A 576,716-nucleotide genomic window follows, 5' to 3' on the forward strand; every position below is an offset into this window, starting at 1 on the left:
AGACACACACACACACACACACACACACACACACACACACACACACACACACACACACTGGCTCTTTATCAAATTGCATTGTCAAATATGTCAAGCCCTGCGTTTGGGAGACAGGCAGGTCGTGTAGTGGGACAGAGAGGAGGAGAGACGCCACGGTGAGCAGGCGGACGCAGAAACACACGTCCAGTCTGTGGATTTGTCTTCCCCACATTATCTGAGCGTCGTGTGAGGAAACAGGCTAAAATCACGAAGAACACAGCTTGACTTGAAAAAAAAACCAGATCCTGGTTACTGCGTAAAAAGGAGCAGAGGACTGCGCTGACTTTGGAGACCTCTCTCGCTGTTGGTCTTTTGATGTCAGATATTCTAAACAGCTGTATTTGCTTATCTACACTGATTGTGCCATACCAAGTACGACCCAATTAATAATATCTAAATGACTCACATTATTGCACCCCCCCCATAATAAAAATAAATAAAGAAATAAGGACCGAAGCGGCCACAAGGTGGCAATGTTCGCACAAAGTATAGTAATGACGGAGGCAGGATGGAGATGCAAAAGACATGTTGCTGAGGTTAACGTGGCCTCCCCCCCACCCCCATCTCCATGGTAGGCTGTGATAAGAAATGTGTGAAGCATATCAGTGGAGCTTGATAGATGATCTCTATCAAGGTATGATTGATGCGCTTGTCCTCTGCTTTAAAAAACCCTTTGTGTGACTCTCTCCATCTCTCCTTGCAGGCCAAATGACATAGGATGAAGGCTGTTCGAAACCTGTTGATTTATATATTTTCCACCTATCTTCTGGTTATGTTTGGATTAACTGGTGCCCAAGATTATTGGTGTTCGACTCTGGTCAAGGGGGTCATTTATGGATCGTATTCGGTGACTGAAATGTTTCCTAAGAACTATACAAACTGTACATGGACGCTGGAGAACCCAGACCCTACCAAATACAGCATCTACCTGAAGCTATACAAGCGAGACTTGGGCTGCTCTGAATATTCTTTGCTTGCTTACCAGTTTGATCATTATTCACACGAAAAGATCAATGAGTTGCTTAAAGTCAACGAGTCTATAGTGTACCTGTGCGATTCAAAGAATATTTATGTATTTTTGCTGTATGACAAGAATTTCGTTCAACTACGGAGAGTTTTTCCTTACGATTACAACGGATTGACGCCACAGAAGCTGGATGAGGAAGAGAAGTCTAATGTGGAGTTTTTGGTGTTGAACAAGGCGAGCCCCAGCCAGTTTGGGTGTCAAGTGCTTTGTACGTGGCTGGAGAACTGCCTGAAGTTAGAAAAAGGGACAGTGGAGACATGTGGGATCGTGTACACGAAATGCACATGTCCTCAGCATTTAGGCGATGGAGAATCAGAGAGCATGCTCATGCTCAACAACGTGGTTTTACCTTTAAATCCACAAACAGAGGGTTGCTTGTCACCCCAACTACAAGCCGGGCAGATCTGCAATCTGAGTGCGGAAGTGAAACGGCCTCCTAAAGAAGGTGAGTATCCTTTCATCGTTCTCCTTTATGCTGAAATAGATGTAGAGTTAATGGACTACTGTATGCATAGATACGATATAATCATGTCAAATGTGCACGTCAATCACTCCCTTCTCTGCCCTTATTGCATGTTTGAAGTGTGATGGCCCATGAAACAAAGAGCACACATAGATATATAGACTGCAGTTGGCTCAGAAATGTGTCAACTTCATGAACAAAGCTTCCAGAGGAGTTGGGTGTAGTAATGACCACAGCAGCACAAACCAAACCACCTACTGGGGGTCTTTCTTTTGGTTGGACTGAATTCAAAATGCATCATTGCTGTGAATTTAAAATGGCTGTTTTTTCTCTACACATCAGCACAGAGTTAAAATGGCTGCAAATCCAAAGACATTTTTTGTGTGGGTTATACATTTATGTCAGTTGTCATCCTTACAAAGACCAACAGTGGCCAATAAACGCATCCTACGTTTTCTTTATTGGCATTTCCGTCACATGGAACGAGGGATGCAGCAGCGTCAGTTTGGATCACACTGCTCATGCAATGCAATATTTAAAACTCATAGATAAGTTTAAAGAGTTTAGTGGTAAGTCAAAACTGTAGCAATTTACAAGTAAACATATTTATTGAAGAAAAGGGTTTTAGTATATTCATGGGGAGGCTACTCGTCCTGTGTTGCCATAGAGCAATGCAACATGTTGGAATTGAGCAATAGTTAAACATCTAGATGACAGCTTCCAGAAGAAAATGGTGTTATCAGTATGCAATTCACACATGTGCGCAAGTGCATCCGTCATACTACGATACATGCGCACACATTCACAAGTAGACAGCTCAATGAACCGTCAATAGTAAATGGTAATGATGAGGTCATAATGATTCTGTTCATTAGGGGCACAGGGTAGCAGGGGGAGTTTTTGTAGCTAATGCAATTGTGTAGCCTTTTGAATTACAAAGGGAGCCCTTCCTGACACATAGCTGCTTGCATTTTAACAGATAGCAGACAAAAACCCCAGAGGAATATGCAGCATACTTCGGAGGTGAGGTGCGTTTACCGTGAGACATAAAGGAGGGGCATTCATCACAGCACACTGAGCCCAAAATAATGAGTCAACCTTTACAATTTCTTTTTTTTTGTGGGGGTGGGGGGGTGGTGGATATAATGAAAGCAGGAATGTTATGGAGCTACTTTCCCTTGTGGCACTTATCAAAATAACAGTTGCTACAAAAGCACCCTGGAGAACAGGTGGCAGTTTTCTAATCAAGAAGAGCAGGTGAACAATGGATTGCAGTAGCTCAGCTGTTTGCTTGACTCCTGCTGAATGCTACATCCCATTTTGAAGCATGTTTCTGAAACACACTCATACAGGATCTTTTTTCTAGAAATATTATACCTCGATGCTACTACACGTAAGGTGTTTTTAATGCTTTTATAAGAGTTACTCACGCACATTTCCACATGATTTATTAAGTGGCTAGCCTCCATCAAGTCGGATGATGAACTCATTTGGAGTATCGTTCACCCACCCTTTTCACTAGAGCCCTTAAGCAATAATGCATACAGTTTCTGATTCAATCTACCATTACAACTCACCCTGCAGTCAAGTAACATCACAAAGTATGACTCAGCTATGTGTTTCTGCTAGATAATTTCATCATTTAGTGGATCTCATGTTCACATCACATTTTACTAGGAAGCATTATGCTTATTTCCACGGAAAATTCTCTGCTCCAAAATAACATTTGACATTTTTCTATCAGCATGTTAATAACGGCTTAAGAGCACAGCTTATTTTATTTTCCTCTCAGAAGATTTTCCACAAGCTTCTATTTATAGGGTCGGTTGATGGGAGGTTTGAATAAATCCGTTTTCATCTGGATAACGGGGAGATCACCACTGGGTTTAAAAGAGCACTGTGTCTCCTGTGGCATCAGAGTGACAGAGTGGGTGGTCCTGATGAAGAATAAAGCATTGCAAACAGTCGACAAGGGCTCCATTTGATAAAATCGCCTGTCTTTGATCTTCTCAGTTCCTGGTAGAGGACGGCTTCAGAGCACATCAAAGAAAAGCAGGACTGGAGGTTGTATACTCCAGCCGTGCCATTGAAACGCCCCTCCAGTGTTTCACACACTGAGGATAACAACATTTTAAAGGTTAAAGCTCTTAACTATTTAAGGTGATTATGCAGACAAAAGGACAGACCTCATTCCTTGATATTGTGACATTTTGAAAAACCACAGGGACAGAGTGAAATCCTGAACAGATGTACTACTCGTATGACTCATTTATGCAGTTATATTATTAGCACCTTCTCCCATTTCATGAATTAAAGTTGTAAAAGGAGGCAGCACAGTGGCGCAGTGACACTCACAATAAGACAGATTTGAGTCTTTGTTATCTTTTTTCTTTGCGCTCTGTATTTGCGTGGGTTTCCTCCAACACACGTAAGTCAAGTGGGCTGACGACTCTGGCAGAGGTGAATGAGTGACTGTCTGTGTGAGCTCTAGGGGGATGAATCATTGGGTATTTCATGATTTAGATTCTTGGGATCCCTATTTCTGATTCAAAATCAATTCTTGATAAAAAAAACTGAAGGAAATATTTCTTACAGTTTTAGCATTTAAAGATACAGTTTCTGATATGTTCCCAAATCCCACAATGTCAGAAGATGGAGGTTTTATCAATCTTCAGATTATAATAATTTTGAGGAATTTTACTAAATGTTATGTGAGAGGAGCTCTAATAAAACAAAATTTTTTTGGAAGTCATAACTTTATTCAGAATCATAGAAGATAAGAATCAAGATTCTTACATTAATCAATTTTTTCCCAAGTTTTTTAATTAGCTCTATGATGCCCTAGTGCCGTGTCCTGGATGCTCTTGCTTGTGTGCATCTGATTTTATTAAAAAATTTAATTAAAACGTCCTTGGTGCATTTTTTTTGAAAAGATGAATTAAGAGGCATTCAGTCATCAGAAAGAAACCACTGCGAGACATTTAAGAGTTCTCACCCAGATAGCTTCCCTTCCCTGTCCAATGCTGTGCATATACAGGTGTTAACATGTATGTATTAAAATCCTCAATTTACAATGCACCGTTCAAATCATCCACAAATTGCACTTGGCTCCGGGAAATAAACAACATCATGAGGCATTGTCTTGTTTTGTGGACCAGCCTACTACTCTGCTCTTGGCTAAATCTTTGTCTCAGTCTTTGTTTGGTTTGGTTGGAACTTGCCAGTTTTCACGGATCCGGGTCAAAGACTCTCATTGTTTGAGAGAAATGTGCTGTGTTGCATATCCTCTAAGGTGTTCACTGGTAATGAAGCCTTTAACAGTGACCTTCATGTCCACATTCCTCACAATTATATTACATATTTCCAGTACACCTTTCTGTCCAGTACACCTTATTGTCACTGAAAAGCCAATTTTTCAAATTATTTTAAAATGGAAGGGGCAATCTTTTATCATCAAAATATTATTTAGATTTTGTCAGATATTACAGTTCATGTAACTGTGCCCATCTATGCCCCCACTTCCCATTTCTGGGTTGTCATTGACCTATAGTGGAAAAAGATGATAAATGTGACAGTGACAGCAAGATGTTTTCTGGAGATAAGGGTTCATAATTTGTTTCAAACCCGATTACGCTACAAAGAACTGAATCTCATATGTGTGTAAAATATTCAAATAAATATTTCATGAGTTGGCAAAGTGGGCCTCTAAACTCATTGTTAGTACAAGAAGTAGGTTAGAAATGACTACGACAACACAGATTTGAGTCCTGATCCTCTGTTTGGTTTGAAAATTGCTCTTTTGAAAACTGATTTGGCTCTTACATGCAATATGTATAAAATATTTTTTATTGGACAAGGGTGATTTAAGTCAACCACCACAACACTGACAAGAGGGAAAGGAGCTAATGTCATTACGGCAAATACCAAAGGTTTTCATATTATCTATCATATCCACCACAAGACTAAGTACGGATGCACATTTGTGCAGTTACCAGTTGCAGATGCTTATTTGATCATTGCCGTTTCAGACGACACGGAACATGTGCCATGTGGAAAATGGCAATAGGATTTTATTGGCAAATGAAATGTGTGTGAAGCGTTCTAATGCACTGTCACCCGCCAAAGTCCTGAGCACTGCAGCAGCTCAGCCTAGCTGCCTCACATAGTGAGGCCTTTTATTCACTTTGGATCTCAGTCAAGTCACTCAGTAGTCACACTGCATTATGCTCACCCCCATTGTTCAGTACACTTGGAGGCCATTTTAGTTCCAATTCAGTGAAGGAGAAGGCTCAGCTCAACAGCACAGAATCTGTTTAATCTTAGACATGCATTATTTGTCTTTAGCTAGAATAAATATCTTGAATATACCATGTTCCGATGCCCCCTGGGCTAGATGATTCCACCTTTTAGCCTACTGTTAAATATCGTTCTCACGGTCTGCTCTTGGATTTTAAGATACAGAATTTTCTTCCTGGTTTTGTAGCTATTTCATCTGTATTCATTCTTCTGTATTCAACCTCCCGAGGCAGCTGTGTTGAGATGGAAATGCTAAAGAAAGTTATTAAGGAATGAAAGGTCAAAGCAAAAGCATGATAGACTTAAGGACTCTAGGAAATTAGCATGAGGGCCAGCGATTGTCTTTGGCCAAAAAACTGCCTATTAATGTTTTGCCTTTAAAAAGGAAAAAGAGGACAGTGCAGCGCGTTGAATGATTACGTTTTAAGCCGTAATCAATAACACAGCTTTGGGTCGAATCCAGTCAGTTTTGTGAAACATACATAAAACTACTAAAATGAGGTCAAACTTTACACCATGATCTGCAAGTCTGTGATTCTTAGGAATAGATAATGGAGTCTGGAAGTGAGTTAGCAGTTCTTTTCTGTGCATGGCTCAAAAACATACATATATGAACTGTATATTCTTCAAATGGCCCAAGTCGCTGTTTCTGGGAATAAAAATTCATGAGGCTCTGAGGTGACACCTAAGTCATTTTACAGAGCAATATAAAACCCCCAAAACTGTTGCCATGTTTAAAGTTCTGCTTAAATCACTAACACTGTCACAGATGGATGCAAATGGGCTCTTTGGAACCACAAAAGTCTACGTTTTCCTAACCATTACAAATTTATGATACAATAAAGTATAGGGTCCACCACATGAGGCTTGGCATGGTTTTTATTTTGCATGGCAAGTTAAAGTATTAAAAAGACAAAAAACAGCAGTTGTACAGTTATGTATAATAGAAAGAAGCACTTTATGATAATTGCTTTACTAAAGGCCCTGAAAACCTATTTTCTTAAATTGCCAATTACAACAAGAGATGGGATCCAACATGAACAATAAAATGATCTGCCGAATTTCAATTCATTTTGGGCTCAGTATGAAAAAAATGGTGGTGTTATGTGTTTTGGTGAACCAATAACAGTTAAGCAACATTTAAATAAAATTCGGATGATTGGGAGGTCTTTTACGGATGTTGCCTGACTGTAAATCATATCCGATCAATCCACAGCAGGTTTTAAATAGCAAACAATATAATGTACAGTTTAGCAAAGGACAGATGACTAAAACATAAGAATGGACATAGACACGGTGATGCCACCCATTGGTCTGTGTACTGCCTTTTTGCTGCCTCAAGTTCAGTAGTTTGGCTGTTGCCATCTTGTTTTTTTGAGACCAGAAGTGACACAAGAGGGTGGAGCTAAGCCACAACCGAATGCTGTATGCTGTTTCTATATTGCTGTATTAATGAATGAATGAATGTATTAATGAAGACTTCAATCTAGCGAGTCAGACCAAAAACTAATGTTTACAATGTTTACCGAGGTAATAAATCAAGTGAGATTAAGGGTCACTTATTTACAATCAGATTCCTTTTTTCGACCAGAAACAATGCAAGTTTAAGGACCTTCTGCATAAGCCTCCTGGCCTAAAATTGAAAATAATTCATGCATTTTGTTCAATTTCAGTTGTAAAGCATACTTTTCGGTGCCTGTTAACTATTGTTAATCATCAATCCTGACTATTTTGAAATGTTTCTTATTTCTAACTATAGCTACTGTACATCTGATGTTCATGGTAGGACCAGCCTTGGTGCTAACAATGATAACCTGGCTGTGGGGTGGATGCAGATCAGCTATGAACACAGTGATTCATTTGACATGGATTTGTGATCTTTGTCTGGAGGCCCTGTTTCAGCAGCATGGCAATTGGAAGTTAGAGTGATAAATCTCCACTATACCCAGACTGTGTAATGCAAACTGCCTCAGAGTAAATTAAAGTCTTGTGTTGCCACAGCTGAACTGCTCACAGGATGCCTGGTAGAAAACCTGAAATACAATTTAAAAAAGTGTGGAGATGATTTATGTTTTTCATACATCTAGAAAGCATTACACAGTTAGATTATTGGTGGCTATTTACCAAAAATGACTACATGATTACATTTTAACTTAAAATGTCCCTAAAATGACGGAACCCATGGGTCATCTTTTCTGGTATTGTCCCGAGCTTGAGAGTTTCTAGGATGACATTTTTCATTTGTTCAGCGACATACACAGCCGACAGCTCATCCCTGACTAGTCTCCCATAGCCAGACCTATCTCCACAACGCTGTGTCAGCGCTAGAAAAAGGTCTGGCTCCACACATTATCATTCGGGTAGAGGGGAAAAGACGCTCTGGCTTGTTTATATTTCTTTAAACCAATCACAATCGCTGTGCTAAGCACAGGATGCGATGAAGGTGACCTTTCAAAATAGATATCTTGCTTTATATAGTGGAAATGGAGGAGAATGCCATGTGAAATGCTCGGCCAATGGCAGGTTTATACCAACAGCCTACATCCGCTGCGTAAGACTAATAACATTACAAGAAGCCCTTATGTTTGGTATGGCCAGAGCAAAGAGGGTAATCATGTGTGGCATAAAACTTTGTTGTCCACACGCTCTGGTAAACTATGTCCAATGCCCAAAGTTTCTTAAGATCTGGAGATCCATTTTGAACATTTAAGGAGGGAGAGGTGTGTACCTAGGAACCAATTAAATTGGACTGCATTGTTATGTAGCATATTGCATGGTTCTTTGATAGGCAAGGATTCCAGTTTTCTAGCCTTTATCTTGGGCTTTCGCAACCTAACTTGGGCTTAGTTCCATGGACTCTATTTCCGATTAAGTGGACATTTCAGTGGACATTTCAGTCATTTTATGGATTGGAATGCACATGCTGAGGTTGTTGTAAAAATCAATAAAAACTATATGCTGCTATATTAATGCTCTTATCCAGTACACTGTACCTTCATACACAGAACTTGATTAAATACAGCCTCACACTGACAATTACATATCAGAGCAATGTACCTGTAAATTTCCCAGAAAGGCTCAAACCTCCATTTCTTGATTTAGTGCCTCAACCAAGAGCCCATCTCCATCACTTGTGTAGTGTCATGTAGGTGACAAGTCAAACCTTCTTAACTTTACAGCCTACAATAAATAGACTGCAATTGTAATAAAATGTGTGAGTAGCAGTTCTAACCAATAATAATGTCATATTACAGCAGGAATCGTAATCAGAGTAATGGGTTACATAATGAAGTATCTTATTCTCTGATGTGAGTCAGTCACACTTCTTTGTCCTCAAAACTGGAGTGCATCACCACTATCGTCTGGCATAAGCAATGAGGAAACGTGCATATCTGATTTATTAGCGTGCATATTCCACCTGAATGCATTTTTCTTGTTAGGAATTTCAAACAGTGGTAGATTTGTGTGCTTGTATATCCACGCTGTACCAGCTCCCACAGCTACTCATAAATTCTTATTAAAATGCCACAGATTCGCCTGTTTACCACTCTTATTCAACTCTTTCAGCTTTTCCCATTAAATAAAAATAACACAACCCAACAAATGTAAACCACTACTATATATATATACACATCATATTTACACATAAAATGTAGTCTTGTGAGATTATGGCAATGTAAATTACTGTTTTGTGTAATACATTTCTTTTAGGTAAAGGAATTTATCTTAAAGACCTTTTTTTTCCTCCACTGCAGAGAACTTATTAAATGTCTCATCATGTAGGGCAGTGGTGCTGCATCTATTTTCCCGTAGTGTGTGCATGGCTGAAGCTGACGCTGTTCTTTTTCAACGGCTTTATACAGTATGCTTTGGTGCCGGTTCATCACCATAACAGCAATGCATACTTATCATGAAACATTTCCATTTGTAATAGACGTCTGGCTTCGACATCTCAGAAGCCAGTCTCTATTTTGAAATTTATGAGTTAAAGATAAGTGGACCTTATAAATCAAAGGAACAGACACTGTTGTGTTCTTGTTTCCTTTGACTTCAAAAAGGTTTCTATATGAATGCAAACAACAAGTAATGAGTCTCTGTAGATGAAGAAGAGTGTCTCATCTTCTTATTATACAAATTAGATTTGTTCAGTGCCATCATATGCATAATTCAGTAGTAACCATAATTTCTGATTTCCTGCCATTAAAACAAAGGGAATTATTCCTGCAGTCTCTTTCAGGAGAAAGAAGGGAACACCATGAACTTGTTTCCAACTAGAACTGAGTGTGAAATGAAAGTTTGGTATCTCGGCTTCACAGCAGAAAGGAACAATTCAGTTCATTGTTAAAAATAAAATTTGAACAATTACAATATTGGTTCTCATGTGACAAATTCATTTAGAAAGCAAAATCATTCAGAGTGGGCCTCAGCAACCATTATTTTCATCTTTCTAAGAAAGTATGAACAACATTCTCGAGCCTGATACAGCTTTGCTTTACACTTGTAAAGTGGTCGGCAAGTTTTTGAAGCACTTAGGGTAGATAAATACTGTCAGATGTCTTGTACATTTCTTATCATTTTTTAAAAATAGGCTTAAAAAAAATCATATTTTAACTTTTGTGTGGGCTGGCTTAATGTGGTAAATTTTATACAGCCCTTGGTGTGCGGTGCCAGAGATATTAATGTAAATTATGCACTGCCTTCAGCCTCTCAGTTGCATGTTCCTGCATTTCAACCCAGTTAGTTTTGGCCTGTCACTGGATGGCTATTTCAGCCCACAGAGGAGAGGCATTTGCATAAACATCCACCCACAAAACCTGGCAAATGAGTCTGTCACTCAAAGACACTGTCTATGTGGTAAAGTGGAGGCAAAATCTATTTTTTTTCTCAAGGGTCTTGTCTAGCTGCTCTCCCTGGCAGTCTCTGTGCCGACTATGGCAAATGTCTTCGTGTAGCTGCAATGGATGCTACCTTTAAACTTACATGGTTTACTATGATCTAGGACAGCATACGCACTTATATAATCAGTGTCACTTTACAGTACCATGTAGTATGTTAACATTCCCCAGGGACTTAAGAAGACAGAATCATGTTTCATTTTAATATTAATCAAGAACTGATACCATAGAAGCAACATATACAAAAGTAGTAGATTTATAAATATAACATCTACTTAACCTTAAGTGCTGACAATTACTGTGGAATGCAGTTTTATTATCAAGGGCATGTGTAAAGGTGAATACCACTCATTCACATGATTTTCCTTGAATCCCAGATAGTCCAAAAGACCTTCTCCTTATGCTAGAAATAAGGGGGTTCAGACTTAATTGTCAGTCCGTCAGTCAGTCAGTAGAGTGCATAACTCTTCCAGGTGTGAATGCAATTACCGCTGCTTTATTGTTTGATTGAATGAATCCAATACACAATTGCCATCCGTCTAGACCGCAAGCACATCAGGCAAGTTTTTCAGGCAAGTCTCGCACAATGGATGCGCTCTAGCACTGCGTAGTAGTCAACGCTCGGCTCAGTTTGTCATTTGCTAGGCAATAGATATACATACATTTTTACATACAAACATGCAATTGTCTTACTTAGGTGTTCAAATTAAGAGAGGAACAATTTGTCATCTATGCATACATGCAGCCCCTACCGGCCAGTTAATAGTAATGAGGAGTCTGCAGTCAAAGTCAGTATAAGACAGCATATAAAATATGTTTTTAAATAGTGTAAATAACTGAAACCACAAGAGGTATTTTAGCATGAAGTCATAAAAGAGCACAAAAAAAATAGTAGGCTGACAGGATAAGCCATGGACAGAGATGCACACAAGCACGCACACACTCTGGCATGAAGACACAACCGAATACATAATCCCCTGGCGAAGATGATAATTGGAGATAAACATCCGGTGTTCTGAAGAATATGTAAAATAGTAAAGGAAGCATCAATGATAACATAATGCACAAGTATAATAAAATTGTTTCATCTAACTAAATCAGTGTTCAGGCAAAATGCATATTGTCCTATGAAGTCTGCAGTATGCATATTCTATATCAAGCTGAACTAGTGATCCATCAGTTTTCAACAACTTTTTTGGAATGACAAAAAGTTGTTTTGCTGTATCCAAGATTTTTTTTTAAAAAGTTGAATTGAATTGAAGTTTAACAGAGTACAATTTTTTATAAAATGGCCCAATGCATTGTCCTTAGAGGAATCCAAAGCCGACACAAACATCTGAATACAAAATACACAACAGCTGACAGCATACAACATAGTTATTAGAGAATTAAAAAAATATATAATACAATGCTCACAAGTGCAAATCAACTGAAGAATGGTTTTGGCACTGTTCTGTTGTGGTTGTTTTGGTCTTACTTAAGGTATACAATTATCAATGCCTAATTTTGCAGGATGGGTCTTTCAAATGGCAGAACTTGTGCATTACGGATGCATGGTGGGATATTTTAGTGATGGCATTCACCCTCCCCAACTGACATTTTGTGAATCTTTCCATGGTGCATTGTGGGTATTCGGCTCAGCTCACTGTTAGAAGTGTTATGTAACATAGAATGAGATTCAGAAATTATCACTCTTGCGCCAGTTTGTCAGCTTGTATACAGCTCTCTGTCAATTTCACAGACAGAAATGATAAAGTGTGACATGCAATACTGATGACAGGTGTTATTTTAATAATTGGTAAAACTGTGGAATCATAATTATAGGGTACTCACATTTATAAATCCATTTGTTTTGTGCTGTTATTAATTTCATAAGTTTGTAAGGGACATGCAGTAATTGAACATTTGAGGATGGATGTTGTTCTCTCTTCTCAATGATATTTGGCAAATCCAGATTGGAGTCAGACTATTTCATCAAGTCTGGCCACATGGGACCTTCATTTATAGATCAGATTTCAACCACATTGACCATATTTGAGAATAATTTCTCTTTACAGATTGTGTCGAAGTCTGCCTGTTTGAGTCAGATTTTAAACTCTCCTTTACACCACTGACAACCAGCAGCCAACACCGATGTCACATTCAGAGCATGGTTAGCCTGCCAACGTTGCTGCACATCTTAAACTCATCTGTCACTGATGCTATCTGGTGCCGTGGCAGGGTCCTGCACCTCAACTAGATATTGCTATGGCATAAAGAGACAGACTGTTTATCTCGATTCCTCATCTGGCTTGCTGCATGCTGGTCTGACTCTGGTCTGCCACCAACACATCTTCTAAGCCCTTACCATAGCAACCAGCGCAGATGGGATAACAATTCCTGAACATGCAATTCCTAATCAATCACTTACAAATAGCAGTGTGGACAGCTTGTTCTTAAATTGGATTGCAGACACAAATGTGATTTTCTAGCTGCCTGGATTTTGTCTGTCGATTAGCTTTCATCCACTGTCTTTGCTATTGCTGCAAATGCATTCTATCTCATCTATGGAGACTTTTGTTAGGGCCAACCAATATCATGATGCCCTCATCCCTTTTGTTAAGATTTGGTCATGTTTAGGCAACTAAAAGTCCTTGATTAAGGGAAGATTGTGCTCATGGGAGTCCACAGCCTTGCTACATACATACATGAAATGTAAACGTCAGCACGCTATCAAAGGCAATGGAAACATACTGATGTTTAGCTGGTAATATTAACCAGGTCACCATCTTAGCCTGGCAGCATTCTAAAATATTCCAATAATCACTTAAAAAGCACAGCTGAGGCTGGTGGAAAAACGATTTCAGTAGTAACCAAAGTATTGGGCATATTCATATTTTAACCTGATAATGGTGCTAGATGAAAAGGGGGATCCAAAAAGTTATTACAATCAATCCTTTAGGGGCCATGAATATCTGAAACAAATTTAACAGCGATATATTTGACCATTTTTCAGATATATTGTCCAAACCAAAAATGTCAACTTCTCCAGAGTCTGTAGGATTCATCCTGTGGGGACCATAAATGGCTGTACCAAATTCCATGGCAATCCCTCTACTCGTCATATATTTACAATATTTCAGCCAGGACAAAAGCGATGGACCAACTAAAAATAACAGTTTAATTGTGGTTATGTTTCCGCAATAAAAACTACTTGGCTAAATATGGGAAAAGATTGTCGTTATGGTTAAGGGATAATGTCGTGCTTTGCTCTGTTATAAGAAAATCTCATTAAACATTGCTAATTTTCACTGCTTGAACAAACGACCCATGCTGTCATTTTCCCAGGGAGAACAGTGTATTTGTTTTCCAGCATAAATTTAGAAGTAACCTACAACGTTCTCAAATGAAGAACCACTATTTTGTCATATATTGTAGATATTTAATTGCCCTATATGGCTATAAACTTGCTGTTCCCTTACATAATCCTTAATAGTTAATTTACTCCTAATAACCTTGAATTGTAAATGGCAGCATCAGTGTGAGATCTCTAAACACAGTAAAATGAGCAAATCACACTCCACCAAATTAGTGAAAGTCTGCTGCGGGGAGTCTCATCCATTCAGCCAATACAGAAGGCATATCAGATGGTTAGATGCTCTCTCCAGTATTGTATTAAAGAGAAAGAGCTTCAGAGCACAGGAGCCATAATGAAATGTGACAGATAAATCAGAAGCACTTGGGAGATGGCTTTGGATTACTAAATCAATACTGTACCACCAGAGCTAGTTTAAACTTCCAAGACCTGCTCTCTTTTAGTAGAGCCTCCAGTAAAAGCAAATGGGATGTTTTTATCTTCTGACATTGGGTTTTTTTAAATTCTAGTTTTCGTACACAAAACAGACTACAGTATATTTAAAAAATAAAAGCAAATATGCGGACTATGCCGTGAGAAAGCACATCACTCTCTTGTCATTTGAGACCACTTAATTACTTCTCAGAAAGTCTACAACAGCACAGGTTTCTGGGAATTAAAAACGGCACACACACTCTGTGTGATCTCAAGCCTTCAAATATGAATCACAGACAATTTCAACATGCTGCTATTCAATTCTTAAATAGTAACAAAACACCAGCCAGAAGTCATTCTTTTTGCTTTTTGTTTAGTGAGTTGCAGCAAAGTGAGAACATACTTTGCTGCAATGCTATAAAAGTGTCCTCAGGGTGCGTTCAGTACATTGTGGCCTCCCTGTTAGGGGCGGTAATGTCTACAAGAAGACATTCTTCTAGCAAAAAACCCTGATGAAACTGTGATTTTCCACTTTGAGTAAAGTTATACCTCATAATTATCTCAAAGAGCTGTATTGTAACTGTATCCCTTTTTTCTAGTATGAAAGATTACAATAGAAACGTAAATAAATAAGTCACCTGGTAAACCTGAGTCTAGTAGTAATGATCTTGCCCTGTAACACCCTGGATTGAAGCTCCCATGGCTGAGTTCATCTGTTATTACAGTCTTATATACAGTATATCAACCTATGATTGGATTATGCAAGAGGTCAACCAAGCACAGTTAGTTGGTATCGGCGTTCTTTCATCCCTCGCTCTCTCGGTGCTAGGCAAAGTGTTCATTACTGGTAACTGTAGCCCTGCTGTGGCCTAAGTAACCATGCTCCATGTTATCTTTGCACTTTCACTGTTTATTTGAATTTCAAGTGTGACATCTCACAAAGCTAACATATATGGAGCAGCAGTTACAACAAAGGTTCTGCAAATGTCATTAATTTTATGTAAACTACAAGAAAACATTATGGTGTTAGACAAGGTTGGCTTTAGTCAAATCCCAGTATAATTCCAAATTTTAATCCATGTTAATTAAATATGAACAAATGCAAATAAGGCATTTGAAGGGATAAAGAATGAATGGTACATTAAGTAGCATTAATATAAATATTCTACTGCATGGTATACTTCATAGACTTACCATTGTGTCGTATCTTAGCAGCTAAATACATTATCATTATGTGGCATTAACTGTTAGTTACAAGTAGTCATAAGTAGTCTGCATAAGTAAGGGACTGTTAAGTACTCTTTGTACGGATATGACATCTCTTTTTGTAATCTTTAATTTGTTAATGGTTAAATTGGCCTCCATTTGATCATGTCTTGACAATATCAAAGTATAATTTTGGTTTACATTTTACATAGAGTAGCTTGGATATCTTCAATTTTTTGTCCTGCTGGGTAGTTTTTGCCACTCTCAGTATGATGTAAATCAAACATGACCACCATATAAATGGTGTGTTCACTTCCATAATCTGTTTAGTCTTTGATTTGGTGCATTCAAAGACACCTTTGTCTCCCAAGGAAACATTAATAGACCATTTCTATGTGTGGTGCAGTTTTACAATCCTTTGATTTTGTCTCTTTGAAAGGTACATCTATGAAAAGGGGTCATGTACACACCTGCTTTGTATGTCTGTATTTGAACGGCTAATGAATATAAAGCAATTGGTACTGAAGTGATGATGCAGAAAATAATTGCCCTGTGATTCTTACCCAGCTTCTGAGCCGCATTGGTTTTTCTGATGCTATTAATGAACATTTCTTGCACTTTTATTTCATGACTCAGTGCATTACAAAATTGTCAACATGCCCTTCAGATCTGGCCCACATGCAGGCTCAGTGGTTCCAAACCTTTTTTTTAAGTTTTCAGCAACCCCACAGGAAAAATCAGGTTGATATTCTCCAGTCTATAAAATGTTTTTTATATTTTATATTTTATATAAAATTTTACTTTAATCTCACAACGATCTGGCGACCCTTAGATATTATCTTGCGACCCCACTGGAGGACGGGATCCCCAGGTTGAGAACCACTGCATTAGGAAATACCGCACCCTATATAAGTATCTTCACCCACGGCTTGAGAACTACCTTTGCAAAGGTGCGCCATAATTTTCTTGCACTCCAAACAGAGCAAACTGGGCTTTTTCAGACAGACAGTAGGATTAGAAAACAAAAATAAAACAACATTTTTCTAGTAGAAACCTCAAATGTTAGTTTGAACCTGAAAATGTGTACATTCCTTCTTTAAATGTAATTCCAATAGCAGTCTAAATGTACAGTATATGTGGTATATATTAGATGCCATCATGCCTTGAATAATTGAAACAGTTATAGACATTTAACATAAATAACATTAGTAATTAAAAAAAAAAAAAAAAAATATATATATATATATATATCTATATGTCTTTTTTTTTTTTTAATTGGTTATTTTGTCAGTTCCTCTCAAATTCCTTATCTAATTACTAGATAAAGAATAAGTACAAAACAGTACAAAAAATCCTTTTGTACTGTGCCAAGTATTACAAATCTGCCCATATAGTTTTAGGATCTCTGCAAATAACGCAAAAAAAGAAAATCTTTGATGTATTTGATAAAATAAATAAATAAATGTATTAAAGTTTTGGTTTATGAGCTAAAAAGATTTATAAATGTATTAACTAAAGCATCTATATTTAATGGTGTCCTATTTAAGATGCTGGAACACAATATATCAAGCCATAGTGGAGGGGTAATAAAATCAAGGGGTGAAGTTAAATCACACTGGTTTATTTATGTCTGGTTTTTGTCTTGATAGCGGATTGTTTTTGAAGCAGCAACTATGGAAAGTTATCGGTAAATTGAGGTTGATTTGGACTCATTTTACTGCAAATTAAACATTTGAACTAAAATTGTTAAGTTACTGAACTTAACACAGGTGAAATATATAGAAAAAATCATTGTCATGGAAGAAAGCTGAAGATTTATTCTACACAAGTTTCATTTATATGGTACATTTAAGTGTTTCATTTCTATTTTGCAAATGCATTTGAAATCACAATATTGAGCAAATCCTCATTTTTGTGTGGTTGCAAAATGTCTTTAAATTATGCTGGTATCCATGGAAACCGTTGCCTAAAATGGATCATGCATTGAGAGACAGCGGTGCCATACCACAGTCTCTTTAATCATCATTCAAAGTGAAGGAGTCACAGTTGCTATACACACACCAGCACTCTCTTAAATAAAGCAAATGCTCCCTCTGTAATGAATAGTAAAGGTGACCCTGCAGTTATGTCAAAACCTGTTGAAATGAAATGTAAATTGCCTTTGCAGAAGGCTGTTTATAAGTACAGGCTCTTTACAAAGGGAAGTGTAGATGCGTAAATGTATGACAATATCACGTAAACCCTATTTTTACCCACGTCAAACCCTAATAAATGTCATACTACTACATTTTGTAGTTTTGCCTTGGTACATGAAAAACAAAGCAAAGCACACAGTAGAAATTAAATTTTCTTCGAGACAAATCTCCAACGCGTCAATTCAAAATCCCCCTGCAAAACTAAACGTGTGTTAATATGATGTTGGACAAACTAATTCTCTGTTTTTGTTTTCTGAGATACTTCAACATGCCATGATGACAAATGTGATGAGGCAAAGATTGAGGGGTTGTTTGTACTTGACAGTTGCACATGGACATTAGTGGAAGTGTTAATAATGACGCACAGAGGTTGGACCTTTTCTCCTTCAACCTGATTAAGACATGCAGCAAAACTCTTTATTTGCATGAGCAACCAAACAGACTAGTTCCATAATTTATTTGATGCAGCTTAATTGGGGAACGATCAGCAATAGCAACTTATTCACCCAAGCTGATTCAAGAATGATGTTAAACACAACCTAAGGATAAAAAGCTTTACTTGTGAAAATATAAAATAAATCATTATAAAACACGGGCTGCACGGTGGTGTAGTGGTTAGCACTGTCGCCTCACAGCAAGAGGGGCCTGGGTTCATTTCCCGGGCTAGACGGCCTTCTGTGTAGAGTTTGCATGTTCTGCCCGTGTCAGCGTGGGTTCTCTCCGAGTTCTCCGGCTTCCTCCCACAGTCCAAAGACATGCAGCCTTGGTGCATTGAAGACTCTAAATTGCCCGTAGGTGTGAGTGTGAATGGTTGTTTGTCTCTATATGTCAGCCCTGCGACAGACTGGCGACCTGTCCTCGGTGTCCTTCGCCCATTGACAGCTGAGATCGGCTCCAGCAACCCTGCGACCCTTAACTGGATAAGCAGGTTACGGAAAATGGATGGATTATAAAACACTCTCAGCATGAATTATGACTAATTGCTAGGAACAGATAATTGAGCATATTTTCACAACTTGTTCAAACCATTTAAACAAAAAGATTTAAAGTATAGTTTTTGAGTGTAATTTTTCTGTTAGAAAGTTACAAAACAAACAAAAGGCCCATTTTTACCACAAAGTTCTCGTCCACTATTAAAGCGTGTACAACCATAAGCCCCGAAAAAAGTGCCATTACAGTTACTGCTGCTGCAGGGCTACTAAGCATTGATTGAGGAATTTCAGGTTACTTTAGGCACCAACACCTGGAACTGCTCTGTGGGTTTACCGTTCTATGGGCACATTTATATGAAAATGTCTATGCCCTCCAGTGCTTTCACGCAGCAGCGATCTAAAGCTATCATTTAGCAGGTGCTTTGGAGCTTTGAGATCCTCCAGTTAAAGAGCTCTGCTCCTCAGACCATCTTGCCTAACCATCAGCTCAGCGGTGTCCAAAGCCCGACTGTTGTGATGTTGTCTCAACAGTTAGTGAAGTGCAATAATTGCAGCTTTCTTCTCTGATGTGAGGTGACAATTAGAGGAGGGGGGTGAAAGTAGAGATTTAGCAGCAAGAGTGAGAGAATGAATACTTTGCCATTTGGCAGAGTGAACACACACATACTGAATCGCAGGGAGAAAAAAAAAATCAAACTGATTTTGTAAACATTGTTCTTTGTGGGTGTCAAGAGATACAGCGTTGACATTTTTCTCGGAGTGGCTCCAGATAAGCGATAAGGCCTGAATATATTTTCATACTAATGCAGAGGCTTATTGTGTTGCCTTTTGTCTTCCTCTCTCACTTTGGAAATTAGACTTCACCTTTGCTTTGTGTCTGTAAAGTGTAATCAACGGCTTTAAGGTCAGTGCTGCCCGATATCTTTGACCCGAGACACAAATGAAAAATAGTGGCTGAAGACACTGACTTTCGTTATGCCTGTCCTGAGCAGACTGTGGCATTACAATAAGCCTCCGAGGTCAGGGTCAGTGGACTGATGCAGAGATTGGTCATCTTAATGTCAGCGCTTATCATAGCAGCATTTTCCCAGGTATCCAAGTCCAAGTGACCCTATTATGCTAAATCTCCATCCCTTGCTGTTTAGTCCATAAGGTGAAGTTCAACCTCAATTTGCCATTACAGTCTCTACCCTCCAGTCTGCTTTGCACTTTTATAATTTGCACATCTTAAAGATTGCTGATTGGAGGTGTCTTTCTTAGAGCTATATTAGCTGTGGCATATGTTGCTGGCACAGCAGTAAAGAGTGGGCAAGTGATATTAATGAGTTACAGATTATTGGTGGATGTGTCCCCACAGCACCACTGCTGGATAAAGGAAGAATTGCAAGAGTTGAATCAATAGTGTATTTAAACGGTCCAGAAAAGCTATTTATTTAACCAGCTTTATACTAAGAGAGGTGGTCCAACATACCCATTAGATTATTGGTTATTTTGCATGAAAGTCTTATGTCTGTAATATATTGTCTGAGGCCTTTCTACAAGTTAGAAGTGGGCAGCGGAGGAAAGAGTTGATATTACATATCGTGCTAATAATATTTGAATTATTTAAGATGACAGTTGTTTGGTCGTTTGCTCATTTTAACATTTATTGTGACCTGTTTAGTCATGAAAATGTAATGTTTTAGAAAAATACTCAAGATTTTAAACCAGGTTTTTAGGAGATCACTTTCTAGTGCACAGTTGTAATGTATATATAGTACAATGTGTATCTAGGTATTAAATGATTAGTGAATTCTATATTTCACGTTTTTTTTTATAGATTAAACAGACTAAGATTTAAGATAAAAGTTGCTCTTTCAGCCCTTTATATCTAAGATGAAGAAGATGGTCTAAGTGCAGAATATCACTCATTGCACATTCACACAGGAGAAGGAATGCATACATGTCCACACACAGAGTCCCAAATAGTAAAAGACTCAATTTTGTGTAGATGAGACAAGACAAAGATGACAATAGGACTTATATAGAACTATAATGAAGACAAAGGTCTTATTTACTTGTCACCTACAGTAGGTGCCAAGTATGAATTAAGTCTTTCATTTAGGTCATAATATTTGTTGGCCCGGCAAAACACTCCGAAAGGTTCTGATGATCAGACCATTAAGTCAGATACTATAAAAATCAGTTCACACATTTTAATATGAAATATTTTTATATTGAGTTTAAACAAACGGAATGAGAAAACAGTTGGATATAGGCCACTATAGCCTCTCTGGGTCGGATTTTCCCCATACTTTCCTCTCTATTGCTTGCACTTGCTGAGGTTATACTGTGATTAAATTACATCAGAAATTTTCCTTAGGGTCTCGCTGAGCTCAGCAAACCACTTGCAAATGTATCTGACAATTCTGATATTGAGCCAGAAGTTATTTTGTAAAACAGGGCAAGTAGAAGTATGGATCTTACTCGATGGATCATTATCAAAGTGTGATACAGTCGAACACACAAACACATGAAGTCAAGAGAGGTGCAGAAATTGCAGTCAGCTGTTGCAAGCAGTGGTTTGAATAATACTGCACCACAATATATTTACAAGTACTTTACTGCCAGAGGAGGCAACTCAGAAACTTGTTAAAAGAAGCATCTGATTTAAGTTAGTAGGCTCACTGGTTGATTAAAATATATCTGATTTATTTCTTGAATTGAATTAGTGGAACAGCCAAAGGATATATTATACAATCGTACAAAAATATGCACAATCACAGATTTGTTTTGCAATCAGTAACTCAATCTGATTTACCAAAGTGGCTTCAGAAATCTTTTTCTCTGAGCTATAATTGACTTGTGTAACTTATTGTGTGGTCCTCTCTCACTTCCATGATTGGAATGTGTTTTTCTGTTTGTCCTTTTTGGTCAATTTCCTATTTCCTGATCATGTCAAGGAACTGCTTAGAGGGCTCTCATGTAGTTTATTTTATACGGGTGTAAAACACACTGAACAAATGTCTGCGTGTACACACTTCACAGAGAAAATTATAGCACACTATATTTTTTTTGTCCTTGAGGGGAGAGCATATTTGGATGTTTGGCCAGTATTTTATTTGTGCCTGTCCTACAAATGCCCTCCATCAACTTCTTCTTGTGTTTGTCTGACAAAGCATTGATTTATTGGCCTTGCAGCATTTTTGGACATTAACGGTAAAAAAACAAATTTGATCTCAGAGGGAGTGTTGGTTTGTGTCCATTCCTGCAGCATGTCAGGTACGTAACTCCAAGCCTGACTGAATTCCCAGATGGACTGAAGCCATCAGCGCCGGCCAGACAGATGAATCTAAAGCAAGCAATGAGAAGTCTGCCTTTCAGGACAGAACAGCAGAACTGAACTTAGTGTGAAAGAGGTATTTGGTCTAGACAGTGTCTCCCTGCTTTTAATGCATAAAAGCCAAGGCTTTGTTTAGGAAGCCCCTCACGTCCTGGGGTAGGGCAAAGCCTGTCAAACAGGACTGTCAGAATACCTTCTCTCCTTAACAAAAAGAGGCGTACGCTGATCCCATTTAATTATTCAAAACCTTGGAGTGGCAAAAAAAATAAGCGCCAGCCATCCGATAATGTCGGTGCTGGCTTCGACGGAGTTAACACCCACACAAATCTGTCGCTACCTTGGTATGTTAGTACCCCATTTTCTCATGAGATATTAAAAAATGTAAATTGAATGTCTATGGAGAGGTGCTACATATATTTCATTTTAAAGCTGTGAAAATCTGGTGCGATGTAGAATCAGTTTTCATCAAGCACAATAGAGAAATTTAAACAACCTGTTTTCTTGATTTCTGGCCAAAATCACAAGCTTGTGTGTTCGCACTGGGACCTGGTGGGCAGTGGTTCATTGCATTATGTCCCCATTAGAGTTTAACGTAGCCCCATCGGAGCTGGATTACAGTGTCTGTAATGCATGTACTTGTTCTGATCATCCCAAGGCTCACGCTGTTAAAATCAGCTCATAGACAAGAGTGGAGAAAAGTTTGCCCTTTAAAGTCTACGCTGCAACACTGTGGGAGTGGGAGAGAAAACCAGATCAAAGATCTCACTTATAAAGGCACATATTTTAACTTCCCAAAAGCAGATTAATGATGAAAAATAACAAGCACCCATACGCTTGTTAAAAATGTACCTCAAGAAGTGTTATATTGCTCCTCTTTATAGCTTTATTCTGTTTCTAAAATTACCACAATACAACCATTTAGAACAGTGCAGAATGCTGTACACTATTGTGCTACGTTGTAGACAAACTTTATTATTACAAGACAACACACTGTAATTAAGGTCTTTCTGCTGCTGCAGATTGTCCGTCATTAGTTGTAGGAATTTCTTGATGAGGAAGGCTATGATTATATATAACATCCCTATTCTTCCTATTTTGCTGCTTGCGCAGAAGCCCTCAGTGTCACTATAACATCACTACACCTTTGACCACTGACATCTTTGTGCGTGGCTAATAGGTTTAGGCAACAAAAAAACTAAGTTGGCGTTAGAGAAACATCATGGTTTGGTTTAAAATAAGTATGCTTGTCAAAGTCTAAGTGGGGTGTTTGAAATTCCGAATTTTTGAAAAAGATTAACCACTTGACACAACATAATGTGACTCATTGGTGAAGCATTCATTTTTGGTTTTCATGCGAGACATGGAGACAGTTCCTGTGTAAAAGACTTGTTTTAGTTTTACCCAACCACCACCATTCCCATCCCCCTTTAGAGGACTACCTGCTCTTAAGTCTACATCTGTTGCTTAAAATTGACACGTATGGGCCAGGTTGCTAATTTAAAATACTGGATTTCCGCCACCATGGAAACAGGTAATATAATATATACTCAATAAAAACTACAATCCAAACATCCATTAACTTGCTTAACAAGCATATCAATGTATAATTATGAATATTATCGGATACGTTTGTTTTTTATACATCTATATTGATTCATAGAAGTGACAGGAAAAAGGCGAGGAGATGATTTAAGATGCAAAAAAAAGGTTGTGAGCCAGATTGAAAATCACAGTTCACTGCATGTCCCCCGCTTACTGAGCAACCAGGACACCCCATGGCATGTTATATTTTGATATTTTCATAAACATGTCCTATTAATAACTTGTCCTCCAGCTTTTGTGACATCAGTCTGACTGCAGCAGTCTCCCTTCATGTCTTGGCTTTGCCTATTACACTTCGTCTGACTCACCAGTGGACTGTGCCTCCCAGCTGGCCATAGGCTGACACTCTCTTCCACCTCATTACCAGAAAGGCCAGTGAATGAAGTGAATGTGCCTCCTAGTCTAGTTAGAGGTTTGCACCTGGGGCTGTACAATACCTTATGCCATTTACCTTGGAAGGCAACTGAGAAAACAGATATAATGAACCAGTTAGGCAAGAATCGTGCAGCTGCGAGATTTCCTTTGAAATTCCATAGTTGTTTGCATGAGATGAAAGCACAGACTGCATGTATTTCCATTTTTCAATATGCCTCTTGCAGAACAGTGATTTTGTCAGGTGCTGGCGAGAGCAGGAATATTTATCCACACAACGCTCAAAGAATTCTTCTCTCACCGAAAGGCGTCAGACCCAATTCATATTCTCATCTCTTTAATGTCCCCTCTGAACAACAACATATACAGATTTTTCCTCTCAGCATTTTGCTCAAAAAAGTAATTTGAAATGTATTCCAAGCAGATATAATTGTGTCAAAATATTCACACACTCTCTCAAAAAATTCTTGCAACATTAAACCAGAAATTTGTTAACAAAATGATTTGGGGCATGATATTGCATGCTGCTGTTTGGTCTGAGTCTTACTTCTGTGTACAGTAAATGTAGTCATAGCTCATTTAATTCTTAATGGAAAACAAATATCAATACATCATGCTGTCTGTATAGTCATCTGCTGCCCTCACCATCATTAGTAGGTTGTTTAGAGCAAAATCATAAGGTCAGCTTTGTTGCTTTCAGGGGCCACACTAGCTCTGCAATTTGAAATTTTGCCATTGTGCTAAAGAGAATAAATTATGGATGGGCTGAAGCAAGCATTTATCATATTTCACACCCAATATTATGACATATTTGTCAGAGCATTAATTTAGATTAATGGCATGGGGAGGGTTTTGGGCGATCTGCAAAGCCTTTGACAGCTCATCCCTTTAGAGTCAGGTGGTTTTAATGAAGGTGGTCTATACAGTAGGGAAATGTATAATAAACCATGAGTTAGTACAATGTATTTTAAGTGCTTTGAATCTGCATTCTGTTTAAAGGACAGTGTCAATATTCAGTATGCAGCGATCGTCCCATCCACCCATCTAGGTATGTGTGCAGAATTAAGAGGAGGCAGGTGCTCAGTCCAAAAATAAATAAATGAAACAGTGAGGGGGACGACAGTTCTTTAGATAAGACAAGGTAAAAAGAGAAAAGAAAAAATAGGTTAGTTAGCAAGGGAACAGTCACCTCAGACAGCTTCAGTGACCTCTGTGTTCCTACTCATTTTGAATAATCTCATGTTTAAAATCCTTCCTTCCGCTCCATTGTTAGCAAAGACCATAGAGTGGCCTCTAAAAATGTGATAGAGTAGCTCCCATTCAAAGCCTATTTTATGAGGGGTATTCAGGTGTTAGAGTACTAGTTGGACTCTGTCCTTCTACGTGCCTTTCGACCATCACCTCAGCTTCAGAACCGCAGCCCGCCGAGAACACCTGCATTATTCAAATGCATTTTGTGTCTCAGTTATCTGTCATGCAGAGGGCTGTCAAGTGCCATAAAAAGGTGGGTGGTACTGTTGTGCGCTTCCCGCCCTCTGCTGAACTGAAATGAACTTGACACGTAAGCAGAAGCACAGAAACATCATAGGGTGGATATCTGTTATGAGTGTGGACGGCTTGGTAGGGCGGATGCATTCTGCCCACTCTCATAAACATAATGGGACAGCTGTGTTCTTAAAAACACTGTGCTTATAATACTGCATGAGTCATGTCTTTGGGATCTCTGTTCCGGTAGTGATAAGCTATACTGTGTCATGCAAAATTGATTTGAATTGACAGTTGTAGAGATTTAAAGTTTTTAGATGAAGACAATATAGATTCTTTGTGCATCAATTTTTTGCTTGTTTGCAAAAACTTTAGACAGCTTCTTGTTTTCAAATTGCCTGAAGTAGTGCATGTTAAAGCTATTTAATGAGGTCAATAATTTGAAACTGAGGATCTCATCTCTCTTCTATATGCACACGTTGATAAATGTGTGCATATTTTCATATTTGCATGTTTTCAGGTCTAAGTGAGGTTATAGAAAAAAAGATAAGCCTTAAACTGTCTATCCTCTGATTGGGGCTTTGTCAGTATTAAAGGGAAAGGAATAGCTGAAAAAGCCTACATATTTTACCCTGTTTTCCTCTTACTCCCCTACTCTTTTCACTTGTTTAAAAACCCTACAGGGAATTTACTGCCCTTACCATTACCACTGGCCAACTGCTTTAGATTCAAGTCACATCAACTGGGGAGTCTCAATAATAATGCTTCTAAATGAGCTAAGCTCTCATTAAAAGAATTTCAAACACCCCACTTAGACTTGATTAGCTGTCCACATTCCTACTGCTTTGTCCTTTAACATGGTATTTCCAAAAATAGGGAGCCCAATTCCCCTCACCATGCCTTTAACACAGACGGAGTGGTATGCACACTTATACATGCAATTCACTTCTCTGCTTTGTTAGATTTAATTAAGAAGCCGTTTAATAAGTGATATCGAGTTAGCTCATTTTGGACATGTACAAATCTGGTGCATTTGAGACTATCTGAGCTGACCCAGCTCAATATCACGCAAACAAACCAGAGATGTGCCTCATCCTTGACCCAGAGGATTGAAATGGGTGCAGTGTGGAAGTACAGGAAGAAAAATTGGCAGTGTTTTTAACCCTTGTGGGATTTGATTAATTAGATTTAGAGTGGAAAGGAAAGAGAAAACAGCGTTCCTCCAACGATAACTCACATTCATAAACATAGTAATTTCACACAACAGAAGATAAATCTAGCAGACATCAGAGCAATGAACCCACTGAGTTAGCCAACAAAAGTCTTCTTGTTCTAACTCTAGAAGCTGCACTTTGTGCTGCTTGTGGCATTGCAGGCTCTGATGCCCTCCCCTTGCTCGCTCAGAGGTACCGTTGAATAGAGAGAAGGCGTGACTCTAGTGGGCTAAGAGACAGCAGGTTGTGCATAAAAAAAGCATCATTTAAATAAAGAATGGTCTGAGAATTTTGGGAAACAACTCTTGCAGGCAATAATATGATGGGATATTAGTTCTTAAGTTTTTATTGTCTGATTTTTTATTGATTTATTAAATCAACCATTGGCTTTTTGAGACTGTACTTATGCACAGCTGGTCTTTGAGCTAAATGCTAAATGTATCAAATTAAACAAATTTTATGGCACAAGGGGTCACAGGGGATTATCAAACTCATTCGAGCTAGGGCTTCTTAGTCGACCAACACTCATTTTGTTGACTAATCGATTAGAGGGGGCAGCCCTATTAGAAACCCTGAATGTTTCTGCAAAATTTTGAATAAAAATGTTCTAGCAAATGTTGATATATTTCGAATGTGAAAAATGCTGATTGCACCAGAAGAAAAATAAAGCGATAATTCCATTTCAATAGGCCCATCTTCTGAAGACGACGAATGTCTGGACAAAATGTTCATGACAAACAATTCAATAGCTGTTTAAATATTTCAATTTGGACCAACATTGCCATTCCCAGAACCAAGCTGTCAGCATTCTTAAGGCCATGGAATGTTATTTAAAGTGCCTGCGGTATTGTGATCAGTGATGGTGATGATAGTGTCAATTTATTTTCATTCTTTTTCTTCTATTCTGCTATTTCTCTTAATGACCAAATACCTTTATACAAAACAAATCAATGACATTCATGAGTGAAACAGTAAATACAACCTGCAATGTCAATAAACTAATATGTTGGTTGATGAATTATTTATCCTAAGTAGTCCCAGAAGAGACTGTTGTGTTATCAATGTCATAGTCAATTTATTCTATAATAGCTTGTTTGTTTAGATGTGCTCTAGTGTTCACTCACTTACCATGTATTTGTCACCATATTGAACATGCTAATGAGAAAAACAGAAAATATTTTAGTTGTGCTGCAATGACAGTGAAGGTGATGTTTTTCAAATTTGTATTTAACTGAAAATGAATGGTGCTTTAATGGTTCAAGGAAGTGAACCCTGTGAACAATAACTGCAAATTAAGCTCTCGCTTATATCAGTATAATTAGATGTAAGTGTAGGTTGACCCTCAATAGAGGACTATATAGCACTTTATAGATGTTGTGAGGTATATTGTTTTTTGAAATGAGCACTGAGTTGACTGAGCTTCAGAGATTCTCCATGAGTTGTATGGATGTCCTTTGTTATGCACAGTGACTTGCAATTAAATGTTTACTGTACTTTTTAAAGACAGAGGTGGGAATGTCGTTAATTGTTCAGTTCTCCAAAGTAAAAGAAAGAACAGTCACAGAATGAGTGAAAAGAAAAGGGGTGGGATGAGGCAGCAGCCTTAGATAACTGTGCAGCCTGCTGTTGAATATAATGAGGAAAAATCTTCTAGTGATTTGTGCGCTTGTGAGATTCCCTTTCAAAGTTGCTTCCATTCGCTGCTGTGTGAGCTTCTTAAGTTGTGACAGAACATATGTGTCTACGGCGTGTGGTAAGAATGTGGCTTTCACAAAGTGAGGGGTCTCAGTTAATCATAAGTTGATCACGGAGGAGGTCACTCAATGCAAGCTGCCCAGCCACTGTTGACAGAGACATTAAAACAAGGAGAAACAGGAAGGGCTCATGCATTATTGAGAATGTCATATAATGAATCCAGTCTCCTGTCTCTGTAGGGTGCCTAGAGACCCTGGAATTGCTGATTGCTCTAACTTCAAATGAAATGTATTGCATTTTGCATTAACTTATAAATATAATCATGGGGAAAGTGTCTCTTGTCGTTAGTTCTAGCTATTTCCATGTCAGTGTGTATTGGATATAAAGCTACATATATACTCTTTATTTAAGAATGGTTATCCTCACTGAAGAAATTAACTAATGGAATGCCATTGTTTGCTTTGATTATTTGTATTTTCATTACAGATATACGTAGCAATAGATCTGTAATAACAACACTCATTTTATTTTGTCAGTTCCAGGGTTAAGGAAAAAAGATTTTAATTGGATGTCAATTTTCTTTCCTTTAGTTTTTGTGACAGTTATGTATTATGGGAAACTAATCTTCACTTAGTATTACTCCTCCCGGGTATCCTGCCAGTTATAGTAATGTTTATTTCATGCCCGACTGGTGCTGATAAAAAGTGTCTTACAAGGTTCTGACTATTTGATTTTGATTAATATGTCCAAATAATTGATTTTAGACATCAGTATGACCGCTACCACAAATGGTACTAAAGCTTATCAGCTAAAATATTCTGTGTGTCTAAATGTCACTGCTGTCTGCCTCAGGAATGCCACTGGAAATTAACAGCAGGGAATGCTAATTGTTGTAATGAAAAATGGCTTTGTAGACACTAAGTGAAAATATGTTGCTTTTTAATGCGCAAAACCACAACCAGCAATAAAACTTTGCCTTGTGGGAATACACAAATCAATAAGATTATGTAAGCATTCCCATTACGAATTGGAATTGCTCTGTTATGTTTAATCTACAGTGGAGACACTTTACGGGGGTGAAACAAAAATATGTTTTGTATTGTTACATCCTAGGTACAAAAATTAGGCTATGCTTTATAGTAGATACATCTTCAATGTACAGTATTTATTGTTGGGTTCAGACATGTCAATTACCAGACATTGAGTTATAGCAAAACTGTTACGGTTATACTTTACATGGGTCTGGGGCAGGTTAGCCAGGCATATAGCTGAGAGGAGATACATCTGTCAGTTATACCAAATGCCAAACAAGGGAACATCTTGTATGATTGAGCCTCGTGGTGGGTAGCTGGCTGGTGAGGAAGGTGGGACTGTTTGGAGATCAGCAGCTTGGCTGTGTGGGAGCTGTTGGACTAGTTTTTTCTGAGCATCAGATAAAAAAAGCCAATGTGTTGGGCTAGCATAGCATCTTTCGGTTTTGGAGTAGGCTACAGTCATCAGTAGGCTGTGTATGTTTTGTACATGTTTATATTCACATTGCAAATTTGTCAGCATTAAACAACAACAACAGCTCCCATGAGTCTTGGAATGACACACCATCATCAATAGAAGATACTAATCCATTTTTGAATAGGGATAGAAATACTAGTAACACATTTCAGTACATTTCCTGGCTGAGGTTTAACAGAGGCTACTTTAAGAAGATGCAGCACTCTAGCTTTCGATTACTGAGGCAAAGGCGGGGCCGGTGAACAACCTTCCCTCCTCTGAAAGGTGATTGCCTGCCCTTGATGCCCAATTTTATTTGGATCAGACTTATGTCAGTCTTGCTCTTTGATTTCAAGACCATCAGTACAACAACTTTCCTGCTACTATTCTAAGCACAGGGAAATGTTCTGTGCTGACAGCAACCGATAAATGTGAGGTATGAACACATTGATCAGTTGGACAGTCAGTAAATCAATCGGTCATTCATGTCGGTCCGTAATCTGACACTTTACCCAAACCTCAATGGCACTCGCTCATATTGTATTGAGTGATGCTTGCTTGCCCCATATTGCAGTCGTGCTAATGTGTGTGAGATTGATGTTTTACTGCAGTACCAACAATACTTGTGCATACAACAATTATTTAACTTCTGGATGAGACAGTCCCTCAAGGTCCTTTAGATGTGCAGAGGTGGGGTTGCTAACCAGACAATGCATTTGCAAAACTAACCAGTTCAGATAAAGTATTAATCTACCTTTTGTGGCACTTGTCCAAATATGTTTTGTGGTGTGTGGTGTCTTATTCCCCTCATTGTGGAGCGCTAAGGTGTCATGGAGTCATTACCGCCCCCTGAGGCTGGAGGCTCACTGGTACTCGACGGTTGGTGAGAACCATATTTGAAGTAGTGGTATGCAAATGTTCGTCTGATTAACTCTCCCACATCTGTTAAAGTGAAGCTCACAGCTGAGCTTTTCGCTGAGACCTTTTAGAGCTGGATGTCATGAGCAAGGCTTTATATAACTCAACTGAACCGACAAAACAACAGTGGAATGCATAGGCACAAAACAATGTTCTAGGACATTGACACAGACAACTACAAATAATTCTAATTCAGTTTACTAGAAATCCAGCCAAGGCAAAGTTCTGACATTTTCAGAGTTAGTACCAAAGAATGTTTGGCAATTTGCTTGATAAATGACTTTAATGATGAATCCAAAAACGAAATAGGGGCCAAATTATTACTCTGTCAATCAAATAATCAGTCTGGCTAATGGACCAATTATTTCATTTCTGTACAGAAGTACAGCAATATAGCAGGATACAAGTAGACCTATTCTTCGTGACAATGGGAGACTTATGTGGTTCTCCTAAATATTTCAGGATGGCAGTTACTTTAACCCAAGCATTGGTTGATGTTGTTCAGGCCAAATATACTATATTTAATGAAAAATCTATCCATAGAATGAAAAAAGAATAGAAAAACTACCCCAAAAGATGTTCTATTATAACTATTTGCAAAAATGTCAATAACATATTCTGCAAAATGGTCAGAAACTGGTCCTTTAGAGCAAAGAAGAGGAAAAGACAAGGTCATAATTTATCCAAGCATGTTTGAATGAATAAGTGTTCGGAAGCAGAAGACTAGTTAAAATAAACAGTGGTTTTAGTACTTTTACTTACACTTATGTACTGGTAAGTATGGCATTTACACAATTTGAGATTATCAATTATTCAAACACCCTTAAAGTTCCCCAAAACAAACTGGAATTCCACCCAACACTGTAAGTGGTTTGGTCATATAATAAGCTCATCAGCTTTGACAAAAAAAGCAAGTTGTATAGCACCCAGTAGAAGGCAGTAGTATTGCCTAATCTCAAATATGAAAATATAATTAGTGTTAGATTTTATAGATATCAGTTGCTTGTCATTTATTAAGTACTGCTCCTATTAATACAGCTAGTTGTTAGACAATTCACAAAAGTTGTCATTGCATCCAGGAGGCTGCTGCTGAATTTCTGTTTGTCCCATTGGAAATTTAAAGTATTAATGGAGAGGATATACATAATGTAGTCTACAAACCCTACAAATGTAATATTAATCATGTGTATGTATTTTTATGTATTTCTGCAGCTTCAAAACACAATCCATTTTAGTTTTTTGATGTTTTAATATAGACAGTACAAAATCACTTGCAGGTAATATAACTCACATCACAAATCCTATTTTAACACTATATTGTGTTGGGTTTACATGCCATTATGATGTAAGACTAGCTTAGAAATGGATCTATGAGTGTCTGAAATTATATTTTTCACCCCGTGCAGCCATGCGTACACTAGCTTTTCTCTATATACATTAAGCATTTATTTTTAGAGATAGCCTTTTCAATGCAGAGGTTTTATTTTTCATGTACAGCATTTCATTTGTAGACTGTGTCTAAGGGGGAAAATCATCCGGTCATTATTCTGCAGTTCTATTTCTTGTCTGCATAGTATTTCTTTAATACAGGAATAGTACATTGTGCCCTCTGATTACCCTCTATTTTTACAACATCTTATGTCCATGGCGATTCAATTACTGGCTGAATAGAGTTGATTTATGTGACCATTCAGTGCCGCCTGTTTTAAAATCAGGAGGAAATATAGAAAATATGCATTCATCAGTGCCCCTCAGTGCCATAATGAGGTGAAAGGATGGTCAAGACTCAAATGGTTCCTTCGCCTATTTGGTGTTCAATCCCTTTTTTACTGTCTTAGCAGCTATCTGTGTGTGTGGGGGGGGGGATTAAGCTATTGATGTCCTTGAACTTTTGCCTAGTTTCATAAATTCTAAGTAGATTAGAGCAAGAGGGTGCATGAAAAGACAGCTTTTTTTCCTTTGCTGATTAGAGTGGGAAAAAAGAAATGCATGGGGCTCCATTTTTTGCATTGAAAAGCTCATTAAGGCTGCTCTCCCAAAAGGGCAAGGGAAGTGGAAGGAAATGGTTGTTTGTTATTGGCTTCAAAAAAAGATCACACTTGGTTGTGTGGGAAACACAGAATGAACAAGTAGCTGCCTTCAAAAGGCAATGTTGGATGTTCAAGTCTGACAGCGGTGTATTGATTATTTAATGCATGTACACAGCGATATTAATTCGTCATAAGTATCTCACCAAATTAGTAGTTATTCCAAGCACTTTGATTATTTTAAACACTGTGAGAAGCATCCAAGCAAGATCCCAATAAACTGGGAGAAATTATGTAGAATACTTGCCATAGCCATGACAGATTATTCTGCAAATTAACCGCTTCACCTGGCACCATCACAGAATTGAAGAAAGGAATATGTTTTAAATAACCTCCTTTTTTAAGCCGTACGGCACCTTTGCTGAGAGGTGGAAGATGTGAGAGATTTGACTGCATATCGGACAGGTACATCGACAATAGCGTGAACTGGCTGACAATGGGTCAGACAGGCTATTCAGCCATAGCTATTGGGGGGCTTGGGTGTCGTGGGCCTTTAAAACTCTACATTCCTCTGCAGTAAGTGTCTTTCCAGCTCCCTATTTCAGTGGTCTGTAGAGCACAGCTGAATGGACAGCAGCCATTGTGTGCCCACATAATGCACTTCAATCATCCTTAATGTCATCACTGCCAAAAAGGCTCAGAGGCTGAGTTGAAGGGGCTTTATTTCCTCCAATATACGAGAACAAAAATGAAAGTTTTATTAATAAGATTTAGCACTGCACTTGTTTGGCACACTAATTGTACTCACCAGCTCTACTAAGACCTGTGTTGTGTGTATACGGATGGAAATGTGAAATATTGCCGTAGCTGTTTTTGATGCAAATTTGGTAGTGGCCTGTGGGTAGAAAACGATTTAGCAGTCATGTTTAGGTTAAAGCTGATTTAATGTACTTTGTTGAGCTTAACTTTTCTTTTCTTTGTTTCTTTTTTTTACACAACACTTAATATTCTGGACATGGTAGACTGCAGGAAAAGCTTGTGGTGTGGTAATCAATTCCATACATTGGCCAACGGTAATATGTTGAATGGCTAATTGACCGCAGTAATGGTGCATGACTATGTGGTGGTGGACGATGGAGACATGCACATTAAAAAACAATTAATTTCCAATACTAATGTCACTCTTGGCTACCTCTGCTGCTGCATATAACAAGGAGCTGTCACTGATTAGTCATTTCATACTCCATCTAGGATTTAATCCAGACTATGTAAAAGTTTGAAGGCCTTTTTGTTTGATTAAGATACATATCCTCATGAGAATTCAGGCTTCTGTTTTGTTTGATGAGTATATTTAAAATTATGCTCTCCTTCTTTGCAAAGATACAAGGTCACGGTCTGGTCACGGTCTGGTCAAGGACTGATTGCAGTTTCTGCCTCTAGCCGCTGAGTCAGATTTATTTTACTCTTGTTTACAGTATATTTCAAACTGCTGCAGCCAACTTGCTCTTTGGCAGCTTCACATGGCAAACAGACATAATTTTGAAACTTGGAATAACTTCACTATGCAGAAATCATAACTTGACTTCAATAAACTGCAATCTCCAAGCTCTAATTCTACTGTGAATGGGCAATGATGGTGAATGGGGAAATAATAAAAAAAGAACCATCAGGTTCAGCCACCATTGATTAATACTGTTTTCTGGTTGTGGAGTGTTTGTTTACATTCACATTTTGCTCATTTAGTAATTCACATTCACATGGATATTTACTTTGAAATGGTTACAGTGCACTGCAACCATATCAAAGTAACAAAACCCTAGTGAGGCAATAGCATGATTTTCGAATCACAGTAGCCTAATTTCCCTGACAATCTATGTGTAAATGATTTGTTTTTATGATCCAGTTAATGTCCAGAAAGATGAGGCAGACTACAGAAAAACATCTTTGTTATTATCACACTGTCAAACAAGGAAAAGCGAGCAATTTCATTGGTGTCTTTTTTTCTATTGATGAAAGAATGCTGCTTTCACCCAAAACAGTGATGTTTTTGTTTTATCTCCCATAACCATTGGCAATACAGCTCTTTGTGCACAGAAAAAACAAGTTGCATGTGCTCGACAACAAGTCTTTCATACTGTATGGTCATGAGAGACACAAAAAATGACAAATGTGCAAATGAATGGAAATGTTTTCCTCTTTGATTACTCACCGGTCTTTCATCGGATCTTGTCAGGATGATTCCAAAAGCTTTGAGTGGATAATAACTCTAGACCTCTTTAAGGGTATAAAAATAAAAACAACATGAACTGATTATTCCAATTTTTAATGTGCCCTTCCTTCTTATTTCACACAATTACTTTGCCCTGCTGAAATTACAATTAGCCTCCACAAAGACTCAGCATAATTTCAACAGAGCTATTCAGCATAATTTAAAATTAAGATGATGCTTTTTTCCCCTCTATTAATTTAACAGTAATTAGCATCTCTTTGATAAAGGGTTGAAAAAGTTTGGAAAATAAGACTGTGAGTACATGCATTAAACTGAAGTGTGCCAAGCAGTTCAGATTAGATACTATTTCATTGTTGACCCTTACCAATGTGATTAGTTTTTATGATAAAAAGGCACTATTAATATGACTTTGCCTCTTATCCCCAAAATTTGAAAAAATAACTTTGAAAAAGCCTGGAAGAGACATTTTACAGAAGGTACATTTGAACCCAGTACATGGTCACATTGTGTGGTGTGTTCTCAGAAATATTCCAGAGATCATCAAGTGGTTAAATCCCCTGACTCTCAAACTAATTGCCCCCTTTGTCCTGGGACTGAATCCCTGTAGTGTTTTCTCTCCTGTGTTTATAATTTGCACTCTCCCTCAACACTTTACAACAGCCTAAATAAAGAATAGAAAACACCACAGGTTAGAGGACGGCCAACCTTACTTTAAAAGAAACAGCCTGAGGTTGTGGGAGTTCACCTTGAATTAGATTAATGTAGGCCTAGTAATAAAAATGATGACATATAGTGTTAGCCATGATATGATAATAATAGAATTTTAGCCAAAGCTGTTGGTCTTTTGGTTACATTTGATTGGAGAGCTTTATTCTAAAACTGACCACATGAACAAATCATTTTTTGGGGGAATGGACAAACATATATACTTTTTAAATTAAACTATAAAATTATATTGAAAGGGGAATAATCAAGTTAAAGTCATTGTAGTTTAAATACTGGGTGTGTTTAGCTTTAAAACACAAGCAGTGAGTCCGGAGCAGCCATGCATGGCTTTCAAACTTGTAAGAACTGTGATTGTTCTGCTGTTCCCAGACTTGGCATCAGAATCCATTAAATTAAATCCTATCACGCTGCCCTCGTGCTCTTGTCTGAGGACATTTCAGCATCACCACTGTGTCTTTGTAATTATTTTGGAGAGTGTGTTTGCTTTAACATGAGCTCAGTCAATGAGCGAAGACAGGGCATGTTGCAGGCATCTTCCTCATGACTAACTTGCGTATGACACAATGTTCTCTGTGCTGATAGATGCAGGGTGGCAGTCTCAAGCAATGGGCTTTACCACTGCAAACGGATCAGACATGATTGGTGCTGTGGAAAGGCTGACAGCATGAATTATGAAAGTCTCATTAGGGGCTGTTGGAAATGATTTATCTTGCTACAAAATATGGCCATCCAACCAAATTTGCATCCATGGTTACGGAGTCCATATTGTGTTTTGCTCTTTCAATTCCGTAGCTGTATCATTTTCTGTTTATTAGTGAGGAGCTTCCATGGACGACAAACCATGGCTCTATTAAATGGAGGTCACTACTTGGTATGCCAAGCAAAATAGCTTAGAAAGGGACAAGGTATGCTCTTTGAAAATTGGCTGCAGTCGCAAAGGTGCTAAAAAATGTGTCATGTTTCTCACTTGACAGATGCATTGCTTGGCATGGTGGCATTGAGCTTGGCAGTGTGTGTGACTGCCAGGTCATCTACCAGGGTTGTGTGTTTCTTTAGTGATGCCAAGAGCCGCTTCCATTTTTGTTTTCCAATGTCCCTTCGCAAGAGCATTGTAGCAAAGCATACCCCCAAAGACAATTATGCATAATTTACAATCATCATTTTAAGATCATACCCTGCTGGTCAAAAAGGGAAAAAAAACCTTTCGCTTTGAGGCGGTTGGCCAAAACTTATAAGAGAATATTTCATGAGATGCTTTAAGCAACTGACTAGAGTCCCAGATTTGAGAAGGCCCCAGTATTTCACACAGTGTGCAATGTGTAGTTTCTATACTATTCATATAACTTGACTTCTCTCTCTGAAATGGTTTCATTAGTAATCCGCTTCCATCCTTGTTTCTGTCGGTGCACAGTAGTCCTTTCAGTTGTGTCCCTGCAGCAGCCCCACTTTTAGTCACGGGTGGTTCAGCAGTGTCGCTTTTTGAAAAGGCTGGTGATTTTGCAAGTTATAAGCTGCAATCTTGGCATTGCTTTCACTTTAAAATGCTCCATAGGCGGATCCATTTTCTGATAGCATCATGCAGCTGAACTGAAAGCACGACACATTGCTCACATTATGATGCAGAGGGTATGTTCTTGTCAAAACCCGGTATAGATAGAAAGGAAATGTGTATCTTAATTTGTTCTTTTGGTTGTTTTCAATGTATTTCACCTCCCTTTTTTTAGATCAGGTCTACTTACTCTACGACATTGATAAGCATCCCTTTGTGGATGGTGCTTTGATTCTTGTGATTGCAGATTGTCATAGTATGTTAGTGTTAAGATGTGGAATATGCATCTAATCTGTGCGACTTCTGATAGAGTAGAGATTCAATTTATACACGTTTGGATAAATTGAAATTATATGAAGTCAGACTGGTGAGGCCTGTTCCCTGAAATCTACAGAAAAGAGGTGGAATGATCTGCTCACAGCACCCAGCAACAGGGCTTCTTGATGCAGTGCTTTGATAACGTCAGAGCTCCATCTAGGTTGCTTTGTGAGGTACTGCTCAATAACCTTGTGATTTAGCATTGTGCTGTAAATTATCAATGCAATCCCCAGTAGCCACTCATTTGCTTTCACATAAGTAATACAAAATATATCCTCTCTACTTACGACAGACTGTATTCTGAGCGTTTGTCTCACCACCCTCACTCCATTTTTATGCAAGTTCACATGACTTTTCAATGAGGTGCAGTGGCAGTTGCACAGAATTCTAATTTGGCTTCAATCTAAGTCATTAGGAGAGTCAACAGGAAGCAAACAGATGGCAGAAGGAATATGATGGATAATTGTACGTCTCAGAGGACAATTCGTAATTTGTATCTGATTCCGTGCAACCCCCTCATTTTCTTAATGAAGGACTAATTGAGTTTTTTAGATTGGCCCAAGCATATGGTCCCATCAATGTTGAAGGGTTTGTATAATGGCTGTAAGGAGATACATTGAGGACATTTAAGGAGACTTATAAGATCGTTTCTGAATGGTAGTCCGATTTTGAAGTTGGAGAAACACTTGAGTCCTGTTTTGGACGTGGAAGTGAAATACGATGATGATGATTATGAGCTAAAACATGATGCATGTTCATTAACTCATAATCATCATCATCGTATTTATTATAATTTTTTGACATTGTAGTTGTCTTCACTTACTCTAAGAAAACAAAGTGTTGTTTAAAATGCTGGAATAAATAAAACGTACTAAAATCTGTTTTTTTTTTTTTTTTTTTTTTTACATATTTTCTTCTTTTTTCACACACTGATTTTCTTTTTGTTATTATAAAGTTTCTTCATCTTGTTTTTAATTGTAATTGCTTTTTTATTGGGGGGGGGGGGGGGGGGGGGGTTGTGGAAAAAAGCACATAATCAACCAGAACATGGTTTGATTTGATCATTTTTCTGCATTGATGTTCAGATTTTAATACCTTCAGGAAACAAGGCAATGAACAGATGCTGTTTTTACAAAGAAGAATTTCTAGACCTTTAAATGATTACACAACTGTTTTAGCATGTGCTCACTTTTAGCATTTGTAAAGGTTAATGTCTTTAATTCTAGTTTTGCATCGTTTTATGTTTGAATATATTCCCATTGTAATATATGACTGAAACCAAAATCCAATATATCTAAAAATGTAGAGTGTGCCCTGAAGACAACTGAGTTTAAACACACATACGGGCTAAACCCATTTAAATGTTTGCGATAAAAAATGTGCCTTGGTATTGTTTTTGGTTGTGACTTATTTATCACAAGCTAAGAACAAGTTTAACCTTTCACTTCTTTGGTCTCATATATAAAATGTAATTTAAGCACGTTGCAATCCAGATTATCTCTACATTTGACAAAAAAATTGCCAGTCTCAGCTCAGCTGATGTGAAACTGATCAAAGACAGTAATGGGTTAGTGAGTTGGTTCTCGTACTGGTCTACACAGAGTGAACTGTACACTTGTCTCTATTTTGGGAATTTACACTCTTCAAAGTGTAGCGGTAATGAAGTGCCTCTCATTAAGAGCTACATTTGTGACAGTCAGTCAGTCAGCCAGTCAGGCAGGAATGCATAGAGGGGAGGAAGCGGAGAGCCCCTGATAGACGCTACTCATAGGGGCCTTTGAGTAAAGGCTCATTTCATGCAAGGTTAGACACATCAGTCATTGGACATGGGGCTGGCTTTTACTGCCTTTCAATAAAATTACACATGGAACGTGTCCTCACAGTGAAGATGAACCTGGAAATCAAATGTCTTCCATTAGGCTCTCTGCGGCAGGCGTGATTACCGTCGGTGTGGAAGCTTAAAACTCCCTGCATGCAGTGAATCAAAGCCTCAGTGATGACAAAGGTCATCGACAGAGGGAACTTTCTTTCTCTTTGACTGGGTGCTGAGTCTTTATTTGTTTGTAATGTGTACTGAATGTACTTAGCAGTGAGACATGAATCAAATCAAGCGTAAATATAGCCAGTAATTAAGCTTGAAAGCATCAATGAGCTGTGATGGGTAAGGAAAGCTTTGAGCCCACATAATCAGGCTCACATGAATAGTTTGGCTTGGGAAGGAGAATACTGTCTAGCACTATCCATGTTTGCACATCTTTGACACTGTGATGAAGGCCTGTGTGGGCCACAGCACATTCAGTAACACTGTTGTCACAAAACCTGAGCCCTGGTATCCCCCTGTTATAACCTTCATCTATTGTCACCTGCTGAGGTCGCAGCCCAGTGGTGACTAGCGCCTGTAAAGACAGTCATTTGAGCAGACATTTTGTTACATTTGGACCAGAGGTTTTCATTGTTTTGGCTGTTTCTGTTTCTGCATGCAGCGCTGGCTTTGCTAACATATGCACCCCTGGAGATCAGCTTCCAAAGCTGATTGAAACAGAAGAGTGATTCTCCTTTCCTTTTTAGTGCGGCCAGACATATTTCATGATCAGATCAGCTTGCAAAGCAGCCTGACTCATGAGACTAGCCAATGAAACACTTCAGTTTCTTAAAGTTCAGAGGAAGGTATTATTGCTCATAAAAAGCCTAATCTCATCCCTTCCCTCTTTATTACTCACCTGATTTGTTGATAATCCCTGACAAGCAGGCAAAATGGCTGCCATTATGAACTGATGGCACATCATGGCAGCAGCATGCAGTTTGTTGCTTGCACCGTTTAAAAGATCTATTTTTGCACTAACTGGAACTAATTGCAGGTTTGACGTTGTGCAGTGTTACTGAATGCAGTGCTAATTCTGCTTCTTCCTTTGGCGAATTTGGAGCTTTTGAACATTTTAAACACGAGAAACAGGATGAGGGTTTATGCATGATTTTGTCTGTGCTTTGAGTGTTTGTGTGTGAGCATTAGGTAACTGTTTTTTCTTCTACATTGTAGATTTGGCAATTTTTCTGTGACTGTGAGCTCATATAGAAGATAATTCCAAAATATTAGATGAATAATAATGTTTAATTCAGTCAAAATCATATTTCACTGCATCACAAGATGTTGGCCACATTAGGTTTAGACTGCTTGGATGTCTATGCTGTCAAAAGAAGCTAATGTTAACAATGTTAGAGGGACATGAAGCTGAGACTGACAAGGAGTTATTTTGGTTCCAGTGCATCTATAGTGAGTCACACAAATCATCAGTGAATCTGCTGACACTAAACTATACTTCTGCAAAAGTACACTAACATTAGGAGACAAGTGATAAGTTAAGTGATATCCTGATGCTACGTAATACGTTTTGTTTCATGGAGTTGGCAGTTTTATCTAAAGGGAAATACACAGTGGAAAAAATGGTCTTTTGGTCCGGATTTTGGGAGATTACTTTTATTTTTAAATGTTTGCTGTTCCAATCTGCATGGCTTTGACCTTGTGTTAAAATGCTTTCCCTGTTGTGAAATGAGAGTGGCTATTGCTGATCTGTCTGCCAAGGTCATTTTAGTAATTCAGTTCCCTATTTTAGGCATGCGTGTCTAATCCTCCACAAATACGTCAAGTATTTTAGAAAAGCAACGCCGCTATTACCCAGTTTCGTCAATTCTGATTTATAAACGGTCAATATAAGACCTAACGGAATGTCATTTTTAATTCTCCGGCCCAGAATGCATGCCTTGTCAGTGATGCATGCCATCAAGGTTATGAGAATTAAAACAAAGTGAATGAATCTGCCATTGCACAAAAGGAAAGAAAGCGAATAGTGATGGATTTCACTGAGTGGCATTGCCTCTCCTTCACTGTTGAAGCATGATGGTTGATTGATATCAATAATAAGTATTCTCTTTAGTTCCGACTGAAGGACAAACCCCTCATAAATCTTAAACTTAATTTTCTTAGAAACACACAGTCAAAAAGTTCTGAATACCGGGCAAAACATGAAATGAAGCTGTCTCAAACAGAGGAAATGTTTGAAAGGTAATGACACGCTAAATGCATCATCTGCGCTTCCTGCCTTGTAATGCAGTGAAGACACATTTTTTTTTGTGCCGCTTTGACAAATGACAAACAGCCTGGCCCTCCATTTATTATAAATCTGGTTTGTGTCTGATGTTCATGGTTATACAGCCACGGGCTTAAATACAATCCTCGTAGTTCAATTAAACCTCTGTGCTTATTTCTCAGGACTTTTCTGGTGCTACGACATAACATCATGGCATCACAAGAGATTCCAGTCTCATGTACACTTAAACTGAGACATCCTTTGCTCTAATCTAACCAGTTCTCATTTGTGTACCAACAGGTTGAGCTTTTTTTTTAATAGCTTCCTGTCCAGACTGATGTAGATATAATTACTCAAACATCAGTAATTAAACGATGAAACCTTGATGAAAAATCTCTGTTTAAAAATGTGTGAAGTTTGATTCATGCGGTGTGTGTAATGAGTACACAGTAAGTATCTTATCGACATCAAATTTAATGACATTTTTATAATCTCTTTCATGTTCCAATGCTCTGTTGTATTGTTCATCATGAGCTGCTGAGAGTTAGATCAGATTAGGTGTGACTGACTGTCAGGATACTATTCAATAGGCTGAGTTGATCAATGTTTTGCAGAGGCAAATCATTTCCAAAGTATGATGGAGTTAATACCAATAATAGGCTACACCAGGCACGTTGATTAGTATCTAGAAAGGATAATATAGAATATAATAGCCTTCAGTTCTATATATGTCCTCCTTGATACAGGAACTGTTGGACAATAGAGAGCTGGATAGGAATCATTTTCTTTCAGTATACAGTTAGGGATATTCATAAATATAAAGCTCTGTTACCTTTTGTACTTGCTACTATTGCTATATCATGCAATACAGGACAGTAGGGTGTCTACAATGATTTTTACAACTTTTCTTTGCATTATAACATATACTGTTATTGAAAAGTAAAACCATTAAAAGAAGTCAAGTAATTTAATATGTATTCTATACATCCATCCTGCCCTACTGAGCTTGGTTAAATGAAAGTGCCACTGTATGCTGTCTAATGGCTTTTAGTGTTTAGTTTTACTTTTACATTCATTTAAAAGCAGTAGGTCCTGCTTTTTGCCCGATTTCCTGCAAAGTAGCAGACATTCAGGCTGACTAAACCAGACAGCCCTTTTATTCTGCTAAATAGGGAATTTGGTTCATGATCCAAGACACCACAGGGTAGAGCCCAAAACACAGTAAAGAGATAACATGTCAAAGTATCTACAGTAGTTAGCCTTGCATGACTGAGTGTTAGATCAACTGCCCTCGGTTTGTCCAACCATCAGTGTACCTGCACATTTTTTGGGCTGGGACAAAGTTCACACTGTGCTTTCTGCTCAATTTGAGCAAAACAGATGCGGACACGTTCAAATCAGAAAGAAATCTTTGAATGCGTCTAAAGCTCCTTACTTTGTGCAGTCATGGCTCTGAAGATCCCAATCAGCATCAAAAGGCTGCAATGTTTGTTTCTACCTGGCGGCTTTCTCTCCTTTCATTATACCCTTGTAATATTCTAATTATTTATGTAAACACAGTGACTGATGCTATACTGGAAAGGGGTGTCGTTTGAATGCTGCAGCAAACCCAGAGTCATTTTTTATTTATTTATTTTTCTTAATCCAATCATGGAACATGTTTGTTGATATAATTTGGTTAATGCCAACAATCTGATGCGTGGATCAAACAACTGTCGTCTCTTGTAGTCAAGGGATTTACCGTATAATTAGTCCTAAAATTTCAGCTTTCAGTGGAACATGATCAGAGGAGATGACAGATAAGCCTCACTGCGAGGGAGGTCAGTCTTTCTTGGCGTACAGTTTTCTGTAGGGGACATACAAAACTGAGGCAACAAACTAGATTAATAGGGAATATTCAAACACCCTTCCTATCAATGGCTGATGCATTGTATTGTCTAATGTACTAACATAAGATATGTGTGAATTTGTTGTTGATGCGTCACCTGCATTGCCTATTTGCAAATGATATAATCACGTCATTAGGACCACACTGCCAGAAGTAATGCTAGTTTTCAATTAAGATAAGAGTTTGAAGACTATTTGCCTCAGCGTGTTAAGTAAGTAACATAAATGTTTCAGTGTGTCTGATTTACTTGAAACAGCTGATGCAAATTCTTTACAAAATGCAATAGTGCAAGCATTGCTTTTTTCAGAGTAGCATGATAACATTGTGCTCATTGTCTCTTTGTCCCTTTATGGGAAACAAAGAGGGCATGCATTGTAATGAATACAGCTCAGAATACATTTGCCTAATTTCACAAAGGATCACAAAATTTTGTACTGGGTAAACCAAAAAGAAATCCTGCAAAGATGACAAACTGTTGAGGAAACTGTGGATCAATAGCATGTTATGTCCATGACCCCCTCCTCTGTGGCTTTCTGATGGCTTACACATTATTACTTTCATTTTGTTTTCTTTTCTTTTCTGGGCGTGCAGGAGGGTGGGAAGGGAGGGCGCTGCTCTGATGAAGTGTTAGAACTTTAAAAAAACAATGTGAGTTTATTTGCATGTTTGCTATGTGTCTACGCTGTGCTTTCAAGCTCAATTAATACTCCCAACTCACCCTTATAAATTCGTTGCATTGTTCTATGCCCTAGAGTAAAGGACAAATTAAATACAAACTTGTGTGGTCTTTGTTTCTAGCCATGTACTGCAGTTGCTTCGAACAGCCTGAAAAACAGTATGTAATAAGCTTTTGTTCTCAGGAAATCCTGTTTAAGCCTAGCTTTCATATGAACCTCTATTTTGTCCCATAGAATATGGAATGATCGGAGAGCATACAGTAAAAAGTCAGCGGCCAAGATCAGTTCATGACACAAAGGCCCTGCAGGAGCAAGCTGAGTCTGCTAAATTTATGGCACAAACTGGTAATACCGTAGTTATGTTTCTACTTTATTTTGTTAACTAAAATTAATTTCATCATGCATGCTCTCTCTTGTACTGCACCTTTTAAGTGGAAATGTTTTGCATTATTATTTTCTTCCGATTCATTCTCTATTGCTACATATGAAGTAGGAAGATAAATTTCCCATTTCTCTATGAGTATTTACTTTGACTATAGAACTTAATTGGGTTTTGTGGGTCTGTTTGTTTTATTGTCACATAGTGAGTTGGCAAGTGGATTACTCATACAGTATATTCATGAAACATTAATTAAACAGCAGTTTAAAAGTAAGGCCCTAATGTATTTAATCATTTGCTCCAAGGCATGATAAATTAAATGTCATTTAATTTACCCCTTCAGCCAAATATGAAACACATACTTGGCAAAAATTGAATTGATAGATGCTGCCCTTGGAGATACAATGAGACTATGCTGCTTAATCAAGTGTAGCATCCAATACATTAAAAAACAGAAATTATCTAAATTCATAAGGACTTTTTCAGTCTACTGCCTCAGCATTTTTAATAATCAGAAAGCACTGAAATAAGGGACAGCAATATTAAAGCATTATCTTTTTATTTTCTTTATTCTAGATACAAAACCCTTTTTTCTTAGTGGGTGGGTTTCTAAATATCTGAGATTTTTTTATTTGTAATTTTTTGGGAAAAGTTTAATTTTTTTCATGTGTTGTTCCATTTAAATTGCCGTCATTGTTTAAGAACTCCTTTCATTGTCATTGTTTAATTTGCGACACACCATACAGACATACCAGTACTAACGTTTACCCATTAACACCTCTCCATTTTACAAATTCCGTAGGTATGTCGTTTCCCTGTCGACTCGCATCGCTGTGCTTTTCTGTTTCTCATTCTCACACTATTTACTCTCCCTGTACTGCCTCATTTAATGAATTGATCCACCTTTTAGTCTATTTTATGATCTGCAAAATTAAGGGCAGGGTTAAGATCCCTATTTGGCTGAATCTATGTGTCCTTTATACAGCATGCTAAGAAACTACTTTAAAGCATGTTGTGTTTCAAATTATTCTACAATTTGATGACTTCAAATGACATAAATGTATTCAGAGCTGCAATTGAAATAATTCATCTTTGTATTAAAATATTTCTCTAACGCCAAAAGCCTCAAAGAAAATTAATACATCACCTGAGGGTTTAACATAATCAAACATCAATTATTCGGTGACTACTCGGATGCAGGAATGTGATTGTCCATTCACCTGTCACCAAATAATTTATTGTTTTTTCATCTAGGCTACCATGGACTTTGTAAATCACCCCACTGCCTCGTCTAAATATACAGCTTTATTTAGCATTTCATGGCTTTCAGATATTTGGACCTTTTGGACAATGAAGATTAAAAGGCTCAATGCTGTTTCTTCTAATTATTCTTTTTAATTTAACTCAAACATGATCTTTAAATGAATGTAACAACTATGATCCTTATCTTTATTAATCTGCTACTGAATGCTATGCATGATTATTAAATAACAATTTGACTGCGTGCAGAGTTGAAATACTTCAAAGTCTGCTTGCCAAAAGCTCCATATTGGCACAAAGGCCTGGACAATAGAAACAGAATCCATTCTTATTCTGCAGCTAAAATAGTACCTTGAGGACACTCACAATTGAGTGTGCTTTTAGTCACATTCACACACATGAAAATGGACGTGATCTGCTGAATATAAAATCCACTAACTTTCTCATTTTCCTCCACCCCTTGGAGTTAGAGGTTAAGATGGATTTGAAAAGTATTCGAAACCATCGTCTAAAACACCTAATATGGTCTGTTGTCAAGGAAACTAGATAGTTTGCTGCAGTGCAAGGGAATCCATATCTCAGTCTTCTCTCTGAACTAACACCCATTAAATTTCATTTTATTTTCTCAGACGCTGTCTTTCTTGCATGTCACCATGTTCTTATGAAATTTTGTTTCTTTATGGTCTTATTTTATTTAAGCATATTATTGGGTTTTATTGAAATGCATGATTTCGTTTTTTAGGATGAAATGAAACAGTTAGATGTAAACCTGATGTTAACTGTTTATTTTTTTATAATCATAGTTGGGCCTTTACTGTGATCTTTGCATAAATGCACATTTTAACTTTAACTAAAAAGGCTGATTCATTGAAACATCTCTCCTACTTTTTAAAGACTATTGTTAATGTTTAAAATTGCAGAGCACCTAATTGTGTTGCATCCAAATGAAATCACTAAGAAGAATTTAGCTGCAGATTCAGTATTTATCAAAGATCACATAAAGGTAGTATAGACTGTACAATAGTGTTCTTATAACTCTTAAAGACCCCACTTCACCCCAACGTGACTCATGTTGGCCCCTCCCCATTTTGACTCAACCCTGCCCACCTTGCCCCACCCTGCCCCGTAAGCCCTGCCCCAAGGACCATATTGCTGCATTTAACTAGTGTCACCCTTCTCCCACACAGGTGAATCAGGTGCAGAGGAGTGGTCCCAGTGGAGCTCATGCTCTGTAACTTGCGGTCAAGGGTCGCAGGTGCGAACAAGAACATGTGTCACACCATACGGAACACACTGCAGCGGCCCTTTAAGAGAATCAAGGGTTTGCAATAACACTGCCCCTTGTCCAGGTAGTGTTAGCCGCAGATTCTTGAATATTAATGTTTTGATCATTTGTTGTTTATAGGAGAAAATGTGTTGCTGTGTTTTAACAAACTTTTCAATGTGTCTATTCAAGGATGTATTATTATTGCAGTTAATCTAATGCTTTCTTTCTTTGTTGTTATTTTGTGATTTTGTTTTTCCATTATCACTTTTGTGTTTTCCATTTCATATAACTGTAAGGCAATTCATCAGCATTGAAATGGTTTAAAGACATGTGGTTCTGCATGGAGCTTGGGGAGCAGTAGACACTGATATGTTGTCAGCTTCATTTCCTTGAAGGTCAGTCTTGCATTTTAAAATAGCTTGGCAGCATTTCTTCAAACACGCTGTAAGGCATTTCTTCCTCAACCCATGATGGCAGAGCAGATGAGTCACTGGCGGTCAGGTATCGGCATCAGATGCTTTTCTGACTGGTGATTGTAGCGCGCCAATGTTTTGTCTGTCTGCGTCTGGTAGGACAGCCGGCCTTTCTAAACAAGTCACCGTTATCCATTTTTGGAATTGTTTACAAAGACAAATATGTCGATTTAGAAATGAGATTGTGAACTCATGTTCAGTCTAAGTATTTGATGGCGCAGTAAAGGGTAGTGCTTCTGAGTCTGCATCACAAACTCTTAGGTAATTATGGCTGATAAAAATACTGCAAGCTGCAGCCTCTGAAAAAAACCTGATTTATGATGTACTGTACTTCATTTTTAGATGTGGCATGTGCAAGTGGGAAGTGTGCAGTTTTCAAAGGGTCACTCTCTTACTGTGCGTGGACATTAAGAGCTAGAAAGAGAATGAGTCATTTCAAAAGCAGTTGCCTAAAAACAGTCTTGGTGTGATTCCTCTATGGCCATTTATATTTAGCTCAGACAGAAAGCTTCTATTTCCCCAAAGCTACACACCCCAAATGCAGGTGTATGAATTAATTTGCATGAACAATAATTATTAATTTAGGGCCAGAAATTACAGAGCAGCCTGTGTGAATTCATTATTGTCCTTGATTTATCTCAAGACCTGCAGGAATTAGGTGTTTACTCATGGCTAATTATGGATACGGAACTTTCTTTCACATAAAAATGCAGAAACACTTATCACCAAATAACTGGGCCATAAAACTCTGGGACGACACTAAAGCAAATTTGACTTTCCTCACAAGAAAAAGAATGCAATAGAACTTTTTTTTAGAGAAAATGTCCCTATTCTTAATTAATTGTATATCTTCATATATTTTCAAGTAGACTAGATCAAGTGTACTGTAGTCCTGCATTGTTGTTAAATTGCATTGCTTGTAATATCTGCAAAATAATGTTTTTTTTCTCTTCCCTTACTTATATTAAAAACATCTTACTGGGATCACAGAACTTGTTTTTCCAAGTCATCCTCAAAAATGCAGCTGATATAAATTCCCAACTGGCATGGTGCCACATAAACAGAGTCTATATGCAATATCCGAAAGGGAGACAGATCGATTCACTCTCTTCAAACTGTGAGTAGTATGCCAAGGACTAAGGATACCTCTAAACAGAGTGCTTAAATTAAAGACACGTCACTTCCAGTCTAAAAGGAGCTTTATCTTAGTCACCATCGTTGGAAACTTCAACATCATCGGATTGGGCGCTGCAGGAACGTTGTTAGAAATTCTGGGCCTCCTTTCAAGTTGTGATACAGCTCATCCAACACAATGTATCTGCCAAAATACAATAACACGTCTGCTTTACCAAATATTATTTTTTACCTGAGTTATCCCCTTTTTCAAACCAACCAACAGCAGCTGTAGTTATCCGTTCTTTTCCTTTTTTTCTTTGGCATTTTTGTGCATTTCTTCAGCAAAAAGGAAGGTCATATAGGTCATATTTGACATTTCTACAGTAACATACAGGATTTACAAATATACTCATTCCCCAAGTGCTTCACAGCCGCACACTGCTCCCAAAGCTTAAGATGATTTAATGCAGAGGTCAGATTACAAGTATGTACATGTATGAATATGACCAATGCCAACGTTCAGAGGACATAATGTGATGAGGTTGGTATAAGCATTCATTATTTTATCTGAATTATTCAACCCAACACTCCCTGTTATCATTAAAACTCTGCACACTCATACAGCAAAATTTAGAGTAAAACAAGACAGTTTATGATGTTATTACTTGAAATGGATGCTTAACTTTCAAGATGGGTGGCCTGACTTTCTTTCATTTGAATCAATATCAATTATTTCTTAAAACACACCTTTCACAATGTGTGGTTTGGTTGGGGAAGAGGTAGAGGCCGGTTCTACATTTCCATTTTAATCTTATTATGGCACCAGTCAATGAGAAAATTCTTAGCTGCCAGGATTCAGCGCGAGCTTATTTTATCTAGCAATCAACAAGAGAGACATGTTCGTTTACCTCTACAGTAAAAGTTTATCACTCCAGACTTTCAAAAGCACATTACAGAGGCATACCTTTGAACTTCGGTGGGATGTTCTGTCACGTCAACGAGCACAGAGAGCTCAGCTTGTTGGTTATTGTGTAAACAGTAAGCCACTCGATCGAGCATGCGCAGACATGTCCGCCAGACACCGTCCTACTCTGCAGGTTGCTCTAATGCAGCCGCAGTTTTATTTCAAAATAAACCACGCCAGTGGTGCACATGGCAGTGATGTAATATGTCATACGTCAAGTGCAAAGGTATGTCCTTAGTAAATGTTTTTAAAGGTTTTGACGACAGTGGAGTATATGAGGTTGTGGCTGTCAGCAGGCAAAGATTAATGATGCAGTTTTGACAGTAATACATATATAGAATTATTTCATCCTTATCTTTGAATGTGTCGCATAGCTTGAATATGCAATAACACTTTTTAAGTTTGATTTTGAAGGAACATTGGCCATTGCCACTGTACATATATTGTTTGCCTCAAATTAATGAACGTTGCTATTTTAGTTGTACTAATCACCTCCTGGTACCAGTAAGATAACTTAGTCGGTATGCAGAATATCATGTGTTTTCTTACATTAGACAGGAAAATTGGGCAATTACCATTAGCAGCAATAGTCTCCATGAAAACAAAGCAAACAAAAGACAGTTGCCTACAAAAACATTTATCAGCATAAAACACTGGGAGTTTCATTGTACAAAATATTGCCAACCTGATCATAAAGACCATGCCTAGTTTAATAAAAGAAGAAAACAATCTGTTTCAGTGTTGAGATACCCAAAGCTCAAAACCATGGCCGTATACCATTAATAAGCAATGCAAACCAAAGGCAAATTAAAAATAAAGAGTAGAAGATGTTCTATTTTCTATAATTGACCAATTACAAAAAAATAAGATAAGACACTATCCTAAAAAAAGTAAGACACATTTTTGTTGACACACTGATGTAAAAAAATAATTTTGACAGTGAAGCAATAACACCTGTTGACTTAGGTAAGAATATAGGGGAATATTTGAATGTATAATGAAAACGTATTGCATAAGAAGAGAACAAGAAATAAAGAAGATTATTATTCAGATTTCACTGTTTCAATGTGATTAGGTCTCCTTACTGGATTAACTATGTGAACCTAAGGACCCAGGAAAGAGTTAGGTTACTGTGCCATTCATCCTCGTTTTGCATTGTTGTTTTTCTTTGGAAAAAATATGACAGGCTGCAAAAATAATAAGATTTATATGGTTAATACAGTTGGGCACAAGCGGAAGGCTAGGACGTTAAAAAGGTAAAACATCACTGGAATGATATGAGTTAAATGGACTAAATCCCAGTTTACCACAAATTAATGAAAACATTCTTGGCAAATGAATTTGCTTTGGCCATCGTCTTGTGCTGATCCAAGAATTTCACCTCTAACACAGAACATGGCTGTCCCTGTAAATCATAGCCTCAGTTCAGAGGAAAAAAAAAGAAGAAGCAGAATCCTATTGCATCACTGATACAGTAGCTTTGGTTACTGCCTGCTTTGAACTCAAATTTTCAAAGTAAACGCTTAGGCCACCATGGGACACTTAGCTAAGAGCATCATAACAGCGCCTACAGGCAAGAGCTGGGACAGACGGTGGCTCCGCCTCATCGCGGACCGCAAGCTTGATCCCAAGATCCAACAACTCCACAACTGATCCTGATCCAACTATTATACTGCAGGAACTTTAAGCCTCTGTACAAGCTGTGGATAGGGACCCTTCTAAAGAGGAACCACCAATTCAATGGCGAACAAGTAGTCACATTTATAAGGTCTTAAATCGTAACCAATAGATGAAAATAAATTCACCATTTATGTTGTGTGCACTCCCTTAAGTAGTTGTTTAATTAAAATTAATTATTTTCATAACATAAAATAAACATAATTTCATTTATTTTGTGCCTCAGTCTTTTCACAGCTGAAAATGGTAAGGCAATGGCCACACCCACATCAGCCTGTTATTCCTATTGCAGTTCCCTGTAAGCCGATGTTGCAGCTACTGTACGACGTTTGTTGTGCATATATCTTCCGTATACCCATACTACTGGCGCTTAAAAAATTGTTCCAGTGTGATTTTGGTTTGATACAATTACAATTTCCGTTCCCATAAAGTTAATTTTGGAGCCTTAAATTCATTCAGTCAAATTCCTTAGTCACTGGGATCAAGAAGCCAGCAGTTGCTTGAGAAACTAACAACAGGGGTTAAACTTTTACGTCCATCATTTGATATAACTGTGTACATTTGGAACACTGCAACTGCCAAGTCAAGACAGGAGGTGTCTTTATTCTGTCTGACTCTCGGATGCCCATATATCCCTCTCCAAAGTAAAGCTTTAAGCCATAAGCAAATATCCTCTGCAGTTCCATAAAGACTCACCATCTGTCAACTAGAATCCAGTAAAACTTACACGCAACCCAAGATGCAAGAGGAATGGTGCCTTTTGTCAGCTAAGATATTAATAGAACATACATGTCATTTCTTTTAATCTTAGTCTACAATGTGCACTTTTATAGGGAACACCTAATTTTATTTTATTTTATTTTAAAGCATTTGAAAAAGCTAAGGGGAGGAAAATGACACATTTATCAATAGCATTTTATTTTGGTGATAGTTAAAGTGCCTAAAAAATGTCTATAATGTTCTTAATAGAAGGCGGTATGTGGAAAAATTAGTAAAAATCTCAGCATGCCAAAATTGTCCTTTAAATTAAAGTTTTCTTAGATGTTTGTTTATACAAAGGACATAACTTTGATAATTTAACACCAAAAATACCAATATGCAATAGATTTAGAATTGTTTAAAATAACACACATAATATTTTAGCATTAATTGCTCAGGTGTATACATCTGATGAGGAAACACCATATGAAACATATCAATGAACACTTTTGATACATTTACGGTTAGATAATTGGATGTGTAGCCTCATATTCGGTCTGAGTGGCCATTTCCTTACCAATCGTAAAATGTGGGCAGTTATTCGGAGGTCTGGAACCAGGTTGAGGGCTGTCTGTTTTTTGCATAACCATGATAAGTATGTTGAAGGTACACAGCTATTACATTCCCAGTCAACCAAGACTGCTCAACAAAATGTAACATTGTGCAGGCCTGCTGCTCCTCACCCAAACCTTGATAGTCTGGATTTTATTGTTGGAATTGTCATTCAAAACATGCCATGTGGAAGATTGACATATTTATCATATTATATCACTTTGATACTGTTGGAAGCATTGATGGTCGGGTAGCATTGATTTTAATGGTATTAAATGTACTGAGGTGATTGAAGCTTGTGGATGAGGCTTTGTGAAGCCCCACAGTGTCTGTGTGCTCAGTGTTTCATTTACATCAGTTTTGTTTCTAATTGTTTTTGATTCTTTTTTTGATTTTTTTTGGCTGGGCGCAGTTTGTCTTGGGCTTGTTTATGCTATAGCAGAGACAGAGACATTGATTAGGCCTGACGCCTTTTCTTTGCCCGCAGTACACGGTGTATGGGAGGAGTGGTCACCGTGGAGCCTGTGCTCATTCACATGCGGCCGAGGTCACCGCACTAGGACTAGGATGTGTGCCCCTCCCCAGCATGGAGGCAGGGCCTGTGACGGACCCGAGACCCAGACTAAGCTTTGCAACATAGCCCTATGCCCAGGTATCATCTGTCTGCTCTCTAAATCTATTCAGAAAAACAATAGTAACAATTATCCTTGAAGGCATGATGATGGGAGGAATGCAAAAGGTTAATGATCATAAACTCATTTCAAAATATAAATGATTGATAATGGTAAGAGTTCACCTACGCACATGTAGTATATATCCCTTTATCATGCAGTACTGCAAAGGTGAGTGCAAAGCTGTATAGAAGCCTTATTTGTGGTGCATTTTAAGTAAACGTGCTTACAAAATAATGCGGTTTAGTAGAGAGAGTCAATACTGTAATACTGACGTCAAAATCACTTACCCGCAATTGCCTGTGAATGTTAAGCAGATTAGTGATGATGAGTTTTTCCACACAGTAAATGTTAGCTTTGCTCTGGTAACAGACTCAGTGAAAACCACTCAATCCCAGATGCTTTCTCTCTGCCCAGACAGGGAAAATGGAAGGAAGCTAACAAATAGATCCCGCAGATTGTGCCTTTGGCATTAATAATCTAAATCTTTATAGAAGGGCATTCTACAAAAACACTTTTCATGTTTTATTCTCCTTTTGCCTTCGGCTATGTTTTTGAAATTTTAACCAGACTCGGAAACCAGCAGTACAATTCTCAAAAATCAACAAGCAGTAATGTAATTTTTTTTGTCTGTTTTTTGGCTTTCAATCTGAGAGAGAATAGTGATCTGAATATATCCTCCCATTTCTGTCTGCCCCCTTTTTTTCCCTTCACATGGGACATGCTTGTTGGGTTGTGGTTGGTGCCTCAGTGGACGGACAGTGGCAGGAGTGGAGCTCTTGGAGCGATTGCTCGGTGACCTGTGCCAATGGCACTCAGCAGAGGACCAGGCAGTGCTCAGCGGCCGCCCATGGGGGATCTGAGTGTCGCGGTCACTGGGCAGAAAGCAGAGAGTGCCATAATCCTGACTGCACAGGTAAAATCCTGAGCCTCTTAATTCTGCATCCGCTTTGATTTCTAAATTCAAAAATGGAGGAAGAGAGAAACAAAAGAACAGTCCGTCCCACAATGTTGACCCCATAATTACAACCATGAGTGTTACAATAATTACAATCAACTTTAGATACAATATGCAGCCTGATTTCACTCGTTTTGTGGTGTACTGAAAACCTCTGCAGCAAGAAACAGAGCTGTGTTGGAAGAATCAAGAATAATGTTGAAGACCATGCTCTATCAATTGGATTTGTAAAATCCAGTTAGATATACTGTATGCCTTTCACATAATTCAGGGTTAGCTGTCCAAACTGTCTGTCAACATCATAGACGTATTAGAGGCTCAAAGATGTCAGCTTAGCGCTCTCCATCAGGCTTTGAATTGTCTGATCATATGAACGGCCTGAGCACTCTCATAATCTTCTGATGCAATTTTCACTGCAGCAGCTAAAACTGTTTTTTTGTTCTGTAGTTCACTGGTATGTGTGTGGCAAAGAGATTCCTCTCAAATTTTTGAAAGCCAGTGGAAATGTTGTGTAACCACTGCCAGTCAACCCTATGCTCTCTTGGACCACTAAAATAGCACATGCTCGGGACCGCGTATTTCCAATTTGTGCTCATGATAATGAAGCAGGCGATGCTGTTGTTTGCCTCACAGTGAGAGGAGGCATTATACAATGTATTAATTTAATGAGGCCTACATATTTAGCACTACTTCTTTCTTTGTTATCAAGATGAAAGATCAAACATTACTGAGACGGCACAGTCCAGGCCTTCATTTAACAAGTCAGCACGGTGTTCATGAATGCTACTGGCATTGCCTTGCTTTGTAGAACACAACGAAAGAGTTCATGCAAAACACAATAGGCTATGTGTTTCAGAAACAGTTAAATATGTATTTGAGTAATTTAGGGTGCTGAAAGGCAACAGGCACTAAAAAAAAAAAAAAAAAAAATGAAACAAAACAGAATAAAGTAGAAAACTAATGACTACAAGGCCTGTGCAGGATTTGAATCAATGTTATCTGTTCCAAAATTTAAATAATTTCTCCAGGACTGCTCGCACAATGTCCTCTTTGATACACATGAGCATGCATCCGTCTGAGAGATCAGCTGCTCTGATGTGGAGCAGAGGCTTCAGTATCTACTGGGATTTGATCAATGTCTTGCAGATAGTTTTAGCCAACAGGTCACAATGGTTTCTGTTTTGTTTTTCCCTTTCGGAAGCAAGCCTGACAGCGGTTAGTTGTAGGACACGAAACAGCCCTGCACGTGTGAAGGAGGGGGTAAGCGCAGGTTAAAATGAGAGTGGAGTGTGTTTCCTGCTCACAGGGCGTTGTACCTTTACGTTCAGACAAGGGCATGTGATTTACTACACCGCTGAAGGGAAGCATCTGTTTTTGTGTCTAATGCACAATTTAACAGTGTTCGTTACAAGGGCATAAAACATGCTGCTGGTTTTGGAAACTTCAGCATAAATGCTGTTTAATATTGGCAAAGTGAGGGGAATAATCACCACTCACAGAGCAGCTTCTTTTAGTCATAAAACACACATTCTCCTGATTATTCAAAGCAATCTCGTTCATTTTTTGGTATATTACCAACAAACTCATTCAGCAAACTGAATGCATGGATAGCAAAATAAATAAATGTAATCAAAAATCAATAAAATAAAAATAAAAAGCTTAAATGGATCATTTTGGTTGATTTCTTTTTCTTTATTTTATGCGTCTGAGAGTATCTGTTTCTAACCGAGGATGATTCCGTTGCAGCTAATGGACAGTGGAATCCTTGGGGTCCCTGGAGCGGCTGCTCGAAGTCTTGCGACGGCGGATGGCAGAGGCGAGCCAGGGTGTGTCAGGGGGCAGCGGTGACTGGGCAGCAGTGTGATGGCACCGGAGAGGAAGTCAGAAAGTGCAGTGACCAGCGCTGTCCAGGTGAGCCAAAGGATAATAAGACCTAAATCTGAATGAAAGTGAAGAGATTATTATCTCTGGGGAGTGAATGATATGTTATGTAACAATAACAGAACCTGAAGAGGAGATGCAGACACAGAGGAGGGATGAAAGAGTATGAATATAATACTATAAATGAAGTCATTGAAATACTGGTGACTTACAGAGTACTACAAGTATCAGGAAAGCTTATTGTACAATTTTCAAAATCCATGTTTTGGAATTGGTGTTTTAACTTTTAATGCTTCCATTCTGTAAAGTAAAGAAAGCAGTATTCCATAAATATTAGCTTTTTTATTTTATTATTATTATTATTATTATTATTATTATTATTATTATTATTATTATTATTATTATTATTATTATTATTATTATTATTATTATTATCTAGTGCCTAAACCAAAGTTGTGATGATAGAAAAGGATAGATTTTATCACAAAACTTAAAGATCATGCTCATATTCACCAACACTATACAGCTTTGATCTCCTATATTTCCATACTTCCTTGTGTGTCATATGAAGAAATTGTTGCATCATATTGGAAATCCTGAAAAGCTCTTTGCAGCAATGTAGTTACACTTGTACCACTTTGCTTTTAAGCGCCATATGAGATTTGTCCGGAGGACTATGCAGTATCAATGGTGTGGAGACGGACGCCTTCAGGAGAACTGGCCTTTAATCGATGCCCACCCAATGCCACAGGTAAGGACATGAGCAATATCTATATTTCTAACTGGTATAGTGTGCCGGAGAGGTCATGAGTATACATGAATTAAGGCTTGTCTTCTTATATTATTACTGCCCGTCTTTCCTCCCCTAGCAAAAAAAATCCCTTTGTGACCCATCCTATGGGACAAAAACAAAAAGAGTATACCGCTCATTAAAGGCAACACTATGATGGAATACATTTTTATATGTATGCTGTGGATTCAGCCTTTTTCTTAACGATAGGAGCGCGACATTAATTGACCTAAAGTTGACTCATTTTGTCATAATGGCTGTTTGAATCAATCGTACAAAGGCAACCGTCTCTCTACAAAGGTAAATTACCCTGCAATTTTACACTAATGTTGTAGTATCAGTGTTTGAATGCACATCACAATACTACTTATTGAATAATGCTAGATTCCTGCCACCATAGTAAGCTGTCCTTTCTTATAGAAGTCATCAACAAGCCTTTTAAGTTTTTAAAGCTGCCTGACTAATCTTCGCTAAAACAAATCACCAAAACACCATGATAATGATGCAAATATGCTGTTTCTCCGTCTGCAGAGAAGGCGCATATCCCTTCATCCAATTTCCACATGCAGTGATGTAACTCATGGCTACACCCGTCAGTACACAGCATGTGCGGTGGATAGAAAACAAAATGGTAACTGTGATTCTGAGAGCATTGTTGAAGAAAAGCACACGGAGGTCTGTTTTCAGACATTAAGCAGAAGCTTTAATGTGAGCATGGAGGGAAGAGCATTAGAGCAGAGGATGTGAGTTCTCCAACAGGGTGAGACTAACACTCAGTTCTTGAAAAGAAGAGAGAAGGGAGGGAGAAAGAGGGGGTATGTTGAAAAAGAATGCAACCCCTGTCAAAGCTGCTATGGAACAGATTGCTTTTGTTCTTGTTGAAGGTCAGTTTGCTTACAAACAGACAGGACAATGAAGCGCTGCTGGGTGCAAAAGTTACAGGTTGATTTGACATGCTGAGCTCTTGTAAAAGATTTAAACAATCTAAGGTGTTCTGAGTCGACATTTCTTCCCCATAAAATAGCTAACTGGCAAACTAGATGTAGCAGCAAACACACTGTCATTCACAGATGGCTCACCTGCGGCAAAGTTACGCGGAGTAAGATTTACTAGCATGACATTAGCTTTCTGGCTTGACATTAGTTTTTATGGCTAATAACTGTTTGGCACCATAGAAAGCCATTTCCAGCTCCCAGTGAGGGCCTTTTGTTTCGGTTTTTTTCTTCCTCTCTGTACAATCTTGGAGGAAATTTTTAGTGTTTCTTACAGAGCTGTATCACATTAACATATTCAAGTAATAATAAAAAGATCGCTGTGAACCCTTGACAGTAATGACTCATTTACCCCATATTTTACTTACCTTTTTTTATGTATTCGGGTACTGCTACAGGGAATGCACTGATTTCTGTAATACAGAGATACATGCCATTACTGCAGTCTGTGTGCTGTTGTTTTTGATGATCATACAGTAGGCCAACTATTGTTTATCAGTGATGGTGGAATCAATGTCCAACAGAAGAGCAGTGTCATGATAAAAGGGTGAAATAACAGACATATTTCATGTTTAAGCAGTGCATCCCCCTTTCAAAGCCGGCACTAACCACTGGGAGACAGACTATGATGGACAACAGTTTAGGTCAGGTCAAGTTTATTTGTAAAGCCATTAATCACAGTTCCAGTGTCAGCAGGTTTCACAAAGCCCACATTATGAACCTATAAATGAAAACAACACCTTCCATGCTTTGACCTGTAATTAGATCAAGGTCAGACCCACACAACTCTTAATGAGGAAAATGCGAGTGGGAACCAAAACGCCTCACAGACAGACCTCCTCCTTCCAGGAGAGCCAGACATGTGATGGATGCTGAGAGCAGGTAAACAAATATGAAATACTAATCAGAAAAGGCAACATAGCAAGATGGGTGACATGAATGCAGTAAGACAGCTTGGTTGAAGGGTCCAAATATGTTGGGGGGGGCATCTGCGGCTACTCAGCCGTAGTCACTGCCGTCATCAAGGTCATCGTAGGAAAAGCACCCGGTGCAGAGGCGTCAGCACCGCATCGGTCATCATGGATGACAACTCCCACCAGAGGCGAGAAGGGAGGGAAAATGATGACGATACACACACAGACACACAGCAGATGGATTTGTTTCATTGTATCATTTAAACAAAGGTTTAAATGATACAATGCATTTCTATGGAGGTTATGTGTTTGGTAAACACATAACCTACATTACAAGAGAGCTATGTGCTTTAGTAGAGCTGAAGAGACTGTGTTTCCTAGCTGTGACAAGACAATCCAAAGTTGAAGCTTTTATAATAACCACATTTAAAAGTAAACTTTACAATAAAATTCTCCTGAAACCTACAGTTTGAATTTTTTTTTCCAGAGGAGCTCTTAAGCAAACCTCCGTCAAGGCTAGAGCAAAACATAAGAAAAGTTTTTGATTTTATTTTTATACTGCACTGAATCGTTCAGACATAATTCAACTTTCCTTTACTCTTTTTTTTTCAGTGCTGTACACAATAAAATAAAAGTGAATAACGAGTATGTTTTGACATTTGCTTAACATCAATTATGCTGAGTACAAGTAGTGAAACAAATCTACTACTATTTAAGCTTTCAACTTTTTAATTTATTATTTTCCCTACTGACACCTGTAGTTACTAGTTACCCTGCAAAAGAGATTTTGCATGTAAACGTTAATGTGCTCTTATTAATGTGGATGTCTAATAAGAGCCCTTAATCTCAATTACCAATTAAAGTTCAAGTCAGCCAACTGAGAGAGGCAGCAATTAAAGAAACAGAACCACAAACTATGAAACAGACACTCCACAGGTTAATGCGGAGAAAACTGATCATGTGCTCAAACATGTGACATCATCTTTTGGAATGAATGAGGCATTTTTATTCGTTGTATTTTACTCACTCAGATGTTTGAATGAAAGGTTTCTTTCACTAAAATAAAGGTTGTTTGTCCATGACAGGATTATATTTCGCCCATTAAGTCTGTAAAATCCCTCTCAGAGAGTGCTTTTAGACACATCCTATCTCTAACTCCTCGGTCAGTAAACACCGCTTTAGCCTCCTGTCTTAGGGAGGATTGTTCGGACAGCAACAGGTCACTGCCTCAGTGGAGTGGAGCCTTGCTTTTTAATCAAGCACATCTCTACCGACCAATATTTTATACTCAACCTTCTCTACATACATCACTGAGGATGCAGGGAGAGGTGACAGATTGGTGCAGAATCACAGCGAAAGCTGAATTTCTCTTCTTTGACCTTTGATCCAACTGGCAGTTTGATCCAAGAAGAGATCCAGTTCAAAATAAGAGAAAAACATATGTATTTACCAAATGCAGATATATATTTTACTGTTTTAACTGCCCATTCCTACCTCAGTAATGCATTTCACATGAGCCCTTAAAAAAATCATATGGTCAATTGTTCCTTGTATGAAATGGCAGTAGGTGTTGTATTATTTTTCTCTGCAAAACTGTTTATGTCAACAAAACAAAAATGAGCTCTGGTCCAAGCATGTCATTTTTAAATGATTTTGGCCTTGGGCAATTTGTGTCTTCAAGTGCTGCTGAATTCACATCAAAAATAGAAAATACTGTATAATAGTAAAATGAAAGCAGACTACAGCTGAACAAGCATCCTTTAAAAGCCTTCCTGTAGCTTTTGTTTGAATCTCACCTTTCAAATCAATACACAAACAAAATTCTCATCTGTCATTTTAGGCCTTGACCTCCTACTGCTTTGTGTCTTTTTGGCAATTCCCACTTAAAGTGCACAGTCTTTCTCACTTTACAATGACCTTTAGGAATGTCAGAGCCAAAACGGGAAATCTTAATTTCTAGGTAGCCAGCCTCCATGAAATACTTTTTTCTGATTGTGAGGGCTTAAAAGATGATCAGATAACAATGTGAAAATATTCCATTGTGTGTTGGCGTCCTTACCAATAGTTGTCTGGATAATAAAAGTAAATATAACTGCTCAGGTGAAGCCAGTTGGGAGGGAGACGGATGCTCAGCGCGGTGTGAAGCTGTAGGCCTCTCCTGCTGCCCTCTGGGCTGTCTCATAGCGCTGCATGGGCGCTCCCAGGGTATAGTGATGTTTGGTGTGCACTCACGGCTTCAGTGCATATCACCAGGTAGTAGCTGTGCGAAGGGTGGGCGTAGGAGGTGTGGTTTTGATCTCTCTCCGTCTGTGTGAAAGACAGGGAGGGAGAAATAACAAGAGATAGCAAAGGGTTTTTTTGTGAAGCACGGATGCCAGGGGAAATGTTTTGTACTGTGGGAGTTTTCCTCAGGATGTCAAGCACCTGTGTTGCTGCGGTGGGGTGATGTGTGAAGTGCACTCCACCGGGTCGACAGAAGGGAAGGTGTGATGTTGGACCCCTAGGTAGGATGTGTATGGCAATGTGGGTGGATACTGGGTGGTTCTGCTATTTCCGAATCACTGTTTAAATGCCTGACAGCTATCACAGTTGAGCTGCCGTATGCTTGAATAAGCCACTGTAAGTTGTATTAACACAGCAAACAGTGCATATATTAAAAGCCATGGGGATGTGTCTGTCGCTCATAATTCAAAACAAGCTCTGTTTAAATACTGCAGCACTTTACCTCGAGAAACCTTTCTCTCCCTTGTTCTATAATGTGCCTCAACTCCACTGCAAAATGTAATGGCCGATATCAAATTTTAATGTTGGGTGATGGGCAACAGAAGAGGACAAAAGGGGGAAGATAAGTCTCTCATGAAAATAATTAATGCTTCTGTCTTCCTCTCTTTTTTTTGTCTTTTTTCCTTTTCCTGTATCCAACACCCTCCACTCCACCACTTCCATCTGTCTTTCTTTTGCCTCTCCTTTGGTCCCCTTCTCCACTCTCTACGCCTGCATCCTCATCTCCCCCTCTCACCCCTCACTCGCTCCTTCTCCTCCCCAAATCTGTCCCTATATCTTTCCCCTCTACAGGCACCACTAGTCGACGCTGCTCTTTGGATCACCGTGGTATGGCCTTCTGGGAGCAGCCCAGCTATGCTCGATGCATAACAAATGAATTCAGATACTTGCAGCAATCAGTAGGTGCAAAGTCAGCTCCCTCTCACCGCCTCTGTTTCCAATGCATCATAAATTACCTCCCTGGTGTTTTCCCCATCCCCCTCATTCCCATCACACCGTAGCCAAAGATTAACCACTTTCAAAAGAGGAGCAAATTAAAACATGATTTTGCCATTTTTCTCTGTTTAATAAATGGTCGCTGTGAGGTCATTTTTAAACCATTTGATTTAGAGTTTTTTGCTTGTTGTCATCCATGTTTGTCTTGTTGCTTCAGCTTGTTGTACATTTGCACTTATATGTTTTTCATTACTTGCACTTTACGGCATTTTAACTAACATCAATTGCAATACATTTTTGTATTGGACCATCAAGTGAATGGATAACAAAGTTGTAATGATATAGTGAATAGTGTCTTCTTTTCTATAGAATTATTTGTATTTACCAAAAGATCCTGGTGTGAACTTAATCTCTTTCATCCTTTTTCATCTCATGAGACATCTGGATCAGAGAGAAAATCTGTTTCCATTTTTTTAAAATTTAAGCCTGGGTTTATTTCAGAGGGCTTTATTCATTTTTTTTTTTGCTTTTGTGTGTTTGCTTTTTGTCTAGCATTTCCACTAGAATAAGTAATTTTGGTAACCCTCCATCACTGTTAAAAATAAATTATTTCAGAAGAGCTGAGAAAGCATATAGCCTGCACCTGTGAACCTGTATTTAGAGACATAGACCCTGCGCAATGATGTGAAATGTAATTTCACTGTGCAATTTCTGCCTAAATGTGTGTCTTCTGCTCCAGTTAACTCTTTTATTCTTATTGGCTCATTTCAAAACATCCGTGAGGCAGAATACATTTCGTACTGGCTTAGATATAAGTGTCACATTAAGGGCCTTAGAGAGTGGAGTCTTTCTTCCTGATTTTTTGCACTCCATTTAGTCCAAATGTGTAGTTTAGTGTCTGTCTCTAGAAACCAGCAGAGGACACAGATGCCCCAAGTCCATGTCTTCTCCTGTTTTTGGAGGTTCAGGGGCACCTTGCTAAGGGCCAGAGGATGCTGGCGGGGGATGGGATGTCCCAGGTCACCAAAAACCTGCTGGACCTCACCCAGAGGAGGAACTTCTACGCTGGTGACCTGCTGTCTTCCGTGGAGATCCTTCGCAATGTGACGGAGACCTTCAAGAGAGCAAGCTATGAGCCATCTTCAGATGATGTGCAAGTAAGTGGACAGTGTTTTGTTTTTAACACACAGACATGGATCTGTGTGAAATGTATTCATATCCTACAGAAAGGTTGTTTACAAATGTGTCTCTTGTGACAAAATAGTCAACTGGATAAGGGTAATGTTTGGGGCAGCAAACACGTCATATGTAAGACGTGTTGTTTTTTCAACATGAAATAATACAAAATCTTACGAACACACCCAACGACTCCATTGTATCAAGAGATCTCCTCCCCGTCCTAAGCTGTTTCATCTCATCATGTTGGGGTATACTGCAGTCTTGATCCTCCTTATGTCAATAGGATGATGGAGATTATAGCTTAAGCTCCACCTCCATCACCAATAACAGAGTTCATATCCTCAGAGCTGTGTCATTTTCAAAGACACCCTTCTCAGGCCTCTTTGTGGTCTTTGTGCTGTCCTCCTTGTGTTTGGCTCATGCTGTGTTTTAGAGGGTGCTGAATGGGGAAGGAATAAATGTTGCTCTCTATTTGTAGATAAAGGCAAGGCGAGCCTTGAATGTCGTATGTGTGCTAATGGTTTCTAATGTTGCTCTGTTTTGTTGTTCTTCTGCAAAGAGATGTATGTAATCGTGCTGGAAAATTAGAAAGTTATGAGTCTTGGCCATCGATAATTGTCTGTATGGGAGTAGAAATAATTTCTGCTTAAATAATGTGAAAGTTCAGTTTGTTCCATGATATAACACAATACTGTTTCCACTGACTAGTATGTTTTATCCATATATTAAAGATGAAAATATTTTATTGGATATTGTAAACATCCCAACATACCCATAATGTTGGATATTATACTGTTAAAAACTAACAACCAGGATTTGTAGGATAAGCGATGTCAATGTCAGTGATTCTAGATGCATTTGAGCATCTTCTGAATGTGATAGGACTAAATTTGCACACAGCTTGTACTTCAGGTTAGGATGCTAATTAGATCACCGAACTGTTGAACTCACTAAATGATGCATGTCCAAAGCACACTGCTATTTAGACTACAAAATGTCAAAAAAAACAACGTTATTCACATTTATCAACAGTTTCCACTGGATGTGAGATATTCGGTCTGCTGCTCATATTGTGCAGAAATAAAACCCAAATGTGCTGGTTATGGATGGGCAAACATAGGTCCCATTCACCCATTTTCCCACCATAGAAAATCTATGAGATGAGGAAAGCATCCTGTCCCTGGTTATTATGAGAGCTCTATAGTGTGTGTGGGCAACCGGCCCACCCCCTCGCGTGTCTCTGAGCTAATGCAGTGTTAAAGTGGGCACATTACCACCAGAGGGAGCATAAGCATTCAAGTAGAAAACAAGATAGCCTGTGTCAAGAGAGAGAGCCACTCCTTCAGGCACATTGTAGACCAGACGAAATAACAAGGCTAAAGATCAGACAGGGGTCCTATTACTACTGCAGGCATGCACCCCGAGCAGCCCCTGCTGCAGAAGAAGACAATTCACACAGCTGCTCAAACATTCCCTTTCATCTTTCTTTCTGATTGCAGCTTGTGCTTCTCTCCTCTAGCATTAAGTGTTTGCTACAAGCTGCAGGGGGTTTGTGGTATATTTCTGCCAGACCTAATGCAAAAATGCAATCATTTCTCTGGTGAAACCATCATGGTTTCACTGTAAAATTTCCTGGTGCAGTTGAGCCCTGCAGAACATCATTATTCCCTAAAAGAAATCCCCTTCGAAATGTCAGTTTATTATCCATAGCAGTACTCTTTGAGTGCAAAGTGTTTATGTGTCATGATTTTAAAAAGCATCTCTCTGCTGTGCCTGTAATACTTCTGCGTGGGTGTGTTACATATTTTCCCTTTCATCATCTCCACAGAACTTCTTTCAAATCATCAGCAACCTCTTGGAGGAGGAAAATAAGGAGAAATGGGAAGACGCGCAGAAGGTAAGCACGTCGTTGTACACTTAAATAATTCAGGTTGCTGCATGAATGTTGTGTGTCTAAAATAAATCGACCCAAAGCTACATTGCAATTGCTCCTTCTGAATAGCAGAGATAAAGAACAGTCAGGTTAGTGTTGAGAGGATGTTATGCTTACACATATCTCTGTGAGAGGTAATTTAGATAGTGTGACATCTGGCCTCATTTAGAAAAAAAAGCTAGTTCCTCAGAGCTCCACTTGGTGGCAGCAGCACTGCCACAGAGACTGTCCAAGCATTAACACTGCAGGACTCACTCACACCGGTACACACATTGTTTCACCCAGCTGATACAGATCACAGCAACCAGGGTGAATAGACCATTACTTCATTTGAATTTGACCTCAGATCAAACAGTGTTGATGTTTTATTGTTTGTACCTAAGACTCTAATTCTGTGTCTGCCTTTTTCTGACATTGTAGGGCAGCTCCATCATATGGAAAAGCTATATGTGACAAAACATAGTCACACTATCTAATACAAATGTAACAGACTTCAGCACCACAGCAATATTGTACTGTAGATCAAAATTTTAGTACAGAACAGTGCACTTTCTCACTTTTGTGTTCATTCGTGGAGGTTGCCCGTCTGGCTAAGTCACATCTCTCAGCTTGAGAGGTGGCAACTGTCACTTTCAAAAACTGCCTCTGGTGTCTGAGACAACCTGAACCCCTCAAATCACGCACATCCAGACTCTAACAGAGATACCATCTGTGATGACTGCGAGTCTGTAGAGGGTATGTGCTCAGTTGTCACCTTCACTGCTAAATTGACTTAAACTGGGTATCACCTGCACTGACACATGACTGAGGGAGTGTCTTAAAGTCTGTCAGATCTCTTATTTCTCCGTGTTTCTCCATGCCTGACTTCAGCTAAGATGGTAGGGGAATGCAGGCACTTCAAACTTAGCCAGGAGTGCCAGTCCTTGTTGTCTCTACAGGCAGTAATTAGGTGTTTACTAACTGCAGCTTTAGATCAGCAGGCCCCAAAGGTAGGTTGTCGGTGAGAAGAGCTTGCAAATGAGCAGTTTTGTCAATGTGAATGCGTCAGAGATAGAGACAGACAGATCAGAGGAAATATAGGAAAAGATGTCTCTGTGATTGAACACCTAGAGGAGAAATGTGTTAATTATTTCTGTAGTTGTTAATGTGCCTGTCCATGGAGTACTGCTTCAGTTTCGGCACTCCACCAAGAGGACATTGGCTGAGCGACGTCAGCTGATTTCAACAGACGATGCTTGGACTTCACAGTTGTCAATATTTCTCACTTCCTGGCTTTTCTTGCATTAATGAGTGTTCTGAGCACCCACACATTGGGCGCTGTGGACATTCACATGAAACACCTCACTATGAGGTTTTACTGGCTGTAGAGTTGGCTCTGTGCAGAGATCACTATATATTCACCTCCTGTCACTGTTACCATGGCAAGGAAAGGAAGAGCTCTGTCTACAGAACCTCCACTGCAGCCATTTCCCTGCGCTGCCTTCACATCGCACGGTTGCCATGGAGACCAGCAAGTGAGCATGACTGCACTGTGCGTCAGACATGCCGGAAGGGGCGACGTGATGTGCTTTTCTCCCCCACTCCGGCTTTCACTCTGCTGTGTCAGAGGCTCTCAACTTCAGCATCACTGATCCGCTTGCCTGGATTAGCAGCATCACATGTAGAGGCATGTGCAAAACCAAAAAAAAAAGGTGTTACCGAGGAGGGAAATACCTGCCTCAGGTGTTTGTTGAAAAACCAAGGTGTTAATTGCTAAATGCCACTCAAAGGCCTCTCTAATTGCCTTACATCACCATTGTGTGCTCAAGTCCTGCAATAATATTACTATAGCATGGCACATTTCTCTTAAAGACACTGTGAAATGTTGTCACCTCATGTTTTGTGTAGCTGCTATTCCGGGAAAGCGGCAAATGTGTTGTATAAACATCTTCATGCGTTGCACAGCTGCACAGTCCAACAATCAGTATTCTCAATATCCCAGTCAAGCGACAAAACTGGTGGCCCTTAAATCAAAGCCTCTTATTAGATCAGACCCATCACCACTAGATTGGCAGCCATGACAGTGGTCCAATCTTCTGAAGGTCAATTACGGGATTAGTGTGCCTTTGATCTATCGGTTAGGAGGAAAGAGCTGACGGGACCAGCAGTGCTACTGGTCGAACTGTGGATCTATCCATGGTGCTGAATTCCTGCCTCTGCATTCTCTCACTGGGCGCTGCTGTCCATGAAGCGTCACATGAACCCAGGCAGTCACCCTTGACTTGGCAGAGCCTTTCAGAAGAGGAGCCAACCAGCAAATGTGTGTCCAAACCCGGTGGTTATGGCGCCGAGGCTGTTCTCACACGGATGGCTCAATTAGGACTGCAACTATCTGCCCATTCTTTTCATGATAATTTATGTTTTAAAGCAGCAGATATGTTGAACATCTTCACATTTAAGAAGCTGATTTATTCTTTTAACATTTTATAAAATGCTGTGCCAAAAAAAGTGAAATCTGTTTCAAAACACCACGCATTTTAAACTTAATCTAAATATCTGTAATTCTGTAAACTTATAATATATCTTCCTCTTTTATTCTGTTATTTCTTTTCTGTTTATTTAGCTATCAGAATTATTATAATTTTTTTGGTTCTTTTCAGCTTCTGCATTTAACTATGTACCTGCAGGTTATCTCGATTATACTGTCTTTTACTATTTTTATTTTTATGCTCCACACTCCCATCTTTTCTGTGACAATGGCCATTTAAATTGAAAATGTCCTCTCGTCTTTTTATCTTGTCCAGATCTATCCCGGAGCAGTGGAGCTCATGCAGGTCATAGAGGAATTCATCCACATCGTTGGACTGGGCATGAAGGATTTCCACAATGCCTATTTGATGACTGGAAACTTGGGTAAGAATCGGCCCCCTTTTCCTCCTTGCCCTGAGCTCGTTTTAGCATTTATTTCTGCTTGACATGGACACATAATCCCTGTGCTCTTCTGACTCCTTGTGTCAATTTCTCCACCATCATTAATTTAGGATAAATGGTGCGTGGTAAGGGTGGGAGAGTAAATTACTGCTAATCAATAATGTTCATTAAAACTGAGCTTGTGGTCTTAATGTGCTAAATTCCTATGAAAACACTTAACACTAAATCCAATATCAAGAGTGTGCAGTGTAGGAAGAAGAGCTCTTCTTTAATAGAGCTGTAAATAAAAGAATACACATAGCACTTAGCACACAAGACATTTTAAACAATTTTATACAAGCAAAATATAACTGTTAAGTAATTTGTAATTGTGTAAAGCAAATGGGTTTGAATAGAAATGCAATAACAGGTGCAGACAATTATTGTCATAATAATGTTTTATAAATCACTTTATTGTAATCCAAACCTATATGCTTTTCATTCATCATAGACATGCAGTATCCACCGAAAGTTTGAAATACTTTCTTTTTTATAACAATCAATTAAAATATGTGTGTCATATTTGAAGGTGAAGTAATTATTTGTGAAGTTGCACTGGACTGCAGTCCTTTGAGAAAGACATGATAGCAGAGCGTATCCTAAAGCACGTTGTGCAGAAGTGTAGCAGCATAACAAAAGATTGTTTGTCAGTTCCTTTCGCGATAAGCAATCATGCAAAAAACATTGTGGGAGTGTCTGATAAAGGCTATAAAATTGGAAGTGAAATTACAATTTATTCTTTGCAGCTGTAATGAGCGATGCTTTTTCCTACACCAGTGATTGGGGTCTGGATTATTAACTCCCCCTCTTTTATAAAAAAAGAGTAGTCTTTGAGCAATATTTCTCTTCCCTGATGTCCTCGTGGGTTCTTTTTTCTTCTGTCGCGCAGCCTCTTGGATGATCTGAGGTCTCTGTGGCATTTCATTTCTTACTCAGCCATAAATGGTGTCTTACTGGAATGGAATAATAGAACTGCAGTCTTGATTTATTCATGCTGCAAGTGAATGTGAGTATGTACAGCTGTGCTGGCAGGCAGTTCCTCTGGAGGAGAGAGGTTTCTTCCTCGTGTTCTTTACAATAGCCAACATTTGACCCACTTCTAGCAAACACTTACACTCCGTGGCTCTTTATGGTATATGATTTCCATAATGAGGAATAGGAATAGCATTACAAACATGGCACAACAAATGCACCCATCAAAATGCCATTATGAAGCACCATGAGACCACGAGAATTAAGTAAATAAGGCTTGAATGCATTTCAGAATGCCAAGCATTAATGACTTCTTTCACAGACGTGAGAATATGTTCGTGCCCTTCCTCTGTTTTATACTCCTTCCAATTTGGCTTAATGGCAATACCCTACTTCTTTTCTGCTTGAAAAAGCATTAACACATGACCCCTGCTTAATACACAATATGCAATCTATTCTGTGAAGTGTTTTATCCAGTTTTATACAAAGAGTCTTATTATATGAGGCAGCCGTATGACGGTCGAGATTCGGTGGGACTGTGGATCAAACCGTGTCAGACATGATACGACAGATGGTAAACATGGAGGGATGATGCAACTCAGAATTGTTTTTCAGTTTTAAAGAAATCACTGAGTGGCATATTCAGGTCCCATTCTTGAAGGACTATACTGAAGTTTTTTCTACAAACCACTTTTCTGCTGACTTTTTTTCGAAGCATAATATTGCTTTTCACATTTCATAATATTTTTAGTTCATAGAATACGAAAAAATAACTCTCAATCAGTCTACTAGAGTATTATACAAAGGTTGTCATATTATACAAAGGTTGTCATATTATATTTGGCATTAATACAGTATGTATCTGTCAGTTTTCAGTTAACAGAACTAAAACACACAAAGTGCATTAAATGTATTGAGAATTTTTTGAAAGAAAGTAGCTTTCTAAGTCCTTTGAATTTAAAAGGTCTTTTTAGTTCCCATACTTTATGGTGCATTGCTTCCTGTAAATTTCCACGCCATTAAAGGGCTTGAGGTTTACTGAAAGAAACCTGATTATCATTTTGTTCTTTTAAGACTCAGAGAAAGGATAGACAAATATGATGTCTGAACATTTCAACATGCCGTAATTTCAAGCCATGAAAGGTTTGATGTTTATTTACAATTTTTTGAAAACAAAATAATTGTGGGGGGACGGGTGGTTGGTGATGATAGCTTGTTCAGAAAACACATTATTTATAAATGTAAAAAATGCTTAAGTGCAATATGGACTATGATTTTGTTGACGCAGGACTGAGGCAGCCTGATTTTTGAGGCAGCTTTTTAGAAAAACTTCACAGAAGCAGAGGGGCCATTTGGCTTTTGAGCAATTATTTGAAGATGTAGCAGTAATGAGCTGCCTCTGGCTAGTCTCATCCAGTACCTTGCCTCCCTGCTGGTGTAAAAATATGAAGGTCTTCTTGGGAAAATAGGGCCTTTATATAACAGGTGCATTAATTCAGTCATATTTTACCATGTATTTGGAAAATAAGTATAAACCAAACTCTATTTTAATAATACATGATTAAGACATGGAACACAGAGTTTTCAGGATAATGATTTTTCCCCTGGACACAGCAGAGGCCTTGATCGACCAGCCACACAGTAATGCCAGCTCACACTACAGTGCCTTGGTGGCCACGTGGCCTTTTTGATTAAAGGAATGGAAAGTTTTGCAGATCCATCAGTGGAAGCCAAGTGGAGAGCATCTGGCTGAGTAAGATATTGCGGCATCATTTCGTCACTAATTTATGGCAGCCTCTTGACACCTAGATAAATACTGGCTGTCACCGGTGCGTCGTCCTCTGTCCTCCTACTTTTAGTCAAATAACCTTGATTGCGAAAGTCTCTCCACTCCAGCAACTTATTCCTCCTCCTTACAATCAAACGCTTGGAGGACAAGGTGAAGCATGGGACATGTTAGAAAATTAGACAACACTTTGCAGGTGAAATTTATCATGCACTTTTGGCTTTTTTGTTCTGGCTATCTATTGTGAGGCTTTACTTCATGGTCCAGCAAATATTTTGACATTGATAATGATTAATTGTGATCACACACACACATGCAACGGCTGCAAATGCTCATTAACTTGTTTTCCGTGCAAAATGTTTGTGTTGTTTGACTTTGACAGTTTTCTTAACGCTGAACCTCTCATGAACTCATTCAGACGCAATGAGTAATGCTATAATTCCCTCTCATGAAAATGAGCCATACAGAACGCTGTGTGCACTGAATCGGTGCTCAGAATCATCACAATCCTAAATGATCACTTAATTTGCACTGGCTAGCCCCATCAGGCAAGTGTAAAGCCCCATTTACCTGCAGAATTATCCAGGACTCTGAAAGACAGTCGTTCTAGCACCCTATTGTGTTTCACAGTGTGCCCCCGTGACTAAAACCACAAACACACACACACACACACTTGCCATTGCTGCTCCCAACATCTGGTGCTGTGAACAGGCCTCTTTGCAAATGGCGGCTCTTGGGGTGCTCTATGATTTTGTGCCCGCTGCTGGATCATCCGAATCACACAGACACACCTTCTGTCACAGATTTCACTCAAACCTGAAGTCTTGCCAGGATTTGAAAAGTATTATTGGCAGAGCACAAGGGAACAATAGAGCTTTTGCATCAGGATTAGCCTCAGATTCCCCTCGCTAAAGCACCACCTGACTGGGACTGGATGTGATACCAGGTAGAGAACAGCGCAGCTTTATCCTCCCCTTGTAATGCTGAGGCCCTTTCAGTTGATCCTGGGTATTTTCCTTGTCACTCCCTTAGAACATGGACTGGCCTTTTATGGCACCTCAGCAGGGAGGCGAGAAAAAGGAAAGTGTGATTAAGGGGATTAACTGTCCAGCACTTGCCAGGTGCCAAATGCAGCTTTGATTTCGCACTTTATGTTAAATGTGTACATTAAGGCATTAAGGCACAGTTGGGGGGATCTCTGACTTATGACCTGTGTATTCACATGCACAATTCAGGAAGCAGTAATGAGCTGTTAGGGTTTTGCTCTGTTGTGTACATATTTACCCCTAATAGTGCAATATTACTTCACTTTTAGGGTGTAAACAACGCATACAACAAAGTGGAACTTTTCAACTGCTGCACAGCTGAAATTTTAAGCCCTGCCTCATAGAATGAATTGGATTTATATTGATAAAGATAGAAAACTCACTTATATGGCACATTTCAAAACGTTTGTCTCAGTTGCTTTCTTGCTGAGAGTGAGATGAAAACAATTCCACTCACATATCTGCATGCTAAATATGAAGCTGCAGCCGGTTAGCTTAGCTTAGCTTAGCTTAACTTTGCTTAGAAACTGGAAAAAGGGAAAGAAAAGCTGGCCTGATTCTGTTGAAAGTCACAGCCGCCAGCCAAGAAATGGAAATCTTTCATGTCTTTCCACTAAACCAAGCTAAAGCTCACTGGTGGCTAGCTTTAGCTTTCATACAGACAAGAAAGCAACATCCATCTTCTCATCTATCTCTCAGCAAAGCGAATAACTTAATTCCCAAAAGTAATGAAGGTAATACACAGTGTTGACAGTAAAAAACATGTGAAATCATTTTCATTACGGTCTGATTTTTTTGTTAAATGGAACTAGGATGATTCTCAAAGACACATTCTATAAAGTAATCAATATTCTAAAGTATATTGATCATCGGTAATTCTTAGTTGGTCTGTTTGTTTGAATCCTGCAGTGGCCAGCATCCAGAGACTCCCAGCAGTGTCTGTGATGACTGACATCAACTTCCCCATGAAGGGTCGTAAAGGCATGGTTGACTGGGCCAGGAACTCCGAAGATAAAGTGGTGATCCCAAAGGGCCTCTTTGTTTCCCAGTCAGCAGGTATGCAACTGTATATATATCAGAGAGCCATTCTATTTCTGGTCAAACACATCTTTCTTTAGGCCTCGCACAGTCCTCGTGTACTGTACAAACGTGATTTGTCTGAGAATATATATGAAAAGTTTACTTCTAAATAAAACTTCCTGTAACATCTCCATAATCTGCAATAGAAATGCAGGATTAATGCATAGTGAATAGACAATGATGGATTCAGTGGCGACTGCTGAGGAGTGGAAAATAAATATCTTGACATCTTAGCAAAAGCTGAATGACTTTAGTTAAATTGCTCTGTCTGTAAACTTACAACAAGACTGGCACACAGACACATCAGTCTTGTGCAGAAGGTATTTTCTTGATGTGTCATGCTACACCACCCCTTGTTTTGGGAAAGTGAAATAATGCTACAAGTCTTTGAACACAGACACTTTGCTTGCCTGTGCTTGTTCAGTCACTGTGTTTTCCATCGACTCAGCACTTTCAGCTTCCTTTCAAACACTGCCAATCTCCACTGTATATTGCAATCCAGAGCCAGACAATTTGGTTAATTGGTGTAATCAGTCTTATCTGGAATATATCAAAGATAACACAACAAGGGATTGATTAGGAATCTGTGCCACGTGCCTAATCCCAGCCACTCTCATTTGGACAGTGTAAGAAGCTAATTCTATAGGAGACTTTAGCACTTCTTTGACTGGAGTCAACAAAGTCTGTTGATAAAAATTGCCAAAAGTGAAACGTGTTTGTAAAAGTGTTATTGGTATTTAGAACTAGCAATTAAAACTTCCATTTGAATTATGAAAATTCACCATGTTATTGGAAGGCAAAACCTACAGTATTAAATATATACAATATAGATATTTTGAATATTTACTTTTTAATTATTCTATCAACAAGGTCCACTCGTATTATAGGTGATACAATAAAAAAAGGTCTATTAGTATTAGAACCTGACAATAATGTTAATTCATTGTTCATTTTTACTTTTTAGAAATGGAGGGATCGCCTGTCTTCATTTTGGGAACAGTACTCTACAAGACTCTCGGACTCATGCTACCTTCACCAAAGTAAGGGCAGGATATCTCCTTATTTGTATTTTCTGGTCTGCTGGCAGGAGGAAATATTAAACAAATTTAATACTTTGAAAACTGCAGAAGTTTCCATTTTTAATTCAGAGAAAAGCTAATCTTAAAAACAAGCTGTGTTTGAAATGTTCCAATTTAAAGACATGAAAGTTTCAACAGGAGAACGAGACAACCAAATACTTTTCCTTCGCTTCTTTGTTGTGTATTTTGCTTTCAGTTAAAGTTGATGACCTTGAAGGATACTTTTATACATTTATAATTGTTCTAATTGAGTCCTGAGTGCTAACAGACATCAGGTTCTGATATCTATAAAGTGTGTTCGTGTTGACTCTTAATGAAACATATTCACTGTAGCATGGAATATGTAGTTAATTAAGAATGACATTAGTGCCTGGAAGAGCAGCAGGATGTCCTGAACAAACACCTGGTGTCACACCCCGATCAACAAGTCCCTGGCACCAACGTCCCAAGGACAGAACGGTCATTCCTGGACCGGCCAGGCCAGCTGTCACAGGTGGAGCAACAGCCCTCTGTGCACATGTGGAGACAAGCTCATAATGGGACTCTGAAGCTCGCCCTTTACAGACATTAAGTAGCAACTGTTAGACTTGTGAGGTTTATAAGAAGGAAATAACTTTTTCAACACAAAATATTAGAAGTCCACTTGGAGTCGAGAACTGAAGCACTTATCCATTCATGCCATTGATTTCCATTTAAAAATAAGTCCAGAAAACTGACTTGTATTGAATGACATTGTCGGTTAAAAATATTCTCAGCTCAATTGGTGCTAGTAGCGGGCTGCTGCAGTCTCACTTCTACTTTCCTTTGTGAAGTTGACAGTTTTCCTAATTGTGGTAAGCGTTCATGGATTTTAGCTTCTAATAAAAAGAATATTCTGTCATCTTCACAAAAGCTGGAGATGGTTTTTGAAACAGGACTATAATGGCAGAAGAAACTTCGGGTTTGAACTCTCTGTTGTATGTTTTGAACACTGGCAAGCATCCTTTATAGCTGCTTTAACATCTAATGGGCAGTTTTTAAAACCTCCCAACCTTTATAAATGGTGAGTATTCAATACAAACTGCACTGGAGAAAATTCTTGACCTAATACTCTAGTAGTTTAAACATTAACTCAAAGCATACTTTTTTGATTATTAGATTAGATTAGATTAGATTAGATTAGAGGGGAACTTTAAATTCAAACTGTGCACAAAATCCTCTCAAAGACCCCAAATCCAGTTTAGTCTCACTGACTCTGCACTTGAACCTAATACGTGAGTGTTAAAGTTTCTTCACACAGCATAAAAATAGACCTCAGGTGTTTGAAGCAAAATCAGGTTGACGACTTTGAACATTTGAAATGTTGTTCATCTTTTATACCCATAAGATACTATAGGGATATACATGCTAACACAATTAAGCATGTATATAAGTCATGATTAGCCTCTAATTTGCCATATTGTGTTAGACAAATTACAATCAAACAGTGTGGAACAATAGGAAGTTAAATGCATTTTTGTTTGATTCAGGAACTACACAGTTGTGAACTCTAAGGTCATCGCTGTGACTGTGAGACCTGAGCCCAAGGCAACTCAGTCCCACCTGGAGATTGAACTGGCTCACCTGGCGAATGTAAGCACCACACTCATTCTGCCGTTTTCAGATCAACCAATGCCTATGTTGTTTGAGCATATGAATATATCTTTTTGTGATACTTTGGTTTAAAACCATCCGTTGACCGTTGACTGAATGTTCTACAATGACCACGGCACATTTGCAAGTGCCTGGTGTCATGAGAGTAAACTGCAGTCAGATACTTACATGGACAATCCCTTTTATGATCCGGGGCCTTTTTATTCATCTTGGAGATAAAGTGCATGCAAGTCTGTGTCAGCAAGTGTGTGTGTCGCTCTGATGTTGCACTCTGCACTCTAATTTATCTGATCCATGAAACACAAAGATCTGCACTGAAGGACGAATATGTAGTCTGCTTATGATGATGATGATGATGATGATGATGATGATGATGATGATGATGATGATGATGATGATCAATTATCACCATAATTTAGCTGATAAACATTTTGTCCTTTCTTGCCTTCCAGGGAACAATGAACCCTTACTGTGCACTGTGGGACAGCACCGTAATGTAAGTGGGCACGCTCTTTCACTTTTCTAACTTGCTCTCTGTTTTTCTGATGTTGTTATACTGCTTAACTGTTATGCCCCTGGAACTGGGTTTGTGTTCATCTTCAAAAGTCAGGAACACATTTCTCTTTGCAGAGAAGCTGGGTGAGCCAATAGCACAACAAACAAGAAAGGGAGGTGGGGAAAAAAGCCTGCAAGACAAAATTATACATTAAAGCCTGATCAGGGGGTGGACAAATTATATGGAATACCTTAAGCGATAATACAGCTCTACTAAATCTCAGCTATAAATGAAACTGTTGTGAAGAAGACTGTATGATGTTAAGACTCTTAACACATGTTGATGTAAGCCTGTAGTAATTTAGTTTGAGTATTTTCATTGTATTCAGTGTGTGGGTGAAGCTTTGGAATTGCAGTGTTCCTATGTCTAGTATAAATATATAAACGGACGTTCTTCACTCATAAATTTGCTCCTCTAAATCTCAGTTAAAAATATATTCATACAATTGAGTTGTACTTGCCAGAATGTTAAGTTAAAGCCAATTAGCAGCATGTGAAGGCTTTAACAGACATCTGAAAAATACAAATTTCTATAAGGCAATTTACAGAGAGACAAACAGGCTGGATAGTCACTGCCTGAAGAGCTGGAGCATCAGCCACAAACACTGCGGAATTATATAACATAGCAAGAGGGAAAACTCTCAGACATCATGAGGACATATGCAAAACACAGCTGCATCAGCAAAAAGATACCCAAAACAACAGCACAAACTAAAACCAGAAAAGTATTCATGGAGACAAATTAAGACCTGAAACAATTGCAACAAAACTTATCTTATTAGTTTGGGGTTGTATTATACTACAGTATATTTTTAAGTTTTGACATTATTCCATCGATTCCCTACATTTACACTTCTTATTAATGATTTTCTGACATTTGTTTTGCTGACTCTTACAGTATATATAATTGTTTTGAAGTGGGCTTGTTTTGCCCAAGTTTGGTGTTGGGGTGCTGTTTGAGTGGATTTGATGATGCGTGGTTTGTAGTGGAATGATTTTTGTACCTGCACTGTTAACATTTGACAACAATGTTCTTGTCACACTGTCACTTGATAAAAAACAAAGTTGTTGGAGCATTTCCACTCGCAGAAAGTCAACTTGTCTTGTTCTTTGCAGTAAGGCCTGCTTTAGCTGAGAGACTAATATTTACTAGTTTCACAACAAAAAGAACAGACACAACGCAACTCAGGGGCTGTTTTTTATTACAAAAAAGAAGGCAACTGCCAACAGTAACAGCAGGTGTTGCCAAATCAACAATTCAACCATTCATAATTTCAAGACCAATCTGATATTTAGATAAATTCATAGATTACTGGATTGGTATATCTAATACTTATCTAAAATAGAAAATAATAACACATGCCACAATACTGTATTGCCTTGTAACACCACTGCCTTACAGATACAAATAATTAAATTGGGCATACTGGAAATATTTTAGACCGGCTCAGGCAACAGCTTATATGAGGTTCTTATTTTTTCTCTGAAATAGCATGTGCACTGTGCCTAGTCTGTCCACTATCATGGTATTTGAAGGCAACCAGACTATTTTTGAACAGCAAAAATACAACTGGGACAACTCCGCTCTATTCTCTTTCTCTGACTTTCACAAACAAAGTGTTTCATTTCAGCATTTGTTTCCTAAACTCATTTTAATCAGAGCACCACTGAATGACTCCATGCTATGATTATCATGTTCATTTCAAACAGTTGGCCCGTCCTATAACACAATAGCAGCCACTCTCAGGACTCATTGAAGGGGGTAATACACCATCTGTCAGCCATGTTGGTCCAAACCAGAAAAGAGTGCTCACTGTAACCATTAGCAGAGCAAAAATGTTTTCACAAGTGGAGAACTGTGTCCTCTGACTCGCTGAGGTCCAGATACACAACATGTGAATACTTTGCTGAACACAGCTACAGCAAAGCTTCCACAACTGAGTCTCTGCTGCCTTACTTTCAAGCCTGAGGCGTCAGTATTCCTATGTGACAACACAAGGAAAAACTCTTGTGTTTTGTCTGTTTATGTAAGCTGGGGAGACCGTTTTGAGAAGAGGACATGCTGTTCATCGCTACAAAGCTGTAGCTTGATATTGTGATATAATACATACTATACTATTCTTCATTTACTGTGGGGCTTTCTGAGCCCGAATGGGAGCCTTTTTAATAAAGAGCTGTTAAATCCTAATAACATGCAAAACTAGATAAATGCATTGTTCTTTTTTTAGTGAAAGGAAGCAATAAGAGAGAGTTTCTTGTGCTTTTTATTTTGGATATTTTGTACTGAAATAAGCCACTGGTTTAATGAGAATAATTATATATATATTAAAACTATTAATTTCAGGGAAAGCAAGCCAGCAAAAAAATTCAGAAAAAACGTTAATGGGCATAAAATTGGGCATTTTCTTCTCACCAGTACTGAGTGCTTTTTAACATTTGTTGAGACATAATCCCCATTATTATATAAAGTATCTTTCGACTTGTATTGATAATTTTCAGTGATGGAAAGTGGCTGAACACATTTACTCAAGTACTATAATTGAAGTGCAAGTTTAAGGTACTCATTTTAATTCCAGCTCCAACATTAAAACGCTAGTTGTATGTTATACATCAGTCACATTAATCAAAAAAATGAATGCAGAACTTTTACCAGTAATGGAGTATTTCAAACTGTGGTATAATACATTTTACATTAAAATATGACCCATTTAAGTCACTGATAATTAGCAATATTAAGAAGATGATAATTAACGTGACTTTGAATAAAATCATTAGGCAGATACTTTTCTGCATCATTTTAAATATATGTTGACAAGATAATTAGTTCCCAAGCAATCCTAATTTACTTTTTTGCAAGTAAAATATGCTAAATTGCACCTGTCACATGTGACAATGGTCTGGAACACAATTAATATCATGTGCTCTCTGAGATTGTCATGTTTGGACTACTTTTGTAACCCAGACAATTAGAGGATAATCTACTGCACCTGGCAGTGATTAGCTCAAAGTATAAAAGAACAAAATGCAGTAAAGAACAAAGCAAATATATCAATAAGCATGCTGATAGTATGCAGCTCTAGATGTTAAAAATAAAACATTAGGGTATACAGAGAGCCAATATCGGTTAGTTTGTTTTTGTTTCATTTACACTTCAAGTCTGCGGCTCCACAGCACCGAGTGTAAACAGGTCGGATGCAAACACTTTTATTACTCTTTGAAATGTCAATATTTTCAGCTATCAAACAAGCCTGAAATTGCCAATATCTCGCCACTGTGCCAAGGGAAAAATGTGAAATGCAACACAGTGGTTTTAGATCAGTCAACTTTCCTGTAGTGTTCAAAAATACAACGTCAAGGGGGATTTATTATCTCACACTAATGTGCACTATCTTGGAGATTTAGTATTATTGTGACTCCAGCATGAGTTTAAATCAGATTACTTTCCAGCCTGTCTAAGCTTAGAACTCATCTATCTTTAAATGGTTTCAGAAGATGAATTAATCTCATTTTGAGTATTGTAATCGCTTGCATACATTTTAGCTTCTTAGTTGCTCCAAACTGCCACCAAATATGCATCAAAAGAAAAATTACAGAATGACATTACAAGCTAGTACGAGCCTTCCCCTGCAATTAGATGCTTTAAAACTACTCTGAATCCTTGTAAAGCCTGCGGAGTGCATGGGAAGCCATATGAGTGTCTCTCTGACTTTTAATCACATCATGTTTTTGCATCCTCCTCTCAGTTTATCTACAAATGTCTTATCCAGGCCAAACCCTAAACTGAGAAGAAAACATACATCATTTAAGACTTTTAGTTCCTGAAATAACTGTATACATCAGAATTAAAAGCCTCTTGACCCCTCTTTAAAACATATTTAATACACACAGCCTTTTTTACTGACTGAATTATTTATCAAACGTTTCTTTTATTTTTATGATTTGATTCTCCTTGATTCATGTTGTTTGCTTCCGTTCTAAAACAGTCTAAATTAGATAAATGATGTTCTTACTATGATGCTATTATAAGTAATGAATGTTGTTTCCTTTTAGGGTGCAGTGTAACCAAACAGATTTTTATCTTTATGGACAAACATGTATGATACATTTGGCATAGCTGCAGTGGGAAAAATGTGCTGAGACTCAGGCCGTTAGATTTAGTGTTTCCTTCTTTTAGTCTACTCGAGTCAATTTCGATGATTTAGTCTGCAGAACAGATAAGGTCATGTACTAAATAATAAAAGCCTAAAGGATTAAAAAAAACTAAAAACTGTAGACACTTTGTAATAGCAAGAGACTTAATTGCAATGTTTTAGATACTGCTATATAATATAAACATCACCAAAACATCATCAAATTATAGCAATCTAAACTGATGAGTAATAAACTGCTGTTGTTCATAAATTACCTCAATAGTTATATCTCAAGTTACCTATACAGTTCATACCATACATTTACCAAGAACACTCTGCTTCCTGTGGAGCAAAAACCTATTAATCATTTATATGTTAAGGTGTGAATAGCAGCTGTTGCAGCTCCAGGTTCTAGTAACATCTGGACATCCTGGAATTGAGCCAAACAGGCCACACCAAACACCTCAGCCAACTGAGAGGAAGTCTAAGAACCAAGAGATACCTTTATTGCTAAACTTGGTTCTCCATCAGCTGGGTTCTTACACATTATTATGGAATAGATAACAGAAGATGGTTTTGCTGCATGAGTTCCATTGGCCCAGTTTGACAAACTTCCAGCTTTGCTTTGCTGATGCTTAGTTACAGACAAACAAAATCATTATTCTATAGCTTCTCCTCACAGACTGTTGGACCAAAATAAGAATCTACAATCAACAGGTTCTGTATGCTTAAGTTTTAAGAAATTCAACAAGTTTTGCAAACAATAAATATACCTGCAGCTGGTGATATATATGGAGAGCTCCAAATGTACGTCTCTGGCTTTATCTTTCACTTAAAGTTTTATTCAAGCTCTTTAATTATTTTGAGAGCTCTCTCTAAAGGTGTCTTTCGTTGACGTCAAGCTTCTTTGATGTTTCCTTATTTCAGATCAGTTGTCAAGTTTTTCACCTCATAGATCCTCAAAAAGACACATTTGCACCAAAGATTCACATTGATCAGATTAGAAAGACTTGTTTTTAGTTTGGTTTTGAATGGAAACTGTGGACTCTGCAGAGGGGAGCTTTGCATTCTTTTTTTCTGGTGGATTTGTTTACAATCAAATTAAACCACTTCTGGTTTTGCTCAGGACATCTGGTCCACTTTGCAATGATCTCTGTACGCTGTTAAAGAACATTAGGAGGCAGGAGAAGTAACAACGTGGGCGATGTTTGCAGTAATTTGAAGCTTCAATCCGATAAGGACTCATTGGACTGATGCGGACACAGACCATGCATTAGTTGACAACAGGAGGTTTTGCTGTGTTTGTGTGGGTGAGAACACAGAATGTGAGTTGGGGTAAATCGCATGTACACCCTGAGGTAGAACAAGTGTCATTGTCAGTTCTGACTTATTTCTTTGCCCTTATTATTTTATTTATATGTTGCTTTACTTATAAACCTAGTGGGGTCGGCTCATCCATGAGAGAGCAGGATTCACATTGTCAGTTGTCACCACTTTTTTAGCTGGTTTGTTGCTATTTCACAAGATCACGCAACAATTGCAGGATCACATATGACACGAAAATCAATTTCGTCAGGTTTCACGTAATGCGTTTGTGTCTGGTAAGCCAGAGAACCGACTATTCACAGCCTGTGAGCGGCTACTGGCAGCTACAGGTGTGGCTTGGGTGTGTGTGTGATGATATGGAGAGGCGACTGTTAGAACAGATTCTGCAAAAGCATCAGTTATATCAAAACGTGTGAGTTTTTCTTCATTGAAAGAAAAGCAAACAACTATATAAGGGCTTTTCTTGATGAAAAATAGTTTTTTTCTCTCTTCTCCCGACTCGCTTCTGGTAGAGTTTGATTGACAGATGGTTCATCCAATCACCTGTATTTTTTGAAAGTGTCAGCCCTTTTCCAAACAGTTTCCAAATACGGCTTCTTAGATGGTTCTGTTGAACAAACCATATGGCAAGTCATGTTAGCTACCTTTAGCTTTAATTGAGGAAACACACAGTTTGATTAATAATGGGTTAGATACTTTAGCTGTTTAAGTTGTGGTAACCAAAGGGATTTAGACAGACACAGTTATAGGTGAACTGAAAAGTGATAATCGGCAGAACAGACCTATTGGTGCAAAACACCTTCACTTGTATGCACTTGTGCAGGTTGTGCAGGTTCTTTTGGTTGTCTACCTCCTTTTCAGGGTTTCGTCCCACTCAGATTGTTCCTCCTACATAGAAAAATATGCTCTTTCTTTTGTATTCATTCAGTTAACACACTCAGTGGGGCGCACAGGCTCACATGAATTGCACTGTGATCAAGAGATTCAACATAGATGGAATAATTTCCCAGCGTTGCCCCCACTCTCTTCTGCCTGTCATTGTGTGTCATTCTTTTAAGACTTTAAAAAAATTGCCCCAAAGTGCATTGCCTAAGGCACTCTTTAAGCCCTCAGCCAAGTGCTTGGATAATCTGATGTGGGCCTGTGATTCATTTAAAGAGCTTTTTGGATGGTTACCCCGCATTCCTGAAGAAATGGTAAAAGGTGAACAAAGAGGTGTCATATTCAAAACTGAATGACGTGTATATAACAGCACAGGCTAAAAACTGCAGTCCAGTCTGATCATTCAGTCCATAAGGCTGCTCCAGCTTTTTTAGCTGGACAATCATGAGGTTGCAGAGCTTCACTGTTTGACTTTTAAGTGCACTGCTTGAAAATGTGGATAAGTTATGGGTTTGGTAATAAGATCTCTATTGCTGGAGGAACACGATCTGTCAAAGTTCAGCAAAGAAGACAAACTGAATTGGAGTTTTGAGCAACCGTCTATCTCTCTGTCTCAGTAAGACATGACGGTCTAAATAATGAATGTGTCTAAAACTTTGTCGACTCTCTAAGTCACTGTGCTGTCACTTCTCTTGCATCTTGACACTCAAATATTTTTAGAATTGGAACACGATTGAAATCTGTCACAAATTTCAATCATGGAAGTTTTACTACCAAGTTGTCAATACATTACAGCATGGACGGTAAGTGTTCATCCACAACTGTGTGATGAATGTCATGTCATCAGTCTCACTGTGGCTAACATCAGCACTGACATTTTCTCTAGGGGACAGTTTATATTCTTAGGCCACCAAGCCCCCGATAAGGTCAGGCAACACATCAAAACTTGTCGCACATAAATCCCCAGTCGGGGATGCTCTCCTGTCAGCTTCTCACAGCGGCACAAAAGAGAAGCAAACATCTATCAAGTCAAAAGTTAGGAACAGATCACGTTGAGGATTGAGTCTTCACCGGGGGGAGCGGCTGATCCATCCAAAAGTTATTTGGAAGTAGAGGCATCACACGTGCTAACAATCTCAAATCAAAACAAAGTGTGCATCGGAGAGTGGGTTGGCTCCTGAATGTGACAGTCGTGTTTTGAGCGTGCAACAGCAGCATACCAAAGGGCGATGTTCAGTGGGCAGCTGTGTGACGTGAAGTCTGTGACGCTTGTTGGTCACCCATCAACTTCATCACAGCTCGTCTCTCTGTCCTACGGGGATAACCTCAAACAATGACAAGCCGAGGCTAGTATTAAAGAACGTGTTCTCTTTTTGTTTGTTTTCAAGCCCAAGCCGTATGAAAATGTTAACTGTGTATGACTATGCACAGAGAAACCTCCCCAATACCTACAGTTATGAAGAACGTAGCGCATTGCAACATCTCAATGGACTCAGAGATAGTCAGACACCTCTACTGATAAAAAGCCGAAACAAGCAATGCTTTTTAATTTTGCACCCTTTTCTGCTTTTGGGTCAGGTGGAGTTTTAAAATGATGTCCAACATTTCCTCTAGGCCTTATAAGGGCTTTAGGCTTAGGTCAGCAACATGTGTTTTGTCAGTATTTTGTCTTTCACTAGTTATCAAGGCATGGCTCCTATTCTGTCACTAAACTGGGGCCTTTATTGCACCCACAGGGGCCTTACTGTTTAGCCACACTGGCTTTTTGTTTTCACCAACGAAATCCTTGAACATTTCAATCTGCAGAATGGTGCATATGGGCCTTTAAGACGTGATGTACTGCTCCAACTGCAGTGAGACACCCTGCAGAGAATATGGGCTTCATATATCAACTTCACAAGGCAATTAGATTAATCATAGTGAGGGATTCAGAAACTTATATATATATATTATTGTTTTTTTTTTCAATTAATGATTTGAAATTGATACATGAGGGTGCTGAACTACTGGATACAAGCTGACTTGCTTTCTGTGTGCAGTCAAACATGCATCAGTTCAACTAACAGTGGCAACCCAGTTAGGAAGAGAAGAGATGAGAGGTTTGAAGTGAATAGGTTTTTGTATTGTTGCATCACTGTGTAAAGACAGCTCAGAATACTGGTTGGAAATTTGCAAAGCGCTCCACAGTCCCTTCCAGGAATAATAAATATTGCAGCCATATTGATCAAATGACAAAGCAGGATTGCCTCACGCAGCAGAAGCCACTGGGTACACAAACCAACAGCTAGTATGCTCTGTGTTGTTTTTAAATCAGTGGTATGAATCTGCATATCTCAGGTGGATTGTGTAGCTCTGTCGTGATGTGAGCAGGATGCTGTAGAGTCATAAGACAGCAAGGTGGACAACAGGTGTCTGCTTGTTTGTGACACGAATCTTCATATGAAGTTATGTGCTGCGGCAAAAACAAAAAAAAAAACTGATCCGAGCACAGTCAGGCTACATGTTTGTGCAAATTCAGTTTTCACATTTAATCAAGGAGGGGGATTTTTATTTTTTTCTGCAGATGGAAAATGAGTGGGGGCGAATGACAAATGGAAGAGAAGCGCTCCTTTCATTTCACCTACTAGCCGTGTGAAGTGTAGACTGGTTGCAACCATTCGCGCTGCTTCCGCGGGGTGGTATTAGTTCTGCAGTGTTTTTTTTATTTATTTAATTGCAAAGCGCTTCGTTCCGGCGAGCGACAACTTTCGTGTAAAAATGATTTTCAGGAATAATCCCGAACCAACACTTGTGCCCGTCATGTCAGTAGACGTGCGGCAGAATGAACAGATGCTGCGACAGCGTGCGTTTCCTTTCCCATTGTATCAACCTCCCCCTCTCACGCCAGCAGAGAGGAACACAGAGTATCAATCTGATGCTGTCCACCGTTTCCAGGGTGAAAATCCCCCCCAAGGAAGCGTTCAAAAGCTGCTAATTAAAACAGCTGAGGTGGGGGTGGGGGTGGGTGAAAAAAAAATCAACCGAAAAAGGACAAAAAGACAGGATAACAGGGGCATTGAGAGGAGGGGGGGGGGGGAGAAGGAAAAAAATCAAAAATTATAAAAAAAAAAAAAAAAAAAAAAAAGAGGAATATAGATTCACGCAGACAGGCACACAGGTAAATATGACCGCTCTTATCTCTAAGCATTGTGAGGGAATGGCGATGTTTTCACAACACTTCTCGGTATCTATCTGCCTATAGCGAATCAATCAGCACCGGTCTGCTTGGACAGCTCCGTGCGTCCTCCCCCTCCTGCGTGTCTCTGCCTCTCGATCTGCTCCAGCTGAAACGCTGCTCGTAGCCACACAAGAGCCGTGTCGATGTGTCTGTTTTTTTTTTTTTTTTTTTTGTGTTTTTTTTTTTTAACCTAACAGTTCCATGCGGCTCTATAGCTCTCGATTCAAATAAATAATTAAATTAGACAAAATCCGAAGCGATGTCGATAAATCCTGTGAATTCGTGCCACCGCTTGGATCTAAGCCTCTAATTGCCTCTGCCTTCTTCTTGCAGGAACGATTCTTGGGGAGCCTGGTCCGCAAAAGGATGTAAAACGGTGCTAACAGATGCATCTCATACAAAATGCTTATGTGATCGTGTATCTACCTTCGCCATTTTGGCTCAGCGACCAAGAGAAATAGTAAGTAGGCTATTGATTTGTTATTCAGGGTGGGTTTTATAGGCCAATGTAAAGCAGAATCGGTGCCTGTGTGTGTGTGTGTGTGTGTGTGTGTGTGTGTGTGAGAGGGAGAGTGTGTGTGTGTGTGTGTGTGTGTGTGTGTGTGTGTGTGTGTGTGTGTGTGTGTGTGTGTGTGTGTGTGCTAGTGCAAATGGAAATTGAATCTTTGGTGTGCTAATCCCGTTAAATAGTAATCCAGCGGTAAAGGGGGATTGTGGGCGGATATTTGTAGTTTTCACATACATTTGGGCAACTTAGAGTGCGCGCGTGCACGCGGGAGGGTGTGTGCATGCAGGTGCCTGGGTGTCAGTAAAACATACATTTGGTCAGTGGGGAAGATAACAGTTGTCAGCTTTGACATGTTTCTGTGCTGAGTCTCTGCTGTCACATTCAGTGGATGAGGTTTTTAAACCATGTGTTGAGCTCATAGGCTGACATGAGACTATAAAGGTTGACATTGTGGCCTCTGCATTAGCACACAAACAAACTATTACCTTCCCCTCCATCAGGCCTAAGGTGTTCAAAAGCAGAATGGCAAACCACATAGTGTGACTACAGCTAGCTCCAAATTGCAGGCCGTTGATTGGCCAGCTCACAAATGTGACTGGAAAAACGAATCAAACCAGAAAATTTCGATGCACTTCAGCCTTTATAGCTTCCAGTGTCTCTACTTCAGCCTCCATTGTTTTATAATAGAAAGTCCAGCAGAGATAAATGGGAAGACTTGCATGTAAACGGCCTTCAAGCCCACGCATGCACTTCAAACCACACAGTGTATTAGGAAACCCACTGTGGACTGTTATTCAGATTGGTGGTGGTTGTCTTGATTGCTTCCCTCTCTGGGCAACAATAAAGATTTACTGTCCTGCATGAACCACATCCACCCTCCCACTGACTGGTTTGTCTTGCTCTGTCTCCTCCACAGACCATGGAGTACTCAGGGGTCCCATCTGTGACACTGATAGTTGGCTGTGGTCTGTCTTGCCTCTCCTTGATCACATTATCCGTGATCTATGCTGTGCTATGGAGGTAACTTTAACACTTCACTTTGTGCATTTTTCTAACATCATATTTGCTAAATCATCTGATAACTATGGTTGTTTTAATCGTTCTTTTTTTTTTTTCTTTAGGTATATTCGCTCCGAACGATCCATCATACTGCTCAACTTCTGCTTATCTATAATCTGCTCCAACATATTGATCCTTGTTGGACAAACACAGACGCACAATGTGGTAAGTGTCATTCAAGAATTTGTTCAGCAATGTTTATAAAGCATGGAGGTCCAGTGGTGTTTTCATATATCTAAGGATTCAAGTCAGATAATGGTGCAGTGGAAAGATCCACGTGGCACTTCGCTGTGGCCTTGTCTAGGTTGAAAAGAGCTCTTCAATCTTGAATTGGCCACTGTGAGCATTTTGTTGAGAACCTATGCTGTGTCATACAGTTCATTGTGCAAAACGTCATGAGGGTCCTCTTCATGATTTTTGGAGATAAACAACAGTAGGAACTTATCATCTTCACCGGTTCCCAGTTAATTTGAGAAATTTCAAATGACTTAACTCTTATTTTGAAAAGTCAGAGATTTGATTTAACGTCTCACTGGTCATTTACCAGAAGCCTAATCTACAAAATAATGCCTTTTGTGAACCAGATGCTGGCCTGCCCATTGAGAGTACAAAAACCAAGAATATAACAGATACATTATAGCCTCTTTAAAGAAAATGACTCATTTACTTTTGGGTCTCGCATAGACAAGCTTCTCATATTTCATCCAAATGGAAAATTAAGTGTTCCTAATGCCTCTATAAGATGTCGACCCATTTTGCATTGGCTCACAACCACTGGTGTTACATTGTCCTCCGGTAAACTCTAGACAGCCCAATCTTTTGCCATTGAGAAAGTCTCTAATTGCAAATAAAAGTGAGATGCCATGAAGAAAACTAAAAAAATAAACAGAAGAGGACAGTCAGATCACTTTGAGATGAAATACTAATGCCAGTTTTATTACTGTGGCTCAAACGTGAAGCACTGCAATCAGTTACAAGTTTGACAGTTAAAGAGAATTAACAGTGTAGGAGCAGAAAGGTAGACATGGTGCACACTAGGAGACATGGCGCACAAGTCAAAGACTATTGTGGTTGCTCCCCTGTAACGCTGTAGCTAAGGATCACCTCTAAATTTGGGCTGCTGGATAAAAGCAACTAGAAAAGTGAGAAAACTGTTTTTGTTCAGATGTCAATGAGAGCCGAGCTTCAGTAGGAGTCAGCTGGATTCAAAAGGACAACAACTCACGTTGAAGAAGAACTTCTTCCTATAAATATGTATCACTTCCTCACTCTGTCTTCATAACTGGCCAGTACACAAGTGGCTAATGTAAAAGATTGTTTGGCAAACAGTGGTTGGAATTTACAAGCTGCCCACACATATGACCTTCTCAGTCATTTGGCAGCACTACACAATTACACATTATCCATTATATTGTGTAACCACATTCTCAGTATACCTTTACCTTTTGCAAGGAACACACTGTATTTGTCCCCTCATCTCATTATGTCTCAGTGTTTCTCCTCATTAATCCATTTACTTTAGTTTTATCGGCTCAGCATCAAGCCAGTTTTTTAGTATCCAGACATTTTTGCTTACAGGAAGTCAGTTTTCAATCGGAATCAACAGTACATGTAAAATAGAGCTGAAAATCCTTTAAAATGCTTGCGAAGAATGTATGTCTGTTGGGGTATTCCATCATTAGGAATGTATTTACTGGTGCTGTATGGTTACTTTCACTGTGCTTATACGTGTGACTTATTATGGGAGCAGATGGACCTACCAGCAGTACTAATATATCAAGATGCCTCATCCTATTCATTTGAAAATTGAACAAAGGATAATAAATGAATAGTGAATTAATGAATTAAAAGAAAAATTGTCTGAAGTGTGCTTGGTAAACCTACAATGCCTGGTTACTGGTGACACTATGGATTAAATGTGGACAGAATGCACTACCTGTAACCATTAAGCCAAATAATAATTTGAATCTTGTAGAAAAATAAAGAAACAGCATCCACAAGTTCATCTGTTTCTTTGCTCGCCCTAACATATCTGGCACACAATGCACACAACTTTAGGGCATTTTTAAAGCTGAGCTGATTTGAAGCCTTGTCAGATTTAATCAGGGCTCTAGTCATCTCCCGTCTTGATTATGAGGACCACCACTTAACATGGAATACTCACTTGGCATGCTGCTAATAGGATATCTGTCTCTGAAATCTGCAGAGATTAGGTTTTCAGGAAATCTACTGACGTCTCTACGAGAGACTCGAATATTGGTTTTTATAAAGAACATTAAAGCTGCAAAAATTACCATTTCTATTTTAACCATGGATCAAATAATTCTATGCAATGTGAAAGGGTTGCTCTTAGTGCTGAACCCAAAGATAATTATTACCTGACTCAACAGTTCCCCTCAGCCCTGTTGAGCGTTTTAGCATCTTTCAGCTCATTGTTAGGGTTTAACTGTCTACAACGTTACTGTTTTGGTTCACTTTCATGGCTCTAAACCTTGTTTCCAGCAGCAGCAGATATACCTGCTGCCTGCCCAGCGTTAAGATATTTCAGATATTTTTGTTGGAGACCATAAACAGAGCTAAAAGCTAATAGGAGACTGAATATTGTACTTCATTTAAGCAGATTGCCAGAATAACAACTCCAAATAAATGCTTATATTGTTCTTCATCTTTTGGATGTGTCATTTGGCAACTCTTTGCGAGCACGTTTGCCATATTAACTTTTTAAAATATCAGTATTGTGTTTGAAGTTTGTTGTGCTGCGCCCAAGTGGCCACGACAAATCAATGAATGCAGGTTTGATTATTAAAATCTGCAGTTTTTTTTATTAAAGTAAGGTTGCCTCTGTATGTATACAGACATATGTACACATTACCGATATATATATATTTTTTCATATGGAGAAACTATGAAAGTCAAATTTCATTACTTGTATTTCTAAAGTGGATGCACAAGATTATAATATTTCAAACACTCAAAATAAAAAAAAGAATTCAATTAAATTATATTCTCTAAAATAGCTAAACATGTATTTTACCAATTCATTTCTCACTGCCTCAAAAAGCATACTTTTACAAAACCAAATTCCCTCTAAACCAAACAAGCTCTTCTGAGGCCTGTCATCAAATATATCAAGATACACTTTAGTTGGTTCAGTCAAGTTTAGAAAGCTCTATTTGCCTTTTTGGGCTCCACGATGCTGTGGATAAAACTTTCAGGGCCATGGATTTGTCATTATTATCCCTTTTGTTCTGTCTTGAATGTTTTGCTCTTGTAATAATATTTGAAGAATATCTCATATATTTGATCAGACATACTGTGTAACCCAATGTTTCAGTGGTAGGCCAGCAAGAGGAGAAAACATAGCCCCTGTGTGGGTTTAATTGCCATGCTGCCTGACACTGCCTCACTTGTTTTTCCTCCATCTCTTGTAAGAAGTGCATATAATTGGCTCCACTGTTTGTGGATTCAGACTTGCTCATCATCTAATAGAAATCATCTCTTTGGTGTGGAGGTGTCCTCTGGGAGCAGGAAGTCAGTGAGTCACCTTTGCCTGTGCTTTTCCTTTGTCCTCTGTTGTTGTTCCTCTTGGTTTATAGAAAGAAGACAGAGAGAAGCACAGAGGGAAGGTAGAATTAGGGTTTCTTGGAGTGTGAGTTCCTGTAAAATATTCATCTTATAATGAGCAGGAATGTATTATACTGCACATTAAGTGGGTGGAAGTGAGGTAGCCATGGTGTACTGCGTGTCAACAAAACATCACCAGAAAACGTTTACTTTTATAAAATGATTTTTTTTTAAATGTCATAAAGTCATCTGGTCAGGAGTATTGTGAGCTGATACAGTTCCTTAAACAAACAGCTTTGTACACCTTATCTGCTATTATGTGAGTTTTGTCCGCCTACACATCCTGATGCGACACAGGATTAAAAATGATCACTTTTTGTTTAAATGCTGCAAGTCATGTATCGTCACAGATGGCTTGTCAAAGTTGGCATTGAGTCAAAAATGAATATCCAATTTCATTTAAGCTTTATTGACCTGCATGTTCAGGTTACATTATTGCCAAAAGATAAATTATATATTCTTGAATAAATGTACTTAACACAAAAAACAAGATAGATAATGTCATAAACATTTACTGCAGAGCTTGTAGCACCTCTAAATGTATGGTTACAGTCAACATATTTTGCAGCTAATATTGCACATTGATTTTTCTCCCTACATAAATATGGTAGTTTCTGAGAATCGGGTAGATGGATAAACTCAGGGAATATATTATTTATTTTTTCTAAGAAAACTGCTTATATATTCCCCAAGTACAGTAAAACGTGAGATTCTGTCTCCACCTCTCTTTTTTGACAAAGTCAACATGGTCCAATCAGTCCGTACATGGTCAACATTTTCCTTATATACGTGCTATTTTGAGAGCTTGAAACTTCTCATTTTCAATTAAATATGTTATATAATCCCATGATATTAGCAGTTCCAGCCCCTTTGATTATTTAAGATACAACATTATACTCACCATTTTGGTGAGGTTTAAAGGAAATAGAAAAAAAATCCCACACATGTTCAAATACAAAACATGCTCAAGGGCATATATGTACTGTATATTACACATGCAGTAACTGCAGTATACACATTCGAGCAATATAATATTTTTAGTACACGAAGCTTGACCTCCCTTATAGTGAGGTGCAACAAAGAGGCATTTCATTTATCCCTGCCTTCCATTCGAAGGTTCAACATTGTAAATAAATGGTTGGTGCATTGAAACCGGCAAAATAAACATATAGCTCATTCCTACACGTTTAGCTGCAGCTTTATAACAGCAGGAATCCTCTGAGGTTCAGGAGAATAATTCTGTGCATTGTTTCGAGTTTTAAGAGTGTTACATATTGAAATAAAGTAGGCAGAAGTAGCCATTTTGTGACTAGTGTCAAATTCGATGCATTTTGTTCAGTGTTTCTCTGTAGTTCAATGACACTTTGCCACATCCGCTATGTTGTTTGAAGTTTTTAATGTCCTCCACCCAAGTACCCACTGTATAAAGCCAGGGGCACTTGTTGCTTGATTCAAAAGGAGGGTGCTTCAATCAAAACAAAAAACAGCCTCCTCCTCCCACACTGATCCAGAGCAGTTGGGAAGATTAAAGTAATGTTGGGAAGTCTGGTTCAAATTATTTAGCAACATTTAAAATAACATTGTAGATCTTAACAGAACTGTACTTTAGATACAATGAATGTGCTTCTCCCAAGCTAGCTAACTCTTTAGTATATGTTAAGGGTGTATTGCAGTAATAGTGATATGTATTCAAAGTTAAACTGACTGAAAGTTTACTGCATTCTTAATAACCAATTGTGAATGATTAATAATAAATTATGATTGGCAAATAAAAAATGCCTGGAGCTTTCAGGAAAATATGTAAATCACCATGTCAACATTAGTTTAATCCAATTATGAAAGAGGCCGTTCTCAGCCTCACTATAAGAAAAACTGAAATTCCGTTTAATGTTTCGCTTCAATAATATGTCACTGGTCCTCTTTTTACTTCCAATTGCCTGTCATTGCATTATGAAGCAAAGTGTGCAACAGTTCAAGGCAATTAAGCTTTCAGTTCTTAATATACGGAGCGTCAAGGCTCAACCCAGACCTTTTAGTCCCAGTGTAGTCTGGTCACGATGAGAAATTCTTCAAATTTCCTGCCCTGACCTTAAACTGCTATTATCTAACAGTCTTGAAGTAACACTCGTCAGCTCCCACCCTTACCTTCATGTCTATCAGCTCTGCAATGTTTTAATGTGGTCCTTTCCTCAGTTCCTCTGTTTCCATGGATACTGACACAGTGTGCTGAACATCTCCAGGCATTTGCCTTTCCAAAGGGCAGTGTGAACTCTAGGTTTCAACCTTGTTTTTCTATGACTACCTATGTCCACCTGGTTCTGTCATAACGTCCTCATAATGTACCTTTCTCTCTATTCAAATGAACAGTTTCTATATTTGAGGACTAACGAGGCTGGCTGGTATAGGCACCCTAGTGAACCGTGAAACATAACTGTCGCATATGACCTGTTTCCAGGAAACAAGGCAGGCTCTATTTTCAGCACCTTGGACAGCAACACTACAATTTGCTTTGGATGAACAGGCAGTGTAGCTGCTGTATGACATAACCATATGTTTTACCCTGCAGTTGAAAAAACTAAATCATTTTACTCCCATAAAAGATTTCTTGACACTGATTTGTCATATTTATCAGAGCAGTATACTAACATACAGGACAGTGAATTCATTAAGGTAGAAAGAACCCGGAAGTAGGCAGAATGTAGCTATAAAAAAGCACAGCAAATGGTAATTCTTATTCAAAGCTTATTAAACAAAAGATTTAAAGCACAAATGTCCGTGTGATTTCTACAAAAGCAGATGTACTCACCTGTAATTACCACATGGGCAGGTGGCAATGAGTCATGGAAGCCTCATATGCTTTGTTTTGATGGGTTGCTCTGATCATTTTTCATCTCTGCAACATTAGCAGTTCTAAAGTGACGCTTAAATAAGTCGGTTTGTGTTACATATGGGACATTCATTTAAACATTGAGCACTATTCTAATAAAACATGTAAATATCTACCAACACTATTATATTATAAGATTAACTAGTTCTGGCCTGTATTTAAATTGGTGCATGTTGAACTGACTTTGCAGAATCCACAATATTTTACAGTCATGCGTCACAGAAAGTGGAGATTATGGGGTTAAAATGCAAGTTTAGCGGGACATTGTTGTTCCTGGTTTGTTTTTGCCACTTAAAGTATATATTTAAGGTAAACTTGACCATTAACAACACAAACCTGCAAATAACATCACAGTATCAAAGACATTTGGAAATGTGGCATTATGACTTACAGTTCATACTGCACCTGAATGCATCCTACATTAAACTTTGATAAATATTCAGTTCTAGGTAATTGATATCCCTAGGGGCTGTAGTTAAACACAATTCCCCTCTTCTCAAACACGAGGTAATGCAGGATTACTGTCTCGTGTGAACCTCATAAACACTGCAGGGGATGGATGGATTTAGTGTGGTTTCCTCGGTGGGGATGCAAAGTGTATGGCAGATCTCACAGTATGGTGTGGACGCCCTGGGACGAGATGATACACTTCAATCTTTCCCTCTTTGTGCGGCATTGCTCAGATTAACACCGCTTCACACTGCAAACAATCTGAATTGGAGGAAAAAAAGAATCCTAATCTCTCCTCACTCACAAATGTCAGCCGGCAATGACAAGGCTTTCCAGGATACTTTATTTCAAATCCTCTTCTAAACAATCGCATTGAGATGCCTCTCCGCGGAACAAAGATGGACAAGCTAATGAAGCTGAAAAGTGCCGCTACATTGTTGATCCTGAATGCAATCTGCTTCCTCTGACGCGTGCATTCTGTATCATTTAAGCAGTGTTGTGTTGTCTTCCCCTCCTCTCTGTGTAAAACAGTTGACCTTGTCTCACATGCCTCCAGGTGGGATCCCCAGCATACTAATGAGGGTTAGTGCAGAGGAATGCTAAGCCACGTGTCAGCTAGCCCAGCTCAGATCTTTACTACAATTGCCACCTCTGTTGCTACAGTTTAAACTGACTCTTTGTTTCATTCACTGCACGGGATGGTACTTCAGTGAACGGTCTAGACAGGCAAATGCATAAAGAAACACCAATATAATCGATTTGCAGAAACCTGTGCTTCTGATGGAGTCTGCTGTTGTTTTTGTTATGCAGCGCTGTCGTGTTACAGCAACACTTTTATAGTAGCTGTTTTAAAGGGGATGCTTTTCGAGCACTGAAAGCTGCATTTCTGTAAATGTGAAGCAATTCCTGATCCCACAGTCTTTGTATATATCTCTTTCTGACCGTCCCCCCCCCCCCCTTGTATCAATAGGGTGTCTGCATCATGACGACAGCCTTTCTGCACTTCTTCTTCCTGGCATCCTTCTGCTGGGTGCTCACAGAGGCCTGGCAGTCCTACATGGCGGTGACAGGAAAGGTTCGGACCAGGCTCATCCGCAAGCGCTTTCTGTGTCTGGGCTGGGGTAAGTAAGCAGCATGTTCCCCTAAACCTCTTCATTATCTCCCATCATCCCTCGCAGCTGGCATTTTCTCTCAAGGTCTCTGGCCAAGGTGTCTTTCCAAGTATCTGTGTATCTTTTTCCGTCCACTGTTTCCATCCTCTCTGTGGGGCAGCCAGATCCTCATCCTATCAGGCTCGTTGTTGTGATGCTTTTGTGCGCCAGTCAAGCTCTCTGAGGGATGGGTAAATGGACCGGCCTTGAGCAGTGGGGGGAGACAGACTGGTGCGGCTCTCCCATAGCAGGTTGCAATGACCTTAGGTCTGATAAGGAGGGCATGAGCTGAGCCTTTAGACTGCAGCAGAATACATTTGATCTAAAACTGTCAGAATCAGAGTTTAACGTTTAACGTTTACAAAGGTAAAATGTAGTGAATTTATATACTCTGCTGTAGGATTATTCCTGTTCTGAAATCCTCTCCAAAGTCTAATGTTCAATCATTTGTTATATTAATATTTATCCCAAATGAAATACAGGTTGGAACCAATGTACTGTATTTATTATCCATATTGCAAGAGATTTTAATCAGTCTGGGTTTCAGAAAATTAAGTTTCTCCTGCCTCCCACTCAGGAGAAACTTGCACTTGAATATCCAATCAGATTTTTTTTATAAATAATATGTTTGTACATATCTATCATTGAACACAGGAAGTGAAAAATATCTTTATCAAAATCTGAAAGATTTAATTATTTTCTTCATTTGATAAATGTCAGTCTGAATCCTCATCCAAAGGCTTCTTTCTTACATACTGCTAGAAATCTCTCCTTTAAAAAAATCAATTTGATTATGAAAGAGCCCACACTCATTCTTCTTGTTACCTAGCAACAAACAAGGCTCTCTTAGTCATTGCAGTGCCACTGCTTGCTGCAAAAAAAAAAAGAAAAATGGATAAAGGCTGTTCTACAAACACATTGATTTGTCGAAAACGCAATAACAGACAATTTGATGAGAAATTACACAATCTACGTCTTGTTGTGTGACAGTAAAAATGCATTACATAACATGATGGCTATTTTTTTAAATACGATTTGAGATAAAATTGCTCTAATCCTCTATAGGTTACCACCTGCATTCAAACGGAAAACAAATACATATTCAAAACTGATTTCCAAAGTGACATGTAGCACACGGTACCTGTTGCCTCCTAATGCAGCCTGTTTGAAGTGCAGCGTCTTCACCAGGCTGTTGCCTCCACAGTGATTCATGACATGCTTGTGTACACTCGGCACTCTTTACCTCTTCAGCACTGCAGAGAGGCACTAGATGGCCACAGGGTCTTCGCCTCGTGCCTCCAGGAAAGTGATTACATCAATAGCACCTTCCTGTGCTACTGAAGAGAGGAAAAGTGTTAATATTCTAAGCACACAGTAGTAAGGACCAACTCCATAACACCAATCTATAATGAGTAGCCATACAGCAAAAAAAATCCCTTCATATAAATGGTGTGGAAGGCAGTGAAAGTTCTTACAGTAGGGTGATGAAATTTCACTACGTGGTTTTCTGGACTGGATGCTGTGCTGCCATTTTGACGAAGCACAGTACAGTCTGTTCTCTTCTGCTGCCTAATGGAATACAGAACAGCATGTTGATTAAAATATTGAAATGCATATAATTGATCATGTACTCTCAGATGATTGTATATTCTTATACTTTAGCTTCTAATAGAGTGAGTCTAGCTGCAATTTGTTAAATGACTGCAGGGCAGAGGCTGACTTCTTCTGCATTACAGTGGACTTGTGCTCTCAGTTCTGACAAGTACAAGGACTTCTCGAATAACTATTGATTGTTTTCTCTTTTTAAGGATTACCAGCTTTAGTGGTTGCTGTTTCAATGGGATTCACCAAAACAAAGGGCTATGGGACACCTTTATAGTAAGTAATTCTTTTTCTGTCTGTATTCATTATTCAGTGCACACGCAGTTGGTTCATGGTAACACTTAAGAGTAATGATGGAGTGCTCCTGCAGTGGCTTACTTATCCTAAATAGTGCCATAAACATATCCTAAATGGTGCCATAAACAAAGTCCCCTGAACCCAAACAAATTTCAAAATAGCACAGCAGGACCCCAATTTTGTGTGAGTTGTATCCCTGCTGGATATCAAACGCATAAACACTGCTTAAAATCTCTTTAGCATTTTTATTAGCCTGTGAAACTTTGGAAATAGAGTAACAGCATATGGCACTTCTCCCCTGACAATTGAGGGAAATACAATTGTATGCTGGTGTGCGCTATTAACTTGGATGTTAATGTCTTGGTTGGCCTTAACTGTTTTTTCCTGCTTTCCCTGCAGCTGTTGGTTGTCTTTGGAGGGTGGGCTCCTGTATGCCTTTGTTGGACCTGCAGCTGCTGTTGTTCTGGTATGTTTCAGTCATCAGATGTCCACTTTGAACTGTTATATGCTGAGAATAGAAGGGGAAATGTAGATTTACAACGAAGAAAATACAAATAATAAACTAAACTACTACTAAAAAACCTGCACAGTTTGTAATAATAGTATCAAGACACGCATAATAAGATAAGATAAGATAAATAAGACGCACTAATAGGACACGCACAACCCACAATGTAGTCTCGGTGATGGTACAGCATTAGTGTGGTACAAATTGTTAAAACTCTACAGAATGTTGCTGTGAAACAGGAGGAACACACTCTGCTTTCAAAGTCAAAGTAATGAGCGTCCCATCAGGCAATGTGCTCAAGCAATTCCCTTTCATTTACCATATTGGTGCTCCATGTAGCTGTGAGGTTATAAAGTATTTATGCATTAGATTTGTTCAAAATCTAATATACTGGGGTATTTTAATCATCTCATATTTACATTGTTGTACAGAGAAAATTACACAAAGAATGTGATTATGCAAATCACTAAGTCTGTGTCAGAGGGACAGAGAACAGTGGAAACTGAGTAGTACATTTCATTGTCAAACCTCTATGGTGGGATTAGAAATAAAGTGATTTTAGATTTTTTTTTTAAAGCGACTAAATGTCTTAGTTTCAGCTTCAGACACACTGAGACTTGAAGTCTTGCTGGGCTGTCGTTCTCGTTTGTGCTAAACCTCAGAGGAGCACAAGCAAAAATGGAAGAAACTACCATCAGCTGTGAGAATGAACAACATACAGCTGTTATCACTGTATTGATGGTGTAACATCGTAATGAGATGTCTCACAGACACAAAGCGTGTTGAATGAAAACGTCCCCAAATGTATTTGTATAAATACTTAATGAGTTCTTTATCTCAGCTAGAGGGGTCTGAAATAGCTGAATATTTTAAAGAACTTTCTACCCAGCTGCTGTAAATCTTGAGTTTTGTATTTGCCAAGGTGCTGCTGCTAATAATAGGAGAAGGTGCCTTTGAGAAGACAAGTATTTCTTGTCAAGCAGATCTTTTCCTATGGCTGTTGTGCTGTATCTGGGGCATGCCTCTTCTATTGGCTGAAATGTCATAGAGATGAGCAAACAATAGAAGCTAGAGGTCAAAGCTCAGTGCAGGCAGAGAAAAAAAAATGCCCTGCGGGATAATGACATTAAATTATTGGGTAGCCACGTAAGATGTCAAGCTAGGAAATGTTTTTATCATTGGTTTTGAAATTATCTCGTTGGAGTTGATTTATTGAAAACCTAATATTGCTGTCCCCCTCTTATTGACAGGTCAACATGGTGATCGGTATCTTGGTGTTTAATAAACTAGTGTCCAGAGATGGCATACTGGACAAGAAGCTGAAGCATCGAGCAGGGTATGACAGCACGTCCTTGTTAGTACCTTCTTTTTCTTCCAAACATTCTTAACTTCATGCAAAAATACAAACATGTTTAGATTTCATTTTGCACATATATGGAGATGTAGACCTCCTTTTCTTGCTGCATAAAAGGCATACACATAAAGGGGTCAGATCTCTCTCGGGAACGACACGGCTTTGTATTTCTTTGGCAGAATCAGTCCAAGATGAAAATCATTAAAACGCCCACACATTGGCTGCGTCTGCTGTTACTAATATGGCGGGGGAAGAATTTAAAGTCGGGGTAGTGGATGTTAGCATTGTTTGTCATGCTGTTGTCTCTATGTCCCACAGACAGATGAGTGAGCCGCATACAGGATTAACTCTCAAGTGTGCCAAATGTGGTGTTGTATCAACAACTGCTTTATCAGCAACTACAGCTAGCAATGCAATGTAAGTGCCCGTCAGTGTCTCTGAATCAATAAGACGATGCTACAGGGAGTCTCTGCATGTGCAGCGTGTCCACCTTTACATTTTAGACCTTGCAGTCCACTGCAGCGTAAACCAATGTTCCAATGACATCCACAGTACACCGTACAGGAATGTATTTTACTGCAAACATACAATGTTACATCCTTATTTTACAGTACACTTCCATCACTACTAGCATGCACAATACAGCCCTGGAGTAAAAAAGGCCTCTGATGGAGATGCCGCTTTTCACTCCAGACCTTATCATGTTGTCTACACCAATTTGCCTGCTTTTATTTCCTCTACACAATCCTCCCTTCCTTCTCTCAGGGCGTCCCTGTGGAGTTCCTGTGTCGTCCTACCTCTGCTGGCTTTGACCTGGATGTCTGCCGTGCTCGCCATGACAGACAAGCGCTCCATCCTCTTTCAGATCCTCTTTGCTGTCTTTGACTCACTGCAGGGTTTTGTCATTGTGATGGTGCACTGTATCCTACGGAAAGAGGTAAAGGTTGATTTTAAGTCATCTTTCTTTCACATATGATCTTTGATTAGTTGAGGATGCAATCCGTACCTCTGCTCTTTTTATCTATAATGTTGCAGGGAGTGGGTTTGCTCAATCACATGTTAGACTGGATATGGTTTATGTTGCTCCAGAGCTTAACCACATCAAGTTATTACATCCATAAATAGAAACTTTCACAAAGTTAAATACTGACTCTGGGCAGACTTGATAGAGGATAAGACCCAATAACAAAAGCATTAACTATTTTAGAACATGTGATATGCAGTTTTGTGGACATGATGAAAAACTGATTCCCCCGGTCTTTAGGTCCAAGATGCTTTCAGATGTCGGCTCAGAAACTGTCAAGACCAAATCAGTGGTGATGCAACAGGAACCTTCCCTAATGGGCATGCTCAGATAATGGTAGGCACAGCTACCCGCTGTTATCTGTAACCATTAGATCCTGTATAATTTACGAAGACCCAATGTTCACTGGTTATTTATAATACACATACAAACCTCCTTGTTCTCCATTGACCCTAATTTAACTTGTGCTCTTAATGCTGTTTTTTAAATTATTATTCATTATTATTCAGTTTAATATGGCCTCTAAAACGTGAGGCATTGTCCCCCATAGGTTTATCATTTTCCACATTACGCTTCTGCAAAGCTGCAATTACATGCAGGCGAGACACTTGGCCCTTTGATAAATGGCATTAGTTCCCTTTGGTTTTTTTTTTAGGCCCTAAGCCTGATCCTTTATTTCCATTTGATTGAACTTACTGCCCATGTTTGCCATGCATCCCTCTCATTTCCTCTCTCAGGGTAATAGAGGACTGTTCCCAGCCTGACCTTTGAAATGGGACACCAGTCCTCCTCATCTAGCAACACGACGCCACTGGCACATCATAGAAATGATCTACCATTAGTATTCTAATGCAACTCGGAGTGAAATAATTTTCATGATAGCAGAATGGTGTCAGGCCCCCTGGTTCAATAGAGTCATTAGCGGCGAGCACAAAATACTTCACAGCTGCTTTTCCATAAATGTATTATTGATATATTGTAAGGATGGTGTAGAGAAAACAACGACTGCTTTGCTTTCGAAAGTAAAAAGTTATAAAAATGATATATATATGTCATTGATCCAAATCTTACAGCTGTCTTTTACACAATGGTTCTTCTTGTTCTGTATACACACACAGTATACAGTATAAAAGGCTTTGTTTGTAGTCGTACTGACCATTTGACTGTCCTCTGCCTACAGACAGACTTCGAGAAGGATGTAGACATCGCCTGCCGATCAGGTAACGCACAGATGGTCTCTTATTAACACGATTCTCCTTGACTTGCATGTAAAAAACAAAAGCACAAAAAAGGTTAGACACTAAAAAATAGCTGAGGTTTCATAACAACCAACAATCCCCACAGGAGTTTTTTTCACAGTTACCAAAACACTGACTTTAATATGAGAACAAAAGAGTATAAAGAGAGCTGTTGGATATTCACTATCGTCTTTACTGCAATAAATGTGAATACCAGCAGCTTTTCCCATTGTCAGGCGGCCTCACTACGTAATTATGTTTTTTATTAATATGTTGACGCTGTCATAGAATAGATGCGTAGGTGCTATGTGTCTCATTTCGGGAGGATTTTCTTCCTCGGTTAGTGGGAGGATAAAAATAGGATAATGCATGTAACTAGTGGTGGCAACTAACATGAGCATGGAGCCTCATCTTTCTCCGGTCCTTTCCAAACCAATGAAGAACACGTCCTAAATGGATCTGCAGGGAATAACCAAGAACTCTCAGAAACATAGCTTGTTAAGAGACAAAAAGGACTGTCTGGCTCTTCTGACCGACATTACTTCATGCTGTACAGTCTTGTAAAGCTAAAGTGGACATACCCGATACAAAAAGGCAGTGCATACAGGTATCATTTATAAATCATGACCAGATCCAGATCAAAGTAGAGCTGCAGTCGGAGAGAGTTTAAATCGGTTGTTTACAAACATGGATTATTGTCAGCAGCAGAAATTATATTCTGCAGTGTCACCCTTAAGAACATAAAAGTAAACTGAATACGAGGACTCATACTGTTTCCCCCATGTTCACACTGAGCATTAAATAAGACTCAAACAAAAAGGCTGGGCTTAGTTAGATCTTCTTTGTTGTCCTTGTAATCTCCTTGCAGGCCTTTTGTGAACAGACCACATAATTCCTGCTGATTCATGAGGCAAAGATTAAAATGCTAAGTACAGGGAGTACAGGGAATTTTTATAACCAAAAGGTATTCCTGAATAGATAGCTGATGTTTCTTATATAATATTGGATGCATTAAAAAGTTGTCACCGATCACTAAATTTAAACAGGGAGCATTTCAGGGACAGAATGTGACCTTACAACTTTTTTTTACTGTTACATCCTCCAGAGATACCTGCTGTCGCGTTCCTCTGCATTTAGGTGTAATGTCACACTCAAAACATATTCACAGTTATTTGTCTTGCCATCACGGTTTCCCTCCTGCAGCACAAAATCCTTTGAGAATTGACCTGAATTCTCTTGTTCTTTTGGTCGTCTATTGGATAATCGCAGACAAACAGTGACACCAGCTTCATTACTGACAAATTCCAACTAATCCTCGTATCACTCTGTCCTGCAGCACTCCACAAAGACATGGGCTCTTGTCGCGCCGCCACCATAACAGGCACCCTCTCCCGCATTTCCCTCAACGATGAGGAGGATGAGAAGATCCCTGAGGGCCTAAACTACTCCACGTTGCCAGGCAACATCATCTCCAAAGTGATTATCCAGCAGCCTTCAGCTCTGCACATGCCGATGGGAGTAGGTGATATGAAAGAGCAGTGCATGGCTGACAGCAGCGCTGACATGCGCCGCACTGTTTACCTGTGCACCGACGACGCCATGCGCCAGAGTGACCATGACATGGTTGGCCATGACATGGAAGGCCACTCGTTGCAGGGCCAGATGATGGAGACAGACTACATAGTCATGCCCCGTGCTTCTGCAGCAGCGGTGTCCGGGTCGGGCAACATGTCCACCCTCCTGAAAGAGGACAAGATGAACATCACTATGGATACGCTGCCACACGAGAGGCTGATGCATTACAAGATGAGCCCTGACTTCAATATCAGCCCGTCAGGCATGGACCACATGAATGTGAACCTGGAGCAGCAGTATCCTAGCGCTCCCGAGCAGATGCAAAACCTGCCCTTTGAACCTCGCACGGCTGTTAAGAACTTCCTCGCTGAGATGGAGGAATCTGCGGGGCTTTCTAGGAGTGAGACAGGGTCTACAATATCTATGAGCTCCTTAGAGGTACATATGCTGATGTGGATGAAGCTCAGAGGATACGGAGCCACAACAAACACCTCATACACCTTTTATAAATGTACATATCTTGTTAAACTTATGACGTACTAACTTAATACCTTCATGTTCTATATTCACAGAGAAGAAAGTCAAGATATTCTGACCTGGACTTTGAGGTACGTCAAAAATGTTTCTTTCCATATAGCACATGCATCTATCCTTTTTATGCAGAGAAAAGCCATTTTCTTTTGCAGTTGTGTTTGTCATTTGATTTACTAGTACTTGTTGTGCCTCTTAAGCTTATTGGAGTTACAGTACACAGCCTTGACTCAACAAGATTTATTGACATGCTGTGCAGTTAAGGTAAAAGCAAGGCTGTCAACTGACAAACAGGGCAACAATTCTCATCTACATTTTGTCCTCCTCCATCTCCTACATCCATTAGCTATATGTTGATTTTCAAAAATGTATGCTTCCAAAGTCACTTGCACATTTCACATCTGATTTTACCACTGGTTTCAACAATGATTATATTGGCTTGCAAAAACATATTTAAACCCCCTTTGGCAGGTTTTAGAATTTCCTTTGCATTATTAAATCAGGCTTTCCTGCATATATATTGTACAAACTTTCAAAGTAAAGGAAACATAAGGCTTTTGGCAGTGATTTTGGCCTGGGCTGCATTTCGTTTTAGCGTCGATGTACACCAACCCTTAAATTGAAAGTTTTGTGCCAAGGTTTGATTATAAGGATTTTCACTACACAAACAAAACTGTAAATGAGTCAATTTGTCAAGGAAGAAGTATGTCTAATTTAGATACTCCAGACATTGCAAATTAAAATAGTTCAAGCTTTCAGTGTCCTATCACCCTTACTTTAATTATCTTGGTGTTTCCTTCATTTTGTCCGTCACTTGTATATATGCAAAGACCAGTAGATTTTTTCCAACCCGGCCTATAAGTAAACTACCATGGCACTAACAAATTGATCAGAGTTGGAGGGGGTGGAAAGGAAGATGCATTTCCATTATTGGCTGTCAATACCAAAGAAAAAACCCTTGCCATTGCAGAAAGTCATGCACACCAGGAAAAGACACATGGAGCTGTTCCAGGAACTGAATCAGAAATTTCAAACCCTGGACCGATTTCGAGACATACCAAATATGGGCACTATGGTGAGTAACAGGAAACCAGGGGGGTGGCGGTCAGCCAATTAAAGATGGCAACATCAAAATACCCTATTTAGATATCCAGTGCAGGACACATACTGTAATGTGTGATTGTGCAAATGAGCGGTTACAGTATGAAGCTAGTATTTATTTGGAAGTAAAACTTCCAATGCATAGTGAACCTGCTGGCGGGGGGGCGAGTGAGGGAGCTGCTCCATGAAATCACTGAAGCTTTTTCTCCACAAGGCCAGTCTCAGGGAAGAAAGACCTTTGGTAATCTTGTTGCAATAGAGTGCATCCATTCCAATGCAAGGCCATGAATGCACCTTTATTTACATGCACATTTATCTACTTAGCAACCCTATCATTTTTCCATTAATGCATGGCAGATGATTTAACCTATCAACATCTATACGAATATTACCTTAAGTTTGCTGTTCTCTTAATGCAACTGTGTGGGGGGAAACTTTTCTTTTTTGTCACTTTGGATGTAGAAGTCTGAATAATTATTAGAATTCTTCTTGACTTTGCTGCAAGTCATAAGCCCCGCCTCCACACCTGACTGGAGTCGGAGACAACGGGGGTGTCGAGCTGTATCTGTCTCTATCAGACAAGCAGCAGTGTATTCTGTCTTGAATGCAACAATTAGAAATTAGGTTGGTGACCAAACACAGACAATGTCAGCCCCGCAGCAGCCTTTTGGCTGCATGTAATCCTTTTTTCACTCACATTTCAATCACCCCTACAGCACAATGTAATTTGAGGCCCGTTGCTTAGTTACCAGTGCAAGTTCTTTTGTATAGACTACGATAACTCCCGTACATTCCCCTTTTTTCCTTTTTTTCCCCAAATGAATCTACTGCAGAGCTGGCTGCAGACATTATTATCCATTTTATATTCCCGGTCTGGGAGCAGCTTCTCTCCCTTACTTGCAGTGGTATATTTAGGACTGTCAATGAGAGCACATTCAGATGAATGGCTCACACATGAAGCCCATATAGTGCATCGGTTTCTGAGCTTGGGGAAAACATAATTCTGTTATGACTCCATGATAAGCATGGTCACATTTAATACACTACCATTATCCTTTGTTACTTGATGCTTTCCACAGCATTAATCCATTATTTTCAATTAGCAATGTTTAGGAATTCATATAATGTCCTTTTGAATGATCTGACTTGACTGGAAACATGCTTTTTTTTTGTTGGAAAAATAACAGTTTAGCTGCAGAGGATGTCATGCCACTAATATCACACCCCACTGGCCATGTTCACAGGACAAGGCAATGCCAAACAAGAACCCATGGGAGAGCTACAATCCAGCCTGTGAGTACCAGAATTACGCCACTATGAATGTACTAGAATCTGACACCAAGGACTCACTGGAGATGACGCCTGCAGAGTGGGAAAAGTGTGTCAACTTACCATTAGACGTCCAGGAGGGAGACTTCCAAACAGAGGTCTAGAGGGTGAAGGAGAAAATGCAAACTAGAAAAGGAGGAGAAAGAGATGTATTTTGCACTGAATAAAGCAACAGACTTTTCTAACAGCCTTGGCATACATATCTGGATAATACGAGTGTGGCAGGGACATTATGTGCCAATACAATATAAGGACTGAGGAGAGAGAAAAAAGAAAAAAAGGGAAAAAAACATCAGTGTTACTTTTTGTATTCTCACTAGTGTACTTAGTGTGGGGCAGCCTGGTGTACAATATTTACCATCATGTGTTTCAAATTATCTGTTGAGGAATTGGCTAAAAAAAGGTAATCTCTCAAGATGAAACCTCACAAAGCAAATGACATGCCATGTCGTCCCAGCTTCATTGGGTCTAGTTTTGATTTCATAAAACTGGACCCGGGAGCACAATGTATATATTTATGCAGGTTTTTAAAAAGTTTATAACAGTCTGTTTGGCCATTACTACACTTTTTACTTTATAATATAAAACATTGGAGGCAAAGAGGATCTTTTCTGTCATATTAAAATGAATGTTTGTCAAGCTACATTCTTCATTGCTTTAAATGCAATAAAGATAATACTCACTTTTATATAAATAATATATTTCACAACTTTAATACTGCAGAATCTGCTTGAAGGATCCCAGCAAGCTCTCTCATCTGCAGCTCTGTATAAAATATTTAAAAACAAAATGTTGTATGGTGTAAATAAACTTTTGTCTACATATGTTTTACCTGTGCCAATTTATTTTAATGAGAACAAATGCCAACCTGATCAAAAGTTATAGCGAAAAATGTTAACATTTGAAAAGGAATGTAAATAAAAGAGGAAATATGTTCGTACTGCTTCAGAGGTTGTGTCAAGTTTATGTGGTTTGTTGGTTGTGGAATTCATTACTAATTTAGATATATAATATGAAATGATGTGCATGTGACTGACGGCTATACCTGTCTGAGTATTAATGGTGAAATTTGATTGGACTAAGATAATAACACATTACTCTAAAATTAATTATAAAAAATGCTTGGACTTTTGTTGAACGTTTAACCTTGTCTCCAGCTTTTACAGACTGGATTTACAAAAAGTTCTCTCCAGTACCTCAAATGCTGTCCCCTGTGATGATTTTTATCTCAGGTTAGTCATTCCCTTTATGATTTAAACTTCCCCTTAGCTGAAGGTGAAGCAGGGTAAAGTTCCCTGCATCACCTTATAAATCCACCCCCTTATCTGATTTCTGAATTTGGATAGGAAACATTCAACTCCTAATAGGTTTTTGTGCCTCCAGAAGGTTCGCCTGATAAGATCAGTACAGATTTTCCTGGGAAGACAGGGCCAGACAGAGCACAAACGGTAGGTGGGTGTGAGGGCTTTGGGGGAAATCTTGTTTGTCCCGTCTGATGGTCTGCGGTACGGCTGACACTTCGGCAATGAGAGCATCAGTGGGTGTCCCTCCTTTGGAGAGCAGCGGTCCACCCAGCAGGAGAAGAGGAAGCCACAGAGGAGGACTTGGATCTGCACTGTCAGTGGAGAATGATGACAAGTGGGAAAAGGGGGAAGCAGACAATAAACACGCTCAAATTAATGAGGACTCCCAGTTGTGCTCTGACATTGACACAAGATAAATTAACTTGATTACATGTAAGCTCAGTCTAGACATTATTGTCTGAATTTACAGTGCATTTCAATTTACTCTAGCAGACATAATTAGGTTAATTATATACAGTACTGCTGCCTTTGAGAGGAACTAACGTTCACTAATGTGCCAACGTCCAATGCAGTAAAAAGTCTTTGGAAACTCTGGCTTTCATTTTTTACCCACATTGTACACACAAACTTTTACAGCATGTAAAAAGATCTATGGGATAAATGATCTTTACAAAATAATATATATACAATAAAAAAATATATTTGTATAACAGTTTAACAATTTAGAAACTAGTAGAGTACTCTTTTTACATGAATTAATTAATGTTACTTTTTTACATTTGTAAGAATCTGTCAAGGTTCAAGAACAGACTGTACTGTACACTTCAAGATGCAAACACAAAATAACAAACGTCATCTTAGGAACGCACACATCATAAGCTATTGAATGCCTTCTTTTTATTTACCAGTCGTGCAGCTGTCGAAACTTATTTCCTCTCCCAAAACCGTAAGCATTTGCTCAATAAATGCACGGCTGACCGACTTTTCGCTCCACCAAATAAATAATATTTGGAGACGGATGAAATCAGACAAGTTTCAGTGCCCCGGGAGAGATTTATGTGCTTATATGAACTAATCATATTCAAATGTGGAGCTCTAAATTTGTATGGGATCAGAGTTCTTCATCAGCTCTACTGGGTGAATTATGTCACTGTCAGATGTCGGCAGTGACTAACCAGCAACCGAGCATGACAAACCACGCCAAGCAAATAAACAAGTGAAAGGATATATTTTAGGATGTTGTTGGTCTAAAATTTTATTTGTAACGGTCATTCTTCCTTCCTTTTGTGTCAAAAAATCCTCAAAGAAAGGGTTCAAAAGTGCTTGTTCCAAACTTCATCCACCTCAGTTCCTTTTTTTCCCTAAAATATAGTTTATTCCAACAATAATGCACAATGTATTGAGCTGAAACACACTCCCAACTTTTATTTTGACAGACGGCCAATAAGTCTTCAGGCAAGCAGGTAGTTCAGACACAATGACCACAACCTGTTACTCGTGTATAAACCCACTGAATCAATTCTGCTTAACTGCTGCTTTACACTCACATTGCATTTAAAAAGTTGCAGAATTGTCTTCATTCTGTACAAAATGATGTTAGCAATGAGAGCCTCAGCAGTAAAAAGCATTCAAAGCCTACATAGAAGAGACAGGCACAGCAAGAGGAATGAGGGTTTATAGAGGACAAGGACAAGAAAGAGCGAGACTAACAATTTTTTGCAATTGCCAAGACACAAAATGTGAAATTTGTCTGATAATTACTTAATCACTAACTCATGTAGACTATTGACCAGGTATGCTAAACTATAAGGACATCATCTGCTTTACACTCAGTTTGAAATTCTAAAACACAGTATTTGCAAAACACATGGTTATCCATGTTAAACACACACAATTTTCATTCAACTGCACCCAGAATACACAAATGAAAACACCTCTAACCAATTAGATAACTTAGAAATCAGAACACTATAAAGAGCATTCAGGTTTGCTCTTCAGAGTGCACAAGTATGGAGACCCATTTTGGGGCGAGAGTTACAGGACTGTAATACTGTATTCTGTTTATAATACAATACCACAGCTATGTTTATGGTATCTACAGCTAAAGTAGTTTTGTCTGTTATTGTTATGAGTATGAGTATTGAGAATAAACCAATTGCATTTGGTTTCGTTATTTATATTTACATCATGCCACAAATGAAAATAGCTAAGACTCTAGGTAATAATGTTTTATACTAAGCACCTCAGTGTGCAGTTGCCATGATTAAATAGCTATTTATTTGGAGTTCTTGTGTAAAACTTTACATTATTATTAAAACTTTAAATTATTATACAATGTTTGCATTATTTTAAAAGCGTTTATATAGTTTGGAGTTCTATGTTTTTCGAGAGATGTAGGATATTTTGTATTTAATGTTTTTGGTTTTAGTGTGTACAGAAAGTGCGTTCAGCTTATTCTCTCTGTGGCTCAGTTAATGAGAGTAATATGACAAAGTTCGACTTAGACCTCCAGCAGGTAAATTGTAATTTTTAAACACTAATTAAAGATGTAGTTCTGCAAATGTGTCTGTTTTTAGGTTTGACAGAATAGCCTGTGTGTCTGAAAGTGGAAAGCCGTATTATTTAGTTGTTGGTAAACTGAGCTGGGATGGGATGTGTTGACAAGCCTGGTGGACAAGTCATCATTTGGGAATGAGTGGCGGGCCCCACAGGCCCGTAAGAGCAGAGAGGTTAACCTGCTTAGGGGCTGCAAACACTGAATCAACATAATCACATTGATCCTGCGTCACTTTCCTCCCTGGAGGCATGACTGAGGGGTAAGGCAAACACTTGGTCTATCAAGGGCCTGTCAGAGGAGTTAAAGCCCAGAGGAAAGACTTGAGGCCACCCAAAAATCCCAGAAAGTACAGAGAAAAAGTGGTGAAATGCTTTGCAAAACAGTACTAGCTATGTTTTTTAGAAGCTCAAGTTCAACCCCATGCTTTGGCTATCTTCTTTTTGTCTGGTGCCATAATATTGTCAAACCGTGTCCATGACTTTCAAGACTTTGGTGTATGAGTAAATACCTAAGTTTCAAAAATAACTTTTTGATAATTGCTAATTAACAGACACTAACATGGTAAAGGTGGTAAAAATGTTCACACACCTGCCATACATGAGAATTTCAGCACTCTCATGAGCATGCTAACATTAGCATTTAGCTCAAAGCACCGCTAGCATCTGCTAGCAAAGCTGTTGCTAGTTTTGCTAATAAATGTCCGCAGCTAGAGCTAACCTGGCATCAGGGTTTGCTCACGCATTAAGCATTAATTAGCTGGAGAAGAACATCATTTACAACATACAGTAATTTCAGCTCTGACAGCAGTTTACTAACAAATACTATCCCCAGACTATTAAAAAGCTAAACTAACACTAAAATGTAAGCTAAATATTTTTGATAAGCTAGCAGAAAGACAGACTGTCTTGAGTTAGCCAAGCTAACTATACCCTAGTTATGTGTAAGAAAATATAGTAGGGAACATTATGTGTTAAAATTAACTGTAAAACAAGAACTACTTTGTAGGATGGTTGCACCGGAAATGAAAAACTTTCTTAAACTTTTAACAAAAATGAAACTTTGGAAGGGCAGCAGGTAGGCTACTGTGTAATTCATTATGGCCTTTCATGGTGTGCAGCAGTAAGATAGATGATGGGTGTAGAGGTCCCTGACAATGACTGTGCTGTTCTCTAATTCCTCTTGGTATACTGTCACCAGTACTCCACACAACCAGCTTTGGCACATTTGAAAACAGGGTCTGCTTCAGAAAAAAACAACTGTCTTTTTCATCTTCTGTCAGACACCCAAAAGTGAGCAGTCTATTGGTTAGGTTTCTTTTTTTATTTCTCGAGTTGTGATATTAGATAATCACATAAAATACTGGGAAGATAAGTATTTCCATTGTTAAACTGATAATAAGCTGGATAGTAAGGCATTTGTACAAACTGGGATGTGATCAAATTGAGTCTGAAATCCCACTGCTTTCTTGGTGGCTTAGATTTTAAGTGACTACTGGTTTAAGATGATTTGGAGATATAAAAACATTGAGAACCCAAAGCATTTAGGTGTGCAGGTTTAAAATATCTTCTGCATACATCATGTAATACATGTTAACAGTTAGCCGAAAAAAACACTAAATTATGGGTACACAATATTACAGTAAATAGAAAATGTAATTAGCATAAAAACTTGAGTTCAAATATAAGTATGATCAAATGTGGTGATAAGATTGTGTACAAAATGTAATGTATCTGTTATGTATGGCCCTTATTGATCTTACCAACAACATATTTACCTGAACGAATCCATGTATTCATTCAAAAGATGCGTTCATTGATCCTTAAAAAACTAGCAAGAGAAGCCTAAAAAGACATGCGTGAAGGAAACGATGAGACAAGAATTTTGAGGCTTTTGAATAAGGGGTAAAACAGGAAAAGTTGCATTCTGAACAGCAAAAATCCTCTGATCTGACATGTTGATCACACACTCCTCTGCTTGAGTTCTAGGGCTCCATGTTTTTGGCTCAAGGCTTATTCGGTTTATTAGTGTATGAGGGGGTGGCATATCACATAATGGCTTAACTCAAGGCAGGCTTGCACAATAATTATGACAAGGTATGCATACCAACAACTCTAATTGGACAAGCACTCAAAATTTCATGTAAATCCATCTGAAGCATGCACCGAGTAGTTATGCGCTAATCCAAGAGAGGATGTATTAACTGTCAGTTTCATTTGATACATGCCCTTAGTACTCTGAGCAGCAGAATACACATTCTCACTAACAGCATTACTGATTGTGGTTATGTGGTTAGGTACTTTGCAGCTCCTTGAAAGATTTTGTCAAATATGACTACACTGTGGTCATAATTTTGTCACTGCAGTAATTATAGTCGGTGAGTACAGAAGACAAATACTGTATGTAACAAAAAAAACTAAAGACCATTTAAACGTTTGATCTTCAAACATTATATTAGAGAAATATATTTCATAAGAAAAGACTTAACAGAGACCACATAACCAATATGTTTTATAGACAGCAGTATGAGAAATGAGCAGACATTTGGGGGAGGATTTGATAGCAGGGACGGACTGGTAATGAAAAATGGCTGCAGACAGTTTTGACAACTGCTGAGATGATGTTCCCCGTTACTGTGTTGCAAGGAATTGTATTAATTTTTGTATATAAACAAAGTCTCACTCAAGCAGGAGACATTCAAAATTAGAACTGAGCCAACTCACCCTGAAACTTAAAACAAATTAAATGCCAGGTGGAATGCAGCACTCACTAACAATGCGATTAGTATTACAGGAATAATTAGCTCTATGGTTGATCCAAGATGTTTAATACGGATACTTTGTGATATGTAATGTAAAATGTTATTTGTTATAAACATAACAAAAACATTGTTTTGTTATCTAACTGTAACAAATGAAGTGGCTTGCTCTGTTCCACACTACTGGGACACAAAGTCTCAATTTTATAGTAAAATACTAACCACTCATTGAATATTGGGTATGGAGGGTCAAATGACTTGAACTGCAAAATATGGAGTGTGTTTAAAATGGTTTTATTTCTTTAAATATAGGTACCATTCAAAATGAACATGACTTTCACAATACCATTCTTTTTAACCCATTACAGGTGAACAAAAACTGCATCTGATGCAGCTTCTGTCGTCGTCATGTAACATACATTTCCTGCTGCTGCCAGACTACCATCTCAAAGCAAAAACCAAAACTTGTGAGATTCAGGCAAATTTCTGTAAGGCTAATTAAACGGGGTAGCATATACAATAGTGTGTGCCCATCATGGTGTTACACATTCATGAGGCACAAATATTTGGTTCCAAATTAAAAACATTTCATTCACATTCATATTTTCTGTCAATTTGTTGATTAAATGAACAGTTTATGTTTACTTTTACACTACTAAGTTCACTGAAAATGAAATAAACATGACCATTGATAAACTATAAAGCAAAAACTGAGAAGTACTCCTTAATTTAAATAAAATGACATCCATGTTTAAATAATGAATTCCCCTGTTTAGATCCCCCCCAATTTTCTCATGTTCTTCAAACAGACAGCAAATCGCTGTTGAACCAATTTAATTAAAAACCAAGAATAACTGAAACCTTGGAAACACGACAGCCACAATTGGTCCTTTACGTTTCACACAGTGCAGGTATGCAAGTACAGTAACATTCACCTAAATAATAGTCTTGACTAAATGTAGGGAAAAAGTAGCAAACCCTCTAGCACGGTATTTAATCTGAGACAAAACAAGCAAAAGTAACTTTTGAAAATGTTACTGCTGTCAACACATAGAATCACTGTTTATACCAATTATCTTTTCGGAAAACAAGCAAGTAGAACAGTGTGGGGAGGCTCAAATGTCTTCATAGATTTTTATCCTAAAAGGTATATTAGAGCCAACTATAGATATTGTCATAAAGTTACCATTTAAAGGGTCTAGAAAGTACTTCGAAAAGTAAATAGTAATTTTATGTCCAAGCTCCATCTAGATTTAAGACTTCAAGTTTTGTAATGGTGTCCAACTGTCTCTGCTGCTGAAGCGTTTCTTCTTCAGTAGAAAATGACCAATTCATGTCAGTTTCAAACTGTTGATAAGTGAATTCCCAAGGTAGGATTGAGTTGGAGGATACTCCCAGAATCCCAAAGTCATCAATAATATTGACTGAGAAAGACACAACAATCAGTCTCAGTGGTCTCATTAAGGGGTAGGATGTGTCAACTCAAAACAAGCCTGAAATGCACAAGACCACCACTGCAATAACTCCCTAAAACCAATAAATTAAATTATGACAGATAATTGACATCCATTTATTTGTTTATCAAGTTGTACTTTCTAGTCCCTTTAAATTATGGTGGGAGTATCTTCAAACCTGTCCGAGCGAATACTGCTTTTTAGTGCACATATTCATCATCACTTAAGTCTGAGTCATCAGCCTCAACCTCTCCTTCTATCACTGACTTCTTCCCCCTGCAGCAGGACACCACGAGACCAATGAGGAAAGCCTGAAAACAATAAGCGAAGCACACATTAGGAAATATTTCATAAGGATCATCTAATCGATAGAATGAATCAACTGCCCAAGGAGAGAGGCTATTAAATATTTTGCTGAGGAGATTAGCTTTGTGCAGTCTTGGAAAATCATTTTCCAGTTTTCTGAGTAGAAATTAAATGATGCTCTTCGGCGCTCACACTCTTCCCCCGAACCAAATACAGCTTTTAAACTGAATTAAGTGTTTCACAGATGTTGTTCTGCTCAAAAGATATATTTAAAAAATATCAATATCAAAAATGGCCGAATGTCTTTTCAGTTTTGATTTTTTCTTTTTTAAGAACATACAACTGTAACTTTCACTCCGCCAAAAAAACCTCTATGACGATATTTTATTCACATCTTTGGACTTACCACGATGAAGGCCCAGTTACCAAAGTAGTAGATGGTGCTGAAGAACCAGAACTTGTGGAGGAAAAGATAGGATCTTGTCACAGTGCACTGGTCTGAAAGGGACAGAGAAAACACAGGAACATTTAAGAATTGAATCTATACAATAATAGTATATTTACTTTTGTTTTCAACCCAAGACGGTTGATTGTTTAACATATTTAGAACGCAACAAATAAGGACACCTAAGTTTAGAGAATCAGTTATGTAATAAAATTAAAACAAAAACAAAGAAATATTTGGTCTTAATAACAAATGAAAAAAACTGTGTTGCAGCCAGAGATTGTGATTGCCTTGACAGTGAGGAGGGCATTCCACTGTACATTGCCTACATGCATGTTTGTTCAGCACCACCGAGGACAGTCTCACAACATTTGATGACAGCGGCAAGTCATGAACTTGTGCCATCTGAGGATCGGTGTAAAAGGAAACCAGCAAGATGCCAAATACAGTTGTCCTTCCCAAAAAGCAGAATTTAAAATGTCGTTGCAGAGGTTCATTCTTGACCTCGGGAACACACATCTGCCATGAGAACTTTGAACTCACGGTTCACTTTCTAAAGCTATTCCTGAAGATGAAGGTTATGGGATATGCCCAAAAACCTTTGTTAAAGCGAAGTAACTACATTTGGGTTTTAGGACTTAAAAAAAGAGATTGTCAAATGTACTTTTAATATTCACCTTTCAGTATCTATAAATCTTAAGGGTAAAAACTCCAAAAGAAATAATGTGACAGTAATTTGTTTCAGTTCATTCGGCCTTCCGCTAAGCTCTAGTACAGTCATAGTCAGAGTCCCATCCCCTATAAAACGAAATGATTTTAATTAAAAGTTTGCTAATTCACACTATCCGGAGACATCTGGACATTCCCACTTTTTGTTAATTTATGTAAAAACCCTTAAAGGAAGGAATGACTGGAGGAATCATTATAGAAAGTTACAACAAATGTTTTACAAAGTGACTGATGAAGTGGAAGTAAAGAGAAGAATAATCGGGCACAGGTAAAGGAGGAGTGAAGAAAGGACAGAAGAAAGACAGCCTGAGGAAACAGGATTGTCTTCAGAGAAATATGACAAGTAGCTGTGGTGTGGACTAGCATCCAGAAAAACAGCAGGATTGCAATTAAACGTAACTATTCCCATATGGTGTTTAGAAATGCAAGTTTAGCACTTGTATTACAGCTGTGGTATAAAGGGGTCTGCAATAACCAAAGAGCCAAAATGATTACATGATTGTACTACACACACCAAAATATATGCAAATGTGAATCACATTTTGTGTCATTTTTAAGGCAAATAACACTCCAGTAGAGCTGTACAAAATGTATTTTTTTCCTTTTACATTTGAAGCTTCTATTGAGCTTTTGAATGATGCTTGGAATATCTGTCATATTTTCATGATGATATTGTGGTTATATAAATGTAATTTATGATGCACAAAGGTGGCTCCCTTTGTCAGCGGCAAGCGGGAGAGCAGTTTTTGAAAGGCTAAGATGCCAACAAATATGGATTGAAGCAGAATTTTTCTTCAGATCAAAAATGTGTAAAAAAAAAAAACTGGCTCAGGGGAATGTGACGAAAAGGGAGTTCGTGCAAGGTTTTAATCAAAACCAAACAATAAATTAAGCTAAGGCTAACTCAAATGAACAACAGGGTGTGTAGATCAGCAGTTTCAGCAAAGGAAGTGGATGGATGTGTGGCGTATGTGCTGTGGCAGTGTTGAAGATGCCAGACCAAAATAAGGTGATTGGGGTGGATGTCAGCTCTAGGAAAGGGGAGAGAAAGGGAGCACACAGACCTGCTTTGTAGCCCAGGTGAGCCTAATTAAGCTAACGACCCTCCCATGTCAGCTAACTGCCTGCTTAGTGTGACCAGGACAGCCTCCAACACAGTAGCAGTGATATCACAATTTTGTGAATTTTGGAAATAATGATCTATCTTTTCTCCAATCATTTTTTTTTTTTTTTACTTTTAGACATTATAACGTTCTGGAGTTGTTGGAAATGTTTGGATCACAGAGTCGGGAACAATCCTACGCAGCAAAATGTTGATTCAAATGTTGATTTAGAATTTAAATGTCAATATTATGAATGATGCTTCAAATCTTCAGACTATTTGGTACAGCCCTACACTCCAGGAATTGTCATGTTGCTTCTTTTATAATTTTTTCATAGACAGCGGGCTGGACGGCCAGTAAAAGCTTTATGAATTGTTTTGACAGTCCATCAGCCCACCGACGAGGCGACCCACCGGAGTTTGTCCCGGTATGCCAGAAGGCCAGTACGCCACTGAGCAGCGCCTCTGGCAATTTTGTCACTGTAACTCAAAAAGACAACCGGTCGTCTGAAAAGAGGAAAGCCATGTCACTGTCAATGTGAATATGACTTAACCAGTTGATAAAACTGGAATGAGGTAACATTTAATGGAGCCTTGCATCATGTATATCCTCTCTTACACATTGAAAAGGCAAGAAGTAGGAGCGTGACACGCAAAAAGACCCCAACAAACTGTGAAGACAGTGGACCATAGGTTATGGGTTATGCATGTAACCCCGATTCTCGGATGAAGTAATGCCTCCTCAACTTCAACTGGGATCCTGTACACCCAACTGGGATCCTCTCAAGCGCTCCAGATTGTCAAGTGCAATTTTCAATTGATTTTCAAATGAAATTCATGGCATACATGTATTGTACTTTAGAATCTAGAAAAAACAATGTTTATATAACAATGGCTATATTCTGATTGATGTCTCGATGAAACTGTTCTGTGCTTTTGACAACCCACAACCAAGTGCAGCCACAGCCTTGAATAAACCACTAAAGAGAACATTTCTGTTTACCTGTGATGTCCTTGCCATACAGTAGATGGAAAAGTCACTAGCAAAAAGTATGGAAAGCTTTCCCTGCAAGCTAACCTCATTTATCAAGCAGCACATTGCATACTAATTTACTTTACCAAACAGAAATGAATTCGCAGGTAAAAAGTAAAAAGTTAAATTTTAAACATTTGTATTCCATTTAATGAACAAATTTAAACTTGAAACTTGATTTCTGCAAAAACTCCACACTGCAGTGGGCTGTGACCCAGAACAGCTCAATAACTAAGCTCTGTGATCTTGAACGTAATCACATCAAACCAAAAAAAAAACTTGTTTAATGCTTATAAAATCCAGCAGGTTTCTTTTTCTGTGGAGCAGCTCCGTGCTTTTATAGCTGTGATATCACCTTTGAGTGTTGGCCCTCTAGTTTTTAACAGAACTCGATGCTGCTATTGATCTGGCTGGGGTAGAGGGCCAGAATAATGTCAGAATTCTTAAGCTGAGTCATTCTCCTTTATGTGCATGAATGGGTATTGGCAGGGATGGGAAAAGCTGATGACGTCAAATGTGGAAAGTGCCAATGATATGCGCGCAGTGTCTGGGTCTCTCTTCAGCGCTCCGATTGTTTTTGTGTGAAGACACAGGGAAAAAGGAAAGGACAGACATTTTTGCATGTATTAATTAGCTGAGCCATGCACAATGAAACAATAAAAAGGATACGTATTTCATTATACTCCCAATCAGACTTGTATAAGAGAGAAAGTCCACAAAGCCTGGCTATGTTAGAGAGCCATCTGGAGCATTAACGCTAACCCCGCTGAGCTGCTCCTATCACACTGTTTCTTACACAGCTCTTCACACTGACTTAAACCCCATGAACGGTAAAATCAGACTTATTCCAAGCTCCATGACATCGAGGTCCACAGCAATACCTCAGTGTGGCTTACAATTTATTCATTAAAGCGTACTTTTTCAAAAGCCTTCCCCCTTTGGAGTATTAAAAAAAAAGAAGGGAAAAATTCAGGTCTGTGCCGTTTCATCTAAGTTAAAGACTAGTTAGAGCGGACCGACAGCAGCTCTGAAGGTGTACCAACAATCTGCTTGTATTTCACCAGGATCAACAGCTAACAGAAGAAGCAGGTCGATCTTCATCCCCATGACCCCCCTCTCTTTTCCTCCAGTGCCTCAGCCATCTGTAGCTCTTCAGCTGTTCACCTGAATAGCAGGGCTCCAAGTGGGACCTACAGATGGTTCACAACAGTGGTCTGCCTAACTATATTATCATGTACACCACTGACCCACTCCACCTTGAAATCATTACCGTTCTCCGATAAGAGCATGGGGCAGCGTTAGAGTGCAGGTAATTTCACCCTGACTTATGATACCCCGGGTGAGTGCTGCCCTGTCTAGCATGATGCATTATGTACAACTTTCATCCCAGCATTCAAACCCAAAGACATGCATAAAACCCCCGAACACACGCACACACACACAAACGCATGCACATTGTGTTCTTTGTGAAAGCCTCACTATGAGCAAGCACTCATGTTCCTACACGGTACGCTTTTACTTTCTCTCCATCAACAGAGCACTTTCATTCCAATGTCCTTTGAGGATTCTGATGTTCCTTCAACAGAACAATTTCAAGTCTCTGGGCTTTTTTATATTGTCGATGAATGTTCCCCAAAAGCATCTTCTTGCTGTGTGAGATCTAAGAAAATGCATTATTGTTAGCACTCTAGACCTCCAGATGCAGAAACAAAAAACAACATATAATATAACCTAACCTAAACCACTGATCACACCAACTGGAAGCACAGAAAGAAAATTCCTGCTATTTACAACATGGTTCTTGTTTTCTCCTTTATTATGGTTGAATTACTTTCCTCACCAAGGTCATTTTTAAGATACTACGTGCTACATCTCCAAAAGTCCATTAGAAGTAGTAGAACAAGACATCAGACAATCACACAACTTGGTAACAATCCTCCCATTACTCGGAGTCTGGTTTTAGGTGCCATGACGGATGCACATCTTATAGTCACTCTCCGTTTATCCATCTTTTTGGTCTCAACCAACTCCTGAGGGGAAATATCCGGCTCTTTAGCTGCCAAATGCTCCACTATGTTCACCAGCTAGTTGCTATGTTTGTTTGTCTGGTCTTTAGTGCTGGGCAGATAGTGTACAGTGGGTTTATCAGAGCTATTGTTGTGACACACCCCTGCACTGGTTTTAAATCATATCTTTCCGGCCGCACTCAGTTCATCCAACTCAAAACTTTCAAAATCCCAGTCACTTCCAGTCACTACCTATTGTTGTGGAAAAATAAACGAAAAATACTGATTAGAGCAGCTGTAAGAGTATCAATTTACTTAGACTTCTTGAAAACCCACCCTTGAACAGAAAGTGTTCTTAATTCTATTAATTCACAATGGAAGTCTTTTGGCACAATCATTTTGGCAAACAGATATTCTTTGAAACTGTATTTTCCTACGAAAGGTAAGGTAACTCGAAAGCTAACTTTTGATTGACATATTCCATTGTAATGCAAATTGATGATGATCCCCTTGATACAAAGAAAATTACTATTAATTGGAGTTGGGGTTGAGGGAGTCTCACATGACATTTCAGAGGCAACACATAAAATTACGACCATCATCCCCCTGAAGCTCTCTAAAACAATGCTGTGGAAACTGGCAAGTTGCTAGGAAACAGACAGCAGCCCATAGTGTGAAAACACTTCTCTGTAAGCTTCCTCACTGGGATTCAAACTAGAAATAATGTGATATGTCTTCCAAGGTAAAAACTAGACTTTAGCTCAAGATTAAAATTCAGCTTAAACTGCCAGTAAGACATTTACACAGAATGAGGCGGGCTCAAGGGGTCTTTCACCAGAAAATTTATATTTTGTCTGTGAAAGTGTCGACCTTAAGGGTGAAAAATAGCGAGAAAATCATAAGCAGAAAAACTGGAGCAACGACCCAGAGGGAATTAATTGGTAAATTGAGCTACTGCATCCAAAACAAAAACTGGGGCTGGATTTATTGATATTAAGTGTAAAATAAACTTTCCTTGCTGCAAAACTGTTTTAGCAAATAAGGGTTGTTGTTCACATAATTTGGACTGGAATTTTGCCTTTACTGTACACACAATGTGCTATGCACAGAATGTCATTAAGATCATTGGGGCGGACTGTCCAGGGAACTAATGCAACCAATAATGGGAGCTGCAAATGTGATGATGGAGGCGTTAACACAGTGGCGATAAACAACAGAGGAGACACATAATCTCTAGGGTGAGGGAATGATCATTAGAAATGGACAAGATGATAGATAAATCTTTAATGGAGGCCATCATAGTGAAAAGGAAAAAAAATGCATCAATGAGTGAGATGAAGGCCTATGGACATGGATCTAAAGGATCATTAACATTTGAGATCCCTTAACTATTGTTGCTTAACAAATGTCAGTCAGAAAGAAAAAGAAAAAAAACATCAATGTGGATCATCATATCCAAGAAGTAGGTAAGTAAAGGGTATCTTTTCTGACACGGGCAGATGGTAGCTGTACAGTAGACGGAGAAGAACTTCTATGCAAGTCAGAGTTTATGTTCAAAGCAACTCGCCCACTATGAGTAGCAGCATGAGCGCCATGGTGGTAAGAATAATTTGAAAAAGCAGCCTCGTCTAATGCTGAGAATTAATTAATAATATTACTCATTAAAATAACTTTAAAACAAAGTGATTGCATACACTAAAATCATTCTTTGATTTAGTGTCGCATGGGTTCAAGTTTCTGTCAATGAGTATCGACATAAAATGAAATGGACAATGATTAAGTTTTAGCTAATAGCTGCTAAACAAGGAGGAAAGCAGCACGACTACTCTGCGGAGGTCCAGATAAGAGAACTTCTATCAACGCCTTAAAAAGAGCTGATACATTCTTTCATTCTTCTTTTCCTTGAAATACCCTGCCTGTGTTAAATCACATACTGATGAAGACTTCAGGGTTCAGGTTTCCTGGGGCCATAGCAACTAATTCCTGAGGATTCATTTCCATTTGAGTACATACTCCGAATGAGTAATGGAGTGGTAATGACCTTAGAGTAGATAATGGAGGGCTTGGCACCAAGCACCTGCTCATCAAGATGTTAGTGTCATTACATCCCTGTGACCAACCGGCCAATCAGTCACCAGTTTGACTTGTACCCTCCTTTGCCTTTAGCGGTCGTTGGATCCAGTGTCACACACGGATCCATGATGGACTTATAGAGGCTGTTTTAAATCTGATGCCATTTTCTACCACAGTGTATTCCCATTCTTATTTTTCACATCCACAGCGAGGAGCTTGAAATTCAGAGAATATGTAAATGAAATTTCATATCCATGTTTGTTAATCTCTTGGTCATGCTACAGTAAAAAAAAAAAAATCTCCCCGGAGACATGGCATAGAGAATACCATTTCTATGTTTTCAGAGCATACAGAGAGTACGCTGCCTGATTTAATGCTGTGGCTCTGGATTTTTGTTTTTAAAAAATTGCAAAAGCTTTTTAGAATGCAAACACTACTTAAATACCAACATATACATTATGTAACATCTACACATTAAGGTCATGGTTAGAGATTTTGAATATAGGTATAGTAGGGTACAGTATGTGAACATACAGTTCACATTCTCCTATGTAGAATTGCACTGTAACCTATAATAATTAAATGTACCAAATACACTGACTGGACAATGTAAATGCTATAACAAAAAATAGTTTTCCTCCACCATCAGCAGATCATCTTTAACTTTTGACTTGAATATTTGGTTTAGTTAACCATGAAGACATTTCAGATTGAAGCTGCTCATACTGACACTCATTGCAGTAGAAATGATCAAACAGCACAGATTATTGTGTTACATTTATATGAGGTGGTTGGTTGACTGACAACTAGCATGAGTATAAAACTAAGGGCTGATGAGGTACTCTCTCGTTTATGAAAAAGCTGCTTTTTGTAAGAAAGAGTTGCATTCTTTCAGCACACAAATTAAATTGTTACTTCCCCCAGCATGGCAGTCACTAAGCTTCTGATTGTGTTCCCTCTCAGTCACATGTGTTGTCTCTGCTTGACACTTCCTCCTCCTCATGGTAGGTGGTACAACGGCTGTTATGAAAGCAGGAGCCATTTCCAAGATGGCCAACATAGGATCCCTAAACTGCTCAAATGAGCGACCAGAAATATTACTTGTCATTGTCCCAGTGACTCTGGCACCAGAGCTCCTTTAGTGTAACAGTGTGAATTAACAGATCCCACAATCCTTTGACATGTGCCCTCAGTAATTAACACTGATTGGGCAAAAGCTGACTTCTGATTCCACAAATTGAGGGTCCTGTGGTGCCAGCAACATATTTGATTTTATTTCACTTATTTAATCATGCTCAATTTTTTCAGCTATACTTAACTTCTCTTGTAGTCAGATACAATACAGCTTCCAGGCAGCAATAAACCACAGGACAAAGTGGTGCAGAATCATGGCTGAATCGGTTCGGGTAAATTGTGATAGTTGTGTGACAGGAAACTAATTATTTACTTGAGAAAAACAAACAACCATACAAACAACAAAAGACGATTAATTTCCACAATTTCATCTGACTAGTCGTGTAAACAGGAGTATTATGGGGGATTGTCCGTTTATGTAATTACTGTATGTTGGCAGTGTTGGTATTTTTTTCACATGTAAACATAGCTGGATTAATTGAATGCAACCATATTTACGGCTTGAGTAAATGTTATTAAAGTAGTCTTTTATTTATTTCAATTTAAAAAATTGACTTAAAGCTGTTGTAAATGCACAGGTGACTGAATCATTGTCTTTAGATATAAAGTTGGTTCTCATTATACAATGTAAGGACAACATAGTGGCAAATATGTTAATAAAGAAACATTATTAAACTGAAAAAGGAAAGCTATTTGGCCATGGAAAAATAATCCACTGACCGCCATTTGTTCAAGGTGCCACTGTTTCATGATAATTGGGCCTCCTGTATGATAGGTGCTATGTGAATAAAGTTTATTATTATTACCATTATTTAAGAGGTATGCTTTATTTAAAATGTCAAAGACATTAGACCATTTGCATCTCCTTGTTGTGACCATCATATTATCACCCACCAACTAAACCCACTGCTGATACTAATGACTTCTGGTTCTCTCTTCATTCAGCCTGTAGATAAACTATTCTGTCTCAAGATGACCCTATTTAAATGAGCAAGGTTCCATTCAGGTTACCACATCTGTCAACCATGACAAGATACAGCTTTCAGATTTTTCTTTCAACAGAAAATCCCCCCAAAAAGTGATCCTGTATTTCTGTAGAAAACACTGATAAGCTGACAAAACGACAACAATATGTGGCTTTTTTTTTTCCCCCTGAGTAGAGTGAAGATCTTTGCCAATGTGTCTGTAACGACCACTGCTGCAATGTTTGACTGAATAAATACAAACCACAAGTGCCCCCATCTAGATTATAAGCGTACCAGACATGTTTTTCACTTGCACGTCTCACGCAACAGATACACTGTAATTTTAATCTATGCAGCTGTATGCTATGCTGGCTACAGCTAACTGCTTACTAGCTTCCTACCAACATGAGAAAACATGCTCCCCTGTAGTTGGCACTAGGGTCAGTTTGTCATTTGCTAAGTGATAGCATACATACATACATACATACATACATACGTACATGCAATAGTCTTACCTAAGCATGCAAATCAAGACAGGAACAATTCATAATCTCTAGCAGAAAAAAAGGTCCATAAGAAAGAAGTTGCAGCCACTATTGGCCGGATAGGAGTAGTGAAGAGTCAGCAATCAATGTCGGTATAAAACAGTCAATAAAATATGTTGTCAATAATATCTGTTTTTTCAAGAAGTGGGAATCACTTGAACCACGAGAGGTCCTTGATCATACAGTCATTAATGAGCACAAAAATATTATGCTGATGAATGCAGTAATATGCAAGATTAGCTGTAGACAGACACAGAGGTGCACGTGCACACACACACACACACACACACACACACACACACACACACACACACACACACACACACACACACACACACACACACACACACACACACACACACACACACACACACACACACACACACTACCGAATACATATTCTCCTTTCAAATATAACAATAACAATCAGTATCCAATCAGTATGTCTTTGTAATTTATGTGTGATTGATTTACAGCATTTTTTTAAATGACTAAATACAAGACAATTTTGTGACGTAGTTAATTAATCTGTTCTGGTGACACTGACTGTGCAGTCCACTCACTGTGTGTCTGAAACAGAAACTATGAACACATCAAAACCTGCTTCTGTATACTGTAGATTCTAGGAGGTACCTCTATAAGAAAATTCTACTTTAATGAAACCTAAAGTAACAGTAACATATTTAAATTATGTCCCAAACTTATCTTTTCATTAAAAGCTTTTTATTAATGTAAGCAATCCGTCTTACTTTCAACATGTCTCATATTTTCAATATAACTGCCTTCTATCTCGATATATAACTTTTGGGTATTTTATTTCCATGTCAACTGGTATTGTTGTAATTGCCTGATTTTATTTCATTGTAGTCCTGAAATGTTTTTTTTGTTCTGGAGTGTTTTCCTGTTTTAACCATGTAAAGCACTTTGCACTAACTCCGTTTTGAAAGGTGCTGTATAAGTAAAGTTCATTATCATATTATAGGACAACATTTTCAAAGTGAAAAACTCCTTAACAAATGGTGTGTCATAGAATGTGGCTTTAAATATGCATTGCAGTGCTCTGAATTGAGGCATAAAGTAGACTCAGTGCAATCTATTCAATAACAGTATTTTTTCCAACCTTGAAGACTTTGTGAAAAAACATGTGCAGCAATATCTACTACCTACAGTATGCCACCTCTTCCTATACTAGAACTTCAACTTCACTAATATGATAACCAGATAACATTGATTCAACAGCAATGTTATTCAAAAATGAATTTTGGCCTGTATGCTACAATGTATAGAAACGGTTCGGCCTACCAACAGAAAGTGTGTCTACACATCAGATTACTGTCAACAAACAATATATTGCCTTTAATCTCTGCAGTTGCTCTCCTGCCCTCTGCTTTATCTTTTCCCTTTTCTGCCAGTCTTACTCTGACTTGATGCATTTTCAGTAATGTTTGATAAAGTGAAAATTATTCATGAAAACCAAGTCAGTAATGGCTATCTCTAACATCTTTGCTGTATTCAGGTTTACACCTCATTGTCATTCCAACTTTTCCTGCAGCATCAGATCCACACTCACATGCTTATCTTAATGGCAATGTGAGACAGTATAGGGAACCTCTTTACAGGAGCTGACCCACTGTAGAGAACTCGTCAGACAACATGGAACCCAAAGATGCTATAAATAATATTATTGACTATTATGCTACAAACATACATACAACTCATCCTCAACCTAGACAAAACCGAGCTACTGTTCCTCCCGGGGAAGGGTTGCCCGCACCGAGACCTGTCCATCACCATTGATGATGCCGTGGTGACGCCAACTCGGACTGTGAGGAATCTGGGTGTGACCCTGGACGACCAACTGTCGTTCTCAGCAAACATTGCATCGGTCACACGCTCCTGCAGATTCCTCCTCTACAACATCAGGAGGATTCGCCCCTTCCTCACTGAGGACACGGCGCAGGTGCTCATCCAGGCTCTGGTCATCTCCCGCCTGGACTACTGCAACTCACTACTTGCTGGAGCCCCGGCGTCGGCCATCAGACCTCTGGAGCTTGTCTAGAAAGCTGCAGCACGTCTGGTGTTCAATCGCCCCAAGTTCTCCCACACAACTTCCCTTCTCCGTTCCCTACACTGGCTCCCTGTAAGAGCTCGCATCCAGTTTAAGACTCTGGTGCTAGCCTACAGGGCAGTGAAAGGAACAGCTCCTTCCTATCTCCAGGCCTTGGTCAAGCCCTACACCCCCGCCCGACCACGGCCGATCGACCCGGTCACAGCTTTTTTCTGTCCTGGCCCCTCAGTGGTGGAATGAACTCCCCACTGACGTCAGGACAGCAGAGTCGCTGCCCATCTTTCGGCGCAGGCTGAAAACTCACCTCTTCAAGAAGCACTACCCTGAGCCTTCCTCGTAGCACTTATTGTATTCGTATTAGTTCGTTGCACTTATTGTATTCGTATTCGTTTACTGCACTTATCCTATTCGAATTAGTTTGTAGCACTTATTGTATTCGTATTAGTTTGTTGCAATTATTGTTTCCGTAGCAATTTGCTTCTGCACTATACTTTTGCTCTGGTTTATGCTCTTAGATGCTTGTTTAAGAAAGGAGATGCACTTATGACTTCTGGTGACTAGTAGTTCTCTTGAATACCTATGTTGAATACACTTCCTGTAAGTCGCTTTGGATAAAAGCGTTTGCTAAATGACTGTAATGTAATCCTCAAGTGACATTTATATAAAAAAGTCATTTTAAAGTCCATCTCTATATAAATGCACTCCATTGAGAAAATGCTTGCAGTTTTTTGGAGGGTTTCACCACATTTACTATAGCTGTCTCAGAAAATATATATATTTTTAAATGTAACCAAAGAAATAACCTGATGAAGGTCTACGTACCGAAACATTGTAACTAAAATATATTTATACGCAAGTGAAGAAGACAGTGTGCGGGAGTTTTTTGTTATATATTGTCTACCTAAGGTATTCTTCTACGCACCTGTTGTCCTACTGGAGTGCAAAAGTTTTGCTCTTTAAATGTAACCAACCAAAATAAAGTAAAAACATACAGTGGGGGAAATAATTATTTGATCCCTTGACGATTTTGTAAGTTTGCCCACTGACAAAGAAATGAACGATCTATAATTGTTATGGTAGGTTTATTTTAACAGTGAGAGACAGAATATAAAAAAAATAATCCAGAAAATCACATTATATAAAAGTTATAAATTGATTTGCATTTGATCGAGTGAAATAAGTATTTGAGCCCCTACCAACCAGCAAGCATTCTGGCTCCCACATACCGGTTAGATTAGTCCTTTCACTTTAAGAAAGTACTCTGAATCTCAACTCGTTACCTGTATGAAAGACATCTGTCTCAATTCATTACCTGTATAAAAGACACCTGTCCACAGAATCAATCAATCAGATTCCAACTTCTCCACCATGGGCAAGACCAAAGAGCTGTCTAAGGACGTCGGGGCAAAGAATGTAGACATGCACAAGGCTGGAATGGGCTACAAGACCATCGGAAAGCAGCTTGGTGAGAAGGAGACCACTGTTGGTGCGATTATTCGGAAATGGAAGAAACACAAAATGACCATCAATCGCCCTCGGTCTGGGGCTCCACGCAAGATCTCGCCTCGTGGGGTATCGATGATCATGAGAAAGGTGAGGGATCAGCCCAGAACTACGCGGGAGGAACTTGTTAATGATCTCAAGACAGCTGGGACCACAGTCACCAAGAAAACCATTGGTAACACACTACGCCGTAATGGATTAAAATCCTGCAGCGCCTGCAAGGTCCCCCTGCTCAAGAAGGCACATGTACAGGCCCGTCTGAAGTTTGCCAATGAACACCTGAATGATTCAGAGAAGGCTTGGGAGAAGGTAATGTGGTCAGATGAGACCAAAATCGAGCTATTTGGCATCAACTCAACTCGCCGTGTTTGGAGGAAGAGAAATGCTGATTATAACCCCAAGAACACCATCCCCACCGTCAAGCATGGAGGTGGAAACATTATGCTTTGGGGGTGTTTCTCTGCTAAGGGGACAGGACGACTTCACCGCATCGAGGGGAGGATGGACGGGGCCATGTACCGTGAAATCTTGGGCGACAACCTCCTTCCCTCAGCCAGGACACTGAAAATGGGTCGTGGATGGGTCTTCCAGCACGACAATGACCCAAAACATACGGCCAAGGCAACAAAGGAGTGGCTCAAGAAGAAGCACATTAAGGTCATGGAGTGGCCTAGCCAGTCTCCGGACCTTAATCCCATAGAAAATCTGTGGAGGGAGCTGAAGCTTAGAGTTGCCAAGCGACAGCCTCGAAACCTTCAGGATTTGGAGAAGATCTGCAAAGAGGAGTGGACCAAAATCCCTCCTGAGATGTGCTCAAACCTGGTGACCAACTACAAGAAGCGTCTGACCTCTGTGCTTGCCAACAACGGTTCTCCACCAAGTACTGAGTCATGTTTTGTTAGGGGATCAAATACTTATTTCACTCGATCAAATGCAAATCAATTTATAACTTTTATATAATGTGATTTTCTGGATTTTTATTTTTTTTTATATTCTGTCTCTTAATGTTAAAATAAACCTACCATAACAATTATAGATTGTTCATTTCTTTGTCAGTGGGCAAACTTACAAAATCGGCAAGGGATCAAATAATTATTTCCCCCACTGTATGTAGTCCTGAGTAAGAAAATATTTTTCAATGGCCCATAACATACTTGTATTCCTAGATATGATTAACTAAACAATAACACAATGATCTTAGACTGGGACAGTCAAGAGATTAATTTATTAGAACATACTATATAATATTTAAAAATATAGGTAGATGGATAGCTAGACTTAAAACAAACTCTAGCTTTATAACCAAATATGACAATTTCATCATATCCACTCCATATAAGTCTTACTTTTCAAGTAAGAGCCTTACCTGAAAGTCTGGTAAATGAATTAATGATTGTGATAAAGCTCACTGATATGATGTATATTCACACATTTGTGTTTTCATGGCTGATTTACTGTAATAGGTGTTGGCATGGAGACAGCAAGAGACCACATATACTGCATTAGTAAATGTTTTTCACTGGTATTATTCCCCCTAATGAATAATAAATTGTGATAAAGATTACTGAACAGTGTTCTACACGTAGTGACTGGGTTGTACACTGTCCTTCCTTTCTTCTAGTATAGACTTGACATGCGAGGAATAAATATTTGATGATGTGTTGTAAGTTCTTCCAACATCTCACTGTTGGGCCAGTGCTACCTTACTGTGCTAGCAGAGATGACAGACTTACCCTCAGGCGCATCAGCATCACAGGTCTTTGTGGTGCCAAAAGTAGCATTCCCAGATGTAGAACCAGCTGAGGGCATCGGACTCTGATCAAAAAACACAAGAGGCATGTATCTGTTTAGTAAAGAAACAATATGAACTACTTCATGCAGTACAGTATGGCTTGACAAGAAGGAGCATGAAATCACTATCTCTGGACATCCATAATACTAGAATTTCACCCAACAGCAGCAGCCTTTTACTCAAAAATTATAAAATAACAGAAAACAATCACCAGGCAGGTTTGGTTCCAGATTATGCCTGAGCTTAGTCATTGATTAATGAAATAAACAGACACAATTCAGATCCTAACAGAGGATTCTTAGTTTCCAGTAAATCCAAACAATAGATGATTAGAATATAATTTACATTCATTTAAGGATTACTTTCACTTAAAAAAGATAATTAAATACATACAGGCTACACATATATATGCTAGGCTGGTATAAATGACACTGAATGTATTAAAATCCTGTTAGAGAACAGACAGCAGCAGAGAGGAATAAGCCATGTTTACCCCGTGAGTCATATATTGTAGAGCTGGTTATTTTCTCTCATTATTTTCTCTCAGGTTTCAGCAAAAACAACACTGTGTGGTTCATTTCAATTATGCTGTTTAAAGGATTTTTAGAAGGAGAGAGAGGGAGAAGAGCTACCTCAGAGTACACAGACGGTATACTGTCAAACAACAGATCTACACAGTAATAGCTGTATATAATACAGACATAACTCAAAAGGAACATGAGTTTGACAGCCTTGCTACAAGCCCACAGAGACCACACTGCTACCGGCACCCAGCTGAACTGGAGTGGTTTGAACCCACTGACTGACCAACACTGCCACCATTAGAGCCCCGTCCTCAGAGCAGACCAGAAACATGAGGGAATATACATTGTTTCTCACCTGTACAAGATATTTCTGGCTGCCATACATGACATATTGTGGGGCTAGGCTGTAGATCATGTAGCTGGTGTGAAGGACAATCAAGAGAAGAATCATACAGAGGAAGAGAAGGGCCTGGGGGCGAGTTCTCTTAGGTCGGATTTTGTACAGCTGAAATACAAGAAAATGTTGATATTGTTAGTATTCATTTTAATATTGTGGTATTTGCAGAGTTTGAAAGATAACATAGAAGTAGTGTCTTTGCTTACCCTTATCCAGAAGAACCAGATGCCCATGTTGCGAATGCCAGCCATGGAGGTGATTACAAAGTACATGGTGATGACTGTGATCAGGATGTAATCCAATGGAAAAACCTATGATGCCAAGGACAGAGGACAGCAACATCCCTCACATACAGATATAAAGGCCAAACATTTAGGCTGGTTTCCTCTCAAAGTTGCTTTGAGCTGTTAATGACCAACTATCATCAATACCACTTAGTATAGCCCAATCAATCTTAAGCAAATCTAGCTGGTCACTGTGCAGTGCATTTAGACACAAAACTGTTGAGCACCAACAACTGTATTCCTACACTTTTCCTAACAATCAGGAAATAGCTTATTCGTAGATGTAGTCTAGACATAAAATCACAGTGCATGTATATACTGTATATACAAACATTAAAAAAAAAAAAAAAAATATATATATATATATATATTATGTTTAGCAACCTGTAATGTTCAGATTTAATTCCTTAAATATCAAGGTCATACATCCAAACACTGGCCGTAGACATTTAATCAATGCCACCATCTATGAAGCAATTCTTAAATGCTCTGAGCTGTCAGTCATTTTTTTCCCCTCTAAATTCTGCTGTTGAATACTAAGTGTAACAGAGTGTCCAGAACTGCAGCAATGAGGGAAGCAATGGTCTTGATCGTATGTGTGTATCTCATGTGGTTTTTGTTTTTTTTAAAAGATAAAAATGCTTCCATGTGATAGTGAATCATTTTTGGCTCATAACTTCAGACAATATCACATTTAAATCAAAAATATATTAAATGTCACAGAAAGAGGAAGGGAAAGGTATATAACGGAACCTGATTGGATGCACAATGAAAGCTCCTCCTGAGGAGTGTCTCAAGGTTTAACATTTGTTTAAAAAAGTTTTATAAATCAATCATTCAATAATTCTGTAAAAAAATACTATTTAGTCTTAAAAAACTCAATTTGGTTTGGTAAGCTCCAGAGAGCCTGGTGATGTTGAGTTGAGCATATCATGATCATTATCACTGACAAAGGAAAGTAGGCAGGGCTGTTGTATTAGACTGTATTGTGCTGCAGGGTTTTCCTTATGTTATCCATCCTTTGTAGTTTTCAGAGGTAACCTGATTTTTTACAATTAAATGAATGATGACTCTTGCATCATTGTGCATTGCCTTGTAAATGAGTGGTTTTCAGAATCAGATCAACAGCTGGTTCATAAATAAACCCGGTTGTGCCAGCTATTCAATGCATATTTTTGCAAGGCTGTGTCCCAAACGTGTTAATTACTGTCTTTGTTCATTTTCTTAGGTAATCATTTCGGAGAAGCAACTGTCCTTTATTCTTCCTATTCAATATCTATTGTGCCAACTGTGCTTGTAATTTATCTCAGGCCTTCTCCCTTGGAACATTACATTGTGCAAAAAGCACTAGTGAGTATGATTCATGTGGGAATAATTTCCCTGTTTGTAATCTTACCGCCTTTGGTAAAGTGTAAGTGGTGCCTATCGGACCACGTTTAAAAAAAAGTAACTGCTATATAACATTTAAGGCCATATGGCTCATCAAGTGTATATAGCTGCTTTTGTTGATTTGTATTATTTCAAAGACCACCTGCAGTATATTGAAGCACATACATTTCAAGTTTTAAACAGTTTAAACTATGCTTAATTTAGGTTAATGATGATGGAAACAAGAAAATATGGCTTTAAGCACATCCTAATTGAGGGTAATCCTCTTTTTGTCATGAAAGATGAGAGGATACTCACGGGTTGAAGGGCTAATAGTAGTTCATTCAGAGGATTGGTTAGGTTGGTGCCAAAGATTATGAACCCAGAGCTGATGCCTGCAGAGTGGAGAGCTTTATCCAAACTGAAACACACAGAAAAAATGATATATTTCCAGTATAACACATTAATAAATACTGACACAAAAATGATATATATATATAGAAAGAACTACACTCTCCATTTTTTTTTCACATTGACTGCCTTAAGAATTATGGAGCTACAGCACATATTATGACTTACTTTGAAATGAACAAGGCAACAGTGAACAGCAGTGCAACCAGGATGAAGAAAATGCCCAGTATTATCTGAAAAAAAAAAATCAAAACATTACATTACTAAACAGTGATATGTAACAACAACCCAAGGGGGGATCTGCATGCATAGTGAACCCCATGACTGAACCGCACTTAAGGAAAGGTGTGTTTATTAAGGTATCTACAGGGTCAGAAAATATAACCTTTCCGTCATGTCTTTTGTCAAGGAGAGACCATATGGCTTGGCCAGCCACAATTTGGCAGTGATGCCTGGGGTGATGGGGGAAGCAATGGCACGGCCCAGACAGAGGAGGGAGGTTGCAACCAGGGAGGCAGAAGGTGGATGGCAGCCAAAAAGGCAATAAACCCTATAAACTGCTCGCCTTCAAGTGGGCCTTCAAAGCTCGAATATATAACACAATATATTTCACCAGCCATAGTGATAAAAGTGCAGGCGAACACATATGGTAAAATATAAAGTGCTATTAAAATATATTATGTTGCAGTGAGTTATAGCACGGTATAAAAACTCAATCATTCAATCAAATTAGCTTTGACCAAAAATCCTTTGATGTAATGTCTCAATGATTGTTGAAAAGCATCAATTACAATCAAGAAGCTGATAATCAACACACTTTTTTGTCTTCATTGTTGAAATGGGCTTGATATAAACAACAACTTACAAAGTGAGGAAATTGAACTGTACTGATTAAACTGCCCTTATCACCCAATCCAACAAAAACAAAAGCAACAAGAAGAGAGTTTAACTTTGTCAAAAAAAAAGTATTTTAAATCATGAATCATGATATTATTTTCATATCTTAAACAAAAGGTGACAAAGCATAATTTTAACAAAGAGAATGACATTATACATAACTTAACTAAACAGTTCTGCTTAAAAAAAATGCTTTTTTAACATTTTTATGATCCATCAAAACACTGTAACTACATTTTGTGAGGTCCAAGCAATCTTTCACTGTGGATATCCGCATGCTCAATGAGTCATTTTTCTCCCACCACCAGAATTGATATAAAAAGGACAGCATGTGTTTAAGAGACAGTGGTGTAGCTGCTCTGGAGAAATCACAATCATTTGGCTTATCACTCTACACCAGTGCCTGAGCATACAGTAAATAAATCTCCCAACTCATTACAGTTTAAATTTGAGTCTGGGGACTGTCATTAGCAGCAACCCCCTTGGTTAAAGACAAACTGTTACAGACACTGGTTTAAACTGTTTGTGCATGCCTGCCGTGCAGTAAAATACTGGAAAATGAATAGCAGTGGGAAAGCAAAATCTGAACTAGGAGAAATAGGTTTGGTCTTGTCCTGTCCTTATCACAGACAATTTGAGAAAAAATATTTTGAGTGTGCATAAGAACGGAAAATAAGGCAATGTCAAGCAAGCTTGCTATACTGTATACATAAATGCAATGTACATCCATGTTTACTATGCACCTAGATATGCATGAGGTTTGGGTAAAATAGAACATGAATAGGAGGGTGTGGAGAGTATTGCACTGGATCATTATGGTGGCCATTTGGCTCTACTGTGTTTTCTGTGCTGAGGTGTTAACAAATCTGTAGTTCAATAAAGGTTGTTTAAAGGTTTGGGAGAATAACTGGCCCACCCACAACACATTTAAACCATACTGGTAAAGACAGCCTCTCAAATTACAATTAAGTATTTTTTGGAAATCCCTAAAATGCTATGCTATTTATGTCAGACTGACTACAAGGACTGCTTTTTATTTTATACAAGTGATGTTATAACCCATCTCCCTTCCCAACCACTTTTCGCTCATTTAAATATGGGAACAATGATATTGAAATTGCTTAAATGAGGTCCAAGAATTGGTTTCCCAACCCAACAAAGTAAAATCAAACAGAAGTTTGTGGTTGCTGTGGTTTACCCCTGGGGAACCATGACATCCTGCCTGAGAAATGTGCGACTCCCTGAGAGACTTCAGAGTAAATTAGGTGAAGAGTCTACCCGTGGGAATCGTGTAAATATAAGGGATGTGTAAAGTAGAACTAAAAGTAAATCTAGAGCAGTCCGGATAAGAACTTGAGCACAAAGAAACTGTTGAGGGGGAAGATGTTGAAGCTGGCAAAAATGAACAAAGACATGATACTAAACAAAAGTTCTTAAATTACACATCTTTTAAATAAATAAAAAAACACAATTAGCTGTTTTAAATGTGCAGCCATAACCTGCATCAGCTCAAAAATCAATTAAACCAAAGACCGAACACAAATTCTAAATCTGGAAGATTGCTTGCAATATACAGACATTGAAAGGATTTGGCTAAGCAATCAATACCGTCCATATCGGACATAAATTTACTTTTGTGAATGGGAGCCAATTACATAATGCAGACTCACCTTGAAAGGTCTGAGAGCGCTGCCCACTTTAGTGCAGCAGTTGCTCTCTGCAATTTCCAGGTGTCTCCCCCTGCGCTGAAGGACCTGCAGTTTGCCCTCCAGCTCCAGCAAGTTGTGTCTGTCCCTTGAAGAGAGGGGACGTCCATCTTTACACTGACGAGACAAACAACAAAAGTCAAGAAATACACATATGCATGTATGTCCACTGGTTAAATGGCAAAGTTAAAAGGAATGTCAGGGTAGTTAAAGTAAACAGCATGGATTTCACAAAAATGTAAGTTACTTACAGTGACTGTGAAATATGAATTAACAATAATTACTTTTCTTGATAGAGTTATTATGCCAATGTGTAGATATATGACGCATAAAAAGATTGTGCTCCAACTAATCTCCCAGTAAATAATTATCACTCTTATATGGTGCCATATTTGTCTACCCTCCGTCTCTGAAAATAAAATCTTAAATCAAAGTATTAATTACGCATTTAGAATATCGACAACTATTCTTCTTTTGGGGGGGGTTGGCTTTTATTGCTATTATTAGATACATAATAAGATAGACAGGAAAGGAGGAAAATAGAGGATGACATGCAGCAGAGGGACCCGGGTTCAAACCCAGGCCAAAACGAGCAGAACTTAGCTCATGGGGTGCTTGATCTACCAGGTTAGCCACTAGCTGCACTTTGTCTTTGTAATCTGCTCTGAATGTGATCTTTATTACAGCCATACCTAGTGTTCACTAAATATATAGAGGAGGAAAGACAAATGCACTTGTCTTTTATGTTCAGCTTCACATTGTCTTTATTTGTGTTTCCCTGTTTGTGCTGCCTGCATTTAAGGGGTTGGTTGATAAGGACAATACGGTCCGTCCATAATGGGGGACGACGACTGATTATACTCAGGGGTGAAATCACAACAGGATTGAGCAGCTATTGCCGCCACTAAAGCTGCACAAATAAGACAAAAAGACATTTTCTCAAAGCACCGTAAAATATAAAAATGAACACATAAATGTGCCGACAAGTAAATAGTTTCTCAGTGCTCGTATGCTGTGTGCACATATTTGAATTATTTAGGATGTTAATATTTAATATTAATCAATGCAAAAGAGCCTCATTTTAAAAACAGTCCAATTAACAAAGATCAGCGTTAATCAGAGCATGTAGATTCTGTAAAATTATTAGCATCTTCTTAGAGTTGCTGGTGACTGAAGTGTATTTATAAGGGATGCATGTCGTGATCTTTTGTCCTCTGATTTATATCAAGTCATCTTCTTGTACAGTCTGAAGGTGTCAAACACCAACATCACTGACAGACTCTGTTTAAATTCCTTGCCTGAACTTTTTAAGAATGCCTCTGCACCTTGTTGATTAGGACCGGTAGCATTCAGTCTGAAAATGTCATTTTTTCTTTTCTTCTCTACAATTTTTCTTCCTACTGTGTTCTTGGTGCAAAGACAACATTTATACTCTGTGGACAAAGTGCCCCTCAGCTGCAAACTTCATGGGCATATTTGCGCTTAACTATCATAAGTGCAATATCTTAATGAATCGGGAGAGTTGAGACAAATCGAGCAGTTGCAGGTGATGGCAAGTCATAATGCTGTCAGCCGCCCCAATCCATTCTTTGCGAATTTGCCCGACAGTGTAAAAAGGAAACGGCAAGTATTCTAATAGTTTTATTAATAAACATGTTGTTAATTCATTTGTAGATGATCCATTTTTTCCACTTCTGGGTTTTGTTCTATTAAGTTATTACATGACGTGTAGATAATCTGCACCATGGGGTAATGTCAAATATTGCAGAAAGCATAGTCCCAGTGCTGTGTGTAATGTGGTGAGACCAACCTTGGATTTCAGCTTTTCTATCTGATGCTCAACATCATCAATGTCCTCTGTGTTGGACAGGCGTTCATACACCACGCTCCGTGTGCCTTTTATCAGATTCAAAGGCAGCACAGACATTCCGTATGCCTGGAAGACAAACGCAAAACTTCCATTATAATCACACATTAATTGTCAGAGTGGAATGGCACATATGGCACATGCATCCACCCACACATACACACACCTGCCTGATGACAAGCCGTCACAGTGGGAAACAGTCAAATGTATGAGAAAACACACCCAGCGTATCATATAGTTTCTGGCCTCCCGGGCGTCATTTTTCTTGGCGGAAAAAAGATTAAAATGGTGGAATCTATAATTGTGCTGAGGTTTATTGGTGAATTTGCTGCAACCATTTTGTGTGGATATCACTGCCTCATATCACTGTGAAGCAATTTGCAGCTTAACAGTGCCCCCATGTGATAGCACCATCCTCTATCCAGGATTTAATACAATTTGTACAAGTAGAATTTTTGAGAGAAAAATCTGGGTTAGAAGAGGGGGCTTCAAGGTGTCATCAATATTAAATGACATGAACTGAAATGAACACAAATCAACTTTTATTTTCTTTAAGAAATGCATACATTGTATGAATAATAAAAAATGATAGCCAGACATACAGGAAGACACACGAACACACACACACACATTCACACACACACACACACACACACACACACACACACACACACACACACACACACACACACACACACACACACACACACACACACACACACACACACACACACACACACTGTCAGCAAAGAGAGACAGAGAGAGAGAATATGAGCACACAACTCAAAAGACATTTTCATCTATCAGAGGGCTTCAATCTCCGTTTGAACTTTAATTAAAAATGAGGGACATCGCTGATACCAGGAAACAGTCCAATCAATAAAAGTGATAATAACAGCAACAGGACGACGCTCTCTTGCTCTCCCTGTGCTGCCTCACCCTACCCAACTTGGAGAAGTGCCATTTTATGGGTTCATAATAAAACAAAGGGGACTTCGGTGCAAAGATACTTTCAGCTCTGTCAAAAGGCTCTGTCAAATTTATTCTATTTTTCAAGTGGGGAAACGTCAGAGCCTATATTTTTTCTAAAACAACTTTTACTAGTTTCTGAGTGTTAGGTAGCATTAAGAGAGTCGCATGGGATACTAAGTCAGGCTAGACTATTATTAGTCTCTGCTGTGGATCTCTGCTACGGGCGAATGTCGCCTCCTGCAATGAATCATGGGGCTCTTAAGGCCGGAGCATGTCCCGAATATCAAACACACTCATAAAAGGAAAACCTGTCCTAGATCCCATGAGAAACATTTTTTTCTTCCCTCAGATGTGCATCTACATGGGGGAAATATAAAAGAAAAAGAAAAAACACAGGTGCTCCACTGCTGGAGTGTACATTTTTAGCTTGCACATAATCATGCATGATCATTAAAGTTATTTTAAAACCCACTGTTGTCAATAATTACCAGAAATAGCTTGGAGCAGGGTGGATGGGGGTGTTACTGACTGGATGTGTGTGTTGATTGAGGGGGGAGTTACTGGCTGAATCTTTCAGTGACTGCTGGGCGGGAAGAGGGACAACTAGGTGGACATGGGCCTCTGACACAAGACTCCTCTTTGTTGCTCTTTATACTTGTGATGGTGGAGCCAAAAGGGAGGGTGGAGGGAGGGAGGGAGGAGGAGCCTCCACTACATTCTCTGTGTACCGTATTTTCCGCACTATAAGGCGCACTTAAAAGCCTTTAATTTTCTCAAAAAACGACAGTGCGCCTTATAATCCGGAGCGCCTTATATATGGATTAATTCTGGTTGTGCTTACTGACCTCGAAGCGATTTTGTGTGGTACACGGCGCTCTGTCAAAATGTTTTAGTACGACTTTGGTAAACTACAAAGCCGCACCGCAGCAGCATCACGGCCACCGTAGTCAGGAGCGTCGCGGAGTAATACATACTGTGCTTCACCATAATATTACAGTGTGTGTGTATAAGGACCCAACATGGCTCCTGTCAAGAGACACGCTTACGACGCGGACTTCAAACTCAAGGCTGTCAGTCACGCAGGAGAACATGGGAATAGAGCAGCTGCGAGATAATTCAACATTAATGAATCAATGGTACGGAAGTGGAGGAAGTTTGCCTTATAGTCCGGTGCGCCTTATATATGAAAAAAGATCGAAAATAGACCATTCATTGACAGTGCGCCTTATAATCCAGTGCGCCCTATAGTGCGGAAAATACGGTACAAGTTGGCTTTTAGATAGTTTAACAGATTTGAACCAGGCTAATCTGCATTTCAAGATATAAAATTTAACAGATTCCAATTAATCCTGCAAGTTTGGCAATAATGCCACATATGCTGGTTTCACTAATGCCATTTGATGAATAGGACATTTGGCTGGTCCAAGCGTTAAGCAAAACAAGCTCTAAGCACCTTAAATGAAAGGGGGATTGGGGGTCATAAGGGTCATGAAATCACACGTCCTCCACCCAGAAATTCTGGTTATGGCTATAATTTTGGTTTTGTAATTTTGTAATCATTGTGTGCTTCCTGTATTTTTCTTTAATCCAGATTAAAAAGTCTGTACACAAAGGGAATTGACTAAAAATGTACTTCTATTTTGAGGAATTTAAAATAAAGAGATGCCAGTTGTTGTCCCTGATATTGTAAGGTGTTTAATAGGAAGTCAAACAAAATGTTCCTTATTTCCTTAAGTGTGTTTTGTGTTAGGCTTTAAAAAGTTATACAAAAAAAACCACCTTAACTCAAAACCCTCCACAACATTTTCCTTTTTTCATATTTGAGGAGATTCCCCAAACATCAGATGCCACCACTCAGCTCAGTCACATGCTAGTTAATTAAGGGTGACACAAACTACACAATCTCAGCCAACAAAACAAGGCTGTAGCACTGAAAACCATCCTTCGCTTTACACTCAGTTATGGATCCATTTGGTTCGTGTCATACAGATATTGGTACTTCACTTTAAAATATTGACCATTTTGCCATGTTTGATACTAAGGTACTAAAAAAAACCTATGAAAGAGTCAGTTGTAAAAATGATAGTGTGTCTGGGATCGCTAAGAATGTTGAGGGGACAGATCTATGACTGCTTGCTTATTAAAATCTTTCTGTTGCTAGACCTAGCACATTGTTCTCGTAGTCCAAAGCTGAAAGGAGGATGTCCTCCACAGCAACAGCAGTACAGAGCTGAACTAACGGTTTGATAGTTATGTTTGGCATTAAGGCTCAATGCTATATCCTCTTTGTTCCATCCTCAGACATCTGCTATTTTGTCATAATATGTTGGGCTAGGTGCTGTAAATTGCTTGGTTGCATATGTAGCCCTGCCTAAATAATTCATTTTTCTAGTTTGTTCTAATGTATCTTTTATGTTCACTCTACCTCTGCATAACAATTGTTGATATTCACATTTTCTCAAACTGAAAAAAATGCTTTTTGAGGGGAAAAAGAAAATGTACAGACGGCTTACATTCAGTCCCAACAATGTCATGAAGATCATTTCAGATGAAAAAGTAACTGAGTGGGTTAGGTATTTCTCCTCTCCACATCCAAGAGTAGAGGGGTTGCTTCCTCTATTCCGAAGGCTTTAATTGTTATTCTAATGGGGGTCACTACTGGCAAAGTGGTACGATCAAGTGAACACTGTATGGTAACACATTTGTATTTAAATAATTAAGTGATATTTAAATATATTTAAATCTAGTTCGGGCAAATCAAAATGAAACACAGTGACTCATACATAGTGCAGGCCCTGTTGGCCTTTACTAGTCTCCTGTACATATAGGGGCAACATATGAATGCCCATGAAATACAGTATATATTTATACTATATTCTACAATTTAGCTTTGAGAATGTATTTTGTTTTCAAGCAGACTGATGTATTGCTCATTTATTAACATTCACATATCTGACTCTTCCATGTTCACCTTCTGTGATTAGATGATGCAACAGATATGATGGGTATCAGGCTTTAGGGAACTGGATTCTGATTTGTAAAATTTGTTTTCGTGCAGGCCTGCTTCATCATTGTTGTATGACTGAGCATCCAACTTGAGTTTTCTGTCATATCCTTCCAGCGGCTCCACAAGAACGCTCAGCTTCTCCTGCGTTTTTGATTTGTCCAGGGGCTGCTGGATCTTGCACACTTTAATTTGCTGTTATACAGTTTAAAGATGAAAGCTTATAGTGCCGAAAATGTAGTAATAAAAATAAGGAATACTCTGATTTGACAGTGGTCAATGAAGAAAGCAGCTCATACTTTCAGCCACTTTAATCACTCACCCTATGATGACCCCGATAATATTACTTTCATGCTTGAAATGATTTTCAAATAATCCCAGTGAGGTGTAAATAGTGCTTTATGATATGTTTTTATGCCTGAAGTTATGTGTGAATGAAACATTAAACAAGTTATTTTGAAATGAAAGGATCCTTTGAAAGGATCGGATTTTGATCAGGTCTATTTAGCCAACACTATGGCCACGTCCTCACTAACCCGTTTTCAAATGAATCCGCATATCTTTTTCTGCGTTTGCACCGAGCGTCCACACTACACAGCGTTTTAGGGCACCGAAAACGAATAAGTTTGAAAACGCTCCCGAGGACGGAGAAGTTTGAAAACGCCGCGTTTTCCTGATAGTGTGGATGACTGAAAACGAAGAAGTCCGAAAACGATGACGTAGGCACCGGCGTTCGCTATTTGATTGGTTCTTAGCAGTTATGACGTGTCATTCCCTGATTCGTCACCCCCTTACCACGTGACCCCTTTCCGTAAGAGAACAACAACAACAGCCTTGATACCGATCGACTACCAGGTTAATTCAACATGGAGAATGTGGTATTTATTACAAATGTTTACGACGTTCAAACATGTAGGGACTTAGGGCCCAGGGGAGCACAGGTGACCCATGGCAACCCGGAGGGGGTTCATGGTTCTTTGGCTTCAGCTGTAATCAGCTGTTATGGAGCGATTAGAGAGGCGTGTCCCGCGGCGTTATCAGCCCTACAGAACGGACTAATGACGTACTTGTGTTGACCAAATGTATGGACCCATAATCTAGTAAACCTCGTGTAATGACTGTTCATTTAAAGTACATGTGCTGTCTGTGTGGGAGAGATAGAGTTAGACCTGCAGTGTTGTAACTAAGCTTGAAAAATAAAACTTCTAAAAACTTCCACGAAATGTGTCTGTTTGAATTTATGGAGGAAGATTTTAGAGGAAGTTCTTAAGTATCAAGCACGACAAGTATCAAGAGTAGTGTAATCGTATTATCTGTAACCAAGCAACCAATGTACTTCCTGTTTACACCGGCATGCGCATGCCCAGTGTACGTGAATAGTCACGTGATATTCGTTTTCAGGGGAGCAAGTCTGGACGCACATCATTTCGAAAACGATGCTGAAATGCATGTGTGGACGGAGATCTTAAAACCCCGTTTTCATTTGAAAACGAGTGAAAACGGGTTAATGTGGACATGGCCATATGCCTGGATTGGCTTGGGGCTGTAATTACACCTATAGTTATGGTGTGCTTGGTAAGGCTACATCAGTATCTGCTGCCTTAATAAGTATCACCATATGTTAGTTTTTTTGCTTGCTTCATAGGTATATACACTTTAATAGAAAGCCCTAATCATGCTCCTTTTATGTAGTTCTTCCCTTTAATTGGTAAGTATTTTGCTTTTTGAAAGTGCAAAAACAAAACCTAGACTAAAAAAATGCCATGTTTTATTCAAAATCCAATTACAGAGCTCTAAACTTTAAACTTCAGTTAAAAATTGGTAAATAAATATTAATTTTAAAGTCAAATTTAAATAGAAGATATAGATATAGATAAATCCTAAGGTAAGTAGAGACACCCCTCTGATTCACTCAGACACCCCATCTGCCCAGGTCAATCTCAGGGCCTGTGATTAGATCAACAGACATTAATCTTCTCAACTTTGGTTCAGCCTCAGCATCCTATCACCGACAATTTAAGAGCAAGAGAAAGGTAGGTCGAGAGCAAAACAGAGCCATGAGAGTCATAAGTCAATATGCTAGCCTAGCTTTTAAATGAAGTCAAAGGACTTCAGATGATGCATGAGATTTAAGACCGGCCTGATCGGTCTCATGTCATCACTGGTGAGTACGATCAAACAGAGTGGGAGATAATATAGAGGGAATATGTATGTGCAAACATTCCAGGAAATTCATCATTATTATAGATTTGCATTATTGAATAAAATCCACACCATTAAAAAGTGACTGCTTGAGTGTAAAGTTACTATGACTATTCTTCTCAAATCCAACGTAAAGCTAGTTAGTATTTTTGATTAACTTGCTGAGTTTTTCTACAGGTATAATCTCTTATTTCAACTATACACAAGGTACCACAGGGTAGCCTGGGTACACAGGGTAAATAGGCCTTTACATCTAATCATGATCAAATGACATATACAAAATAAAAACATTTCTATATACTTTAATTCACTTTTCATCCCTTGTTTATTTCTTATTTTACAATGCAGAGATGAAAATATGGAGATTTAAACAGTTGGCTTTAGAGTAAGTTAGCATTACGATAACACCCACAGTATGTTAGTATAAAAATGAAAAATTAATACATTTTGAGCTGTATTTGATTTACTGTAGTTACAGGACTTACAAGACCTTAACAGAAAGCATACTAAATGCAGCATTGGTGGTGAATTTACTGATTATTACATTTTTTACCCATAGCAACAGCATTTGATCTGTTGAAACCATTGCTTTAAGTTTAGCTGAAAGCTGCACACACAAAAAGTGCCTATTCGCTTTGGCAAGGTGTCTCCGTTTCAATTTGTGTTTATATAAGAGAGTGTGCCATAAAAAGGCCAAAAAAGCAGTAAAAGCTATAACTTGCCCCACTTTGTATTTATTTTAAGTGCACCAGCCTGCAGTGGTATATACTGTTTACATCACGACGTTGTTTGCATTAAGGCTGGATGGCTAGTTCTGCACAAAGAGTAGTGATAAATTAGCAGGAGTCCTGGACAACATTTCCGCTGCTTATGGGAGCTGTCACTTAGATTCCATTAAGTTAATCAGGCTTAATAGTAACACGTGCTAAAGAAGGATAAATCACACAGCTCTTTGCGAATATGTGTAGGTTGACACCAAGTAGAGTTTAGCAGCTTGAACTCAGAAGAGAGAGCAAATAAAGTAGATGAAAAGGATGACAAGTGAGATAAGAGACCAGAGCGTCTGCATTTGTGTCTGAGAGAATTAAAGAGGGAGGGGCAGCTGCTGTCGTCGCCCAAAGGCCCGATTTCTTTCATTGGCTGCATCAAAAACATCAAAAACAAAGAACCACTGGGAGTTTGGATTTCCACAGGGCATTCAGAGTCAATATCAACGTGGGGTCAGTGCGAATCTGAGCATACTTCCATACCGAAAATGCACTCTGTAATTATCCAGTCTTTAGATGACCGTGGGAAGCAAAGTGAAAGAAGGGTGGATACTATCCTAGCAGAGATGGATTATATGTCCTAAGGCGAGATTGGTTCTACAACATACTTGACTGGGTTGTGTATTATTCATTAAGAGCTCCACATTCAATTGTTGTGTGATTTGTCAACTAGGATTCTTTGAGCTCAACAGAAACTGGATAGATTGGGGTTGGCTGTCAGTTTTACTCTCACTCCCTGGGTTGATACCCAAGTAGTATTATCTTTTGTATTTTTTTTTTCCACAGCCACTGCTTTGTGTTACTCCCGCCCTGACACCAGTGCCACCTCCAGGGAATATTAACAGTCTAGTTCCCAAGATAACGGCTATGAAAAATGGACAGCATTAACAAGTTTTACAGCCTAGTCAATATTTAATCTATCTATCTATTAAAAAAAGGAATAACTGCAGAATGCTGAGGCAATAAAAATAAAGGCATATATTAATGGACACTGAGGTAGATATATATATATAAATATAGACAGCTGATAAGTGGTTGATAAGCCAGTGAACGGTGCAAATAAATCATGCAAAAGTCTGAATGACAGCGGTCTGAGTAATTTGAGCAATTAAATGCCAGAGCTCTAAAATCACAAGGCATTACTAATACTGAAAGACCACTCCATCACCAGGTATATCTTAACCGAGAAGATGGGAGTCCACTTCCACCAACAAAAACTTTTAAGTAACAGCAATGCAGTTCCAATAATGTTTAACAAACATGACACCAACTGCAAAATCCCATTTCAGTCTATCTTTAAACTTCAAAACAAATTATATATCTCAAAAAGCAGAGGTCATATTGAGCTACTGGGCTAGCATTTTTTGGATGACATCCCATTGGATGATTCTCCTTTATTACTGTGCAGATATAGCACAACTTAACAAACAAACAAAACAACATCAACAACTTGTCTAAAGGTTCCAACTCACCGTGTAAGTGATCACTGCCAACATGCCAATCAAGGTCAAGGAGCTGATGGAGAAGGACAGAGCAGGTAGACCATCTGCAGGTGAAAAGACAAGAGAGACATTAGAGATTTGAACCAATGAACATATCATATCAGTGAACTCTTTGCCACATGTGCAAACTATCTAGAGCCTACTTTTTCGTGTGCACTTTGACGGTCTTTCAGTCAGCTGTTTGTTTGTTGTAAGCTGTCAAACTCAGCATTAAGTATAAATACTCTAAAGATGCTTCTTAAATGGCTTTGTCACACTCCTGTAGACAATTAAATAAATAAAAAAAACTGTTTTGACATATTCTAGTTTGCTCTAAATTCCATATTACACATTACATATGGAATGTAAAACACTGAAATTCTAAAATGAATAGTTTTGCATCTTAACCAAACCACACAGGTGAAGCTAGGAACACAAACCATCTGGAACTGCAAGGATGCATCTCTCTGCTAATGTTCTTAAGGGGAAAAACTCAGGGAATTTATTCCTTGATGGAAAGTGGGAAGCATGTTATTCACAAGGACAGGGACGAGGCATCATGCTGGTATTCTGGTAATCTTGGACTTAATGAATGCACTGCAGCAAAGTCTTCCCCTGGAGACACATCTGGTCACCATTTTTCGTCAGCTTTGCCATTTCATACATTGATCACAATCTGCTTTTTGAACAGCTTGCTCTTTCAATGTATGCGGATTGCGTTGACGTGTGTCACCTTTGATTGAGGCAGAAAGATGACCACCCATCGGGCAAGGGCAACAGTAGGTGTCACACCAGCTGGAGTTAGAAGACAGGGATTGATGGCGACTGATTGCCTCTATCCCGTCAAGATCCCACCTGTTTTGGGGTTCCAAGTAAAAGCTACACAGTTGTTCTGTTATAGATATCCCACATCCTCACAGCAGCGACTTCATAGTGCCCAGCCCACCTGTCAGCATGGACATAGGTGGCTCTCTGCTTGCCTTTCTCCTTGATAGTGGCATTTGATTTGGGAATATTAAGTCAGTACTCACTGCATAAGTAATTTGTGTTGTTTATAACATGCATCACTTTCTTTAAGAGCCATTTCACAAGCAGCAGGACAAAGAGGTGCATAACGGAGATAAATTACAAGCCTGCTCCCTATTGTATTGTATGCAAAACGAAAACTTTGAAGTCTGACAGCTGGGTTGAACATTAACATTTGAATACATGTTTCCTATTCCCCATTTCCTATTGTCACATTTTGCTGCAATTGTTTAGTGGCGAGTTTTGTAAAATAGACAATGGCTCCATGTTCTGCATGGAAAACATTCTATCCATGAACCATGAATTCTATCCATGAACACACAAAGCATAGGATAGATGTTTGCTGCCACTCTGCTTGGTTTCTTGAGCTGATTTTCCGGGGATTAAACAGAGGGAATATTGTCTATTATCGGAAGTGCTTCTACATCTGTACAGCTTCGATTTCCAAAAGCAGGGAAATGAGGTAGCTCTTATCTCACCCTGCATATAGCCCTTAGGGCTTGTGTATATGCATGAGACTTGTACAGAGAGGTGTTTATTAAGGAGCTCCTTTAGCCCAAGCTAACATGACAGAATCATCAAAAGCGAGTAGGTAGCAGCTCCATGATCAAAGGGCAGGATATAGTATACTGTACGACTACAACAATGACTACATTCAGGCTTAACAGCATGTGGAGGCCAAAGCAAAGATAAGAAAATGGTAAGACGCCGCAATAGTTGTTGTTGTTTTTTTGTGTGGTTAAAGCTGAAAAATGTATATATTAGGTAAAATAGGGTTAAATAGAAGTTTGTGTTTAAGAAGATATTTTGGGCATCTTGTAGCTTTAACCTGGCAGTCGAATAACAACTTGAGGGACGGCAGAAAATGTCAAACGAGCAATCTTATCAAGATGAGACCAGCAGCGTCACTCCCTCACCATGAATCTGTCAACTGAAGCCTCAAATGTATTTAGAAAAAAAGAATAGCCTCTATTCTTACAAATGCTATTTTAAACCTATTTAAGCAAAACAAACTTTGGACTATGCCTTATGCATGTACAGCATAGTTTGATTAAATAAAAAAATATACAAGACTATTAATGGAAAAATACATGTCACTTATTTCACAGTCGCTTTCAATTTAGAATTGAACAAGGTGTTCTGAAGGCAGGTCAGAGAAAACCAAAGATAAAACAAACATGGGGCGGACTGAGTTTTCAAGAAACAATACTTGATAAATGCATAGTTCTGCAAATGTATTCCTATACCATGAGTGGTGTCTCCTTTTTGGCTAGTTATCCTGTTATCCTGCCACATTTATCGGTGTTAAGTCTAAAGGTTTGTTGAGACAGGATGGGGTGCAATTGCAGACCAAACCAAGTGACACAAGTTGTCTCAAAATGATGACAGATTTGCAAAAAAATTTTTTAATCTTTTTACCCAAACCAAAAAAAGAAAAATGACACTCATCCTAAAGTCCTCATGATTCATACTCTAGGAGCAGGGAGGTTGGTAGATTATGACATGAGTTCCTCCCTTGTTTTAGTTCTTATATCAACCCTAATTCTTTCAGATTTAATTAAAGGACCCCGTCAAGAGATGGAAAAAACATTTAGAAACATGGTATGTTTTTGTTGCTGGCCCGGAAGTATGATTTTTTTATACTGTACATACACTACTACATTTGTTTGATTGTTGAACATGTATTATTTTGTATATTTTCTTAATTAGTCTATATATTAATTGTTTATTTATTCATAATATCTGCAGAACTCTGAGAGTCAGGGACAGATTCAGGCACTGTCTCATCACTTCTTTAAACCCAGCAGTTCTCCAACATAGAATAAGTCCAGGCTAATATTGCATTACAGCCTGATTGAAATGGTTTCGATCTGCTCATACACATAATGTATATACAAGTTTATTTGTTCTTTCTCACTGATAATGAGCATAGACAGTGCTTCTTGCCCAAGTGCTCTTCCTAGTTAAAGTTAGACTCCCAACCACTCTACTGCACCTTGAGCATGGCCAAAAATAAAAGATTGCACTGTCTGGTCTTGAATAGCAACAGTAAGAGCTTCTGATCTGGAAGAGATTGAGCATCATTGTAACATATGTAATGTTGGAGCCATTAAAAATGTAGGGGCCTTAATGAACAGTCGTTGCAAAGCAGTCAGCAGGGTTAGGTGGCAAAAGTGCATTTCCTTTACTCAATTAACCTCCCATCTGGAGAGAGAAGGGATGAGGAATTAGAAAAGGGATGATCCTCACATTTCCTCCTCAGCAGCCGAGCTATTTCCCCCTGTGCCAAGGGAGGAAGGTTAGGGAGAGCATGTAGGGGTCCGCTATTGTGAAGAGAGGCAGATGGTTCAACTTCCTCCTTGATCCCCAGATGGCAAAAGGCCAGCGGACTGTTAGGAGTCCACATTTGGCAGTGCTCCGTTCAACAAGTGAAGAGGCGCATGGAGGGTTTATCCATCATTACTGGAGTATTATAAGTGGTAAATTTAATTTCTAATTGAAAACTGATATTGAGGCTATAGAGTCACGAATATTGGTACAGTTTTTGAGTCATTTAGTGAGGGCTTGCCGGAAAATTGAATGAAAAAAGTTAATCCACATGAGTGGACAGTTACATCTGGGAATACCAAGTTTGGCGAAAACCTATACATATCAACATATATACTTTTCATGAAGAACATTAATCAATAAAGACATGAGCTTTTCTATGATCTTACATGTAGTTACATGGATAGAAAAAGTGACTCCGTGATCTGCATGTTTGTGCAATCAAGATACACTATATCTGAGCAGATGTGCCAAGTGGAAATGTATTTAACATTCTTTTCCAAAGTAATTTGTGTAATGAAAATCACTGCACAATCAAACTAAGTATTCCCCAATTACTGTAATTTGACATCATCAACTGTGATACATTACTACTTGTTCCCATGTGCCTAAAACTGTTGAATCTGCCCTACTTATCATTGAGCACCTAGGTTTCATAGCTTAAAGTAATCTATGTCCATTTAGAGTACTTTCCTCTCATCTGACCCTGATGAGCATTGCATTGATTTTAAACATTCTAACCTCCATTACCTGGTCCTCTATAAGAACTAAAACAAGGGAGGAACTCATGTCATAATCTACCAACCGCCCTGCTCCTAGAGTATGAATCATAAGGACTTTAGGATGAGTGTCATTTTTCTTTTTTTGGGTTGGGTAAAAAGATTAAAAATGTTGCAAATCTGTCATCATTTTGAGACAACTTGTGTCTCTTGGTTGGGTCTGCAACTGCACCCCATCCTGTCTCAACAAACCTTTAGACTTAACACCGATAAATGTGGCAGGATGGAAGTCGGATAATAGAAAGAATATGACAGAGAGAAGCAGAAAAGATATAGTATGAAGAATGGATAGGAGCAGGAAAGTGACTTGAAGTTAAATAATGAATATGGCTAATAAAGGTGTAGGGTGGAATATATTCAGAAGTCTGACTTAGCAAGATATAAAGGAAATAAAACGTGGTAGTCATGGTAACAACAACTTTGAAAATAAGAACTTTCTAAAATGGCTATACTTACGACTACTCCCAAGCTCTTCAAAAAGGTATTGTACTTTCTCCCACTGGGTGGAATTCTGACCGGGTGGAGGCTCGAGTGGAACAAAGGCTCTGAAAGCAATGAAACAATAATTTAGCAGAAGTAAGGTGAGATGCATTACGTTACTGCTAGGCTGCCACAGCACCCAGTGCACAATATATATGCTTAAGTTTAGTCACTGATGGTTTCAGCAACTGGTTTATTTTCTCAAAGGAGCCACACAGAGATTTCAGACATAAAGGGAAAAAAAAATTAAAAAAAAATAAAGAATCACTGTCCATGTTGGGCTGCACGGTGGTGTAGTGGTTAGCACTGTCGCCTCACAGCAAGAGGGGCCCGGGTTCAATTCCCGGGCTAGACAGCCTTCTGTGTGGAGTTTGCATGTTCTCCCCGTGTCAGCGTGGGTTCTCTCCGGGTTCTCCGGCTTCCTCCCACAGTCCAAAGACATGCAGCTAAGGTTCACTGAAGACTCTAAATTGCCCGTAGGTGTGGATGTGAGCATGAATGGTTGTCTGTCTATATATATATATATATGTCTGCCCTGTGATAGACTGGCGAACTTGTCCAGGATGAACCCTGCCTTCGCCCATTGACAGCTGAGGTCGGCTCCAGCACCCCTGCGACCCTTAACTGGATAAGCAGGTTACGGAAAATGAATGAACTGTCCATGTTTTTTGAATCATTCCACAATAGATGAACATATACCAGTGTCATTGCTGTTGCTGAGAGAGCCAGAGAAATAGGGTTAGAAAGATAGACTGCAGCTAGTTCTGTTGGAAAACAGTGACAATGCAGCTTATTTTAATACAGCAGACAGAAATGTACTTATAGTTTCACATCTCTATCCCAGTACACAGACCTTTTATGTCCCATATAGCATAACGCTCAGACAGGAACGGGGAAAAGAGGCTTTCACAGTTTGTTCTCTACTCCAGCAACGACACACCTAAGCTCCATGGTAAATGTCTTTTTTCTTTCTTATCTGCCTGCTGTAAAATTGGACCTGTGCGTCTCTCCTCTAAACTGTTTTATTTTAGAATTCTCTTTTCTTATTATGCGAAATAAATCATAAATGATAAAGGGATTTAATCAGATGTAAATCAAATAAATTAACTTAATCTTATTCTCTCTCATATATCAAATAAATAATAATCGCTGTTGAATATAATGATACATTCCCTGTTTAAATGTGTTTACAGCAAACATAAGGCAAACAAATCCTATAAAAAGGATCTTGCAAACAGATTTATTGACCTTTTGCTTATCAACAGTTATACTACCGCCCCTTTGAGAAATTGATTAATTTATTTTCTTAACACAATGGACAGTCTTTTAGCGCCGCATCCTCTCCTATCCTTTTCAATTTATTTGGAAAGGATCTAAACAAAACAAATTAAGTGTATAACCTTCTACATTAAGTACTTTTAACCTTGACAGTCGTGACCTTCCAAGTCAGATCAGCACTTCTGTGCTCAAACCTTTTGGACCTTGAACCTTTAAACCTGTTTCCTTGATAGGTAGATGATCTAGTGTTTTGTTTATTGCAATAAGTTCCCTCATATCCTGTTAGCTCCTAATTACATTAATCAATAATAATAATCCTAATTAAATGTAGCCACTTAGACACATCAATCGCATAGACAGACCTAACAAATTTCCTAAGTTTCCTTTCAATAATAAATTCTCTACATATAGAGATATATAAATAGTATCTGAACAGCTCTTTGATGTTGTGGGAAACAAATTAAAAAACATATTTGAACGGGACTAACATTTCGATTTATGCCATCTAAAGGGAGGATAGGGTCTTGATGCTCACTTTCAGTGCAGACTTTGATTCATTCCATTAATCATGAAATAGTCCATCGATCTTTAATCCTTCTTGACAGACAGCAGAGAAATATGGTGCTCTAGGAATCTGCTAAGATTCTTTTAGTAAGTTAAAAAACTGGCAAAAAAGTAAAATAAATAAACAGCCTTCACCAGGGGAGGGAAAAGACATTAGATCAGCATCTCAAAGACTTCCCTTTTGCATCAAATGCAAAAAAAACAAAACAATTTCAGTTCTCAAAAGGCCTCATCTGCCCCACTAACGTGGATATCCTCAGGGCTCCACACTTAATCTTTTTCTTATAAATGTGTTTCCTTTTGTCATGTTATGTGTCATTTTTCATTTTAGTGTCTGGTGTAGGAAGAAGTAACTTTCTCAAACTCTAAGAGGTATTTGCTTAAAATGAGAAAAACAGAATAATTTAGAGTTTTTCATGCTTTTGCCTTTATGACACCATATCATAAACAGAGTTTTGCAATGCCCTGGTCCTCTGACAGAGCTCAACTTGTGTTGCCAAGGTTTCAAATACAAATGACCTTACATGTGATGGAATTTTCTTTGAAGGTACCTGCAGTGGAGTAAGGAGCTACCATCCAGACCTTTTAAAAGCATTGATCAATATTCTTCAGATTAACATAAACAACAAGTCTTAAAGGCTGAATATAAGACTAAGATGCATTAGTAATACTAGCAATAAAAAAAGTGAAAGATCAGGGGTAATTTAAGGAGTTTAACACCTGCAAGGTACAAAAACAAGAAATAAAAGACATCAAGAAAAGACCTACAGAGTCAACAGTCACTGAACACAACCATTATGTCTCTCGGTATCAGGAAAGCAGGACAGGATAAAAGCTATCATGTTGTTGAAAATCAAAGGACCTCAGCAGCAATTGCCAGAACAAAGCTGCAATAGTTCCAGCTCATGAGGTAGAAGAGAGGCTAAATTGGTTCTGTCAATAAAAAAGTCCTAGCAACCAAACTTTAAGCTGTTGGAACGTATAGTCATGTGTCCTTTATTTTCCCAAAGCAGGTAAGCCTCCCTCCAATGCACTATTTAACGGTCCAGAGAGCACATTGCATTGTATAGGCTGAACTCCAGGCATGCTGCTGCCATGGCTGCTAAGAAATCTGTTATAGAGGTGCAGAGGCTCCTGAACACAACCAGTATAAAAAAAAAGCAGATAAATGGGACATGGCTGAGAATGTGCTTCAATATAGATTAACAGATACGGCATACAAAGTCAAGAAAAAGACTCAATATTCACTCCCCATGTGCTTTGTATAAAGAAAATGCAAAGAATCTTGTCACGAATCAGATAGACAAGAATACAACCTATATTTAGACTGAGGTCTTTAGTGTCTTCTTCTCCTGAATAGCTTATCATTGCCAGACAAATGGTGCTGCAGCTGTTTGAAGGGGTCCTCCTCTCATTAACTGAGTACAATGACATATCCACACCCCCTTCCACCTATAGTGTATCGAAGCAGAAGAAGCCACCCATGTCTCCAACTCACCCAATTAAAAGGAGCACGACGCAGACAATGGCAAATCCAATTGTGTACTTCAGAGCGTTCTTCACTTGCTGTAATGAAAGACAAAATGTAACTGGTCAATCACAGCCATGAAGTGAAATATTAATATTCATTATTCGTGATGGAAGGGGGTCATATGGCATTCAGCTAAGGACTATAGTGAGTGAGAGCTATACAGAGTCAGTGTAGATCCAGCTTGACCTGGCAGAGATAGCACGTCACTCCCACTGCTATTCAAGGTGCTTTTAAAGTAACAATACAAAAGACCTCCCCGTCTGGTAGAGAAAGTGCCTCTGTCAGCTCAAAGCTGACACACGGAGAGGAGAAAAGGCACTGTGTGTTAGCTGGTGTTCCGTACATCATGCACTAAAAAGACTTTTAAAGATAGGGATGTCAATTTGTCAAATTTCAGGTGACAATACTCAGACTACAATGCACAGTTTTAATGCAGTGGTGGAAAAGTTTGACAATGTAGTTATCTTACCACAATATGTTATTTAAATATTAATTCATTGTAAAAAAATTATTTCGCTTAGTTTTTTTTTTTCAAGCTTGTGAATTTATTTAGGTTTGTTTATTTTAAACACAAACACAGTATAAGTTGGTCTGTATCTTCATGCAGACTAAATGTCTTTAATCAACCAGCCTTTTTTAATGTTTTGAAACCTACATTTAAAAAAATAAAAAATAAATGTAATCCACCTTAATCCTCCTTTTGGCATGAATACAAAAGGGGTCAAACAATCCACACAGTATCTTTCACTTCCTCAAGCCCGTACTTCTGTATGTTGATTTCAAGTTCAAACTCCAAATTCATATTTGCATAAGAAAAAGTAAACTAAGGTGAGCTCTTGAAAAATCAGTCAGGTGCTATTATTAAAAATAACTGTTAACTGTTATTTTAATCACAATGTTTATTTACCTTCTGATTAGTCAATAAGATTACAATTTACTAGAAAGTCAGAAAGACAAATGACATTCCACCATGGACACTGATATAAATAGCACAGATTTGACCACACTCATTTATAATACAAAGAGAATACTGATGAACTAGTTTCACGTGCACATTTATATTTGTTATTCTATCTATAAAAAATAAGATTTACTACCATTGTTTGTCATGTAGAATATTAAACTGGGTGCAATCAAATGTGTTCATGTTGCCTTAAGCTGGCTGGGAAGTTCAACTGAAATGACCTCAAGACATTTTGCATAAACAAATTGGTCAGCCGCACATGAGTCATCTGAATGAAATTTGAATTCCTCATAACTGCATGTAAGCAGCTCTAGTGCTGTGTAGAAGAAGAAAGTGCGTTCTTACCGAGCATCTATTTACGTTGTCGTCATCCTTTTCTTCATAGTAGAAGTAAACAAAGGGGATCCATAGGAAGACACAGAATAGTATGATGGAGTAAAGTGCTATATGGATACAAAAGAAGAAACAAAAGCCAAGAATTAGTCAAAGATACTTTTTCTGTCAAATATTGCCAAAACTAAATATTCATACAACCTTCCTAGCATACAGCATGGCAAAACGATTTATCATGTTGCTAAAATGTTTAATCATTGCAGTGCATTTGTGACAACTACTGAACATACAGTACAGGTCCTATGTAAATCGATAAGAGTTTATATTATTGTGGGATGTACCCTGTTGTTGTTGTGAAATTATACTTGATTTCCTGTGACAATCTAAAAGCAATGGATACATTTCTGTGAGGAATATGCTCAAATTAAAGCTTATCACGTTATACCACCTTTCACTCAAACCATTTATTCCATTTATGAATGACACCAGCAGTTGTGAAAACTCAAAGACATCATTCAGCATTGAGAATAGAGAGCGAAGAAATTTCTGCCGACAATAAGGCCACATTCCTTTAAAAACTCAAAGATAAATCTAGGGCAGGAATCACTTATTAATTAATCCAGACACTGATACCACAGTGAAACAAAAGTAACTTACATTCAGTCATCCATGAATCAATGTTTGTAATACTAAACATCACATTACGTTCCTCCACGAACCCAATTTTGTCATTTTCGCTCTCCCTTCAAACTATATTACTTCTCTCTTTTCTGAATATTTTCCTAATTTGTCTTGTCACAAAATAGGACAGTGTCATCTTTGTTATATAAAACATTGTCCAATGTCACATGGATGACTATTAGGCATTATCATAAGTTGTCAGTTTTACACTTTGGGCTGTTGGATATGTGTTTGATATGAATAAAGTAACAATATAAGTTAATTAACATACATTTTTCACAACAATCATATACATAATGATCAAAATTGCACTTTTTGGCAGCCATAACCTGCTACTTGATAAGGAAAACAAAGCATATGGTGCTTATGTTACGTGTGTCTGAAAAACTGTCTGTTTTTGCAGTTCCCATTAGCTTAAAAAAAAGAACTACACACACAGGGTGGTTAAGGCAAAAAAAGGCATTGAGAAATCACAACAACAACTATAAACCATCAGAGAGCAAAGGGCAATGGCCCCTTCCCCACTTTCTACCCCCTACGTCCAGCGGCCTTGCTGGGACCATACCCATCTTCAAACACTGCCTTCCTTAAGATTTCAAATACACACCAGTAAAGGTTTTGTGAGGGACCAGGGGCAAATCATGTCAGGGAAGTAAAATAGGGGTGTAATGGCTTCTTCCCAACCTCCAACCCCAAAGAAATGATTCCTAAGAGAGCTTGGGGCAAGCTTCCATCAGAGGTAGTTTACCATGGAAGGAATGTACAGTGGATGTTTGGGCATGATAAATCATTATAAATGACATGTTTTGAACAATGATGTTTTTTCATGAGCGGTCCATCACGGCCCACTTTGCAGAGCGTTATGTATGAATTTTGTGTTACTGAATTTGTTTGTTAGGCAAAGCATTGTATAGCTCTATAAAATGATCTACAATAAAAAGAAGAAGAAAAAAATCAACTCCGTTTTTTCATTGAGGTGGTAATGCTGAAGATATTTATATCAAATCAGAAATACCACACAAGATACTTATGCCTGCTGTCTATTTTAGTGACATCACTCCATTTGTGCTCTGTCTAAGTTCATCTAGCCCACTTGCATCATTAGAGGTGTTTTATAAGATTGTTGTCCTCTTATTTAAATACTGTACAAGAGATACAGTGTATGCAGGAAAATAGGAGTAGGCCATATAGGTTATTACTAACCTTGCAAACACATTATGAATGCTTACATTCAGCCCAGCAGCATCATCACCAGGGATCCCTCAAAAATCTTACCAATTTTTTCTGCCTGGCTGGTCAAAATAAAATTGGAAATAGAATTAGGTTCAGTAAAATATTTTTTTTTCTGTCAGATTTGGTAAAAAAGTAATATATCTTTATCAAATATAAACGTTAATGATTGCCTCTGCACTCTCCCACCAGTTCTTTGGTGTATTATAGGGGTTGTCTTATTAAGGTGATTATCAAGCTAGTAAATGTACTTTGGGTCTGCTGCTTGTTTAACAGTATCAGTAACAAGTTGAGGTCAACAAGGCAGATGATGATGTTAACCAGCTATCAACGTTTGAAAATGGTTTCCGACAACGTTTTGTCCTAGTCTGAATGATTAAATTGACTTTACTTAACTTCATGTCAGGACAATAGGTGGACCAAAGCCACACTACAACAACGGATAACAATTGCAAGCCCGGTCATTAATAGCAGTCTTTATACGGTTGTTTTCTTTATTATGTGTCATCTGTAAATGCCGGTTAATAATACTATTGGGAATGTTTTGAGTAAATGAAGAAAGTTGCCTTTGGTGTTCTGATTGTAATCCAGGCATTTGTAGTTCAACACATTATCCTCCTATCATTGGTGGGTTTATTATTGCTTTGGGCAAAACTCACACAGCAGGAAATCATCAGTCCTATTTTCAAGGTTGACCACTGCAATAGAAAAAAAGCCATCTGCATCAGAAAATGATTTCATTCACTAGAGCCGTTGATCTCCTGTACGAATGGACACAGTGGATGCCAAACACCTGTCCTTGGTAAAAGAGCTTGCTTCTCTCTGATCTATGCCATTTTTGTTTGTTTGGTTCTTCCTGTACAAGATGCTTTTCTTAGAGAGGAGACCAAAATCTGAATGCATTAGAAATTCATAGAGCGGAGGTGAGGCAAAAACACTTAAATAGAGATATGCTATTTCAAGCTGGGGGCTTTTCTCTCTGCAGCAAATGGATGTTGGTGAAGACAGCACAGACGACCCCAAAATAACCAAGGGAAAAGCATGTCACAAAGATGTGCTCAACAACATGGATGGCACAGCTCAGTGCTTCCTTGAAGTGATAATGTGAATCATTAGTGCACATCACATTGTGAAGCTGAATAAAAAAAAAAATGTGCAGGGAGACAAAGAGCTTATCACAACTACATACATTTTACTGTTTTTCCTACATGCTAAATACAGGTTTGGTATGACAGTTGTGCTTTTAAATTTCTAAGTCTGTCCTCGACTTAAAGTCTGCTAAATTAAAACACAATCAAAACATAGAGCCTACACTTAAGAAACAACAACTGAATACATGCCCTTAGCAGCGCCATTGTAGCATGATAAACTACACAACCATTGGAGGTTTAAAAATTGGTCTTGATAAACATGTAATCCATAACATCAATACTAAACTTTACCTTCTATGTACATGTGGCAAACTACCACTCCATATCAGTCAGGGATGCATGGCCTCAAGCAAGTACCAACATGCCCCCCTTTGAGATGGACTATATTTCACAAAATGCTCTCTCTAGCGCAGACAAATGAATGTCATTGTAATAGTGGCTTGCTTTTTACCAGCTGTGATTGTGACAAGGCATTACTTTCAATAAACACATGCTCATTGCCCCACTAACGTATCCAGTTTCACTCATTTACAGCCAGAAAAACTGAGTCTAGGATGATGCTAGGAGCCAATAAATGCAAGCCATGCACAGTATGCAGCCGCTGGAATATGCGGGTGGGTAATATTAATCATAACAACATGAATATTAACATACTGAGTGAATAGGTCATCCTGCTTTACCATGTATCATCCATTACTCTCTGAGCAGATCTTCTACTGGGAAGATTGCCTGACCAGGGATAGAAGTTTAGCACATTTATCCCCCTGACAGAGAGCAGAGAATAAATAATTGATTATCCTTCCTTAACCCTTTATATAGTTATTGTGTTCAAATATAGCATGGATCCCACTTTACTCAGAAGGGAGGGGGGGAAAAAAAATGGAAACATATTTTAAATGTTTTTTTGGGAGAGGTGGCTATAAAAGCCTTCATCTACCAATGGAGTGCCAGCTGGGGAAATAATGTGAGGACATCAACACAGACAATAGTCAATATCTCGTTATAGTTTAATAATCATTTGTGGCAGTTAAAACAATTAGAACTATTACAAACAATCAATCAGAGCAGTAGTTTCACTCTAAATGAGAAACATTAGAGCCTTGTCCTCACCTTACTGTGGCTCTCCACGGAGACATTAGCACCTGGACTCTTGTCCCTTGCGGACAGGCAAAACGCATTACTTTTTTTGGTGAAAATTAAGTGCCAGGGGAGATTTTGCACAGAAACACCGACTTTAACAAAGGACTCAAGAGACTGATAAAACTATCTGTCTGTACAGACACTCGCTGAAAGGTATGACACTCCGAGCTAGCACTCTCATTCCCAGTAAACTTCAGGGAAGGCTATATTTTTTGGGGGCAAACCTGGAATAAAACACTAGTGAATATTAGAGCTCAATTTGACAGGTAACATGAAGGACTACAATTTGATGCCTGTGCTGCTCTGTTTCTGCTGGTTGAGTGGGTAAACAGATGTTTGCTAACGTTCGAGACAAAGGAACTTGATAAGATGATGGATTATCAAGGCTCATTGCTGCGAGTCTGTTTTGGAGTCATTCTTAAAGCCACTTAAAACAGTTTTAAAAAAGGTCAACGAGAGGTATGATAAGATGGAAGAGACGATACTTAAATTGTCGACATAAGTTTTTAATTGTTTTAAGATCATTTTGGCTTCATTTTGCCTTTATTTGGCAGAAGACAGTGTAGAGGCAGAGTGGAGAAAGGAACCATGGCTGAAACCAACCAGGGACGTTGCAGTTGGGTGGCATGCGCTCAATTTGGCTTCCAAACCATAATTGCTGTTTTTTAGCTATGTTTACAATCTGTATACAACCAAGAAAGAGCAGGGCTAAATCAACAACTTCACACTTCACTTCCCTATGTTTCCCATGCCTATGTATGAGTATGCAAATGTGGGTGAAATTATTACTATTTTAATATCAGACTCAAATTACTTGACAGAGAGCAGAAACAAACATTTTCAATCCAAGTTAGGAATTTTTACTTCTACTATATAAAAGATGAAAAGAAGTGTGTCACCTCTATCATGGCAAAGTCATGTACAACAGTAATAACACATATGTTCAGACATCCGAACACTATCCAAAGAAGTAGAAAGGAAGCTTGCATTATCTGGCCATTAGCCTACAGAATCAAATCTGTAGGATTCAGATTTTTAACATGTATTAACTCCAAACTTACTTATAAGATGGCAGCGAGTGGTAAACCCAACTCTTCTAACAGACGTCTAATGGACTATGTGGAAACCTATAGCTTATGTACGCTGATTCTGCATGTAGAAAATTAGCATCCAGCCACGTGTAACTCTAGTTTGTTGCCATTTGCTTGACAATGGACTGTTACAAAATGACACATCCTGTCGTCATTTTCTATGATTTGGTTTCACTTCATAGCTCAATGGCATATTTGGTTTGGTTGAAAAGAAGCCCCTGTATACCCAGTAGGACAAATGGACTCCACAGGGCTCCTTGTGCATTGTTGAAGGAAGTAGGGAGCATCAATTTCAAAGAGTAGCCTTTAAGGATATGAATAGTGAGAGGATACAGAAGAACTTCTTTATAAAAACAGCATCTTAATGCATCACGTGGTTCCTGAGCTAATAGACCAGTGTGCACTAAACAATATTTCTATGGCTCCATTGTGAACAACCAACCTTCCTCAATAGACAGTTTGCTATTGTTTAATGCTGCACTATGCTGTCTGATAAAGGATATATTACCAAAAAAAACAATAACAGCTTTATACACGTTATTGAATAGTAAAAATGTCAAAATGAATACATATAAGAAAAGAAAACTGGCTACATTCAGAGTAAGTTTTCATCAACCTTGTCTTCTTATTGGGCCCATGTGCAGTACTGGGGATGTTTATGATGAAGTGATGACATTCAGCATGCGTGTTGTAATAGATCTGCTTTAATGAAATCGACTTTGTAGCCTGATTGATTTTTATCTCCTTAATTGGAGTCCAGATAAAATCATTCCCCTTTCAATTAATTTAACAATGAGTTACCTTGTTAAAATATTGACTGTAACAGTGGGAGAGGTGTTTATTCACTCAACAAAGCTTTGGTGATGGCTTTATAATGTTTTAGCACAAGAGTATTAAATTAATTGATTAACAGGTATTAGGCTGGACTAAAGCAACAGTGGCAAAGTGGGAAGACAAACTGGTATAATATTGAATATTCGAGCCTGACTAGTACATCAGGATAGCAAACATTATTGGCCAATATTAGTTTACTACAGATATACTGGTATTGGCGTATTTGTTAGCCAATAATTAACAAGTAATTACATTTAAGAAATGACAAATAAATGTTTAAAAGGTGCTATATACAGGATTGGAAGCATTTTTATTGCCTCTCAACAGCTCTCAACATGGCAACAGCTGACACGTTGGCTCCCAGCTAACTGTGCTAACAGCGCTAACAGAACAAACCATGACTAAAGTGCCGACAGAGATAAAAGTTTTAACTTGTGGGGCAACCGGAGGATTGGACGCTACGCTTCCCAGATGATGCCGTCTGAGAAGTGAAGAGCCATCGCTTGTGGTTTTTGCACACAATGGCAAGAAAAGTGTGTCTTTTTGGTTCTTGTGCACACTCGACAATGTTCTTATCGAACTGCCCTTCAAAATAAAACTGCAATTTGTCAAGGTTTTCAGAATGCTCCTAAAGAAAGTACCAGACTATCCCTTTCCTCCAAAATTCAGTCAGCAAATGTAGGCTATAGGTGGACACGAATCGCAGACAAAAAGAAAAGTACTTGCAGAATATTTACAAGAGGATTGCATCCTCTCTAACTTCTCCCCTACTAATGGCATTAAAAAGGCAGAGAGAGAGCCTATGACTTATTTAAAAGGTCCCAGGGGTATTTTGCCCTGTGGCTTAAGGGCCTTATGCATCACTGCTTTGAAGTACTGAGCAGTTCAAGGAAATGTATAAATGGACAGAGACTGGAATTGAAAGGATAGGCTTTCAAATTTAGGGTTCATCAAAGATCACCAAAAGCTATTTGGGCTCTAAAAGAAAGTGGGTGTTTCGGTAACAGACATCTCTGAAGGTAGCTTTAATCTGACATTACACCTGGTAAAATGTATCAACATCTGTCGTGTTTATTCCCTACAGTCAACAAGTAGCATTTCATTTTGACAGAATTTTTTTAATTCAATGTTTTTTTTGCATTACAGCTACGTTCTAATAAAGCCGTTATCTCTTCATCACAGGTACTTCCATTTTTGCTCACTCTCAAAATGCATTCTGATGCAATTAACTGTTCTCGTGCACTCATAAATGCATGCTTGTATCTGTGTAAGATGCAACACAACTGAAATGCATTTACTTGACCTACTTCTGACATTACTGGTAACATGTCTGAGCAACTGTGAGATTTCACAGATATTGAAAAGTGCTTCAAAATAGTCACACATGCAGTTTAATAAACAAAGGGCGCCAGATATAACCTATAAATGTACAATATCATCCACTCCTGATCATTATGTTTAATTGTGTGGATTATTAATAAAAAAAATCAACACAAATCTGGTACAAAAGTAACAATCCATTATAATAAAAATGGAAATGTGCTTTATTATTATTACCCCACTATAATTTCTCCACTGTGATAAATACGTGCTTGTAAAACTCCTCAGGGCAATTATACAGCAGACAAGTGGATTCAAGATTGCTGCAGGAATGTTGACAGTGTCACCTATACAGAAGGTCTGATTAAATGCTTGTGTCCAAAGAAAAATGTACATATTTCTTCACCAACAACCGACAGAAATTGACCAAATGACTGTTATGTAAGGCCATCAAATAATCCAAAACATCAACTATATAATGCAGAAAATTCTTAAAATCACTGGACATGCTGAGATCACCACTGAATGCTGTAAAAAAAAAAATGCTTAAGTGGAAGAAATAGGAGATCTCTCTGTCAAACTTGCAGTTATTCCATTTGTGAAGAGACTAATGGACAGTGCTGTCAATGCGGCCATAAAGAAATTCCACTTTAAAGGTTAGATTTGTAAGGAGACACACATGGAGCTTGGTCTCCACCTACTGGCAAATAAAAAAGCAATGCCCCTCAAAAAGGAGAGTAGAAAGACAACAACAACAGGATGGTTAAAAAGACTAAAAAGAAGAATAGCCAAAATTAGATTATCATATCTTTATATTTAGCACATTACTGAAGCCTTCAGCAAAGTATGGATTTCTTCGGCTTATAGTCCTCTCAAAATGCCATCTTGAAACATCTTTTTACTATTTATATGCATCACGAATGTGCACCATTTCACTTGGTACGTAAAGTATGCATTTAACTTTAACTAGCTTGGGCAAATGATCAATATATGATTTGAATATATTATCATGTTAGTTGGCATCCCTACACTCAGAATGCATTTGCAATATTTAAAATGCACTAGAACTTTATTCCCAATATATGCTTTAAAGAACTTAGCACAATATCAATAAAATCTGGAAGGCTCATATTTTTGTATTTTAGGCCCTTTAACAAGCACTCAACCTTCCTTATCAACAGCCGAAGGTTACAAGACCACAACAAATTTGCAGGCAGGTGATTTTTGCTGCACACACTCCCAGAGCTATGATCACATAGATACATATATGCTTGAGGCAGGTAGCTAACTCTTTCAAGCCTCTCTCATATTTCTCTCCTAGCTCCTAGAATGCGTACGCTTGGAAGATTTTATGAACTGGATAAGAATATGTACATGAATTTAAACAAAATGCTATTTCCTTGTTTTTCTGTAAATGGTATGAATCAACTTTGTCTGGATTATAAAGCCTCCTTAACACACAATATAGACTCAAAGCATGTATGTGGAATAAGACCATCAAAGGGCAGGGCATGAGTGCCACGATGAAGTGCGGCATGACGCACAGAAACTACAGAAGCCACTCAAAACAGAATAGAGATTGTGACTTAAGATTCACTCTCAAATTGCCTACTTTAATAAACCAACTATATAACTTTTTTCCTTTCATTTGTGACACATTTCTTGAGTGTAATTTGGCCATTAAATTAATTAAACTACTGGCAGGAAACAGCTCTGCATTCAAGACTAAGCAAACAGGATTAATTAGTTATTAAGTCTCTATGAAAGTTTTTGTTAAAGGGAATGTCTAATCAAAACTATGGATGGTCACACAGTAAATTGATCTTGTGTATTAAAATCATATTCGTGTGTTCAGTGGATTATATAGTATGGACCCTTCCTTGAATGCTGGATTCACCTGCAGTGTTCATGGTCTGTGAAAGCTCTTTTTCTGATGTCATTGTACTAGTGAAAGTAGTTTCTTTGATTGGGCTGTCGGGGCAAGGAGACAGCTTGTCTTCCTTGCATTTGGCATTTCTGAACAGACGGTACATAACAGTGTTGCTGACAGGCACTTTAAGGCAGCATCTGTTAGAAAACGTGTGATTTAGTGTCTTTGGCATGACTGCATTTGCTACCGTCAAAGACAACAAACTAATGTTATCCTTTAATGTGACAATCATGAAGAAATTCCAGTGGCACTAATAGCTTTCAGTTATGAATTCATCAGCCAAACGGCCTAGACACTGTCCCCATGAATTGCAACCACACTCAAATGCTGGAATTATCGGGTGATCCATGGGGACTGGACCCGTCCTCTGTCATAGCTGGAGAATTGTGCAGGATAATTCAAAGATGCCTGACTGAACGCTTGACAAACCTGCAAATTATACAACACAGTATGCCTCAAGCCAAACACAAATTGTCAGTGCCAGTGAAGAGTTGTTCTTGGAAAGCAACACTGTAGCTAGACTTTTAGATTACTTGTTTCTCTGCACTGTTTTTTTTTTTGTTGTGGTTTTGTTTTGCCAAGTTGAAGAGGGCAAAGAACACAGGCCCTGAAATGATCGCAAAGGTTGTAAACAAACCCTCAGTGCATGTCTGAAAGACGAAATAAAGGCAAACTTTCATTTTTATGACAGATATCTGATACCAATATTGATATTGGATATCGGTCCGATACTCAAATAGCTGGATCGAGTATCATTGACAAAAGGGCAATCTGGTATTGGATACCATTATTTGAATAAATAATAACCAAATACATTTATATATATTCATTTATTTTATACATTTTGTTTTACAAAGTTAGGAAAGCAAAGTTTAATTCAAGCCTGATGTTGCCTGACACACAAAAGAGTGATCCCAGCCTCTTCCACATACAGCTTAGTAATTAAAACACTGATACCTGATTGGAACTCGACTGATACCCAAAGCCAAGTTATCCTTATTGGGACTGAAAAGGTTGGATTGGTGCATTCTCACCAATTCTCATTTTACCTAACCCATATTTAAACAAGTAAGGCCTGTTGAGATCAACGATCTCTTAATAAAAGAGTAATCAATTCTCAAATTCTTCAAAACTGACTTATTTTTGGACTTCCACAAGCTGGAATAGATGGCACATCCCATTTGTATTTATTGTATCCTCTAAAGTGTAATAAAAGAGTAAAGTGTGAAAACTTCAAATACCGAAAAAGCAGCTGTAACACCTAATACCTGTAGGTGGCGCAAGTGTCGAAATGGCAGCAGGTATTTCCTAACTTTTCCGTAGAAGGCGATATCAAAGGTTAACATCTATACATTAAAACTGCTGCTGTTATTATACTTTTTTAACTTCATACATTTTGACTTGTCATAGCGGCAAAAACACAGGTGAAACAAATGTCTTCAACAACGGCACAGTTTCATCAAGTGTCCCAATAAGCACTGACAGTGAGTCTGCGTACACATCCCTAGAAGTACTAGACAATGGAAGTACCTCACCTGAACCTAATGCAGTAGTTTTTACAGTTATCAATTACACTTTTCCTGCTACATACAGTAAGCCATAATATCCGCCTGGAAAAGGGTCCATCAACATGTTTGTCATGCTTTAAAGTCCCTGCGCAGGTGTTTTCACTTAATCCGGTTAATTGGCCTTCTGTTCATGCTGAAGTTTGGCTGAGCTATGCCTGAATAACATGAGGCGACCAAATTCCATGAACCAATGAAAATGATGAACGCCTATGTGGATAGCCCATGGGTGTGTGTGGCCAGGGTACAAACCAGTGTTTCCTCACTACAGGTTTTTAAAAAACAAAACAAAGACAACAACAATCCAAACCTAGAGAGGACAAAGCTATGAAGGAAACCTAACTTGAGCTGTTGCCAATAAAAATGTATCAACAATGAAAAGGGACTCCTCTTTAAATTGGTGTTCAAAATCGATCACACCAAAATGTCACAATCACTTACGATGAATTCACAAGAACAGCCAATAGTATTTTTGTGATAACTGTTTTGACCACAGCTCCTGACTAACCGGTCTTGTAAACGTGAACTTGATCTATAAAAATAAAAAATAAAAAAAATCACAGGATTCTCCTATCCTGTTCCACCTTCAACACTTTGGCTGCGTACAAGACATGCATACGATAAACTGCATAAAGATGTGAATATGATCCTGCCTATCATTAAGACATGGTGGCAAAAGTATCAACGATATGAAAATGTGTTCATATGAAGGTCATGAAAACAATTCACCTTGTGTTCCCCGGTATTATGGAGATGAGAATACTGTATGTGTGCTCCAACTACTATCACATCCAATGAAAAACATTTCAGCACACTTAATATGCAACGGTAAACGTAATTTATTATTGACAGCTTTAGTTGACTAATGTAAGCTGACTGCTATTTGACACATTCCACTCATTTTAATGCCCATAGTGGGCATTTTGCCAGGAAACGCTGTAAATGTTTGATATCGCTGATATATTGCATGATCATGGAAAACAAACTGCCCGGTCTCTCCATTAACATTACCCTGTGAAAAGGGCTTTCTATTATTTCAACAGAACGGCCCATTATACTTCATTATCTCGACTTGCTGGACATTATTGTTCGGTTGCGCATGTGTGTGTGTGTGTGTGTGTGTGTGTGTGTGTGTGTGTGTGTGTGTGTGTGTGTGTGTGTGTGTGTGTGTGTGTGTGTGTGTGTGTGCGGCTGTGCGTGAATCTGTTTGTCTGTCCATGGCTTATCTTGCATACCCCCGGACCCATCAGCCTAATCATTTTTGGGCTCATTTTGGACAGCATGCTCAAGGACCTCTGGTGGTTGCGGTAATTCACACTTTTTGATAAACACTATTGACTATTTTATACCGCCATTAACTGCTGCTTACTTGCTTTCTCTTAACCGGCCGGTGGGGCCACAAGTAATCAACAGAATTTGTTTGGAATTTTGCCTCTGCTAGGGATAAGAAATTGTTTATGTCCATATTCGCACGCCTCGATACACCCCAAATGTCAGTCCAGTAGTACTCCTAATCTATTTCTCCATTTACACTGATTCATATGATCGCGGCTAAATGGGACAGTGCTGAGTTTGTGCCTAGTGAGTATGTGTGGCTGAGCAAGAGAGAGAGAGAGAAATTGCAGACAGCTGTTGGTGAGGGTTAAATGTATACTGTAAATGTACAGTAAAGGTTACAGTTTGCCTGTGAATAAACCCTGAAATAATATTTCTCAATACCCAAGAAGTGTATGTGAATTGCTTCCCAGCTGCTGGGCAAAAGTGAAGACACTCTTACACAACAAGTCTCTTTTATTCAGTCGTACACTCACTACCTCCCAAACAAATGCGCACTTACTCGACCCTTACCATTTAAAAAACAACAGCACTCGCACAAACTAGTAATTTGCCTGAGCAAGCAGGAGACTGTGTGAGAGTTTGTAAATGGATATTTCCATGTAGTTTTTGCTTTTGTCAAAGACGGCCCACCGCAAAATAAAATGAGCAATTGATACACAAATGTTTAGTTTTGGAGTAAATTTTCCTTTAATACATCTAAAAGCAAAACTGATCCAAAGCAGGCAAGATGTGTTACTATAGAAATACCCAAGTTGTCATTGTGGGAATCAATGAGCCAATGTAAATCCAAAAAGTTAGGCTGTTAACCCACTAAGATTTCTGTGTGGGTGAGTCAGGCCCTTGGTGTAATTACAACTGAACTGGCACTACCATCATTTGAAACAAGGTTGATATCATAGGAGAATGAAAAAGCACACTTAGAATCATTGATCGCAAAACAGCTCATTTTTCAGAGAAAATATTCCAACAGAAGAGCTAATTCAGACAGATTCATTCTTCTAAATTCTCCAGTAAATAATCCACTCTAGTTTATATTTTTTCAACGAATATACAATTATTTTTTAAGGTGCCCCCACATTGACAAAGTATTAACAAAATGCACTTACTGTAATATCCATACAGCACAGTGTCTTCAATTTGCCCTCTTGTTTCATTGTTTGCTGCCCATTCCTGGATGTTAGCAAAGGAAAAAGTCCATGGTGAGGAATTCAAATTAAGTTCAACAGCAAAATGAAGGACACAAGTATAATAATCAATAAGGGAATGCTTCAACTAGATTAAAGATCATTACAAAAAACATTAACAAGTATAAAATACTGTGTGATAATTAACACATGCAGAGGGACGTATGGTGTACTGATCTATTTTTATTCACGCAAAGCACAGGTGTAGCAAAATGTCCAACGTGAGCTTGCATTTTCGGCATTTTACTCTAGGAATTAATTCCCCCGAAGCCGCTAAAATACTAAGAACAATGTATTTATTTGAAGAGTAACAGCCTAAAAATAAAAATGTGTGTCCGTTTCTGCAGTAACATCATTCTCAGAGCAATGAGACATGCTCAAGTGATCTTTTCCCATCAGATGCTAGTATTATTATTCTTCATTTTCTGTTTACACTTAGCAAATATCATCAGAAAAGCCACCACTTGCTTTCATGCCTCTTTGCTCATATGTCATTTTTTATTACAAAGTAAATTCACCAAGAGATCACCAAGATATCATGTTTAATTAAGTGAATGTGCAGGATATGTTGGCCATGACTAATTGGTACAAAAAAACAGATACACTAAGCAGTCACAGCAGCTCACAAGCCACAGAAACAAAGAAAATACCTGCTGTTCAAATGGAGATGCTATTACACAGTCTGCTAAATCCTCAAATGGATAGAAGCAAATGCAATGACTTTGCAAAAAATAATAAGCCCGGAATTGCATTCAGCTTTTAGATTGGACTAAAACAATGTCCACTTTGTCTAATTCTAATAAAATTACACGGCCAAGTTAAAAGCTGCCTCAGGAAAACTCATTAGTATTTCTCAAATTGATTTTATTGGCACTGTTAGCAGAACAGATACTAACCTTATAGGTACCATTGGGATACTTCATGAAGGAGACAAGGAATATATCCACTGGTAGAAGTGCAGATGTTATCAAAGCAATGGCCAGTGCACATATTGCTGTGATAGTTGAAACAACTTCACTCTCCTGCCGACTTTGAAATTTCCGAATGTAGACCCAACAGAAAGCCAGGATTACCTAAACATAGGAAAAAAATGTGATAATGAAGTTAAAAGAACTTAAGATTGATGACATTATGAGGAACAATACAAATTAACAATATGACAGCAAAAAAATGATTACAAGCCCAAAATATTACTAAATCTGAGTACTGAGTTGAGTTCTCCTCCCAGTAACTACATGCACACATATGGTTAAACAAACTTCACAATCAGACACACAGACATTCTGCTTTTTCATTTACAATTGTCAAAATTGGACTATGCTTTCATTATCTTTTCCATGGTGCAAAACAAATGAATATTGGGAAACCAGTCGACATTAATTTGACTTTGATTTAGGTTCTTAATTGGAATGAATAGCAAAGGTCCTGGATGAATGTGCTGGTATTTATATGTTGATTTGTGCTTGTAGATTTGTCTGTATAATTGTTAGTATGATAGAAACGATTTAATGGTGTTGCATGTAAATTAATGTATTCGGTAAATGGTAAATGGTAAATGGACTTGTACTTGTATAGCACTTTTCTAGTCTTCCAACCACTCAAAGCGCTTTTACACTACATGTCATTCACCCATTCACACCCTTTCATACACTGATGGCAGGGGCTACCATGCAAGGTGCCACCTGCCCATCAGGGCTATCTAACCATTCATAGACCGCAGGCGCAGTTTTGTGGATAAGTGTCTTCCCCAAGGACACATCGACATGGACATGCTCCCCCACTGAGCCCCAGTCTGGTGATTGTTGTGTGTGTACCTGCCCAGGGACTGCAGATATTCATTGATTATAGCTAAATCTGGCATAAATCCTCTTTATTCATTTTGAGATAATTAGTTTTTGGGCTTTGTCCCTGTTAAATAAAGACTTGTGATTACTAACTCCATACCTCTGAGTTTTCAAGACCACATAAATGTACAATCCTTGACACATAATCAGCATCACTTTCTTAAAATACACAAATATTCTTAAATTTGACACTAATTCAGTTTTCTTGAAATCATGTTTGTGATATCAGGTTTCCTCACATAAGCTTAAATGTGTCACAAAAAAATAACCCTAACCCTGTGTGTAACACTGAGTGTATAGTATACATAGAGGTGCACTTTTCCTCAGTTTTTGCTGACTTGGACCCATTAGGCCAGAAACCCATCTATTCTTTAACTAAAGTTAACACAAGCAGTGAATGATACACTGAGAGTAGCCTTACAGCAGGTGATAGGGATCAAGTTGTATCATCCTCCCCCCCCTTGTCCTTTCAGCACATAAGTGAATGCAGACTCACTAACATTGTGTCAGACTGACACAGGAGGCAATAACACAAAGTTTACTTTTTTTTTTTAAGAAGCAAAAATAATAGACAATTATGTTACACAGCTTTTTGTTTTTAACTCTGAATTAATTCATGAATTTGCTGATGCATTACATTTCTGCTTAACATGCAAAAAAAAAAAAGAACAAAGAAAAGCAGGATGGTCATTGTAACAGGCAGGAAACTCAAACTCATTACACAAAGAAGCAAATACGGGTCTCCAAAATGACAAGGACATATTCAAGGCACACAAGCTGAAAGGAGTGAGGACACTGCTAAAACTAGTCCCGTTAGATCAAGGCCCGCCATTCACAGACAGGATCAATCAAAGGCCTGCAGCCTTAAGCCTCTGGCTGCGTGTTTTGCCAGGTAACGACGCAGGCTTTGCATCCAAATAAGACGCCTTGAAATGTTTGTTCAAATAGAAGGGGGCTGCCAGTGTTGTGGGGTTGGGATGCTGAGCCATTTACAGGCATTCTTCTCTTCCGGACGGCCCTCTTCTTCAGACACGTGACTCTGAGTGACAGCTGAGATAATGAGTGCTTAAACTGGGCAGCAGATTACCTGGCTGACCAACTTCCAGCCATCCAGTTATGTCACGTTTCCAGGGAAGGCGTTAAATAAGTCAAACAATGGTTACATGTGGTGGTGTTTGCAGTATGTGTGGTGGGAAACTTTTTCTATAGCCGATTTTAAACCCCTTTGTGGGTGAAACCTAGCTACGCCACAGCACAGTTGAACAGAGATGTTCATTTTCTGTATAATGGAGTGGTGTTTTGCACCCCCCCCTGCTTCTAATAGTAGGTATATAAACTGTAAACTAAACTGCATTAACAGCCTGACACTGTGTCATGTGTATTGATAGCTTAAAAACCCATCCAAAGCCCAATATTGACGTTGATATACCGCAGCCATGTCGCACCGGGTAATACACGTTTCACCTGCTAACACATTTATTTATTTTTAAATACTTGCATAACGCTGCAGTACTTGATGACACGCCTGGACAACTTCAAACGTGCTTACCAGAAGTATAAAGGTGAAAATAGACCACCCGAGAGCAGACTCGGTGAGCAACGTCTGATCCGCCATCTTCACTTCCTGCAATAACAAACCCACGTGCTCCCGTTGACGTCACCATGGTGGAGAGCGAGCAGCAGCATCCGTGACGTCTCCGCAGAGGAAGTCCACGTCTGTTGACATGTCAATGTGTTTATATGTCTATATGTGTGTAGTGAACTGTAGGATGCAATAGCTTAACTGGTCGTGGATCAGGAAGGCAAGAGTCCAACAATACAATATAGGCCTTTGTCACAAGCCTGACGAAAAATACATTTAGGGTCAGCTATCCTTGAAGTTTTAATTTTATATAATACCCCAGCACCTGTGAGGGAAAAAGTATTCGGATAATTTTACTGTCTAAGTTAAAGTAGCAAAATCATGATTAAAATGCATGTAAAAATGTAAGAGTTTGGCTTAGAACCGCAGAAACAGGAACAGAAAAGTGTCCTATATTTCAAATACGTTGTTATAACTGTTATTATAGGCTTTTATTATAATTGGATTGGTGTTTTTACAGAATTAACATATCAGAAGAATGTAACAGTGTTGGGTATTCTCATTAAGAAATGGATCATAACTTGTGAGCTGATAAAAATATTTACACAAGCGCTTTGGCTCACCTGAGCAGTACTTCTGGGCCAATTGTTCTTTCCACTTGGCACATGGCCTGACTAGTGGACATAGGGCACTTAAACTGACATTCAGTTTTCAGCTAGAATTTCCAGAAAACTCATCTTGTAAATTGAGCTTTAAATTTGCTGAAAAACTAGAAGTAGGTCACTGGAAATTAGGGTGCAGTGCACAAGAAGCTGCATTCCCATGTGTATAGCAGATCATTGGGGTAATACTTGCTATCAATTATCCACCGCAGTGGCCCACACAAGCAGACACTGTCTTTTGTGCTGAAGGTAGTAGTCCCCTGATATGAATGTGTATTTCTCGTAAATTGCATATTGTTAACAAGTGAAATGCAAAATTCAATATTAATACATCTGTCTGAGCAGTTTCTCACTGCAGTGTGTTTTATGAATATATACATAAGACTTATTTTCCTTCCGATTTCTTTCTTGGTGTTGGCTTCTTAAATAAAGACTTTTCCCTTGAAGTTTATGTTGGCTTCTTTGTCTCTTCTCTTTGGTTAGTACTTTCCAGCTATTTTAGTCATGACATAACTCTGTACTGTATGCCTGTAATAATTGCTTAAACTTCCACTATTAGGAATATGTCAAATACATATATTTTTTTCTACTGGTATGTGTGCTATCATGACCAACATACGATTCATTTTAAATAGGAGTTTCGCAACATAATCAGTACTGCCAGATATTCCAGCTGCTACTTGAGAAACATGTTAAGGTCTTTCTTCTTGTATATTCTTCATCTTAATGATGAGAGGGACCATGAATTCCTAAAAGCCACTGTATGTATTTGATTGAAGCAGAAAAATGTATCCATGGACATACCACTTTATTAGAAAAATCGACAATTAGTGGTATTAGCAACTGTTTCATTCAGCAGGGGATCCAAACTTGTAAGCAATGGAATTATCTAAACTGTTCCGCACAAGTGTAACAATCAGCTTTTTTTTTTTTTTTGTGCATGCACAGGTCCCACATATACTGTATGCCAGGCAGACTCACCACTTCTTACAGTTTATATCCATTTATCTTGCAGGCAGACCCCATGATATAAATATAAAGCATTTTCTGGCTTTTCATTCTACCACCCTTCTTACAGTTTTAAGCGATTAGTGTCAGGAGAGGTACTCCATTTTATGGAGTATATTGTCCTTTAAATTACAGCAGTATAAGAGTGTGCAGTCATGCTTCAACGTGTCTGGAATTATTGAGACAAAATTAAATTATTACTTGAGTAATTACTTTCGAAAGGGGTAGACTATAACAGGCCCACGGTGACATTGAGGCTCTAAACTTTCTGAAAGTGAAAATTCTCTATATTGTATTGGAAGAAATTAGTCTGTTACTAATTGGAATGATGAACATTCTTACCAGTTAAATAGTCGGTCACTATTGGTTTGGACACTTTCAAAATTCAACTCAGTAAAATCAATAACCATAAATCTGAACTTCATTTATGCCCTGTGATAGGCTGGCGACCTGTCCAGGGTGTACCCTGCCTTCGCCCATTGACAGCTGAGATCGGCTCCAGCACCCCCGCGACCCTTAACTGGATAAACGGTTACGGAAGATGGATGGATGGATGAACTTCATTTATGCCCCTCACTTAAAAAAAAACCCAAATTAAACTAATGTAATTTGTTCAGAACCCATTATTCGCTTGCACAGGATCAACTTAATTCATGCAACCTTTGAAAACTGCAATCGCCTTTATCATGCAGCTTGGCAATGTGCCCTAATGGAAGCCATGTACCTGAGTCTCGTAAAGGGGCTTGCTGAGAAAAATGTTGGAGTTTGTCAAGATTTTTGTCAATCAAGGAGGGTTTGGGGAATAGGTGACTTTCATTTGAATGGTGTATATTAACTTAATCCTTCTTTAAATCCATAATGATATGAGTCCGCTGCAGAAGTTCCTGGAGTGAGCAGATCACAAAACCCATGTTACCTTTACTCCATGTTTTCTCTGGAGGGTGATACTTCTATTGCAGCAAAATTATTGTATCACATACACCTCTCTTCCATTCTTTTTTCTGGCATCCAACCAGCTTTCTCACCCCTGCGGAAAAGCACAAGAGAAACTCGGAAACAGTTCCAGATATGTCCAATAGAATATGTCCCTGAAGGGCTTTGTCCCCTATCAAATTTGTCCTTTCATTTTGAAAATGAAAGAATGCACTGTCACCAGTTAATGGGACCTCCTCCCACTGACTGGCTGAGAGTAATAGGTGGAGCTCACAACACTTGAACAGACAGTGATAAGGCACAGGGATTTTGGTGGCATGGCTGTATGTTGTTGTTGTGATATCTGATTCGGTGATATGGGGTCAGTTTTTGAATATATCTCTAATTTATCGTGATTAAAGCTGCACTGCAACCTCAACTATCATGTGAGAGTTGGTTGCTAAAGGACACCAAAAATGTAGTGTACTGTAAAGCAAGTGTAGTTTTTTACTACAGAGAGCGGAAATATACAATGTACGACCACATTCAATGCAGGATAAACAAATACTGTTTGGTGCAACACAGTGTAAAACAAGGTGTAAAATTAAATAAAACAACAATCTCATTCAGGGTCAAATATTGTACTATTGACTGTGGTGCCATTTAAAGCTGCCATGACTAGCCGATTTATCATCCGTTTATAATTGACTCCTTAAATGTGTGAATTTGAGTTACTTCACAGTTTACTGAATATCTTTGGGCATCTTTGGGCAATAAACTGAATTAGGCATTTTTGTGTGGACCAAACAACTATTTAGTTAAATTAGAAAATAATCAGCAGATTAAGTGATAATAAAAATAATCGTTAGTTGCGGTTCTTATGTCATTGCTGAAATAAGGAAATAAGAAAAGTCAAAACACAAAAATCTAATTAATTGGCTGTTTAATAAGATCCTTAAAGAGATCTAAATTGAATACGTATTACATGAGAGAATATTGCATTTAAAGTTTATTTTACCACAAATTTACTTTGGTTGATTTGGATTTCACACATTAATTAAAGTACTCATGTCTGCAATTGTGCCTCAGGTTCAAAACTGATTCCAAACCACTGAGTATTTGAGCTGATATCAAAGACAGACAGTATCATACAGCTTGTTCACTGAGTTTGCCACCGACTGACTTTTCTTTCATTCAATTTCAATGGATGGGTCAATTAAGATCATATTTCAAGAATACCCTATAGCTGCAGGCCAAACTGACATGTTATTGTGTCTTTTTAATTATTTTCCTTTTATTGTCTACATAGGCCACTAGAAGCTTTCATGCCCAGGTGAGCTCTCAGAAATGATGAATGAGACTCCTTAATGGCTTTTTATAAGCACATAAAAGGTTCACATCAATAGTTATGTCTGCATACAGATTAGTGACACATTATGCTTTCTTTGTCTAGTGCATTGGCATATGTCAAGTTAGTAAATGAAAAAATGGTAAAACGAACAGGTGTTTTGCCTCTAAAGCCCTTCAACAATAGGGACAAGACTGTCATAATGAAGAATCTGAACACAGCGATAAGTGTGTTTGTGTTCAAGGCAAACAACTAGTTGCCCAACACAATAGTGTTTGCTGAGGTTATACATGTCCTGTACCAATACGATGCTACACGGAGGCAAAAGCAAATACACTTATGCACACAAACAAAAACCTAAAGAGAAGAGTGCTGTATTTGTCTTAAAATGAATAATCAATCACGCAACATCAGAAGAGAGTTAGTTTGTCACAAGGTTTTATTGCCCTTTCCAATTTAAACCCTGAAAATACTGATGTTATGGCCAACAGATTTATCAAACAAAGCATGGTGTTGGTCAAAGCACATTAAAACCTGATGGTTTGTATGCAGCTTCTGCTCAACCTTGAACCTTGTTATCTTGAACACTTGTCAGTGATGTGACTTGATGGCATTATTTTCCTTTTTATTAAAAATTGTGAAACAAGTGATCTTAAACATTATATGGATACATTGAAACTTGGGGAGTTCAAACTCTGCGTCATCGGGCAGCTACTCTATCAACGAGAATCATAGAGTCATTTTGTTTGGGTGATATGTCCAGGTCATGAATACTACCGCGGAGAGCCAGTACGATCAATATACTGTAAATGTGTTCCATAAATCAAAACACCATCCATAAATCTAAAAAGTAACTCAGAATAACGCCTTATTGTTCTGAGATGCCAGCAGTGGCAAGAAAAAAAGGCTAAACGTTTATGTAGACACATATTATCTATCTACGCAAGTGGCTATTGATAACAGTGAGAGGATACAATGTATATTGGGTGATTTCACTTAAATACAATTAGTATATTATCCATAGTTAAATGTAGCAAAGACTATCTACAGCATTTACATTGATGGAAATACAGAGAATACAGATTCATAGACGCACCCAAAACAGAATATCATGCAGAAATTTGGCTTTTTAAGTACGGCCTATGTTGTGCATCGTTACAGCCACTAGAGGGCAGACAAGCTAAGAATGCAAGTTCCCACTGTTTTCTTATTTAATTTAATTAATTTGTGAGTTTGTGACCAAAAATTATTATTTTTTTGCCTGGAGATGGAATACCAATAAGTCGAGTCAATACGATAGTAAGGTTCAGAGGTTGGCCTAATTTCTGCTGTAAACTACTGCTAGCTAGCTAACTATGCCAAGTTAAGGTTGTTTGTCATATGTCACATGGATGTTTAGGGTAAATATAAGACATTCACAGTAGAAATGCAACAGGTTTTCTGTCTAGAGAGGATAGTAATATACAAGTAAGCAAGATACATGAACAATATATAAAAAAAATGTGAACTAATTGTGTCCATTCCCATAGCCAAAGATGGTAAAGTAGCCAAGTAACTCCCTTGCTAATCTTCTATGACGATTCAACAAAACCGAAAGTGTTATCAGGTAAATTAATGTATTTACATTTTATTTTTTCAAAATGTTGATGTCAAACATTGATACTTTTGTTGCATACTGTGAGCCAGCTGTCCCAGCTGCCATCTTCACTTGTTTTAGCAAACCAGCTGTTTCCAGGGAAACCTCAAATGTCTTTAAAACACTGGAATGTTGTCAAGGGGTAAGTGGGGTTTGTGAAATGTTGGCTTTTTCTTTTTGAGGAATATAATTGCTGACTTAAATGGTATCACCAATGCAAAACTTCCAAATGGTGAACAATAATAGATGGCACAAGCTGTGGCTAACCATAGGTTAAAATAAGCACTTTGTTTCACTGAATAAAACATGAGATGCTTTAAGTGCACAGGTAAAAAAAAAGATTTACTCTAAAAGGGCAATTTCTGCCATTATGTCTTGGAATATTACAGTTACATCAGGAGGGGTGCCAAACATGTAAATGCAATGTCTTTGGGGTCAGAAACAGCATGGCCATCTGTTTCTTGTCACATCCCCACACTAACTTGTCATCTTACTTTTCACTGAAGTGTGAAGCTGTGTTTTAAAGCTAAGTTGCCATGAAAATAGTATTTCGAAGGACAATTCCAGAAATGCAAGGTTCTTCTTAAAAACAGATTTCTGTTGAGTTATAAAATAATTTTTTTCCCTCTGACAGGTGATATAGTTTACATTTCTGCAGGATATAAGAAACAATAATTTAATATCCTTACATTTAAATGTTGGATATGTTGCTTGCATATTCATTTGTGTTAAGAAAATGTGAAAGAATAATGAAAACTGTACATCAAACATTATTAGAGGTCAAAGAGACAGCCCGCAGCTTACTTAGTCCAACAAAGCTTTAAAACTCAGAAGTATTGAATTTTTAATGATATGAAATGGAACAAGGATGTCCTGGGAAGCTGCTGAGATTTATGTCTCCAAATCAATACAGTGGTGGTCAGGTGAATGGAATTTAATTTGAGTACTATTAAAAACAGCAGTTTATCTTTTTGACAACAATGTCCTGGTAACTCTGGCTAATCTGCAGACCTCACTGAACTGTTTTTGTTGTAATTGGAAATGCTCTGATGACTTTTAACAGCACTGGATTTAATGAGGATTTTAAGGATAATACAAGTGGAGCACAAACCCTAAAATTCAAGGTAACAAATATTAGAATTTTACCCTTTGGCACGCAACATCCACCCACTCTGTCTTTGCCCAGTGAGAAGCGACAAAGCAACAGCATGACTTTCCAAAACAATATGAGTAGAGGACTGATCCAAATGAAGACAGCGTAGCAGAGTACGGTTTGTTGGACTTTAATAAAAAAGAAAAAAAAGATCTAATTAAAAAAAGTATTAAAGGTTTGTAAAATCTGGTCAGACCAACAAAGAACTACAGTCAGGATTCCAGTTACCTGAATAACAATTAATTAACTCAATCTATAACTTGACAAAAGAATGTTTTTTAATAGAGATTTTTTCATTAACAAATTTGTTTGTGCCGTGCAAGTGAATGATAGCCAGGAATGGCTTAATTTACATTTCATTCAAGTCTAATTTGATTTCTCTTTTTTGTATAAATTACTTTTTTCCCAAGTGATGTTCCTTCTTGTATGAGTCACAGAATATTTCTCAAACAACAATCATCTCCAGGGTATTTTAGAGCCTCCTGACAGCTTTGGGGACCTTGGCGTTTATAAAATGTCACTCCAGTACGGTGAGTTGGGAACATTTGCCATGATGCAGCACTTGGTGGGCTGCATTTGTCACCTGTTTTGCACCGACAAACACTTTTATCTATTTAGTGACAGCAAAGGCACATAAGTTCAGGTGATGCATTGACCTTGAAGTCAGGCAGTAGATGATGCATTCCCCAAATACTGCTCTATGTTTGCAATAGGAGAACATGTTCTCTGTCAGCAGGCTATTCGTATCTCAAAATGAAACTTGTTTATTTAAAAAAGAAGACATTGTTTGAATTGCACTAATTTAAATTTAGCTTTTTTATCAGGTTGCACCATGTGACAAATACATTTTAGGATGAAATACACAGTGTCAGCACACGTTGGACATGAGAAGACAGGAATTTGTGTTAAAGTTAAACATATTAAAAACACAGATCTTTAAAGCACAATACCTAGTCTTTAAGGGCACATGTGAAGTTAAGGTTGCTAAGGTACATGATGCAGCCTACTGAGCCTTCAAGGCGCAATTTTCATTAATTCACCATGGCCCATTGTTTCTTTTTTATCTGTAAGGGTTTTGAGTTATCCACCACTGGGACCCTTGCTGCCACCCCTGTACAATAGAAGTGGAGAAAAATTAATTTCTGGAATACACCGACCTCACAGTGAACTGTTTTTATTTCAGGTATTTTGTATTGAAGAAAAGTTCCAGTTTTAAGTGTTGTAGATGCCATCTTGAAGAAAAGCTGGATGAGGTTGAAGAAATGATTCAATGTAAAAGAATCTGGTTGGAGAGGGTGTCCTTCCTTTTCCCAACTTAACTTTGAGAAAAACGGCACTTAATCAGCGGCTAACAATTCAAGTTATTCAGTCCTCACTCAGAACAAAAACAGAATTATAGAAAGACCAACAATAATTCAATGGTTATTCTTCTATAATGTTTGCCACAGAAATATAGCCACCTGCTTCACTGTTATTATCTGTAATTCTTTAGACCATTTTCTCTTTGTTTCTTTCATCACATGATTGAAAAGTCAGTCTGTGTGTGTGTTACCATGTGGTGAAGGGGCGGGTGTATTGAAATCATCTGTCTAAACAGTAATGTGTGGGGAGTCTGAACACCTGTTTCTGTGTCTTCAACTGTTGGTGTGCTGTTTCAACAAAAACATAGGTGGACAAAGTACCTGTTCTTTGACCTTCTACTTTTAAAAGCACAGAAATACAATATGGATGTGGCACATAGACATGCTTAACCTGCATGTGGAAGTAGTGGAAGTTGAAGTTGTTGCCTTCCACTGACTGGCAGTAAAGTGTTGCAACATGACATTCTGACTAAAATAGTATGTGTATGTTACTGCAGCACTTGGCCTGCCCAGCTGGAAACTGTCTCTGTATTTGATCCTATCTATTCTACTCTTTCTACATGTCTCATTTGTTTGGGTTGGCTTTAGGCTTTATGTGGTTAACAAACCTGGCTATGATTTGTATTAACGTGAATTGATGAATGCATTATGAGTTAAGACCTTTGGATTGTTCCGATATTTTCTTTTATGCTTGACTTACTACACGCACCAGATCACTTAAATGCTGAGCAAATCCACATCAATTAGCTCTTCTATTCAGGAAATTTGATAAAAAAAAAAATAATAATAATAAAAAAAAAAAAGATAAAACATCAAACGGGGTTTAATTCCTGCACCTGGCTGAGTTAAACAAGAGAGAGGTTTGCTTTGGATCCCCGCTGGGCATTTACGTCCCCCTAATATGAAAGCTTTCAGGGTGTTGCCTGTTTGCTGAAGTCTCTTGACAGTGCATTCAGTAATAATGACAGAGTGGGAGGGCCACTCGGTGCAACTAATAAGGACTGCGATCCAGCAGGCGATCCCACTGTGACTTTTATTTCCAAGTCCTGGAATCCGGAATCAGACTGATCGTTATCACACATGGATTATACTCTTTTCGCTGCTTTATGTTTGTTTCTGCCATAGAGGAAACTTTCTCACCAACTGTAAGTACTTAAGGACACACATTCATTTAAACAGTTAATAAAATAATATCGTGTTAACCTGTTGAAATCCCTTTTTATTTTTTTTTATTCTTATTTTTTTTTTACAACGGACTCCCTTTTTTTGCATCTTTTTGTCTCTCGGTATACAAGCGTTTATTTTTTTCCCATTTTTAACCCGCATGGTTTGATCTCTCTAACTTGTGTGTTGTCCGGGGCACGGGCAGGTTATTATTCCTGATTTATGAAGGCTCTGCAGCAGTAAGCTCGTAACGTATTGCATCACTTGTAAACAGCAAAGTGCGAAATGTTCCGGACACTGAAAGAATATCAACCGCTACATACTGCAAATATATATATATATAAAAAAATAAAAAACACCCAGCCAATCAGCGGTCGCGCAGAGAAACAGGATTCTTTGAGTGTTACAGTGAAGTTATTGCGATTGCTCGAAAGTGGCTGATTGAATGATGGAGAGAAAGGATAAAGTAACTTGTCCAGAGTTTAGTGTCGTGCTGTTAGATGTGTGTGTGATGGTAGCCTGCAAAAATAAACAAGTTGTCAATTTAGGATTGAAATCCTTGCAGGTGGTGCATCAGGATTGCTGTAGACTAAAACGACATTTGGTAAAACAACATGTGGTCTTAAAGCACCAATCAATTAAACTCCTAGAATCCACCTAAAATCAGTCATGTGTAGATGTAGAGTAACAGTGACTGCAGGCTCGAGAGCCGCCTGTATTGCATGCATTGGCAGAAATGAGGGGAATAACATTACACCTTCACACACACAGGGAATGTGATACCGCTGTAGTGCTGCTTGTCTACAGCCCATGCATGGTTGTAGTTGTAAGTGGCATGGTCACTTCATCTCCTGGCGCCATGATGCTGTTGGCCTGCATGCAAAACTTTATGATCCCATGGGAGAAGGCTCAAGTGCTTGCAGCATGAATGGGAATGAATCAGTGGGGGAAGATACATTTGGATAAAGACAGTGAGCAGTTAAGGACGGAGAGTGTGTATCATGAAAGATAATGTTGGTCACACTGTGCACATGAATTAACCTTAATGTGTCGAAGGGGGATTCTTGTCTGCGGAGGTCAAGTTCAGTTCTCAGCTCTGTCTTCAGTCTTTTGGGAATAGATAAATGTGCCAATAGTAAAGAGGGATTATAGTCTTTGTAACGGGATTACAGCTCACTACATTCCAGGTACTGAAAAAAGCACGTTAGTCATTATGAGTTATGATTTGCCACTTAGTTTTCTGTAGGATTAACGAAGAGATGTGACCCGTTCTGTTGTTTTTTAGAGAATTAAAACAAATAGATTTTATACTTATTTATTTGGTGTCACGTCTAGATAATGTGAAAATCCTTTTTTGGCCTTATGTTAAGTTTCTTCTTTCTTTTTCAAGTCCTGGAAAGCGCCCGAGATGATTTTTTTATTCTTTTTGTGTTCAGTCATCATCACTATTCCAGCAGTGCACATTTTTGCAGGCAAAGCAATCCAGAAGTTACTGAAAGTGTTTTGTGTGAGTTGGAGTAGTCTGCTAAAATTGATTCACTTAACTTTGGAACAGACTTCTACCATCCAGGATGCCCTAAAATAATATTGCCTTCTTTGCAATGGTATGAGAGTGATGCAGAAGATTTGATTTGGCACGGCTGTCAAATAGCCCAAGACCCCTTTACAGGTTGGATCCCTACATGCAACGTCCTTGAACAAGACACTGCTGAGAGCTTACAGATCAAAACACAACAGAATGTTAACAGAGTATTACAGAAACAAAGCTCAAGGCTTTGGCGTACGGACTAAAGCCAGACAGAAGAATACTTACATGAGGAGCCAACATGATGTAGTGAACTTCTTATACACTGACTGTGACAGATAAAGGTACCAAATTTGGAATATAGATCAATTCAGAGAAAGTAAAATAAGGATAAAAACGAATTCTGAAGTCAAACTTTGGCACAGTTCAGTGTTAGTTAATCTCAGTTAATCTGTGACGATGATTTACTGACCAAATTAATTACACTTTACAAACGGCAGCTTGGCTCGCTGGTTAAGAAACCGAAACCTGAACAGAAACATTGCATGGCATAAATTGATTTAGCTGAATTATAGACATCTCCATTCATCACTATATGACAGGTGTTCATGAAAACTACTAAATGAAGGGCTCAGAAGAGCATTCTCCAGATTAAGTGACTACTTAAACAAACAAAGAGGCTTTAAGGACATACATGTGTGCATGAGAGTCGGGAAGCCAAGCCTTCAGGATTTTCAGTAAAAATGTTATTTCACAATAATACAAATGCCATATAATCTCATTAGGAGATGTTTTTAAAAACTAAAAGCCCAGGTTTGAGGTTAATTAATAGATCATTGTGAAATGTGATTACAGCTAGAAAGTAGTAGTGAAATAAACTGTTTTTGAGTTTTATCCTCCTTAGTTGGCTTAGTGATCACACAAGACTGTTTTAGTGACAGACTAGCTAAAGAAAATGCAGTCAATGTTCCTGTAAAAGCAAGTTTATAATGATAATCAGTAGAATGACATTGTTTGCTTGTTTCTGCTGTTATGTTCTGTCTATTAGCGCTGCCTTTGTTGTCACTTGCATCCAGAATTTTTTTTCTTATGGCACCCCATTTTACCAAGTATTAAGATTATTAAGATTGAACTGCATTGTGAAATAAAAACTGTTCTGTCTGCATCCAGGTTTTCAAGTGGGACTGCTTTCCAGTGGCAGAGCCATGATTTGCCTGTTAAGATGGACTTCTTTCCTCTGGACTGTAAATTTAATTCCTTGCACTTATGGAATGTCAGTGAGTGAACGAACAGGTATGTGTGTTTGTCCATCATTTATGGTTCTTAATTTGTTTAAATAAAAATCCAGCTTTTGTGATGGCATTGTTTGGGGAATCCACTTTATATGTTTGGAAAGAATGAGTGTGACAGCTTGAACAAAATCCATTACAGTTGTAAAAATGTCATCAATCAGTATTCAACAGTCAATCCCCATCTTTTGTTATAACAGCTCTAGGCTTGCCTCTGTATTACTTTCCAGTCATGTCTGGGTTAGTTATTTTATTTCAACTAAAGTTTTTTTAGATTGATGGGGAAAAAAAGTGAATTGATTTTCTGCCCTGATGTCGATTTCCGCTGAAGAACTGGAAAGGAAATGCACTGTGGAAATGAATTCATGATTCAATTTATCGTCTCCTCTTCTGTAATACTTGTCAAAACCGGTCCAAAATATAAATGCACACCTGTACCCGGCACAACCAACTTCTTGGTGGCTTTTCTCTAGATGGCTCTTGTCCCCCTCTGAGTGTAGAGGAGCACATGTTTTCTGAAGTCTTAGATCGTCCCCTGGAAATCACAGGTATTTTCTCAATGAACACAATTGCTTTGTGAATAAGTCAACATCGGTTTGTTTACATAAAATAATAGTGACACTTTGCAAAACCTCTTCCCAGGATTTGATCTCACAGAAAAGTTTCTTCTCCGAAAGGGAACGATCACAGAGGACCTGCCGTCATTTCGTTTAGGAAGCAGTCCACTCATTAAGGCAACAAAGTGAGTAGCATCCTCATGTGTGTGTTAGCATGCTAGTGTGTTTATGTTCTGCATCATTTGGGTTCAGAACTCCGGTTCCTTATGACATGTGAGGATAACAGACAGACAGCCTTCATGTCAGCCATGACCTAGTAAATGATCTCCCTGCATTATATGCTGCATCATCTCTTACACTATCATGCTCTTGCAATGAAACAGCACGCTATAAGATGCAGTGGCTCATATGTGCCAGAGCAGGATTAAAACTGCAGTCTTCATCTTCATCTGAACACCTATAGGCTATTACTGTTTTGCTCCCTCCTGTACAGGTTCTGACTATGGATTTATTTCTTACAAGACCACATGATGCTGTGCAGAACATGATGAGGGTTTAAGCTTGCTTTCCTTTCAGATCCGGTGATATTCCAAGAAGTAAAACAGTGTAGCCATAGCTGGTTTTAATGAAAGGGCTAATTTGAGGCAACCCAGATGTACCCTGCTCAGAGCAATAGTTCCATTTGCCTTGGCTAATAAGGGCAAACTGTGAGGTGAGCTGTTAGACAGGGAATAATTTCAACAGAATTAATATATATTGCGTGTATTCTAGAAATCTCCTAAGGGCACAAAGTGGGACATAAAGGAACGAAAAAAAAAAATGTTGGAGCACGTATTGTAAGACAGGGATATTAAAATAACGACATAAATTAACCACTATGGCGCCATTTACTGAAGACCTTTATTCCCCCGGTCGACTGGTGGGGCCGCTCTGTGACATCACCTTGATGCTAATATGATGATATAGTGGGGATTTTAATTTGATATAATATTTTACACTTAGACAGAAAAGTACCATCAATTGTATCAAGAAAGACCAGTGTCAAATACAGTATAGAACTGTATGAGTTGCCAAACTTGGCTTTACAGTTATGTTTTGAATTTAAAAAAATGTGTTTTGTGATGTTCATTATTTTGTTTACTTACGTCGAAATAGTGAAAGAGAACTCTGTGTCATTCTTCAGGGAGGGGAGGATATTTTTAACATTTTTACATGACATGCAACTGTAAACTTTTACTGCCACTCTCTCTCTGGCTAGGAGTAAGAATCATAGAGCCAGGTGATTTGTGATCCGCTTCCCTGTTCAGTCAGACAACCAAAAATACATTTACCTCAGTCTGTCCCTCAGTCCGCGCTCATACTGCAAGATGCTGGTTCTCAATGACACTGCTGACAGTGTCATTGGTTATAGTGGCCAGACCACGATCCCTCTCATATCCAATTATCTAAGTACTTTGACAGGTGATACTGCATGTCAGCTGAGGAAGGAAAGCGAGGGCAATTGCACCGAGCAGGAGGCCCCTCTGCCCCCGCCGCAGCCACTAAAACATTGCTCACTTTACTCGCAAAATATGCAGCAATAGATGCTCGACTCTCTAGATCTGGCTAATGTTCTGCCCGCTCCTTGGCACAGAACACATTATAACGCATAGATAAGAGCTGACACAGGAACATTTGTGTGAAGTGAGAAAATCCCCTGAAGAATGCAACATATATTAAAAAACAACATTCTTTCACAGTAGTAAAGCACAGTGCTGCAGTTGATGTCTGTCTGAAGAATACAGTGCTTTGCTTTCTCTAGCTGTTTAGCAAAAGAAGATAAATGGATGATTTTTCTTTTCTTTAGTTGTTATTTGCATTAAAGTAGCAAGCAACCTCGTTACATTCAAGTCTTGGACTGACATTATAGTCTTTGTTTTGCAAAATAAAACCCAAGTATAAAGGAAGGACGCAAACTCGTATTTCAACACATTTGTGTACCTTGAAAAGGCCTGTTTGTTCTTGTCTAGTCTTAACGATTATAACAAACCAATGTGTCAGTATGAAGCCCAGCACAAAAGGACATAAAAGGAATTAATTTTCCTAAAAATGTAACATAATAGCCATTGCTCATGTTTAAAATGGGAATGGACGTAACGCGTCCTTTGAATGTGCCTACAAAGTCTCGTAATGTTATTTATGGTACTGGAATGCTAACTATTATAAAAAAAAAAACTGGTAACAGCTAAAATGTTCAACAGAATACAATAAAACCCTTTTCATATTATATGTAGAAGCTAAAGGTATCATAAATAGTAGCGTGAATTATAGATACAAAGGAGCCACGGCGGCTGAGATAAAGTGCATCAATCAATCACCAGGGTTTGTTTGTTTATCAATCTGTGGCTTCGGTGGTTTATGACTCCTGCGTCAGACAATTAATCATATGGGTTTACTGCAATCGATACTGTCTAGCTGATACACTCTTTTTTTAATTCATAAGCATCTAGATAATTTCTGAAAAGCTTGTCTGTATTTTTGATTTTCTGTCCAAAAATATATTTTGTAACCATATGCGCTGACCTCAATGACCTTTTTAGTGTACAGCCTCACACATCCTAGCAACTTGAAGTGCTTTAACTTACCTATATTTACTGTCATATCCAAATGCAAGGACTGTAATTTGTGTCAGAGGGTGTGTACAAACCTGGCTTCAAGGAAAAGGACTCAAATGCAGACAAGCAGACAGACAGGCAATTAACATTAATAAATATAATCACCTTTAGATTGGGCTTTACTTGACATATATAAACATATAGATGAAATCACAGCCTTCATTAGTGGAACACACTTTCATCTACCTATACATATACCCACAAAAATGATACACCAAAACAATTAAATAGAAGCCTCATAACTAAAGTAGTCAATAAGTGATGTCCATCTCTTTATATAAAAAAGGCAGTTTTACTTGTAGTTGGTAAGTGATGTGTTACATCATGTAAATATGTTTGACTTTTGTAGCCATTGAAAAATGGTGAGAGTGCTAAGCTTCATCCAATTAATAATTATAATTCTTTCAACCATCAACAAAATATGATGAAGTCTGAGGGCAACTGATGGTCGGATGGAAGATGTCAGATCTGGGAAGTAATGCTTGGTCCTGGGGGAAGTGAGAAACAGCTAAGGCAGCCGCCGTGACGACTTGTTTCATAGTCAGAGCAGCAGTTTTGTTATGTCATGTGACTTTCTACCAATTACCAATTGCACATTTTGATAAAACTATTCAATGTTGATTTGAGGCAAGAAATGACTCTGAATTAATTTTATGTCATGTAGTCATGGTGGCAGATCACACATATTTGAAAGTCTGTTACTGGTGGCTTGTTGCTATCACAGTGTTATCTCTCCATTATGTATGTGTGGAGAGGAACACTTATTTACACTGGAGTGATGATAACATAGCAGTCTCACACATCTCAGCGACACACATGCACACTCAGTCAGCTTTTCATTTGGCTTCATCAGCTGCAGTCTTCTATCATGCTGGCAAGCATAGCACTTCCATGTTTAAACAGAAAAGGGGAGTCATGCAGAGAGGAAGTTATAGTCCTTGCTAGCATGAATGATGCATTTAGGGTATAAACTGACATGGTTGATGGTACACTTTGATCTGTTGGAGGATTCAGCGTCAGTGATAGGGATGTGAGCCAATTACGCTAACATTCAGAGGAAACAGATCGCTGCAGCCAATACAATCAAACCCTTACTCATTTAAGAAATCCCCCATGATAGTATTTCTTACAAGCCAGGACACTAAAGCCGCTTCCGGAAGATTCTGTACCAGACCGGTAGTGTTGCTGTGACATTCTGTCAAACCCTTGTCTTTGATTATACAAGGAGTAGTGCCTGCCAAGCAATATGCATGGCCAAAGACATTTTCCAAGAGGGTTGATAGTTTCCAGAAAACACATGGTGGTTCCGAATAAAAAATGGAGTAACTGTTGTATTAAAGATACTCTACTCAATATTTATTTTTTGCTGCTCCTTACCATTGTGGCTGTTTCAGTAATTTGGCTTGGAACCAGACAAGACTACCTCACATTGTAGAATCCAAGCCTGTAGAGCAGCATACACACGTCACACGACTTGCATTGGAACAAAACCTTGTTATTGAAAACAGGAGGCAGTTTCATTTAAAAAAAAAAAGTTGCCAATGTAAATTTGTTGTAAATAAAAAGAACATATAAGATATAGGGTTGGCAAAAGCAGAAGTATATTGTGAAAGTTTTTTTAGCATTGTAGCATGAAAGCAGGCAAGATGAATGCAGATCCTCTTCGTTCACTCATTATCACTTTCTTAAACATGCAGAGTAGCACTTTCTTCAAAGAGTCAGGATAGCAGCGTTCAAACCAACCCACAGCCATTTAGCCACAAATGGCAGTCAACACGAGGTCAAGAACTTTAACCCTCTGGGCCCTCAAAGATCAAGTGCGCCGCACTGTAGACAGACTGTGTTATGAAATAAGAGCAGACTTCATTGGGGACTTTGTAAAGGAAAGAGTGAACTCAACAGCCCTGCAGTGTATTTCTCAGAGTATCTCTGTTATATTAAACCTGCTTAAATGTATTATGTTCCGTAAGCTGCAGTGTTGTGCAAAGGCTCTTGGGGTTCTCTTTTACATTTTTCTTTTATGTCACTCCCTGCCTGCGTCTTATGATAATGTGTAACACATTTGCTACATGTGGTTAACTGTACATGCAGCATGGAAATATTCTGTGTTGAATGCATTTTAGAAATACAAATTACCCTGCCACTTCCTTTCGCCCTTGGGCAACAAATAACCTTCCCAGCCCTTGGCCTTCCAAAGAGGCATTTTTCGGGGGCTTTAACTTGGTGTATTTATCATTTTAGTCATGTACCGTTTACACCGAAATCTCAAAGAATTCAAGGGACACAATAGAAGAGGCTATGAAGCTATGAGAGAATAGGAGATGATATATTGGAGTGAAAACTAATTTCCAACCTGTCTGAAGAAACTCTCTCTCCCCCTTCCCCCAGGCGGTGCTCTGCCTTATCAATGACCTTATCATTGCATTATTATTATTTTTGCTGATCTTGATTTATTATGTTTATGCTTTTCCACTTTTGACTGTTAATCTGAGTTTGGAGTAAAGGCTAGGGTTAGAGCACTTTAAAGGGTAAAAAAATTATTTTATTTTATTTATGTAATTTATAAATTTGGAAGGGTGTGGGTTGAGAGATGAGTTATTGGATGTATTCATCTGAGAGTGGGTGTGATTTGAAATTATATTGTTTTTACTAGATTTTCCCTATTTCCTCTGCATAGTTGGCTTCAGCTGGAACATATTTTCAGCTGTGAACACCGGATTGCGATTTGACTTTCTAGAGCAGCTGAGGTCATTCACATAAACCTATAACGGCATTGCACAAGGCAGCTATAACTGTAGCGCATAGTATCTCAGTGAGGTAAAAGATTGGCTTCTGAGAGTTTGGATCAATTTCCACATGTTTTCATTATCTGAAAGACAGGGAAGCCAGTATACATAATTCATCAAGCTAAATCAAGTTTGTCAGGTTTATTTATGAGCATGATTCGGCAGAAGGAGGATATTGAAATGTTTTATTGATCATTGAAGTTGATTGGCTGGTTCATTGTTCAGCCCCTGAAAGCTTTAAAAGAGTTAACATTCAATATTGAGAAATGACACTTGACATTGTCATCTTTCATTTTCTTTTATTGTTTTAATGACGATAATATGTAAATCCTTGGAGAATCTGACTGTCTTATATGTTGTTTTTTTAGAGTAATATTTCCAAATGGGCTTTCAAGTGAATACTCCCTTGTCACCATTTTCCGGGTGAGAAGAACTACAAAAAAAGACCGCTGGTATCTTTGGCAGATATTCGACCAGCCGGGAAGCAGTCAGGTGGGCCCCACTGTATGTTTTAATGTCACAGATCAGTTTCAATATCTACAAATATAATAGAATATCATGAGATGGATGTTTCTCTGCTCCTCAGGTATCTGTTGTGGTTGATGGGGGCAAGAAGGTGTTGGAGTTTTCTTTCCAGGGCCAGCTAAAGAACGTTCCCCGCTACACATTTAAGAGCCGTGACCTACATGCCCTTTTTGATCGCCAGTGGCACAAGCTGAGCATTTCTGTACAGAGCAACATCGTCTCCATTTACATGGACTGCAAGCTAATAGAAAGGAGACTGACTGACGAGAAGGACAACGTTGACCCCAGTGGGCACACTCTCATCACCACACGAGTTGAGGATGGACGACCCGTAGATGTACGTCCCAGGCAAACTTTGTGAAAAACATTTTACTCTCTCTCTCTCCCTTTCTGTCTTTTGCTAAATCTACACAGTGTCATTTAGGGATTTACCAGTTTTTGACGCTGTAATTTTGTTATTCATCTCTATCAATACTGTACTGTCTTCTCAGACTTTTTTTAAAAAATACACAAGTGCTTTTGAAATGTATTTAAAACATGCCTATGGGGCATATTTTTTAATCTCTGTAAATCCTCCATTGTGTTGTATGTGTTAGGTCTGCTCATTCTCAGAGATGCCCCAATGTGCTAAAAAAAACATTCAGTCAGCTATGCGGTTTGGTCACCCAATGCCTCAGGGTAGAACTTGGCTTAAGTAGCATTAACAGCTGACTTATTAGTCCATGTGATTAGTAAAGCTGTACGTCAGTACATCTGAAAAAAATAGTAGGGTTCAAGTTCTGCTCTGAAGCAGCTGCGATTCATGCAGAAGTTGAAGCCTTTTGAAATATATGTATATGTTTTTGAAGTGTTTAGTTGGCAATGGGCATGCTCCTGTCTTAACAAGTGACGATCAGACCTTTGTTAGGAAAAAAAGGAGTATTATGTGATGATGAATCTAATGAGGGATGCTGTAGTGGTCCCTAATGAGAACTCTTTCCGACAGATTGAACTAAAGAAAATGCTGCTCTACTGTGACCCTTATATGGCCGAAATGGAAAATTGCTGTGAGCTACTGGAGCCAAAGGTAAAATGCTATAATTCTTCATGTAGTACTCTTTATAAAAAATAAAATGACAACAAGTAATGAGTATTAATAGTTTGAGACAACATTTATCATATATAATGCATTTAACAACTCTGCATTAAATGATAAGATGCAATATATGTTTGCCTCCAAAATTCTGAATCAGAAAACCATACATCAGGGGATCAATTAATAAAGCACATCCACCCAATGTCTTGGTGCTCTGTAGTAACAGACTGTCCTAGTTTATATTCTAACCTATGCGGTGAGATCAGACAATGAAAGTGTAACACGTTTTTGGTCTTTGAGGGCACACGTCCCCAAGCAGAAACTCAATAACAGAGATCTTCCATCACCCAAGAATCAATTCCAGCTAATGTTACAGTGATTCCAAATGGAGAGATGACATTTGACCCCTTACTATTACATGTCTCCATAAGCATGCTGTCATGTCAGTGTAAAATTACTCCGAGGGAATTGTCACAACCTTGAGAGACAACCTTATCACTGCTGGTCTGCTTCGTACTATCCAAGGGTCCCTGCACAATATGCATTTGATATTTGTTATTGCAGCATGATGTAAATAAATTACAGCTAAAACCCAGGTTAAGTGTGCTGCATTACAGTGATTTTTGGAGTTTTTTGGCATTCAGCAAACATGACAAAGGATGGTGGCTAAATGGCGAAATTTCTGTATTGATCCAGTGCGAAGCCAAGAAGACCTTTAATGGGACTTCCCCTCCCCTGGTTACAGCCCAGCTCCCCCAGATGCTGTCTCAGCCGGCCTCAGAGTCAATTGACAGATGTCACTGTCCAGCTGAAAAGGTACAATCAATTCCCCCAACAAGGGCCTCTAATTGAGTAAGTGTAATGTCTATTGTAACTGAACCAGCACTGATTTACACGGCGTGTTCTCATCCTGCACAGACGCTAAACTGTCAGTAAACGGACATTTATAAAAGTAGACAGTATAGCCGTGATGTCTAAGCAAACACTGGTATATTTCTCCCAAACTGTTCAATGTTGGTAAATCTGCCAACCGCTATGAATTTGTGAAAATAGGAACGGATTCTTTTAACTGCCATTAATAATGTTGCTTTCAACGTAATGTTTGGTTCCACAGACAGCCTTTTAAAATGTTAAAATAACACTCTGACTCTACATGGCTAAATACCTATATATCATTATTTGCATGTTAAAACATCTTACTACTTCAGTCAAGAACAATTTTTCATTCAGTAATGATAAGACTTAGATTTTATTGAATATAGTGGAGGATAATTTCTGACAAAAATTATTTATTTATATATATATATATATATAACTATATATAAATATATACTGTATATATACCCTATGTGTGTTTGTGTGTATATATAACTATGTGCTCCATTGTAAAGGTTCAAAGTATGTGGTGTCTCATGTTCTCACACAAAATGTAGCACTATGCAGCTCATGTGGGATAAAGACAGATCCAATATCCATAGCCACATGTTCTCTTTAATTACATGTCATCATTTAACCCTACAAATGTATACGATGTGCACAGGGAGATGCTGGTCTTCCAGGTGTAGTTGGACTGCCAGGAATAAATGGAGAGAAAGGAGACAAGGTATGGACAACATTTTTATGATATTGATACATACAGTACTTGTTCTTGGTATTTAATTCATAGGGAACATGCAGGGATTAAGTGAATGCTTTAGATGCAATATTTTCACTGCAGCCTAGACTTAAGAAGGTGGGCAACATGACGCTCAACATCCACAATTCACTAATAGTCATACATCATTCAGAAAAAACATTCACTGAATCATAGAGTGTTATCAGTGGGCCCAATGCTTTGTCTCATGTTGTAAATATTACCATACTTTTATTCTCAAATGATAATCTCAACTGCTACCGGGGTTTTTCTCTGAGGCCAGTTTTCCAGGACAGTTGCAAGGGCTAAATGTGAAGAATGAGAGCAAGTCCCTGTAGGACAAATTCATACTTTGTCGGAAATGAATTGTCTCTCTCTCTCTCTTCCTCTCTCCAAGTAAATGTCTATGCTTTAGTGTCTGACAAAGGGTCATGTTCAGCCATCAAGGTATTTCAGAGAGCTACCTTACAATTACCTTCACAAGATGAAGCTTCTCACAAATATCCCAAGGTTTGTGAATTAGGAAATCATACATTTGTCCAATCACTACAATTTTTTTAAATATTTTCTCCATGACAGCTCAATAGACAGGTGGAAATGTAAATGGTAAATGCCCTGTCACTGAAAATTGTAGGTGTTGTTTTTTTGTTTTTGGAGAGCAAGAAAGAACATAAATGACCCACCAAATACCCAGACAAATAATGGTATTTTTCCCTAGACAATCACATCTTTTGGAGTATTTAATCCCCCTTTTAGCTGTCTGTGCAAGGTTAAAAAAGTGAGAGTGAGAATGCATTCGGCTATGAATGGGATTCATAGGGGTGAACAGGTGGTGGTACTCTATGACTGATAAGACCAGATGGCTTCTGGGGTCAGTGTCCTAATTAACATGATGTAGCTGAGGGATTAAGATATGCAGGATGACTTGTTTCTGGAAAACCACTCATTCCTGGAAGGCACAAAATCAACATATTTATTAGTGTAAAATCATTGTACCAGTAGAGTTGAAACTGGGGTATTTCCTTTGTGCTGTTTACATAATGAATCGTTCTTACTGTTTAAGTGTTATTGTGTTTAACGCTGTTTAGCCTACAAACGGCACCAACCAAGTGCTGCTCTTCTGGACATTCTGGATCTCTGTTCCGTCAAAAATAGTTTTAAATTAATCTGAAATTAGATTTCTTGATTAATAAGAAAGCAATTAATTCATTGGCACATAGCTGCTATAAGTCCAGGGGCAATGTCAGTAACAAACTTGGACGAATGAGCAACTTCATCATTGTTTTGTTCAGAGAGATATATAGATATTTCAAAACTGTAAACTGTAATCCTTATAGTTGTTATTTCTAGTCAGTTAGTTTTTTTTTTTATCATTTTATATGCTTTCAGGAGGAGACATCTCTTAAAAACATGTCATAGATCTTTGTATATTAAATGTGCTTTGTTCAAGCCCATTTTCTTCCATTTTCTTGTTAGGAATATATAATTATATTACCAAAAGTGTGTGTATAGCAACAGATTGTTCAAATCAGATTTGTAAATGTGTTATAATTGGCCACTAATTACTCTTAATTGACCTAGCAGGGATCAGCACTCAAGCTGTAATGTGTGTGTATGTGTGCACTTTGAGTGTGTTGGCGGTCCTGGTGATTAATTACTTGCTGCTAAATGAAATGACTACATTCAGGGGGTAAGAACGTATCAGGCAATTTTGCATTTCACAAAAGGCAGCATGTGTGGCAGGCACCGTGACATGCTCTTTCACAAATAGTGATAAATCCTGAGTTAGTTCTGAACCGAAGCCTAAGAGCCCACCCACAGAGACCCTTTAGTGCACATGTGTTGTGTTACAGTGCTCCACAATGATTTAACATGGTTTTCCAGTGGCCATTCCATTTTTTTCCCCTATTATTTCATGCCGGCCATGTCTTGTGCTATGAGTCAATGGCTCACGCTGTTAACACCTGAAATCTAATTTCAGGTCCTAAACAAATCAATACTTGGCACCATTTGTTTGCGTACTGAACAACAAAATTCACAACAAATCCCATTACAGGCTTGAACACTAAATCAATGAAGTTAAGGAAAATCTTGATCGGGGACTAGACATTCAAGACTAACTGGAACAGTCAGTTGATAAAACTCCATCATTGTTTTTACTCAGGAAAAACAACATCTCCCTATTTTTTCATTTTTATGAAAATACTAGACCATTGTTCCACTTTGGATAAATAGTATGCTAAGGTATATGTGGTTTGTTTGTCAGAAGGCTGGTAAATTTGATGGTGAACTGAAGTTTAACTGAACTCAAGTATCATCCCATTTAAATTCTGATGAAGGCTTATTATTTATTATATGGCTGGTACACAGACAATTTGCACAGCTCCTTATTTATAATTAGCTTCACCCTTTATGTCTGTTTGGACCAATTTTACTGATACCACTGATTTTTTTTTTATAAATAAATATATATAGCATAAACAGTGGAAATCACCTTTAGTGATCCCAGGTACAGTGATGTTGAGACAGAAGGACTCCTATTCTAATGCTGTTTAAATAATGTGCTTATGGTAATGAAGTAGTCCAAATACAGTGTTCATTTTGTATCTTTTCAAACATGACAATAAATGTGAAACAGATTTGAAGTAAACCATAAAAAAAATATTTTTTACTTTGATCCCATGAGTACTTTGCCTCATTGTCTGTTGGTTACTTTAAAACACTGCTGCCTGCACGATAAAATAGTGACGAAAGGAAGAGAAAAATGTCATGGTTGTCTGCATCAGAAATGGAGAAAAAGGAAAAACAGTTCGATAATAATAATAATCATCTGCTGCCAGTGATCTATTTGAGTCAGGTTTATTATTAAGTTTTTTTTGTATTTTCTACATTTGGCATGGAAAAGTTACTCAAACATACACTTACCTAATATGAGGTTGTCGCATCAAAGAGACATTTGCTGAATCTGAAATTCTCTGGTTTCTTACTTTCATTTTCTTTTGTTTTTTATTATGAAATGTTAATATATAAATTAACATTTATTTTGCTGTCGAGAAAAAGTGTTTATGGCATAAATATCTGACCTACTTCTCCCCAGAGGTTCTTCCTACCCGAGGTTTCAGAAGTCCTTTTTCTCCTAATCCCCTTGTTCATCTCCTTATACTGGCATAAAATGAATTGTTGTTGCAGGATGAGAGCAAAAATCAGTGAGGAATACCACATGTAATCTAAGGTTTAGTCTTGATTTAATAAATCTCAGGCGGGGAGCCATGGTTAAACGATGAGTAAAATCAATACATTTACAGGCACAGCAGCAGCGTCCCACTCCGGCAATTAGTACACTGAGAGTGGGGCTTTAAGATAATTTAATTTACCTGATTTAGAGTTTGAATGAGTTCTCACAAACCACAGTTGCTGTTTGATAGACTGAGGTGCTTTAGCTGTGGTGACACACTTTATTTTACCATTAAATACCTAGAAATTAATCATCTTGGTTTAACAATGTACTGTAAGAGGCTGATATGTATTTGATTTAATAATGCAGGCAGAGCTGTATATGAAATTATGTCAAACCAGATTCAGTTTGCTATTCACTAGCATTAGCTTAAATGTAAGTGTAGTAAGCAACTGAAGCAGATAGTTGAAGACAACAAAATGTCAGTAATCCAGTGAAAATGTTTATCTTCACTTGTGGGATTTGCAAATGTCCACGTGCCACTACCAATAGGAGAAAAACAGTAGAAAAGTAGTTCAATTTGAGCCATTTGTGCAGTAAATCAGACACATCATACTTTGACACATCCACATGTAGTAATTGCTTTACTCTTTTTGCCTCTGACCTTGTTGCACATTCATTTGTCTGGTTAATTGTGGTAGCAGGGGACCTCTGTTTAAGCGTATTTAATTCATATTGATCCCTAAATTTCCAAATGAGATCCAGTGACTGTGACATGTTGCTGCAATATTTTAGATTTGCACTCTAATACATTGAACATGGGTAACAAAGTCATAGCAAATACTGTTAATAAGGTAAGCTCATGAGACTTTCAATTACCAGAATTAGAATCTCATAGTGTATAGGATTAAAAAGTAGTCAGCGTATACTTATTAACAATTTATCCTTACTTGTACGGATTAACGGAATTTTAGAGCATTTAAAACACCCATATTGAGAAGTGCAGGCCAATCACAGTGACCTTCACAGAGGTTTTCTTAGGAAAGTGTGCGTGGATTACTTTGGCGGTGTTACTCCAACAGAAAGTACTATCCTGCATTACAGTCAAGAGTTTGATGGAGGATTCTAATGCACTGCAAAGGGATTAAACTGCTATGATTAATCCAGAATCCCTCAGGAAATTAAACAGATAAGGATTGGGTCATAAGAATGCAGCTTACTTGAAAGGAAATCCATTTTCTATGGCCTTGCACATAAACCCTGGTATTACTAGCTTTACAGCTCCTGCATGTACATGCAAAAAAAATACAAAAAACACAGGCATCATGGTGAAATTAAAACTTCTTCCCCTTTTACAATGCCTTTTAATTTGTTTTTGACCATTTACAACTCTCCTGCCCTTATGGCTTGTGTTTTCAATTAGTACTCTCTAATTCAATTTATACCCATTGTACCTCCCAAGTGAATCAAGGAATTTTATTCAAGACGCTTTATTATTTTGCTGACAGTGAATTTCGATGAGCTGTCAAAACCTTCCGATTTTCCTATTATATTCATCAGCGTGAAAATGTTATTAGCTTCTCCAAAAAAGGGTTTTGTGTAAGTGATTTGAATAGAAAATTTAAATTAAAGAAGAATTGAGCGCACTGTGAAACACGTACATTCCCATATGCTTTTTCTAGGAAGCTTATCTGATCTTAATGAATCAGCATCAGCAGCCTTGACTATCCTTTGTCTCATACATTGAATAATCATTTAGTTGCTGAGTCCAGGGAAAGTATATCACATGGCCATCTGCTTAATGTCTAGTCAAAGAACAGTATCTTCACCGATCGTGCTAAGTATTTATAAAAGGTAGACTGTTTTCTAGAATAATGGGTTCTTAACCCATATTATAGAGATGGCATCTCAGTTATGAGGATTAGACACATTACCTGTTCTTTTTAAACAAGCATATTGAGTTTTAGTAATGAAGAAGTGACCGTGAATGGGGATCCCATTTAATTAGATTCTTAGCTTGCAGCAACTTATGTGTGAGCTTAATTTGTTGAATAACTATCTACCTCCATCTTCTCTCTCTTAACAACACTGCGGATAATCTCTCTCCTTTTCTCCCCCATTATGTTTAGTCCTACACCACCCTGTTTAACGTTATACCCCTTTGTTTTTCTTTTCTTGTCCTGTCCTGTTCTCTTTTTTTAAAATGAATTTACTAAGATAATACAATGAATCCTAACAAGGTTCAGATTTGTGCTTTCCAGTTGTTGGGAAATAGTATCCTGACCTGCAGCTGCTCAGCCACTGTGTCAGCCGTAACTTGTGGAACAGCTGTAGAAGCAAGACCACTGCTGAAATGACAATCCGTCATAAAGCTATTCACTAATGTGTGAACGAGAGACCTTTCACTAACTGTTCTGTGTGTTGTTTCTGTCACAGGGCAACACTGGGGAGGCCGGGGCTTCAGGAAACCCAGGACATAAGGTAGGCTACTCACTGAAGAAACAACTCAAAAACCTAACCATCAAAGTCCCCCGGTGTGGCTTTTCCCTTAGAGCTGTGATTAAAGTTGTGATTGACATGAACTCAGTTGAGAGCTTCAGTTTTTTTTCATGCTTTCTCCCTCCCTCAACACATTTAGCTTGTTTTTCCCAACAGACTTTTGTTTTTACTGCATGTTTTTTTTTCATGCAGTGAATAGCAGGTGGCACGTATTGTTTGGTGATTTATGGAATCTGTCACTGCCCGACTTTGAGATGATTTTCTAACATCATTGGATTGAATCACTGGCTTGCCTTTGTGTTGACCCTGTCACAGCAACATAGAAAACAAAGCAATCTCAAAATCAAATTAAATCAGCAAGTGGGTGCATTGGTTGGCACGGGTTGAATGGTTGTGATACAGAGACGCAACTTCAGACCCAAGCAGCGCCAGCGTTTCTGGCTTGGCCAAGGGCCTCCATTGGCCACAGTTGGCAGTAGTCCTAGGTGTGAAACCACTGAGGGATTGTGTCCTTGTCGTTGTAGTAGGGGAGTGTCGGGTGTCTGTGTACAGAGCGCTGGGATCTGTGGGTGAACATCAGTGTATCAGTTATGCGGTCTTTGGGAAGATCTTCGCTGTGAAAAACAAATGGCTTGCTGTGGAGACAGACATTTAAATTAGGAGAAAAGTGCACATTTTAATGGAAGCTTTAAGACAGGCTAAGTGCTCATTTTGTAATTGGATGTTGCTGTTACATCCTGAAGAGCTGAGAAAATAGCCAGATTTCACATGCTCAATATGCATACATTTTTTGTTGCATTCTTCATCAATGAGATTATAGGGCATCAAATGTGGCATCTCGGACGTCTGTGTGTGTCTCTTTTAGTGAGGGGGGAGGGTAGGTCCACTCTCTAGGAAGCCCCATTTTGTGTATTGCCAGGACATGGGTGTTGTTTCCATGTCTTAAAGTAATAATTCAATCCATTGGAGAGGGAGGGTATGGGATTGTGATTCTATTCTCAGAAAATTAAGAAAATGCACAGCAAGAAAACATTCATATCTGCTAGATATTTCATTGTATTAAGGTGATAGATTGTACTGCAGATGGTTGTGGTCACAGGTTATGCATCTGCAGAAAATAGTATCATTCCTGGACGTGAAAGATGGCTTAATCCTGGATTTATATCCGTAGAAGATGTTAAGCTCACTGTGGGGGACATTTGCAGATGAAGCTTGATACATGTAATATGGAATATCACAGCATATCTTTCATTCTGAGATGAAGTTTTGGAGCCAGCTAAAGCTGTTTCGCTACACAACAGTGCACAAGAAAAGTCTACATTAAGTGCACCAGCAGTAGTATTGATATAAATGCAAAGGCACTGTACCATGTTTCATAGTATTTTATACCTAAGCTCAACTCCGATCAATTAAGCTTTTTCTGGCTCTTTCGTATTGCTGTCTTCTGTCTTAAATGGTGCCCTTGGACAAAATCACAGTCTTTTGTTAGCCACAATGTGTGAACAACAATTTCATGCAGCTGTCGATATAAGAGTGATGATATGGTTGCCCTTGGACAATTTAATATGGCAGTTTGCTTGAGCTTTACGGGCCAGCTGAGGTCATGGAACTGTATAGGTTACACTCTAATAACAGAGCCAACAAGTTCCGAGACATCTCACATATTTCTGGCAGAGTGTGTGGAAAGCAGGGGCTGGGTAGCTTAAGAAGAATCAGTGATCAGAAGGATATTTGTGGAAATGAGCCTCTAAGATTTTATATTTGTGGAAATAAGCCTGTACCAGCTTATTTCCCAGAAAACATACACTATGATATTACTCTGCTATATACTTTGCTGGAGCTGAAATGATGCAGTGGTGCAAACAATATTGCTGGGAATTTGGTATTTGGCTCCCAAAATGTGTGTGTGGTTCCCTGCTAAGCTCAGTTCAAAGGAGCTGCAAGTGAGTTTTAGAGCGTGGGCTTTAACTTAATTGCACCAATGAGGAGTGGACAAACATTTCTACTCTCACCCCTTTAGTGCAGTTTTACTTTCATAAATAGATGCATTTAGGAAGGATTTGTTTTGTTATGTCCTGCCACATGGCACATGGCAGTGTATGTGGAACACAATGTCACCCTGGTGACATGTAGGTATTTGTGTGTGACTGTAGACACATTCTTGTAACCACAATAACTCAATAAAAATACATGATAGAAATAGCATACTTACAACAAACAGTCCATCTGTACAGTGCTGTGATTAGATTGTGGAGTCCCTAGGTGCTTACATTTGCATGTTGATAAACCTTTTCCCTGTTACTACTAAAGCTCCTTAGTGCATTAAGTGAGTCAATACAAGAGAAAATATTTCTTTATGAATGTATTCATTATCTTATGTCAGTGATAGCTGATCGTCTATGAAAAACTAGAAAGCAAGATGTTGCGCTCGACTCAGTCCCTTTCAAAGTCTTTCATAGGGCTCATTGGATCAAAGCAAGATTACCGAAATTTACAAGCATCTGAACTCTAACTGTATAATATCTTACCTGCTTCCTGCTGATCATCTACACATGTATGATGAAGCTTATCTTTTGCTGGCTTCTGGAACGACAGATTTGGCCGAACCCTTTTATTGCAGTATTTTGGTGTTTTTTTACTCGTTCACATTACAACTGACCAAAACGAATAAGAATGTAATCACCTTTGATTGACATTTCATTTTGGTTCAATGGAAATCCTCTGCACCCCTCTTTCATGCTCTTTATTAAAGCCGTTTTAAATTGCATGAGGTTGGAAAAAGTCAAACACACACTCAAAATTCTGTGAAATGTGGGCGCCCTTCTCAAGCAGTTACATTTCCCTGCAATTTAAGACTGATTTTAATGATTGTACTGTCTGATCAACTTGACTATGTAAACAGTTGTTTCCTTTTTATATGTGTGTGTTTGTGCGTGCATGTGTTGGGGCGAATATGTGTATATATATAGAGATATAGATGTGATATTAAAGTGGTATTAGCTGTACCAAATTATTTAGACCTTCTGGATGTAAAAGTGGGGTGAAAAAAAAGATTTAAGTATAAACTTTCCAAGGGTCCTTTCCTTGCCTTTTAACTTTCAATCTTGTCATTGCAGGGAGAACTTGGATCAGATGGGAAAAAGGGAATCGATGGGGAGAGGGTAAGTACTTCTATCTCCAGCAGACATATATTCCATACATAGCACATCAGCCAGATCTAGTTTCGTCAGGGAATCAATTCTTATAGGTTTTTCATTTTCTGTGTGATGCCCCGGGGGTAGGAGCAAAGCACAGGTTGCTGTGTGGCTGTTTTCAGGTGCCTGTCATATCTGAAGTGGAAATAAGTGTGTTCCAGCCTGCAGTGTCCTTCTGTAGTGAAATTAGTAGATATGAATGCTACCATAGGCTTCTCATACTAATGGACTAAACTCATTTTTCAAATTACCATAGTCCCTTCCTTGTCATTTCAGGTTAAACTTTTTTGCATGCTCTTAAATCTGGCTGCAGTGACAACACTAATGTATGTACAGTAATGTGAAGCACAACAAGAACTGCTAGTAAATGATTACAGTTTTTCTTTCACTAAGTGCAAATTCACTAAAACTGATTTACTATTCTTCTTGGATCTTAGTGACGTTCTTTTTTGCCATATGCAAATTAGTGTAGCCCTTCTAAAGTATTACTTAAATAAAAGTATGTTTTATGTTGTACAGCATTTATTTGCACAAAATGTCACACTCTCAGTAGATGGTAGCTGTGCAGATGGTCAGTAAAAAGTGGCTCAATAAAGGGACTTGCTTTTCATCACTTATACCCCCTTGAGTAGACAAACAGCTGCCACAGAAATCAGCCTCCCTGCAGGCCGCGGATATGCACTCTGCCCTAACAGTTACTGTGAGAGAAATCAGAAAAGAGAATCAGGGATAAACATAAGTATGTGGCGCTAAAGGAGTATTGAGCTGCAGTGTACTAGAAGTCAAGTACTTGGCATTCAAAAACTATTTTGTATGAGCAGGAAGGAGGCTGTTAAAGATGTACTGAAAGTCAATTTACAGGAATGCTTGGGTTCAAAGAAGAAACAGTTATTAAAGTAAAATAGTAGACAAACTGCTGCTGTACAGTGACTTGTGAAACTCTATGAAATGTTTTTTAGGATCGCAAGAAAACACACACTGGCTTAATTTTGTAATAGAAAAAAAAACACATGAGCAGAACTGGAAATACTCATTCCATATATGTTTACATTTGCAACAGAAATAATCAGTATGTGTTAAAGGTTAAGTTAAGCTGCTGGTGATGTGAAGGAAAGGCAGCTTACTGTTACTCTGCTCCTCATTAAAAAACAATGAGGATGGTGGTCGACTTGGAAGGATCAGATCGGACAGGATAGATTCTGTACTTCTTGCTTTCCACCCATCAGTATTTCCCTGGAGTAACCTAAGAAGGTTACCGTCGATGAAAGTAATTGCGAGTGTGCAATAATTGAAGGAAAATTCAGATTGAAGGAAAAAGAAAATAATGGATTATAAACTCAAGCATTTGTTTGTCCTCCCACAACCAACATAGCTCTCTTTGCTCCAAGGTAAGTGCCTTATTGTGCCATTGCATATGAATGACACAATAAGGTTTTTTGACATGGAAATTTGAAGTAGAGCAAAACCACCTACCTGGAAGTTAACTCCATCTACATCAAAAACAGACTGATTTGTAGTTATATTATTAAAAAAAAAAAAAAAAAAACTGTAATGGAAACTGTAACATGAGTGTACATGATTTCTCTGGTGTTCATTCCATTGATTGCTACTGCTGCTACAGCAATCAAGAGGAAAGATTGACAGCGCTTGTGAGCAGCCTTTCTTTCTTCGCTCATTGATTCACCCTGGGCTTCTGTTGACTGGACAACAGCGATCCATAGACTGGAGAAAAAAAACAGCTGGAAGCTTGTTCACTATGAAGAGACTGTGTTGACGGCTGCTTTCCAAGAAAAGCAGCTGCTCAAAACTTGGTTGAGATGTCAAAAGTTGATGTTATTTTCTAACTTGTATATGAGTACATCAAGTGAAGCTCTGTTTGGGGAGATAGGGGTCTGGACCAAGGGTCTCATCGATAGTGGTGCTAAGGGCCGAAACTTTGTCACCAGAAATGAGTTATTATGTCAGTATATAGTCAGTGATTAGAAATACAGAAAGTGACAGTTCCAGTTTCCAGCAGGAGAGGTGACTTGTTTTTCATCTCTGTGCGTCCCATATGGGCGGTTGGGCTTTCTTTGGTCATGCTCATATGGCTCAACATGCATATCCTGTAGGGGTATATTATACTGTGCCTCTTCCTTGAGCAATTTGAAACAAAGAAAAGTTCTAAAATGTTTGTAGCATTTCCTCTAGCAGGCTTGTTTTTCCAGCATTAAGCACCAATAATGGATAATAATGGATAGCTCTGGGTATGTTTAGCCTATCACAAAGATAGCCAGTATAGCTAAATAGAAAATTAACAAAAAGTGCTTGAAAAAGGCTGTATCTTGTCAGATAGCAAGCCTGTTGCCTTTGAGCTCAGTTAGGTTAAACATGGCTTGGACCTGCTTTTGTCTGGAAGCACAGAGATGACATTGACACCTCTCTTTTAATCTCATACTGAGTAAGGTGGTTCTTTTAACGGGATAGTTTGGGTATTTTAAGTGGGGTTGTATGAGGTACTAATCCATAGTCAGTGTATTATCTCCTGTAGATGGCAGTTGGCACGCCGCCAGTTTGGGGAAAAGGGCAGGAGTACAGACACCAGAGCAAAGCAATATACCGCTGTGGACAGGGCCATTAGCAAAACACATTATAAAGTCTACACTATATGTAGAATATTTAAACCCCTTTATCTAGACAGCCCTTTCCGACGGGAAACTGACCACAAAATGTGGGGAACTGAACTGGAAGTGAAACTTATCTAAACCTATCTCTCATTAAAGCCACAAGACCCCATTGACAAAGCAGTATAGCTAATTTTCACTTTCAGGTCATTTCCATTTAAGTTTATATTTCCATTCATTTGCATATACAGAATTTCTTTGGACCATTTGGTGGGAGCGGAAACAAGCTTTAAATATATCATATTAAATCACTTAACATACAGTAGTATCACCTTTTAAGTTTAAATTCCAAACTTGATAGTAAACGGTTGCCTGCTTTCACATCCAGCAGTTATAGAGCTGCATTAGCATTCATTTGAAATCTGGTGTTTCGCCTCATTTCGCCTCTGCAGTGCAGATACAGAAGCATGTAGTCGGTTTTTACTGCCTATTTTGCTATAAAATGACGCTGGTAAGAACTGGGAGAGTGAACCAGATCAGTCAAGTTGTGGACCAAAAAACCAACCATAGCTGAGAGACTCTAAAATGCTCTGTAGAGCTGAGGGGAACTACAATGTAGGATAATATTCTCTGATGGTTTGCCTCCTTAAGCATTCAATTAGTCCTTGGCTCCTTTGTTAATATAGAAATATTGATCCTAGCGGCATTCAAGTGAGGAGATTAACCAGAATTTGTCATTTACAAACCTTATGTTTTTTCCAAGCATACATTCCTGCCATTTATCACAATTGATACATTTTTCTAATATGCAGCCTACTAAAAAATTCAGTGGAAGCCAAGAAAATCCAAGATTTAACAAAGTCTCCCCAGCCCTGAAATTACAGCATTGATCAGGCTGTGATGGGATGTTCAGTATTGGTCTTTTTCACAGCTGTTCTGTTTTTCTGTGATTTATTTGATTTCTTGACCTAACCCTTGTATTTGATTTAGATTAATTTGATGGCAAGACACGGAATAAAATATATGATTTAACCTAGCCACAAGTCTCATCAGTGAGCATGGAGCAGTAAAGGATTAATGGGTTAAACCAGTACTCCCAGTGCCTCTGTAAGTGAGTGAATGAGGTTGAGCCTCGTCGACTAAATAAGGCTTCTTAACCAGTTAGTCACTTACAGTAATCAGTTCTAAGATACTTGAGAAAGGCCAAAAGACAATACTTGCAGAATCCTAGACTGCCGATGTTCCGGTCTGTAATGTAGATATCGAACAGAGCTTTTGGCTGTTGCATGGTTCCTTTAGACCTGTAAAACTGTGACAGCCTTATTCAATATTATAAAAGTGGATCATGTGGTCATATATATAATTAATATATGATACAATGATACTACTTCATATATTTATATCTGTCATCAAGTAGTGGTTGACTGATTTGATTTTGTTTCAGTTGCTCCAATATTAAGAAAAAGCTCAGTTAATGAATTGAATTCTGCTCTGTGTCTTTTAATGCTCTCATTGTAACATATAATTCAACTTATCTTCAGTAAATTTTGGTTGTAATGATTCCTGCATTTGAAAAGGAAGAATGTTGGGGGCAAGATGAAGATAGTAAGAGCAGCAATAAACATGTAGGTTAATATCTTTGATTATAAACAAATAAAAAAAGAAAATCGATGTAACCCTTTCTTGTTGATTTCAGTTAACCTATTTACTGTGAGACTTTGTTACCCAATGCGTCCCTTTACTGCGATTTGCTCATATTCCATTTTTAAAGCTTGTGTGTTATTTCAGGCGCGAGTAGACACCTGAGAACCCAGAATTCTATGTATGAGCATGTGATCTGGTATCGTTTTGCAGATATGCGTCCTGCGGGACATAGGGAGCGCACACCATGTTATCTTGTGGGTAATCCAAGTAACATTTGTGGATACATGTTCAGTTGAAGAGTGAAGTGTTGTAGAAAAGCCAAGCAACGCTGGTAGAACATGATATCTAGAGGATCTCTGACAGTGAGCTCTGATATCTTCATACAATGGCCCCCTCATTTAGGTTACCTTTGGTAAAATGTATTAATTCATAGAGTGTAAAAGACATGCTAATGAGCTACCTTTTTCAGCACTCAATGTGATTAGTCTTATATCACCATACTGTACACGCTGGTCTATCGCTGAGCAAATGGAAAGTCACAAAAGGCATTTCCTGCTGTAACCTCCCTGGCATTTGCAGGCCGGCACTCAAGATATCTATGTTACTTAGAGATCCTGTTCCACAGAGCTTTAACGACCTGTCATTCAGTATTACAACATTTCACCACCAGAATGTTCTGAATACATACAGTAGTACATCTACAATTTCTAAATTAGCCTCTCCCCAATAGGCCAAACCCAGGTTGTGATGATTAAATTGTGTACAGTAGCTAAAACTTGCAATTATTCCACCCCTTGTCACACAAGGGCAGTGACCTGTAGCTGCTCCGGCTGGTAAATGGTAGAAGTAAACATAATTAGGCTGCATTTGTACATCCCTGCTTCTCTCTTGCTTTAGTGCTCCTGTGCTGGGGAGTTGCCAGATTGTCTTGTGGCCTCATAGCTACAGGAGTGACGAGAAACAGTGGTGTGTGTAATTAGCAGGCAAGTGTACACAGCTCCCCACAGTGTTCTGACCTTGTGCTGCAGAAACAACAGACACACAACCAGCAACGGCAAATTCCCAGCCCCATCATCCCTCCTTCATCCTTCCCTGTAAATGACACAAAGCCAACAGCTTGCAACAAAAGCTAACAATATATCCAGCCCTGCTAGGCTACATCTCCCTCCATGTCACTCTGCACCTAAATTGGGCTCTTGACTGACACCAGATTAGACTGAGGGCAGCATCTTAACGGGGCCATGATATAGAAGCTGGATAATGAAAAAGTAAACACATTTAGCCATTTTGATTTAAAATAATATTTTAAACCAATCATCCCTTGGTAGGTACAGTAAAAAAACATTGCTTTGCTTTTAAAGAACCCATCAACATTTCACAAAACTAAAATGGGTTCCTAGATATTTATATAGCAAGTATTATGTCATATGACATGGTTCAAATTAAGTTATATTTTTTCTCTATCTATCTCAATAAATAAGACATCTAGTTTTGCTAAAATTTAACTATTCCCGAAATGCCTTTATTATTTCTAACACCTTATCTCACTTGAACAACATTAGAAGGACTCTTTTAAAATTCTCTATTGGTGGAGGCTTTGGAAGGTAACACTTGACTGCACAACTTTGTACAATATTTGCAACAATGACAACAAACAAGTTAATTAAAAAAAAAGTACATTTTTGCCCAGGGCTATGGAGCAAACCTTGTCATGTGTAAATTTGATTAAATACAGTATTTGTTTACAACATTGAATTTCTGCTCTCCTAAAGTTGAACAAATTGAAACCTTCTGTAATTCAGTTAATTAACATATAGTATATTTACATATATATTATTAAAACAGAATAACAGCTTGAATTATATCATAAAAGGTTGTTGACAAAAGAACTTTGAATTATGTATTCTTTATTTTGACAAGAAATTGTTTGTGCCCCCAATACTAAATAACATATTCAAACACAAACTCTGAATTAATTCAGAAAGCATGGTGTATAATAAGGGCTGTGGGAAAGAAGACAATTAGAGCAAAAACTTGTGTTTGTTAATTTTTTTGTGTCCCTGAGTAAGATTTAATGCTAAATTTGCAAGCAAGCCAAGAGCCTTAGCCAGATGCTGAGCAGTTCCACAGGTTCTATCAATGGCAATACTGCAGCTTTGGAATTATCTGAATATTCACACAGCTGAGCCAAGTTTTTTATCAAAAACACAAATTTGTCTAAGCCAAAGCATCTTTTGTCGAGAAAATTAACAACTGCAAGCACACTTGGCAATTTGAGCATCACTCAGCATAAGTCAAGGGAGAGCATTGTTAGCATTTGGCAATTTCAATAAATTCTGGAGCTGTTATGTAAAACTGCTTTGTTGAATGTTTTTTTTCTGGCACATGTATTAGCCAAAGCAGTTGCAAAGATTAGCTAAGTTCTAAAACAGGGTGAGCGACTATCATTCACTTTACGGTGGGAGTGACTTTGTCTGACTGACCTGCATTTGGTTTCTGATAAGGACATGTGCCCTGGGAAAAAATGACTCATCACCTTGCATAAATTCATTCCAGTTGCATTATTTTGAATCATGGTGATTCCCTGTCTACTCCTCTGTCTTGTGTCTGCAGTCTGTTGGGGAGGATTCTGGGAATGAGAAGTCCTTTTTACAACACAAAAACATAACCTAAAATATTTATGGTTAATAACAAAACCCAATAGTATTATTAAAGTGGATGTATAGTAGCTCCAAGGATTAATTTTAAGGTGTGTGTTTTTTTCTTTTTCTTTCAGTGGTCAGCTTTTTGCAGGATACTTATGTTGAGGTCATGTATATTCTGTATATTAAAATAATAATTTCCTCCGTCACCAGACGGAGTTAAGCACCACTTCAGATGAATCGCAAGCCTAATTTAATAGATGATGCTGAAGTATTTCCTTCTACATTACTGAAATGAATAATGTGTAGTGATTTTGTTTGGTAAGTGTGTTTAATTTGCTCATCACAAACACAGCTTCGATTGGGAACAAACGTCAGCCATGTGGTCCCTTAATCACAATAACAAGAGGAAACTACGTAATAACAGTAAAGGATCACACTAACAAACAAACATGTTTATCAGGACACTTTTCACCAAAACAAGGAGATTAGATATCCTCATTACAAATAAAGGTTGCAAAATCCTTATAAGATTAATCAAAATCTCTCCTGTAATAGACAGAACCTGAAGTTGTTCACGTGCTTGTTATCAGGTGGTCCCTACTCTGAGTCTCCTTTGCTTCTGCCACAGCTCTGGTAATAACTCAGAGCAGAATTTGCTTCCAGATCCCCTTATGTCAGATTGCCCAAGTAAAGTGGTTAGGCTGCCCATTTGAATAAAGAATTGGGCTCTCATGTACCTCTATGGGACATATTATTACTATTATTGACAGTGTGTGTGGGCGTAGGGTCCACATAAAGTGATAAAATCATGTCACAATCATGTCATCATGAGCCCAATTTATAGGTAAGCTGCATTATGAGTTGTTACCACAGGGACAATTGTTTAACACCAGTATTGCCACTGCTTCTGTTTTTCTGAATGGTCGTGTTTAACATGAGGCCTACAGGGAATAGGCAAAGAATTAGTCACGTCTCTACTGGAGCCAGACTTAATGTGACAAAGGCAGGTAATCATCTTCTGCAGATATATAATTCTCTATTAATAGCCTTTGTAACTCTAAATTTAACCATGACAAATTATTGTATTGCTGAATCATTTTACAGACCGCTCACTCTCTCCATTTTTCCCAAACCCATTTGAAAGAGCCACTGCTACTGGCCCAAATGTGTCACACCTAACAAGGCTTGCTGCAAATTTAGCCTGTCAATACGTGTCAAGCTTCATTCATCAGCTATCACGCTTTATCTCAGCTGTCACTCCTCTTTCACATTTCACCACCGAGAGGCTTGACTTTGCCGGGAGCTTTGCGTAGTTCAGTTCCACCTCCAGATCCTCTGCTTCAAGGTGTAAAAGCAATGACGATCACAGTCCTTGCTAAACCCAAGTGTGACGAGGGGAAACAGAGACGGGGTTCAGGGCAGACACTGTGTAACCAGCTGATTGTGACTCTATCAGCAGATTTTTTTTTGGTACATGCAGCGTCTAATGATTGACATTATCTGCTCTTCTCTCATCGACTGGTTGTAACAGGCATGAGAATCTGACACCTGCATGAGATTCTTGTCTACTGAGTGTCAACATACTGACATACAGTAACACATGTTGGGTTATTTTTTTTAACCAGCTTTTAATCCGTAACTCCACTAAAAAGAAATATACTTCAATACATTTTATATTTTTTTTGTTCCCAGGGTCTTAAAGGGGACCCAGGGCCAGTTGGTCCAGGTGGTCCAGTTGGTCCTAAAGGAAACAAAGTGAGTGAGTCTGCCATCAGGACTGGCCCGGACAAAATTGCACCATAATTGTTTTCGTTATTCTTTTTTTAAATGAAAATAGATACTTCAGGGAATCTGCTTGACTTTCATGAGCTGCAGTCTCAATAACACGTTTGCCCATCTGTTTGAGGTGCTGCTATGATTGCTACTCCAAACCATGGCCAGCCAAAGAATACTGTTATTGCTATCATAACTAAGCAAGAACTTATTGATGGTCCTATAGAGTATCTTATATGCCGGCTGAGAGAAAATGTTCCATTAACTATATTTGCAGAGTAGTTGTATATTCATAGGGATAGCTGTTTGTAATAGATTTAGCCAACAAAATCCCTTTATCTTGCTCTCTCCAAACTGTTTTTTTATGAGACTAAAGCCTGCAGCAAAGTTGTGGATTGCATAGTATTGCCTTCTTGTTTGTGGACTCCTCACAGGGACTCTTGATTTAGAATATGTTTGACATTTGGTCCCAAATATTAGAAATCCAAGAGTTATGTAGGTATGTCATGTACATTACGCTATGAGGGATTTAAGACAACTGGATGTGCAGTAGAGGAGTTTGATGCAAAACTTTATTCTTATCTGCAGACCCTTTATAGTCTGTTCACTGGCATCACTGACATGAATTAAATAACTTGTATCTTGTTGCAATGCAGAAAATATTGGTCTGCTTTAAACTTTACTTTTCTTTTCATCCCATTGTGGGATTATTTTCCATGTATGAGATGAAATGTTTTTCCCTGTAATTAGTTGCCATATCTCCAGCTCTTTCATATTTTCACCCTTATTCTGGCTTTTTCTGTTTCTGTTGTTGTCTTTTGGAGAAACTCATCACATAATTGTAGTTGCAATGCTCTGTCTGCCAGCCTTGAAGTTATAATGAGGTCTGGGTGTTTCTGTGAAGACAACAGAGAATCACAGCGTATTTTATCCTATTTTCCGGATGGGATGGTTGGGATGGGGGTGGAGAGATTGTTTGTTTGTATTGAAACTGACAGAGGGAGGCAGATTTGGAAGCATAAAGTAATGAGTCCCTTGCATATCCCATAGCAGGCATATTTTAGCTGTGACATTCATTTAGACAACAAAATGGATATGAACTACAAACAGCTTTTTTTCCCCTTTCATCCACGTCTGATAAACAGGTATTGCCAGATTTAAAGTTCACTGAGCCTCAACTCAGTGCTTAATAAAATGCTGTTGGGATTGCGGTGAAAACCGGAGAGACTGCAAAAATATTGGACAATGATACATGAGTTTTATCTGAAAAGACAAAAAACAAGTGAGACAGTAAAAAAGCATGTGAGATCATCGTTTACATTGGGTTATGCTGGCGTCAAAAAAAAAGACATGGGCTCCTTCCCTTATATGACTTTTCGTGACTGCCTGTATGTCACAGTCACCAAACAATGTTATCATACCTGGCCATTGTTGATACTGAACTGCAAAGCTTTTACATGATATAGTACGGCTGTGTTTATTTTAAGGCCTGTCACATTTAATGGCACCAGCCTATGAGCCCATCTGACAGTTTGAAAGTCATCAGACTTCATTTCAAGACATACTGTAAATACCAGTTAATGGCCTTCTATAGCACATAGTGGATATTTAGATATAACTGCTACGCATTTTATATACCTGACCTTCAGTTTTCATCACAAACATGATGGCTGGCCTTTAGGCTAAATGTTTAACAGTCAGAAATATATTGTTTAGATTTAGCAGCTGTAGCCATTTCTAATGCAAACAGAATGTTAACGATGCATTTGACTGAATTGTTTAGACATTTCTACTAATTATCATCTTCCTTCACAGGGTGATGAAGGTCTGCCTGGTGCTCCGGGGCTGCCTGTAAGTTCACACTGTTACATTTACATCTCATTATGCTGTACAGGACTTTCAAAAGAAGTAGAAATATTGAAATGGACTCATTTGGGGGTGTGACCTGAAATGGCTTGACTGAGCTTTGTAAATTTCGCAGCCTTTTGGCTGACCAGGCGATATGCAGTGTTAAAACTACTGGCCCAAAGAGATGGAAAGAAAGGCACTCTGGTGGGCAGTGTCTGTGTCACAGTACCATCACCTGGGAATGGGTCAAACAAGGAGCAGATAGATAGGGCTCACTGGGCCTCCTCACTAGGGCCAAAAAGGATAAGGATGAGCAGCCAGGCAGAGAAGAATAGGCTCCTAGCCTCGGGGTGGGGGTGGAGGTTGACAGTTGGTCGCTGGCTGTATCCTCACATGGGTGAAACATGCACTTTTTGGCTTGGCGATTGTCCCTGCTGACTTCTTCTTCGCAGACACCAAGAGAGAACGACACCACACTTTATGTGTTTCTATCTCGTAATTGGACTGGCTGTACCAGAGCTTTCTCTGTGGTCTTATAAAACCAAGAGGACAGAGAACATAACCCAGAGTTGTGCTCATTCCAGTGCACACACAAATTGGACGTACACATTTCAGTGGACAGCAGATAAAGAAGCTAGCATAGTCACCCATCATCACATATAGTGAATGTGTGGGCACAGATACAATCACACACTCTCTCGATGCATTGTAGCCAGGGAGCTGACGGCTGCTGCAGATTAAAGGTATACTGCGGGTGGTTAGCTAATTATGTACACATCATGAGGGGATCTGCCTGCCAATTTTAATTACCACTGGAGAGATACAGAACCTCTGTCCCTCGGCTTCTGGCCTGCCCCTTTTATGTCACCACAGAGCCTATGATACCCACAGAACACTGCTACCATCCATTAGCTTTTCTCCGATGCTAATTTTACATTCATAAGGACAAGCAAAATAACATCTTTCCCTATAAAGCCAACATGGTTTTTGCAAAACTTCTTCACATCATGCCAGTAAATTGGATGGTGAATGTGAGCAGAAAATGTTGTGAGGACCTTGTTAAAGTAGTGTGGGCTGGCTGCAGGGTGGATTTACATTGTGCATTGTATTGCTTGTTACCCAAGGTCAAAACTCTGTTCTCAAAAGCCAACAAAAGTTGTACAACTGTCCATGAATAATTGATTTATAATCAAAAGCGCTGCATGGACTGAGGCATGTTTTATTTAGGGTGTCACAGGTCAGAGCTGTCACTCTTTTCTTATAGATACAGCTGCAGATATCTCAGGGCTGCTTCCTTGTTCATTTTTATTTTCTTTTATTGTTTTCTCTTTGCATGAGGCCTCTGACTAACGTGATAGACATATGTTGTGAATGTCTATTTCTGCAGCTGTTTTCCTAGAAAAGAGAAACAGAGTTTGACTTTTGGATGCCAACTGAAAGAGGACACCAATTACTCAGCCTGTATTTGTAAGCCGATATGTTGTATGTGGCCTTGTGTCCATTCTGTGGCCTGGTGGATGGGCGACTCTGTCTGCCCTTTCATGACAGTGGCCAGCATGGTGTCTGGGGAGTTGTAATAGGCATGCCCTGACTTTTCGCAGCCAAAGATAATTACCTCCTGACCAACTGTATTGCTAAACTGTAACTGGCAAACATTTATCATTAAACATATATATGACGTGAAAAGACTTTCACACTGACTGACATGTTTTTGATTGTTTGCTTGATTCCTAGGCTGACAAAGGGTGTCTCAAAGGAGATCAGGTAACCCAGTTAATATTGATTTCAATGAAGATATCTTAACATTATGTATTCTTTAGTTTATGCTTCTGTTTTCTTGTAAACATAACTTGTTATTTTTAACATTCAGGGCCCTCCAGGTGGCAAAGGAGAGAAGGTAATACATGAGTTGCTTCATTTAATTATAGTATCTCATTGTCCTCTATTTTTCTCGTTGGGCGGAGTGCACAGATAATGTTCTCAAGCAATCAAGTAAAACTATTAGGTTCAACAAGCAATTATTGAAGCACAATAAGTATTTATTTGCCCAAGAACCTCCAAACAAAGTCACCACTCAGTATGTGCCTTGATTAGCTTACTAATTGTTCCTTATCAAGATACTGTGTAAAATAATGGGATGACACTTTGATCAACCGAGGCTGAAAATTGCCTATTACAGGGATCCTTGAGAAGTCCCCATAGAAACTGTTAATGAGCAAGAAAGGAAACTGCAGCTGTACATACTCCTTTCTATTTATCCATACAATTTTAACTAAGCTAATGCTGCCAATCCTATCATCGCGAATGTTTATTCACTGGTCTGTTGAGAACATGTGGCACAAACATCTGTCTGCATCAGTTTTTACAAGAAGCAAGCCATAAAATAATCTTGCAATACCACATGAATGTAGCACCCAATTCACTATGATGCATGTCCTTTTCCCCAGGGATTGGCTGGGGTGCCGGGTCAGCAAGGGGAACCAGGCAAAGAGGGCAAAAGGGTGAGTAAACAGATAAACAGTCCACCAGTTGTGTGGCCTGGCTAGTGGTTGTACTGACTGAGAGGAGCTGGCCTGAGAAAAGGCCAAACAGCAGCTGAGGGGCTGTTGTTGTTTTAGGGGAGGCTTAGATGATTTGTAGCAAAGAGAGAAGAGAGGGGTGGGCTTGTTGACAATTAATTAATGGGCTTTGTGGCCGAGAGGTCACAAATGCTCACGGTTTGACCGGCAGCACTAATTATTCAGTTTCCAAAAGGCCAGCTTGATTTTGTCCATTACTGAATCAACTGAAACATTACAACAGTTTCATTTATGTGTCACCTTTGACTTTAATAACTTTGGTTAGGAATACAAGTTTGTTTTGTAAATCAAAAGTACCGGAATACATTCACTACAATATTGTTTATTCAGGAAAGCTTCTTTTCAGAGCTTTGTACCATAAACCCATCAGTCTGCGTGGGAACATTTGCAAAAGTCCAGTACATTTAAAAAGTACTTTTGTATCATATATATGGTGTTCAGCCTTCTGTGTTGGGTGACCATTATAGCGCTATGGTGGGCTGAAGACTGCACAATGGCAAGAATGCTATTGTTCCAAGACATCACAGCTGAAAGGCGGTGTTCTAGGACAGGTGGAGAGAGTGTCCTTTTGTGTCCCGCTTAATTGACTTGGTGTGAATACCTTCGCCCTTGTCACCAGGCTTATAAATAGGCTCTTCCGGCTCAGTATTTCCGGCTTATATTACAGAAAATGGTCATAAAACATGATGGAAACATTTGGCTTTGCATGAGCAAAATGTAACAGGTTGAGCTGTAGAGCAACAAAATGTAGGTCAGCAAATGTTCTTTTCAGATTAAGCAAAAGCCAAGATGATGCACAATACTCGAAGCATCTGGACACAAGTATCTCAAGAATTCCGCCCTGCTGTGTGTGAATACACTTGAACTCAAAACTTGTTCCCATAACATTATAAATTTATGATCTGTCATCAGTTGTATTATTTCTCAATGGATCATTTCCCACAATGCATGAAGTAACAGAATCTAAAAGTGAGCTCAGAGTCTGGTGCAGATGTATTTCTTTCCCCCCGATGCTGTTGTCTCTCTACTTCATTAGCTAGGTGTTATTTCATACCTAACCTGACTTAAGTCGGAACCGAGATAATGGTGCACACTTTTATTCTGGAACTCAATTTTATGATGAATCTTTCAACCATAATTGGTTTTGTGGAATAGAAAGACACTTTGCGTTTGATGTTGTGGCTTCATGGTTTCCTATATACTTGTAATATTTCTTGCACTAGTTGTTTCTTTGACGATTTTGTAGGTAAAACAAGCACAGGGCTTTAAGCTGGCCATTCCACACTCTCTGCTGTTAAGATAAGATAAGATAAGATAAGATAAGATAATCCTTTATTAGTCCCGCAGCGGGGAAATTTGCAGGCTTACAGCAGCATAGGGTAAAGTGCACACAAGAGACATAGTAAAAGAAAACAAGATAAAAATAAAAATGAAACTATTATAGCTATAATTACACAGTGTATTGTATTGCACGTGCCATGTGTCATGTGGTCTGCTGGGAGCAGAGTTGGTTGTGCAGCCTGACAGCAGCAGGAAGGAAGGACCTGCGGTACCTCTCCTTCACACACCGGGGGTGAAGCAGCCGGTGGCTGAAGGAGCTGCACAGAGCTGCCAGGGCGTCCTGCATGGGGTGGGAGGTGTTGTTCATCAGGGATGATAGCTTGGCCATCATCCTCCTGTCTCACACCACCTCCGCCGTATCCAGTGGACACCCCAGCACACTGCTGGCCTTCCTGACAAGTTTATTCAGTCTCTTCTTGTCGGCTGCTGAGATGCTGCTGCTACAGCAGACCACTGCATAAAAAATGGCTGATGCCACCACAGAGTCGAAAAAGGTCCTCAGGAGTGCTCCCTGCACTCCAAAGGACCTCAGTCTCCTCAGCAGATACAGTCTGCTCTGACCCTTTTTGTATAGTGCATTTGTATGATTAGTCCAGTCCAGTTTATTGTTCAAGTGAACACCCAGGTACTTATAAGATTCACAATCTCAATGTCCTGTCCCTGGATGTTCACTGGTTCCGGAGGACAGTGTTTAGCCCGGCGGAAGTCCACCACCAGCTCTTTGGTTTTACCAGAGTTGATCTGGAGGCAGTTCCGCCGGCACCATCCTATGAAGTCCTGGTTCAGTTCTCTGTATTCCCTCTCATCGCCGGCGGAGATGAGGCCGACGATTGCAGAGTCGTCAGAGAACTTTTGCAGGTGGCAGGTAGCAGAGTTGTATGTGAAGTCCGATGTGTAGATGGAGAAGAGGAATGGAGCCAGAACGGTTCCTTGTGGGGCCCCCGTGCTGCAGGACACCCGATCTGACTCACACTCCTGTTGTTGTAGTTGCTGTTGCTGAAGACACAGTCCTGAGCTATAAATACCTTGTCTTTGATGACTGGCTGACTTCATGGTGACTGTTAATGTGCTAAGGTTTCTGCTTATTCTTAGCTCTACAAGTCACATGTGGCCTCGAAGTTGTTGACCAATCTGTGTTTTTGCAGTTTGGCAGCCTATTTTAGGAAGGTGGACATGTATCATTATCACGGGCTAGCTAGGGGCCAGCTGATACAGCAAGAGACTCTCACCCAATTAGCAACTCTTGTCCACGCTTTCAAACGTATTGGTTCTCCAAAGAGCCGTAGCCGATGTACAAGTGATGCAGAATATCTTGACATAGACTGGTCACTCCACAACCTTCATAGAATAGCTGGGAGTGGAAAGCTTTCATAAGGCCTTAGATTCAAGCCAGACCATCTCTCACACTGTCTACTTCAATTTATTGTTGAGGAAAATACAAGCACTCTAAGCCATTTAGATTTACTTCAAGGAGATGTGGAGGGCATGGCGTTTAGAAGAGGAATGATGCCATTTTCACTGACCCTTCTCTGAGGCTCATAGCAACATATGCAAGAGCGGCTATCAAGGGCAGTCCCCAAGCCCCCTCTGGGACCCACATGTCTAACATTCACAGAATCCTGATTTTATATTATTACCTTGATGGATGACTAATTCACTTTCTCAGGGTGGAGGTAAGGGCCAGTCCAACCATATCTAGGAATTTATGGGAATGTATTTTCCCCACGTTACACGTTGCCATCAGTGGTAATGTGAATGGCTTTGGTTTGATCTATTATTGATGGCATTGACACAGAATGGCTGGCAAAGAGTATGACTTTGGGATTCAGTGGCACATTACAACAGATCAAAATAGAAGATGGGGAGCACCAGTTAAAAAAAGGATTTCACCCCCTCGCTAACTGTGGTGTGCTAAAATATTAATCAGGTGCTGTGATGATGTGCTAAGCTCTGTGTTGTCATTGTTGGCTTACCCTGTCCTACACAGGTTGAGGAGGCGAGATATGTGCATGCTGAAGGGAGCAACCTATACATTTTAGAGTTCTCAGTGTATTTGGTATTCTCATACAGCATGCAATGCAGAGACGCATCTGCCTGACACCCATCAACATATAAATTCGAGGGACTGTATAATAAAGTGTTGTGTGCATTCAAAAGGAACGTGGGATTTGGTGGCAGAAAGCATTGCAAGAGAACCAAATGACGTATTTTTTGCATGCTAAGAATAGGACTGAAAACCTACACACTGCTTCCTTAAAGCCAAAACACACAGGAATTCCACGGCAAGCTTGGTTTATTCATGTCTTGCCAAGTCTTCCCAGCATACTCTGCTTCAGTAGTTGGCACAGTGGGTTCAGTACAGACATGGGTACACCTCTGGGCAAGGCAGTAGGTTCCTGTGGATTAATAAATAATCACTTTAAGGAATCCCCCATTACAAGGTGGGTCTTGGAGTTATAATCCTTGCCTAACACCACATTAAGCCTTATTAGCTGTTGAAATGTACCTATAAAGAAAAATAAGTCCTTGCTAAATATATGTCACCAACAAATGCCCTGTTGATTCCTTTGCTTTGCTATGGAAGCTTTTTTCATACATAATGCACAGGCGGTCGTTCAAAGTAAATTTTTTGGGACCATTGCATAAACCTTATAAATAGATTCTCTCTATACATACTGATGCATTACTTTAGTTGGAAAACAATTCACTTTTTTCTTTGATGCCTTTTGGAGCATTTTGCTCAATCTCAAAAATGTGAATTCAACACATATGAAATCACCTTTCATCAGCTGAGGGCCTCTACTGTGTCAAGGATTCCTCGTGTCCTGCTTTTGAACATGCACACGTCTGACAGATATGCTGCAAAGTGTTTGTTCTGACATACAGTAGCTGTGCTAGAGCTGCGGTGATGAAACTCCAGCAAGCCCTGCAGGAAGCAGAACAGTGCAACTGCTCTGTCTACGGATGTGTTCTCTTCAAATGAATAATGCAGTGTAGATCCTCTTACTGATTTATTCTTTTATTTATTTAAATCTAGACCGTCGGTTATTTATTTAGTTGTTTTGTTTAGAGAGTGAACTAGTTGGCACCGTTTGCAAATTATATGGATTGATAACTGGTGAGCTGTAGCTCAGTAAAAAACATGCAGGTATATTTTATCTTGCATGAGGTGAAGGGATTTCTGTAATCGTTGATGCTTCAAAGACTTACCCATCAGGTAAGAGGTGACATTTTCAACTGCCTGCCTTCCGATTGTCTCTAGTATCTCTCACCTGTTAAATGGCTCCTGTTTCTCATGGAAATATTCGTCTGCCTGCCTCGGCTGTGGATGTGGGTGGATGACACTGTGCCACATGTGATACCTGCCTCATATGTCAAGGAGATAAGAGAGGAAAAAAGTCACAATAAAGGTGGAAATGCTCGGAGATCATTACTAGCTAGGCCACACAAGATGACATAGTAGAGGGAAAAGCATTAAAAGAGAGACTTTTAATCTTGGAAAAATCATTTTCTCACTAAATGATGAGAAAAAAAATCCACCCAGACTATTGATGGCTATTGAAGAAACAGTACAGAGTGGAGCTCTACAATATGGCAGCACTATGATTTTACTAACAGGTTATTCATCCTATGATGAATCAGCTCCCCCTCTCAGCCTTCATGCTGTACTCCCACCATGGTCACTAATTATCATCAATTATTTATTTACAAGTAATTTTGTTTAAACCTTTATTTAATATAATTATAACGTATTATAGTTATTCGAACATACATATATTTTACTTTAATGTTTTTCACTGAGATTATATTAGAAGGTGGTTGTATGTAACAGATGCAGGCGCATAAGGTTTAGCTTTGATTCATTTATATCCTGTGACTGTAGACATGCAGCAGTATGGAGCCTTATATTAATGTGCTTTTTATTTCCCCACAAGTGCATTAAGTGATGTCATGAGGCATGTAAACCTTATGCCGGAATTCGACTTAAACTAGAGAACCACTTTGGTGCAAACATGATGTTCACTTGTTGGAGACATAGATATTTGTAAAAGCCTATATCTTAAAACTTCAGCTGCTGTCACATCTAATTCGTCAGCTGTCATCCCTTCACATCATGTGATAGCACAGTCTCAGATCAATGCACGTCAGTAATTGTAGTGCAGGCACACTTTCGGTACTTCAGTTGTGTCAAAATATGTAACAAACATCAGCGACAGCTGCCTGGGCACTTTAAAGTGGCATGGATAGAACCTGCCAAAACAGTAGAAAAGATGTTTGTCTTTTCTTAGCTTGGCAACTGGACTGGTCCACAATTCCGAAGAAGAAGCGCATGTCTCCTTTCAAACTGTTTTGGAAGTGAAGTGGTGTTTACATTTTCCATTCGAGCCCTGTGCTGAATGACTGAGACAGCTGTGTATAAGTCCTAACCAAAGGCAAAGGCATGTTTTTCTCCATATATTTTGTGCCAGCATATGTCTCAAAAGGTCATTAGTACAGTGGATGCTTAAAGGGCCAGGGTGTAGCATTTCGGGGGCTCTATTAGTAGAAATGGAATATTGTATTAATAATATATTATCGATGTTTTCAATAGTGTATCATCACTTGAAACTAAGATTTGTTGTGTTTTTTTTAGATAAGATTAGTGCTTCATATTTCCATAGTGAGCTGGTCCTCTTCACGGAGTCCGTTGTGTTTTAGGTGGTGCAACTTTGCGGTTTATCTCGCTCGACCCATCGTCCTTCCTGTAAGCCAGCTCTGGGTTTTTTGCAGGTTTTGCCTTATGGGTATCGCATCTTGGCCTCCTCTACCGGGAAAGGCTGTGGGCGATACTCGCTGAACAACGTCATGTTCAGCACGGTCTTTGACTTGGTCGGATCTTCATCTGTTCACGTTTTTAGGGGGATTTTTGATTGGTAACCGTTGTTGAAGGGAGGCATGGACATTGGTATTCAGTTAAATATAACCACACCACTAGATAACACTAAATCCTACACCCTGTCCTTTAAGACTAGTGGTCAAATTTGTTCTTTAACACCAAAGAACAACTATATAATATTTCAATTGTGCCATTCTCTCTACTACCAAACTGTTGGTCGATTTCTCTCAGCACAAGGCGCAAGTGTGCAGGCGCAATATCCTACTGGTATTCTCTAGATGTTTCCCATAATGCAGGTCAAAACATTAGTGTCAGATTGGATACAATAACATCCATCTACTTTAAAACGAGATCTATGTATCCTCGTTGCACAATGGCATTTGTCATTTAACCTAATTTGGTTTGAAAAAGTATGCTGTTCTCTGAAAAACTAAATATATGCTGTAACTGGAATTTGACCTCCTCTACAGGCCCCGGAAAATGTTATTTTCAGATAATTGAGCCACCACAGTAAATATAATATTCATATTATAGCTGATGGACTTGGCTGAGGTTCATTTGGATCAGTCTGTGTGTCTGCAGAGACCAAAGCGGGCAGTGACAGTGATAGGGAAGGAGATATTGCTCGGCGTGTAGGGACTGGAATACTTGGCAGCGGTCTCCTGCTCCATAGGTGGAGGCAGACATGAACAGTGATGCAACTGTAACAGACTGTTGACCTCTACCAGAGCACCTGCAGGGTGAGATTATTTAGTAACGAGTCCCTGGTGAGAATACCAGCCTCCCTGCCAGAAGTTCTCCATGGGAGGCTGCCGCTGATTCTGGTGATACAGTAAATGCATGAAATTACAGCAGCTATTTGACTGGAGCCATGCTTTCTGTTGTCCAGCTCAGTACAAAGCTGTAATGATATGGTAAATTAATTTCCCCCAAGTGCTTTTAGTCAGGTTTGATTTGATATGCCTGTTTAATATACCTTCCTATGTTAAATATATGCATTCATGTATTGTACATTGAAGATAAAGAAATTATAAATCACAGCTAAATGCAAATGTTCTGTATATATAATTGAGGATACTTTTCTTCTTGGAATAGTCACCTTGACACATTTTCCATATCTTAATTCATTTTTTCGTACATTTTAGAAAGCAATCTAAGAAAATTTTAAATACAGTTTATCCCATTTATACACGTTTACATTTATGTCAAATTAAGCGTGACTCCATTTAAAATATACATATGCACACATAGCACCCATAAAACCATATATTTAACCATTGAGACCCAGTTGTGGACCGTATGGATGGCCTGTATCTTTGATGCAGTGTTTAACTACAGTAGCATGATGTAGATATGTAGTTACAGTTTTGGCCCGACCCGTGGAAGCTCAATGGGCAGAGTAACACGGAGAGAAGAATTTACAGGTCAGCAGGGCTCACAGCTGAGAGATTTACACCCTGTGAGATTTTACAAGCGGGGGGAGGATTTGTTAACCCTTCGTTGAATGGAATAGGTTATTCTTCTCCCTCCCTGTCCAGATTCATGTTGAGGAAATCCAGAGAGCCACTCTTTTGACACCTGTATGGCACCAGGAGGTAGCACGTTCGCCCAGTGCACAAGGCAATTAATCTTGTCAATGTCAAGTGCATTGGGACAGAGGATGAAACAAAGATTTGACCTGATTGGCTATGAAAAGGTCTCACATTTGGGCCCAGTTGGGAGAGAGGAGGGTTACAGGGGGGAAGGGTTTGGCACTTGCAAGGACAGATGCACAAAGCTTTGATTTATCTGTCTGACTCTCGTCTTTCCCAGAGAGCCTCACTATGGCCCCATCCATCGGTGTCCAGAATAAACACACATTAATTGGCCAATTAATTACAGGGATGAACTCAGGGGGCAAGACTTTGAGAGGGCCACTTTGATCGCACATTGTTCATTGGCTTTTGGAGTCACCGTGTGTGTATGTTTGTGTGTGTCTGCTAATTGAGGTGTGTGTTTGTATTCGTGTAAAAAGCTGATCTTCAATAAGGGGTAATGTAGGTCACCAAATCCTCTGAGCATTAGATAGGCTTGCTATAGTTGGCCAGGCCACGGCCCTCGTTCACACCTCTACAACCTCACGACTTTCTCAGGAGTCAGAGCCGTACCACACAACGGGGGCCCTGCAAGCAATATGCACGTCCTTGCTGCTCCAGTGTCCAATTCATCAGGGCCTGGCATCGCCTTTGCCCGTGTCTAGTACCTTGCCAACATTTTCGAATGTTGTTTTAATGTCTGCCAGGTCATAGCAACACTAATGGAGTGTCAAGTGTCAGATGGGGTCAACTGAACTGAATTCACTCGACTCATTGAGGTATGTCAGCGGCAAAGAGGTGACCGCCCCCTGTGAGTGTTCTAGGTGTCATTGTTCACACCACGGCTTCCGTCATCCAAACAATGGGATTTATCTGGCTCCAAACAGTCTAGTAATATATAAAGACACTCTCCGGGCATTTTAAGAGGAGACAGCAGTTGAAAAAATTCTGTGAATGTAAATACCTTTAAAAGGGCATTTTGGATCCGGGATGATTGAAGCATGCCCCGAGTTAGCACCCTCTATGTCTGTGGTTTTCTTTGGCCAAGCGGAGGGAGGGGGCTAAGAGTGCAAGGGGGGTGGGGTGGAGGCTGGACGGGGAGGAGATGAAGCCCTGAACACTGCAGAACACGGAGGCGCGGTAGTGGGAGGCTGCATCGCTGTTACCGCCTGCCATCCATATTTTTGATTCTTCACACTCTCATCCTGCCCCGAAACCAATCTAGATACATTCATCTGTGTCCACTTTAATGGCATGCCAGGAAGCAGCGCATTTAGAGTGGCCTGATACTACACAGATGGTTGTGTGTGGGACCTTAGTGTAATCTGTTATGCGTGGTGAGTGATATGAAGCATAAGACTTGCCGAGGGCTTCAGTACCCGGAGTGAGCGCCCAGGGGATCTTTGCACAGTGTATTCTCTCTGACCTCAAATATTTGGTTTGTAAAATGAACCAGGGTTTATTCAGAGTAGATTTTCAGCCTCTCCTATTCACTTGTTGGATAATGCATTAATGAAACACTCAGTTTCTGTAAACATAGGACGGGAGCAATCTGCTCCAGATGAATAATACGGCCAAAAGTCCAGATGAGACTGTGAAATTTCTAAGAGCCAAGACTAATAACAGCATCCATTAGGAGATGAGAACATCCGAGAGGCAACGTCTGCCCTGTGAGGAGCCAATGTGACAGGCACCCAACTAGCTTTGAAACGCTGCACAGACGTTGGGCTGATAGGTGAATATAGTTGAATATAGATTTATCATCTTCACCGCATAAATATGTAAATTTGGATCGTATCATCAGCCCTCTTTCCTCTCCTTAGGAGTTGTTAAAATCAATGAGCTCTTAAAACTCAGCCGTGAAGACGTGGTAGAGACGTGGCTGTTGTAAAGAGCTGTTCTGAGGCTCCCCTGGGACTACCCTGGCTTAGTTTCCACAGATATCCTACTGTCTGCATTTCCTGTGTTTGCCTTTGACTCTAGTGTTTGCATACTGTGTGGCGCTGAGGATTTTGGTGTTTGCTGAAGTAGCTCTATAATGGTTATTTTGCCCAATGATATGCTGCGTTCTATGACAGGGTACCCTTGTAGTGCCACCTGTGTCCCCTTGTACTGTGTGGCAGTTGAAAATAATGCGGTGCGAAAATGAATGTCCCTTTCTCTCACTCTCATACAGCGTCTTGCTCACGTCTATTTCCTTCTCTTCTCATCGTTGTAAGCCCCCTACAGAAAAAATCTCCTTTACGGTGTTCATTGCCTAATTGCCAGACTGCCTAATTAATTATGTTACCCAACACACATCATACATTCATCCATTGAGGACATCTATCCTCTCTCATAGAGAGCTTTCAGCCTCCTCATTGGCTCCGTCCCCTCCCTGTGTACAACGTTTGTGATGAAGCTAGTTTGCCATCTAGTGGCCCATGCACGAATCACCATTTGGTCATGTGGGATCTACGATTGAGTCTCTGTGAGGAACGCTTTCATGGAAAGCTTTAGCCAAGAGCCTATAGGTGCAATCTTGGCCAGCTGAGCTGTGTCTTAAGTCGGCTGCAGTGTCAGCCATCTCTTTATACGTCCCTGAATATTTAGATGGCTGGAAGTTAAAGAGAGCATTGTGTGCCAGTCAGAATGGTGAAAAATGCTAAGCTGCATTTGAGCCCCTGCCAGGCAGCTGTCGGCTTTGCCGTTCTCTTCCTGCCCCAGCCGCTCCTCTTAACCCTCAGTAAACAACTGGAACAAATCCTATTTTATTGAGGCTTTTACCAAGTGCAAGGGATCTCTGCAAGCTTCAGTGCCCAGGCATTTTCTGAGCTTGTGCAGTGTCCTAAAATGGCATCCAGAGAGGGCGGTCAGAACTAGGGAATTTACACTTGTCTGTCTCTAATTGGATCCTTAATTTGAAGCAGGTGAGGCTGCGGTCTCTACAGTGTGTTTTTGTGACATTTCAAGCATGCAGTATAATCAATATTTACCTCAGAAGGGTTGATGGCTGATTTGACACAGTGAAAAGGGCTTTGGTGAGAATTTTGTCAACTGTATCAGATCGAGCTCCATAGTTGGTGTGAATACACTGATTATTTATCCCCTTCTCCAACTGATACTCAGTGGTAATTCTGAAGCTAACGCCAAGAAGCAGCAGGGCTGATGTAGTATACGTGTGAGGAAATATTTTTAATGTCGGGGAAACTGAAAATGAATATTAGAGAGCTCTTTTGAAACAAAAAAATCACAATAAACAAGTAGACTGTAGATTATTTTATGGCATTTTTTTGCAGAATTTTCCTTTTAAAAAACTGTGACACTTGAATGTATGTAATGTTTATATTAATTCCCAACATATTAAATGATAATTATACACATACAGTACTTTCGGTTGAGTTAAACCTGGTGAAAGCTTCAAAAGCTAAAAGGTTGCTACAGAAATCGTTATTTTAGAGATCCTTTGTGCATACTTGATGCTGTTTTTCCCTGGTCTTGCTGAGTCTTATGGTTCATGGTGCAATTTTTTTTAAATAAGAAATCAGAAAATATATTTACAAGGGGAAGGGATGACATTTCAGAATTAATTACAGTATAAATTAGCTTTTGCTGGCAGTGTGAGTAATTGTATGTATCTGAATACAATGAATGCTCCTGAGGGGCTCGAGGTTTGACCGTAGAAATGAGGGGATAAAGTGCATCTAGTGTAATGTTTCTGTTCCATTTTTTACGGGCCGGGAGCAGACAAGCACTTTCACTTGGGAATAAATATTGTGACAGGCTGTGTTGTGGCAAACTTTCTCTGTGTATGTGTGTGCACGCGGCATGTGCACATTTGTCTGTCTGTGTTTGTGTCTTTTTTGGGTGTGAATACACAAGTTCACACTTCTGGATGTCCATGTGTGTTTTTGGACTGTCTAAATCATCCTTTGAACATCTGTTTAGAAGGGTTATTTTTCTGTCTCTGGCCCCTCGCCGCCAGTACAGCTTGTGCACAGACAACAATAACAGAAATCTCCACACCATCTACTCTTTGTTTGTTAAACTGGCATTAGGATATTAGGAGGAGCGTGTTTCATCTTCACTGTTTTGTACACATTTGTTTACCAAGCAAATACAGCTGCTGCTCATAGGCTACATAGTCAGTTCCAGTTAAACACAGTACATCAGTTAGACAAAAGGCTCAGGTGGCCTGAGTACATGTCCCTGGAGGGATACAGGACTCAGCTCAGGCAGAAAGAGTGGGAGTGGCATGTGAGTTCTTTCAGTCAAGAAAAGGTCATCTCTCTCATGAGCCACATAACATTGCAGACCAACATGGCTTTGGTAATGTCAGATAGTTTCCCCTTCAGGACATTAAACTTCTTTGTCACACGTAAGACAGGAGGATAAAGAAAAGGAGTATACCAAAGACTTCTGACGATAAGTCGGTCAAGGTGTTTGTGGTGTAACCAGGCTATATTTAGTCAAAAGAGTAAAAAGGTTTGGTGGTAGATGAACAAGTGGTTATGTACAATGTGAGAGTTAAAGGAGAAAGCAGTTCTCCTAAACTTCCAGGCCTTTTTAAAATGCTCGTATTGTGGCACCTACCAATACAAACGGTTCAAATTGGGATGTCAAAATATTAATAGATTTCTAATTCAGTAAATAAGAAAAAGGGATTGTCACTTTTGGGGAAAATTGGCCTTTTATCTTTACACACAGAGGCAAATTAGCAAAAATCAAAGATGAGATATTGTGTTTGAAATAAGATAAGACCGGAAACGTTGAAATGAGTTCAAATTGATTTAAGCTTTCCCTGCATATGAAAGGATAAACATCATAATCCATCTATGCTGTGTGTCAGGTTTGAGTTGGTTGCTGTGGTGTTCATCTCAGTAAGGCTCCTCCAGCTTATCTACTGACCCCTCTTGACAGGGGCATTTGTCAGGTGGATTATGTGGCTTTTTGATGGTATATCTGCTTTATTGCTAAAAATGCAACACCTTCTGGCCTCTCCATTTTATTCCACTGTGTTATCCCAGTGTGGCTAGTCAGACAGGGAATGTCTCAGAGAACATGTTGACATTTGGGATAAGGATTATGGAGTTATCATAAACGAGTGCCTCTGCTGTGTGTCACTGTCGCTGTTGACTTTGCTCTCCGATTGGGGCTTGTGTTGCAGCACTGAGCCAGGGCCAAATGTCTGTGCTTTCATTTTACTCTTTACAACTCATAGCAGAGTAGAAGCCAGTCGAGGCTGGGATCCATGTGGATTAAGTCGGAATTTGAAAATACGCTGTCAATCTACTGAGGCCTCCTTCTTACCACTGCTCAAACGTACACTCCCTCTAGCTTTACTGGCACCATTATTGAATTAGTAGTTAATGTGAAGTGCTTTTCACACTTCTCTTATGTGGTTTGCAGGTTTTTAGAGTGGGACAGATAAATAGTGCTTGCAAATATGTATTAGGTCTTGCCAGCCCATCTTTCGTTTATTCAAGAAGCCAGTTCATATTTCACTCCGAGTCTCTCTCTCCTTTCCTCTCCCCCACAATCCCTTCATCTTTCCCCATCTCCGTCCCTCCCTCTCATCCCTCATTTCCTTCCTTGCCTTCCTCTATCTCTCCCTCCCTCTAATCTACTGCAATGACCTGAAGGAGGGCTTCACACTGCAGCGCTCAAATAATAATCAAGCACTAGGATGTTGTCAAATTTATAGGACACTGAGCGTTGCATAGCAACAGAGATTGCCGGGGTGATCCAACATGAGCTGGAAGTTGGGTGAGGGAGGAACAGCGAGTGACAGGAGACAGGGGAAGGAAGGAGAGATTACAAGAAAAACAGGAAAGGGGGATGAGATGAGAGTTATAGAGTTATGACCATATAAACAAAGGGAGACGTACATCAGAGATGAAGAAACAGAAAAGGAATTGCAACCATTAAGGTTTGGCTCAGCTGACACTGCTGGCTGGTCTTGTTATAATTTAACTTATATCCTAGTTATCAACATGTTGACATATACTGCCTTGGCATACAAAGGTTGTGTAAAGTTTTAAAGTAACTTAAATTTAGCAGAGCAAAATGAATGATCCAAGCCCAACTGTAAACTGCTCTTTTGCTCTCGCTAAACTCTGCGTGCACCAAGGGAAGCAACCTTTTGTTTTGTTTACACACATGTCTCATGTTTTTCACTTTGTCTTACATTTCTTTCTTTCTTTTTTGAAGTCAAAATCCTCAGTTTCAGTTTGCTGTTCATCCTTGTTGCCTGGAGACTGCTTTGGACTGCAGTTTACCTCTGGAATTTATCTTCTGGTGTTGTGTCTATACCTTCTTCACCACAACAATTCTAAAAAAGAAAAGGGAAAAGAACAAAAACAAGAAGACAAAACTACAATAAAGATTTGTATACAGGTGCAGAATTCATGAATTGTTTCGACCTTTAGGAACCGAGCGGTTTTGATAAACATACATACTCTAAAACTAGAAAACAACCATAAACATAATTTGAAAGCTTGTAATTTTGATAACAATATGCCAAAAATTTTTAGCACGCAGTGTTTAAACAGTGAATGCAAATGTGTCACTTTAACTTTGTGTTTCATGAAGGCATGATTAACTGCTGTAAAATCTGAAAATATTATTAGATATTTTTTTCACTTTTCAACAATGAAGGCAATTGATGTCGACACTGTTAACACTAAACAGTTATACAAATGAAAATACAACTACCTGGTATCAAAGATATTTTTATGCTTCCATGCCAGCGACAACCGTGGCCGCAGGCATTATGTTACGGGTTCTCTGTCCGTACTTCTCTCCGTCCAGTCCAATCTTGTAAACATAAGTAATATCCCAGGAATGCCTGGAGAGAATTTCTAATGTAGCACAAACATCCACTTCGACTCAAGGATGAACTGATTAGATTTTGGTGGTCAAAGGTCACTGTGGCCTCACAAAACATGTTTTGGTCTTAACTCATCAGTGTATGAAAGTGTGAATGACATGGAGTGTAAAAGCACTTGGAGTGGTCAAAGGACTAGAAAGGGGCATTCCAAGAACAAGACGATTTACTGTTTACCATTTACATTTTGGACATACTGGAAACACGACTGGTTGAAAAAGAAGAAATACAACCCTAAGACCGTAATTATAGGTTTATCTTGTGCCAATAAGCATGTTTTGTTCTCTGCAATGACAACCTACCTACAAACAGTTTACAGTAACTGAAGAAAAAAATCTCTTACATGGCTGAACATGATTATAAAATGACCTCAATTCCAAATGTCAGAGTATCCCTTCAAATTCACTTTTACAAAAGTCTATGAGGTCCAAACATGACATTTAGACTTGATCAAATTATTGAAATGGCGTTAACACAGAAGTACAATTAAAAACCTAAGTTAATACTCTGAAACACCTCACACACTTGTGCTAAAGGCTAGACTCTTTAATCTGTTGCTGTAGTATTTGGGTGCTCATGGGCACTACCGCGGTTGCTGGCATCTTGATTATCTACGTATTGCAGAGCCAGTGTGTCCCTTCAGAGGCAGTTATCTCACTGTGTCACTGGCAGGTGTTTTAGTTTGAAGAGTCAACTGAGTGCAAACGGTGATGACAGCTGTGCTCCGGACTAATTATTTCTTGTCACTGTGCACAGATTTGCTGGGGCCGGCGTGCTAACCAGAGGTCATCTGTACACAGAAGTGTCTGTCTTACCACAACGTCACCTGGTGTAGTCTTTTTAATGGATTGCTTTATAGTGAAAACAAGGGTCTGAGCTGTTGGTGTTTATGAATATAATATGAATATATTTTCAAAGACGGAAAAACCCAACATAGACAAAGGACCCCTTCCATTTGACAGTTTGGTAGCAAATGTGCAAATTGGCCACTAGTTCACCAGTCACCACAAAAGGAATCATTTTTTAACCGGTGAAATGACAAATAAAATGGTACAATTCCTGTGATTGTTTCAAATGGTGTTCACCCTTTATATTACTTGACAGCGGTCCGAAACAAACACTTTGAGGCTGACCAGAAAGCCAAAACAAATTGCACAAAGAGGGTAAACCCTCCAGAGTTTGGTTCAACCGGACTAAATAAGGCTGGTGTGAACGCCCTGTTAATATTAGGAACACCTCTCAGTACAATGATGTACAATTCAGCAGTACCACAAAAAACTGCCTCTAAATGGTCATAAAGTGGAATCAGCAGCTCTCCATGTCAGTTTCAACAAAAACTGAACATTATGATCATCATAAAGGTTGAATTTATTGCAGGGCCGTTGTATTACAATGCATTAGTTCTAGGTAGGTGTACCTAGTAAACTGGCAAGTGAATATAAATCCAATGTGACTATTATGTCATAAAGGCAGTAATTCAAGATTGAAGTAAAATGTAAGTGTGTCTTTCTGTGAGCTGAATGTCTGAAAGAAAAGAGAAAGAAAGAAGGGAAATCTTAAGTAAATGGGGTTTAAAATGTATAAATAAAGTAATAAACAAAATAAATTTGTTGAGAACTGAGATCTAGCGTAACGCTGTTTGTTTTGAAATGCAAATTCGTGGACACAAAATTAATTTGGTGTTAAAAGAGGTTTAAGGGTAAATGTGGAGAAATAATTTTGAAAACTGCATAATTCATGACCTGCTTGGAATAATAGCACATGAAATATTCATTATCTTAATAACTTATCTTTGTAATCTGCTTTTGTTGTTGAGTTCAGGGCATAAACAGCAGCAGAGGCCGATAAGGCTGGAACAAAAGTTCTGAACCTTATGCAAAGGTAGCAATGATTCAATGTCAGCCTGTTCATTCACAGTGAAAGAGAACCAAATAACATTGTCCACTCCTTTACAAAAACAGCATCTATGTGCAAAAAAGACCTTCTACACGAAAGTGATGTCATTGTAATTTGCACAAGCACTCATTGAACACTTTGGCTGCCATTCTGACTTTCCCTGTCATAAAGCTAACCCACCCCAATTACATTTACGGCCATATAATGTCATTCATTTGAAGCAAAGGATTTTAAAGGTTTGAAGGTGCTGTTCCTGCACGTCAACGTAGTTCCAGCTCTTCTCGAGTTGCCACTCATTCATGTTCAGATTAAAGCTCATGTTGCCTCAAAGCCACATTAACACAGATGATCAAAAGGAGCTGGCCGAGCTTTGTTGGCACATCAAACAGCATGAACAGAGAAAAAGCGTTTCCCAAAAGGAGGCACACACTGGCTCCACTGTGTCATTATTAAGGTTAATATTTACTGCACTACACCTTGGCTTCTCCTGTTTTTCATTATTCCTGTAATCTGTGGACTACAAACAGAGAAACACAAACAGCATGTTAGATTGAGCGCACATACAAACGGATGATTAAAAGCAATCGCTCTCAGTGAACTTCCTTCCTTTGTTTTGTTTTTTGCAGGCAAACGTACATGTCAAATTCGACCCAGTTAATCAAAGTCTAGCATACATGAAGTTTCAAAAGGAAAGATTCGGGGGCGTTGCTTTGTGATTCTCTTCTTTTTTTCCCAGCTGCCAGTGATCCGTCCTTCTCCACAGAACTAACTAACTCGGTGGAGGAGAGAAGTGTTTTTGTGCCAACCACACTGACATACAGTAGGAGTGGGATACAATGTTTCAATATAGCAATTTGTCAGATGATGAAACTCTTATTAGAAGAAGGCAATCATGTGTAGCCATGATACAGATATCTGCATTGTCTCATGCTTCTGCTGTTGATTACACTGTTGTACGGTGAATTGATACTGGCCAGAGTATTACCATCTCCTAATTGAGTTGATTTAACATCCGTCTTGTATGTGTGAAAGCCGACTAATTCCGGGGATTCCTTATAATACAGGGCCAGTGATGCGCTGCCAGTTTATAGGATAGCTGTAAGGATACCCACAGAGCTTTATCCTCTCTTCTCACAAGGACATAAACCCTCTTAATGTACATTATACCAACTTCGGTTTGGTTTCGGATCACATTACATCTCATTACGATGTCAGCTTTTCAAGCCTCGCAGACTTTCAAGCACAAAGGCCATTTGCAATTCACAAAATGTCCAAAAGGATGGTTAGAAATGGTTGCTTCCATCTGACCTCGTTTTGCATTGCTGGACAGCACTGGCTGGCTTGGCCTGTTTGGGGCTGTATCTGCTCCTTGGGTTGATTGATGCACAGAGGGACACACACAGCTGGAAAAGAGGCAGTAAACCAGAGGAGGGAACAAAGACTAGTGGGCCGCACGGGGTGCAGCAATTAAGCTGTTTTCTTGTTGTTAATTAAAAGCAAATTAGAGACTGTGAGTTGCTGTCTAGCCTTAATTGCTGGCAGCATGTATGCCCAACCACACCTGTTGTTTTATCTCTACTCAGTCATCTTAATCTTTCTTTTTTCTTGTTCCTTAGGGACGGAGAGGAAAGACTGGGGAGCCTGGACTCAGAGGCCTGCCTGTAAGTGATATACAGTAACACAGACAACACAGCATTTTCTTTTGCTTCTCTATTAAACCAACTAGAACTACAATGTATTTTAGTTTTATGCATCCATCTCACTATAAGGAATAATTTACTTCAGAATTACGAAAGATTAACTCAGACATTATAATACAGCAGCACTTTGAATAGCATATTATTTTTTCTGGCTAGTCTAGCATCAAAATCAATTCCAGGAATTCCCCCTGAGATTACTAGTGTCTATTTCAGTTGAGAAATATGGCTAAAAGTGGTAACACAACAAAAGTTGCAAAGTAATCATATTTATAAAGGCATATTAAAGCAAACAGTCAATCAGCACAACAGACATGCAATACAAAATCCAGCTTTAAAAGGAGGAATTACACTCTTATCAGTGAAACATCTCTGTAAACTTTGTGCATTAATTCCATGCTTAGGCTGTATTGATCTGTTCAAAGCCCTTTTCCATACTGCTGCTAGCAGGCTGTATTAATAGCACAAAACCACAAGGGTTATATTAAGGTTGCTCTTGAGAATGCTTGTATTGATGAGCAAGACAAGTCCACCTATAAGGCCCGTTGACTCTTTGAATTATGTTGTTTTCCTCAGGCATCCAAACCCATCCCAGACACTGTTTGTGTGTTTGTGTAGTGACCCACGCAGCAAAGGGCACAAACACCACGATGTGTTAAAGGAGACAGACTGTTGTACTCTTAACTGCTCTGATGTCAGGACCAAAAAGAGCATTTAGCAGTCATGTAGCTCCGAAGCTTTGCATGTCCAATTATTTGCATGCGCTATCGCCCTAATTACTCTCTGGATCAGGACATCAGGGTTTGTCGTACTTTATATCATCCAGAAATCCAGAAAGATTCTGTTCTGCTTCTATCACCGTTATGCTCAATCAATTCAATTATCTTTTGTAAAATTTGAGCTACTCACTGTTAAACCACTTCTGCATGACTGAATGTATCCCCTGCCTCCTTAATAACTCATAAAGTTGTAGGACACAAAGTCGTAGGACAAAAGAAAGACACGATGGTGAAGGTGTGACATTTCTAAATGGCAGTGTCCTGATGATACCCTTAGCATGTGCCAGCTCTGCCTCCATCCCCTGGTATTGGCATTTATGAGTCACCTGTTTTGCTGAGGTAGAGCTCAGGGGCAAAATCATCTATTCAAAACACACACAAGGGCATCACTCTCTCTTGTCCAGAGCAGGAGGACAGTGCTTGCAGTTGAGCAAGTCAAAGTCAAATTTGCATTGTGTGACAAAAGGAGAGTTTTAAAAAGCAACAGACACGCTCAAAGATAATCTATAAATTGCTTGTTGCAAGCCATGTCTTTATGAGAGCTAACAATAGTGTAAAGGTTAGACACTTTAATACAACAGGCCTTTGCTGTAAATCAGACTCTTTTATCAAAGTAAACATGCCTGTTTAAATATAGGTCAGGAAAGGCTTAGGGTGGTTAAAGAGCAATGATTCAAAGTTAATCATATTTTTGTGGCATGAAATCATTCAATCCTTTCTCTGTGTGAAACGACTGTTTCGCTACTTGTAATTGCAGGGTCCCCCAGGAACCCTGGAAGGGGCAAGTGTCAAGGTATCACTCAAAACATTGTTCATCACAAAACAGAGTACTGACATGTAGCATTTAAAGTAGATTTGAGCTGTCTCCCCATTTGATAAACTGGCCCTTACCTGCACTTCCAGCCAGGGTGAATTGTCAAGATGACTGAGCAGTGTTCATTGTAGCAGTCCTCCAAAAAGGCGAGGGCTTTAATCATCTACACTGTGTTGTCTGTATAAAGACATACAGTGTGTTTGTAATTGTGCCAAGTAGTCCGCCTAGACCAGTCAGACGTATGTGTGACCAGATGTCTGTCCTTGACTGACATTTTTTGTGTTAGCAGTCAGGAAACAGATCTCCCTTGTCGGAAATGGCTCCTTTCAGTCAATTGTAGCCTATCTACTGTGCAAGTTAAATAGCTGTTCCCACCTTAAAGCTCCTGCAGCGCAGCACAGCGTGACTCAGTGCTCACACTCCAAACAGACAGATGGCCATTACATACAGTGCTTTTGCAAAAAGGGTCTGTAATCATTTTCATGAAGCCCAGGGGTGCTGTAGCTCACCGGAGGCACATGAGATATGCGGTGTAAAAGACTCCAAGACATGGACCTCAACCAGGCCTCCTACTGTCTTTGTTTCTACCCGCTTCCTTCACAAACTCAACCTTACCCCCCCTCAGCCCCCACCACCAACCCACCGGGCCTCCAGTGGCCCACTTGTGATCATGCTGAGAGTGAAAGCTATTGTGTAGTGGACAACCTCCTGACCGCAGCTGTTCATTTGATGTATAGGTGCGTCGTTTTGCTGGGGTGTCAGCTCAGGCCGCAGAGTTCCTCCTGCTCCCTTTGCCCAGAGGAAGGAGAAGTGTCAGCTGGCCAACCTTGAAAAATAAAGTTGCCTAGATGAGGACAAATGTATTATACCTTTAAAAACAAATGGAACAGCATTATATATAACATAGGGGAAGGCACAATGGATAGTGGTTTCATTTGGATGAGAAATGACACGATATTACCATGCCCTAGTAAGTCATGCTGAAGAATAAAATGGCAAACAGAGATTACCTTGATTAACTTTTCATGAGGTTTCTGTAATTGGCTGCTGAGTCACAGTTTTATTATATCACTTGAATCACTCTCATATCATAAAATGAAGCTGTAAAATGCAAACCTTCAGTTGGCAGAGTGGAAAAACAGCTCTGAGATTGTGGCTTCAGCATATGTTTTGCAATTGCTACTTCACTTTCATAGGTCTTTTGACTTTCATCACCAGTAACAGTAACAAATAATTATTGTTTAACATTGTGGGATAAACTTTAATGTTTTAAAGGAAGACCTATCGGCTTTCTGTAACATCAAACTGATTTCAGAATGATGTAAGGTAGGGTAACACCTGCAGGTGACAAAGCCTGCAGGAGACCAAAGCTACAGTTTGAGATTAGATTAAAGGTTGCATTATGATTCAATTATATGATTAAAGCGTTCGTTAGACCCCTGCTGATGTTATGTAGAAACACACCACAAAAAAATGCTTACGTTTAATGTGCATGCCAGCCGTGCCCTTGCCACGAATCAGCCGTGCCCTTACATTACAGATACATCTTCCGTTTGTCATAAAAAATTCATGCTTACTGTGGATGACAAGAAAACTCTCTTGTCCCAGAGAATCGCTTCACATTTGAATCTGTTGAAACGAAAGCATAGCCCCGCATTTAAAAGAATTTACACAATCCAGCATAATAAGGAAGCGAAGCTAAATGGAATGGAAAGTAACAGTTTCCAGGAGCAGTAATAATTGAGCAGCATCAGAGATTCTCTCTGTCTCTCAGTGGCCATCCTTGTGCATTTTTTAGCTTAGACAAAACAGACGCAAGTTAGACTAAACTGCAGCTGATGTAACATCTGTGTGAGCCCGGCCCCCTCTCACTAACTCAGCAGAGTGTGAATGTTTTAAAGTGAAAAACAAAAAGTCTGTGCCGGGAAGGCGGTGTTCTCATGAATCACATCTCCATAACGGTATCTCCCACTGACAGTCTCAAACGGGCTCTGACAGAACACTGCAGATCTTGATGGAGAGACGGAGAGGGATGCAGATGCGCTAAATTACAGTTAGGTGACTTGAGGTTCCACAAAATGGACGTATAACTCACAGACTTCCACAGATGTTGGCTGTCTTGGGCTTTCTCATTGTGTAAATAAAAGTGATAATCTAGATCAATACTGGCCGTGCTGCAGTTGATCTCATTATAAAGGTTTATTAACTTGTTACATACCCCTAAGCCAATAAACTGACTTTGAATGATCTTCCATGGAGATCCTAAATTGATAACAGCAGACATATTTTGCCACAAATCTCTGTGATATTGAAAACATTTTCTGTGTAAAGCAGAAAATGTGTTTTACAGTTACTGTAAGACAGATACTGTACTGTATTGTGATGATTGTTAAGATAAAGGGCCTCTGACTGATAGCAGGCCAACAATGATGTAGTTGATAAGATTATGGTGGTAAAATCACCAGTTCCCATTTGGTTGATAAAGCTGAGCAGAATTCAATTAGTACTCAAAGTCAATTTTGCCACTAGTCCGTCTTCCCCGCCTAAAATATTAATAGGACAATCCATCTGTTCACACATCGCAGCAGTGTACTGACTTAATAACAGCTCCTAATTTGGACGTGGAAACAGTGACTATAACTCATTAAATGAACGGTATCACAGCGGCTGCCGTTAGCGGGTGGAAGGCATGGGGGAGGGGCTGAGACTGAAAGGCAGATATTGTTTTGTTGGAGTCAAGGCGCCGCTAAGGAGTGTGCAAATATGCTGCAACCTTTCTCAGATGTCTCTCCATCTTCTCAGATTGCTAAACAGATGCTCCATAATGTTGTAATATCTGGAGCGTTCCCTACAAATCTGTACACTTCATACAAAACAACTATAATCTTTAATGAACAAGCTTTATTTTTTTCTTTATTTTGAAAAGAACAAAATTATCACAACAAGTGACCTTTATTGAGTTTGTCCGGGGATGTGAAACAAAGCATTGCTGCTTCTCCAAATGCATTTGGTAAATTATTTGCCACACGTCTGCGATGTAACTAAAATGATTGCAGGTAATAACAAGGTGCGGAAAAATGCATAAGTATGATTCTGCTGAGGCTTTAAGAATGTGACAATGTTCTATCACAAATCTTTTTAATTACTTATTCGCTGTGTGTCTTGACCAAGATTTCTGTTTACTTAAGAGGACTCTCCACGTAACTGACAGGAAGAAATCCTATTAAAAATACTCTAAGGACAGCAGTCATAAAGTGCCATCTATTGGCGGACAGGGGAATGATTTTAACAGTGAAATGTGCTGCAGTGCAACAGGGGCTTGAGTTCATCATTATCATGCTAGACTTTCAACACCATAGCATCACAAAGCCCCATAGTGTTCCCTTTTTTCCTACCAGGATTACAAGAGGTTTAATTCTGACATGACACAACACTGTGTATGTTTTTTCTGATTAGTCATGCATAACGTCTGCCCTTGCCTAAATTTCACTCTCTGAGCTTTCTGTCTTTTGGCCCTGCCTTTGCTGTCAGTCACTGTCAGTGATCTACTCTGTTCATGTACAGGTGGAGGGGGGTGAGTCTGCAGTCCCGTTGGGAAAAGGAGAGGTAAGAGACTCCGTAGGTATTTTCCAGGCAGTGACATTTTCAATGCCGTTATGTTACAGAGTCATTAACTCAGGCCTCCTTCCACAGGGTCAGCAAGGTGCTGAAGAGGCCGACAGGATGAAAGGACAAAAAGTAAGTCACATTAATGTCAAGTGTCATACATGTTGATTCCCTCAGTTTGTGCTCCTTTGGGACTCACCCCTTGTGTTTTGGGGAGAAAAAGAAGATCAGAGGATCACAAAAGGCATTAGAATTTGTCACCATGGATATATGTACCAAATGCCTTTATAATCCATCCAATAGTTGTTGAGATATTCTACTTAAGCCCAAAATTTAGAGCTCATGGTAGTGCTAGAAGAGAATGTAAGGGAATCACCAAAGTCAGTAGGATGTATCCTCTGGTAACCATGCATCTGTACAAAATCACAGGAATCCATCAAACTGTTATGTTTTATCTTCCGGACACAAATAATTTATCGAGTGACTTTGTCACATTCCCCTATCATGGCTAAAATCCTGTACCTGACCAAACCTAACCTTTACGATGGAATGGTAGCCGAAAATGTTTAAATTAATAATATGCGAATAAAGCGTGGTAAATTGCATATGAGCTGTGCAACTTGTTTAATCAAACCCTTACATTCTTATGTTCCCAGGAATGAGGTATATACTGTATGCTCCAAACCACATGGGGATTTTAAACTTCTAAACCTTTTCTGTTCTTAAAATTGCACATTAAGATGATTGTGTAGGCTTGGTACAGTACAGCATGTATTCATTGAGGGCTTTTCAGTTGGTTATGGTACTGTAAATACGCAGCTGTTGTGCTTTGTTCTTTTTTTGTTAAAAGCACACCAGTTATAGCTTGTAAATTATGAATGGAAGAGTAGAGGCTCCCAAATGTAATGCATCACAATTAAGAACTGTCTATGGTTCCCTGGAGCACCCAATACGGCCATTAAAAAAGGCTATTCTAAGTGTCTGTATATATATGTATACACACACACAAACATACACACACAAACATTGCTCTACATGATACACATGAAATGCACACCATGGAAGTATGCTTTTCTTTTTTTCTTTCCAATCATCTCATAGCTCTTCTCACATCACTGGAGCAGGCCAGTATTTTCTCTGAAGTTTGGTCATGTTATTGCCCCTTTTCTTGTTGCTCCAAAACCTATTGATGTAGCTGTTTGAGGTCATCCGTGGCAACTTGCTTCCAGAAGTAGTTTCTCAAGAGCGATTTTTTTTCTACTGTACCTGTTTTTGTTGCTGTCTCTCTCTCTCTGTCTTTCATTCTTTTACATGTAGTGATTTGTTTTATGTTTTTGTTTTATTTTCAGGGTGATGTTGGTCCTCCTGGTCCTCCTGGTCCTGTAAGTACAATATAGTTGAGAAAACCCACCTTACAGAGTATCGTTATTGTCAATTAGTATGAGATTTGCCTTTGCAGTGACACCTCCAACATGGTGGCATGTCTTCTTGAGACCATTTTCCGTTATTTGACAGGCCTGCAGATTTACTCAGTCATTGGATATGTAGTTTTAAGAAAACATGTAAAAAAAAAATACAACAGTGGATCAGTGCAGGAGACATGGGAAGCCTTTTCAAGGCAGTTGAGATTAGTTCTTATGAATTTCTCCAAGGAAGAGCATATTTTCTTTCAGGTAATGAACTCATTGATATGTGGCAGCAAGCTCCTACTGATGTTTTTTTTTTTTACAATGTACACAGCAAAAAACAATGTGCACAAAATAGCTTGCACTGGCACTGAAAACCTGTGAAGTGTGATTTCCTTTTTCTATCTAGTATCAAATTAACACATTTGCACCATCCATCACCCACCGATGTTGTAATCTTTCACTTGGAGCAAAAAAATCCTTATAGTGTGAATTAATGGGGGCCATGCAGCACATGACCTGTTTATAATGTCCATAATTGAAAATTATAGTAAAAGGATTTTGGTTGTAAGACACCACAGCAATGCTGTTTTTAATGGAGAAACGGATAAAAGCACAGAAACCCTGACGTCATGGTGGCTGTCTGATGTACGCTGAAGGTGACACAGGGTGGGTGGTGCTGGGATGATAGAACTCATTGCTTCGACATTTCAAAGTCAGATACACATTGTGACAAATCAGTAAAAGATCTGAATCCAAAAACATGCTGCAAATATATGAGTACACTTTAAAGAAATGAAAAATAATTAAAGTATCAGTGTCAAATGAAAACGTGGTGTTGGAGTTCACATGTCACAAAGTGAGGGGGTTTGACATTTAGATGATTCTGTCCTAATGGGTTTTGTTTCTAACGACTGTTTCTGCCTCTGAAGGCTTCAGACAAAAGCTTGGAAACAAAGTTTGATTGCTTTCATTCTTATTCTTATTGCCTGTTAGCAAACGATTCATATGGAAATTTGACAACTTAATTACATAGAGAACAAATATCGCTCTCCCTGCACTGGTTTCACTGGTTTCTGTCTAACAATCAGCAAGTCTGCTCCCTTAATAAGAATATATCAATGTAGGCAGTTTTAATGCCTTTTCAAAACAGTAAGGTTTTGCTTTGCAATTGTTTTTGAAAAGTTGTCTCTTTTCACCAAATTCTAATATTTATTTCAACTTGGCAAGCAAGACAAAGAAATGTTCTATCAAAACAAAAAATAGTGAGTTGTGTTCATTGTTGTGCAGTGAGGTATGGGCCACCCGAGATATAGGAGATGTGTACACAGCAGAGGGGAAAACATTAGTCATTTGATAAATGAGGCTGTTAGAATATTTAGTACCCGTCTCTGTCTATGCTCTGCTTTCCCATGGCAGATAATTTTGGCAGTTAAGCATTGATTTCCCTTACACAGCAGAAGCAAGGGTTTGGATCATTACCCTCCCTTCATAAACCTTCTTGTGCCTCTGTTTATTAGTGACGGGGAGGAGCAGTGGGCTTAAAGGCATGCCTCGCCATCACTTCCCCAAACCCCTCCTTAAAGTGGCACAACAGTCTTTTCAGCTCTGAGGCTGTCCTGTTTTTATGGCTGCCAGTGTTGCTTTACAATAGAGTTTTATAATCTATTGAAGTGAAACTGTATTTCCAAGTTATTTTGGGTAAAAGGTTCTATGCAGTATTTCACTTTTCTTAAGAAAAAAAAAATCTGGCTGACATTTCTGATCTGGTCACATACTGATGGAACTGAGACACTGTTCAGCATCTGAGGCAAAAACAAAAATTGACAGCAGCTGCTTTGGTGAGTGACTGCAGGTTGAAGGTTGACTGATTATGCAGACAATCCACCGGGGCAGTAGGGGGTTCAGTACCTTACCGAAGGTTATTTTTATCGTTGCTTCTGGAGGAGGGCTTCATGTCAAGTTTATTTGTATTGCCCTTTATCACAGTAACGCTCTCAAAGGGCTGACAGGCGCATACTAGTCTGGAAACATTGAGACCTGAACAGCTGGACATAGAAAAAATAAACCAAAAATGGGAATAACAAGGGAAGAAACCAATGACCTCCAAAATTGAAGTGCCATGGGGACACCAAAATGACCTCCACCCCACCAAGATTGAATCTATTGTCTCTTGCGTCTTTGCTCGTTATACCAAAACCACCAAAGACTGAACTAATTATAACTGCATACAGGGAAACATGTGGTTAACACAACACAAAGGGCCAGAGGACATTTAGATGTAATGAGTCCTGATTATTATATATGGATAATTATATTTTCTCCCTAGATTGCTTTGCAATCTTTGATTGCTTTTTATAATACATTGGGCTTTAATCACTGACCTCGCTTTCGAAACATTGTGTCCAATTTACATCAACATTTAATTTAGCATCTCAAATCCAGATTGTATATAGATGTGCCTGTGTCCTCTGCTATTATTATATAGATTACAGTGTCAACAAACAATGTGATCATGAGCAGACCAACTGAAACAATAACTTTTATCTTCAGTGACTACATCGTTCCACCTCTTAAAAAGAGAATTGTGTTTGAAATAAACATTAGCCAACTGGAATGCATTTGTGTATACACTTGTGTTCAATGTGCTCTTTTAAGCAAGTAGTTTGGCCATTGAATATCATTAATCCTCAGTGTGTCCTGGGTGTATTTTCACCTGTATTTGTATTTGATAAAGTGCTGTCAGATTGTGTTCTGATCAGCTGTAATGTTATGAGTAGGTCTTTGATTTTATTTGTGTAAACGATATGAGGATCAAATAACTCTGTAGAAACAATTTTTGGGGGTATTAACATGGACATTTCTTCACCAGTAGTGTAAGTAGTTTCCAGGCATCAGTCCACCTCGGCTGGTTGGTTTTGACTTTGCCGCTATCATTTTATTTAGTTTTGTTGTAAGACACTATGCCCCATTCCTGGGATTCACTGAAGATTTAAAAGAAAGAAAGGGGAAAAAAAGCATTCTATCTAGATATGAATTTATTTTAGATTTGTAAACCTAGGGAACACTTTTACTTCTATATTGCCTTTAAAAACTCACACTCAACAGCTTTCACTTGTAGTAATTGTGAGATCCATGGAGACTGTTCAGGGAACACTGTGTCTTTTCCCCTACTTCTAGGTGATGACAGCTCATGGATTAAGACTGCTCTCCGGAACTGTAAGCAGCTGTTTGTATCAAAACACTTGTTAGTGTATGGTGTTTGTGGTCTGTCTTCAAATTGTACACAATGTGCGCTTCAGTCAGATTCTGAAGTGGCCTGTTTTCTCTTGTGTTGTAGGATGAAATAAAGGAAAAGACCGAAAAGGGAGAAAAGGGAGACGAGGTAAATATTTTCCTTCTGTATTTGCTACTGTATTTCTCAGTAAAGAATTTAATTACAAGAAACTCAGTATTAGTTTTCATTGATTGAAAATACAGCTGAACATCACCTGCTGTTCAAATGAGTTTAATGTCCAACAGTTCACAACTGGCATTGAACGTTCGTCTTGGGTGATCCGATCACAAGAAGAGAGCTATAAGACTGCCAGTTCACACCAAGCATTAGAATGCATCTCAACATGCGTCTCAAGTGACCCCTTCCCTTATGATTGGATCTAATTTCCCAGCTCTATATGCAAATGCACACGTACATCATTTCTTTTTGCAATGACGAAATGCATTTAGTTGTTTTTCACACAATCACGTAAACATTGCTAAGAGAATGTGGCCATATGCGGCCCAAAGTACCTCTGTCCTCTGCTTCTTGGATGCATTCATACCTGCACTTAGAGCTGTTCCCTTGTGATCGGATCACCAAAGACACATGTTAACACCAGGTGTAAACCGGGCCTTTGTGCACCAAAGAGGTCTAACACAGAATAAATTGCCATACCATTATTGTTTGGACATCAAAACAACATATGCATCTACTTGAGGCAAGCAGATTACAAAGTCTCTGATACAGCTATTGACTAAACATCAAAAGACTGTCAGCTAAATGAAAATAAAAATAAATGACATATAGAGATATAAGAAGCTGCAAATGAAAGAGATTTACTGAATTGTAGCAGGCATCCAAACCAAGCACTTAGCATACAGCCATGATGAGTGTAAGTGGTATGATGGCGAGAGCAAAAAAAGTTCTCTATGGTATCTCAGAGGTATTATTTTGAGTTATCGCTTTGATTGTATTCACATTCTAAGAGCAAAGAAGCAAACTTGGCAAAGGAAACACTGTTCTTAACCTTCACACAATATGAAAGCTAACTTCATGAAGGTCCTTCAGGAAATTGTTTAAAGCCGAACCCCAGTCAGCAGAAAGAATGGCTTACACGACTATTTTCTTTATGCACTTCTTGAGAAATGATGGTTGTCTATCTCCTTTACGTTCTAAAGGGGGAGAGAGGAACGCAAGGACTGCAAGGCTTCAAGGTAACATCTTTTAAGACTTAACACTTTCACTACAACTTCAGCTTCAATATCCACTGAACCACTGATCCAGCCTTGTATAACCATTGAGTAACAATGGGGGTGAAACTGTAAGACGTATACAGATTGTTGATGAAAATCGAACGAAATCTTTCTTAGATATACAGTAAGTCCAGCACGACAACACTCCAGAGATCATAAATATCCTTTCTGTTGTATGCCTTTACACTCTTTTCTATCTTGAAATCAGATATTGTATTGTGAAAATATAATATTGTTTTTCTCCTCCATTTTTCTGTCTCCCCCATACCTCTCACTAACTCTTTGTTGTTGCTGTAACAGGGAAACATGGGGCCGCCAGGATTAAAGGGGGATCAAGGACCAGTGGTGAGTCTTTGTATTTATCTTATGTCAGCTGTACCACTAACAGGAGGTCAAACGGGACAAAAACCTGCTGAATATAAACAAAAGTGAGACCGAGGTTTCAAATTTCAAGTTTACGTCATTTTAAAAAACTGGAAGAAAGTAATGAAACTTATTGCAAAAGACTTAAACTAAAGTCTTGACTCTTTTAATTGAGGTTCCCGAGTATTCTTTTGAACTTGGTTCATGAAAATATTATAATACTGTCATAATAATGCAGATAACCTTTTTATCCCAATCATGAAAAGGGCTTATACAGATAGCAGCCAGGTGCTGATGCTTGTGTAGTCATTTTATCAGTTGTTATCAATCACCGTAAGCTCAGGTTCCATGGTTATATGTGGATTGTTCATTTTATACAAACGCAATAATGAGTCAAGAAGGGGAATGCATTAAGAGCTTATCTGGACCAACTGCATAACCAGAATATAAACTTGTATTTGAAATAAGATGGGCGTAGAGATCTACTGTTCCTCAGTCATGATGATACCCTCGGCATACAGTAATTGCCATTAAAACTAACCAGGGATTATTAAAAAAGGTAGCAGGGGCAGCACTTAAACAACTCTTCTGACTGAAATACTCTCGAAAGTCGTGTCCAGTGTAGCAGGCTGAGCTGTAACATTTGAAAGCCCAGAAATTTGTGTCACAAATAAAGGGAGAAAATAGCCAGAAGTATTGGTTTCCTTTGTGTTTTGCCAGGGTAAGCAAGGCCTGCCTGGACCCACCGGTCTCCCAGGACTCCCAGGCGAGCCAGTAAGTATATTGGCGCTAAACACTAGCACTCCATGTCAAGCCTTCCTTTCTTTCATTGCCTTATCTGTCACCATGCCATATCCTCCTCTCTCTAAGTCAGCCTGCCAAAATGAAAGATATAGATGAACAGATAAACCTCAACAGGCAGAGACAGAGAGGAAGTAGGGGGAAAAGTCCAGAATTTTTACACAGACGATCAGTAATCAAATTTAAGAATTAATTAGTGGAAAGAGGCAAATCTAAGCTCTTTATGCCAGGAACGGAGGCAGAGGCTCAATCTGTTCTCCACACCTGCTTCGGTAATGAGCATCTGTCTTTACTCAAAAGCAGGGAGGGAAAAGAGGCATTTCATAAATCCTGGCTAAGGGAAATTATGTTGGAACACGGCAGCCCGCTGAAGCAGTGAGGAGGAGGAGATAAATGTGTGTGAGGAGATGAAGGCCTAGTGATAGATGTGTCTCTTTTCACCACTATTTACAGGGCTCGCCAGGGGAGTCAGGGTTGCCTGGGAGAGATGGCCTGAAAGGAGGAAAGGTTGGTAAACTTCAAATCAAGTTCTCACCTCAAAGAAAAATAGGAAGCTATGATGTTTTATCACACGTTGAACATGCTAGAAGACTTGTGAAGACACCTTTCAGATTACTGGCCCTGCATTCCATTCTAAATCATGTTGCAAATTTGTGTTACTGCCTCTGATGTCTCTGAGAGCTCTGCTATTTGTACACAAATTTCTTCATGCAGTAGGACACACTGTGTTGAAAGTGAAAGAGTGTGCCGCTGGGATGCATATTTGTTTGTGTTTGTCACTCGTCAAAATACAGAAAGCTGTACTCGAGACTCCCACCAACTGGAGTCACTCTGTAACAATCACAGGCAGAGAAATGAAACCTAAAGTGCTGTAGCCTTCTACATCTATTCACATTTAAAATCCCCTCTGCTGTACTATAACCTCTGATCCAAGAGGCATAACATTTACGTGGTAGTGTATAAATAAATGTGAAAAGACAAACAATGTCTGTGCGCTAAATATGAAGCTGGAGCCAAAAGACCTTAGCTTAGCATAAAGACTGGGAGCAGGGGCCTACTTCTAGACAAGCTCTGTGGAAACGTAAAAGAAATCTGCCAAACAGGCTCTCGTCTGTTCTTAGGAACAGGGGTGCTTTGATCTAAATGCTAACGTTGGCATGCTAACATGCAGATTTTTAGGAGATAATGTTTAAGTTCCCTATCGTAGTTTAAAGTACAGCTGACACTGATGGGAAAGGCATTTGTTTTTAAGGCATTTGAGCATAAACTGAAGTATACGGCAAAATTGCAATTTTGACCTCATGATGCAGCTTCAGAACAAGTCACAAGTCATCTACATAGTGGGCGTGTCCTCTTGTTGTAGTCCGCTGTGTTGCTACAGTATTCCACTACGGACAAACCCAACACCGGCTCAAGTGAGAGCCTTTCACGTTTTACCTTACCACTGTAGTTTTATGACACACTTGTGAAACTGAGGTATCATGAGTAGCGGATTGCAAAACCGTGGTTCTGCCAGCCACTGTCTGAGCTACATTGTTCCTAAAGTAGTATTATTATGGTAACGATTGCCTCTGAGTGAACGGTGTTGCCTTGGTTTTGCACAACTCGATCCTTGAAAGGGAGGAGTGAGCAAAAGGGGTATCCAGTTAGATGCCACCAAATCCTACACACTGTCCTTTTAAAAATAGAGTCGAACAAATATAAACTTTGTAAATATATAGAGAAAGTTGTGTTCAAAAGATCCGGAAATTAACATAAACACACAATGCCTCGAAACACAGTGTCCACTATAAACAGGAAAAAGAAGCAGTCACACTGACACAAATCTATGTTTTTCCCAAATACTTTGTTATTTTTGACAAAAATGCCAGATTTGAGTTACTTAATGTTCTACAGTAAAGTTTAGACTGTTAGGAAGTCAATGCAAGCCCCATGAAGTCATCAGCCATTTTGGTCAAATCTCTTTGGGAGGAACCTGGTGAGATTTATAACATTGTATTCCTTTGGCTGAAACAAAACTGTGTATATCTTATAAGGCACTTTGGTCCTGGCATTTACAATTGATCTGCCTGTATAGCATTGTAACTCTCCAGTCATATATGAATATTGATCAATATTCACTTTAAATGTTTTGGGGAGATAATTATTATTCGGAACATGGCAATATGAAAAAACCTAGTGTTTTGAACCAAAACTCCAGTTAACATATCAACAGTAAACATGGCCAAGACATGAAGACCACCTGACTATATCTTTATAAATTGTTTCACAAACGTTGTATTTTAGTGCATTTTCATCAAATGTACAGGTACAGTTGTAGTAAAGAGTAGAAGAAGACATTCGGCTGGATAGTTATCCATGGGATGTTGGTTATAAAGGTGATATTGCTTTTGTAATTTAGAATTAATCCTAGGCAAGGATAAAACTCTTAGGTAGCAAAAAGGTAATAGAAATAAGTTGGGCATCTTTGGCTCAGTGTCCTTCAACTAGAGAGGATTGGCGGTTTGATCTCCTTCTCCGCTAGTTCATGTTGATGTGTCCTTGCATGGTAGCCCCTGCCATCAGTGTATGAATGGCTGTGAATGGGTGAATGACATGCAGAGTAAAAGCGCTATGAGTGGTTTAAAGACTAGAAAAGTGCAAAACAAGTCCATTTCAAAGGAGACCAGAGAAATGCTTATAAGCCTTACGGTTGAGTAGCTACTTCTGATTCATTTTGGGTATGTTATTTTAGGTGTTTTTTCCTGGGGCACTAAATATATTTCAGGCAGGAAACAGAAAGCATACGCTGCTGTTTCTGACTTGTGAACAGCAATTTCCAACCTACAAACTTGATGGTTTTATCCAGTCCATGCAGTGCCAAAAGCTGACCTGGTAAATGGTGTGTGCCCCTGCTTCACTCTCCGGACTATTCCTTGTTCACTTCCCTGTGTGTAATACAGCACACCATTTGCATTGTTGATATGACAGAACCTGTCTGACATTTTTTTTTTTCCTAAAGGAAAACTTCTGTTTTTCTGTTTGCAGGGGGACTCTGGTGGAGTGATGGGGCCACAGGGACCTAAGGGTGAGCCTGGAGAGCGTGGAGGTGGATCTATGGTGCGTACCATCAAGTTTAGACATTTACTTTCATCTAACCTTGTTGGCTTTAGCCCTTGAGTCACAGGACATAAACGTAGAAACTGTAGAACAGGAAAACAACAATTCAACAGAAGTTCCCAAAGCATATATCCCCTGCAGACAGCTGTAAGAGCAGCAGACAAGGTACAAGAAACTAGCTCCTCTAGCTGTGTAGCAGCCATGACATTATGGAGATGCAATGCCATTAAGTAATCCACCATTGGATAACCCCAACCTGGGTAATCACCTATCCTCCCACTTTGGAGCTTATATCTGTTGAAGCACTCTCTTTTATGGACATGGCTTTGCATATAGAAATGTTCATTAAAGCGTACCCAAAAAGGCGGCACGTGTGCAGCCACAGCCTCAAACAATCATGTTTGTTTGTGTGTGGAAATGCTGAAGTCAACATTAAGCCCCATAACAAACCTACTCATCAAGAAACGGGTAGTGTGTTCAGTTTAGCAGAGTAATAATGGGAGGATTGATGTATTTAAGCTCTCTTTAATGTACTCTAGAACCATGAAAGTTGCAAAATATATATGCTATATATATATATATATATATATATATATATATATATATATATATATATATATATGTCATTCATGTTTGGAGTAACTGGAGGATTCCTAGCATTTTATGGTCTTTGTTATGCAAGACAAAAAAATGGGAATAAATAATGAACAGAAGTTAATACAGATGGTCTGAGGGTCTTTAATAGGGTGCTCAAGTAGTTAAAGTCATTTTTATTGATTTTGCCTTTAAATGAAGAATGAACAATTTGCGTATCTTTTTACTTTTATTATTTGCATAGATTAGCAATTTTCCTCTACTCTCAAGGACTAATATAAAGGTTGTGTCAGTGGAGTGCCATCGCATAATGTCGGATGGAACGTTTCTTTTTTTTTCAAAAGATATATTATTAGTCCCAAATGGTTCTACACTTCCCAAACTTTTCTCTGTTTTATGTTTCAGTTAATTAGTACATTTCTCCCTATAACTGTAGAATTGCTGTGTTTGTTCAAATCCAAGTTCTGCACAGCTAATTTACATTGTGCAATGTAGGACTTGTTACACTAATACATGCTGACCACAGAAATCAATGTCTCATCAGAACTGTACAGTAAATAATGCCTACAGTAGCCTCGATTCCAATCAAGGTTTTTCTCTGAAATGGCATTATCAGCCTGCCTCTGTTCACAGAAACTATTACAAATGTTGTAAACAGTATTGAACATAAGCTCATAATGCTGAATGTGTTCAGACTGTTTGCACTGTGGATTGTAGCTCGAACAGATTCAATACTCCTGTATAATTCCAGCACTCGAAAACAGCTTTTCTCACAGTAAATTGCTGTTGAATGTGCAGTGAATCCCTATTCTGATGTCCTCTTCTGGTTGTTTTGTAGGGCGATGGGTTGTCTCTAAGCAGAGGGTCTCGCGGACCCAAGGTAGGAAGCATCACCAACAACACCATCTATAGTACTCACTATTATAACTTCTGCAGATAGAAAAGTGCTCTTAATGGCAACAACTTTATGTTTTACATCAATACTGCTAGGAAGAACAGTAATAGTTTCAGACTATTTGGTTGACGCTGGATGTTCTATCCATATATCCATTACTTTAAGCTATTTCAACTCTTTATTCATAACGTTTAGCTATTTCAAATATATATTATTATCTTTTAGCATCTATTTCAACAGTTTATCTGTTACTTTCAGCTAACTGCTTGCACCTTTCTGCTTCATCGCTAAATAGTTTTCATAAAACCAAAATAAGACCACACACTGTATATCTAAATGTAATAACTGGAATATAGATTTCAAGGTTTTCTGAGTGTTTAGCTGGTTTGGAAAACAATGGACTAAAGATGCCCAAATTATCAAAGGTGTTGTCTTTGAAAAAATACTGTTACATTTGAACATACTGCGTATCCCAACAGATGCATGAGTTTAAATTAAATACATATGAACATGTGCATTCCATTAGCCTGGAGCATACTTGTGTCTCTTATCCTTAAAGGCAAAGCATAAAGGGAGAATGAGCTCTGGCGTAGTTTGAATAGTTAATGACTGTGATCACGCAGTGCAGCAGCTCTCCATGACTTCTTGATTCACTATCACTAAAAACCCCACTGAATGCTCCCTTGTATTTTTGTCAGGGTGAGAGAGGTGTCCCAGGACTGCCAGGAGACCATGGTGAAAAAGGCGAACCTGGAGAGAGTATCATAGGCTCGCCTGTGAGTACGATGGTGTATTGATTGCTCTGTGTCCCCCACATTCATTATTTAGTTTATACAATGAAACCTTCAGATTCTTGTCTTTACTCGTCTAAAGCAAGAGATCTTCTTTGAATATCAAGATGAGCATTCATTAAATACACTCTCAGATGAAAACGCTGGTTATTACTGTGAGCTACTGGCATGTTGCACTGTTCCTTCATCATATATGCTCGGCACAGCTAGTTTGAACCTAGCGCAGATTTGATTGTGAGTGAGTCTGCTTTCATTTTTGAAATACAGGATTGTTGGAGACAGACAATCAATAGAGCAAGAGGTGTCCAACACAATTCCTTTATTGGATCCTGGGTGCTCGAGGGCAGATAGTGTTAACAAGATGTGTGATGTGTTTTCAGGGCCGCATGGGACCCCCAGGAAAGCCGGGAATTGAGGTATGTGGAAAATTGTTAATCCACAACACTCAAACAACTATTTTATTTTTACAGGTTTTCAGCATATTGATGCTGTGGCCGGCGGTCATGCAATTATTTTACGATGCAAATAACATTCTGCAGTGTTTATCAGTTGTTATCTGGTTGTATAAAGCAGGATTGTTAAACCCATCAGCGTGTCTGCATGTTTTTCAGGGCCCTCGTGGACCCCCAGGTTTATCTGGCCCCGCTGGAGCTGCAGGCAGAGAGGTGAGTGAGATCAGTTTGTGCTTTCACTGTTATTCACTCCATCATATATCTCCAGATAAAAGACGGCTGAAAGCGTAAACAATGTCGGCTATCGCTGCGGATGAACAAGTACGATGTATCGGGGCTCCCGGACACAAATTCCCACCAACTGAGATGGGTGCATGTCTGCTATCATAGCCAGGAGGATCATTAACTCCTGTCTTTGTCTCAATTAAAGGGCTCCCCTGGTAGGCCAGGAACCCCGGGCCCTGCTGGACCCCCAGGCAAACCAGTAAGTGTGAAGATCTCATTTTTGCTTTCTGCAGTTCAGCATCACTGATCTGCAATAAGAACTGAGCTTACCTTAAAGTCAAAGTCACTGTTCTCAGTGCAGCTCCAGTTTTTTTAAGATGATTAACAGCTAGTCCTGCTGTTCACAAAGCAACATCACTTTCAGGGAAATGTTGCAGTTTACCACTAAATTGGCAGCACCCTGTTGTTAGCACAACAGGGCTTGTCTTAACAACATGTCTTGTCATGTGTTTCAAGTAAGCAACATGTGCTATAGATCTGATAGCTGAAGTGTGAGTACAATACCAGTGCTGTTTCTGCTGCTGCATCAAAGCCTCGTATATTTAGCATTTTGAACTATTTATATTCATGCATGGTAAAGGGCCATGAAACCCATTTGTTATTTTCGATTTTAAAAAAGATAAATGCAATTCAAAATGTTTTCCTCAGCTGTAGAGAACAACACTATTATGAAGATGTGAAGACTCTGTATTCCAGCAACAAAGTTATTAAACTGTTTCCTCTAGCGTTGCAGATAAAAACTGAAAATGACGCACTGAAACACAAATTTGTCAAAACATGTTTGGGGAAAAATCCCATTCCTTAAGGCTTATAAGATGCTCTAAGAAATTGGTGTTTTCAACAAGTAGATGGATTTGCACCAAACAAACAACAACAGAATATCTCCAAAACATGAAAGATTTGTTAGCTTTGAAATTCAGACTGTTGTTATGTTTCATGGAGTTTTTTTTTTTTCTTTCTTTGACAGACTGCCCTGCCAATTGTTGGAGACATGGGTGCATTACTCAAGGTATTTTATCTTCATGGTTAATGATGATTACAGTTTTTCACAAACAATGACATGCAAATGGTTCCCTGGGTTAGTGTTTAAACATGATCAGTATTTGTTCATTTGAAAAGTACTATTTTATTAATGTACGGATGCTTTCAGTTTAGAAGTAGTATAGGCCCTCAAGTGCCTTCATCAGGGTGACTGGGAGAAGTGAGTCCAGGCTTACTTATTCACCACAGGTGCACTGTCAAGTCATACTGTATGACAACATGATTTATTTCACAGCAGGCATCCCTTGTGTAAAAAAAAAATAGTAGTGTGAATTGTGAAAAAGTGTTAAATGCTGCATGATAGACATAAAAAACCTCCATACATAATTTAGGGGGTGATTATGCTACGTGATGATAATACTGCACCAATCAGTCTAAATGGGATAGCGAAACTGTGGAAACTGTTGTTATGTCGCTCGTTGTGTTTATCCTTTTAATTAAATTAACTTTACATTGTTTAAATGTCTGATATAGAGATATAACTTGAACCAATGTAGGTAGTTGCTGATGAAAATACAAAATCAACAGGCGTGTTTTAATCAACTAAACATAGATGTCATAACAAATACGAAAATAATATATAGATCTGGCAGAACAACATGGCCTCTTATGTATCGGTTTAAAGTAAGTGAGTTATATCAACCATGATGAAACCTGGTATCAACCACTGTTGCAAGGACACTCTTCTTTGTATTTCAGATCCCATGTAATCCCCCCAAACCCCAAATAAGCCCCTGATAATAGTACTCACTTCTCCTACTTCTTAAATGCTTTAATTTAATTTCCTCTGGTAGATTTCCCTTGTCACCTAAACCTCCACCTCCAATAACAAAACATTAAAGCATCTGGTTAGAATGCTAAAAGAAAGCTTTTACCAAAGATTTGAAAGAAGTCTCCTCCCTTAAACCACCAGCCATGCGTTTTCTCATCTTGAAAGGCTGGAAATTGCCCCAAATCTTTTTCATCATTCACTGACCAAATGCAGAATTTGCACAGGGACAGCGAGGTCCAAACATAATTTGAAACACTTTTCAGTGGTCCGCCTTTATTATCTGAGATTATTTTGTGGCTTGTACCTTTCATCATTTCCATCAAAGTCCATGCAAATTACCCATTTATTCTTTTTTTCTTCTTTTGATTGAAGCAGGTTAGTCACCCTACTTAATAATGTTACCTGCAGGACAGCACTTAGCTAAATAATGATAATAATGTATAATGCCTAATGGAAGTCAACTCTGATAATAAATATAATGCATCACATGGCTAATCATATAGTTAAAAACAAATGCCAGTAGTTTTATAATTTTCTGTCACCTCTCAGTGTCAACTTATTTATTCATTAAGTGCTATGTTAGAATCACCTACTGCTGCCTTCATCACAGTTGTTTGGTGGCACTCCTAATTAGTACATTGAACCCCCTGATGGCACAGACAATGACTTATAACACATTCAACTTTTTTTCTTTTATTTAGAATACTTAATAATAACATGCTCTCCTTATGTTGCTTTATTGTTACATTTCCTTGGACTCTTTGATGATAATTAGATGACCAGCATGTGCGGATTCTTTTTTCTATTTTGTATTTCAGACTCAGCTTCTTCTTAATGCTGCTTTTTAATGGTGCACTGTGCCTGTTTCTATTGCCTCCCTCTAACTTAGAGCTCCTTGCTATTTTCTGGAAGGTGCAGTGCCCATACCTGGGCTCGATCAGAGACAATGATATTTAAGATTCTCACCTAAATGTCACATTCAATGAGTTTGACAAAGTTCAGCACTCACCTAGATGAGAGACACTCTCAGAGACACTCTTGGTAGGTTCACATTATTCTGCTCTGCAGACATTTAGAGAACACTTTGTCAGTTGGGGGCTTATCCTCCACCCAGGGGATGTGACATAATAAAGGGCAAAAATGCAGTGCTTCAGCTCAACTTGATGAATTCTTTTCTGTGCCACCACTTTTGCTTCCTGCGTTGCCTGCGCTGGCAGAATGCCTGCAGTGTGTGCCAGACGAGAACCCCAGGGCTTCCTGGGCAGAAGGGAGAGAAGGGGTCCCATGGAGTGCAAGGAGTACAAGGCATAGTAGGAGAAAAGGTAGAAGTAACTCATCAGCATGGCAGGCAATATGGAACAGATGCTGTAAACATGTTAATCTGACCATGCTTCTTTGATTACATGACACGTGTTATATTTACTCTTGGGGTTGCTTGTTGAATACTTTAAGAGCATGTGTGTTTAGACTCATATTCATTGTGTACTTCTATTTTAAACAGGGGGATCCAGGTGTAAGAGGTCCTATGGGTAACCCTGGGAAAGAAGGCCCAAAGGTAGGCAAGGGAATATCAGGCTTAAATATACTCATAAAATAAGACACAATTTTAAATATAATTGTCGTTTGGATCTAAATTAATTATTCAGCTTCTCAGCATGGCATAAAAAAATGTAACATTAACAGCCTCCTTCTATGAAATTGTTTATTGAAATGTGTGTTAAATCTAATATAAAGAGATCTACATAGATAAATGCTTTTATAAATTGCCTTTTGGATTATCTCTGGAAGCCTAACCAGCTGTTCTACAACTCATATTATTCTGTACAATCTTATGTGCTCGCTGCAGAAGTTGTTGCTATGGATACGATGTTGTACCCCGTCTAGGCTTTTTCAGGTCGTGTGTTATAAGGGGGAAAGAGACATTTTGACGATTGCACACATCAGCCTTTAGTTTTAAGCCTTTTCATGTTTGGTGAAAACACTTTTCCCTCCATCCTTGGTTCTGCCTCCCTGCAGGGAGTAAAAGGAGAGAGAGGGTTCCCAGGCCCCACTGGAGATAAAGGTGATGAGGTGAGTGAAAAAAAGTTGAATCCAAACATATTAATCCGGTAGTTATACCACCTGGAAGTCACTGTGACATTGACAATTAGGTTTTTCAAAAGAATGTAAATATATTGTAATGTCTGCCTCATCTTCAAGCCTGTCTACTCTGAAAGTCTGTTTTCAAAAGAAGCTATCAAAAGCCATCCACAGTGCTGCATGTGCACTAAGACCTATCTTCCGCACTCCGAGCTTCTTTAAAAAGAGCCTCCCCTGCATGTGTATGTGTGTGTGCTAATTAAAAAACAAGGCACTCTTTGGAGGAGCTGAGAAGCATTTCATAGGTCAACTTCCCGCATTGAACTGCAATGGCAGGAGATTTTCACTAACAGGCAGACTTGTTGCTAGATTTTATAGGCTTAATAAAACATGCTTTATATCCCTGTTGAAGTTTTTTCAATGATGAAAGAATTAATTGAGAAAAACATGTAGCTGCAATGTCATCTATAAAATACAACAAACAGTACAGAATTGCCTCTTCTAAACAAATGTATACAGCTGCATGAAGACGATGGAATGTTTCACAGCTTATGAACGTTAGTGGAGCTATAAAGATAATACAATGTGAACATTATACCAGTAGTTGTTGCAGTGAAAATAAAAGTTTAAGCATTCATCCCCAACAGTATAGTTGCAATCACTGTGTGCCGTATTATTTCTGTGATTTTTGTCACTAATTGATTCCTAGAAAGCTGTTCCAGGCATCTAGAAATTGGATAAGACTTGGGCCATTACATAACCCTTTACTCCTTAGGTTTAGAGTACCTGCTAAGACTGTAGGGAACAGCCATTAATAAAGCAGAGCCAGATGCCCAAATCACCAATTTCGCTAATATTACAAATGGGCTGACTGTAATTAATGTTTTACTTTGTACACATGAGAAAACATCTGTAAAATTATGAGCTGCTTTGTGTTCACATTGAAGTAGATCTTGTCTTTGCAATACAAGTCAACATCCTGAACAGGTGTGAGGCACAAAGTAGAAAGCTCCTGATTAAGTTCTAGTTAACAATTTGCACAATTAAATAGCTGTATTTTTGCCATAAAATATGATTGCAAATATTCTGTTTTAATAGCAAGATATGATTTAACACAATTGTGATCCTCTTTGTGACCTCCAGGGGACTCATGGAGTACCAGGACTTCCTGGTGTGACAGGTCGCACAGGGGCCCCAGTAAGAATCTCTCTCTCATTATTTCATAGCACAAAGTATCTTGTTATGTTAACTGTATCGCAATATGTTTGAGTTTCTTATTCTTAGGTTAATGCTTACAACAGGATGATCTTCTGTTTGCAGGGGCTTTTGGGTAGACCTGGGCCAATGGGCCAACTAGGAGGCAAAGGAGATAAAGTAAGGTGTTTTACTATTTAAGCATTTATCTAAATAATGGAGTGACAGATCGTTGTGTGTATGTCTTACGGGGCTTTATATACAATATACAGTAGATTGATGTGTACTCACTAATATTAAAACTGTATGTTTCCCCCCTTCAAATGTTGTTACATCATACATTTTGAAGATAGATTGGTAAAATAAAAATAAAAATTAACAAAATAATTCACCTTTTCTTATTGCTCTATGCATCAAAGTGAGTAAAAACAGGTCTCTTGTAGGAATCTAAGATTTTTTTTCTCAGAGTTGGCAAATGAGGTTTCTTATAGTTGGATTACATTAGCAGGGGACTGTGCTTGATAAACATTTCCTTTTCCACATGTTTAACGATGCCTCTGGTTTGTGGTTGGCAGGGAAATGAAGGACCCACAGGCAGAGCAGGGCTTCCAGGGCCTCCGGTAAGTTCCTCTTGCATCAACAAGAGCCAGATGGTGATAACAAGTCTCAAAACCTCCATTAAGGTCATAGATTCTATGTGGCCCTACATGTTGACTTAAATACATCTTATTGTTATTTTTTATTTTAATTTTTTCACATCTAACCTTCTTCATTTTTAAGTTAACAGACTTAAAGCCATTCATTCAACCCAGCTGGCACATTGAAAACATTTAGTCATCCTGCTTTTCTCAGCACTCTGCAAACATCTTCTTTTCCCATGATCAAGTAAAGGTTAGAGCCAAAACCTTGCCTTGGCATCTCTTCCTACAGAAATAACCATCATTGCACTTATATTTTCGCTCAGTCTAACAGTATTTAGTGCAATAAGAAACACATAACTGACAAACAAGCACAAATATGATGAAATTGTGGCGACCTGCTCACTGGCATTGAATCTTGCTGGTACCCTTTAAAAGGCCAGTGAGTAAGCACTTCTAAAGACAAATCTATAATTCATCAGCCGTCCCCTTGAACCTTCCGTGCCCCCCCCACACCCTGGTCTCATAAACTGCAGTCCGGGAGGACAGGGGATGGCTCAGTGGCCTGAAAAGGGCACAGGCATCCGCTTGCTTCTAAATGAGAACCTTGACTCCTTCTACATTTACAATAGCTGCCCTCTACCAATCTATCATGGGAAAAACATCTTTTAATGTTCTAATAGTTCCTAAGAAGACGCAATTACCTAGTTCTCATACCCGGATCTCTTTTAATCACTGAGCTCTTTTGTATGTCTGAAATACTCTCGTTTTCTGAATAACCACTGGCTCAAGGATTATTAAGTCCTCTCTTCTGTGTTTTTCCACTTTTTTTTCACATTTCACTATCTGGCACACTCCTTCCCTCTCTTTGTGTATTCACCAAATGAGCTATTGATCTCTCTCATGTAGCTTTTAAGGGCTTAACAGTGTATAAGTGCTCTGTACAGACCTACTGTACAGTGTTTTTTGTAAAGACTCTTGGTGCCTAAAACTCCTAGAACATTGAGGAGTCCCTGAGAGGTGATTTACTGTTGCTTGTGTTCCAGGGTGTACCCTATGTGGAGGGCAACGGGATGAGCAGTCTGTACAAGCTGCAGGTAAAGACTTCTCAAATGACTTCAACTCAGCGATAATATCACTGTGATCCATTGTACGCAGGTCACACTCCCTTCAATCATATGGGCAGAAAAGAGTCTGTGCCTGTGATTTAAATGTGTTTGACCCACATTGTAAAATATATAGTCGTAACCTTAAAACAATGTCTTTTTCAGAGTGGTGGAGCTATTTTGGGACCCCCTGGAGCTCCTGGGGCTCCGGTAAGCATAATCATTCTTATGCCTGAAGCAAATCCTTTACAGTGTACTGTGGGGGAATCACAAGCACTCAGACACGTTGATACTGTATGAGCCGCAGAACCTGGGAGAGCTGAATAACAAATAACCTGACCGGCCCCTCCAGTGTTATCATGGCTACTGAGGCCCTATCACAGTCAATCATGTTCATTGAGAGCTTGTGTACTCGGAAGGCCAAGAGGCTTCCTGACTGTCAAACAGGTGTTTCTGACCCCGCCACAGGACACACAACATCATAGATATGTAAAATGGACATAGAGGTTCAGTTGCCAAACTGAAGTGAACCGATTTGCTTATCAGCTCCCCCTGCTCAGCCTTATCAGACAGTTTATAATCTTGTCCAGTCCCCCTAGGAGACATTCATTCACAGGGCCCTGCAGGGATCCATCCACCAACACTAAAGGTGTGGGAAAAAAATAGACACTCCAATGTCCCCAGTGCACAATGCACATGAAGCACAGCTCAATCTTGAGGAAGCTTCTCCCTGTACTGCATCCATTACAGACCAACAGCTCCGAAAGCATCTCCATCAGTGTTAACAGGGACAAGAGGCCAAATGTATCAGCACTCCTTGTTTTTTTGTGTTTAAAATGCGTATATGCTTTACTTAAAATGTAAACGTGCGTGACCAGTGTTTGTTAAGCATGTGTGACAGCCGGACTGGATTTTATGATCCTGATCATTTTAATCTTCTGCTTGAGAAATACCACAGTCTCAACAGTGTCATATAACATTATGTAAGCATGATTAACACACAGAAACTGTGAGACAAGAGAAGCAATAATAATCGCTATAAATATTTATGACACGAACATTCAGTACCCACGTGGCGACTATATTTAAGATTTTTACGGTAGCGGTAGTCGCATTCATGGGAGAAATCTGTCCTTATTCTTTCTCTTTTCTAAGGGTCCCAAAGGAGATGAAGGACTTGCAGTGAGTATAAGCTTTTCATTCTGGAATATATATTTTATGAAATGTTTGTCTATTTTTCGTGCTGCCGAAAAAATTGAGAAGTCAGAGCTTCCAGTTGCTTTCTATCATGGTCTCTGTGGTTCTCTACAGCATAAGTCAATACACCCTCAAGCCTGAGCACTTAACCACTCGCAGTACAACACCAACACACAGTAAAAAAATGATCGTGTCTCCAGCAAATATGAAGCTGCTGTACCATATTGTCTTGCCAGTGGGAGCCTATGAACTCTTTCTGCACTTCAAACGCCCATCCCCCAATACTGATGCCTGCAAACAATCCACGCAGACATGGAAACAATTCAACGCCATCAACTTGAATTCTTTATTCTCACGGGGCCGTTGCGTTTTTTATTGTTTTGTTGCACAGTGATTTTTCACCAGGATGTTAATTTGACATTTTAATAAATTGTGTGAGCGGCTCCGGTGCTGTGGTGGAATTGCCCCGATCCGTCTCACAGCTGATCCTCTGGCTGGCCCACTCTCCCCTTAGTCGCACTCGCTTATTCATGACAATCTACATGTGTGACAATTACCTGCACAATCCGTCTATGTCAGCGCCGGTTGCCCCTTCATTCTGTGTAATGGCATTTCCCCATGGCAGCTTGAGCAAGATGAGGTAGATGGAGGCCATCGCTTGCTCTGGGAATGGGTCTCTATTTTTAGTGTAGAAAGCTAGTCTGATTCGGATTGTCAAATGGGGCTCTTTTTTATCCCGTCTGTAGCCTACCAGGTGTGACAGCATGCGTCATAGGTCATTTCATATAATACACTCTATCTTCGTATTGACTCATGAAGGGTTGTAATAATACACAGAGAATTTCAAGAGGCGAGATGGAAGTGTGCTCCTGCAGAATTTGATTTACTTGCCTTTATGTAGCTTAGATCTATATGTGCTTGTTTATGTGTAATGTTTACCATTTACTTCCCAGTTGGTCATCACCAAACAGACAGAAATAGCATAACTCTCGGTTGCAAAAAGGGGGACCTACCAACACTCAGTCGATAGCAGTAGTGACCTTTTTGTCTTGACACAGTGGGTGGTGTGCTTTTCTCCCACAGGGGGAACCAGGGGCCATGGGATTACCCGGGCTTGAAGGGCTACCCGGTGCAAAGGTAAGCAACAGTATTCGCCCAGAGAAGCGTCTCATGATCTGCTATGACGTAACCTGACTACATAGAGAGGGGAAGTGCTTTCTCTGTACTTCTTCTCATTACAGAGCATTTAAAGATTATCCAGCTACAAAACTATTTTAAAACGCTTCAAGTGTGGAAGTTAAACACAATTTGGGTACCTGTTGTAGTTTTGAGTCAATTTAAGGAATAATAATTGTGTTTGGAATATTTTTTTAGAATTACTGAAGGAATTTCAGGTGAACTTGATATGCAGTAATACCACGGCAATTTGGAGCCAAAGTGTTTATGTTATTGGTCACCATCTGCACACTTACAAAGCTAGTCCTGCATAAAAACTTCCTATATCTAAATGTGTTTGGTAAAGTTGCCCCTGATTGACAGTGTGTGACTGTGTGTGTTCAGAGGTAGAACGTTTCAGTTTCTGTGACATTCAGAGTAATTTATCCTTCAGGGGAACACTGTCAAAGGTGTGACATATGCAAAGTGCTTGCTGTTGAAATATGGAGACTTTAGCTCATAAGGAGGTTGTTTATAATAACTCCATATTTGTGATTTTTCTAGGTAGAGACTTATGTTTATAAGTGTTTAAGGCTTTATGCATTGCAATTTTCCATACAGTGAGAAAGCCCAGGAAGGTCCACTATACCCAGTTTAAGCCAGTTTCTGTCATCAGTATCTATGTGTCTGTTTGACAGTGATTTATGTGTATTCTTTATGTTTTGTGCATGTCATTTATCTGATATGTTTGCAATGTTTCCTTCAGGGTGATAATGGTTTGCCTGGTCCACCTGGGATACAAGGTCCTTCAGTAAGTATATAACTTTATTTTATTATTTTTTTTATAATTTACACCCACTCACACTCCTTCTTGATGTTTCATCTGGGATGTTTGAGTCTGCTGCAACAGAACTATCAAACTATCAGCTATCAAAACAGAAGTACACAACAATACTTAAAATGAATAGCTCGGACATGTACCTGTGGTCTGTTCAGCGGATTTCCTGTGAAGCTATAATAAACTGGTTGGTATATGATAAACAGGAGGCTGCAGAGGTACTGTAGATATGACACCTTTGAGGATCTGTCAAACACGGTCTGTTCTCTTCCTATGTTGTGATTGACAGGGGAAGCCCGGCACTCGTGGAGAGCCAGGGATCCCAGGAGAGCCGGTGAGCCTCAGCCTCTAACTCTCTTTGAGCTGTCAATCCACGTGTCATTCCTTTGTCACTGCAGACTGACACATGGACTGTCTCTGTTCCCTGACAGGGTGAGAGGGGGCCGCTCGGAGAGACAGGATTCCCAGGGCCCGAGGGACCCCAAGGTGTTGCTGTAAGGATGCTACATGCATTCTGTTGCTTTCCTCATAAAATCAGTACTAGCTGTTGCAACAGCACCTTCCAGTAATGTCCAGGTTGGAAATGCATTAGGGCTTTGAATAACACAAAGTTCCTTTACATCAGCAGGTGGTTTGTACCATTATATGAGAGAAACAATTGATTCAAGGACAATATGGATGAAAATGTATGTTAGCGATCACTTGTCCTGTAGATGATTGCAACCCTCTATGTAATTACCATCAGAGATGGTTTCTGTAATTTTCCCTGTAAGCGCACAATGGAACAGTGTTCGCACAGCAATCAGGATCATTATCCCTCGGTTGAGATATCTCATTAACTGTGGAGATTACTAGGAGTGCAACAGTGCTGATCCAATCGAAGGTGGGAGCTGATATAAAATGTCTTTGTTTGTGTTGCACTCCTTGAGCAGGGGAGACCAGGAAAAGATGGAACTCCTGGATACAAGGTGAGTTGTGCGAACACGTTGCAAATCCCCTTATAGAAAGGGCTTTACATCAGGCGAGCTACGGAAAGATGGCACAGCAGATTTTACACACACCCCCCTCCCCCCTCCCCCAGCTACAGCATCCTGAGTGTATTAAACCTATTTGCATATTTGAGATTTTAATGATAAAAACTAAATGAAATGCTGCAGATTTAAGGCGTTGTTGACTTTTAGTCTTTCTACACTAATTATAGAGTTAATGCTTTCAGGCAATGATAAAATGTTTGTAATAGAGGGCAGTAGACACTGAGATTAAATATGCATTTTCCTGCCTGATGGACCTGGCTAAAATTGAAACAAATACTGCAGCAAGGTTTGCTTTTTGGTGACTGATCAAATATATTATACACTATTTACGCAGAATTACACAGTATGGGCTCACAGCATGCAGACCAGCTCTGCTATGAATAGCCATTACTAACACATTATCCAGTCGAATGCCAAACTGGTTTGACTATGCTGCTTTGCTGTCTGATTTACAATATTGTTTTGCACCTTAATGACAATCCCAACAGTTCATTGTTTGCTTATAATTATTAGTTAATATTCTTCCACCAAAATATCAGCATTGCATGAAGCCTTTATACAGTTTTACCCTCAAGTCTTTCTGCAATAGTTCCTGACTTTTTGGTGGGGCAACAGTGCCATCTAGCAGGTAGCTTTGCTCCTCCACCCAGACTCCTTGAACACTGCTTTGAGGTTTAATATAATGCTCAGGGAAGCACATTTCAGTGGGCAAGATGATGGATTTAAGCCTCCCATCAGGCATTGGGGAATACAGAGTACTGCAGATTAAAGCAGGCAGGGGAGAACAGCATCACAAAGAGATGCCAGTTTTAAAACCACATCATGCCAGATTGTCTTTTGCATGGCTCCTGTAATCCAGCAGGAAATTGAGACAAAGATGCTCCCAGGGGTATTGCTGTGAGCCCGGTAAAGGGAAGCAATGAGTAGTGACAGGGAGGGATTGGAAGACACAAGATGTTATGACATGAAGCCAGAGACAGATACTTTCTCTCCCAGCTCCCCAATACAGTAGAGACAGCTGGTGGGGAAGTAGGCGTTTCACAAACCAAAACAGGAGCGATGCAGAGAAGCCGTGACATTGCAGAAGGTGAAACACTGTACAGGGAGATATTATACAAGCAGTACACCTGAGCTGAGTAAGAAGCAATCAATGCACAGGTATTTGAAATGTGTACATTTCTCAAAGTCAAGATATTCAGGAAAAGCTTGCTCAAAGTTTTTTCTTCAGGTAACAGAAACAGAAACTTCTAAATTAGATATGAGCAAAATGCCAATATGTTGGGTTTAAGTAATAGAAATCTCTGCTTAATATGTACAGATTATAATAATGGAGTATTATGTGTGCCCCTGCATATTACTGAACATCCTTACTTTGTGTGTTGTGGGTGAAAGTGTTCTAATTATTTAGTTATCACTCCTTTACCTTTCTTGTATTACAACAATGCCCTAACACATGTGTATCTGCTTTTCCTTAGGGATCTACAGGTTCAACAGGAGACAGAGGATCCAAAGGAGAACGTGTAAGCAGCATCATTCTGGTTTTCCTAAAAAGAAGCTGTTCTTATGACTCAGACTCTAATGCACAAAAAGGTTTTGATGAATAGTAATGAAAGTCTTCACTTTAGCACAAACACGACTAATCCCCACAAGCATGTAAGCACTAGATAAAGGCATTTAACGCTCAGTGCAGTTTCCTATTGTATTTGCAAGGCAAAATTAAAGAGCTCTGTCACACTCACGCAGTAATCTTTTGCAAATAGAGAATGCAAAATGAGGCTTTTAGCTTTATAGTTGTCAACAGAACCTCAGGATAGGTGACTGGCTGGACAATTTAGGAAAAATAGGCCAGTGTGCACACCATGTTAAGTGATACAGTTGTGTAGGAGTCAGGCTGGAAAGTAGTGATTGTGGTGCAGCTCATGTCAGCCAGGAAAGGCAGTTTTCATTGTTATACTGTGGAACTCAACGGTTTTGGTTGGCCAGTACTACCATCATATAAAGCTGAGAGATGTCTGGGCTTCTTCACTGCAGGGTGATCCAGGGATTCCTGGAGAAAGAGGTGTTCAAGGCGAGAGGGGTCGCTCAGGAGATTCTGGCCCGATCGGACAGATCGGACCACCAGGTCAAAAAGGAGATCCTGGCCCTCCGGTACATTTGGAGAATGTAAACCTCATGGTACGTTGGACATTTGCAGATTCCTCCGATAACAAGAAGACTATCCCCCCCGCCGGATAATTAAAACCTTTAACAGCCTACTTCCTTGCTGAGCTTGTGTAACTAGTTCAGTTCTCGTTCCCTGTATGGAAAATGGTGCAGCTACAGAGTTCTGCATGAAACATCAAACAAGGCTGTGCAAGGGAGGTTGCTGTTCTCTTTCTGCTTAATGCTTCCCACTCCACAACCAGGCTCAACAGAAGGTCAGAGAGGGAGGAATATGGAGACAGAGAAAAAGACAGAGATATGTGGGCGTGCCTAGAGCTCTGCGGAGCAGTGAAAACAACTCTGTGTCACATTTAATACATGCTGTACGCGGTCACAACAGTTACATAACATTCACAGCAGAGAGGGAAACTGTGGAAATATTCAAGATCCATGGCTTCTATTGTATGCCATGGTTGACTTGGAAAGCTAACAATGTTTGAGTGGCAAAGCAGATTTATTTTATATATTTAGTGGCATATAGAGCTCATATGAAAAGCTACATTTTACATCTTAAGCACAGACTGAATCCGTTTAATACACAGCTGGATTTGAGATACAGATGTGATAATATAGGAAGGCAAGGAAGGTTTTCTCTGAATAGTGCGACTCCCAGCACCTGAAAGCACAAATTGAGAACCAGCTGAGCGTCCAAAATCCTTTTAATCAGTCCGAGAAAAAAAAACAGGCAAAACAGCTGAGGGATAGGCAAAACTTCAACCAGTAATCAGGCCGGCAGAATTAAACAGGCTATGGAACTCTTCATGTCTAGCCATGAAACTCTAGACAATCAGGCAGAGGGTTAGTGAATCTGGGACGGTAAAGAATGAGTGGTTGATGAGGATAATGAGGTCCAGATGTGGGCAGGCAGGCTCAGGTGGGAAGACTGAGGTTATTGCAGAGCAGATGAGGGTAACGGGATCTATAGTGACAAGAGAGTTAGTGATCAGGCAGGTGAGCACAGGGAAGGAAACATTGAATATAGTCAATATAAAGGTGAACTTGTGACAGGAGATTTAGAAAAGAAATCGCAGTAATCTCTCCTCCCTGTTATTGTTATCAACACAGATGGTTTCAAATTGTAGTGGAGGTCTTTGAGTTGATATACATGTCTGGCATCAGTTTGAATTTGTTGATGAAAGTTACCTCCTCTGTATCTCCTCTGCTGCCAATTCACTGTGAATGAAAGATGTTTGTTTTCTTCTACACTGCACACACAGGGTGATCCCAGCTTCATGGAAGAACTCAAAATGTTCATCAGGAGCGAAGTATTGAGGGTCTTCGAAGGTAAAAATGGAAGCTAAAGTTTTCTGGTTTTCTAGCTATTGTTTTTCTGCATTCTGAATGTAATTATTTTTTTCTTACCTTGTAGAGAAGCTATCTGGCTCTGCCATACCACAGAAGACACATGCAGGGATCTTAGCTTCACAAGTCCATGGGCCTCCAGGACCTCCTGGAAAAGACGGATTACCAGGACAGCCAGGAGAGCCCGGACCTCCTGGTCCTCATGGTAAGAGCTCAGGCTGCCAGACTGAACTGCTGGATGTTAACACCACCCTGGAAAAATAACCACTTCTGTTAAAATATGAATTAGAAAAACACTCTTCTGGTAAACACACCAATTAGTTCAACTACCCCGTGCTGTACCACACATATTTAAAGCAGGCAGCATTTGCTACTGCATACATAGAGCTGCAGGTCTAAATATACTCTGCAGAGTGAACCACAACATCCTTCAGTTAAATAAGTTTCTTCTGTTTATAAAGAGTTGGTTTGGAACATTGGAGCTGGATTGGGGTGGGGGGAATCGGTATCGGTTGACACATGCATTTTGTCGGGATTCATGGGTATTTTTCTCTTGCTTAGACCCGTATATCAATGCAGACTGAGGGGCGGGGAGCAGAGGAAAGGCCAGGAGTGTGGTGCACAGCGGCTCTCTGGGAAATATGAAGACAAACGAAGAATTGACTGTGAATAAGAGACAGTGTTATCAATGTGGACAGGAAAGAGCCCCAGTATTGATACCTCACACCAGGAAAGAAAGCTTCTTAAGTAGAAAAAGGAGCATAGTCAGGAAAGAGGGTGGACGTTCTTTATCAAACTGATACAACTTTCTGACTGCTCATACAGCACTAATGGTTTGCCGGTCAGGCTTTATACCTCAAACTTGCTTAGAATTGTATTGTGTCTGCTGCAGAACTACGGCGTCTTAACTTCTGAAGAGGAGGAGTGTGTTACATGTTGGTGCAGATCAAAGCACCACTGCATTGGCCTTTCTCTTTGTATCTACCTCACATTATTCAAGACCATTTACATTTTTAACCCACTGCTATAATATACAATGCTGCTTTCATTCATGAATAATGTAGTTAAAGTAGGCAACTACTCGACTTTGAATATGTGTGCTGTGTTATTGCTATTTGCATTACACATGTCTTGGATTTCGTTTAGCTTGTTTTAGTTTTTTTATTGCTTCCAAAGAGTGTTTTATAGGTGATTCTTAATGCAGCTTTGCAATAAATATTTATTGAAAACAAAGAGGAAAGTTTTTTTTCCCCTTGATAAATCAAAAATTCAACAACTTCTTAATTTTCTTTCTTTCTTGACTTGTGCCTCCACTCAGCTGGGGAGAGAGTTTGGGGTAATATTTCCTCATTATTTCTCGTCATCCTCTGCTGGAGACTATGCTCCTCTGAAATATCCAACTTGACTTGTTCTCCAATATGCCAAAATGAATTGTTTATGGAGAAAAATAACCCCTCTGTTGAATCTTTTTTTTCCTCATGGTTTGATTTCACATGGCTGAAAGTCTCAAGCTGTTAGTGCAAACCCATAAGGACGCATGCTGAAGAGCATAATTTATGTTTTGTTTGTTTTTTTTACCCTCCCCTGTGTTGTTATTGAGTACTCATTTATCATTCTATTCATCTTTTATTTTTGAGAGCATAATGAAAAGACTCACCGATGTTAGTCATTGTGTTTTAAGTGCATTTCATTAATTTTGCATTTTGTTGTTTTAACATTCATTTTTAATTTTGTATTTCAGTGCCTTCTGTATATTTATTAATAGTGACTGAAACAAAGTGTCTGTTATTATATCAGGCTGTAAGCTCTGCTTTGTGCTGGACAATATCAGTAAATATCCAACAGTAATTGGTCTTTTTTTCTTTTGTAAGGCATAGCATGAATATTTAGATGTTGCTGTTAATGCTTTTCACAACAGTGTACAACAGGTGCAGGATTACAATCCTATCAATCAAGCATGGAAAACCACTCTTTGGCAATATTATTTTCTATTAACGTATTTTGTCCATTAGTGCCCCACGAAAAAAAATAATGTTTTGACCAAGTGCAGACGCAGGGCTGCATTTTCGATTTATCAGAGTGCACCAATCCAGCGTGCCATCCAACCTTAATGCCCTGTGTGCTATTCAGTATTTCTTTGCTTAAGGTACAGGGCTCTTTTCTCCATGGATCGTCTTCTCCCTGAATGAATGCCCCAGGCTCTGTGAGTGTTGAAAGAAGTCTCATTATCGCGGCAGTGTGTGGCCAGACCCTCTCTCTTTGAAACTCGGTTTGGGAGCATTCATAAGCCTTTTTTTCTTAGATTTTCTCTGACATGTAAGCGTTGAAGCGTTTCCCCTTCGGGCCAGGCGGTGCGATGCTTGATACTCCTGTCAATGTTTCTGATGCACTCCATGCAACGGCTGGTCCTTAGACTCTATTACTTTAAGTGCCTCATGGGGAAATATTTTCACAGCCCCTCAAATTCTTACTTGTATGCTGCTGTTTTGAACTGTAGAGACTCACAGGCTTTGCATGGCGTGAGAAAGCCTTTGAATAACATGTTTGTGAGCATATGGTTACAAGCAATGCACATGTTGGCCTGACTTGAACATAAGTGTAAATGCTTTTATTTGTTTTACTCCTCAGCCTTTCTTTGAGCATGTCTTTGTGTTCATGTCTGCTTGTTTCTTCACATTAGAGCTGATCATGCAGGAGCCAATACCCACCATAGAAAATACATCATTTCAACACAAGATGATTTAGTTTTCCCTCTGTGGTCAAACAGAAAAAAAAGCTTTATGATCATGTTCATGTTTTATCCAGTGAATTACATGTCTGGGTTTAGTTTTCATTATTGATGTGATGGTTTTCTGCATCTGTTTGATTTGATTGAAATCAATTTACTCTCTGAATGCCTTTCAGTGACCAACATATCTGACCTGCGATTGAAAAAAAGCCTCTTTGCTTTTTATAAAAAAATCTTCAAAGACATGCGCTTGTGGTCCTATTGTTGACAGAAAGCTGTACAAGCTTGTTACGCCTCCTTCTTGGAACACTAACTTAACGATGGCTAGGCTGATGATACCCATTTGGACAGGAGATCAGTTACTTTTTAATTATTCAGAGGTTTGGGATTGAAACTTGGAATCCAGAATAGGCTGTTTCTACATCAACTAGCTGCTTTTCTCAAAAAGAAAAGTGCAGACTTGATGCTTAACATTGCTGTCGTATTGATGATGTATCATCAAGAAGCTAATGAAGCAGTTTGAGTCCCTGGACAGATATAAAGGTTGTGAAATATCCTTAATTTGACAGTTTGATTTTAACATGATGTGACATTGGTACTAATCTTACTAATTGCGCCAACACGCTCCGTAAACATGACACCACACAGTTCTACTTCATCTTCTACTATAGTACTTTTTTCTCAGCCAGAGTTTTTGTGTCTGTCCTCAGGGTACAGGGGTCAGAAAGGAGAACGAGGTCAGCTTGGTCTGGGGTTACCAGGAGATCCAGGATCCATGGGGCCACAAGGTAAGAGATGTCTTCTTTAGTACGATGTGATCCATGTAGTCAAAGTATGTGGTCAAATAGAGGCTTGAGATTTTGGTTCAGCAAACGTGTAGAAAGTTGAACGGAGAGAATAATACTGTGTAAATCATATCACAAAGATTTAAAGCAACATGCATCAGCGAAGACGATGGTGGACTTGTGTTTTCTGCTCTTTTGTTTTCCATTGGAGAGTTTTCCTTAACTGCATACGCTATTAGAACAACTATAACTTACACTGCACCCTTGAATGTGTAGAATAGATCAAATGTGTGTGCAGTCAGAAGGGTAATTTATTGTGTTGAACCCACAGAGACACTGGTGACCACAAAGGCGCAACATGCTGCTAGAAATAGATTTTTTTCTCAGGACTTCGTAGTGCCAAAACAAAGTTCAAAAGAGAGTAAATATTGCGCTTACTTTAATCAGATGGAAACACACCAAATTAATTCCAATGTTGCTATTTATCTGCTATAATATATCAATGTGTTTACAGCCTATTATGCTGCCTCTCGGTGGCCAAATGCTTCATTAAATCTTAATTCTAAGCCTTGGATTTCAACAGTATTTAAAGTTTTAAAATAACATGATTTGAAGGATTTCAAGGTATTTTTGGACCTCCACTTGACCACTCAATACCCATCAGGCATAGTAAACCATAAGGAAATGCATTATGCATACCTGTATAAAAAAGCAAATGCTTCAATTTAACCCAATTCTTCACACAATGACCATCCCTGCATCGGCCTCCTCCACATCTACTGCTGTTTATCACCAGGTATGACCTGGCCACCAAAGGTTGGGAAGTTTCCAATATCTCACTGTGATATTGGAAGACTTTGGTTGTGTCAAGTCTCAAACTGCAAATTCTATTTCAGCCTTCATTTAATATCTCAGCATGTCGGAGATAAACACAACTCCCAGGCGACATTATGTTTTTTTTCTAAAAACTCAGCCGCTGCTGTGACACAAATGGAATCTCAACAGAGGACAAAATGCTGCAATGACAGAGCAATGACGTCTGTTCGGTGAAGTAAAAGCCCGGCTTGGTGTTGTCCTCATCAAAAGTTTTAACTGAACACAACCAAAGATGTCAGCTTGTCCCCTGCTCCTCTGAGCTAAGAAATAACTCCCGTACCCCGGCGGAGCGATGAGAAATGGGATTACCACTTGACTTTCAGTCTGTGACAGGAGTATATCGCTGAACCTAAAGTCACTCATCCAACTATGTATGTGCATAATGCATGTGTGGGGCAGAGGGAACTCGGCTGTAGCTCCTCTTTAGAGGACAAATCACGGCTGTAAAAAAGACATCTTCTCCAGGGCCGCACGGTGATAGGAAGCACCTTCGGCCCAACTGGCGGGGTTAGATTTCAGCTGGATCTTGGAAAGAATTTAAAAGTTTGAACAGACTGCAACAGTGTGAATGTGCATGAACACTGCTATGGCTCACTTCCTTTAGCCACTGTTCAACAGAAGATTATTTTTATCAACCAAACTCTCCGTCACTTGGCCGTTATAATGAGCTCGTACCCCTGGAATTCCACATAGAGCGGGTTCCCTCTAGACCACCTGCAGGTTCATGGAGACTGAGACGTATGAGTCACATACAGGAGATTTTTCACTGGGAGCATCTCAGTGAATGAAAGCTGTTTTAATATATGTGTGAGTGACCCCCATTGCCATGTGATGTCTTTTTCCTCACCTCTTTGATAGACCTGGCTGGTGCTGAAGCTAGTGCATTAACTCTGTGCTTTAGCTAATTAGCAGAGCTGAGATAGAAGCTGTAAGTAGCCACTTAGACAAAGCCCAGATTTTTTGATAATGATTGTGCACCTCTGCTCCGGTATTGACAGTGCAACCACAGTACTGAGAGCAATTTGTTTGGGCAGTGTGTGAGCAGTTAAGCAGTAGATGGATGTGGCAGTAATGAAAAGGGCATGTTGTGTTTTCAGAGGGAGGAAAAGGACAAGGCTGTACCTGCAATTCCTTTTGTATAAACTGTAGGGGAGACAGCCCCCCCCGAGCTGTGACTGGTCTGACTGATGTAATGGACACTCCTCTGGACGGCAGTGGAAGGCTTTTTTTAGAGGCTTTTGTGTTGTTTGTGTTGAATGGACAGCATATGAGAAGCAAAGTGGACTGCTTTGCCACTTCAGCAAGCTGTTGCTAAGTAACATGATACACTAATGTCTCATCTGCCTTGATGAGCTCACCGAATTGGACAATGAGGAAATGTACTTTCCCCGTCCTTCGTTCTCATTACAGTGAAATTAAAGAATTGGTTAATTATTTCCATCTGGGAGATCACGCGGTCGGCTGCGTGTGTGCGTGCATGAGTCTGTGATAGAGCGTCCACGGCTCGTCTCACATTCTGCTGCATCAAACTGCATTATTTTGTTATGTCTGCCTGCCCAAGGACTTCTCGTGGAGGCGATGACTCACACTTTTTCAAAACACCTTTTATTGCCTGTTTCATACTGCCATTGACTGCCTGCTGACTCTTCACGTACTGCTCTTAAAGTAGCTGTATGTTTAGCATTCAGAGCATTGATATAATAATAATAATAATAATAATAATAATAATAATAATAATAATAATAATAAAAACTTTATTTATATAGCACCTTTTAAAAACAAGGTTTACAAAGCGCTTTGACAGACCAGCCAGCAAGACAGTGCATAAGAAACAAAATGAAATAACAAGTGACAATCAAATAAACAAACAAACAAAATAATAAAATAATGAAATAAATAAAATCAAGTGATAATGGTAAAATATAGTAAACAAATATAAGATAAAATACCAAGACCAAATGAAAATGAACCAATAAAACGACGACATCACATAAAAGCCAATCTATAAAAATGTGTTTTAAGAAGTGATTTAAAAGAGATTACTGATTCTGCAAGCCTTATCTCCTCCGGTAGGTCATTCCAAAGCCGAGGGGCCCTTATGGCAAAAGCACGGTCGCCTTTGGTTTTCAGTTTCGACTTTGGAACAACCAGAAGGGCCCCACCTGAGGATCTAAGGCTGCGAGCTGGCTCATACGGGGTCAACATTTCTCCTATGTATGTCGGGGCCAGACCCAGACGTGCTTTAAAAGTGATCAGCAAAATCTTAAAATCAATTCTAAAACGAACAGGGAGCCAGTGAAGAGAAGCCAGGATTGGGGTGATGTGATGTCGTCTGTTACAACCAGTAAGAAGCCTAGCTGCGGAGTTCTGAACCAGTTGGAGGCGAGAGAGTGACTTGTGGTTAATGCCAGAGAGGAGGGAGTTACGGTAGTCCAGTCTTGAAAACACAAATGCATGTATGATTTTTTCCAGGTCTGGGGGAGTGAGGATAGGTTTTATTTTGGAAATGGTTCTGATTTGGAGGAAACAGGACTGGACTACTTTTGTGATGTGGGGTCTGAAAGTGAAGTTGGAATCAAATAGAACTCCTAAGTTCCTTGCCGTGGATTTTATATTATAGTGCATTTACAATAGGAGTGATGGGGTTTGGGGGACTAAATAAAATGATCTCAGATTTCGAATTATTTAGTTGAAGAAAGTTTTGAGCCATCCAACAGTTGATATCCTTAAGACAGTCCATAATAGCAGCTAAGCTTCTTGGGTCATCGGGTTTCAGTGGAAGGTATATCTGTGTGTCATCTGCGTAGCAATGAAAAGAGACATTATGACGTTTGATGATTTGACCTAGGGGGAGCATGTATATGGAAAATAAAATTGGACCTAAAATAGAACCTTGCGGAACACCACAGGTAATGTTAGAAGTAGAAGATGAGTAATTACCTATGGTGACCAAGTGGGTTCTGTCAGTGAGGTAAGAATAAAACCAACTAAGTGCAGAGTCCTTGATGCCAACCCAGTTCTTAAGACGGTTGATTAAAAAGGCATGGTCTACCGTGTCAAAGGCTGCACTTAGGTCCAAAAGGATTAAAATCGAGCTCTCCCCCCGTCAGCTGCTAAAAGGAGGTCATTGGACACCTTGAGGAGGGCCGTTTCTGTACTGTGTAAAGCTCTAAAACCTGACTGAAACTTCTCAAACACATCATTAAGACCCATAAAGGCTAGAAGTTGGGTTGAAACAACTTTCTCTAAAACTTTTGATAAAAACGGAAGTTTCGAAATAGGCCTGAAATTGATAAGAACCGAGGGATCAAGATTTGGTTTCTTTAAAAGTGGTTGGACCTCAGCATGTTTAAGACTGGATGGAATAGATCCTGTTGCTAACGAGCTATTAACAATCAATAAAATACTGGGCCCGACTGTCAATAACCTGTCAATAACCATTTAGTTGGTATAAAATCAAGGCTGCACGTGGTTGATTTCATATGGGATATGGTTTCTGCTAAAGAGGAAAGCAATACAGGATTAAAACTGCTAAAATAACTTAGAATATCCCTACTAACATGTAAAACACGGTCTGGGGGACAAATTTGTTGCCTAATGTCCTGTACTCTGTTTGCAAAGAAATTAAAAAATTGCTCACACAGCTCTTGTGAGGCATCAGGGAAATGAGAGGGGGAGGGGGTGACCATTGAGTCAATTATTTTGAATAAAAGTCTTGGATTTGAGTGGTTTGCTGTAATTAAATTAGAGAAGAAGGACGTTCTTGCTTCTTTAACTGCCACTTGATAGTACTTCATCGCATCTTTCCAAATTTCATAAAAAACATGTAAGCCTGTTTTTTTCCATTTTCGTTCCTTACTCCTGCAGTCTCTTTTTAAGTCTTTGGTGACCTCGTTTAGCCATGGCTGGGGTGTTGTATTCGACCTTTTGGTTTTCAAGGGGGCAACAGAGTCCAGGACATTCTGGCAGGTGTGATTAAAAAGGGATACCAGGTCCTCTAAATGAAGATGAGGATTAAAAGCAGTTAAAAAAGCAGTAGTAAAAAGCTCAGAAAACTTGCTAGCAGACAGAGAGTTAAAAACTCGGCGGCGGACAGGTGAGCTGTCAGAAACTGTTAGAGGATGTAGTAAAACCACATTAAATAAAACCGCTTTGTGATCAGACACACAGATATCCTTTGTCTCAAAGTTGTCAGGGCAGAGACCACTATAAATGACCAGGTCTAGGGTGTGACCCTTTGAGTGTGTAGGCTCCTGTATACCCTGCGTGAGATTAAAAGATTCCAGGGTATCCATAAAATCTGTGACAAAGGTCTGTGAAGAGCAGCAGACATGTATGTTAAAATCACCTAAGATAAGAATTTTGTCTTACTTTGATGTCACATGGGAAAGTAACTCCGCAAACTCTTGGATAAAAACACTGTTCGGCCTGGGTGGTCTGTAGATTATTAAAATGATCACTGGATCCTTAGAGTTCACTATAAAACCAAGATGTTCAAATGAAGTGAAAGAGCTATGTAGAATGGTATTGCATTTAAAATTGTTTCTGTAGATAACAGCAACGTTGTAAAATCTGGGGGGGTTGCTTCAATCAGAGAACTACAGTCTCCCTGCGACAACCAGGTCTCTGTGATGATAAAAAAGTCTAAATTATTGAAATTAATAAAATCCAGAGCTAAGAACGACTTATTATTTAGGGATCTGATATTTAAAAGACCAAAATTGACAGGCTTGTGATCATGAACATGAGGTAGCAAAGGTTGCAGGGGGACTTGAATGATGTTCTTGTAGTTAGCACCTGAGGGTTGTGCCTTCGAATGTGCTGCCGTCTTTCACAGGAGATGATGGTGGTAATGAGAGTCTCCATCCTGTTGGCAGTAGCTGCGATGAGGGACCTGTTAGGGGAGCTCTTATGTGATTCCGTGTGCTGCGGTTGTGACGAAGAGGAAGAGGAAGACGGGGGATCCGTTTGACGGATGTTGGTGTGGAATGTTAGCAGTATAGCAGCAGACAACTATTTCCTATGTGAATACACAGTGGAGTAATGTCTGTTGTGGCTAACACCATACAGCAGTGGTCATTGTAGACACACACCTGGCAGAGATCTGCATATTCGTAGTAGTTGTAAATGAGATATCCAGAAACACCTTAAAAGTGCTTGTTGGTGTGAAACGTATCTGTTGAAGTTAATTGTGGGAAAAGAAAACAATGAAGTTCTGTGAGCCCAGCAGTCCAAAACTCAAAGATATTTCATTTAAAATGATATAATACACAGCAAGTTTAGTTTCGCAAATCCTCACATTTGAAAAGCTGGAAGCAGCTAAATGTTTTAACTTTTTCTTGATGGAAAATGGCTTCAATGATACACTTTCAAAGATGTTGTTTCTGTTTATGAACACATTGATTAAGGAACTAAACAGTTTTTAACACTAAACTATGCAATCATATCCTCACAATAAAAATCCAACTGAAAGTTATTGAACAAAGTCACTGAATATTTGCACAGCCACCATGAGCCTTCAGTCACTTCTGCTTTTTGAAATACTGATCATTTATTAATAGGAATTAAAGCCTGACCGATGTAAAAATCAGCTCGTCAGTGTTCTCTGGGAAAACAACATAATAGTGACACCATTATTAAATGACCTCAGATCTGGTTTGGCCTGCTTTCATAGCCATTTATTCTTACTTCTCCACCAACACACACCAATTACCAAATTTCTGTAATGAGCTAATATCGGCCCATCTATCAACCTGATTTATCATCTAGCTCTAGTAGAAATATCCGAGGTGGATATAAAGAATACTGCAGCCTTTTGGATCAAAACCAATCAAATATAATATAATATAAACTTTCATGCAATATGTTGCCATTCTGAAATATGATAAAGTGCAGCCCGCTGAGGAATTAATAATGACTAATTCTCTGTCAAGGCCCTCCTGGGATCACTACTCAGGGCCCTCCTGGCTCTCCAGGGCCCCGTGGACCTCCTGGGACATGTGACCCCAGTGGCTGTGTCCTTCCATCCCTTTGAGCCCAGCAGAGCGGGTTCCAGTACAGACGTCCGGCTCCGGAGAAGGTCGTCCTGGCTGTATGTAACAGCTCCCTCAGCTCTGGTTTATCGGACAGACTCACAACTGACCTCTTCTGATCACTTTACAATAACACTTGGATGCAGTCAGGATTATTCTTTCATGGGTTTTGTTTTGAATGGGGAAAAAAAAACCTTTTGAGGTTTCTTTCTTTTTTCTTTTTTTTTTGCAATCTGTACTTTAAAGGTATTTCTTGTTTTCCCATCCCCTACTGTGATGTAATGCATTCCTTGTCAACTCTCATTATGTCTTTCAAGACCATGAAATGACTTTGTTTCTTCAAGTTCAGTCCTGTCAAAAAACATGGTCTTAATTATTTGTTTGCCTCCTTAATGGGCATGCCTTTTCACTCGTCTGTTTTTATTCAGATAAGCCCATGTGCTGGCAGAAGGTACATCTCACATTTGAGTGTGTGTGTGCGTGTGTGTGAGAGAGAGAGAGCGAGAGAGAGAGAGAGAGACAGAGCGAGAAAGGGATTAGCTGTATGAATATATTTGTTTTATGTGGAGAAAATGTTTGATTTTTGAAACTCCTTATGCAACCAAAGTGCATCAGATGTGTCTGATATGGAAATTATTTATTGGAAGCGTGTTCTTCAAGAATGTACTTAAAGACGGTAATAATAATTGTATCAAATGTAGCATGGATATTCAGTAATATTATTACTAGAAGTTGGATGAATACATTTCTGGATTACTGAGAGTCGTATGAATTATCACTGACACATTTGCATTGTGCATGATAATCTTTTTCTTTTTATGAGAATCAGCGGTGAAATCATTGACACGGACGTCACGTCTTCCTGTTGTATGTAGGTTACATGTGTCTTTACTGACTGCCATATCTTTTGTAGTACAAAAACCTACAACTCATACTTTTATTCTGAAACTACTGTGTTTGTAATACATCAAGGGCAGATTCGAAGAATGTACTTTTATTGTTGTGTTTATTTAATGAGTGTGATTTGACCTCACATTCACCTTTACTGTTGGTTTATTCTGAAGATAAGTTTCCTTTTTTTTCTCTCTGTTTCATGGGGCCTGTAATGGGACCTGACAATATAATTACATAAGCAAGTTGTCATTGTAATGATACAATAAGGTTCTCACTTCTATTGTAGGTGTGTGTGTGGGGGGGGGGTTTAACATTTACTGTTTACAGAGTGTTGTGTATGATGATTCCTCTGGTTTATTTGTATATTTTTGATTTTCAGCCACAAAAAAGGAAATCGGACTACTTCACTACAACTTCAGACTTTTTATTTGGATTGAACATGTGATCATAAATGTACTTGAACTTTTTCATTGTTTTAACAGTATCATGGTCTACATCCTGGTTTTTCACTCACTGACCAGCCCTGTGTGTCACTGTGTACTGTCTGGCAGTTTGGATTTATTTATTTGCTATGGGAGGTTTTAAAGCCATTTTAATGTTCTCAACTCATTTCAGAAGGTTTTGAGTCAACTTTATTTAAACAGGCCATATGATATTATGTAAATCATTCAGAAACTCTTTACAATCCCTCTGAAAAAACAAAAAGACCAGCATTCAAACTTTATATTTAAATTAATTCTCAGTGTTTAGATTTTTGTGGAAATGTTTTTTCATCCAAAAAGTAAACTTTATAATCATCCTTAACGTTGAACTTATATATATTTTCTTCAAGCTTTCATTCTGAGTGCTGTTTAATGAGAGTTTTGACTCAAAGGCTTTCATTTTACTTTTAAGTATCCTGCTGTGATTAATGTTTGAAAAGTGCTGTGGGTGTTTCTGACATTTTGTGACGTCGAAAACTTGGTTCTTTATGTATTTCATCCTTTAAGATCTGTTTGACCCTATTTTTTTACTTCATCATACTTAACATCATAAAAAGTCATCAGGCTTCTTTAACACATATGAATCAAGAGTCACATCACTTTTGTACTCAGCATGCAGGCTTGGTTTTTATCTCTGCTAAGTTTCATCCTTGTGAGTGAGTCTACTTTCAGATTGAATCAGATGTCTGCCGCTGCCTTCATTTGTGAGTTGAAAGAGCCCCCTGCTGGACATGCAGAATTCATTTTGTCATTGCTTGTAATGTGAATGGAAAACAAATTTTCTTTGGGTTATAGGCAACATAAAATCCCCTCCTTCTATTGGCTTCTGCCCTTTCATCATGTCAATTTAATATTCATTCTAATGCGTTCCCCTTGGAGACAATAACGCCGACCTTGACCAAATTCAAATGAGGCCGCATCAGTGGACTAATGCCATCTTAACTTTTGGTGTACTGATGAGAGCAACTCTGCTTATATATTGAATTTAGCTTGAATTGATATTAACGTGCGCCGGTTTGTGACTTCAATTTAGCGAAACTGTATGATAACTAGGGAGGACACAAACTGGCCGCTGGTGTCACAGCCCACTTCACTAGCAATTTGGGGCCAGCCATTTTTACATCGCTCTGAATTAAAATCCATTAATTCTAAGTGTAAAATGTCAGATGAAAGCAAACTCAAAAGATGGGGGATGGAGGTTGGAGCATCCTTCAAATCAAGTGCGGTTAAACAACCAAAGATAGGCTTGTCAAATAATGCAAAAGTCCTTTAAAACAATAAGATTTATACATCCGCATATTTCATTATTGCTCACAGTAATGTAAGTTGATCCTGTTGCCATATATAATCTAATCTTGTAAATAAGCTTGTAATGAGGGGGAATATGGATCAGCCTCTCAGCACGGTCCCTCGGATTAAAAACCTCTCCCTGCTGCTCTCGATGTAACTCCTCTCTGCTCCTCTATAAGCTCTCATGTCCTGCTGTGGGACTTTAATATGTGCTTATGAAAGTGTTTGTTTTATTCAATATCTACCTCAGTCTTGGTTTACCACATGTCTACATGATTAGCTTTATAGAAAAAATAATAATACAACACAAACTGTTGCCTTTTACTGAAAAAAGTAATTGAAACCTCATTTGAATGTGGAAACAGACAGTCCTGGATGTTGGCATCAGTATACTGCAGGTCGACTCACTGGACTCTGGATAAAGAACAGGGGCAGTGATGTTCCTGTCGTGGACGATGATCCTGTGTGTATGTGGTTACCAGGTATCAGAGGTTATATTTTACTCCTTTCTCTGCAGCATCTTTTATTTACACTGATTCATGGCACCTGCCTTACATGTGTGCAATAAATGTTATTCAGTGCTTTATTTCCTGTGTTCTTGTGTGGTGTTTTGGGGCACTAACACAGCCTTGCTTAAAGGTTTCTTATGATGTATTTTATGATATACTCTGTGTTTTAAAGGGCATATATTGATTGAATGGTGAGTTAGTGTTGAACATGAACTCCCTTAAAAAGTTATTTCATATTACCATGTGGAAAACTCAACCATTTTTTCTTTGTCTAACCAAGATTTTTAACTTTTTGGTTGTCTTAAAAAAGGATAGAAGTTTATCAAGCATTCATTTAAAATGCAAATATATGTTTAAATGCTATTCTGAATGACATCTTTGAGTTTCAAAGTAGATTCTTGACCTTTGAAACAGCTTTTGACAAAAACAATCTTGCCTTAAGGTCCATTTAAAACTGGACCTTTCCCATCAAATGATCTTCATCAGCAGTTGTCACAGAAATGAAGATGGAAAAAAAAGTAGAAAAGATGCTTCTTTGAGCGTCTACATTTCGTCAAGTGGTCCAACTCCATCTGCAAATTAAGATCTTGTGATATGATCGAAAGCTCAAGAGCAGCTATTAAATGGATCTTGAGGTGAGATTGTTTTATCAACTGTGATATCTTTGTTTTTATTTTAGGTTTTTGAAAAACTACTGAAAACTTAAAATTTTACATTTCCTCTTCTTTGTAACACAATTTATGATCACAAAATTATACCAGAAGACAGAATGCGTCATGTGTTGTTTTCTTTATTTGTAACATTAATGAGGGGCTCCCTCATCCCTAAAATACCTTTCCATATATGCACGACTGCACTCTGTTGTCATTATGTACAATGAGGCAAAATCTCACATCAGGTTGTTTTGTAGGAAATATAATTAACCACAATTCAACGATTTTTTTTACAGATTTACAACATTTTCAAAGAACTGAAGTCAGTGTGACTTTGTGACATTTCATCCTCTCTACTTTTTATTTTGAACAGCGACGCTGAAACAACCAGACATGTAGAACTAGAGATTGGGTTCCAGCAGGTTAATCTTTGGTACATTAGCACATAACATAACAAAATAATTGAAAAAAGGCACTTATACTAAAGAAAAATCATGATTATCTTTGGGTTGTTATTCGAAATGTTCTGAGAGAAAGTGGAAGGGCTTTTATTGAAGAAACCTGTAAATGGTGAGCATAAAAAGAAAATGCAGGCAGAGGGGACAAGGAGAGTGGGATAAACAAACATTTCTGGTCATTTCACATATTCTGAGTAAAATGAGCACACCTTCCTGAAAATATCAAAACATCTCTCGGGTAGAAAAACACGAGAACAAGCTAGATTGTTGCAGCTCATCAAAACCAATTTTTTTGTTTTTTTCGTGAAGAGGCTGGCTCATGATGGTGATGTGGATGGCACAAAACATGCTCACAAGACTAGAGGGTTAATGGATTGGAAGGCACCACACCAACCGCAGGCCCCTGGGACAAAAACTGTAAAAAATGTGTGCTCAGAGGAGCTAATCCAACAGTCTTTCTGTCTCTGCCAGAGTGTCTCTTAGTTCCCTGCAGGTCCCTTCACATCCAGAGACTGGTGGGCGGCCCCGGCCTGGAGGTTGCAAGCTGATGGGTCGCAGTAACCATTGGGACCGGCTGCACCGGGAGGCCCAGGTACACCGTGCTGTCCAGGAACACCAGGAGGTCCTCTCTGCCCGTCCCGACCGTCCTGACCGTAGCCGGGTTTGCCTGGCTCACCTGTGATCACAACATTCATTTTAGGATGCTAGTGTCTAGATTTAAAGGATTAGTTCCCATTTTTTACATCTATTTTGTGAAACAATCACCTGCCCTTAAATACATTGAAACAGTTTTTTGTTTTTTTGTAATAGACAGACACAAAGTGTACCCTTTAAGATAGAAAGGCTAGTTTAAAAAGGCAAAGTTTACTCACCAGGAAGTCCGGGAGCTCCTGGCTGACCTTTAGGTCCCCTTGCAGTTGGCCCCCTGGAGCCTCTGTCTCCCAGTTCACCTGTAACATGTATTACATAATGAAGATATTTGTGTACAAACATGTGACTGTTTTATTGATGCATGCTTCTCTCACATCACCCTCAACAGGAGCAATGCCAAAACGTTCATCACCTTTGGGTCCTTTCATTCCGAGGGTTCCTAGTGGCCCTTTGAGTCCTGGAAGGCCTCTTGCTCCACCCTGCCCAGGGAAACCGTTGTCTCCGGGAGGACCAGGTTGCCCCGGAGGTCCAGGTTTTCCAGGTAAACCAGCGACTCCAGTCTCTGGCCTCCTTAAACTAGCAGCTAACTGGGCTAGCTGTTCTGTTGGAGCAGAAAGAAGAAGATGAACCTTACATAAATCTAAATTTAATGTAACATTTGCATAACTAGCAACAAGACATTGCATGTTTCTAAACAGTTGTAGCTGACTGTTGTCAAGGGACTTTTTTATACATAACATGCGGTAGCAAAAGTAAACTAATCCCTGAAAGCCCCAAAGCAACTCTCATAGAGGAGACAGACCAAAAGCTCTTGTACTTGAGTCAGAGTGAAGCAGAGCGAGGTGAAACTGTGGTCACGATATCCCCCGAGCTTCTCCTGTTTTTCAACCTCTTTCTATAGAACCTTAGTAAATTGAGCAGAAAAGAGATAATACTCTTTATTTCAGGCAATCAGCGACAGGAAATTTATGTTCATGGTGCAAAGGATCTAATATTAATCTCCTGTGGCTCATGCAGCGTGGTATTCTGCTCTTGAGATTTTAGTTTTCCGGTCTCCTGATGAAAATTCATGCAGCGGATGCTTGACTGCTCTTTCTTTTTTTTCTTTTTAAGATTTCCTTTCCAAGCAGACTCTTTGCATGGAGTGGAGGAGAGCAGGTCTGCTGAAGGTGAAATGAATTTTTCAGCACATCGGGATATAAAAAAATCATGACTCTAGGAGATGAGTTGTAGAAATGTACAGTAAGAGCACAGAATGGAGAGAACAGAGGTTGTGACTTCAGAGAAACATTTCTAAACAGGGCGATCTTTCATCCATCAAATTAACACAGAATGAAGCTTATTTCATGTTTTGGTTATTAGGCCGTCCCTTTTTTAAACTTCAGCGTATTCAAAAGCCCCCCAGATAAATGAGACAACCGAGGAGCGTCTCTTTGTATGGTTGTGTAATGAGGCATTCTGGGAAAGATTAAAGTCATGAAATGAGGCACAAGGGAATGATAAATGGGGTCAAAGGCCGATCAGTTCTTACCTTGCATGACTCGCATGCAAACTTGTCTGATGTGCTGATCGCTTGGCTCTTTACCCTGGAGGAAGAAAAAGATGATTTAATAGATTTCATGACAGTGTCGAAACATTTACTGTGTGTCGAGACTGTTATCGACTGTTTTACTGACCTGCTTTAACATGTGAAACATTACCTGGGTGGGGTAAATTCTGCTATTCTTGAGCTTATAAAATCAGTTTTATTGAAATTCAGAGCAGCTCGATGGAATTTGATGTGTTACCTGCTGCTAAACAATATTGGAGCTCAGTGTTTTAGTATGAGTACAAGTTGAAATTAAAAGAATGACATCAAAATATGAATTTAAAAGTGTGCAGGGGTTTATTAATGGCCTCTGCGTTTAAAAAAATCTAAACATTCAGTAGTCTCTATGGAAGAAATACTGCAGAAATAGTACCCCTGAATCTTCTCAAGAGTTGACCTTAACTAGTTAGTCGTTTTGAGAAGACGAGTAGGTTGGAAGGAAGGTTTGAAAGTAAAACATTAAGTGACAAACCTGCACAAGATGCCAATTGTTTGTCAAAGGATGGTGAAGTCATGACCTGCCCTACTCTGCCTTTTATTGGCTAGTAGTACTTGTTGCCTTCGCTGCTTCAGTTAAGTTATGAGGAGTGATGGTTAGGGTTACAATACGTATATAAAGAGGAATAATAATATAAAGATCAGGTTAAGCCAATCAGAGGCAGAGTAGGGCGGGTCACGCCGTCGCCATCGTAGGAAAATAAATATTGCGTACAGGACACAGAGAGGTTTTATTCAAAATTGTATACAAATTAAATTCAGTTAGGAAAATAAATGATTTAACTGGAGTGACAGAAGAGGTTCAAAACTCAGAACACTATCATGGTTTTTGTAATTGCTACCAATAAACTGATTTCAGTGCATCAGAAGTCTGGATTTTGATTTTAAAATACAAAGGAAAGTTGTGGGGTTTGTTGGTGAATTGTAAACTGTACATCAAGACAATCTGCTCACATGGACATTGTTTTGTTATTTAAAGCATGAACACAACAAGTGACATAACCCCCTGACCAGACTGTGTTGTACCCTTCTATACATATTGGGAAGTACAATGTTAAATGAACAAATCACAACGTGTTACATACTGCTGTACAGATATTGTAATTATCCTCAAACACCTTTCTAAACATTTTTTCCTTTAAGTATTTTATCTTTGACCTACCGCAGGGCCCTGGGACCCTCTGACTCCCGGTAGACCCCTGTTCCCCTGCATGCCCCTCGGTCCAGGTGTGCCAGGCGGCCCATCGATTCCCGGCTGGCCTCGACTTCCTTCAGGACCTCTTTTGCCAGCGTTGCCGGGGTTACCGACCTTAACAGAAAGAAAGACCAGAGAAATGTTTCAAAGCTGCAGCTACTTCCTCAATCGAAATACTAAGACTTGGTGTCTTAGAATGATCTGTTTGAACTCACCTCTCCTTTGGATCCAGATTCTCCTGACTCACCCTATAACACCATTTATAAAACACAGAGGATGGAAAGAACAATTGCAGTCAGATTCTCTTCTGTGATAAATAGTTAAATTAATAGTGTTAGTGTTGGTGTAACAACTTACAAGATCCCCTTTGTCTCCAGGGTTTCCCTCATCCCCTTGTGATCCCTAAGAAAACACAATCTGTAAATGATGTATTCAAAGCAGCCCACTTTGTATTTAAATGCAGCATTGCTGTTGAGATTTAATTCATATTTAGTATGAGGGTTTCATACCTGCTCTCCTTTGGGTCCTCCCTCTCCTCGTTCTCCCTGTAATAGCCAAGACAAATGAGTTAACTTGCTAAATGATCATTAGTGTTGTGACTATTCTATTTGTCCACACTAGAGGGAGCTGATCAGCTGCTTGTTGTTGACCATGATTCTCTCTCTTACTGTTTAAGACACTTGTCCTAAACCTGAAAAGGTCTCTGAAAGGGTCAGTGCTGTTTTCTTACCCTCTCTCCCTTCAACCCGGGCAGGCCAGAAGGACCAGGGAGACCGGAAAGGCCTGGGTCACCTTTGGGTCCCTAAGACAAATAAACATGCACATCTGATGAGGAGAGACATTTAAGCAGGTTTATAATATATATAAGATATGTTGAGATAACAACAGCATTTAAAAGACAAAATAATGCACTTTTTTCTTTATTTCTAAGCTATTTCATAAAGCATACCACCTTTTAAGACGGCAGGAATTGCTCAAATATCAATAGTTATGGTAAAATAACTATGATTTTGAGCAAGTTTGTGTGTGCCATCGCCCCTTTGATCACTGAGGACTGTCTGAGGAATGCCAGGAGAACAGAGAGCTCATTCAGCCCGCTGCTTACTAGTCTCCCCTAACTGTGAAAATAGACCTCATGTGAGATCCAGCCTCAGTCTATTCTCTGAGACATTCCAGTGAAACAACGGCCAGGACGGTACACTCTGAGGGGTCCCTCCTCCTTCAGCTCTATACAAGTTTCAAAAGTGAATTGTAAACTGACTGCTTAGCCTTTATTTCTAAAATAAAGTAAAGAGTTTAAATCAATTGTGCTCTTCAACTCTTTATTACTTACTCTGCCACCTAGCTTTCCAGCAGAACCTATAGGGCCTAGTTCTCCTACAGCTCCCTGGGAAGAAGAGAAAATAATAAGAAAGTAAATGTTAAAATGAACACTTGAACAAAGTAAAAGCAGTAGAAATTCAAGCAGGATAAAATACTCACAGGTTCACCGATCGGTCCAATAGGTCCCAGCTCTCCCTGTTCTCCACGCTCACCCTGAGGTGTGACAGTGAAATGACACAGTGATACAATGGAGGTGACAAAAATCCACGATGGTGTCTTAACATGTGCTGCTCATACTTACTGCTTTGCCAGCAGGTCCCACTGTTCCGGGTAGGCCATCTTGACCAGAGTCTCCCTGAGCAGAAACACACAAAGTTGCTTTCACACTTTGACAATTTGGGAAAACTAAATGAATGCAAGAAGCAACTGATAATATTTAATAATTGATGGAGCAAACAACCTTAAGGCCACTCAAGCCTTTTGGTCCAGGTGCACCAGGCAAACCCTAAAAAAGAGAGAGCACGTCTTAAAGAGATGCAACGGTTACAAGGAGAACAATTTCTATGAGGAAGTGTCATTCGTAAAAGAAAATGCTGTAAGAAACACTGGAACATAAAGAAGGCTTAGAGGATAAAAAAAACATTGGGTTTGAGCTTTTGACCCAAACAAACTCAAGGTGATAAACGTGATCTGGATATTTTAATTAAGTGATGACTTTTACGCCTACAAAATCTCTCTTAATGCTGCCACAGGCGGGCTGCTTGTGTTTGCCAACCTTTTCTCATTAGTGCCTTTTATTACACTAATCACAGATTAGTGGGCTGGAAAAACTTTCCTTTCATTTTTCTGCCAGAGGAAGACAGAGATAACTGTCCCACAGCATAGCCTGCTTTATGTTTATCATAGCACAGAGGGATGGAATAAAATAGTATTTCTATAAAATGTCAACCAAACTTTATTGTATATTATAAAATAAGATATATAAATACATTGTGACTTGTAACTGCATCGGGCTACAGTGCTTCAAACTGCCCCTGAGTTTACTCAGGTGCATCCAATCAGAGTCAGTCAGTCAGTTTGGGGTCAAAGGTCATACTCACAGGAAGCCCCTGAAGTCCGACCTCTCCAGGCACGCCTGACTTCCCAATGCCTCCCTGCAGGGAAACAGACAGGGAAAGAATGAAGCTCCCAACAGCAAAAGACTTAATGGAAATACATTTTAATACTATAAACTATACCATTAAAACATACTGGTCTTACAAATAAAGGAGCAGAAATGATTCTCTACCTTTGGTCCAGGCATCCCAGGAATACCCTCACGACCGTCCACACCCGGCAAGCCCTGGTGATAAAAAGCACAAACTGGAATAAGTCATTTGCAGACAAATATGTCCAAACATTAAGGCTTTATTTATCATCATTGATCAGACACTCACAGCTCCTCCCTTGGGACCTGGAAGACCTGTGATTCCTCTCCGCCCTAGAATGCCCTGAACAACAAAGCAACAGTACATTTAGTCAGTTTTTTTGAAACTGTACAAACAAATTCCAGTCATTCAATGTTTATCTATTTACCTTAAAAGGTCTATATTATAAATGTTTCAACTTACGATTTCACCTTTAGGCCCAGGCTCGCCCATCACACCTCTCTGTCCGAAATCCCCCTGAAACAATGCATTTAATCATACGCTACTCAATCATACTTCATTTGCTGTTAAAATGTAAGCATGTGTTTTGTTGGAGAAACTTACAGTTGCCCCTGCAACACCCTGGGGACCTAGATCTCCATCAAGACCTCGAGGGCCCTACCAAAGAACAATATTAGTATTCATATTATAACCTGTTTAGATGGTAAACATTTAAATAGATATCTATTATGGAATTCACCCTGAATTGACAAGTTATTCAGGAAGAAGCTGACATATATGAAAGGTGCTATGGGTTTAGAAATCATAGGAACATTTACCATCTCCCCCTTGGGGCCCAACATTCCCATGGCTCCACGGATTCCCTGAGGACCCTGAAAGAACAAACAAAAGAGATGCTTCAGTGGGCAGGAGAAAGAGAACCTGACACAGAAAAGAACAAACTGTAACTTGGAAGACCTTTATATCATATAATAAATGTGGTATCTAACCATTGGTCCTTGAGATCCGACCTCCCCTGGACCTCCCTGGTCTCCCTCCTCACCCTGAGTGAACGAAAGAGAGAGAACATTAGCAGGAAAGCAGCATTAAGTCAATCAGATGAAACACCGAACAGCAAATTTAACTTCATTATATAAGTGAAACATTTTAAGTGAGGCTGCCTCCATCAACTCCGTGCTAATTAGAAAATAGGGCAGCCTTACTGGAATGTATTAAATACCCATTTTTTTAATTTATTGCAAGGGGGGCAAAAGCTGAGAAATGAAATCCAAATTATCGTTCTCCTGCTTCGCTAATTGCAAATAATTGATATGCTGACTCTGTGGTCGACCTGAGGAGGCATATCCATTTAGGTCGATAGGAGCTCGGGGGTGAGGCTGCATGCGCACATTTCTCTGGTTAAAAAGGCAATTACTTTAATTATGTGCATTAGAAATGGCTATAAAGACATGTAAATAAAACATAGCTGTTAATCAACAAACAGAAATGATTGAAATTAAATGGGTTGCATTTGTTTACATTGTAAAATGATGATCCTGCTTGATAGTCTGATATTTAAAAAATTGTTGAACTATTAAAATAAATGTTTGTTTAAAAAAAAGGCTAAAAAAAAACTTCCCGTCTTGTCATAGATTTTATTATATTGTTTTATATTTAAAGTAGAATTACTGAAACATATAATTGTTTCTGTTTGATTCAAATACAAACTGAAGCACTGCATGATTGTAACTGGGTCACGCAGTCTATTTTTGCCAAGATGCTACTTATATTTTAATGTTCTTCTTCAGTATTATTATGACATTATACACTTTCTGTAAACATCTTTATATTTGTGGGTGGAATAACAGGCAGAAGGCCTCTCACATGAAACTTTCAGTGAAGGAGAAAATCATTCTCGGGGACGCAGTGCAGCCTGACAGTAAATCATATCCTGGCATGGGGTGATAAAGGGAGATAGGCCCAGACTCATTTCCATTTATATAGTGCATAGACACATTACAGGGAGAAGCTAGTTTTGCTTGAACATCATTTCAAATAAATCATCCTCCATGCATTGCAAGGAGTCAGAGCATTACACACAGGCATGTATCACTTCCTCTTGAAATAGAGCAGCGCAAATAATAGGTGCCAAGAATCCCTTTTTCACATTTAAGGGACGCATCATTTTTTCTCTGATGTGGAACGTTGTTGCATGTGTGACAGTTGTGGAGGGAAATTCATATTTTTAAGTAACTATTTATGCAGTTTTATGTGAGTATAAATTCAAACTGTTGATGTTTAAAAACATTTCATATGATTAGAAATACTTGGCTTTGGGTTTACAAACAAGATTTTTTCCCCTGAATGGAACATATTTTACCTTGTGCCCTTGTTTCCCAGGTTCTCCTGATTCACCTTTTACACCTTTGTGACCCTTGAAACACACAGAGAATAAAAAAGGCACTCATTAAAACATTATATTTTGGGGGACTGACGTGATTTTAGTGCGACACAAAAACGTAATCTGCTTCTCACCTTCATTCCAGGAAGGCCAGGATGTCCCGAGGTCCCGGGTGGACAAGAGTTTGGACACTAAACAACAACAACATAAAAGTCAGAATATGTTCCTGACAATTTAGAAAAAATGTAATCTCATTCATTATCCTCAGAAAAACAAAGCTTTACCAGTTCGGCACTGCCTTGCATTCCAGCTGCACCCTGAAATTGAGAAAAGGTTTACACTTTTAAAATGTGATTTAGCCACATCATGATGGATCTAAAGAGCTTGTAAATCACCAGATAAAAGCCCATGTGAATTTCATTTCCTGTCTGCAACATGCTCAGTCCTGTGTGAAATATAATAGTCAAATTTAATCATTTGCAATTCTGTATCACTTACTCTGGGCCCCGTTGGTCCAAGAGGTCCCTGTGGCCCTCTCACACCTATGGACCCCTGCAGAAAGACATAAAATGTGTCAAAACTACACAAAGAGAGTAGATGCACTGCGCTCTCCATTGTGTCATTAGAAGTCCTGGCAAGGACAGCTTTTCTTTGCTGAATAATCTACCATGCTAGCTAGGATTGTCAAAAGTTAAACTCTAGCTCACAATAAAACATTATACTACAAAACCTTTAGGCCAAGTCGAGAATCTTGATGCAAGCATTTTTACTTATATAAGTTAATATTTTGACATTTAATTTGTAATGTTTTCCCAAATAAAATATTGTTTGGATCAGTGCCCTCTATGGTGAAATGCATTCAGTATTTTAAGAAGCATCCATAAAATATATTTTCAGTTTCCCTTACTTACATAAATGTACCTCAACCAGAGTTTAGCCTGTAAGATAGAGCGTGCTTTCAAGTCTGCAAATAAATTATAGCTAGCTCACTAGTTATATGTGCAATTACTCATTCAGGAGAATTTCAAGTTACTATTATTACTTTGAAAGGCCATGTTTCATGTACAGTAGAACATTATGCTAATTTAAATGTACTATGAGACATTGGAAGCTAAACCCAGATTGCTACTCTGACAGCATATCTAAAACCACTGCTTTGAAATCAGATGTAAGCTGATGCAGACTACTGAAATAAAAAATGAATAAAAAATAAATGTTGAAACGTCTAGTTAGTAAAATACAGTATTTCTTAATTGATTATATAATCAGTATATGTATGTATGTATGTATGTATGTATGTATGTATGTATGTATGTATGTATGTATGTATGTATGTATGTATGTATGTATGTATGTATGTATGTATGTATATGTATGTTTTTATGTATGTTTTTATGTATGTTTTTTTCCTAGACAGTTCAGATATATTGTGATTATATGAGTCAAATTATGATCTTCAGACAGGTTTCAATGATGTATCTGCTGAAATTGGCTTCACCTACATTCAGTGTATTTCACTGCAGCTTGGATAAACTTTCACTTTTTAGTAACCATGGCCGACACATGAAGATAAACAGGTCTGTTCTGTCGTTGGCTAATGGTAGCATTCCACCATCTCAGTGCTCATGTTGGTCGTATTTGATGCTGCAGTGTATTTTCTAGCCTGTCGTCCTAATATTAAACCAAGTAACAGCCTATTTCTCTGTCTCTACTCACAATTGGTCCAACTTTTCCCAGTTCACCCAGAAGTCCTCCAGGCCCAGGTGGTCCCTGTTCAACGTAACATTTCAGGTAATCCATTTTAACACATTTTTGACAAAGACTGCCAAAAAGTAATATAAACTGTGGTATTTTTTGTGTTGCATAAATGACTTACGGGGGGTCCATCAGGCCCAACACCCTAAAAAGAGACAAATACAGTATGAAAAATATTATGTGATGTATATAATTTGATATACACAAGACAAGACAGACATGAACAGTAAAATGTAGACAGCTTATAAATTAAGTGATTTCAAGATGCTCATGGTTGATCTGATCCTTGGACTGACAGTTCTAGAGAGGAAGAGTTACTCACAGTGACTCCACGAGGTCCAGCTTTTCCAGGTTCACCCTAAAAAAGAAATATATTAGATACATAGAAGTATACATAACTAGTGAAACACTGTGTTCAGGTGAAATTGAGCCATGTGAGCCTGCAGACAGGCTGAGGTAACATTCCTCCAGCTCATCACATGACTGCGTCGGGCACACTTGACCCAGCAATGTTTAGCCTAATGAGGACCGATGTTGGGGCTTCGCTCCCCACGGAGATTACACAGAAGACTTGCAGGATTAAGTCTCATTTGTCATGAGGGATTGGTTTATGCACTGCGGCTCCTGCTGCCATGCCAAAAGCTGGACAGCAGCTTGGCACCATTTCACCGACAGTCTCTGAAGCAGGAAAGCAAAAGGCTCATTAGTCACTCACTTTCTGTCCGAAGGGACCGTCGGGCCCAGGATCTCCAACGGGGCCGGTCAAACCCTGCAGAGGAGAGACATCACGCTTAACTAATACATCATAACAAACCTTACAGCACTTTAGAAACTGTACATTTTCACCTTATATTTGAAATGTATTCAACAGGCATTACTTATTTCCCCATCTGTCAATATTTGTAAATCCAGCATTACTTGTAAATGTCTTACATCGTCATACCATAATCATACTCCAGTGGGAGGAGTCATACATATTCATAACCCCCTCCTCTAAAGTGTTTCAATATATACGGCACTGCAGCTCCACGTTCGCAGGTCACACTGAAATCAAAGCTCTTTATCTGAGCACGTCATGACGTCCACAGGAGTAACTTCACAGACACACAGAAAAAGTCACCAAAGGGGCAGAGGGCAAAACTCTCAGACTGCAAACCAGGCAGAGAGCAGCATTCCTCTGGCTCATTTCAAACAAGCACACTGAAAGGAATCATTCCACACCGTTTTGAGGATTCTCAGCAGCAGATACCAACAGCGGCAGGCTAACAAAGCTGCTATTGTTCTCATTCTCATGGTAGATGTATCGAGGTATAACACAGCAACAGTGGCTCATGAGGCATAAAACAAATGCATGATATGAAATGGCATTCTGAAACTCATACTTTATCAACCTAAGCCTTTAAGGTGAACTTAAATTCACCTACAGCCCCTCTTTGTCAGTCTGTCATCAGCACCAGTATTGTGTTTGGATGTTTTCCTAACCCTCCTCTAAACTCTAGGGAGCAAAGTTAATTACACCTTCTTCTTAAAAAGGAAATTTGAATTTGTTCATCCTGTTTAATAAATTCCTCACATGTTTGCACACATTCCCCCAACATCCCAAGCTAAATCTGAAATCCCATTGGTCACTCTGCAAGACTAATAAATGTGAACATAATCTATGACGGTGGGAGGATCACACTTTGTAGTTCCACCCCCTTGAAGGCTAGTGGGTTGCACGTTGACCCTCGTTGTGGCCAACAATGCAGATGTACTGTATGAAATACGCATGTATGTATGAAATATGAAACCAAGAGTACTCACATCATTGCCAGGAATCCCAGGTAATCCTGAAGAGCCAGGTTTACCTCCATCTCCATCTGGTCCCTGAAAATGAAGTTCCACATACACACATATTTTAAGGAAAAGCCCTACGATTGAAAGCAATGCATCATTTTATTTTTTCGTATTAAATGTCATAATTACAAGAAGTCCATCCACGCCATCTTCTCCCCTTTCCCCCTGTAATGAAAGAGAGTCAATGTTTTACGGTGAGCTGACAGTGAACTATTAGCTTAGTATTTTGTACATGATATGGATACTGTTACAGAACTGAGAGCACTTACAGCAATGCCATCAATTCCTGGGACACCTGCAGGTCCAGGAGGACCAGCAGGTCCTTGGCTCCTCTGAGTAACAAAATAATATTATTAATAATAATAATAATATCAGAAGATGTTAGTTTACAATTCAAAAAAGGGCCCTACATTGTGCCATTTCTTAATACTGACAATATGAAAAATGAAAAACAGGTGTATTGCCTTAATGTATGTTGATAATCTCTGGGATACATTGCAATAGTTTACGGTCTATAGAGGTGATTTCTGATTGCAGAATTCATCAGCATCATGTAGCACTTTGCAAAAGGAAACATTTCAAAAGGACACTCCAGACAATAGTTGTACCCTTGACTTTGTTTTACCGGCAAATAAATGAACTGGATGAAACAAACTCAGCATCTCGCCACAAATGTAAGTAAAATGTATCTTGTTATTTGGCAACAGAAGAACACTCACCTGCACCTCTGTCACATCAGGCTATAGAGACAAATAGAGACACCAGAGATAGATAGATAGATAGAGAGAAAGAGAGGGAGAGAGAGAAACATAATAAGTCTTACTTGAGCAGAGCAGATAAGGACAAGCTGCAGAAGCAGACCCAAAAGTGTCCCTCTAACGCTGGGGGCCCGAGCCATCATCTCCCCGTGGAAAGGAAAGGTAAACGCTGTAGTCCTTTTCTCTGGGATTAGTTGGGCTGAAGGAGCCCCCGACAAAACAAGTCAACTGAATCGGCTTCAGCTATCTAGACCGTCCGAGGTCCCATCGCCATCAGGGGGCTCATGTATATTCACACAGCGTGTTGGTTACAGGGAGGGATTGGAGGGTCTGCAGAGGGGAGGGGCCTCAATGTAAAACACCACCAATAGACAGGGTCAGCGGGTTATTTAACCTCTGCTAATGGGTTTGTTCAAACTATATTTTAGATGAGACAAATGTACGTTTTCACTGTTATGATAAAAATGTCTTGTGAAGGTGCGGTTTTACCCCACTTATGTAAATTGTTCAATGTATCTTGTTCTTGTGTTTTTTATGATTGTTGATTATGTTTTCTGTTTTTAAACTGCCCTGTAAGGTGACCTTGGGTGCTTTGAAAGGCGCCCTCAAATAAAATGAATTATTATTATTATTATTATTATTATTATTATTATGGGAGCAAAGTAGCGCACAGTGTCGCTTTTACGCACACAGTTTGCGTGTTGCTTGAATTGAGTTCCCCTCTCTGTTAACAGCAGTTAGGGTCATCCCGTTAAACCAACATGCTTCTGAAATCTCCGACACCTCCAGCTACGGACTCCATTGTTATTCATAGTGTTATTTCACATGTTTCTTACCAATGTCCTGGCCGGGAGGTCATGACAAGCCTCTGTCCGCGCTGGCGTCACGTCGCAGTGAATCAGCATCGACTGGAGTTCAAACTTGATAAATACATGAAGGGAAAGAATGCATTATGCACAATATAATCATGACAGAGTGGACAGCGTGCCTTATACTGGAACAAGTTGTATGTTAAGGATCCACACATCGACGCTGCGTCTTAACAATACACACATGACAATCTGAGACTCATAATTCAAACACTACGATGGGATCAGACGCTTTTATGGGGGGTTAAAATGGTGCCAAACATGAATTCGTGATGTGCTTAAGTGTGCACCGTCGCCTGGATCTTTCCAAACCGTGCGCCTGAGCTGCGTGTGTGCGTGTGTGTGTGCGTGTGTGGCCTTGCAGGATTGTTTAGCCCGTGCACAGCTCGTGTTCTTCGCCAGAAGCTGCAACAAATTCCGCATATTTTGTCGGTAAAGTCTAAATGGAGACGCGGCAGACTTGTCACAGACAAACCAAACAGGAGGATGAGAAAAACAAAGGTATTCCCAAACGTTTGCACGTCAAAGCAGAAGCTCCTCTACTGGGTAAATGTGTGAATACTTATGGGAGCATTTTAAAGTTCCAGTGTCACTACTGGCTTAATAATATCCTTCAAAGAGGTATATTTTATTGTAAAAGAAAATGTACTAAATTAGCACAAAACACAAGTATTTCATGGAAAATAAGTAAACAAGGTTTTCTTTAAAAAAAAGTCAGTCAGAAAACATTGCACACTGGTGAAAGCTCTAACTACTCCTCATGAGTTCATTACATTTTGCAGGTCGACTAAACCCTTAAGTAAAACTGAATGAGCATGCATCATATACATTAAGTCAAGATGAAAGGCTAAATAGACACGTTTAACCTTTCTTTCTAGCCTCTCTTTAAAAAAAAAAAGAATAAAGAATGACAAAATGAATATTATTAAATAACGTAGTAGTGTTTGAGAAACGTAATCGCCTTCCACCAGTCTCCTTCCTTTAGATCAGTGGTTCTCAAATGGGGGTACGTGTACCCCTGGGGGTACGTGAAGGCACTCCAGGGGGTACGTGAGATTTTTTTTAAAATATATTTAAAATTAGCATCCATTAAAAAATCCTTTAAAAATAGTTATTTAATAAATATTAAATTAAATATAATTGTAAGTTCATGAACTGAATTCAATGCAACAATGCAATATTCAGTGTTGACAGTTTAATAAATCAGACACTGATGGCAGAGCGCTGTGTATTACATCTTTTTTTCAACCAAAAATGCTTTGTGCTTGTTAGGGGGTACATGGCTGAAAAAATATTTCACAGGGGGTACATCACTGAAAAAGGTTGAGAACCACTGCTCTAGATGGTGAAGTGTTGGGTAGTAGCCGTGGATGTGGGTGAACTTTAGTGTACTTTGGTAGAATTCTAAAATGTCGAAAAATGTATAGTTATTGCTTTAGTTGCATAACCAGTCGGCTCAGTGCTTTGATAGACGTACCGGAATTGCCACCACTGGGTTGTCCTTTAGCTTTCCTATCAACGTGAAGCCATCCACACTGACTTTTTGTCGGGGTGGTATATTCTGGGAACCGACCATAACACAGTCCACGAAAAGAATAACAGAGCGCCTGCTGACTTGGAGCAGGACTTTGTGCCACTGGTCATTGAAAAGAAAAGCCAGAGGGCTGAAAGCAACAGTTTGCCTCCCGGTGTCCAGCGCCGTGAAGGTAAACTCCAGAGACTGAGACTCCCCGTTGAGTCCGACGGCCAGCTGCTCCTTTCCATTCTCATCCTGCATTTGCCAGATATTCCAGTTTTTACTGATGGAGCTGCCACTCATGCGCAGCACGGCCACGAATGCAAACTCTTCCGGCAGGCCCAGTGGATAAGCTGATCTGAAACATAAAGGATGGACTATTAAACACTCGCCTTGAATATTCGATTAAAATGTCTGTACCAAACATAAATAGTATCATCCACTATTGTCCTGTTTATAATGGTCAAATCATATATATGATCATATAAATGCCATATGTGTGTGGTTTCTTTTTTTAAAGATGGATTCCAGAAGGAATGTGATGGTACAGATAAGGTCAGTCTATGATGTTCAGGACCATGGACAGCTTAAATGGCATTATGCCAGCTCAACCACTAGGCGTCAGTATTCACTCATGCAACTCCATTTTAGGGCCTGACCTTACCTTGTGTTGATCCTGAAGTTGAATGCTGGGCCTATTTGATAAGCAACGTGCTGGGGAGATGATCCTGCAACCTTTTTAACAGTGCCCCTTCTTGCCAGCTCAGCAATGTGGAACTGGGACATAATATAAAACCCTAAGAGCGCAGGGACAAAAGAGTGGTTAAATACAAAAAATAATAATCTTGCAGCTCATGACCGTGGTTAGTTCCTGCTGTATCACAAATTGCTACAATGATTATTTGGAAGGGTGAAACAATATACCTATACTTACAATATACCTTTTTGCTTTTTCCAAGCTATGGTAATATAAGATGATTTTTTCCGTTTAACAAATATACAGTTTCTGAATAATAAGTATATGTTTTACTGTAATTCTATCGGGCAAATGTCAAGCAAATTAAAAAAAGCAAACAGTGCTTATAGTTTTTGTGAATCCACCTGGGAAATGATCCTCCCCAATGCTGATCTGAGGGCACATGGACTGCTGCTCCATATGAATACCAACTTGAGATGAAAATCTCACAGCTGCAAGATGGAAAAAGAAAGCAACCTGTTAGTAGTGTGTGTGTGTGTGTGTGTGTGTGTGTGTGTGTGTGTGTGTGTGTGTGTGTGTGTGTGTGTGTGTGTGTGTGTGTGTGTGTGTGTGTGTGTGTGTGTGTGTGTGTGTTGTGGTGAGGGAATAAAAGCTCAGTGTTTGGAAAGCTGTCTCCTTGAATAAATATTAGGCTATCACTGGCTGTTTGTGGTTTCCTCTTTAACACTTAAGCTCTAGATTTGCCAATTTTAACACATCTGGACAGGAAGTTAAAGGTCTTGTTAAGTTTGAATAAATGTTTCACATACAACAAATTGTTCCTTTTGACATTTGAAAAGCAGGCTGCCAGCATTGTATTAATTATCTGACTCTGTTCACATGACCACAGCTGATACTGGAATATAATACTTTGATGCTTTGTCAGTACTGTATTTATCAGTGTATGCACAGTTGAGTCTATTCACAGGCACACAGCTGGACTCTCTAACCCAGCAATGTTAGTGCTGCACAGACACACATAGGATACATGTCATAAAATATAGATAAGGGCAGCAGTGTGTAAGAGATAAGAGAAAATAAGTCATGTATAATAAAATCAATGAATATCAATCAGCAGAGTTTGACAGCTATAAAAGAGGTTTGCAACATTAAACAGCTAACAGAGCTCCACAGACCTCATTGCAAAGACATTAAAGCAAAACGACACACTTATTCAAAGTGTGAAGAGGAACGCATGCCACAACACATGCCAAGAACAGAGAAAGTGCTTCAACAAAGACGAACAGCAGCAGAGGTATAATTAACATATTGAGTATGCAGTGGGTTGACAGATACTGATAATTGGCATTCAAGTGAACATGACTTGCCTTTGCAGCAATGCACGGGACTGGTAGTTGTGTTACTTATATGTTGAGGTGTTCATATGTAAAATGTTCACATTATTTTGTCTGCCTTTGTCACTGTTATCTCACCAATTGCACCTTGCAGTTTAGATGACTACTTACGTTGAGAATGAAGTCCTGTGCAAAGATATTGTGGGATCAAATAGCAGCAGCACAATGAGTACAGAAGGATATTTCTGGAATGCAATCAAAAAAAAACTTAGCTATGCAGTTTGAGTTAGGAATTTGTTTGCGTCGTGACTGTCATTATAGAATTGAAACTGCCACAGTTTTGGCATCAATTACATCATTCACAAGGTCAAGGTTTCATAAATTGTTTACCTTTTGACTCCACCCATTTCATAGCTTGATCTGAAAGTTAAAAAAAAAAAAAAGCACCTGCTGCTGGATGTTTCTATAAATCGGCTTGCAGGAGAGAAAACCACCCTGGATAGTTGCTCCCTCAGCAGGATTGAAAACCTTCAGGTCACAGTGAGGGGTCTTTTATAGGCTCGACTGTTGTCATTTATTTGAGGGAGTGAGTCAACAGTCTCCACAGTGTCAACTTTACATTCCTCTGGAGCTCTCTTGCTCCCACCTTGGATTTAATGTTGTTGTTTTTTCAAGAAAAAAGTAGCAGTATTGTACCACATTTGTTGTTCTTTTATGACGATTGTGTAATATAAAGTAAGTAATATTAGGCAAATTAGGTTTGGAAAAGATAGTATTACCCTGCATTGCATTTATTTGTCCAGCACTTTTGGGAACTGCATTCTCTGTGATCTCTATGGTTGCATGGTATTCAGACAGCATTTTTCCAGTGCAGTTCAAACTGAAAATCAAGAGACGCTGACTAAGAAGCAGTTTGAGCTGGGATGCTCTGTCAGACAAAGCGGAAGAAAAAAGTTTTAATTCTGCTATTCCTGAAATAAGGTGGAATACTTGTATATTTACTTTGTAGAGAAAGCATCCAGAATCCATTAAAATGCATTGTGATTATTACCAATAATTTGTTTGAAATGTACAGTACCAGTCAAAAGTTTGGACACACCTTCTCATTCAATGGTTTTTCTTTATTTTTATTTTTTTCTACATTGTAGATTCATATTGAAGACATCCAAACTATGAAGGAACACATATGGAATTATGTGGTAAACAAACAAATGCTCGAAAAAACAGAATATGTTTTATATTTTAGATTCTTCAAAGTAGTTGAATGAGAAGGTGTGTCCAACCTTTTTTTTTTTTTTGACATGCACTCAATTACACTTTTGTTGGCACGTTAAGCCAGCTCACACAGAGAATAAAACACAAAGCACAAGACACAGCCAGCCTACCCAGTGGACCTTACAACACAAACCTTAGATAGTACTATTCTTCAGCACATTTGTTAACTTACTCATAACTAGTGACATGCGCAGTGTCACAAAATGTGAATATATTTACATTTTTAAAACGGCCAACAATACAATTAATAATAACAATAATTACAATATATATTATTATAATTCTCATCAGTATAATTACATGCATATAACACTTAAACCCTCCATGTATAGGTAGCAATTTTGCATGTGCGTCAACTGCGTCTCTGGTATGTGCAGTAACGCGCAGTTAAACGCTCGTAAGCGTGCATGTGAAGCAGCGCTGGCTGGTGCTGTCAGCTCTACGGATCGAGTGCAGCTAGCTCGATGGCTAGCAAACACAAACAGCGCTGCTCAGGGAGAAACATGGCCACTCTTCTGGGTGTGTTATTTTAAGGGCGTTTCTCTCTTCTGACGCTTGCCAAACAAGGACGTAAAACAGCCAGCACAGTAGTGTTTTCTGCCAGCGAAAGGACGACGAGAGAGAGGACTGAAGTCGGAGCTAACGCTGGTTAGCTAGCTAATGTTCGCTTGCCAACGCAATGGTGAGTAGCGTTAGCTTGCGGCTAATGTTCGGTGGGTGGCTAATGTTACGCTAACTGGCTATGATTGAGTTTATTTCCCCTGTTGGTCTGTTCATCTACGTTTTGTTACGTGTTTGTCAGATGGTTCCTGACCTTTGTGTGGGCCCTTGGCAGAATGTGTACTGTTAGCTTCCCACCTGTAACCGTCAAACACCCACATGCCACGGACCTGTGCCCCTACCACTTAGCGCTGCCCGGTGGTGATGGCATCCACGCAACGCAGCGAAGGCTCAAGTTTAATAGATGCTGCGTTTTGCAAAATGGGTCACTTTCAGTTTAAGATGGTGACGTAAAGGTTCCCGTTTTTTAAAGAAGAAACCGGAGTATGTGAAGGCCTTGTCACATATATATATATATATATATATATATATATATATATATATATACATACATATATATATATCTTTTAATAAGACTTGGATGTTTTAATTGTCCTTTCTCCGAGGTGGCTTGTTGACTTGAATCATCGTAAGTGCTGGCTGCATATCCTCATCTGTACCTGCAATTGCTGGAGTTTGATTAGGAAAATGTGGCATTTAATTTTCTTAGATTTTTTTTTTTTTTTTTCTCCAAATTACATTTTTGTATTGATGTGAGTTTCCAGCCTACGTCGGCAGCTCAGCTGGTTTATTGCCACCAACATTTAAGCAGTCAACACCTGTATTCAACCTTTTTCTTTTTCTCCCATATGAGCATCCTTTTACATACGTGTAGTGTTACATCTTCAGACACTGCTTAAAGACTTTAAACTTGATAAGCCAGTTGTTCTGACAGCCCTTAAACTCACCGTCTGACCTTCAGGGGATCACAAACCTTTGATAATACCCTTAAATGTACATTTGCTCCTTTTGGGTTACTTTGCAGCAGAGATGCTTATGTAAATATGTATAGATCCCTGCATTAGAAACTGGATAATTGGTTGTCTATTGTACAGGTTTAACAATGACGACAATGACCCCCTCCCCCTCCTTCCTTCCATGTCATTATTGTACACCTCACAGTTTATTTGCTAAGTTGGCTCAACAATAGCAGCTGTCAGTGGTTTGACATGATTGAATAATTTAGCTTGTATTTGGTGGCTTGATTCATATGACTGAGTTGCTCAATCTGTCTGCCAAAATAATTATTTGTGTCAATTTCTTATTAAAAAAATGTTGACGTGGCTATTACAAGGTCTTAGAAAAGGGAATTAAACCCTAAGTTAAAACACAAATGTGTCAGGGACAGCCAGTTTCTTCATTTAGTGTCCTTGCATGTCCTCTGTGTCGTGCCCAGTTTAATTTAGTCTTTAACTGACAGCTTTTAAAGATAACTTCTTCCAGAAATGGATCAACATAACCTGGTACTATTTGCTCTGCATTAGTCATCCGTATCCACCAGGTCAAATTCCTGGTGGCCGTTTGTAACTCATATTGGTTTTCACTTCACTTCAAGTCTCTCATCGGATAATTTATTCATTTCATTACATGACTAATTTAGGGACCGTCTGTATGATTGTTTTTGCCAGTTTTATTTTCCCCACACTACTGTGTACAGCTACATGACCTTTTCTTTAATAAGTTCTGAATAGACCTTGAGCTAAAAATTATTGCATTTAATGACAAGGATGTGTGTGTTTATTTCTAACACTACCAATTGGTGACATTGTATTTCAGGACTATTTTTGCAATGTTTTTTATATATATATATATATATATTACTTTTCCTTACCCTGTCATCCTAATGCTATAATTGTCAGGGCTGTTAACCAATTGGGCCCAGAGGACAGGGTTCCTTATATGCCAGATGTAGACCCCATTCACTGCTAATAATTTCCCATAAAAGTTAGTCTAAGTCTTGCATATTCTTGTGACTGCATGACGACTGCTGATGTGTTCTTTTAATTATTTTCTTCTGATTTTTTTTTGGTTAAGATAATAGGGCTTGGCCTTGGCTTTGTGTAACTTGGTGGGTCATTTCAGTCCTGGCAAATGCTGCATTTTACCCAAGTTGAAAGAAAGATTTCCTAAAACCTGTTTGCTTTAGCCCAGATTATTTTAACAAAAGAATCCTTGAGCTTGAATGACCAATTTGATTACTCTAACCTGTAGGCCTACAGGTGTATCCAAGATGATGTAAGGCACCGCTGCCTGTAGAGACCAAGATGACAGAAGTCCAGGCCACAGTGGAGTTCTCTGTGGAGCTCCACAAGTTCTACAACGTGGACCTGTTCCAAAGAGGGTGAGGATTGTCTCATTGTCTCTACATTGTCTCTGCTCTTTTTTTCCCATGTGTTTCCACCATGTGGCAATTCTTTCATGCTTCACCAAAGAAATGTTTTTCTAAAATACATTGCAGACAAGTCTACCTTGCTAATGAAAAAGTCAGCTATGATAGCATGGTTTAGAGGGAGGGAGAAAGCTTTGGGTTGCTGCTTGTGGTAGAAGGGGACCAGCGTCTATTCCATGAGCGTCCCAGACAATCTGGGACAGTTGGTAATCGTCGTTACACCTCAAGTATATTATATGCTGTCTTTACAAAGAGCATTTTCTGACCCCCGCCCGATCAGAAAATGCTCTTTGTAAAGACAGTATAAAACATGCTAAACAGTGTTAGATTGTACCATTTTACATATTTATTTAATTTGACCATGGCCCAGTAAAGAACCTAGATCATTGTTGCAGTAGAGTGTACCAACACGGACACAGGTGTGGAGGAGCTTCTCTATTCTGACTCTAGGGCTGGCCTCATCCAAAGAGGACTTGATCAGTTGAGTTTAACTGACAGGTCTATAAAACAAGTTTCTCCACAAAGACTCACTCAAAAGCACCATTTTAAAACTCTCTTTACCAGAGAAATGTGTTCATATTTGTTGGAATTAAATCATTCAGCATATAAAAAGCTATAAAAAATGATTTAAGAATTCTTTGCCGACTAGGAAACAAAACGCCTGATTAGTCTTAACTATTTGATTAAGAGGAGACCGCCCTTTTTTGACTCACTTTCCACTTACTTTGTAATATGTCTTGATTACTGTAGTGCTGCATGTATAGTTAAATTGAAAAACAATTTGTGTTTAATTGAAACCTGAAAAATGTATGTCTTAGGAAGCCTGTATTGACAGAGCTTCAAGTCATCGTAATCAAAATTCCTTTTTACAGCAGCAGTGTAGTGTTTTACAGCAGCAGTGTAGTGACATTTCACTTACGGAGATAAAACTCCTGCTCTATGCTCCTGGATCGTCAGTGCCTTAAGAGCTCAGGTTTACTACATGAGTGACCGCAACAGAAAGTGCTTATTTTTTATTCATGAAAGTTGTAGTGTCATTTTGCAAGTGCTTGTGGCTAACCTCTGCGGTTTGTTCCTCCGTCACTGAGCCTCTAATGTTGCTCTGGACCAAGCTAATACACAATTTTTCTGCATTTTCAGGTTCTACCAGATTCGTGCCGGTCTTAAGGTGCCACCCCGGGTCCCACACAAAGTTGAGACCAGTCTGCTTCACCCGGCAGGTAAATATATTTTTGATGGTTGAAAGAGATATTTTTTTGTATTTTGAAAGGATTCATGCACCCTTTCCGGATAACCAAGTTGGTCCACCCAGGCCCTGTCCCTTTCCTTTAAGTTCTCCAATTAAAACTATAAAAGTAGAAGTAATACTTCGTAACTTGCAGTATGCATAAAGTAACACACTTCTAATTTTCTTATCAGAGGGCTGTATGTGTCCCTGTGAAAGCGTGTGACACTAATTAAGTCATACTTCAGATGGACTTGCATACATCACTTTCAGCTCTCTGATATTAGCACCGATTCATCGAAAATTGTTATTGCAGATTTGGTTAACTTATTGTTTTGTTAACAGGGAGCTGCTAGGGCTTATCTCATAGGCCAATCCTTCATTATGCTTCACTATTTCTCAAAGGCTTAGTGCATATGCTGCACCTCCTTGCTTAGAGACCTGCACTGCTCATTTTGCACAAAGCTCTCAATTATTTGTTTCATAAATATACAAGATCATCAAGGGTGTGTAATTCCAATGTTTTAAATTCCATTTTTTATGACTTTGAAAACCTTGCTCAATAGCGTGGGGGGAAACAGCACTTCACTAAACTGTTATCTTCAATGCCAACCTGATAAGATCAGATAATTCTTGGCACAGAGTCTATGAATAATATTATCTGTAGGTTTGCTCATTTATCATTTTTCTTTTTTGGATCTGCAAAATCCATCTGGATTTCTCTCCATCTTTGAACTGTCATCCATGTGTAACAACACCTGACATACTTATGGTTCGGTGTGTGTGGTCACGTGTTCCTAAAGGATATACAGAAAAACATGGAAAAGGAGACAGGACTGCTATAATAATTACATTTTTATCTTTCATAAACCCACAGTTAATTCTGGTGGCTTTTGTCTAGGCTCTGATCTGGCGTTCCCTGCTTCAGTCCAAGATGATGTCATCTGCAGCAAAACTTTTCAAATTCTGTACAAGAATGAAGAGGTTGTGGTCAATGACGTCCTCCTCTTCAAAGTGATGATGCTGCTCGATGAGAAGAAGGTAATTTTTCTGCATATATTTTTAAGTCGGTGCATAAATGGCCGGGGATGTAATATGAAAAGGTCAAAAAGGTATTTTCATTTCATCTCAACTAAAAAAAAAAAAAAAAAAAAAAAAAAAAGGTGGAAGCAGGTGATGCTTTTATAGGAGATTTATTTTATGCCCCCATCCCAATATATATAATATGTTTTATTAAGCCCCAATTTTATCTTTTTCTATATGATGCCAATTCTCACCGCCGACTTGGTGTAAAAGAGACGTACCTTTTTAAAATGTATCCAATTTACATGAGTTTCTTTGACTGTTGAATATAGCATGCATCACATGTTCTCTGTAATGTTTTTTTCTATTTTGTCCTCAAGTATTTTGCGTAAAATAAATAGTGAGAGGAGTTGGTGTGAAACTTTTTGTAGCAAGAATATGTGGACAGACATTTCTTTTTTAACAAATGTATGAACACAATTTGGGAAGACAGGTGCTGTTTTCCCAAATTGCTAAAGCAGTACATTAGAAGCATGATGCACCTGCAAAATGTCATGGTGGTGGATTCAAAGTGATTCTTTGATCAACCCCCAAAAAACCTGTCAGGATGAATATCTTATGCCAAATTGCCTCTGCTGTGTTTGTGCTGCTCCACAGTTGCTTGGAGAGCCTTGTTTTTTGTGCTGAGGTTCAACTGTTCTAACGAGGCACAGTGTTTTTGACATCTGCTGTGTCCTCAGGGTAACGGATTAAGATCACCAAAGGCTTCTAAATATATCAGACTTATTACTGCTGATGCCATCAAATGAAAAGCACACACCTTGAATGGTGTTGTATGGGTCTTGCTGATGGACTAAGGACATCATATGCTTTAACACACTGGCTCTTAATTAGACTGTCTCACTGTTTTTCAATATCCTCAGGTGGAAGAGTCCCTCATTGACATTGATTTCCAGCTCTTCTTGGATTTATATTTCACAGATGGTGATTACACGTAGGTGTTGCAAAATTGTAACTGCATGTTCTTATTTCAGTGTTTGTGAATTTGATATTTGCATCTCTTATAAATAAAAAAAATAAGGCACTAATGCTGTTCGCTGTATCTGCCTTATTTAATTTCCACAGGCCAGATGATCCAAGCTCTCTACAGAATATCAGCGGCCGCACACTTCGTTTGCACTTTAGCCTTCAGCGAGGCATCCACCAACATGTCAATGTCATGTTTGACTACTTCCACCTGTCTGTTGTCTCTGTAGCCATCCATGCCTCCCTAGTGGCTCTACATCAGCCCCTAATAAGGTCAGACTGCTGCCGAACACATGAAAACATGCTCGCTCAGACACTCACTGAATGCAGTTATACATTCATGGAAGTGCTGCAGCTCTTTCATTAATCTCCATCATGTTATCTACTATTGTTGTTTGCAGTGAATTCCAACACAAATCCTTTTGCATACTCCACAACAAATGTAACATTACAGTTGAAGCTGTTGTATTTAACTTGACATGTATGTTCAGCAATGTATGATAAAAGTAGAAGAAACCTCATTAGAAGCGCTCATTACATTCTTGTGGTGATTGGCTGATTTTGAACTCCCTCTTTGTGTTTTCCTAGTTTGCCTCGGCCAGTAAAAAACACATGGCTTAACCGCAACGCTCCACCGCAGAGCAAAGACTCCGTCATCCCACCTCTGGAAAATGTGGTGTTCGGTGGCAGTTATGTGAAGCAAGTATCACCAGATGTAAGTTTTCCTCCTTTATAGCAATGAAAATGTCTTTGGAAATAGTTGTATTATGTTTGTAGATGCTTCTCAACTACTGAGTTGTCATGAAAGTCTGAAAGATGCCACCTTTTGTATCATTTTACAAGTATGCTTTACTACAAAGGGCTATATTAAGCACTTGATACAAAGTAAATGGTTGTCATAAATCTAATAATACTTCCTTTTATGAGGAAGAAGAAAAAGCTGAAAGAATAAAAACAACCATACATGTATTGTTTAGGCAAAGCTGCCTGCCAGTAATACAGGCTTTTATTATTATAAGGACATGGCTGTCGACTTGGATTTGACAGTTCTTCGCTTCAGGTAGAATGTTGTGTTACATTTGTTGCATTTGAAGCGCAGGGAGACATGTCTGGTCGTTGACAGATAGGGCATCTATCAGACCTTTGTCACATTTGGCCAGGAGTAATTGGCCTCTTCTGACAGAGTATGGCGGCCAGCTGAAGCTGCCCCTGAGATGCGTTTGTGTGAATGTACAAATCAATCAGACAGAACAGAGGCAATAACCCTCATTGCTCCTTGATGCATCACTAATGGGCAGCTCGGGAACACCAACACATCGACCACTATTCATTTCACTACAGGTATCTGTGCAGAAAGCACAATTACGCCTCGATACCTGGACATTTCACACAAAATTAATGTCTGGAAGTAACTGCCAGGATAATCTGTTGGGATTTTTTAGGGCTGTGGTGATTACTGTAACCGTTTTAAAGCATTTTCTGCTCTATAGAATGATATATGGGTGTACCACTATAGATTAATGTTGAATTCATCATCAATAATCATGTTTTTAACAGTAATTTATTAACTTGACTTACTGTTTTTCAATAGATTCTGTTGTGACTACGGATTGTGTAAATTAAATGCACAACACATTATTAACAAATCTGAAATTGGCAAAAGCATTTGAGATTATGTTGCTGAGCCTGAGAGTTTGTCTAAACCCCTGGCAGAGGCTATAAACCCAATGTTTACAACTCATTAGTATGTTCAGAACAGCAGTAATTCAATATTGTTTACAGAATTAAATCATCTATACCGTCTTCTCTGTGTCCCTCATGATCCCTCAGGGCAGGACATTCCTGGTGTCTGACCCATGTCTGCAGCATGCCTTCAGTCTGCACCATAACCTCTGCTCCAACCTCCTACTAGCCTACCAGGGCCTCTTTGACTACTTCACCTCTATTACCAAGGACCTGCCCTCCTCCCATCGTATGGAACTAGGTATACAGCTATATGGCTTCACTGCAACTCATGTCACAGTGACTTCAGGTTGTATGAAATCCCAGACTTAATCAATTATGTCTCCGCACAGTCTTTATTGTTGTTATTTTCAACCTAAGTACTGAGAAGAAGCAAGTATTCTCAAAGTCATACATTACAATCATTTTTTTGCCTTGGTTGGATTTTCATTGTTTTGTCTTTTCAGCATCGGTGTTTGTTGTATATTGCAAGTTTGTTGAGTTCTCATATCATTTCACCTGATCCCTACACATCGATATGTTCGACCCTTTAAACAGACTACACAACCAGCCACCCGCTAACTTCATTCAGTAATCTAACTGTTGTTAATTAATCTTAGTTCATTATACTTACAAACTCATTCTTGCACTCATTAGATAAGTCTGTTAGTCTGTTAACCAAAAGACTGAAGCCAAATTCTAACAGATGCTAAATACAAGTCGTCGATTTAACTGTGACTCACTAAACCTAACCCACACAATTGGACAGATATTAACCCATCCCAGATGACCAAATAATAAAAAAGTTAAATATACCTATATGTGCAATCTTACTAGCCAAGCCCAGCATGCAAGTCCTATATGAGCGAGTACTCAGAAGACCCTATCCCCGAAGTCAAAGGCACGTCTACATAGGTATGTCCCGACCCTTACCTCAAATCGGCCTTCCTTTTCTCTTTTTTTCCTCTTCACTCTAGTTTCCTCTTTGTAGAAAACACCATGTCCTCTTTATGTCCCCTTTTCCAGACACTTTATACTTTGCTATGCTTTCATGCCATATGTATATACATACTCCATCTTTCTTTCTGTCTTTATAACTAGGCTTTGGTCAAAGAGTCTCGTAACACAGTGGTTTTCTACAATTTGTCTAACACCACATCTGTTTTTTTCTGCCTGTATTACGGGCTCTTTAAAATACATTCTGTATAATTTAAATAGATGCATTATAAAAGTGAATCTTAGTAATGCTGTTCCTCTGCCTTCTCAGAACAACTGGACTTAGAGGCCCGTCTAGCTGAGTTATGTGAACAAGTCAAGGTAAGATCTTCTCCTAATATTTCTTCAGTAGGCAATGATGCAAAACAATTCCTATGAAAGCAACTAGCCTGGTGCTTAGAAATATGGCAAAGAGCCATATAGAAGTTGTTGGGAAAATAAAAAAAACTTTCATTGAATCAGTGTGTCTCTATGACTGGAGGGCATGTGTGTGAAGTCTTGATTTGTTGGCAATGGACAATAATGTTTCATTTTATGTATGAAAGAAGCAGTAGTAAGATTGGTTAGGGTGTGCGTGGGCATATCAATAATCTGTGATGCACTTTGTTTGATTTTGGAAAGTGTGTTTTTGTAGGTAAAGGTGACTTAAGGTGGAAGCAAATGGTACCATGCATGCAAACTGGGTTTATTGCTGCATATAAAAGGAGCACAAACAAACAGGCTTAGGGAATAAGGTTTATTTTTGCAATCTTGTTTTTTTTATTGCATCAAGGGAAACTGTGCTTGTGGTTATTGAAGCTGAAATATTTCATTACTAAGTAGTACAAAATTGCAAGAGAAAGCTTAACTGGAGTCAGTGGTGAGAATCCTTTATAGTTACAGGGGCGACTCGAGGTTTTCAGCAAATTATGGAGAAGAGATGCCACTGAATCCTCTGTGTTGCTAGATAGTTTCTTCATTTGTAAGCAGACTGGCAAGCTCTCAGATGTTTCTTCACAGTTGGTAGAATTGCCTTTTTAAAACGACTCTCTGGAACATTTCATTATTGTGTATGTGAGATTTCTCTTGTTGTTTTGCAGAGCTGTGAAATGATAGGAATTTATTTAGATGATGGTGGCACATTATGGAGGTCAATGCATTTTTCTTTACAAATATAGTATTTCATATTGAAATCCAATAACAATAGCTTTGACAGACACAGGAATTTAAACAGATTACTTTGCCACTTTATTTGATTATAAAAAAAACAGCTTTTTATGATTGTACACTATTCGTTTGTCAACAAGGCATAAAAGTTACTTGAAAAACCATAATGGCCTAATTATTATTGCTTAACTTAACTATTAATTGTTTCCAAAAAAACTTATGGAAGTGAAGGATTACAGTACTCTAGTGTCTTTGAGAGGGGTCCTTGTGACTCAAGTAACAATTAACTTCAGGGGGAAAATGATTAAATGCACAATGAGTGGGATTTGTCGTTTTTCGGTTTGTGAGGACAACATTCAAATTTGGCCCCTCCTCCCCGGCTCATCAAGGGTTACAGTCTGAAACATGGTGGCTACGGTTTTATAGAGGTTCACGTCGAGAAACGTCCCTAACGCAGCAAATTGAAGAGGCAGACTAGGGCAGGATCACTGCCAATACAGACACTGCAAAACACTTTTCTAGTGGGTCATGAATGAGAGGGATTATTTTTTTTGGGGGGGGTTTAGTTATTTGTTAAGACACTTTAGGAAAATCCTACTCATTGTGCAAAGTCCTGTTGCATAGAACTGCATGCCATTGTTCCTGAGGGAATGATGCTCACTTGAGCCCTCTGGTGGGTGACTCGTGTCTTTTATACTTTTAGCAGAAAGCCGAGTCCCCTGACGAGCTGGCAGAACTGGTAAATATGAACCTGGCTCAGCTCTGCTCTCTGCTCATGGCTCTCTGGGGACAATTCCTAGAGGTAGTTTCCCTGCAGGAGCATGTTGCTGCCCTGCTAGCTATGGAGCACCATACACTCAGAGTGAGTCCCAACTTCTTAACTCCTTTTTCAAGTTGAAATATTTGTCTAGTTACCTTTTTGAATGACAATAATCCTCTTTTGATCCGATAACTAATCTGAAACTATACTTAAGAGACTGAATCCTGACCGTATACTCTGTAATGTGGTTTTGTTACAGGTGAGGCGGTTTGCTGAGGCTTTCTTTTGTCTCGAGCATCCAAGACAATCTGCACTAGCCTATCAGGAACTACAGTAAGTTGCAGTGACATGTTTGTCTAGGTTATGAAATACAGTGTTGGACTATAGTATTTCAGACCAGTAGGTGCAGGCTCAGGCTTGATAACCCAGGTATGTATATATTTTGTTTGTCTTACTCTCTCCTTCCCTCCCCTCCTCCACCAGCGCTCACAGTCACCAGCAGATGACTAATGCTATCAAAAGCTCCAGCTACTTCTTGTCGTTGCCTCCACTTCCGGTGGAATGTGCAGACCTAGATGGTGATGTTAGCTCACTGCCAGTCATCTTTGAGGATAGATACTTGGATTCTATCACTGAAGGTTAGAAAAACAGTATAACCACCCAACTGCATGTACAGTCAGTAGGCATTGACTATTTGTTTTAAATCAAATGTGCTTTTGTTTGTTGCCTTTTTTTATGTTCAACATGGTTTGAATCTGAAGATCGCGATGGACCCTGGCTGGGCGTGCACAATACAAGGACTGGCTCAGTGTCCAGCAAAACGGACAAGCCCAACTCCAAGGAGTGCAGTGCAGCAGCCAGCCCCATACCTGAGACTCGGTGTGCCCCTATGGATAACACCTGGCCTGACAGCTATGATCCACCACCCAAGTCCAAGGGCAAGTCAGTCAAACTGAAGAAAAATTCAAAAACTGAGAACTCAAAGAAGCTGATTAGGCAGGGCTCCAAGGACTCTGTGGTGTTGGTGGGCTTTAAGAACCTCAAAGCTCCTTATAGTGACACAAAGCACAAGGAAGGGGAAGCTCCCCTAAACCAAGAAGAGGATCGAGATACCTCACAGAGAGACTCAAGTAGTTATTTAAGGACTTGTGCAAATTCAGTTTTTGACTCTGGTGCCACTTCAGCACAGTGTGGAAACAGTGCTGTTGATTCTGTTGCAGATGACGATATTAGTTCCTTCAAAAAGCCTACAAACACAGACGCACAGGATAATCCTCAGGCTGGTACTGGGGTTAGTTCTACATGCAACCAACCGCTTTGCAAAGATGAGCAAGTTGACCATAGTGGCCAAAAGCTGCCACAGTGGTCTGCTGGGCTGAAGCAAATTGAGGTGAAACCAAGTCAAAAGGACCCATACCAAGGGGACAAAGTAACTGTTCTCCTACCATGTCGGACTGATGGAACTGTAAGCAGTAATATTCCTGAGATCACACAGACAGACATCTGTGAATCAAAACAGTCTGTACTGGACTTTGTGTTTGAAAGGCCTGGTAAAGAGGCAGCACAGCCTAGCCAGTCCTGTCTGGCCTCAGTACAGGTGAAGGGTGACTGTATCAGGATGCCAGATGGAGGAGCCCCCAGCGCCCCATCTCGACTCTCGGACTCAGGCATCGAAAGTGAGCCCAGCTCTTTCGCCACGCAGCTTGTTCCAGGACTTCACACTTCTGCAGGACTAGGCATCGCTGAATCAGGCATAGCTGCCCTTCAGCCTGAGAGGCCCCTCCTGAGTCCTGCACCACGGCCAGTTCAGCAAAGCTCAGGGCAAAAGCCTGCTGGGGCAGTAGAAATTCTTAACCCAGAAAATACCAGTGCTGTGAGTGGAGTCCAGTCCTCTCTCACTTCCATCAACTCCTTGCCCTCAGATGAGGAGGGTGAAGGTCCCTCAAGGGGCTCCAGTGGAGCTGAAGTCCAAGGCAGGAAGTCCATTGTTTTGGTGCAGGAGCAGAATGTGGTCTTCTCTGGGGATAACACCAACAGACCTGCCATCGACGCGGCCTGCACCCCTAACACTGCTGCAGGTGATTCCCAACTCATAAAACCTTCTTTTGATTTGGAAACAGACTCCAAATTAATAAGTATTTCTGATCTTGGACTAGAGGAAGCAGCTGGTTCTGGGACTGTTAAAGAATCCCGTAGTGAACCCCATACCGCCTGCCCTTCCAGTAACTCTGCCACCAGCAGCACTGACCTGGTAAAACGTGGGATGGTAGAAAACTACTTTGGCTCATGCTCTAGCACAGATGTGTCTGAGATCAGCCCTGTGGAAACCTCTGCTATCACACTGGGAATCCAGGCAGGACCACAGGCGGAGGAGGATGAGGACGAGGACGAGAACCAACATGAGATGATCGAGAACGGTTACTATGAGGAAGGCGATGGCTACGCTTTTGTCAATGGTGTCGCTGATGAGGAGCAAAGTGGGGCTGCTGAAGCAGCCGCTTCAGAGACGAGTCTTCTGTTTAAACAGCTCGGCATCGGCTACCCCCATGAAACGAAGGATTTATCAAAAGCTCCCATCTGCTCCAACCTAGCCTCCAGCAGTGTTGGGCATAGCTTGGCGAGACCTCCGTGTCCCTCCACCTCCTTCTCCTCTAGCCTGCGGTGGTACGAATGTGCACCCACACCACACATGAAAGCGTGAGTCAACTTGCACTATTTCTCTCATGTTATACTTCACGCAGATATTTTATCCTGTCTGGCACATTTATAGATTAATATTCATCTACCATTTTATTATAATTCTGCAGGTTCATTAAGGCAAAGGAAGAAATGAAACAGCTAAAGCTTCCTGGCTTCTTGTATAGTGAAGTATCTGAGCTGGCATCCACTGTGCCCTACTTCAGCCTGGAGGAAGATGAAACTTGCGAAGAAGGCATCCATCTCATAGTCTGTGTCCACGGCCTGGACGGTAGGAAACCTAATCTTCTAGAGTGAATCAGTTTCTTTAGTCTTTTTTTCGTTTTCATAAAACATATTGGCGTCTTTTTGTGTTCCCTTTTCCTGCGACAGGTAACAGTGCAGACCTGAGACTGGTGAAGACTTACCTGGAGCTCGGACTGCCTGGTGCTCGTATAGACTTCCTAATGTCAGAGAGGAACCAGGTGAGTGGATAAGCAAACAGATGATGCATGGATGAGCTATAACACCTTTAGTCTTTTCTTTTCATTTAATTCTCTTTTCATTCACAGAATGACACATTTGCTGACTTTGAGTCAATGACAGACCGACTGCTGGATGAAATAGTCCAGTACATTCAGATATACAACCTCACAGTGTCAAAGATAAGGTAAAGTGTTCTATTTACCCAAATTGAATATATAGTGTATTATCTAAAAAAATAAATAAGGATACTCACAATGAGTAGGATAAATTTGTAAAACGTTTGCTTAAAAAAAAAAGGGTGTTATTTAACAGTGTAAATGTGAGAAAGATGTGCATATGAACGTTGTTGTGGTGTCGTTATGGTCTCTGCAGCTTTGTGGGTCACTCCTTGGGGAACCTCATTGTTCGCTCAGTGCTAACTAGGCCCAGGTTTAAATGTTACCTGAGCAGGCTGCACACCTTCCTCTCCCTCTCTGGACCTCACCTGGGAACATTGTACAACAGCTCTGCTCTGGTCAACACGGGTAAGTTTCAAATCATCTAGCTGCTGGTAGAAGATGGCATATCTTGGAATTTTCTGATATTTCACTAACAGCCAACCACAAGTCTCTCTCTCTCTTTCTCTTTCTCTTTCTCTTTCTTTCTCTCTCTCTGTCATAGTGGTCAAACCTGTGAAATGACTGTTAATTGTTTGTTCCTAGGCCTTTGGTTCATGCAGAAGTGGAAAAAGTCAGGGTCACTCCTTCAGCTGACTTGCCGTGATAACTCCGATCCTCGCCAAACTTTCCTCTACAAGCTCAGCAAAAAATCTGGTTAGCTTTGCTTTTTTTTTTTCTCCCCAAAAAAAATATTTCAGGCTATATATGTGGAATATAAGATTGTAGAGATAACTCTTCTAATATTCATCTGCTTTTGAAGGTCTGCAGTTTTTCAGGAATGTGGTCCTGGTGGGGTCGCTGCAGGATCGTTATGTCCCCTATCATTCTGCACGGATAGAAATGTGCAAAACTGCATTAAAGGACAAACAAACAGGTGAGTTTGGTTTGACTGATTATGTTTAAAAAAAACTAAATTGTATACCATCATACAATTCTACACATTGGGAGGCTAAAATTGACTAAAGAACATCAAAAGGTCCAAACCTTGCCCTGTTCAGCCTGTTTCTCTTGTCCTTACCAGGTCCTGTGTATGCTGAGATGATTGAGAACCTGCTGCTGCCAGTACTTCAGAACAAAGACTGTAATCTAGTGCGATATGATGTCATTCATGCCCTGCCCAACACCGCCAACTCCCTGATTGGCCGGGCCGCCCACATTGCCGTCCTTGATTCCGAGATCTTCCTGGAGAAGTTCTTCCTTGTTGCAGGCCTCAAGTTCTTTCAGTAGAACTGTGGCACAATCGAAACACGTTGTCGGCCAAGAGGAATGTGGAGCTAATACCTCACTGCATCTAAACCTTTTTCTAATTATCATATCTGAATTATCTCTTTGTTTTTAAATGCATTTAATCACTTTTCAAAGACATGAACAAAATCACAATTTTTCTTTTTCATTTCATGTTGTTTATATTGGAATCACAGTGGATATGGACATTTTTATTTTTCTACTGCCATCTTTTAAACATTCTTAGGTTTTTTTTTTTGTGTTTGGGAAACTATTCCCCACCCATCATATGCTGTATCTTCAGTGGTATTTATGTGTTAGGTTATACCTTTAATTAGTTATTCAATTAATATTAGATGCTAAACTGGAAATGTAGCTGCTACAAAAATGAAATGGCTGTTTTGGTGAGCTGGCCCAAGTCACGTCTGCACATACTGTCCTCACCATTGCAAACGTTTCCCACCAATTTTAAGAGACACTGCATTGATTTGCACCACAACTACATTTTACAAGCTTTTGTACCGAAAATGGTCATTTGTACAAGTTAATTTTTTATCAACAATTTTCCATCCTTTTTAATGGCAAAGATTGCATTTGAAATAGGATTGTCGCTCAGACTTCGCAGCCTTTGCTTTGGTCTTAAAACTTGCGGTTCTTTGCCATTGCAGAATTCTGCACATTTATCCAACCTGGTGTTGGGAGAATAAAGCTTTGCCTACAACATAACATTTTATTACAGGGGTTTTAAGCAATGATCATAATTCAGCTAAAGCACATAATGGTTATATAAACTTGTTTAATTGAAAGTATTTGACTGGTATGATTTGGTGATTGTGTTTGAACTGGAAAGTATTGCTTGGAATTTAAAAAATGTTTCCTGAAAAACTGTTTATATATCATTGTATTTTACCATTAAATATGCATATTATTAAGTTGGTTAAATTACCTTTCTTTCTTTCTTTCTTTCTTTCTTTCTTTCTTTCTTGTGTCACTCCTAATCCCAGTTCTTAGTTCACTATGTGCAGTAAAACAGTTCTAAGGGGATTTCATATCACCTACTAATACAATCTTTCTGTGCAGTTTATATTGGGGGGAAAAATGTTATTTTATCAGCTAATTTATGTTGGCCACGGTTGTTATATCATTTGTTAACTCTGGTTTTGATTAAAATTGATGTACAAGTCTCGGGCTGGGTTCATTATGATTGAACACATGTAGCATTAGACTTTCTAATGTCATTTCTTCAGTTTGAACTGTTAATGTGGTACCATTTCTTTCAATGATATTCATCTCTCATTTCATTTTTTTGTTAAACAAATAATTCAAATGGCCCTGCAGATGGCAGTGTCATCACAGTAACATGTTCTTTTAAAGACCAACAATAAAAATGGGAATTTTTGTGGACTGTTTTGCTTAGAATCTGGTTAAGTGTATACAATGTTAGTCAGAGGTTATAATATCTCAACTCTAAGTGCCAAAGTTATCATTGATTTCTTAGAATATCACTTAATGTTATCCTACATACTGTAGGCCTGTGTGATCACATGTTGAATGTTTAATGTAAGTTTGAACTTGTCATTCCTACCCAGGTCCTGTATATTTTACTCCTTTTACATAGAGGGAGTTTACACCTTATCTGCAACCCACTTATTGGATACTATTGTGTTCTGCCAGTGCAATAATATTTGAAAAGGATGGATCGTTTCACCCGCTGGTAGAGACAGATAGATGGCTACAAGGAACATATGATTGGTGACTTATGGCGAAATGATCATTTTTATAATGAAATATTAGGTTATAACCCAATGGGAATACAGTATAGACGTTCATATCAAAATAAGCACTATTAGGTCCAGGACAAACATTACGATTTATTTTTATTCCAACATGAAAAGGGAAAATCCAGACACATAAAGACTTCCCATCGGGTGAAACACATTCACCATAACAAGCGCCATGACAATAGGTCATATGGTTTGTTTTGACAATCAGAGCAGCCTCCCAATTACTTCAACCACTTCAACAGCGGGTCTATTTGAAACACAAAAACTCCGATTCAGGGCCGACATAATGATCAATGTACAGAAAAATACAATATATACTAATTAAGCATTAGCATATGTTCAAGGAAATCCTGATAGTTATCAGCCTATTCAACGCAACAGCAACGGCCCCACATAAGTTTATTGCCTGGACCTCTAATTAGTACGAGATGGCTATACCAAGTAAATATAGGGGACATGTCTTTTGAGAACCACGTTGAAACATTGATATTTATCTCCATATATGTATAAATATTAATATTTATTGTTATTTAATACTCATGCGATAAATACAAAACATAAATATTGAATATAATATCAAAACATTTCCAACGAGAGTTCAATCACAGCAGACCACCCCTACAACTATCCGAGATGGTACGGCTCAATCGTTAGCGCTACACGCTGGTTGAAGAAGCTGGGTTGCAACACGCAGCGGGGAGGGGGAGAGACTGGCGTCCTCCACACTTCTGTCATGAGTTTATTCGGCACGGAAAAGTAGATTTTGAGTCCGAACCGAAGCACCAAGAAGACCTGCGACTGACTTTTGAGCCCCTTCTCCTCGCACAATGTGATGGTAAGTAGCCCACTGCTTCATTCAGCGAGCTAAATGAGTTAGAGATGCACTTGTTGCGTTTACTTACCAGCCAACTAAACACGCTTCTATCTGAGGGAAATGTTCACGGTTAGTTGTTAAAAAAAAAAAAAAAAAAAAAAAAAAAAAAAAAGTATTACTCTACAACCTCATGCTCATGTTTCTGATTTGAGGTAACTAGACTCCTGCAGTAAATATATGTGTAAATAACTGAACTACACCGACACTTTGAAACAACTTTTTGTTGCGTTTACGTGCAAATAACGAGATGCGTTTGATACAATGGAGAATATAGGAACAGAGCTATAGTTTGACTGCAGCTCTCTGAATTCCTGTTCTAGTCTCTTTTAATGAGAAATGTGCCTGTCAGGGTTCTGGGTAAGAAATGCACTGCTCCCTCAGTACTGAAAAGGGGGCTCACCTTATTGTTTTTACATCATAAATGGCCTTCCCCCTGTTTAATCCCCCTCCTGGTTTATTCTCTTCTGGTTTTAGAGGGCTGTGAGGATCTCTTGCGCAGTGCATAAGGGATGCTTTTCAAATAGCCAGCAGTGCCTTCAGAAGCAGGGATTATGACAGTCTTGAAGGGTATTAAGGCATACAGATGGCTACTCTCATGTGATGCCAGGTGGGGGGGTCTGAAAACGTCAATCAGCACTGTTTGGGCTGATGGTAAACGTGTTATGGAGGTGGGATGCAGGGAAGACTAGTGTAGTTTATCTGATGGTGCTCTGGATGATTAAGGTTGGTATTGCTTTACTATTACAGGCATATATTGATGTACTGTAATATGGCATTATTGATACTTATCATTTTAAGTAAACTTATGTTTGCCCTGTGTCATTGATGTCAACATGTTATTTGTTACATTTTTTTTGTTTTATTTTATTTGAATATCAGGGTGCATTCGAATTTATTGCAATTTTTTTCCCCCCAACTGGGCTCACAAGTACATTTCTATTGCATTTTATTTTTTCATTGGCCAAACATTACATTGCAAGTAAAGTTCAGATGTCTAACAAGGCTTATGCTTTTTTCCAAGACAAAATATCTAAGTTATTAAAATGTACAGTGTAAAAAAACTGTTTTCATTCAGGGCAGATGCAAAGTCCAAATTCCTAGAATTTATTTTTTCTCCTTAGAAATCTGTCACTATTTTTCAGTCTCATTGTTTCACACCCGAAATGCTCAAAAATTGCTTACATATGTCTACCACCTCCAGTATATCCGTAATAAAAACAAGATATAGTGTATTATCATTTTGTTATCATCACATGTGTTTTTATTGTCTCAATGTATATGTTTATGATTACCGAATAAAAATACATGCATACATGGGCATAAATTATATTGAAGAAGCACTCAAAAAATAGATTGTTTGATTAAAAAAAGTGTAAATTGTGTCAGAATTATTTATACATTGTCAGTATGAAAATCTATAATATATTTGACTCTGTTCTTTACTATTTGCTACAGCATCAGTGTAAATTGACAATATAGTTTGACTCATAAAAAAGTCAGATGTTCAAGCTACTGGTATTTCAGGTTCTGTGGGTCTGTTTGCTACCGAGACATAGATGTGAGTGAGGCTGTGTTTGAACATGTCCATAAGTCATATTTGGTACGACAAATGTTATGCTCTCTGAGCCAAGAACACAATACTTTTGTAGTTCCCACAACTTGTTTTGTACACTGGTAGCACCTTTTACAATTATTTATTTTCTCTTGATTTATCTTAAAAAACACATGTTAAACATATGCAAACATATTTCTACATAAACTCCAATACAGTTTGGTGTAAAAAGACACAAGTATGACGCAAAGGAACAAAAGTTTGTTTGTCCCAGTTACTGTTATCATCTACTTTTTACTTGGAGGAGATTGGCACCAGAGCAGTCTGTTTCTGTTACGGGTCATTTGTTTTTTGTCCCTTGTACCTTTTCTTACTGGCTATAGTCGGAGCAGGATTTAAGGGGATCAGAGTCGGCGCGGCAGTAATTAACCTGATTAATTGATTCTGAGACGTTAATCAGATGCGTCTCGTACCAGTAGGGGCTGCAGGTCAGCATAGTGGGGCAAGCTTCAGATGAGTCTTGGTTGCAAGTAGACTGTCCCTGTCCACCATGGCCAATTGTTTTGGTATCTTAAGCATCATCTGCAATAACACAAATCCTTATTACAATTTAGCGGTGCTGCAGTTACTGTTTGAATAGACAGGATACGCAGCGGGGTTGTCTGATTGATTGTCACCAGTTAATGACTATAATTCGGATTACAGTATGATAAACTCATTAAATTTCACCAATTGGATCTCTGTTTTTCCATTATACTCTATTGTAGTGTTTGGTGATTTTTCTTTTTAAGGGAGACCAATTTATGTCATGTATTTGATTAAGTTTTGGAAGATGAATGTGTTTCTGGAAGATTAATGTGTTGGTAAAAGATTTTACCTCAGAAGGAACAAGCCATGTTGGTTGTGGGATAATCAGAGACAGACATGTAATTGTTTCTGAGTATGGGATTGTTTTTGCTTTGACTGATTGATGATGTGCTGATGCAACATCACTGCAGGAGGTTACATGTTACACAACGCAACCTAGATCTGTTTTAAATTCCAATCTGCTGTCTTCATCATTCACATTGAACTGTAGTTGCATCATGTCTTTAAATGTCATTGCTTATCTTACTCTGATGCCATCTGTCTTCTCAGGTGCAATATGGACGAACTGCCCTGGAACAGATAAAAACGCGAAGGATAGAAGAAGCAAGAGAAGACTGAGACATTTCAACAGAGAGAAAGTACTTATCACCGACCCACACAAGACATCATGTCCACCGTGATAAAGCAGGAGAGAACCATTTGTGTTCTCCTCCCCAACAAAGACCAGCTGGACATCACTGTTGGGGTGGGTGTTTTTAATATGTCTCTAGCTGTCATTTTGACTATCACCAAGAGGTCAACATTCTTCTTATCATTACAATATATTGACTGCACTGCATGGTTTGTGAATGCATATTGAATACAGACTTCTTTTGTCTTCTCTGCTCTAGCCAAAGTCCACAGGACAGGATGTTTTTAATCGAGTGGCAGAACTTCTTGGGATCAAAGAGCTGCACTTTTTTGGCTTCACAGTAGTGAGAGGTAAGTTCACTCCTCATTGACCCCTCAGCCGCTGAACCTGAAGGGACTGTTCACACTAGAGTACACGGCAGTATAGTCAGAAGACTGTTTGTTGATCAGTTTATGCACGCATGGCACATTTCAGCAGTCAATCAGTCTGATTGTAAACAAGAGCATCTTGTTTGGATAATGACGATTTACTGCAGGGCTTTGCAGTGCCACTCTTTTAGTGGCACTTGTTTATGTTAGAGTGTGGAAAATGTCTTCCGCCAATAAGCTATCCCACCAAAGCCAAAATATTTCATTATTCCCTCCCAGTCTGCATAATTAAATGGAGTGATCTAGTTTAGCCACTGCTAAGTTCGGAAATTTCTGTTTCCTTGTGTTTATATTCAATTTCTTTGTACAAATACGTTGAAATGCCTTGGTAATCTTGTGTGGCTCACCACATGAACAAGCAACCTTTTGTTTTTGTGGTGTTGGTTCAGCGATCACTTAGGCCTGGATTCCTGCAATATTAACTTCATTAAGCCTGGAATGCACCCTTGCATTCCTGCTCTTCACTGAGGGGAGGGACGGATTGATGATGGGAAGAGGAGGGTGGGAGTGGAGGGGAAAAGTGGTTGGGGAACTTGTCATGCCACAGGCTGGCTTACTAAACGCTTACTCAATGACTTCAATGAAGGATGAGGGTTGAAGGAATTGCAATGAGTCAGAGTAGGCTGAAAGGAGAATATGGATGGTTAAAGGAACAAGTTGTGAAACGGCTTTGAGAACATGATTTGGCTGCTAAACGTTGAACAAAAGAGATAAGGTGGATCAAATAGAAAAATGCCCATGTCATGACTCATAGGACCAGGCTGAGAGTGATACAACATCGTCATTCCCAGCATATGTTGCAAACAGCATTTAAGCCCCTCAACCGAAATAGAATCCAACATTAAAAAACAATGTTGGTAAATGGAAAGCTGGAAATAAAAAGCTAAATATCAAAATAAAAGCTCTGCTTTGTTGAATGCATCTAGCCATCCCTTAACACATTACAATTAGCATTGTTGTCATTTGCTTCCTTGTAGCCTCATTCACAAAAGAAAGGGCAAGGGCTTTTTTTCTTTTGCACTAATGAATTCCATTGTTGGGCACATTTTACGCTTGGTTACATTATTGTTTTGTTTGCTTGCTAACTGTCTGCCGCTTTCCCGGATGTCTTTCTTTTATCCCAGACAATGAGCACATCTTTTTAGACATGGAGGAGAAACTCACCAAATACTTTCCTAAGGAATGGAAGCAAGATCTTGGAAAGGTAAGGCAGCTTGTTGGGAAAGGGTAGAACATGTTGATGGAGTAAATTAGGAGCATTTTGCTGTGACTCACTGTCATGTCATTTAATTGGGAGGCACAGTTCTGTGGCCTACATGCACCAACTTTTTATTAAGCATGACAAAAGATGCACACCGACCTTAACCAATGTGTTTATTTCTGTACACAGGGATTACTGAAGAGACCCTTGCCTCAAGTGCTCTGCCTCAAAGTGCAGTACTACATAGAAAACGGTAGACTCTTTTGGTATGTCCTCTATATATGTTCTATATGCATCTTCCTCACTACTGGACAATCGTGCTTTTTTTTTTTTTTTAAATCAATCTTTATATTCCTTTCTGACTACCTTTTTGTCCTCGCTTACCCTCTTTTTTTTTGCTTTTGGTGTGTGGTACCAGTGAACGTAAGGCACGACATATATACTACTCTGACTTGCGGGAGCGGGTGCTTCGCTCTGAATGTCGTCAGAAGGAGGAGGTTTACTTCCAGCTGGCTGGTTACGCCTTGCAGGCTGATCTCGGGGACCACCCGCTGCCCAGGCAGGATATGGAGGTCACTCCTTACTTTGAACCCAAGGAGTACTTTCCCCCATGGGTAGGTGATGCTGTGTGACAGAAGTAGGAAACAAAACAACTTTCAATCTAACTCATTGTTTTGTATATAACTCTAATATATATTCGTCCTTAATACATTTTAATGTTTTATACTTTGAGGTCCCAATCCATGTCTGTCCCTGTTTTCCTTCTGTAGATTGTAGCTAAGCGTGGAGTGAGCTACCTCCTCTGCCATGGGCCCAAGGTGCATCAGGAGCTGTGGGGCATGTCTACTCGTGATGCCATGCTGCTCTTCATCAAGGAGGCATGTCGACTGGAGGATGTACCCGTCACGTTTTACAGACTGCAAAAGGTCATGAGTCAATTCAGGTTTTCATTATTATAAATGTAATAGATCACATTTATGTTGTAGCACACACACCATACTGCAGGGTGTTTGTTTGATTTGATCGATATCATTAAAATAAGAAATTATGATTATTTAGGCTGGTGGGTCGTGGAATTTGATTTCAGCCCATTTTTATCTCAGACACTCCAGACATATTACTTCCCTTTGACTGAAGTAATGTCTATCCAACACAAATACAATTAGTTTGGCTTCATTTGAGCTTTGCTGGACAAATGACTATAGGACAGTTATGTAACCTTCCATCTAATCCAGTTAGCTGTCCTCCCCATTCCAAGACCACTCATCTACTGAGTGATATTTTGAAGGCGGGCCCATCCATTACGTAATGTTTTATCACTTTTAATTTGTTGTAAGCAGCAGCCCAGTGTTTCCCAGTGAATGGGAGAGGGACTCAGCTGTGTAACTGTTATCTTATCTGAACTGCTCACATGCCCCTCTGACATCTCATCATTCATTTGTTCAGGACAAGAAAGAAGAGAGAGGAACGGCATTGCTCGGTCTGACCCTGCGAGGAATGCAGGTTTATCAGGTACGTGCATGTACGAGTGTGCTGTTGATGCATAGTATATGCGTCAACACATGCGTATATACGAGTGAACCTGCGTTTGCTCAAAGTCTAGTCTTTGTATCTGCAGCCTAATAAAACCTCTGACTAGACGTGTGAAGAATGTGTGGGATTCCTACCAACAGCAGTGCATCAGGAGATAGGAGCTGTCTGCCATGCCCGTCAGTTGTTTGATCTGTCCATCAGGGGCCATCTGGGGGGGATTAGGGCTTCAGGCCTGGCTGATGAAAGAGCCAACGGACCGTGAGATATCTCGAGAAGCCCTTGGCCTCTTCACCAAGTCCAGATGGTTCCTGTGAACAAAAAGACAATTGATTATTGATCAGTTACCTAAAAATATACCCCTGTAGACTACACATCCAGACGTCTCTTGTTGCTCAGACACAAAAGCTCCCAAACATTTGAGCCGTTTCCATTAATTGTTTGTGTGTTTTGTATTCCTAGGAGGTAAACAACATGCGACAGATGCTGTACGACTTCCCCTGGTCAAATGTTGGACGTCTCACCTTCCTGGTATGCACACTTCTCATTTGCATTTATTTGTTAAGATTAGGTGGAATTGTGGTAACTATTTAATGGGCATTAGCTATGTACACTCTGTATAATGTATCGTCCCATTCAGGGTAAGAAATTCGAGATCCAGCCAGATGGCTTGCCATCAGCCAGGAAGCTGGTGTACTACACTGGGTCATCTTTTCGCTCTCGCCACCTCCTCCTGCACCTGAGCAGCAGCCATCGCCTCTACCTCAGCCTCCAGCCTGCCCTCAAACACCTACGCCAGCTGGAGGACAGCGAAGGTAAGGGAGAGAGAATACAAGGACATGATTAGTATAAGTCATAATTGCAGTTCGGCTGGGGGCCACCGGGACTCAGCAGAACAATTCTGTAGCCACTTAAAGTTTAAATGCATAACTTAGGAAAATACATTTATTACCACACAAACAAAGCAAAAGAGTTCTTGTTTTAATAATCACATTTGTTGCAGAGTAGCTGATCAAATGTATCGCTAACGGACAAACTTAATGAAAGGCATTATATTGAAAAAAACATCATTTTTGCCCTTCCTAAGAAAACACGTATTCTGGTGTGTTAACGGTCTAAATATAGTAGTCTAAACAAATAAGCTGTGAGAACAATTTTGCTTCATCTGCAACCCTTGAAGGGTTAACAATATTATCTCCAGCATTTTGTAAGCAGTTTATAGCAGTTTCCAGTCTACCAAAGACAACTTAAATCCTTGGTATATCCACAGTACTTTCTATCAACTTCTTATCACATTGCTAACCTCAGTTTATTTACATAATGTATATTCCAATTTAAAAAATATATATATTTTCTTCATTTTAGATAAAAAGCGTTACAGAGAGTCATACATCAGTGATGACCAGGACCCCCCTGACAGTGAGAGCAGCCCTGGTCTCTCCCGACACTCCACCGGCAGCTCTGGGATTGAAGCTGACGCCCGCCAACACAGCATCTCCACAGAGATGGCCTCCATGGAGGAGGAGGGTCAACGGCGAGCAGAGAAGTGTTTCAGCTCAGCAGCCATCCGTGGCAGCTCCCGTACCTTCGGGTTCGACACAGCCAGTAAGGCTCGAACAGAAGACGAGGGGTGGCAAGAGGAAGGTGAGAGGATTTTTATACTGAAACCTTTGTACCGACATGTTATCCATTCCTCTGCAGTAAACCAATGCTACATTTGTTGAATGAAATGGTTAGTTGGGAGACAGAAAGCAGCTGTGAGTCATGCTGAACTTGTATTTACCTCTTGGGAGTAATGGTTTACTGGTGATCTGTTGAGGATATGAGATGTTGATGATGGTTTGTTATCATTCACCCTGACCCTTAAGATGCACTTGGCAGTATGTCTCAAAGTTTGACGAATGGAATAGGGATGTACGAATATGTTAAATATGTATATAAAGATTCATTTTCAAAAAGGCAAGTTTGCTTAGCAATATCTGTTCATCCCTAAGACATTATTTCAAAGCAAGCAGTTGCATACAGTTGGGATAATGCACATTTTTTCCTCCGGCTAGGGACCATTTGCAAAACACATTGCTCAATAAATATAACGCTTGATGTCATTATTTCATATTTTCATGCATTTGTGTTCTTTCAATATCCAGAACCTCAAGCCATACTTTACCCTTGTGCAAAGTTATTTTCTTTTCAGTTTCATTGTGGTCCTAACTACAAATTTAGTCACTACAGATGAGAGATTGTTTTCAGAATTTGCCTAATCAGATTTCTAAATCGTTTTTTGTTTTTTCTCCAGAGATCAAAACCAATTTTGGAAGTCCAAGGGAGGTCCTTGTGGATGATCCTGAAGAGCTGTTCCATTTGGCTGATCGTCTTGAAGGAGTGTCAGTGGATTGTTCAGAACTCTCCTTAGAGACTCGTTCACCAGGTATTAATAATTTACATAATTGTTACATAATACAGAATATTATTTAATATTATTCAATTAATATATTATTCTCATGTCCAAATCTTTTGGTTTCTACAGAAAACAAAGCGTGTCCCCAAGACATTGATGGTGACCTCGGAAAATTATGTAACAAGGATACGTTAGAACAGGTTGGACGTCTATCTTCTTTCCAGTGACTTCCTTTTTCTTTTCCTGCTTTGGATTCCTCTGTTGTATTGCTTTAGCTTTTATCTTTACCTCCTGTCCCTATCCTAGTTGCTGAACTCTAGGGCACAAGTTTGCGTGGATCGGCACAGCCACAGTCTAGATGATGTACGTCTGTTTCCACCTCCAGCACCCCTGGGGACCACACTGCCACCCGATTCCTCCCACAGCTATACCTTTGGCCTCCCAGATGTCTCAAAAAACACAAAGACCCCTGTTGATCAGAGTTATTACACTCTTTTGCACTGCCAAGCCAAACCTTCCTTTTATGGCCGCAGGTCTACTAACTGCCTCTCCCTGGACATGTTAAGTGACGAACAGTTCCTGGAATTCATACTTTGAATACGCCAATTACTTCCACAAATACGCCTTCTCTTCATTTATTTACAGTGCAGCTGACTTGTAGGTTGCCAACACATGAATGTCTCAAGTGTCTTGTTTTTTTTACTGCATGTGTTGATTATGACAACACGGGATGTGTGTGTGTTTCAATTTGCAGAGAGACATTATTGAAAATGACAAGACCCCTCATTTCTCATAGAAAAGCTGTGGATTAGAGAACAGATCTAATTCAGCAACATTTCAATTGGTAAACAAAGCATATTTATTAATGTTGTATATTGTGTACATACTGCTTGCACTATTTTATTACATTTCTTATTGGTTTTATTTTCTTTTATAAGTTCATGCTGTTAAAATGTCTGAACAGGGTTAATGTCAGGGGCATAACGTTTGACAGTAACAGACATTTTCCATGCTAATGTAAACACTTACATTTTCTTGTTTTATTCAGGAGAAACTCTGTAAGCCACAGTGCTAATGTTTGTGCTCTTGTATCTTTTATACTGTTTTTAAAAACATCATATTTTATAATATACTCTATTTTTCTATAGTGTGCTCTGTCATGCTCTTCTTATTAGTCTGCTACAGCAATGTAGCTGCTGATGTGGAAAATTGAACCTCTTTACAGCTGGTTATGCATTCATCCAAAGCTTTTCTATTCAATACTCTCCCCTCGCTGTTGTAATTACAACAGAAAGTGTTCTTTGTAAAGCACTATTTCTGTAACCAGTAGGTGTATAATGAATCTGCAGTATTTTTGTATTATGTAACCCCCAAACAAAGAGCCTCTCTGTCTTCTTTTCTCAGACATTATCTTCTCTGTTTTGTAAATGATAATTGGTATGCAAAATAACTGATGTCTTTAGCCTATATGAACGCAGTTTGAACGATTTCAAGTCTGTAAACACTTTCTTCCAATGCCAATAATGTATGAACAAATGTCAGAAATTCACAATACCCAACAATTCATTTTTTTTTTTATCTAAAGCAACGGTTTTTTTTTTTTACGATAGTTAAAATAAATTCTTAATCCCACTAAAGGAAACCGGATGTCTTCAATCTTTCACAAGTTGTTTGTGTTAATGTTATGCTTATGGTGTATATTTTCAATTAGGGCAAAACTTCAGTGCTATTCATTTAAGAGTCAATCCCACTTCTCGCGAGAGTTTGCGATTACGTTTGCGGAAGTTTACATTCCGTTTGGAAAAAACGTGTTGCGCATGGACGCCGCGAGAACAGTCTGTTGCGGGGTTATCTTAGCTTGTTCCGGGCACCGAGGCAGCAGAGCTTCACAATGTATTCCGTCTTAATTAACGCGGTGTTGTCCAGCTCTCCGGACTACGACCTTTTATTCCAGTCTCTGACCTGGCACAGTGACTCGTGGCCGGGGACGGAGCGAGTGGAGGCGCTGACAGCTTTCATTGAAGGACTCGGACCGATTTTGGCCGAGTCGGACACTACTCTTTCAGCAGCGAAAAGAAGATCTATTACAGATCAAATCGACTCTGTGATTTGGACCCAGTGTCTACCTCTTCTCTCCAGAATATCCGCAGAAGCCGGCGTAGGCATGCGGTGCAGGGAGAGCACCGCCGCTGCCTGCAGACTGGTGAGTGTGTGTGTCCCGCTGTGTGACGCGGCTGTCCCGGGACGGGTAGCTCGGTCCGTCCTGCCGTCACTCCAGCAGTGTGGGGAGGACGCAGCCGGTCCTGGGCGACTCAGTGTGGAGGTTGCCAGCGAGGTCATGGCTGCTCTGGTCCCTTCTCTGTCAGCGGACGAGCAGCTCACACTCAGCGCCTTGTCATCCGCCTTGTCCTGCATCAAAACTCTCCCTGATGCGTTGGTCTCTAAGATCATAGTCAGGCTGCTCTTAACTGTCCTGAACTGCTGCAGCGGCCCGAGGTTAACCAGCATCCTCCGGCTGATCCTGGATGATATGTGCAGCTGGCACTCCACTGACCCCACCCATGTGGTCACAGAGCGGACACTGCTGTGTTTGACCGCCCTGTCAGACCACCTGCTGAAGCCTCACAGCATCCCCTCCTCTTCCTCCTCTTCCTCCTCCTGTGAGCTCGACCCTCGTCTGTCCGTCCAATTCTGGAGGATCGTTCAAGATGGACTGACTCACAGAGACAGCGTGTCACGAAAGAGGGCGTTGTACCTGCTGAAAATGTGCGTGGCCCTGTCAGAGGAGGAGGGGTTGGACTGTCCTCCCTCTCCATCAGAGGAAGGTAACCTGCTCAGATTTGCTGACACTAACCAATTCAAGTTCACTGGTGCTGTATTGTTTGTTTTCTCACTGTTTTTTTTTTTTAATTGTTGCAGATGACATCTTGTTCAAATGGGCCCCTAACAGGAGGAAGTTGCTGAGAGAGTTCTGGGAGGATTACGCACTGGTGATGGAGACCCTGGAGGAAAACCAGGTAGGAAATCCCACATGGCTGCTGGTTTATTACCAGTACAGAGATGGGAATCATGATACAGTCTTGTAACCTTGCTTATCTCTGCTTTTTTGTTTTTTTTACTCCTCTGCAGATTCATGTCGTCCGGCCAGTTCTTAACAGAATAGACACGTTGATCCAAACAACAGTAAATGATAGTCAAGGTAACACTAGAGTTGGGTAATCCAATTAGATACTTTTGTTTTGTTTAATTATGAATATTTGAAAAGATTCGTTTTACAGCATTCTCTAGCAGATTACTTGTTTATTTTGGACATTTCTGGCTTTGTTTTGGTGTAGGTCGGACGAATTGTTAAAAAGTCGTTAAAACTTTATGACATAAAACGGATCACTTTAACCCATTAGTTGACCATGAGCCTAAAGTGCTGAACTGATCACATTCACTTTTCATCAACCACTGACAATTTCATAAACACACATCTTTGATTGTCTTATCACAACCACTTGTAAGGAGAGTTTTCAATTTAAAAAAAACATCAGTCAATAAATGAGAAAATAAATGAAGGGCAAAAGCTTTTTTTTGAATTGCAAACATTGTATGCACTTTAAAATATAACATAATGTAATATAATATGTAAAGTACCACCTGGTTGTCTGTACCTGTTCTCTTCATCAGTGCTCTGTCTGTGTCCCAGCTTCGGGTCAGGTCTTCTTCCACCCGTCCTGGCTGCTGTGTGTTTACCAGCGGATGTTCCACAGTGAGAATAAATCCCTGATGAGAGAGGGAGTCTGTCATCTGCTCGAGCTGCAGGTCCTCCAGCAGCCGGCCTTTGCTTTGGCCTTTTCTCAGGTACAGGCGCAGACACAATTCATTCAATGTGATTTTAGACTTATTAATTGAATGTCACAGAAATCACTCAAAGTGCACAGTTTTCTCTTCTGTTGCTTTGCTCCTCAGTTCATCGTTGGCCCTTTCATGGATGTTCTGTCTGAAACGTCGCTCTTTTACAAGTGAGGGTTTAAAATCTAAACACCAAGATAATAAATGAAAGCAGGGATATCTGTGTTATTATGTTAATATTATATTAAATAAGTGTTTCTGCACCAGGCCTCATTGACCCACCTTCTGTCCACATGTAGGTCAGCCGGGCAGAGTGTAGGAGATTGTCCTGAGCTCGGGGCCAAACTGCAAGTCTTCATGACCACCTTCTTTACCAGTTTACCATCAGAGCACAGAGGTACAGGAAAACAGACGCTGCAGAGAATAAATGTTCACAAAGCGCTGACTCGCAGCTCATGGATACAAATTGAAATTCTCTTTTGCCTTGTAGACCGTATGTTGCTTCAGATGATTCAGCAGCTGTGCTCTAAGCACTGGTGTGCGGTCCCCCTCCTCTTCCTCTCCCAGGCTCTATCCAAACTGCCTCCAGGTCCACTGCTGGGGATCGAGGGGCTCACTGCTCTCAGGTACCTCATCACGGCTGCAGTTACACAGACGGTAACGTATTGTCACGCTGTAGATGGAAGCTCATTTAAGCCTCTTTTGTTTTCCAGGGAGGTGCTGCGCTCCACCATGATCACTCATCAGGTCCTGCTGAGAGGTGCTGCTCAGTGCTTCTTGCTGAAGAGCGCTCTCTGTCTCACAGAAGTGGTAGGACATAAATAGTGTACTTGATGCTAAAATAACTGAAACACCTAATTATATAATATGACAGCGCTGTTGTTAACAGCATGATGACCACTATGTTTATTTTACTATGACTCTTTAAAAGTACCATGCATTTTATTGTTTAAAGTAAACATGCTTTTAAGTTTCTTTTGGTCGATGGTGGTGAGGGTCAAGTTATGATTACACAGGTGCTGATGCAATAGTACAGTATAAGTTAATGTTTCAATAGTTAATTTATATTGATGAACAGAAAATCAATTAATAACAATTTTGATTCTCAATCATTGAAGTCATTTATCTAGTGAAAATTAAAAAAATTAAATTTAAGGATTTGCTGCGTTTCTCAGTTTTTCTTTCTAAATGTAATGTAAAAACATCACCAAAATAATGAAAACCTGTGGAAAAACAAAGGAAAAGTGCTTTGGCAAAGAGGATCAGTGGTTATACATTAATATGATCCCCTCCAGAAATGTGCTCAGCTATAACACCCACAAACCTCTGCATCAAAAATGTCAAGTTTAATTCATTCCTCCGACAGTCTCAACAAAGACCCAAACACTAACTCACGGTAGGGCTTGTTGTAAGGTGTTTCTGTTATTTTGTCCAGCCCCTGTACTTTCGTACACAGCATTAAAGTTAGTGAAATGCATAATTGAAAAATCTCATTTCAGAGCGCAGTGACCCTTGATGATGTTTTTAGTTTCCTGACACATTTTCGTGCAGACGAGTCACTTTCTAGAGGGACGCAGATTTGGAATCAGGTACGATGTGTTGAAGACATGTACAGGAGCATTTGACTGTGTTAAGATGAGACTTTGGGGAAGTTTTATGTGGTCTAACATCTACCCTACATATTTGTGACATTGCTGCAGCTGTGTTCCTGGCTGTTGGACAATGAGGGCAGTTTCAAGCCCAGGATTATGGATGGAGATTTCACGGGTGCTGCCACAAAGACAGAAACTGTAAGATGCTATGTTCAAAGCGAGATGCACACTTACCTCAGAGTCCCAGCTAGCACAGGTGAGTCTGAAGACTTTCATAGATTAAGTGAATGATTCTGTCTGTGGATGAGATAAGTTGGTTTATTTTAGTTTCCCCTGCTCTTCAGGTCACAGCGAGAGGTTACCGGACTCCAGAGAAGCTGATAAGTTGGCCAGGGCCATACTTCTGTGTGTGGACATGGAACAGGATCAACCCAGAGCAGAGATCGGTTCCACTCTGGAGTCGTTACTGTCTCCACTGCTGGACACCTTGAGCAGAGTCAGCACCAATATCTACCTGCCACAGCGTAAGAGTGACAAGAGCCTGCAGCTGGTGCTCCGACTGTTCCAGCTTGGAGGAACACCGAGCTGTGAGCCTGTTGGAGAGGAGCAAGGTTGGTATTGACAGCACTGATCCGTCGTTCGAAATGCAATCTTACAAGTTGCTAAGTAAAATATTTTCCTCTCATTGAAAAGTATCTTTGTGTTTTCTGATATTTAAGATTTTAGGAACTGAAGGATTCTTGCTCTTTGTCCCTTTTTTTTTTTTCTTGCATCTTAGACTGAGATATGCTTGTTGAGTACCCTCTAATACTAACCCCTCTATCCATAGATCTAATACCTTACAATGAATTTAGTCTCGATTACTTTCTTATTCAGTCTTTAACATAACAATTGGTAGTTTGCAGAATTTTTCAAAAAGACCTTCATTACATAATTTTGTCCAGCTAGCTTCCAGAAATTCTTATGGTCAAATTATTCAATTATAATTATGTCACAAGAACACATCTTGGCCCTCAGAAACTGATCAATGTGTATGTAAAAAAAACAACGTAACTTTTCTTTACATCTTTACGTAAGCAGTGTGCTTAAAGTATTTCCTGTCATGGTTCGTATATTATGTGTCTGAGGAGTGTGTGACATTCAACTCTCTCACTCTGCTTTTCACAGTGGATCACGTGATGGTTGCCATGGAGAGGCTCATTTTCAAACTTGTCGATCCGATCCAGGAGTTTATCTTGAGGCGGCTGCTTGGGGAGCTGCAGGAGGTAAACGACTAGTCAAACGAGCCACCATCACTTAGTGAGCAGATGTTGCCCATGTCGTGGGCTCTGACGTGTAACTGTGCTGTTTCCTTTACAGCTGTTTGATGTGGAGCGGGCAGAACTGTATCTCTGTGTCCTGAGGCAGATGGTGGTCCTGTACAGTTCTACACCACAGCACCACAGTAAAATACAGCAGACCTATTTCCCTAAACTCATCAAGTACAGCCTCAAGGTGCTGCAAGAACCAGCCCAGCAGGTGCAAAGCTCAGGCAGGAATATCATTATGAAGCAGTTTGGTTTCTTGATTTATTAACACAGATTATCTTTCCATCGCCAGATCCCCTCTGTGGCAAACCAGTTGGCTAGAGCGGTTGCTATGGCGTCCCTGGCTACGGTATGTGGTCTTGTGGAGCAGGAAGTGATTGACATGCAATCAGAGACCATTTCTGCTTTGAAATCACTGAATGACTACTTCTACGATCTAGTGACATCATCCTGCCAAGGTCTGGGGAACTTGAATAAAAGATTGCAAAAACCACAGACAGGAGACGGTTTAAGGTCAGTTAAGGTCTGCTTAGAGAACTCGGTAAACCTCAACATTTTTGATAAACAAACACCAGACCAGCATGTTGACGCAAAACCATTATTTTCTTTAGTGATGCCGGAGTGCAGGGTCGCCTGCTGCAGGACTGGGGACGCATTGCTGCCAATTTCATGCGGGACCAGTGGATTTGTCTGAGCTTCCTGATTAAGGCTTTTGGGATTCCTGAGTCTGTAGAGATTTCCAACAACTCCGAGACTCTCAAGGCTGCTCTGAGCTGCAGTGTGGAGGCCCTGGCTCTGCTGCCCAGCGACCTGGTGCTGCCTGTGCTCGCCTTTATGGAGACTGTGCTGCCACAAGTGAGTCTCAAATTTAAACAATTCAAATGAGGTATAACAAGGAGTTCCTTGAAGTTACAGTGGAAAAAATGTCTTACAAAAAACTAAGGTAAAATCAGACGAAGTGTGTTTCTGATTACGTGATGTTTTGATCCCAGTTACTACTTCATGAGGAGGCCATGTGTGTGGAAGCTGTGACTCTGAGCTGGGAGCTGGTTCAGGGGCTGAGCACGAACGCCCATGACTTCTGGCCGGCCCTTAAAGGCTTCATCTCCATGGCCTTCCACCGTAAACTGCTCGAGCTGACAGACACTTCAGCTCCGACACTTCTGGGCGCCTTGAAACAGGTGATTCAAATCAGGCTAGTTGACTTGGAAAGAAAGTGTGGTGCACTTTCATACTTTTTCCAATATGTAATCTATGTGTGGTGCAATTGTTTTCAGATTGCCGTTGAGCTGATGGAGCTGTCTCAGTCAAAGAGTGGAGTGTTCGGTGTGCTGCTGCAACACTGCTGTCAGACATGGCTGCCCACAGACCGAGGCAGCGACGACACTGTGTTTTCTAGTGTTTTCAGCCACATCAACATTCTTACTGAGGCCTGCGTCTATGGACCAGTGTTCAGGAGAGATCAACGGTAACTCAAAACAGCATTCCCCAGAATTGTTTCTCAGGGCTTTTACATTATTTAAATCTATTTATTCTTTTTCAAAGGCTCATCCAGGATGTCCAAATATATGTGGAGCGACTCGGTGAAGGGTGTGCGGTTACAAGGTGAGCTGCAGTTCTCCATGTGTTCTCCCGCATGGCTGTGATTTAGGATAGCGCCACTAGAGGTCTCTGTTAGTACACGGATGTTTTCAAACTTCAACTTGTGTTTTCCAGCGATAACAGGGATGACCAGTTGCCCCGCACGTGTGTACTAGCTTTCCTCAGCCGCCTGGATTCCTCTAATCTGCAGCATGAAAGACTGATAGAGGAACTAGTTATGGATTTGTTGAAAAAGGTAGGCTATAAGGGGTACTGTCACAAACTTATTTATTATTGTTAATATTTCCCCAATTCCAAAATATATAGTATGATAAAGCAAATGTATGCAAAATCACACATAAAATAATATAATTTATGTTCAACCCTTCACACAACTCTTTAAATAAAACAAAACAAATATACTGTTAAAGTGTTTTTCTCTAATAATTTCCATTTGCTTGAAATCATTCATTTGAATCATATCACAATTCCAATGAAAGTCAATAAACAAGAACACTCAGTTATTATGAGGCTTAATGATTTGTTTCCTTTGAATCCCTTGTGTCCCTTTTTGTTTTGCAGAGACTAGTTTGCAGATGTGTTGATCATCACATTTCATATTGCAGCCTTAAAATATATAAACCTTTCTCCTAACGTTCTGATCCCCAACAATATGTCATTTGTCTGTACTATTATATTTTTATGTATGGCAACAAACACGTATTTTTTTTAATTGAAATTCTGAATTGCATTTTGTCATTAAGATAATAAGCTGAACATCAGTTACAGCTCATTTAACAGCACTTAACCCCATTTTCCATTATCTCCTTCCCCCACACCATCCCTGTAGGATAACGCCATATCAAAGTCAAAAGTGCGTTACTATAGCAACTCCCTGCAACATCGTGTCAAAAACAGAGTGTGGCAAACACTGCTGCTGTTGCTGCCCAAACTCAGAGAGGTAAGTAAATTACACTCACACTTACAATCGCACAGGAAATAACCACTCAGATAATGGCCTTGTGTGTGTGTGTGTGTGTGTGTGTGTGTGTGTGTGTGTGTGTGTGTGTGTGTGTGTGTGTGCAGGAGTTTGTCGCCACTGTGCTGAACTGTGTGTTTGAAGCTGGATTCTGCAGCAACCAGGCCTCAGTCAAATACCTGATTGAGTGGATGATGATTCTGATTCTCATCCACTATCCACATCACATTGAGAGCTTTTGGGCCAGCTTCAACAGGGTGAGCTCCCGCTGTGGTTACCTACCTACCAGAAAATACTGCATCATGAGTGAAATCGCTAAATTGTTCTTGGTTTTTTTTCCCTGCACAGGATCATGAAAAGACAAAGACGAGCATCTGCACCTTCTTGTCAGTCCTGGTACATTTCAATGTCATCATTCCTAATCTTAAGGATAAGGTGAAGCCTTTGATGTTTTCTCTCCACTCCCACACCACTCTCATTGCATTGCATCTCTATATCCACAAGATCTCTCTCCCTGTGTGTTAAAGGAAGTGCATTTGCGCAAGGCGCTGGACATCATCCTGCAGTGGTGTTTCAACCATAACTTCAGCGTGCGTCTGTACGCTTTACTGGCCCTAAAGAGGGTGTGGAGCTTGGCTGGGGTCCCGGCTGAGGAAGGGTCCGCTGGGTTGGGAGGGCTGTCCACTGTGATCAAGGCCTGTCTGAACCAGGCCGAGGCCATGCAGAGCACCGGGTGAGAGTGGAACAGCTGCAACATTTACAAAAAGTATAATGTAGTTTGTTAATGTATGTATTTGAGTATGTATTTGTTCTCCCACCATTTAGAAATGCTAACAAGAACTGGACAAGGATTCAGGAGCACTTCTTCTTTGGTGCCTTTCATCCTATGAGGGATTACAGTGTTGAGGTTTGTTAGTATGTTTCTGCTGAACAAATGAAGACGGCTAAATACACTAACACAGTCTCACAACAAAGTTTTATTTTTTCTCTGTTATGCTCTTCTAGACAATTTTCTATACGTTCCCCAGTCTGTCAGAGATGGCGGATGATGAGTGGATTGCACCCTGGAAGTTTGAGAAACTGTTATGTTTCTCTGAAAGTCCATCTTTTCCTTTGAGAAATCCTGCTCCTGACCTGAGCCAGCTCCAGCCCGGAGACTGGATCCAGCAAGACAAAGGTAAAGCAGCACCTGTCACAAGCAGCAGGACCACTTGGTACAGTTTACCATCGTCTTCCCTCATCTCTGATTGAGCGGCCGTGGTGTTATATCTCCCAGGTGAGCAGAATAAGGAGGAACGCTGGGCTGAAGTGCAGAAGAAGATCACTCCCTGGAGGTTGGGGATCCAGGAGCAGGAGCCTGAACTTCAGCTGGTTCCACATCAGAGGGCTGCTCGACTGGGCAAACTGCATGGTGCCTTGCTGGTGGTAGCCTCACTTATCGACAAGCCCACCAATCTAGGAGGTCAGGAGCAGCACTTCTTTAGATTTGCATTTTTACTTTTTCTGCGTCAGGAAACTCTGTTGAATGTCTGCAGATTTCTCTTGTCATTTGCGTTACATTGTGAAGAACTAACATTACAGGCTTTTGTTTGGTTTCACAATGATGATCTGGACAAAGAGGTCAAACGCTGCTAAAACCAATCACTTGAGCCCTCTTATCAGGTAATGCCCAGTTTAGACAGGGAATGCCCAGCTTTAATCACAGACACTCCTATTTTATGTTCTCTGCAAGTGTACTCCTTTGCTTTTGTCTAAGATGATAAGGGGCTGAATCAATCAGAATTTGTTTATCGAGGAAAAGACCCATTTTCAAAACCAATATTGATACTGGATGATCTAAGCAAGACATTAGCTTGGCCGTTCTGTAAATGTTTTACTTGAAATTGCCCTCTCAGTTGCCATTACAGATGTACCTTTTTTTTATCTGTCCGTGCCCAGGATAATAGCATGGTACCTTTTTTTTGCTGACTCATCACTGCCACAGATGATGTTAAAAAAAGAAAGAAAAGTCACCGTCCTTCTTTTAGATGTCACAGGACATATTGTGGGAATTCATTTTTCAGTTCATATTTAGATGGGTATCACACTTTGTCCTCATTAGTTTATTTGTTGTTGCTTCAGGTCTTTGCAGGACCTGTGAGATCTTTGGGGCCAGCACTCTGGTTCTGGACAGCCTCCGCCACGTCAGTGACAAACACTTTCAGTCCCTGAGCGTCTCGTCTGAGCTGTGGCTTCCTCTATTAGAGGTAAAGTGCATAACGCAATCTCACACTTCACTCTATTGATCATGAAGTCTACTCTTTCCCCCAGTGGGCTAGTGATCTGAGAATATGTGGTTTTGACCCCGGGGTTAAAAAGATCTCAGTCAAAATCAATGTTGAGGGCTCTCAGCGGGCAAAACAGATGGATGTCGAAGCCAATGCAGCCGTAATCTGTAGTTTTCCTAATGGCCTTCTTGAAATTCCAAGAAAAGGTTCTACATAATATTATTCTTTTCAATAACTAAATTAGCTTATGATGCAGTTTGCCTTGGTCGTGATATTGAAAAGATTCTAGTAAATGTTAGACGCATTAACATTTAAAGAGGTGCATGCGTTTGCGAACAATCTCCTTAGTCTCATTTAGAAGTGGTGGATGCTAAAAGCTACCTCCACTTGAGCTTCACCCAAGCTCCTTCTTTAGTCCTCAATTTTGAACTTTCTGTCTCTTGTATAGTAACTGCTAAGATGAAAAGGGGCAGTAAACCAGACCCCAAGGTTAAAAAAAAATGGATCTAAATCTTCAATATTAACTCAAGGAAAACAATTAAAGGTCTTTGGTATTCTTAGATTTGTCTCTCTGAAACATGCTGTTACCCTGATGTTTATCCAAACCAGGAATATCTGTTCTTCTTCTGTATGGAGCACAAAAAGTGAACTTCTTGTGATGAGGTTACAATGTGACAGGCTCTAGTAGCAGATTTCCACATAGGTGAAAAGGGCTTAAAAGACGTTGCTTCAACTTGATTGTGTGAATCACTGTTTAAAATGAACAATTATTTGATGTCATCTCTAAGATTCTGAACTGTATCTGTTCATCAGGTGAAGCCAGTGGAGCTCGCTGACTTCCTGCAGGTAAAGAAGAGTGAAGGCTACTGTATTGTTGGAGTGGAGCAGACGGCCAACAGTCAGAGCCTCCAGGACTTCCAGTTCCCCGAGAAGACCCTGCTACTTTTGGGGTACATTTCTGAAGCATGTCTGCTTTTTAAGGATTGGGGTTGCTAACCAGATGATTGCCCTCCAATGAATAGCCACCTTGTGTGGGCCCAGTGAACCTGGGAGCTGTGTTAACGGCAGCATTAGCTCCAGGTTATGTTCTACCAAGGCAAAGTGAGTTCCACAGGAAAAGATTGAAAACAGTGCTGGAGAGAGGGAGGTCTGGAATCCCTTGCTAAGCCTGGATAAGCCGAAAGATAATAGCCCCATCTTACACCAGTTCTGTTTTCTGAAAAACAGCACACACACACACACACACACACACACACCCCCCCTAGCCTATTGTCCTCCAGGTACTGGATTACAGTTTAAAACCACATGGGGAAAAGATAGACTGGGTCGTGTACAAGCTTCCTCGCCACGTCAAGCCCAACCAACTCTTGCTGCAGTACAACAGTGTATTGTTTGCAGTATTTCATATGTTAAACATCATTAAATACAAATTTTTCCATCAATGTGGTAACCTACACACAATCAGTTGACTCAGCCTAAATACATGCGAGCCTCTGTCTTCCCATGCCCTTCGCGACTCTCACATAGATATAAAGGTGTGAGCTGACGAAGCTATTTAATATCATCTCACCGGTTTAGCATGTTTTCCTGCGGGGCCTGCACCTCTATTCTCCATGGTGTACCTGTCGGGGCATGCTGGACTGTAATTGGTACTCCCTGATGAAAAGAACGCAGGAAATGAATTACACAAAACAATACCAGCAGTGTGATGACAGCGGTAGAACAACCTTAACCTTCACCTAGTGTAGTTTGAGTTGTGACGCTTCCCTGTGGCTTTCATCAGTTGGGACATAAAATAATAGTTTTATGAAAACCATTTGTAGCTAATCAGAAGTGAACATGATTATAGATATAAGCCTGTGCAGGTTGTGACAGCAGCATGATTCACTCTCCTACAGAATGTGCACTGCAGTGGTGCGGCTGGACTGGCAGAGAGGGAAGAAATTAATATTTATCTCGTCTGTGTAGGCGTCCTGTTTTGTTTTACCCTGTTCAGTCACAGAGGTGTGAGTAGTGCTGTTAGCTTAAACCCCCGGCGTGTGAGCTGAATCTTGAGTGCTCTCACAGCTGTGTTCTCCCCAGTACAGCACGACCAGCTCTAATCTCTCATCAGGTCGCTATTATCTCACCCAGTTGCACTCGCTATGAATGTAGCTCATCATATCGGGCTTTCTTACTGTGTGGCCCCCTCTGTGGACTCACTAAACTCATTACCTCTTAATGTTTGCTTTGCATAGCCCATCTTGCTGGGTCGCAGTGTATACGCAGCTGATAACAGTCTGAATTGCTCTTGAATTGCCCTCTGTATGAAAAGCTTGATTGTGAAGATTATGAAAGATTAAGTTAGCTCCTCATGCTGAGGGTTTTTAAATGAAATCAACTGGACAGCGTCATTAAGCCAAATGAAAGCTGAAATTAAAAACATCCAGGCACAAAAAAACATTTGAATTGTGGTATATATGATACGCATCAGGGTTAAACTGAGAAAACAGATGGCCTGATGTTATATATCAGTTATGAAGAAGTCAATGTTGCCTTATTGCCGACAGGATGCACATTCCAATGTAAGTCTTGCCGTGGAATTTATTTTCATGACATTTGATAAAGCACAGAAGTGCACCCAAAAGGCCTCTTTTGAGGTTAGTCTAGTCTCTTTCCTTCCTTACAAAATAAAATTGCACTACTCATATTTTCCAAAAAATGTAATTATTTCTTTAAAGATATCTATAAATCTGCACCAAATAACTCAGCTCTTTGTGGCTTCATTACAAAAATACTGGCACCAGAAATGAAAAACCCTTTGGTAAACTAGATGCAAAATGTTCCTGTTTCTTTGTCCCACTCTAAAGTCTATTGTTTTTCTCTTTTCCTTCTTATAGCAATGAACGAGAAGGTATTCCTGCCAATTTACTTCAAATGTTTGACGTGTGTGTGGAGATCCCTCAACAAGGGGTCACGCGCTCTCTCAACGTGCATGTGAGCGCTGCTCTGCTGATTTGGGAATATACACGGCAACATCTCACCTCTGGCTCCGCTGAAGTCGACTCTAAACCGGAAAACTGAGGAGGAAACCAGCAGTGCAGCACCATGGACGAGACGTCTGAACTCCAGATGTTTACCCTAGTTGCTCCTCTCATGTAGCAAGACTGAAAAGCATCTTGGGGGGGACGTGGAGACGCTCCATACAGTTAGAGCCAGGACTTATAGTCCTGTTCTGGTTTAATGTGGTCAGCAGTCATCAGTGCAACGCTTGTGCCTTAATGAGAGTCATGAATAAAGATCTGCTCTGGTTATTACATCTAAATATTCCACTGGGCATGCTGTTATATTAATGGAGCAGTCTCTATGTTGGCAGAGCAGAGGCATTAATGGAAATGTTCCCCTTTGAGCAGGAAGTGCCTTGTTTATGTGAGCAATTACTTTATTCCCCATGGCACCAGTGAATATAATGTCCATACCCAGTATAACTGCTACTTTTGTGTTTTTATTGCAGTGTGTGATTTTAAATAGTTCTTTTTTTTTTTTGATACGGTTGACTAAATAAAACTGTGACATTACTATCCATTTCATGGACATGTGATTTATTTATTTATTGTTGTTTTGAGGTTGCATCATCAAAGGAAGCACTGAGGGGGTTAAACAGGGTTCAATAGGGTTCATGTGTACAGATTGTAAAGCCCTCTGAGGCAAGTTTGTAATTTGTGATTCTGGGCTATACAAAATAAACTGAATTGAATTGAATAGGTGCTCGTGCATCCTCCTCCCTCCTCTCCCAGCAGCGCAGGAGTTGGTTCACCTGGAGACCGTCCGACCAGAGGGGAGCAGATTACATGAGATCACACTCGTTTGTTTTTCCGTCAAGTCACGCGTGTACGTGGCTCGTCATGTGAGGTTTGCAGGTGTTGTTTTTTGGGTGGGACATGGACGACCTGGACGGCTCCTGGTCGCTGTCCCTGCAGGCTGCTGCAGCGGCGGCCAACGCGAGCCGGCCGGAGGGCGAGGGGCTCGGAGTGTCCGGGCAGACCCGGCTGGTCCTGGAGATCCTCATGGTGCTGATGTGTTTGGGCGCTGTGACAGGTAAACACTTCAAATGTTCACTTTTTTAAATTTATTTTAACAATAAACTTACAGAAGCCTAGGCCTACGGGTACAGAAAAACATACATTTTACATTATATTTATTTGTTCTTTGTTCACTGATATCAAACACGAACAGTGACCTACTTCTTTATTTAATTCCCTGTTATTTGACATTAACTATTTGTATTTTTGCAGTTTGTGGGGAGCTCCATGGCACCCTAAATAAAGTATTTGTAACTAATGGCTTCATTAGTCGTTAATACACCATTTACTTATGCTGTAAATATAATTCATAATTCATTAATACGGTTTTTGGATTGCCAGCTTATGAAAAATCTCTTTGGCTGGTGTTTATCCTCCAGCATGACATTTGAAGTTTATTTTTTTTAAGGTCATCAAAATGAACTGCAGAGTTTACGGAGCGAAATTCATTAGTGAAATGTTGTAATTTGTATCTATTTGACATTTGGAACTACATGGTTTATTTGAAAGTTTACAATTTGACTGCAGGCTTTATGAACAATTAAAAAGGTCAGAAGCTCACGGCCTCTTATTATTCACTTTATGACATTTGAAACGGCCAAACTGACGCCAACCGTTGCATTTTTAAAATGTCTATTTCAATGCTTTAATCTCACACAATAGATGTGAGTGGAATTGACAAGGTGGTGGCAGACATATCATATGTCAATGCCTAACAAATGAATCCCTAATTATCTGCTTTGAAAAACTGACCTTCTAATTATAGTTCTTAAATACTTAGAAATAACTATACTTTACGGGTTCAGCATTCTGCAGTGCTGTACTGTACAATATCAACATATAAAAAATAGTTAATTTTTATGCTTGTTTTTTTTGCAGCTATTTAGATCAAATTCAGACTTTCCAAACTTTTCTGAATTCAGTTATTAAATCACAGGTTAACTACTGTGTGTAAACTGTTATTTTGCTTGGTTACAGACAGAAAGGATGGTTGTGTGGTCTAGACTCTAACTAGTCTGACCTCTGTGTCATTGTGTGTGTGTGTGTGTGTGTGTGTATTTCCGTCTAGGTAATATCCTTGTCATTGTTATTGTGGCTGCAACCAAGACTTTCCACTCTGTGACGTCGGTGCTGATCATGAACCTGGCCATCAGTGACCTCCTGGTTGGCGTCGGAGTGATGCCTTTTGTTGCTTTGTCCATCATGAACCGTGGATGGGTGGATTTTACTGTACGTCACCTCTTTCCAGTACTATAAATATGCTTTACAGTCATGTACATTGCAGAATTAGCGTCTGACATGACCTTAAGCTGACCTCATAACACCTGTTTTCCTTTGGTCCAGTGAGTGTGTGCATGTGATGAGATTCTGTCTCTCCCCTGTCTTACAGGACCTCTGTTTGTACGTGGGTTACACCTCCTCTGTGTACTGTACAGCCTCCGTACTGACATTAGCAGCTATTGCCCTCGACCGCTACCACTCCATCATGGGCTGCCTGCGCTACAACTCCCGCTGCACCCTGTGGAGAACTTTTGCTGTGGTCCTATGGATCTGGCTGCAGGCGTTGGTGACCAGTTGTCCTCCCCTGCTGGGCTGGAGCTCCGTCAGCTATGTGGTTCCCATGTTCAGCTGTGCAGTGAACTGGGCCAGCAGTCCCAGCTACACAGCTTTCATGGCCGCCCTGTCTTACCTCATCCCGGCAGTGGTCATCCTCTTCTGCTACGTGAACATTGTCAAGGTGGCCCGCAGCCATGCCAGGAGGATTCACACGTTGGAGGACGCTGTCCAGCGCAGCAGCAATCCAAGCTCCGCCTTCGCCTCTGGTGATTCCTCTCACAGCCTGCACAGCAGCCCCTCGAGACTGATTTATCATGTTAGTGGGCAGTTTGTGTCTGAGGTCAGTAGAGAAGAGGGGGACTTTATCAGCCCTCCTCTCCCTGAATCTACCACAGAGCAGAATAACTCTTCATCCAGACGTTTGTTCTCATTCCTGGCTCAGAGTGCCTCCCAGCCACCGCTGCAGAACTCCCCTAACCACCATGGAGTGTTGCGTCTCTTTCTGGTCATCGCAGCCTTCTTCCTCTGCTGGACACCTTACATAGGCGTGGCTCTGGTTCAGGCCACAGAAACTGCAATCTCAGGCCAATCCAGCCTCGTCCCACCCTCTGCTATTACCTTTTCATACTGGCTGGTGTTGCTGAACTCTGACATCAATCCACTGCTGTACGCTCTGCTCAGCAAACGTTTCCAGGGCGCTCTTCAGTGTCTGAGGCAGAAAATAAGAGCACGCCTGGGGAGCGTGGTGGGCAGGGAAGAGGAGGTCAGATCAGGAGGAGATGACGGAAGGAGCAGCGACCCCTGCACTCTGACCAGCACCCATCCTTGTCCACCTTTCAGCTCTGAGGGTTCAACTTGTGATGACTCCAAGTATTCCTCCTCCATTTTTACAGTTAGCACTGAATTCAAACATCACTCTACCAGGGTGGACTGCCTGCAGGTCCCCTCTAAGCCACAAGATGGCAGCAGATTACCTTTCTCTGCTCTGACCAAGGAGCGTCAGGCCACTTTCTTCTATGGACAGATAACAGTCAGAGTAGAGCATGATGTTTGTTAGTCTCATATCTGCAGATGCTTTTGCAGGAACAAATCATTTTTTTATTATTGATTATTCCGTTGATTATTTTCTCAGCTAATTGATCAATCATTTGGTTCAGAAAAGTTCATCGAAGATCAGCAAATATTCACTTTTGAGAAGATAGGATCTGTGATTTTTGGGGGCATTTTGGCTTAAAAAAAGACTTAAAGATTAATAAATTATAAAAATAGTTGCCAATTATATTTATTTTGATCAACTAATATATTATTCTATCATTTCAGCTGTAACATATAAGACATGTTCAAATGTCTTGTGTTGTCGTCCTATTCTTCCAAAATCCTCAAATATTCAAGTAAATATTTAATTTATTAACATATATATTTTAAATGATCTGCAGATTAATTTCATATTGAACGATTGACCAAATTACAATTTCAGGTCTAGTGTAGATCACTACATTTTTTCAACTTGTCATGTTTCCTGTGGCCATTTCCAGTGATCACACTGAAGCACACAGTACCAGTAACCCTGAGGAGAAAACAAACCTGGACAAGGAAGTGTATTGAAAAGAAATCTTTTATATAGTACATGTGATTACACTTGAAGACACCCAACAGTTGATCTAATAAACCCATCATTTATTCACACTCTAAGTATTTCCTCCTCAAATGTGATAATCATATGTTGCATCGCAGTGTAAAAATCATCATTCCTTACAAAGGTTTACATTTATGTCTAGCAATAATTCCAGAGGAATACAATATTATAATTTATTGTCATAGATCATGACAATGGGGAAACAGTGCTAATGTTTTCTATTGCAAAACAAAGAAAAGGCAGTGAAGTGGACTTCAGCTGTATCTGCTCATACAGTATGGGCATGCTCGTCCTGCAGATGTCTCTCACTGTCCTCTCGAGGTCAGCGACCAAATGCAAAAAAATATAAAAGAGTCCTGTAAGATGAGTCAAGAGTTTGTTCCAAAAAAACTCAGTCAGATGAGTACAAGAAGGATAGTATTAAAGAGTGTCTCTGCAGCAGTCTGTGGTGGCACTGTAAAAAACGGATGGCACTAACGAGCATGTGTGGTCGAGTGATGTTCATACATTCACAACAAGGCAGAGTAACCATTAGTAGCTTTACAGGGTGTGTGCCTCAGTCCATCTCAGGTTCATCTCAGTTGTTAACTTGCCTTAGAAATGTGTTTGATGGAAACCGATACGATCAAAGGTTTTGACAAAGAGCAGAGGCGGACAAATTGGAGTTATTCTCATGTGTTAGCACACCTCTTCTCAAGCCACAGTGGGACATCTGTCTGTTATGTTTTCACCAGGATCAAGGAAATGTAGGTGATGATTGCCGCAGATAAGTTCGTATCCATATAAGTCTAGAAAGTTTAACGTGACAAGAATTCAAAGGGATGCTCAGTGATAGCTATGGTTGATGTTCAAAGTTATTAAAGGGGTAGTTCCAAGTTTTCATGTCTTATTGTAAGCTGTTAGTGCTTTTAGTTCATCCAAAGATTGATATACCTGATGCATTAATTGTAAATATGGGCCAGTTAGTAGTTGTGACAGCTTACAGACAGTTAAAAACACATTTTATAATATATGAATGACAATACATGTCCTGTTAATACATGTATTACCTATATTGCTTGGTTAATAAACTGTTTGCTGCCGGTGTCTCAGCAGTAGACAATGTGAGGCAAGTGACTTTATTGATGGAGTGGAAACGCTCACACTTTTTAACAAACAAATCGTGGCAATCTCATGCATTGAAATCTTCTGCTATAGAGATACTGGTTTTAGATCTCTCGTGACTTAACTGTGAGCCTGAGCAATGGGTGTCAGCATCGACAGAGCGGGTGTTCAGCCCGAGGAAAGCACATAACCGCAGGGGTCCAATCAGTGTGGCCAAAAAGGACCTGACCTCTCAGGATGGACAGACAGAGAGGGGTTTCGAAAGCTTCTTCATCTCAGATTGATCCTCAGGTGTTCAGACAAGTCCCTTCACACCAAATGAGCCTATTGGGTCCACAGCTTGAGGACATCCACAGTGTGATACACAGCTATGTACATTGCACGAAAGGCAGGTGTTTGTCGATAACATTACACCTGAGGGACGCCACTATGGGCCTCCCTTTTGTTTTCAGGCATTTAGCATTTTAGGCATTCTTCTTTGGATCTTAAAGGTGTGTAGTGTAAATGTGTACATGTTTAAGGACAGCAAGCCCACATGGAGATAGGCCGGCCTCCGAAAAGTTTTTTTTTTTTTTTCTCAGAACTGAAAGATATCAGGCAGGTTGGCAAGTCTTCCCAGGTGCAAGGATGTAGGGAATCCATGGAATGATTAAGAGGTACAGCAAAATTAATACATGATTCAATCAGTTATACCTGATAATCTTTTGGGTAAGAAGGGTTACAATTAATATTGTCCATGTCCATGCACCAACTCTGATAACTTCTGAATGGAATTGACACCAAATGAATGATACACAGTCGGTACCGCCTGCTTCTCCCCCTTTGACCTAAATGTTACTGATCAGAGGGCAGTCTGAGATACTTTTTCCATTCAGGGAGCTTCGTGAAAGAGAGGGCAGGTCACCAAACAGGTCAAATGTCCCCACATCGACATTAAGAGGCGTTAATACGTCTCCATCCCTTTGTCTGTCTGTGTTTTAGGTACGTGTATGCATGGGAATATATATTTTATGGAGTCAATGTGCAAATGTTGACATGGAGGTCCTGGCTCTCCCTCTCCAGTTGAGCCCTGTGGTGGCGCCTGCCTCTCCACTGCCCTCTGCTGGCTCGTCACGCTTGCGCAGCTTTGTGCTGAGCTGGATGATGCACTGGTCCCAGTCCTCAGGTAACAGCAGCATGAGGAAACCCAGGCAAATGATGAACACAGCAATGAGGCGCACTGTGTTGAAGTTTATTTCACATGTGTAGAGGTCCACCACTGAAAAATTAGCAGGATGTATTAGTTTGAGCATATGAAGGAATTTGTAAATATTGTAATTAACAAAAGAGAATTAATAGGATTAATATAAACAATCAATATAGAAAGTGGAAGGAATAATAAGTTTGTCACAGAAAATTATGCAATGAGAATAAAAAAATTTAATTATATTATTCATCAAATATAGATGATAACTTTTGGGGGAATTTCAATGCCATCAAATATTTAATGTTGGCCAGATTAAAAAAGTTAGGTCTGGGAGGAAAGCCAAGAGACTTACGGGCATTTACAGGAACACTTAAGACGATGCCGAGGGATATTAATGTCGGGTATGTTATCGCAATGCCAAAGTTCACCAGGACGTTGAAAGCTGTGGGAAGAAGCACAAAACCTTCAAAATTGTATTCCTTGGTTGCATAATCATTGCGGTATCACTTTTATGCACAAAACTGCCTCATATGTCATCTTTTCGTACCAAACAGCAGGCCTGCAACCCCACACAGGTAGCCCCAGGGGATGTCCACGAGTGAGTCGATGTACTCCACATGTGTGAAATACAGGATGACCGGCACAAAGCTGATGAAAACAAAGTTGGCGCTTCCAACAATGCTCAGAAAGAGCGCAGCCTCTCCAAATTTGGCACTGCCCAGGATCATCTTGAAGAGCACCTGAGGACAAATAGGGAGGAGAGTCATGAATGCACAAAATCTGCCCCCTTAAGGAGCAGAGGGATATTGCAGAGGGGTGCATCTGCCAAGAATTTGCCATGTCTCTGGCACAGGGCCGCTGCTGTCTGTTTATCACATTAGGCAGCACAGACAGCAGGGCAGAGGAGACCAGAGCCCCGTCAAAATATAGCTATCTGTCCCGTAACCTCCTTGATCAGGACATCGCAGCTCGAGGCCATCAACCGAACGCTCACATATCACACGCTTCTGTCAACTCAGTGTTACATTTCATAATCTCCTCCTGTCTTCTGCCACCTGGTTACATAAATAGAAGGGAGCTTGTCCAGGATTTCTTACATAAGACAAAATTATTCATACATATGTGAAGCTATTTTTATACTTATTGTTCCACTGCAGATGAAGGTGTCACTACAAGGGAGGTTTATGGAAGGACACAGGCTTAGTGATGTACTTTACAATTGATCAGATGCAAACAAATACCTTGTAGAGCGCTGACATCGAAGCAGAGGCCACGACCAAAGTAATGCCGATGACTGAATGGCTGTGGAATCCATCAGCATAGGTCATCATTACAATTCCTGCTATGGCCAAGATAGCAGCTACTATCTGTAGAGAGAGAGAGATAGAGAAGGAGGAACGTCAGCGAATGACGGATGGACTGCACGCTGCTCGCAGTGTGGTGGCAAAGACGTGCGAACCTTTGCTGCTGTGTAGGGACACAGCAGGCTCTTATGGCACATTGTTTGTCACTGCAGAAGCATTACAGGACGATGCTTCTAATGTTATAATTAATATGTGGGTTTTATTTTATAGTCGGCAGACTCAATTGGTTTCTACGTTTTCTCATATACAGGCAGACGCAAGCACATGTACACACTCAGTGATGGAATATAACTACATTAAGTAGCTACATTTACTTAAGAAGTGTACAATTTTGAGGTATTTATACCTTACTTGAGTATTTCCATTGTATGCAACTTTATACTTTAACTCCACTACATTTTGGGGAGAAATACTGTAGTTTTCACTTTACTACATTTATTTATTTAGTTACTTTACAGATTCAAATTTTACAGAAATAATATACATATTACAAACTAATAAAATACAGTACATTGTTAAAGATTTATAGTTCCAAAGTTAGTTTTTTGTTTATGGCCCCTTACAAAAAGACATTGTCTAAAGATACACTATGAATAGTTTTCTGTCTTTCTTCTCCCGTTAAATCATTTGATGACATCTCAGTTTTATTTGAGGTAATAAGTAATATGAAAATGTCATATATTAAATAATTCAAAGTGGCTGACATTCTGCAAAACCAGTACTTTTATTTTTAAAACTTTCAGTAAATTAAGCTGATAATACTTTTGTACTTTCACTTCAGCATGATTTAAGATGCATCATTTGAATTTATAATATAGCATTTTGACATTGAAGTATTCATACTTTTACTTAAATTAAAGGGTCTGAGTACATCTTCCACCACTGTACACATTCTCAAATGAAACCTATTCTCAGATTCACAGCACAAGTGCTTCCAACATAACACAGGCTGCTTCTACAACGTTGGCTTGATTGTCTGACATTGATTTTCGTTACACTGCCATCATGTTTACAAACCGAACAGCCCCCTTGATCCACCACTTCTCACACCAACTCCCACTCCCTGCGATCACAGCTTCAAAATGCCAATCTGTTTCAAGCCGCTCTCAATCAGCCTTGAAAATTCCGAACCAAAATCTTTCATCTATCTTTTATTCCCCTTACATTTGTCTTTGCTATATGTTTGAGTGCATGTGTGTTCAGCTGACGAATAGCGAAAGGGACACGCTGCAGTCCAGCTGAGTGGATTAGCTCTGCATTAAAGAGGTGTCAGGAAGATAAATGAGCTGTGTGTTTTTGCTTGGCCATAGCCCTTGGGCAACTTGAGCAAAATGTCTCTTTCTGCACTGCAGGCTGTCTGTCAGTCACAGCTACACCTTTCTGCACGTATTTCTTGTGATAGACTGTTTGCTAACAAGGTCAGCGACCCTGTTATGTTTGTTTTTTTAGATGTTTCAGCACAATGTGGGGGTCAGTGGAGGAAAAGCGTAATGACACTCGCACATTGAGTAGCTTATGTGAAGTGGATTAGGCTGAACTCCCCTTTACAACTGATAAATCCAAATGCAAGTCACACCCCAGCCAAAGGGCTATTCATTTAATTTGAGGAACTTCTGTGTGGTCCATTCTGGCTTTGCCACCAAACTGAGCCATCTTATTATGAACATAAATCCCTGAAACAATCAATATCATCCCGTTTAACAAGGAAGATTTAGCATCCCCCAGCTTTTTTCTCCCCTCCTTCACTTTCATGACAAACTCGTCCAAGATCCCCTGCATTGCTGCAGACATCCAAACACTGCAATCACCGCCACCAAGCAAAAGAGAGAGAGAGAGAGAAGCTGGGGGTGTGAAAGATACAGAAGCATGATTATTACAGTATTTGTCTCTTACTGAGGCCTTTCATCGCAGATAATGGGGCTAGGGAGTTTGGGCATGCACAAGGGAGAGATGAGGCGGTTGTGAGTGTGTGAAAGAAAAAAAAAAAGGGGAAAGCCGCTCTGCAGAGTGCAGGACGGCTGCAGATATGAAAGCATCGGAGGAGTGCAGTGGGAGGAGAGCGGCAAGATACCTCGAATCCCAAAGCCCTCATTCCCCTGTTTCTCTCTCTTCATCTGGATAAAATCGGTGACAAACAGACACACACCAGGAGGCACATTTGAATGACACAGTGATCACTGGAGGGAAATCATGTTGTCACACAGGTAACATGCTGTTTACTCGACCGTGCTAGTGTGAGCAGCTCACACGTTCAGTGGCAAATTCAGTCAGAGCAACACTAAAAACACTATTATTTTCATTCCTTTGTGTTATTTTTGTCATTATGAGTGAAATATAGTACATACACACAAATTTAAACATACACTTGACCAATAGAGGAAATAGTGGACTTCTTTCTCTTAACTAAAAGCAAAGAGATACAGTAAGAAGCCCAAAGGCAAGTGAAGGTCATCTTGCTAGCTTGTGTTATCCAACGTACAGCAAGCGTTTGCCTAAAGAATTGGTCACCAATCGAACAATATTTGCTTATCACAGATATAATGCAAAAAGAAATAGAACCACGGACAGAAATATTCAGCATGTTTGTCCTTGAGTTGATGGTCTTCGCCCCTCCAAGAGGTCACAAGATGAAAGTGGTGGCTAGGTGATTTACAGGACAGGAAAGGAGATATACTTTTCTCTTATCCTGGCCTGGTTCTTGTGAAAAACATACTTTTTCCTTTTAAGAGCTCTGAACATGTTCAAATTGAGTCAATGTGGGAGGGGAAAAGCCCTATTTGGTGGAACAACACATAAATCTGATTTTTATGATTTTTAGATATTGGAATCAGCCTCAAAAGTGCAGCTCTATTCTTATCTGAATTTAGTCAGTTTGAGACTGTGCTGTTCAAGATAAAATGAAGATCAAGATCAAACATTCAATTAAAAGATAATGTCATTCCATATTGTAGTTTTCAAGAACCAAAAGCTACATTGATCATTTGTAACCTTATACAAGCATGGACACAAGTGTTGCAACATGTCATTCATGGGAATTGTGCACATTATTATTTTATATTAAATTGAACCAATTCTATTTTGCAAATGTCTTTCTTTTAACTCGTTTGTTTTTATGTTGTTTATAACAGGTGGAAGTTGCCCAAGGTGAGTGAGTATCCTGGAGGGTTAATCATTGTTTTACTATCCACTCTCCTTTCGGTGACCTGTGCTTGACTCAGACTCGTATTCAAAGATGCAGCGGGGAACTTATTCTCTCAGAAAGTGAAAAACCGTTGTCCAAAAACTCTTTCTCACACACACAGGCAGATGTACTCACCCTGACCCCCATGAAGCGGTCTCTAAGTACAATCCAGGACAGCAGGAAGACGAAGGCCTTGTTACAACAGAAGAGCGCTGACGCGTCTGTTGTGTTGATCTTCCTGAGGGCCTGCAGGTACAGGTAGTTGGTGAGGATCCACAGCAGGCCAAAGGGAGCTACCTTGGTGAAAAACACCTTGGGTGTGAGCCCGTCGTCCCCGAAAAACCTACAGCACTCCCTGTGAAGAGACATGATGCAGAGCGGTGTCAGAATATAAAACAATGGAGTATAACTAATTTAAGAGTTGATAAATGTTATTACGGTCTGGGACTTTAATCAATATTTATGAACACAAACAGCTCTGTCTGAACAAATGATACTAGAGAGACCTGAAACTCTAATCAGTGATGAGTGTGGAAGTAATCCCCATTTTAAATCTCAACATTGCACAACAGTGCATGTGGGACCAAGAGAAATTAGTAATCATCCACAAGGCATTAAAGTAAAATATTTCTGAGCTGTTTCCATTAATTATCTTGAAGAAGTGATTCAACAAGTCATTTACTATGGATGTTTTTCAGTGGATATCGTTTCTAAATTCCAATTCGAAGTCTGGACTTAATTCCTGTCCAGAAGAGTGTTTAACTACTTGCAAGAAGTTGTAGGTTTTCAAGTATATATAAAGATGAGAATGCCCTTAAATAAAAGTAGACAGTCTGAAGCTTTAGCCTGACAGCCAATGAGTCACGCGAGATGAGAGAGGAACCAAATCAAAAGCGTCACATTATGTGTCCGTATCAAAATACTTGAGAGCGATACTGTCGATTCTGTTGTTTTGTTGATGTTAAGATGCATCATCCTAGCCCCCCCCTTCCGTCCGTCCGTCCGTCATAATAAAACATTAATGCATTTTCAAGATATTGGCATTTTGACTGTACTCCTGAGTTTCACCGTTTACTCTGAAAGCTGCTGGCCCTGTGAAAGTGATGAAGCTGCAATAGCTGAAGAGTGACAGGTTGCAGGTTTGCTGGGTAATGAAAAGCAGCACTGTTGTGAACCAACTCCAGAGAGCTGAGTCAGCACTACGAACTCCATTTATAAACACACTGATTCAGTGACAATCACATTGAAGTCTATCATCATTTCCTTACAGACACTGAATATACCACCTTCAGATCCAAACCACTTACAGTTTGCGGTTTGTTTCTGCTGTACCCGTAATCTGCATTGATTTTAGACAGATTGCCAGCTCTACAACTGTGCTGAGGAAGGTGTTGAGGAAGCTGATTTTAAACCATCTAGCAGCTCATGAGGGGCGGCTGTGGCAAACGAGGTGGAGCGCTCGTCCCATAACCACAAGGTTGGTGGTTCAAACCCCTCTCCAGTCAACATGCCGAGGTGTCCTTGAGCAAGACACCTAACCCCAAATTGCTCCCCGGGCGCTTCTTAGCAGCCCACTGCTCCTCCGGGATGGGTTAAATGCAGAGAATTGTAATTTCCCCATTGTGGGACTAATAAAGGATTGATTATTATTATTATGAAGTCATCATACACTTTAAAAGTGATGCATTTCAAACAAAATATTTCAGAACAGCATGTCGGTCTCTGGTGGAAGACATTTGAAAGAGCGTGGACTTCATTTGTAAAAGTTTCTTTGGTATTGAGCAAATTGAAATCGGCAATAGGTGATGACATGAAATATATTTAAGAAAAAGATTTTTAACAATTGTATTTTGATTGTCCTAACTCAGGGTCAATTTATTAGCTGTTTTCTGAGTTAAAACCCACATCTTTTCAGTTAGCAACTCAACTGAGCACCCTCTAAGCCTGCAATATTATAGGGGAAAAAAGCTTGTAAGTGGACCTTGAGTTCATATTGTATAAAGTGTAATGAGCATCTTCCTTTTACAGGGAGAATCCTCTCCACTCTTAACTACAAGGAGAGACTCCAGATATTATCTATGTAAAGTCTTTACTTTGGTCTTTGTTTTATGTAAAGAGACAGGACAGCTTCTACAAAAGTTAACTCTTGGTCTCTATTTCTCCTGCATAGTCTGAGATTTACAAGCAGGTCCAATTTGAATAAACAGAAAGGAAACAGGATGCTTGATATTCGGAGCACATCAGCTCCAACCGAGGACCGTGAGCCCCAGATCCTTGTGTAAGCCCTCCAAGAGTAAGAGCTACATCACAGAAAATACACAGCCAATCCCCCCGGGCTCACCCACCCACCACACCTTCCAAATACTTCCGCCCTATTTGTCTCTTTGTGCCAAAGTAACACAGCAGGTTGCTGCGATAACACTTTTTTTCTGAACATCACGATGAATGGACTGTTTCCAGTGTGAAAGCACTGCTAACACACTTAGGATTACTCTTCTTTTCATTTGCTGCAGCAGCATAACTAAAGATGGCACAGGAACATGATATTCCAAATGAGTCAAATGGTGGGCTGTGTTGGAAATCAAATATGAACAGGGGAGTGATGCATAAATAACCAGACACCAAACATGGAGGGTAAACATCGCTCATTCAGTGAGATCATCAAATTATAAAAATGTTGTTAAGCAGCTGGCATGTCTTGCAACCCTTTTTAAGGATCTTGACCCCATGTTTGGAACCATAGCCTTCCCAACAAGATTTATTTTCAACAATCTCCACAGAAAGTGTCCTTAGCATTTCAGCTCTATCACTATAAACAAGGCTAGGTAGACTATTTGTCATCAACTTTCCAGAAAATGATATATAATAAATGCATTGCATTCTGGTCTACTGAGGCTGTTGCTGATGGGAAAATTGCTTTCTTTTCTACGATTTGAAATTGTATGATAAAGTCAGTGCATCATCGGTGAATGTTTTATAGAAAACAATTCCCTTTTTACTGTGGTTGACTTCACTTACACAGTTGATAATTTCCTCTTAGTGATTTCTGCTGTAACTGCAGAAGAATATTTGTGTGTTGTGTATATTTGGCTTGTAAGGCCTTAACATTAAGGAAAACACACTTTTAGCAACAAAACTTTTTTTAAATAGTGTACTGTGTTTTAGTGTGGATAAGATTCACTGTTAAGTAGACCCCAATGCAATGAAATGCGTGTTATTTTCCCCCCTAATAATGGTTGATTGATGCATTGTCAGCATGACTAAAACGCAATATTGTTCAGGACGCCAACAATCAGTTTTGCTGTTGCATTTGAATGCTGGTTCAGTTTTGCATTTTCCGACAAAGGAACATTGCTAAACCAGACCCTTACTTTAAAGTTTTGGAAAAAATCATCCATGCTTTTATTAAGTCATGCCTAGACTACAATTACACCTTGTTCACCTCATTAATCTCCACAACAACTGATCAAACTGGTCCAGGAGCTCTGCAGGGAGGCTTTTTGACAAAACCCAAACATATGCTGCACACAACCACAGTTTCATCTTCTCTCAACTGGCCTCTTATTAGTATTAAGATTGATTTTGAAATTGTACTTTTGAAATACACCTTCAAAGGAAAATGTTCCCACAGCATCTCAGAGAAGCCAATTAAAATCCCCTGCTGTTTTCTTTGCCTTAATTTGTAGGTTGTACAGGTATTTATCTTTTTTTTTATATGCGTCTGTTTAAAAAGTGATATGTTTATAATGTTTACTAGCTCGCTTGCATGCAGGGAGAGTCTTCTCACCTGAATCTCTGCCTGGCCGTCTGTCTCTCTGGACTCTTCCACAGATGGCCGATGTAGTAGAGGGGGAAGAAGAGGCTGTTCCAGGAGGTGGCGAACCAGGTGAGGGTGAAGGGGGCGTCAAACTGCTTAAAGGTCAGCTTGGCCAGCTGGGTGGACCCAGCCCAGGAGGAGCACACACACATCACCATGGCGACCCCCCACAGAGCCTTCCGCACCTGTATGGTTGTGACTCTGATGCAGCAGTGGAGCTTCCGTTTGTTGGTGCCGGACTCCACTCCGGCCGCACCGCCAGCCGACTGTGCGTCTGTGGTGCCCACCACATTCTCCCTGATGCGGTCTTCTCCTATACATGAACATATAAATGATAAATTGACAGATGAACACACTGATAGCGCCAGTTTGTTCTATGATCAGATATATATTTTGGAATTTTGCTTTAGAGTTACCACATCAACCAATCTGATTCAGTCACATTTTCAAACTAAAAACTAAAATATATTATGTACTTATTGTATGTCTACAAGTTCTGATGCTCCTTAGAAAATAAACTTAAGCATTATACATACATTAGCATTGTACATACAGTATATTCATTCTTTGTTTATCTCTTGCAGTAAATCCGTACTAGGAGCCTATAGGAAACTATTTTCTGTGCCTGAATGACTTCAGGTCCCCCATGTCTTGCCATATTTTTCCAGCTAAAAATAGCTTCTTTCACAGTTTAATTGAACTTGAAGGTAATCAATCAGACATCTGAGTTAAAAATGTGGTGATCAAGTGTGACAGGCTGCAGCCAAACAGAGGGCAAAAGAGGGCAGATCTGATATCCAATCCAAGGCGACCTCTTCTCCCCCTCGTGAGTTACAATGACATGTTTGTGTGTGTCTGTGTTTGAATTTGTGTGTCTGTGTGTGTGCCTGAGCGCCCAAAGGCTCCCACAGCACTGCTTAACTTTGCTATTACTCCCGTCAGAACCTGATAGCCTCCATAATTCTTCAATAATGTGTGAATTGAGCCAAAGCGTTGATAGTGAAAATGCTGTTTTCTGTCCCACTCACACCCACTCTGTGCGTCAAAGCTGAATCACTTACAAAGGTCTTTTTGTTTTTTTTACCTTGAGTCATTGAACTTACTTATGGATACTGTGTTTATTGTCTCCTCCAAACAATTCAGTTATAACTGTATAATCCTGTGCCAAGGCATTAAAGCTAAGAAGGTCAAACGCAACATAACAACAGACATCATTTTCATTCATACAGCAGATTGTCATTCACTCAGCCTCCCATTATCTCTTAAATGACATTGTGTATAGACGACACCTTAACATATCTTCACCAAGACTGTAGCTAACATCCATGAAAGGATGATAAAACTGAAATGTCAATGACACAATCTAAACTAATAAACTTCATCAAGAGAGTGTTCTCAGGAACCTTTAGATCACTTAATGGGTGAACTCTCAATTTACCATGTGCCTGGACATACTCAGAGCAGACCGCTAAGGTTGAGCTAAGGTTGAGTCAACCATGTTACATTACATGGTAGACTCAACTCATCTTACATTACTGACTCACTATAGTGTGCCTTTTTACATTAATTTTCCAAGCTTGAAGTTTACCAAATCTCGAACAGTGTAAACATTTAAGTTTATAAAAATGATGTATAGTTAAGTTCATGATAGCCAATGCTGTTTACAATTATTTTAGTTCCCTGCCATATTATCTGGATGTTGATTGTTCTGCCTGCAACTTTTATCTTAAGCAAAGCTGAGCCCACCATCCTGTTTGTCCAAGAGGAGAAACAATTCCCTCACCCTTTGTCTTGTCTCTCGCACAGAACACTGATTTGAAGATACACATGTTTATCTACATAGGTCTGTCTGTGTCATGATAACAATGTCTATCTATGGTGTTTAATTGTTTAATTAATTATGAATTTAATTGATCAGGTTTTTATTCAGTGATCTATATAAATTGTTTGGTTCATTTCTGCAGCCTAGTGGTCAATTATGGAAAAATTAAATAGACTACATCTGTAACTAGTATTAATTGTGTAAAATAAGGTTAGATCAAAAAAAATCAAGACAGTTGTTAACATGCGAGTGGTGCTGTTCCCGCCAAAGAGTGCATCCCCCTTTCTCAAGAAGATAAACAAGAAGACGACAGAAGACACTTTTTCTCTTTTCGTCTTCACTGCACTTTGACTCTAGAAGTTGACGCTGAAGGGTGGTCATTCTTTTATACTAATTTATGGGTTTATAAATCATAATTGATTTATTAATAATCGTTACATATTAATTAATTATTATTTATTAAATCTGCTACCAGCAACCAGCAGACTAAAAGTAACATCAGTAGTGCCTTAGAAATAATTGTATTTGTATTTGAGCCACAATAGAGCTTAAAGCTATACTTTCACCTCAGAGAACAAAACTGCAAGACCACAACTTTTCAATCAGGGAATTGAGAACAATAAAATAACCTCATATCAGCTCTGTTTCATAACGGCTGTATAATATGCAGCATGCACCTTCTGTAGCCTCCAGCCTTCCAACAAGTTAAAACTGAGGGATCCCCCTAATGGTGCTTCCAGAGGAAATGATGTGCCGCTGGAAGCCTTTTGCCGATTCATCATCACTGTACACTGCTGGCTTGAATACAGAACACTCTTCAAAATGATAACATAAATCTAACTTAAGTTCGGGTTGCACTGTGAAATATGTTATTGAACGGTATGAACAGGACACTGAACTCATCTTATTTTAGTTGTCCTGTGTTAGTTTAGGAAATACCAACCACTGGTGTAACTATCTGCTTTTATGTTAATTTGATCATCAAAGGGACACTTATTCTCTTATATAAGCAGCCTCCTACATATTTTACAAAAGAGCTGTATACAAGGGCATCCATCACGCCCAATGAGACGACTCATTCTTCCTGGAAGAGCTGCTTCTGACCTTGCCAGGTGGTCACAGATTATCATCTCCGATGACTATCGCCTCCCATGCTAATGCCCCGGCTTCCCCGGCTCTCTGCTGAATGCACAAAATATTCTTATTTCTGTTCTTCTGCTGTAAAACGATGATGCAATTAAGGTGAAATTGTGCTGCATTATTTGGATATCCTGAACACTGACTCCTGCCCCTGAGAACAAAGCAATTGACAGCTCTTATGAAAGATGATTCAAGATCATTGTCTGTTGAATCAGCAAGTACCAAAAAAAAGACCGAGACCCACGTGGATGTCCGTCAAAGTCTTGGGCACGTGGGTGAGAATTAAGTTTCTCTATTCTGAGCTCACAGCCTCTTTGTCTTGTTCTGAAGGTCATCTCTTGTTTACGCCATCCAGTTTTTGTCCTTCCTGGGCCTCCATCCCACATCCCGTGGCCCTGGCCGCTGCTCCGTACTGCGGCACAGTTTAATCTTCCAAATGCAGTGATGGGCCAAGCCAATCAGCCCCCAGAGTGGCACTGGAAACCAGCCAAGCATTTCCAGCTCTGGCTCATGTAAACACACTAAGTAAAGTTTCATGACTACATTAAGCGTCCTGTCACACTTCAAATAAGTGGTTACCATAATAATCCGAAGATAATACATTATCATTTTTTTTAAAGGAAACACAGTTGCATAAATTATTAATTAAAGCTTGTATGATTTAATGCTGTGGCATCAATATATATTCATTTGTTAACCAATGACTTGATGGTAATGCACATCTTTCTTGAGCCTGATGATGACTAATGATACTGTATCAACCTTGAAAGCCGGTGATGTGAAATATGGAGCATTGCTGAACTCATCAGCGTGAGGGAGCTGGGTTAGTAGGGTGGCCGATTGAGATAGAAAGGCTCCTCCGCTAATGACATTTGAAGCCATTATTACCGTGATTGAAAAGCCCAGAAAGAGTCTCCTTTAACTGTAAATGATTAACTGAAAGCTCTTAACCTTATCGGTTTGTAATCAAATGTCAACTGTCAAGGTCACACGCAGCCTTTGGTTTGATTAAGTGTATTCGTTTTATTATATCTAACATTTAATCTCAGCCTACTTCATACTAAAACAGATTAAGATTAGGTATAATTGAAGATTACTGTATTAGCTAAAAAGCTCAATTCAACACCAGATAAAAATATCTCCACTCATTCAACTAGTTCTATGTCCAAATGAGCTTAACTGAACCTAACAGGCATTTGCAAAAATCCCTGGAGACCGGAAGAAAGCATTTGGCATGTTTGTAGGTCCAGCTTTGGATCCACTCTGACAGCTGTATAGATGTCTTCTCCTCAAATGCTTCCATCCCAATCACTCAGCATACTAACACAATAGAATTGAATGTGCACAGGTAAAGGTGGTCTCAAGCAAAGATGTGTTAAAAGAAACACTGCTGGTTCTTTATCACAGTAAAGTGTACAATACGTTTTCCTTAGTTAACATTTTAGGAGGGAACGCCACTTGTTCTGTGTAAATCTGTTGACAAATCAGTCCATTTACCACTATAGGCAGAGTAAGTCCATCTTTATCTTATTTGCTTATTTGTCTGCCTCTAGTGTTTTAGTACAATGAACACCAGTGTATTTAATATACGTTCTACTTTCAGTAGGGTTGAAGCACGCCAATTGGTGTTGAGATTTATCTGGCCAGTTTTCCAGATTTTCTCCCAACTCAGCACATGCTTCCATGCCTCCCTGATTCCTGACCAGCCTCATTCCCACTCACGCTCTCCTCCCTCCCCCTGCAGACTCTGCAGTGCAGATCTCTCCTGCTGATAGCTGCAAATCCCAAACGTGCTAGAAGAGTCGTGCCTGACTGCCTGCTCTCGCACTTCACAAAGCCAGGCCATGACAGGCCTAGAAAGTCCAGCTATGTCCCTCTTTAGCTCCCTGAATGGGCCACCGCTTACGCTGTCCAACACTCTCTCTCCCGCCCTGCCGCTCGCAGAACAAGAGCAGAGATCCGAGCAGGCAGCAGGGACGATAGCATCAGACGTGTGTTGGTTCGCCACGGCCATACAACTGTCGGGAGTGCTTCTGTGGGACCTCAAGTTTGAGACACCGAAGTAAGAGAGGTTTGTCTGTTTGTCTGTCTAGCGACACCTCCGTGGGAGTAACAATGCACTGCAGCGCTCTGCCTCAGTGATTCAAGGGGGTAAACAGATCAATCACCGATACACACTTCAGAGGAACTCATCTCCTTGTCTTACTGTCTCTTGGGTCTCTGGTTGGTGATGAATATGAATTGACTGGTGCAACTTGCTTGCTCTGTCATGCTCATAATCAAACTTTATACCATGCTTTACATTACATCGACTTTAAGTTTACCTTTAGCTGTAATAATCTAGATTTAAAAGTGCTTCTTTGCACAAATGTAGGATATAAATGCAAGATGCCCGTTCATCTTTGGCTGTCACACAACATCAATCATTCCATCAGTAAATCCTTCAATCCCATGTTGACCAATGCGGTTTGTCATTTCTGACATGTCAAAGTCTGAGCCTTACTGTTTAAAAAGTAAGGATATTTAAACAGGCTATAAACTTCATATGTCACATAATAAAAGGATGGTAGTTTTATCATGGCAGGTCAGACAGACAGGCAGAAGACAGACAGGCAGCAGTTACTGTCTTTGTAATCTCTAAGTCTGACAGTGGGAGTCTGTGACATTTGGCTGTGACAGCTTGGTCAGGCCAAGCTGACAGTCAGAGGCCTTTCAACTCACCAGAGCAGGCTCATCTGACAAGCCTGTCTCGCTCAATAACACAACAGAGAGTCAGGCGAAACACACCCTGCTGCATCAACCAGCTGATATGTGGGACCACATGGGCTGAGGGGACAAAGGCCCAGGAGGGCAGACAAGGGCGGGACGACTGTTACCGATCCCACTCTCTTTAATTCCCGACCGATTTCTCCTTCAACCTCAGAGGACAGAGCAACTTCCTTTGCCGAGTTGCAAACTTGTTGTTTGTCACTGCCCTGACCTGCCCAGCTGGTTCAACAGATGCTCGCGATACAGGTCAATGCTGCAGCCCTCCGATGCCTAGTTGGCTAGTGACACAACAAAACACTGGTGCAAGCAGGCCAGCATGTGTTTGTGTGTGTCCATGCACTGTGTGTTACAGCAGAGGAATAGCAACTATCCACATTTGGCAGTGGCTACACTGCTGTATCCCACAGTCCTGAAGCTTCCCTCCTCTACCTTGCAGTACGTTACAATAGTGACTATAGTGTGATGTACCGGCAGTTTAACAGACTGGCAAGAGTCCCAGCACTTTCCGTGACAAATCAATATTTAAAAGATTGGCAACTGCTTCCCTGTTGCATTAATGGAAAGGCAAACCACAGCAGGTGTTCACTCTGAGTGTCTGCACAAACAGCAGTTTTACTACCTCCCTGCACCCCGAGCCCACTGATAACACATTAACTTACGTAATACTGACCTTGAACTTCACCATTTTCAGATACATTTAAATCTTCCCATTACATCGCTGCTGTAAAATGACCCTTACAGTTGAGTCATACGCTTTGGTAATGGCGTCAGGAGAAAGAGTTTGTCGAAAAAGATTTCGCTGGAGTGAACTGCCAACTAAGTCATTTTAACAGATGAAGGAAGAACCCAGAATGCATTTTTGCAGACTCCTGGATTGGTCACAATTTACAACAACTGCTGTTGGGATGGTGGAAATATTTTGTTATTTCAGCTTTGTAATAATTAGCCTTATAGGTCTACCACAACTGTACCATCTACTGGCTGCATAAGACATTTAGAGAGGATAGGCTGCCGTCCTGCATCCTGAAAAGGCTTTCGGATCAACTCCCTCAATTTAGGATTAGAGTTTAGAGCTTCCTCTTTACACATTTTGCCAGAGGATTTTGCTCAAAGATGAAACATTACCTCACTGTTACAGAAGGCAATTTCTTATATGAAATACAAATGAGATATATGCAGCAAGGAAGTCGTGGCAGCAAACCTCAAATGAACTTATACAATGAATTAATTTAGCACTTAACATCAATCCATCTACTCAGCGAAATCTCATGCATTACAATGAAACTGGTGGTTTTCTCTGAAAACACACTCTGCATTACATAAACCGGAACAAAAGCTTGGCCTCACAATAAAATTAAAGCCCTGTCACAGTGTATTCATTGCACACTTATCAAGCAAGAAAGCCCTGTTTCACTTGCTTTAAAAAATTATTTTAAAAGCATTACTCCTCTGACTACCCTCAAAGTCAACTCCAATTACATCCAAAGGATTAAAGTGAGACGTCACATTTTAAGGCGCTTCAACAAGAAATCTCCAAAATGTATAGCTGCTTCTGGGGATCTTATTAACACCACTGATGTAGGTTTAACACATCTGTGCGTATGTTTGACCTTTGTTTTATCTCCATACTGGGGGTTTTGCTATTAAACAGGACTGAATGTAGATTTACATACAAATAGGACGCATTCAAACGAGTTGGAGTTGCAAGATTCTATTTATGTCCTTTCTGAGTACGCTCGAAGGAAACATGTCATATCATTTGTGTGTTATTTTTGATTTTGTGCTCTTCACCCCAGATTGACAAAATCATACATGTCATAAAGTGTTAAGCTCCCTTGCTCAGTGGTAAACACTGCTGCTATTTTACTAAATGCACATATTTTATTAAGATGACTATAAATCATGCACTGTGCACAAAAAGCATTGCAGACATGACAAATCGACTGACTTTACATCCATCACTTCAAGCAATAGCCACACAAAGCAAGGGAGCTAATATTTAACATTGCTACATTTCTCCAACCATCTTTAAAATCTTTGAGCACACAGAATAAAACAAACTGCTTGACTGTCCACAATAATGTGATAATCGATCTCACTGGGAAATACTGAAGATCCATTATGATGTTAAATTAGTTCATTATCTGTTCATTTAAGCCTCTACTTCTGTGTGTGAACAGTCATAATTTGCTATCAATCGATCGATGTGTGGTCAAGGTGCATTGGGCCCTGTAGAAAGCTTGCTCATAATAGCAGCTGGTAAAATATGACCACCTTCCTCAGGGGTGTATGGCCACTTTCCAAAGATGCCTGTTCTGTTTCCAGGCGTGTAATGAAATCCCAGAGATTAAAGGGATTTTTATGAACTTTTAACCCGACTTCTAATGACGACACACCACAGACATTCCCCAAAGTCACTAGAAACATATTTAAAAATAAGGCAATAATGATCAACCATGGGCTGTTGGTTGGGTGGATTTATAACAAGAGCACATATAAGAAGAGGCACATACTGCAGATGAAGACTGTAAATCAAACCTGTGGCTGTAGGAGATAGCAGTAGATGGACTTTGGTCATGGACAAAAGCACTAAGGGAAGGTAGGATGATTGTGGGATGTACTGCCTGATGATAGATTGTTGTGTTACTCCCCTCAAGATTCTACCACTAAGTCTGATGTCAAAATTGATTGGTGGCGGATCCACCTTTCCCTCAAAGCTCAAAGCATTAGTGTATCCGACTTGATAGTTACAGAAGAGATGTTACACAAGAAGCAAAAAAATATACATTACAATACAATACAACCAGATTAGACGTCTGAATCTGGTTTTGAGGCTGACTGTGTCACAACCTTTCCTCAAACTCGTTGTTAAAAAACATCGCCACACTAATAAGCTTCGCCACTGTGGATGTTAACTGGACACAAAAAGAGAAGAAAAAAGAGAGACCACTGAAGATCCTACAGTGAAAAAAAGTAACTCTCTGACAGTTGGGCGCAGGTTATTAGTGATGGGAACAGAGGTTTTGGAGCCAGGGTTACATAAGCAGCGGAGTGTCTGAAAAGATGTGTGTTGATCCGCTATGGCCCCCTGCGATTCCCTCCTCCTTCAAAGCAGCTGCTGAAACGGGGAGCCGTACATTCACATCATAAACCTACAGCTTTGACTCCCTTCAACGATTTACAAATACTGTATCAACCACAACACACACATAACCAAAGTCTTTCTCTATCCACAGCATAGCTCTTGGTAATTCTTGATATGAAGCTTGTCAAATAACAGCCCGCCATCGCAGCTATTCTGAAAATAAAATGTTTTGAGCTGACGTGCACTAATAAGCTTAAAACCGTTGGTTACCCAGCAGCAGAGATTATTCTGAGGTTATCCAGAATGCCTTATAGTGAGTGAATATAACACAGTTTAAATAGCTACAGCATATGGTTCAGTAATTCCCTTTCTGCAGTGTCCATACGAAACTGCGGAAGAAATTCCTCATTCACATTCTAGCAGCTGGTCGAGTCATAAATTATGAATAATGAAGTATTTTCATATAATTCACATTATTAAAACTGTTGTGAACTCCCAAAGAATAGGAGGTAGAGTTAAGCTTCACTGACACGTCTGAGTTAGCAAGCTCTGTGTAAGTTTTGTTTGACTCCCAAAACTACTGCAGCAGAGTAGAAGTATTTATGTTATTGTCTTCATGATTGGCTTTTGTATTAAATATGACTTGAAAACACCTTTTTTTCAAAAGCAGACATTTTGGCAAATAACCTATTCTTGCTGTGGTGTCACAAGTTGAATGGTTGCCAACAGTGTTTATTCAAGCACTACTTTACTGCATTGCACAAAGTCCATCTACCTGCAGCATAACATTTAGCTGATCAAACTGTCAATTTATTTGCAAGTCAACATAACCTTTTAGGACTACTTTCTTGCACAATGACATTTACAAAATAATGAAAGTTATAGAGACAAGTGCACGCAAATAATGAAAGTTTTTATACACAAATCATTTATTAATTCACTTTAATCCTTATTTTTCCCTAAGCTGCCTGAGGTTTGGATCATTACTGTTGCAAAGCGCTAGAATGCTGTGAAATCGGCAGCCAATTGAGTGTTGACTCTGTGCTTATGCCAAACACTGAGACATTCACTCGTCCTCTGTGCTGAGGGGTGGATTAAAGAATGCATAACACCGCTCCCTTGCACAAGCACAAGGCTGAGGAGCACATTATGTTATGAAATTACACTATAGGTGTTTAAGATGTCAGGACAGGTGATGCAGCAACACACACACACACACACACACACACACACACACACACACACACACACACACACACACACACACACAAGGAGTCAGAGAGGAGTTGTCCACTAATGATGTCAGCGGGAAATGTTGTAAAGGTGCTCCTGCAGATCAGAGGGACTCTCAGACAAGGCAGGAAATCCCTGTTGTAAGACGGATAATGAAGGCACTAAAAGCAGACTGCATACCAGTGTACAAGGACCATTAACATGTTTACTGGTGGTTCATGTCCCATCTGCTCTGACGTGATGTTCTGGTATTTCGTGACTCTTGCAGCCAGTGATGGGTGGAGGGTGGAGAGTCTGAGGGGGAATCCCTGCTGCAATAACAACTTAAGATCCTCCCTATGGACCAGTAAATTTAGCACAGTGTTCATCACCCCCCCCCCACCACCACCCCCAAAAAAGAAAAAAATCGATGCGTAAATCGGAAGATGCAGGTCTATTTCAGGCTTCATTTTGTGTATTTTCAGCAAAATCCAAAGATGAAAGAAAATCATAAATTAAAAAATGTGATGACTTGTATGCAGATAATTGATTAGGATTCTATCCGATGTTAAATTGTTTGCATAGCTGTTGCATCATAAATGTAACGGTAAGTTGCGCGCTTGATTGATTCCCGTGATATTTCATCTCGCTGGCGGTGAGATTGTATAAAGTTGACCCATTTCTTAAATTAGACAGGGTAAGCCTTGAGAGACATATTTCAGCAGAAATCCTCTCTCCGTCAAATGCACAGAAAAGATGCTTCTAAATTTAGAGTAGTCAGTGAAAAATACAGAGCAGGCTGCCTATCAGCCCCCGGTTTACGGGTGTTTTGCGGATGGTCTAAATGATATGAACTCTCCCTACCTTCCACTTTGGTGAGGGTGAGCACCGGACTGTTGCAGGCGGACAGCGGGGCGACCCTTGCGGAGTGTTTCTTCATGGTGATGAGCTCGGATGGGCTGAGCTCTAAACCGCTTCGACTACATCCCTGAAGCTGATTTGGTGCAGACACCAGACCACTTGATGGGACCCTTGATGTTCCTAGAGCCGGTCTCCTGCTCTCTGTCCCCTTGCATCCATCCAGCTCCCCTCTTGATGATTTTTTTTTTTTTTTTTTTTTTTTTTTTCTTCTACCTCTGTCGTATCCCCCCACCCCCTTCCTCCACTTGCCCTTCCCCTCCTCAAATCTGCTGTATTCAGTGCGTCCTGGGCTGGTCTCTCCTCACGTACAGTTTGAGCAATTGCTGCAATTCGACAACGTCACACATCCATCAGGCCCCCCTACAGCATCAGCATCACCTCCCACCTCCCACCACCACCACCACCACCACCACCACCACCCCTCTGTCCCGAGGCAGGTGTGCCCGGCTGTCCTTCCCCGAGCCCCTGTGGCTGTGGTCCCGTCTGGGCACCGAGCAGGCTTACTGCCGGCTCTGCGACAGATATGATGGGGAAAAAATGCAGTACGGTGTGTGATTTTTTTTTTTTTTTTGGGGGGGGGGGTTGGGAAGTTGAATACATTATTATGAAACGAACTAATCCTTTATTTTAACAAGGTCCTGGATTTTTTTTGTTTATGGCTTTTGTAACCCAACTGAAAAAAAAAGCTTTTATACATTTTTTTTTAGACACTGCAGTTGAGAGAATTAAGTAGAATATAGTATATAATAATAGAAGCCACTGCACTTCGCAAGCTTAGGTAAGTGCACAGTTTTGTTTTGTTTGTTTCATTGGGATGGCAACAAAGTTATGTCCACGTAAAGCCATTCTAGCATTTTAAAAGTGTAAGTTTCTCAGAAATATGCACCATGCGACTAATAGAGAAAACAACTTGGATTTCTTCTAATGTGGAGTTCTCATGTTTTACTGTTACTGCTATGAGAGTATGGGTCAAAATTATTTTGTTAACTGAACTGGTGAAACAATGTTTCTGAGAGAGTAAGGTTTGTAGGTTTAATGTGTAAGATATGTTTAACTGCTTCCTCAAATATTGGCTAAGCTGATTTATATTTTTCTGTCTGATATCTGTGTCGATATATGCTAAGTGTATTTTGTTCGAACAACTTACATTTTAATATAATTTGAAAATTGTTTTATATTTGGACTAGACAGTAACTATTATTATTACTCTTATTTTCAATATGTTGTGTATTTCCATTCAGTCAGCGCTGACTTTAAGGATGTAATAAGTATGATAATGTCAAACATAAGATAAACATTGATGAAATATCAAGCAGTTCAGAAAATATTAGCCTGTTTGTAATTGCAGGTCGGGTCTTTTATTGAGTGAGGAAGATCCAACGACTCCAGTAGATAGCGAGCTTCCCAGCTTGATTTCCAGGAAGCCGGATCTACACTGCCAGTGAAACTGACAGATGAACTATCTGCTTTGTGGTAGGATCGTGACAGTCTCCTGGACTGGTATCAGCTCAAACATACAATATACTTATACAATTGCACATTGACTCATCAGACAACAGATCAGACCTCCATCTGATCCCGCATAGGGACGGATATGCACAATGACTTAAGGTGATCACAAAAGCAAGCATCTCTAAAGGACATTTTTTCTTTGCTTAAGGGGTTTAAGGGCCCAGTTTGTTATTTGTCATTTCAATGTGAATGTTGCCTTTGGTTTGCTATTCACAGACAAACTAAAGTTGCAGTTTACTGAACTCACTTGTGTTGTCCTGTTTATGGTTTTTGCACTCAAAGCTCATTCAGAACCTAGAGCGAGGTATATTTACAACTAAAGAATAATACATTTGAATTTCAATATTGTGTCGTAGGTTTTTCATTTCATCTGAAATAAGCTTGATACAACAGATTCATCGGCTTTATAATGCGTCTGTTCTGGTTGTTACTTTGACAGCTGATTGTGTAAAGAATATAAAGGAGGGCAGACAGGACACATCCTTTAGTTGAACCAGTGGAAGAGTGAAGCTTGTTAGAAAGGACACTGTTCAATCTCACACATTTGGACTGGTCCATCAAAAAGTCCAGAATCCATCCTTCGACATTAATGTCAGGATTAAAGTCGAAAAGAAGTTCTGCAGATATGGTTGGATAGTATTTAAAGCACAGGTAAAAAAAACTCTTGACCAGACAGCTCATGAGTTGTTACTTTTAAACTCAGCCTCAATCTTTGCCTTACGTCATGCAGTTCTTTACATGTTACTGAATAGTTTGATGTTAATATTGTGTCCCAAATAATTTGCACTAAAAGGTTATTTAGTATAAGGTTAACTCAATGAAACCCAGTTTATAGTAAAAAAAAATGTTTTTTGCTACTGATGATAAGAGAATATATGTTAAACTCTTAAAAAGAATGCATTCATCTAGCAAATTAATAACTTTTGAGGATAAAATGTTTCAAATTCTTTCTTTTTTTTTGCCCAGCTAGGGTCTTTGTTTCTAATATAGACGATATGGACATTAAGTGCAGATTAAAATGAGATTTATAATACAAGACAAGTAAGTTGAATAAAGGGCAGCAGTGAGATAAAAAAGAATGATGCGACTTCAAATTGAAGTCAATTTATAGTGAATATTAACCTCATAATCTCATTCTCATATTATTATCATTACCATAATAAAATGTGGTAAGTAAAACTGAATTATTCCACTGTGTACCTGGTCTGTGTGTTTAGTCGGTAAGGGTTTGCAATTTAGTGCTAATTGACACATAAACATTAGAGATGCACCCGTCCAGCTTTTTCTGTCCTACAGATTGTCTTAGGACTCAAAATACACCTCTACTATTGTCGTCCCTAACTTCACTACTGCAATGAACAGACACTACATTAACACCTAAGCTGTTCAGAGTTACCTGTCAGCTATGGTTTGTTAAGGGATTGAGAGCTAAATCCCAGCTGACTGACTGACCGGAGTCACAGTCCTGATAGCTTTCACTTTCACATCACCCTTTACATGTCCTGTCTCTGACTTTGCCAAAGTCATCACAGTCCGAATTGTCCTGGTTGTTGTTGAAGTGGGTAACATTTTCAGGCTCATTCTTGAGGTGCTGAAATCATTGTTGAGTGCCTCTTGACTCCTGTCTGTTAGTTCTTTCTAACAACCACAGAAATTGGTTTTGAAACCTGAAGTGACAATTTAAAGCTTCACATCAAGTTTCATATCACTTTTAAACTGAGAGCTGTCCAACACACTTTCTGGCAATAGCTGTTCAACAGTAATTGTGGCTGAAATCCTCTCTGTATATATTTATTTCGTCATTCTGCATGTCACTTGTGTTTTACACCTGATGAGCCGTCATACACAAACAGATAATCCATCAGAGGAAAGCAGATCGCTGTCAGTGTTGCAAATTGAACTGTTCAGTATTGATCTGTGAATGCATGTCCCTGTGACCCTGCCTCAGTGTCTTTAAATACATACATATCAGTGTGTCTGTATGCAGGGTTGCTGCATGGGTGTGTGTGTAAAAGCAGCTGAATGTGAGCATGCCTAAAGGAAGCTGCACTGAATAATTCACTGCTTAGACTCTACCTCACACTCAAGCCCTTCCTAACTAGGACAGGAAGCTCTACAAACACTCTGCCCAAACCCACTCTGGCGTCCCACAGCAACCAAATCCACTGGATCCTTTAACTGTTTTCCATCGCTTCCCACTCCTGTGTTTGGGTTTGAGAAAGGGGAAATGTCAGGAACAGTGGATTTGAGCTAATTGATGAAGTGCAAGAAATCACTTTGAACAAACTAAAAGAGCAGCACAGGGTGTTTGATAGATACACATTATAAACATGTCACCTATATGAATTATATTGTAAGCCTTAAGGAACATGTGCTGCTTTTTGTGATGGTGTGCGAGTCCAATTTGGGCACTGCAGCTGCCAGGTGTCACTTGGAACTAATTTTGTCAATTTTAAGCTTATATGGTAACAAAAAGATGAGTGCACATGCTATTATTGATAGAAAAGACAGGGGGGTGGAAATAAATGGAGCGGGTGAGATCATTAAAAGATCCCAGTCAGTGACTCATAGACTTTTATCTGTGAACACGGAGGAGGATCAAACCAGTCCATGCTCTGAGACGCCACCTGATAGCTCTCTCTTTCTAACACACATGCTGTATATGAATAGGGATAAGTGTGTGTGAGCAATAAAGAAGGGTAAAAAGGTTGCTGCATCGGCACAACCTTTTGAATCTAGCTATTTCTACCCAGAGACAGCGGAAGAAGATCCGAGAGACGATATCTTTCAATGTACGGAGGGATGTATTAGTACTCTCCAAAGAGATGCTTTTCTTGAATGTTTATTCATGCTGAAAAATGAGTGAGCTACATTAGCCGTTTTCCAGGTCAAACGTTCTTTAACTGCACCAATCAGTGCTGCTATTATGTTCCTACTGATGGTCTAATCAACCAAAATTCGAAATGGAGCACTGGAACATTATGGGATATGGCATCGAAACAATGTTGCCTTTAGGTACCTATGGGGGGGAAAAAAATAGGTAGCCATGCACAAAAGAGACAGATACATTCTGAAAACATTTCCTTGTAGCCAGAAAAAAAGCTATAACAAGAAATTAGTGTTAAGCTGATCCTCCAGGGAAATGGTAATGGCTTGGTTCTGTTCAGGAAATGCTTTTTCGGGGCAATTTCATCTTTTTGGATAGTTGAGAAAGGCAGACTGGAAACCGTGAGGCATGACAAGGTGAACAACGGTCACCACTCCTGCTGGAATTGTACCGGTGACATTGCAGTTATGTGCTGTTACCATTTGGCTATAAGGACATTGCTAAGGGAAATACTTTTGATAGAAGTTGGTAATATGGATCTTTAACATGAAACAAGAAGCATCAAACAAATTGTAAATATGGAATAATAGGAAATAAGTGTTTCAAGTTCAAGTTACCACTATGTTGCTATCGTCACATGTTGTTTCAAAATCTGAAAATCTATGCTATATGCTCACAATAACTCACAAGCCATCCAATAATTTAAACCTTGTGGTGGCAGAGGATCACTAAAGTCAAAGTAATTCTTAATGGATAACAATATAGAAAAAAAAGCTATACAAGACATACAATATATGTAAGAATGAGCACTCTTAAATTTCTAACACCAACTTTTTCCAGAAATACAGCCTTGTTGTTCCAGCTACCTAATACATTATGTATTCACCCCTGTCACATTTACGAATCAGCTGTTTACTGTAATCCTACAGAGCAGGATGGGAAGGAGGAAAATTAGGTAATCTGAAATCTATTCTATTGATTAAGAATAAAAGTGCTTCTGCTGCAAATCAGACTGTATGGAGCACTTGATGACTTTGAGTGCTAAAAGGTGTGTGTAAGAGTAAATTATTTCTAATTTAACCAATAGTGCCAATGTGAGCAAACATGCCCCGCTTAATTTGTGTACAGCAGCCGTTTGGTACAGACTGTTTGCGCTGTAGCAGTTGCCAAAACATTAACATATTTGTTATTTGTATATTTTAAATTTCATATCCAATGAAACAACTAAACCTGATTTAAGATAAATCAATTACTTGTCTAACACTGTTATGGATTCAGTAGAAAAGGACCCACTAGCAGACACACAGCTCTTGGTTCAGAGTAGATTTCATTTAGTTCTCAAGCAACAATCCAAAGGGCAAAAACAGTCTCGTAGTCAATAGGCAGGCAGAGGTCAAAAATCCAAAAAGTCAGAACAGAGTCCAAGGCAAAGGTATCCAAAACACAGAATCCAAACAGGGCAGGTCAAAATCAGGCAAAGGTCAAAAATCACAGGCAGACAGAATATAACAAGATTTACAGAACGCTGGAAAGGCTCAGGTATTAACTGGCACGATCTGGCAGAGACTCCAAGGCATACCGGGCTTAAATACCCACAAACCATCACCACAAACAGAAATCAGGTGTGCACACAAAATGGCGGGAAAACAAACAAAGACAGGGTGGAGTCAGGGCCACATGGCTTTTCAAAACAAAAACAGAAAACACATGACAACACCACATGATCAAAATGTAAACAAAAAGCACATGTTGCTGGAAAAACAAAAACTCAAACAGCACGGTTACTAACAAACACCAATAACAACTACTCAATCTGGTCCTTACTCAGGTAATAACGAAGCTTGGAGACACTCTCACTTCTGGCCGAGACATCATGAGAGCAGAACATGTCGGCCCGTAATGCGGGTGGTGTAATTCCTGGTATAATTTCTCTGGGGGTTAAAAATATCATGAGATGTCTTTACCTTGAAATATGGAACATGCTTAAATGCTGCTATGCTATTAGCCATGCTTGAAGTTTGGCTCCAGGGATGGCAATCTCGCTCAGTTTTTCAGCCCACCACTTTGGTCTCGAACTATCAGATGGATTGCAGTGAAATTAGGTACAGATATTCATGTTCCCCAGAGTCTGATGATCCCAATACTTTTCTTCTTGTACCACCAGGATGGTAACATTTTACATTTCTAGTGACACAACTATGGGATGGACTCATATTCTGTATATAAGAGGTGGACTTAGTCACCATGACGTTATCAATCGGTTTGTAGACTACAGTTTTGAAGTCTCGAGTAATTGCATAAATACTTGTACAGACATATGTGGTGTTCAGATAATGTATCCTAGTGACTTTGTTGATCCACTGACTCTCATCTGGTGCAAACATATGGTTTATTTATGGTTTTCAGTGAGATGTCTTGACAACCATTGGATGGACTGCCATTAAATCTAGGACACCAGTCATGTCCCTATCCACATCATTTGTCATATATGTTGAAATACTTGCAAAACTAATGATATTTCGATCATCTATGTACTTTGTGTTTGGCGCTTATTAGCAAATCTTAGCATACTACGACGCTGAACTTAGATGCTGCACTGGGTAAAATTATATCTGGGAAACACATTAGCATTTTATAATCATTATGAGAATGTTAGCTGGCTAAAATTAGAACTCAAAGAAACGCTCACAGAGATGCTAGAATGGCTGCAAACTCTTAATTTTGTTATACAATGGCACTTTCAATAACGTTCTAGTTTTTCCAAACTTTTTCCAGCTTGAAAATCAACAGACATAATTAAGTTTCACAGCATGAGCAAAGCAGATGAGGTTATGTACACAGAAAATGAAATGGGTCATTTCATTTTAATATTACAATGAATATTAATGGTGCAGTGATTCTTTTTAATATCAAATTTCAGTGTTTGCTCCTTTCTGTAAAAAAAAATGTAATAATAATAAGTTCATTTTTAGTACTTTAATACTACTCTGAAGCATCTCTACCTCCACTGTTCCAGTCCAGGTCACTTCTGGCTCCTTCTTAGCATGGGAAACAGGTAGCGGGGCTGTAAACATTAGAGCTGAGGGTTCATTACGGAACTGGAGAGGAGTCTGTCTCGATACCCTCACACTTAATAACTTCCCAAGCGTGAGAAAGGAAGAGGGGGGGTGGTGACATGAAGTCCTAAATAACAGCTTGTTTCAAGTACCAGAAAGATCAAGTCAAATTAACTTTCCCTCCTCCTGGGCCCAATACATCTTCAGAACAGACACAGCTCATCTGTGGTGGCAGGCGGCTGTCAAGGTACTGCATCCAACAGCAGTTTATTGGATTAATGGCCTTGGCCAAAACATTCTCCCCATTTAAGTTACATTACAGAGCTACATGGTGTCCCTCTCATGCATTGATCTTTAATTTACATGTGTAACCTAACACTATAAAAATGCTGCGATATAGTGACTGACCGTAACTGCAATAATGATAATAGCTGATCATTAATGTATAATGTAGGCGGATGTTTCCACATAAAAGTTACTCATCACAAGGATTTTTAATTTATCTTTTGCAAAGCACCCCCCGTTGTCTGGGGTAAATGAATACCTCTGTGCATTATTTTAATATAAATTCACTCCATGACAAGAGCAGCATGAAATTATATTTGATGTTATAAACGTTGATAGTCCCCCATATGGGACTTTCTAGACTTTCTAGTGATGTTGTCTGCAGTGGTTGGCTGTGTATGGTAAACACCAGAAAAACAAACAGACCATCATTCCATTAAAGAAACCGTGAACAGCGGAACAAACTAACTTCTTATTCATTTTGTCAGTCTGAAGATGCTAAGTACAAGATTAGCAAATTGCTGGATGTCATCGGTACACACATTACTTTAGGGCTGTAACCAACCATTATTTTAATTATTGATTCAACTGACTTTCTCAAGTAATGGATTACTCATTTGGTCTTTAAAAAATATCATAAAATAGCAGTCCAAAACCCCAAAATATTCAGTTAACTATCATAGAGGAAAGAAAAAGAGCAAAAAAATTTACATTATAGAAGCTGACATCAGTAAATGTAGGATAATTGGGATTAATTAACAAATTGTTTCAACTCTCCATAACATTTGCTTTCACATATGCTCACTGCCACACACACAAATAAAAAGTCTGGCTGGGAACTTGTTTAAGAGAAGAGTAAATGAGTCAGAGAGCTTGTAACCTCATTTATAAAACACAGAGCTGTCCAGGAGGAAGACTGAAAGTATAATAAAGTAATGTGGGACTTCCTCTTAATTACAACCACAGCTAATAAAGTCCAGCAGCATCTATTAGATGCCGTCAAGTTGTAATACCAAGTGATAGTCCTTATAATCACTCTCTATCCCGGTGGCCCACGCCTAATCAGGAGGAGTGAGAAATCTACATCCCACTAGAGGAATCAACCCCCGGCAGCACATTTCTACTTTCCAATTAAGGTTGTTTCAGAGCCACAACATGTTATGGGTGAAAGTTTAATTTGTGGTGCAGATGTGCAGGCAGGCCCAGAGGCTGTGGTTCAGTATAGGACCATGTACGCTGTGGGACGTGTGGGCAGAGATGCTTTAAATGAAACAAGAACAGTTTCACACATTCATACGTGAAAGCTGCTCGGTACAATCCTTTTGCCCAACCAGTTTTATTCAGCTTTTCAAGGGATCAAACTCCCAATCTATCAGTCACAAGCCTCTCTAATGAACATCTTCCTGCAAACGGCAGCAAAATAGTACACTGGTTTTGAGGTTGCAGCACTAATGGCCTGTGGTGATTTAATCGCTTGTCCGGTTTTACTTGTCAAATTATCCTTGAGGAGGCTACTTAACTCCTAACGCCAAGAAAAAAACCTGGATGTTTTCACCCCAGCTGCTGGTTAAAGAGACGTTTCAGTAGGAAGTAATTTATGCCCGCAGTGAAATTTCTTTTTTTCCTCCCATAAATGGTGCTGGCACCCTCTGTTGTCAAGCTACAGTATGACTATTTCATTTTTACTTGGCAGGTAAATAGCCTAAATAACAAATTCAGTTAAAGTTAAGAGTATATGTAATGTGCTGCTTTGTAAGGGTTTTTTTTCACCTGCCCAGTGTTAAATTTAAATGCATTTTATATATTCAGAGTTGTCTGTGGTTCAATAGGAGAAAAAAAGCAACCCAACTATTTTTTCGAAAGCGGCTCCTCTTTTAACTGCACTTATCTGTACTTAACGTAATTCAAATTGTTCTAAATTGCTGCAATTATGGTACGACATTACCAAAAGCTTCTCTCCACCACTCCACATTTATATATTACCTGACACTGGAAAGTGTGGGCATCAAGTTCTACCATATTTTGAAATGTCAGTTTTTTTTCTTCAATTCTGCTATAAAATAGTCTTAATGAAAATAAGATATGCTCTTGGATGATGCATTTTGTTATGACAAGGAAACCAAGTAATTTATACATAGAACCCCAACATGTGTAACAAATAGTATAGTTTATATACATCTTATGAAGCTGTGTGTTGACAGTAGTATGATCCAAATGAAAATGGAAATATGAGATAATTATACATGCTGTCTTGAAGTAACAATATCCTGACTCTGCAGAGCCTCCATTGGGCCTGCGGGGGGCACTGTGACCACATGTATTTCTGACACAAAGAAACCGACACAGTCTTTGGATGAAAAGTGACCATGAAATAAATATCCAGGACAGCAATGGAGCAAAAAGTGGGACAGCAGTAATGAAAGTTGATAATGTGACCCACATACACACCTGTACAATACACTTTAATGAAAACAGCACACATCCGTGCTGAAAGATGTTAGATGAAACCACCACTATACTACATACACACAAACACACACACACACAGGTGAAAAAATGGCTGCTCTTTGTGAACACTTCTCAATTTCTTCTTTCTCTCCTGCATTTTCTAAGGACATTTTTAGAGCTCCGTCACACTGTGAAGCACTCGCTTGATTTTCAATTTGAAGTATGTCCTTTTTTTAAAAGGACATACTTCAAATTGAGGTGACAAAAGGTTACAGTGAATCCAGAGTGACCTGAAAAAGCTACTCTTGTTAGCGGCCATGTATATTTGGTTTCCAAAAATAGTCACAAATTATTTTAGCTTTAAAAACTCTAAATCATTTATAAAAAAGCAATGCAACAAAGGTTGGCCATTTTAGGTTGAATAAAATGTGTAGTATTTGTTTTAAAGGGAAATATTTGACAATTAGCAAAGTAAAAAAAGACACTGAAGGTGAACTGAAAATGCATTTAAAAGCTAAGATGGGTAATGTCCTAGATTTTTCTCATTGTTAATAAATCCCAGGAAAAGACCAACAATGTGTTGACCGTCTCTTAATTCTCTCTAACTTCCCTTCCTTGTTTTGGACATGTATTTTTATTTTCAGCTGAGCAATGTTAATTACTGTCAAATGTTACACAAGTAAGTATCAGCCACGGTTTATTACACATTTGTTTCTCTGGTATTTACTCAAAATAACTACAATGCTAAAAAAAATCTAAAAAACAATGACATTATATTTATGATACATATATATATATATATATATATATATATATATATGTATACGTATACGTATACGTATACGTATAATATATTGTCTGAGGCATACAAAGGGATGTGTCTAAATATCACAGTATGAGCCAGCTTTCATTTACTGGTGCGTTGCAGGTTATGATGTTGGAAATAGAGGACCTGTTGATAGCTTTCACTCACTCATCCTGCAAAAACAGCCTAACGGTCTCCCTGTCAGCGTCATGGGACCTTTAAATGAGGGAATCATCTTGGTTACAGGCGGTGCCATGGAGACTGCTGACAGGACCGTGAACATCCGTTGCACAAATGAGACCATCAAGTAACAGTAGAATCATACACCTGAGACTCCACACCTCAATTATGCAGAGATTTGGTGATATAAATAATTTTGCTTGAACATAATTGAGGCTGGCAAACTGACACAAACTGGGCATAGGACTGCCTTTTGTGATAAATTATTCAAAGCTAGGGAATAGGTTGAAACCCCAGGGAAAAAAAAAACTAGTGGTTAAATACAATTGCAACAGTAACAATATGAAAGTTTGTCTCAAGAGGGAGGAGTGGTGTTTTATTGACGGCGAATAGCAAGAAGAAATTAATCCTGCCCTGTATCAATCTTCAGATCTGTCAGATTTAGTCTTTGAAGTGTTCAGATTGGGTGCCGAGTCCAGCCGGGTCGCTTTCAATACTGATCAAACTGGTTTCTGATCACTAGAGAACCCATCTTTTCATCATTTTTTATTTTTATTTTTATCTATTTTTATTCTTATTTCTGTTCGATGTTTGTTTTGTTGTGTAGTATGTGTATTTATTGTCTGTGTAGTTGTATAGTATGTGTATTTATTGTCTGTGTCTGTGTAGTTGAGCTGCTGCAACACTCGAATTTCCCCCATGGGGATCAATAAAGGAATATAATAATAATAATCTTTCCATCCACTTACAGCAGCAAGTGTTTGGAGGCCCTTCAAAAGGCCAGGGGCAAGTGTATGTGTGTGCGTTTGAGTGTGTGCGTGCTTGTCAGTAGTTAAAAATTCACTCTTTCTCTCCTCCATCTCCACTTCAGCAGTCCAATCTAAACCAGTGAGAGCACCCAGGCAAAAAGTGAGCCATCAGTGTTGGACATAAATAGAACTTGATGCCCTTGCGTTCCTAAAGCTGTAAATGCACAGCTCTGTGCTTTGCGCGTATTGGGGTTTATGGGGGAGCTATTTTTCTTTATAAGCTGGTGATGGAATTGCAAAAAATTTGGCAATTTATTATTCCAATGAGGCCGCTTCTCATTATAGGGAAGTCTCCTCATTCTAAGTGTGGAGTAAGCAACATGGGTGACAAATGTCACCTGAAATCATGCTCCATTCTCCACAGTAATTACCCTGAATTCACACTGTGGAAAGGGAATGAAGTGCTGAGTCTGAGAGTTGTACTGTCTTTGTTTGAGAACATTTGCACCACTTGGAAAATAAGCCTTTACAAGCTGAGAGCATAAAGAAACGTATAACTCTTATTTACAGTAGATAGTGTAATCAACTAAATAACCTGTTGTAAACTAATTAATTATACTACTATATTGGCAGCCAGTGTAGACAAAACACAACACAATCAAAGCTTTTAAATGCTTGAGACAATTTCCAATCATAAACAGTTCTGTCAGAGTGCTTTTCTTTTAAGCGTGGAGTGATTGTGCATAGTAAGTACTTGGTATTTGCCCTAGTACGTGTGCATTAGCTTGATTTGAATAAGCATTGTGATTAAATGGTTGTTCTGTACACATAAAGTGGGCTGAGGGATGTGGACCAGTCAGTTCCCTGAGGGGGAGAGGAGGTTCAAGCTTTCCTGGCTCCTTCTGCACTCCCCCATTGGCTGTCGGCTCTCATCCATGTCCACAGCTCCCTTAATTGCCTGATTTCCTGACCCCACGTTGAATACTTTGTACACTGAGGGCTGTGGGTTATAATAATGACTTATAGTGACATGCATGGGGAAGACTCGCTCCTTTGGCTATCACAGCTCTCTCAGTCTGACTGTATGAAGAAACTGGAAAACAAAACTTTGCCTTAAACAAAACCTTACAGAAATGTTTCATTCTCTTCAGGAGAACTACGGAATCTTCTCGGAGGTTCATGAGATTCTGAGTGACTAAGAACTCTGGCGGTCATCCAGGATTCATAGAACTCTAGTTACCTCCATAACTTTTGTTGTATTTCATCCTCACTGACCGCCAGTGCTTAACACTGGATGACTTGTATCAACAGAGTCGTGAAGAATCCCAAGTACATACCTCATACAGCTGAAGCAGAGGAACTTTGCCCAGTGAACCACACCCAGTGGATGTATGGTGGCAACATCTACTCTTTAGTATGAATGTGAATATGCTCGGTGATACCCATGAGGCGGAGACACTCTTGAAAATGACACTTCACTCTGGAACGCTGTATTAGGCCACAAAGTGTCACCCAAGCCATCTGAGTTCCAACTCAGACATGAATCAATCACCGACAGGGCAGAAGGCTCGCCTAGATGCTCTGCCGAAGTGATGGTAGAGAGAAAAGCTGTTTTGGCTGACAGCAACCTCAGCTCTTCCTGTGGCTAGGGTTCAAAGGGAGGCAAGCATAGGGTGTCCAGCACCAGGGGTAGGTCCCATGCAGGAGCATTTGGGGCGCACAGGGGATGCAACCTCAGAGCCACTTTTAGGAAGAGGGACACCACCCAGTAACTCCCCACTGTGTCATTGTCAACCCTAGCATGCTTCCATGAAATGGCAGCTACGTACACCCTCAGGGTTGAGGGAGACCAGTCCTTGTCTAGGAGGGACTGCAGAACTCAAGCATAGCAGGCACGGGGAACTGTACTGGGTCTTTTATACTGAACTGCACACTACTCATAAAACAACCTTCCATCTGTTCTAGTTCTGCAGACAGGTAGATGGCGCTCTGGCATTCAGAATAGTTCTCCTGACTGGAACACTAAATATCTTCATGTCTTATTCATCTTCTTGAACAATTTGTAATGTTGTACATTAAGACTTTATAGCGCTTCAGATCTACGGCAGTCGGGACACAACTCATCATCTCGGGAGTTCTCCGTGATTACATTGTGTAATTGTTCACTATTTATGAATCTCTACATGCAGTTAGGAACCAGAGAGATGGGCACCTGCACTCGCTTATTGTTTTGGATTCCAAAGGAAATCCACTGCTTATACGCACAGTCATTAGTGATACTCCTCGGAGCTCACCAATAATCTATGAGATGGAATGAGAAATACAGAATCCGCTACACAACAGTGTACTTGTATAGTCAATTTTGATACATCTGCGTAAAAGTAGCTATTTAAATTTACCCAATTCTTCATTATGATGTGAACTTGTGAAATCTATCAGCTGGTTATACACCAAATTTCTATCTACGTTAATTAAATATCAATTCAGTTGTTCACATGAAAACAAGCAAACATAAAACTTTCCTGGAAAGATTAAGGTTGGAGTGCACGCAGTCTTCATCGAGGATTATTCCCCTTTGAACAATTTCACACGAAAGGGATCATCTGTCAAACATTCACCAGAGATAATTCTTCTCATGCAAGAGACACAAATTAGCTGTCTTATTACATTACATTACAGTCATTTAGCAGACGCTTTTATCCAAAGCGACTTACAATAAGTGTATTCAACATAGGTATTCAAGAGAACTTATCACAGCCTATACATACTACAGAGGCAGTGTGAGGATCTCTGTCACCTAGCAATAGATTAATCCGGTTAGTCGTCTTTGTTGTTGTTCTTCTGATTCTTACCCTCTTTCTCTGACGGACTCTCCAAAGAAGCAACTCCCTTTCACAAATTTACAGTAGCTTGTCTATACGCCATCAGCATCTTATCAGGAAACAGATCCCCCACATCCATAAGTAGAGCAAATTCTTTGTTGTTCTTCGGCTTTTGCGCACAGAGTTGGCTGAGCAGTTGAATACCGCTCTTACGTCTGTGTAGAAAATATGAAAATACCACCAGAAGCCAGTTAGTTAAGCATTAGGACTGGAAAAGGGTGAAATAGCTAGTGTGTTCAAAGTTAACAAAATCCTACCTGCATCCTAAAGCTCACTATCTTGTTTTTTAAATCCGTACAAAAAAGAGGTGTGAAAAGTTGGGGTATTATGCAGGCAGCATTTTTTTGGAAAAGTGAAGCCAATGCGGAAGTTCTTTAAACTTGCATTCTTTCTTATAGCCAGCAGGGGGCGACTCTAGTTGCGAAAAGGAAGCTGATTGTATAGAAGTCTATAAGAAATATGACCTACTTCTTTCTTAATTTTTTTAAACATTATAAACCTGAGTTTATGGTCTCAATCTCTAGTTTCAAGTCTTCTTCAATACAGCATGATGTTCATTTAGTAAATTATGGTCTTAGGCTTCAGCACGTTGTATTCGGTTTTGTTTTACAACTTTAACCCTGTCACGGTGTGTTTTCAGTACATGAAAGTTAATTGGAAGCTTTTTTGTTTGGCAAAAAATGTCTTATTCAGCATTTGGTTGTATTGATAGCCACCCTCTCATGTCACTTCTGGTTCCAAAAAGCCAAGATGGCAAAGACCTGAATGCTGAACACGAGGCTTCAAAACAGCAGTCCACAAACCAATGGGTGACGTCACGTTGACAATGTCCACTTCTTAATCCAAAGGCTTTAGCCCGGAACAAAGAGTGAAGATGCTTTGACACAAAGAGTAATGCACAATGTCATCATAGAAGCTTGGTGAGAAAATATATCTGCTCCTGGAGGCTTACTGAGGTTGCACCATCCCCGCACCAACCCCTCCTCCACCACAACAAACTCTCAACCAAGAGACGAGAAATCAATAATTCTTTCTATATGATTACCAGCACCATCTGACAGGGATTTATTCTTGATGTGTCTCATGCATGGTGTGAATCGACATTCCTTAAATCAACACTTTAAACAATGGGCTTAAATAAATTTGGTATTGTAGAACCTTCTAAATTTACATAATTAATACTGACTTATGAGTATGCAAACACTGGACTAAATGAGCTGGTTTACCAGAACTATTCTTCACATGTCATGCATGGCTTCTCCTGCTTGTTTCCCCATTTCCCAAACACTTTCCAAATGAATTTCAATAGACACATGCTGAGCTGCAGTGGTTGCAGAAATGGTTTGTTTTCTCCATGTCCTTACCTGCTTTTACCTTGAAATGGAAAGTGACTAAGACAAAGAGAAGAGGTGAGCAATGAGACAGAGGATTTGACTGGAAAAGATTTAGGTTCAGGAGTATGGATTGGATGGGTTGATCGATTGGGTTGCAGCACTTACTCTGTTCAGTCACACATAAAGTATATAAAGAATGCCTGTCAGCCAAATTAAAACAGACAATATGCTCAAAATAATCAAAGCTTGATCAGATGTTGAAGGGAAGAAAAGAGGATAATAATAGTGCACAATTAGGATTTGAGGAGAGAATGAAACTGCACTTTAATATTTGTCATCTACATCTTCCTTTACATAACAGATCAGTGGGAAATCATTCACAACAAAAAAACCAAAACAGTGGTAGACCAAGGAGAGCTGCTGATGGGTAAAATATCTGTTACTGTCACTTTGTGCATCTTTACCACCAGCAAAGTCTAGCTTCTGGACCGAATGTAATCATGGCATATAATGCCTGCTGGTACACTAAAGTGATGCTGTGTGATGCGTGTGTGGAGATGATATTATTTGTATTTGTTTGTATTTGTCCAAAGTCATATTACACTGGTCGGTGAAATGTGGTCTACACAAAGACGTAGTTTGAACGCATTTAATGTTTCATATAAAACATCATAAATATGGAACAATACAGACGTTGTGCTGCCAACAAGATACTCCAAGGACATTGTAATGGAAGCAGTGTACATTCTGTCTGTCTATTCATGTAAAATAATAATGAGCTTACTGCTCGAACACAATTTGGCTCAAAATGCTTCTACAACTTTGAATGTAGCATCGGTCTGGAGACTCCGCATCGGACTTGCGGAGTGAAAGAACGAGCTAACGGAATGAACGTGAGGCTTCACACTAAATACAAACTTTGATTCCAATAATGCAAACCAAAATCTGCACAATAAGTATCATTTTATGCTGCTCACCTTTAAATAAAACCAAACTGGTTGAACATTTTTCTTTTACATACTTTATTTACAGATGTATACCTGAAATCATCTGAAACCAGCTGTTGCTTTGAACTTCTTTTCAGCGGTGACCATAGTTGTTTTTTAAATGGTAAATTGCTCACTGGTTAGCTTATAACCCGTTAGTAGCTGAGCAGTTGGTGACTAGTCAGTATATCAGACTCCTGATGACACACAAGTCGCCACATTGGGCAAAAAAAGCAAGCTTGGGTGCCTATCTACTGTCTTATGTTTTCTTGCTGCTGCTATAGTTCCCTAATGTAACGGCACTTACAGTTAAAGACAGACTAGTGTTGGTTAGTGTTGTTGGTGTTGGATTTTAAAGCATCTCAGGCCTTGATGCAGTAAGCAGGTCAGCTGTTGGTCATTCAACAACACTGCATATTGCTCTAGTAATATGGAATGTGAGAGTGAATATCAATACAGGAGCTTAGTGTGTAATGGGATATGCAAATCTGGAATAAATGTAAAGGAGGCTTATATTTTTCTGAGAGCCTATGTGCAAATCCAAGTGCCGAGGGGTGAGATTGCAAATGGAAGAGGCATAGGGATATGACAGAGGTGCTCGACTTTTTTTTAACTAGGTCAGTTGAAACTACATTTTTCTCCCAAACCAATGATACAACTACAGGGCTGAGATATAGAAAGAGCTGACTTTGTTTTTTTTTTTTACTCTTCCACACTTTCACTCTTGACACTTGGCATGGATACAAGTGACAAGATTGCAGTCTTATTTCTATTTTGGACTATTTTTTTCTGTCACATTTATGATGTCTGCGCCCGCTGTTCTAAGTGCTTTAAGCAGAATAAGTGAACACAAAATGATGATGTTTAAAGTCTCCCACTCCCTCTCAAGACAAGTAAATAGCCGTTGACAGAGGCTTGTGTTTGTGTGTCAGTGCTACAAACTGCCATTAATACTCATCCTCTCCCATCAAGATGTCCACATAAGCCTCCTAATTACTTGCACAACCCCATTTACACTTTGCTCTCCCTGTTCCCAAGCACTGCTCTTCTGTGGCAAGCACAGACAATGATGTGCTGTGTATGGCCGGAGCAGACTCTGGATTAATTACGCTGAGGTAGGAGTCATCACTTCTAATTAACAGCAGATAAAAGGAGTGAGGGGGAGAAAGGGATGACAGCAGGACAGGATTTGGCATTAAACTGGCTGGATTTCCATTACAAGGAAGAGTGAGCACTGAGAACATAGAACTACAGCCGTGATTCACTTAGTGCTATTGTCTTCAGAGTTAATTTGAAGAAACAAAAGCACCAATTATGTCAAACTGAGGCAACCTGTTGTCCCAGATATTACATAAGGTATACAGATGATCCACAAGTTCATGCATGCAAAATGTTTACCTCTCCATCAAGCAAAGTGTTCCTGTGCAAGAAATAGCAAAGAAATAAGAAATGAACTCAGACGGTACATTTACCACAATACTGTTTTAAACCCACTGAATAGGTGGCCTCATTTGCTCCTCTGCATCTGCCCCTCTCTCCACGGTTATCTCTGCCACCTTGGATGACACTGAGATTAACGACGAGCAGCTAAAAGACAAGACTGGAGGTTTTTCTTCTTCAAAGTGGTATATCTGAGTTGCAGCTCCTCCAGTCCACTGGGCACAAGCGGGACTTCAGGAGCAGGTGCCTGATGATCTATGCATCTTCCTCAATTATAGATGTGATGTTACGCAACAGAAGCTGCTTCTACTGTACTGGAGATGTACTGGAGTTTTGCTTGCATCATTTGGGCAGAACACTAGAAATGTTCAGCTCAAACAGTGTTTTTGAAACAGTGGGAAAAAAAATATTCAAGGACTGGTTGGAGTCAGAAATGGCTATGATTTGGGTGCTAATACAGTAGTTTCTGACTGTTTTTAAAGACACTCCAAACGTAAGTGTTTTCTGTACGGTAAGACTCCACCGTTATCAAAGGATAATAGTGGACTAGGATTGCATGTCTGAACATGTCAGATGCTGGCCCCATATGGTCACACAACCATTTACATAAAATATTAAATATATCATGATGCTCAAGTCCTCTGGGTATATACTCTGTATATTGTATGCTATGCACATCAGTAAAACATGTGGCAGTGTTAAATAAAAAATGTATGCATAATTAAAGAGGAACAATATGCTCTACATTGTTGTCTCCATTTCTTTTAGCTTTGTGGATTACTGCATGTTAACGTGTGCAAATGAGTGTAACAGTGACTCGGTTTACATACAAAGTATACAAGGATCTTGCACCCTTGACTCAACGTCAGACTACATGGCAAGACTTGTTCCTGTTCTGTGACATTGTTCCATTGGCTTGAACTATGGTTACAGATGCAAAGGAAGTTGATCAAGGCTGGAAAGGTTTCACTTTCAGTCTAATAAAAAAACATGAACACAGAGAGAAAAAGGATAAAACAAATGTTCTTATACTTACTGACTCAATGCACTTATCTCTGTGTGGCCATGACAAATTAACAACTAAATGCCAGTACTGTTCTTTAATTATGCATTGTTTACACACCATTGTGTACATACTGGCACATCTATTTTTAAAGAAAACGTCACATTCTTATGATGTCATAGATCATAAGTCTGTGACTGACTTCTGTTTCATGTTGTGATTGACTTAATTTCCCAGAGTGCAGTTTCCCACTCGGCGTTGGATTATACTTCAAAGAGAGCTACAGCAGAACAACTAAGGTAGAAAAAAGGGAGCAGTACCCTTCACTCACAATGCAACTTCTTCATTGCATTCTGGTCTATTGAGGCTTTTTTGTGTGTACTAATTAATTACATTACATTACATTACAGTCATTTAGCAGACGCTTTTATCCAAAGCGACTTACAGGAAGTTTGGCACTGGTGTAAATGCAGATATGAAGAAAAGGCTCCTGTTCTTTGAGTTTGATTTTGCAATCCTGCCAATATGCAGACTGAATGTATCTGTAAGCAGCTGGGTGTATCTGCATAACTATTCCTGTCTTTCTCCTCAACTCCAGCTGAGTTGAAAGCTGTCATTATCACAGTCGGCACACACCTTGCCCATCCCTTCCAGCTGTCCTGTTACTGCCAGCAGTGAATGTGTACATGTGTACATAGGCTCTCTCCAACCTGCTCCACTGTTGCATCTCACCATCCCCAAACCCTGAGCTCAAAATAGAATCCAACCTTATTTCATGCCTCTTGAAGCTCTAAATTTGCACCTGAGGGGACGCTACATTTGTGATAGACAACGCGAGTAAATTAGGAAAAGAACAGAGTCTGTTTGTCTGACAAACATTAAGTGTAACTTCACAAACCTAAAGGTACGACTTCCCAGGCAAAGGAAAGTCCTAGAAAATGCCATTTCTGTCTTCTGAAGTAAAACAAGCTTTTTATCCTGAACTTGTCCATGGACATAACTCTGGAAATGCCAATGAATGCAAACAACATTAGCCAGTAAGATAACTGAAGGGAAAATAAATAAGAACAAGAAAAAGCCAAAAAACTTTAATTTCAAGAAGATTTTTAATGGTATCAGCTAAAACTGTGTCCTGTGTCCTGAAGGAATCCTTGTGCAAAAGGGAAAGTGATGATACTCTCAGTTTAAAAACAGGTTTTTACTTTCCACTTTTCATGTGAATAGAGTTTCCTTGTATCGCTAAGTAGATAACCTGGAGCAGTGATATCAAATTCAATTTCTGTTCGGCAAAATTCTAATCTGTCTGCAAAGAGGACATTCATTTATGTTTTATTAATCATGAAGTGAGTCGGTGTATTAAGATGACATTTTGTTCCAATAAAGCAGAAATAATCCTCCATGGTGAATGGACATAAATTAGATAATAGGTCAGAATTTCTGCAGCACTGAGAGTACCATTGCTTTGCCACTTTATGTCAAAGCTGACAAGTGGACATGTCAGGGTCTTCGCTCTATGTTGCTGCCTGTTTTATTGAACCTTGAAAGTACAAATCTTATAAATCTTATAAATCTTATCCTGGGATAAAAGGGACAAACCTGCAGTATAATCCACTTATATCTACGACATCAATACTGCTTTGACTTTACATCACTCAAAGGCAAGAGACTCCCGGGCAGATTTGATATGAGCAAGGATTTCATGTTGCATTTGGCTCCGTTACACGTGCAGTTATATAGTAAGAGGGCTATTACAGCATCACACATGTTTGTAAGGCCTGCAGTCTCACATTCAGATGATCCATTAAGTCACACTGCCGACTTTCATCCTCTGCCTGAGTCATGGCGTACTACTTGCTCCACTTTCCCTTTCACACTGCTTACTGCTGTGAAAAAGCCCATGTGCCAATTTGAAGAGGTTGGTGGTTAATGAAACAAACAGGCATCTCTTTGCAACGCACAGAGAAGTACTCAGCCTCCCACCTCTCTTGAAAGCATCAGCCCTCCACTTTTCAGCCATTAGCCATTGCTTTCTAGTTGCCAGTGGGTCCTGAGTAGTCAGGTTGTGTGTACCGGAGGAGGTTACAGGCTGATTATGTTCTGCAACTACTGTAGGGGGTCCAGAATGAACAGTGTGGATTTGGAAGATTTTAAGTAGACTTTACACTTGGTTTGCAAGGTACAGAAAAAAAGCTGAATTAACCTGAAATTTCCCGAAAGGCAAAATGAAACACCAATTAATGGAGAAGTAATAATCCCCATGATGGCCACTTATGCAGGAATATGTCTGAGGAAACTGTGCAACTCAATCTTAAATCTACAATTACACTATGACTGCTGTCATCAAAATATATATGACTAAAGTAGTGGCTCATTTTTTCAGGGATTTCTTTTCTAAACATCATCATTGTGTTTTGAAATTAAACCCACTAGTCATCTCATTTACCATGAAGTGGACACTTCATAACTTTCATTCAGTTTAATAAATAAACACGAGCAAGCACCATGCCATTTGTCTTTTCCACAACTAATCAAAATAAACTAAACGCCAACTCTATTTATTACTGCTTACATCAATAAACATAAGCATCATTTATTGATACATTTAACTAATCAGATGCTATTTGAAGGCCAACTATATTTAGATGAAAAACTTCTCGACATGCAGCTCTTTTAATAACAGTTCAGTGTATAAAATATATATAATTGTAAGTATATTTAACTAAAGTTGCTTTGGCAGCAAACCGTTATTACTTCAAATTTAAATAAATATGAGCCCCTTTTCTTCTAACAAAAAATAGATATCTTACAATATTTAGTCATCCCTGTGATCAATCAGGCCATTGTCTATTGATCCACTTTACTTGACTTTCCTTACCCTTGTCACAGCACCAGTAGTTATAAAAGACGTAGAGACAAATTCAGATCTGAACAGCAGCTGTCTTGTGAAGTCTGCAGTTTTCAGATGTTAGGTATAGGCCTATTAATTTTAAAGTGGCCTTGCAGCTCTTTAATATTGCAGTCTCTCATATGAAATTTACAGAATGTTCCACCAGCTACCAACTAACAGTCATCAACCAGCAAAATCCCACTGAATAACAGACAAATGCAGAGAAGATAGACTGTGGTATGACCCGACACAACCACAGCAAGATGAAGTTAGATTTAGACACAGAGCAAGTGAAACAAGACTGTAATCCATCAGCAGCAGAGATGATGCAGAGAAAGAAAATGAGAGAAAAATGAAAGCTACTTTGAGAACTTTTTTTCTCCAAACAATCAAGTGCTCTGAGCAACATTCCCACAGTCTGGCTCCAAGCTCAACACGCATTAGCTCCTGTGCCTGCAGTAACCGTCAGCAACACTGATGCTTTAGCAGCTTATTCTCAGATTTCTATTCTGTGGAGACACCATATGTAGAGCATTATGTTTCTGTACATGCTCTTTCGTTCATCTACATGGCACACAAGCACTTGCACTTTGTTTAAACACCTAATTGAGGTTGATGTTAAGGATGAAAGGATGGATAGAGAGAAGTGGTGTATTCAAACCATCGCACTGCCTTTAATTTATCCTGTGAACTCTCCCTTTCAGAATGTGTAACCAGCTAATTTATTCCCATAGGTAAGCACTACATGTTTAACTCTCACATGCAGTAGGTGAACCAGTGTTTAGGTCCTCTAAACTCCATCTCCGTCTAACCATGGCAGTTAAAGCACACCATCACGCTTTTTTATTACATCACAGTCATTCATATTCTTATGTTATCTGAGTGTCCCTGTCATATGTGACAGGGACTAATCGACTGGTTGTGTGAGCCCACGGTGCGTATACAGACTACTAATGGCCACTACATGCAGCATGTACCACAGCCTGTAGTCCCAGAGGTTAACAGCGTCATGCATACATACTGACTCACTCTTGTAGCTTGCATTCCAAGGCTGATATCCATAATAGCCGGTGATTCGCAATATTCTCTCTTCTATGGACGCACTGTTGATGTCCTCAACTGAGCGTGAGGACTTGAGCTCCTCTTTGATGGCTTCGTCCACCACCAGGTACTTGAGCTGTCTGAGCTGAGGGCTGATGTCCGAAAGCCTTCTGGGGCTCACGTCAGGCGACTTGCGCATCCCGCTGGGAAGAGAGAACAAGGGATGGCCGGTGTTACAAGACAAAAGTGAGAGCACTTAGCAAAAAGGCAGGGGAGCCTGTAAAACTTGAATATAACTTGATAAGACAAGAGTTCTTATTGGCTAAACCAGGGAAGTAAGTGTAGCAGCTATGTTCCACAGAGGCTTTATGAGCCCCTACAGCTCCTCTCTTGTAAATCATCATCCTTCACTGGCCTCAGAGTCCTCACAACAACACTGTGAAAGACACTAAGCGGAAGTGACTGCTCTTGCAACTGTTGTATAGGCTACAATGCATTGTAAGAACTCCTATTTTAGGTTTAAAGGCATCTGAAACTAATGAATCCATCAGGAGTGATTTCTTAAGATTACTTCATGTAGGCACTGAAGCAGAAACTGCGCACAGACTACAGGCCATACAATAGCCTAAATATAATTTATCAGAAATAAATAGAATGCTTTATGTCAGACTGGGAGATAAAATGAAAAAGAATGGTTGAATGTTGAAACACCTGACAAAGAAGCACAGGGCTGCCTCTCAGATGAAAACGTCAACATGTTAAAGCAAAACATGATTTAGTGATCCGCTCAGAGAAAATCGGTTTGTAACCCCCACCCCCACCTGGAAAATAACCCCACAAGTGGTGCCATATCCGTATCATAGCCTATAACATCATTTTTCTCATTTTTTTTAAAACAGAATTGCAATCGGTCCGCCAACATTACATCAATCTGCAGTCGAAATGTAAACTTCACTCAAATTCAAAGAGAACACTCTACAGCTATATTGGAAATGTTTGCCCTATTAAGTAAATTGACTTTATCAATGCACCTATGTGATCAAGTACGCAACAGGTGCGCCGCTGCCTTCCTGTCGTTCGGCTGCGATGCAAATGTAAAAGTTTAAATGTCTTACATGGGCATCAAAGTAGTAGGAGGTCCAAGGTAGCACATACAGTCCCGATGGGGCCGCCCGACCCGGTCCCACACTGTGCCCTCTCCATCCCCGTACATCCTTAAGGCCACTAAGCAGGGCAGCTACTGGAAAACATCTAAATCCTCATCAAGGCTGTCGGACACAAGTACCATCGTCCTGCTCCTTCTCAACCCCACAAACGCATATGCCTGCCTGGCCACAACAGTACAGACTGGTTCAACATTAAAAGGATGCGCTGTGCTCTGGATGCTGCTGCTGCTGGGTCCTTGAGGCACTGCAACAGCGCCATCTACCGGACTAAGGGGAGCTATCATTATATGTAAATCTGATGTACAAAGAATAAATTGTATCAGATTTGAACGTGGGGTATCTGAACACATCAGTACCAGTAGGTCATACAAATATATATACACACGAGACGTCCAATAGTTACACTTTCTTCTGAATTTGCTGGCTTTCTCTTACCTCACAAAGACCCCTTGAATCCTAATTTGCACATATCTGCATCTCAACTGACCTCAGCTTTCCCCTAGCTGATCTTAAGCTTTGTGACTCAAAAAGTCTTATCACTGACACGTAAAGCACACACACATTGGCAGCAGTCAGACGAAAATGAGCTATTTTTCACATTCTTTTCCCTCAAACTGTCAAATTCAGACGGGCACAGCTAGTCTCTCTGGCTCAAGATTAAAAAGTGCACACATAACCTTACTTTGAAGTATGAAGTAGGTGTTTTATTTTGAATCTGTTGGTGCCAGTTATTTGTGGCTTAGAACTGTAACGGGGGTTCTAGGTGGTATTCAAAAGACTATCAAGCTAAAAAGGAGATGGGAATGCAAGGCACAATTATCTTGATGATATTAGCATCTCTAAAACAATAAAGCTCCAGTTTAATTTTGGCCTAATCATTTTATGTCAATACTTCAGTCATAGTTATTTAGGGAAAGACAGATATGATGCTTTCTTTGTAATTATTTGTTGTTGTTACTTTTCATTTCATGTAGCTGTGCTCTGTGGATGAGAAATAATGGATTTTCCTCCATTGTTGTGCGGAATATCACAGATAAATCGACTGGTCAAGCCCCGGCTGTTTAAGATTTTCAGCCCAGGTGTACAACATATCGACACTGTTACCAGAAAACTTTTTCCAGTAGCTATAGATTTTTAAACAATTTACAGCCCACAGGGTTGCCCTTTGGTCTATTATTCACAGTCTACTTGACCTAAGGAGTTCACAAACATTTCAAGATGATAGCAGGGCCTGTATTTCAAAGGTCATGGTGAACAGATGCAGAAATGAAACAGTAGAAATATTGTCCCTGTATAATTCCTCAGTATCAAAGACAATTACAGGGAAACTGTATGGTTGATTACATCCAATCAGAGCAATGCTTCCAGTAATGGGGTAATTATGTTCACTGGTGGTGATTATATCTACCTGGAAATTAAAATCAAGTAACTGTCTTTGTCTTGAACGTTGTGAACTGTGCAACAACAACATAAAAAGTAGTGGGTTTTTAAAACACTCTGAGTTGATTAAAAGAACTATGATTGCAAAACTGATGGAGCTTAACATGCGCTAAATTTCATGCAAATTTTTCCTTAAATTTGACAAAGTTTGGATGAACTTCCGCCCCTGGATAAACCTAAGCAGTACATGCAGTTATAACAATGAGGAAGAGTGGAGCTGTACCTTACATGGATGGGGTAGTGTTACCCAAAGGTCCCAGGTCTGTGGTCCTCTGGCTGCAATGCGTCAACATTCTGTGAGCGACTGACTGCAGAGAGCAGCAACAGTACAGTGACTGTTTTTGTATGCAGGTTCGCATGGATCAATGACCAGTCACAGCTTTCACGTCCACACAGTGTTTGTGTGTGTGTATGTGTGTGTGGGTGTGTGTGGGTGTGTGTGGTTGGGGGGTTCTGTGCTTACTCACGCAAAAAACAGAAGAGTCTAGTCATCAATAGACGGGTCAACACCTCCTATCGGCAGCCTTAGGTCCATTTTTGCATAATGCACCTCTCAACTTCACAGCTCAGCGAGAGCCAAATCAATTCTCACTGTTCGACCGTATGCTTTTACTCAAACTAAATAATATGGACACTACCCGTGAGACACAGTCCATGAATATCAAAACAGTTGATATAAAAGGAGTGCTGATACGTGCAAGTCTTCCACTGTCGCACAGCACAATATCTTCGACTTCAGCAGTCCTTTAATAGTGATTTAATTGGTGGCCCAATCTACGGGGTACTGCACTCTTTTTCTAAATTTGGTTCAGAGATGAGGTGAAAGTCCAAGAAAACATGAAATGAACACTGTGCAGATACTTCACACACAAGACACAAGAAACTGAAAAAAATAATAACTCAGGGGGCCAGCCGTTAAAGTTTTCAAATGATCGGTTAAGTTTGATAAATAAAGGTCCAAATGTTCTTTTCGAAGCAAAAATGATAAGGTTAACAGTGACTCAGTTCCATTACGTGTCACAGTCATTCCAGTGAGTCAGCATGAACTGGCTCACCTGAATAGAATGCAGCCATTTTTAATGTTACTACCGGGGTGTTACAGCTGTGACGACATTGCTGTTGTGAAAAAGAACTTCCGACTTTTCTCGCAGCAGATATGGTGACCTGTCAAACACAGGGGTAACTTATAATAGTAATATGTAAGGTATCTGGTATTGTTTATATTACAAATTCACGTGAAAAGCAAAATTAAATTAAATTCATTATTTGTTCTACAGTATAGATGAATTGTGTCATTTTTATAATGAGAAAAAATAGCATATCTTAATGGTAACATTATCCACCTTTGGTCCTGATAAAGGGCATATAAATACTTTTTTCTAAGTTCTTGAGGGGACTTGTTAATAAGCCTTTTGACAATAACGATGGCTCTGTACTTTACAAGTGTCCTACTAATTCATGACAGTGTGAAATGAGCCAGCATGCAATACCCGAGCCCCGAAACTAAGGCAGCTAAATGGAATTCTGACATTACTCATTTTATTATTTCTGCCTGTGCTTTCCCTACCAACATGACAAAATGTCTTCTGTGAAAATGGTCCATTTTCATGAGGCAAATTTCTCAATGGAGCTCCAATGCTGTGAAATCGAGAAAAAGAAATACAAACAATTCTACAGTTTTTCCCTCAGCATAGGATCGTTCATATATTTCTAGAATGTAGAGAGAATTTAAACTGCAAGGGCTCCAGGTTACTTATGGAAATCGTAGTCATGGAAAAATCAGTGAAAGAGCGGGATCGAGATTCTATCCTTCATCATAACCTCCCCTTTAGCTCTTTCCTGTATTCTGAAAAAAAAAGTGCTTAGGCAGAAAAAAAGCATGTGTTTTATAAACCTCATTTCCATTATCTCTCTTACTCTCCTGTGTCTAGTGTCATACAGTTTAAATAAGTATGATGTAAAGCTTCTCTCTTTTCACCATCAATATTTAAAACAGCCCTCAGCCTGGAAACAGTATAACAGGCCTCTGCTGATTGGCCAATTCAGGGGGAGAAGTGAAACTCATAGCCAGTAAAAAAAGGTCACATTCATCACTGTGTATGTAATTAAGCAATTAGAGGTTTTGCAAACATTTTATCCTCATTATTCAGTATGTAATTAGTGACTTTTCTATTTGCATATGCCAACATGAGAAGCAATTTATTGTTATAATCCACATCTGTTCCTCTGTTGCTGAAGAAGAAACGTTATTTCAGCCATGAGGAAACATAACCTTTATGGAAACCGCACCCTGTAGTCCCAAGGCCCTTTGTGATTTCTTTAGGGTATATTTGTTATTCAGCTGCCATTAATAGTAAGGTTGACACACAGCTGGAGGGTAGCCACAATCTCTGTGGATTAGAGGAGTCAGAGGACCCCCGATGCTATTTTGTGTCAACAGTGGGAACCAGTTAGCTGCCAAGGCAAACGGCTCCAGTGGGAGAAAAATTGGCATCTTCTGTCTTTCCTTCTGGCCAGACTCAACTGCCCTGATTTCCATTCTTAGATGTTCTCTTTTAAGTTTTGCTGACAAATGATAACAAGATAAAAATATATATGATTAAAGTCCTGGAAGTATCCACGACTAGTCCGTTCTCTACTGCGCTGCTATTAATAATAAAATACACCTGTGAAATAGCAGGAGAATGGCACTTCAGAGGTGCTTTTCAGCTCACACAGAATGTGTTGTGGAAAATGTTTTTCATTAACACAAATATGTCATATATATGTAACCATTGACTAAACTGGGGTCCCCTTCAATTGAAACACACATTACTTTTGACCATTAGACATTCACAGCCATATGGTTAAATAAACCATGATATTATCCATTGAACAAATGCACTCTGTGTCATTAAAATGCAAACTAGCTGTTTACTTATTTTCCATATGCATATGTATACTTTACAGCATTATTCCTTATTAGACTAAAAATCTGTCCACCTTTCTTGACACACAAATCCTTCTTCTTTTTGTGTGTTAGTCAAAGTGCACCTCTCCTGTCATAAATGTCTGATCTGCTTATCTTTTACCCATTTTGCCAAAAGGGATTCGGAGTAATTGTCACGAGGGGAAAACTCAGCACCATGCCACATTCACCACTTGAAAACAAACGATTGCTTCTTCTGAATATTTATATCCAATTATTTTCGGTGAATTGTGGGGTGTGAAGACTTGGCATGGACGAGATTTCGCGAATCAGGTCATTGTGAGGGTTTTGTGAAGGCACTCTGATAGCATTAGAAAAACTGACATGGCAGTTGTCAGTGTTGTTCCTTCATGCGCTTATGATTTAATTATAATTGGTTTGGTCAAAGGCACATGGCTATTTGCCTTTTGTCATCCAATTAGTGGACATTCTCGCAGCATTTTCACAGCTGGATATGACTGACTTTAGTGTGATTATAAAGCATATAAAACTGAAAAAAACATTGATTTTGCTGTTGATACTCTAAAAGTTGCTTTATAGTATTCAGCAAGAGTGTTGATGTTTTGCCCAGAGATGGCTTTTGTAAGACGTCAGGACTCCTGAGAACAACAGAATACAGATTTTTTTTTCTCATAAATGTGCCTGTGCCCTCTTTGTATTAAACATGAAGGGAGCTGACTGTGAGTCGTGATGTTCTCTAAACATCACACACTGCAGCGATTGAGGTTTCACTGCTGATTGGTTGCAATAGAGAGAATCCCCGCAGCATCCATTCGCCCCTCCTTCTGTTCTCTCATACCGTCTTCTGGTCCTGTCAGTTTGTCTCATCTCTTATACATTCAAGACAGAGTTAACTGGGGCAGTGTGTATGTCCTGCTTAGTCTTTTCTGGTGCATGTCTGCACATATATATATATATATATATATATATATATATATATATATATATATATACATGCTTTTTATCCCACGAAATTAGCACTTTTTCTTGGATACAAAACCAAAACCATACTATAATTTAGAATATACAATCAGCACTCCCTTTAGTGCAGCAAAATGAAAGCATCGTGTTTGCAGTAGCAAAGGAGAGCAGCTACAGAGTTGGCAGAGGGGAATGTTTTTGCTTGAGGCCTCCTGCATTCCCATAGTCCCAGTTTGTGTGTCAGGATATAAATAGAGTAGCTCCACCACCAGAAAGTGGTGCTATAGGGTAGATGCCGTAGTTGCCTCAGTCCAGCCCAACCAACCCTCTGTCCTCTGTGACCCCTGAGTCTCTGGACCACTAGTGTATGGGGAGCTAAAGTTGCAACAATGGACTTGTTGTAAATCTGACTGATGCAACGTCTAGCATCACACATATAGCTGCAGTGTGTGTTATTTTTGGGCTTTACTGAAGTGGGTGTTTGATGCACAAGAACATAAAGCCGAAACATGTGCATTATTTATATGATTATATGGCTAAAGGCACATCCGGATTCCTTAAATAATCCCTTTAGATTCAGTGTAGTGATGCAATTCTCACTTTCAGCAAGGAAAAAAGAATCATTCCGGTTGCAGGATCCCTTTAGATTCAGTGTAGTGATGCAATTCTCACTTTCAGCAAGGAAAAAAGAATCATTCCGGTTGCAGGAGTGAAACGTGAGGCTGAACTCTTTTATCTCAACAGCGCAGGCTCAGGTAGTTTCCTGTGGGCATATGAATGATGCAAAAAAGATCAAATAGCAATATTAATGACAAGGACCTGCGGGTACATTTCAGTTCGGTGGTGTGTAGAAATGGGTCTTCAGGGGATAGTCCTGTTCTGCCCTGATACACTGCTGACAGACAACCTGGTTGCGTCTACTGACAGTTGTACTGTATGTACGTGTTTGTGTGTGGGAACAAATTAAAAGCAATTAAAGGAGAGAAAAAGGTTGGGGCGTTAGAAGACGTGATGTCCTTAAGTGTAGGTCTGCACCATGGCCAAGTGCCAAAGTCAGAATCTGATTTGGCTGTAAGTACAGACCTTGCTTTTGCATGCACAAGGTTTCATTTCAGAGGAGATGCTCTCTCCTCCAAGTATTACACTTTTTTTCATGTGAAAGGGCATTTAACTAACTCTCAAAACCCCAAAACCCAGAAAATCAGTTGCATTTAGCAGGCTGGAGACTCTCCACAAGGGGGCACTGTTACGTCATTCTTCACCTGCCAGCCTGCACCATCTGCAGCAAATGAAAGTTAGAGCAGCAGCAGATTACACATACAAATGTAGAAATGTCAATGTCACCACCTATAGGGAAATCAAGTTACTGCTGTAATAATTAAACACTGCCACATGCAGGGAATGAATGATATAGCTGCACGTTTTTATAGCTGCTGTTTATGTGTTTGTTTATGTTCATATACTGTAAAATGTAAAGATTCACACTATGCATTTAAAATAAATAATACAATTTGCACAGAGGTTTGGAACCACTGCTATAAATGAACTATCAGAGTGTGAATAATAAGTGTGGGAGAAGTGTGTTTAAGTGTGTGTACTAACCCTCTTACTAATACAGTAAATGCACTGTTGTTTTTCTTTTGCATTGTTTTCAGCCTTGCCAAACAATAATGCATGTAAAAGTGATGGTTGTCTATTTGAGGGCCAGCTGATTTAGTTATACTATGTTTTTGATGAAGCTTACAGTTTATACAGAAGCAGGGCTTTGTGGAGTGAATATTTTTGTTTTCTATAAAGGACGGTGCAGTTTTATGGTGACTACTTACCATTGTACCGTGTCCCTGTTTCAAATGCTACTGCTTGAATATTCTGCAAGCAGGGCTCACATGCTTTATAAGGACTATTTGCAGTGCACAATTCAAATGAGGGTGGGCAGTCAGTTGTTTGCGGTTTGTGATTTGAGCCTGTTCTATTATAGGTATTTCCAAAATGTATCTTGCAGAAACATAATTTGCATAATACAAAACCAAGCAGATTGTCATGAATGTCATGACACAATTGCTACTCAGTGCTGAATATGGCGGGTTTGTACTGAAACTGGCTAACATCCTCAGTAATTATTTGCTGTAAGCCCCCAGGTAATCGTTTTCTCATAACATGCATCCAATAAATACTTTGCCAGCAACTGCTTTCTCCTCATCTTCATTCAAGCAGTTCAACTTGATAACATGGTTGTCGGCTCAAGTCACAACTGCTGAATAAAACAAAAGTGTTTTATTTACTTTCAGCACCCTCAGAATACCAAATTAAAGTCAATATCCTCAGAGCAACATATTCTACCCACAGCAATAAAACACAATATATTCTGTGGTACTGTGATGAATGCTGAGGTGGAAAGGAATCAGATAATTCAGACGGAATACGCCTACATATTTCATTTGTTTCACTTTTTACATGTATTTTTGTGTGCCAGATATTGTACAGTAATACCAAAGTTGATCATATATTTTGCACATTTTAGAGATCTGTTTGTCTTCACAGCTTCTCATCCTAAATCAGTGTCCTTCAACAGCTTACTATGTTCCCTTCTTTCTAAAATACCACATAGAATTGAGTCTGATGAGAAAAAATAGCTTCTTATGCTCAATTAAGTAAGCATTTCCTATTATTCACTAGCGGGGATATCCGAGAGCCTGTTGTTCTCCTCCAACTTCAATTAGTGCTCTTCTATGATGGAGACAATGATGGAGTCCATATCTCCATTTTGACTATAACAGTAACACTAACAATTAATCAATAATTTTTCTTTGAAAATCGCTACCCAAGACCCAACAGATAATCATAATAATTGCAATTTGTTCTGCTTTTCTTTCCAATTTATACTGGTGATTTTGTGTGTAGAAGGGTTAGGGTTATGTATGTATGGTAAAAACATGTTATAGAGTCACACGTGTTGCTAAAAGGAGACAGCTGAGCGCAATACTCATGACCTACCACTGGATCAGCTAGTTTCGATTGGCATTTAGCATATGTACAGTAGTAGCTCTAAATAATACAGCAGAGGACAAAGATAATTAAAACAAAAAAGTCAGATTAAACAAACACTTTATTTAAGACACTGATATTTTACAGTTGGATGGATTCACTTCTTATGCTAAAATTAATTTTACAGAAAATGTTGGTGCTTCATGGCATTGTTTTAAATACTCACTGGTGCACATGAATCTACAACAACTGAAGAGATATGTACAGAAATCTGAGATCCCAAATATTCCAAACGTATTACTTTTGATAGCATTAATAAATAATGTCAGTGTGCTCCCATTTAGAATCCATGACACAATGTTTACAACCTGAACAGAACTACTTTACCTGACAGCCCTCACCCTCAAGACAAACTATATGTGCATGACAAACACTGCCAAAAACCGTAACGCTGAATGGTAAAAGCCTTGACATCAATCTATTTAATTTATCTGCAAACAGTGAAACATCTTACAGTAAAAGAGAAACTCCACCTTAGCAAAATTCAAGTTGTGTTTTTTGTTCTCGTCAGAAAATATGAACAGTTTCAATGCATCACAGTTTACACGAAGGCCAAGACTGGTGGAAAAAAAAGAGCTAAAATCCCACTGATCTATAAAGTACCAAATAAAGATCAGTGAGTAACACAGATTATGACACACTCAATGCTAATTTTGCAAGCAGTCATGACACCGTGCCACAGCTAAGCTTTTCAAATAAACTTGTCACTAAACTGACAGACCCAGCAGAGCAGCAAGGAGTAATGCTGAACTCTGGTCAGGCCTTGAAGCGCACTGTAACAAACGGCATAAAAAGCATTACATTCAAGACTTCATAAAAGGCTGTGACTGTGTCATGATGTGGCGATGTAGCAGAGAAAGATGAGGTCAAAACTTCAGCTCCACACAGAGACTGAGACATACCTAAAATCCATAACAAATGAACGTCATTCTATTAAATGTACTAAAAAGAATGTATGACAAATAAGTCTGAATTACAGCAGTACGCAGCTACACTGTACGTGTGGGTGTCTATTACAGGACGGATAATGGCATGAAATTAAGTACTTCTGTCACATAATTCTTCCTGCAGATACAAATGTTGTTTTTTAAATACACAGAGGAGTGCAATGTCAATTTCATACAAAATGGTAATAGTGTATATCCACTGGTTTAATTTCCAATCATGGACAGTTTCATCCTTGGTTAATCAGCTGATTAAAAACTGAAGTGTTAGATGCCACAGAACTGGGATGTTTTGAGCTGCACTCAATTACTTTCATCAATTACTACTAAAAAAATATACATTTCTACATTCAAATTGCAGAAATACAGTAAAATAGTTTCTGTCTGACAGCTTCTTTTCTAGTTTTGAGCAATTATCGAGCCTTTAGAGATCACCTACATCAAAAGTACCATTCGTTTTTGATCATTTCTGTCATTTGTTTTTGTTTTTTTTATCTCCTGTTATCTTTACAGATAAAATATTTGGAACCATATCCCTTTTCTCTCTGAGAAATCCCAAACATTTATTTTACTCTGTACTACTTCTGGCTCTAGTACATGTGCAAACTGAGCTCTCTTTATTGACGGTAAAATGCAACGGGCCAGCCAGCAATATGTGCTTCCCTTTTTAAGCTAGGCTAACCTCTATTTCCCTTTTCAAACAGTCAAGCACACATTTAGCCATTCAGACAAATCAATAAATTATAGTGCTTATCATCTCACATGGACAACTTTGAAATAGGACTGCAACATTTTGAGAAAATACACATACTTGCAGAAAAATACTATCACTCACAATGAAATGTGTGAAACCATGAAGTCCAAAAAGAATATTAACACCCCCATAATGATGAGCCATGTGCTACAAAACATTTACTGTTGAACTGTGTTTCTTCTTGGCAGTTTAAAACTTGCAAACTTTATATTCAGAAATGACACTTACTGGAGATCTTCTTCTGAGCTCAGACCACTAATAGTTCATAAAACATTCTGTCTCCTCTTTCAGATGCTTGTTTAGGATCGACTACAAGCTATCTTGCTGTCAACCATGTTAAACACATTATGCAATGGAAAAAAACAGGTCTCGGAATATTTCAAAAACGTTTCATAAAAAATGTATAGGCGACGGACCAACTGAAAATATTCCAGTGAAGCATGTCAGAACTTACCCATCAACAAATTCTGATCAGTTGCAACAAACACTGCCAGAAAACATGTAATGGTACTGTACATTAACCAAACTTTCCTCTCAAATTTCAATGCAAAACTAGAATAACTGCCTGGCTGTTGTATGCCTCTGCCAACCAGTTAAGTCGCAGTTTACATCCATGTCAGTCCAAAATGTCCTCACATTTTTTTGAAATTGTGATAGTTAACATAAGTATATTCTGAGTCATGGCCAAAAACATGCTTTGTAAGCTTACAGCGACCTTTGACCAACAAGTTCCAATCAGTTCATCCTTGAAGAAATTCCCTCAAGTCGTTCCTTAGATATCAAGTTCACAAGAATGGGATGGGCGGAAGGAAGGAAAGGCAGAAGAACCGACCGATATAACAAATAGACCGACAACCCAAAATTATAAAGCTTCTGGTCACGGCTGTTGCTTGCGCAGAGGCATAATTATATGAAATAAAATGATAGTGTCCCAGTATGTTCTGGCTACACTTTGGCTCATCTTTAATAGGAGTGTTTATTCTAGATGGCACTGTACTGTACATATTAAAACAATAACCTACATATGTCAGTTCCACATACCTATTAAGCATCTCTATTTATAAGATACATACATGTTTATGTTTGATTTTGTGACGACTACAGAGATTTGTCCTATATTTTAGCAAGATTTAATAGACCAATTACTTTCTAAGCTGTTCCTAAGTATGCAATAAATAGCGCAGCTCATAAAGGAGATTTCTTCTGTGAGTCATAAATACAGCAGAAGGCTTTTCTTTTATCACTGACTATGTCTTTATAGCCTCTGTGAAACTTTTAATAGTCTACCTTATTGATGTCCATAAATTTAATCTCTCCTGCATAGTACTATATTGTCAGTATTTTTGGGTTTGATAAAGGAGAGTGTTTGCTTGAGCTGTACAGTCTCAAATAATTATACTCCTAAAGTTTGCAGAATGACTACAGCTGAGAGTCATGATCTACTCATTCTAACTACTTATATTCCGGTGTGCATTACCCCCTGCTTTCATATTGTCATCCTTCAATGGATGTTTGATCTGTCGATGTTTACTGGATCATGGGGTCATCATTGGTAGAGGACAGTCGAGTTGGGACACTAACAAATGACTGGATTTTGCCCTCAGAGTAAACCGTGGCTCTGTTCGACACCGTAGTGAAGGACAGGTGGTCATGATCCAGAATGGCGAGGCGGTCCTGCGGCTTGTCCTTCTTCAGGTAGAACATCTTCCTCAGCTGCTTCAGTTGCTGCAGCTCACAGAAGGTCTCCAGCACTACCAGCATGACTATGAGACCCAGGATCAGGTAGACTGACGAGACAAACACACAGGCAAGGAAAGGGATGACAAGAAGTATGAGTAACTATCTGCAGTGAGTAGTATATTTAAATGTCACCATTTCAAAAACAAACAATTACCACGCATTTTCTATAACACTAACAATAAATCACTTTAATATTCCTTTTTTAAAAGACCTAATACAGTTTATACTATACTTTTTTTTTTTTTTAATAGAGAAAGACTAAAAGATATTTTACAATTTCTGTAAGTCATTCTTAGGAAAAGTACGTACAACAAACAAGTATTATATTTTTTTCACAAAAACAGTTGTTTATATGCACTGACACTAGAGGGCAGTGGCTGGCTAGCCATGATAAGAACAGAGTGTGTGCTTTGTTGAATGGTGAGATTGGAGGAGAAACAGTTTCAGACAATGCTCTAAATTTACGGTTTACATGTAAATGTTTGTTAATTAGTGCCTGCAGTAAAAATCTTTCACTGATTGGCTTTCACTAGCAAACCATCTTTGGCAGCACCTAACATGAAAAATCCCATTGAAACTCGCTAGAAATCCAACTTATGTCTAGACCGGTGTGTGAACTATATTACCCGTAATAGAACTACTGCATAGTCACTACTGTCATTTAAACACTGATATAAATAGGAGTACTACAGCACTATAAGTGGTATGTTAACATGTCGGTTGTGACTGAATTAACAACTGTTTAAAACACATGTTTGATCCCTTTTGTTTGGATTCAATTAAGAAAGCAGAACATACTGTATGTACATAAAATAGTGCTGTACTTCAAATGCAAAAACCCAAAGGCAGTGACTGCTTCTCACCAAAGGCATTGGTAAAAATCAAGACGAACAAAAATGAACAATTCAGCCTACGACAAGAGTTGTTTATCATTTGTGGCAACGTTTGCAAGTAACCAAATTTCATTGCAGATTGCAATGTCACTTACGATACCGACAAGTAATTCTTCACAGAGGACGTTCAATGTACGTACAAATGTGTCTAGTGTTATTTGAGCTAAGGAATACATTCTGTCATAGCCTTCTCTCCTCCTACAGACTGACACTGTTCCTGCTGAATGACGTCTCTCTGGATGGTGCGTACCACACACCCACACAGACATACAGGCGACAGTTCACTTGAGTAGCGTTCACACCCACAGCTTGTCAAGAGTGCATCGACTCAAATAGAATTATATATTTATTTATTTATTCACTATTAGCCCTGACAGTGCTGCACACAGGAAGCTGCACATTCAACCAGAAAATGCAATCAATGCCTTGCTGATCTCCATTAGGCCATGGCTCAATTTTTCTCCTGCACTGCACACTGCTGTGTTGTCTGACTGATTATGTAAAACAGGATGGAAAAAGCAATAAATATGTCAACATTTTGCTTTATCAGCAGCATTCAGCAGCTTAAAAAAAATTGTGTGGAATAGTGTGAAAACAGCCACAGTTATTGCAAGTGAACTCACTACTTGCTGGAGCCCCGGCGTCGGCCATCAGACCTCTGGAGCTTGTCCAGAAAGCTGCAGCACGTCTGGTGTTCAATCGCCCCAAGTTCTCTCACACAACTTCCCTTCTCCGTTCTCTACACTGGCTCCCTGTAAGAGCTCGCATCCAGTTTAAGACTCTGGTGCTAGCCTACAGGGCAGTGAAAGGAACAGCTCCTTCCTATCTCCAGGCCTTGGTCAAGCCCTACACCCCTGCCCGACCACTTCGCTCTGCTGCCTCGGGGCGATTGGTTGCCCCGTCGCTCAGAGGTCCCTGCGGCCGATCCACCCGGTCACAGCTTTTTTCTGTCCTGGCCCCTCAGTGGTGGAATGAACTCCCCACTGACGTCAGGACAGCAGAGTCGCTGCCCATCTTTAGGCGCAGGCTGAAAACTCACCTCTTCAAGAAGTACTACCCTGAGCCTTCCTCGTAGCACTTATTGCACTCGTATTAGTTGCTGCACTTACTGTATTCGTATCAGTTCGCTGCACTTATTGAATTTGTATTTGTTTACTGCACTTATCCTATTCGTAGTAGTTTGTAGCACTTACTATATTCGGATTAGTCTGTTGCAATTATTGTTTTCGCAGTAATCTGCCTCTGCACTATACTTTTGCTCTGGCTTATGCTTTGAGATGCTTGTTTAAGAAAGGAGATGCACTTATGACTTCTGGTGACTAGTAGTTCTCTTGAATACCTATGTTGAATACACTTCCTGTAAGTCGCTTTGGATAAAAGCGTCTGCTAAATGACTGTAATGTAATGTAATGTAATGTAATGTAAATGTAATGTAACCCATTTTCAAGAGATATGCATTGTTTAGAAGATTGCATTGAAAAGTTATTTTGCAGAATATATGCTTCCTGTAGTAATATCCATTACACTCTGTGTGAGTACGACAGGCTTTTCCTTACCCATAATTATATATATGCACTAATTAATTTCCATTCTTTTGTTTTGTTTTGTAATAGAAGCCTATTTTAATATTGAAGCAATATAATTCCTACTGTATCTGTCAGGTAAAACTATAAATCACGTCATTTTGTCTGTAACTCAAAGCTGTAAAGTGCAATGACTGATTTATTATGTGGTTTTAAGTCAAACAGAGATAGAGCCACTATAACACGTCTGCTAAATGACTGTAATGTAATGTAATGTATAACACAAGCTGGATCTGAAACAGGAACCTGTGCGTTAGGATTGAGCTCAATCTTATCTGTCAGTTTATATTTTTTTAAAAACAGAATCAACCAAGTATATCTGAATCCCGTCTATGTGTTTGTCATTTTTAAGCATGTGTTCACCATATTGCCCACTAAATAAGACATTTATGATGCATGTCTTAACAATAAGTTTTCGTATAGGTCAATAAAATTGACCCAGCTGATTGTGTCACACCCAGGTAGAACAAAGTTCACCATCATAAAACATGTTATATCAGTTAATAATTTATTCTGAGATATTGGGGTTATTTAACTTGTAGACTATGTAGACTATCACAACACTATATGTTACATGGTGTTACAAAATAATAAATCATTTTTAGGGGTTTGTTTCCTGGATGGCTTCCTGCAAACATGGCAAGCGATTATATCTTCTTTGTAACAGGAAGCATTTGAGCTAATAAGAAATGTGATACTGAAACACAGACACTAACAACGCCCTGTCGTCTCATTCGTAACACATTGTTTGTTGCTCACAACATATATAATTTTAAAAATATATGTTGTTTACACTGATTCATATAGAACCATTACAAACATCTCAATGAAAATGAAAGTGGACAGCAGCCTGAATCAATATGAGACATTACAGCTGCTAATACTTTGCCATGAAATTGAGAAGAATCATCAGCACTCACCAGTGATGCCCACTTTGTAGAGCTCCCTGAACCTCTGATTAGAGGCCTCTCCGGGTACGTAGTCACCCAGGCCGATGGTGCTGAGGGAAATAAAGCAGAAGTAGAAAGACTCCAGGAAGTTCCAGTTCTCCTCCAGAGCTGAGAAGATGGCGGCGGGGATGAGAAAGAAGCAAGAGATGGCCAACGTGGCGAGCAGAGAGGCATGAACGATGGCCACCAGGGGCTTGGACAGACCCCAGCGCCTGTGGATGTACATGATCGGCCTCCGCGTGCTGAAGACCATGATCCTTTGCACCACAGCAGTAAGGAAGAGGAGGGTGAAGGGGATGCCAATCACCGAGTATATGATGCAGAAGGCCTTCCCGCCATCTGACAGTGGTGCTGTGTGACCATATCCTGTAGGAAAACAAACAGGACAGAAAATGTTTATTTGAAAACATTCACCAAAGAGGTTTTCGAATTCAGCCTGTTTCTGGTTTATTTAAACTTATCTAAACTTAATTTTATACAGGGCAGGTTCCTGAGCATACATGCTCTTTTAAAGCAACGACCTGTTATTAGTTTTACTGAGAAATAAAATAACAGGCAGTGTCACAAATGACGTATAAAAATCATGTCTGAAGCGAGATAATGGTGGGCAGCAAAATTTGAAAGGGAGCGACCTGATGTGATGTCATGTGGTCACATGACATGGAAACTTGTGGTTTGAACTGAAAATACAATTGGAGTAAAAGTATTGCTTTTAATTTTTTCTGAGCAGATTGTCATTTGCTTTCAGACAAACTGACATTTTTTTTCTTCCATTAGACCAATATAAAAATGCACTTTAAGTAAATGACACTGTGGTTTCACTTTTTTCAGTGCAGGGTCAATTAAAGCAATTACTGGCAGGTAGAGGATGATTTCCGAGGTCAGTCTTGACGTGATGTCATGTTAATGTGAAAAAAAGGGTTGCTGTTAAAACCTAACATGCTCTAATGAAGTGTACCTAACAGGAGTGTTAAAAATACCCTGGGTCACTAACAAGAGTGTGTGAATGAAGAAATTGCAGTGGGTTTGCTTGTGATGTGTTGTTAAACATATATAACAATCAACTTTCAGCTTCTGCTTTGTATTCATTAAATACAATGCAACAATTTCAGTTTTTACACTGGTTCCCATTTTCTTTTTCTCTGGTGAGAATTAAAGGTAATGCCTTCATGGTGTCTGATACAGTATTGTGTTCTAGTGTTTCTGCCTGAACTTCTGAGTAACAAAGGTAATAGAAAACATCCAACAACAACTAATAGCAGGTGTTTGATATATCATAGTTTGTGGGAAAATATAAGGATCAAACTCATTTTGAAAATACCATTGCAATTGATAAATGCAAAAGATTTGAGATTAAGAAAGCAAAAACAAGTTGCGAAAGAGTCAAAACTACACGTCCGTCGAGTCTCTGTAAAACCCACAACGGCATTTTGTTGAGACTTGAATAGAAAAAGTTGTATGTAGCCAGGAAGCAATAGACTGTACATGGTATCAGCACAATCACGTATGTTGAAACTTCCGAGATAACTGCTGCCTTGTGGTAAGACTTTTTTCAGGTAGCCTCACAGATCATCTGCAAGCCTATGAGCCATCTGAAAACTATGCTAATGCCTTAAGAGAAAACACACAAAACTATTTAAAGAAGGCTTTACCTGAGTAATGTCATGATTGCCTCGGGGGGAAAGAATAGTGATGATGTTGACATAGGCAACAAATACAAACAAGTGCATGACCTGACTAACATGCTGTTATCAAGTAATTAAGATACAATTAGACAATCACTTTCTGCACGACCCTTTTTTGTTTGTTTCCTAGTTACAATCAGTAGACCAAAGGTTTGTGTTCAGGTATCTTACAGGTCAGACAAATGGTGTTTTGGCCAAACAGGGGCCCACTTAAGACTAATGTTGGTTGTAAAACACAGTCTTATCTTATTGTGCGCACCTGATCGCCCGCAGCATCACCTCTAATACCGTCCAGCGAGCCTGTCGGAGGGGTCATCAACGCTTACCTGTGGTGGACAGCACGGTGCTCGCAAAAAACAGGGCAGAAGTGAAGTCCCAGTTCCAGTTAGCTGAGGCGTTATTGAGGATGGAGACCCCATAATTACTGGCATCGAGGGCTTTCTTCAGAAACCGCTCCAGACGCTCCTCTGATAGACACTCATTCTCCTGCAGGAACTGTTTTTTAATGGCCCTCAGCTCCTGGCGCAGGAGGTCTTCATAAGGTAGCTCGACCGAGGAGAAGACAACAGCGCCGAATACGAGATAAAGGACATACCCTAAGACTAGAGATATAAAATACCACGTCGATTTGTGGCTCTGTATCAACCGCACGCACGAATTGCTGGCTAGAGACGGAAGCATTTTCAAGAGGTATCACCTCGGGTTTACGCTCCGGGTTTATACAAACCAATAGTTTTTTATACTAATGCAATAAACGCAATCCCCTCGCGCCTTGTGTTAGCGAAATATAGCCCAAAGAGACGGGATGTTGTTAGAGACAAAGCTCAATAAGACCTCTTCCCCCTCCGCGAAACCTGCTGTGGCACTTGAGGCTTTCAGGCGCAGTCGGAAATATGAACATCATTGGATGAGAGCGAGCCTATTTTATGACTAGAGATGCTGAGATCCTCCACGTGATAGGCTCTCATGGCTGTGGTCGTTTGGTACGTCATGGGTGGACGAAAGATAATTTAAATTTATAGAAACACGTGGAATCGGTGCAACCCTTGTTTTCGGTCTTTTCTCTCTAATGCTATCTTAGGCTGCAAAATAAAATTGGGCATGGTTTGTATATTGATACAACTACGCAACTTCTACCATTTACACTATATATATATATATATTTATGTATATACTAACTTCCAAAAAATAAACACAACGTTAAAGGCACCTGGGTGTAGCTTTCGTGTTTCCGAGTTACAAAGAGCACCTGAACGCAGCAAGTGATGTGGCGGCGACAAAAGGCCGTGTGACGTGACAGTTCCCCTTTCCCCCCACAGTTAGGCCGGGTTGCGTTATGACGTCTTTCAGTTTCAGTTCAAAGCCATCGAAAATGTCAGACAGCTATTACAAGCTGTAAGCATTTACCTCGCCTATTGTTTTGTAACCAACAATAGTGAGAGGGAAGAGTGAGCATGGCACGCCCAAATACAGAGCACATCAGCAGGTTGGGTGCAAGGCTGTGTGGGGTGTGGAGGGCAACAGGTTTGGCTTGAAACATAACCAACCTCTCCTTGAAATAAGCTTTTAGAATAATAAATGAATAATAAAAGTAGGCATACAAACCTAGCAGCATATTTGTGTATGCAGTATTGGCATATAACTAAGGAGGCCGAGGGCAGCGTATATATATTTTTATTTTTTTTACATTATTTCAGTGATTCAGTATATCGCTGCAAGTTTGGCGTTTTATCTGGTATATGAAAAATGATAAACTTTGTTTAAAGTTAATCCCTACAGTTTTACTCCCTAGGATAGTGGTTCTCAACCTTTTTTCAGTGATGTAGGCTACCCCCTGTGAAATATTTTTTTAGCCAAGTACCCCCTAACCAGTGCAAAATCTTTGGTTGGAAGGTCTAGTAATTTGCCTCTGCACTATACTTTTGCTCTGGTTTATGCTTTAAGATGCTTGTTTAAGAAAGGAGATGCACCTATGACTTCTGGTGACTAGTAGTTCTCTTGAATACCTATGTTGAATACACTTCCTGTAAGTCGCTTTGGATAAAAGCGTCTGCGAAATGACTGTAATGTAAAATGTAATGTAATGAAAAAAAGATGTAATACACAGCGCTCTGCCATCAGTATCTGATTTATTAAACTGTCAACACTGAAGATTGCATTGTTGCATTGAATTCAGTTCATGAACTTACACTTATATTTTATTGAATATTTATTAAATAACTATTTTGAAAGGATTTTTGAATGGATGCTAATTTTAAATATATTCTTTAAAAATCTCAAGTACCCCCTGGAGTGCCTTCACATACCCCCAGGGGTACACGTACCCCCATTTGAGAACCACTGCCCTAGGATATTCCGTATCATGGCAACCAGACGCAACCAACGCGTCTAAGCTGAGGAAACAACCCGCTGCTCTCTGCCGCTCCCTGCAACAGGAGAGGCTGCTTACTGCTGTCCACATGCTTTGGTGGACAGGGCCCCGTTAAAGCCTGTGAGCTTCATTTAGTAGCATACACATTTTTGAAGTATTTGTACTTATCTGATTTTATGGAGTCATTAAAGTTAGGGCCAACCTAATGATGACACATTTGACCCAATAATGTAATATATCTTTGTACTTTTAACTAGGGGTAGATTATAAGCGTTTTAATATAAGACTTTTACTCGTAACAGAGTAGTTTTAGACTTTAGTCTTGGTACTTTTACCTAACTTTTACTTTTACTTCTGAATAGTTCTTTTACTTTTTGTAGCAACTGAACATTTTCCTTGGTGATACATGCATTTACTTTTTTTAACTACTGAATTAACAGAAATACAGTTTTATCAGTATAATCTTGGGTTTCTGTGTATAGTAGTTAGTGTTATCAAGTATAAGGGTAACATCAGATCCCCTTGTGTCAGGATGTGTCTGATGATTAGTCAGAAGCAAATGTTATATCTGGAGATGTTTAGACATCATTTTCTCTATACTTGAGCTGCTGCAACACCCGAATTTCCCCCATGGGGACCAATAAAGGAAGATCTATCTATCTAATGTTTTTGTGTGAAGATGAGTGGAAAGTGGCATTGAGCCAAAGTCCCCGTTTGAGCACAATGTAAAGACCCTTACCAATTTGATTGATCATTTTGGGTTAGATGCAAAATCATACTTTTAGTTATGAATACCACATTTAGGATTCCTAGATTCCTAGATACTCTGGTATCAAATGAGTCGCCATAGAAAATGTGTTCTATATACTTTTTTTTCACAATATGTTGCTAAAACTTGCTTGTAATGATACAGGAAGGAATACTTTATGCAGTTAGAAACAAGGGAATTCATAGGCGCAAAGCAGCCCTTGCAGATAAATCTGGCAACCAGGCTGCTGGTGGTTACATACAGTACCAGCCAAAAGTTTGGACACACCTTCTCATTCAACTACTTTGAATAATCTAAAATATAAAACATATTCTGGTTTGTTGAGCATTTGTTTGTTTACCACATCATTCCATATGTGTTCCTTCATAGTTTGGATGTCTTCAATATTTATCTACAATGTAGAAAAAAATAAAAAAAATAAAGAAAACCCATTGAATGAGAAGGTGTGTCCAAACTTTTGACTGGTACTGTACATCAGACCATAGTCATGGTTCTGCTGAACATGACAATGGACCCATGACATCATAAATAGCACTGTAATGCTATTTAAAGCGCAGTATTGATGGTAAAATCTGAAAATGAGTCCCCCTATTCAGTCATTGACAACTACAAACTAGGTTATCATTAATAATGAACGCCATCATTTTAATATCCTCAGCCGTCATTTGTAGCATATTGGATTTCCCATGGGCTATGTGCTTCATATCGGTCAAGAGGTGATCACATAATAACGGGTTCCCTTTGGTGTTAAAAACGAGCACCGGGGCCCTGCATAGTTAATGACCGTGTATGACCTATCCGTGTTGCCGTAGTAATGCAAGACTGTAGCACTCCTCCTCAATGAACGCTGGAAAGATGGCGACGGCATACGCACGGGCGAGAGTCCACTGTGCCGGCGGATAGAAAGTGCTCCAAAGAGACCAAAACCCGCCACTCCTGCAAAGATTTAACGGTGCAAAGTCGCTCTGACATTGCCTAGACATGGTTTAGTCCATGCACGGCTAGGAACAAGAAGCCACCGCTTTGCTATGGAGCCTCCGGATCGTAACAAGCCCAGCAGGTATGCGAATTCGTTGAACAGACACTACACCATCAGGACCTCGCACTTGCCAAATAGGGAGCCGAACGTGACACTGCAGCGGGCTCTACGGGAGCGCTTGCGCATCTCTTAGAAATCCACTTCCTGTCAAATAGTGATCCGCGTGCAGTGACTGCAACACTGGAGTTGCAAACTTTTTTGAGTCCCATTTTTTTTTTTTAGGCGTACTCTGCTGCAGATAGTATCTCCTTGTCTGATTCTCAGTTGCTTTAAAGAAAGGGAAAAAATGCTCACCAAATGATAAGGTAACATCAGGAACAATGATCAACCCGCTAACAGTGCAACATGTCAGGGAACAAGCTAGCTCACGTCTTTAGCTACTTTAGCTGTCGCTTGTCACTTTATTGTTCAGCCGCAAGTTCACTAGCAGAAACCGACCGCGCTGAGACTAGATACGCTTTGCAGTGTAGGCTTGTGAGGTCGACTCGATAGTGTGTTAGTCGATTATTTGAGTATGCCAGACCATGCATTTCATAATAACACCGAGGCGCAAACTTCGCAGGCTTTGGCTAGCATGTTGCTCCAATGTTATGGTTAGGGTTAATCGTCTAGCATGATGTTGCGCTCCTGTTGTTGTCTCTGCTGAATTATGGAGATTGTGTTGACACCTAATGCATATAGAAACAAAATGCATGTAATATTTGGATGATTGTTCCTCGTGCAGGTCTATAACTTTGTTGACAATCTGTTGTGCAAATATATGTGCTGCAGCAGCAGCAGCAGCAGCAAATGTTTCATCATGATGCATGCATTGTTATTGCTCAGATGACAAGGTTATTGGACGATGCATTTCTGCAACCTCGCTGGGGGGAATGCATGCAACAGACAGCCTAAATGTTTTTGTCATATGTGCACATCTCCTGATCGGAATGCGGCATTGTTTGCCCCTGACCGCTGGCGACAGAGCCTCAGGAATCTGCTGTTGTGTCTTTCCTTCTCCTCTCCTCCCCTTCTCCTCAACATGCAATCGTCTGTCTGCAGAGCCAGTTACTTTAAGGACATTTATCACGTTGGATCAGCTCTGTTATCTGCTGTAATCCCCGTTTGAGTACCAACCAGTTGTTACTTCCTTGCACCCTTGTGGCCACTCAGTCCGAAGTGGACACACAAACAGCTTGCATGATTGTGCAATACTTGTCCTGCTAAAGTATTCGCTCTCCGGCATTGTTGCATTAAGAAAAATACTGAGTCATGCTATTGCTGGAAACGTGTCTCACGTAGTTGTAATGATCACAAGATGGATTTATTTTCATAGTTTGTTTTTCAGTTATACCCATGTTTACTGTGTTCACAAAGTGTTGGGTTAAAGGGAGAGCATGCTCTGGAGAACCCAACTTTGTGCCTTCCTTGGCAGTGTTTCACTAGTTAGCATAAACTGCCAATGAGCTTAAAAAATGGTTCTGTCTGAGAATTTGTTGGATTTACTATTTCTATAATAATGAGATGAGAATCATACAAAACTCAAACCATTGGAAACATGAGAGGTTAAATGGCAAGAGCTGCACAGTTTGCAAGAACACAACATTAGTTCAACCTGTGTTGTGTTCAGACTGTGTAGCTCTGTAAAAATATTAAAACGTCCGACTGAAATAAGAGGCTATAGTCCTAGTCTTAGTTCATACTGACAACTATACTAAAAAAAGACAAGTTATGTGCTTGCTTAGCAATTTAGGCCTATCATTAGCAAGTACAGAGGTCCTTTGACAATTATATCTTGTTCTCAAATTCAGTCTGAAGACATTGTGTCCAACAAGCATTCCAGAGATTTCAGGATGTGGTGAACAGAAGGCAGTGGATAGCTGCCTGGAGCCCAGGAGATGCTCATGGGTAAAACTCATTAATGCCTTAGTTTGCACGGAGTGCAGGCTGTAGAATACAGATGGACGGTCCTCTAGCATTTCCTAACTGCCTCCTGTTTCTGCCCACACCTGCTTTAGAGAAATGGGTGCTGCTCTCACATTCTGCCACTCTCATCTGTCATTTCCTTTTAAACAATAGGACCTTTGTAACTACTAAAACTAAGGCAAATGTTACTTGAATGCTACTGGAGTAATATGCATCGTCTTAGAATAGGAAAGAAAACACGGTTAAGTTCTGCAGAATAATATCATGCTCGTCTGTTTGATTGAACATATTTGATTTGCATAACTGCAAGAAACTGAAATGCGAGTTGAAACTGACAAAGGTGTTACTTATGACTCTACAGTTTCAGCTTAAATTTAATAGGTGGTGCAGACTGCTGTGCACAGCATTTATGATGCAAGTGGCATTAGGTGAAAACATGCCATTACACCATTTACCTCATGCCACCGCCCACACTCTGCAATGCGTGTCTACATTTAGGTACACTACATCATGTGACTTGTGTTGGTTAATGGCATGAACTTCCACTAGTACTGTAAGGTCTATGTCTTTTCTTAGACTGAGGATTTTCCCTGGTGTCAAGTGATTTATAAGGCCAGATAATAAGCACAGCAGTGTAGTAGAAACATACTGTTTTCTGTGATTCTTATGAATTTCCGTGGCTGTGTCTTGTAGTATCATGCCTTGAAGGAGAGAACTCCTCGGTTGTGCATGCACAGCATGCTTTGAATGGTTGCATGTAGAAGAGGTTGCCAGGTCCACTCCTGGCATGTCATACTCCGTTCCAGACAAGGGTGGAGTCAAGTACATTGTGTTCATGGTCTGAATTATGTCATCAGTTCTGAATATGATGGCAACTTGGATTGCTGCATCAGTTATGTGTGTTTAGCAGGAATAGACAGGCGGAGCTCAGAGGTGCATGCTATTGTAAGTATGAGCTACGCTTCCACGGAGATTTGGATGCAAAAATAGGTTTTATATTCTTATTGCTTCACCAGTTATCCCTTGGCCGAAATTAGTAGCCAGTAGACACACACTTTTAACAGTGGGGGGGTAATCAAAATCTGGATTTACCCTACCGAGCATCAGTCATGCCAGCATGATCTAATTGGTAGAGAGTGTGCTCTTACAAAACCCTGGCTTCCGTCTCCTCCTTTTCCTCTTTCTGAAAAAATCCCCTTTAGTTTGGCCATTGTGAGCAAGTGTGCTCACCAACCAGCTGTGTGCTATTCAGCTGTGGGCCTCACAGGCCACGTGTCACAACTATACAATAGAGTGCCCCTTCCTACTACAATAGTGTGGATGGTTGTGTCAAAGGTCAGGCCCCCCTGACTCTGGCAGCCCTTCATATCACTGCATCAGTCGCTATACAGAAAAGACTCTGGATTTTGTGCTGTTTATTATGCACTCAGTGTTTCTGCCTAGGGGCTCTAGCATTCCACTGGCCTTTATTGGACCCCCAATGAGCCATCAGATGAGCCATTGAGTCCAGCCAGACACCATCTGCAGTGATTATTCACTAGTGGCAGCCAGGCAGGGACAGCTTGAGGACCATAGTGCTACTGCTATGGATAACTGCAGGGCATGCAGGCCTGTACATTTCTCTGTGTGGCCTGCAAGTAGGTTTTAGGAAAAAAAGAAAATACTTAAAAAGAGGTATTTGCACAGTCTTTACTGCAGCAACACAATATGTGCTTGAATTGTCTCATGGCAACCAACCAAACAACCGGCAATGGTGGCGTCATTGGTTCCGCTGTCATTCCTGAGTGATTCAGTCATGCTGTTCTACATAGAGAAGTGTCTTTTTAAAACTTGTTTCATTCCCTCTCACATGCATGTACTATTTCTGTCCTCAGACACCAAATGAGTGGTTTACAAATGCGTGCACAATCTGATCATTCTTTTGATTGACACAGTAGGATGTCGATGGCGCAATCTGCTTTCTCTATGAGGTTTCCTGAAACCCGCTTAGATTTTTGCACAGCAATTCTTCTGTTGCTGTTGTACTGAATGCCTTTTTGCAACACACACGAGTACTTACTGTGCTTTCCTGTGCCTGCATGCTGAAAAGAACACTGTTGTGTCCTGCTCCTGCAGAACAAGCCCCTTACCAGTTGCCCATACAATACACTCATAAAGGCACCAGTGTTCTTTTTCAAGCAAGAGTGAGTATGCAATTTCATGACTGTGGTGGTTAAGATATTTGTGCTATGTTATTGTTATTGCAGAATGTATGTTCATGAAGTCTTCATTGCATCTGGATTTTTTGTGCATTTGAAAGTTGCAGAATTTGCAGCAGGTGTCTGCGTGCCTCTTATTTAGTCACACAGCTGTTCCCAGGGGACTCTGTGTGTGCATAGAGACAGATCCTGCAGTGGGGCAGATGGGCAATAGAAGTCAGGACTTTCTCTATGTGGCTGCTTGAAAAGCTTAAGCAAGGGATTAACACTCACACCCCCAGCGAATTGGCCCCTTTCGACTCTTGTCTACACAGACGCAAACAGGCGCGTGTCGGGGAATGCCTTTCAGTCAGATGATCGATGGAGGGACACATGGCGAAAGGCATAGAGAATTCTGGTTTCATGCCCCTCCTCTTCTTGCTCTTTTTGTTTTTGTTGGCGGGTCAAAACCTTCCAACCTCTCCTTCTAATCCTGTTAAAAAACCCTCAGAAAGGCATTAGGGAACAAAGCTCTGACATTTTAATCTGGAAAGGCGCGCTGCTTTCTTTTTTTCCTTTTCTTTTTTGTGTGTTTCGAGTGATAATTGTGTTTCCTCTCTGCAGAACTAGGTGCAGGGTATTCTACTATAGCCTTTCATGACCTGAAATTCACAGTGAGAACGTTGTTAAGCAACCGTTATGTTCACATCTTCATTGTTGTTCAAGATTTACTATAAGCACATAAAAGTGACATGCTGTTTTGCATTTGCTATGTTTGCATCTGATCTAACACATTCTACATACTTGGGGTGAGTGAGCCTCAGTGCTCCATGAAATCTGGACTTGTGCAGCATGGTTGATGACTTAGCAGACAGAGATAATGAGGGTTACTATTTCTCCCTCTCTGGTTGTGCCATTATGTTTACCTAGACCAAGAGAGGGTGCCAGTAGAAAACCCACAGCTTATTATCCTGCGTCTGGGCGGCTGTGGTCATGCACAGAGCGTTGCTGCTGTACATTCGGGAGGCAGCCAGCCAGGCTCCAAAGGACAGACAACTCGTCAGTCTGCTGAAGGTTGCAGCAGACATTCAGTCTAGTTGCAGTTTAGCAACCTGTTTGCCGTGGCATTAGAGGAGATTTGCCGCACACTCTGTTATGGGTACAAACAACCCAGCGCCGGTTGACCTTGCACACACATTTCTCTGGCTTGTTGTTAGATGACTGAAATAGTTTCATAATGCAAAGCATTGGCATGCTGTTAACAACAACAACAACAGGTCACAGTGCTTATTGTAAAGATGCAAAGCTATCTCATGTCTATAGTTTGTCCTGTATGTTTTTGACACAACTTCATTAAATGCTGACAGGCAGCCGAAGCCAGGGGAAGATGCATCCCAACAGAACTCTGAATTGGATGACTCCTGGGACTCTCCTAGCGAGGAAGAGGAAGCTCTGTATGGGACATCACCTCCTTATACCTCCCGCCAGATAAAACGCATGTCTGGCAAACATCAACGCCACAGCCAGGCGAGGAGTGCTGGTCGGTCTCCCAATAAGGGTAAGTTAATTAATCTATTTGACTGAATTGGATATGGAAAGAATTTTCAAAAAATATTTCACCTTGTTTTACATTAAATTCATTTTACTGACTGGGAGTCTGTCATTTCTGTGTTTATTTCAGTGGACCTTACCCCACCTGTCCCAAAGGAGAGTCCCAAGCCAGCTGAGCCCCCCGAGGAGCACAGCTACAAGCAGGGCAAGAAGCAGAGGGCCACACTACGCTCTACGGAGAGAGACCACAAGAAAACTTTTGAAGGCTCCTTCATGCTGGATCCACTCTCAAAGTCAAGCCCTTTTGGTGCCCTCAACATGGATCCCAGGAAGCATTACTTGAGCTTGGGCTGCAGCAGTTGCAAACTTCCTGTGTCTATGCCCCATATTGGCCGGACCCACCGCCAAACCTCGAGGACAGACTGTCCCGCCGACCGCCTCAAATTCTTCGAAACTCTGCGGCTGCTGCTCAAGCTCACGTCTATGTCCTCCAAGAGGAAGGAGAAGGAGCAGAGGGGCCTGGAGAACATGGCCTTCATGGGTCACAACAACGAGGTCATTTGGTTGGAGCTGCAGGCTTGGCATGCCCGACGCTCCACCGGCGACCAAGACCTTTTTCTTTTCACTGCCCGCCAGGCCATCCCTGACATCATCAAGGAAGTGCTGCACTTTAAGGTCAACTATGCCAGCCTGAGAGGGGCCCAGTGTTCAGGGTCTCAAACAATCCAGGAGGACTATCGGAGTGTCCCAGATTTAGTCTGTGGAGATGAGAGGGAGCCTGCTGTAGCAGTGACCAACCACTGTGGAGTAGATCCCTGGGGCTTTAGCGCCTACCCCTCACCAGCGATGAATGCAGCAGAGCCTCTGGGCTCTGGCGCTGATTGCAGGGAGCACCTTCAGCGTCAGCGGCTTGCATTTGAGCAGGTCAAGCGTGTTATTGAGTTGCTGGAGTCTGTGGAAGCTTTGTACCCCTCGTTGCAGGCCCTGCAGAAGGAATATCAAAAGTATGCAGCACGAGACTTCCAGGGCAGGGTGCAGGCGCTCTGCCTGTGGCTCAATATCACCCAGGACCTCAACCAGAAGCTGCGTGTTATGGCCACTGTTCTGGGCCTCCATGATCTGTCCCGCATCGGGTGGCCTGTCTTTGAGATCCCTTCACCTCGCTGCTCCCGTGGCAATGAAGAAGAGGAGAACGAGGAAGATGAGGAGGATGACTCGACAGCCACTTTTACGGCGGAAAGCGATGGAGAGAACAGGGATGCTGAGGAGGAGGAGGAAGGGGTATTAGGACGTTTAGCAGAGGGAGAATTGTCTCCCTCCTTTACCCCTAAATTTGCCCGATTGTTGTCAGAAGAGGAGTTTCTGCCAACTGCAACTGCAGGAAGTGCAGAGGCGATTGCTGGAGGGGGAGTATTCCGCCCTACAGCCATTTACAGACCATTTGTCGATAAAGCTCTGAAACAGATGGGACTGCGTAAACTGATCCTCAGACTGCACAAACTGATGGATCGCTCACTTCAGAGGTCCAGAGCAGCGCTGCTTCGCCACACTCCTGAACTTGAGGTAAGGCTTTCGTTTTTCTATCTGTGCACTTGATGGTTACCATCATTTATTTATCCTTAATAAACAATATTATAAAATAAACAATTATTACAGCCTATTCAGTAAATGTTCATACATCTATTCAACTTGATTTCACTTTCAAGTTTATTAAAACAGTGATACAGCCTGAAGCACCTTAAAGTGAGAGTAAATGCAGTATTCTTCATTCTTTTTAAAAGAAAAAGGGCATATTTAACAAATAATATTACTTTAAGTAGTCACTGAACAGGAATTCAAGAATTCAGATGTTTTAATAGTACACACACTTGTAGTTTGTGTGGTGAAATGCAATGTGTTTGTGCTCCATCATTTGTGCAAATTTATATAAAACATATATTTGGCATTAAATAATCATAGGTATAATGATAATATGGTGTATGGTTTCAAAGACTACATGTCTGGAGTTGCTTAAGTGGAGAGCTAAAAGCAGTCAAGCAGCTAATTGGAATGTTAATAGTGCAAATGTTAGTAATTTAATTAGGCACTTGAGGAAACAGCATTTGGAGCTTACAAGCCAAGGCCATAAACAACAGAGGATGTTTTAACACAAGCTAGTAAAAGGGAAAATAAAGAGTTAAGAGGAGAGAATTGTTATTGAGTTTGTTGCAATGCATAATCAACTCCTTTTGGTCTATTAGTATTTAGGGAGGTTCAGATACTGTCCTCCAAATTTACAAAGAGGAATGTGAATTTGTTGAAATGTGATTTTGTTTCTTTGCACAAATCTAGAGCAAGTCAAATTTGCTTTTTAAACTATATCGTGCAATCAAAAAGCAAAACGCAGTTTCAATACCATTAATTTAATACTAAAACATCTATTAAATGTTTTAAAAAGCAGACTGTTGACTGTTAATATATATATATATATTATATATATATATATATATATATATATATATATATAAAATAACCATGGTGCTCTGTAATACATGCTGAATTACCTTCACCGGATCTTCCACCCTCAGTTTGCGGACTTCCCAGACCCCATGCTGTACAGTGATTACCTGCCAGAGCTTTCCCGCCATGTTTCCTGCAGTTGTCCGGCTCATCCAGACCTCGGAGCAGACCAGGTTTCCTGGGAGGATTTGCTGGACATGGACCTCCCATCCTTTCGGTCAGCGTTCCTCGTGCTGTGCAGAGTCCTTCTCAACGTCATTCATGAATGCCTTAAACTGCGACTTGAACAGAGGCCCGCTGGAGAGCCCTCCCTGCTCAGTATCAAACAGGCAAGCAGCTGCTGCAACACTCACTTTTGTGTTACAGTTTTTAAGTTACTCTTCCAGCCATGCTGAAAGACTACACACGTCTATCTAACATATATCTTGGTCCCTTCATTTTCTCACATGAAATAGATTGAGTACACTACACAAAATCGGCTGGTGGAAATACATTTTTTTACTTTAAATTTTATGTGACTTTGGTTGCCACTTGCCCAGGTCTTATAGAAAACTGTGTTATTCTTCTGTATAGATTATCAAATAAATGATTAAGCTTAGTTAATTTGGTCTTAAAGAAAGAAATATTGAGATAACTATTGTTACCATTTTACTGGCCAGAACTATCCTTGAAGACAGTAATACTTCCCAGTACGTCATATATAAAAGCTAATATTAATGTTTTTTCATGTGTTATTTGTGCTCTACAGTTGGTGCGTGAGTGTAAGGAGGTTCTTAAAGGTGGTCTACTGATGAAGCAGTATTATCAGTTCATGCTGCGTGGCGTGGTGACTGATGCTCAGGGCTTACAGACAAATGCAAATATTGACGAGTTTGAAGAGGACCTTCACAAAATGCTTATGGTAAGACTCCTTACCTTTCTCCCTTCACTACTTCAAGTTACAAGGTTTATTGTGTATAATCATTTGCATGAAGTTAAAATAGTTAAAAGTTAAAATAGTTAAAATAGTTTTTTTCTGTCTGTAAATATAATATTTCAGTTATTGTTGTTTTTCTACTGTTTTTTTTTATTGCTTATTTATAATACTTGTTTTTTTTATTTTCATTTTTTATTCTTTTATCTTGTCTTCTTCTACTATATCTCTTATGTGCACTTTACTCTACGCTGCTGTAAGCCTGCAAATTTCCCCGCTGCGGGACTAATAAAGGATTATCTTATCTTTTTTTAGGTCTACTTTGACTACATGCACAGTTGGATCCAGATGTTGCAGCAGCTTCCTCAGGCATCTCACAGCTTAAAGAACCTGTTAGAGGAGGAGTGGAACTTCACCAAGGTCATCACTCCTTACATCCGTGGAGGGGAGGCCCAGTCTGGAAAGCTTTTCTGGTCAGTAACTTACCTGCAAACCAAACTAACAAAGATAATTGTAATTGTTGTTTTTTCACTTAATTGATGGGTTCACTTTGTTTTAAGGAGGAATGATTACAGCGAGAATAACCTGTTTGAATGATCATACGGACACTTGTCTTTTGTTTTAATACCTTAACTTGTCCTTTTGAGAATCTTACTAATGATTTATGTAAAACTGAGCACTCTTCCGCACTTTGCAGTGATATTGCCGGGATGCTGCTTAAATCCACTGGAGAGTTTCTTGATGCTGGCCTGCAAAAGAGTGGTAATGAATTCTGGGAATTTGCAGATGACAGCACTGCCTCAGATGAGATCAGGTAAGGGGGATGATTTCTGTTTTAGTCAGTGTGTTCATATTTTTTGTTTGGCCCAGTGGAGTAGTTTTATCTTTGAACCATTTGATTCTTCCAGGCGCTCAGTTATCGAGACTAGTAGGTCACTTAAAGAGCTGTTTCACGAGGCCAGGGAGCGAGCGTCTAAGGCTCTGGGCTTTGCCAAAATGCTTCGCAAGGTGAGAGACACCAATAGAAATAGAAAGCCACAACATTACTGACTTAGCAGTTAATCTGTGACCCTGTTTTTTTTCTGCGCACCAAAGAACTGGGACTGTGTGTTCTGACACACACTTTGTTTGATTACCTCTGTGCAGGACTTAGAAGTTGCTGCCGTTTTCAGTTTCACCAACGGGGTGACATGTCTCCTGGAGGCTCTGAAGAAGGGAAAATATGTCAAGGTGCGTTTGCTTCTCTGTTAAGTTTACACATATCTGATCTTCTCTGTTCAATTTTCTACATTTAACCTCCTTCTTCTTTATCCAGGTTCAGATTCCAGGCTTGGAGGAGCTGCAAGTTTTTGTCCCCTGTGGCTTGATGGACCAGCGGCCTCTCATCCTGCAGCTTCTCAATGCAGCTGTTGGTAAAGACTGCTCCAAAGAGCCCGATGAAATTGCAGAGGACGAGGCCTACCTGCTCATGAGTAAACACAGAGCCGGGGACCCCACTACTGATTCGGACTGGGCTCAGTGGGACGGAGAGCTGCTCAAACTGGTCCCCCAGATGGAAACTGTTGACACTTTAAGAGCCATGAAGGTTTGTGACATTTCTAATTCAATCTGGGTGTATATGTGTGTCTCCAGTGTTTACAAGCCCCCCCACTGATGTCCGATGTGCTTTCAGGTGGAGAACATACTCTTGATAGTGATGCAGTCAGCTCATCTGGTGACCCAGCGAAAGGCCTTTCAGCAATCAATGGAGGATGTGCTCACTCTTAGCCGGGAGCAAACATCCAGTCAGCCTCTCATCGCTAGTGCTCTGGAGGAGCTCAAGGTACTTACATAACCACACGCTATGTTTTATATCCTGTTCTGAACACTTGTTTTTTTTGTGTTGTTGTAAAGACAGGTGCATGTTGGTGTCTTACTGTATCCTGTAAGCTGAAAAAGACACTAGGCCACTTTGAGGCCAGATTTGATAAATAATTACCAAAAGAAGAGTTACTAAGCTTTCATATCTGTTACATTCACAGCCTAGATATGTCATTTTTCTCAAAATGATGCTATCAGTTTTAGGCTTTGAATACTTCCACTGATCGCTGTGACATTTAGTTTTTCAACATCTAACCTTTTTTTTTATTAGAAAATGATATTAAACTCTCTCTTCTCTTACCACAGGATGAGGCACTACAGCTATGCATCAAGATCAGCACTGCCATCGACCGAGTGGAGTACATGTTCACCACAGAGTTTGAGCCAGAGGTGGAGGAGTCTGAGTCGGCAACTCTGCATCAGTACTACAGAGAAGCAATGATACAGGGCTACAATTTTGCCTTTGAGGTAACTGTCACATAGTGTATAGTTTCACAGAAGCACATGCTTTAGATGCTACACATGTAATCCATCCCTTATTCTACTCTCAATTGGCATTAGTGTAGTTATGGGTTTTTGGCGTTAGTGTAGTTATGGGTTTTGGAATGGGACAATAAAGCTGCATGAGGACCGAATTAATTGTGACGTGATCAGATCAGGGTAAGTTGAGGCAGTAATACTTAATATACTCCTGTTTGCTGTTTTGGGTTATTTGCAGTATCACAAGGAGGTGGTGCGCCTGATGTCAGGGGAGTTCAGGCAAAGGATTGGGGAACGCTACATAACTTTTGCCCGCAAATGGATGACCTATGTCTTGACCAAATGTGAGAGTGGCAGGGGCACCAAGCCCAGGTAAGGCCTTACCTTCTATCAACTGAGCATATTTATAATGAATTCACTTCTGTCTCTTTTTTTGCCCTCTGGTTCGGCACATAGGCGGTCAGGTAGTGTCGTGTTCCTGAGGCATCATTTAAGGGTTTGAGTATGGTGCTCAGTGATGCTGCAAGAGAGTTAAAGTGTGGGCCCTCTGGTTTAGCCCTAACCTTACTAATCAATAAGCCACTCGTGCAATTAACCTTGGATAAAAAAGTGAACTATAACTGAAGATTTAGACCGAGAAAAAGCTATTTTGTTTCTTACAGTACAAGTTCATAGTAGTTAAGCAGGTTTAGTTTGTGTGATAAGTTCCTTATTTGCCCTGCTGTTTTGTTAGAAATAATCATGTAAAACCTGATATGTGTATCTTCTGTGTAAGAGCTAGGTCTTGAAATACATTTATTTTGGCCCTCTTTGTCAAGAGCTTTTAGCCATAACAAGCTACCATGGCAACATTGTACTGAGTGAAGCCTTTAGGTTATTTTATGGAATTCAACTGCAACATTAGCATTTTGGAGATATAAATGAGACCTGTTTTATATTCATACAAATACACAAACAGAAACAGGCACACTTGACAGCGAGCATAAGTCAGTTGTCATATTTGTTTTATTTTTAAAACTATTCCACCACATTACCTACTGTTACTACAGACGAGGAGCTACTCTGATTGATCCTCAAGGATGAAGATTCAGAAACCTATTCCATAATTAATCACAACTGTTAGACTAGTGCTTAATAAAGCAAAATCAACTGAAATGCTTCTCAGGCAAAAACATGCATCTGATTCAGTTCATATTTGTATATCAACTTTTAAGTTTTGGTGATTACCTGAATGTTGCTGAAAACGTGTTGATACACAGTCAAGGTGTGTCGGCACAGTACAGAGTGAAGTTTGGGTGCACACTGATTGACTGCCATGTTTGACCTACAGGTGGGCGACTCAGGGTTTTGATTTTCTTCAGGCTATTGAACCTGCCTTTATATCAGCATTGCCAGAGGATGACTTCCTGGTAAAATTGCCTTTTTTTTTTTCTCTTTGTCGTTTTGAAAAAATTGCACAACAAGCATGGTTTGAATATGATGTATTTTGTATCTGTCGACTTTGAACTTTGTGTGAAATGTGTCTTTCTGCAGAATTTACAAGCTTTGATGAATGAATGTATTGGACATGTGATTGGAAAACCTCATAGCCCAGTCACTGGCCTGTACATTGGTAAGATGCTCCTCTGTGATATGAATTGTTGGTGACTTCCATCTCTGTAGTTCAGGATTTTGTTCAGTGTTTTGTTCAGTGTACATTCTGTTGCAAGTTTATAACTTGGGCGTCATGGGGGCAGTGCTGTTACATCAAACGGGCACAACGGCAGTGAAGTAACAATTTATAAACCGTAACTTATCGACAAAGCATGTACGTAACCTGAAGGTTATTAGTGTGAGCCCTGATTACTCCAACTCATTTCAGCAACTCTGCTGCTGCTCAGTGGCCAACAGTAGAAGACTGTGGTTGTCCTGGGCAAGTGTTTAAATGCACTATTATGACTGTAAAGTAGGGTGTAACAGAAAAAGAGAATGTTTGCTCAGCATTATTATACATAATTTAAACCACGCCATCTGCACAATGTCACAGCATTGTTCCTGCCATTTAATGCATTACAAAAGTAATGTTTATAAAAAATATAATGCTACAAAAGGTGACCACCAAATGGGGCTAAAATTATTCCCTGATGGAAAAACCAAGATATGGAGGCAACAAACTGGAACTAAATGTCTATCATTGACTTGGATGGATTAGAGCAACACAATGCAGTTACTTTCATGTGGTGACATGACCTGCCCACTGTGGTTGTGAAAACATGAGCACTTTGCCCTCCTTCAGCAGAATAAATGTTATATCCTATGATCTTTAATTCAATGAAGATTTTTTCACAAACTATTAACAAGGATTCCTTTTGTGGGTGGGGTGACCAAACTAAGCATTTTTTTATTAATTTTTTTCAGCTCCCAGGAATAGTCCTCGTCCTGTGAAGGTCCCTCGCTGCCATAGCGACCCACCAAACCCCAATCTGTTTATCCCTAATGCTGAAGGGTTCAGGTAGGTGGTTTTAGTTCAAGTTTTTACAAGAATCTGCGTGCAAACTGTGCTTTAATACTCTTTCCTGCATGGCTCATCATGCCTCATCAGCTCTGCTTTGTTTGTTTACTGATGTTTTTGCACTGTGAGTTGGTGAGCTTAGGTGTGATGCAAGCGTGTTTTGTATGTGTAAGCTCAGAGTATGTCAGTGGTCCTTTTTATGTTTAAAAATAAATAAATCTGTATAGAGCGTGAGTGCGTGCATCTGTCCCTCAACCAGCCACCCAGTCACACAGACAAACATACCTACATACTTCCCACTCAAGCCGCCATACTCTCCCTAGGCAGAGCTCCTCAGTTTGTTCTTTCACCACACAGCTCTCGAAGTCTCCCCTGCGACCTCCGGAACCAGCTGTTCCCCAACGGCCCTCGCCCCGTCCCTCAGGGTCCGGGGGAACACAGCCTCACCAAAGCACCCAGCAGCAGCCCCAATGATGTCAGGTAGCTTTGCCCCCCCCCAAGTCACCTGGTAGAAACTGCGGTTAAAACACAGCCTCAGTTGCAAAAAAAAAGCCATCAGTGATTTTTTTTTAACATAAGGCTGCTGGAAATTGAAGAAGGAAATGCTTCATGTTTAAGTTTTGAAATATTTTATTTGCAGGCCCTATAATAGTGAATTTCAAAAGATATAAAGACTTGCGCTTTAACAAAGTGATATCTTTTATATTATACTTATTTATTTCCATTATTGAGTTTTAAAGATTTCCTGCTTTTAGCCTCCTGATTGCATCTAAATAAGCACTATACATTTGGATATTCAGACATATATTGGATTATATACCCTGTCAAAAAAGTCAGTCTCCCATTCTCTGTAAATTTTTATATCAAGCATCAATCTTTTGTAGTTAAAGAGAAGTTTAAGTTTGTTATCACAAAAACAGGAACCATTTTATTCAACTAAATAATGAGGCATATCCCTTCACATTCTACCAGAAATGCAATTTTACTTGGATTGTAATGTATGTCTCAATGCATTGATGCTGCATTTACAGCATGGCTGTACAGATATGAACATTTGAATCACTATAGACTTGCTACGGCATAAAAGAAGTGCTGTTAGAAGATAATAATAATGTGCATGACAATGATGTAAGCAACAAATGAAAATAATTTAAATTCAAGAAAAATCTCAGATTACCACTGAAGAGAATAAGCAGTATTTTCAGCATTATAAGTGTTAATGTAGCTGTTAAACCCCACTAAATGTCACCAAATAAGACAAATGGCTTTATACAAGTCTTGCTACCGGTTAAAGGAAGAGACTGTGATTGTTGTGCATGGTGTGAAAATGAAAAAAAAAACCACTCCTTCAATGAAAGAGTGGGCCATGATATTCTGCTTTTTAGTGCTATTAACATTACTCTTGCTTTGATGCTGGTGATTCACGGCCTTTCGATTTTCGGCTTATTTGTGTGTGCTTTTCAAATCAGACGTTCTCTCTAGAGATCTAACTTTTAAGTGTGTTTGAGCTTTATGATGACTCTGGTGCATGCTGAACTGTAAATGGGTTTCAAAACGCAAACTGAGAATCAGCTTAATCTTCTCTTCTCTTGAAAGGTCATGTGGTTTTATCATCCTTTTTTATATTATTTTGAAACCCTATTACTGACTGTCCAGCTTAGAACTGTGTAGTATTTGATGGGTCTGGCCATAAACCGAGGGAAACTCCAAGACTGAAACATACTATCTGAATCAGTAGGTTGATTGGACCACCATGTTTTTGCAGGGGATCCAGTCTCCATGAAAATGACCGTCTGTCGTCGGTTGCAGCAGAGTTGCATTTCAAATCTCTGAGTCGCCACTCCAGCCCCACAGAGGAAAGAGAAGGTGGGTGCATTCAGTGCAATGCATTATTTGATCCACATTGTGCATATGAACTTTTTGATTGGCTGAAACTTCTCTTGTATTTTCTTTCTCCAGAGCCGTCCTATCCTAAGGGAGACCCCAACAGCGCTGCTCGTCGAAGCTGGGAGCTCCGCACCTTTATCAGCCAGTCCAAGGGTGAGATTTTGAGTGATGAGGCATGTTTGATTGACTAAAACATACAAAGGGAAACTTTCAAACATGAAAATAATAAATGATTAAATCCTTTTTCCTGTAAACCATCTCAGACACGGCAGCACGGCAAAGCCCCATGGAGGCCGTCCGCCGCTCCATTCGCAAGTTTGAGGACAAACGGTACGCTGTGATGAAGCACCGCAACATCATAGGCCAAGTGTGTCACACACCCAAGTCGTATGACAATGTCATGCACGTTGGGCTCAGAAAGGTGACCTTCAAGTGGCAGAGGGGCAACAAGATAGGTACGGCTACCTACTGAGTGCATTTGTTATGAAGCATGTTATGTAACGCACATACAGGCAGTCATGCAATGTTTGTGTGTATAACAGGTGAGGGCCAATATGGGAAGGTTTATACCTGCATCAACGTTGACACTGGTGAACTAATGGCTATGAAGGAGGTATGTACAGCAAGACCAATTCAAAGGTTTTCAGAAACCTAAGATCTGCATATAGCAGTAAGACTTATTTTTTTTTTCAACCAGATCCGATTCCAGCCAAACGATCATAAAACAATCAAGGAGACTGCAGATGAGCTGAAAATATTCGAAGGCATTAAACACCCGAACTTGGTGCGATACTTTGGAGTCGAGCTCCATCGGGTAAGAAGCACACATTTATTTTAATCCAGGCATCACATGGTGCATACTGTAGCAGTTTGGTCAAAATGTTCATGCACTCACCTGCAGGAGGAGATGTACATCTTCATGGAGTACTGTGACGAGGGCACTCTGGAGGAGGTGTCCAGACTGGGGCTGCAGGAACACGTCATCAGGCTCTATAGTAAACAAATCACTACAGCCATCAATGTCCTGCATGAACACGGCATTGTCCACCGTGATATCAAGGGTCAGTTTCACTTTCTCTTTCTCGTATTTTCTTTTTCTTATCGGATATGCAGGAATTTGGGAATGAACTCAACATCCATTTAGCCACTGTTGATCTTGTCTCTGTTATTTTGTTTTTATCATATCAGGAGCCAACATATTTTTGACATCATCCGGCCTGATTAAGCTTGGTGACTTTGGCTGTTCAGTCAAGTTGAGGAACAACACTCACACCATGCCGGGGAGGTGAACAGCACACTAGGAACAGCAGGTAAGAATTTATACTTTGTGTCTGGATGCCACCACCAGGGGTCCCTGTGCCTTGATGTAACATTTTTCCTCTTCGATAGATGTCGACCCACATGCTGTGATTAATTACAAAAGTTTGTTCCTATATAGTCTTGGTTTGTGTAACCCTTTCCTTAACTTGTGTAGTTGATACAATGATGCTAGTTTTGATACATTTGTTTGGTATGCGTTATTAAATCACATGCAATTATATACAAATGAATATTCTCAAACCTGCATAGTGTATCTCTGATGAATAAATTATAGTGTTTAGTAACGGTTTGTTGTTTTATGTCTAAATCAGCCTACATGGCACCTGAAGTCATAACCAGGGCAAAGGGTGAAGGTCATGGACGAGCAGCAGACATCTGGAGTTTGGGCTGCGTCCTCATTGAGATGGTAACTGGAAAGGTAAGGAGTGATGGTGCATAAAGTACTTTGACCTAGTCATAGATCTGTAAAATCATGCAATTATACCATGATGTAAGTAAGAGGGATGGAAATACTTGTATTATTGTTGTTCCGTTATAATTATTATTATTGCAAACAAGAGAGGCATTGTAGATCAGCTGTGGGTTCCACATGCAATGATTATGTTTCAGTACATTTAGGTGAATGTTAACGTACATTTAAATCAAGTAGTCTTCTTTAAAGGTCCTTTTTTTTGGCTGTTAGACTCTATTAATAGGCTCACCCGCAACACCCACTTGTACAACTTGCTCTTCCTAAATGACTGGGAGAGCATATATTTTCCTCATCTTTATTTTTGATGATTGAAATTAACATTTCAATATACAATAAAGACTACAAGTAAAAGACAACATTTATTATGCTACTATGATGTGTGATGTCAGGACCAATCAAAACAGGCCATTGACGTGAGGTCACAGTACAGACTCCGTACTATTGAGGTTGGCTGATATATTTTATTAAGTATAGAATACCACAGGTCAAAGAAAAAAGTAAGTCCGTGTCTATGAGAATTGTAAATAAATACGTCACCATAATTTAAAGAATTTGGTTTTATCGTGTGCTTTTGCCCAGCGTTCTATGTTGGCTTTAGTTTCCAGCTGTGTAGGGTGCAGGAAATGATGTTGTGTTCTCACTTTTATCTCCACCTACAGAGACCCTGGCACGAGTATGAACACAACTTCCAGATCATGTACAAAGTGGGCATGGGCCATAAACCCCCCATACCAGAGAAGCTGAGCACAGAAGGGAAGGACTTCCTCGGTCACTGTCTGGAGAGCGAACCCAAACGCCGCTGGACAGCTAGCATGCTGCTAGACCACCCGTTTGTCAAGGTGAGATGCTGCTATGGCATACATTTTAAAGAAGTCCTGTTTTCGTTTTATGTTGCAACTGCCAGACTAAAAACCCATGTAATCCAAAAAAAACCACTCACGATCATACCGTCATGGCTTGACTGAACGTTTTGAGTGAAAACGCTTCAAATTAAACAAAAAAATGTAAGACCAGCTTACCCATTTTTTTTTTACAAATGGGTAAGCTGGTCATCCACAAGGGCCCATTACAGCTTTTATCTCTTGTCTGTTTCAGGTGTGTACGGATGAAGAGTGAACGGACCTTCTCTGCGGCTTTTACGTTTACAAATTAAAGCACTACTGTACATGCTGTTGGCAAAAGAAAAAAGAACTGTGGACGCGGAGAAGAGGAAGTTACGGCTAAAGGCACATGGAGTTAAACTGAGGAACTAATACAATATCATTTCAGTGGACAACTGGACCTATTGAGTTTAGGGTTGTCTGTATGTACCCATGGACTAGGGGGAGGAGGGGCAGGGGTGGGACTGTACATACTGTAAGAATAGGATTGGCTTTAATTCTTGTATAAACAATATTGTAAAGTTAAAGTAACTATTACCACATTTGTTGTCCTCACTGGTGAAAAGACCTCTCAAAAAGCATTGAGGGATACTTTTTTTAACAAATGGGGAGGGGGTGGGCGGGCGGGGGGACAATATCTATGGCACTTTTAAACTGTTTACCCAAGGGACAGTTGAGCAGAGGAGGGAGGAATCGTAGCCCTTTGAGGCTGACGGACGTGTGGTAAGTCTCACTGAATGGAAAGAGAGGCTGGTTTACCTTTTATGAAATGAACACCATCCAAATATTAAAATTAATTTATCCCTTGTCATTTGGCAAGCGCGGGCACTAGGAAGGATTTTTTTCTTTTTTATGTATTTTTCTTTGCCTTTGCTGAGGAGTCAATTTCAAGTTGGAGCAATGTTCAAGTCTACTGGTCGCCAGTAAAGAGATGTTCATGTGACTGGAGCGTAGCCAGCTAAGAGGAAAACGGGGCCTGCTCTCCCTCCCTGCTGCTGAACACAAAACATCCACATAACCAAACACAGACACTGACACACACCACAACTTCTGGTCCTCTGCTGCTCTTTCAGTGTTTGCTATGTACAAACAATATTAATAAACCAATCGTTTTGTTTTTTTATAATGAAATTTGTTTGTGTTCTTCCATCATGAAAATGCAATTTATTATTAGTATAACATTTCTATCACATAGGAAGGTAGTTTCACTTTGAGATGACAGTAAAACACTTTCCTAACTGCATTGAAACATTAGCATTCTTATTTGTATTAGTATTATCTTGCTCAACGTTATACTAAATTTTTCAAAGCAAGTTGAACACTACTTGAGCATGTTGATAAAAGTCATAAAAAAATCATAGTAACACATGTTGAAAAAAGGAACAGTATTGCATGTTGAAAAAAATAAATTGTGTTGCATGTTATAGCATCCTGAAAAAGTCTTAGTATCGCATTTAGAAAACAAGTCATGGAAAAGTCATAGTATTCTGGAAGCCCATTTCTGCAGTGAAAAAAAAGATGAAAACTTAGCCTTAATAAAAGATAATCCACACTGTAAATCATAATTATGAGAAAAAATGTCATAATTATGAGATAAAAAATATTAAAAGACACTTCTTTAACTGTATCAATAAGACAAAGTTGTCCCGAACAAGCCAAATTTTCTGCCGATTAATATATCCATAAAGCAAAGACCAAAAGACTACCTGGGGGCAGAGTTACAGCTTGTATTCAATTCCTACTGTATTAATTTGAGCATTTATTCTTGGCAATTACAGCTTCTCCAAGGAATATAATACTATTAATAGGATCAATCAATAAAACCTTGAATACTGGAAAAACACTTTTTTCCCCCTTCTTTTTTTATTCAAGAAAACATAGTTACATTCAAGGTTGTACATACAAAGCTGCTCATAACAGGGGTACATATTCAATGTTAAAAATAAAATTGTAAACGTTATAAAAGTGCAAAATACAGAAATGGTTATGGTTGCCATTTTAATCTTAATGTTTCTTATCGTGGTGTCATATTGACACGCACTCCAATTTCGGTTTGGAGTCCATCCATCTCTTCTTGTGAATGTGAAATTTCCCTAAACATTACATTTACCGTACAGAGAACATAATATATTTTCCTTCTCATTCCCCTAAAACATCTAAAATGTCCTCTGTCCAGAAATTGACTTGTTGCACAGTTTTCCTTCTTATATTATATTGAACTTCCACCCAAAATATTGTAGTATAAATACAGCCATAAAACAAATGACGGATTGTTTATTCTTCAAGTTCACAGAGAGTGCAAGAATATTCTATATGAATTCTAAATCTGTCTTTTTTTCTGGATATCTTCAATGCAAAATATTAAAAGACACTTCTTTAACTGTATCAATAAGACAAAGTTGTCCCCAACAAGCCAAATTTTCTGCCGATTAATATATCCATAAAGCAAAGACCAAAAGACTACCTGGGGGCAGAGTTACAGCTTGTATGCAATTCCTACTGTATTCATTTGAGCATTTATTCTTGGCAATTACAGCTTCTCCAAGGAATGTAATACTATTAATAGGATCAATCAATAAAACCTTGAATACTGAACCTTTAAGGAGCTGCAGCAAAGACCTTGGAAAAACATTGAAAAAAGCATGAATTCGGAAAGGAATTAGTTATACGTTAGTAAGTTGTGTAACCAATATAATACCTCTGATAACCAATTTTCCAAAATATAATGAATCATTTTTATATTGAATATTATTTTTATTCCAAATGTAGTTGGTTAAATATCATGTTGTAGTCTAAGCCAGCCGAGTTTGTATATAAAAAAATTGCTAACTTTACAGGTAATTTATGAATTTGTAATCACGTTTTAACATTAATTTAATTCCACCCATTAAATCAAATACATACTAAGGAACGGTATTCCAAATGTAATCTTTTAAAAAAAAAAATCTAATTAGTTAACTATTACTCTTTGAAAGTGTTATTTAATGTTTCAAAAAGTAGTACCTCTAGACCAGCGTTTCTTTTAATGTTTCATAGAATATCTTTCCTTAAATAATGACACTTCTTCCTGCAAATTGAGTTCAAGTTCTGCCTGGCAATTTGTTGGTATGTGAGGCCAATAGATTATTTTTTCATTTTTATTTTATCACCGTCATTTAATGTAAGAGTACATGCGATAGCATGAGGTTTAATAGTGTCCCCTCAACAGCAGGTTAAGTCTTGTGTTAATGTTAAATGGATTATTGCACATTTATTTCATTTTTACTAAATGTTGGACTGCCCAGTACAAAATTGATTTGATGATTAAACCTCATGTTTTGAGAAAAAACTGAAGAAAATATTTGTCTCTAATCACACAAATTGTCATAGATGGCCAACATAATGAAGGCCAAGAGATTAATCTCAATGTCTGATGAATATCTAAAACTTAGTTCTAATTTAAAAGACAATTTTAAATTAAAAATAGATTGAGGGGAGGACCTTAATATCCATTTTAGGATGACTTCATCCAGAGCATGATTGCACAAAATCAACCTCTAGTGTAAGCCCCTTGGTCAAGGCCCAGGGTCGCCTAGGGGAAACACCCTCTGTGTATGTGTAGTGGTCCTGGAAAACTTTGCTTCAGCAGAGGTCACTATTTTACCCCTTTTTACAATGGAAGTCATCTAACCAAATGCAAGTATAGCCTTGAATAGCCCTGGTGTATATGATGCAAATTTTATATGATTTGAAATATGATTTTTTTGATGGATTTCATGGAAAGGTAAAGAGGGTGTTCTGTTTCACACATTGCTGGATACACAAACGTAAAGTATCTTGTGCTGTCGTCATAGATGTGAGGCTATACAAGGATTTTTTGTTTTGATAAAGCAATGTTTTTTTTTAAAGTGAACTGTGTATTTTCTTCCAACATTAAAATACCATTAATTCTTTAAATTACAACCACTGAGGTAGTCCATTTTAAACTCGGTTAAATTTTTATTCCAGTTTGAGTGACCAGTGAAAATATTATTCTTGACTGAATTCAAATATTTACATAATAAAACCATAGCGTTAAGAAAAAACTCCGCTGCACTGTGCTTTGACAAACAGGTTTGCACTTGTTGGACCAATCCTGTCAGACCGGTGTTTAAACATTGTGAAGCCTTCAGCTTGCAGATAAAGTAACTGTGCAAATGAGCAGCGCTTAGTAGGTCAGGAGTCATTAGTTGTCATTTAGAGGAACCTCATTATTCCCATAGTTTGAGCTTCTGTTAATCTCAGTCTGGCCAATCATCCAGCGAACTCCCATTGAAGCTGTGAAGGAAAGATTTAGAAAGGGTACATTTAGAATATTATATAAGCGAGTCACAAAAAGGTTGTTGAAGCTAAGGTTTAATGACCAATGTCCAGAGAAAATCCAATTTATTGGTTTTTAAAATACAATATATTTTTTAAAAATCCGTTATTTAGTCATGAAAAAGAACAGAGTATTGTTAAGAGTGGCTCCTTGTAGTAATACAATCCTTAAGATACCTCTCTCTACCTGAGGGCCGACGTAGTTCTCTGACACGCTTGGAAAGGGAGGATTGAGCGGAGGGTCAAGTTGTCTGCAACCTCACCACTAGATTCAACTAAATCTCACACACTGTTCCTTTAACAGAAACTTTAAAAAAAATGTTTATAAGATTGGACTGGTCTCTTTCCAGAAAACTCTATTAGTCATTTTACCCTCAACCACAAACATGGGCACTTGAACTCATATCTCTAGTTAACATCTCAGAGTTCTTCAAGTGGATGAATGTTTAACTTTGCTGAGTGAGACCATTCCTGAATACTGTTAGGGACATGCTCCTGATAAATCATGTTTTCCAAAAAAGGGGACTTTAGGGGAACTTGTGGACAAAAAGGAACTGGTTAAATTGAGGGAAGGACCTTTATACCCCTTTCAGGGTGGCTTCACCTTGGGCATGAATGCATGAAACCTACCTGTAGAGCAGAGAGCCACAGAAACTAAGATGGTCAGCATCGATCCGGAGCTGATCAGTTGAGCGAGCAGCAGGCCTAGTGGGTAGAGGAGCAAGCAGGCCCAGAACAGCCAGTTGATCAAGGGCCAGGGTCGGCGTGAAGAGCTCACTGTGGGGCCAGGGAAACGCCCAGTTTGTGTGTAGTGCTCCTGAAAGCTATCCTGTTGAGACAATAATGCAAACACAGCTCAGTACCAAAGTCCTGAACAGAAGAACATGGTTACTTTTGTCCATGTTATTATCTCTGCCATTATTACTACTATTAGTAGTGATAATTGCACCCCCCAAAAAAGGTTGAAGCAGATGGCCCCCCACCAAGGTTTCCACCTGGTAATTGGTTTTTTTTCTTACCACTGTCAACCTAGTGTTTGATTATGGGAGATGTGTGGTCTCTGTATATTATATAGTGCTGTCTAGACCTGCTTCATATGAAAAGTATCTTGAGATGATACTGATTTAATTAAGTTTAATTAAATGTTGCTTTTAATGATTCTAGAAAGCGGTATGAGCCAAAATGTAACTATCCTGTATAATGTTTCAGAGGCTTAAAGTCTAAGGCTAAACTTCCACCTTCAACACACTCTTACCTTTTCCTGGTAGAGTTTGTGGAGCCAAGAAGCACACTCTACCTCATCTTCTGGGATCAACTCTAGAGGGATTCTCCTGCAAGGAAGAGGGAAGTCAGGTGACTCAGGTAAACAATGATAATGGACGGTTTACTGCATGGGCACAAGTGGGCACATGCTCAGGGCCCTGAGTTGATTGGGGGCCCCTGGCCGTAAAAAAATGTAGTAAATATGATTTAGAAAATGTTGTATGATTATGAAATTGTTTGAATGTTTTGTAAATTAGCCGATTAAATAACAAATGTCATAGTGCCGTGGGCCTAGTGAATAGATTTGCGTGTGCAGATGGGTCATGATAATCCGTCCATGACAATGATTACACCAGTAAACTAAATAAATGTAGAAAAGCATTTCTTTGTACCTCACATATAAATCTGCATGATATTTCTTCCCATTTAGAATTCCAAGCAAGGTCGGCGTTTCATTGTTTCTGAAGTTCAGTGTTGAATCATAAACAGCTGCAGCTACATGAGACAAAACAGCAACAGTTAACTGTACAATTAATTTGATTTAGAAATCCAAAACATCCACACGTAGTATCTGATTGTTATATTGGTGGCCATATTTAAACAATTCATTAATGATGTACACTCACCAGTTCCTCTAAGGTTTTGGACAGTTATCCAGAATCCTTTGGTTCTGGGCAGAAGATGGTACTTCAGTTTGGGTAAACCTTTGCTCTCGGCCACATGCATGCTGATCTGGTGTTTCTTTGGTGTGAAACGTGTTCCTTCACAGAAAAGCAAGAACTACCCCCGAGGAAAATGAGAGTGTTATTAATGCCATTTCTTAATATATCTCTGTAATATCAACATAATAATTTCCACAAGCCAAAATTTACCCAGTACTTTTCTGGGTAATCCCGCAAGTTCTGAAGGCTCTTAGCCACCGTCCTTCGGTCCTCCTCCCACTTCCTCTTGCAGAAAACTATCTCCAGGAAGTACCACATCCAGCCAATAACAGGTACATAACTCAACTCCTTTTTGGCCAACACTTTTGAGCTCTGGAAAGAGATAAAAAGTTAAAGCCTGTTAAAGGAATAGTTTGATGTTTCTGAAATGTTGTTGAATAACTTACTTATCCATAGTCAGTGCTGACTGGGATTACCTACAGATGTGATCTGAAGAAGCAGGCAAGAATACCAGCACGGAGGCTAAACAATGTACTGCTGTGTACAGGGGCAGCAGCAAAACATATTTTAACCATCTTAAAAAATCAAGTGTACGTCATATTTATAATATTTTTACTTCTTTACCTTGTCATCAGACAGCCCTTTCTGACGGGGAACTGAAGCTGTTTTTTGTTATCTCTTAAAAGCCACAATACACCTTTGACACACAGAATATCTTGCCAAGCAGAACACAGGAGTTGCTGGTCTACTGCTGCCTAAATTGGTGAGGTTTTTTTTCATTATTGTGTGAATTTCTTTACACAGTAACACAAATAAACAAATCAAGTGAGCCAGCAGTAGACCAGCAACTGTTCTGCCAGTTGAAGGAGTGTGGTGGCTTTTTTTGAGATTCTAGACGTATTTAACAGCTTCAGTTTCCGAGGTAAGGAAGAGGAAATATTATAAATATAGCATACACTAAAGCTAATATTGATTGTTATATGCAGGCCTTTCCCACCGCCATACCACCATTGGTAAAACAATGATGACTATAGATAACAACGTTGTGCATCCAATTTCAAAAAATTAAAACTGTTACCTGAAGGAATTGGAAGAGTAGCAATGACATAAAAGTAAAAAACCCAAGGTTACTCGTGGGGATACTTTCTCTTACCCCAAGAACTCCAAATCTGTCACAGAAGGCCCAGCCACATAGGAAATCAATGTCATAACTGTGATTGAGAACCACAATTGCATTTTCCTTTCCATACAGTGGATAACTCTTAGGGTCTGTGTAGAGTGTGCATTCTGTCCCAGACCACCAATCCAGGGCAGCTACCATCTCTGAGGATCATTAGGACACAATGATGTTGTAAAGTCTATATTATGGGAACATTACATGTTATGTTATGTGAATAAAGATACTTTTTATTTTTTGTTATTTTTCTTAATTATTATATTGTATGCATGCAACAGAGGATAAATAATTGACACAAAATTTCTTCCCTCCAGCAGCAGAACAAAACAGGCCAAACCGACAGCTGACAACAACATCATCTGTGTGGTAGAGAGTAAGAACGGTACTCACGGCTGCTGATGCAGTAACCCAGTCTGATGTTGATCCTGCGTGCCAGCTGCTTACTGACCAGCCACAGAGGTGAAGTAAAGATCTGCAACAGGTTGATAATGAGGCCGCTGACCAGGAACACATAGCAGATGATCAGGTGGAACAAGAACTGGGATTTCAGCAGCTTCAGGAGACCCATCGTTCTGTAAAAGTTTCACAAGTTAAATAATAAATATATAACCACTTCTTCATGTGACTAATCAGAAACATTTCATCATTCAGCCTTGTCAGGCAGAGATATCAGCTAGTGCTTCCCCAGTCTGTGACAGCAACTGTTGTCACAGCACACAGCCCACTCTGACATAAAGGTTTCCATTGACAGGACTTTCTGGTTTTATCGGCTGAATGGAGCCTTTGAGCTGGACTGTGCATGAACGGCCTATCACAGGGCAAAAAATTCTGCTCCTGACACTGACCTTTTTACGAATATGGAGCACTGTATCATGAACTATTCTTTGTTACAGCATTTCCTAAAAGTCATGGCATTATCAATATCTATACATACTCTGTGTTATTGGATAATGTGCTTCAAAAAGGTCAGGCCAATTGTGCTGTAATTTAGCAGTTTATAAGAAGGTTCCTATTATCACACATATACACACACACACACGCTCACACACACACACACACACACACACACACACACACACACACACACACACACACACACGCTCACACACACAGCATGGAGAAGCACTTTCTTATTTTTTACTCTTAAACTGTTTCTGATGGTAGAACACAGTCTGCAAAGTTAGTGGCAACAAACAATCATCCAATAACATTTAAAATCTTCCAGCAGCATTTACATGAAGGTTGTGAGATGAGATGGAAATAAATCAGAACTGCGTTAGACAAAAGGTCAAGTTATTACTCACCTTAAGGCTAACAAACAGACACACACCTTAAATTCTTCTGAAACAAGTGACATTTACCTTGATCAAACAGCTGTCCTGCCTCAGAGACCTTTACACTTTAAAAGATGGCAAATAAGAAATCTCCAGTCTTCAATGTATGTCCATGCCACTGAGTTAATCTGTACCTCTTCTTTCTCAGATTTCAGTCAACATGTGTACTCGCCAGACAACCTACAGTAGAAAACTTCCCCGCACAAGGAACCACACCCATCTGAAAAGCACGCCTGCACCCGAGTATGGAGACTCGACTTCCTTTAAGAAACTCCACTCAGGCTTGAAAAGTATATAATTCGCCTGTACTTTGCGAGATAAATCAAAATATAATGGAGAAGACCCTACAGTATATAATGCATATATAAATAATGCATATATAAATAATGCATATATAAACAATGCATGTATAAATAATGCATATATAAACAATGCATGTATAAATAATGCATATATAAACAATGCATGTATAAATAATGCATATATAAACAATGCATGTATAAATAATGCATATATAAATAATGCATATATAAACAATGCATGTATAAATAATGCATATATAAATAATGCATATATAAATAATGCATTCGTGTGCACACAAAAAGTCGCAACATGTGAACTGCCCCATGGGCGAAAGAGTAGACATCACATCCGCAGCCACCGTAGCGTCTGTATCACCATGGCGACCGGTTTTGACAAATATCCCCTCAGCATTTACTTTAATCCGAGGATAGTAAGAAATACATTTAGCTAGATTGTGGGTGATTTGAGGCCAAGTAAAGCTTTAAAACATGAACTACTTCTTACTCGGACCCTTAAATCTAGTAATCACTCTTTGTTTACAGTAATCACACTGTAGTTTATCGGTACGAGTGAGACCTCTGTTAGTGTTTCCCTCCTCTGTGCATTGTCTATATTCTTGTAACAGGAAACGCATGAAGCTGTCAAACTGGAAGCAACGGCATTTTCATAATTACAATCAGCTTTATTGAATGTGTAAACATTTATGCTACACATACTTCTTCTAAAATGTAACAAAGTATCACGAACCCAATAAAAGTACATAACTGTTGTTGTCAGGGCAACAAGTGGTACTTCCTTGTTTCATTTTCACTGAATTCGTGTAGCCTAATGACACGCGGCCTGAGTCCACGTTTTTCTGTTGCTATGACAACAATGTGTTATAACATTTCACCACTCTAACCATCGTTGTGTGGTAGATTAACATTAATTATCCTGTGCATTATATTAAGCATTCAGGCTACTGTGGTAGGGCAGCTTTGTCCTGCTCAGCATGTAGTCAGGGACTGCGCCTTGGTGAACAGCACACTCTGCTGGTGATGCATCGTACGTGCATCAGAACAAGTGATTTAGTTTACCCCAAATTTAATTAAGTCAGTATCTAGTCTGCATGCTTGAGTACATTTTAGCAGAAGTGTAACATATATTAATCATTAAAAAAAATTGGTAGACGTTGAAACCTTATAACCTCTTTGGAGGTATATTTCCAAAACTCAAAAATATATCATTTGACTTATCCACCATCAATATCTTTTTTTCTTGGTAAATAATCCACTTCCTAAAATTAGTCAAGCACTCTGCAATAAAGATTTGCTCGGGCATCAATCAGGCTTTTCACAGTTAATAATTACATCTGTATGAGTTGGCTCATGGAAACACAGAGATTTATAGATGTTCTCCACTCACAGAAGTATCATTCCTCAGCTGAAAGTAAGATAGACGGAAACAGTTACACTCATTACCTTTCAACGCAAGACATTCACTTTTATTGCTCAGTTCAATTTGACCAAAAACAATATCTCAAACGATTTCCTTTTGCTAACTCTGGAGCATAAAATACATTGAACACTGCTCCCTTAGATGAGAAAAACAGAATACATTTCCCTGTTGCACATACTGTAAATAACAGATCTCTGTGACTTTTATCTGTGCACACATGTACTTTCTGTTTTGTCTGCAAAAATCTAGTTTTGATTTGTCATCTATATGGAACCTCCATCTCAAACCAAACAGTATTTGATTATTTTTCTTTGCAACCCAGAGCACACTGAAAGGAGGTTAATGGGGTCCTGTGACCGCTCCACTATTGGGGGTTGGCTCTCGTTTTACAGGTCCCTTAATGCTTCAACCCTCATGTCCTTTACGAGCAAATAACCTTGAAGAGAGGACATGCCTGTCTGCAGTGGTCCAAACATACAGTAAAGTATAGCGCAGTGTTTTATGTTTGAATACCAAAGACAAAGAGTGTAAAGGGGCTCAAGGGAATATTGTTCAGTAAGTATAGTATGTGCAAGTCACTTTGTAGCCTCAGAAGTGATGAATCACTCGCAGCTGAACTGAGAAAGATCACACATAGTTTGAATACATGTGTTAACTATTTTAAATCCCACAGCAGCTTTACAAAGAAGCCAAAGTTAACATTGGTGTCATCCAACTCACTGTCATGTAAGCATTTGACAAATACTGCTGTCAAACTGGTTTTATTAGCCAATAGTGATCATTTTATTTGATCAAGTTCAATGCTGATAACACATCAAGAATGTACTGGTAGTCTTTGTTACCTGATTTGATAGAAAGTGGAGACTATTTTTTTTGTCATGGTCATTATGTGCAATGAAGTCTACTGTGAGTATAACTGGTGTGATACTTCCCAAACAAAACAATTAACATTAAGTTAATTCAAGACAGGTTACATTCGTTGTTACATCCTAATGTTTTAGTCTTCTAAAAAGGTGTTAAACATGTCATACAAAACATGGTAAAACAGAGTAAAACTCTTACTGTCTTTAGAGACGGAGGACAATTTGTTCTTCATCAAATGCCGATTCTAATACTAAACAATTGAAGTATGGCACCAAAAGACATGTTTGATTGATAAAGATGAATAAAACATTACCTGCTTTGAATACAAATTTTCGTATATGGGTTTTCAACAGAAAAGGTGAATAAACTGCTTATGATTGATGAAAAGCATATCTATACCTTTTCCCTCATTAAAAAACACAAATCTTTAAATATACAAATATGATTACTTGACGTTGTATATAGGCCATGATTTGTTTTTCAATTTGTGATGTCGCAAATAATGCTTGTGCATGGTGTGTTCAACTCAGACTCAAGTTGAGTATGGATAAACTTTCCTCCTCCAGCAGATGGATGTCAAAACAACCCTTAGTGTCAAGCTCTCATGCTGCACAGTGAAGGTCAAACATTAGGTGAAGTAAAAATAAGCAATTTTAAGTGTAGGAGGACATACATTGTGTGTCTTAAACCTTTGCTTTTAAGGAAACGTGTTATTACATGAACAGTATGTTAACCTAAATGTAAACAAAGAGTAATCAATGCATTCAAACTAAAAAAATGGAAATATCTGACTGTCTTAAAGACGTAGCTCTGAGATGCTGAAACACTGCAGGACAAATCCAAAGCCCAACTATGCAAGAGGCAAGTACATGAGAATGACTGTTGAACGGAAAATGTAAATCACAGTAAAAACAAAAGTCTTGAAATTGGTTGTTGAACTAAATTGTCTAACCTCCTGCCCAATGTGGGTTGCCAGGAATGAGAAAGTCTCATTCACATTTCACTGACTCATTGGTGGAAAAGTGCAGTTGATATGAGGTTTTCTGGATTTAGAGATATGTGTGTGGTATGTGTGGGGGGCTCACCACAAGAAATGTCAGCTTTCATCAAATGAGTTATGTGTTACTGTGGAAGTTGCCCTTCTAGAGCCCTTCTTTTGTACAACGGGCAATCGGACACCATATCAGAGCAATGAGTTTGAGTTTGAGTGCGGCTCTTTTGCCGACAGATTTGTTGCATGACATCCACCCACTCTTATTTACCGTCCACTGTTAAATCAAGTAGAGAGGCTATAAAAGATAATGTTAAAAAGATTCCTTGCAGGATCAAACTAAAGACCAGCTGTAATGAAGCTGGTCTTCATGCTTCTTTGACATGTGGGAAAGCTGGTCAACTCAGCACCAAAACATCTGCTCTAATCTCAAAAGTCTCTCACCCTTATAGGAGTGCAAAACAAATTCTTAATAGCTGATGCTCTTTCCTTTATTTTGAAATGAATCAGCTGCTCTTTCAGGAATCAGTGGCTGCAGCTGCCATTTTTCAGTCAAGACTGAATAAGGTTGACGTAGCGGGCCAAACCCAACAGCTTTCAGCCAGGAAGAAGTATACTTTTGGCTTAGCAACACAGCAGCCATTTGGATGAGCACGCTGTATAAAGAATGCACCATGGATTAAGTTAAATCACTGCATAAGTGTGATTTATGCGCCATTCAGCATCAATAGACTGTGACCGCCTGACCGGCTCCCAACCCTTTAAGGTAATAGCTCAGCGGATGCTTTTTCAACATTGAGCATTTTGGTTCTCACTTTGAAAAAACTGTATATACTGTAAAAAAAAACGTGCATTTTTTCATTTTAGTACTAATCGTGGCTAAGTAACAGATTATGGTGGTGATAGCAAAAAAACGCCCTTGAAAGAGTGATGAGGAGAGTATAGCCATGTTCGGAACACAAAATGCAGCTGCCTGAACAGTTAAGTCTGAGGCAAATGATTTGACCAGACAGCACAGTCAGCAACATTAGTTGGTATTCTCACCGGAAAACTGTGAATGACAACATTTGTGCAAATGGTCTGAATAAATCAGGAAGAACTCTGACCTGGAAAATGCTGCATTCATTCAGTTTTTGCAGGCTTTAGTAAATAAGGCGCTAAATCTGATTAAGTAATTTTGGGATGACTGCATGTTGAAATGTTATGAAAGGAGATAATGTGCTCAGATGTCCTGAATGCATGCATTAGGCTCTTTGACGTATAGGAAAAAAGTGTGAATCAGAAAAAGTGACAACATAGCCCGTGGCCTAAACTTGATATGACATAGTGTATATGTGCAGTAAGCCAGTAATGAGATCCTGATGTATGCGGTGTGTGTTTCTCTGAGGACTCGGCTCTGCAACCTCGTCCATCAGGCAGAGTAACTGTGGGCCCCACCTACACATCCGACTGTCAATGAAACTCTGGGAGGTTTTCTGGAGACACCTGCTCTGCTGTGCTCTGGGGTCCACGCATGAGGCCTGACTCAAGTGCCAAAAGGACTGGCCTGAGTGAAGTTATTTGATGTAATGCCATCACCAAGGTGAAAAAGATTAAACTACTGCATGGTTATGCAATCACATGTCCTCTCTTTCAACTTTTACTCCGACCTCCTTTGACAGATGTCAGAATTGGGATTTGAATGCTCGGGGAGGAGAAAGCGATTCAACATGAGGTCACATGTGCAGAACGCTGGATGTTGGTCACAGCACATGTGTGAAAGCTATAGTCTGTGCTGTTAGTGTAATGTATTCAAATTGGAATAGCATGATATTTCTAATGTTTCAGAATCATTGTCTCTGTGCAGAAAGTGATAGTTGCAGCAGGCAATGGAGGAGCAGGAGAGGTTTCTCCTTGTTAAACAGCATCTCTGTCTCTTTGCACAACATTGTGCAAAGAGACAGAATTGTTGAGGAAACATACATCAAGCCAATTCAGACTATTAGGTTGATATTACCTGAAGCTATTTAATTGTTGAATGGTTTAAGACATGTATCTGTATTCTCCAGTCTGGAAATTCACATTGCTTTGAACTAGTGTGCTCTGGTTACACTGAGGCATTTTCTTTATACTTATACTCCAAATATTGTGCTTTTAGTCCACTATGTATTTGAGCTACCGTAAAGAGTTACTCTGCAGATTTAATAATAAAAAATAATAAAATAGAATTTAACAAACAATAAATTGTTTTCTTATTTTTTTATTTTTTTTTGGATGATTTGAAGCTGTTCTTATAAAACTTTTTATATCAACAACAGATGAAATTACTATGCATAAGGAACCCACAGAAAAGTATTACCAACTCTGAAGTTCCCCTCAGCTCTATAGAGTATTTTAGCATCTCTCATCTCATGGTCTTGGTTTTATAGTCAGTCTGTTGGAGTCTTTTACAGACAGACAAATTTGGCAACTAGCTGGTGATCATGGTTGAGCATTTAGAAGCTAAGGAACAGGTTATTTCTCTCAAGGGTTAACTAAGACCAACACAGAGTTTAAAGTAGAGTGAATATTATATATAACATATATTCAAATGAGCGCTGTTGCTTTGTATCTGCTATATTTGGAAACTGTTTGCTTACAATTTACCTTTAATAACTTTATAACAAGCAACTTAACACCCCGGAACATTTTTAACTTCTCAACTTGCTGCATTGACCCTGTGACAAAATTGCTGGGAGCCACTACAGGTGCATCAAAGCACCATGTGACCACACCCAAACACGGTAAAGGTAAAACAGGCTTAGGCCCTTAACACTTTAAGGTAGGTCAATATTATGTTCACAGCTTGTGGCCCCCATTGGCCAAAGATATCTACTCATGCAAGTACATTTAGTTAATAATGCATCTGTACTTTTAATCAAGTAATATTTGGAATTAAAATGCAAATGATTTAGATTATATTTGTTTACATTGTGGTTCATTTTAGTTAAACCTGCATTATCTACAATATGTTTTCTGGTCACTTGGGGACTGTTAACATTACACTGACATGTAATTAATTACCTTTACAGTTGATTTGGTGAACCTGTTTGCAAACAGTTCCTATCGGATTTCTTGTATTTTATATCTGTGTTTATCTATTCATCAGAGACGGTGTAAACTGAAATGAGAAATTGTGCAACCCTAAAAAGATGAAGCATCTCACACAATGATTTCAAATATATAACTTGACATTACAAAAGTAGAATTAAAATTATTTATAAAAAGTCAAACAAAGCTACATTAAAACCACACATGTCAAAAGTGGCGTAATAATACAAGTGACTAGCAATTAGATGAAGGTTCACCCAAAAAAGTTACTCAGTTACTACTTCTTGCAAGCATGATTAAAGTATGCTTGACCACCAGATCAGTGAGTATGCCCCTGTAGTTCTGTGTCAGCATCCAACAAGTGACTGAAGTCATCAGGGCTATGTTACTGCTCCAACAAGCATAAAAAGACCATCATTATTTTTAATAATAAACTTTTAGGATAAGTCAATTTGTATCAATCAACACACAAGTGAAGTGTTTTCATTGAAATTATGGTCTATTGAGGACACATGGAAAATGTTAACTTCAATTTTATTGCTGTCTGCATTCTTATCACTAAACAGTTAAACGAATTATGTTTTAATTTATTCATTAGTATAGCAATGTTGCCTAATTGGGTATCAATAAAATTATGTCATTATGGTAAATATAAATGTTCTTCTTTCTATGTATGTTGAAAGCAAAGTAGCCTATATCAAAAACCTTTCACCAGTTTAAACATTAGGCTGTTAGATAAAGAAAATCATGAAATGTGTAAGAAAAATACTTTAATTTGTCAATCTTCAAATATTTTTGAAATAAACTATTTGGCACCAAGAGTGGAAAACTCTGACATATTTTCCAGCCGTTCTGTGATGCAAAAATGACCCCAAAAAAGGAAAAGGCAGGAGAGAATGGCTGAGAACTTCAAACAGCTTGCCATGTGTATTTTCATGAGTGGATGTTCCATTACAGCAGAGTGCAACAAGGCTGAAAAACCCATCAGAGATGTAAAAGGATATGGTGTGATCACTTGTTTCCACTGGTGAAAAAAGGGAGGGGAGCTTGTACCATTGTAGTCATGCTCATAAAGAGCAGACGCTGCCTTCCTCCACTGCCGGGCCGTTCCGTCAGGCCTGCCTGCTCTGCCTCTGCTGCCTTGTCACTAACATAGAGTACATAATATACCGCCATGCACTGATTATTACCTTTTGTTGTAAGCAGCTATAAGGGCATATCAAATGTTTGTATTCACTTGTCATTAACACCAGTTACAATGGCTTATAATACATTTTACATTTGGTGACTTAAAAATGTCTTTATATGTGCTTAAAATATATTATAGTGTGTTATAAACCATTATCAAGATTTTTTTATACTGATTATGAATACAAAATAGCAAACTATAGTGTAGTCGGTTAAATTTACTGAAAATTTAATCTTCTTACTTTTGTTGGTTTACAAATTTCCTCAGCCAACAGGCGCAGCTTTGTTATAATAAAGCAACATGCAGATTTGGCTACGTTGTTATTTCAGGTGCAGGTGAAGCGTAACGTGATGTCTGGACTGTGTAAAAGTGTTTATGTGTGACAAAAGCTTTGACACTCCTCCCCATGCCTCCTGTGGACAGCACGCACTGCAGCACCCATCACTGAGCATGGCAGCGCACAAGACTGGTTTCCAGCTGGAACTTATGACTCTGTCACAAACTTTACATTTCAACTCTCAGAGAGATGTAATGCTGGTGTATATTCATAAACTGAGTGATATTTGTATTTGCAGCAGATTTTCATTTCAGAATGGTTCAGTATGACCTGTATGTGACTGGGACTGGGACGGGGGGCTGTGTGTCTTGCTCAAAGACACGTCAAACTGACACACCATTTGGATTTTCTGCGGATTCAAGCATATTTCAAGTTATTTCAAGAAATTGAAATAGTTGGAAGTCATAATTTTCATAGACATTTGCATTGTTGGATAATATCATCAAAAAAGACAGATGATTTATCTCAAAGCAAAGGCAAGAAAGGGATGTCTTGATTCCAAAAGATATGAGGACATATTTGATCTGTTTTTTTTTTGTAAGTCTGATAAATCAGGCTTTAGAGAGCATGCAGCTATCTGCAATGTCTGGCTTTGTTTTGTGCAAGGTTACTGCCAGGGCAAGACTTCACAACCTGATTTAATGAGACCAAATGCATCTGTTCCCAGTTTCACACCGGTGCCATCAAGACCTAAGTGGAAAACTGCCATTCCATTTTGTTTTCCCAAGGATGAGTGCCTTTTTCAGTCTTGATTTTGAGTAAATATCCATACATATAATTACTGCTGCATAGGAAAAGTGTCTCATTTCCTTCTTTTCAACTTGAAAATACCCTCTACTTCATAGTTCTTGACTCTTGTACCACTCTCTTATGTCAGTCATTTAAAGAATATGAAGTGAAGCACCTCAAACGCAAGATAACAAAGAGCTGGGTTCATGCCGTCAGCTTGGAGCCCCTGTGCTGAAGGACTTCAGAGTGCAGCCCAACACTTCTGGCACCTCTGTCTTCTGGGAGCAATGAGTTTGCGCCCCTAAGGTTGGCAGAGAGGACCATGGATATTTTCCCAATGACTAGAGGAACTCATGCCCTGAAATAAAGGACTTACTTTATTTCAAATGACAGACCCACTTCTTTGCTAGAACACTTTCTCTTTCTCACACTTTGTTCAGCAGCAACCTAGGTCCACTCATTAAAGGAGCCACTGGGAACATTGACTGCTGATTTTACTTGGATTCCAGGAAGCAGCACATTTTTCTGCTTCCAGGGAGTCATAGCTACTATTGCTCTTTGATGAAAAACATGTTTCCGTTGATGTACCAGACTGGATGGCTGGAGTTTGAGTACAGGTTGTGGTTTGATTTTCTGATTTGAAAAGGGTCACTCCACCGATTGTGAAAGCAGTTGTATCGTCATTTGTGGCTTAACGGGGACCTGTCTAAAGTTTGAAAAAAAAAAATGCTTCACTTTTTACCTTTTGTTATTATTATTCTTTTAAATCTGGCACTTTCAAATCTGCCCACTTGGAAGTGCAATACTAAAGTGACCCTTTAAAGCCCTTTTTATAAATATATCAGAAATGTCATGTATGCATTCATATAATCTCCTATTTACAACGCATTGTTATAATTCATGTATTTTTATATTTAGATAAATATGCTACAGCTAGCGGCAGGTTAGAAAAAGTCAGTGTGTTTATGTGTATATTTAAAAGAGCCCAGCATTGAGGTATTTCACACCTCTGTGACTGAAGGAGACCATTACTCCCAGAGCAGTTCTCCTTTTACACTTGTATTTGAATAAGAGGCTTCCCTTTCTGCCCTCAGCCTTCTCTGTGTGTCTCTCTGTGCTGTTAAAACTGACAATCAGGTGCTGAGCTCCATATCCCTACCTAAAAATAAATGCATATTAACACCAAACGATCTGATCTTTGACTTGTTCATTGTGTCATTCCAAACCGCTCCCCTTGTGACACTTTTTGTTAGAAACCACTACTGAAAGTGAACTTTTCTTGATGCTCCTTCAGTAAATTGCAGACAGTGTGCTTGAGGTTATTCATCCTTTTAAAATGCTTGCTGGTTGCTTAATACAAGCCTCAGCAGAAAATACTGGTTTACTGTGTCACGCATTGACATACTCTGGCAAAGTTATATGAACCACCCTGGAACGTGCTCTGGGCTTGAAACCAGCCACCAGTGCCAACCCATATAGCCAATCTTTGGTGTGTGCCACGTGGACTATTCCAAGATCCTCAACCCAAATCTGCCACTGAGCTACGAGAGCAAGGTTTTGACTTCCCCATTTTTCCTAAAAGCGCATTTCTTTCCTGGCCTCACCATCATTTACTTAACCCCTTCACTCCCTGGTTTCCACACTGTGAGACAGATGGTCTGCTGAAAAACCACACAAATGTATCTCTCTTAACCATAAGATTCTGCAAACTCAATGATACATTATCACAAAGACCTCAGCTGAGGTAGTGCAATTGTCCACATTTTATTTGATTATGCAGAGTATTTGAGGATGTGGACTTGCAGTGGTGGGAGGATGACTTTATTTGAAGCTAAAAAAGAAGGCGGCTTTTACAGGATAATGACTCTTTATATTCCCTCATCTATTGATGCATGTGTATGTCCTAATTAAAGTACATCCCAGACATGGATTGGACAAACTTGGTATGCATGACAAACCTCTCAAAGGACAAGATATGGGCATATTTGAAAAGAAAATATGAGTGACATAAATAGTTCAATTATATAGTTAATTTAAACTTTGTATTTCACTCATATTTACTTTGAGTTGAGCACATCTTTCGTTTGATTGAAGTAATATTTTAAGCATGTTTTCACTTTTATAATTGGAATACATCTTACAATAATCAAGCATTTTCACTGCGCATGTATGTTTGCAGTTTGTGCTAAGAGTATATACACCAACAGGTTATGTTTTCACAAGTATTATTTGAATGATCTTATTCCTCTCATTCCTCTCATCATTGTCCAAAAACTATTAAAAACACATCAATCAGCCACAGTTAACATGGACGACCTGTTACCTCATTATCATGAATGTTGTACTGTAGTTATTTTCCGTCCACACAATTACCGTCCCACTGCCGTAAATACTTAGTAGAGCACTAAAAGTGGATCAATCCACCACTGAAAATAGTCCCAAATTTTCTCCTGTTTGATTAACATTTGCTAAACACTACAGTGACCAGCTGTTTAACAAGATTATTTAACCTTTAAAAAATAGAAAATACATACATTGTCAGTAGTTACAACTTAGTTTGGGGCTGAGAGCCAGACACAAAATAAGGAATTCAAAAGGTATTGTGAGACTGAATCACACAAATCCTGGATTTGGTCTTTTTAAGGAATTTGTTGACAATAAGAAATACAAATGACCACTATCCTTAAAAATGTATTTAGCTTGTATTTCATACTGTTAGTGTTGGTTAAATAGCATTATTTCAATATACCAGTCATTATTATGGGATAACTGTGAGTCCACGTGTATATAATCAAAAAATGGTGTACAAGAGTTTATTTATGATACAGAACAATCTTACACTAATGTTTGTAGAAAATGTAAATCTAACAACACAAGTATACAAAATATTTACATTTTGTGCATTGCAAACTCTCAAGTACAATAACAAGCTGGAAACCAAACACGGAAGAACATGGCTGCTATACAGACTAACTACAACAAGGTGTACAGTAATACTTCCTCGATCCACACTACACAGTCACCCTTTGTTTTAATAGACCTTCATCTGATTCCATTTTAACCAACAGTTAAGTTTCACAACATCCAAAAGTGATACTTGTGACTAAGATATGAATGAAAAATGATCTTATATATAATATTTGTACTGCATTTGCTCTTCACGACTCCATCACACACAATGACTTCTGAACCTCAGACTCTCTGCTGTTGATGTGAAATGTACTTGGTGCTTGGTACACACCATTATATTTACTAGGAATCAGACACTTAAACTGCAATTATATGTATTTAACTACCTTTAACTTCCTTGTGTTAAAACCTTAATCTATCCTCTTTTTTGAAGATGTGTTAAAGATAGAAAGTGTTTCAATATCATGTTTTGAAAGGGTGTTTGCTACAGTGACAGTAGCCCAATTTGCAGCCAATTTTAGTGATGGATTATCATAAACTCCTAGTAGATAACAAGCACTGAAAAATGTGCCACATGTACCAAAGCGATATATCACTTTGAGGACAGCGAGGCCCTGTCTGGTCAGCAAAGAAAATAAACAGTGGCTTTTTGTAACATACACATACTACCAGAATTTACTGCCTCTGGAAGCTACTATCACATCCATAAACACATGCTGTATTTATGTATGCGATTACTTAAAAGCAGCTGATGCTTAACCTCATCAAAACTTAACGCTACAGTTTATGTCTAATATTTAAAAAAAACTAACAAGTTAAGGATATGCATGTCAACATTAGAAATCTTGCAATACTATAATGTGTTATCTTGATGTTTGTGATATGCAATTATGCGCTTTGTCAGTGTAAACAAATAAATAATTATTTACAAACTCTAGCAAAAAAGATGCAAACAAACAAAACAAGCAGAGCATAAATAATTTACAAAAAAGAATTATAATACAGAATTAGTATAAACATCTTTGGCTTTACTAAAATGGCTTATTTAAAACATTCTCCATAAAAAAAACACACATTCAGGATGAAGATAATTAGGAGAAATAGTAATGGACTTGACAGCTAAATGATTATGCTTTGGTTACAGTTTATGTTTGTCAAACACTGTATGATTAGCCATGAATGAGCATGTTAATCCCAAACAGTCAAAAAATGATTAACGATAGAGAACGACCGGTAGGAAAGCATATACAGCATGTAAGTGGTTGTACAATGAATCCTTTAAAATGTAGGTACACTAGGTATAATTAAGTATTAAAAAAAACAACAAAAAAACCTCCTCCACTCTCATAAATGTTTTCATTCCCAGCTTGAGAAATGTATAAGTCAACAGGAAAATTGAAATCGGCCATGGTTTCCTCTCCATTGGATGGATCAAGGCAAATCGTGGAGAAGAATGGAAAGTCTCATTTACTTTGAAAAGGATCTAGTGATGACGTGATGTTTACTTTGAAAGATTCTTGTCTTTTCCCCTCTGATGTTTTTTTTTCTATCAGACTTGATTCAGTTATCTGTGGAAAGATTGAGAAAACAGCTTCCATTACCACCACATTTATAATCAAAACTAGGACACTCAACGAGATTCACACAGTCAAAGTGCCAAAGTGCAGCAGCAACATGTGCACAGTGTGCGTCAGAAAAAAGCGTGTCTTCAGTGTCTGCGGCTGTGATTGTAAAAAGGCTGAAGGCTCATTTTCCACTATTTAGCACTCAACAGAAGATTCGTTTGACCAAAACAAGGTCTTTCACAAAGCATCGGGGGCATTGTTGTGGGCAAGCTGACAAACAGATACAAAGCGTGACATTTTTTTGCTACAAACAACACAGAACAGATTACCCCTCTCATCATTACCTTATGAACACAGTTGGAAACTCCGGCTTATCTGAGGTTTGAAAAGGATGGTGATGTTTTAAGACCCACATTATTCAAGGTAGAGAGGGTTTTCTCCCCCTTTCTGATCTTTGTACTGTATACGCATCGACATATGTGGATCATATACATGCTCACATTACATACACACACACCTTAATCCCAATCCTAAACGTATATATGTACAGTTGCTTACATTTACGTATAATAATACCTAAATTGCGTGATCGCAGTTGCACTGCATTTATTTTGTCCAAACACTTGATATGGCAATATTTGTATTTAAAGAGTTATGTAACTGGAAATGTTTGAATGTATGCAGCTTCCCAACCACATAAAGTAGTGTATCATGTTCTAATCTATAATTTACCGATGCAGCTCAAACTCTACAGAATTAATTGAGACATGAACAGAGGACAAAGAACAAACTTTCCATGCTTTTCATTTTGATCTGACCATTTAAACAAAAGCATTCAGTGCATTCTTGGATTTGTTTTCAATAGCCAACAGTTCCAAATCAGCAATCAAACAAATAAACAATTGTTCTACATTGACTTCTACATATTCTTTACATAAATTGCTATAATCAGTCTGCTAAGGTTGGGGTCTAAAAGTTATTTGCTAGATTGATGAACAATTTTCCCGTGACACATTTGGTATAAGGGATTCTGTAATACATTAACTTACGCGCATTAGGTTTAGCAGACAAGTGTAAGTGTCTAAACTGTCTCGTGTGGTGGTAAAAGTTTTAGTTTTTGAAATTTAAAATCATAAATGCACATATACACACACGTCATTATTTGTTTAACAACACAGACACATTCATTGTTAAAAATGTATAGAAATCAAAGTGTTTGTACTAACCTCTGCATTCATACTTGAGATCGGAGAAGAACACCAGCTCTTGCGAGAAGACAAACAAGCCTAACCTTCCTCCGGCAAACGTCTTGTCATAAACTGGTCCTGAGTCGGCCATGATTTGTTTACCTTCATAGACCACGACCCTGAAAATTACAGGACAGACATAAACTTCTTAGTGTGTTTAGATTAAGATGCTTAATAATGTACAGTTCACTATCTGTCACTACATGAACTACTGAAAAACTGCAGTAGAGAAATATGAGTGATTTAAAAAAATGACCAAAATAATGTAGCCCTAAGGAGTACTGCAATCAAAGAGACAGACGTCATTGAGACAGAAAAACTACAGGTGTTCCTGTTATGACAAGCTTCATTTATTACCTTATAAAACCAGTCTTTGGTCTGTGGATGAGATGCCACCTGTAAGCTGTGTAATCCTTCCAACCAATGTTTTTGGGGTCATGCCACAGAGTCCGCACCTATGTGAAAAACCAACACAACCCTACTTTAAACACTGCTTCAGACCAACAGACCAAATATAATTTAGATTGCAGCCCACCTGTCCCGGAGTGTTGCCCGTGTGCCACAAAGCGTTCCTGAGGTTTTCTCCAGTGCCAGTAGTCGAGTTGACGACTTTGAGTGAAACGCCGGAGATGCCGAAGGCCTTGGAAGGCTTGTCCTCCCAGTAGGTCTGTGTGATCTGCTTCCACATCACTACATAAAAGCGCCCACTCGACTGGTAGCTGAACACAAAGCCTGCATAGTCATCATCTCTGTCTGTGTTCACGTACATCGTTCCACTGAAGTCCACAGCGCTGAACTCATCAAAACCTGTGACGGTGTGAAAGAAAGGTGATGCTAAATCTCAGGGCTTTGTGCAATCAAATGGAGTTTCACATCTTTAAAGTTAATTTGAAATAGTTGTTGGAGAGTAAACATATTTGTGTTACTCACCTACTGCGATGCCTGGGTCTGAATTGGCAGTCTGAACCAGCTCTTTGCCCTGGTGTCGGACCACCCAGTTGGGATCAATTTGAGTGGTTCCCTTAGGATCCAAGTGGACCATCTGGAACTTCCTGAAGTCCGTGACACTGATGGCATTGTTTTCCGGACACACATCAAGAATATCTGGGATACTGTCATTGTCAAAGTCATCTTTGCAGGCATCCCCTCTTCCATCGCCTGTGAAAAAAAGATATCAAATACATCAGACATGCATCATTTTAGCTACATTTTTCTTATTTTTCCATAGCTGGGAAAAATCTCTATGGCAGCTTATATGAAAATCATAATAAAAATCCCACTGAAATGAGTACTGAGCCGCTCTTCCAAGATAATATTAAATATGAATGGGGAAAATAGCTATTCATCCCAGGAAATTGGCTTTAATATATTTTCCAAGTCTACTAGGTCAAATCAGCCATCTTTTCATGCTATGACAACTTCCACTGATACTTGTAACCATCTGAAGTCTATTAAAATCAGACTGCAGGCCAGGAGCTCACAGTGGAAAGGACGCCAGTGGCTGATGATGGCCACTGCGTGGAAGTAGCTAGCTGCTTTTTTTGTCATCATCTTTGTTATTGCAAAAGGGGCTAAAATGATCCTATCAAATAAACACTATCTGAGGAGCTGTGAAAGCGTCAGTGTCCAGCGCCTACCTCCTTCACAGTCTATTTCCAGTTACAGACAGCTGTACAAACTCCAGGTAACCCTACTTAAGTTGGGTACTGAGGATTAATCACGAGCAAAGCCTAAAGGTAATAAAAACTTCACAGCCTGGTGTGTCCCCTCCTAACTGAAGTCATGCAGAATGACATCACTTGTGCCAACCATTGACTTTTTCCACAGCCACCATATTTCACACCTGCTGCAGTGGAGATAATTGCTGACTGTGAAAACATGTGGCAGACAGTATACTGAAGCTGAACCTAAATGTGAACATCACTGAGTAATAAGTACAAAGTCTGAGTGCATGAAGTCCATGGCAGAGAAACAGAAAATACTGGCTATAATACTAATTTAATAAAATGAAATATAAGATATAAATCCATAAGCTATAAATGATCAAGTCCGAGACTGTTAAATTCAGTTACTGCTACTAGGTCCCTCACATCAGGCTGAACTATGTTTAACTCAATGTGAGCCGGTAGGGGTCATATATTGGTAATTTGAGAGCCCTTTACAAAGTCCTTTCAGTGCTTAGAAAAATGTTACTGGGTAACCCAACCTACTTAGGAAGCTCCTGATTTAGTTGAAAGCTCCAAGGACCACTGAGTGGACTTTATGGTGAGATTATTCCGTAAATGAACTTTCAATCTCAATATGTCATACTTTATGTAAAAGTTATTTTGCGTATTTTATATTTTGACTAAAGACCAAAACTAGGTATTACGCAATCATAACATAGTACAGAATGTGTTGGTTATTGCATTAGAAATTGGCAATAAAAGAGTTATAGCTGCATCAAATGACATTTAGTTAGTTCACTTTGCAACTTTGTTACTTTAATCTGACTTTTTTTTAGCTACCTTTGACTCAGGCAAATTCAAACATAAGTAATTTGTAGTTGAGTAAGAACATTTCAGTACCCTTTGTACAGCCATTTCTGCATTACGGCAATAAACCAAGTATATCACTGGACAAATATGCAAAACATAAACAGCTGGATTTACACATGGATCAAAAGAACATGGCACACAACAGACACTGCAACCTTTGAAACCCTTTGAATGTTTCATTCTCACCATCAGAGTCCATTTGGTCTTCATTGGGTGTCAGCCTGCAGTTGTCCTTGTCGTCAGGGATACCATCATCATCATCATCATAGTCACATGCATCTCCTTTGCCATCCTTGTCATGGTCAGCCTGGTTGGCGTTGGCCACATAAGGACAGTTGTCCAGGTTGTTCTGATGGCCGTCTTCATCGATGTCCTGGTTATTGTCACACTGATCTCCAACCAGGTCATTGTCTACGTCGGTCTGTTGGATAAACACAGGCAGAGGTTAACATTTCCTGTACCTATTGGTGCCCTGGAATGTGTCATGAAGTGCACTGTGGTTTGGTACCTGGTCAGGGTTGTGCAACAATGGACAGTTGTCACACTGATCACCAACTCCATCCATGTCGGTGTCCTTCTGATCAGTATTGTACACATAGGGGCAGTTATCGCTCTCATTCATAATGTCTGAGGAAAAAGGACAGTTAATGACATTTTTATTGAGAATTTAATGTTTAAATATAATAGTTAGCTGCCCTAGATGGACTGAATACAGTACTTTATCAGTTTAGGCTTAGCTGTTTTACCATCTCCGTCTATGTCCACTGCGCAGGCGTCCCCTTCTCCGTTGTGGTCGGTGTCTATTTGAGCAGGGTTGTGTTCATAGGGACAGTTGTCGCAGCGGTCGCCAACTTCATCCTTGTCAAAATCAAACTGGCGAGGATTGTAAAGGAGGGCACAGTTGTCCTGTGACAGAAAGTACATAGTTGTTAGGGAATTCTTTGAGTGTCATCAATCTGATCATACAATAAAATGATTTAAAAACTCTCGTACCCTCTCATCTAGAATTCCATCATTGTCATCATCCTTGTCACAAGCATCTCCTTGGCCATCCTTATCAAAGTCTTCTTGTCCAGAGTTGGGAAGGCTTGGGCAGTTATCCTGAAATAGAAGTTGGACATTTTAAAGATACAATAGTTATACAATATTAGGCAATAGTTGATTATCACTGCAGATAGGCTTCATCAAATAGGCTGACAGAGTTGAAAAAAATACCTTTTTGCAGTGATATGTGGCGTTGGCACCACAAACAAGGTTATGATTGGGCCAACCATCCAAGTCAGAGTCTTCTCCACAAATGAAGCCGTCTCCAGCATAACCGGTCCTGCACTCACACTTGTACATGGGGTCACTGAAGTGGCTGATGTAGATACATTCGGCATATTTGTGACAATTGTGGGTCTTGTCCTTGCATGGGTTCTCTGGCTCACACACCTAAAGAAAAACAGGATGTTGAATTGTATTATGACATTTTAATTTTTTTTGACAACATCCAACATCAAGGGTACTGGATGTGATCTGCCAGAAAGAGAAAAAAAAAAGATGTCCCTCCATGCCCTTGTCACAGTCTTGTTATATGCTTCTTTTGTTGTTGTCAACTTCTGATGACATATTAAAGTCAAGAGTAATGATCTTAACACTACTCCTTCTACCTTCCTCTTTGGAAGGGAACCCCAAAATGAGGGGCAACTCCTAAATTAGAATGAAGGGTTATGGGGTAGGACACAGCCAAAGTGCAGGGCACTTCTAGGCACAGTTGATTTTATGAAATCCCACTTAATGCATCACACATCCCACTACGACCCACTGTTTCCTCTTTTGCAGCACAAGGTATTCACAGCTGCCACTCATTACAAGAGGATGAACATAGCTGGAGTTTGGATGCCACTCCATGAGCTCATAGAGCAGAGAGTTACGGCAAGAACAGGCCTTTGATCAAAACTGTGAAATAGAGCCCCCTTAATGCCAGCGATGAGACAATCCCCACAAATCAATAAGGGAAATTGGGGCAGCATATCAATGTCAAGCAGCTGCAGAGCCCAAAGAGAAAATGGTCCATGAGGGATGTTATGCAAGGGCCGGTCAGATTGGCACGGCAAGTTTGCAAGCTGTAAATTCAGTGATCTCAAAGGAGCAGAAGAAATGTGTACTAATCAAATAACTAACGTAACACAAATGACATGTCGTTTTTTCTGTGATACAGCTACAATTTAGCAGTTATGAAAGGAGTGGAAATACTGAGCTGTTTTAAAGATCTAGTGGGTAGAGCCAGAGTTTAAAGAGCTCCACATCTCTTTGCATGAATAGAAGCAATGACCCGATCAACATCTACCGTAACATATAGTTTCAGTCTGCCTCTGATCTTAAAATGAATGTAACAGATATGTGTAACATATGTTTGTTGTTAAGAGTTGCCCAACTCTCCTCCCTCTTCCTCTACTTGCTAATTCTGGGTCAAGGTGAGGCACATTCATACATGGTGGCCTCCCCTCCAACGTTGTGTAAACACTCTGACAGCATGAGAAAGGCTTATATATCACCTAAGCAACTGCTTCCATAATTCATACATGTGGATCAATCCACACAACTGCTTTTGAAAACCTAGCCAGGAACAAAATTTCCACATTGTATCTTCTTCTTTACTGCATTTTGTTCTCACTTAAAAGCTACCCCTGTTTGAATGGCATCCAATCAACAGTTTGTTATTGGCAATGAGAGTAACTCACCTGTTTGTTCTTTTTGGCAGCTTCTACACCCATACCGAAAGGCTGGGTGCCCTTGTAGCGCTTCGGACAGGGCAGGCAGTGGAAACCTGGATCAGTGTTGACGCAGCGCTGCATTCCACTCACTTTGTAGCAAACATCAGACACCATGTCACACTGGAGGAGGGAATGAAAAGTATCAGTAAAATGCAGACAAATAATTACATGAATGAGGTCTAAAATACAAGTCTTGTTCATGCACATGAGAAAAACAGAAACTTTCACCTCATTGATGTCTTCACAGTGGGTACCGTTTCCACGTAAACCAGCAGGGCATGGGCCACACTCCCAGGATCCATCTGGAGAACTGTTGCAATCCACTCCCCCAAAGCATGGGTTAGACAGACAGCCATCTGCAAGGGATTTAGATGACAGGTATGGGTACAAACAAAGGAAATGTATTCAAACATGGCTGGAGATATCTGTAAAGTGTGTCACCAAATGATTCCACTTCAATTTGTATTGTTTGTTATCTCAACTTGATGCTTAATGATAAAATATTAAACAAGAAAAAAATGTTTCTTTCCTAAGCATGTTAAGATTTGCTCTTAGCATAAAAAGACCGTTGAAGAAGATGGGAATTACTTTTGGACAAAGCTTTTGACTAACACCACAGATGTCACTGGAGGAAAAGTCTTTGGTTCACAAAAGTCTCTAAGACTCACCCTCTGGGAGAATGAATGTTTGAACACATTTCATTGCAATTTATCCAATAGTTTTTAAGATATTTTAGTCTAGACCAAACTTGTTGACCGACCAACTAACTGACTGACCAACTGACCAACAGGCATTGCCATCCCTAGAGCTTGTCGCTTGCATGATTAAAAACACGTTGTAGAGTGACCGGTGCTCACCTATAGGACAGTCTTTTCTGTTACAGCTGTCACTGTCGTTGGCCTCCCCAATACAATTCTTGCCACCGTACTGAGGTTGAGGGCTGTTGCATTCACGTGATCGACTTTTGACTCCCCCTCCGCATGTTGCTGAACAGGTTGCCCATGGAGACCAAGGACCCCAACCACCATCAACTAAAAAAGATACAGAAATAGATGTTCAGTACTTCATTTTTGACAAAAAACATTTCATTCCACAATTATTTCAACTCTTTGTTTTTAACATTCAAAGTCTGAAATCTAAAAAGAAGCCAGAGAGTCAGAAGCCTGGAAATTCATACTACAATTGAAAACATACTGAGATGACTTGAGTCAACACACGGGGAATGTTGCCTCAGGGAAGCCATGAGGCACAAAAATGTCTGGTTATTCTACACTGATGCTGCTGTATTGGAGATGCTGCTTATGAGTGCTCCCTAACAGGGTGAAATACTCACTAGGACAGGGTTTGGCAGTGCAGCGCTGAGTTTCTCTCCCACTTCCCTCGCAGTCTTTACCCCCCAGTTGTGGCACGGGAGCATTGCAGTGTCGTATCCTAGTGATCTGTCCTTCTCCACAGGTCACTGAGCAGGACGACCATGGCGACCACAGACTCCAACCTCCGTCCTGGCGAACTGGGAATCAAACATCAAACATATCAGGCAGGGATCAGAAAAACACATGTCACATATTATCCTCTAGATTTCCACCCAGTCAAATAGTTACAGACATGTATAATTTGCAAAAGCAAAGAAAAATGGCTACCACATTTTCTACAAGTAAACATTATGTGATGCTGGCGACGATGGCTCACTTTCAAAGATGTTCTAAGATGCCTCTGCCAGTATTTATGTCATTGTGGGTAAACTATCCTCCAGTGGTTAGACTGATTCAGTCACTCACACAGATGCAGCGTAACTTTAGCTGCAAGCAATAACATATGCTAATCCCACAATTTATCAAACACACAATTCATCAGTGTCGGCATCCACCTTATATAAAGTATGTCCAATGTTCAAATTCATTAATTTTTTATAATTTTGCATAGCAGGCGGTGGCGAGTCATTATCCTGTGGAACACCCTCTCAACCAGTCATTCATTTCAAATTAAAGTTGACTGGGCACACCCTGCAACCAGACCATGCAATACTGCTTTTCACTGGGATTCAGCCTCGCTCAGATGGATCCATTTTCAACAGATTCATGGTGGCAGGAACTCTGTCTTTTGCACTTTGGGAGATCTCATCTCATATTTAACTCACAGTTCCATCATGTACCTCCCTCCAATATGTCATACTGCTATTTGTTTTAGATTATTGTGTAGTTGTGGCAATGGCAGGCGCATAGTAGATCATTAATGCCACTTATAATAATAAGGGGTTTACTACTGAATTACATTTATTTATTTAAAGAATCCTCACCACGGCTGTCGCATCTGCCCAGGCTGCACTTGCGGGTCTGGATCGAAGGTCCAGTACATGGGTTGCTTGTTGCATCACATGACCGACCCCTCTGTTGAGTTCCTGTCCCGCAGGTGACAGTGCACTCTGTCCACTCTGACCAGGGGGACCAGCCATCCTCACTGTCTATAGCTGAAAGAAGTTAAAGCACAAAATCAACATTTTATTCCTTATTTCTCCTCAATAGAATAACAAAAGTACTAGCAAAGATTCACTGCACTGTTTTTATCCTTTTTTGTAAGCCTGTTTATCACATGACTTCATCTGAAACACCCACAATAGCCACTCTGAATGTCATATATTTTGACCAATAAATATGTTGGTCGCTCACAAAGACAAACTGGCTGCAATCGTCCCATGGTATTAAAATTTAATACGTGTGGAACATTACTTTTACGGCATATTGAACTATTCATTTCAAATAGCATGCATATATAAAACTGCATGTGTTTTTAATTGTGTTTATTGGCTGGGTGCATTGGCTAATCGGAGGTTCCAACTACTTACGCATACAAACGGGGCAGCACTCGCCATCGATAAATGTCGGGCTGGCACAGGCCACTGGAGGGCATGTAATTTGGTGACACACAATCTTGGACTCCTGCCATCAATGAATATTAGACATGTATCAGGGTCATTGATATCCACAGTAAAGATGTCCGTATCTCAGTTTGATTTGGCACTACCTGGCAAGTACATTTGGTGCAGCTGTCTACAACCCAGTCTTCCTCATTGTCAAACAGGCGGCCATCCTGCCAGCACATGTTTTTCTCTTTAGTGTCCTTCATCCTCCCAAGGGCCTCTTTCATGACTGTGTTCTCCTCTGTCTTAACATACAACAACAGACAGATTTGCAGTCAGAAAAGAAATCAGTCGGAAATGATTATGTTACACTCATGGTACACAAGGTACGCTGCATTCCATAAAGCATGTGAAGCGATACACCTGCTGACAAGCTGATTCTATAAAGAGAGCACATTTGAGGTTATTTTCACCAGGTGTAGAGAAGAATAGTACATGCTGCTCCAGTAAAAGTACTGTTTCTCACTTAATTATAACTTACAAAGAAGTGAGACTACTTATGTAAATCACAAACTCACTCTCTGAGAAACACAACTCACACGATACATAATATAATATTGTGGGGCCAAATATAGCCTCCTGGCATCCCTTCAAGGAACCTATCCGTCCCTCTACGGTTCGTTGAAGCTCTGAGGTGGAAACTTTCATATCATTATGAGACATCTTTCTTTTAGATTGCCTCATGAAAGAAAAGAGTCCCAGAAAAAGCTTGAATGGACCAGGAGGAAGAATGATTGATTTTTAAACTCAAAAAAGTACATCTACGCAAAGATACTGCATTGTATTAATGGTAAAATGTTAATTTCAAAATGTGATTCTCATTACTTACACATGGCAAAATAAATTCTTGTATATGTAGAATGCTTCTAGGAAAATAGCCACTTTAAAAAAGGCTGTTTAGTTATGCACATAGTGACCTCCAACCCAATTGGAGACCAAGGGATCTCTGGCTGGACTCCTGAACACTTGGGAGCTGTCAGACTACTGCCAGAGGTTCGTGTGTATGAGTGTGTGTACATCCTCCCGTTGGAAAAGGGAGGTAGCCGTGTGCAGCACTAGAATCTAAGACACCACTCGGTCTGGAAGAGCCTCAGGGACCCTTCTCATCCCAGACGGGTTTTTTTTCTCCCAAGGTTCATGCCCAGACTCTTATTGCTGGAAGGCTCCCAGAGGAAACACATGGGCTGTTTAAACACAGCCAGACATTAGACTGGACCCCATCGCTGCCAGGGGAACACTTCCTATATCCACATGTAACATGTCATAAAAACTGTCTGACTCACGCTGCCACAGATAGCAGGAGTCAAACGGGTTCAGCCATCACAGGCGACTCTATAAACAGTCCTGAAGCTAACTACTGTTTGATTTCAAACCAATGTATGTAACCTAGTAACCTAATTCAAACATCAACATTTTTGGCTGCCACACCGAGGATTGAATCCGTTGTTTTCCTGAAATGTCAATTTTTCCTAAATTGTTCATTTTCTTTCCTCACACAAAAGCAGATTTTGACAATTTCACATTCATCACTGAAAATTGCCCTTTAAACCACAGTAAAACAGGCAGTAGCTGATCCAAAACAAACACAATAATTTACACCCTGTCACTTTTACTACTTACCACTTTTTGCAAGCCATCAATAAGGTTGCTAACCACAACACGCAGGCCTTTGAGCTCCTGGAACATGGTGCTGAGTTCCTCGCAGGAGCGCTCGCACATATCTGTGCCCGCATCGTCTGTCTGCTGTCCGATAATGTTTGTAGTGATCGAAGGACTCACATCCATAATTTCTGTGCTCTCGCTCACAATATTGGCTTCATCTGCAGGGCCAAAAAAAGATATATCAGGGTGAATGAGCAAGCGAGCCAATGAACACTGGTGATGAAAAACACATTTGAGGGATATGATGGTTGAAAAACAAAGACTCTGATCAGGAAAACAGAGTGATTTCCTGTTTTTTGTAACTGGCAAAAAGATCACATCATGCAGAGATTAAAATGTTTATTGTGTACCCAAAGACAGATGTTGAGTCATTGTATTTGTTTGCTTTGATAAATGCATGTTTGAAATAGTGATGGTAAATCTTTCCACCAGGAATGACAGCCGGTTTGGCTGTGGGAGAATTGGAGGGGAAGGTATGGCAGAAAACAGGGTGTTCCTGGAGTGATGGGAAACCACACCGTTGTCATAAATCTCCAGAACCGTCTAGATATGTGGACACTTCCAATATGAACTTAACAGACCAGAGTAACCACACAGATGGATTTATAAGCAGCCTGTGAAGCTCATGGTCTTGTCCTTACATCTGATCTGTAGCACAGGCACTAAAGATATCCTCGTCTAGATGTCAGAGTCTAAAGTGTGGGAAAATCCCTTGAATCACAGCTTTTGTTATTCATTACTAACGCTAGAAACTATTCTCCTTCAGTGCATAATGTGAAATGCTATCTTAAACACAGAGTTGTCTTAAGGGCTAAATGTTGAGTCTTCTTTGCACAATCTGAAAATCTGAGGCAAGAAGTCCTGCCTGAGCCCAGAGTAACTTGTCTGCCAACTGTGATCTTTGTACAACATAGGCAAAAATACAAATCACAGAGCAGGAAAGAGCATCTTTTGGAGGGTGGAGTTAGCATTATACCGCATGAAATTGTGAAAACCACTTCGCTTCTGTGATATGATGGGGGCTATGAATGTGTGATGCAGAAAAACAAACACACAAGATACATATCAAAGCTCCATGGAATGCCTGTCACTCAGCCAAAGCAAAGCACATATCTGCAACTGGTTTGGATCTTGCTATGTAAATTGGTGAAGATTAATAGCAGACTGAGGGACTTTAAATCAAGTAGTCGTCCAAATTACCCAATGATGTCCCCCTGTAGCCAGTGTTATGTTTTCTTTCCCTTTCAGTCTGCTGGATTCATTCAAATCTCAGGAGGGCTTCACGCTGTGTGTGCATATGAACGCGCACGAGCTCGTCTGTTAAATCATTTACACATTCTTCTCTCCCTGATAGACATTCTCTTATTTTTTAAAAGCAGATAGGACATAATAAAAAAAAAAGGAAAAAGCGTGGGTAGTTTTTATACTGCTAATTAATGTCCAACCTGACAGTTTTTATGAGCGTGGGTTGTGTGGGTTGATGAGTGACTTTTGGCATTAGAATTGCTACCAGGGCAGAACCTTTACTTACAGAAAACGTCCAGGCCTTGGTTACATTTGTTAAACAAATAAAACTCATTCATCTGGAATTGAACATTGCTTGTGGCAGCGGAAATGCGCCGAAACCCCTCTGTCACACACAAACACAAACACTGCATATTGATTTGCTTTGTCACAGTGAACCAAAGACACTGTTTCCAGATCTGGTGGCCCTTTAGCTTTGTTGTAAAGGATCATTATGGACATATTTTTCCCAGAAATCTGTATCTTTTTAGTTGCAGCCGGTCTTCGTGTGAGCCCTACCGAGGATCACAAGGTACCGCTCCTCATGCGAGCAAAGCTTCAGCTGAGAAAAGCAACCCAGTCAGCCAATTCATGACTTCATTTTGTGTGTGTTTGGGTGTGTATGTGTTTGTGTGTGCAGCTGGAAGTGGAAGCTCCCAACTCTGCAGTATAGCATTCACTTTCTCTTTTCTAATTTCTTTCCCAGGGCATTATCCCGAGTCCACTGCCAATAGAAATAAATGTAAGCATCTGTATCTCCTTTTGTTCACCATGCAAACACACTGCTCGACCTTAAGCAACTGCATCTGCAACTGCAGACACTGATGTTTCCGTTAATGTAAAGTAATGGTGGGAGATCCTTCCACATATCAAGTCAGCAAGTTTCTTGACCCACTTAAAAAAATAAAAAACTTCCCTCCAAAAAAAGCAAAATTTATACAAAGGGAGTCAACTGAGAATGCTAAACTGTTTGGTCTGGAAAGTTGCTGTGGTAGATACTTAACAAAACACAGATACCAATCTTTGGAGGATTGCATGTGAAAGAGTTTCCAAATCACATCTGCAAGATATTGAGCTTGAACAGTTAGCAAATATAATTAGATTGACTCATCGTTTGGCTTGTGAAAATCACATAAATATAAATAGTTTTCTGCTGCTCGAGCATGAAAGGAACCTTTGGGAGGGTGCTGGTTTAAACACCTTAATGATAACAACACAAAAAACTTCACTTCCTACCTGGTTTAAGGACCTCGCAGTCTCTGCTCAGCAGGACGTCGTCCACTGTGGTGTCGAAGATAAAATGCACATTCTGCAGAAGGCCCTGATTGGTAAAAAAACATGTGTCTATTACATACTTTGGCTACTTTATATACATATTTCAGAACTGATGTACATCCTTTGTATATACCCACTTACTCCTATTCAAGCATGCATTGGGAAAACAGACAGTTTCACTCTTGACCTTGTCACACTCAATTTTACACACAAGGGGCAATTTAGAGTCTAAATTTGTCCTCTCCACACTGGAAGACCAGGGCAACACTGAGCCACTCTGCCGCACTTTGACGAGGGTGTATGCTCGTCTGTAATTTTGGAAACTGTTGTTTAAAATTAGCTTTTATTATAAGCTTAGTCAAGACCACAGTTTCTTGTAAATGTTCAGAGGTGACAAAATATTGTAGGGCCATTAAACACCCAAAAGTGACAAAAGGACTGAAGGTGAAAGACTTAAGTTTCCAGATCCTGGTAAATCCTAGTCCTACCCATAGTCCATTGTTTCTGTCTTACCCTGAAGTGGTTCTCCCGATTGGATCCCTTTGCAACATACATGCGGCTTCCCTCAGCCGTCAGGTGATCGTAGAAAGGATCATCCAGGATGAAGCTGTCTATCAGGCTGCAGCCAACATACAGGTTTGCATTTTCCCCATGAACATGAAGTGTGATATTCTTCCACTGTGAGTCAGACAGGTCCACATCCTCAAAGGAAACCACATTTTGGGAGCCGTCCACCCAGTATACCAGGTCCAGAGTGTTGGCCCGTCCATTGGACACAATCTCAAACTGCCGCCGGCCATCGGGGCCCTCCAAACCAATCAGGGTGCCCCGTGAGGTGCGGTCCTGGCGCATGCTGGCCACAAACACAAAGCCCTCATTGTTTTGGATCTGACGTAGAATTTGTTTTAATATTACGGGGCTCACTGGGGGCAGATGGTCAAAGCGGATGAAGCGGTAAGCGGGGGCATCTGAGTTTTGGCCCCGAAACTGTTTGGCCCCCAGAGTCTTGCGAGTGATGTGGGATATTTCAAACAAGTCGAATGACGTCTCGTCCTCCTGCTCACCATCTAAAAATCAAACCAGAGGAAATCCAAATGGACGGTTTAGTCAGGGCAAAAGAATAAGAGTTCATAAGCTCTATTTTTTTTCCCTCCAATAAAATAATTATTTTTGAAACAAGGAACAAGTACAAACTGCAAACAATTAGTGGGGCTTCTAGCATTGAGTTTCAAAAATGATACTACAAAATTCTAGTCAATAACCTTTATTATTATTCTTTTTTATCATTAGTCAACATTAGAACCATTTGCAAGTTTTCCACTTACCTTGAGGTAATGCGTGGAGGAAATCACAAGATAAAAGCAGCAAGAAGAGACTTCTCCTGAGTATCATATCTCCTTAAAAAACAAAACAACAGGACATTTTTTCATTAGTTTTTACGTCCCTAATCTTTTTTCCACATCATCAATCCATCTCAAATTGATAAGATTTTTTTCCCCTTGACCCTCTCAGTGAGTAATTCAAATAATAATGACACAATAGAACAAGAAAAACTTCGGCTATTCAGCTACACTGCACGTTAATGTATGTACAATTCTGTTTTAATGTCCGTTAGTAGCTAAATTCCTATGAAAAGTGGTTTTTATTCATCAGGTACTGAATTACTTAGAGTTGTGGGCTGTTAACTTTCTCTCGTATACCTACTAGCCCATATCCAGACAGAAAAGTTCAACGATAAATAGGCTGCAGTGCCGTGGAACTTACCTGACAAATGCAGACTTTATTTTTTAAATCAGTCAGATATCCGACAGATACAAAAGAAAACAAAATGAAATGGGAATAAAAAAGCCGATGATTAAATGAAAGAGAAGTGGTATCCTGCGTAAAAAGCGTAAAGTCCACTTTGGTTCTCTGCATCCACAGTCCGCAGGACTTTAGGCACAACAGTCACTGAGGCTCCCACCTCCCTCCTTTATATAGGGAGCCTGTCAGTCAAACTCTTTTTGGTATGAGCCGTTTGCAGCTGGTTGTTAAGAGACAGAGTTACATAATTATCTTCCGATGGCGTAATTTTCTTATCCTCGCTCACACACAGGGGATGCTATGGGGGGGGGGGGGGGGGGGGTTCATGACGCCTCCCCTCCTCTCTCACACTGTGATGCCCACGATCCCCTCTCGATAAAACCCACCTACTGTGTCTGGAGCTTATTCACTTTGGGGAAGAGAGATGGACTGAAGTGGTTTGTTTAACACTGGAGGGACAAAGTTATGATGATAAAGAAACCAAAAATATATTTTTGAATGTGTAATAATACATTCAGTGATATTTGAGGTATTAAAACAGAGCCTTTACCCCCCCCTTCTTGAATGTTATATATTTTTTCTAAATAAATAATTCCACACATACTTAAATATCATAAACAAGTGTATAACAGCATTTTGACTAAAACTGTTATAATTAAAAACTTGCAAAACCAATAAATCAAAGTGAGAATCCCAGTTATGTCTGCAATGTGACACAAAAAAAGAACATGAAAATGACCTCTAATACAAAAGATATTTTGGATGCTTTCACTTTGCTGGCAAGCGGTGTCTTGTGCCTGAAGATAGTCTGGTTTTTGCCAAGGCTTCCCTCTGCGGTGTCAGGGAAAGAAAAGCTGACACAACTTCTCATTCTTGGAGCCCTGTAGAGGGATCATAGCTTTGGCAGTGGGTTGGCCTTTGTGTACCAATAGGATCGTCTCAGGAATGGTTTGCGTCAATTGAATATGTGCATTCCATTTAGAGGAAAAAAAGAGGGCGAAGAACAGATAGTTCCATACCAAACGGGGCAAATGCCTTTCAACAACATGGATTGATTAACCTGACAGAAATTAGAAACAAAAGTGAACGGTTATATTGACAATGCTAGCTGATGATAAAAGCATTCTGCAGTGACCAGAGGACATCAGATTAAAACTGTCAGGGGTGGAAAAAGTTGATATGCTCCACAGACTTGCACTCATTAAATTTCGCAGCACAGCTGTCAGTTGTAGTTTCTCAAGATGTGATTTAATCAGATTGTTAATCAGGGTTTGAATATGTTCCTTTAAAGTCATTAATAATCAAAGCTATAATGTGGGACATGGAAGGAAAATTTATTCAATGGTTGTTTTTCTATAAAGCTATCATATAGGGCTTTTTAGATTTTAAAGCTTTGAGTATAAATAGCCTTTTAATACAATAAGCATAATTTAAATAATGTAATTATTATCATCATAGAGCCCCCACTAATACATTTCATTTTTTTAAATCTGCATTCACCCACTTTTACATATTTGACTAACAGTAGTTGTCTGTAATGAGCCTTTACCAGAGGAGTTCAGATATAAAGTCAACTCTGTGTGTAGAGTGCAGAGCTACTGTTGGAAGTGAAATCGTCATGCATTTTTATCCATCGATATTCAAGTAATATTCATAAATGGGAGGAGAGCAGTAAAAGGTAGCACCAAATCCATGTCAGAGTTGTTTACACCAAACTGTGCCATAAAGAGAGAGACAAGAACACACTGATCTAACATCTTGCTCAAAACACAGAATACGCACAGTCCAGGTTTCCATCACTTTATTGATATTTTCTGAAAACTTTCTGAGTCGTTTGAACCACAACACAATCCAATGCTTAGTACGCAGCAGAGACTCCTCTTTTAATGTTACAGACACTAGAGATCAGGATGAGTCATGAAATTAAAATGATGGATGTCTGTGAGGTTGATAAACAACTATAGTTTCCAGCTCTCTTCTCCAAGCTGTGACTTCACTGTGGAGGTTTATATGCTTTAACAAAAAAATGGGTTGAGTGTGACTCAGGAGCACAATCCATAAATGAAATCTGGCCACTGAAATGTTTAAAGTACTGAGAACTGGAGAGAGTGACACATGTAACATGCAAATCTCACATCCTCTGTAAAATACAATAGTTCTGGGAATGACAAAAAAACAGAGGTTGGCCATTTTAGTTAGGATTTACTTCATATAGCCAATTTAAGTTGATGATGCCAGAGGTTGAGTAATGGCAATGAAACAAATTTGGCCAGAATGGCTGGCATTGTAAAATTTCATAATCTCCCAAATGGAATGACATCTCTGTTTGGGTGTCAATTGCACGGTGATGTACAGAATGCATTTAATATCTGGAGGGCCGATGCATTTTATTTGGAGGTTAATGCTCTCATTACTCATCTACTGTGCTCTTCACTGCTTATAGTTCATAACCTTAGTAGATAAAAACCACAAGCTTGTTTGCTTGTAGTTATGGCAATGGTATCAATTGAATCTCTGTTGCTCCAAACTGTCCCCCTCCCCATTTGGCTATAGCCTATTCTAAAGGTGGATTTATCCTTGGTATACTCCAGTTTGTTATTGTGTCTTGCAAAATGTTTCAGACTTCTGCATGCCAATTACCTGTCAGTCTTGTCAAATCAAAATGTATTCTTGCAATCTTCTTGGAAAACCAAGCTGTGGGGATGGCAGTGTTGATCAGTAGGTCCATCACAGGCTGTAGTTACTGACTTTTCCGTTAGTGCCACTATGAGGTTGGCAATTATCATTTTAAGTGAGATCCTTGACTAACTATTGAATGGATTGTCACAAAATTTTATTCACACATTTATGTTCCCCTCAGGATGAATTGTAAAGCCTTAACATCTAGCCATGAGCAGGACTAAACTAAAAACTAATGCCTTTCCCATCAGCCTCAGCTGTATTTTTTCGTATTTACTGATAAGCAAATGTTGGCATGCTTATACTCTTAACTAAGAAGATGAACACTGGTAAACATTATACCTACTAAACATCAGCATGATGATTGTCACCCTCGGCATGTTAGCATGCTGACGTTTAGCCACACAAAGCAGTGTTTTCTTCAAGAGTTCCAGAGCAATTTTCACTGGCAAAATAATATAGTGTTTCCTTCGCCAAACAGAGGTCACTTAAATTTCAGTCACAAACGTCCTTTGTTTTTGTCCCTTCCCTGAATTTAAACACTTCTGTGCTCTAGCTTATTTTCTTTCTGCTAACTTTAGACAAAACGTATCTTCCTACCATGCATGTTCATTCCACCTGATGACACATTGTAATTTTTATAGCTGATGTATGGAGCCACATCATAGCAACCATCAATCAAAGCCTCTGAGCTGCGGAAACACATGGAAAACAGAGGCCATTCTTCTCCAGAAATAGAGTTTTTGTCCTTCACATTGCATGACATAAGCACCGAATGTGTGCATTCATTGGCTCCTGATGTCATTATTGTATACTTTAGCCTCAGATGTTCTTACATTATGTATAAAATGGCTTATCCATAAATACCACCAGAATGTACTGCCTAAAATCCTGTCAGAAAGTCCTGATCTTATTTCAAATAAAGGACATACAGAGCCATTCGTCTCATACTGAGATTTATTGTTACAGGTAGTATTTTCCAACATTTGAGTCAGTCGACAAGCTTCATTTTACAGAACAGAGCTCTGCAAATTTTTCTCATAGGTTTTGTGAAGTCAACAGGGGAGTAAGAAAACTGCAGAAAACATGAAAGCTGATCTGTAAAAAGTTTGACTTTCTGGCTTCAAAGAAAGTTCTAACTGGGTATTGACACACACTGCTGTTCACTAGTCATTCTACACTTTCAACAAACTGCAACTAATATGAGAAGGTAACTTTTACTGTCATCAAGGATTTTACACTATAACAGTATAACAATTTGCAAAAAAAGAGCATGTGTTTCCAGGAAACCACCCGTTTGCTCTCAATTAATCTAATTCCAGTTTTCATATAAAAATGTCTCACACACCTTGGCTAAGACCAGGCATGACATCAAAGTGAGATAACCAGTGTTTGACTTGTTCTTGTCTCAAAAGTTTATATATGTGACCTATGTGAGTGTGATTTGTTGATACATGATTTGGAAATTCAACACAACAGAATATTTCCTTGGTGATATTAAGCATGGGATCATAACAGCATCAGGGGAACGCTTCAATGTTATTGCCACAAAATCAGATGATGCTGCTCAAAACGTCGACCTGCCAAACCTTTGTTTATGTGCTTATCCAATATGCTAAGCAGAAGGATAACAGAGGTAATCTTGTTTGCTTCCTTTGTTGCCTGCAGGACTGATGGAGGATGGCACGTTGCTTTTGATAGTGATGAAATCAGACCTCCAGTCAATCCAGTGGGCTAATACTTATCCCCAGATGTGTATTTGGACTTGTTACTGTTGGACCTGTAATGTGTTGGACACAAGCAAAATGTCCCCAATTTGCAAGTCTGACAAAAATGAAATTGGGGATGAGTTCTGAACTTTAAATAATTGTGAGATGATATTTAAATGATAGAAAGTACTTCTAATAGTAGTGTTTCCCTAAATTTACTTGACTCATACTTACCTACATTTAGGTTAAGGGTTGGGGTTACATAAGAACAATCACCGTTTCGCTTCCACCCTCTTTTCTCACAATTGCATTTTCATTTTTGAGATGCAATCATTTGGTAATGACTTCCAGATTTCCTTTTTCCTCCTTGTGCTGATGAGATGTGAAAAAGTCATGGCAGAGCACTAAGATATGTTGAGGAAATATAGAAGAGCTCAAAAACTGGGAGAATTCTGGGCTCATTTTACAGAAAACGTGTGCAAGTATGACTAAGAAATCTAGAGGGAACAACAACGGGGAACTAAGGGAAAGATTGACTTGTATGGACAGTGAAAGCAAGCGCGTGAACAGTGTTGTGTGTGTGAGAGAGAGAGAGTACTCAGTGAGAGTGAGATCTCTTCAGCTTAGCGGGGAGAAGGAGGAGGAGCTCTGGCCTTGGGTCCCTGGGCACAGAAGGTGCTGCAACATAGCTGAAGCTCCACTGCCGACAAACTCTGAACGTAGCAAGTTTATGTTCAAGTTAATAACTATGTTCAAGTACAACATCTCCCTGCACCAGTGGTAGAAAATAGTAAGGTATATATATTCTACTTTATACTTTTACTTCCCTACATTTCAGAGGTACATATTTTACTCCATTACACTTATGGGACAGTTTCAATGACTTTGCAAATTAGGATTTTAAAACAATGTGTTTTTCTTAAATACAGTAAATAGGTAAAGTACTAATGTGACTATTATTTTGACTTATTGACATAATGAGTTGTGCTAACTAAAAAAGATGTTGTTTATGCATTCTGCTTCTGATATATGTTTTTAGTGTCTAACAATACCAAGATAATCTTGTTTTTAGTCCATGATCTATTTAATATAATTTTGTAACTTTAATCTTATATTCTGCTTTTAGGGTGACTTTGTAACATCTGTCTAGGGACTACGGATGAAAAATAGCCTCTTGGCTAACTCTGGCGCATTTACAGAAATGTTTTATTAATGTGCATTGTCCCTACCAAATAAACCAAAAAAGCAAAAAAAAAAAGCAACTATTTTAAACTTATAAACTTCATAAGGTGTAAATGTTGTGTTTACAGATTGCTGCTGCCGCTAAGTGGCCAACAAATCAACTAATGAAGGTTAAAGTAATGTACATTTTACATCATTACCCAGCAACCTCATGTAAAACAATTTCAATCTTCTCTCCTTAAAAAACGACATCTCTTACAATCTTTTATTGTACATTTCTTGAAGCGCTTAATACATATCATTTGAAATGCCTGGGGTCTATAAGCCTCACATGTCTGACTATCTTCATCAAAAGCTTGATCATCTTAATATGTTGGTGTCCCACGTAGACCCTGATATCATTGTGTTGTCTGAAACATGAATAAAGAAAGGTATTTAGGACTATGATGTGGCTAAAGATGATTTTAAAGTGGGGTAGTAGTTTATAAGAAACCACACTTTCCAGTCACAACACTGCATGCCGCTATTCCAAAATGCTTTGAATTTTTTACTTGTGAGATATCTGCTAACTGCAGTGGGAATTTATAGACCCTCTTTATCTCATCCCTCTGCTATTGCTGCTAGAGTGATCAAGTCAGGAAACTACCTATGTCTTCTAACCAGCTCATATTTGACCAAATTCTTACTCTTACGGCAATTTGTTTTGCTAAAAATAAGTCACCTCCTCCTTACCTCCAAGCATTAATGCTGATGGTCAAATAGCATTTAGTAAAACTTTTATGTTTTCAGCTTTCAATAAAATGAAAATTGGATAAAAAAGTATCAATCCACTCAGCAGTGAGAGCAATGCTGAAACTAAAGCGCTAATGACAGGGCCTCAAACTATGATTGTGGTTGATTGCATTAAGAACACCAAAATATACTGCTTTCCTAAGGATAAAGTCAACAGTCAATGGCCATACTAAGCTAATTTCAAAATCAGCCTGCTATCCCTTTAAGAATATATCAACAGGACTTGTGTCTCAGCAGGATTTCACTGAGCCTGCATATAACCAGAAAACATACAGTGTGTATAATGTCTGATTTTTGTTTTAGGACACTCAGTCCTGAACCTAACCCTAAGATCATATTTATTATTAGGATCAATCAATTGTTTTTATCTTTTCATGGGATTTGTTGACAAGAAGAAAGAAAAATGGAATATCACCAGATGTATCCTTTGGAGGTATTCATGGTCATGACAATGAATCCAAGCAAAATGACGTTGAGTTGGCATATAAAAGGAAGCACCTGCTTGTACATATTGTCAAGTTGAGAAAAGAATGTACTGCACTTTTTACTTTGATACAAGTACACAATCATTGAAAACACACTGAGGATAGGTGCAGTTAGCAGGAATGATATGTTGAAGAATACCAAATGTTCCAGAGGAGAATTTCCTGTTCATTATTAACTCCAGGTTTTGTGGCTGGCATCCTGCCTCTCTCTGTACACTGAGCGTTTTAAGAACTCAGGGTAAATGAGTGTGATGCAGCCATGGTGAAGGAATAACATTTGTCTTCATCCCGGCAATATCCAGCACGTTCAGTGCTGAAGCAAATTCAATTTTGAGAGATTTTCCTAGCTGCTGAATTGGAGTTTATATGAGGGTATGAAAGCCTGGCACAATGTGGAATAGAGCAATGCCACGACCTTAAGTTATCCCTCAAATCTAAGCTTCTCGGGCAGGTGATAGCCATGGTTGGTTGGCAACCACACAACCTGAAAACTAAGTTGAAGTACAGAATGACAGTTGATATATTTGAGCTATTATATTTCCCACTTTGATGCATTTTCAAATGTTGCCAGCACTTAAAACTTGGAGAGGAACTCAGAGCACACCATTCTCTTCAAAGTTGCTTTTGTTAGCACCTTTTATCACGCAAGTAGAAGATTAAGAACCAAAGCTACATTTTACATAACAAACGTAATACACACAGACATTTTGTACCAATCACAATCGTATACTGAAGTGAAGCTCAACCCAACCACATATGATGTTAATTCTCTAGCTTGGTTAAGCATGATTAGAGAGGAAAACATTAAATTGCCTCTTTGAGGAAATAAATGTCATAAAAACAAAGGAATTTGCTAATGGAAAAGGGTTGATGTTGAAATGCTATCTTTGTGTCAGAGAGAGGTTGGAGTTTAGGTTGATGGGGTGAGTTAATGAACCTGAGAAATGTGCAGTGACTTGATGGTTTATACTCAGATGACAAACCATCATCTCATCTCACCCTTGCACCTTGGCTTAATGGAGCTGATAAATTATCTTAACCTTATGAAGAACTTGAAGAAAGTCTGTGCACTTAGAAAAGTAGTTCTTTGACTCCAATGAAAACCTGGAATATCCCTAACTGCAGCAAAAATCTCATCACGCTGCATTTGTTTGGACTAAAAAATGGGTTGGATGGGTATTTGCCAGAGTTGACTTAAAGAGAGTCAGATATTAATGGGGCAAACTTATTTTTTTTTCAAAGATAAAGATTGTTATTCAAACAGTTACTATTAGAATGTATTTCAAAAGCTCAACGGGGTTCCTGGCTCCCATACTCGTTCAGTGTTTGGGCACCTCATATGACTTGCTTCTGGTTTTTCCATTTTTCTTGCTAACTCCATGAGGTTTTATGTTGATTTATCTAAGTGTTAAACATTCAGATGTTTATGTCTTGGTCCCTGGATGACACCATCTCCTGCTAATCTGTATTTCCGTTGTTGTCTGCACACAGCAGCCCAGAACAGCTCGGTACAAGTACAAAGACACTGATTTCTCTGTCTGGCTCTTCTTGTGCGGCTCCATCTGGATATTTCACCAGTATTCACTAGTTACTCTAACAATTTACCATGTTCATCCTTTACAGATACATTGTATACTGTAGTCAAAAAGAGTAACTGTACAGAGCGACATGTGCTGTATCATTTAAGCCAAAAATATCACTGTGTAATTTAAGGACCACATAAGGAGAAACACAGGCCGGTTAATACATAAGCTGTTTCTTCAAGACGTAATAACATATTCACAAAGAAATGTAATAGTAACACGACCATGAAAGGGAAATGTTCTACATGCAGACATGTAAAGAGGATGTATTCATATTCAGGGTTATTTTACCTCCCCGTTACTAATTTAAATTGATTCACAGCAATACACTAAGTTGTAATACACAGCAATAAACAAAACTGTTTCTGTGCTAAAAGGAAGGTTACGATAATTGCAAAGGCCCAAACGCACTGAAAGCCATACTTGACTTGACTCATTTGATCCTTTGGCACCTATTGCCCACCACAGAATCAGCAGTAGTATTTAAGGAAAGGTTACTATTTAGACTATATTTTTTTTACTATAAATACCTCTTAATCTTTTTCTGCTTATCTTTTTTCAGGGTTGCGTGGGGCTGTAGTCGATTCCAGCTGACATTGGGCGAAGGCAGGATACACATCCAGGACATGTCGCATGGCTACGGTATCGGGCAATTTGAGTCCCCAATTAACCTTAAGCTTAAGGAACCCGGAACCCGGACCCCACTGTGCTAGCCAAAACACTGTTCAGCCCTCTTAATCTTCTGGACCACAGTGAGAGGGTCTCTTCCTGGCTGTCTACAGGAGATGCACTCACAAAGCCACCCTGCAATGCATTTCTTGGACAGGACTTCACAGGCCACACCATCCCCAAAGCACACAAACAGCCTTTAGTGCATCTGATGGGGGCTATGCGTTCAACATAACAAGCCAACGCAGGAACTGGGCAAAGCCAATGCAATTTAGCCTCCACGTCCCCTGCCTGGGGTGCAGGACAAAAAGCATCCAGCTGTATAATCCTAGACCTGAAAGAACTTCCTACGTTCTTAGGAACAAAAGAGGAAATTTGTCTGAGAGTAGCCTCGCTGCGGTCACCACGAAGCTTCAAGCCACTGGCATGCACCAACAGGGTGGTTATATCAAACTCTTTATTAGCTGAGGTCAGTGAAAGCAGCAAAGCAGTTTTATATGACTACGCCTACAGAGGAGTGCTCCAGAGGCTCAAAGGCATCCTTCACCAAAGCCTTGAAAACAAATGGCAGTTCCCATTGCGGGGTGGAGGCACGCATCACCGGGAACCCACAACAAGTCTTTGGGACTGTTGGGACAATGTGTGGTGTCCCAGATAGTGCCAATGTTGCACCCATTGCTCGTTTAAATTCCTGATGCTTCATGTCTTTCATGACAGGCCATTGTTGGGCTGATGTCATGTAGTCTGGTCCCGCTTAAGATGACACGAGGTGTCTAAGGCAACATGAGGAAGATGTCGTCGAATAGATTGACAATAAGCTGAATCACTGTTATGTTCTGCCAGTCAGCAATAAAACCTAATAAACATTCGTCATGTCAAACATCATCACTTTTATATCCATCAGTATGTCTAATTATTCCTTTTAAATAATTATATGCTTTGTTATATAGTCACAGCTATATAACAGCAGTTCTTTTCATGTGCACAAATATTTGCCTCCCTGGACTATGAGTTCATGAAAACAAAAGAGCAGAGATCCTCAGAGGTCTTTGGGGGATCATTAAAATGCACGTGCTTCATGATGTATATCTTGGCTTTCTTTATTTAGAGAAAGAAAGTGAAGCATTCAGAGCTCAGGCCACAGACCAGAGAGCCAGTGATTCACCACAACACTTTAAAGACCCGAACAGACTATATTTCAGATGCAGATGATGCAGAGATGCAAAATGAAGGACTAATTTGTGAGTTCTGCACTGTATCTTCCCCCAACGTGACGCTTTGTTCTGTTCGGTGCTGACATACAATGTCCTAGTACTCAGAAAAGTTGGTCGCAGACTAAGTTCTCTGTGTCAAATTGAATGACAAAGTATTGTGAATATCAAACTTTGGATCAGCTTGCGTTATGATGTGCGGGTGTGGCAATCCTTGCAATCCTTTTATTTGCAAGCATAAATTTGTCATTCTTTACTGGTGAGATCAATGCAGGGAGTGCCCCGAAAAGCGACCTCACACAGACAAAAAAAGTATGCGAACACCAATATATTTGCTCACTGAATCTTAATGTAGCAGGTTTATTGATCGAAGGGAAGACTCTTAAACACACACACACACACACACACACAATTTACTCCAAAGACAATTTATTATGTTTTGTTCCAGCAGATAGTCTCTTCTGCTTGCAGGAACACTAAAGCTCATCATGACAGGGCAGACTCAACTGTGCAAATATATATACCTTTATTTATGGCATATAAAACATAAAAAACATAAAAAACAAAGCATTCATATATAATGTGGTATATGACCCAATAATGTGTATCACCCTATGGATCCTAGGCAGCTTCAGCTCTGCTTTCTTGTGTAACATCAGTTTTTATGATAGGAAACCTGGACAGCTGACATTGTGCAACTTCAAAGCTATATTTCATCTGACCCAGCTGAGGCAGTCTGCCTCGGTATTAATTAAAGCACACCGTCCAAAAAGACAGAGTCAATCAAACACAGGAAATTGGACAGGGGACAAGGAAGAGATGAGCAGTCTTCTAAAAATGCACCTCTGTCTGAGGGAGTAAAGGCAGCATATCAGTGGATTTATCAGTCTATCATCAGCCTCAGTGTCAGATAATGCGTCAAATACAATATCTTTTCCTAATGGATGGGGATGAGTGACGCTTGAAATTTCATTCCATTGCAGATAGGTAAAGTTTTCCTTCAGCCTTTTTTTGAGATAGCTGTGGGTTAGAACATGACGTCAGCGATAATGGCAGCTTTGTGGGAAAAGTAGAAGTTCTTTCCTGTTCATGAAAAAATTGTTCCCTGATCCGTTCAACGTTCAAGAAAATAAAGTGGTTGCAAGGAAATGTCCTCAAAATATGTCAATTAGTTATGAACTGTGGGACTATACTTAGGAAAGATTAATATTGAACCTCAAAGCATATACAATGTAGTCTTGGGTATGTATAGCTTTGGTAAAGCATAATGTCCATGTTGCCTACCTTGCCTAAGAGTTAAGTCCGCCCCGGTGTTTTTTGCCTGTGAATCAGAATGTTGGCTTGGGTGTGTGACGCAACTATGGCATGGCAGGTATATTGCTCAGGACCAAGGGAAGGGCAGTGTTGAGTGTGAAGTTATTTAACCAGCATTGTTTTGAACGGGCACTGCACTAGTTTAAAACAATACAAAGCAACACAGAAACTATTAAAGAAGACATTGTGAAGAAGAGAAGATTAGTTTGAAAATAATTTTGATAAATGGCAGGTTATAAATTCAAAGTATGTCTGAAACAAAACAGCACACCAGTGCCAAAATTAACATTTAAAAAAATATATATAATCAATGTGTGGATTAAAAGTAAGCCCAGAGTCAATTTTTTGGAGAGAGCTATCATCTGGAAAACTAAAACCAGAGACTTAGAGTTGGAGTTGAGGTTCTGTCTTATATCAAAGACCATGGTGAAATACTTTGTTTTATTGAGTTTGTTAGCTGACAAACAAGTTTGCAGAATGTTAGAGTCAGATAGCAAAGTATACTGAATATGTGGTAAGCAAGGCTTTGATGTAGATATATAAGTTTCAATGTATACATCGTAGTATATATAATAGTATGATGGTAACTAATAATAATCAGAAAAAGTCGAATGGAGATAAATAAATAAATAAATATAAACAGAAAAACGAACACACCTGACATTTTTCCAAAACAAAAAGACATGCAGTAACACAACCACATACCGTTTAGAAAACAGCACACAAACGTTTGAACAAAATGAAATTTCCACAAGAATGTAACTATGATGTCACAAGTTACTTATACTTGCCATACAAATTACCAATGTTGCTCTTTTAATCTTACATTTCAAAGTGTCAGAGTCCTATTCTTTTTATTCTGTTCTATTACAATTGCATAGTTGATGTCAGTTTTAGCTGAAATTGTGTTGCGATTCTGGGTGAAAGAGCAAATGTACAGCTTAAACAATGCGGATGGGTGTGTCAGTATGAACAGTAGTAGCATCTGTGTGTCTGGCAGCCAAATAGGTTGCACCCAGTTGATGTCATAGCTCTGTGTACTGATGTGTTAAGTAGTAGTCCCAGCCAGTGATATAGAAGTACATCTGTTCCACATACTGTACAAAGGAAATCTGATGCTCCATCATCCAGAATGTGGACGGACAGATGGGAAAAACTACTTATAAAATTGTTTTTGGCAAATGCAGCTGTAATTATCTGTAATTTTGTATGTATCACCATCATCTCATGACAATAATGTGGTTAAATAAATCTGATGAAAGATATCACTAATATCCCATTGAATCTCAGTCAAAAGTAAAGCGGTTTTACAAAGACGAGCTGAAATGAAGCACAGTAGTTGAAGAACACAACAGACACATAACAAGAAAAACAAAAACTCTGTAAACTCGTATCTATTTTTGATCCTCATTGAACCAACAACTAAAAGCAAAAGCCTTATTTCTTCTACCCAACTAAATTCCTAGGCAGTGAGTTGGAACTGCTTTAATGAAACCTGCATGGTCTTTGCAGCAGCCTGGTGTAATTACCCAGTCATGTTGGGGACACTATGCACAGCAGTACTGGTGTCGTGAAACAGACGGGCCCCACTGCTGGACTGAAACAGTCTCAGCTTCCCATCCAGGGTCCCAGTTAGCAGCTAGGAGAGACAGAGAGAAAAAACAAAACAAGACATTATGTTTAGCTTTTACTCTTGTGGTTAAAACTCAAAGGCTCCGCCCTGTACTGGATGCGGTGTTCAGTAGACACCAGCCTGATGTGATGCTTCGCTGTGATGAGAGCGAGCCAGAGCTCGAAATCCACGGCATTGAGATCCCCACTCCATCCGTCTCTTGCTACTTTAGGCTCTCAACATGTGTGGCTGGGATTGCTATACTGAGGAAGGACCAGGCGGCTACCTCCGGTTCTGCCGAGGGAAGCCAATGCGAAAGTGTCCTAAAACTTGCATTCTCTACTCTGACCAGCAGGGAGCAACTACTAAGTAGTCCGATTGTATGGAATATAAAAAAATGACTCTTCCTATTTTGAGTAAACATTGTGAACATTAGTTTAAGGTCTCAATCTCTAGTTTTAAGTCTTCTTCAATACAGCATGATGTTCATTTAGTAAATTATGGTCCAGTTTAGATTCAAATAGAACAGAAATTAGAGTTTGCTTTAGGGCAGCCTTACTGGGATTCACACGTCTTCAGTAGGCGCTAGTGAGGCGTTTGATGTTAGTGTGCTGAATGCTTTGACAACTCATACCGCGACAAACCCGTCTCTCAGGACAACTTCATCAGCTGTAACCGACTCTTAGAGCAGTGCAGAGCAGCAGCCATGAGCTAACCAGTGGGGCACGCTCACATGCACTCACTTACATGCACTAAAAGCACACGTGGACGGCACGGCTATGTCAGCGAAGCAAGGAGAAGCTTGGAAAACCACACATGCAGAGGAAGAGCTCTTCCGGTGGATCAGTGGAGCCCTTTATCAAGGGGTCACTGTCGCTCCTACACCGCTCGCTGAATACGGTGTAGGATAGCAGACAGAGGTGTGTGCGACCTTATATACTGTGGCCTCCGCACGTATTTTTAAAGTCACAACCTGATTGGCTGGCTATGCTTATGCATGTTTCAAGTCAAGGGTTCCGCCTGTGCTTATAGAACTAGAGTTACAGTATCGTAACCTTTGATTTTTCCAGTAACTGTGGCACACATCACTCTAGATTTACGACTCTCTATTTAGAGGACCAAGTTGGATAACAGCCCCTGCTTCCTCAAAAAGACTAGCATAACCAAGGTCAAGATCCATACAGTGTTTCTCGTAGGAATTTTTGATTTTCTATACCTGCCATATATCCCATAAAACATGAAGCCTAATGTCCTGAACTTTGTAAAATAACTTTGTTTAATCTTGAGGTTCCTGCCAGTGATAGTCGTGGTGAGTCAACTGTTTACACATTAATAAAGCACTCACACATCAATAAACTAACATCAGCCCACACCCTGCACAGCTATTTAAGCAACACATGTGCAAACACACACACACACACACAACACTGACAGAAACACACTGTTACTAACATGTGGATGCAATACACAAACAAGCTCATATGTTCAGAATAAATTCATCAATAAATTTCTTTGCAAGAAGGGAACATTATCTCATCTGTTTCTATCAGCTCGTAGAGAAAATTAGGTTGAGGGAGCATTACCCCAAAACCCTGACAGCCAATGAGCAGCAATAACAAAAGGTAACCCTCCATTTGGGGTACAGAATGAAGCTCATGATATTATCATCTTCATATCTGCAGCTGCTCAAAGTAGAGAATATGATATGAGGGAAAACTCGTAACTCAAGATGAAACTGCTCTATTTTCACTTTATTTTCAACCATACGTGTCTTGAAAGACCAGGGAGTGTGACAAACCATTTCAAATCAATTTCATCCTTCTTTGAGCCAAGGTTATTTGTACTACACTTAATCCCATTTTAAGTCTTAAAGGACTTCACACATCCTACATGATGAAAACATAAGTGAAAACAACCCAACAAGATGCAAACTAAAGGCAATGTTTGGCTCAATGTCCAGATCTGCCATGTAGCATCAATGTCGTTTGTGGTGATTTGTAGGTGGATGTTAAAACACAGTTTCTTTTAAAGTATACTAACAGCGTGGATCTTGGAAAACAGCATTTTGCCAAACAGTGATAAAAAACACATTTGGCAAAACAATGATCTGCCATGTTTCCAACGTACTAAAGCTATTTTATGCAGGAGAATTCTTTATTTATTTTTTTAAGATTCCTGTGCTGGGAAAGGGAGTCACAGTTGAGGATTAATCAAACATACGAGAGATTAAACTGGGGTGGATTAAATCTTCTTTTGACAGGTGAATGTTGCAGTCACTCTCCAATAGACACACATGATTTAAAGGTGTGTGTTTAGGGCCCAAAAGAGAGGACAATTAACACCTGCATAAGCATGTGTTATACTGTGTTTTTTAAGCATTTAAAAGTATTTGAGGCTCTGCCATTAAACAAACAGTTTGACAGCTCATTTCACTAGCTCTTCTATTTTCAAGAAACCTTCTCTCCTTGACCTCCTGCTTAATGACCTTAACCAACAATAGCCAGGCTGTCTGGGTCCTGCCCCCAGGCTTCTTAAATAGCTACTTAAAACTTAAGAGGGTCAGAGAGCAGCTCCATTAGCAACCACAGCTCTATTCATCAACTACTTTCTCCATGTAAACATGCAATGCATAGTTGAAGCTAATTTACAGATTTTATAAAAAGGTGATAACATGAATGGATTCCCCATATGCTTGCAGCAAACATCTGTAATCCGACACATTCCATCTCTGTAACCTTCAACCTTTGTTCAGTGAGGCTGAGGCAAGCTAAGCTGATGAGGACTGAGGGTTTTGGGTGACCTCCAAGGTCAGAAGCCAAAACCTTTTGCGAGCTGATTCACTGTGCCAACACAAGTGAGTTATGTGTCTTTCCTCAACATGCATTTCAAGGAAGATGTACTCACAATGTGAGATGTCCTTATGCATCATTTGACTTTTGATCATTTAATCAACATTATATTGATATATTTATCAATATAATTATGATATTTTTGTTTATTTGAATTTCTGTTTAGTTTATTGAAATCTCATTAAAAAATGTATTTAGCAACTCAGAGATTGTAAACCAGATTGCCAATTTGCATGCCGTGTCACAAATATTACATAATAAAACATTTTGTAAAGCGTGCTGGCTCGATACCACGTTGAAAAGGCCACAAATCAATAGTTCAAAGCAGGAATAAAAATCACGATCATGAATACAATCATGGTTGGATTCCCAGTGGTGAAGACTGTGTGTCAAATATTTGCATTCTGGACAAAAGAAAGTGACCGTCTGCAGAAACTAGTGACAAAAGCTGAGGCTTTGAAGGTATGAGGAGCGGTGTGTTTTTTCTTCACAACTTCACAAATGCCAGCTTACCAGGATGTTCTGTACTGTACATGCTGAGAGCAGAAGGAGGATCCACATGAGAGATGGAAAAAGGAGCAGACCGTCAGAGAAAGAAAAATGCATAGTCTGTTGCTCACGGTGATAGTAATGGTGGCGACTTATGCATGGTGTCCCTTTTTAGCCTCCTATAAATTGTAACATGTGCATAGTATTAATAACAAAGGTTTATATAATACTACACTCCAGCTAAGCTTTATTTTTTGTTGCTGTTAAAACTCCCTTTCTTTCGTTGTTGTGTTTCTCAATAATTAGGGAACTGATAGTAGTATAAATTGGTAACTGAAGGCAATGCTATATTGCTGAAGGATAAAACTTTTATTTTTGTCCATTTATAAGAAAATCTTCTGCAAAATAAAAGAAACCTCACATCACATTGGAGAGATGACATGTTTCATTCATACATTTTTAATTAAGTTTGTGTTAATATAACCTTAGCTTTTATCCTATTTATTGTTACTGATGACTATTAAATGATCCAAATGATGGAAGCAACAGTAAATGTATATCTGTCTAGCTCAGACTCCCTGCCTCCTCCATCTGTCTCTCAAAGTAGAGGTAGATCTCATTTATAAGTACCTGGACAGGCCAATCTGCGTTGAGAAGAGAAACACAGATACAATCAGACTCACAGCATTCCATGGTTTGCTCCAGAAGCTGCATGTGGAAGGTTTTACTTTAAGAAAAAAATGCAGGAAACACCCCAAATTAATAAATTAATGTACGTTTTTTAAAGCTTAAGCATTCAAAAAAAACATTATTATTTTAATGTGAAAGTGTGGGAGTGCTCGCCCTGTCAGTATCTTTCAGCAAGTTTAATTCAATAAACTAAATCATTGCATAATGCATCTAAAATATCTTCTATCAAAACTGTCTGGGTGTCCTCTTGAACACAGGTTTTTAACTTAAATTTCTCCTCTGGTAGCCCAAGTTGAAAAAAAAAAAATGCTAGACAACATTACATCTTCTCTCTATTTGTGTAAATATTTGTTTGAACATTAATTTGTATCTGTATGATGATAAGTGAAATAAGAAGATGGATACCACACTCATGCCTCTACTACAACATAAAACAAGTATGAAGCTGGAGCCAGCGTCCGGTTAGCTTAGCATAGCATTAAGACTGGATACGGGGAAACTAGTCCAAAGGCTTATCAATAAACCCATTATATCCCGTTTCTTTAGTCCTTAATCCTGTTAAGGTTTTTTTATTCTTTTTTTTATTCTTTTTTTTAAAGAAACAGTCCAACATTTAGGGAAATATGGTATGCTTGTTTGCTTTCTTACAAAGTTAGATGAGAGGATAGATCCCCAGGTTATGCCATTTTCAGTTATTAGAGACATAATATATGCTATCTAATCATTTTCTGTTCACGCCAACTGTAAATCTGCATATCTGAGCTAAATGTGCCTTATTGCATTAAAGCTGCACAGACAAAATACTGTTTTTCATTCACAGTGCGCCTCACATTTTGGGTAGTCAGACTAAGAAAGTACAACACTATTAACTAACACCAACCAACTAACCAAGGCCATCTGAGAAAATGCTATTGACTAGATGTCAAAGGCTTGATACTTAAAAATTCCTCTTGCAACTGGACCCAAACTCTTGATTTCCTCACTTCCTGTGCATTGCCTTCCAGCTGTGTTGAACCCAGGCCAGTTGATTTCCGAGAGGCTGTCTCAGCTCAGTCTGTGTCTCACTCTAATGTGACATTCTGGAGCAGACAGCAGAGTCCACCTCTGTATTTGCTGTCTGGCCGCTACAGTATAAAGAGAGTGCTTTGCTCTCTTGGGTCCGTCAAAAGGGGTACAAAGAGACAAAATATTAAAAAGCCCCCGGGAGTGTGGATAACTTTTTCAAATGCCAAATGGCCACAAATGAGAAGAAATAGTAAAAAGTTCTAGTGGGAATGCCAGCTGCATGTTATTCCTGCCTGCAAAGAGCAAAGATGACACAATGCTGACATATGGAGATAAAAGTAGCAGTGAGCTTGAAAGCCAGTGAGATGATTCACTCTTTGTTCATCTTCCTAGTTGGGGAGATAGAACATGTTAACTTTTAGAAACAGCTGTGTGTATCAATAAGCGGTCACAGCCTGCGCACAGGAAGAGCAAATGAGGTCATAAGTATTTGAGGGAAAACGTTCTGAAACTTATCACTTGATCGAAAGACTGAAACTGACACCATTATATTATAGTTAATTTTTCATTCTGATGCTATTTTTGAAATAGAAATATACTAACAGAGTACTGCATTTTGATTATATTCATATCCCCTTCCAACAAACAAAAGTGGTGACTCTGGGAAAGAGGGGAGTTCAGTGTCTTGCTCGCACTTTTGCAGAAACAAACACACTTGTTAAACAACAGGAAACCTTGCTCACCATGATTCGTGTTTGCATGTTTTCAACCACTACCACAATTTATAGTTGGAAATTTTTATGTCAGATTACGGAAACTTTTTATGTTTGGTCGTGTTCAAATCTTAAGTCTCTTGTGATCCGAGAAAACTTTGAACCACGCAATCTTCATTAATCATGAAATTCCCCAAAACCAAAACCAAATTCAGTCATTTCAGCCAGCACATAGTACACTGAAATTACCAAATGAAGATTACAACAACACTTGACCATTAGTTAATTCAGCAATCCCCCACAGCTGAAAGTTACAATATTTACAAATTGTCCAATTTGTATGGTATGATTCTCATATAATAAAGGCTGACACAACATAAAGACATTTTAATAACAATGTAAAAATAAAAAATCTCTTTCCTCTTGAATCCGTTTTTCATGACATTAAGTGAATCTTTGTCTTATTTTGTAATATTTCATTTTCATTCACTTGTTTTAAAGATTGTAGAGAACAATTCCTTACGGTCTCCTACTCAAAGTGTTATAAAATAAAAAATATCTTCTTACACAAACAAGGTGATAGAAACTCAAAAGCATACAAAGAACGGTTATAGATAAGGTCTCTGCTATCTGTGACTGATCTCAGTGCTTTATGCGATTCAAAGGCATCCTTTCAATCACTGACACAAAGGTAGCACAGACAAAATACTTGGAACAATGGATGTTACAATGGACAGTGGTTTCAACAACTTTTTTTTATCATTTATAATAAATATAAATGGAAGAATAGTTTCCATTCGAAGCAGTCCACTGAAAACAAGTTAAGGAATAAGGGAGACCACGTCACTGTCCCTTGAAAGTAATCCACTTATCTAATAAGCTGACCTTAAGCAAATACTACAAAGACATTTCCACTTCTAATGTGGAGCAATGTAATGGGAGCTATCGGCAGCTTGGGATGAGACACTACAGGAATCTGAGTAACCCAAATAGAGCAAAGCCCCATGAAGTCTATTTTTTTTGGTGTGACCTAGTAACCTGTTTTTCTGAATTCATTGCTGATTCGCCTCTGGCTACAACATTTTTCTTTGCCTTTACTTATGATCCTGAAGCTTTGAAAGTCTTTTTTATTTTTTTTTAATCATTGGAGGAAGCTACAGATACAGTATTGCCACTGCCTGGTTCCCAGGCTCTACTCAAATTGGACACAGCTTATTTTGCCTTCCACAACTCTAAAATAAAAAATAAAAGAGAACATCCTTATGGGTTGAACCAGCAGAGACAAAATTACCCCCCCATTCAAGTGATAAAATACTTTGCAAGTAGAATTTGCAAGTCTACTTTTATGGTAGCACATGTAGGTCCAACACAGGAGAGCTTAAACAACTTTACAGAGGTATGCCATGTGAAATCCCACAACATTTTACAAGACAACAAAGTGTAGAGATGGTAAAAGTTGGGATCTTTCATTACAGCCTAAAGTACAGGAATAAACCTGAGGGAACCCTGGAGGGAGTTCTGCCTGCTTGATGGTCTTTTAAGTATTAGGATGGAAAACATGAGTGAAAAATGAGTGGAAAATATGCATTGCATTATCTGTCTGTGCCTTGCATCGGAGGATTCTCACAGCAGTAAATATGGAGAACATCTGGCCCTCAAATGTGGCTTAAAAGTAAGGTACGCACAGGTTGGGGACACTTTTTGCTAGTATTCTTTCATTTTTTGAAATAAAGCAATGTAACCATTATGATATAACTTTGATTTGGTCTTAGTTAACTTTGCCACTGACCAGCCATTTCCCTGGACTTCTTGAACTTTAATAGTATATTTGGGCCAATAGAAGAAAAATAAAGATAGATATGTGTGCATCCATTCCAGTAGCATTACATTAGATCAACCGCGTTAAGTTTAACTAGAAGCAGCCTCACAAAGCTGAGCCAGGCACTAAATATATTAGTAGAAGATCAACTGTCTGAGAAATAGGAAATAAACACTTTTCAGCTAATGTGCAGTAGAGCTTTTTGTAACTAATACTATATATGTATCTATAAGCCATCAGAGTGCTTCATCTTAGAGCTGTATAGCAGGACTGTTTAGCAGCAACATAAATGTGAAGCAAAGTAGGACTCATCAACAACATTTCATAATTCTTTACTGTATTATTCCCATTTTTCTAAACCAACTACACCAAGAGACAAATCCTGAAAACTACACAATTTATCCTGCCCTACTGATCCATTGTTTTTACTTTTCAACCTTGCAGGATGACAAATGTTTGAAAAAAAGTGAATTACAGTATATGCATTAATAATGCATCTTGATCAATTACATTGAGTCATTGAGGCCATCCATTTAAATACAAATAATAGTACTATGCTTTTTAATAAGAATAATATGATTGTTATTCAAAGTTATAGAAAATGTCTATGATAGGAGCTTTTACATAATGTGAGGATAGTTTAAATTGATCACAGAGATTTCTGTCTTAAACCAATCCATCTGCCTGACACGACAAGTGAGCAAACCAAAAAATATTTTTGGGAAAATGCTAACAAGTGGACTTTGAGTTAGGATTGCTTTGTTGGACTACTTTTGCCAAGGTAACGACTGATGTGAAGAATAAAGGATGAACTTGTTGTAAACGTACTATGGATGGAATCATGACATTTACTTAGCCCACATGTCAAAAGATCCATCTCCATGACAACTGAGTGACACACTGTGTGACACGTTGAAAGCTAGTGAGTAGACAGCAGGTTGGGATTGATTTGTCAAATCTCCCTGAATAAATGTGATGAAGTTTGGTCACAGGATGTGAATCTTTAAATTTCATGTAGTTTTATCTCAATTTGTTAAGAATTTCAGAGTTCTTCCTCCCTTTAAGAGGTCCTGAGAAAGAATGGTCACAGTGAATGTTGATTTCAGTCCCTGATCAAGAACAGCCCTTTCCCTTCGGGTGGACAGACAAAAAACTAGCTGTGCAGAGGTGAATGCATGACTGTGCAGCTGTGTGCTAATTGCATTCAGAAAATTGCTTGGAAAACATTGTACCAGACAGTTTATTCAATAAACTAAAGCATTACCGGTCACTGGTTAGTATGAGAAGGCATGCTTATTTCACGAACAACTGTTTCTGTGAATAAAATTATAATTTCAATAAGACAGACAACTCCCAAAGAAAACATAAAGCCTGAATGAATAGTCAAAATATATGGAAAGAAACTAAACTACGGCTCTCACTCGGTCATTATGTGTCGACACATAAATTACATGATAAGAACCTATAACTTCTATCATGCTTTTATTTTCAAAGAAGGAAAATTATCATGGCTCTTTATTTTGCTGCAGAACTGGAGCACTCCAATTTTTTCACATAGATTTTAGATTTTAGAGATAATCTCATGAAAAAAATTCTGATTGATACAATTTTATGTATATTACACAGATTATACATTACATTGTATAAAAGAAGGGTTTGATTATCTGCATGAATTTGAATTTTTACATGGAAATCTGAACTAATGCCAGATTTCCATGTAAAAATTATTTGTCAAAGTATTACTGCAACTTTAGTAAGTTTTCACAGTTGTATTGTAATTGATAATATACTTTTTTAAGCTTTCTTGATTTCTTTTTTTATTTCTGCCTTGCCCGCATGTCCTAACAAACTAATATGCAGAAGTGCTTACGGGGAGCGAGCATTCTCTGAATGATGAAGTGTGTCTACAAACTCTGCAGATTACTGCATTGAGCCAGGTAATGGCCTCGGATCAAACTTTCCACTTTCATACTTAGAAATCTGAATGTATCATTGTGCTGCAAAGTTTAACTGAATGGAGTTACACAGATGGACATGAATATTTAAACCATGTGCCTCAAGACGAAAAGACAACAAGAAGTCTCAAAAGACATCTAGCAGAGGTTGTCATGTTATATTCTTAAACACTCTTCTTTGAAATCCATTTGCTTTGAACAGTTCCAGAGGAAAATAATTTAGTGACCAATAAAACATTTCCAGAGGGAATGTTGCTCTAGAAGAAAGGCTCTGGAGATTTTAAAAGGATGCTGGTACAAAATAGAGATGTACACTTTGATTTCTTATTTTCCTGTCATGGAAATTCAAGATATACAAATATCTTTGTCCTATGTTAAGTTACTTCATGTTTTCATTAGTGGGACCATACAGTTTCTGACTTTTTATGGATATCTACCAGTTAAGATTGATAATAGGCCAACAGCCTTGAATTAATTATGGACATTAGTGACAACCTGAAATAAAGAGATCACAAATTGAAGCATTTAAAGCATTTCTACATTTGGCAATCACACAATGCCATCAATATTGAATTTAGTCTCTAACGCATCCCTTAAGACAGAATAAAACAAAAATGGCACAATATTAAACTACGGTGGATCAATATTGGAGTTTCAGTGTTGAGTTGAGCTTCTTATTACTTTAAGCTTCATTAGACATCAGCAGAAATTCTTTGAGGTCACTGACATACAAGTCCACTCCCCTGAACCTTGGGATGGTCTCAAAAAACCTGCTCTGTGAACTCAGCCTTAGGACATCATTCCTTCATAACAAACACATACACACAGTTGGAGTTCAGAGCAAGTTCAGCTGGTACCGACCTTTATAACTCACTGACTCTTTGTAATATTAGTGAATACATTACTTTTTAAACTTTTAAACCACCGATTTTTTTGAAAGCTCAAAATACCAATATTTATATTTGTTAATTATCAAAGTGCTCTACGTTTTTGTACCGAATCGTGAGATTCTATACTCACTTTGAAATTTTGTATTTTTTAACATTTCTTAAGTGAAATTCAAGAAACAAGACTTGAGAGGTGACGCAATTTTCTTGGACTGAAGAGAACATGACCTCTGACTGACCCTGCTTTCCACCGTAATATCTTATCTTTGCTTTTGGACATTTTCCTTTCATACCTGTTTGAGATAACCATTAAGGTTATGTGCAAACAAAATCGGGGGAGGAATGGAAGTTAAACAGACGTTAACACTTTTGCCTGTATGCATGTCCCTTGGGGTGTTTATGCAAAATTAACATACTGTAGGTCAACATCTTGAATGTAAAAACAATCTCTGTTTTTACTTCAGCTGTCTGATATCTGATGTTAGTTTACTGGAACTGTCCAAAATATTCACTCTGGTCAATAGCTTACTGGGATGAAGAGAACATGACTTTATTTAAGATGAGATATTTCTGTTCTGGGAGATGGGGTATTAAATGAATGTTTAAGGAGTAAGAAGAGACAGGAAATAACAACCACGGAGACAAAAAGTAAAGACAAGTTCTTACCTCTGGTGTGGCAGGGTTGAAAGTCACACTGAGCACCGTGTCTGAGTGTTTTTGGAGTTTGTGGAGGTAGCTGCTGCTGCGTATGTCATAAACGTATGCCTGAAATGAATGAGATAGACTACATGAACAAAAGCAGGTAATGTTACAGTGTAGAACATATATAGAATAAGTTAAATTGACCCTCATAGTGCAGCTCAATATATGTACATTATACGTACAATAAGCAAGTGTGTTTGGACTGAACAAGATTCCCAAACTAAATATGGCAAACTACAGACAAAGTCAGCAGAAAGACACACGCAGACATCAACAGATGTGGATTTGCTTAAGGGATCATTAAACTTTGTCGAAAAGTTTAGGGTTTCTGTTTAAGTAATTTTCCGAGTTTGAGTTCCAGCACATACATACAAAAGCCCACTTCCTACACATGCAGTGAGTGTGTACAGCTAACATCCTTACTGTCACGTTCATTGGTTGTTTGGGGAAAATTATAGAGAATTCTGTCATCTGAACTTTAAATCATATTTTACTGCCCGGTGGAGCGTGCCTCTTTCATGCAATGGAAACTACCATTTGCTCTCTAGTCCTTGTTGAAGGATCCCTTTGAGCCTCTGGAGTGATACTATCTAAAGGCGTTGTCATTCAGGAGGGCATTGCTGCTTGCATCCACCTCAGCCAAGAGGGAGTGTGAACTGACCGCCTTGTCAGTGCACCCCAGTTGCTTGGTGCGTGGTGACCACAGCAACCTACTCTCAAACCAAAGTCCTCCTATGTCACGAAGAACTCAAGGAAATCTTTCAGTTTGAGGGTTATACGGCTGGATACTTTTTGTCTTCCACCCGATGAGGGGAAATTGCATCTGCTTTGCTCAGTTTGTTCATTGGCATGTTATGTTGAAGGCACAGCCCCCATCACCCCATGTGGTGTGCCGCCTATGTTCATGCACATTTTCAATGCGTGATTGTGAGTCGAAGAACTAGGGCTACAATATGGTAACCTTTATTCCACATTTTTTGTTATATAGAAACAGAAAGGCATTGTTCTAATGAACTCTCCGGTTGAGAGTCTCAATTGATTTGTATTCAGCAACTACCATTAACCTAAGTTCCTTTGTTTTCGCACCAAGTTGCCACTGATAAACAATCCTAATGAAGCCTTGCAGATAAATAATTATTATTTTCTGTTTTGAGGTAGTAAAAGCTCTTCTTTTTATTCATTAACTTCTGGGTGTTAAGTAGGTGTTTGATTTACACTTGGTCTTGGGTGCATAATAAGACATTTGTGCACCAGTTGTGTAGACATCTTAGAATTAACACTTCAAATTGAAATCTTAGAATACTGTAGATATCTAATGTTTCATCAGCTTGTTAGCGCCGTACAAACTTAATACAATCAGTGAGTATTAGGACCCATTTGTGTGCTTCAGTGCCATGGGCACAGATAAAAACAGATGGGGGGATATTTGTTACCAGACGACGACTCATCAGATTCCTGCAGCTGTTTTGTATTATGTTTCCCTGAAAAACGCTTCAAAAGTGAGCTCTGTCAAACGGTCCATGGGTAGAGTGTCTCCTGTCTAAGGCATATGACGTGTATAGGAACATAAAGGGTATTAGATACTTGGAAGAAAAAAGTTCTTTCAGGAATGCTTAAATATCACATGGATACCCAGATGTATCAGCTTATATCAACTGTAACTGAAGCGAAGATCAGGGACAATACTGAACGAACAACAGGTTAATATTGACCACATTGAAATAATATTCCACTTAGATTGTTTTTGGCCTTGTGTTTTTTGGAAAATGTGTAATATGATCTAGGGAGTCTTTTTAAAGTATGCGGGTTCTTTTTTTCCATGATTGCTTTTTGATATATTAAGACAAGTACAAATGTGTCTGGCTTATGGAAGTCTCAGGGCAGCTACAAATAAATACGGTGTAGCTAACTACCATATACTCTCCCGATTTCCAAGAAACGTTGGAAATGTCCGATCTCGGAGATGCTTTCAAATGTCCGTGCTGTGCTGAATCCCCATAATTAATAATAACCAGCAGCATGCATATATTATTCCACTGCTTTCAATAAGCACGTACACCAGAAAAAGAGATGGATAAGGAAAAGGGAGGCAGTCTTCTGAAAAAGTCTTGAAGGCAAGTATAAGGCGCAGTCTGGAAAAGCAATTAAACAGTTCTGCTTCAACATGAATGTTGAATTTGACTTGGAAAAAGGCTCCAGTCCAAATACAAATCTGAGTCAAGCACAAACAGTCCTCACCTTAAATGGAGGTGAAACTGATAAAGAAATGCTGCTGTTTTCCTGATGTCATTCTGCTTTACAGAGTAAGATATAAACAATATAAAGTATATCCCATATAATTTATTGTAGTAAGTCAGAATACTTTGCCTCTTTCTTATGGTTAAAGTACAACTACAATTAAACACATATGGTAGTACGTAATATACATTCATACAGGGCTTATGTTTTTTGTGAAAATATCTAAAGCTGCTAAATTTTGTTGCTTTATTAATGGCAGAAACACCACATCGTAAACTGGCCAGACACTGATACACAGTGACACATCAATACATATTCAATCTTATAAAAGCTTTTAAAATACCACATTAGCCATCAACTTTTTTCAACTTTGCTAAAACCACTGCTCTGAATTCATAAAACCAACCACAGTTTATAGGCGGCTTTGATGGGCAGAACCCTGATTTACACCACATTCAATCTTACAAAAATGATTTACAAAGTGATCAAATTGTGCTTAAAATAAATGTGACTGTCTGAGAACCAGTATGTATATAGAAGTTTACATACACTGTAAAGGGGAAGACAGATATCTCAACTTACACAGTTATCCTCAGAGCCTGAGGCAATGAACCGGCCACATGGTGAAATGGCTGAAGAACAGGGATGGCAGCGATTTAGATGGTTCTCATAACGCCGTACACACCTGTGAAAGATATGCAAAACCTGTTAAGATATTTTGAAGTTTAATTACTCAAACCAACCTGATGTGCAGAAAGGACTAGATGTTTGACTGGTAATGTCATAATACAATCTTAGTTGTTCTGGGTCCCATTGGGATTAAAACTATATCATTTCTGGTTTGTTTCATCACCATCGTCATATTAGGATTACATAATATAAAAATGTCAAAATCAAATAATATAATTTAAACCACTGGAAACTATTTTACCCTGAACTCTGTGTGCCATGATAAACTGAAAGATAGAAAGGGGCATATTTAGTCAAAAAACTGTAGAATAAGCGAAAAAACACTGTTTGAAAGTGAGTGATCTTTGGAGTGGGAATTAATAATATTTCACTCACGAGTGCAGCCATTTTTTGTGATATGGTGTGATGTTAGATGAATATGCAAAGTCTATATAGTATGCTGAACTCTGGCAGGAATTACAAAGTAGCAGAATGCCACCCTGCAGACTTCAGGTTATACAAATAGCTGAACCAGTAGAAGACAAGTAGTTGAGCATGACTCCAACAAAACCAAGGAAAGACAAGTTAGAAGATGATGAACGACCCCCATGTGCAACTTCTGTGCTGTTTCTTTCGCTTTGCAACAGCATGTAATGTCTTTACAATGCCACTAACAGCTAGCTGAGCTAGGGTCTCTGTATGGGCTGGCATGTTGGCAGTGCTTTGACAGGATATGGTGAGAGCATGTATTTGACATTCACATGCTAATCTCATTAAACTCAGCTAAAAGTAGGTCATTTTGATATTTGACATTTGATATACCCAGTACGGTGAGCAAGTTAAATAAAAGCAAGCAATAGAAACTAACTAACTTTTTTATAATGCTGGAGGGGTCTGACAGGTAATGGTGGGAAAGCAACCCATAGCCTTGACTGTGGAGATGATTGACTAGTGCTAAGGATACAACTGTACCCAACAGGGTTCTATAATCTCCAGTGTGAGCGCTCCTTATGACAAATAAGGTGAAAACTTCTTATCATTTTGATCCATAGCAAGATGGATGAGAAGCATCTGTTTCTAAATCCCCATCAGTACATCTGGACATTCAGGTCTGCAGCAGAGCTGACACAAACTGTCATTACAACACTGATAAGAAGAAGTTTAACAAGTAATAATAAACACTTATCTGGTTTTCTAGGTCAGATTAATGTTTTGTCTTAAGAGATGCTCTGAATCCCCCCCCTCCACACACGCACACACACATTCTCTGTGTTGTGTGAGAGATGACTATAGTTCATTTTCCTGATGACTAACACAGACTGCATCGGAGAGTCTGATTCTCTTGAGTGGAAGACTATACGGTTCCTGACCCCAGCCGTGTATTCAGTGTGTCAGTCATCAAGGTAATCAGCAGGCTAATCATAGCTCTTTATTTATTTTATTTAACTGTGTCTGAGCAAATCAGGCGAAAGGTGCTTTTTCTTTGTACTGTTAGATATTATTTAATACAAATGCATTTTTCATCTATATAGTCACAGCCTTGATTTATCAGATGATGGCAATTCCCTTCAGATTTAAAGGGGAGGGAATTGGACTAAATCATCACTGGACTAAAGAGACACATCTGTTGTTTTTATCTTTAGAATTGATATCTGTTGGGGCTGATTTTAAAACATCCTAAAATCTGCCGTGTAGACCCCTGAACTTGAATCTTGCACACATTTGGAAATGCAAGTGGTGAGTGAAGGCTTGATAAAATTAACTGTTACCAATTCAGCAGCTTACATTACTTATGCAACAATTTCTTTAAGGGTTGCAAACTTTCATAAACCATTATCTACATTAAATCTTTAATGGATACACATGGGCATCATGCATGTTTGTGTTTTTGTTTGAAAAGGAAGGTGCAAGAGGTGCTGGGGATTTTCTTGTGAGAGAGCTAAATAAAATTCCGATTGAGTTTCAGAAGTTTCCACTGAGTGAAATGTACATTTCCCCATGTGGTTTTTCAGGAAGTTCTCTCTTATGATTGAAGACAAAATAAAGTATTAACCCTGAGAGTTTTGGTCAATGGAGCTGTGTAAGACACATTTCCACTAACTGTTCTGTAGCTGGCTAAAAGAACCCACAGAATCATTCATCAGCAGTGTTTATGAGCAAGTAAGATGAAGTCATAAAATAACTCTGTTAATGACTCTGATTGCAAAACAATTACATTTTTCTTGATAAATGGTAAAGACCCTACAAAAATTGGGGATGTCAAACTTAACATTACCATTTATGTAATCAGTGTAGTGAGATCATTTCTATTCTCATTGATTTCCTCAGTGATTTTATGTAACTCTCTGCCTGTCAGCCAAATCCATACACTGATGTTAAACAGATGAAAAAACATTAAGTTTCAGCGAAGGTAATTGTTTGAAGACAAAATCATCTCAAACATATTTTCTCCATTACAGAAAAAAAAAGATTTTCTTTAAATGTTCAAAGGAACCAAAAATGATATTCCAAAAAATATTTAACAACAACTTGTTTTACCAGGGGTAATTCCTGCTAAATCTGAGATTTTCACTAAAGACATGAGGATTTGCCCAAAGTTAGCAAAAGCTCCGACTTAGGCTAACCTTTAAGGGGGACCAGCTATTCTTCTTAAACTGTTCAAATAATTGTGCAGTTTAACTATGTATCAGTAAAACACAATGTTGAAAGTTTAAATGACAGCAACAGCAGCAAGTTGTACATTTAATTTCTCATCTCATGAAAATAAAACACGTTTCTAAAGTTATTATTAGAACTGTAATGGTATTATTTAGAACATATAACGGTACTCAACGCATTGTTTCAATTAAAAGAAAAAGCTACATTAAATAAAACAATCTGATTATTATGAGGAACAGCCACATGAGCACCTTATGTAAGCAATTTATTGTTCCAAGAATTGTTTTATTGCCTTGTTATATCATGTGGAGATTCTGGTGAACATAAAACCTAGAACTGACTAAACTACTTCCATTAGCGGCAACCTTCACATAAAAATAAATACATTTAAAGGAGCTGGAACTCTTTCTGTGGTTAGCACTATTTACAGAAACAGACACGTTAGGTTTATCAAAAAGGTAAGCAAAATTAAAAGGACCAAAAAATTGAAATAAAAAAAACACCTGCTTCTACATATTGTTTTCATACATCCATGTGTTTCACTCCAGAGGACCTGCATTTGCTGAGGGATGCTTGATGACGGCTCTAAGAACCAGAAGTTGAACTGGAAACCAGGTACAAAAAGTTATCAGATATAAATACGGTTTTGATTGAGTCTGGGGTGAGGAGCTAAACATGAAAGCAGTCTCAGACATGAAAGAATGAAACACTCAAAAATGCCTTCTACCGGGCCAAAAAGAACATTTTGAAATCCAAGAGAGCCTATTTGAATTATCTGCCTTTTATGGGGCAAAAAATCCTCAGCAACATACTTTTGGAAACTGATCATTTGCAGATTCAATTATCAACTAAGGAACATTTGTTTAAGAAACAATGTTTTATGTAACTCAAATATAAGGTAATTTTGTACTCCCAGGAACAGCAAAGGGAAAAAAAAGCAAAATTAGTTACTTCCTTAATGTACAAACATGTACTGCCCTATGAAAATTTGAAAGATGTGATGAAGCAACACTTAAGCCAGTGTGAGTAGTGATTAAGACTGTAAAGCCAGTTTCATTATCAAGTGATATTAAACTGTCACTTATCACAGTATAGACGTTGCATTCAGGTATTCCAAATGCCTTTCTGAATTTATGGCAAAATACTATTATTTCATAATGAGAAAGTAATTTTACAATTGTATGCCATTGTATGCCACCGGATAGCACTATCAGACAAGTTTCCAAAATGTAAAGAAAAAACAAATGTATAACGTATCCATGCTTTCTTGTTTTGGTTGCCATACACAAATGAAATGCCACCAATGTTGTGCTCTGGGGTTTTGAACATTATTTTCCTGTTATTATCACAAGCCTGAAGCAATATTTGGTGAACGTGAATTTACAGACATGGCAATTTAATTGCACTTTTCTTGCCTGATTTTCATATTGCAAGTTCATTGATTACAAAACCAACAGAATAGATTATGTTAAAACCAACCTCATTGTACGGAGGTCCCAAATCTTCACACCATCCGTGACTGCACTTGTGAGGAAAAGGTTGCATGAATCCGGCGCTTTTGTGCTGAACATGGAGCCCTGTGAAATATAAAAAACCAAACAAATAAAGACTTGTCAGCACATGCTCAGGTGCAATATGTTGTATATCAGCTTCCATTATTGTCCAATACTGGACAAGTTAATATAAGCCCATTGAGGCTGGAAGGAAAACTGGAATGGAAGCAAAATTGTTGTGAATTTGTCTTTGTGTCATTTTCCATCTTTATTGCACCACACTGAGATAGATATCTATAGACATAGAGACTTTCCAGTGCACATCTATACATACGTTTTTGGACTTGAGAGAGACAGAGAGAGAGAGAGAGAGAGAGAGCAAGAGAGAGACCGAACGAGAGAGGGAAACAGAGAGAGCGAGAGAAAGAGTGAGAGAGAGTTTTTTGTTTAGACTTCCATTAAGAGTGTGAGAACGGGAGTCTGAGAGGGCATTTCCAGTTCCATTTTCCGAGAACTCCTCTGCTCTGATGAGTTCCAGCTGAATTTTGCAGAAGAGGTGATGGAAATTTGAAGTGGGAAAAGCTGCTTCACATGCTGCAGTTCCTGATGTTTTGTCCACCTCTGCACACATAACATCAGTCTTCCATCCCCTCTTGCTTACTTGTCCAGTCTCCAGGCAGGGGCAATCCCTCTGATCTGCAGGTATTAATCCTACCCTACAGCGTCCAAAGGCCCTCGGGCAGCCGGGCAGAGGTCCCCACATTGACGCAATAGCCAAGCTGAAACAACAGACTGCAGGCTTTCCGTAGCGTATGGCACACAATAGCTGGCGTGACAAAGGACAGGCACCTTTTGGTCGAAGGAGTATAGTCAGCTGTGTGTAAGAGTGCATCACAGTTGAATGAGCTGATGCATTTAATCCATGCCACTAGCTGCAGTGTGTCCAGCTAATCCAGGCTGGCCTTGAGTGTCAAGTATGCACAGGTCAACACCCGAGGGTCACTGGGTACACACCTCTCTCTCTCTTTCGCACACATATACACTTTTCAGTGTTCGAATAAGTTATGTAAGCGTCTGTAAGATTTTCCATTTTTCTATAGGAGAGAAACAAGGACCTTCACTAAAAAGCTGTACATAAATGTAAATAGTATGCAGTAAACCCAGACTCGCATGAATTTATTACTGACATTGCAGTACTCCAGTATGACATTCTTCATAGCACTATAATGGATGTCAATACAGGCCCAAGCTGTCTACTTATTAGACACAAGCAAATTGGGCCCACATTGGTCCAAGACAGTGATGTGGGAGTAAGGCCACAGAAACCCAAACTGCATCATGGAACAGCATTACTCCAAGGCCAGCATTCAGAATGCTCTCCTCCTGCCATCTCCTATGGCAGTCTTAATCCTAATGCACCAGGGATTTACATTTAAACACTCAGCAAGATGAATGATAGTGATGATAGCATGTCCTGTCTGTCTGTCATGGAAACTTTGCGGTATTTAAACTTTTTTTTTCAACCATGACCTTCTTTATTCACACCACAAACTAACACTTTTATTCCCTCAAAGATGATCTGTGCCTTATGTAACTCACCGGCACTCATAGACGTCTTATGTAAGACTGTTACATCTGCCAAGTAGTCGACCCTTCAAGAGTAAGATGGAAGATCGGGCTCATACAAACAATTGATGCCAAGCAAAATCTTTGCTGTGTGGGTCAGGTCTAAATGTCAATCAGTCAGTCTTAGGAGTGATGCGATGTCTTTGAGTCTATCAATTCACAAAGGTTAGAGGTGGTCGAAAGTTTTAGTTTTAGAAGCAAATTTAACAAAAAACTTGAAACACAGTTCAATTTCTTATCCCTGAAGAATCGAAGAATAATGATCTTGACCTGTATGCCACCTCACATATTTTGTCGTCTGACAGACATAGGACAAATACATACAGTTTTGGAGAGAGGCACATAAAGAAAGACTGACTGTAAAGTTGTAGTTCTGTTATGGATCAGATAATTGAAAGATGTTGAAGTGTTTACGAATATAATATAGATAATATAATGTAGATGTCAGAACTTTTTAATTCCTATTTGGGCAGTCAGGAACATTTAAATGCTCTTACCTTGTTCTGTGTAATACAGTGGACGGCTCTGCTGTGGGCATCAGGCAGCGTGGAGGCAACTGTACCCGTGTTCATGTCAAATACCTGAAGGGACCGATCTGAACCACACACAAGAACGATGTCTGAGACAGCTTTTAAGAAAAGTTATGAGATCTATTATTTACAAACTAAAGGCATGCTGTAGTGGATATGCATGATGTATTTAGCCTTCTAAATAGTAATTTAAGATCATGTTTTATACAATATCTGACTCTACGTGGACAACAGATATTTTGAATAAATTATAAAAATATATATATTTTTAACACAATTAATTTCCAAAAACTAATTCTTACTTATTAAATGTAATGCTGTTTTAAACGCATATGGATTCTAGTGTATTGTTTAAAGACAGTGAGAGACAGTCTTCCTTTGCATGGTCTCCAATTACACTCTCTCAGATTACTTTTCAAAACAAATATCCAAATGGGTTTTTTAATGATATGCAAATGTTTCGTTAACTTGCATAGAAAATCAAAAGCTTTTTTTTACTATAATCAATGGTAATCCTTTTTTCCAGCCCCAAGCCCGGTGGTGCAATGTAACTCTACTCAGGATTTGGCTCATCCCAGCTCACTTCAGTGGATTTATTGGAAAATAATTGCATTGTAAACCCTAACAAGGGGCTGGAGTGCAGACATTCCTGAAAAATTACGGTAAACACTTAAATGATTTACAGTTAAGTTGGCAGTGGAAGCCCTGGGGTAACACGCGTTCACTTTGCTCTCCACAGCATCGGTGTGTAAAAAGATACGAGAGAAGAAATCATTGATTGCAGAGAACGTAGTGATGTCTGTTGCTGATGTCGTCGTAAAGCACTTCGCCAATTTGACAACACTCCGTTGCTGATATCTAAGAAGAAAAAGAAGAAGCTGCATCATTTTCTAAACCAGTTAAGGTGACTATAGGATCGAAATTAGAACATAATCACTCTGCACAACTATCTTCTTCTTCATCTGTCTGATCTACACAGCTGTTAAAGAGTATTCGCTAGCTTTAAAGACTAATTTTGATTTAGTTTTTTCTGTTTATGTGTTACTATTCACAAGATGTATCACACGTATAACTACCTAAAGAGGAAAAAGATCAATAAGCAACCTGGACTGCTAAAATATATGGGATTTACACACATTTCCCTGGTCTCCAGCATAAACCTGACAGCTTACAGTACACAGCCAAGCAATTTAGGTGGTAATGAGTGTCAGCAGTGTGAAGTGTGTGTGGTAGCAGCTAAATCAAGCCAGACCCTCGTCAATTCAGTAACCAAGCAAGCTTAAGCAACAAAGCCCTACATTGAGGACATAAGTCTCAGATAATGTCAAACCTTTGATCTATATTCCCCCTTTACCTGCATTGCAAATGTTGTTGCAATCAATATATTTACATCAGTGGTCATTATTATAATATATGGGTGACTAGAGGTGAAAAGTGGCCTATGATTGGTTTAAATCACTGAAAAATGCACTTACTACCCTGCGATTATTGTTAATGTTCTCTTGAGAAAGGCACTTAACACCCAATGCGTCAGTGTTACTGTTTAGAGGCCAATAAGAGTGTGGTCATAATGTGCATCGTTGAGGTTTGATTGTATGCTAATTTAACTGTGTAACACAATTAGATATAGCAAATATGTCATGATAATTCTCTACCAGACCAGTACTATGCCCTACATTTCTTTCAGCTGTATTCTCCCTATGGCTTCCAGGGAAAATAGATTTACAAATACTAGAATATAAAAAGGCACACGCAGTATAGTATACAGTATTGATATAGAAATATATATATATGGAATATATGGAATATTACAATAAAATCCCTTGATTCTTGTAAAAAATGTTTGTACAGACCAAGAGTACATTTTGAGATAATTTAGTACAAAGTGACAACTAAGATGTTAATAATAATGAATGGTTGGATACACTGTCAGTACTGTTATGTTGATTCACCATTGCTACACTGTGTTAAATACACACAAAAACATGCATTTCTGCTGTCAATTACATGAGACCAATAGCGTCATATGACCAAGCTGTCACCAGTGTGTTCAGTTGTGTGAAAAACTAAGATTCAGCTTGGAAACCAAAAGAGACCAGACTATAGTTCTATCATATTTTTACTTTATTTTTATTGAATAGTGTATTACGTTTTAATATTGGAACCAAAAATGACATGCATAAGAGAATAAACTAAATCCTTAGCTAGTATATGCATCACTATCAAGTATACATGCTACACTGTTCTGCACAAGGATCCCTTGTAATTACCTTTTAATGTTGTCTCGTGTGATGTCCACATTATACAGGTACAAGTAGAGAGAGGGTCCAGATGCCAGAAGCAGAAACTTGTCGAGGTAATAAAACTGAGCACCTCTAATGGGTTTGGAGAACATACTGTCGCCCTAAAGGAGGAAAGACAGAAGACACAAATCAAACTTATCTCTCATAATTATTGAGACATTCATGAAGCAAGAAATGTTATTACTATAATAAAAATGTGTCCTAATTTAATTTTATAAGAGGAATAATTCAAAAGAAAATAATATTTTATGTCCCTCCTAATTTTCTTTTTTAATTACGTCACTGAAGTTAAAAAACAGACAAAGACCTTGGAAAAAACACAGGTTCTAAATAGTTTTGTCTAGCTGTGTATTCCATGTTGCCTGAAGGGGAACTAAATCAAAGCCACGGCTGAATTCTTTAAGCAATAAAGGTAAGTGATGTTTAATTGCTCAAAATGACACATGCAACACCCTCAACTGGGGAGAGATAATCTGCACATACTGTCTATGTTATCCCATTAAACCCACTAGAATATTTATAGATTTTTGTGTCTTTATAGTTCATATTCCTTTCTAGAATTTTCATGTATAACTGTACAAAGCTATTTGTAATTATGGCTCACCCCAGCAGAGCTGTGGTCCCTAAATAGACTTGCATTTGTTGCCAATTTCTTTCACAAGACCCCAACCAGTCAAAGGTTCCATACCTAGCCAAGCTCTAAACAACCTCACTGAATGGAGAAAAGCAGGTTTGGTAAGCATCAGCTCTGGGGAAACCCCAGATTTTGTTTGCACTTGGCAAGGGGAAATAGACACACTTTTGACTGTCCCATTAAATGTGATACCCAATGAAGTAAGGAGGGTCTGCGTATGATCAGAGTTTTGGATGCTCTGAGTCCAGCAGATGCTTTGAATGACAAAGTCACTATCTTTGAGTCAAGAAACACACTATTACGTCATCCCAATTCATTCTGTTTTCTCTTTTTATCTCCATGAGAATTAGAAGAAAAATGTGAATTAAGCAAGTTTATTTTTTTCCAATATGTCAAAGATACGCTTTGAACATTACCCAGAAATCCTCCTGCAGAAGCTTTTTACAAAAGTGTGCCAGTTTCTCATGTGTTACAGACAAAACAAATACGATAATATACATCATAGCATCTCTTTTCACCACTGTATAATATAGTTAACCCTTTACATCACCCTAAATACGCGTCTCTTAATACTGTATGTTACTTAATCAAAAATCCAAACCTGAGACATTATACTTTGAAAACATGTTCTTGAGAACAACAAATGAACACAGTTTTGATACAGCAGAAACCACCTTTTTTTTACTGAGAGGGGAAAATGCGTACGGAATGTGTCTTTAGTAATTGTTTTATACTTTTAAATCAATTTGAGTGTTAGACCTTCAGAGAGAGGACATTTTTGCAATATGAGGTCACTCTGGCTGGGTCACAGTTTTATTGTGACTAGGACTTGAGTGATGTTTGATAAGGACTTAAATTCGGGTACGTAGTGGTTAAGATAAGAGTTTTAAGGTCTGAATGAAATCCATAAAAAAAGGAATAAAATACACATGTACAAGGTTGTATTTGTGAATGCACAGAACATTTACCATGATAATTGCTGGCTCTGGGCTGCCATGGGTCCAGATTCGCAGTGACTGGTCTTCTGACGCACTCAACCACCACTGTCTGTTGAGGCTCCAGCTCACACTGCTCACTGGCTTGTCATGCCCTGCTTATAAAGAGAGAGGTATGAAATTAACCTGGAAACAGCGTGTGGCTGCAACATATACTTTTATGGTGAAATTCAGAGAGTCAGGCAGATGGAAGAGAAGAGGCACATGGTGACCTACTGGCCACCTCACGTTCTGTCCTCTTATCTCTGCTGCCCCTTTGTGGAGACTGTGTTCCTGCTGCTCTTCAGCCATCAAGTGTTAAAGATATGCTTGACAATTATGGTTACCCCTTCTTTGCTATTCTGTGTTTACTTTACTGCCTAGGATCACTGGTTGGCAGACAGAACTGACTGGTCTTAGTATTGTTCTAATTTTTGATACTGTCTAAAATAAGTAATGGCATCAGATCAAACCTAGCTGGTGTCAAATGCCGTGCCCTTTTCAGCTTTCTTTTTCTATCATCACCTAGGTTTTACTGTTTGGCAAAAACAAAGACGGCATGTACTAAATTCCTGCATTGGAATATAACCAAACCAGGCTTTTCCTGGTAAAAGAGAACTCTTTATCTACTATTTTGACAGTGACAGCTGAGAAAGTATAATATTTGGAAATTTGTGGATCCTTTCATCTTAAGCCATGGATCTATTTCAAAGTACGTTTATCAAAAATTTACCAAATAAGGCTGACCTAAATCCAAGCTGAGGATGAACTTCTTAGTATTGTCTTCCTCAGCATCTTCAGGGGGAAAATCCTAACCTTTGATGGCTGTGTTAATTATTAAAGCCCTATCATAAAAAAATATCATGAATAATGCATCAAATTAATCATTCAAATGCACTGCTTACAAAAACACTGAGGTGATTGAGGGCAAATACTGAATAACCCGGATGGTTTTAAGGTGTAGATACTCATGACCACATGACCAGGTATGGATACTCATGACCAACCGTCTACACGCACCTGTGTAGACAGTTGGATTGCCAGCAAGGGAGGTCTTGTACAATAACACAGTGCTGTCGCCAAGACCACACAGTATTTGTTTTCCCTCACCTGGGAGAGACAGGGAAACACAGAATGGTTTTAGTAGGATTTTTCAGTGAACAGCCGACTTATTATTACCAGAAAACAGGAACTTTTTTTATAAATGTAGCGGGGAAGTTAGGTGTTTTGTCTGAAACAGGAACACTTATCGTAAAAATGCTATATAATTATTTAACGACAACAAATAACTGGTCTTAATTTACTGCCAATTATACTTCATAAATAATATTTTTATCTTCGATCACCCTTCCAGTAGAGGATGTACAAAACTGGATGCAGTATGTAAATCTTTTCTGTTTGCAATGCAATGCTTAAAATTCTGTTACTGCTGACAAAATACTAGTAATCCATTCTCCAATGGATCTTTGCAATCCAAATAAATGTCAAATGACATCATTCAATGCCTTCATGTTGTTGCAGTATCATGGAGGACCATCCTACGATCCTGACACATGATCAAGGGGTAGTTCTTAGTGTTCAACTGAGGGCTCAAACTAAATTTAAGTAGTTTAGCCTTTACACAGACATAATCAAGATCTAGGACTGACTTGAATATATATTTATATAATGTTTAAGATATTATGGACAGTATTACAGTAGCTAAATTGTCTCACCTGAATACTCAAGGCAGTGGACTGGCTTATTGACAACGCTTAGTTGAATGCGTGGAATAGTAGGTGCTGCAATGTCTGCTGGATAATCTCTGAGGAGTAGACCTCTAAATGACAAACAATAAGTTTAGTGTATATATCAACAAAAACATTTGAACATTTTCTTAACATTGTATATTAAATGATGGGACTGCTTACATATTTTTGTTAGGCTTTTTAGAGGAGCGATTCTTCTGGCTATTTGTTTTAGGTGAAAACATAATATTTCTGAAAAGCAAAAGCAAAATCAAAATATTCCTGTTATGTTTCGTGTATCATTTGATTTGATTCATGAAACCTAATTTCATACTGTATGTTTTGGATATGGTGTGTTTAACTTCATTTTTCATTTCAATCTTCCTCTAACTTGAATTTACATTAAAGTTGCTCTTAACCCTAATCCAAATTTTGGAAAGCAATACACTGTAAATTGATTTACTATTAGGCAAAAAGTCACTCTCTGAACCTACCTTGGGGCACTGGTGTATCCAGATGACTTCACTTTCGAATGGAAAACCAGAGGCTGCTCCTTTATTGCTCCTTTGTAAAAAAAATATAAGGTGGTTCATTACACAAAGACTGATAAACACAAGTATGTTCATGAGTATACATGACCTACATCTGTACATACTCAAAACTAAAATAAAAGATACTAAAAGACAGAGTCCCATTTACAAATAAGTAGATGTAACAATATGAGTCAAAAGTTGAAGGAAAATATGACCTCTGATTATTAGTTTCCATAATTAGGATAGAATTATTCCTTATACTGTGGTGGCTTTTCACAGAGAATACTAGGAAAGGAAGAAATAGTATTATTGGGTGACCACTCCGTGCTGTGAGCATTAAGTGCATCAGCCACAAACTGTGGGATGGCTCATTCTGCTCCCTGTTCACTGTCAGTGCCTTTACTATATTACAATGAGCTCACTTTTTCCACAACCATTAAAATGTGTAAGGCTTTCCAAAAAACTGCTCTCCTGTCAAATACAGGCAAAGCAAGGAAAAGTCACATAATCTCTGAGTGGCAATTTAGGATTTAAATTGCACCAGAACAAAATATAATGATTTTTTTTACAGCCTTGACTTCAATTTAGTTGACTAGCAAAACTAAGTAAACCAGGACAAGTCAACTATGTATTTGAGCTCTTAAGATACAGCTCTTTAATTTCTTTCCATGCAATTATATATTTTACCCAGCTATCGGTTTTTTTTCAGTGACAGTAATTCATTAATTGTGTAAGGTACCGCAACTGAGTAACAGATTGCTAACTAATTTAAAGTAGTATCTTATGTACTATATTTAAAAATATTTAATGGCATTTGAATTATTCCTCAAAGATTTTAGAAAAAGAAATCTGATAACAGAATCCCGGATGAGAATCGATAACAAGCAAACCTTTGGTTAATAACTTTATATCAGGTAACCTAAATAAGCTAACCCGGCTGTGAATCCTTTACCTAGTGTTTGAGTGCAAGTTGTCCTTCTTAAGCTCTCGGAAAACTCTGTGTAGGCCCGTTTTCAACACAATAATACATTTAATACGAATGAAACCAGTCAAAAAAAAAAAGCAAATCTGGATCTCTTTTCAACCCTCTCTTATCTGAGTGTTTTTTTTATCTTTGATCAGCAGTGCCAATGTTCACTAAACTTTTCTCTTTAAGGTTTATTTCCTGTAACCTCTGAACAACTACTATGTTCCCTTTTTCTTTGGATTTTGAAGTGAAATGTGTCTGTCAATTTATATGTTTTTTTTTTTTTATCTGTCCAGCCTCAAAGGATAACAGTGTTGATACTACTATTACTACTACTACTACTACTACTACTACTACTACTACTACTACTACTACTACTACTACTACTACTACTACTACTCATCCTGTGTTGCTTCTGTGAATTTTCTATTTAATTCCTTAGTTCAGATTTCTCCATTAAGGGGTCTTCATTGTACCAGGTGTTTACAAAGCAAATGTAGACGCTTTTGTGAACCAGGTAGTAAACTTGGGTCAAATTGGTATTTATATCAGCCAAAAGGACATAACAAATGCTTGTCAATGAAAGGTCTTGTGACACTAGTTGCTCTCATGTTGCACTTTCCTCCATTCCTTGCGTAAGGTGAGGTACTGCAAGTAACTTTTGATCCAGAACAGATGACATGCAGGAAATTTTAGGCCAGAAATCGAATTACCTGGCAATACAATCACTTGGCATTGCTCAACAGCCATATTAACCCCCTGTTGATATATAATGGTCATTTAGTTTTATAGGGTAGTAAAAATTTCACAATTTATGCTGACTTCACTCTAGACGCTTTTTGAAGGGAGTGTTTCAGACAAATTTCCAAGTCCAGTCATATCTGCGTAAAATCACAGCGGTTTGCTGTGTGCTCTTTTTACAGCATTCATTATGTTGGACTCAGCCTAGACTGTCTTAACAATTACAGCAAAGAAGTTACATAATAATGAAATTCATGAGTCTAGCTTTAAAAATGTGGATGTTTAGCTTGATGCAACGACTAAAGTAGCAACAACTGATTTATGTTACAATAAGGTTCTATTTAAGACCAAAAACTGGTTATTAATATAACTTAAAATATACATCACGTGTTTGGTTTCTGTGATTTTAAGAAGAGACAATGATTTGTTTTACAGTTTGGTTTGTCTGGCGGCTGTGGCGTAGTGGGGCAAGACACTTCTCCAATCAAGTTGCTCCCGCAAGACAGGCTTGCCATCGGTGTGGACTGGATGTTGCATGAATGTTAGTTAGAGTCTGATGGTGGCACCTTGCATGGTAGCCTGTCATCAGTGTGTGAATGGGTGAATGATATGTAATATACTACTGATTGTAAGTCGCTTTGGATAAAAGCGTCTGCTAAATGACTGTAATGTAATGTAATGTCTGCATTGGAAGGGACAAGGCTCAGGCCAGCCCTGGAGTTTATTCTAAAATAAACCACTAACTCTTGTTTTTAGGAGATGGGAAAACTCAGACCTCCCTCTGAGTTAGCTGTTGAACGTAGCCCAAGAAAAAGAAATAATTCAACCTTCTGAAAATGTATAAACCATAGCAGGTATACATGTCTCTGAGATATTATTTTGACTGTAACAAGAGTCTCTGGTATGAGTTATTGCCTTACTGACCTGTAAAAAGTGGGTCACACAGTAGGATAAAGGAGACAGAGTAGAAGTAAAAAGGTATGAGATGTGCAGTAACTGAAGACTGACAGGAATCAAGAATATGGAGCCAAACTAAGGGTCTGACAGCAAGATAAATCATGTAGCACCTTAAAAATATGCTGCCTATGTGGAACATATGTGGAGCACACTGGGAGGAAATGTACAAAGAGGGCAAAGAATTGAGTACTATATGTGGCTATGTGAATAAAATACTAATCACAATATCCAAATTTAATAGACAGCTAGATGTAAAGTTGTGAACTACATTTACTAAACAATAAGGCACTCTATACGGTAGTTGCTGTGAAGCACTGACTAATGGTAAAGCAGTCAGAAGCATGAAACACTTTCCTCTTTAATTCAAACTGGACTAGTCAAGGCCTCTCAGTCCAATGTGTGTCACAGATTGTTGTTTCAATCTCACTCTACTATAAACCAGTAAAGAGTGCTTGATGCTCTATGTCATGTAAAAGCAAGGTGATGCGTGGCAGCAGCCATTCAGATGCTTTTGTAGATGATAACCCAGTATTTTCTTACATAAATCTAAGCCTGCCCCTCCTTTTGAAATTTTAGACATTGGTGACATTTGAGGACAGAAAAAGGCTCTATAAAGTTACATGTTCCTCATAAAAAAAAGAATTGGTGTATTAAATTCATCTGTATTTTTATGTTAACAATAATTCCTGTTTGGATCACTTTCTACTGAAGACTTAGATACATTAAAAGTCAGTTCTGAACTTGCAATCGAGGCCAATCAATGCCAATTGCTGCTTTAGTAGTCCCCTGATATCCTAACTATAAAACAACTTAATAAGGCAAAACTCAGGCATTGCACTTCAGAAAAAGTGACATCATGCAAAAAGTGATGGCAGCAGATTATCATCATCTCAAAAAGCCAAGTCCTGGTTCACTTTATGATTATGTAATGTGGCGGTGTGACGTGACAACAGATATCTAATCTACACTCACTGTTCTTTTGGAAAAGCTGCATAAGACTTAAAATTGAAAAAACATTTTCCTTTCCAGGTCTCACAGAGGTTTATGGTGTGATTTGTTTACAATTCTGCAGCTTTCCTTAAGAATATAGAGATTCATGAGGGCAGCGTGGCGGGTTGCACTAGTCTGTAAATGTTTGCGGTTTTTGGTCTGTCACTGCACTCATGCAGCACTTCTGGACTCCCCTGAAGATCCCATACAAAGTCTGGCACTGGCACCTCACTTCACTCCAGCTGTGGGGAGCCAGGCTAATATTGGCTTTCTCAGCAGTTACTCTCTGTGTGAGCAACATGCAAACCACAGCATATTGTACTGTAGGTCTCCAGTAGAATAGTTTCAAGCTGCCAGATCCTAATGATACACCAAAGAACCACAAATAGGCTCACTTTACCAAGGAATCCACGACTGCAAGAAGCAACCGTACAACAAACTGAGCTAATTAATGAGAATGCATCAGTCTAAATGTGTTGTTCTCTTGCTGTTGCATAATTTGAAGCACCTGCCTATGTGGCACATGAAAACTGAAGTAAAACTGACCACATCAACACTGCCATTTTTTTCATCTTTCATATTTACAGATAATGAAGAGGTTCTCAGTAGCTATTGTAATAGCCAAACACACTTTCCATGAACCTACAACAAGTCATATTTAAGAGAACTGTCTGTGTCCAAGCCAAACAGACAAAGAACTAGATAAGGAGTGAACTATAAAATGGGTCGTACTTTTGAACCCAAGAGTCGTCAAACAGCAGTAGCTCCCTTTTTATTTTATGTGCATGAGCATAAGTGGGAGGGGAGTGAGGGTTCAGATGCTGACCTTTCTTTTTAGGATGCTCAGGCTCCTTCTTCTTTAACTCGGCATTCAGAGGAGATTCAAGCAGTGGAGGAGAACTGAAAACAAAAAAGGGAGGGAGGAAATGGGGAAAAGAGTTACTGGAAATGAAGGAGCAAAGCATTTTCCAACATTGTGGATTATTAGTCCTTCTAATTCTCAGTACCATGATATCGTTGACTCATGAAAAACCAGATGGCAAGAATGGTTATAATATGCCAAGTTAATATGGAAATGTCAGAGTCAGAGGTAGTTACAGGCTGGAGGCCAACTGAAAAACATACCATCCTTTTGTATATGTACTACTGCTGGTGAGGTCAGGTGACCAGTGTCTGAGAGAGACAACAACCACACCAACGAAAGCCTACAACTGAACTGTTTCTGCACATTTTAATAAGCTGACGTGATTGTTCTTTGGCTCATAAATTGCAAATTTGTTAAAAGCAGAAAAACACATAATGTTGATGAAATTATCAGTATTTATTGGTGCTGCTGGATTTAGCTAAATAATAATTTATGGAGGTACAGGTTATACCTGGAGGAATTTCATTCCTTCCCCAGAGCATTTTTTGTTAGTTTTTTGGCATTCATAAAGCAATGTTATTGTGAGAGTAATATTTTTTTAAATATTTTTCTGGATTAATTTTGTACATCCAGTACGGACAGCTTTATAAACCCATGCGGATTTAAATACTAAGACGTATAAAAAATGTTCACAGAGTTTAGTCATTCACTAAGCAGAGCAGTTCCAGGCTGGAGCCAAATGATTACATGAGCTACAGAAAGCAGTTGTTTTCTCTTGTACTAGTGGCACTGAATGAAAAAAATGACATAATAACTGAATATTATTTACAATACAAGCAGCTGAAATACATACTATGGTACCTGGGTTCCAGCCACTGTGTACAGGATACTAAACTATGCAAGGACCAAGTGTCCATGAAACACTGACTTTTTACTAACAGAACTGATTTGTTACTTTGATCTCTTAATTAAAGGGAGCAAGCAAAAAGGACAATTTGTCTTCTAGGGAGTCACCATACCAATATATACCAATGCAGCATTACAAAGTATTTGCCCTTAACTCCAGGTTTACCTGGGGAATACCGAAAAGCCTTCACCGCAAGCCCAGGTCCTCCTGAGGTCACAGAGACGTAACTCCAACAGGACCACACATGGAGTAAACAAAGAGCTCACTAAAAACACCATCTGTGTGACAAGGAATTTGAGAATGAATTAACAGTAAAACAATTGTATCATTTCATTATTATTATAAAATGATCAAATAAAAATATACCTTCATGAATAGTGTTGAGGAAAATATAGACAATGATAAGTCAGGGTGTTTTACCCTGCATTACAACACATTATTGGTTCTCCGTATGAACAGAAAAAATACCACTTTACTTCAGGAATGTAAAAATGTATATTTCACATAATCCTAGAGAGGATGGTAAAAAGGTTTAAGGTAATAACAAGGGACTGACTTCAGTGGTTCATACTGTAGTGACAATGTCATTTTTATAAATTCAGCAGTTGAACTTTTTTTTAAACTTTTATCATCATATACTAACAACATTCACCAGAAATGACAGAAGGAGCTAGGCCTGCACGATCTTCAGCAAGTGGTCTGACTGAATGCCTTTATGTGGTTTATTAAGATAGTTTGGGCATTACTCACAGAGTTATCCCGGCCTGGAGAGATTGACCACGACCCAGCCGTTGTGACGCTCAAGTTGGGGTAGTCTAGAAGAACGAAAACATCAGTCATGAGTTTGGTGTCTATAATTCCCTTTAGATTTGAAAATCAATCACTGTTTCTAAGAAAGAAAGCTAATCTTATATCATCTCTGCTAAAGTAGAGTAATGGTGCACTGGTTAGCTTAAAGATATCACAGCGTACAGTAACGATAGGGGAAGTCACACCACCACCAGCTTACCTTTGAAACATAGTGCTGTTAGGAGTTCTGAGGTAGCCAGATCAACCACATACAGGCCATCAGAGCTTCCAATACATAACCAGCTGTTGTCCCTGAAGGAGCCACACAGAAAAGTAAGGGAAAACACTGTTTAAGGATTCCTCCTTGAAAGCACTTTTTCAGATAATTTGGGGAAAGACAATGTAACCACATACTAAAGAAAAACATACTGATGTGATGGAGTGGCAAGGCGTGCACGCCATAGGAGTAGAGGTTTTTATTCAAGTTTCCTTTCACTTCATGTAGACTAAACTATGTACACGCAGCAAGATGGAAACTACTGCCACAGCGAGTAGAGAGGAGTGGAAACTTAGCTTAAAGGATCCTTTTCATCCACTTCCTGAGCTACATGCTGGGGCTATAATAGTGTCCGCAAAATTTTGTGTTTTACTGCATCATTATTTTCATGCTGAGCCTGTTGCGGCCGTACAGGATGGAGACAATTAAAGCAATCGTATGAAGATGTTTATGTGATAATTGCATTCAAATAAATCGTTTGTCGAGTAAGGCTTACTGCCTTATGTAAATGTTTTGATGATAAAGACTCAAACTAAAGTAGACTGAAAGTGTCCTGTTATTTGCTAGTGTTTGTTAAGTGTAGTTCTATTATACAAAGAAACAATTGTTTTAAAAACAATAACTCATTTGAAGCACCAGAACCATTTTGAGTCCTACTATGCACTGATACTGTTATACTACATTTCAACAGTAAAAACAGTGAGTTATTCTTCCAGCTGCATGTTTATCACATAATACACCGAGCAAAATTGTTTTGTTAAATTCCATTTACTCTAATTGTGGACAGACTTCAAGCAGTTGATGAACTACAGTTTACGCTAAATGTGCCGTCTGTTCAAGCTGAAAAGTAAAGATTATGTAGATACTGCTCTGAGATCCCATGCTTTGCTTAGGGCAACAGGGAATCAACGTCCATTTCATTCCAGTGGACCATAAAATAAACAGAGAGTTATGTCAGTGCTTTTTAAGTGCCTGCTTCCTGTCATAACATCAAAAGTTTTAACACCGTGAAACAGATTATGCCACGGGCCTGTAAAGTTTCCTGTTATGTGAGAAGTTTCCTTTAGTGTTCTCTGTGACTGCATGGACACGTGCAGCAAATAGCCCATTAAGATGTGACATTCAGTTCTGGATTTTTTTCCCAGGCTTTTTCTGATAAAATAACATCTACAAAGTGTTACCGGCAGAAATGTGCAGCTATTTTCTTTTCATGATAACTGTGTTTGCATTGCTTTCGGAATACTTTCCTGGATCACATACATATATTTTACCTTGTGGAAATAAGAACAAATTGAGCCCTTGAGAATGACAGCAGTGTTGACAGTATGACGTCTTTCTTCAACATTAAGATTCCTTGTCACACATGAGGTATAACAGTTCTTCTTTGTGGTAAAGTCAAATAATAAGGTCCATTCATCATTTTGAGCACTTGAGAGAGAGACTGGTCTCTATGCTGACACTAGGAAATCCACCTTGGACAATATGATTTCCCTTCCATCTATGCATCCAACCTTCAGACTACCGTAACAAAGGTTAAAATATTGTTACCTTAGGTCTCTTAGCACATGCGGAGCCCTCTACTGGACACTATAGATAACACTCTCCTCCAATCCCAAGTATGTATTCGCCCCCTGAACATTTGCATAAGTGTAGCTGGCCAGTTGGACGTGCCTACCTGAATGCATGCAGACCCCACATATCCACAGTATATAAGGCAGTACACACCGCTGCCTGACTATTCTTTTTCTCTTCAGCGCTTGTTACTGACACTTCTGCAATCACCACAGCTAAACACGGGCTGTCTGGTTAGCCAATAGCACAGCACTGAGTCAGGAGTTTACTGTGGTAACCATGACCCAGAAATCATGTAACTACTATAAACTTTTCACACTGTTTATCAATGGTATGGAGATCATGCACTTACTTTATATGCTCACTACTGGTGTCAGTGAATGATTTACATAGAGCCATTCTGAGGACAGGTTTTGAAGTCTCCACTTCATCTACAGCTGATTGTTCTGTGAACCCTGCAAGAAAATATCAAAATAGCAGGGTAAAGTAATGCGTTCTAATTGATTGTCTCTTTCTGTCATGTAGCTTAAAAAGAGTTATAGGATTTAGGCAAAAGCATTTGATCAAAGTTGTTACCAAAGTCAGTACTAGATATTCTCAGTCATTGGTTGTTTGATAGATCAGTAACATCACCTGCTTGGTCGCTCACAGTCCCTTGGTGCGTTTGATGTCTTTTTTCCATCTTGTGAAGGTCCATTTTGGTCACCAGGTGACACTTGTGGTCATCAGGGAGTGAAAAGCACCACAGCTAAAACAAACAGGTACAGGTGTGTTACACAGCTTTTGGAATTAAATCTTCTGATAGTGATTATGAGCTGTTAAGGGCTGTGTGCGTCAGTCACTAACCTGTCCGTCAGTTGAGCCAGTGATGATGTGCCTGTTCTCCTCCAACAGCAACACACTGAGCAGTGGAGAGGCTAAAGAATTGAAGAATTGGCTTTAGCTATGTTTCAATCATTTTGGAAGCCCTGACTCCTTTACAACAGCCACTTTACAAAACATGCTATTTGAAATTTCAATTTTTACTCCCAAAGTTTGAAGTGCTTGAAATCAAACCTAACCAGTGCTTAAAGATAAGACTCTATATTTGGATACTTGAAGTAATATACTAACAGATCCTGATTTTGAAGAGATTCCACTAATAATAGTTATAAAAATAGTAAAATCATACCTGAAAGCACAAAAGACTGGTAGCAAACAGCTTCAGCTTTTAAATCCCACACCTAAATAAAAAGACATGGAAAAGTACTTTCTAGTTATTAAAACTCAATTACAGTATGTGTTATATTTGGTTTGAATCAAAAGTGTGATTATTGTTTTGCTCTATCATTTGCAAATCTTAATTCAGTACTTTAAAAGTGCGGTCCTCTGATGTGGTGACAAGAATGTCTTTGTTCCAGGGACAGAACTCTGCTGACGTTAAAGGTCCGAGGTGGCAGGTCAAAGTGGAGATCACTTTATGTCTCTGAAGTGGAAAACAACAACAAAACTTGGATAGGATAAAGGGGTTGACCTAATATGGCTACTAAACTAACACACAAAAACAATATTACACATCTTTTAATAGAGCTGTGTGGGGCTGCCCCCTCTTAGTCAACTAATTGGTCTTTTACTTCCAAGTTTTTAATGCTTTTTTCATGCTTAATAACTAATTTCCAAGAAACTTAAGAGCACATCTCTTGATATAGTTTACATACTGAGTCAACATATAGTGCCAACCCATAACCTTAAATGTATTCATTCATTCACACCAAAGGAAACTATGAAAATGTGCTTCATCTTGTACCTTTGAGCTGAGAATATACACAGTTGCTCCTGAGCATGCTGCCACTCGTTCATCAGAGAAACAGAATGAAAGATGGACCACTTCACCCAGTAAAGTCCCAATAACTGTTCCAGCTGCTGCTTTACCTGCAAACAAATCAATCAGTCTGTTTATATTCAAAGCAATGAAAACCAGGAGCATAGTAGATATGAGTAATCTATCTGTGAATATTTTACCAAATGGCATGCTTGTTAAGATTTTAAATCAGGAAAATGATCATACTTACAGTACAGCATATGATATATGTGCGACAAGGATGCTGTATGTAGGAGCCATTTAGCATGGTTATTTATATTTTCTAGATATAGTTGTGTATATTTATGGACTACAGCATTTTGACCACTAGATGGTAGTATGCACCTACTAGTCTAAGAGGTAACACTGGTCAAGGGTTGTTTGTCAGTTGTTTTAAGGTTAGGGGTGAACAGGAAGATTGGTGAGCAAAGGTGAGGGAATTCAGGGTTCTTTTTTTAAAGCAGACACTGGAATAGTAAACGTATTCATGTAACCAAAGATACCATGCTGTTTGGACATTCAATCGCCGGACGTGTGTCAAGAACAAGGAATTAAACTGGTAGGCCATTATAATGAAGGTTATGAGGAAAATATTGAGGTAAGAACAAAATAAACAGCACTGAATTAAACTAATGTTGAAGACAATTGACTAAACTCTGATCAGGGTACCAACATCATAGTGCATGCATTGCACAAAAACACACAGAAACATTTTACTCACCCTCCTGTGTTCTCTTCTGGCACAGTTCAATATCCCAGACAATGATATAGTCAGCAGAGGCAGAGCAGAGGAGAACAGGACTGCTTCGTGTCCCAAAGGTCATGGCACTGATCTCTCCATGGTGGCCAGTTAGCAGCAGAGGCTGTGGACAAACATTTAAGTTAGACTGTAGCATTAGTAAAATACACAAATTAATTCTACATGTGGCTCCTGGATGATGGGTTAAATCATAAAGAGATTCATCTAATCTTTCTCCATCTTAAAAAAAACAACAATATAAATAATAAGACTAGATGTTATTTAGTCTCACATGGTTGTATTCCATCTTAAATCCATTTAATCCACATTATTACAATTTTGAGGTGTTTTGTGCAAACAAGGAACCAAACTTTGTTAACAAACCTTCTGCTCTATGTGCACATTACTGTAAATCAGCATCTCCTTGCCATGCAGTGGGATACCACAATACCAGTGACAACATGCGAGTTGTAGGTGCGAAAGAAGCCCATCACAAGTTAAACTGAGCTTTTCAATCACCATCTTTGCTCCTGTACACACACACGAACAATTGTTTGAGTAGTGTGTAATGTTGCAGGTTGCTAGGACACACTGGCACCACGCTCATTTCCGTTACAAAAGATTGTCTATTGAAAAGAGACGTTTCACACACAACTAAAAGAAAACGCACCTTGTTATGGTAAATATGCGCCGGCCTCTTGTTTCTTTCATACGCTAGGTGTCGTCAACGCTTCCATTGTGTTATTATCTCTGAACACTACATATTTCTTGGCATAAGCGGTGCGTTTATTTGTTTTTTGAGTGCCTGTACATTTGTTGTACGAAGTAGTACTTGGAAATAGTGTCAGAGTGGGACTTCTGTTTTGTTAGACTCATGGGTTCTCGTCTCTTGTACCTCTGCGTTTAACCACATGGTGGCGAACACAGCTCACTTTAGTTATTTGCTTGTAGTACTAATCATGTAATCACAAATAATACATGTAAATATAAATGATATACATATATATACAGTACCAGTCAAAAGTTTGGACACACCTTCTCATTCAATGGTTTTTCTTTATTATGTTTTTTTCTACATTGTAGATTAATATTGAAGACATCCAAACTATGAAGGAACACATATGGAATTATGTGGTAAACAAACAAATGCTCAACAAACCAGAATATGTTTTATATTTTAGATTCTTCAAAGTAGTTGAATGAGAAGGTGTGTCCAAACTTTTGACTGGTACTGTATGTATATATATTTATATCACCAAAATGAATGCCTGAATTAATACAAAATTTTAAAAAAACATGTAAAACACAATTAAATACCTTTAGAAATTGTAAATGTTGCGTGTTTGGCCTATGGATGTCTTTTGTGAATAATTTGGCAATTGTAAAAGTTATTATAATAATAATAATAATAATAATAATAATAATAATAATAATAATAATAATAATGGAATTTATTTATATAGCACACTTTAAAATACAAAGAAATCTCAAGGTGCTGTACAGGGTAAAACAATCACAATAATCAAATATAATAATAAAACGCTAAAAGCAAATAAAAAATAAAATAAATGAATTAATTTAATCATAATAAAATCTAAGACAAGATACAATAAAACAATCCTTTATTAGTCCCGCAGCGGGGAAATTTAACACTGATGCCCTCTACAGGAAAGGACAGAGCAGGCTGTTCTTCCTGAGGAGGCTGAGGTCGTTCAATGTGTGCAATAAACTGCTCAAGGCATTCTACCAGTCTGTGGTAGCCAGCACCCTCTTCTTTGCTGTGGTGTGCTGGGGTGGTGGCATCAGGACTGGAGATGCCAACAAGCTCAATAAGCTGGTGAGGAAAGCCAGCTCTGTGGTGGGTCTGGAGCTGGACAGTCTGGAGTCAGTGGGTGAGAGGAGGATGAAGGTCAAACTCAAAGCCATCCTGGACAATCCCTCTCAGCCTCTCCATGAGGAACTGTGGCAGCTGGGCAGCTCATTCAGCCATCGGCTCATTCCACCGAAGAGCAGGACGGAGCGCTTCAGACGCTCATTTGTGCCCACTGCCATCAGACTGTACAGCATGTACAGTCTCCACCATGTGGATATACTGTACATTTTTTATTTGTATTCTTATTTTTTATTTTTATTCTATTTTTATTTTATTGTACAATATGTGTATTTATTATCTGTTCTGTGTAGTTGAGCAGCTGCAACACCCGAGTTTCCCCCATGGGGATCAATAAAGGAATATAATAATAATAATAACAATAATAATAATAATAATAATGATAATAATAATAATAATAATAGTAAAAAAAAAAAGATCAAAATAAGTATTATAAATAAGCAAATGAGCAATAAAAAAAACAGTAAAGAATCCACAGTAACTGAAATATTATATATACAGACATAAACTATTATAACTATTGTATTGCACAGTGTATTAGTGTACGAATATAATAATATAAATAATAGCAGTCATGAATAATTAATTAATCTCCAGTACAGTGTCCAGGGACGGATTAATGTCTCTGCAGCAGCATCAGAGGACACGAGGTCTTTAGTGGGTCTTAACTCATCCTGTTTGAGTGGCTAAAGGATAAGGGGTTATAAAAAGCATGAATGGAGAGGAGGATGCTGGGAAATGTAGTTCTCCCGGCGGCTGGCGGATGTGACGGGTGCGCTCTACAGCTCGTAGCGGGTGTCTTCTGCCGTCGCTGGATGAACCAGACGACGCTGACACTCCTTGGGATATGACTGTGCTTTTGTAGTAGAGCGCTACCTCTAGCCGGACCGTTAGCTCGTTGTCAGGTTGTTAGGGTTACGTTTTGCCGTAAAGGAGGAATTCGAGTGGCCGCGCGCTCTCCGGGTAAACTTGTGTTTTTCGTTAGCCTGAGTTATACATTAGTAATTTAACGTTTTCTAGAAGAGGAAGCTAACTTTACTTAAGCTAGATGGCTAGCTAGCTGGTCATCAACTTGTGAATCTCATAACTTGGTGACGTAACAACCACAGCGATTCACCAGAGAAGGCGGAGAGCCGGGGACGTCCTGGGAGACATATTAGCCAAAGTAGCTCCAACAGCGTGTCCCGAGAGTAACGGAGGGACACATGCTAGCACAGTGAAGCTAGCCGCTCGGGACTGGCATCATGGAGAAGGCGCAGTGTGACACACTGGGGTTTGTTCCTCAGAAAGACATCGTATACAACAAACTTCTGCCGTACGCAGATAAGCTCGACGATGAGTCCAATGACCTCTTGAGCAAAATAAAAGGAAACCTGTGCAGAGCTGTTCAGCTCAGAGAGATATGGCCCGGGGTGCTGTTTTGGACAAGGAAACTTTCCACGTAAGTACAAGTAGAGGTGATCTTTGTCATCCTCACGTGACAGTAACGACAACAGCTGCTGCTCACTTCATTATGGTTTCAGTCATTACACTTTTAAAGTAAACAAACTAACATATTGTGCAACATGTGTACTTTAGGCAACATTGAATAACAACATTTGTTTTCTGATATTTGTTTGCTAACAAAGTGTTTTTATTCAGTTTGTTCTTGCAGCAGCTGTAACAAGAGTTTGTGAAAGCCTGTGTTGTGTGTTTTTATGGGTGATGGTTTAGGGTTAGCTGTTTATTCCTTGACTTCACAAACTGCCCTGTGTGTCTGATTAGTGATGGTCTTGGTTTCGTAACCGGAGCAATATTGTGCCAAATACCCAACCAGTGCAGCACAATAGTAGGCCATTGTCATTACTGTGGAGCTGATGTGCTTTTGAGTCAGATGACCGCTCACTTCATAACTCAAAATAGAAATAACACATTTCATTTGTAGGGTTTTTTTCTTATGAAGTTTCCTATGAAGCTGCTTCAAGGAGTCCTTGTTCACAACCAGCTGTTGATATGCAATGTAATGTTTGCATCTTCAGCAGTTAACGTTATCTGCTAGATAAGATTAGACATACCTGTTCATTCTAACTTTATGGAAGACAATAAATCATGGTAATATATATATATATATATATGTGTGTTACCCCCCCTTTTGCATTCATCTATCAGTGACATAACTTTTCGTAATGGGTCACATTGCACAAGGCAAAAATATTGTCAACATGAGTGTAGATTACTTACTGTAGATTACTTACTAATTTGGTTGTACTTGTTGCTGGGCTGTCCTTAATCCGTTTCAGTTACCAATGCTGGCTCATTGCTCTGTTCTTGAGTGAGTCACTTCCGGCTCAGAGAGATGGAAAGTTTACTGTGGGGTTGACCCAGATTCTGTTCATTGGTATTTTCACACCAAAAAATTGTCAATTTCAAAGGTCTGAACAAAGTTTTTTTTCAGCTTTGGTTGTTTCAATTAAAAATGACCTGTGTTTTGCTTTTAACATTTTAGTTTGTTATGATTTTATGTTATTTCTTATGCCTGAAAGAACATAAGCACCTTCATTTTGTTCATGCTGTGCACAGGAATGTGAAACTGGAGCAATTATCCCTAAATCTATACTTCCTGTTTAGGTACATGAGACTGTATGGGAGAAAGTTCAGCAAAGAAGACCATGTGCTGTTCATCAAATTGCTCTATGAGCTAGTGACAATCCCCAAACTGGAGATCAGCATGATGCAAGGCCTTGCACGGCTTCTTATCAACCTCCTCAAGTAAGAATTACCCCCATTTGTTCTTTTCAGCAACTTGTACACATGTCAAACACACAATTTATTTTCAATTTCACATTAAAAAGTGATTCTGTTTTGTCAAAGCGCTAAGTTAGTTGCTATAAAATGCTGCAACCTCAAAATAAATTGATTTTTTTTTCACAGGGTAAAGCTGTATAATGTTTATTCTCATCTATCTGCATGTCTGATTCATCTAACAGGAAAAGGGAACTACTGTCAAGGGAGGACCTTGAATTGAGGTGGAGACCACTGTATGAGCTCCATGACAGGATTCTTTTCTCCAAGACAGAGCATCTGGGCCTCAACTGGTTTCCCAAGTATGCCTCTGTTCTTTACTGTTGCTGATGATATTATGAGTTTTTAAAAAGCATGCTTAATCATACATTTAAGAAGCGCTATGGATGTATCCAATGAGGACAGCAAATTCACTACATTTAAATTGTACACATTTGGTGTTTTTATTTACTTAAATTACACCCCAGTTGCCATCAAGCTCCAGTAGAAACTCTGGAGTGTGTTTTTTTTTTTTTTTTTTTTTTCCCTGCAAATTTAATTTCTCAGATTAAGTTAAGTTATTATTGAAGAAAAATACTGCAAAAATCATTTTGCCATGTCTGTACTTTTTTACACAGAAAATGGATCATATCAAGTGACTGAATTCCTGTCACTGGAAAAGCTTATGTTCTTATAATAAGACTGAAATGACTAAAAATGGAAAGTCGTAGTGGGTACAATTGATTTACTATTGGAGTTTAACAGGGATTTCGACATTGTCTTCAATATTAATAACTTTGATTACTCATAGGTTATGGGTTTTAGTAGTTTGAATATAATCAAATTTTGTTTGCATATTTGGACTAGGTGTTGGAGAACAAGAGGAACATATTGTGCGCCCTATACCTTTTTAATAACTGTACTTTCACAAGGAACCTTTACACAGTTTTGGACAGAAGCTTAAATGTTGCTTTTCCCTATGCAAGATCCTTAGAAATTCCCTAAGAAACAGCAAGCAGTGCGAGGTGCTCTTTTATGGTGCTATGGGAACATTGTACATTTATCACATAAATGCCATGCAAGCACATCACTCAGTAAATCTTATATGTTACAGCTGATGAAAGCAAGCTACTTTGGCTGGTTGCCCGCTCACCTCTTTCAAAACTATATTAATGCATACAAAGAATGATACTCTGATTAAATAATTAATTGTACAAGGTGAAGCGTAGTATGTTAATATTTTTGAGTGATTGGCACTTGTCCCGTGCTGAATGTGTTCTTTATGCCTTTGTCTCCTTTCACATTCAGTTCTCCACGGCCTCGTTCATCCTCTAAACTCATAATGATAAAATTGGTTCAGAGGTGGTAAGGACAATACTTCTCTTTGTGTTTTACTTGGAATTCATCATTTGAGGCACTTGTTTTTTTTTTTTTTTTTGTTTTTTTTTTATACATTGCATGTAAAAACAAAAACTAGACACCCCACATTGTGACGGATGAAAAATCAAGACTTAAGCAATGTTAACATTTCACTCATATTGGAGACTGTCGCACTGCAGCTTACAGATCTTTTTTACTCTTCTGATATCCCCCATATAAACCATGAGAGAACGATAGTTGACTGTGTAGTGTCTTTCTTATATAGTTGACTAAGTGGCAGCAATATAGTAACAAGAAGATAATGACCATATTAGAAAATAATCGAGTTTATCATTTTTATATAACATTTAGTACGCCATAGGCTAAGCAATGGCATTAGTTTTGGTGTTAATGATCTCACAACAATATTCTTTATTTTGGCCCATGTTCAGTTGAGGTTTCACTGTTACTTTACCCTACTTAGCCATACCTGCACGACTCAAAGCATTTTCAGGAGTCATGGAGGAGCGCAGGCTTTTGTCACGTTTCCTCCCCTCCTGGAATGCGTAGGAGTGAACGTGATGGGTCACTTTACCTCTGATACAAAGGTCATAAATTGAAGTCCAGGGTTCCTTCTGCCCGAGTGTCTGAGCGCTTTCTAATGGGATACTCCGTTTGACTAGTTCCTTGTTGCTGTTGTTGTTGTTGTTGTTGGAATTGCAGTGCATGAGTTTGACCCTAGACTGTGGCCTGTGTGTTGTGGGATTACAGTGCTAAACATTGGGCTGAACCCATGCATTTCGATAGTTGCAGGGGAGTGTCACACATAAAAACGTTGTTGTTAAGAGTATTAAATGTTGAGTATTTCAGCAACAAAAGTATTTGAATGATTTGGAGATAAGTGACCAGTTGCTGAGTGAGATTGGCAGGGCTTTTCCAACAAGGCATGGCTTGAGCTTGCATGCAAGCAGATCGGTGGGATTGTGGGAGGGGAGCTCAAAAGCTATGGTTATTTCGGTCTTTAGCGTTCAACACTCTTATGTGACCAAAGTCCTGCATTTGCAGTCAATATGGGAAGATAATCATTTCAGGAGTTCGTGATGTGTAAGACATTTTATTCATAGTCATAAATCCCAAACCCCCTCTATTTACAAAGTGTTAAAGCAGCGATTGAATTCAAAGTGTCGTGTTATGAATGATCAGGTAGTGAAAGTGTGTATAAATCTGTATACTGGCATGAGGCCAGAAAGGAAGGTCAACCACTATTGAGGAAAATGACCATGTTTATTTTCAGTGGATTATTTACAATCCGTTAATGGCATTTTATTACAACTTCCTCAATACACACCAGATCCTGAGATTTTCTCGTTCACCCCACACCAGTCAGGCGTCTTAAGAAGTTTCTGTCTGCATGCAGTTAAAGTCAAGTTGCATTGGTGTGAAGATTGTTTAACAAGAGTTTTACAGTGGTTGTTTTGAAATGCCATAACATTCCTCTTTCATTTTGTTTTTTGCAGCTCTGTGGAAAATGTGCTGAAAACACTTGTGAAAAGCTGCAGACCGTAAGTACACCTCAATCAATTATGTATGTGTCTATGACTGTCTCTTCTTTTTATATTTAGGCTCCTGAAGGGTATTAATAAGTTTCCGGGAGTTGCCTTTTTTCCAAATTAGAGGTTTTTCACTCTGAGAATGTATTGTTTTTATCAATATTGATTTTAGTAAGTTGACAAGACATTTAATAATTTAAAAGGGATATATCAAAAATGTAAAGCAGAGCTGATTGGAGAGTAACCCCCTTAATGTTGGTTATGTTTTTGATTCTATAGTGGATGAAGAGTCCCTTCATCCTAGCTGTGCGCATGCAGATTTCTGAGCCCTTGGACTCCTCCCTCAGTTTACACTTAATCCTATTATCTCATCTAATTCTGTCTTGTGTGTGAGTTTCCTGTCTTTGAGAAGGGAGAGTGATTTGTAGTCAGCTGCTGAGATGCTGTGGATCAGTTGTGAGGCAGAGGGAGTTTACACAAGCGCATTATGAACCATGAAAATAACCACATGGAACCACTGTCCCCAGTGGAACCACAGGATTTATCCTAACAGCTAAAAAATATAATCTCACATTTGTGGAACTTTGCACTTCAAAATTGACATTTCTGTAGCTGCTGGTTCATGCAGATTGTCCTGATGAATAAAAACTCAGAGTGAAGACAGTTGTATGCTTTAGCTTCGAAGCTATCACAAAAGGTTGTATTATTTTTACTTTCTATGAATGTAGTTTAAGTCTGGTTGTCAGTCTTCAGCATCTGATGTGTGCGTGTGTTTGTGTGGTGTGAGAAGGTGTGAGGATCTGCTTTGAAAGGGAACTAAGAGGCTTGTGCATCTTTTTAGCACGTCTAAGCTGCTCTGCTGGTTAGGATGCTTCAAGTACCCATAGTCATACTGAAACATTATGATATTAATTACATTCTTTCCATCACCTGTCATTTGCTTGATTTTTACAAAAAATCTAATCTTTATTCTCTCTCTCTCTGTTAATACAGATACTTTTCAGAGTCTGCTACTCAGGAGATGCTGGATGAATGGAGACCACTCCTCTGTCCCTTTGATGTCACCATGCAAAGAGCAATTAGCTACTTTGAGCTCTTTCTACCCACGACTCTGCCTCCTGAGCTGCACAACAAGGGGTTCAAGTAAGAAACTCGTTGTCTCCTGAGATCCTGCAAAAAATTGCTTTGGCTTCTGAAACGAGAACAGATGAATAAATGACAAGCAACTTTGTGTCAGCCATATATAAATGCAGAGGCTCCTGAGTCAGATGTCATGACCGCCAGCTTGCATTATAAAAGAGTCCCTCTGTGAATATGTGAAAACAAAATTATGACTGGTCTGTTAACTGCATGCCAAATTGCCTCCTAAATTGCCATATTACTCGGTGCTCACGAGAAATTTAGCATTTTAAAAGCATTTTTTTAAACATAATCCGGCACAGGACTATAGAGAAACACTGGAATGATCTGCATTATTTTTGCCATTAATAACATTTTGTTTTGGCCTTGCTGAAGTTCCTGTTTGTACACAACTATAGAGGAAGCCGTGGAAACATACGAACCCATTAAATAAAGTGCTACCCCAGCTTGTTTTTCATGGGTCTACCTATTAAACTTGCCAATGAAGAGTGTGAATGGGACCTAACTGCATTATTCTCAAACATCCCCTTTATGTTACATTTCACATGTATGTACTTAGTTGGGCTTCCTTATACTTTTCTGACCATTTGTTTGTTTTACAGGTTGTGGTTTGATGAGTTGATCACCTTATGGTTGTCTGTGCAAAATCTTCCAAGCTGGGAAACGGTAAGTCATTTGTTTAAAAGACGCCTTAATGTACCACAGTTTTTATTTCTGTCTACCCAGTGTAACATGTTTTCCTACATCTTTGCAGCATCTGGTTAATATCTTTGCCCGCTTGGCCAATGACAACATTGGCTACATTGATTGGGACCCTTACATCCCTAAGGTTTGTTGCTTATTTGTCTTTCCACCACCAACTAAGCAGTTTAGTACTGGTTTGTTTTGAGTTGTTTTGGCACATGCTCTCATGTGTGGCCTGACCTTTATGATTTGGACTCATGGTGTGTATTTCATGGCATTGCTGCTTGTCAGGGAAGAGAACTATCAAGTTTCCCCATTGCTCTTGCTTGGCCACAGATGGGAAGTGACTTGTATAATGCCTCTTTTTGACTATACTCTCTTGAGTTACTTTTAAAAATAAACTCCTGACCTTAAGCCAAATTAAATGTTATGGACTTTTACAACACATAAGTCCACATCAAAAATATTCAGACATGGAATATATGACCCTAATTGTTTTGTTTTTACCATTTCAGATTTTCACCAGAATTTTGAGGAGTTTGAATCTCCCTGTGGGGACCAGTCAGATGATGGTATCACGATATGTCACTAATGCCTATGACATCAGCCATGTGGTGCTTTGGGTCTCATCCCTCCTGGTAAGTTAATTTGAATGTTTTTGAAATACTTGGCAATCACAGTTAGTGTAAATATTGTTGTCACATTGACCCTTTATGTGTCAATTTCAGGGAGGACCTAGCAAACAAGCTCAAGCACAGCTCAGTGGCCTTTTCAACAGTATAACATCCTTCTTCCACCCATCAAACCATGGCCGCTGGCTGGTGAGTCCCTACTTTCTTCTTTTGGATTACTGTGGAAAGGATGAAGCCATAAAGGATGAGGGCTGTTTCATTAGACAGTCCATTGGAAATATGTTCTGGAGCGGCCATTCAATATAAATGACATATCAGCATCGACAGCTTTTTTTAGTGACCCAATAGGATCAACGGATCAGGCATTTACTTTGCTTTGGTAAATAGATGCAAAATAGCTCATAAGTAGAGATAAAGAGATGTATTTCTCCATGGCAATACAAATGTATGACTCAATAAGCAACAATCTAAGTTAAAGTTTGAACTCTTACTCTGTTTCACCTTAACTGTGCTGGTAAGGTTTGATCAGATTTGATTGACAGTGGAGGAAACATAAGTAAAACCAACAATTGTAATCACATTTTGATTCAAATGTAGCTAAATTCAGATTTTGTGCACGGAAATACATGACATCATGTTTTCCCAACTGAGGTCCGCCCACCTCAAACTAATAAGTAGCACACAGAGAAAACAAAAAAATATAGAAAGAGAATAATGAAAAACAACAAAAACCTCCAGGAAACATGAGTCATGCTAGCAGTGAGTTTAGATACATCACTTATTCATCTTGTTCCAAAGTGAATTCCATGTTGAGACCGCATACCATGGCCTTGGGCGGCAGCACAATGACAGAGTGTGTAGTCACTCGTCATAGTTTTTCTGGGAAGCTTCCGGAATCTCTGTATCAACCTCAGAAATAATAAGAGGACATGTGAGTGAGATGGCTGCAATGCTGTTAAAGGTCACTTGGATCAGGGCCAAATACCTTTCTGTTTGAGGACCCGCTCTGCTAGATTTGAAGCACCAGAAGCAGCAACATGTCCTCATACACAAACCTTTATTTTTGGATTGGAGTTTGTGTGTATTCTAGGATGTTGTTTGGGAACATATGAGAGGGCTGTTCACTTTATTACATGTAAACAGTGTTTTGCAATCAACTAAGAGTCAAAAGTACCACTAAAGTCCCTTGATGATATATTGTTCATGTCTTCTCAGAGCCTCAGCTTAGCCAGGCACTGAAGGAAAAGTGGTAATCATAACTCTCAAGTCACTGTGTTACAAAATAATTTTTCATCTTTGCCTGGTGAAATTGAATTCATTAAACTCAAGTGATTTGACTGTACTAAAGAGATCCCATCATTTTTACATACATACAAAACAAGTTGTCAAAGCTGTGTTAACAGCGCTTTGGTTTGTGTTTGTATGTCCATACACCCTATGCTATTTGTCCAGACCACATGGATGCACACGGATCACCTGTGTGTCAACCCTTTGTCATGTTTCTGTCCCTCTGTCCTCATGTCCAGATGAAGCTCATGAAGCTGCTCCAACGTCTTCCAGCCAGCGTGGTACGACGGCTGCACCGAGAGCGCTACAGAAAGCCCACATGGCTAACGCCAATACCAGACAGTCACAAGCTCACAGAGGAAGATATCACAGGCTTTGTGGAAAGTATGATGCAGCCGGTGCTGCTGGCCATGTTCAGCAAGACGGGCAGTCTCGATGCAGCCCAGGCCCTGCAAAACCTAGCCCTAATGAGGCCTGAGTTGGTCATTCCCCCCGTGCTGGAGAAGTAAGTTGAACTAGAGAACCTCAGAGATACATCTTTGATCCAAGTTTGACTTGCTAGGCCACATTTTGAAATATACACAAAGGGCTTATTGTTCTGCTTCTCTGCCATAGAACGTACCCTGCTATGGAGACTCTAACAGAGCCACACCAGCTGACAGCCACTCTGAGCTGCATGATTGGTGTGGCACGGAGCCTAGTGTCAGGTGGGCAGCGCTTTCCTGAGGGGCCCACTCACATGCTGCCTCTTCTCATGAGGGCTTTGCCGGGTGTTGACCCAAATGACTTCAGCAAGTGCATGGTGCGCCCCAGTGTTATTCCTGCCTACCTTCTTACAGCACCCTTATTGTCATTTTTGGTGGTTTTGTTTTTGTTAAACTTCTAAAAATAAAAAGCAAACATTCCTGTCCCCACAGATCACATTCCAATTTATTGCTACGTTTGTGACTCTTGTGCCTTTGGTGGACTGTTCGTCTGCCCTACATGAAAGAACTGACTTGACGGAGGTAAATTACTATTATTCATCCTTGACTTGTCAATTAATAAACGCAAGGTTTTTAATGTGTATAGCTTTTTGATATTTTTTGTATGACTTTCAGGTGGAAAGAGAGATGTGCTCAGCTTCAGCTGAATTTGAAGACTTTGTGCTTCAGTTCATGGACAGGTACGTAGAGTTTTATCGAAGAAGTTTAAAGACAAGTCATTCTTAAGCAGCAGTTGTAATAGGTTATATATATTTGGTTAACTTATTACTACCTATCTACATTAAAATACTGCACACATATGTATTGGCTAAAACGAGATGTCCTGTTAACTGCATGTGACAAACTGGAGTAAATCGCCGTAAAATATTATCCTCTTTTGTAAAAGAATAAGTAGATACAGAAAAAGTACTGCTCTGTAAAACTGTTTTCTTTATTTTAACACACTTTTTGATATGAATTGTTCCTGACTCGAGAAGAAATGAAACTTGATCATATTTTCCCAGAGGAATTTCATACCTATCAAATTGTGGTTTCAAACTTGTTATTGTTGTGCTCAGGTTCATGATTGAATGATGGAAAATAGTAAATGTATAACAATATTTTACACATTGATTTCACAGCATTGTTGAGATGTTTAAGTAGATGAAGCATCTTAACAAACAGTATTTAATGTAATAAGTATTTGAGTGAAATCATATCTGCCCATTTGAACTTTTCTTTTGTTATCTGCACAGATGCTTTGCCCTGATAGACAGCAGCACTCTGGAACAAACTCGCGAGGAAACAGAAACAGAGAAAATGACTCATTTGGAGAGTCTGGTAGAGCTTGGCCTGTCTTCAACCTTTAGCACCATCCTCACACAGTGCTCCTTGGACATCTTCAAGGTAAAGACTTTGATCTCAGTCCGCATTTTTCATTCTCTCATAAAAACATTTTTTGAACACATTTATCGCATCGTTTTACCAGGTGGCTCTGGAAAAGGTGTTCAACTTTGCAACCACCAACATCTTTGAGACACGTGTAGCTGGGAGAATGGTGGCTGACATGTGCAGAGCTGCTTCCAAGGTGAGACCACTCAGACTTCTTCATGTGGGCCCAAATCATCAACTTCTTGTAGCTTCTCACTTAACAATCTTAACCCGCATTGTGTGTCTGTTTTCAGTGTCACCCTGCAGAGACTCTCAAGGTGTTTGTGCCTCACTGCTGCAATATCATAAACCAAATCGCTGCCAGTAAGTGCTCACCACACCGACATAAGTATTTCTATAAGAGGAGGTTTTCAAAGGCATGACTCATGTTATCTTCCGTGAGTTTTTGTCATTTGCCTGACCCACACTTCTTCTTTTTTTTTTTAAACAGATGAGGAAGTGTTGAATGAGGAGGAGCTTGACAAGGAGTTCTTGTGGAATCTCCAGCTACTGTCTGAGGTAATGTAAACCACTCAGGATTTACTAACTTGACTCATAACTTCCTACAAATACCAATGCCTGCTTTCTATAATCAACTTTTTCCTCTTTCCTCTTTGCTGTTTGCATCTCAGGTGACCCGGGTGGATGGTGACAAGGTCCTACCTTATCGTTCTGTCCTGGTTCAGATTTTGCAGTTGACGCTCCACCTCAAGTGTAAGCAGGGCTACACTCTAGCCTGCAACCTGCTGCACCACATCCTTCGCTCCTCAGCCCTCATCTACCCCACAGAGTACTGCAGTATGCCAGGAGGCTTCCACCAACCAATCAGTGACTACTTACCCATCAAGGTACTAACATCTTTTGGTCGTACATTTCAGAAGCTTAATCAAATCAGTATTACATTTCCTATAACATGTAAACAACATGTTTTACTTTGTCCCACATGTCTGCCAGGAAAATGTGTCTTTTAGAAACTTCACGAATTCACCCGTGTGTTGTTTACAGCATACTGCTCTTATTATTCCCCCAAACCAGTGAGAGGTTTTGTAGCGAGTGAGGTTTGAGAAACAATGAACATTTGTATTCACAGCAATTTGTGTCTCTTTAAATATACCCTTTGTTGCACTCTTTGTGACCTGGTTAGATTAATTGTTCAATCCCCTCTTTAGACAGTCAGTCAGACATCCTGATCTTTGATCCCATTAAGTCGCTTCCTCGGTCGAGGCATACATAGTAGATCACTTTGCTGCATTACTGTCTTCTGCACAACAAGAGATAAGATGTGTCACTTTCATAAATGCCATATATGTATTTATAAAATGGGTAGCTTAAATCAAGCAATCTGATTTGGTCATAGCCTTTCTATAATAGCCAAATACTACTGCTATTGCATCTAATTCCATTTAATTTTAATGCAATGATATACACTATATATAGCCACTTAATTTACCATTAGCCACTAAAAACACAAATGATGGTGTCCAATATAGATGCAGTTTTATAAATCATATTTTCATTCAGTAACTAGCCAAAGTTTTATTACCACACATGATCAAAAACACAACTATGTCCCTCTCAAAGTGCTGGGGATGTCTGAGCTTTTTCTCTTTATACTAGATAGGAAAAATGTGTTGTTTCTGCAACTGGCAAGTTTGTGTGTTGAGATTAAGTTGCATTGGCAGATATTCAGGTTCTATTTGGTGCATTACCACATATGAACCATATCTGAAAACACCAAATTGTGTGTGCTTAGTGGATATCAGAAGAAAAAAAGATGTATTCACTTTTACCAGGTGGTCTTCATGTATTTTGACATTTTACCTAACTAGTACATGTTTTTGCTCGTTGTCTTTATCTCATGCAGGACTGGGGTCGGCCCGGGGACCTGTGGAATTTGGATATCCGATGGCATGTGCCCAGTGTTGAAGAGACCTCCTTCGCTTTTTATCTACTGGACCTGATACTCCAGCCTGAACTTCAGCGCCTTCAGAGATTTGCACAGGGAGAACAGGACATGAGCAGGTATGGAGGAACAGAGTGTTTACCTCTGCTCCCTACATAAACAACATTCTTATTTCTACTGAAGTCACTGGATGATTGTTGATTTTGTTTTTTTCAGAGATGACGTCCTACAGAGCCTGACCATTATTCAACACTGCCTCCTAGGAGCTGGGAGTCTGATGCCTCCACTGAAAGGAGAGCCCATCCCTGAACTGTAAGCAGTTATATTTAGATACTAAACTCTGGTTTTCTTGCTCTAGAGAGAGAAAACAGTTTAATCTAGGTTTAGTTTACATGTCCTTTAGGAAAACAGTTAACAGATATGCTGAGTTCTTCAAAGGAGGGACCAAGGAGTCTGTTTGATTTCGTGTTGGATAAGAAAGTCTATTCAGTAGAAGCACCTATGAGTTGGCTCACATTCCATTAAAAAAACATGGATCGAAGATCTACTGGATTTGCACATTTAGATAATAAAAAAAATCCCCATTTAATGTATGAGTTTATTATATATTTCTTACTGTATTATTGTTGCTAAGGACTGTAAGATGGACTTAATATTGGACAGATGTTTTGAGGCACATTTTAATTCCACAAAATGTGTTGTCAGACTCCATTTAAAGTAGTTAACTTTGCTTCAAACTGGCTTTTTCACCCAGGGTTCATAGTATGGTGAATCTAGACGAGACCAATCTCTACACAGGAGCCAAGTATGGTACGCATGTCACTTTTTTAAGAACTGTTTGATGATACATTTTTTGCTCACAATGCATGTAAATCATAGAGTTTGTTGGCAAATAATCAGACACTGGAATATTATCTCTACCTGCAGATGAGTCCAGAGAGAACTACCGAGATGCTGTCTGTAAAGTGATGAGACAGCTGCTGCGTAAGTATTCTCTCTACGTCTTGTGTTTTTTTGGGGGGGGTTCTTGGGCCACTTCCCTAACCGAGTGGTAGTCACGTTCATCTTAACAGGCAAACCCCAAATTTACTGAAGGTCTCTGTCTTGCCATCTAAGTTATTTTACCTCTTTTCACAGATTACATCCTGGAGCATTCTGAAGATGACACCAAGTCTCTTTTCTCCATCATCAAGGTAGGCTGGCAGTAACATGATAGCCTGTATACTCTTATTTGTTTGCGTTGAATAATATGGCAGGACATTACCAGGGCTGTAGAGCAAATTTCCCTTTTGCACTTTGCCACCCCCCAACCAGCATTTGCTGATATATTTGGCTCATTTCTACAAAACTGCTGTATACCGCTGTGTCACAAGTCCCTCAAACAAGAAATACATTCACATGATATCTTTTGCAAAGCCACAGTGGATCAGTGTGTTTAAGTTATCAGATGCTTCATGGGACATGCATTTCTTTTAAATCAAGTTTTACATCATGAATGCTTAAGGTCTGTTCACAGGCTTTTGCCAGTTGCTAATGTAAAATGTAAATACATAAAAAATGTTTTTGTCTGTGATACCTTTCAGATTATCAGTGACCTGATGCACTTCAAAGGTTCTCACAAACATGAGTTTGACTCTCGCTGGAAGAGCTTCAACCTTGTGAAGAAATCCATGGAAAACAGAGTAAGAAATCAAAAGATTTGATTGTGCTTTTGTTGCCTTTATACCACTGTTATCCTACAAAGGAGTTCAAAGCCAGGCAATTCAAAGTGTGTGATGCTTTTGTATTTGCAGCTTCATGGCAGAAAGCAGCACATCAGAGCTCTGCTTATAGACAGAGTCATGCTCCAACATGAGGTAAGTCCTTAATAAAGAAAAGACCTTGTTGGGTATTATTGTATTTTTTGCATTTTAACTATGAAACTTGTTTTATCAGCTGCGAAAGCTGACAGTGGAAGGATGCCAGTACAGGAGCATTCACCAGGCGCTCATGAGAGATCTTCTGAGGCTTTCCACAAGCACCTACAGTCAAGTGAGTTCCACATGACACTCCACAATGCATCATCTACATCATATTAAGGCATTTATTAGCTTCCCATTTTAATTTTAATTTTTTTTTTATCACAGAATAGACATTACACAGCATTAATCAGAAATACATTAAACGAGTGTTCTTAATACACTTGTGGAAATAATACGTAACTGAGACTTTTTATTACCTTTTCAGGTACGCAGCAGAGCTCAAAATGTGTTGTACACTGCACTGGGAACCTACAATTTCTGCTGCAGAGATCTGATCCCCCATGTCATGGAATTTCTCAACCCGGACAACAGCAGTGTCACACAGCAGCAGTTCAAAGTATGACAGTTCTCTCATGCATCTCCGTGTCGTGCTCTACAACATAGAAACGCACATAGTTTGACTTTTTCCAGAATTCAAATTTCCTATTTTTTTCATTAACATTCTCTGTACGTCTCCAGGGTGCCTTGTACTGTCTGCTGGGGAGTCACGGTGGAGTGTGCCTGGCCAATTTGCACGACTGGGATTGCATTGCCCTCACATGGCCTGCCGTTGTACGTTCTGGCCTCAGCTCAGCCATGTCTCTTGAGAAGCCCTCAATTGTGCGGCTCTTCGATGACCTTGCAGACAAAATTCATCGCCAATATGAGACCATCGGTGTCGACTTCTCTGTAAGAAAAACTATAAAAAAACACTTTCACTTTCTTTGGATAATAATACAAAGGTTATTGTAATATCTGCCTACCTACAATAGTACAAACCCATAACTCAAATATAGATACCTTGTTGAGTGACATTATCTAAATTGTAAGTCATTATTGTATAATTTCAAGTTGAAAATATGTTGTAGTCATTCCAGAATATTAAGCACGACAAAAGCAGAAAAAAATAGGAAATTATTTGGAGCTTCAGTAGATATGCCCACTTAAAATGTAATAATCGTATTCTAATATTATCATTATAAAAGGTCCCAAGGATTTTGATATTTTAGAATTAAAAAACACTACACACTCTGCTATTGTATTTGCCCTTAAATTCACTATGAGAAGGTTTTAACCGACATGGCCTTTCGAACCTCACACTTGCTCTGTTGCTCCTTCAAACCTTAACAAATGAAGACCCACTCTCTGGTCGGGGACTGATGTCCTAAATTTATATATTTGTTTAAGTTCTGGCACCAGTAAGCTGTACTCTGTACAGCCTCTGATATGTGGAGTCTGTTTATTAATTCCCGTTTCCATCAGCCTAGTTATAGCAAAGCTGGAAAGAAAACAAGGTCTTTATGGCTCCTCTCAGCTATCTTGTCGTCTTCTCTAAACAAATCTAGTCAAAACCAGTTTCATACAAAGCATATCTCAAGAGATTTAGACATCCCACTGCCTTCTAATCTTTACGACTGGACAGTATGAACTTTCTCTCACGTCAAAGGTTGCAAAGCCCCTTCTGAGTTATTCAACAGATGATTCAACAGTGATTCAACAATTTAACATGTACATTTCATTAGTTTTCTACCAAACCATCTCTGCCCTCCTAATGGAGCTTGATTTAAGTTTAGTTCCCTCCCACATGTTTGGACAAATTCTGTCTGATACTATATGTTTTATCTTTTTGATCCCTTTAGATCCCTGGCGAGTGCTGTGCTGTGGCCAAACAACTTATGGTTACTGGAAATCCTGTTCCCAAGGAGCCTGTTCCTTCAGAGGAAGAAGCAGCAGAGGGTTTGAAGAGGCAGGAGCTCAAGAACTCAGAGTCTGTTGAGTAAGTTCACATCAGGAACAAGACAAACAGTCATCACCACTCCCAAGGACCTTGACTTAGGCTTCGGCTCCTAATGTTTGAGCAACTACTTTGATATAAAATGACTTCACTTTAAGTCTCCAGTTTACATCATGGTCTTTTGGTCACACAGAATAATAAGTGCCTTTAAAAAGTACTGATGCGTCTGTGAAGATGGTTGCTTTGCAATTGATTTGTTAAGCTTCCTCTGCATACAACCTGAATTTGAACAACATGGGTTTAGTAACATAACAGATGCAAATACTAACACAGCTCTACATTTTCATAGGAAATACAAACAGCTCATTGGTGATCTGCTGGACTTCCTCAATATCAGGAACATGTAGGTTAATTTAATATTTACTTCATCAAATCCCGTTTTTATTTATTTATTTCCTAGTCTGTAACACCTGCTATTGTTTAACATTCCAGGCCTTGGAAATTCGAACACATTGCCATTGGCTTCCTGTCATTGCTGCTGAGAGATGACCACGAACTCCCACCACCTGCTGTGACGTTCTTTGTCAAAAACCTCAACCATGACTCTCTCTACGTCCGCAAGGTATGGCATACATAAATTATGAGACAATATAGTAGCAGTGCTGTGTTTCTACAGCATGAGGATTATGGCATTTTGTGATGCTGGAAAGGAAAGATGTAATGTCTTATTTTCTCCATTAGGTGGCGATATCAGCTGTGGCAGGGATATTGAAACAAATAAAGAGGCCGCATAAGAAAGTCCCTGTCAGCCCCTCTGAGCTTTGTAAGCATCTTAAGGTTTTGTTCGTGTAGTCTTCTTGTGAATGAACATTATAGTTTTTGTGCTCTAATTTAAGTATCCAAAACTCATCTTTGGCAGGTGGAGGGAAGGAGCTAAGTGGTATTGTTGCAGGGGACCGTCTAGACAACAAGTGGCTCCAGTATAACAGCAGCAGCCTGCCACGCACACAGCAGGAATGGGATGGTTGTGTGTTCGTGGAAAAGACCCACTGGGGATACTACTGTTGGCCAAGGTTCACATTTTAAGACTTATTTTCTTTACTTGACTGTCTTTTGCTCTTTTGATGTTTATTTTGGTATTGTTCTCTGTCAAACAACCTCTTGCATCTTGTTTTTATTAACCATCACCTCATTATTGTTCTCAAGAAAACTGATGATGTATGCACCAATGGAGGAGCAACCCAAACAGAACCTGACCAGAGAGGAAATGACAGAGGTTTGTGCACAATCATGCACACTCCCTAGGGAAAATATATAACCATTCAATAATGTGAAGTAATTTTAACTGCATCTAGTAAAAGTCATTGTCATGCCCTTCCCAACAGCGGGAACAGATCATCTTTGACCACTTCTCAGACCCAGTATTCATCAACCAGTTCATCGAGTTCCTCTCTCTTGAGGACCGTAAGGGCAAGGACAAGTTTAGCCCTCGCAGGTTCTGTTTGTTCAAGGTGAGATTCCCTGAGAATAGTGTTAAATGCGGAAAGCAACTAAAGTTAGCCAATAAAGAAATTAATTTATTCCCCTTTCCTGCTCTCTCCAGGGATTGTTCCGCAATTTCAGTGATGTCTTTCTTCCCGTGCTGCGGCCACACATGGAGCGCCTAGTGGCCGACACCCACGAGAGCAAGCAGCGTTGTGTTGCAGAGATCATCTCTGGAATGATCAGAGGCTGCAAGCACTGGAGCTATGCAAAGGTATGGAATTGAAACTTTCAGTGAGTAAGGTGCCTAGATGGTCCTCATTGGAAAAAAGGCATTGGGATTTGTACAAAACTCCATAGAAATACTACTTGTAATTTTGTCATGTCCTTGTTTCTGATCATTTTTAAATGTTGTGAGTGTCCATCCAGAACACAGATCTTAAAATAAGAACAAACCAGTACTTACACTTGTGCTCCTTTTACAGGTTGAGAGCCTTTGGGAGTTGTTGTGTCCACTACTCCGTACTGCCCTGTCCAACATCACAATAGAAACGTATGCAGACTGGGGCACCTGCATTGCCACCGCCTGCGTAAGCTTTTGTTTGTTTATTTCCATCATGTCTTTAGCCTTACTTTAATTAAACTTGTGTCCCTCATCCTCGACTCTGTTGTTTCTGTCTCGTATAGGAGAGTAGAGATCCACGCAAGCTCTACTGGCTGTTTGAGATGCTAATGGAGTCTCCAGTCAATGGAGAAGGCGGCTCCTTCGTCGATGCCTGGTGAGTAGATAGGTTGCTGCCTGTAGCGGTTGTTAATGTGATTGACGAACTGTGATGATTATGCTTCTTTTTCCTTTCCAGTCGTCTCTATGTGCTGCAAGGAGGCCTAGCGCAGCAAGAGTGGCGTGTTCCAGAGCTCCTCCACAGGTTGCTGCAATACCTGGAGCCCAAACTCACACAGGTCTACAAGAATGTACGGGAACGCATCGGCAGGTGAGGTCCTTTTTACAACGGTGAATGTAATTTGTTTAAAACTCTTTCTTTCTTTTTTTGTGTCTCATCTTCTCCTCTCTGATTTGGTATCCCTCCAGTGTGCTCACGTACATCTTCATGATTGATGTCAACTTGCCATACACTCAGCCAACTACCTCTCCTCGCATCTCGGACTTCACAGAGCGCATTCTGTTGCAGCTGAAGCCTCTTAACGAGGGTGATGAGGAGATCCAGAACCACGTGGTTGAGGAGAATGAGGTGGGAGAGCAGGATGAGAGAACGCAAGCCATCAAGCTTCTCAAAACAGGTGGGTCACGGGCCTATCATTGTTGCCATGAATGATGTGCGAATAAATGCTGGTTATAGTAGGAATGTGTGAAACAATCAGGAGTTACTTTAAAGCAGAAAATGGATTTATTTAGACAAACACCTGCAAAGGATCATTATTTATCAGTATTAAAATTGCTGTCTTGAAATGTCTGCAGTGCTGAAATGGCTTATTGCAAGTGCTGGTCGCTCCTTCTCCACCGCCGTCCCAGAACATCTGCGGTTGCTTCCTCTGCTCTTCAAGGTGAAACACTCATCACTACCAACTTTACATTTTTACGCTTCATGTAAACACCATACTGGGACTTAAAATGACACCTGCCTTCCTACTTATCTCCGTCCTCTGTTCTAGATTGCTCCAGTTGAGAATGATGACAGTTACGATGAACTGAAGAGGGATGCAAAGACCTGTCTGTCTCTGATGTCTCAGGGACTCCTTTACACAGAACAGATCCCCATGGTCCTCAGTGCTCTGCAGGAGGTGAGTCATCAGGCAGCTTTGGCTGTTTTTCCACTTTTCACCTGCATCACACATGACGGGGCTTTTTACAGACCTTAACATCTTTATAACCTACCATGTTAATAAGCAAAAAGATGAAAGGCTCAAAGGGATCTGAATGAGATTTTTGACATTCATTCTTATATAAATCTGTTACATAATATATTGTGTCAGTACAGTAGTGTACAGCTCCCTGCTGGAGAATAAATTAGATAACCTGAAAAGGCTAACTGTGACAGTATTCTGAAGGATTTTTCTTGCAATTTTCTGATACGCAATTTGCAACAACATAACATGCAAAGAAGAATAACTAACAATTAGAAACTGAACAGTTCCAATCTGCAAACTGGTATGACATGCATGCACAGATTGACTTGTTCATGCTCACAGATTCTGATTTAACTGTAGAGCCCATTTGTTATTGTATACATTTTCAAAATGAGTAGCATTCCCCAAAAAAGGAGCTCCATTACAAAAATGATCCGTGGTATTTGAGTCCTCTTGTGAAACAAAATGCTCAGGGTATGTTATTGATATGGAATCGGTTTATTTTTGTTTGTTGCAGATTGCTGGCAGCAGCTCCTGGCACGCTCGCTACACGGTGCTCACATACCTCCAGATCATGGTTTTTTACAACCTGTTCACCTTCATGAGTGAAAAGAAAGCCGTGAATGACGTCCGGGCTCTGGTGATACGACTGCTTGAGGATGAACAGCTGGAGGTAAAAACAACCTTTCATTTACTGTCAACTGTTTGACATTAAAATAATTACAAATGTAAAGCTCAAACATGCAGGCAGTCTGGCATAACAGACACTGCAAGATGATCGAAAGAAGAACAAACTGATTATATGATATAACATAATGGTCGCCAAGATATTGGACAATACATGCTTGTATATCCTAGCATGTCTTTCAGCTTCACTGTAGTGATTCAGCACTCTCCTCCTACCCCACCTCCTCTAGTCCTCTAGCTGTTGCTATGGAAACCAGAGGCTGCAGTAATCTGTTGCTATGGAGATAACGTTCAGATTGAAGGAGGATGAGAGGGAGAGGGATGGTGTGGAGACAAAGGAGAAGTGGGGGATGGATGGAAGTAGCCATTTTTATTTGGCCTCTTAAACTGAGCCTGGTTTTATAGGCCTTAGCCATAGGACAGTTTTATTGCTCTCATTTCTGCAGGATCACCTTCATTAGAAAAAGACATATGTTCAGAGAGTTTGATTAGCTGACACTGGTGCCATGACACATTTTTATGCATGAAGTGACCCCTTATTTTATTATATTGTTAAGGAACCTATGTTTCAAAAAACACCAGGTTTAACTCATTAGGAATCTACATTATAATTTAAAAGTGCACCTAGGAGGAAGGCTATGACCTATTTACCTTTGTGGTCCTAAGTAATCTAAAAAAGGCATTCCTCTGTATTATGGCTGCTCAAAAATACCCATTTAAAAGTTTTCCTTTCCTCCTGAGAATTTCACTGAGAAAAGAGAACCAAAATGTGCAATAGACTATTTTAATATACATAATAGAGAAGCATCTTCTCTCCCCCCCCCACACACACCCCCACACACACACACACACACACACACACACACACACACACACACACACACACACACACACACACACACACACACACATATCCACCCCCAGTCCCCATCTGGCTGCTATTTCCATCCAGCTGACCAGTGTACACACTAGTGGAACACCCCGCTTAATGACATGGTTGCTATGGTATGTCTTAATCAGTGCAAAAAGGGGTTGTCAGTGTTTCACTATTGCCAGTAAAGAATGCCATACAGAGGTGCTACGCTAGTTATATGATGCCATGATGGGCAGAATATAGGATGAACTTTTAGAAGATCTGTCACCGTATGATTCACACATGGGGGATCCAAGACCCATCTTCTTTGGATAAATCAGGGAGGAGATGGTTCTCTTTTAGTGTATAAATCAGCCTTAACACTAATTTGTAATGTGTCAATGAGTGGCACTTTACATTCTCATGTTTATGGAATTACAATATAGTATATAATATCTGCCAAGTATCTGCTTTAGCAGACATTGCTTACAAATTGCTGCCAGTCAATTGCTTCTGGGTGCCTTTCCAGACAAATAATTATGTTAATTATTGCCAGCAAGTTCCAGAATAATCAGCTCTCTAATCCATGTACAGTATGATGTGTGTTATAATTAATCTTGCACTGTAGTGACACAATACACTTTGACCTTCATCTTCCCATCTCCTCTTTCTGCCTTTTGTTTTCTAGGTAAGAGAAATGGCTGCCACTACACTCAGTGGCTTCCTTCAGTGCAATTTCCTGTCCATGGAGGCCCCCATGCAGACACATTTTGAGGCTCTCTGCAAGACTTGCCTGCCTAAGAAGAGGAAGAGGGAGCTGGGCTCTACTGTGGACACCATACCCTCTGCTGGTAAGGAACTTGTCTAGAATATGTGATAATACACTCAATATGAGGTTCTCATTTTAATGGAAATTCTCCTGTTGTGTTTTTTGTAGACCTGGTGCGGCGTCATGCAGGTGTTCTCGGGTTGAGTGCTTGTATTCTCTCCAGCCCATATGATGTGCCCACCTGGATGCCTCAGCTGTTGATGGACCTGAGTGCTCACCTGAATGACACACAACCCATTGAAGTATGTTCAATCACATACTTTCCACTTGATACTGTTGTCGTGGGATTATTTTTCAGCCTCTTGTTGTCAACAAAACATGTGCCATGTCAATTATTTACTGGATTTATTTATTTTCCTGAGAAATATCCCATCATTTGTGTTTGTGACCCTCTAGATGACTGTGAAGAAGACTCTGTCAAACTTCCGACGGACTCACCATGACAACTGGCAGCAACATAAGCAACATTTTACAGATGACCAGTTGCTGGTCCTGACTGACTTGCTGGTCTCCCCCTGTTACTATGCCTAAAACCAGGTAAAGTATTTCAACTTCATACTGTTCCTCAAACATAAATATAACTGAATGTGTTCACATGCACGTCCAAAAGACATTCAACCTGATTATTTTTCATTACTGAATCGATCAAACAAAGACGCTGTAGGCATAATTTCATTGGGATTAAAGACAACTCTTTGAGCAACCTTTTAACAGTCATGTTTGTTTTTGATTCACTTGCACAGTTTGGGACAACCCCGGACGGTGCGATACCACCCTGCATTGGGATGGAGGCTCCTGTTCTTGAGGAAAGACACAGCAACCCCCCTGAAGGAAGAGTGACACACAAAGCAACTTGAGTTGTGGCTCGCAGAAGGATTGAAAAGTTGTGTATTGATGTATTTAGCTCATTTACATTTCTACTATACTTAATATTTAAGGATCAATCATAGCAGGGGTGAATGACCTGCAGTTTGTGACATTACTGTACAGATTTTATTTCCTCTTTCGTTTGTTTGTGTGCATGTGCACGGGTGTATGCGTGTGTGCGTTTATGGGATGCTTGAAGACATCTGCCAGTGTCCAAGACATTTCTCAGGATCTATCCGAAGTATCAACTCTGAGCCAACACAATGTCCAGTGTGTGACATACTCGTTGCTATCTCCCAATAGTGAAGTGTTTGTTACAGCCACAGAGAACTGACAATTGAACAATGGTCTCTTCAGATTAGATTTACACCTGCAACACACAATGTTTGTAAGGCTGTTTGATCTATATATGATTATATGCATCGAGCATGTATATATCATGGTATAGCAAACATGCACAAACATATTTATTTATTTATTTGACTTTTTTGAAGTGCTAAATTTTAATTTTTTCATAGAAGGTATTTCTGAGATAAAGTAGATGGCTGAGCTTTTAGCAATGGAGCCTGTTGTCATTTACTCTTGCAAAGAAAGGGAGAGGGCAGGCTCCCCACTGCTGTGCTGTGTGATGCGTTTGCTGTGAGGACCTGCGAACCGTTTGACTACCATTTCATGTATCTCGAAAAATAAGCAAACCGCCTCTCCATAATTGTGACCTCTTGCCTCTTATCCCTAAAACCCACTGAGATTTTGGTTTGCTTTTCTCTGACTTGAAACCAGTCCAACCATTGACGCATTTAGTACCTCACTTATGAATAGTGTAGTGCCAAAACTGCAGTTTTTTTTTTTTTTAGATGTACTGTTTGCTTATTGAATGAGATGTCAATAAATTGTTTGTAAAAAAATGTATTTGTTTTTGAAGTTGTCTCATTTTTTTTATGTAGTTATTAGTAAGGCAACTCCAAATTCACCATTCTACTTTTTCCCAGGTGTTTTTGAAAGTGACTATAATCATTAAAACACAAAGTTATGTTACACTGGTAATGTATCTACAGTCAACAATGTGACTGCAATGTGGTTTACATAAAATATATACTTAAGTAAGTCAGACCACATGAATAAAAACTTGTTAAGAGCCATATTGGCCCTCTATGGCCCATGATTACTGCCCCTGCACACAGAGACTCATCACTGTGCGTGTCGCCTAGCAACGACGTTGTTAAGCTGCTGTTCCCAAGGACGGCAGTTAAAAAGGGGGGGGGGGGGGGGGGAATGACATTATTTGTATGTTTGTTTGTGAATATTTAATGTCCTTTTAAAATAAATGAAAATAGGTGTAAACTTACCCTGTAATTTGACAATTTTAATACAACTGGGCCACCATTTTTTCGCAAAAGCTAAATGGTTAAAAAAAACACGTTTGCATCGGTGATATAGGCTTATCAGAAGTGTCGTAATGGCGTAACAGCCTCGTTCAAATCTTCTGACCCTGTAGTAAAAGTGAACACGGCATTTCTCCCATTTAGCTTATTATAAATAGGGGGAGGTGGGGTGAGCTCTTACAGATGGACTACTTGAATGCAGTGGTTATGCTTATGCCCAGATACGTAGGCAGTGACTTCATACTCATTTTTCAGTGCACGTCCAGTGGCTGTCGTCCCGCTATAAGAATGGATATATCGCCAAGAAAACGAATACGCGACCATCAGTTTGTGCTGCAAACGCGTTAAAAATGTGCACAGACGTGTAAGAAAACGCGTTTTATGTTTTTTGACCGCTTTTGGATGAACCGTCGTTGAAATACGTTTAATTTTTCGACGCCGCGGTGCGTTCACTTACTATTGTATTGCTTTAAAACCAAGATGGGCTTTATCAAATGATGTTGATAATGGACGTACGATCGATTACAGATGGTAAGTGAGTTTTTCTCATCGTTTTGATCATCCAAGCCATTTAACGGCATGAAATCTAGATACATTAGGAATACAGTGATGTACACATATTTCCTCTGGATTTCAGCAGACGCTATGTGTGTGTGTGTGTGTGTGTGTGTGTGTGTGTGTGTTGGGAGGAGAGGGGGGGTGGGGGTAAGGTATAATTGGCCAAATGCAGAGGTGCATAGTTAATAGCCCACTGTAGCTTGTGTCTAACATGTACCCCAGTGTATCACAGCTAATTAAGGAATGTACATATTTATAGTCAATCGGAAATGAACTATGAATGGCTCCCTTACATCAATCATGAGTGTATTAAATCTGTTAATCATGAATGTCTAAAAAATGTGATCTACTGCACAATATAGCTAATATATGACTTTGTATCCTTCCGTAGCAATCCCCCAAGGTGGCAGCAAGCAGCAGCTACTGTGATCATCATGTACTCCTTCCATAAAGAGGAATAATGCTGACATTGAAGACCGTGGGATCCTTATAAATTGTTAATAATACAATGAACACCTCTGTTACACCATCAGACCTGGTGGATGTGCCAAGACAGCAGAACTTCAATGGCACCCTGGGCACACAGACACCATCAAGTTGGGCTGTGATCCACACTGCTACCTTGACCTTTTGCTCTCTCCTCCTCATCTTCATCTTCTGCCTGGGCTCCTATGGCAACCTTGTGGTGTTCCTGTCCTTTTTTGACCCAGTGTTCCGCAAGTTCCGCACCAACTTTGACTTCATGATCCTCAACTTGTCCTTCTGTGACTTGTTCATTTGTTGTGTGACCGCTCCCATGTTTGCACTGGTGCTCTTCCTGGATGCGGGTGGAGGGGACGGCGTGTCGAAGAGTTTCTGCTTCGCCTTCCACCTGACCAGCTCGGGCTTCATCATCATGTCCCTGGAGACGGTCGCTGTCATTGCTTTGCATAGACTGCGCATGGTCTTGGGGCAGCAGCCCAACCGTACCGCCTCCTTCCCCTGCACGCTGGCCCTCACTGCCCTGCTGTGGACCTCCAGCTTCACCATGGCTGCCCTCCTCACCATGCGAGCGTACCCACGTAGAGATGGACCCTGCTTGCCCCACTTTGGCCTTGGAGGTGGACAGGCCAGGGTGGTGTTGTACGTCTACCTGGCAGACTTTGCCTTTTGTGTGGCCGTGGTGTCAGTGTCCTATATGATGATTGCTCAGACACTGAGGAAGAATGCACAAGTGAGGAAATGTCCTGTCATCACTGTAGATGCCACATGCCCTCCGCCCCCGCCACCTCTCATTGCAGCAGGCTTTGAGAGCATGCAGTGTGCTGTTCAAGACCCGTCTCTGTACCATAACCGGACTTACAACAAACTGCACCAAGTTCAGACGCACTCTTATGTCAACAAGACCAGCCAGCCTCTGGTTCCAGGTGCTGCCCAAGGAGCCACCTGCTGTCAGCTGGTGTCTACGGTCAACCTGGCCACAGCCAAAGACTCTAAGGCAGTTGTCACCTGTGTGGTCATAGTGTTCTCTGTGCTGCTTTGCTGCCTGCCAATGGGAGTTTCCCTGGCACAGGATGTTTTGACACCAGAAAGCAACTTTGCACACTACCAGTTTGAACTATGCGGCTTTGTGCTCATTTTTCTCAAGTCGGGCATCAATCCCTTTGTGTACTCGCGCAACAGCGCAGGCCTCCGCCGCCGCGTACTATGGTGTATCCAGTGGGCGGCACTGGGATTTCTCTGTTGCAAGCAAAAGACTCGGTTGCATGCGATGGGGAAGGGCAGCCTGGAAGTCAATCGCAATAAATCCTCCCATCATGAGACCAACTCAGCCTATGTACTGTCACCCAAGCCACAGAGGAGGCTGGTTGACCAGGCCTGCGGGCCCAGTCACTCCAGGGATTGTGCTGGTAGTCCAAGGGCCATGGGTGCACGCAAACCTCGCCCCCCGAGCACCTCTACACCTATCAACACCCGCATTGAGCCCTACTATAGTATATACAACAGCAGTCCCTCTGCAGGACCCAGCTCCCCAACCAGCCTGCAACCTGTCAGCTCTCAGACATTTGCCTTTGCCAAGTCTTATGTAGCCATGCACTACCACACTCACCAAGACGCACTGCAAGACTTTGAAAGCACCTCAGTGCATCAGATTCCCATTCCCTCAGTCTAATAGAAGACCTGAAAAGCTGCTGCGAATTAGAAAAGGTGTGGACTATCTCTCTGTGGCTTTAAATCAAATGTGAATCAGAAGAGGAACACCAAAACAGCCCATTTGATGTGTTTGGAATACTACATTGAAAATACAAGTTACGTTTTCTTGATTGAAAAACTAAAGAACCAGTATTATAATCCTTGCCATGAAACTAAAAAACAAGCAATAGATTTGTTATGAATGTGTCTGTTCCAAAAGTTAAATACTGTTATTTAATTGACTTATTTTTCTTTACAGATACTGCATTTTCACATTAATCTGCCCCTGTGTTGCGCACGCATGTGCCATTATAACCTGATACTCTGTAGGTTTTCATTGCAGCCAAAGACTGCAGTTGCTAGATCACTGCTGTTTGCTCTCTGGCTGAAGTTGCTGAGCACTGATATAAGCTGCCGTAGTGTCGGGCTGCTGTGAATCCCTGCACAGGCCCACACGTGGCTGTCGATGGCATGTGGTTGCTACTTTGATGAACTTTTGCTTCTTAAGAGAAATGTATTTGTGAACCTCATACACTTTTCAACACAATAAATGTTTGGCAAGAACAGTAGATCTCAGCTTTCACTTTTTTTAACTAGAACTTAAAACAATCAATGAGTCGATTGACAGAAATGCTCTCTGCAAATTTTGATAATTGATTACTCGTTTAATTTTCAAAAAATGTCAAGCTTTTGCTGGTTCCCGCTTTTCAAATTTGACGCTTTGCTTTGTCGCATATCATAATACACTTATCTTTGATTTTGCTGTAGATCTGACAGGAACATTTTGAAGATGACACATTTGCCTCTTGAAAAATATATTTTCCCTATTTCCTGATATATTTTAAGACAAAACAATGAATTAAGGAAATAATGCTGATAATTTAATAATAATAAAAAGAAATCCTTACTTGCAGCCCTAGTTTTATTATTGGCAGCCATGACAGGAGCTAAACACCTGTCATTGTGCTCATGTTTATATTGTGAAAGCAACATGCTTGGGTTATCTTAGAACTATAATGCGGTGATAACTAAGAGCAACAAATCAGTTTGAAACGGCATTTTGTCTCAAAACAAATGCTGTATCTTATATGATATATTCATGTCTGCTGTTTTTTTTAAATAAAAATAACTGAGATCAGGAATACAAATAACTGCAGTGGTTACTGTCCTCCACTTTTTGTGGAATTTACCTTAAACCGTCTTAGTTCTTTTACAGGTCCAGTGGAAAAATAAATTATACATGCTCAACATCAGCACCCTCTAGTGGCCTTTGCTGTACCATGGCAATTTACTACAATAGGTGTCCTTCAAAGGAGGAATCAAATACTTTGTTCTTTCCAGGAGGGGAATTAGTTAGTTATTATTTTACACATTCTTTTTAGGTGATATTCAGATGCCATGGTTAGAAAATTTGGTCACTTAATAAAAAAATAAGAAAAAGAGTTAGTTGTCATTGTAGAGGCGATGACAACTAACTCGACAGCCATACATACTTATTAAGAAGACATTTATTGCCACATGTATCTTATATTTCTCAGTCAAGTCAAATACTTTTTTCCTCTTCAGTAATACAACACTATAAATGAGATTCCATGTCTTAGTTTTATTCTTTGCTGCAAATGCATTGACATTGTATCCCTGTGATACAGCATTGATCAGGATTCCAGTGTGCATTTTCATAAAACCACAGAATACCTCAAACCAAGAGACATTCTGTACATCCAACAAACTTAAAAGAAATGGTAGGCAACCATTCACTTTTTTTTTTTTTTTTTTTTTTTTTTTTTTTACAATTCCACAGCATCTAATGCATAAGTTACACTCACTCATCCTGTAAATGAACACAATCCACATTCTCACTGCTGCAAAACACTTTCACACTTGTGTTTATCTACAAGTGCCACAGTCAAGCAGCTAATTATCACACACACACACACACACACACACACACACACACACACACACACACACACACACACACACACACACACACACACACACACACACACACACACACACACACACACACACACACACACACACACACACACACACACACACACACACACACACACACACACACACACACACACACACACACACACACACACACACACACACACACACACGAAAAATAAAACCACCATGAATATTGTGATTCCCCTGATGTTAACTTATCCCCTGATACAGAACTCCTTTGCTTGCAATTAATCAACACAAAGTGAAGCATAGATATGGTGTGCAGGCAATAAACCCACTGCCTTGTGGAGGGAGGCGTCAGCACCAATTCAATGTGTTATCACAATGTCTGAGCTAGCCCCTGCTGGATGTAGCATTGCCCATAGCACAGATCAGGGCATGGTCTGAGGCTGTGCTTCTATAGGCTAAGGGAAGTCCAGCCTCAGCATCAAGTTCAACCACAGTTTAACCTTGATTTGGGCTTTTAGCGCAGTGTCATGGGCATCTTTCTTCCTCCACCAAACAGGCTTCTTCTTTATGATCAATGTTCTTTCTCTTCAAGTGCATCTGTCTCTGTCCGTCCTCTCCTTGTCCTTAGTGTGCTGTTGCCATCATATGATCTTTGATAATTTAACTGGAGATTGACAGAAGTCCACGTTCATCAGCAGTGTCAAGAATCCTGCATATGACCGGAGACTCAACCTAGTGAGAAAAAAAAAAATAGACGTAAATCATCTCGAACCATCAAGGCTGACCTAGAATATAAAATTGAGCAGGAAAAAGACTAAAGACAATTAATAGGCCAATACCTACAGAGAGCTGATAGTTTTGTGTTATATATTCGAGAAATAACTTTCGTGAGGAGAAATATAAGGAAAACAGGTTCAATATGACACCAATACCACTACAATTAGCTGTTCTTGTGATGGCAAAGTTTTAGCCAACATTTCTAACCATATCATCTGAATAATGCGTTGAAGGGTTTCCATGGAGAGAAGCAGAATAATTATTTGAAGAAAATATCTCAAACGACAAAAAAAAATAAAAATCTAAACACACCCCACTAGTGTTGCATTATATATTAAAAAGATTTTTGTAGGGCTTTCCTTTTATTTAAGTCTCTAAGTAAGGGCTAACAACTTACCCCAAGGATGTACTGACAAGTCTGAGGCTCCAGCATGTAGACAGTGACAGCATGGGGAGACTCAGACTCCTTACATCTGACAGAGAGAAGAGAAATGAGAGGAGTGACTCAACTGGGAAACATCGGGGGATTGTCTTACTCATGTGTTGACCCATGGCAGTGACACTGAACCGGTGCTTTGGTTTTCTTTCCCGCCCCCCATGACTGTTCACTCACTTGAGCTTTACAATGACCTGTCTGGGCCTCCCTGTCAGATCACACACATCCCCGTGGCCATAAAAGTGGGAAACCAACCTGTCAAGAAGCAGAAAAATGTATACGATATGAATCAACAACAATCTTAGTTTACTTTGCATCCAGTTAAGGCTTCAAAATATGAATGGCCTACTTGACTTTCTGCACTCCATCATCTTTGAGCTGGTAGGATCGGGCAACGTTCTTCTTGGCCCACTCGTTGTGCTCCATGGCATTCCAGTTCCCGACCACCACGGTGTTCTTTCCTTGCTCTTTATCCTGGGGCAACAAGAATAATTTCCATCACTGTAAAAGTGAAACCTAATGTACCAAACAATTAACTAACTTTTACATTGTTGAAGTACAGCTGAAACATTACTTGATAAATCAATTAGCAGGAAAGGAATCGCCACCTATTTTGAGAACCGTATAATCAGTTTTCAAGCAGAGATTGCAAAAGTTCCCTAGTTCTAGCTTCTCAAATTGTGAGAATTTGCAACATTTTGTTGCTTTATGAAATAATCTGCATAGCTTTAGGTGCTGGTCCAACAAAACAAGCAATTTGCAGACAACCCCTTATGCTTCCAGAAACTTTTTTTGAAACATTTCATACCGTACTTTTTAACAGCTAAAATTGATATCAGAAGTAGATTTGCTTCCACACAGACAAACTCACACAAGCAAGGGGAAAAACCTTTACCTCATGGTACTGATGGACATGCTTGCCGTAGCAGAATTCATATTTCCACCACCCTACCCCTGGAACACACACATTAAGATGATTATATGTCACTGAATTATTTACTAAAACACTGTTTATGTGATGTATTATAACATGGCTCACCCCATGCAGACAGTACGAGCCACTAAGGAACTCCTTGATTAGCTGGTCGTCCGTCAAACGAGAGATGTGAGTGGTGCCGACAGTGACCTGAGACTGGCCTCCAACAGTCATGGGTTTGTGAGTGGAGGTGAAGGCCTCCTCTCTCACTGGTGGCGTCGCCTCCTGTAACACGCCAAAGATACACATGAGTCAGGCGTCGTTGGTACACTCAGTCCCCAAGTTTCCCCTCTTGTCATTTCTGTGCATGTCTCACCTCTCTGGTCCCAGAGGTGGCGCTGAAAGGCGGCTTAAGCTGCTCCTCTTGCTCCTTATCCAGCTGAGTGAGCCGCAGAGGCCGCAAAGGGGAGCCTGCCAGAGCCTGGCAGAAGATGGCGTTCACCGGGGAGGACTTGAACCTGCAAGGAATTAATGTCAAGTTTAGAAACCGTTTGATTAGGAAAATGCATTTCAGTAGAGCCCCAACACACAGGACAAACACATACTTCTACTACCAAGTCGTATATTCCTTTGAGCATGATATTTACATTTTGACAGATCTACCTGTATTTTGGGTGTGCGCAAAGCAGCGGTGTCAACACCACCACCTCATATTCACAGGTAGTGACCTCAGCGACAGAAAGGATCTCATGCTTGGCCTCTGGGTGACAGACGTACAGCACAGACGTTGAGCGAGCGTCGTTCTGTTTCAGCACACAAGGAGTCCCATTTCCCATCTCCAGCGAGAAGAAGGGAGTCAGCTGACCTTCTATGTTCTTAGTGGGCACCTGGACACCAGTGGAAAGAGTGAAGGAAACAGAAAGGATACAACTAAATGTGAGTATTGACAGCCAGGCAAATATGGTTGGTTATCGCAGTTTCATTAATATACCTACTTCAATTTCATCTGCTGATTTGACCTTTTCTGCCTCTTCAACTTTATCTGAAAATAATTATAATTTAGCATTAGCAAAATAAGGCAAAGACTAATATACTAAACGTAAAAAAATATAACATAGTTTGAGTACATTCACAAATTAACTCACCTGTCTCTGTTGACTGGCTCTTCTGTGCCATATTCCCCAAGAAGTACTCTTGAACACTAATCTTCTTTGGAAAAACACATGATTACCTTAATGCATAGTGCACTCATGATGTCATCTGAAAATGACTTTACCCGCTACAAACACTGACCTGGCCAGTCTCCTTCTCTTCATGGTACTGTCTTATATGCTTTCCATGGCATACTTCATATGTCCAGTATGACTCAATCTGAAATTTTTGCCAAACCAAGAGCAAGTTAAGAGTTATTTAATTCACCAAACACCCTCAGGAAGCAGAAACAATCAGGTCAAATCTTTCGTCATGCTCTGCTAATGAAGTGTGAACTCCATCTCAACTCAGTTTCAGTCTCTCTGGTGACAGCAGTAGGGAAATTATGTTGAAATAAAAGTCAAACTTGAGAAGTCTCACCCTGTAGGAGCAGCTGCTTCGTTTGAATAGTGGCTCCAGCAGCTCACCAGGACTGGGCCCACTGTAGTCCTTATCGTCATCCTGAGTCAACAAAAGACAGCAAACAAAGGCATTTAGAGTTAGGGAGACAAGGCAGCGTGTCAGAGAACACAAGAGTACTAAAAAAGAAAACAACAACAAAACAACATCAGATGTGGAATCTTAATGCATATAATGCAGATCATGTTATGACAGTCACATCTCCTTTAATTGAAAATTTAGGATCTAAATCTGAGTTTCACCTGCTCACGTTTGTTTCCACCCTGAAATGAATAGCTTAGATAATATAGTCTAACAGGGGAGTGTTTAAAACCGGTCAGATCTTATGAGAGTTATTGTTGCTTGCCCCAGGAAATCCTTTTTTACTTTTTATTTACAAATACATTGTCATGCTATAACTGTTTCTGCATTGCCTATCAGCAAAGAAATCCCACATATGAATGATGACCAAAGATAAACATGACACAAACTGCAACTAATTCAATGGAAGATATGGGCTAGTCTACACAACTGAAGATCAGAGCAGAGTGATTCAAGTTTAACTGCTTACCTCATCTCCAGATGTCAGGGAAGGCAGGAGACATTTATACTTCTCCTTCTCTGTTGTTGTCATGATAACAAAGTCATCTTCTTTGTAAAGTACCCCTGTAACTGGCTGAAATCCACAGACAAACACGCGTTGATTGAAAAGCAACGTGGGGTATGAAGGAATAACTGAACATGTTGCACGCTCGCTTCACAGCCAACGTTACACAGTCGACAGTAACAGTGTTAGTGATGGAGGACACATACCAGCGTGAATTCAGCGCCTGGCCAGGTGATTTTGAAAGGGACTTCGTCTGTGAAAGAGGGATACCCCCCTCTGTTTGCCGAGACGCCGCAGCAGACCTCCAGCAACCCCGCAAGGAACACCATCGGCAGCCCGACCATCATGCCTGCTGTCCGGCTGCTCGACTCCCACAGCCCGCCCCTGGTGTAAGATAACAGCCGGCTCACCTCACACCGACAGCGGGGCCGAGTGATGAAATAAACGCGCCTACAAAGTCTGGATTTGACAGTAGTAAGATGGGACTGAGTGAGACGGATGTCAATACGGCACCAGATACAGGAAGTGAACTGTTTACTTGCCACGTCGTGTTCCGCCTCTGCGCGGGGCTTAAATAACAGCAGCGCCCTCTGGTGGCCGTAGTTTGTTATATCGTTAACAGTATGTTGAAGAAAGTTTTTAACAAAATTTCACAGTCTAGTGTATCAAAATAAGTCATGGGATAATATTTAGAAAAAATGTCACAATATAGTAAGTAAAAAAAAAGACATAGTATAGTATGTCATTCTTATGGAATCCTATATTATATCATTTTTGTGTCATTTTTAGACATACTATACTATGACAATTTTACAACAAACTACTCTGGCATTTTTGAACATGAAAATAACATACCTTTTTACTATCAACACTTGAAATGATGAAGGTACTTGCAACTGATAAGGAAGGACAAAATGTAAACCATACTTAGGGGTTACATTTTTTCCTCTTTACTTAAGATTTCATTAAACTTATTTTCATGGTTTACTATACTATATACTATGTTATTTTTATGAAATTTGACAATTTTTATGGTGCACTATTTTTTATGGCAAACTATACAATGGCATTTCCTATGACATGTTTATGGCATTTCATATTAAGACATTTTAACGCCATTTTTTTAAAATATACTATATTATGTAATTATTCAATATATATACATATACATAAATATAAATATATAAAGCCCTCCTCTAGCCCATCAAAAGAATGTCAGTAATGTCAATATTTCCGAGATCTTTAAAAGGCACATTTACTTCTCTTGTATAGAGTAGAGTATACAGTGAAACACAATGTTACCAGTGTCTTGCTAACCCCTACCACAGCCTTTTGTGCTGAGAATAATACTCATACAGCTATTATCGAACGCAGACCACATCTCGCCTAAAGCAGTTGGCTACTTTTGAAAACTTTTGAAAGGTTTGAGAGAGCTTCACAGATTATAAGGGCACAAAACAAAGGCAGATTGCCTCATCTCTGCCTCCCAGTGGATGGATTTGGAAGTTTAATTGTGTCAGCGTGTGTGCTGAAAACACAGAGCTGATGTTTTAGTGTGTTATTATTATAAGGATTCCATGCAAGGCAGTATGAACATAAAGAGTATGATAGATTCTGCTGAACAGCTGATTTACGGAGCATTACCTGGATATTATGTTAGTTGAATTATATGCAGGCAACGACGAGATCAGCTTTGTGCCAATGTGCAATGTCCTTACTCTTTTATCCCTTGACTCTGTTGATTCAGCAGTGCTGTGAGTTGAATGACAATAAATTATTCTCCCCCCAGTTCGCATGGAAACAGCCTCTCAGTTAACAAGAAATTTAAAGCATGGACCTTGAAAATATGTGGTGTCTCATTTCACTTTCAGGGGTAAATGTGGAGAGCGCCATGCACCGATGGAGCTTAAACCTGAGATGGGCATTTTCCCACCTGTTGGTGGAGCTGTTGATATGAGAATGCGCAGCACAGGCGGGGAGAGACAGGAGAGAGATTTTAACGGAGATTTTGAAACAAAGAGTGAGAGGATTAGAAGGAGAAAGGGATAAGGGGGAACAGGGTAGGATACAAGCAAGAGAACATCCCACTAGACCATCCATCCTCTACAACCCCTCCCCTCTGCTTACACACATACAGCTTCTACTCACACCCGTCTCTTATGTGTACACACGACACATGAAGGTGAATCTAAGTGTGCACTATTACCTTGCAATATTTGTGCCATACAAACTGTGATTTATACAAATACTTATATTTATACTGACTGTCTTTATGATAGATAGCCTGGTGGATTTATTTAATTTATATGGGAACTGTTTTATTTTATTTTGTTATTGAATCATGATGTATTGAGAGCTGTTTTGTTTATGTCTGTTCTTGTATTTCTCTTTATCTGATGGACAACATAGGTGGGAGTGATCATATTTCTGTCGTATTCTACAGATACAATTACTTTTCTATCTTGGAAACTAGTTTTAGATGCACTTACTAGCTTATTCTGGAGCTTTCAGCAGCATCTCACAGTCTTCCATAGCAGATGGAGTTTAGTTTGCTCAATTGTCAGGTGACGTGATAACTGAGCAAACTCTATCTGACGAGGAACACCAAGAAATGCTGTTAAAAGCTCTAGAATAAGCTAGTGAGTGGACCATGCTTTGAGAATTTCTTGTTAAAGCATTTGTTCAACATTTCTGAATATAGGCCTACACTTCAATTATTTGCAGAGACTTAGGGAAGATCCAACCACTTTCATCTCTGTATGACAAATTTGAAGCTGTAGCCGGCAGCCTGCAGGTTGTAGCTTAGCTTAACAAAAAGAGTGGACACAGCTAGGGTGGCGCTGTTAAAGAGTAAATTGTTGTTTTAACACTTCTGTTGTTGTATTATAGAGGTGTGACATTAATTAATGAGCTGAGTAGACTAATTATTTTACCCTTGGATAGAGCTAGCCTTGTTTCCCCCCCCCCACATTATGATAAACTATAGATGAATGGATGCTGATGCATTTTTTATCATACAGAAAAGAGAGTGGTAATGATCCTCTCATCAAACTCTTAACAAGATGTCATACACCTCATTAGAATGAAAGGATAATAAAATAATTATGTTCTCCAAAGCACACAGAGCACAGGTACTTATTTGTCAGTTTTTATGTATCAAATTTCCTTCAAAATGGCAAATTTTAGTGTCCGGAGACTTAAAAAGAATTGCTGGCTGAGATAGAATCAGCTGAAATAGGGTCAAAACTTCAATAGTGTCTCTTCGTCTGTGGTGGCTCGCAGACTTTTCTGGAGCCACTGGAACTTACCTGAACTCATCACTTTGAAATGAGCATTTTCATTTATTTCACTGCCATCCAAAGGGTGAACTTGATTTGCATAGATGCCTTCCACACACCCTCACCTTATGCATAATTGATACATCTGTCATCTACCCAACCATAATAACATCATTCCAAAGGGAGCAGAGTGAAATGAATGTTGGCATTTGAAGGTCTCGAGCGAGATTAAGATATCTCCTGAGCTGTCACCCAAAAATACACATATGTATTTCGAAGTAAGTACATCACAAGTGTGTCAGGCGTCAGATCAATAATGCCACTTGTGCTGGATTTTCTTAATGACATTCAGTATTGATTTTGGGTGAAGCATTTGTACATGCTGTATTTCTTTTGTCATTTATATACACTAGGTTTCCCATCCTTTTTTTCCAAACATTAACCTTTAGACTCAAAGTCCATACAGCATGTCTAATTAATCAATTATGGTTCATTGAAGTGTTCACATTAACTCTGCACACTCGGTTAACCTATTAACATTATATTATGCCCGTTTTCTACATTTTGTTGACATAAGACACCAAAAGGCTCGAACTGATTTAGCCATTTTGAATAATCTTGGACAAACTGGTGGGTGTGTTTACTATCTTAAGGACTGTAGTGTCGGAACATGTGGTATGTATATATTCCATATCCATTTTAAAGCACGCTTGAGAATACTCTCCTAATCCTGTCTGCTCTGCATGTACACAGTTGTCACTCATTCGCCTGTTGTCTTTTAGTCAAAATAAAACACTGTGTTATTGGCTAAACGAATCTTGTAAGAAGCTTCTGGATGAATAAATGATGCCAAGAAGCAAAACAACAAGTCGGTGAAACATGAGAGGAATGGCGTTAAACCATGCCAGTGGATCAGAGTGCTGCTCTCCACATCCCTGCAGAGATGGTAATGAGAGAGTATTTTTATTTCGATGGATCTGGATGGAGTCCAGATATTCACAGAGCTAGTCCTTGCTATATTTGCTTTTGATGAGGCTTAGCTCCTTTATTCCAACATGAGAATATCAAAGAGGGGTCAGTGGAGACACAACATTTCCCAGTCCCTAAATGCATCATATTGGCACAGAGCCCACATTTACATTCATACAGTATTAACCAAAGGCAAATGTTTCTATCAATCGAAAAAGGAGGTTATGATATTTCTAGGATGTATGTTTAGGTTGTCACGGGCTAACCTAATCCTTACATGAATAAAAGCTTGGTTACTTGGATGTAATAATTTGTATTTATTGCCTGTTTTTTCTTCCAGAAAGCTCAGAGTTACAGTTTCATTGCAAATAAAGCATCCCATCCGACCATGACAGTTCTCAGAGCTGACCATGGATGTTTATGTAAATGCATTTTCCATTGTCTGAGACTTTAAGCTGTTTCACAGAGTCTTTAAGATGCTATACGCTTGGATACAAAATTGAAACCCCAGAAGTATGTTTTGTCCATAAACAAGAACAGTAAGTAGGTTAACTACTTGAAAAATGCATCCTAAGCAGTGTGCATAACCTAGAAGAGCTTACGGAGCCAGTGAGACTTTGAGATTGAAAGTCATTTTGTGGTTCTTCACAGTTTGTATGGCACAAATATTGCAAGGTAAGTAACAGAGCTCTTGTTGGACTTGATGGAAGAAAGGGAACTTCCCGCTACAGTAGGTGACCCAAAGACCACATTCTGCCATGATGACAACTATATTAGTCACCCACTGTTTCAGCTGGTACTAGATACATTCCTTGAAACAGTTATTTATCCTTCCCATGAGAAGTACACATTTTATTGCATTTGCTGAGTCATTTATATTCGACTGGCTGCTCTGGCGTTATTGATGCAAAGAAACGCTACACAATCCATCATCATTTGAATGCCGTCACAAGATCTTTTTGGCACCAATTTGGACCACAGATGGGTCTAATTGGCTGAGATATGTGTGAGATGATGGCTTCTTCCATTTTATGTATGAGTACATTGTTTAGATCTTAGCTCAAAGGTAAAGCATTAACTATAGCAGACTAATGGATGGCATCCGAGAGAAAACAAAGTTAAAACGTTTACTGTTTAGAATAATACATTTCATTCTTCAAGACGTCTTTTAAGATAATAAAAGCTGCAACAAAATAGATATTTTGGGGCTGAATGCTGAATGCTTGGCCTGTGGTGTTGCTACTTGGGGCTTTCTTGAGAACCACTCATACAATCAATTTAACACTGCACTTCCTTTGTTTCTAAGCAATACAATTGCAATGACATAATTGCGTCACACACCCAAGCCAACATTCTGGTTCAATCTTTGATTAAACTATCAAGCATTATACTAGAACTGAAAGCACCATGACCAGACAGTAAGTACATTTAAGTACATTGTGTTGATAATGCCTCCCATTCACTAAAATACACATTTAAATGCAGGACTTTTACTGTGCAGTTTAGATTTTTTTAGTTAGTATATTGTTTTACTCAGAAATACAAGTTTTAAGTAGGCCTACTCCTACCATTGTTAATACCAACATTCCAAGATAGAGAAAGCATGAAAAGTACAGCCAGACGGCATTTGTCTGGGGCCCTCAAATCAATAAAGGGTCCCTAAAAAAACATACCGAGCTGTGGTTACTTGCACCACTACTGGTATAAAGTAGAGCATGGTTTTAATTAGCAGAGGTATTTCGCTGGTAAAGTTACTAGAGTTATAAGTTAGTATATAGTCATACTACTACTGGGAAACATTAAACTCTCTTCCAGAGGTTTAATATGATTGTATGTGAGTCATAACCACGAGAACAAGTAGGTGTTAATGTGCAATTTAACAAAACCTGTATAAAAACAACTTTTGACACTCTTATAAATCTAACCACTATGTCTTATTTTTAAAAACAAGCTGACTTTGAGGGGGGTATGTGTCCTTAAGTCCATTTTTTTCAAATGAGCGATGAACGGCGAATGTTGCCAAATCATGTTCATCAACATCATAGCCTACACCAAGCATTATTGGCTGGAAAGAGGGTCGCGTCAGACATACAAACTGAAAGGGATTACTCGCTTTTTAGTTAGATTTATTTATATGCATGCCACATAATAATGAAGGCAATCAGTATTGAGTGTACGTAGTATGCAGGGCATTCCCCTCTGTTATACTTTTTTCTGATTTTCTTTATATCTACTGCAAATTCAGTTAGTTACTCATATCCTGAGAAAAAAATATATATAAACACATTTTTAGTATGCACATCATTCTCTACTTTATCAGAATCATCCAGGTGTATTTGGCTTTGTAAAAGTAAAAATAGAAAATAATACAGTCTTGCACTGTGTCAATGTTTGTAAGGTGTTCAAGGTCTCCCCCCAGGGGCTCAAAACATCTTCGGTGAATCTTCTTTCTGTCGCACCATACGCAGTGTTTACTTACTTACTTAATTTCTGTTCAACACCAGAACACAAAACACAGAAAGGGAGTGTTGCAGCTGCAATGATATTTTATATTCATTCAACATTGCACCTTTCTCTTTTCAGCCTCCAATGTTTTCCAAACTGCATCCCTAGCATCAGTTTGCCAACACTTGTACACTCACAGTAATCTATTTGGTAAACAATGTATGGTCTTAACACTGAAAAAGACATGCTGAAATTATATTGGCAGGTTGGTATCACACTGCCTCTTTTCCAAATGGCACAACGAGTCTGACCTTTTCCTGATCTCAGCGCTGTCAAAAGATGACCTTTGTGCACAGCATCACTTAGTCAGTGTGTATGAGTTGGTCTCTAGACACGGCACAAACCTTGCCTTTTCATATTCACTTGTCAATAGCAACCTTGTGAGCAAAATAATTTAAAAAACTGCGATTTTATTCTGCATTTTTTGACCATATTTCTAAAGATATTCACAGTCTGATTAGTCTGAAAATATTTTGGTGTTAATGAGATTTGGTTAAAATCACAAAAAAATGTTAATCAAAAGAAGAAGAATGGTTCAGAGAAAAATGTACACCCAGTCCTTTGGCATTGATAGAGGCAGCGACTGAATCCCTAGTGAATAAAAGAAAACTCAATTCAAACACCCACATAAAATCTGTTAATGTTTTTTTTAAGAACTTTCTCACACCTTTTTTCGGGAAGTTGAGAAACTTAGTAAATGAATAAACTTCTGTTACACTTCTCAGTTTGTGGGTGTAACCAGAGGGAATAGTAGGAGGAGGAGGAGGTTGAGAATGGGCAGCTTGGCTTCCCTGGTGGGTCAAGGTGAGTCTTTTAGCCTGATGGCTTGTTCACTCTGCAGATGTCACCTGGTCATTATCCTGAGGCAGCCATCTGCCACTTGGTCCTGCTGGGCCTGGCCACTCCGTCTTCTGGGCCCCGTGTGACTGGTAGGATCCATGCTGCTTTCTCTTCTGTCCTGACCTGCTACTCTACCTGCCTCCAGTGTCCAAAAGGCCAGGCTGGTCAGGACCAAAGGGAACACTGAGGACACACACAGAGAAACAAAAAAAGGAAAGCTTTGAACTCTCTGCCACAATGTAAACTGGGATAAATTAATGATGCATCTGCAATTTTTACCTTGGCTCCCCTCACAGCTGACTGCTTGGCTTCTCACCCTCAGTGCTGCTGGGATGCAAAGGTACGCTGCCAAAATAAACTCCAGCCTCCCCAATCGGCTCACCGGTTTCACTTACTGGCGGTTTTACCTAGAAAGTGCTTGACACGATTATTCTATTTCTAAAAATGATCTATTGAGAGAATCCTAAAATATTAGAGCCAATGAAGGGAGTCATTACATCAGAGAATTAATTGTCAGCCCTTAAATCTTCTAGAAAGTGTCTCACAGCAGGTAATTATCTTGGAAAATGAGAGCCTTACTCTTAGATACACTTAATCATGCCCTCCTTGAAGGTGTTGGATTTGGCTGTGACTTCTGCTTTTAAGATGCCATTTTGACTTGAAAGGGTTTTAGGTTAACCTCCTTGGCTCATTACAATGAGGCTTAATTTCTGAATTGGCGATTCTTTTCGCATATCACTGCCCATAAGCCTGGTTAAACGGATGAACATACGGTGATAACACAGTTGGTTGTTATGTGATGGTGGAAAATATATTTCCAAAAGGCTAGAGCCAGGAGATGATTAGCTTAGTTTGGCAGGATTGGAAGCAAGGCAAACATTGAGACAATCTCCATAGAAACAGATATGTTAAAACAACAATTTGTGTTTTTAGGACAAGTGCTGTAGACTGAGACGCAGAAGGATAAACTGTTGTTTGTCAACAAATAATACAATGCAGTATTTCCTAAACCCTCAAATGATAGTATTTACTTCTTTTTTTTTTTTTTTTTTTTTTTTTTTTTTTTTTACATACATTCAAACAAAGCAAGTAAATCGAGAGCTTTATATGTGCTTTTATTTGTATTTTTATTTACTTTAGAGAGAGCCTGGCTAGCTTTTTCCCCCTGTTTCCAGTCGTTATGCTAAACTAAGCTAGCGTTCTTCCAGCTTCAGCTCCATACTAAATGTACAGATATTTGAGTGGTATTGTTGTTCTCTTTGTCTCCTCCAACTCACTGAATTAAGCAAATAGGCAAATTTCCCAAGTAAGCGTCTTGTTTAAGGCCTTAATCAGAGCAAAACATGTAAATAAGTAAAACATATGAAGTAACACAATGACATTCAATTTGGTAAGTCCCAATTTTTATTAGTTTTTGACTACACTGGACTCTCACTAGAGAATTTAAATGCTTTGTCCACTGTTAAATCTCAGTTTTATGTCAAACAAAATTACTTTTGTTTGTGATGTTTTTTCATCTAGTAAAAGATATTTTACTCTTTGACCTGTTTCTTCCTTAAACAGTGAACTTTTTTAAGGTCATGCATTCCTTTTTTTAAATCCTGCTGTTGGTGTCAAACATGCTGATAGCATAAACTATTTAAGGACATGTTTACCAATAACCAACCAGGTAAAACCCACCTGTCTTCTGCCTGCCAGTAATGTCCAGGAGGCTTTCAATTTTTTATTAACTCTGCACTTTCATCATTTTTTCTGACCACAAAATACCTTCACCCGCTTTTACGCACACACTGATACACACGCTTGTACACCTTTGATCTCATAGCCTCAGTGATTCTGATATTTCATCCTTGACCCACTTTGAACTCGGGATCTGCAGTAATATGCTGGACATGAATGGCTGCGTGGGCAATCTGCTCCTCCTTTCCTTCTGTTGTTTTTTTGGATCAATTATGCTGTTGTTTTCTGGAGGACGGCACTCCATAACTTGAGGCTTGGCTGTGTGTCCTGCCCCTGATAAAGAAAGGAGAACCGTGATTGTGGAAGGCCCACCCTCTAACCTGCCTGTAGCCCTGGCAGCCAAGATGGGCCAGCTGGTACTGTCAGCAACCCTGACAGATGACCTGCTGAGCGGATACTTTTAGCTCATGATTCACCCATCATTATACAAACATACTGTATAATGTACAATGTACTGAAACGGAGTCTTTTCTCATTATAGTAGCATCTGCAAATCGTGTTAAATTAAATTCAGGCTTGGAAATATGTACTTTAAAGCACTACCATAAAGACTCAAGGTGATATTGGCTTTTTTTTTTGTAGTTTGTTGGTATATTTTTCTCATACCCGACTATGTCCAATGGACTTGAATATAAAATCTTAAGTAATGCAGGCAGGAATATATTGTTGAAGAGGAAGAGAATTCTAAAGCCCTCTGTACTCAAAGACTAGAACCTTTTCTGTCTTAAATAATTACAAAACTGAGTGTATTGCACTGCTTGTATGCTGGCTGGTGCTGTGTATTTAGAAACTCTGTACGGCAGCCATAAATACCCTTCTTTAATCAAATGTTGTCTGCTTAAATAATATGCATTGATTTTCTGATGTGATTTGACACTTATATGAACAGAAATCAGCATGTGCGCAGATTAATTTGAACTTGAACTTGATGAATATGAATTTATTAAGCTTACACCAGGAAGCTAAATTAAAATTTCTTGAATGCAGAAATTTGAGATTGAAAGCAAATACTTGAAATTGAATGTGACAATTTGTGAAATCAAACAGCTTACCAATAATTGCAGTCCATTTCCCAATTCATATTTAAATTCTTTAGTTCAGACTGAGCTCTGAGCACCCGAACATCTGGAAGGAACTTTTGTTCCCTGAGTGACTGGAAGACAGCTGCCTCCTCCAAGGCTGTCGACAGTGGCCTGACGCTCTTCACTAAGCCAACTGCAAGCCATGTGGCACTGTGCCTCTCCCGTCTCCTTCGCCAATGAACAAGGCTTCTTCAAATTTGGTGAAAGGGATGCAAATTGCGTCTTATAGCTGCTAATACTGTGGTGAATGGAATGCTTTTATTGGTTTGTTGCCTTGCATATAAAACTTAGTCCTGCCCCCTTGCAGGTGCACCGTTTTTGTGGCATTATGGTTGTGCAGAAAATACTGGATTTCTCTGACAAAGTGTCAATAAAAATAAACATTATAGGCTTCATAAACTTGCACGGCAAAAAAACTAAACTGCTTATATTGAACAGGTATTCATGCTATGTTTTCACAGCCTATGTTCCAAGCATTACCACAGCAAAACCACTGATATGTTGTTCACAAAAATAAAACAAAGAGACACTAGTTGTAACCTTTTTACCAAGTAGACAGGACAGCCGTTGGCTGAGAAGATGGGTAAGGCACATTGCCACGTCTCGAGGTTGACTAAGTAGAGTAAGCTCACAGTTGGCAGCTTTGGAGGAAGAAGCTGCCTTCAAGTTTACTTTAATGGCTGCCATTAAAGTGAGGCCAAAAAGGTGATGAAAGGATCCCATTTTGGCTGGAGCTGTCAGTCCAGCAGCTGGCGGCATGGACCCAGGAATTTAATCTCTTTATAATAGTCTCCTGCTCGTACTTAAGGGGGGGGGCAAAGTAAAGTTACAACATTTGACTAAAGGGAACAGAATACAAAAGCCTCAACTCTAAATACAACTTAAATGCAAACACATAAGACAGTTTAGGGAAAGGAAATGTATTAGAGGCTAATAGAGGTGACCTTGGGATGAATGCAGTTTGTCAGAGATGAATCACTGCATACTGAACAATATAAAGGTTTTTAGATCTGATAACGTTCAGAATATTCTACTTCATAGTTGTGAGCAGGATATATAGATTTATTTCACATTTTTCTCAAAGAAGAAGACGTCAACATTTATTTTGCTTACAACTAGACAGATAACCAGTGCAGCACCTTCATCATGTGTATTTAGGTGCTCTTCTGACTGGTACAAAAGCAAAACAGCAAAATAATTTAAGGTTTCTCAAATATCTTATTTTCCTTTGACTCTCTGTAAATTGTACTCCCATAATGACAGCCTACCTTGGTTTGCCAAATGATTTGTTCATTTTATACCTGCTGATATTTCATTACAAATAGAATTATCTTACAGTTAAGAAAGACCTTGAATGCAGTTATTTAGTTGTTTAGATTGTATTTACATGGATATAGGATACAGTGAATAAAAAAGTGACAGCTGCACCACAATTAAACCACACAACATTTATTTAGTTTAGGATCTGTTTTTATGTTGGATACGATATGAGTAGTTATCTCCTTAGAAACATCTGCATGTTGAAAACTCACTGAAGCTAAGAATAAATAACAGAATTGTTAAATACATCAAGGAACAGTGTATTGAACTTTTCTAAGACCCCAAGGATAGTTTCTGATGTGCTAATTTAATCACAGTTGTATGGAGCCTAAGCATGTGTCAGCAACATGAAAGCAACTGTCGGGAATATCCTACACATAGAAGCTTGGAAAACTGCTCATTTGTTTCTCTAAGGAGATGAGAATGTCCACATCTGTGAGCACATACATGTCAAATGTAGCAAAGATGGTTGTGGTTATGTAATGCAGGCAATCTATCTTTGTACTGCATTAAGGTACATAAATCATGCATTAGTAGCGATTTAAATGCAAAAAAGGCATATTATATGCAGGATGTTGTAAAACAACTGCATGTGGTTTACTTTCACTGTGGTACTCAGGTATTGAAAACATTGAATTAATGCATTGTTGTATTACGTCAGTGAGCCGCCTCCTAATGCCCGTATATGGACAGTCCCATGTTGCCTGCTGTATGAGCACACGCTGTGCAGGGCTTTTAGTGCTGTGCATGGTATGAGGAGTGAGGAGTACACTGTAATTCCCTTAAGCACTGTGCATTACAAAAGGCTTTATGAAGGAAAACCTCCAGCGACCCACCAGGAAAAACAAAGCTCAGTTCTCGATGAAGAGCTGCGACCACCTAAAAACAAAACAGTACAAGAGGGACTTTAATGAATAAGATATGCCAGTGCAGCCACACAGGTCAAAAATAGGCCCGTTGTCTATATTGAATTGGGCTCTGACTTTAAAGGGAGAATAAATAATAAATCTTATTTGAACGGTAGTGTAAATTCTACCAGCATGACAAAAATTTGCAACCAACACTCGAAAATCCCTTTCTTTGTGGTTGAGCTCTGACGGATTTTGTGTCCTTGTACCTTTGTCATAGTCTGTTTTCCACATTATCTTTAAGAAAATACATCTATACAATATACACACACAAACACAACCCTGTAACAAGAGCATACAAAGTACTTACTGGCAGCAGGATTGTATATTAGGTGACAAGTTTTCAGTGCTTGACTGCTCCATACATTTCTTATATGACTGTTTTCTGATCTGCCAAAATTGTCAAATGATATGTGGCAGTATGACAATGTCCCGCATACCTACAGTAACTCTGCTTACAGTCTTTCACTTTCTTTGTGATATAGAGTGACGATGGTTTACACACATATTTAGAGAACTGGAGTTACATCCATAGACTGCAAATAAGATGTGGACCTTGTCACAATTTTTCTGGGGGGGCAAACTAGAGGAGTCACCCAAGGCTTAGTCGTGGCACATCTACTATAGCATCCTTGAAATGCTCCTTATTCTTAAATGTAGCATTGCATTTCAACATTTTAACTGAAATGGAAGATTTGCCTTGACTTTAGTCCCACTATTATGGAGAGAGTTTACATCTGTATCATCAAGCTTGAGGTGGAATCATTGCCACAAATGTCACCATTAGTATGCAGAATTAAATAGCATACAAAACATTGGAATGTGTCTCACTTAATGCTCTTAGACGTGGAGCTCCTTAAAAAGGTGTTCTATTTTACTTCTTATGATGTGAAAGTAATGGGACCCAGTAATGATTCAGCATCTCACTGAGATGTCCCCAAAAGCTGCGTGTTTCTTTTTAATCAGTAGGCTGCCTTATCCTAAGTGAAATAATTTCTTTTGACATTTGAACTCACTGTCAAATTGCACTTCTATCATATCTGATGGAAGGGGAATTTTGACAGCCAAAACACTTCATTGTCACTGACAGCTAACAGAGAGACTACAAAATATTTTGGAGCAGCCTATATTTGGAGTACATATGATGAAAGATGTGCTGCACAGTGGTGTAGTGGTTAGCACTGTCGCCTCACAGCAAGAGGCTCAATTCCCGGGGTGGACAACCTTCTGTGTGGAGTTTGCATGTTCTCCCTGTGTCAGCGTGGGTTCTCTCCGGGTTCTCCGGCTTCCTCCCACAGTCCAAAGACATGCAACTAAGGTTCATTGAAGACTCTAAATTGCCCGTAGGTGTGGATGTGAGCGTGAGTGGTTGTCTGTCTATATATGTCAGCCCTGCGACAGACTGGCAACCTGTCCTCGGTGTACCCTGCCTTCGCCCATTGACAGCTGAGATAGGCTCCAGCACCCCTGCGACCCTTAACTGCATAAGCAGGTTACGGAAAATGGATGGATGGATGGATGATGAAAGATACTTTAATGAAGATATAACAAAATTATGTGAGAGGTCACCATGGGGCAGATTGTGGCAATGTTTTCAACTGCAAATGAGATGCATTTTTTCATGAATTCACTTTTATTATACATTGATATCAATATCATCAAACATAACACTACCCAATTATCTAGAGAGCAATAATTCACAAAAATAATAAAGATACGCTAAAAAATGATTCTTAAAATTATAATGTAAAATTTGCTGTTGGGATGTTTCATGTATGATCATGTGTCACTATATTTTATTTTCATTCTCCATGAAGCTCGTTTCATGACTTTTATTACATTAATAATATAATTATTTGTGTGTATATGAATTGGATGCTGCTCTATTCTTGTCTAAGGCTCGGATTTCAAGGTGCCCCCACTAGCACGACCAGTTTGTGGCTTTGGGAAAAGCATGTTTAAAAACTGTGGTAGTGTTCAACTCACAATGAGGTTACGTCTCTGTAATAAAGGACCTGTCCAGACGATAACTGGGTGGGGACTCTGTGCTGACATGAGTGTTTCAGTCTAACATCGAAAAATGTGTCTGAGACCATCAAATCATGGTAAAAGTCTTGGAATCTGCACAGCCACCAATAAAAGCACTTTGGATGTCAAAGCTCCCTCACAAGAAATGTCATAAGGGCCCCAGTGCCCAAAGAGTACATGTATGTATGTAGAAAGCTCTCATGTACAACAAAAGGAATGACTAAAAACAGGTCCCTTAAAAGTTTTTTTAATTCTCATCTTGGCTACTTTGAAAACAGATTTCCTACAGAAGAGCCAACCAATTCAATGGATGTTATGAGTTTTGTCAGCGTGGCTGCTTAACACAAAGAATGATGAAGCTCACTTTCTGAACAAGTTCATTTAAGGACTAAATCTCACTTCCAAAAACTTCTGTCAAAAAGCAATTTTCACATGTAGCTTCTTTTAATATCCTCCGAGGTATGACTTGCCTTCAGATTTTTATTTTATTATTGGTGAGTGAAGGAAAATATGAACCAATATGTGGGAGAAGAAAAAAGAAACACAAGGTCTATGGAGCTGTCTGGTGTGATTGGCCCCATTAAACTTATTTTATTTCTGTACATGTTTCTTAAATTATTAATCACTGTTGTTCTGTATTATAACCTTGTTACTTTGTCTTGTCAACTCAATATCAGCGACAATTTTTGTTTTATGTTAACCTATACAGTCGGCTACATATTAACTCCGTCTGTTTCCAATTTTACCTTTAACATAAATAGAGCTGGACTGAAAGAATGAATGAGTTCTTAGGGGCAAAGAAAGCTCTTTAAGTACCAAAGACATGGAATTTTAATCCTTTTCAATATTCTCATGAACTTTGCATCTGTTTTTGATCCATTTGATGTGCAGTGAACTACACAGGACGAGGATCCTTTTTCCTGTTACACTGCATCATTCTTCCATTCAATCTCTATCAAAGAATGCAACAAGCAAACTGCTGAGCAAAATCATGCGGGGCATCACAAATGGCTGTACAAAACCGTCTTATCACTAGCTAAAGGATATGGCTCCCAGTGCTATTACAATGTCAGATTGAATGAGGAAGATATAAGTCAGATAGTAGGATTAACATTAAAGTTGACAAAATACATGGAAAAGAAATCGCTACAAAGAACCAGTTCCCCATTATTTATCTGTATGACTCACTGGTTGAGAGGAGCTATGAGGTCACTTCTTTGAAAACTTTTCAACTCAAAGTTTCAGTGATGCAACGGCATTCACATTATGATAGGGTAGGAGATGAAAAATAAAATGATGTACTTTGTTTGCTGCAAATTTATGAAGTTAAAGAATATGTCCTATAGAGGGAATTTATCAAAACACTGTAACCGGAAAGTCTTGCAAAGTTTGATTCAGAAAATCAGGACATAGTTTTTAGTAAGAAAATTGTCTGTCTTGTGTCATTTTGCAAGATATAGTTAAGTAATTAACAGATTGACAATCCTAAACACCCTTTTTCACTTCTTCAGTGTGCAAGAGGCTGAAAATATTTGTGCTACAGCATAATATATGTGAATTGTAAAATATGTCATAATATATGCTGTTCCTCAAGAACGAGACACTGCAATCATGCTGATTAGGATTGGAATGAATAAAGGCAACGTGCCTCTTTATTCTGAACTCAAGGTGTCTGATGCATTCCTGAAAGGGTTTGCTATTTCCGCTCAGGGCAAACAGCTTGGCTTAGCATGAAAACGATAAATAGTGTGAAAAAACAAGCTTTGCTCCGTACAAAATTTAAAAATATCCGCACCAGCACCTCTGAAGCTCACCAATTAACACATAATATTAATTATGTGTATATCCCAAACTGTGAACTATCTTAAAGAATCAGTGATAATTAAAAAACAACTTTTATCCACCTGAAATCACAAATACGTGGATATATAAATAAAGACTTCAAGTAGTATTATTCATGCTGCTGCATATAAGGTGGAAACTATTCAGTGGTAACTTACTGTAGGGAAAGATAATTTATTATCTAAACAGAAAAGTAAAACATTATTTGGCTTAGAGGGATTTGGAAATGATTTAATGATAAATACCTGCATTCATACCCTTTTATGGGTGAACATCAGTGATACTATATGTATATCTATGTAACAGGCAGCAAGAAAGTGTTTAAATCTGAAATAAATGTTTATTTGTTGTTGCTGCAGGGCTGCCGATGTCAGGCTTCATCAGTCAATCTACTTGGGCAGGATGAGGATATTGGAGGAAGTGTTACAATTTTCATACTTGACAGAATTAGTAGCAGGGAAAGCTGTCTGCTCCATCGAAAATGTGAAGGCTCACCGAGATGCAGCTACCCGGAAGAACAGACTGTTGTTGTGCTGAAAACCTGCCAGGATCAAAGCCCCAAACACTAAAAGCAATCGTCACTCCCTGGCATCACTGTGTTGCTGAGGTAGGAACATTGCATAAAATGTTCACAAATCCCGAATCTCTTACTCTCTAACCTACAAATACAGTAAGTTAGTGCATAATCAGGCTAGTCCAAAGACAGAGACAACTCACAAATGTTGGTAAAAAGGCTGAAATCCAAGTTTTGCAATTGTATAAAAAAAAGTATAAATTAAACATCCAGAAAGATAAATCACCAGCAGTGAGCCAGAATGCTATACTATACTAATAAAGTATAAACTATGATTCGATCTAATGTGAAAAAATGCAGGTTTTAAATTTTTAAAAGATCAAATAAAATGTGATATTTAATGTGTAATGACTTGTTTAATTCAAAATTTTCAGTGATCAATCCCACCTGAAAAATCCTTGTAATCCAGGGACTGTTCCCAATATGCTTTGTTATCTGTGCTAATGCAAAATGGAGAAAACTAGTGAGCCATGCAGAAAAGATAATCACACCATTCGATCTTCAAAGTAATTTGTGAGAGCATCATATATTCATCTCATATAGAAAAAATGTGATTAAAGGTAAGGCTGTTTGCTGTGAAATGTAGGTGGCTTACAGCGACATTTACTTGCGAGTGAGGCAGCCGTGGCACAGTTCCTGATAAAAAAAACATTAATTCTAAACATGCGCTGATAAGCAGTGGTTTGTAAATTTACTAATTTGTAAGCACTTTCTGTCAACAGAAGACTAACATGGAGGGGGAAAAAAATAATAATTATCAATTAGAGAAAAGCTCATGAATCCATATGTGAAGATTTGGAGGCCACTGGAGTTCCTTTATTGTCAGGAGAGCCTTGGCCTCGACTGCAGTATTGGGAAGTAGAAGCAAGCATCTGTTCCACTGGGCTCCAGGAGCAGCAGACCCGATCAATGCCGATTTGATCGACTGCCCTCTTTTCTCCTGCCTCAGCTCACCAGGGGGGAAACAGGCTTCTTCATCTGAATTGTAACCGTCAGAAATGGCTTTGGTGAGGTGTTTGTAAGCTGCTGGTTTAGCCACCAGCCTTTCTCATTTTAAGCACATACCCACTCTCTGCACTCTCCTACATGAAGCTCAGAACAACAGGGATCCCTCGAAGTATACGTGCATCAAAACATAGCCGTGGTCTGCCGCTGCCAGGGGAATACATGTGTCATCTACAGTCGCTGCAATCCAGAACGACATTCCTCTCAAAAGATTGCCCCTGAGCAAACATGCCATGTTTGTTTACACATGAATAACCCATTAGTCATCATATCTGTTCAATACATCAGTGACGACAGCCCCAGCTATTGAACCATACACACGTTATACCGTATACAGGAAAGACTGTTTATTTATACTGTAGTACATCTGTAGAAAGCAGAAAAAGACAAAATCATGGATACTGTCTGAACAACGTGGTCATTCATTCAAGGCATCTGCTTGCAGGTACCTGAAAAAACTCATAATAAATAAATGAAGGGATCTTAAATCAATTAAAGTCAAATGTTATTTTAACTACAACAGCTAATGGAGCTATTTTAGCTAGGTAATTTGGTTTGTACATTGCTTACATATTTGACAAAATATGTAACACTAGAAGGTAAAATATTTTCTATTGTTTTGTTCCCTCAGTATCTCTTTAGACTTAGATCTGAATCATACACTGGCTAATATGCAAATTCCTTGGCTGATGTTTTTTTTTCTTAGCCTGAGTCTGGTGTCACCTCAGACAGACTGTGTTGTTCCTTCACTGTTATTTGCAACCTGTTTTTCCTCATCTGGAAAGTGAAGTGCTCTTAATTCTGAGAAACTTCAGTATTGTAAATACCACTAAAGTGAAATTGAGCCCACCATTCAGATCTTTCCTGATCTAATATGTTTGCCATTACATTTTTTCATAAATACTTTTTTCGTCATTCATGCATCCTTAAGGGATAAGGCTGGTTTATATTTGGCATACATGTCGACAAATATGTTAGCCTGTGTCGCTTTCCAACTAGTGGTACTCTGACCCAAACCCATTTGTTCCTACTTGAGACATTCATCTTAAAAAACAGTTCTCAAATACATAATTACATTTTTCATTAAGGCAGACAACGACACCACCAGAATAAAGATTGGTTCCCCATTAGCTTCGCTTGATTGAAGGCTCAATTTACAGCACAAAGGAAGTGTGTCAACCACTGCGCAACCAAATTTTTGCTTCTCTGCTAGCTATCAGTAGCTATCCCAAGATAACAAAAAGTATCAATGTAAGTTCTTTACAGTAATTATTCCCAGTACTACGTCTAGGTTGTGAGGAAATAATACTACTTGGAAACGCTAGTGGGGGCAAAGTAAAGAGTAAAGAGGGCTGCGGATTGATACATATTTAGTACACCAATGAATCTTACAGCAGCAGAATGGTGTGTGTGTGTGTGTGAGACTAAAAATAAACTACAGTGCTCATGTTCATGACTATTAAGGAACCTGCCACTCAGTGCAACAGTGTGACTTTGTGTGCTTTTGGACAACAATGTCAAAGAGAAGCAAGCTACATCCGGCATTTACAGTGGGGCAAAAAAGTATTTAGTCAGCCACCAATTGTGCAAGTTCTCCCACTTAAAAAGATGAGAGAGGCCTGTAATTTTCATCATAGGTATACCTAAAAATTCCTGAAAATCACATTGTCTGATTTTTAAAGAATATATTTGCAAATTATGGTGGAAAATAAGTATTTGGTCAATAACAAAAGTTCATCTCAATACTTTGTTATATACCCTTTGTTGGCAATGACAGAGGTCAAACGTTTTCTGTAAGTCTTCACAAGCTTTTCACACACTGTATTTTGGCCCATTCCTCCATGCAGATCTCCTCTAGAGCAGTGATGTTTTGGGGCTGTCGCTGGGCAACACGGACTTTCAACTCCCTCCACAGATTTTCTATGGGGTTGAGATCTGGAGACTGGCTAGGCCACTCCAGGACCTTGAAATGCTTCTTACGAAGCCACTCCTTCGTTGCCCGGGCGGTGTGTTTGGGATCATTGTCATGCTGAAAGACCCAGCCACGTTTCATCTTCAATGCCCTTGCTGATGGAAGGAGGTTTTCACTCAAAATCTCACGATACATGGCCCCATTCATTCTTTCCTTTACACGGATCAGTCGTCCTGGTCCCCTTGCAGAAAAACAGCCCCAAAGCATGATGTTTCCACCCCCATGCTTCACAGTAGGTATGGTGTTCTTTGGATGCAACTCGGCATTCTTTCTCCTCCAAACACGACGAGTTGAGTTTTTACCAAAAAGTTCTATTTTGGTTTCATCTGACCATATGACATTCTCCCAATCCTCTTCTGGATCATCCAAATGCTCTCTAGCAAACTTCAGACGGGCCTGGACATGTACTGGCTTAAGCAGGGGGACACGTCTGGCACTGCAGGATTTGAGTCCCTGGCGGCGTAGTGTGTTACTGATGGTAGCCTTTGTTACTTTGGTCCCAGCTCTCTGCAGGTCATTCACTAGGTCCCCCCGTGTGGTTCTGGGATTTTTATTCACCGTTCTTGTGATCATTTTGGCCCCACGGGGTGAGATCTTGTGTGGAGCCCCAGATCGAGGGAGATTATCAGTGGTCTTGTATGTCTTCCATTTTTTAATAATTACTCCCACAGTTGATTTCTTCACACCAAGCTGCTTACCTATTGCAGATTCAGTCTTCCCAGCCTGGTGCAGGTCTACAATTTTGTTTCTGGTGTCCTTTGACAGCTCTTTGGTCTTGGCCATAGTGGAGTTTGGAGTGTGACTGTTTGAGGTTGTGGACAGGTGTCTTTTATACTGATAACAAGTTCAAACAGGTGCCATTAATACAGGTAACGAGTGGAGGACAGAGGAGCCTCTTAAAGAAGAAGTTACAGGTCTGTGAGAGCCAGAAATCTTGCTTGTTTGTAGGTGACCAAATACTTATTTTACCGAGGAATTTACCAATTAATTCATTAAAAATCCTACAATGTGATTTCCTGGATTCATCTTCTCTCATCTTTTTAAGTGGGAGAACTTGCACAATTGGTGGCTGACTAAATACTTTTTTGCCCCACTGTATACGCAGACGGCACTATAAGCATTGATCCAACACAGGATCAATTCATTGCTAGTTTTAGGCTTTTTATGGTAGGCCTACTTGTGGATAGTAGGAAAAAAATACAAACTATTCATCTCAAAGTGAGTACATTTGTTGAGTAACAAGTTAAGGAAACCACAAATCATAAATTAGACAAAGATTCTGACACATCAAAAGACAAAGTGACGATATTTTAACATCAAAAATGAATAATCAAATATCCACATTATATCATGGGATAAACCAATCGTCAATTACCTGTTAAGCATTAAATTATAAAACAAGCATTAAGTTGTTAATAATGTATTAATCACTTTTTATAAAGGATCTTACTACAAAGTATTACTTATTGAATGTTGTGTGCCAGTGGAGCGTAAATTGATAATAGCCTAATCATCACTAATGTACATGAACTGTGTAAGTTAATTTGCAATAATTAGGCTATAAGTATAGATTAATTATTTGAGGGAAAGTGTTGAAATCTACATTACATCCATAACTGGTACCAAGCACTGTAGGTGATAGCAAACATCAGTCCTTAAAACTATGATTTTTGCAAACGCACACATGCAGAGAAACACAACATAGCAGAATGTAGGTATTAAAACGGAGCACATGCTCTGTACATCCCTGTTGATCTCAAATAAGGAAGAGTCGTTGAACTGAATCCTGACTTGTCTTGCCTCCAGGCAGCACAACATTTAAAAGAAAAAATAGCTGTAAGCAATTTGAATAACAATTCATATTTTTTTGCAATCATGGGGGTATCTCCTTTGTATTCCCAGCTTGTGATTTATGTAAGATCAGATAAAGAGCCCTGCCACAGATGCTGTGGTAGTACGTGCTTATAGCCAATGATGTGTCTCTCTATATCCATGTAAAGGAGCCTTCGATGGGCTAATTTCTCAGGTTGGGTTGACTCTTCTGCTTTCGCAAATAGCCCCTGTGCTGGGTTCAGTGGAGTTGAAAGTCTATCAGATTTAATTGATGGAGACCCTCCAGAATCAATGAGGCTAGGAAAGCAGGACAGCCCCTCTCTTCGGCAAGCCAGGAGGCCATCAGTGGGGGAGGCAGGATGAGGGCTGTGTGTGATGTTCATGCGTGAACCTGGGGTTTCAAAGTAATGATGTGTGTCTACTCCGATGCCACG

At 39.3% G+C, this 576,716-nt stretch overlaps 17 protein-coding genes across 27 annotated transcripts; 9 read left to right on the top strand and 8 right to left on the bottom strand.

The window, feature by feature from the left end:
* Positions 1 to 757: 757 nt before the first annotated feature.
* Positions 758 to 106,686, top strand: adgrb3 (adhesion G protein-coupled receptor B3). Its single transcript, XM_054599948.1, has 30 exons — positions 758 to 1,511; positions 44,653 to 44,763; positions 47,245 to 47,406; positions 53,353 to 53,517; positions 54,288 to 54,452; positions 56,241 to 56,405; positions 57,025 to 57,126; positions 62,147 to 62,253; positions 63,253 to 63,447; positions 65,298 to 65,366; positions 68,186 to 68,294; positions 73,065 to 73,211; positions 74,200 to 74,275; positions 75,823 to 75,925; positions 76,399 to 76,442; positions 86,390 to 86,516; positions 87,481 to 87,584; positions 87,686 to 87,788; positions 95,555 to 95,705; positions 97,544 to 97,613; positions 98,034 to 98,100; positions 99,393 to 99,478; positions 99,815 to 99,913; positions 100,262 to 100,433; positions 100,761 to 100,856; positions 101,701 to 101,740; positions 103,095 to 103,771; positions 103,906 to 103,941; positions 104,835 to 104,939; positions 106,210 to 106,686. Exons 1-30 carry the CDS (start codon positions 758 to 760, stop codon positions 106,396 to 106,398), a joined length of 4,596 nt encoding a protein of 1,531 aa, XP_054455923.1. The 3' UTR covers positions 106,399 to 106,686.
* A 6,509-nt stretch (positions 106,687 to 113,195) lies between these two features.
* Positions 113,196 to 172,215, bottom strand: lmbrd1 (LMBR1 domain containing 1). The gene is made up of 16 exons (XM_054600228.1): positions 172,086 to 172,215; positions 169,589 to 169,765; positions 168,615 to 168,678; positions 155,241 to 155,338; positions 153,899 to 153,966; positions 150,535 to 150,623; positions 145,937 to 146,010; positions 137,463 to 137,588; positions 135,617 to 135,769; positions 133,218 to 133,282; positions 132,957 to 133,059; positions 131,193 to 131,297; positions 130,945 to 131,094; positions 130,007 to 130,088; positions 115,077 to 115,168; positions 113,196 to 114,675 (listed from the first exon to the last, which is right to left on the bottom strand). Exons 1-16 carry the CDS (start codon positions 172,149 to 172,151, stop codon positions 114,565 to 114,567), a joined length of 1,623 nt encoding a protein of 540 aa, XP_054456203.1. The 5' UTR covers positions 172,152 to 172,215; the 3' UTR covers positions 113,196 to 114,564.
* A 9,064-nt stretch (positions 172,216 to 181,279) lies between these two features.
* On the top strand, positions 181,280 to 280,949 carry LOC129092268 (collagen alpha-1(XIX) chain-like). 3 transcript variants are annotated; one of them, XM_054600153.1, is made up of 53 exons: positions 181,280 to 181,343; positions 184,058 to 184,180; positions 184,650 to 184,724; positions 184,819 to 184,918; positions 190,542 to 190,665; positions 190,760 to 191,035; positions 191,684 to 191,764; positions 192,470 to 192,589; positions 193,314 to 193,376; positions 199,018 to 199,062; positions 202,197 to 202,241; positions 212,755 to 212,790; positions 214,522 to 214,551; positions 214,658 to 214,684; positions 215,235 to 215,288; positions 233,535 to 233,579; positions 235,152 to 235,187; positions 238,773 to 238,814; positions 238,902 to 238,946; positions 240,164 to 240,196; positions 243,401 to 243,439; positions 243,561 to 243,605; positions 244,658 to 244,693; positions 245,033 to 245,077; positions 245,816 to 245,869; positions 246,350 to 246,403; positions 248,924 to 248,995; positions 250,428 to 250,469; positions 251,183 to 251,260; positions 251,656 to 251,691; positions 251,887 to 251,940; positions 252,158 to 252,211; positions 252,980 to 253,021; positions 255,043 to 255,147; positions 255,327 to 255,380; positions 255,842 to 255,895; positions 257,048 to 257,101; positions 257,225 to 257,278; positions 257,674 to 257,718; positions 258,783 to 258,833; positions 259,008 to 259,052; positions 259,998 to 260,024; positions 261,123 to 261,176; positions 261,961 to 262,005; positions 262,322 to 262,366; positions 262,464 to 262,526; positions 262,965 to 263,000; positions 264,542 to 264,586; positions 265,098 to 265,241; positions 266,486 to 266,552; positions 266,638 to 266,775; positions 270,009 to 270,086; positions 276,893 to 280,949. In XM_054600153.1, exons 2-53 carry the CDS (start codon positions 184,093 to 184,095, stop codon positions 276,991 to 276,993), a joined length of 3,321 nt encoding a protein of 1,106 aa, XP_054456128.1. In that variant the 5' UTR covers positions 181,280 to 181,343; positions 184,058 to 184,092; the 3' UTR covers positions 276,994 to 280,949. The 3 variants fall into 3 exon arrangements, with proteins under 3 accessions (XP_054456128.1, XP_054456129.1, XP_054456130.1); XM_054600154.1 differs by lacking the exon at positions 235,152 to 235,187; XM_054600155.1 differs by lacking the exons at positions 270,009 to 270,086; positions 276,893 to 280,949 and adding an exon at positions 267,132 to 268,223.
* A 332-nt stretch (positions 280,950 to 281,281) lies between these two features.
* On the bottom strand, positions 281,282 to 294,048 carry LOC129092367 (collagen alpha-1(IX) chain-like). Its single transcript, XM_054600295.1, has 32 exons — positions 293,974 to 294,048; positions 293,420 to 293,482; positions 293,280 to 293,315; positions 293,118 to 293,180; positions 292,030 to 292,083; positions 291,637 to 291,672; positions 291,436 to 291,459; positions 291,276 to 291,329; positions 290,058 to 290,111; positions 289,844 to 289,876; positions 289,694 to 289,750; positions 289,539 to 289,592; positions 288,169 to 288,222; positions 287,998 to 288,051; positions 287,783 to 287,836; positions 287,642 to 287,695; positions 287,468 to 287,521; positions 287,320 to 287,373; positions 287,132 to 287,185; positions 286,492 to 286,536; positions 286,333 to 286,386; positions 286,191 to 286,244; positions 286,042 to 286,095; positions 285,439 to 285,510; positions 285,218 to 285,253; positions 285,066 to 285,110; positions 284,924 to 284,956; positions 284,676 to 284,822; positions 283,460 to 283,514; positions 282,341 to 282,529; positions 282,150 to 282,227; positions 281,282 to 281,953 (listed from the first exon to the last, which is right to left on the bottom strand). The coding sequence occupies exons 1-32, from the start codon at positions 294,046 to 294,048 to the stop codon at positions 281,757 to 281,759; spliced, it is 2,040 nt and encodes a 679-aa protein (XP_054456270.1). The 3' UTR covers positions 281,282 to 281,756.
* A 5,958-nt stretch (positions 294,049 to 300,006) lies between these two features.
* On the top strand, positions 300,007 to 316,417 carry fam135a (family with sequence similarity 135 member A). Of its 5 annotated transcripts, XM_054600051.1 has the most exons (22): positions 300,007 to 300,281; positions 302,411 to 302,540; positions 303,729 to 303,808; positions 304,691 to 304,854; positions 305,760 to 305,830; positions 305,962 to 306,135; positions 306,451 to 306,577; positions 307,693 to 307,846; positions 308,422 to 308,499; positions 308,852 to 308,901; positions 310,430 to 310,588; positions 310,746 to 310,819; positions 310,970 to 311,124; positions 311,248 to 312,564; positions 312,643 to 313,183; positions 313,294 to 313,454; positions 313,556 to 313,647; positions 313,735 to 313,832; positions 314,021 to 314,172; positions 314,350 to 314,460; positions 314,567 to 314,680; positions 314,828 to 316,417. In XM_054600051.1, exons 2-22 carry the CDS (start codon positions 302,464 to 302,466, stop codon positions 315,031 to 315,033), a joined length of 4,155 nt encoding a protein of 1,384 aa, XP_054456026.1. In that variant the 5' UTR covers positions 300,007 to 300,281; positions 302,411 to 302,463; the 3' UTR covers positions 315,034 to 316,417. The 5 variants fall into 5 exon arrangements, with proteins under 5 accessions (XP_054456026.1, XP_054456022.1, XP_054456023.1 ...); XM_054600047.1 differs by having other exon boundaries at positions 311,248 to 313,183; XM_054600048.1 differs by having other exon boundaries at positions 310,433 to 310,588; positions 311,248 to 313,183.
* A 1,064-nt stretch (positions 316,418 to 317,481) lies between these two features.
* Positions 317,482 to 327,643, top strand: zgc:172136 (uncharacterized protein LOC566376 homolog). 2 transcript variants are annotated; one of them, XM_054600299.1, is made up of 14 exons: positions 317,482 to 317,649; positions 320,378 to 320,573; positions 320,719 to 320,809; positions 322,012 to 322,091; positions 322,278 to 322,354; positions 322,507 to 322,702; positions 322,859 to 323,014; positions 323,535 to 323,600; positions 324,081 to 324,149; positions 324,259 to 324,433; positions 324,984 to 325,262; positions 325,915 to 326,046; positions 326,146 to 326,216; positions 326,323 to 327,643. In XM_054600299.1, exons 2-14 carry the CDS (start codon positions 320,496 to 320,498, stop codon positions 326,611 to 326,613), a joined length of 1,761 nt encoding a protein of 586 aa, XP_054456274.1. In that variant the 5' UTR covers positions 317,482 to 317,649; positions 320,378 to 320,495; the 3' UTR covers positions 326,614 to 327,643. The 2 variants fall into 2 exon arrangements, with proteins under 2 accessions (XP_054456274.1, XP_054456275.1); XM_054600300.1 differs by lacking the exons at positions 317,482 to 317,649; positions 320,378 to 320,573 and having other exon boundaries at positions 322,278 to 322,341.
* A 112-nt stretch (positions 327,644 to 327,755) lies between these two features.
* Positions 327,756 to 341,143, top strand: tarbp1 (TAR (HIV-1) RNA binding protein 1). The gene is made up of 29 exons (XM_054599928.1): positions 327,756 to 328,841; positions 328,936 to 329,033; positions 329,146 to 329,215; positions 329,708 to 329,862; positions 329,971 to 330,023; positions 330,153 to 330,250; positions 330,344 to 330,479; positions 330,567 to 330,663; positions 331,353 to 331,442; positions 331,554 to 331,701; positions 331,790 to 332,056; positions 332,613 to 332,710; positions 332,805 to 332,963; positions 333,045 to 333,265; positions 333,364 to 333,607; positions 333,745 to 333,933; positions 334,030 to 334,220; positions 334,298 to 334,357; positions 334,469 to 334,589; positions 335,184 to 335,294; positions 335,420 to 335,569; positions 335,661 to 335,747; positions 335,840 to 336,045; positions 336,138 to 336,219; positions 336,318 to 336,489; positions 336,589 to 336,774; positions 337,434 to 337,558; positions 338,393 to 338,529; positions 340,459 to 341,143. The coding sequence occupies exons 1-29, from the start codon at positions 327,908 to 327,910 to the stop codon at positions 340,640 to 340,642; spliced, it is 4,869 nt and encodes a 1,622-aa protein (XP_054455903.1). The 5' UTR covers positions 327,756 to 327,907; the 3' UTR covers positions 340,643 to 341,143.
* Positions 341,144 to 341,499: 356 nt separating this feature from the next.
* LOC129092745 (G-protein coupled receptor 161) lies at positions 341,500 to 344,254 on the top strand. The gene is made up of 3 exons (XM_054600760.1): positions 341,500 to 341,656; positions 342,710 to 342,870; positions 343,031 to 344,254. The coding sequence occupies exons 1-3, from the start codon at positions 341,500 to 341,502 to the stop codon at positions 344,252 to 344,254; spliced, it is 1,542 nt and encodes a 513-aa protein (XP_054456735.1).
* Positions 344,255 to 346,953: 2,699 nt separating this feature from the next.
* On the bottom strand, positions 346,954 to 391,082 carry slc35f3b (solute carrier family 35 member F3b). Of its 2 annotated transcripts, XM_054600577.1 has the most exons (8): positions 390,985 to 391,082; positions 389,858 to 390,072; positions 355,456 to 355,798; positions 351,804 to 352,023; positions 348,365 to 348,490; positions 347,671 to 347,863; positions 347,476 to 347,565; positions 346,954 to 347,195 (listed from the first exon to the last, which is right to left on the bottom strand). In XM_054600577.1, the coding sequence occupies exons 1-8, from the start codon at positions 391,080 to 391,082 to the stop codon at positions 346,954 to 346,956; spliced, it is 1,527 nt and encodes a 508-aa protein (XP_054456552.1). The 2 variants fall into 2 exon arrangements, with proteins under 2 accessions (XP_054456552.1, XP_054456554.1); XM_054600579.1 differs by lacking the exons at positions 389,858 to 390,072; positions 390,985 to 391,082 and adding an exon at positions 366,378 to 366,453.
* Positions 391,083 to 399,452: 8,370 nt separating this feature from the next.
* On the bottom strand, positions 399,453 to 408,800 carry kcnk1b (potassium channel, subfamily K, member 1b). Its single transcript, XM_054600600.1, has 3 exons — positions 408,285 to 408,800; positions 406,244 to 406,639; positions 399,453 to 402,894 (listed from the first exon to the last, which is right to left on the bottom strand). Exons 1-3 carry the CDS (start codon positions 408,637 to 408,639, stop codon positions 402,635 to 402,637), a joined length of 1,011 nt encoding a protein of 336 aa, XP_054456575.1. The 5' UTR covers positions 408,640 to 408,800; the 3' UTR covers positions 399,453 to 402,634.
* A 3,121-nt stretch (positions 408,801 to 411,921) lies between these two features.
* Positions 411,922 to 431,177, top strand: map3k4 (mitogen-activated protein kinase kinase kinase 4). The gene is given in 28 exon segments (XM_054600001.1): positions 411,922 to 412,158; positions 417,587 to 417,777; positions 417,901 to 419,333; positions 420,338 to 420,598; positions 421,018 to 421,170; positions 421,498 to 421,655; positions 421,880 to 421,996; positions 422,091 to 422,190; positions 422,329 to 422,412; positions 422,498 to 422,767; positions 422,855 to 423,004; positions 423,349 to 423,510; positions 423,761 to 423,894; positions 424,853 to 424,931; positions 425,056 to 425,134; positions 425,920 to 426,013; positions 426,371 to 426,493; positions 427,779 to 427,879; positions 427,973 to 428,053; positions 428,164 to 428,355; positions 428,443 to 428,513; positions 428,598 to 428,714; positions 428,802 to 428,961; positions 429,089 to 429,181; positions 429,184 to 429,210; positions 429,532 to 429,638; positions 430,352 to 430,531; positions 430,788 to 431,177. Coding segments are annotated over 28 exon segments (4,770 nt in total). The 5' UTR covers positions 411,922 to 412,126; the 3' UTR covers positions 430,809 to 431,177.
* A 2,881-nt stretch (positions 431,178 to 434,058) lies between these two features.
* On the bottom strand, positions 434,059 to 439,491 carry agpat4 (1-acylglycerol-3-phosphate O-acyltransferase 4 (lysophosphatidic acid acyltransferase, delta)). The gene is made up of 9 exons (XM_054600533.1): positions 439,375 to 439,491; positions 438,404 to 438,585; positions 437,990 to 438,159; positions 437,047 to 437,208; positions 436,801 to 436,954; positions 436,567 to 436,669; positions 436,167 to 436,242; positions 435,542 to 435,740; positions 434,059 to 434,869 (listed from the first exon to the last, which is right to left on the bottom strand). The coding sequence occupies exons 2-9, from the start codon at positions 438,579 to 438,581 to the stop codon at positions 434,778 to 434,780; spliced, it is 1,134 nt and encodes a 377-aa protein (XP_054456508.1). The 5' UTR covers positions 438,582 to 438,585; positions 439,375 to 439,491; the 3' UTR covers positions 434,059 to 434,777.
* Positions 439,492 to 452,158: 12,667 nt separating this feature from the next.
* thbs2a (thrombospondin 2a) lies at positions 452,159 to 468,245 on the bottom strand. Its single transcript, XM_054599585.1, has 23 exons — positions 468,187 to 468,245; positions 467,748 to 467,819; positions 466,936 to 467,489; positions 466,384 to 466,468; positions 463,822 to 464,021; positions 462,306 to 462,446; positions 462,127 to 462,220; positions 461,581 to 461,751; positions 460,618 to 460,794; positions 460,142 to 460,315; positions 459,513 to 459,640; positions 459,252 to 459,404; positions 457,741 to 457,959; positions 457,519 to 457,626; positions 457,272 to 457,431; positions 457,034 to 457,152; positions 456,712 to 456,946; positions 454,919 to 455,146; positions 454,524 to 454,795; positions 454,346 to 454,443; positions 453,968 to 454,107; positions 453,086 to 453,116; positions 452,159 to 452,744 (listed from the first exon to the last, which is right to left on the bottom strand). Exons 2-23 carry the CDS (start codon positions 467,812 to 467,814, stop codon positions 452,741 to 452,743), a joined length of 3,558 nt encoding a protein of 1,185 aa, XP_054455560.1. The 5' UTR covers positions 467,815 to 467,819; positions 468,187 to 468,245; the 3' UTR covers positions 452,159 to 452,740.
* A 13,129-nt stretch (positions 468,246 to 481,374) lies between these two features.
* On the bottom strand, positions 481,375 to 519,121 carry wdr27 (WD repeat domain 27). The gene is made up of 24 exons (XM_054600761.1): positions 518,984 to 519,121; positions 518,582 to 518,723; positions 517,807 to 517,931; positions 517,372 to 517,485; positions 517,192 to 517,243; positions 516,867 to 516,937; positions 516,654 to 516,768; positions 516,373 to 516,475; positions 514,392 to 514,483; positions 514,133 to 514,197; positions 513,548 to 513,660; positions 512,437 to 512,510; positions 507,917 to 507,986; positions 507,606 to 507,674; positions 507,411 to 507,514; positions 506,716 to 506,805; positions 505,690 to 505,811; positions 504,055 to 504,188; positions 502,545 to 502,642; positions 501,752 to 501,873; positions 499,615 to 499,712; positions 495,391 to 495,493; positions 492,535 to 492,633; positions 481,375 to 481,488 (listed from the first exon to the last, which is right to left on the bottom strand). Exons 1-24 carry the CDS (start codon positions 519,119 to 519,121, stop codon positions 481,375 to 481,377), a joined length of 2,427 nt encoding a protein of 808 aa, XP_054456736.1.
* Positions 519,122 to 521,254: 2,133 nt separating this feature from the next.
* psme4a (proteasome activator subunit 4a) lies at positions 521,255 to 544,887 on the top strand. Of its 2 annotated transcripts, XM_054600007.1 has the most exons (48): positions 521,255 to 521,931; positions 523,098 to 523,238; positions 523,457 to 523,573; positions 524,559 to 524,615; positions 526,127 to 526,171; positions 527,153 to 527,302; positions 527,902 to 527,965; positions 528,054 to 528,128; positions 528,499 to 528,621; positions 528,712 to 528,804; positions 530,142 to 530,407; positions 530,518 to 530,704; positions 530,820 to 530,909; positions 531,003 to 531,067; positions 531,623 to 531,773; positions 531,856 to 531,954; positions 532,052 to 532,121; positions 532,249 to 532,316; positions 532,430 to 532,645; positions 533,662 to 533,819; positions 533,917 to 534,012; positions 534,455 to 534,510; positions 534,628 to 534,684; positions 534,838 to 534,893; positions 535,284 to 535,382; positions 535,494 to 535,556; positions 535,636 to 535,731; positions 535,927 to 536,058; positions 536,181 to 536,390; positions 537,341 to 537,477; positions 537,785 to 537,838; positions 537,928 to 538,057; positions 538,177 to 538,258; positions 538,355 to 538,508; positions 538,642 to 538,711; positions 538,821 to 538,946; positions 539,039 to 539,191; positions 539,403 to 539,507; positions 539,605 to 539,696; positions 539,778 to 539,909; positions 540,008 to 540,216; positions 540,395 to 540,480; positions 540,589 to 540,717; positions 541,301 to 541,456; positions 543,012 to 543,174; positions 543,261 to 543,394; positions 543,549 to 543,689; positions 543,896 to 544,887. In XM_054600007.1, the coding sequence occupies exons 1-47, from the start codon at positions 521,735 to 521,737 to the stop codon at positions 543,681 to 543,683; spliced, it is 5,544 nt and encodes a 1,847-aa protein (XP_054455982.1). In that variant the 5' UTR covers positions 521,255 to 521,734; the 3' UTR covers positions 543,684 to 543,689; positions 543,896 to 544,887. The 2 variants fall into 2 exon arrangements, with proteins under 2 accessions (XP_054455982.1, XP_054455983.1); XM_054600008.1 differs by lacking the exon at positions 524,559 to 524,615.
* Positions 544,888 to 546,467: 1,580 nt separating this feature from the next.
* gpr75 (G protein-coupled receptor 75) lies at positions 546,468 to 548,111 on the top strand. The gene has a single exon (XM_054600844.1). It carries the CDS (start codon positions 546,468 to 546,470, stop codon positions 548,109 to 548,111), a length of 1,644 nt encoding a protein of 547 aa, XP_054456819.1.
* A 2,099-nt stretch (positions 548,112 to 550,210) lies between these two features.
* erlec1 (endoplasmic reticulum lectin 1) lies at positions 550,211 to 554,918 on the bottom strand. 2 transcript variants are annotated; one of them, XM_054600422.1, is made up of 14 exons: positions 554,593 to 554,918; positions 554,351 to 554,455; positions 553,762 to 553,842; positions 553,483 to 553,560; positions 553,335 to 553,395; positions 553,185 to 553,231; positions 552,853 to 553,076; positions 552,566 to 552,707; positions 552,312 to 552,474; positions 552,169 to 552,227; positions 551,623 to 551,747; positions 551,451 to 551,528; positions 551,235 to 551,310; positions 550,211 to 550,792 (listed from the first exon to the last, which is right to left on the bottom strand). In XM_054600422.1, the coding sequence occupies exons 1-14, from the start codon at positions 554,731 to 554,733 to the stop codon at positions 550,721 to 550,723; spliced, it is 1,452 nt and encodes a 483-aa protein (XP_054456397.1). In that variant the 5' UTR covers positions 554,734 to 554,918; the 3' UTR covers positions 550,211 to 550,720. The 2 variants fall into 2 exon arrangements, with proteins under 2 accessions (XP_054456397.1, XP_054456396.1); XM_054600421.1 differs by having other exon boundaries at positions 553,335 to 553,398.
* Between the last annotated feature and the right edge of the window lie 21,798 nt (positions 554,919 to 576,716).

This window comes from Anoplopoma fimbria, chromosome 6 (assembly GCF_027596085.1).
Source record: "Anoplopoma fimbria isolate UVic2021 breed Golden Eagle Sablefish chromosome 6, Afim_UVic_2022, whole genome shotgun sequence".
NCBI lineage: Eukaryota > Metazoa > Chordata > Actinopteri > Perciformes > Anoplopomatidae > Anoplopoma > Anoplopoma fimbria.

Excerpts from the sequence above, each read along its gene's own strand:
- adgrb3 (XM_054599948.1), top strand. The coding sequence starts at position 758 with ATGAAGGCTGTTCGAAACCTGTTGATTTATATATTTTCCACCTATCTT. Across the intron at positions 68,295-73,064 it reads TTTGATGACTGGAAACTTGG|TGGCCAGCATCCAGAGACTC; the intron begins GTAAGAATCGGC and ends TGAATCCTGCAG. Across the intron at positions 95,706-97,543 it reads CTTTCTGTGTCTGGGCTGGG|GATTACCAGCTTTAGTGGTT; the intron begins GTAAGTAAGCAG and ends TCTCTTTTTAAG.
- lmbrd1 (XM_054600228.1), bottom strand. The coding sequence starts at position 172,151 with ATGGCGGATCAGACGTTGCTCACCGAGTCTGCTCTCGGGTGGTCTATT. Across the intron at positions 155,339-168,614 it reads TGTGCTGTATGGATATTACA|CACTTTACTCCATCATACTA; the intron begins GTAAGTGCATTT and ends GTATCCATATAG. Across the intron at positions 150,624-153,898 it reads GTCGTGCTCCTTTTAATTGG|AGCCTTTGTTCCACTCGAGC; the intron begins GTGAGTTGGAGA and ends CATTGCTTTCAG.
- LOC129092268 (XM_054600153.1), top strand. The coding sequence starts at position 184,093 with ATGATTTGCCTGTTAAGATGGACTTCTTTCCTCTGGACTGTAAATTTA. Across the intron at positions 262,367-262,463 it reads CAGGGATCCCAGGAGAGCCG|GGTGAGAGGGGGCCGCTCGG; the intron begins GTGAGCCTCAGC and ends GTTCCCTGACAG. Across the intron at positions 264,587-265,097 it reads GAGGATCCAAAGGAGAACGT|GGTGATCCAGGGATTCCTGG; the intron begins GTAAGCAGCATC and ends TCTTCACTGCAG.
- LOC129092367 (XM_054600295.1), bottom strand. The coding sequence starts at position 294,048 with ATGGCTCGGGCCCCCAGCGTTAGAGGGACACTTTTGGGTCTGCTTCTG. Across the intron at positions 288,223-289,538 it reads CTGGGAAACAAGGGCACAAG|GGTGAGGAGGGAGACCAGGG; the intron begins GTAAAATATGTT and ends TCGTTCACTCAG. Across the intron at positions 285,254-285,438 it reads CCGGGTTGAAGGGAGAGAGG|GGAGAACGAGGAGAGGGAGG; the intron begins GTAAGAAAACAG and ends TGGCTATTACAG.
- fam135a (XM_054600047.1), top strand. The coding sequence starts at position 302,464 with ATGACAGAAGTCCAGGCCACAGTGGAGTTCTCTGTGGAGCTCCACAAG. Across the intron at positions 306,578-307,692 it reads TGAAGCAAGTATCACCAGAT|GGCAGGACATTCCTGGTGTC; the intron begins GTAAGTTTTCCT and ends ATGATCCCTCAG. Across the intron at positions 307,847-308,421 it reads CTCCCATCGTATGGAACTAG|CCAAGCCCAGCATGCAAGTC; the intron begins GTATACAGCTAT and ends CAATCTTACTAG.
- zgc:172136 (XM_054600299.1), top strand. The coding sequence starts at position 320,496 with ATGTCCACCGTGATAAAGCAGGAGAGAACCATTTGTGTTCTCCTCCCC. Across the intron at positions 320,574-320,718 it reads AGCTGGACATCACTGTTGGG|CCAAAGTCCACAGGACAGGA; the intron begins GTGGGTGTTTTT and ends TCTCTGCTCTAG. Across the intron at positions 326,047-326,145 it reads CTTAGAGACTCGTTCACCAG|AAAACAAAGCGTGTCCCCAA; the intron begins GTATTAATAATT and ends TGGTTTCTACAG.
- tarbp1 (XM_054599928.1), top strand. The coding sequence starts at position 327,908 with ATGTATTCCGTCTTAATTAACGCGGTGTTGTCCAGCTCTCCGGACTAC. Across the intron at positions 332,711-332,804 it reads TGCTTGGGGAGCTGCAGGAG|CTGTTTGATGTGGAGCGGGC; the intron begins GTAAACGACTAG and ends TTTCCTTTACAG. Across the intron at positions 338,530-340,458 it reads AAGACCCTGCTACTTTTGGG|CAATGAACGAGAAGGTATTC; the intron begins GTACATTTCTGA and ends TCCTTCTTATAG.
- LOC129092745 (XM_054600760.1), top strand. The coding sequence starts at position 341,500 with ATGGACGACCTGGACGGCTCCTGGTCGCTGTCCCTGCAGGCTGCTGCA. Across the intron at positions 341,657-342,709 it reads GTGTTTGGGCGCTGTGACAG|GTAATATCCTTGTCATTGTT; the intron begins GTAAACACTTCA and ends ATTTCCGTCTAG. Across the intron at positions 342,871-343,030 it reads GTGGATGGGTGGATTTTACT|GACCTCTGTTTGTACGTGGG; the intron begins GTACGTCACCTC and ends CCTGTCTTACAG.
- slc35f3b (XM_054600577.1), bottom strand. The coding sequence starts at position 391,082 with ATGTACGGGGATGGAGAGGGCACAGTGTGGGACCGGGTCGGGCGGCCC. Across the intron at positions 390,073-390,984 it reads CCTACTACTTTGATGCCCAT|CGGGATGCGCAAGTCGCCTG; the intron begins GTAAGACATTTA and ends CTCTCTTCCCAG. Across the intron at positions 352,024-355,455 it reads ACGGCCAGGCAGAGATTCAG|GGAGTGCTGTAGGTTTTTCG; the intron begins GTGAGAAGACTC and ends GTCTCTTCACAG.
- kcnk1b (XM_054600600.1), bottom strand. The coding sequence starts at position 408,639 with ATGCTTCCGTCTCTAGCCAGCAATTCGTGCGTGCGGTTGATACAGAGC. Across the intron at positions 406,640-408,284 it reads CACCGTGCTGTCCACCACAG|GATATGGTCACACAGCACCA; the intron begins GTAAGCGTTGAT and ends GTTTTCCTACAG. Across the intron at positions 402,895-406,243 it reads CTACAAAGTGGGCATCACTG|TCTACCTGATCCTGGGTCTC; the intron begins GTGAGTGCTGAT and ends TTGTCTCGTCAG.
- agpat4 (XM_054600533.1), bottom strand. The coding sequence starts at position 438,581 with ATGGGTCTCCTGAAGCTGCTGAAATCCCAGTTCTTGTTCCACCTGATC. Across the intron at positions 438,160-438,403 it reads GGGTTACTGCATCAGCAGCC|AGATGGTAGCTGCCCTGGAT; the intron begins GTGAGTACCGTT and ends AATGATCCTCAG. Across the intron at positions 434,870-435,541 it reads TGTGGCTCTCTGCTCTACAG|CTTCAATGGGAGTTCGCTGG; the intron begins GTAGGTTTCATG and ends TTTCCTTCACAG.
- thbs2a (XM_054599585.1), bottom strand. The coding sequence starts at position 467,814 with ATGATACTCAGGAGAAGTCTCTTCTTGCTGCTTTTATCTTGTGATTTC. Across the intron at positions 462,221-462,305 it reads GCACCAAATGTACTTGCCAG|GAGTCCAAGATTGTGTGTCA; the intron begins GTAGTGCCAAAT and ends CATTGATGGCAG. Across the intron at positions 457,432-457,518 it reads ATGGAATTCTAGATGAGAGG|GACAACTGTGCCCTCCTTTA; the intron begins GTACGAGAGTTT and ends TTTCTGTCACAG.
- wdr27 (XM_054600761.1), bottom strand. The coding sequence starts at position 519,121 with ATGGTGATTGAAAAGCTCAGTTTAACTTGTGATGGGCTTCTTTCGCAC. Across the intron at positions 506,806-507,410 it reads CCACTGCCTTGAGTATTCAG|GTGAGGGAAAACAAATACTG; the intron begins GTGAGACAATTT and ends TGTCTCTCCCAG. Across the intron at positions 481,489-492,534 it reads TCAACCCTGCCACACCAGAG|CTGCTAACTGGGACCCTGGA; the intron begins GTAAGAACTTGT and ends TGTCTCTCCTAG.
- psme4a (XM_054600007.1), top strand. The coding sequence starts at position 521,735 with ATGGAGAAGGCGCAGTGTGACACACTGGGGTTTGTTCCTCAGAAAGAC. Across the intron at positions 534,511-534,627 it reads CTACACAGGAGCCAAGTATG|ATGAGTCCAGAGAGAACTAC; the intron begins GTACGCATGTCA and ends CTCTACCTGCAG. Across the intron at positions 543,395-543,548 it reads ATGACACACAACCCATTGAA|ATGACTGTGAAGAAGACTCT; the intron begins GTATGTTCAATC and ends GTGACCCTCTAG.
- gpr75 (XM_054600844.1), top strand. The coding sequence starts at position 546,468 with ATGAACACCTCTGTTACACCATCAGACCTGGTGGATGTGCCAAGACAG.
- erlec1 (XM_054600421.1), bottom strand. The coding sequence starts at position 554,733 with ATGATGGTCGGGCTGCCGATGGTGTTCCTTGCGGGGTTGCTGGAGGTC. Across the intron at positions 553,399-553,482 it reads AAGAGAAGGAGACTGGCCAG|AAGATTAGTGTTCAAGAGTA; the intron begins GTCAGTGTTTGT and ends GTTTTTCCAAAG. Across the intron at positions 551,529-551,622 it reads GATGGAGTGCAGAAAGTCAA|GTTGGTTTCCCACTTTTATG; the intron begins GTAGGCCATTCA and ends GCTTCTTGACAG.